General features: G+C 47.4%; 25 protein-coding genes, 4 non-coding genes and 1 pseudogene across 66 annotated transcripts; 13 read left to right on the forward strand and 17 right to left on the reverse strand.

The window, feature by feature from the left end:
* The first annotated feature begins 8,503 nt into the window (after nt 1-8,503).
* FOXN1 (forkhead box N1) lies at nt 8,504-21,759 on the forward strand. Its single transcript, XM_037810058.1, has 8 exons — nt 8,504-8,626; nt 9,008-9,472; nt 11,817-11,927; nt 13,739-13,869; nt 15,367-15,463; nt 18,907-19,114; nt 19,347-19,838; nt 21,440-21,759. Exons 1-8 carry the CDS (start codon nt 8,504-8,506, stop codon nt 21,757-21,759), a joined length of 1,947 nt encoding a protein of 648 aa, XP_037665986.1.
* Nucleotides 21,760-27,620: 5,861 nt separating this feature from the next.
* On the reverse strand, nt 27,621-33,228 carry UNC119 (unc-119 lipid binding chaperone). 2 transcript variants are annotated; one of them, XM_037810064.1, is made up of 5 exons: nt 32,939-33,228; nt 29,481-29,594; nt 28,884-28,986; nt 28,575-28,747; nt 27,621-28,298 (listed from the first exon to the last, which is right to left on the reverse strand). In XM_037810064.1, the coding sequence occupies exons 1-5, from the start codon at nt 33,162-33,164 to the stop codon at nt 28,186-28,188; spliced, it is 729 nt and encodes a 242-aa protein (XP_037665992.1). In that variant the 5' UTR covers nt 33,165-33,228; the 3' UTR covers nt 27,621-28,185. The 2 variants fall into 2 exon arrangements, with proteins under 2 accessions (XP_037665992.1, XP_037665991.1); XM_037810063.1 differs by lacking the exon at nt 32,939-33,228 and having other exon boundaries at nt 29,481-32,908.
* An 850-nt stretch (nt 33,229-34,078) lies between these two features.
* Nucleotides 34,079-45,373, reverse strand: PIGS (phosphatidylinositol glycan anchor biosynthesis class S). The gene is made up of 12 exons (XM_037809967.1): nt 45,317-45,373; nt 44,913-45,052; nt 44,706-44,817; nt 41,605-41,694; nt 41,222-41,313; nt 39,787-39,994; nt 39,403-39,545; nt 38,492-38,606; nt 37,194-37,339; nt 36,538-36,638; nt 35,575-35,785; nt 34,079-35,177 (listed from the first exon to the last, which is right to left on the reverse strand). Exons 1-12 carry the CDS (start codon nt 45,348-45,350, stop codon nt 34,902-34,904), a joined length of 1,668 nt encoding a protein of 555 aa, XP_037665895.1. The 5' UTR covers nt 45,351-45,373; the 3' UTR covers nt 34,079-34,901.
* A 1,421-nt stretch (nt 45,374-46,794) lies between these two features.
* Nucleotides 46,795-50,656, reverse strand: ALDOC (aldolase, fructose-bisphosphate C). The gene is made up of 9 exons (XM_037807930.1): nt 50,498-50,656; nt 49,149-49,272; nt 48,851-49,062; nt 48,694-48,748; nt 48,438-48,598; nt 48,206-48,289; nt 47,783-47,957; nt 47,451-47,650; nt 46,795-47,297 (listed from the first exon to the last, which is right to left on the reverse strand). Exons 2-9 carry the CDS (start codon nt 49,258-49,260, stop codon nt 47,202-47,204), a joined length of 1,095 nt encoding a protein of 364 aa, XP_037663858.1. The 5' UTR covers nt 49,261-49,272; nt 50,498-50,656; the 3' UTR covers nt 46,795-47,201.
* Nucleotides 50,657-50,805: 149 nt separating this feature from the next.
* Nucleotides 50,806-74,939, reverse strand: SPAG5 (sperm associated antigen 5). Of its 3 annotated transcripts, none has more exons than XM_037807928.1 (24): nt 74,386-74,939; nt 73,940-74,065; nt 67,459-68,546; nt 67,178-67,352; nt 63,809-63,883; nt 63,523-63,615; nt 63,297-63,431; nt 62,940-63,059; nt 62,727-62,819; nt 62,516-62,629; nt 62,064-62,157; nt 61,751-61,898; nt 61,568-61,670; nt 61,243-61,376; nt 60,833-60,971; nt 53,716-53,827; nt 53,510-53,596; nt 53,122-53,242; nt 52,896-53,007; nt 52,420-52,500; nt 52,099-52,254; nt 51,896-51,970; nt 51,684-51,764; nt 50,806-51,436 (listed from the first exon to the last, which is right to left on the reverse strand). In XM_037807928.1, the coding sequence occupies exons 2-24, from the start codon at nt 74,051-74,053 to the stop codon at nt 51,365-51,367; spliced, it is 3,522 nt and encodes a 1,173-aa protein (XP_037663856.1). In that variant the 5' UTR covers nt 74,054-74,065; nt 74,386-74,939; the 3' UTR covers nt 50,806-51,364. The 3 variants fall into 3 exon arrangements, with proteins under 3 accessions (XP_037663856.1, XP_037663855.1, XP_037663857.1); XM_037807927.1 differs by having other exon boundaries at nt 74,308-74,939; XM_037807929.1 differs by lacking the exons at nt 73,940-74,065; nt 74,386-74,939 and adding an exon at nt 69,762-69,826.
* LOC119513074 (succinate dehydrogenase [ubiquinone] cytochrome b small subunit, mitochondrial-like) lies at nt 55,433-56,049 on the forward strand. Its single transcript, XM_037807931.1, has one exon. The coding sequence runs from the start codon at nt 55,433-55,435 to the stop codon at nt 55,901-55,903; it is 471 nt and encodes a 156-aa protein (XP_037663859.1). The 3' UTR covers nt 55,904-56,049.
* Nucleotides 74,940-78,525: 3,586 nt separating the features above from the next.
* On the reverse strand, nt 78,526-84,053 carry RSKR (ribosomal protein S6 kinase related). Its single transcript, XM_037807932.1, has 12 exons — nt 83,645-84,053; nt 83,009-83,245; nt 82,825-82,908; nt 82,636-82,704; nt 82,189-82,258; nt 81,863-81,967; nt 81,639-81,679; nt 81,377-81,404; nt 81,173-81,262; nt 81,000-81,088; nt 80,759-80,869; nt 78,526-80,263 (listed from the first exon to the last, which is right to left on the reverse strand). The coding sequence occupies exons 1-12, from the start codon at nt 83,810-83,812 to the stop codon at nt 80,042-80,044; spliced, it is 1,314 nt and encodes a 437-aa protein (XP_037663860.1). The 5' UTR covers nt 83,813-84,053; the 3' UTR covers nt 78,526-80,041.
* A 45-nt stretch (nt 84,054-84,098) lies between these two features.
* On the reverse strand, nt 84,099-107,848 carry KIAA0100 (KIAA0100 ortholog). 4 transcript variants are annotated; one of them, XM_037807926.1, is made up of 39 exons: nt 107,663-107,845; nt 106,738-106,867; nt 106,172-106,221; nt 105,742-105,889; nt 105,436-105,554; nt 105,153-105,213; nt 104,770-104,959; nt 104,058-104,181; nt 103,763-103,887; nt 103,472-103,539; nt 103,208-103,353; nt 102,070-102,188; nt 101,795-101,958; nt 101,369-101,627; nt 100,708-100,913; nt 98,430-99,522; nt 97,801-97,992; nt 97,444-97,646; nt 97,177-97,295; nt 96,835-97,055; nt 96,321-96,511; nt 96,024-96,123; nt 95,678-95,880; nt 94,890-95,184; nt 92,301-92,458; nt 91,832-92,038; nt 89,842-89,941; nt 89,419-89,601; nt 88,999-89,120; nt 88,351-88,506; nt 88,147-88,268; nt 87,447-87,627; nt 86,740-86,826; nt 86,407-86,517; nt 86,155-86,290; nt 85,922-86,052; nt 85,685-85,786; nt 85,308-85,442; nt 84,099-84,887 (listed from the first exon to the last, which is right to left on the reverse strand). In XM_037807926.1, the coding sequence occupies exons 1-39, from the start codon at nt 107,728-107,730 to the stop codon at nt 84,705-84,707; spliced, it is 6,708 nt and encodes a 2,235-aa protein (XP_037663854.1). In that variant the 5' UTR covers nt 107,731-107,845; the 3' UTR covers nt 84,099-84,704. The 4 variants fall into 4 exon arrangements, 1 of the variants encoding a protein (XP_037663854.1); XR_005212544.1 differs by lacking the exons at nt 84,099-84,887; nt 85,308-85,442 and having other exon boundaries at nt 85,922-86,075; nt 107,663-107,848; XR_005212545.1 differs by lacking the exons at nt 84,099-84,887; nt 85,308-85,442; nt 85,685-85,786; ... (12 more) ...; nt 94,890-95,184; nt 95,678-95,880 and having other exon boundaries at nt 96,835-96,997; nt 107,663-107,848.
* Nucleotides 107,849-110,072: 2,224 nt separating this feature from the next.
* SDF2 (stromal cell derived factor 2) lies at nt 110,073-122,935 on the reverse strand. The gene is made up of 3 exons (XM_037809078.1): nt 122,506-122,935; nt 118,906-119,102; nt 110,073-110,758 (listed from the first exon to the last, which is right to left on the reverse strand). Exons 1-3 carry the CDS (start codon nt 122,654-122,656, stop codon nt 110,471-110,473), a joined length of 636 nt encoding a protein of 211 aa, XP_037665006.1. The 5' UTR covers nt 122,657-122,935; the 3' UTR covers nt 110,073-110,470.
* Nucleotides 120,678-121,226, forward strand: LOC119513745 (annotated as a pseudogene).
* Nucleotides 122,936-123,011: 76 nt separating the features above from the next.
* On the forward strand, nt 123,012-153,259 carry SUPT6H (SPT6 homolog, histone chaperone and transcription elongation factor). The gene is made up of 37 exons (XM_037809367.1): nt 123,012-123,133; nt 130,773-130,911; nt 131,669-131,827; nt 131,914-131,990; nt 132,351-132,543; nt 132,804-132,888; nt 133,549-133,822; nt 134,203-134,304; nt 134,585-134,701; nt 135,044-135,133; nt 135,350-135,492; nt 136,189-136,337; nt 136,493-136,591; nt 137,109-137,238; nt 137,326-137,476; nt 137,661-137,815; nt 138,013-138,208; nt 138,599-138,738; nt 138,858-138,975; nt 140,593-140,669; nt 140,965-141,100; nt 141,354-141,491; nt 141,570-141,737; nt 142,421-142,548; nt 143,660-143,867; nt 144,410-144,557; nt 144,988-145,130; nt 146,057-146,197; nt 147,424-147,619; nt 148,033-148,271; nt 148,662-148,775; nt 148,949-149,073; nt 150,731-150,843; nt 151,121-151,198; nt 151,294-151,460; nt 151,947-152,134; nt 152,433-153,259. The coding sequence occupies exons 2-37, from the start codon at nt 130,803-130,805 to the stop codon at nt 152,617-152,619; spliced, it is 5,181 nt and encodes a 1,726-aa protein (XP_037665295.1). The 5' UTR covers nt 123,012-123,133; nt 130,773-130,802; the 3' UTR covers nt 152,620-153,259.
* Nucleotides 153,260-154,218: 959 nt separating this feature from the next.
* Nucleotides 154,219-162,043, reverse strand: PROCA1 (protein interacting with cyclin A1). Of its 4 annotated transcripts, none has more exons than XM_037809140.1 (5): nt 161,568-162,043; nt 157,722-157,808; nt 155,819-155,954; nt 155,391-155,546; nt 154,219-155,293 (listed from the first exon to the last, which is right to left on the reverse strand). In XM_037809140.1, the coding sequence occupies exons 1-5, from the start codon at nt 161,692-161,694 to the stop codon at nt 154,612-154,614; spliced, it is 1,188 nt and encodes a 395-aa protein (XP_037665068.1). In that variant the 5' UTR covers nt 161,695-162,043; the 3' UTR covers nt 154,219-154,611. The 4 variants fall into 4 exon arrangements, with proteins under 4 accessions (XP_037665068.1, XP_037665070.1, XP_037665069.1 ...); XM_037809142.1 differs by having other exon boundaries at nt 157,655-157,808; nt 161,568-161,707; XM_037809141.1 differs by lacking the exon at nt 157,722-157,808.
* Nucleotides 162,044-164,758: 2,715 nt separating this feature from the next.
* Nucleotides 164,759-168,631, reverse strand: RAB34 (RAB34, member RAS oncogene family). Of its 7 annotated transcripts, none has more exons than XM_037810585.1 (11): nt 168,471-168,631; nt 167,598-167,676; nt 167,306-167,397; nt 166,467-166,532; nt 166,262-166,363; nt 166,099-166,163; nt 165,922-165,973; nt 165,658-165,739; nt 165,474-165,564; nt 165,265-165,372; nt 164,759-165,185 (listed from the first exon to the last, which is right to left on the reverse strand). In XM_037810585.1, exons 1-11 carry the CDS (start codon nt 168,614-168,616, stop codon nt 165,118-165,120), a joined length of 951 nt encoding a protein of 316 aa, XP_037666513.1. In that variant the 5' UTR covers nt 168,617-168,631; the 3' UTR covers nt 164,759-165,117. The 7 variants fall into 7 exon arrangements, with proteins under 7 accessions (XP_037666513.1, XP_037666514.1, XP_037666508.1 ...); XM_037810586.1 differs by having other exon boundaries at nt 166,467-166,535; XM_037810580.1 differs by having other exon boundaries at nt 166,467-166,535; nt 167,598-167,699; nt 168,471-168,612.
* On the forward strand, nt 168,600-172,599 carry RPL23A (ribosomal protein L23a). The gene is made up of 6 exons (XM_037810587.1): nt 168,600-168,650; nt 169,512-169,602; nt 169,749-169,889; nt 170,498-170,681; nt 171,740-171,916; nt 172,437-172,599. Exons 1-6 carry the CDS (start codon nt 168,615-168,617, stop codon nt 172,582-172,584), a joined length of 777 nt encoding a protein of 258 aa, XP_037666515.1. The 5' UTR covers nt 168,600-168,614; the 3' UTR covers nt 172,585-172,599.
* On the forward strand, nt 170,342-170,408 carry LOC119515080. Its single transcript, XR_005212974.1, has one exon. It is a non-coding gene; the product is annotated as a small nucleolar RNA SNORD42 (small nucleolar RNA).
* Nucleotides 171,573-171,646, forward strand: LOC119515013. Its single transcript, XR_005212912.1, has one exon. It is a non-coding gene; the product is annotated as a small nucleolar RNA Z17 (small nucleolar RNA).
* On the forward strand, nt 172,281-172,345 carry LOC119515082. The gene has a single exon (XR_005212976.1). It is a non-coding gene; the product is annotated as a small nucleolar RNA SNORD42 (small nucleolar RNA).
* On the forward strand, nt 172,548-172,619 carry LOC119515014. The gene has a single exon (XR_005212913.1). It is a non-coding gene; the product is annotated as a small nucleolar RNA Z17 (small nucleolar RNA).
* A 405-nt stretch (nt 172,620-173,024) lies between these two features.
* TLCD1 (TLC domain containing 1) lies at nt 173,025-175,682 on the reverse strand. Of its 2 annotated transcripts, none has more exons than XM_037810589.1 (4): nt 175,550-175,682; nt 174,265-174,347; nt 174,091-174,173; nt 173,025-173,697 (listed from the first exon to the last, which is right to left on the reverse strand). In XM_037810589.1, exons 2-4 carry the CDS (start codon nt 174,326-174,328, stop codon nt 173,314-173,316), a joined length of 531 nt encoding a protein of 176 aa, XP_037666517.1. In that variant the 5' UTR covers nt 174,329-174,347; nt 175,550-175,682; the 3' UTR covers nt 173,025-173,313. The 2 variants fall into 2 exon arrangements, with proteins under 2 accessions (XP_037666517.1, XP_037666516.1); XM_037810588.1 differs by lacking the exon at nt 175,550-175,682 and adding an exon at nt 174,678-175,036 and having other exon boundaries at nt 173,026-173,697.
* Nucleotides 175,683-177,196: 1,514 nt separating this feature from the next.
* On the forward strand, nt 177,197-185,964 carry NEK8 (NIMA related kinase 8). Of its 3 annotated transcripts, XR_005212869.1 has the most exons (16): nt 177,197-177,289; nt 179,697-179,902; nt 180,149-180,381; nt 180,628-180,759; nt 181,235-181,443; nt 181,613-181,692; nt 181,774-181,955; nt 182,047-182,197; nt 182,572-182,648; nt 183,001-183,118; nt 183,742-183,892; nt 184,127-184,290; nt 184,383-184,541; nt 184,720-184,878; nt 185,220-185,374; nt 185,470-185,964. XR_005212869.1 is itself a non-coding variant. In XM_037810565.1 (15 exons), the coding sequence occupies exons 1-15, from the start codon at nt 177,243-177,245 to the stop codon at nt 185,246-185,248; spliced, it is 2,097 nt and encodes a 698-aa protein (XP_037666493.1). In that variant the 5' UTR covers nt 177,197-177,242; the 3' UTR covers nt 185,249-185,964. The 3 variants fall into 3 exon arrangements, 2 of the variants coding, with proteins under 2 accessions (XP_037666493.1, XP_037666494.1); XM_037810565.1 differs by having other exon boundaries at nt 185,220-185,964; XM_037810566.1 differs by having other exon boundaries at nt 185,223-185,964.
* Nucleotides 185,965-186,574: 610 nt separating this feature from the next.
* On the forward strand, nt 186,575-192,731 carry TRAF4 (TNF receptor associated factor 4). 2 transcript variants are annotated; one of them, XM_037810578.1, is made up of 7 exons: nt 186,575-186,830; nt 189,847-189,898; nt 190,474-190,578; nt 190,649-190,810; nt 190,900-191,061; nt 191,148-191,303; nt 191,591-192,223. In XM_037810578.1, the coding sequence occupies exons 1-7, from the start codon at nt 186,688-186,690 to the stop codon at nt 192,221-192,223; spliced, it is 1,413 nt and encodes a 470-aa protein (XP_037666506.1). In that variant the 5' UTR covers nt 186,575-186,687. The 2 variants fall into 2 exon arrangements, with proteins under 2 accessions (XP_037666506.1, XP_037666505.1); XM_037810577.1 differs by lacking the exon at nt 186,575-186,830 and having other exon boundaries at nt 189,542-189,898; nt 191,591-192,731.
* A 5,307-nt stretch (nt 192,732-198,038) lies between these two features.
* FAM222B (family with sequence similarity 222 member B) lies at nt 198,039-275,449 on the reverse strand. Of its 9 annotated transcripts, XM_037810572.1 has the most exons (4): nt 235,719-235,918; nt 222,216-222,301; nt 207,172-207,293; nt 198,039-200,321 (listed from the first exon to the last, which is right to left on the reverse strand). In XM_037810572.1, exons 3-4 carry the CDS (start codon nt 207,251-207,253, stop codon nt 198,715-198,717), a joined length of 1,689 nt encoding a protein of 562 aa, XP_037666500.1. In that variant the 5' UTR covers nt 207,254-207,293; nt 222,216-222,301; nt 235,719-235,918; the 3' UTR covers nt 198,039-198,714. The 9 variants fall into 9 exon arrangements, with proteins under 9 accessions (XP_037666500.1, XP_037666495.1, XP_037666504.1 ...); XM_037810567.1 differs by lacking the exons at nt 222,216-222,301; nt 235,719-235,918 and adding an exon at nt 275,341-275,449; XM_037810576.1 differs by lacking the exons at nt 222,216-222,301; nt 235,719-235,918 and adding an exon at nt 275,321-275,438 and having other exon boundaries at nt 198,039-200,209.
* Nucleotides 275,450-283,631: 8,182 nt separating this feature from the next.
* On the forward strand, nt 283,632-287,674 carry ERAL1 (Era like 12S mitochondrial rRNA chaperone 1). Its single transcript, XM_037808968.1, has 10 exons — nt 283,632-283,945; nt 284,846-284,973; nt 285,086-285,163; nt 285,577-285,623; nt 285,789-285,850; nt 286,021-286,133; nt 286,225-286,473; nt 286,615-286,764; nt 286,880-286,960; nt 287,073-287,674. Exons 1-10 carry the CDS (start codon nt 283,663-283,665, stop codon nt 287,193-287,195), a joined length of 1,314 nt encoding a protein of 437 aa, XP_037664896.1. The 5' UTR covers nt 283,632-283,662; the 3' UTR covers nt 287,196-287,674.
* A 14,646-nt stretch (nt 287,675-302,320) lies between these two features.
* On the reverse strand, nt 302,321-317,207 carry FLOT2 (flotillin 2). Of its 3 annotated transcripts, none has more exons than XM_037809742.1 (11): nt 317,076-317,207; nt 312,252-312,333; nt 307,152-307,242; nt 306,017-306,140; nt 305,467-305,585; nt 305,236-305,349; nt 305,015-305,134; nt 304,712-304,926; nt 304,097-304,280; nt 303,619-303,768; nt 302,321-303,507 (listed from the first exon to the last, which is right to left on the reverse strand). In XM_037809742.1, the coding sequence occupies exons 1-11, from the start codon at nt 317,122-317,124 to the stop codon at nt 303,469-303,471; spliced, it is 1,287 nt and encodes a 428-aa protein (XP_037665670.1). In that variant the 5' UTR covers nt 317,125-317,207; the 3' UTR covers nt 302,321-303,468. The 3 variants fall into 3 exon arrangements, with proteins under 3 accessions (XP_037665670.1, XP_037665671.1, XP_037665672.1); XM_037809743.1 differs by lacking the exon at nt 307,152-307,242 and adding an exon at nt 309,248-309,338; XM_037809744.1 differs by lacking the exon at nt 307,152-307,242 and having other exon boundaries at nt 317,076-317,120.
* A 77-nt stretch (nt 317,208-317,284) lies between these two features.
* DHRS13 (dehydrogenase/reductase 13) lies at nt 317,285-321,688 on the reverse strand. Its single transcript, XM_037809443.1, has 5 exons — nt 321,444-321,688; nt 321,240-321,358; nt 320,236-320,359; nt 319,780-320,091; nt 317,285-318,433 (listed from the first exon to the last, which is right to left on the reverse strand). The coding sequence occupies exons 1-5, from the start codon at nt 321,568-321,570 to the stop codon at nt 317,982-317,984; spliced, it is 1,134 nt and encodes a 377-aa protein (XP_037665371.1). The 5' UTR covers nt 321,571-321,688; the 3' UTR covers nt 317,285-317,981.
* Nucleotides 321,689-324,353: 2,665 nt separating this feature from the next.
* On the reverse strand, nt 324,354-379,690 carry PHF12 (PHD finger protein 12). 3 transcript variants are annotated; one of them, XM_037807987.1, is made up of 15 exons: nt 379,485-379,690; nt 378,656-378,837; nt 352,858-352,930; nt 349,750-350,143; nt 348,300-348,420; nt 346,120-346,252; nt 334,748-334,912; nt 331,845-332,003; nt 330,444-331,239; nt 329,084-329,209; nt 328,204-328,347; nt 327,119-327,217; nt 326,232-326,314; nt 325,500-325,638; nt 324,354-325,123 (listed from the first exon to the last, which is right to left on the reverse strand). In XM_037807987.1, the coding sequence occupies exons 1-15, from the start codon at nt 379,548-379,550 to the stop codon at nt 324,789-324,791; spliced, it is 3,015 nt and encodes a 1,004-aa protein (XP_037663915.1). In that variant the 5' UTR covers nt 379,551-379,690; the 3' UTR covers nt 324,354-324,788. The 3 variants fall into 3 exon arrangements, 1 of the variants encoding a protein (XP_037663915.1); XR_005212549.1 differs by having other exon boundaries at nt 324,981-325,123; nt 325,500-325,684; XR_005212550.1 differs by lacking the exons at nt 324,354-325,123; nt 325,500-325,638; nt 326,232-326,314; nt 327,119-327,217; nt 328,204-328,347 and having other exon boundaries at nt 329,139-329,357; nt 330,189-331,239.
* LOC119513112 (translation initiation factor IF-2-like) lies at nt 379,658-380,865 on the reverse strand. Of its 2 annotated transcripts, none has more exons than XM_037807995.1 (2): nt 380,464-380,611; nt 379,658-380,245 (listed from the first exon to the last, which is right to left on the reverse strand). In XM_037807995.1, the coding sequence occupies exons 1-2, from the start codon at nt 380,598-380,600 to the stop codon at nt 379,660-379,662; spliced, it is 723 nt and encodes a 240-aa protein (XP_037663923.1). In that variant the 5' UTR covers nt 380,601-380,611; the 3' UTR covers nt 379,658-379,659. The 2 variants fall into 2 exon arrangements, with proteins under 2 accessions (XP_037663923.1, XP_037663924.1); XM_037807996.1 differs by having other exon boundaries at nt 379,912-380,285; nt 380,464-380,865.
* Nucleotides 380,866-383,194: 2,329 nt separating this feature from the next.
* Nucleotides 383,195-425,314, reverse strand: SEZ6 (seizure related 6 homolog). Of its 6 annotated transcripts, none has more exons than XM_037807989.1 (17): nt 425,127-425,313; nt 405,197-405,853; nt 404,629-404,762; nt 395,511-395,706; nt 391,368-391,553; nt 388,835-389,003; nt 388,536-388,702; nt 387,724-387,918; nt 387,347-387,485; nt 387,020-387,216; nt 386,217-386,411; nt 385,633-385,824; nt 385,329-385,526; nt 385,010-385,048; nt 384,581-384,698; nt 384,382-384,484; nt 383,195-384,202 (listed from the first exon to the last, which is right to left on the reverse strand). In XM_037807989.1, the coding sequence occupies exons 1-17, from the start codon at nt 425,179-425,181 to the stop codon at nt 384,173-384,175; spliced, it is 2,970 nt and encodes a 989-aa protein (XP_037663917.1). In that variant the 5' UTR covers nt 425,182-425,313; the 3' UTR covers nt 383,195-384,172. The 6 variants fall into 6 exon arrangements, with proteins under 6 accessions (XP_037663917.1, XP_037663916.1, XP_037663920.1 ...); XM_037807988.1 differs by having other exon boundaries at nt 383,195-384,218; XM_037807992.1 differs by lacking the exon at nt 425,127-425,313 and adding an exon at nt 424,000-424,624 and having other exon boundaries at nt 383,195-384,218.
* A 22,312-nt stretch (nt 425,315-447,626) lies between these two features.
* LOC119514695 (THAP domain-containing protein 1-like) lies at nt 447,627-448,784 on the reverse strand. The gene is made up of 2 exons (XM_037810476.1): nt 448,612-448,784; nt 447,627-448,278 (listed from the first exon to the last, which is right to left on the reverse strand). Exons 1-2 carry the CDS (start codon nt 448,782-448,784, stop codon nt 447,729-447,731), a joined length of 723 nt encoding a protein of 240 aa, XP_037666404.1. The 3' UTR covers nt 447,627-447,728.
* A 16,940-nt stretch (nt 448,785-465,724) lies between these two features.
* PIPOX (pipecolic acid and sarcosine oxidase) lies at nt 465,725-476,564 on the forward strand. Its single transcript, XM_037809291.1, has 8 exons — nt 465,725-465,924; nt 467,122-467,270; nt 473,543-473,756; nt 474,003-474,185; nt 474,694-474,846; nt 475,193-475,351; nt 475,910-475,985; nt 476,298-476,564. Exons 1-8 carry the CDS (start codon nt 465,811-465,813, stop codon nt 476,426-476,428), a joined length of 1,179 nt encoding a protein of 392 aa, XP_037665219.1. The 5' UTR covers nt 465,725-465,810; the 3' UTR covers nt 476,429-476,564.
* Nucleotides 476,565-481,479: the final 4,915 nt, after the last annotated feature.

Here is a 481,479-nt window from a genome sequence, read left to right on the forward strand (position 1 = left end):
CCGAAGGCAGAGGATGTGTGCAAGGACACACATCACACATGCACACCTTGATCAGAAAACCCAATTTTCGGACTCTGCACTTAGAAGTTCCCCACAAATATGGAGCCAGAGTAACCATTGCAGTGTTCTCTGCTGGCACTGTCCCCAGCTCCCTCTGGAGCCCACATTGGACCCCACAGAGCATGCAGCTTTGGAAAGGGGGCTCAGCCTCTCTGGGCCTGCCCATGAGCATGTTTAATCTGCTGGAGATGGGAAGGGCTTCAGAGAGAGAGTTCTTTGAGGTGACAGGGCCAAGTCCAGGGGGATCTAGGGTGATCAAGGGGGACAGGTGGGGACTGGAGCCAAGAAGCTGGATGGGTTCAGGGGGCACCCCCAGAACCTGCTACTTCTCCACATCCTTCCCTTCAGATGGGGTGAGGGCATGATTAGGTGCTCAGAGCTGGCTTCACACCAGCCAGGTGCCTGGAGGAGGGGCTGGTGCACAAGCACCTGCATAGCAGGGACCAAACCCATCACTGGTGGGCCCTCAGTTTCCCTGTCTGAAACTAGAGAGGGGCTGGGATGGGAGGTCCTTCCCATGCTCTTCCAAGTCCAAGGCTTGGTAAGCCCAAGCAGATAGCCTACTGCCTGCCTGCTGTGTGTTTTGGATGGGGGGGGGGGGGTGCGCATCATTATGTATTTGCCTTATACTAGGTTTGTATTATTAGTAGTGGTGGCAGAATTAATATCCCTAATAATAGATTGGTCCTAATGAGCAGTCCTTTTGATAATGATATGTACAGAGCCCAGAGAGGCCTCTGGCCTGAGGGATGATGGGATCCTGGGCCATCTCTTGCAAAGAAGGGGTCCACCAGCTGGATGTGAACTCTCTTGCCCACCCCCATGGGAAGGACCCCTGGAAAAGAAAAAGTTTGAAAAGGAAAAGATCTCAGCCCCCATTTCCCTCCCAAAATTCCACTGGCCTGGGACCCCAGGGCAGGAGGCAAAGGGCACCAGAAAGATGGTGCCGGTTTCTCTTCTTGGAGCATTTTGACACCTGTCCCTGAGATAGCCAGGAGAGGTACGTAGGGCAAGGATAAGGATCCCCATTTTATAAAGGAGGAAATGAAGTTCATTCTGGTGACTAGCCCACGCTCACAGCAGAGCTGGGAGGGGAGGCTTCTGGGGTCCTTGGTCAGAAAATTCCCTGTCAGGGAAGAGGAGGCCTTCAGGGCAGTCGGAGGTCGGGGCTCAGAAAAGGCTTCCGGAGACCATGATACTTGGCTAGGGGATGAGGTGAGACAAACCACAGTCATCCCTGCTGGCATCCCAGCTCAAATCCTCAGCTGTCAATCACTGCCGCAGCCAATCAACTCCGCAACGGGTGACCAGTGCAGCCAACAGGAGGCTGTGGGCGAGACCGCCAGGCTCAGCCCCCAGTGACTTCTTATGGGGCGGGGTTTCTGGGCCACAGGGGACCCAGGGCTGGTGGGTGCTTGGAGGCAAGCACCTCTGTCCCAACCCCCAACCCATTCATTCCTTTATCCCCTTCAGCCAGTGCAGCTGGAGAAAGCTTGTTTTAAGGAAGGATGGAGGTGATGTTTCATAATCTGTGAAAAATCCTCCTTTTCCTTCAATCACTCCACCACCTCATCATCCATCTACTCCTTGACTCCTTTCACAGCTGGGCAGACTGAGTAGCAGGAACTTTCCTCCCTGGAAGCCAGTGTCTGAGGACTCAGACCACTGCTTTCTGCATGTGCCCCCTGGGAGGATCAAGAAGGGAAGAAACCCCCACCTGTCAGGAGGCCAGCTCTCCAGTCAGGCCCCGGATAGTTGTCCACCCCCAAGTCCCATGGTAGCCCTGTTGTCTCATCAGACTCGGTCATATCTTCCAAAGCCCCTGGGGAAAGAAGAGTGCCTTCTTCTTCCTAAGCTGCCCAGTCAAGAGTCTCATGTTTCTCCCTTCCCCACTCCTGCCCCGACTAACCTGGGTGAGCAAGCTGCTCTTGCTTCTGGGAGCTGGATCTGGGGGGGGAATCACAGTCTCAGAGCCGGGACTTCAAGGAAGGTAGAGGAAGGAAAAGGCAGACCACGAATGACACCCAAGCATTAGCGCAAAAGATCCTCAGGAGCTGGGAGTATTTAGGTGGGGGGACCTCTGGAAAGGGGCATCTAAGGAGTCATGAGAACCCAGCAGAGCTGGTTTCTCATACTGGCCATACTGGAGGAGAGAAGGGGCCGTGGTAAATGTGTCTCGGAAGAGGATGGTTGGGAACTTTGAGGGATAGTGTTTCTCGTTTCCTTGAAACCAAAGATCCCTTCCTTCCTCACAAACAAATAAGCATCCACGTGCAGGTCAAAGACATCCATCCATCCATCCATTTGCCCATCTATCCATCCTTCCATCCATCCATCCTTCCTTCCATCCATCCTTCCTTCCTTCCATCCATCCATCCTTCCTTCCATCCATCCTTCCTTCCATCCATCCAGAGAAGTCAGGCCCAGTTGGCCTCTCCAGGGCTTCTGGGAAGGGCCTGTGGTCCAGTGGCATTTATGGGGCATGTGACTTGCCTGCCTGACCCGGGGATGCAGCCCCGCCTCAGCCCTTGGGCAGGGGGCTGGTCCAGGCATGTGGGAGTATTTATACCTCGATGGAGGCTCTTGGGGAAGCTTCTGGGCTGGATGACTCCCCAAAGCCGTGATGGTGGCCATGGCCCTGACCCCACTGTAAGTGCTTGGACTCGGCTCCTCTGGGGCCAGGGCTGGGTGGCAGGGGCTGGGTCGGGGCTGGAGAGATGGGAAGCTGCTCGGAGGTGGCCAGGGTTGGTGGAGAGGAAGAGGTGCTGAGCAAGGAGGAGTGGGAGTATAGGAAGCTGTTGGATCAGGCACCTGTAACAGAGCTGGGACCCACGCTGGAGGAAAGATGAGTCTGCTGCTCTCATCTAGCCTCGTGAGGGGCCCTTGGTGAAGGGCAGGAAGGATAGGGCCAGAGGACTGTGGTTACAAGAAGGTTTAAGGTTAGATATCTGGGAGAACTTCCAGATCAGCTGTGGGCATGGATGGTGGTCAAGTGCTTTTTCAGGATGGGTATACAGAGTGATGCTCTAGGACTACTTAGATGTCTACTTCCAGAGGCAGGGGAAGGACTGAAGTGGCTTTAGGAGAAACCCAATTTCGGGAACACATCACATGGGGGTTGCCCTTCATCCTTTGTTCTTCTTCCCCACCCCCACCACACCCCTGTCCTTTCTGTCCCTACCTGCTTCTCAGAGCACTTTAATCAGAACTCCAGGCAGAGGCAACTGACCCATTTCCTGAACTGATTTAACTAAGGCAGGGTCAAGAGCCACAGGGACCAGAATTTTGGTCTCAGAGCCCCCAACCTTAATGACAGGAAGGGAGTTAGAGACTCCCTCCTTCTTGGCACCCCCAGACCTCTAACATCCTGGGGTGCCCAAGCCTTGGGGACAGCCCCCAGGCCCTTCCCTGCACCCCCAGTAGGTAATTATTGAACTGCTCCAGGGGTCCCCTCCCAGCAGCCGACAGGGCGGAGCCCCGGGTGGGGCCACAGGCGATCACCGGGCAAGAGCCCCACCCCTCATAAAACAAGCTGCCGCAGCCGGCAACAGAAACCATTAAGGCGGAACTGAGGTCTCCACCTCACTCATAAAGGGCGGGGTAGGAGGCAGCCGGGCGGGAGGGAGCATGGAGAGAGCCCAGCGAGGGCCCTCGGTGCCCCATGCCAGCCCGTCCTCTGTGACTCAGCTGCCCACAGGGGCTGCAGGGACAGACCCTCCCAAGGAAACCTCCAACATTGCCCCCCACTCACCATTCCGGCTTCCAGGTGGAGGCTGGTGGGCGGAGGCTAAGGTGTTCCGGAGGTGTGGCCGTGCAGTGTAGTGGTTAGGCACGCTGGCTTTGAAGCCTGGGTCTGAATCCTGGGGCGCATAATTTACTAGCTGAGTGAACTTGGGCAAATCAGGTTAATGTCTCTGAGCCTCAGTTTCCTCATCTATAAAATGGGATGACAGTATAGCACCTGTCTTCTGGAGTGCAGAATGGGGAGGCCCCCCTGAAGACAGAGCGCGCTGACAGCTCCGTGTTTCAGGAACACCTCTACTGAGCTAGCCTCAGCATCTTTAGGTGCAAATGGTCTCAGCACCTCATTTTACTTACGAAAAGAACTGAGGTCCAGACTTGTCTAAGGTCACCTAACCAGCAAACAGGGTGACTCTGGCCTCCACCCCCAGACAGCCCCTTCTGCCTGAGTCTTGAGGGGCTGGGGAAGGAGGCTCTGAGAGGTGGGTGGATGTCGATGGGTGGAACAGCACAAGGTCTGGCTGTGAGGACACAGAGCAGGGATTCAATACTGATCATGACTGATCCTTGTCATCATGCTTTCTAGGGAATTTCTCACCCGTCATCCTCCCCACCCAGGTCAGAGAAGGGAGACATTGGCTTTTGTTCCTCTGGTTCCAGGGCAGACACCCCTACCCCTTAATTCCCCAAGGACCATGGAAAAAGCCAAGCATCAGAGTCCAGAGGGAAGACAGAATGCCCAGATACTGAAATGGTCTTCAGCAAAATGTTTTCCCAGGGTTGCACCTCCAGACTGTGTCTGTTGGGGTGTGGTCAGGGCTCCTGAGAATCAGGAGATGTGGTTTCCAGTTTTAGCTGCATGGTCCTGTGATGTCACTGCCTCTCTCTGGACCTCGAATTTCTCCCCTGAAAGATGGAGTTGATAACCTTGCCCCCTTCCAGTGGTGTGCTGGTAAATGTTCACCACCCAGCTCTCAACAACAACAAAAATTCTGATTTATAGTATTTGCTAATTTCTGTGGGTAAATACTCCCACCAGGGCTGATTGGGGCATATTTTCCTGAATATGGACGATGTGCACAATGGGCTCTTGCAAAACCAAATCAGCTGTCTCCAGCATACCACTGCCCACTTCCCTCAGGGCCGAGGGATCCCAAAAATCAGAGTCACCCCCTCCTTCCCACTCCAATCCCTGGGAGTTTCTATAAGCTTTGACAATACTGCAGGGGAATGGCCAGAATGACCTCTGAAGGCAGAGGGTCAAGAGGAGGGAGATTTTATCCTCTGCTACTAGGGTAGAACAATATCAGGAAGATGGAGTTTGGAAGGAAGGAAAGATGAGTTCCTTCTGCTCCCCACTGCACCACCCCCTTGCCCTGTCCCTAGAGCTCATGCCTTAAATTATCTCCGTCCCACTGCTAATTATTAATAATAGCTTTCATTTATTGAGCATGTACTATGTGTTAAGCTATTTACAAGCAATATTTCATCTAATCCTCCAGAGAGGTATGTATTATTAGCCCTGTTTTACAGATGAGGAAACTGAGGCCCAAGGAAAGAAGTTAGGCAACTTGCCCAACCAAAGTCCCACAGCTTCTGGGAGTCAGTCCCAGTTCTGACTCCAGAGCTTCTGAACCAGATCATCCAACTTCGGGAGCTCGTCCCCCTTCCCACACTAAGTCCTTCCCTGTACTGGACAGAACCTCCCCACCCCCATATTCACCTCTCAGGGCCCTCTGCCCAGCCCCAGAGGCAGGGGGACCCTTTTGAAGGCAGTTGAAGAGGGCCCCCCTCTATACTTAGCCTCTCTGGGTGGGCCTCCTTTCTTCATGTGTGCAATAGCGCTTCAGCTGAGGGAACCAAGGGTGGGGATATGGCTACCGAATCAGAACCATTCCTTATAAAACCCACCCAGCGAAACCCCTGGGCTGAAGTCCCCTCGGGGCCCTCTGCATCCTCAATGCAAATTTAGGGGTGGCCCTTGGAACTCTGCACAGCCTTTGTAAGTCCCACCCTCAGTGGGTTCTAATCCCGTCCCTGGGGCTTGGAGGGGGTGGGGTAGTTGTTTGGCCAAGCCCGGGTATGAAAGCCCCCAGGAACCGCTTCCCTCAGTTAAGGCCTCTGATCTTCAGGAATTCAGCTAGGGCTACCAATAATGTCCTGGCAGACAGAGGCTGGTGCAAGTGGGAAGGAGGCAGATGCTGCGGGGGCCTTCTGGGAAGGAGGAGGTGCAGGCCAGAGCTGGGGCTCAGGGAGGCCTCGTCAGAGGAGCAGGGCTGGGATCTGATTCCCCTAAGTCCCGGCCGAGCAAAGGCCAGGAAGTCAGGGTGGAGTGAGCCAGGGCAGCTGCCACCTGGGCACAGGGTCATCAGCCAGTCTCCCTGGTGTTGAAGCAGCAAGATTATCAGGGGAACTGTAGGGTCTGGGGTCAGAGACCCTTGGGCCCAGCCACATTTGGCCTGTGGGGCCAGGTGTGTGGCATGTGTCCCTGAGCATTTTCTAAGTGCCAGGTGCCTTACATACACTGTCTCGTTTCATCCTTGTGATGATCTGTGAGGTGGTCCACAAGCCCCTTTATCAGATGGGGAAAGTGACGGCCAGAGAGTTACAGCTCATTCAAAGTCACATAGCCAGGAAGTGACAAAGCTGTGTCTCAAGCTCAGGTCTGCCCAAATCCAAAACCTTTGCTCTTAAGCACCATGCTCTACTGCCTGTGAAAGGGGAGCCAGCAATCTCCACACCCATTACGTAGCCCGATATCTGCGGGGAGGAAAGGGCCCCGGCTGCTGTCAGCCTTGCATCTGGAGGCGCTGGAGAACGCCTTGGGAAGGCGCCAAGCCCACGGCGGCACCGCCCGGGGAAATTGGCTCTGGGCTGGGGAGAGGCGTGGCAGGCAGGCCCGAGCTGTCCAGCGGGAGCTGTCCAGGGAGCGGGGCCGGGCGGTCATGCGGAGCCAGAGATGGGCTGCCCCGTGCCTCGGGCCTCATGCCTGCTCCATCGCGGTGTCCAGTTACGGCCAGCTCGGCGCTTCCCTGGTCACGCCACATTTAGCATCACCGAGTGAGCAGGACCTGAGACATCGAGAAGGGGCGGTGGAGACTCTCGCGGGGGAGGGACAGCCTGCCCCCAAGACCCCCACCTGGGCCCCAACCAGCCCCCTTTGCCACAGATCCTCTCTGGGACTTGGGGAAAATTCCCTCCCACTCCTTGCCCCCATTATCACCTCTGCCAAATGAAAGAGATGGTTTATTTAATGAAGATGTACCAACCCTGGAGTGGGAGCTGTGGGGGCACCCACAGCATGGCCTGGGAAAGGCACGGTTACCTTGCTCTGGCTTGAGGGGGTCTTGGGTAGGAGGGGTAAGTATAAACCTCAAACAGTTCTTGCTGCCCAGCCCCTCAGTTTATCCTACTCCCCACTCTCACCCCACCTAATGAGGAAACCGTGAGGGAAGTCCAGGCTCTGGAGCCAGACAGAGCTGGGTTCAAATCCTGACTCTGTTAAGGATGAGCCGCATGGCTTGGGCAAGACACCTAACTCCTCTGAGCCTCCGTTTCCTCATCTGGAAAGTGAGGTTAATAATGTAACTTCCTCACAGGTTTGTTCTGATATAATCCGACGAGAAAACCCTGCAGCTCATTCCTCCAATGGTCCACCCAGAGCAGGCCCTCAGCAGATGGTAGCTTTTATTAGAAACCACTTGGCCGAGAGGAGTGAGCTCAGGGGGAACTGCCCCTTGCAGGTGGTGGAGAAAGGGGAGAGCTGAGGATAGTCATTCTAACCAGGAGAGGAATAAAGAGAGCTGGCGTACAGCGAGCGCCCAGTGCTCTAGCGCTAGGCACGATGCTAAAGACTCCATGCTCGATTTCATTTACTGTTCCCAACATCCTCCCAGGCAGGTGCTGTCACTCTTCCCATGCTGCTGCTGACGCTCTTAGCACTTCACTGACACAGCGAGTAGGAAAGGAGCCCTGCCTGGCTTGGAGCCCTGAGTCCTCTCAACCCCTCTGCCGTAGTTCTGTGTGCTGACTGGGTTCTCCTATGATTCTAGAAGCTATGAGCAGACAGTGCCTTCAGATATCATCTAGTCCGAGCTTCTAGATTTTCAAATGGGGAAACAAGCTCAGAAAGGGGCAGTGGCATAGGTGGATGCAGCACACGCCGGGCAGCCCCAGCGCCAGCCAGGCTCAAAGGGCCACCAGGCACCCAGGACCTCCAGTGGTCATGCCAGCAAGGCTAAGGCCCCCCCAGGGGGGCACCTCAAGTCCCAGCTTCCCCTTCTCTCAGGACCACCGACTTGCCACGGTCCCTTAGCCCAGCCCCTCACTGTAGATACAAGGAGACAGCGCCAGGGGCCAGGAGCACGGTCTCACTGGGGTCCAAGATCCTGCGGGTTCACTTCTGTGTCCTTGGGAAGCTGCGGAGCTCTGGAACAGCCATGCCCTCCCTCCTGCTCACTGCGTTCTCTCTCATCCCATCCCTCTCGCTTGCTTTCTCATTCTGTCTCTTTGTTTCTTTGTTTCTGACGTTTCTTAGCTCAGTTTGTGTCTCTGTCTCTGTCTGTCTCCCAGATGGCTGGCTGGAGGCAGGATCCCAGCCCAGGGATGGGGTGGGAGCGGAGGGACGCCTGGGGTCGGTCACCCCCGGACGCCAGTCCTTGTTCTCACCACAGCCGGCTTTCTTCGAGGCCAGGACTGGGTGATGGTGTCGCTGCTCCCGCCTCAGTCTGACGTCTCGCTGCCGGGCCCCGCCAGGCTGGAGGGCGAGCCCCAAGGGGACCTCATGCAGGCGCCGGGCCTCCCAGGCTCCCCTGCCACACAGAGTGTAAGTACCTAACACCTCGGCCTGGGCTTAGGTCAAGGCCTGGGGCCTGCCTGGGACCCGTCACCCCACCCCATCGCCGGGACGTCCACCAGCAAACAAGTCCTCAATGACCCTGTGATACAGAAGAGTCCAGATAACGGGCCTCTGTTTACTCCTTCAGGCTGAGGCTTTCCCAGAGCAGATCTGTGGGGAGCCCCATGAGACTCGGGGCTCCCCATATAGGGGGGAAGTGTGCCCTTACCATTGGGGCTTCAAAGGGCAAGCTGTGTCTCCTCCATCATTTTTGGGCTCCCCTTTGCCCCAACACAGAGTCGAGGCCTGGCAGGTCCCCAGGCTGGCCAAGCCTCTGTTCACAGGCTCTCTCCCATCTATGCACCCCAGAAGCACGGAGGCTTCAGCTGCTCATCGTACGTGCCTGACGGCCCCGCGGAGCGGGCACCCTCTCTGCCACCGCACAGCCCCAGCATCGCCTCTCCCGGCCCCGAGCAAGCCCAGGGCCACTGCCCAGCCGGCCCCGGACCAGGCCCTTTCCGGCTCTCACCTTCAGACAAGTACCCCAGCTTCAGCTTTGAGGAGGGCCCGGCAGGCAGTCCTGGGCGCTTCCTCAAGGGCGGCCATGTGCCTTTCCACCCCTACAAACGGCATTTCCATGAGGACATCTTTCCCGAGGCCCAGACGGCCCTGGCCCTCGACGGACACTCCTTTAAGACCTCAGGGGCGCTGGAGGCCTTCGAGGAGATCCCCGTGGATGTGGGAGAGGCCGAGGCCTTCCTGCCTGGCTTCTCAGCGGAGGCCTGGTGCAACGGGCTTCCCTTCTCCAGCCAGGAGCACGGCCCCCAAGTCCTGGTGAGTACCAGCGGCCGGCGGGGGCCCCACCTAGCCCTGTCCTGGTTCCTGGTAGCCCCGAAAGTGTCCTTTGAGATCAAACTCCCCATCTTCCCTTTCCAGACCTTTCCTCTCAGGTCAGTGTGAACCAGGAAAGCAGCAAGCTCAGAGAGCTGGGGCCTCTCAGCTTCACACTGGGCCTCCATGTCAGCTGGGAAAGGGGATGCCAGCCGGACCGGGCATGGAAGAGCAAGTGGGAGGAGGAGGGGGGCAAGTTAGGCAGAAGAAGCTGGCAGCTTCCCAGAGGCCCCTGAGTCAGGATTCCAGTGTATGACTTCTTTGTTTGTTTAAGTGTCAAGAATCCACAGCCAAACCAACACGCCTGCCCATATGCAAATGTGAGAAGAAAAACACATTCCATGAGGCCAAGAGAAAGGGTTTAGGGAGGAGCCACAGAGCAGTTTTCCCCTCTCCAGCCATGAGCCTACCGAGTTCAGACAGGACTTAAGCCTTCTCAGAGTGGCCCTTCCCTGTCCCATTACTTGTCCCGAGTGGGGCCTGAGTGTATTTATAGAAACACCTTGACTGCACCTTGGAAGGTCAACACAGGTCTTTCCACAACCAATCCAATGAGCTGTGTGACCTTGGGCAAGTTGCTTAACCTCTCTGAGCCACATCCAAAAAGTAAGGCAACAGTACCTGCCTCAGAGGGTTGTTGCCTTGGGAAGAGGAACACTCAAGGGAGCTTTGCTCCCTGCTCCCAACCCTGGTCTGGAGGTCCCTGAGGTGGGGTGCATGGAGTGGGTACAGCCTGGGCTGTCCCTACTCCAGATGTCCTCTGGCCCTCCTCACCAATTTGCTCCCAAACAGGCCCCCATTCCAGCCCCAAGCCACCAACAAAGGTCTGCTTCCTGGACTTGGAAGATAGAGAAGACTAGTTAGGCACCTACCAAGTGTGGCCAAGACAGAAGCTTGTTCCCAGCTCCAGGGCCCACTGATGGCTTTTCCTCAGGCCCCTTGAGCATGAAAGCAGCCCACAATGGGGGTACCATGATCTCAGCAATTGCCCCCAAAATGTCCACTCCATGCCAGGCCCGGGTTACTCTGCCAAGTGCTCTCTTTCAAGTGTTCTGTTTAATCCTCCTCATAACTCTCTAAGGGGTTCCCACCATCCTCGTTTTGCAGATGAGAAAACTGAGGCTCACACAGGCCAAGTGGCTTCCCCAAGGTGTCTCCCCTGCCAGTAAGAGGCAAAGCTGAGATTTGAGCCATGCCCTTACCCTGCACAGTGGAGAAGAGCTCGGGCCCAGAGATCCACACCTAGCTGACCGACTCGCTGGGTGACCTTGTGCACGTTGCTTTCCCTCTTTGGGCTCAGCCCCATCATCTGTCAAATGAGGGGGTTGGATGCACATGCTCTTGGCCCTTCCAGGCCTGAGATTCTATGATTACGGCAATCTCTGCATCAGCAACCCCAGGGCATGCCCAGAAAGAGGTCACAGCTGATTTGACCCTCTGGGTCCAGATGATGATGCCCCAAAGCTGCCCACCACCTCCTGGAGTAGCTTGCTGACTGGAACCCAGCAGCACACCCTCCTGTCCCTCACAGTCCCACGGGAAGCCAGGGTCTGCCTGCGCCCAGGGTGAGAGAGTACAATAGGGCTCATGCAGACCAGCAACTGGGTAGACTCTCTGGAAAAGGGAGCAAAAGTTCCCAGTTGGGGATGGCCAAGACAGAGCAGAGAGGACTTTCCAGCCCCTTCTGGAGAGCCTGCTGGGGCTTCCGTGGTCCTTGCAAAAGAAGAAGTAGCAGGGGCACGGCCACAGCTAGACCAACCTGCCTGGTCACTTCCCATGGGTCTCTCCCTATCCCACCCTGCACTCCCCCCTCTCCAGGGCTCCTCAGTGGGAATTCCGGAACTGTGTTCTGTTCCAGGTGACCTTTGCAGATCTGCTCTGAGAGGCTGGGAGCTCCGAACCAGCAGGCCCTGAGCTGAGGTCAAGCTCTACCTTTCCTGGGAGATCTCTGACCCTACCCCAGCCTCAGTGTGACCCTTGACAAGCCCTCCAACCCCAACCCCCACCCCATTTCTCTGCACAGCCCAGCTTCAGCTTCTCTCCTGCAGTGAGGTGGGGGTCAGGGGGTCAGGGAGCACTATTGGTTCCAGTCCCAACTCTACCACTAACTTGCTGTGTGCCCTTGGGAAAATCCACACCCCTCTCTGTTCTCTGTTTTTTTCTCCAAGAAGAAGCTGTGGGCAAAGTGGACTGAGGGTTGCTTTTTCATTAAAAATCGTCAAGACATGGGAAAGGGGAAGGGAGGAAAATAAGGCCCAGCCTAGTCATCCGCTTTCTCTTCCAGCAGGGGTCAGAAGTCAAGGTCAAGCCCCCAGCTCTGGAGAGTAGTCCTGGGATGTACTGCTACCAGCCCCCCTTGCAGCACATGTACTGCCCGTCCCAGCCCCCCTTCCACCAGGTGGGTCCAGGGCAGGTGGGCCTGCTTGCCCAGGATCTCAGGAGAATATCCTGAGGGCTCATGGGTGTGTGGGGTATGTATGTGAGTGTGTGTGCACACCTGGATGGACAGTTAAGGGCGGCAGGGCCCTGAACCTCAGGCTGGGCCACAGTTGGGGAAGCAGAGGGAGTGGTTAATGGGGGAGGGAAGCAATTGCTCTGCTCTAGGATTGGGTGGGGCTTTTCTGAGACCCCAGAAGGAGCCTGAGAAGTCTCGGACAAGTGAGTCGAGCTGACCTTGGGGCAGGGACCAGGATGTGAACCAGAAAGGGAGGGAGGTGAAGAGACACCATAGACAAAGGCTGGGGCAGAGAGAAAAGGACTGTGGTGACACACGTGGCCACACCAGGCAGGGAACAATGGGCTTCCGTCTGGGCCTGCCACCATTTTGCTATGTGATTTTGGCCCCAGACTTCCCTTTAGCCTAGAGAGGGTGGACACCAGGTGTGGCATTTGGGATCCTTCCCACTTGGAATGCTACAAGTCCCCATCAGCTTCTGCCCTTCCCCCCTTCCCCACTTTACTGTCCACTCCCAGCTCCTCCCACATGTACAGGATGCCAAGTGATTGCCCCACACTGGCATGGGATGGAGGTTTTTTCAAAAGAGAGAGAAAAGAGCCCCAGAGCAACCAGGCAGCTCCCAGGAGTCACTGGGCAAGACAGAGCAAGTGGCTGCCCAGCACCCAGCTCCATCCACCTGCAGCCTGGCATCGCACCGAGACAGGCTCTGCCTGTGGAGCAGGTTCTACTCCCAGCTCTTTGGCATTAGCCCCAATCTGGGCAAAGCCAGGGAGGCAGGCAGGGGTGCGGGTGAGGGAGCATGCTGCCTGCCTTGTGGGGAGAGAGAAGGAGATGGAGAGAAGCAAGCAGAGGGAACACATGCGAATACAGCCCCGCTGCTGTGAGGGCCCTGACTGGGCGGTGAGGGGCTGACGCAGGATGGAGGTGTCCCTGAGGCAACGTGCCCCCTCGGGAACTGAGCCACAGCAGGGCCAAGGGGCCACCAGAGACCTTAAATGGCCTCACCATGCCCCTACCCTGCTTTGATGCCCTCTGCATTCCACAGCCCCTCCTCGAACAAAATGGCCGCACCCAGGGCTTTATGGATCCTGGAAAGGGGGTGACTCAGGCCCTGAGTGCCTCTGGGGTGACCTGGAAAGGGCACTTGAGCCTGGAGCAGCTGAGGGAGTCAGAGTCTCCTGTACCCACCCCCCACCCCCATAAAACACCATCCCTGGCACCGCAGCCACTCCCTGTGCCGTAAAACCACCTTCTACCCCCACCTGCCCACCACCACGACCGCCCTTTCAAAGAGCCACTGAAACTCGTAAAAGGTGGCAGTGCCCAGCAAACGCAACGCCCAGGCTGGACATCCCACTTCTGACCCAGGGAGGCCTGGAGCGCCAGCCCGTCAGGGTGTGGGGCTGCAGCTGTCCCTTGCCCTCTAGCCCCACCAGGCTCCCGCCCCATCACTGCAGCGACCAAAGTACCAGAAGGGCCTGAAAAGAAGGACCTGGAGGAAGGGAGCTGGAATTCTGGGATGTGGGCCCCTCATAAGCCCTCAGACATCCACACCCTTTGCCAGCTCCTCAGATAGCTTTGCCTTTGGCAAAGTGTGTGTGTGTGTGTGTGTGTGTGTGTGTGTGTGTGTGTGTGTGTGTGTATGTAAAGCCCATGGCCAGGGAGATTTATATGAGTGGGGGGAGGGGAGGGGAGCAGCCTTGGAAAGGCTGATTTCCAGAGCAACCACTCTACCCCTTTGATCCCTACAGTACCCACCAGGTGGTGGCAGCTACCCTGTACCCTACCTGGGCTCTGCACACTATCCATACCAGCGGATCGCACCCCAGGCCAGCGCCGATGGGCACCAGCCTCTCTTCCCCAAACCCATCTATTCCTACAGGTATCTTTCCCAGCACTCTTGGGGTGAAAGGGCCCTGGGGGAAACTGAGGCATAGAACCCTTGGGTGTAAGGGTAATAGCAGGAAGTGGAAGTTAGACCCAGCTTGCTTCCAGAGGAGGCAGAAGAGAGGATTCCTACACAGGGGCAGGGGGAGAGCGTAGGTCACCTCTGACCTCTTGTCTAACCCCAAAGACCCCTGAGCTCCCGCTTGCAGGAAGTGTAACCATCGCATGTAAGCAGAGCTCTGTTCTGAGGGTGAGCTTTGCTCTGAGGCTGTGCTGCTCGGGCCCTGCCCCGAGTGGCCTCTGGGTAGGGCGAGGAAGTCAGGACCGAGTGGGCTGCCTGCTCTCCCTGGCAGAGTCTGGCTGATCTGTCTAATCTTTAATTTGGAAGATGCTGGAGCCCTGGGGTGAGCCCACAGGGGATCTAGCCTCCTGGATCCCAGGGTCCAGGACAGAAATTTTGGGGGGATACTTGCCCCCTTCCTCCTCCTTTCCCAGATACATCCATCCCAAAGGTCTACTGGAAATACATGAAGGAGGACTGCAGGGGCCCCCCAGTTGTCCACCAGCTGGCAGATCTGGTGGGACTGCTCTGTAGCTGGGGGTTTAAAATGCCAGACCGGCAGCACCCAGACCCTCTTGGAGACACTTCTGTCTGTCCTTTCATTTGTACAAGCAGCAGTGGCACCTGACCCACTGTGTGCCAGGCCCTAGGTGGGGCCGGGCCATCAGCCAGCATGCGCTCAGGGGGAAGAAAAAGAACTTAAATGTCAGGTGGAAGCACAGAGAAAGGGGCTGTGGGAGGCAGGATGAAGCGCAGAAAGGAGCATACGCAGGCCGTAGAGTCCAGCAGAACCAGGTTCAAGTCCAGCTCTGGAATTTACTAGCTGCGAAACCTCAAACAGGTTACTTCATCTCTCTGAGCCTGTGTTTGTCTATTCATCTGTAAATAAAAGAACAGCAATTCAGGGCTGTCGGAAGGACTAAATGAGAGGATGGAGGGACCCTGCCTGGCTCACTGCACGGGCTCAGAACCTTAGTTCTCAGCCTCACTATCCAGCATCCATGCAAGTGGCTGAGGGCTGACTGTGGTAATGACAGCTTCCATTTAATGCGTGCATTCTATGTGCCGGGCATCAACCTTAATCCTCACAATTCTGAGGTAGCTATTATTTTCTTCACTTCAAAGCTGAGGAAAATGAGGCTCAGAAAGGTTAAGACACTCACCCAAGGTCACACAGCTACTGAGTGACTAAGCCAGAATTGGAGCCCAGGTCTCTCGGATTCCACGAGACCCTTGTATGTCAATAGTTCCTGATGTCACTGGACACTCAGCACACTTTGTCATCCTCTCTCCTTTCACCCACTTAGAGCCCCTCAACCATTCAGTTCTGTAGCAGGTAGTTCCCCTACAACTACCCCAGCCATGGGGGTTCTGGGTGGGCTCAGATCCCAGCCAAACGTACAGACTTTCCGGGGCTTTCTCTGCCTTCAGCATCCTCATCTTCATGGCCCTAAAGAACAGTAAAACCGGGAGCCTTCCTGTCAGCGAGATCTACAATTTTATGACGGAACACTTTCCTTACTTCAAGGTGAGCTCCAAATCCACTCCCTACCCTACGGCCCCCAAGTCCTGGGCAAGCCAGGCCTCTCCTGAGCCAGAGGATTCAGCCCTGAAGTGGGAGAAGAGCTAGTGTGAACACCAGAGAGGGTTTGCCTCCCCACTTTTCCCCTCACCCCCTCCTGAGAAGGCCAGAATTCCTGCCCAAGGGGCTCGGAGGGGAACAGATGGCTCAAGCAACCAGCCTGAGGTTACACTCCAGGCTGGAGCCAGACCTTCTCCCGGGGGAAGGTGGTCAGGCCACGCCAGTCCTGATAGGCTTCAGGGGGAGCCAAGCGTGGAGAGAGTTTGGGGAGAAACAAGACGCCGTCCCCACCTCTGCTCCCGGGGCGCTGCAGGGCTGGAGGAATTCGGGTGGGATCCAGCCAGCCAAGGTGACACAGGATGCTGGGGCCGCAGAGCCCATTGCCTTCTGGGGTGAGATTAGAATCTGCCTCTGTGGGCGGCGGGCTCAGCTGCAGCTCTGCCAGGAATTGGGGTGTGGGCTTCACGGCCTTTGAGGGCTCCGGGGAACCGACTGGCTCCATGAACGCCTCCTCCACGTGCACGATCTAGTTTGGGTCACCCACAGAGCAGGTTTTGGGGGGCTCTGCCCTACTCCCTCCCCAGACTGGCAAACAGGTCGGGGAAGGTGATCCATCTGTCCAGGTGGGGTCAGTTGCTGGCTGGAGCTGTTTGGCTTCACAAACCACCACCCACGTCCCCTCCCTGCCCCTCACATGCACTGCCCTCTCCCAGCCCTGCAGCACGGACCCTTTCTCCCAGGGAAGACCGGAGCCTTCTCCGGGAGGCCTGTGGCTTCACGAGTATGTCGTCTGCCACCCAGGCAGAGGGTGAGAGCGGAGGATGAGGTAACCCAGAACTCAGCCCCACCAGCCAGTGGGTGATTCCCACCCTCGCCGTCCACCCGGGTGTCCTGCCTGGGGATAATGTGAGGCCAAGGTTCAAGCGGGTTTGGTCTTGCTGACCGCCGTCCACCAGGGAGCGGGCAAGATGGCCGAGGCGGTGGGCCCAGAATGGAGAAGTATGGCCATTCACCAGGGACTCCGGAAGGGAGAGGAGGAGGGAGGGGGAGTGAGCTCTGGGATTGGAGAAGCATCAGAGTCCAGATCCAGGGCTGCCCCCAGTTGCCCTCGGGCCGAGGGTGCCCCGCAAGGGCCAGGCTGGAGAGAGGGAAGTGAGGGCCGTGCCCCACTCCCCAGCCTTCCCTCCCTCCCTGCCAGCTCCCAGCCTGGTCCCCGTCCCTCCCTGCATCTCATTTTCCTGGCTTAATTATTTTTTCTGGGAGCCATGTAATCCCTGTTTTATGAGGTTGAAGAGTGAAGAGGTCTAACAGCTTTTTTTTTCCCCTTGGTTCTAGTTGTTGTTCTTAGCCAGTTGCATCACTCCCTCACTCTCGAGTTTACATTTGACTTCAGAGAGAAAACATCTGTGAGGCTGGGAAGGGGATCAGAGGGCGTGGCAGGCCCTATGGGGTGCACTGGGCAGGGCCCCTAACTTAGGGGATCAGGTTGGAGTCTGGGCTGTCACCGCCTTCTGTGTCAGCCAGGGCTAGGCCCTTTCTTCTCTGGACCTCCGTTTCCCTGTAAAATGTTTGGGGTGGACCAGGTGACACATAAGATTCCTCTGACTCTGATGGTTCTCCTCTGATCCACCTGAGGAATTAGTTCAAAGTTGCCCTGCCCCACCCCTCCCCCCACTCCCCATTTGAAGGCCATTCTTTGGGGCAAGGACAGAGGGGACCCTGGGGTGGGCAGCACTCATGACCAAGGCAGCGGAGTTGGGCATCCTGTAACCTCATGAGTCACGCATATGGGGCTGGGGAAGTGTCCGGCCACTGGACATAATTGCTGGCGCTGACCATCCCTCCTCCAAACAGGAAGTGGCTGGGGTGGGGGCTGCTCTGGCATCTCAAAGTCACGGATTTACTGGGCCATAAAAGAGCCCAGTGCTCATTAACGCTGCCCATGGGGTGACAGGTCTTTGCCTCCTAGGGGGGACTGTTGTGGGGGTGGAAGGTGAATCCCCAGCTGGCTGGTCTGGTGGCCTAGGAATCTTCCCTCAGGATCCTGGGGGCTTTGGGGGTCATCTCAACCAGCCCCCTGCCCTGGGCCAGCTGTTCCCCATCCCCAACTCCTCAGAAAAGCTCCAGCCAGCAACTTGCAGGGACGCTGGCATCAGCGCCTGGTTCTGCTGGGCGTGATTCAGCACCAGCTCCCTGGGGCAAGTGAGCTGGTGAGGAGGGAGCGGCCATCCCTAATTAAGTAGAAACTTTGGGCTGAAAGGGAGAGGGCAAGGGGATGAGGGCCAAGGGGCCCCACCTGCCCGAGGGGGTGCTCTGCCCACAGTCGGCCCCTGCTGGGATCGGGCCTGTCCCAGAGCCTGGAACAGAGTGGGAGGTGGGTGGGTAGGAGGGGGACCCACTGGCAGCCCTGCCACTGCCTCTCACCCAACTGAGTCAGCCTAATGGTTTTTACAACCCTCCCTGGGCACAATTACTGCACTGGTGGCATGACCGGGCCTCCTAATGGGTGTTTATTCTGTTGGCACGAGCACCCCCTGCCTGAGGGCTGGCCTCCCCACCAGGACACGCCGCCTGGGCACACTCATCATAACACACCCACACACACTCATACAATCAGGGATATTCACACACATACCTGGAGAGACTTTCTCACACACACTCATCCTCAGGGACACACACGATACTCACAGTCAGGGGAAGTCCAAACCCATACCCGGGAGACATTGTGCACACCAGGAGACACTTACGGACATATACACACACACGCACACACACGGCCCCTCTCTCTCTCCCCTACACCCAAAACCAAAAACACGCACAAACGTGTATAATTCCACAGTCACACATGCACACACCCAAACATTTGTCAACCTCACCCATCTTTCTTTTCTCCCAAGTTTGCCCCCAGAGGGGACGACACAGACTCAGGAGAGGAGCGTTCCATAGGTCCCCCTAGGTCCCTCTCCAAAGGTGGCCCACGATACCTCAGGGGAGTGAGTTCCCTGTCCATACAGGGGTCCAAGCCCAGGCCTGAAGATCTGGTGGGGTGGGGTCCAACCACAAGTGGGGGATGGGCCAGCAGGCCTCCATAGGACGCTCAACATTTATGAATCACCTTGACAATCCTCTGAGGGGTTGGGCAGGCCGGGGGTGGCAGTGGAATGAGGGCAGATTTCAGGTGACGGTAACTGTGGCCACGGTTCCTGCTCGCCCCTTCCCCACCACCGACGGGCATCGAGCTGGATGGGAACTGAGGAGGGCTGGGTGCTGAGCAGGGAAGCCAGCCCCAGAGTGGGTGGTAGTTCTGTGCCCAGAGAGCAAAGGAGTTTTCTGGAGCCCAGGCCTGGGGCCGCCTGCCCACGGCCTGAATCCTTGCTCTGCTCCGGCAGACGGCGCCTGATGGCTGGAAGAATTCTGTCCGCCACAACCTATCACTCAATAAGTGCTTCGAGAAGGTGGAGAACAAATCGGGAAGCTCCTCTCGCAAGGGCTGCCTGTGGGCCCTCAATCCTGCCAAGGTTGACAAGATGCAGGAGGAGCTGCAGAAGTGGAAGAGGAAGGACCCCATCGCTGTGCGCAAAAGCATGGCCAAGCCAGGTGAGGCCACGTGGAGGGCCCGGGCCTGCCTCGAGCCAGGAGAGGAGTGTGGCAGGGAAAAGCTGGGCAAGGGGAACTAATGGAAAAGAAAAGGACCTGAGAACTATGCGGCGCTGGTTCCAAAGATGGGGAGGGTTAGGGTGTGGAGGGAGGTCTCGAGGCCCTGGGGGGCGGGGAGCGGACCCACAGCCACCAAGGCTCATAGTGTCCCTTCTCTCTTGGGCTTTTTCAGAAGAGCTGGACAGCCTCATTGGAGACAAGAGAGAGAAGCTGGGCTCCCAGCTGCTGAGCTGCCCACCCCCTGGGCTGGCAGGCTCGGGCCCCATCCGGCCCCTGGCACCCCCCACCGGGCTCTCCCAGCCACTGCACTCCCTGCACCCAGCTCCGAGCCCCATTCCTGGCAAGAACCCCCTGCAGGACCTACTGGGGGGGCATGCGCCCTCCTGCTACAGGCAGACATACTCGCACCTCTCCCCAGGCCTGGCCCCTCCTGGTGCCCCGCAGCCCTTGTTCCCACAGCCAGATGGGCACCTTGAGGTGCGGGCCCAGCCGGGTGCCCCCCAGGACTCACCTCTGCCGGCCCACACCCCACCCAGTCACAGTGCCAAGCTGCTGGCTGAGCCTTCCCCAGCCAGGACCGTGCATGACAGCCTGCTGCCCGACGGAGACCTGGGCACCGACCTGGATGCCATCAACCCTTCTCTTACCGATTTTGACCTCCAGGGTGAGCTGGGGGTGGGAAAGGGGAGATGGCTCGGAACTGAGAGTGCTCCTGGCTGGGTGGCCCATCCTCTCCAGGGAGCCAGCACGGGGCTTCTGGCTTCCCACCCACTCTCTGTCCTCCAGAGCAGGTCCTTGCCCCCATCTCCCTCCTCCCAGGGTCCCTGAATGTGCTCCAACTGTCTCCCATCATTGGTAGCCCTCAGCTTGGACAGGCTGGAAAGGGCCTGATGTTCGATGCCACCCTTAGTTGTGAGTGACAGATGGTCTGAGCATTCCCAGAAGCATTTGCATTTTCTCAGATTCCATCTGATAATCCAGAAGGAGGAGAGACCATGCCCCTAGGAAGGCCCGAGAGAGAGTTGGAGCTAGGGGTCCAGGGAAAGGTTTTTATTCATTACCCACCCTCTTGCCCACTCCACTTCTGCCTGGGACCAAATGCACCATTCCCAGGGAAGCTCTGGTGCACCCTAACCCTGCCCCAGTACACAGGAGGTTCAGCCAGGGTGAGGGTTGCTGCTGACCCAGGTCTCAGACCTTCTGTGTGCACAGGGGGGAAGGGAGAGAGAGCAGAGCAGCAGCCTACCCTCAGCGAGTTCCCAACCTGCTCAGGAGGCCACCCAGGTCTCAGAAAGCTATTGTTAGAAAAGTGCAGCTAGATCCTTGCTCCAGGCCAGAATAGGGGAATGGGGGGTGAGCAGGGCTCAAGCAGCCCCCAGAGGAAGTGACAGACATGTGGGATAGAATAAACAAACATTCCCTTGAGCCCCTACTAAATATCAGGCATCAGGCTAGTTGCTTTACGTAGGCTGTCTCATCTGGCCCTGTAGGAGGGATTATTAAACCCATTTCACAGGCAACAGGAGGACAGAGAGGTTAAGTGACTTATTCAAGATCCCTTAGCTAAAAAGAGGGAGAGCTAGGCTTGGAACCCAGGCCTAGCTGGAGCCTAAGCCGGGCATTGGTCGGGCCTCCTGCCTCTAGACCTTGCAGCCCCAACATCCAAGGCAGGAGCCTCAGGCCCTGGCTTCCTGCCTCGCAAGTCACACAGCACGGAGAGGGAGCCCAGGTGGCAGCACTGTTTGCTCCCCATAGGCAGGTACATTTCCTGGCTCTGCTCCCATCCCCGGGGCCATGCAGTGGAAGAGGCCTAGGGAACCATGCCCAACCCGCCCCATCGGGTCCAGCAGTGCATTGTGGGAAGATCCTTGGTCTGGGCTGCAGATTCACCTACCTTGGGAGCCTGGGTGGAAGCCAGGGTGAAGAGTCCCTGGGGCCGTCTCCCCAGGCTAACCCCAGAGTGTGCAACATTTGCATCAACCCTTTCAATAGGTAGCCCCAAATCCTTGGCCCTACTCCATCCCTCCAGAAAAAACCACAGAGGTCTCTGGGTCTGTGGCTTTCAGGGGGAGGAATCTGAGTCTCAGAGAGGTTCAGCAACTACCTGGGGTCACACAGCTAGTGCTAAGGTCTGTTTCCCAGTCTATGTTGTCCCAATCCTGCTGTCTGAGGCGTGTGGGGACATGGAGGCGTTGGGAGACGGGCAGGGTTCCTTTGGTACCTCCCAATGACCCCTGTTTCTCTCCTCCCCTCCTCTCGAACCAGGAAACCTGTGGGAACAGCTGAAAGATGACAGCTTGGCCCTGGACCCCCTGGTACTGGTGGCCTCATCCCCAACATCGTCTTCGATGCCACCACCCCCACCACCACCCCAGTGCTTCCCCCCTGGGCCCTGTCTGGCAGAGACGGGCAACGGGGTGGGTGACTTGGCACCACCAGAAAGTGGGGGCTCTGGGGCGCTGGGTGACCTGCACCTCACCACCCTCTACTCGGCCTTCATGGAGCTGGAGCCCACACCCCCCACAGCCCCTGCGGGCCCCTCCGTGTACCTCAGCCCCAGCTCCAAGCCCATGGCCCTGGCCTGAGCTCTGTCCCACATCACTCCAGCCTTGCCTGGCCTACAAGTCCTGGCTGGCTGCCCACATTGGGCCGTCCCTGAAGGTCAAGGAAGGAAAACACTACCTGTTCCCTATGTTGGTTAGCTGGCAGCTGGGGGTGTAAAGGACAGCACTCCTGGACGATGCCCCTTACGCATTTCTGCCACCTGGTGGGCCAGCTCCTCAGCCAGGGTCCCCGGAGAGCGGACGAGAAGAAAACACCCTCTCCCCAGCCTACACTCATCTACTACAGAAGCCCACATGCACACGGAGTTCCTCAGACATACAACCACCCAGACACCTTGCAGCCAGAGGAGTCAACACTACATCATGGAGAGCCAGACTTCTTTTCTGGGGCAGCCAAGAGCCAAGGGCTTTGGTTGGCAAAACTTAGGGCCCCTCCCCCACCAGAACAAAGACCACCCCAGAAGCCCGTTCTGACATCTGTCCCCCTCCAGGCATGTTCTTCCCCAGAAGCCCCTTGTATTTATTCCCCCATCTTCATCCCAACAGCCCAGTAAGGTGGGGGAGATAGAAAGCCTTCCTCCAAATCGTCTGGGGAGGGAGGGGTGCCGAGGCCCAAGATGCCACTACTTAGCAGCACCTGCTCCGTCCAAACTCTCTCCATCCTCCACGTATGCCCGTCTGGCCTCTCCCCCAGGGTGGCACACAGGAAAGGGCATAGTCCACCCTGGGACCAAACTGAGCCCAATGCCAACACAAAGTGTTGGAAAAAGCCCTTGCCCTTGGAAACTTGAAAGTGTCCTTTTCTCCCAGTGCTGGGTGCAGGAAGGGTCCCCCTGGGTCGCCACAATCTCATGCCTCTATAAAGAAGCTCATGTAGTTTAGGTCCCAGCTCACTAATTACTTCTGTCTCAGGCACACTGGAGGTTCAGGGAGGGGATGCCTGGTACAGGCTGGCGGGGCAGCACCCATGCGCTCCCTCCCCATCTCGAGCCAGTTTTGACCGCATGGCAGATCCGGGATACCCAGGAAGCCCTCAAGGGAGCCCCCCGAGTGAGGGGGTGTGGCCCAGGTGCCTGCCATGCTCTGCCTTAGAGCCCAGCCCCCACCAAGTGGGAGCCTCAGCCTACCCTGGGCCTGGGAGGGACAAGAACTCCCAGAGGTTGGCCCCAGGCTCAGATAAGGCACAAGGAGACCTCTTGATGGCCTGCCATTGTCCCCTGTCCTGGAGCAATAAAGCAGGTGCCTTGTGGTCTTAGCTACTGAGCCTTCATTTGTGAACCTCCCCTCCCCAGGCACAAAGGCCAGGGCACACTGATTATAGACTCCCTGGGCCTGAGCTGTCACCCTTACCCCCACCCGGGGCTGTAAAGTTTCCAGACACCTGGGAGGACTTCCTCTCCAGCCTGGGGAGAATGAAGGAGCAGGTGCACAGGGCCTCTTCCCAGGAGAGCTCCCTTGGCTGCAGGAAGAGGGGCCCTACATAAGGGAGGGAGGGCATGTGCCCTCTTGGGCCCTGCCCCCCGCGCCCTTCCCCGTCTGCTCATGGGAGAGCATGTCACTGTCCTGCCCAGGCTGTGCCTTCCTGCCACCACCCCTCACTGTCCCCAGCTGTGGGAGATGCCCTCAGTTTGATCACATTGTGGGGTTTTGGGTTCTAAGGGCACGTGGATGGAGCATACCTGGTGTCATACTTACCGATGGCCCTGGAGGGCGGTCCCTGGAGAGGTCCGGAGCTCACTTGGACCCACTTCAGACTCACCTTTCAGGTGCCACCTCTGGTGTCACTAAAGGACACTCTGAGAGGCAACCCCACAACTTTGCCCCTTGGGGGACGGGGCGGGTGTGGGTGAGTTTGCAGCCGAGGGCACAGACATGAACGTCAGGTCTCAGAACAGCCACAGAGAGGGGCTCTGCCTGGAGTTCTCCCAGGTGCCAGTGCTGGGTGGGGAGGTCAACACCTACCTGCCTCAGAGGACAGCTCTGGAGAAGAGCCCATAAGAGAACCCCACCCCATGTTAGAGGGGTAGTGTGGGGGTGAGGAGTGGGGGAAGGCATGGTGAACTGGCTGACCCGGCCCTGGCTAGAGAGGAAGGGGGGTAAATGCTCTTAGCCAAACCCACAGGCGATGCTGAACCCCAGTTTGAACCCACCCTGGGCCTGCGTGTTGATTCCCAAGCCCCTAAGCTAAGGGCTAGTGCTTTGCAGAAGGACTTTACTGGGACCCACCTCCTTTTCCCGGACCCTGGGAGCTCAGACAAACGCCCCCTACACCCTCAGCCTAGGAGCTGAGCAGAGGCATCTCCCGCAGGGGGCCCTGGGTCGGACCCCTGCCCCTAAGTGCCTCGTGGGGCCAGCACTGCTTCGTGGTGGCCCATTCAGCACACCCAGGGGTGAGCTGGCTCCCAGGGCACATAAGACAGGCAGAAAGCAGCTAGGCCTTTGGGTCTATTTTTGTTTGTTTACATCTTCATTTTCACTAATCTCTACCTGAAATTTAGCATTGCCCTCAGTTATGAATGTCAGCCGCAAATCACAACAGCATTAACAGAACCTCTGACTTGGGCATTGGAAATCAAATAGCTGCATACTACATCACAGGTATTGTAGACCCTCCCTCTACTTTTAAAGCTGGGCCCCAGCTCCAGTTTGAAATGAAATCCCTCACTGCTGCTCTTATGCTGCCCCCTGCTGGCCACACCAAGCATTTCACCAGGTTTTAGGATGGGCAACAATCAAAATGAATAGGTGCAGGATCTGGAAGTCCCCTATTTGGGGGGAATTAACCTTTTTTTCAGCAGTCCTACCTAGTTTTAAACCTGGTTAGAATTCACGGGTCCAGGAACTTGGATGGGAAAAAATTACATCTTCATTTTTACTCATCTCTACCTGAAATTTAGCATTGCCCTCAGTTATGAATGTCAGCAGCAAATCACAGCAGCATTAGCAGAACCTCTGATTTGGGCATTGGAAATCAAATACTTGCATACTACATCACAGGTATTGTAGAATCTATCTTTCTATAGCTCTATTTAAATTGCTTTTCTTGTAATCCTATATATTTTATGTATTTTTAAAGCCTTATATTGAGAAGGGATCCGTAGGCTTCAGCAGACTGCCAAAAGGGTCTTACTTTACTTGCCGGATGCTGGGGAAGTGGGGAACGGTTCTTAGGGGCGGGGCCAGGTGAGGGAGGTGTGCACTCGGGACAGCAGCCGTTTACCGACCGGAAGAGAAGCATCTCACTATTTTAACAACCAGTTTGCCGGACCCAGTGTGCATCCTGCAGGCCCACCCAGGAGGGCCCAAGCTGTGGGTTTGCCTGTAATATTTGGGTTTTCTAGTTCTACCCTTTAGCAGGATCCTCAGGACACTCCTGAGGAGTCAGAGCAAAACTGACAGGTCAGCTTCAGAGAGGCAGACTCCACAGTTCAGAGTGGGCAGGGGGACTCCAGGTCAACCGTCATCAACATCAGAGCCAGGATCAGCCCCAGCACCCCTCCCCACCCCCAACCTGGTCTTCTTCCTTCTGTCCAAGGATCCTCTAGCTTCCTGGGAAAGTGCCAGGAACCAAATGCTGCAATCACGCCATTAGTAGCGGGACCAATGCCAGAAGCAGGGAGACAAAAGGAGGCAGGGAGCCAAGGCCTCCTTTCTCGGCCAAGCCCAAGGGACACGGGCCTCTCAGGGTGGGTGCCAATCTGGTACCCGCTCTAGGGAGGAGGACCCCACAGTCGGGGCCTCCCTCCCTGCCTGGGGGTGGAAGTGCAGCCAGGCCAGGCTGGAACTTCAACCCGGTTCCACTTTGCAGCTCTAGTGAGGAGGATTCCTGCCAGGGCGGGCAGTGTGCTCTTCCTATGGCTTCCCTGCAGACTTGCAGTCCCAGAAAAACAACAAAAGGCCCTATAGCTGTCTACTTAGATAGCTTCATCTTCACCCCCCCAGCCCATGCTCCTTCCTCACCTTTGTGGCAACTGACAGTTGCTGATCACTTGCTTCTTGGTGAGGCACCGTCTCCCCGTCCCTTCTACCACAGCCTGCTCCAAAGCCGGCTTTTCCTCCCATCTCCCTAATGGCTGTTCTGCCTCCACTGCTGGTTCCTCTCCTCTGCCTGCTCTCAAATGCTGGCCTTCCCCAGGGTCACATGCGCCTCCACTGCAGGGCATTTGGCATTTGGACCCCTGCTCCCGAGATGCCAGTAGTGCCGGCTGGGGACCACCATAGTCTCAGCCACCGTCAGAGGTCATCACCTTGTGACCACTAGCTTCCAGGTATCACCACCTCCAGCCCTCATCACCCTCCTGGTCTCAGGGCCCAAATTTCCTGTCTCCTGGTCATCTCCACCTCACCAGAGGGGGCCCCAACCTGAACGCACCATCTCCCATCCCCCCACCCTGACCCAGCCTGGGTTCCCAAACCCAGCGACGGCACCCCTCTCCATCACAAACCGGGGACTCAGCCTCAACCCCTCCCTCAGCCAGTCACCAGTCCTGGGGAGGTCACCTCAAAAAATCTCAACTTACTGATTTCTCTCCCTCTCATGGCTATTGACCTAATTCAGGTTCCCTCCATCTTGCACCTGAATCCCCCTGCCCCTAGCATGCTGGATGCAAGAACTCTGGAGCTAGGCTGACTGGATTCAAAACCTGGCACTGCCACATAATAGCTGTGCAATCGTCACTGGGCAAGGTAACCCCTCTGGGCCTGAGTTTCCTATAAAATGGGCGTAAGAGTCCCTTTCTTAGAAACGACTGTGAGCATTTTGAGTTAACACACGTAAAGAGCCCAGCCCAATAGCACTGAGTAATGTTGGCCATTATTATTGACCTCATCCACTCCAACCCACCTCCCCACAGCAGCCAGAGATAACTTGAGCAGGTTACTCCTGCTTAAACCTCCTCGGTGACACCCTGCCTTCCTCGGAAGCCCCAACTCTGGAGCCATGAGGCTCCACAGAACTCCCTTCATGTTGTAAATACTTTTTCTTGACACACACCTGAAATACCTTACCTCCAAGCCTCTGCTTATGGTGTTCCTTACGCCTAAATGCACCATGCCCCAGTCTCTTCCTATCAAAGTCCCACATGCCAACAACCCTTCCCAGAACCCTCCAACCACGATGACTCCCCCTTTGCCATCTGCCCAAGTCCAGCTCATCCTAGGGACAGGGGTTCACTCCCTGTCTCATTCACATTGGATTCCCAGAGTCCAGCCTAGGTCCTGGAACCCAGTGGGGGCTCCACAGATCCCAGCTGAATTCCAGCACTTCTGACCCTCCAAGGGTAAACTCTTCAGCCTACCTCAGTGAGCCAGCCCTGCGGTGCTCATCCCAAGGAGTACCTGGAACAGTAGGGTCGAACCCCGAGGTTCTCCACCCACTTCAGTTCCTGAAGTCCTTCCATTAAGCAGCCCCTCCCCTGGGTCCTGGTTGGGGTTGGGGGAGGACAGTATCCTATGCAGGGCCAGGAGACGGCTCCAGGCCTCAGCAGTCTTGTTCACCTTTTCTCTCTGACCAGGGCTGAAAGCACAACCTAGAGGTCTTAGTGACCTCTGGGGTCAAGGAGGGGCAGGGCAGAGAAGGGTGGAGGGCCAGGCCACCCCCCACCCTCCCTTCTCTCCCATCCTGAGTTCAGCCAAGGTTGGCTGGGGGACTCTGAGCCAAACCTTCCCTTCTCAGGTTTCCTTCTTTATCAAAGGAAAAACCTGTTCCAGCACCAACATGCCCTAAATGTTGACTCTAGATGCTGAGTGTGGTGTCAGGGCACAGAAGATCAGGGACAGCAGGACTCAGGGGTCAGTGGGCACCGGGATATGGGGAGATTTTCACTACCTTTGGCACATTATTGCCTGCCCAACCCCACACCCCACACCGGCCCACAGCCAGAGAAGAGAAAAGGAAAAGAGTTTATTGAAAACTATATACAGTTGGTCCAGCCCCTTCCACCTGGGCTGGTCCCTCCCCACAACTCAGGCAGTGTCTTGGTCCCTGATGGTGGAGGCTGGGGCAGGGGACAGGACCCAGACTCCCTCAGGAAGCTTGGCGACCAGACCCCATCATGGAATATTCAATTCTAAATGTCCTGGAGGTGGCAGGCAGGGGACAAGGAATGGATGCCTGCTCCGACCCAGACACATCCCAATGGGGAGCGCTGTTCTGAAACCTGGGCTCACGAGGGCCCAGCTAGGCTATCCACTCCTGGCTGCTGCTCTCACAGGAGGCCTTCCTGGACATGGCGGCAAACAGCCCCCTACCTACCACCTGACCCCACAGGCTGCACGAGGCTTGGACTGGGGCCACCAGGTACCCTCCCTCCCAACACTGACTCAGGGTCCAGGGCTCCTGGAGCACTCCCCGCGCAGAAAGGCCTGGGGTTGAGAGCTGAGTGTTGGGCAGCTCATGGCTCAGAGCCCGGGACCAGACCCTCCTGGGGTAAGGGACGGCTTGGGGAGTCAGGGCGTCCCACTGTAGGAATAGTCTGCTTTATTGTGCATCACCAGCCGGTCATCCACAAAGTAGAAGCTGTCAGACTGCGTTTCATATGGGTGACGGATCATCTCATTGACTGCAAGAGAGGCCCGGACAGGCAGGGACAGAAGTCAGGAGCCTGAGCCAGGCCACTGCAGAGGCTTCAGGGCTGAGGTGGATTGGGGGTGGGCAGGAGGGGAGGGCAAGCTGAATGCTCTCGGAGCTCTCCAGCCTCCTTGAGCCTTGGTATCCCTACAGGTGACAAGGGAATGCTACCAGGGCACTTGATGGCAGCAGTTACAAGAGACCCACGGTGAGAAGAAAGGGGGTCAGGCCCACATGCCACCCCCACCCCCCACCCCTGCCCACGCACTCAGCTCCTCCGAGAGGGGAGGGAAGTCATAGATGTGCTCGCAGGTGTTTTTGCTGCTGGGGATGCAGAAGCCAAAGTGGAAGTCGAAGCTTTTGAGCAGCTGGTTCCGGAAGTAGTGCCTCTCGATCATGCGGAAGTTGTTGACAGGCTTATCTCCCACTGTGAACTCCACCCTGAGCACGGGGGGGGGGGGGGGGGGGGGGGGGGGGGGCGGGGCTGAGCTCCGCCTTGCAATCCGCCAGCGCCAGCGAGAGAGGCTGAGGAAGGGTTCACTCCCACCCTCACCCTCGCCCCAGCCCAGTGACTCACGTGGCTCCCACCTGCCTCAGGCGGAGGAAGGCAGGTGTGAACTGGTAGCGGACAAAGCGCCCAGCATTGGGGTCCAGCTCTCGCCAGTTGATGGACAACCGTTCTGCAATGCACCCCAGCTGGGGCTCAGTGGGCTGCAGGCTGGGGCCCTCGCCCTCCCACGGTTCCTCCTGCGGGCCCCAGTCTGTCTAATCTCCCCAGGAGTTTCTCAAGCACAGCAAGGGTTCAGAACCGCTGGCCAAAAGGCCCTCCCCCCTGGGAGTTCTGGGTCAGCAGGCCGCTGATTTCCACTGCACCTCCCAGGGCCACAGGAAGCCTGGGGCCACCGGGACTGCGGCTGCCAGGAAGGCCTGCAGAGGGCAGACCGGCAGGGACTGAAGGGGCAGGACTGTTCTCCCAAGATGTCCAACCACAGAGACAGATGAGAAGGAAAAGAAGGGGATCCTGCACCAGGTCCCTGCCTGGAGACGCCTGAGAAGGTTGGGATCCAAGCCCAAGCTCTGCTCTGACTCCTCTGTGGCCTGAGGATTCCCTGGGCAGCCCACACCACAGCTCTCACCGGTCTCCATGCCACTGACAGCCCATCTGCCCACTCACCTGAGGCTGGGGGCTTCTTGATTTCAAAGAGGACAGTGCCTGAGTCCATGTCCCGGATCTTGAACCTGACAAAGTCGATCTTGTAGATATTCTCCTCGGGGGAGCACAGGTAGTCTAGGGGAGATAGGCAGCTGAGCAAGGAAGGAGCCCACCCAGAAGGCCCTCTTGCCAGCCCAGCATCTGGGGGACTCCAGAGTAGTCCCTTTCCCAAAACCCCAGAAAGAGGGAACGGAAACCCTACCCTGGGGGAGCTCCCACACTCTAGGGGAGACAGCTCTGCCACTAGGGTCCATGGGGGACAAAGAGCCCCATCCTGGAGGCCTCTGGGGGTCAGGGAGGGGCAGGGCAGAGAAGGGTGGAGGACAAGGCCACCCTGCCCACCACCCCTCCCACCCTGCAGTTGAGGGCCTTGTTCCAGCCTCTGCTCTGCCAGGGTCAGCTGGGTGCTTTGGGGCTCTCCAGCATAAGCCCCCAGCATGAGGGAGAAAGGCCCTGCCTTTAGGAACCTAAGTCTAAATGGTGACACAGCTCAGCCTCGGGAGACACAAAGTCCACCTCAGCAGGAACCCCCCAACCCTACCCCATAGCTGCCCCTGACGCACTACATGTAGATGCGGCAGGCAGGGCTGATCTTGAGGGGACCTTCCCGAACATGGGTGGTCCTGGGGCTGGTGAACCACCCTTCCCTGTTTCTCCTCACTCCACCACCATCCCCTCCTCCCCCAATCCTCTGCTGTCCCCATAAGCGGCTTATGCAAGCCCAGCTCTCTTTGGCTAAGCAGCTTAGCCAAAGCTCTGCTGATTCAAGCCCAGAGCCTGGAAAACCGGACCGGACGGGAAGGGGGCCAACTTTGACCCCATCCTCGGTTGGTCTCCAAAGGGAGGAAGTCTTAGCAAGCAGAGGGAACTCCCTCAAGGGTCACCTAGGCCAGCCCTGGCTCTGCACTCCCCTCACCTTGGCCCCTGCAGAGAAGAGTGCAGGCCGGGCCAGAAAGAAGTTGTGGCAGGTGTAGCAGGGGGTGGGGGTGGGGGCGGGGGCCCAGGAGGCAAACCAGGAACAGGGTGGGCCTGGCCTGCCCTTGTGGCAGCAACTGCAAGTGCTCAGGGAGGCCCTGGCAACAGAGAGGAAGGAGAGGCCCGGTGGGGAGGTGCACCGCATCACCTCTTCCCCTGGGGGCCCATGGAGGCCCGGAAATCACTCGTTAGGCCCCTGGGCCACCTCCTATTCCTCTGGGACAGGAAGAGGAAGTGAATGTAAAGTCATTCTCTCTTTCCCAGGCCTGCCTCTTCCCAAGTGAGGGGCAGACCCTTCCAGGAAGCCCTCCTGGCAGCCTGGGGCCCAGCAGGGAGTACACAAGGCTTGGAGCAGGGCCAACACAGCTCAGAGGGTAAAGGAAGGGGCGCTGAAGTGGGTAGCCCCTAACCCCACTGATTTTCATGGAAAGTAAGCACGGGTTAGGGTTAGGGTTAGGGTTAGGGTTAGGATTAGAAGAGAAGGTACAGGGCCTAGGGAGAGGAGGTGGGAGAGCTGGAAGCAGGGTCCTAGTTGCTCAACTTCCAGCTCCCCGTAAGGTCCTCCTTCTTCCCCCTCACTCTCCAGCTTCTCACTGGGGAACAACCTCTTGCAGTCTGACTTTATTCTCTTCTTTGCAAATTCAATCTACCAACCCCTCTGTCCTTAGAGGAAGTGAAGATCGGGGGACGCCCATGGCTCAGAACCACAGCCACTCCCCTCCTTCTGCCAGGGAGTGATGATGCCTGGGACCCAGGGTCAGGCCAGAATAAAGGGCAGAGGGGCTGAGGGCTAAGACCACGACTGCTCCCTCCCCATCAGCCACAAATAGCTCCCTAAGCTGGATTCTGGGCTTGATAATCCAGGAACAGCAAACCTCAGGCCTGTGTGATTAGGGTCAGAAGAGACCAGGCAGGGGGTACCGGGGGAAAGCCCTGGAACCCTAGTTCTCAACTTCTGCAAATGTCCCATCTGTGAGAGCTATAAATTTCTCCCCAAATTAGGTGACACAATGTGGTATGTGGGCAGGAAGCCCCCTGCAGTTGCAAAACATCCCAGGCCTCAGATAGATCAGAGGACCTCCTGACATCCTCTAAAGAAGTTCTACCACAGGGCTAAGCTGAATCCTCAGAGACGCTGTTGCCAACTGCAGCCCAATTGGCACCAATGTCAGCCTGGACCTGAAACCCTCCCTCCACCAGGGCCTGCTTGGGCAAGGGAGCTCAGCCCTCCAGGGGTCCAGTCAAGGATGGCTGCTGCCTAGCTCTGAGAGGAGGGAGGAGCTGGGCCCCAGGGACCCGGCCGAACAGGCCCAAGCATGCCATCGTGGTCCCCTCCACAGCTCTGTCCAAAAGCTGTGGGCTCTGCTGCACCTGCAGCTCCAGGCTGCAGGGCTCAGGTCCTCTCCAGCGCCTGCCTCCCCCGACCCCCACAGGGAGCACCCCCAGCAGTGGCTCTCACAGTGGCCACTGCCTTTCCAAATGCCGCCCGTTCTTCAAAGCTCAACCTCCTCTTTGGCCATGAGGCTTCCCAGTGACCCCCTCCTCTGCTCTGAATGCGTACTTGTCTGCCTCCAGGCAGCAGTCCTGAGCAGGCCTGCTGGGCCCTCAGGCCTGTGGGTAAAAGGGTCCTATTTACAGAGCACTTAGAGCGTGCCAGGCACTGTGCAGTCAGAGGATTCATTGATTTTCATGATAACCCTCTGAGGTAGGTGCCACTCTCCCCATTTTACAGATGAAAAAACATGCTTAGAGGGATGAAGTTACTTGCCCAAGGTTACAGTCAGTTACTTGACAGAGCTGGGCCTCAAACCCAGGCAGTCTAGCTCAGAAACTCCGCCACAGTGGAGACACCCCTAACCCCCCACCCCAACAATGAGAGAGCACAGGGAAGAAGTCAGGCCCTGCTCCAGGCTGGGGTGGGGGTCAGGAACCCACTCCGAGCAGGGATCAGGGCCAACCCACTGAAGCATCCTGCTCAGCTCTCTTCCCGGTGAGGGGGGCAGCGCTGGGGCCCCCAGTCTTCCTAGAGCATCTAGGGGGTGATGGCCTTGACAGTCAGGGAGACCTCAGTGGTCTTGACTTCTTCAGGGGCAGGGGCTGAGGACAGGCGTTAGTGCAGAGAGGCCCCAAAGGGCTCTGGGGACTCCAGGGATAAGGGGCTCAGTTGCAGCTGTTGCCCCACCTGCACCATGGGAGAGGGAAATGGACCCCTCAAAAAAGAAGGGGAGGGGGGATAAATCTTTAACGGGAGAGGAGGGGCGCCCAGGGTGATCAAGGGAAGGGGAGACAGGGAGAACTCAAGCTTGGAGGCAGAAGAGAGAGGAGTAAAGGCAGGGGAGGGGACCCAGGGTGCGGGAAAGGGGCCCGGGGCTCAGGGCGCCGTCAGGGCCCCCCAGTCCGCGCTCTCTCCCGCCCGCGGGCGGCGCTCCCTCGCCGGCGCTCACCGCCCGTGATCCGCTGCAGCCCCAGCACGTCCTCCGGCCCTATCGGCTGCTTCCTCTGCAACGGCCCCGGCCTGGGCCTGGGGCCTGCCTCCAGCTCCGACTCAGATCCGGATTCGGATTCGGCCGGCTGCTTCGGCTCCAGCTCCACGTTCGGGCCCGAGGCCCCAGGAGCCGGTTCCGCCTCGGTCCCGGGGCCGCCGCCGCCGCCGCCCTTCTTCACCTTCATGGCCTCGCGGGCCCGCGGCTCCCTGCTGCCGCCGCCGCCGCTGCCAGTGCCGGCTGGAGCCGGGGAAGGGGGAGCGACCGCAGCCCCGCCCCCGGCCGCGGCCCCAGGTACCGCTCGGCCCGCCCCTCCTCTGGGGTGGGCCGGGCCCCGACCCCGCCCACCCGCCCCAGCCAGGCCGAGAGGGGGCGGCGCGGCAGATGCGGCTCGCACCCCCTCCCCCACCTCACACACACAGACGCTTTAGGGGTCCTGCCTACAGCTGCTCGCGGTGCGCCGCCACTCTGCTCTGGAACCATCAAGCTCGTGCCAGCCCTCGGGGTCTTTGCTTGGGATGCTCTTCCCCGAGATGGTCTCTTCTTGTCCTTTTAGTCCCAGCACTAAAGTCATCTGCTCAAAGGCCCGCGCTCAGTCCCACTCTAAAATACACCCCTTCCCCCTCAGTCGCTATCTGATCAGCGTGGTTTTTTTTTTCCTAGTGCATTACCTGAAGTTATTTTTACTTGCTCACCGACTCTTCGCCCTAAAAGATCAGCTCTGTGCAAGCAGAACCCATCTGCTTCATTCCCTATTATACCCCCAGCCTCTAGCACTGTCCACTAGAGCCAGCACTCAATAAATGTGCTTTTTAATTGATGAATGAGTTACTATCAGTATTCACTGGTACAAGCTGTTCTCTCTCAGAACCCCTGCTAAAAAGCAGAAGTCGCTGCTAACAGCCTCTTGGGCAAACCAGCACAGCCAGAGGGTCAGCAGCCCAGGCGTCCAGCCACCACAGGGCCCCACAGGACAGAAAGCAGGGAGAGCACACAGCCAGGTGGAGGTGAGGCACACCTGTGGGCCCAGAAGGCCAGATACCAGGAAACGGTCACACACGAGTGAAAGGAGAAGTAAAAGAACGCTTATCCTTTGCATCATTCCAATTCATATTCAACCAGTGTTTATTGAGAGCCTACTATGAGCCAGATACTTTCCTCGTTGAGTCCTCAAAACCACCTTGCAAGGGAGGTATCATTAGTGCCATTTAACAGGTGAAGAACTGAGGCTCAGAGAGATTAAGGGGCTTATCCAAAGTTCCACAGATGATAAGTGCAGAAGCAAGGGTTTGAATTCAGGCTTGTCTGATTCCAAGTCTGGAACTTTCCCCACTGTACCACACTGCCTTTCTGAGAGGTGAATGGAACCTCTGCCACACACACAGCACTAGGTCCTCAGCTGCTGCCTGCTGGACTCCCATCAGGCTGTACCAAGAGGCATGGCCAGCCAGGAGGGAGAAGCCCTCAGAGGCGACCTGTGCCTGACCCCTTCCATTACAGCTCTCCCCAAGGGATCAGAGAAGGGTGGGGGGGGGGGAGCCCACCCAGGAACCCAGGGCCTTCCCCTAATGCTGCCTTCTTTGGCACCAGAGGAGTGTGCTATGTCAAGAAACAGGGCAGAGGCACAAGCTGCCCCTGGCCCAGAAAGAGGTAGGCAGGGGCCTTCAAGTTCAAGTCAGATACGGAGATCCAGATGATGCCACCTTTGGAGGAGTGGGGTGATGGGGGAAAATGGAACCAGGGAAATGGGAAGAGAAGGAGAGGTGAACCCATCTTGGAGTGTTGTACTTTGGTTGCTGGAGAGGCAATGGAGGTGGCTAGAGACAAACAAGTCATTCCTGGCAGGCCAGATTTGTGTGCCTCTCTGTCTAACACCTCCCACCCTGGCCAGGAAGGAAGAGTCCCTCCTGAGATGCTGCCCTGTTCAGTCTATCTTCTCAGGCTTCTTCCAGGACTTGCGGATCTCCAAGAAGATCTTGGCCAGGGACAGGAGGATGGGCACAGCCATGGGCAAGAAGAGGGGGATGTAGATGGCAAACTTCTGGTCGTCGGGGAAGTAGAGGAGGTGGAGGAGTGAGGGGTCAAAAAAGGCGCGCTCTGAGGCCGTCACAGCCTCCTGGCTGGCAGTGAAGGCAGAGGCCAGGTGCCCAGAGGCCAACTCCTCTGCCGCCTTCTGGACTGCAGCTACTGCTCTGTATACCTAGGAAGAGGAGGAGTTACTAGACATCAGTGGGAAGGGTGGCTCCTGTCTCCCCGGGAGGTTGCCTGCAGTTCAAGCAGGATATATGGAAGGTTTTGGGGGTATTTTCTTAGAGGCAGTGGAGAAGGCTAGAGACAAACAAGTCATTCCAGGTGGGCCCCATTTATGTGCCTCTCCATCAAACACCTCCCACCCTGCTCGAAACCTCACACCCCCGTCTTGTCTCCTGCTGGGGAGCCGGTACTGCCCACTAGAGGAAGCCTGAGCCACTCAAGGATGGCAGGCCCACACATGCCCTGGTGCTATGTGGTAACTGGCTGTCTCTGGTCTCACCACTCACTGGCCCTCACTGGCCACTCCAGTCCCAAGCCACAGAATCCACCCCTTGCCCACTTACCTCAGATGCCACGTCATCCTTGATGACAATGTTGCTGATCTTGCCCAGAAGCTGAGCCAGGGAGGTGAGGGTGGTAGTGGCTGTGGCCAGGTTCTCCACTGACCGAGCCCAGAGCAGCCGGTCCAGCTCCCAGGTCATTAGCCCTTCACTCCTAGGCCCAGAAAGCAGACATTTCGGAGGCACCTGGGGCTGAGCAATCCCAAAGAGCAGCCTGCAGGAAGAGAAAAGTAAGATCGAGGTTGCTGAGAACAGAAGGTGGTAGAAGACAGCTAAGATTCCTCGAATATCTGCCCCAAGCCAGCGATTCTCAGGGGTTATGGGGAAGTGTTTCAGGGGCTGGGGCTGGAAGTGGGCAGCAACACCCAGTCATCAGAGCCCAAACCCTGCTTCAACCAGAGTGTTTCCAGTTTTACCTGTTTCCATATTGGATTTCCAAGATCTTATTTGAGGAAAGGTTCCAGGGCTAAAAAATATCTAATCACAACAGTTTGCTTAATCTCCTCACTTTCTCTACCCTCTCTTTGGAAATGGGGCCACTGGGACTTAGTTAAGCAACGACCTGTGACAAGGCATGTGCGTGGTGCCTTTCTAATCCAGCCTTCATGGCAGACACTGATAATCAATCAGAAGAATACATTTTCCTGATGAGCCCAGAAACAGCCTTAGAATCCCCTTCAGGCAGTCACCACCAACTGATCACTTAGTACGAGAATTTACAGGTGTTTTCTCAAGCACTCCCAATCACACCCCATGTGACATTCACGAGTCTACCTTTCTTAAAAGGGGTTTTGTCAGTAACTAGTCCTTAGGAAAAGGAAGATGCAATCCTTGGAAACCTTTCTTAACGAGGCATCCCTGCCAGGTGAGATTTCATCCGATGTGAAATCCCCCCATACCATAGTCAAGGAGATCGTCGTTAGGCTCTCAGTGGCGTGCCACCAAGTGGATCACCCAGGACCTCACCTCAGCTGAGCCAGGAACACCTCCATCACCCGCACCATGTCCACCTCCACGTTCACAGGCAGCTCTGAGGCGTTGTAGGCTTTGGGATCGACGTTGTATATCTGAAAGGGGGAATGAGGTTGCCACCCCACTGCACCAGGACCGTGCACAGCTCTGCCCCAGGCACCCTGGAGGCCATGCACAGAGCTGTGCACAGAGAAAGGAAGGACACAGCCTCTGCTCTTTAGAAGCTACTAACCTGATGGCATAGCTAATACTTACTGGGTACCTACTATTAGGAGCTTTACATAAATAATCTCAATTATCCTCTCAAAAGACCTGTAAAATAGATATTTTCATCCCATTTCAGAGTTTCCACCCACAAGAACCTCCCAGTGTAATAGGGGAGACAAAATTCCCAGCTTGATAAGCCTCCCACAAATAAGGCCAAGACCTAAGATGTACACAGAATAGCCCTAAGTCAGTGCAAAAGGTCATAGTATAGGACACACTGACAGAAATAAGAAACAGTGGGGCAGGCAGAGGAGGGGCTTGAGCACGCAGCACCTCACCACCTTGGTGCCTGCCCCTCCCACAATAACAGAAGGAACAGTCTCAGGGAACAGCTCTCTGTCGCTGAAGCTTGAGCTCCAGGGTCTGCAGAGTGTGACTGTTACCATAATGCCACCCCAGCGGGGACTGTGGAAGGCGTTGGTGGCCACTGGAGCCCCGTCCTTGTCCTGAATGTAGAGTGGAGAGTGGGCAAGCTCAGGCACGTAGAGTAGGAAGTTGAGCACCGGGTAAAGAGAAGCTGCACCGGATCCTGTGGCAGAGAGAGAAGGGTAGGCAGAACACCAAAACATGATGGTTCTAGCTCTTGGTTCCAGGTCAGCCTCTAACTTGCCAGTCACTCACTCCGGGCCTCGGTTTCCCAACTGCCTATCTCTAGAATCCCCTCCACCCCTGGGTTTCTGTGGCACAGGACCTCTAAACACTCTCCCAAGATGTGCCACATAGAGGGAGGGCAGTCCTTACCCCCAAAAGGTCTGTGAAATCTCCCCTCCTCTAAGAGGCCCCCTTGATTGTCTAAACCAGCTCTCTCGGCCACTGCCACACTGTACCCATACTGCAAGAGCTCGTTTTATGCGTAAGTATAGGTCTGATACTCATGTTAGTTCCCTGCTTAATATCCTTCAATGGCTAGCCATTAATACTGGGTTAAAGTTCAAACTCCCTGGTGGCGTCCTTTATGATCCAGTGCCTGCTTGCCTTGCCAGCCTCACCTTTGGTCACCCCCTCACATCTCAGCCACTCAACCACTCCGAGCCTCCCTTTGCCTGAAAGGCCCATCTATCTCTGTAGTCAGCACTGCCACAAAGCAGTCCCTCAGCCAATGGTTGAGGAATGAATGACTGGAGAAAGAAACTGTCAAGTCCTCGAGCGCTGCCCTTCCATGCCCCTTGGTCCGCACTGGCCTACCTGCTGTCAGGAATCCCACCATTAGCGCCAGACTCATTGGGGTTTGCCTGCATTACAGTTCTTGGGCACACCCTGTTCACACCTACTCTCCCTGGGCTCCACTCCCAAAGTGAAAAACTACAATCCTAGTTTAAAGATTCCTCAACCTCAATCAGCAGAGCTGTCAATTCAAATTCTGCCTCCATGTACATCTGCTGTTGTCTAGTCTTTCCTACATGCGTGGCATTTTCTTTCTTGGATGGGCTTTCAGGGAGGGAGACCCAGCCTATCCATTCATCTGTTAAAAAGTGCTTTAACAAATGCTTTTGGATACAAGGGATGGAGATGTCAAGAGAGCACCGTGAAAAGAGGATCTTAATCCCTAGCACTTCCCCAAACCCCCCTGGCCAACCCAACTTGGGAACCATCACTATGTCCAACCTGCCTCCAACCCCAAGCTGGGCCTTCAGGGTCCCTCCCTGGCCTGGCCAAAAGGCCCTCAGCCTCAGGCGCTCACCCAGCCGGGACTCCACCGGATTGATGACGTGGGGGAGGCTGTGAGCAGCCAGGTAGTAGCTGGAGGAAGCTGGGTCAAAGCGGGGGTTTACCCCCAACATTGCATAGTAAAGGATCTGTGGAGGAGAGAGGGAGGTTATTTTGTTTATTGATTTCTATTTCACTTTGTCCCAAAAAAGATCTGACGTGGCTTAAAAAGATACAATCAGTACAAGGCAAGATATAAGAAACAAAATCAGGGCTGAGAGAAAATAAGCATAGGAAAAAAAAATAAAATAAAATGAAGGAAACCCAGGGTAAAGTTAATAAACTAAAGACATGCCTTCAAAACCACATCTGTTTTCAAGCATCCTACCAACCTAAACAAAGAATTGCATAATTCGGTGTCCACAAGGTAAAATCAAGCCCGTTATTCAGAAGTAATTGCTCCCACTACACCAAGACCTGATAAAAATTTCTCCCACATGTTTTCACTAAAAGGACATTGTGTGATACACTGTGCAACACTCTTTGCAACATCTTTATTATAACAATATGAATATATTTCAGGAAGCTTTTTTTGATTAATAACATTCCTTAAGGATGGCTGATGGCATAACATCCAGGCACAATTGATAAAAGCCATTCTAGAGGGAACCACAAGTAAGTTGGTTAGTTAACAAGCACAGATGGAATCCCCCGAGCTGCACCAAGAAAGTCAAGTAAAGACCAGAACTCGCCCTCAAGACACACACCCAACAGGACTTGCTCTGATGATGCTACTTAAATATAAATACACGGGAAATCCCTAGCAAGTCAGCAAGCTCTAGGACAGGGAGATACGGACTGCACTTGTAAATACTAACTACATATGAACTCTGAAAAGAAGGGTGCAGCCAGGAAGAGAACTCCTCAACTCGTTCCCAGTCTCACCTGAGAGTCCACGGAGAAGTTGCCGGCAGCACTGAGGGCATTCAGGAAGGGCTGCACATAGCGCTGGACGGCCCCCTCAATGTCCCAGTGGACGTCATGGGACTTGGGGTCTGGGTTGAGTAAACTGAAGGTGATCTCATAGCCTGTAGAGACAGGGGTCAAGGAAATCAGAAGGCTCCTCGGGAGCAAGGAAGAGTTTCCCCTCTGGAATGGGGCTGGTTGCCATCATGAGCCAAAGGGAGAATAAAACTGGATGAGGAGCACTGGGGGCTTTAAGAGAGAAGAAAGGAGTAGAGAGTTTGTAAGTGGATTCCCCTCCTGCTCCACTGCCCCCACATAATTCATTTCTCTCTCCCTTCCTGTAGCCAAGCCCAGTCATCCTACCCAAGCTTGACTTGAGAGGCCGCCTCTTATCTGAGCTCCACTTGTCTTCTGGAAGGTGGTCAGCCAGGGCAGTAGCAAGCACATCCTCAGTCAAAGACATGGCCTGAGCTAGCTGGACAACGCGACGGCCAATGATGTTAAAGGCCTCCTGGTGCATCAGCCCCCGCACAACTGCTGTCCTCTTGGGCCCAATGTAGCTCATCATGTCCTGTGAGGGGTGACCAAAGGACAAGATGCCCAGGGTTCACGGCTCAGGGAAGAAAGCAGTGGCACACTCTGGCTCCTGTTGGCGAGAATCCGGCCTTTTGCCACTTGGTTAGTGGCAGGCCCACACCTCTCTTTAGATTGATAGTGGGCTATTAAACCAGTGTTTCTGAGCTACAGGTACATATGAGTGTTTTCACTAGTTTCAGGGAAGTTTCCTTTCTTTTCCCAGTAGACAGAGGTCTAGACAGCATCTAAATTTTCAGGGGATGGTAAAATGGTGGCCTGGAAGCTAAAGGATGGCTGAGCAAAAAAAGGAGAATAAACAAACTACTGGAAAGTCTGATATAAGAAAATGGCACTCACTGTCAAAGAGGCAAGTACAAGAATGTTCACAGCAGCATTATTTCTAATAGGAAAAAGCTGGAAACAATCCAAATGCCCTTCAAGCAACAGAATGGATAAACTGTGACATGTTTATACAATGAAACATTAGACAAAAGTAAAACTGAATGCACTAAATTCAACTACGTGAATTATTAGGGATGATTCCCAAACATAATACTGAACAAAATAAAAGGTGCCAAATAACATGAACTGTATTATACCATTTACAGAGTTCAAAAATGTGGAAAATTAAACATATTGTCTAGAGATACAACATATGTGACAAAACTGTAAAGAAAAGCAAGACAATGATACATACAAAATATGGCAGCCTTGGGCTGAAAGGAAGTAGAGTAAAACCACATTGGTGCACAGGGCTCCAACTCTATTGCTATATTGCAGCTGGTTCATTAAAACTTTCTTTTCATCTTATCAAAAGAATTAAATATTTCATTGTAAATTTTAAAAGGAAATGGTACATGGTATAGCTTCCCCTAGCCTCCTGCCCATAAAGTGAGAAGGTCATTGTGTCCATTGCCTGTATTACCATCACAACCCATAGGAGCTTCTTTCTTTTTAATCCTACTGTTTTTGTTTTGTTTTGTTTTGTTTTGCTTTCCGATTTGTCTTTGGAGTTTTAGCCATATACATGAGTTTGGTCTTGGATTTAGAAAGACTCAGAGTCAATGAATAAATCCCTGTTTGCATTCTTTTCCTTAGGATTTGGAGAGTTTTCTTTAGGGAATGGGAGAAATGGGCAGCGATACTGCAAGAAGGCCGACCTAGGTGGGAGAGGACAAGCTGAAGGGATACGGGAAGGCCACAGCCTCTCTGCAGACCCTACCTGGGGAAGGAGTGAGGAGTGTTCGGAGATGACGTACACAGTCAGGGATCCCTCCGGTTGCTCCTGTGGCTCGGCTAACACGGCTTCGGCTTCTGGAGACAAGAGCAGATGGTGGAGCAGGAGGAAAAGCTCCATCCCACCCTGCACCCCACAGGGTGCCTAACCATCCCTCTAGCTCCCACTCACCCCCAGCTGACCCAGCTTCTAGCAGGGCCGGGGTAAGCCACACGACTTCTCTGGCCCTCAGTGGCCTAAGCAGAAACACAAGGTGCTTCATTCCCAGCTTTCCCAGAGGTAAAACAATGTATGGAAGCTACACACTTAGACATCAGAAGGAAAGAGAGGGCTTCATATTAAAATGGTGTGGCTGCCCCTCCCCATACCTTGCACAGTGCCCAATGACAGGGCCTCCTCCTCATGGTCCAAAGCCCTCCGATAGGCCTTCTGGAAACGGCATTTGATTTTCATTTTGTCTGGGGGGGAAAGGAAGAAGCATGAGGGGATGGGCAAGTCTCAGATCTCTGTCCATACACCCAGCCTTATCACTGTCCAGTGTCTCAGGACAGCAAGGTAGGTTGTTTGCAGAAAGACCAAGAAGCACCCCACTTCCTCCATCTGCCCCAGCTCCTGCCTCTCTGCCTGTGTGCACACTGGTCCTTCAACTGGAAGTATCCTCCTGATGGGAAATTTATTAGTTCTACTCACTGCATTAATAAGTGGAAGGAGAAAAACTATATGATCATTTTAAAAGGTACCCCCAAATACTCAAGAAATTCAATGAACACTCATAATAAAAACAAAATGCATACTAAATAACAAAACATTAAGTACAGTTCCGTTAAAGTTAGTTGTAACAAGGGTGCCTATCTCCTCTATTCTTGTTCTCTATTATTCAGCCAACAAGGCTCCTGGTTGGAAAGACTAAATGCTGTAAGGATATACTCAAGGTAATCTACACAGGTAAGGCAATCCCAAAAGGGTTCCTTTTCCTCGAACTTGACAAGCTAAACCTAAAATATGCTGAGAAAGTTCTTCTTTACAGAATTCCAGGTCATATATGCAGAGAAATGGTAGAATTAGAAAACTGCCATTTTGCAACCACTAATAAACCAGACTCTAAAACCATCAGGTGAAAGGTTGATGGGGAACTTTAAAATACAGAGATGAGGCTAACAACACCTGAACTCACTAATCTTTGTATCACCAAAAGTGGAATCACCAGACATTATACACTTCATGCTATAACATAATACAAAGTACACTGCGCCACCAATAAAGTATTCTTGCCTAAAAAAATGGAACCTGACTTTAATCAAACTTCTAGAACTAATTAACTATAGATAATACAGGAACAAGTAAATTAAACTATGAGGAAGCAATCTGCCAAACCCAGAATGTGAGATGTTCTATAAAACAAGTGACCCAGATTCTCCAACAAATTGATGACATGAAAAGAAATGGGAGTGGGGGGGGCACTAAACATAATAAAAAAGACAAAAGAGACCTAAGAGATCCTGACTAGAAAAACTAGCTATGAAAGGACACCTTTGAGATAAGGGGGGAAATCTGAGTATAGTCTGGGAATTAAGTGCTATTAAGGAATTACTGCTAACTGTGTTAGTTGTGATAATGGTAGTTATGTTTAAAACAAAACAAAACAAAAAAATTCTCACAGTGGCCTACCAGGCCCTACTGTCCCCCCCCCCCCTTACTGTTCTCCTCTTATTTCATTTCCTGTTACTCTCTCCCTCATTTACCCCACTTTGGCCACGATGGCATTCTTCATTCTTCCTGAAAATGCTTTTTCCTCTACCGAGAATGCTCTTCCCCCCAGATACCTGCGTGGCTCACCCCCTCATCTCCTTTAGTCCTTACTCGAATGTCCCCTTTGCAAAGAGGGCTTCACTGGTCACCCTATCCAAAACTTCCATGACACCTTCTTCTCCCAAGAAAACCTCCCTATCCCCCTTTCTGCTCTTTTTTTTTCTCCTTTCACCACCTAACACAAATTTTACTTATCTTTTTTGAATTGTAAATTCCCTTGTTTTCTTTTTTCACTGCTGTATCCCTAACAATGAGAACAACATTGGTCACATAATAGGTGCTCAACAAACATTTGTTGATTTGTTGAATAAACAAACAACCCTATTACATTCCTATCAAACGGATGAGAAAACCAAGGCTTCCAGAGGTTAACAACCTCACCCAAATTCACACAAGTAAAGGGCAGAACCAAGGATTGAATCCAGCTCTCTGATGCCAAATTCCATATGCTTGGCTGTTCTACTCTATGATCTCCATAGTATATCAATATTACTGAACACTATGTAAAATATGAAGAGGCCCATGAGAAATGGGGAAACCAATATGTGAAGTATGATCCAAATTTCACTTAAAAAAACAAATATTATGTATGTGTACGTTAGGTTGAATCATACGAAGTGGGATTTTTTTTTTTTTTTTAATGTACTGACCAAGGTTAAAGACCTAGAAAGTAAAGAGCACCCAGGCATTCCATTATCTGGGCCCAGCCTACGTCTCCATCTACTCCCAATCTTTTACTTCATGTTCCATCCAGTAAGGGACTACTGCTCAGAGATTCCCCAGCATGCTGATTTACCCCTCCATGCTTCTGCACAGGAGGCAGTATTACTGTCTATTGGTTAAAAGCTAGAACACTGGAATCGGGCCTGGGTTTAAACCTCAGCTCCACCTCTTACTAGTTGCGTGATCTCAAACAAGTTAAACTCTCTAAGCCTTGGTTTCATCATTTATAAAATTGAGATCGTAATGTTAGAGATGCTAAAATGCTTAAATGAGGCAACATGTATAAAGTGCTTCACTGAGTTTTTGGCACACCGGGAGCAACAGCTAATTCTAGCTATCATTTTTACTAGCTCATGCTAGTTCCTTTGCCTGGAATTCCCTCCCTTTCTAACCTTAATCCTTACACATTCTTTAAAAATCTGGCTTAAAAATGACATACCTCAAAACCTTCTCTGTTTTTCTTTCTACCCAGACAGTTAAATGCTCCTTAAGTGCTATCCCTGTTCCTTGTATATTCTACTAACTATAATTTCTTTATCTAAATCTCTTTCTCAGGTTATCAATTCTTATTCATCCCCAGATTCCCGGCATCTAAGAAAAGTGCCTAACACTCAAGAAAAGTGTTTCATGTTCAGCTGAATAGGGCCTGTATACAATCCAGTTTGACTTCAAAACCTGTGTTCTTTCCATTACATCCCATTTCCTTCCCCATTCTCAGATGAGCCTCACTGCTACTGATGAGTTAGAACTATTCTATGAATGAAAGGGACGCATTAATGTTGGACAGTGAATTTAAAGGTACTTTTCTTCTAACCAAGCACACCGCGTCTTCAGAGGGGGCTTTGAACTAACCTGTATGGGACACCCAGACTTCTTACCCAATCGTCTCTGGACTAAGCTCAGACCCGAAGGCCAGCCTAGCCCCCCAGGAACTCACATTTCAGCGGGATCTCTCTCTCATGCACAACTGTGAAGGGTAATTTCTCCTGGTCATCCAGGGGAACTGACTCCCGGGTAAAAACGACAGTGACGGGCACCATGAGCCGGAGCTGCGGGCAGGGGAATCAGGGCCGTCAGCCGAGCCGAGCCTTACCAGCGGGTTGTTCTCTGGTGTCCCCTCCCCACACACATGCCGGGGTCTCACCTGCAGGGCATTCAGTTCACTGATCTGGGAGTAGGGCAACGGGGCCCGGTAAGTCTCCGTGGTCTTCCACCAGAGCGGCAGCCCCAGTAGGATGGCCACCGCAGCGAAGAAGAGGGCGGCGCGCTTGCCCCGGATCACCTCTGGGGGTACGAGGAAGTGACTGAGACGCCGAGAGCGGGCTCAGAGACCGGCCCAACCCCCGACGCGAAGGAGACCGCATAACTGGGGCTTAGAGGCCCCCGGCCTGCGTTCGTAAAAATCCCGGTCCGAGGAGCTTTGGCCCAAGTCTGAGATGACCCCACCCCCACCCCGGCGGCGGGACCTCTAGTGCACCGCCATCCCCACCCTCGCATTCCTCCCTTGGAATCCGCGAGCCACAGGCCGCCAGCCGCATACCACCGCACCTATATCTGTAGCTGCGGCCCCCACGGCCGCCATGCTCGCTTCCGGCTGCTCAAGTCGCCGAGGGGCGGAGCTGAGTGGCCTCCTCCAATCGGAAGCCACGTAAGGAGGGGGCGGGACCACAGTAGCGACCTCAGCCAATCGCCAGCTGCGTTCCAGACGGGCATGCGGGAGAAAGCCGGCGCGGGGTGGGCGGGGTACTCAAGGAGCAGCGCGGGGAATTTGAAAGGAGGGTACCCGGGCGTGGAGAGAAGGGGCGAGCAGATGTGTGGGTTCCCCCGGTTCCCTGAAGAACACAGTCCCAGCCCAGGGATCAAGAGCGCAAACTCAAAGACGTAGATATTTACTAAAATGAGACCATTCATGTAAAGAATCTGGCAGTCAAACATCAACTATCACAATCGTTGTTTATCATCCCTCTCATAGAGCTCCCCTTCCCGGTGCCCTCTCCTCAAGTCTCAAGCACGGAAGTGGCAAGCTAGTACCTTTTGGCATAATTGGCTCACCCAGTCTTTCTAAGTTCATTTTGAACTAATTTCCAACTCATAGAAGTCTGGACATTTCACTTTAAAATCTTGAAAATTTATGAGCACAGATTCTGGATCCTTATGTGGGTTCAAATCCTGGGTTCTCTGCTTACTGGGTGATCTTGAACAAGTTAACCTCTTGGTACATGTTTCCTCATATTAAAATAGGAATAATACTAGTACCTACTTCATAGTTGATGTGAGTTCATACATGTAAAGTGATTAGAACAGGGTCTGGCAGGAGCACATGGAAAGTGCTAAATAGGTAATAGTTACTTTTGTTATAGGGTCAAGCCACACTGGGCCTGCATTCCTATATTGCAAAAATTATCTGGGTTGGAGCAGTGGTTGTCCCCTTTACACAGAGCATGGCCTCCCCTGTCCACACAGAACACACCCAGCATGTTCTCATCTTTTTCTCTTACTGGACTGCTCAGATAGACTCAGGTGCTCAACCAACATCACACACAACCAAGTGGTCAAGTTCATCATGAGACTTCACCAGGTCTGTCCTTACCCAGACCCCCCAATTCCACCTCCCACCCCATGCCCTTCTACCACAAATGGGAATGGGCTACAACACTTTACAACCTCAGAGCCCTGGGAGTTTTCCTTGCTGGGCAGAAGCCTAGGTGCTCCTCCTGCTGTGGCTGAATGTGTCAGGCCCCAGAAGGGCTCAATACAGCTGAGATGTGAGACCCCTCCACCCCCATCCCACTACCCAGGACCCCTCTCTTATCCTAGCTTGTCCTGTTGTCTCCTTGCTTTGGATGTGCACAAAATCAGCTTTCCGGAGTTGTTCAAGTCTTGCCTTACTCCTCCCTTCTGCAGTCTAGTGCCTGGTATGGCAGTCCCTGGAAGACTTGCAGCCCTCCACAGTGTCCCAGGCAAGGGAAAGGATGGCAGAAACTAAGAGGCAGGAATTTGATGTGTAAAAAAAACAGACAAAGTAGCATGTTTTGCTACTATTTATTTGCTATGTTGTATATATTAGGGGAATGAATCAGTCAGGGTTGGTGTCCTGCTCTTTGATCCCAGGAGAGAGGGAAGGCAAGGAGGGCCCAAGAAGTTACTCCATCATGGGGAAACTGTAGAGGCTGGCAGGGGGAGGGGGCAGACCCACGTATCCTGCTCTGACTTCTAGCAAGTTCTCCTGCTCTCAGTCACCAAGGGCTCCCTATCCCCATATCCTATGGTCCCAGGTGCAGCAATTAGAGAGGGGAGGGGAGGAAAAGAAAGGAAAAGGACTCAGTACTGGACGGAGGCACTCTGTTCTGCATGGGTGTTTGGTCCTGGCCATAACTACAGGTAAAACTGGGTGCAGGTGGCCAGGCCAAGGGCTGTGGTGAGGAGTGGGTGCTCAGTAGGCGTGGTTGGCAATGTAGAGGGACTGTGCTGCTGCTCCACCATCTTCTCCGCTGCCTTCATACTTGCCCTGGGCTGCAAGCCCATTTACCTGCAAGATGGGGGAGTGAGAGGCAAGGGAGATCAGCTGGACCCAGGCTGAGCCAGCCCACAGGTGCCAAACCCTGCCCAGACTGCAGCCTCTGGGTGTTGCCCCCTGCCCAGCTACACATCCCTCCCACCCCCACCACCTCCGGCTCCAGACCTCAGCCCTCTTGATGAACTCCTCAGTGGCAGCCCCGGCATTGTCCCGCTGCCCTCGCCAGGTGTTGAGTGCTGAGGCCTGCAGGGCCCGCCCATAGGAGAAGGTGAGAGCCCAGGGCCGGGGAAGGGGGCAGCGGTTGATGGCATTGAGGTTGAGCGATGCCTCCTCTTCACTCTGACCCCCAGACAGGAAAGTCACTCCTGGAGTGGAGGAGAGAAGACAAACTGATTGGTCACTCCCTACTATTCAAGGGCAAGGGACCTCTGAAAGCCTCAAGAAGAACCCAAAGACGGGTCTTAGGGACAGAGGTAGGTTAGGGGACAGGGTGGTACCTGGGACGGCTGGGGGCACAGTGCGACGCAGTGCAGTGACAGTTGCCATAGCAATCTCCTCTGGGCTGTACTTGATGGGACAGGCATGGCCAGGGGTCACCATGTTGGGTTTGAGCAGGGTCCCCTCCAGGTACACGTGATGGTCACTCAGGGCCTTGTACACAGCAGCCAGGACCTGGGGGTCGGAGGAGATTTGCTAAGGCTCTGGGACCCTGCTGCTTACTGCTCTCCACTCCCTGGGTAGGGAGGGGTGGGCATGAATTGTGAGGTTTCAGTACAGGCTCAGACTCAAGGCCTGGTCTGGAACCAAGCGAAAGACCCCTTGGGGAAAATTGTGCCTGAATCTGAGCCAGGGGCTATGGGGAACAGGCTCCCTGCCAGGTCATCCCTAGGGTTTTTGTCTGTGTCTAGTTGTGGACTCACCTTCTCTGTAACATACTGGCAGCGTTTGAGGTCATGGTCTCCATCAGGCAGAATTTCAGGTTCCACAATAGGCACAATGCCATTCTGCCAGTAAGAGAAAGCAAGAGTGGCTCAGGAGGGGCCATAGGTAGAATGGGAGAAAGCCCTGTATGTAGCCCTCTCCCTACCAGGCACAGGGCACCCATCTGACCACCTGCTCTGCCCCACCCCCACCCCACCCTCACTCACACACCTGCTGGCAGATGCTGGCATAGCGGGCCAACACATTGGCATTCTCCAGAATGGCAAGTGCTGAGGGCGTGCGGTCGCTGATTTTCAGCACACAGCGCCACTTGGCGAAGTCGGCACCATCCTTCTTGTACTGGGCACAGCGTTCCGAGAGCCCATCCAGCCCTGCAGGCACAGAGCCAACCTCATCACCCTGCCCCTCTCAGGCCAGCATCAACCTTCCAGCAGCCCTGTGGTGCTGAAGCCCACCCACCCTGTACCTTGGGTGGTGGTTTCTCCATCAGTCCCGGCTAGAGGTACCACACCCTTGTCAACCTGTAGGGGGAACACAGGCTGAACCAAGGCAGGAGTCCCTTGCCACTCCTCCCCACATACCTATTTCTATGCCCAGCCCCCACCCAGGGCCAGTGGCTGCACCTTGATGCCCACGACAATGCCCTTATCCTGGATGGTACGGACGAAGGGGACGCCATTATCATCTTTCTGGTAGAGTGTCTCATGGAAGAAGATGACACCTCCAATGCACTGCTTCACACGGTTGTCGGCACTGAACAGGACCTGGCGGTACAGCCGGCGGTTCTCCTCTGTATTTTCCACCCCGATTTGGCTCAGTCGTTTGGCCATGCTACCTGGAGGCAAACAAGGAGAGGCAGCAAGGCCGTCCTCAGGACTTTCTGGCCACCTCTACCACACGTGGTAATAGGCTCCCACCTACCTACAGACTCATCTGCAGCCAGAATGCCTTTGCCTGGAGACACAATCTGGAGGGCAATGTCAGACAACTCCTTCTTCTGCTCGGCAGAAAGGGCTGGGTACGAGTGAGGCATGGTGACAGCTCTCTGGAATGGAGATGAGATATAAAACTCCAACCCGCAACTACCTCCTTTGCTTCCTTTCCTGGCTAGATGGGCCAAATGACCCCACCCCCACCTCCCAAGCATGGGGCTAGGAACATGGCAGCAGTCAGTCCTTGGCACTGGTCCTAGACAACAACATGGCACCAATCCCTCTGACAGCTAGCAGGCTTAGGGCCCCAGTTCCCACATCTCCCTTTGTCCTGCTGGGCACCCTTCCCAGCTCCTGAGAAAGATGCACGGTGGGGGTGGGGAGGTGAGCCACCCTGAAGCTACAGGGCTTCCTATGAAACTACCGCCCAGTCGAGGATGCCCACCCTTCTTCCTCTGAGTTCAGCCCCTTCTTGAGACAGGCATAAGCCCCAGCCTTTCCAGTTTCTCTTTTCTCATCCTCAGCAAGGCCCCTAGGGGAAATGCACTTACTTCCAAGTCTTCATCATGAGGAAAAGGTTGAGAGGAGGGGGGCAAGTAGGGAATAGAAACAGCACAAATAACAGTAACAGCCTTCTGTAACCTCTTCTTTTCTGTATCCCGAACTTGCCTGTCAATGCCTACTGCCTACTCAGCACCCCAGGGCCAGAGGATGGCCACAGTAGGAAAGAGGGTGGGCTGGTCAGCAGAATAGATGAAGACTGGGGCAAGTGACTCCCATGCTAAACCCAGTGCCCAGAAGCACTTTGCCTTTGTGGAGTGATGGGTGGGAAATAAGCAGGCTTTGATTTCCTAGAACTCAGACTCCCAGAGGGGAGACAGGCAGAGGATCAGGGTAGAAAGGAATGAGTTGAGAGGCTGAGAAAGGGAGGGGGAAGACAGGAGGGGCAAGGAGGTGACAGTGAGACCCACTAACCAGTCAGAGTTGAAGGATCTAGACCAACGGATGGAGAAGGTGAGAGAACTGGTGAGGAAACCTAGTCTAGGAGGAGAGGCAACACGCTGACATTAAAATGGTCTGGGCTGGAAAATCCAGGAGGCCGAGGAGGATTTGGGATTAGGAAAAGCTGAGATCCAGGCAGGAGAGCTAAGAGGAAGGGGTGGTGTAAGGAGAGGCTGAGCTATGGGGTTTCCAGTCCACAAAAAGGAGGGAGAATGTAAAGAGAGCCAAGAAGCCATATCCAGATACCCCAGAGAGCAAGGCAAGAATGGCAGAGCGAAGAGCCAGGGAGGGGAAGCGGAGATGCTGAGCAGCTTCCGCCACATCATGGGCTCTTACCTGTGCGCAGCGAGTCAGCAGTGGCGGGTACAAGAGCAGCTCGGGCCCTGGTCAGCGACAACTGCGGCTTCAGCCCTGGCTCGCGTTAATGAGGCTGCGGATGCTGCAGAGCTACGTGACTCCCCCGGGGGGGCGGGGCCGGTACCGCCCCGCCCACACCCTTTCCCGGGACTGGAGACCGAGGCAGGCCACGCCCCTGGGGTGGGGCGAAGAGGTGGAGTGACTACCAGGCCAAGACCTCCAAGGCTGTTTCGGACTATCCACCCCCTCCGACCCCTGTGGGGCCCTGCCACCGGGCCCCAAAGGCAGGAAATGCCCTCGTCCGCATTTCTGCCACACTCCTTTACCATGTGCCGGGCACCGTGCGGGATTTGGGGGATTGAGCACGGTCTGGTGAAGGAAAGCTACAATGGTGGACTAGGTGGGACAGAGGCACCAACAGAGTGCCAGAGTTCAGAGTGGGGAGTAACAAACTGAGCTTCTCTGCCCTCACCCCCTTATTCATCAGCGCCTAACCCGGAGGGGGATGGGAGAGGTAAGAGAATGAGGCCTTTTCTGTTCCCCTCAGGCCCTGAGCCAGGGAACAAGCAGTCCAGTGCCCAGAGCATTGGGGAAGCAAGGAAAGGAAAGAGGGGGAGACCGCCAAGGCTCTGGAGGCAGCGCGGGAGGTGGAGGGATGTGTGAAGGTGCCCAGGCTGTGCCCAGCCCCTCCAAGAAATAAGATTCAGTGAGTGTGAAGAAATACATTAAATATACTTTATTTAAATAGCTTCAAACAGCTGGCTCTTTGCTCATTGGTCCTGGTGTTAAAGTAAGAGGGTATTGCAGGTAAAATGGGATGCAAAGTAGGTTCCAGCTTTCAGTTACTTAGCTCAGAAATTCCAGCAATCCCTGTAGCTCCTTGCAACCCCTCACTACCTCTGGGATGGACAGCAGCGTCTGGGAAAAGAGGCAGACAAGGCAGCTCAGGGCTCAGGGCCCCAGGCCCCAGGCCCCAGACCCCCAATTCCAGGAGGCACCCATTAGGTTAGAGGAGAGTAAATGGAAGCCACAGAGAAGCCTGCAACAGTGAGTCAGGCACAGCTCTCAGAGCAGGCTGGAAACCACAGCTACCACACATCAGTACCTCTTGGGAAGAGGCCTTGTACCAGGTACCCTAGTCACATCAACTCCCTTCCCCTTTTACCTCATAAATATGCTGAACAATGTCATCTAGCTTCTTTAACTCTTTGTCAGAACGCCGAAGGTTCTCCTCCAGGATGTTTCTCTAGAAAGTAAGTGGGTTCCATAAATTCTATGTTTAACAGAATAGCATAGCTTGGTGGGACAGGGAAAATATGGCAGACCACTTGATAGCGGTTGTGGGAAATGGCCCTGGAATCACATGAAAATTCTTACATGGTTCTGGAACTTGGCCATAAGTTTTTCCTTCTCATTTTTCATCTCCAGGTACATCATCCTCAGCTTGTCCACCTGTACAGACATGTCCAAATTAGTAGGGGCACAGCCTGGAGTCCCTGCCAGCTGCCCAGCTCCTCTGTTAACTCTAAAAAACACTTTGCCCCTTAAGTGGCTCCCAACTTCCTCCAGGCACCAGTCACCTCCTGAGAGAGCCACACTTTCTCCTGGATCCAGTTAGTGGCTGTAGGCTGACAGTCAGGGTCCAGCTGCCCAGCCAGGGTCTCCCGAAGCACCTTAGTCTCTGTTTCTGCACGCCGAAGTGAGCGGGTGAGCTGGGCCACCTCCTCTCTGAGGCTCTGGGGATGAGAATGGACAGGTATCCAGTAGTCCTCAAAGGTCCTTCCTATCCTTCTTATCCCATGTGGTGAACAAGGGTAGACCAGGGGATCCAATGCCCATATTCAGGACCCTGGCTACCATTAACACAGAAGGCCAAGGGCCAGGCATCATGATAAACATACTATGAGCTCGCCACTCTTGTCTATCTGCTTTAGGATCTTCTCATTCTGCTGCTGTATCACTTCCTGGAGCTCCTTTTCATTCTGTAATGGAAAGGTGAGAAGGCACTGAAGGAGAGCTGGCTTCTTCACAGCCCTTACCAGGAAACAGAAGACAGTGCCTGACCCATGCTCTCAGCCCAGGTGGTGCCAATTGACAACACTCTAATTCTTCCTCTAGGGCTAAGCCAGGCAAGGCCCATTTCAGTGTTGAGAGAGTTCTGTTAAAGTTCCTGCCTTCCCTCCTGGGTCTGCCTGGGAAGATGGGTCAGCCATAGCCAATTCCCAAACATGTGAAATGTCTGACCCCAGGAAGGGCAAAACTAGGGCAGTGGTTGGAAAATCCCCACCACCCAGATTCCTGCAGAGACAATGGCTCCCAGTGGGCAAGCAGAGCTGCCCCAGTTCTTCATTGCCCCACTTCTAAGCCCCTCCTTCACCTTGTAGCACAAGCATAAGGCCTGGTTCAGCTTCTCTATGGCTGCTTCCTTTGCCTTCTGGGCCTCCTGATGCTGTTCTTCCTGGGCCTGCATCCTAGCCTGCAGATCACATCTAGGGGAAGAAAAATTCAACACTATTCCTGTAATCTCAGGCCAGCTGGGCCCTTGACGTAAGGGGCTGCCTCATTTAACCCACCCTCTGTCACCAAGCCTGCATTCCACTCACATGTTTCGCTGCAGAGTACTGACGGCTTCTTCTTTAGACTCTTGCAGCAGGGAACACAGCCTCTGAAGCTCAAGAGTGATAGTGCTTATTTCTGCCAGGCTCTTTTCTATGCCTGGGGTCTCTGAAAGAAAAAGTCCGAGAGAGAGAGGTAGAGCCCTTCACCCTTAGATGGAAGGAGTGTATAACCACCATTCCCACAACTCTTATCTGTGTTCCCCACCCACAGGATTTGAATATCCGGAACACTACAGATCCCAGAAGGCAGAAATGAAATGAGCCCAAGCAGAATTGAGGTTTTTAGAGCAAAGTACTTCTTACTGCTCTCGTCTTTACTCATTACTACCTGATTGTCTAGAAATAAGGCAGGATCCCTGGAGCCCATCCTAACCTGTAGGCTGAAGGGAAACCATTGATGCAACTCGGGTGAAAGCACTCTTGTCACTTCCAAGCAAGGGCACAGGAGCTGATGTTGGTTCTAAAATAAAAACCAGCCACGGTAGAGACAGACAGATTTGTTGGTGGGCCATCTTTAACCGCTAAAGTTAGCAGGAGCAGGGTCACAGTTTTCCAACCCCAAATTCCAGGGCTTTTAACCTTCATCAGTCATTGCTGTCAAGATGCTTCCCAAGAAGGTGCAGTCAGTGCGTGGAGAGTGTTCCCGGGCAGGAGCAAAGGCTGTGCTCATAAGAAGGGTCTTGGGCTCAGCCTAAGGGCAAAGGAGGAAAAAAAAATAGCTTCTCTTCAGGGTTACTGATTTCCTGAACTCCCAAGTACTCAGTAGCTGTCTGCTCCAGTATGCTGTTCTATCTGTTACCTCTCTTCTCTATCTTCAACTTCTCCATTAGCTCCTTTCCCTGAACAGGTTGAAACAGTTTATATTCTTAAGTCTCTCCCACTAAAACAAAATAATCATCTTCCCACCTTAAGTCTCCTTTTGGCTACTGCCTTTTCTTCTTCCCTTCAATTTAAAAGAAAAAAAAAAGCTCACTCTTATTGTCTATAATTCTTACCATCTATTTACTCCTCACCCCACTACAGTTAGGCTTCTGCCCCATCATTCCACCAACATCCTTGTCGTTGGGTCACCAATAGCATCCTTACTTTCCAATGCAATGGACACTTTTCAGATCTTATTTCACCTGAGCTCTTTAATATTTGTGACCATGTTCTTCTTTAGCAACATCCTTTTCTTATACTCTAGGACATGACTCTCTCCCTCATACCTTTCTGGCTGTTTCTTCTATCCACAGTTCCTTCCTTAACTGCTGGGGTCCCCTAGGCTCAGTCCTTGGCCCTCCCTTCATTCCAATCCATTCCCCAGGTGGCCTTGCCCTGGGTGCTCCACAAAAACATCCACTTCAAACTTCTACTTATACAAGGATGACTCCTCAATCTCTCTCTCAATTGGATTCGTTCCCAAGCTCCTCACCCAAACACTCAACTGCCTGCAAAAAATCTACCAGAATGTCCCATAATCACTTCAAACTCAGCCCATATAAAGCTGAACTCACCATTTTCCCTGTCCGACCCCAGCAAAAATCTGTTCCTCCATGTTTATTTACTATTCTAAAGCAGGGGTTGAAAAATTATGGCCTATAGGTCAAATCTGGCCTGCCACTGGAACACAGTCATGTCCATTCATTTACAATCACCTATGGCTGCTCTTGAGCTATAAAGGCAGAATTGAATAATTGAGACAAAGACTATAGTGGTGCCCAAAGCTGAAAATATTTACTGTATGGCTTTTTCTAGGAAAAGTTTTGATCTGAGTTCTAAAAGAAAGTATCTTCATTTTTCCAGCAATCTAGGGGTCATCATTCACTTTTCAGCCTTACTCCTACTTCAGACTGGTCACCAGGTTCCATTACTTCTAGCTCCTAAATATCTACTGGTTCCATCCAATCCATCCTCTCCTTTCTACTCGCTCTATAGCTTCAAGCCTTCATCACTGCTCTAACTGTTCTTCCTTCTTCCATGATTGTTCCTTTAAATTCTACTCTTCATGATCTCAGAGTTCTTTCCCAAATGTAAATCTGATTAAATTGCTCACCTGATTAAAATCTTTCAGTGGCTCCTTCCAGCCACTTTAGCATAGCATGCCAGACCCTTCAAAATCTGGCCTCCTGCCTACTTCTCCACCGTAATCGCCTGCGTTTCTTCATATGGCTCCTACTCTACAATTATAAAGAGCTATTTGTCATTCCCCAAACTTGCCATATTCCTATGAGCTGGACCTTGCCTTATTCACACCTAATCCTGGTCTTGTTACAAGGTAGACACTATAAGAAAAGTATACTGGCTTAGCGGCAGGATGGCGGCTCTTGGGAGGTTGGTTGTCCTCTGTGGTGTCCAAGGAGGCCGAGCTCTGTTCCTCCAAACCCCAGTGATCAGACCTGCTTATGTCTTAGCATTCCTCGAGGACCGGTCCACCCGAGGAGTGCAGCACATTCACCTGTCCCCCAGCCGCTATACTAGTTCCAAGGCTGCATCTCTTCACTGGACTGCTGAGAAGGCTGTCAGCATTTTGATCCTGGGCCTCCTTCCAGCTGCTTATTTTACTCCTTGCTCTGTAGTGGACTACTCCCTGGCTGCAGCAGTGACTATCCATAGTAAATGGGGCCTTGAAGAAGTTATTTCTGACTATGTCCCTGGGAAAGCATTACAGAAAACTGCCAAGGCAGGCCTTGTGACACTCTTGGCATTATCCTTTGCTGGGCTTTGTTATTTCAACTATCATGATGTGGGTATCTGCAAGGCTGTTGCCATGTTGTGGAAGCTCTGACTGTATGTATGAGCTTTTGCTTTTTCATTTACAATCTGCTAATGGGAACTCAGCTTTATTACTCTCCATACATTGTGATCACTCTTCTATATTTGCCTTGGGAATTATTGACAAAGGGAAAGACTGTTAATAAAATAAAGACTTTGCAGAAAATTAAAAAAAAAAAAAAAAAAAAAAAAAAGAAAAGTATACTGAGAACCTAAGATGGCAGCTAGGTGAAACAGGGCAAAAAAACACCTCTGTGAAAAATAGTAGATAAAAACCAGAAAGTGACCCAGAACACCACTGCCAGCGATGCACCAGCCAGACAAGGTCTGGTAAATCCACAGAGAACGTGCATTTGGTGAAACCAGGAGCCTGCATTCTGTAACGAGCGAGTGAGTTGGCTCAAAGTCCTGCGGCCGCGCTGCAGTGTGGGGAAACAGTGGGCTGGCGTTTGGAGACAGACTAGTTCTTTAACAAAAAAAAAAGCCCAGGAGCAGGTGCAGATAGGATGGGGAGAGCCGCACAGCGAAGCACGGCGAGAGTGGGCTGGGCTAACCCCTTGGTGTCTGGCATGGAGGATATCCTTTCCCACACCCGCTGCTGATTGTCTCGAGACCAGAGGAGCAGAGGGGAGTCAAAAGGAGAAAAAAACCCGCATTCCTTACTGCCGTCTCCCCAGCAGGCGGGGGATGCTCCTGCCCGGGGCCAGACCCACAGCCCAGAGCCACGCCAAGAAACCCAGTGTGACGGGGAATCTTTCCCGCAGCACTACACACAAGCCACAATATCGGCCGTGGACAGTGGTCCTTAATACACCCACGGCTGATTGTCCCGGAGCTGGGAGGGCAGAGCTGCGTGAAAGGGGAAGTTAACGCATCCCATTCAACCATCTTTGAAGCAGGCTGGAAGTGCCCCTGCACGGCCCAGCGACCCAGGGCTTCGCTGGCAGGCTGGCGCGCCCTAGTGATGTGGCGCAGCCCTCCCTCAGCAGAGGTCCTGGAAGAGCACAGCTGGGAAGGGGGAACTGCTTGGAAATCCCAGGGACCCTACGCCAATACCAAGGACTTGTGGGTCAGCGGCAGAGACAATCGGTGGGAAGACCGAAATGAAGGCTTAGGCTCCGGCACCAGCCTTAAATCTCTGGGAACACCTGGGAGGTTTGATTATTAAAGCTGCCCTGCCTGCCTAACCACCCAGACACACGCCCCACATTCAGGGCAGACAGCACCAGCAACACACCCAAACTTGGTGCACCAATTGGACCCCACAAGAATCAGACCCCCACACACCACAAAGACAAAGTGGGGGAGAACTGACTTGAGGGGAATAGCTGACTCACGGATGCCATCTGCTGGTTAGTTAGAGAAACTGTACACCACCAAGCTGCAGTTCTGTCAAATTAGGGATAAAGTAAAGCAAATGCCAAGAAGCCAAAAACAGCAGAAAATCTTAAAGCATATGATAAAACCAGACAATATGGAGAACCCAAACCAAAAACACCCAAATCATAAGATCAGAAGACACACAGTACTTGGCACAATTAATCAAAGAATTACAGACAGGCAACAAGAGCATGGCTCAGGATATAAAGGACATAAAGAAGACCCTAAAAGAGCATAAAGAAGAAATTGCAAGAGTAAATAAAAAAACAGAAGATCTTATGGAAATAAAAGAAACTGTTGGCCAAATTAAAAAGACTCTGGATACTCACAATACAAGATTAGAGGAAGCTGAACAACAACTCAGCCTCCTCAAGGACCACAGAACAGAAAATGAAACAACAAAAGAAAGAATGGGGAAAAAAACTGAAAAAATAGAAATGGATCTCAGGGATATGATAGATAAAATAAAACGTCCAAATTTAAGATTCCTTGGTGTCCCAGAAGGGGAAGAGAAGGGGAAAGGTCTAGAAAGAGTATTCAAAGAAATTGTTGGGGAAAACTTCCCAAACCTTCTACACAATATAAATACACAAAGCATAAATGCCCAGCGAACTCCAAATGGAATAAATCCAAATAAACCCACTCCAAGACATATTCTGATCAGAATGCCAAATACTGAAGAAAAGGAGCAAGTTTTGAAAGCAGCAAGAGAAAAGCAATTCACCACATACAAAGGAAACAACATAAGACTAAGTAGTGACTACTCAGTGGCCATCATGGAGGCAAGAAGGCAGTGGCATGACATATTTAAAACTCCGAGAGAGAAAAATTTCCAACCAAGAATACTTTATCCAGCAAAACTCTCCTTCAAATTTGAGGGAGAACTTACATTTTTCACAGACAAACAAATGCTGAGAGATTTTGCTAATAAAAGACCTGCCCTACTTTAGATACTAAAGGGAGCCCTACCAACAGAGAAAAAAGCTGAGGGACTTCACCACCAGTAGATCAGTCCTATAAGAAATGCTAAAGGGAGTTGAGCCGGCTGACAGGAAGGGACACTGAACAATTGACTGAAACTACATGAGAAATAAAAGGGTACCACTAAAGATCACATGGTAAATATAAATACCAATACTACAGTATGTTTGATTTGTAACTCCACTATTTACTTCCTACAGGATCTAAAATACATAAATTGTAATGATAAATCAGTGGTTTTGGACTCAATGTAAAATATGTAATTTTTGACAAGAACTACATAAAAGTAGGGGAATGAGGGAGTATAGGAACATAGTTTATGTGTCATATTGAAGTTAAGTTGGTATCAAAGAAAAACAAGATTGTTATAGATTTAAGATAGTAAATTTAAGCCCCATGGTAAACACAAAGAAAGTATCAGAGAACATGACCATAGAGATGAAAAGTAGAGTAGGGATTCCGAGAAGTGGGGGAAAAGGCAATGGGGACTTAAGAAATGAGTGTAGAGTTTCTGTTTGGGATGAAGGGAAACTTCTAGAAAGGGATGGTGGGAAGGTGATAGCATTGCAACATTCTAAATGTGATTAATCCCACTAATGGAATGCTAGGGAGGGGTTGGAATGGGAAGATTTAGGCTATATATATGTTTCCACAATTGAAAAAAATAAAGACAGTCTAAATAAATGACAATTAAATGCCAAGGATGATCCTGGATGGGATCTGAGGATGGAGGACAGGAGGCTCAAAGGGACACAGATGAGACAGAAGGAAAAAAAAAAAAAAAAAAAGGAAATATAAAATGTAAGCTTTGTATCAAGGTTGAATTTCTTGAACTTCTTAGCTGCATTTAATGGGATTGCATAAAAGAACGTTCTTGTTCATGGGAAATGTATATGTGAATTATATTGTTTTTTCAAGGATGTGTGCAGCTTGCTCTCATATGTTCAGAAGACAGAGCAATAGATGATGGATGATAGGGAGGGAGAGAGGGAGGGAGGAAAAGAAAGAAAGAAATGGTGGTGTGACAGGATGTTAAAGGTGGTGGATGGGGGTATTGGGGGAGGGGGGTTGGGGCATGCTGGAGTTCTATGTATGGGGTTTGTACTGTTTTTGCAACTGTTCCTCTAAGTTTGAATTTATCTCAAAATAAAATTTCTTATAAAAAAGAAAAAAGGAAAAAAAAAAAGTATACATAGTGCCTCTGACTTTCATATACTGTACTGCTCTGCCCAGTGAGACTTCCTATATGCCCACTCCTGTTCTGAAAACTTCTACTTAACCTCAAGACTCTGTCCAAGGATCACCTGCTTAGAAGACATCCTAACTCACAAGGGCAGAAATGATCCTCTTTTTCCTGTGCTCCCACAGTGGCTCATGCATACCTCTATCATGATCACAGTTCAAGATGACAAGATTACCTCTGCTTATCTTCCCTCTTGTGCCAGTTTGGATGTATTATGTCCCCCAAAACACCAGGTTCTTTGATACAATCTTGTGGGGGCAGATATATTAATGTTGATTAGGTTGGAATCCTTTGATTGAGTGATGCAATCAAGTGTGGGTGAGACTTTTGATTGGATAATTTCCATGGAGGTGTTACCCCACCCATTCAGGGATGGTCTTAATTGAATCACCGGAGTCCTATAAAAGTGTTCACAGGCAGAAGGAGGTGCTGCAGCCAAGAGAGACACTTTGAAGAACGCACAGGAGCTGAGGGTGGAGCTGGAACATAACCTGGAGTCAGCAGACGCCAGCCACGTGCCTTCCCAGCTAACAGAGGTTTTCCGGATGCCATTGGCCTTCCTTCAGTGAAGGTATACTTGTGTTGGACATTTTCATGGCCTTCAGACTGTAACTTTGTAACCAAATAAACCCCCTTTATAAAAGCCAATCCATTTCTGGTGTTTTGCATAACGGCAGCATTAGCAAACCAGAACACCTCTAGACTAAATTTTTTAGCATTTCTTGTGCTCAGCACAGAATTAGGGAATAGAGTCAGATCAGAAACATTTTCAGATTTCAGGATCTTGGTTGAATCTCTAACTGTTGAATAAGCTAATTAACTCTGTATTAATTAGCTCTGAAAAATACCAACCACTGATTGTTTAGTGTGTACTGTGGGGGAGCCAAAGAAGCAAATTTCAGTTTCTTTAAAATAGTCTAGTTGAAGAGACCAGACATCCAAAGAAAATCAATGCAACTGCAAAAGGAGAGTAAGTTCAAGAGGGATAAGGCAGAGAAAGAAATCACTGAGTCCCTGTGATTCAGGAACATTTCAAAGAAGGTGGACTAGGGAGGGATTTTAACAGGAAAGGAAAAGGTATTTCCAGTTTTTGAAGATAGAGGAGTGTCTGGATGTGAATGAAAATGGGACGTTTGTGTAGTGTATAGACAGTCTAATTGAAGTTCACTGAAACTGAATTCATTGAAATAAAGGGAGGTAGGAAACAGAGAACAAAGGTTTGAGCAACAGACTGAAGGGTTCCTGTAGGCAACTGAAGGTTATAGTGATAAAAACCGGAATAGTATTTTAAGACCATCATATATAATCAAGATACAACTGGGAGGGACAGAATCCTACCTTCTCCTTTAGTTGTGTCTGTAGGAAAAGGGTCAGGTTGTGTAGTTGCTCAGTCAGCACCCCTAGCTCTTGGGAATACTGGCGTGTCTTCTCCAGGTCTTGCTCCTGGTTCTCTGCTATAGTGCGGGCCAGTTTGACTCTGAAATAAGGAAGGTCACAGGGAAGACAGCAAAGGACCAGGCTACCTTCCCTGAATGGCTTTTCCAAATAAATCCCTACATAGAGCTACATTCAAAGAGGGAAACTAGAGGCTCTTGGACTCTGTCACAATTCCCTACTTTGATTCTTTGGCTTCTAGAAGTGTTTCCGGGAAAAATAAGTACTTAGGGCAGAAGGATAAAAAGGTAAAGACCTTACTTCAGATTCTCTACAGTCATTAGGGCAGAAGCATAAAAAGGTAAAGACCTTACTTCAGATTCTCTACAGTGTCCTTGAGGTCCTCACACTGCAGGCTGCGCTCCCGGAGCACTTCCAGTGTGTTTTTCAACTGACACTCAACCTGGCCCAGCTCCAGGTGAGCAACTTGATTTTCTTGGTCTGCAAACTGGGAAGACAAGAGAAGAAAGGATGGGAAGGAGTAAGAGACAGAGAGGAAAAATGAGTCCAAGTTGGGAATTTTAGAGCCTGGGGACAGAGGATTTTTTCTAGTCGTTTCAAACCTCATCTCAATAGTGTTAGGCAGGAATCATACTCCATAGGTTTACCAGCAACCCTACCCCAAACCATATTCCTTACCTCCAAGGTTTCCTTCAGGTCCTGCACCTCCTTGGCCAGAACATCCTGTTGCTGCTGCAGCTCTGCTTGTGCATATTTTAGTGCCATCTCTTCCTTTTGCCATCTGACAAAGACCTTATATTAGATCCTCTTTGGTCCTACATCCTGATAGTCTGTCATCACAATAACTTGATAGGAACTCACCTAGCAGTCTGCTCCTCACTGCTCTGGGTGAGCCGGCAGAGCAACTCATCCTTCATGGCCAGGTTCTGGGTACAATGGGCATGCTGACCTTGTAGCTCTTTCAGCTGGCTCTCCATGCTGGCCAGAATCTGCAGCTGAGCCCGAAGATCTAGGCCAAAAGTATCCTAATGACACCATCTGGCTGCCAGGCCATAACCTCCCCACAATTCTGCTCCAAAGCATTAGCTCCAGAGCCTTTCCTTGCTCTACTGTCATACCCTAAGCCTTTGTAAGGCTCAAGTACTTGTATGTGCACACATGAACACAAACACACCTGTTGCTAGACGGCTGTTTTCCAACTCCAGTTGTTCTATTTGGCCTTTGCAATCCTCTAAATGAGAAGAGACTTGTTCCAGCTCCCTGGAAACCTAGGAAGAAAAGATAGTTTTCCTTACACAATTCCTCCTGAATTAAGAGTCTCAGGACTCAGTCTAGCTTCTCTTTCTGGACAAGACAGCAAACTGCCTTGCTCCTGGGTGGCAACATTGCCCCAAATAAAGCTGAACCTCAGGAAAAAGTAAACATGAAAGAAGTTGGTGAAGCTAAGAAAGTGCTGATGGGCAAAGGAAATAGCTGGATCCAAGGGATCTGGCTGGTCTCCAAACTTACCAGGGTGGGAAGAAGACAGGTCCAGGGTAAGAGTTATTGATACCACTCATTAGAAAGGCCTTCGGCAGAGAAGAGGGAGAAAAACAGGCCCAAGCAGTCCCCACTCCTGGTTCGTACCTGCTGCCTTTCCTCAATTGCAGCATCACGTTCCTGCAGGGCCTCCCTGCTTTTGGCTATGAGTTTCTCTGTGAGTTGTCGAGACCGGCTCAGCAAAGCTGTCCATGTTATATACTACCAGGAGAAATAAGCCGGTCAGTAGAGCACACTTGAGGCAGGGATCCTAACAGAGCTGTCAGTAGGGGAGTGGTAGCCAGCCCCAAATACTCACATCTAGTTGCATGGATATCCAGTCCTGTTGCAAGGTAGAAGTAAGAGCCACTGTCTGCTGAATCAGCTCTTCTTGCTCTGTGTGAAGCCCCATCTAGAGAAGGATTGCACATGGAAAGGGCCCCTTCCCACTGTATACAGTAAAGTGGGGTTATCTGACCATCCTCCCAGTGTGTCAGTGTGGACCCCAGGAAAAAGAATGTCCTGAAATTACCAGTTGGGTCTGGGTCTCCTTCAAAAGGTCTCTGAATTTCTGCATGGATGCCAGGTCCTGTTCCAGCTGGCTGATTCGCTGGCTGGCATGTGCACAGAAAGCCTCTAGCACTGTCTCTGCCTGTTTAGGGAAGAGGTTACAAGGACACAGTAGGCAAGGGAGTGAAATTGCACAATAAGCCATAGCCATCCACCACACCAGAAGTTCAGTTTCTTATTCCTATCCTCAGGGTAGGTTGCTCTTAGGCCATCCATGTGTGTCTTAAGTGAATTTGTTCCTATAGGAACACTGAGGTGGAGACCTTAAGGACATCTGGTGGGAGAGAGCACTGACCACATCCAAGAATAAAAGCCTTACCACATCCTTGCCTCTGAGGGCTATTTCCTCTCTATGTCTTGCCTCCTCCCTTTCTGCTTTGAGGCTCTGAAGGTTTGCCCTTGATTTCTTCAACACATCAAAACAGCAGGAGACCAAGGTTTCTGCATGCCGAGACTAGAAGATAAGAATCAGATGCTGTGTCTGGTTCCTTTTTTTGGCTTCCAGTCCTACCAGGAGCCTCTTCCTTCATCTTCGTGATGCTTACCTCCTGATTCACAGCAGTTCTATCTTCTTCTAAGTGCAACAGGGATAGGTGAAACAAGGATGTCAGTTCTTTAAAGACCAGCACCCCTGATTTCTACAAAAAGAAAAATCCATAGAAGTTAAGCAGGGACACTGGAAAGGAAAGCTACTGATCTCAATTTCAAGCTCCCAATGAAAGGGAGATGTCCTTAACAAAGGTTTAGAATCTCCTTTCACTATCATGGCTGAGTACTGCCATCTGCTAACCACCCAGGATTCTCCATTCTTGATCTTCAATCAATACCTACCATGATATTCCTGGCCTGCTGCAAAGCCTGTCCAATCTCTTGGCTCTTCTGATAATGCTGAGGTTTCTTAGTCATCTAGCCAGAAAAACAGATTTGTTCCTTTTGAGTAGGCAACATTTGTCACCAGCACCTCATCCCTCTTCACACCTCCTGGAGTACAGGGGCTTTTCCTACTAAAAGCAGTAGCAATATTCATAGCTAGATGCAGCCAAGTCAGGAAAATATCCAGAGGTTGGTAAAAAATTCCTTTTAAAAATAACATTTTCCCCTAATTATAAAGATAATACATGTTTTTGATAAGTTTTGGAAAATATGGAAGTGGATTAAAAGAGAAATCATTAATACTTCACCCACCTCCAGAAATTCCGACATATCTCCACATCAAGATTTACTTGTTACAGGGATTTCCTGTAACTGATGAGTATACTATTTTCCTCAGGTATCAGAAAAAAATTGTAGACCACTGATTTAGAAATAAACTGCCATATTCAATAAATTCTAAGATGAATATTTTTTCATTTTAACATCTCTGACTTTGAGATCCATCTTAATGATGTTTTAGATTTGATGAAATACAGTATTGCTTAAGGAAAACCACAATTGAGATTATATTTATAAACAAATTTTGGGCCTGTTTTTAATACTTAATTGTATTGTACTATGTTGTTATTTAGACATACATTTATATTCACTCTCTTCACTGGAATAGATATTGGGATATCTGCTTTAGCGAGATCTATCAAAGTAAAGTACCACCCATTTTTAACTTCTGCTCGCATTCTACTTCACCTCAAAGCCTCCAGGTGTTATATGAGTTCTGATTTCCTATCTTCAAAAAACATGAACTTATTTTTCCATGTTAGTAAAAATTCTTCATAAACATACTTTTTAATGACTATAGAATAACCCATTTTATGGATGTACCATCATTTTTTATCTATTATCATTACTTTAAACAGAAAAAAATAACGTTACTATTTTTATGCAGGACTTTTTTTCCCTTAGTATATATCACTAGAAGTGGAGTTAGTGGGTCAAAGAGTTTGAACTGTTTTAAGAGTCTTGCTTATATTGCCTTAAAAAAAAAGGTTGAACCAATTTACACCCCACCAATGAGAGGACAATGCTTACCAGCATCACCTATTTATTCTCTGCTATTTTATTCAGAAGAAAACAGCATCTCATCATTTCAATTTGCTTTTCTTAGATTAAAGTTATATTAACCTTTTCATGTATTTATTAGTCATTTTTATCTTCTTATTCATTAACTGTCTGCTCATTATCTTGGGGCAGATAAAAATCTTAGTGTGCCATGCAAGGTAGATAAGTATGATGTGATGTCAAAGGAGCAGAGCCCTAAAAAGACTTTAAAGTTCTGAGAGAAAAAGTGAGGAGTCTTCCCTACTACGGAAAGGCAGCCATCATCTGGGAAAAAGGATGCTCCAGGAGCCTGGTTTTAAGAAGGCAGAGTCATATCTCCTTCAGATATCTTGGGATTTCACTTCTCTGAGAGTCCAGTCGCTACTTTCCCCAGTAAAGCAGGCATCACTCCCTACAGCATGTTGCCATAAGGCATGGAGTACCCTCGAGCCCTGGATAGGGCCCACATACTGCTCAGAGCTGGGCAGTCAGACAGGTGATGAGATTAGTGTGCAGGAGGCAGCTAAGCGGCAAGGACATGGCACAATGGTGGGGAATGGCTGAAGGTAATGTCATTTCCCCTCTTTAGTTCTGCTTCAGTGGCCTCCAAAGGAATCTGGCAAGCTTCAGAAGAGGGTACAAGACAGATTCAGGGATGGGGAACGAGGTCAAGAACAAGAGGAACGATTATAAAAATAAGGAAATACAGGAGAGAAATTGAGCAGCTAGAGGAGTGAGGAGACTACGGTGTCCAGAATTTCTGGCAAAAGGTGAAGCCATTACTTTAGGGACATTTTCAACCAAAAAAGGTCTTTACTTGGGATTTGGAAACCATCTCATTTTTAGCAGCAGCTGCCTATTATCTCAACCATGAAACTGAGGCTCTCAATTCCTTCCACTGACACCATTCTCCTTCCTAGAACTGTGTTGTTCTAGATCAAGTCCTCTAGACAGTAGTCTATACACTTTTTCCCTCTCACATCTCCCACAATATTTTTAAAAGACTAAGTTTAAATTGATGCAAACGTTGTAATTTCTAGCATACTATAAATATTGACAGTTTGAAATAAAACTGTTAAATCACTCTTAAATATATCCAATAGCATAAATACATTTACCATAATTTGATGCCTATTTGATACCTTTAAAAAATATATGAACAATCTCTTAAGAAATTTCATAACATTTTTTTCTCCTTGAACTTGTTTTATTCTTCACAGAATTTTATCCTAATGTAATAAATTTTTATACTTTAAAGGCTTTTATTAATCACCCTATCATATATCTCTGCAACTACAACAAAACTGTGCATATAAATTTAAATTAAAATCTTTTATTCCTCTGACCAGAAGACTTTACGTGTAAAAGCTTTCTTTTGGATGGAGAAATATTTTCATCACTTGTATACTAATCATTATAATATTATAATTTTAAATAAAATCATAAACATCCCCAGTAAAAGTTTATTGGAAATAATCTGTTAATGAAGCGGATGGAACTTCCCTCCCCTAATTCATGTGTCCATGTATTACTGTAATTCCTAGAATAAGACAAGGTTCAGCAATAATTCTGTGCCTATTTTTCATTCTTCAAGATGTAAACACTGATCTCATTCACATAAATAATGGAAATAAGTAGGAATGCAAGAAGGGCATGTCACTCAATTCTACAAACTCATTTGGAGATATATGTTAAAAATAGCACATGAATAATCATCAGAAATTGTGAATGATCTACTAAGATAATCAAAGTCTTCCTTCAATTTTGTTGAAAGCATGTAAAAAAGATGTGTTTATGTAATCACTGTAGTCATTCCTTTTCTCAACATGTGCACAAATATTTTCTATTGTCCTTTGATTGGTAGCCCCTGGCAATGTAAGATTCGGGATAGATAGTAAGTATGCTCTTCTTCAGTAAAGTGGTAAAGAGCAATTGAGAATAGGGAAGAAGGAAAGAAGAAATTAGTAAATAGCACATTTGAAAGATGAAGATCTAGAAACTGATTCCATTAAAACTTTCCTTGCCTGCATTCCCCTTGGAAAGTCTTGATACCTCCCAGGGTATAGTGAGTACACACAGTTATGAGGGATTTTCCAGATTCCTCAGCTTCTATGCAGTCTCTTCTAGGAATGAGCCTGTGGGTAAGGAGTCCCTTTTGCCCTCTGACAGCCTAAATTCTGAGAAAGAGGAGTCAATGCGTCTTCCATGCTTTAGGAGGAACCTTCTTACCCCACCAGGTGAGGTGTCAGTCTGTGTGCTACTGTCCTGAGCCTCCTTGTGAGGGACAGCCACCTGGCTCTTCCAGTCCTGCAGCTGGCGGGAGAGAATCTCCAGAATGACAAGAGATCTCAGCAGATTATCTTCCAAGTCATGTCGGGACAAGGTAGTTAGATCTGGAGGACAGCTGCAGCAAGAAGAGAGGAACATGAGAAAAGAGGGAGGGGAAGGGATGAGAGCGGCAGTTTTAGGTTAATGGAGCCCGGGAGGCACAAGAATATAGGGACACTTACCCCCACAAAAGGTGCTCTGTCTCAGAAGTACTGTCCTTGTTGCCCACCAGACCTGTCTGGGATGTGTTTGTGCTCTTTTCCTGCAGTGCTGGGGGAGTAAACCAAGTTCCTACTGAGCAAGAAGAAAAGGGAGGAGTACCAATCACAGCATCCTGAAGCACAGAGGGGAGGGATAAGCTCTGACAGAGATTTTCCAGCATGACTGAGGAATTTACCCCTTTTTCCAGCCAGGCCAGGGGGGACTTCCTAGGCCCTGTGTCAGATTCGAGAATCAAACCAGCATCTTTTACTGATGGATCTGAAGTTGCCTGGGATTCTATTTCTATTGGATTTGGTGTCAGGCATGCAGATGAAACATCTTCCATTGTTGAGACAAGTGCTTTATCTCTCAATTCAGTCTCTTCAGGGACAGCAGGAAGGCTCATTTCTCTTTCCTCTATAGCTCTGTGCTCTACAATTTCTTCTTCTTGGTCTACCTGATTGACAGGGAAATCTGCTGCCAAGGCAGTTGAAGGGGAAAGCCAGAGCACAGAAGAGGGCAAGAAGGCATTACTCGCAGAAGTTACTAAGTCCTCAGGCACAGCCTCAGTTGTACTGTCTCTCAGGCTTTCCTTAGAGCAATGTAGTTGTTGCTCAGTACAGGGATTTGGTGGATATTCCAAGAGATGGGATGAAGGATCCTGAAATGTTGGTTTCTCAGGCACAGCATCAACTTCTGAAAAGCTGTCTTCCATACAGGGTACCACTCCCTTTCTAACCAGATCTCCTGGCCTCAAAGGCTCAGGTAGAGGGATACTGTTTGTCTCTGCCATGGCATCTAAATGGGTCTCTAGTGAAACGTCTTTCTGCTGCTCCATTGGAGAGGGTACGAGGACCATGGTTTTAACCAGATAATTGTCCAGTGGATCTACCATTGCCTCAGATGTTTTGGGAGTAGAGTTGGTTTGGGGAATCAGATCTAGGGGCTGCTCATCTGAATCAGGCTGACATGCTTCCTGCCACTTTGAGGGATAGCTGAATCGTTCTGAAGGGGAATCTATCCTGGTAGGACTGATAAAATCCAGTGGAGCTGGATTGTTGCTGTCTTCCTGCCAAAGGAAACAAAATCAGTTGACTTAAGGTAGACAATTCAAGTTCCCAACATATAATAATTATGAATGCAAGATACTGTCCAAACTCGAAAAAGGAAAGAGTTCTCATGACCTCTGCTTAGGTAAGAACTTGGCTAATCCTTACTGCTCACCACAGAGACCCAAGATGAGAGGAAGAAAAGCTAGTAAGCCATTTTGGGTCCTTCAAGGGAACCAGCCTATGATATAAAAAAGGTTGGGATAATCTATTCATATCATGGGGAGATGGTAGCATGAATGTGTCCCATCTTCTCTCCATTCCTAACAACAACCTGCTTCTAGCGAACAGGAAGCAGGGGTCTGTAGGCTGTAAGTGAAGGCTCAAGCATTGTCAGAAACTTGAGTTGGTTTAAGATTTTTTTCCTTTCTTGAATGGATGATTTTGGAATTTGGTGGATCCTAGGGAGCCCTTTGCTCAGAAAGATTCATGGACCATAAGGATAAAGGGCAACATCAACCTATGCCAGTGGCTCAGTCTCCCTGGCCCACAAGTGCTGACAGGATCCTGAACATACGGTTTGAATCTACTCAACCCTCGAGACTTGAAGAGCTCAAATCTTCGTAGCAAAGGAGACTGAAGAACACAGAGACTTCCTCCTGGTGCCTTGACAAAGGACTGACAAACTTCCTACTGCTGGTTCACAGGGACAGAGAACACTGCACCTTCTACAACCAGCAGGATTGCTGCCACTGGCTGGACCTGAGACCCGATAAGCAAAAAAAGGAAAATAGTAACATAAATAAGTTAACCCAGCAGAGAAGAAGAAGGAACCCTAAGATAGTTAGAAAGATAGAACCTAACAAAAAAATATATAGAGTACTTAAGGAAATTCAAATACGGCACACACAAAAAATGACTTTCTGGAAATAATAAACATTACTTCAAACTAAAAACTTTGGTAAAATGAATTGAAAGAGAGGATGGTCAGAGTTGAGACAAGAATTACTGGCCTGGAAGATGGATCACAAGGAAGAAATATGTTAAAGACAAAAATACAAAGAAATGTAAATCTGAGGGAAAAGCTAAGAGAATTGGAGGATAAATTCAATTAACCTAACATGTGAATAAAAGAAGTTCCAGGAAAAGAGACCAGGTGAGGCACTGATGAAACAAATATAAGAAGAAAATTTCCCAAAGATAAAGAGGTGAGTCTATACAATGAAATGGCTTACCATGTTTCAAGCAGGATTGACAAGAAAAGATTCATCTTTAGACATATAATGGTAACATTTCTGAACTACAAGGAAAACAAAACTATTTTAGAAGCTTAGCTAGAAAGAACATTTATTTACCAGGACAAAAACATCATACTTGCATGAAATTTCTCATTTACAGCAGTGGATGAAACTTAAAACACAAGATTGAACTAAAGAAGCCAGACAGAATATAAACCACCTATATGGCATTTAAAAGCAGCTCAAACCATTTTGTGTTCCTTAAGCAGCAAAACTATAAAGAAAGTGTTTACCATAATAGTCAGAAAAGTGGTTACTTTTGTGGGGAGATGGGGTTGTCATGAGAAGGGCTTCCAATATTCTGGCAATGTTCTATTTATTGACCTGGGTGTTGGTTATATGGGTGTGTACTTTATACCAATTTGTCAAGCTATGTTTTATGCATTTTTATGTATTTTATTTCAATTTTTATAAGTTTTATTTTTTGTTAAGTGCTAAAGCAAAGTAGAAAATAAAGGGATCGGCAAAGAGATACCTGGAAAAGTCAAACAAAGAGAGCAGAAGTGGCGATATTAATATCAGACAAAGTATAACTTAAAGTTATAGCACTATTATGATAAAAGACATAAATGAAGATATATAATATTGAAAACATAAATCAGTATGCACTAAACAGCCTAGAAACTAAACATACAAAGCAAAGACTTTTAGAAGTGCCAAAGTGTAACTTAAAAAAAGTTTTAGCTGCATTTATCAGGTTCCTATTTACTTTTAAAAATCACTTTAAAACCCTCTCTCAACATTTGAAAGATCTGGTAGGCTAAAAAACATAAGGACAGAGTAATTAACTATCTATTGACAGATATAAATAGACTACAACATCCTTTGAACATTAAATTTGCTTCTGTTTCATATGTCCATGGAACACTTAAAAAAATTCATCCTGTACTTGGCCACAAAGAAAAGTTGACAGAAATGGTCTTTAAACCCCTGGAAATTAAGAACCATTCCTAGATAAACCTTGGATTAGAGATAAAAATTAAAAGAAAATTATAAACCAATGAGAAGGCAATGACAAAGGATGATTAATCTGTAAGATATTAAAAAAAACACTTGCAAAATTACTGAAAGATTAATAACCCAGTAGAAAAATGAGCAAATAACATAAATTAGCAGTTCACAAAAGAGAAAATCCAAATAACCAACAAACTTATAAATGATCTACTCATAGTCCTCAGAAAAATGCAAATTAAAGTAACAATGAGATACCACTGTAAACCAACCAGACTGGTTGAAATTTAGAAGCTCTCTAATAGCTACTACTGGAGATGAAGTGTGGAACTGGAAACCCTCATTTACCGCTAGAGAAAATGAATTTTAAATAGCAATCTGGCATAATTTATTAAAATCAAAAATACGCCTATCCTTCAACCCAATAATCCTACTCCTGAAAATGTACCTCATAGAAATAAAAGCATCAGTACCTAATGTATGTACAAAGATATTTATGTCAGCATTGTTTGCAGAAACAAAAACAGAAAAATAATGTCCATTAATGAATAAATTGTGATTCAATTTATTGGAGGGATTTCCACCCACATTGTTACATGAGGAAAGCAAAGTGCAGAGAAGTGTATATAATGTGATCCTATCATGAAAATAACTATGTATGTTTGCATATTATTAAAAGAATACAGAGAAAAATATAGAAGGATACACACCAAGTTGTTAAAATGTGTTGGTTACTTGGGAAAAGCAAGGCATGTGTTGGAAGGACTGATTCCACAGGAGGGGCAAAAGTGAGGAAAAGTGGAGCTAAGCAAATGAAAAAAAGGGGGGAGGGAGGGGAAAGAAGAAGGGGGAAAAAGATTGCATTTTGTGGAAAAAAATGTCTTGGTAAAAAAGTATAACAATAATGCATGGATGTGTGTATATGTGAATAAATAAAAACACAAACATAAAGAGATACATGAAAAGATTTTCAAATATGTTAATGAGTTATCTAAGTTAGTGGGAATGTATTTTTTTCCTTATATTTATGTACTATTCCAAATGTTTCAAAAACTATGAACATGTATTATTATAAACAATCAAAATTAAAAACAACAAAAATAATTATTTTGTTATGCGTTGCATATATATCCCTTTTTAGTTTTTAGTTTGTTAGAATAGTTAGAAGGAAATATCTGAAACTGTTGAACTGCAATCCAGTATCCTTGATTCTTGAAGGCGATCATATAATTATATAGTTTATATGGTGTGACCGTGTGAATGTGAAAACCTTATGGGTCACATGCCCTTTACAAAGTGTGTGGACAAATGAGTAGAAAAATGGGGACAAAAAGTAAATGAATAATATGGAGGAGAAAGGTATGGGACATTTTGGGTGTTCTTTTCACTTTTATTTTTATTCTCATTTTTATTTTTTGCAGTAATGAAAATGTTCAAAAATTGATTGTGGTGATGAATTCACAACTATAAGATGATACTGTGAACAAGTGTTTTACACCTTGGATGACTGAATGGTATGTGAATATATTTCAATTAAAATTTTTTTTAAAGTAAATAAGGGGGGAAGGAGGGGTATAGGATGTTTTGAGTGTTTTCTTTTACTTTTATTTTTATTCTTATTTTCATTTTTTTCTTTGGAGTAATGAAAATGTTCAAAAATTGATTGTGGTTTTGAATGCACAACTATATGATGAAACTGTGAAAAATTCTTGTACACTTTGGACGATTGTATGGTATGTGAATATATTTCAATAAAATTACATAAAAAATAAGTAAAAGATCAGAAGAAAAAAATAAAGGATTGTGGTTGGAGAAATTCTAAAAAAACAAACAAACAAAATAATATTTTGTTGGGGAAAAAACCCTTTCTGTTTGTGTAGCAGACTATATCATGAGATAGCATGAAGGTAATGGGGCAAGGCCTCTCAGGAGACATAAATTTCAGTCTGTTCTGTTACTGTGGTTAAAGTGCTGTGGATAATTTCTATAATCTCTATGGACATCAGTTCCCACTTAGTACTTCTCATTTCTTTTCTTCCTTAAGCTCTACTATCCAATACTGTAGCTACTAACCACATGTGGCTATTTAAATTTAATTAAAAATTCAGTTTCCCAGTTACACTATCCACATTTCAAGTGACTAGTTGCTACCATACTCGACAGCACAGATTGTTGAACATTTCCATCATCACAGAAAGTTCTATTGGATGGTAGGTGTTGGAGCTCTTTCAAGAAAGACTGCTATCCTCAAACTTCTGTTACTCACAGTATTATCTGTTTTTACATATTCTTCTTACACTCTATAACCTGTTCTATTTAAATCCCATCTCCTTCCAAAAATAACTCAGACAGCATGAAAAAGATAGATAAAAGAGAGATAAAGTTAATGAAATATAAAGTCTTGGTCAAAAACGAAAGAGGACCCGAATCTTCCAATTTCTGGGAGTAAGTGTAGCTATACCTGGTCATCAAATAGGATCCTGAGCTTTCTAGAAGCCAGAGCATGAGGGAAAACATGATAAATTACATAGGTCTCATTATCAGAAAGAAAAAGAAAAGGAATTTCTCCACGAGGACCACTATTCCAGGTGGTAGGTTCTAAAAGAAATTTCTACCAGGAACCTTATAGAGGTGATCAATTTTTCTTGATTTGACACGTTTTTACAGCAAGTGAAAAGCAGTTTCTGTATGGCTACTTCTCTCAAGAGCTTTGACAAATGCACAATTTAGAGGTCACTGCTCCAAGGGGCTAGACTAAGGTGGTCTAAATTTACGGTGATACACCCTGCCTTCCCATGATCCCAGGAAAATTTTGACTACCTCATGGAGTAGATGGATATTGACTCACTGTTGTAGCAGATCGACCTCTCCCTAAGTGAACTGATGTAAGAGGAAGACCACTAATCAGTGACAGTACTTCTCAGCAGTTTGATAAAGGCTGAATTGGTGACAAAAACTAATAGCTAAAAAGACGTTTGGATTCTGACCGGATTTCATTTAACCATCTTCGGCTACCTCTCTGTTGGCCTGAATAGCTGTAAATGGATGTCACTGAGGTAAAAGCCTTCATTATCGTTATTAATTACGTTCCAGCCCTGGACCTCTGTTCCTTTGAGCTCTGGGCCTGGGTAAAGTGCCCAGTCGAAAAGCTCGGCGAATCTCACCTGCAGCCCCAGCTTGCACGGTGACGGGGTCTGCGAGGAGCACACAGCGGACCCTTTCCCCGAATTTGTGTGGGCGCCAGGTTGCAGGGGAAGTTCTCGGAGGGGAGTTCTCATAGCTGATTTTCCCTGAGAAAGAAAGAAGAGAGCGAGTGTGAAGAACCCTGAGCTATGTTAGCCAGTCCCTCCTTCCCTTAAAAGCCCTGAGGTGGTGAGAAGACTAGGTTCCGACTTCAGTAGCGCTGAAGAGGCCAGACGGAACAAGGCTCCAGACGGACCCCGGCCCAGTCTCCACTCAGCTTTCAAAGACACTCGGCACTGCCAGCGCCCCCGCCCCAGGTTCCTTTCTCCCGCGAGGCTTTCCCGCTTACCCGCTGGGGTGAAGGCGACAGACTGAGGTTCAGTTTTTTGGCTCGCCACATTTTCGGGACAGAACGCAAGCCTATTACCTTCCAGACCCAAGAGGAGTCGCCATGTTCGCCCGCAGTCTTTATTTGAACTTGCTCCGCGCTTCCCGATTGGCTGCGGAGCTGAATGCGTCAGGCCGAGTACGTCAAGGGGCTAGACTAAAGTGCTGAGTGCGTCAGGCTCGAGCCGGATGGGCGGGGCCGACTTGGCCCCACCTCTTTGCCCGCTGGCCTCAGGGTTCGCGCGCGCGCGCTCGCCTCGGAGACACTGCCGCGTAGACGCCGGCGGGAGGGCTGGAGCGAGCCTCAGGCCCCGGGGTCCAGGGTCCCAGGCCCCAGGCGGGTCTTGGGGTCTTGGGTCAGGGAGGGCGCCGCAGATATCTGGAGAGTCACGTTGTCCATCTCTCCTGCTCCCAGTGGGTCACCCTCACGCCTTGTCAGGAAAGTTGCCTCGAGACCTTACTTAGGAAGTCTCTCCTCAGATACCGCCCCAGGCCCGGCAGGAAGAGAGCCGGCCGGGGAGTCTGGAAAGCAGAGGTCAGTGGAAGAGTGCATTTCACTGAGAGCTGGTCGGTCTTGCACATGGGTCCGGCACCCGTGAGGGCCTGAGACGCAGTTCCCAACGAGACTGTAGACCCCGGGCGGAAATGCCTCTTCAGAATTTCTGGTCTTTTCTTGGGACTTAACCTCAAATTAAGAGCTGAGACAAGTTTACTGGAACGTATACTGAACAGTTCTTATTTTCCTGGCGCTCTTCCAAAGTGCCTTATCAATTCATTTAATTCTCCTAAGGGCCTGTGAAGTAAGTACTATAAATATCCCCGTTTTGTAGATGAAAAAACTGAGTCAGAGAGAGAGAATGTAATTTGCACAATGTCCCAACCCACACTAGGAACTACTATGTTCGCCTACCTCTTGAATCCTGTATTGGGGGGGGAAATCCATTGAAGGTGGAAGTCACTTTTGGAAATAGCCTAAAGGTAGGTATTCATAGTTATGGCTTATGATAGAGTATGTGTTCCTTTGAACACTCACAACGCCTTATTTACATTCTAGAAGTCTTAATGAACTTGGAAAAGGCGAGGAAGAGGAACAATTATGAACTGCAGGGCCTTTAGGGGATGGGCTTCTCTAGAACTACATGTTCCAATAGGTAGCCATTAACCGTATATGGCCATTAAGCTCTTCAAAAGTGGCTAGGCCAAATTGAGATGTGCTGCGGGTGTAAAATACACGACTCATTTTTAAAATATTGATTACATGTTGAAATGATATTTTTTTTAAATACTGGGTTACATAAGAGATTAAAATTAGTTTCACGTTTCTTTTTACTTTTTTAATGTGGCTATTAGCAAATTTAAAATTACTTATGTGGTTTTCATTAAATTTCTGTTGGGAAGCACTGCTCTAGAAACATAATGGTTTCAGTTGCTGGAATGGAAAATTGGGGAAAGACTATGTAAAAAGATTAAGATGAGCCTGGGATTACCCAAAGCTCAGTAGAGGGAATTCCAAGGCACACTTCTGGTTAATATTGATCTGGCAAATAAGACAAGGGTGGGAAGTGGCAGAAAAGCCAAGACAGGAAATTCTAAGTGTCAGTAGTAAAAGCTTGTATTATAAAAAGGTGTGAATTGCAATGCTAGTCCTTGTTGCAGCCAGTATATCAGATGTCAGCTGGTAGCCAAAATGATGTGGTCCTTCCAACAGCGAATTAAATTAGGAGGAATAGGAATGGGGTAGATAAGAGGGAAAATGCCATTGGGAATAATAGATAATATAAACAGAATTAGTTTGTTGAAGTTGTTTCACATATTTTTTTGTTTTATTGGTTTTTAAATTATAAAAATAGATTCTTATTATAGCAAGTGGAATAATACAATGCAAAGATGTATTAAAGGCAAAGCCTCCCCTGTCCATTCTACCCTCCTCTGCTAACCAATGGTGTGTACACCTTTATACAAGCACACACACACACACATATACACATGCACATATATAGGAGTTTTATCTTTTTTGAACGAGAATCATACTATACACTTGACTCTGTAAATTGCTTTTACTTAACAATTTATCCTAGATATTCCTATGTCAGTAAATGTAGCTCTAGTGCTTTATAATTTGTTTTTGCATAGTCACACACACACACACACACAGATTTTTAATTGATGGAGTCTTTGGAATTGAGGTCTAGTGGAAGCCTTTATTTTCCCACGTGCATTACTCGTCTCCCTTCCAGATTCTCGTTCTCTTTCTATATACTCTTTCATGAATGTTTACATGTGCGCACACACACACAAACACACACACACACAAAGTCATTGAATCCTTTATAAAAAATAGAGTAATTTCTTACACTTTTTTCCTTCTCACTCAAGGTCTTTTATAAAGCATTCTAAGTCAATTGATGTTCTAATTGATTCCTCACTTCATATACCTTGCCCTTTTTAAAAATAGTTTATTTCCCTTTTCTTTCCCATTTGTAAGAGTTCTGTTATGGACAGTAGCTCTTTATCATATTACAGATATATATTTTTCAGATCCATTGTTTGTCCATTGACTTTATTAATGGTATCTTTGGCCATATAAAGGTTTTAAATTTTTATGTGGTCAAAATGTTTATCTTTTCTTTGATGGCATCTGGATTTCTTGTCTTTACTGAGTCAGTCATTCATCAAATTTTTATGTGGTTAAATGTTTTTTTCTTTTATAGTTCTTTCATTTTCTGTCTTGGTTTAGGTATTTCCTCCATTGTATGTCTAGTCCCCCAGATGGTCTACGATTTTTAATTTATGACATTTAAGGCTTTAATCTCTCTGGAATTAAGTTTTGCATGTGATATGAGATAGGGGTTCAATTTAACACAGATTTTAAATTTTGGGATTAGAGATTTCTTACATTGCAAAAACCCAATAACAGATCCCAAATCAGCAACCTTGAGGAGTACCCACCAGGCAGTTCTGAGTGAATTCAAGGATGAAATTGTGGAATTATTAGCTCTGCTGCTGTGTATGATGGATTACTGACCAAGGAAGCAGTGTGACCGCTGCTACTCAGTGGGACCCCACAAACAACAAACTCATGGTGAGGCCACTGAAATCTGAAATAATGAGTATGTTCTCACAATAAAGTAAAACTGACCTATAGGGGGAAAGGTGGCATGCTTTTCTGTAAATGAAAAAATCATTCTTGATTAATCCATTAGAACTCTTCACACGGGTTAATAATGCATTTTCTTAAAAGGGAACCAGTGTATGTGATTTTATTTAATTTTTAAAAGATGCTTTGACAAGATTCTACATTGAAGACTCTTTAAAGAAATAACAAAAGAATTGCGATTACCGGTTTGTTAAATCAAGGAACAAGCAAGCAAATGAACATATCAATATGTGATAAAAGAACTTAGGCTGGAGGTATGAAACAATGAGTAACACTATAAAGACACTTTTCTAGGAGAATATATAAGATTGATTGTTAGGACTAATCTTAAATTCTTAAAAACAATAGGTGTATAGAGTGAAATATCCATGTTTACAGTGTATCTCATTTTTTTTCTAGGTAATGAAAAGCAAAGCATAGGAATAATCTTAAAAGATCATTTGAGTCTATATATAAAAGTAAAAAAAAAGTGAATTTCGTGTGAATAAATAAAAGGTATTATATTTATAGATCAGTTATTCTGAATGGGGTAGGAGGTGGGGAGGAGAGAATGTCTTCTAGGGATGAGCCTGTCAGAATTTGGGAAGGAGGATGAGGCAGTGGTTTTTCAAATTATACTTTCTGAAACTCTGATTCTCTGTCAACTTCTCTATCCAGGAAATCAATATCAGATCTTTGCATCTGCCCTTGGAAAAAGTGTAACACAAATCTGAAACTTACTCCCCACAATTCAGAACCATTGGTTGTAACCCCCTCATTTTATACATCAGGAAACTAAGATCCGGAAAGGTTAAAATAACTCGTCTAAAGACACTGAGTTAGTTACTGGTGCATCCAGGCACCAGGTCTCCTGAATTCCAATCTAATGTCTTAACTACCCTAAATTACTTTGGAAACCATTCCCATTTTTAGTAATCAGGGTTTTTATTCAATGTGCAGTTCTGGTCACTACTACTTGTTTTAAAAAAATGTAATCATGCTAGAAAGGGGTCTAAAGAGAAACAAATGAGATAATCAAAAGGATTAAGGATACATTCTGTAATTTATTTATATCCTAACTTTATTCCAAAAAGGCTTACAAAGATGCAAATAATATGGTAAGATCAAAAGATTAAAACTTAGAAAAAGGTTAAGGAAAATAAAGATAGAAAAGGAAGATGGAACCAAGAATGTGGCTAAAATACAAAATGCATAACGTGAAGTCCTAAACACTTCCTGGAGGTGGGCCACAAATTAGGTTCAAAGTGGTCTAGCATCTTACACAAAGAGAAAAATATAATAAGTGAATATTTACAGGGTACTTAAGGTAAAACACAAATAGCAATTCAGGAAAAGCACAACTAGCACCAGAGAAAATTTCTCCTATGCATCCTCAAATAGAACACTATGAATTTTAATGATAAACATCCTTTACATTATGCCCAGCAATTAAGTTTCATAGGGACTTTCCTTAAAACATCTCTCAATGAAAACAGGTGATATCATGCCAAAGTGCAGTTCAGAAAAAGCAATTCTGCAGATGCCAGTAAAATGCCAGCCAGGTACAGGGAAAATATGGCCTAATCCAGGGATGGAATTAATAAATAAAAGTATACAGGGTACTCTTCAGGCTCTTTAAGATATAACTTAGATATAACTGAAGGATAATATGGTCTAGATTAAAGCATATTTTTCCTCAAATCTAAGAACAAAAGTGGAGATTTTGAGATGTTAAAGAAAAATGAAAAGAAGTGAAAGGCCAGAAATATGTACAAATTCAAGGTTCAAATGATTTTCCTTACTAAAGGAAAATGTTATTTTGGTGTATCTCTAACCTTACATCTTAAGAATGATGTCATGCCTTTTCATGAAACACCTTTTGGTAAATGATCAGTTTAAGAACTCTTATGCCTTTCAAGATTTTGTTTTGGAGAAAATTTGGATAGCTCTTCCAGTTACCCCTAGAGAAGACATTTAACCCACTCCTGCTTCAGTTCCTTTCTTCCTTACATCAGGCTCTTAGGTCCACTTTTTAAATAAAGTTTTTTTATAGACCAGCCTTGAGTCCCCACAGCATATTTTTTTAGCTGCATATTTATGGAATTAAATGCCAACTTTTGAGACCTTTGAAAAATATTTGTGCTGCTTCCAACAAGGCTGTTAAATACATTAATAGCAACTTAGGAATCCATAAAGTGTCATTATTGCTCAGGGAAGGAAACATGGCACAGAAACAGAGAGGACAGTGTAGAAAAAGCCTCTGACTGAAAGCTTCAGGGCAAGAGCACTGGAGAAGCACAGCACAGGAAAAATTCACTACCCTGATCTGAGATGTTGAACTGAAAATTGGAATGTATAATGGGGGAAGGGATAGGGCCAGTTGTGGCTGCCAGTAGCAGAATGCCAGATATTTTAACTCTGGTCCAATGCCTAGATGAACAGAATGGTAACGGGCTACAAAATAAAAACAAAGTGGATCATCAAAGCGGTTGTACTGAGTTGGCAGTGGAGAAAGTTCCCAGGTTCCCAGCTGGGCCCCAATCTATTATAGTAGAGGAGCTCAAGAAGGGGTGGGGTAAATCAGAAAGGACTTCAGGTCACAGTCAAAGTCCTTAAAGGGCATGGACTCCGAAGGACTGGGCTTGGTAGCTTGCACCTCCATGACAAAGTTCACTGGCTGCTTCTGTAGGAGCTCTGTGTCAAAGGCCATACCCCGAAAGAAAGGGTGGACCTGGAAGTGATGCAAATATCGTAGACGGCGGAGAGGGTTCTGGCATAAGAGCTGAAGACAAATAGAGCATGAAGGATGAGGGACTGGGATATTATGGGGCTGAACAGAGAAGCTGGAAAAGGGAGGAGAAAAAAGCCAAGGAACTGTGGAAGGCAGGAAGAAGAACCCTAAAGAGTAGATTTGTAAAAGAAGGAGGAACAGAGGCTAGTCTGGGGCAAAGGAGGGAATAAAGGAGCTGTATTTGTGAGTTTTCAGATGGTAAGTGAGCAGCACTGGCCAACTCTCTTGGAAGGGACTTGGCCTGCACTCTAGATGGGGAAGAGATTTGAGGCAGACGGGCAGAATCCATAGGACCAGGAATTCAGGAATGAAATTTGAAGTACTGGTTAGAAGGCAAGTAGTGATGTGGGACTTAATCAAATTGAAGTCCCCTCAAGAAAAAAATTAATGAGGAGGTTGGGGAAATACCACTTCAATGACAGGGAAAGGAAAAAGTCAATGGTTTAGTAGTCAAGAAGGAAAGTCAAAGGTACTGCTTATCCTTACCTCTTGGAGCAGGAGTGAGAGTCCCTGGTTAAGAGAGGCTGGTATCTCATAGTCACAGTGGGTCACACTTGCCAACATAGCCACATGATCTCTCTCTGCAGACACTGGGAACTGAGTTAAGGGGGGGAGGAGGTATCATTCCTTAGTGGGAATAAGGCAAGATTTCTTAAGATCTTTCCTTTGTCCACCTCAGGGCAAAGTTTCCTGTCTTTTCTGCCCAATACCATTATCATTCGCTTACCTTTCCAGTTGCCAGAGAGAAAAGCAAGACACCCAGGGACCACCAATCGACAGCATGGTTGTAAGGCCCTCCACTCAGGATCTCTGGGGCTACAGATTTGAAAGATACTTGTCACTGACACACTCTGGCTATCCTGCCCAGTGCTTACCCACCAGTGTTAGCCTCTCTCTCACCCATATATTGAAGAGTTCCACAGATAGTATAGGCTTGGGCTCCCTGGGACAGGTGTCGGGATAGACCAAAGTCTGTCAGTTTCAGATGGCCTACAAAAGAAGACAGCCAACATCACTGCTCTGTTCCACTCCTCATCAGCCATGACTTATTCCCAAACCTAGGTACCTTTCATCCTGTGGCTAGGGAAAGAAAAAAAGACTTACCTCGTTCATCCAAAAGGATATTCTCCATCTGAAAAATCACAGATGAGAAGTTATTATTCATCCTCTTCCTTTCAACCCTCTTTCATCATGTATACTCCTAGTTGAAGAGGATGCCCTACTCAGCATTCAAATTTATACTTGGTAGCACCCTTGCCCAAATCCTTAGCACCCATAGGGGCCCCAAGGTCAACTGTTCTTGGCCCTACTGGAACCTCTTTCTGAGGCTCTTCCTCAGACAAAGGCAAAAAGCACTTAACTCTACCTTCACATCTCGATGGACGATGCCCAAGTCATGCAGATAGCCTGTGGATGACAGCAAGCATGGGGTATGCTGAAGCTCTCCTGTCCTTTCCAGTTTCCCTGGTAGCCCCCCACACCATCTCTATCCCTATCCTTTGACCCCCAGAACTAATATCAATTCCCTTCCCTCTGCCCACCACCTGATTCTTCCCTCCCTATTTCCATTACCACTCCTATTTCACTTACACAGCACCAGGACCAGCTCAGCAGCAAAGAGGCGGATGGAAGCCTCATCGAAGCAGCCAACAGTGGACCAGAGGGAGTACAGATCTGAGCTGCAGTAGCTGCACACTGCAAAGCACCAGAAGTCTAGGCAGTGTTTGGAAGCTACCATGCCTGGACTCAAGGCATTGTAGGCCCCCTGTACAAACTGGTGCCACCTACTAATCCCTCACCCTCTAGAATAGAGGTGATATGAGAAAGGGAACAAAGGCAGAACAAGCTAAAGGGATGGGTAATCCCAGGTGGAGGGTATAGTAGAAGGACCCTTGGGAATGAGGCCAGTCACTCACTAATGAAGAGGTGCATTTTCCCCTGCCAGCTGTCCCCCAAACCATGTACAAAAGGATGGATGATCTGTCGCTAGAGACAAAGAAAACAGGAAATTAAGAAGGAATAGGATCACTGAGGATCAATACAGCCAAGAAGACAGGCTTCACCTACTTGTGCAAAAAGGAAGCACAAAGTATTACCAATCAGATCAGAGGAACTCAATAATCAGGACTGACTGCCTGGTAATCATGAAGTAATCACAATACTAAGGGACACAGTGGGACATGCTAGAGAGGTTTCCCTGGCATAAACTGGAACAGCTGTGCTAACAGCTACTTTCCCCAAAATTTGCTCGTGAGTTAAACTAGGTTGGAAACTGAGGAAGCAGAATTGGGAAGAGCAAGAAAGGTGGCTAAGAAACATGTTTTAGCATTTCCCAGGATCCTTTCCAGGGGCTCTGTGCATACCTGGATGCTAACCTCCTCTTTGCACTGCCTCAGGGTGTCCCTTTGTAGGACTTTTACCTTGGGCACCACCTATAAAAAGAGAAGTGATGACATCTGAAAGGGAACAATGTTACCAAATTGTTTATTTTCCCAACCTCTCTGGAACCAAGATTGGAGGCAAGAACTAGGGAAGAGCACCTAGGCCCCTACCTTTACTGCAAATACAGCTTTCCGGCCATAGTCTAGCACCTTGAGGACAGTTCCAAAAGAGCCTTTGGCTACAAGCCCTAAAATCTGAACAGAGAAATGGAGAACTGGGCAGTTGAGACCCTGGTCAAGTTTCTAGATTTCTCCCCCAAGACTAAGACCCATTTCAGGGATTCTAATGGCCTACCTTCAGCTGCTGCTGCCCTCTAGGCCTAATGGGAAACTCCGGCAGAAAGAGTTTGATGAATTGAGGCACTGGCCACTTAGACAGAGGCTTCTGCAATGGAGCAGGCTCCAGGGGCTCCTGGTGCAGGCACTGATGCCCTTGTGGTCCCCACAGCTCTTCCAGACCTGACCTGGTGGTCTCCACACCTGACCAGAGGCTCTTCCAGCCTCGGGTCCGGGGGCCCTGGATGATGCCACCCTGCTGAGAACCAAGGAGCCACACTAAACTTTCTGCCTGAGACGTTACAGGTTCTGTCCATCTTGACAGGGACTCCCTCTGCTCATGTCCCAGCCCCTAGAGGTACACTTTTGAGCACCAAGCAAAACTGCTATTAACCCTAGCTTTGGGCCAAAGCTTGGATTTCCTAGACAATTCAAATCCTCTAGGAAAGCAATCATTAGACATTTTCTCCATGAGGCATCAGGGATACAACCTGCACTTCTCTGTATGGGGCTGGGGTGTTTCACAGTGTAGCCTCCCCACCCTACCCCCCATGTTGGGTATCACTGCAACACTCCTAACCAGGCATTTCCCAAGTCTCAAGTCCATGCTTCTTTCAACTCCCCTCAATGGGGCTACCACAGCTCCACAACCTACCTTGTGAGGAGTAGCCACCTGGGCATGTTGCCCCCACCAACTGCTCACTGCTCCCATCCCCAGCTGCTGCCTTCTTGCTCCTGCTAAATCTGCTGTTCTAGTTACATAAGCAATTCCTCTCCCTGATGCTGCATTATACATAAGCCCTGCCTCTTTCTTGCTATTCATGATTAGAGATGCAGGTGATGTAGCCACACCTCACCCTTTCTCCAAATCCTATTTTCTCTGTTTAACAATAGATTTATAGAGCAAAATGTAGAGAGACCCATCAGCATGGGGCCAGTGTCACACTAGGGCTAGGAGGTGTCTGTTACAGCTTTAGGGCAAAGGAGGGAAGAGGCCCTCTCAGAGGGGCAGCTATAGGATGTGTTTTAGATTGATGGGGAGGGAAGGGCACAGACAAGTTGAACCCATGCACTCAACACGATCCAAAAAAAAAAAAAAAAACCAAGCATCAAATTTAAAATACTTTTTTTTTTCTCTTTAAATCATTGTTACCATTTTCCAGGGCATACTCCAGGGGGAAGAGTAGGGGACCCGTGGCCAGCCCTGGTTCCCACTGCCATCCTCCCAAGTGAGCTTGGCACACACATATTGGAGAGGGAGTGATTCCCCCAGCACGCTAACACCTCTTTCATACAAGGCAGTGGAGTGAAGGATAGAGGATCAGCCCCCTTCCCTCAGCTTTCTGGAAGAGGGAGAAGAGTTACACTTAGAAATATATATGTATATATATATTCATCACACTTGATCAAGAGCGTTACCCCACCCTTTCAGTTGACCCCAAGGGAACCAGAACCTAGCTGAGCCCATTCCCTGGGTCTTGCTCTCGTTTTCTCTGGTTTTGGGCCTGCTCATCAGTGCAGGGTGGAACTCAGTATTATCCACCACGCTCTGCAGGGAACCAGCCAGCTGTTAGAGTGGTACTTCTCCCCACAATACCAGGTAGGCTCGACCCCATAAATCTTGGTGGATGAAGGGAAGCCCCTCCCTCCCCACAAGTCCCTGGGGACTGAGCCAGAGTCAGATCCTGTACTGCAGCCACTCTTGGATTGCCAGATCACTTGCGCCTGCCAAAGATGGACTTCTTGCCAGGGTTCTTGCCGCCCACACTTAAACCAATGAGGAGCCGGGCTTTCTCCTCCTCTTCCTGCTGTTGCATGTTCAAGTCCGATTTAGTTTCTAGCTTTCCTCGGACCTCAGACCCTGTTGCAGGCTTCAGCCTTAGCTTCTCTTTGATTACCTGGCAGGTTGGAGGAGAGTAAAAGGGAAGGTAAATATTAGTGAATCAGGCAGAACAAATCAAAATGAACCAAGTCAACAATTTATTAAACTTACATGCAAGGCACAGTGGGGCAATTCAAATAATAAAATGGTCTCTGCTTTCAAGAAGCTTACAGTCTAAATTGAACCATTCTTAACTGAGGTTGTGCCAGCCCTCAGTTCCCTAAAACCAACAGTTGTTAACATATATGAAACACTCAATAAACATTCCATTTAATCATCTGGATGAAGTCAATGGAGAGGGCACAGGGAAAAGTCACATAAGGGTTGCCTGCCCCTCTCCCAAGGCTGTTTGTCACTATCCTAGAATGAAAGGCTGAGCAGCAAATATGTTAGCCAGCCCCTGCTAACCAAACAGCCATGAGCTCTGGCGGGATACCTGGGCAACCAGGGCTTTGCGGCTGTCCCTCTTGACAGCCATGGCAAAATCTAGCCATGTCCACGTGTTGTTGTGATACTCCAGACAGGGCAGCACCAGGTTAAGGTCACCCCAATCCACACTGTTCTTCTCACCCTGCAAAAGGAGGAGGGGGAGGGAAAGAAGGGAAAATACATGAGTTGCCATTTTGAGTCCAAGCCAGTACTTGGGAGTAGTCCAGTGCCTCTGCAATAGAAACATACTGAGAAGAGGAGAGGAAAATCAGATTTACACCTCCAGCTTCACAGAAACCTGGCTGTCCCCTTATCTGTAATTTCTGATGATCTTATCTAGTTCTCTTCCCACCCTGTTTTAGAAAATGCTGGGGAGGTACAGACCTTGTAGCTGACACACAGTGGAACCTGTGGAATCTTTATGTAGATGAAAGAGTTGTTCATGGCAGCTCGCTCTTTCATCTTGTCAATATCATCCACAGGGTGCTAAGAAAGGCAGGAAAGGAATGGGAGCCCCTGAAACCATCAGAGGAAGAAACAGGTCCCCAAACATCCACCTCTCCTTTCACCCCTGAAGTAGACTCAAAGGAAAAAGAAATCCACAACCAGGCCAAACAGTACCTCAGGTACTTTGCGAAATGACCTTCTGACTCCAGAGGTCCGATTCAAGCCCTGTGCCACACCCTTCCCAGGGCCCAGAGGTACTGTATCATCTGTTGCAATAAGCTGCCGAGGCTTTACCACTGGTATTCCTGTGAAAAAGCAGGCACACCAGCTATCCTCCCCTCTCAAGCTGCAGCTGTCTCCAGGGCTGCCATCCCATTCTTCTAAAGCCCTACCACAAAGGTTCTCACCAGTAGTCACCAGTTTGGACTTATCCTCTTCATCACCAACCTCATCATCCTCCACACTTCGGCCAGGAAAGAAAAAGCCCATCATTCTATGGAAGAACTGGTGTGTCAGCTGGATGGTAAGAGGCACTACATTTACCTAAAGGGAGAAAGAGATTGAAGAAACAGTTAAGCTCAGACACCATCCCTGATATAGGACAACACACAATTTTTGATTGTCCTTTGCTTCTGGGTTCCCAAGGGACTGTTACTAACCTCAAAGTGCTCCTTAACAGAGATACCCCCAACAGGGGGCCGGACTTTGCTGAAGAGGCGGAGGGCTAACTGTCGCCCAGACTGGCAGGAGCTCTGGGGCCGCAGGACTACCTATAGAATGAGAGTGAATAATAGCCCAGCCCAATGTCCTTTCTGCCAAAAGTCAACACACAAATCCTCTGCAGACTAGAGGAAAGGTCTTGCTAAGGGGCAAGCTTTTACCATTTAAGATTACCACATTGTTTCCCAAAGTGAGTCTATGTGGAAATGTGTTAAAAATGCCTTGTACTAGGAAGCATGTGAATGGGCTAGGAATAGGGAAATAAGACTTGCCTTATAGACAGCATTGGGGAGGAGGTTGTTCATAGTGAACCAGCCCAGCTCCAGAAGATGTTCTGCTGTGTCATCAGACTTATTTACCTATAAAGACAGAGATCCCCCTCCTCTATAACCAGCCTTTCCCAGGAGCTTGGTAGAGAATTACTACATATCTACATATCCTGTTTGCTTTCAGGTCCTCCATAAGCCTAACCCTAACCTTTGCTATCTCTTTCAATCTCATATAATCAGTGCACCCTCAAATCCAGAGTTTCTCACGGAACACTACTGGCCAGGGCACTAAATGCTAGACATAATTCCCAGTCATTGTGACATTCAAAAATGCTCTCATTTCCAAATGTCCCTTGGAGGGAAGAATAATGAATAATGTCCTCCCTCCCCAATGCCAATGGGTTATTACAGGAAAGCTGAATACCAGTATTAGAATGGTTCTATTAAGCGCCATCTATAAAAAAGGCAAACTTAGATTTTTTTCTTTGGGCCACAATGCTAGGGATAATCATCCTACTACATAAGGGGAAGCATTTGATCAAACTCATTTGTATCTGTATCATTATTTAATATTACAAACAGATATTCATAATATTCATAATTATTCATAATTAGTCCTTTTTTCGTTTATCCTTTTTTGTGAGTTGAACTCCTAAGATAAGTCAATGCTTCTTTACCACTGCCTTTGTGTGACTAAATACACCAGATACCTTGCTGTAGAGGAACCGCTGCAGCTCCAGTTCAGCAATTCCCAGCTGTCCATCTTCCTCTGTCAGGCGCCACCGTGCTTGAGCAAAGTAGAACTCAGTGCGACGGACCACACTCACGTCCTCTTGCTGCTTTCGCAGCTCCATCTTGTTGGCCCGCTGCAGCTGGAAATCCTTAAAACACCTATAAGGGCAAAACCCAATACAGGAATCAGCATTATGGGGTAGGGGTGTGGTAGAATTCTCTGGAATGGTGTAGGAAGTAAAACCAGAGATGGACTAGTTCTGAGGATAGCCATTCCCTCAGTTGTCTTCACTGGATTCACTGCTCCCTGACCATGAAAGCACAAATAACATTTTTCAGCACTGTAGCTTCTTGATAAAGTAGTCCCTTTCCACTAACAATCCCTGTGATTGTACCTGCAATTGTATTCCTTACTGATCAACTTTAAGTTATTATTTCCTATTTAGATGTACAGTATCAATACCACAAAAGTGACCTTTCCCAACTACCTGTTTTTCTCTTAGCAGAGGCTATCACAGGAGGTATTCAACTGAGGATACAAGGGAAAGCTCTCATGTTCTCAACCTCTCTGGCCAAGTCCAGCAAGGCTCATTAGGAAGAGATGCCTGAATCTACTCCTACAGCCACACATGACTTAAAAATGGTCAGTCCATGGGCAGGGAAAGAATGTTAGGGCACCTGATAAGGATATTAAGCTCTTCACTTTCCAGCTGTAGGTTGGCCTTCTCCTGGTTTAGCTGCAACTGAAGCTTTTGGTTCAGGTCAAGCAGGTTCTCATTCTTGCTGTCATCCTGCAAAGACTAGGGAGCCAGGAGAGGAGAAACTAAGAGGAGCTCTCCCTCGTCCTAAGCCCCCTGTCCTCAGACTGCCTAAAATGATTACCTTCATGATTGAATACATCTGCTTCTCCAGCTGCCGTATCTGGGCCACATGCTGTCGCACAGCTTCCTGTAGGTGTAATATGCTGCTGCGCTGCTCCTCAGGATTGCTAGAGATCTCAAGCTGGAACCTGACCCGCTGCTTCTTCTCACTATGTTCCTAAAAAGGGAAAGGGAAATGAATAAGATTTTTGAAAAGATAGGTCTTGCATTAATATGAAGTAGAAAAAGGAATAAGAAATGGTGATCTCTTCTGGAAAGCTCACCTTTATCTGTCACCCTATTAGTAGGAAGAGGGGTTGGTCAATACAGATATGACAGTGTGGATTTCACAATAAATAACCCAGTCCCCAGAGGCTGGCAGGGTAGGGGTGGAGCCAGAAGTGGGGAATAGTTACTGTTTTTAGTTGTTTTAGGTGACTGAGTAGAGAACTGACCAAGAGAAACAAGTAAACAAACTCTGTAGTCTCAGGGACACTCAGACCTTTCCTAGGTGAGAATTTCAGCTGCTGCTGGGGCTAAGAGAGGATGTTCCAACCACAAGGCCCTATTTTTTTCAGTTTAAAGCCTGGCTTCTTATTGGAGCACAAAAAAAAGCACAAGGTGTGAAGTTTGTGATGTGGACTGGAATTTTATAAGGGCCTAAGCCTACCTTCCGCTTGGGTTCTACATGGAGCAGCAGGTTGTTGACGATGTCCAGGATCATAGCATACTGGGCTGGGTTGGTAGAGATTTCCAGCTCATGGTGGATGAGGGTGAAGGTATCCACAGCCCCTGGATCATTGTTAGCAACTAAATAAAAGGCTCAAGTCTCCCTAAATAACTACTCTCTTTCTAACCATATTTGGAACCATTCCTGTTTGCTTGTTTCAGAACCATAAACAATACCCATTCATCCCAGTTCCCTCCAAGAGTATAGGTTGTTCTCTCATAGCAGAACTTACTGAATGTAGAGCAAAGTGATACGTTAAGATCCAGTGTATAATAACTCTTCTATCTCAAAACCACTAAGGAATAACTACTTTCACAAGTTCCCTAATCCCCTCCTAGAAGTCTTTCAAGCCCTAAATACCTTCCTGCTTCTTTAAGAGATCTTCCTTTTCCTGGTTCTCATGAACCTCAGGTGGCTTAATCTGAGTTGCCAGCTCAGGATCAATGTCATGGCTGTAACTAATATAGTACATTCGGCAGTTGCAGCGAGATATGATCCGCTGGACTTGTTGGGCTTGCTGGGCCTCTGCTGGCTGGTTCCAATCTGGGAAGAGATGGAAAAGAAAAAAGAGAAACACATTCTCAGTGGGGTCCCTTCCTCCATGTGGCTTTTGGTCAGAAGTGTTGTGACCAACATTGCTTTCGACCTAGCCCAGTATAGAATGGTCCTCCTCCAGCATCTAAATTGACCTTAAACCTCCCACAGTGAGTAGGTAAGGAAATGAGGACCCTTTAGGATGTGCATCTGCTCCTAACCATGGCAGTGAGGCAGGGGTGAGCTGACCTGTGGTGGTGGTAACCATGCCTCCTACTGCCTGTCCGCTCTCCATCAGCTCCTGTACAGAGTCCAGACTACGCTGCCGGTGCTCCTCAATATTCTTCACCTAGAGATAGATGCAGGGACCTTTAGCTCCTGGAGAAGCAGTGGCCTGTCTTGGTCAAATGAGTCACCAATTTCCATGCTGCAAGTAGCTAAACTTTTGAAGACCTCCACTGCATGGAACAGCTTAAAGTATCTCCCAGGGTAGAAGGCATATTTGGCTTTCTTTCCTGGCCCCAAACCAGCCAACTCCTCCAAATCTAATTGAGTTACATGCACTCTTTGCCAGGCCCACAGGTCTCAGGCCAAAAAATAAAACAACAGGCTAGGTTAAAAGCAAATCATCAAATGACTTTCCCACCACTTTGGTACTCATTTTGTCTGTGTTCTTGTTCTCTTTCTTCAGACAGACAACCACTCTAACACTGTTGCCTTGGGGGCGAATAACAGAATGAGTGATATGGGAAGACCATAAGCAGTAAGCAAGGCTTTAGGACAGCAGATCTGCCAAATCACAAAGTCATGTAGGAAAAGCAAGATCAAAGTCCGTCCTATCTAAGCCAAGGACATTCCACTCTACTGTTAATATCATAGCCTGAGAGAAAAAATGGGGAGTTTAGCTGCACAAAAGAGCACACCTGATAAAGACAGAGGCCCAGAAAATGCTAGACAGGAAGATCCTGCATAGCTCATCCCTGCCCACCTCTGGATAGATACTTAACACCTTCTCTGCCTACCTCCTGAGACTACTGATAAAGGGTACTGCTTACCTGAACGACAGCTGTTATATATAAGCATGACCTCTCAAATTACAACAACCTGGCTCTTATTTGGCAGGACATTTGATCTAAATGCTCATTACCTCTTATATAATTACACTTGAGGTTGCCTGGATTGCGCCCTAAGGTCCTTGGAGTAAGAAGCATCAACCAGGGAGGAGAGAGAAAGGATCAGTTTTATCCCCACTGAGTAGAACAGCAAATGAAGTTATCACTTCGGTCCTTAGCAGATGCAGCTGGATCCAGTAACTCTTTTGGGGGTGGGGGGGTGGGTGTGTACCATGCCCAGCACATGTGTGGGCACTTAACACCTGTTAAATAAGTAATGACAATGCACAATACTGGCTAGATAAATCTCAAAACCATTATACCTAATAATTCTGATGCTATTATATCCTAGATTATAGTGTAAATTTGGTCTTACCAAGAAGCTGAAAAAATTCACAACCTTGCAAGGCTACTTCCCTAGGCCATGCCAGCTGCTCACAATCTCACCATCTGACAAAAACATTATCTTGCTTCACACTTAGACCTCCTCAGACATACTGACAAAAATGGTAAGACTACTTTCCATGTGAATAAAGTTTTATATTTTTCAAAGCACCTTCTCATTTGATCCTTTCAATAATCCTGTGATGTATAAAGGTCAAATACTAACTCCATTTTGTAAATAAAGGCGACTTGCCGAAGGGTGCATGGCTAGTATAATGGCAAAGCTGGCATTAGAACTCACATAACCAGACTCCTACACAAGCAGTCTTTCTATTAAACCTCACTGCCTTGCTGAAACAACCAATCATCTTCACAGGAGAGGTCAGAGAAAGGGCAGATAGCTTATCTAAAATTCTCTGAGACCTGCTGCCTGCTAATTAGTGTGATCTTATCACAGGTCAGCTATCTTTCAAAAGTAAAAAAGCTCAATCTCATTTTATTCTAGTGTCCTGGAAAATGAGTTTCCCTTACAATGAAACAGAACACCATGGGATTTTAAAAAAAGAAAAAGTACTATGTGCTTACAAAACCAGAGATTGCCCATAATTAAGGTGTTATTAGACTCATTATTCTGCTAAGCTGGTAGGGACCAGTAACGTTAAGAACTTTGGCAGCTATTCTAGTGGAAGAGCTAACCATGGAAAACGGGATACAATGGGCTTTCCCAGCCTTGCCTGACTAACCTCTAGCCAGAGCTGTCGCCCATCCTGTTCAGTTGGGCTGCTTTCAGTGGTGGCAAAGTACTGCATGCCATCCAAAAGGCAAGTCCAGGATGTCTTTTGCTTCAGAGTATCACCGTACCAGGCTGGATGGTGTTGGCACTGCAGGAGCTGGGCTTTGGCAGCTGACACAATGACACAACCTTCTGTCTCTGCTCCTCGAAGAACCATCTATGCCAGAGATAGAAGCAAAGTCACAGCACAAGGGCCACCAAGGAAGATGAGAAAGTTAGTGAGAGGAGTGCACCAGCCACTGCAACTGGGTCTAATTCTGGCCTACTGAGTGAACTTTACTTTTAGTCATGGTAGTGGTTGTCCATAATATCTGCTGAAAGGAATAATTTTTGGAACTCTTTTCTACCCATTCTTATTTGGAGGTGGGGGGAAGGTGAAAGAGTCCAGTAATGGGGGTGCACTGGTAAAAAGAAGGTACCTGGCAGTTGACCAGTTCTATAAGACAATTTCGGTTGTATATGTCATCCGTCTGGCAGGCAGCAATACCACACAACTGGTCACTCACACCTGACTCCTCTTCTGTGAACACTACAAACCTATCTGTCTCCTCAATCAGTTTCTGCAACATGTAGGCACCTGGCAGGAAAACAGAAGTGGGGGAAAGGTCAGTCTCAAAGGGAACGAGAACGTAGCCAGGGCCAAACTGATCTTTCTCTAAATTCTTTGGCTAAGAAGGAATTAGAACATCTCCTTGCCAACCTGCAATTCCACTCTACCCCACCCCACTTGGCTGCACTGCCCCACCCCTTGAATAGGACCCCATGAACAAAATATGGGTTGTCATTTCATTTTCCCCCTCATTTTTAAAAACCAATTTTTAATAAAAGTAACAGATTCCCAGCAGAAATTTAGAAATGCTAGGTAAATGGCAGCGTTTCTTCACTTAGACATAACCCCTCTGAATTACTCTACGATCTTTTTTCCCCCCTGTTTTCTTTTATTTTTCACTTCATATTATCTTGCATGATTTTGTTTGTTGGCCACTCCTTTCCACATTCCCTTGGCGCAGTTTGCTGCATCCTCTGACTATACCTCTTTACCCTCTTCCTTCTGCCAGCTCTTTGAAGTAAACATCTCCTAAAGTTTATCCTTGGCCATATTCCCTCCTCTTTCCTGCTTTTTTCCCTTAATTATACTAATCTGCCTGTCTCTGCCACTTACTCGATTGAGACCTTGGGCAGCTTGCTTTAACCTCTTTGTGTCACAGTTTCCTTTTCTATAAAATAATAGTTACTAGCTCATAAAGTTGTGAGAATTTAATGGAATATTACATAAAAGTATTTGTCAGAGTACCTGCCACACAGTAAGCAATTATTATTAGCCCTTTGGCATTAACTCTTAGCTGTATGCTGAAACTCCCAAATCTCTATCTCTAGTGCTAAACTTTTAGACCTTATTTCCAGCTGTTTGTCAGAAGGTTACCTAGATGTCCTGTTAGCACCACGAACTCAGCATGTCCAAATCTGAACTCAACAACCTGACACTTCCCAAAACCTGTTTAGTTCCGACTCTCCTATTTCTGATATTATTGCTACCATTAAGCCAGTTACCAGGCTCAGAACCTCAGCCACCATTGCTTTCTCCCTGTGTTTTAACTCTTGATTCCAACCAGTTACCAAATCTTCTAGAATCTATATATACAATCATGTTCCTAGTCCTCCCCTCATCTCCATTCCTACTGCCTCTACCTAGTTCAGGTCCTCCTTGCCTCTTGAGACAACCATAACAGTTTCCTAACTTGTCTCCCCACCTCCAGTCTCTTCCTCTCTTCAGTCTTCCTACACACCACCACCAGATTTATCTTCCTAAAAGTAAAACTCTAATGATGACACATCCCTATTCAAAAACCTTCAGTAGTTCACCATTACTTACTGAATAAGGAACAAAAACTCCTTAGCCCTGTATAAAAGGCCTTTGATGATCTACCTCCAGTTGTCCTTTCCAGCCTTTTCTCTTGCTGCTATCCTTTAGTTACACACTGTGCAACCAAAACAGACTGTTCACTTTTTCTAGAACATATTGAGCTTTCCCAACTCCATTCCTACTCAGGTTATTCTTTCTGCCTAGAGAGCCCTTCCTCCCCATTTCCACATGTTCCAAGCACACCAAAACTTCAAGGTCCAGCTCAAATGCTACTTCCTCAATAAATTGTTTCCTGATCACACTCCAGTCAGGAACAACTCCCATATTCTTTCATTTCTCCCTTATAGCATTTATCACTTTTCATCTTGTTCTCAAACACACAATAAACTTGCATGCCTTTGTACTCATTATTCCTTCTCCTTAAAGTGCCCTCTCCTTTTTCTTTGCCTGTCAAGACCCATCTCAATTATCTTCTTCTCTGTAAAGCACTACTAGACTTCCCTACACTGATTTAAATACTTTCTTCTGTGGGCTCTCACAGTAACCTTGAACATTCCTACAAAGCATTTTTATATTGAAATTATAATTTAAATGTCTCTCTCCCTATTAGTCTCTGAGTTGTTTCTTCTCATCTTGTATTCCCAATGCTAGGGTCACATCTGGTACCTTATAAGCCCTTAATAAAGCTAAAATGAATAAATGAGTGACTGAGAGAATGAATGAACCAAACCTTAGTTCATCCTAGGGAGAAGCTTGTTGAGGCAAGTAGAATGTCTTACCTTCTATATCCCTCACTGAACCTAGAGCAGTGCTTTATGCCTGTTATATACTCAGTAAATACTGTTGACTGGACAAATTAATTCATCAAAACATAAAACAATTCTCTAACCCTTTGCTTCTTTTCCTTACTTATCCTGTTTTTCTCTATTACTCCTTCCTGATCCTCTTTTCCTGGCCACAGGACCAGACCCTTTAATGCCCCCACATCGTTATGTAAGGCTGAAGTGGCCTAATATGGAAAAATAGTAGTTTCACCTCTACACCTAAATGGCCCCAACCAAGATTCAGTCCTTCTCAAACTCCCTTCCAAATCCACGTCCATGTTCTAAGCCAACCCTACGGAGTCTCATCTCCCCCAGCCTACCTCCTGATGGCCCCTTATCGGGCTGTCCACTGAAGCTGGGAGTGTTGACACGAGGTGGAGCTGGGGCACTGGTCAGGGTGCCCCGCTTTGGCTTTTTGGCTGGCATCTGGGGATCAATCTTTAACCCCTTCAGGGCCTCAGTAGAAAGATTACGTTTGAGTACAGCAGCCTTTTTGTAGCCATCATATAAACCAAAAGCAATGTCCCGATTGGTGGTTGTCCAGGAAGCCCGTAAGTCTACCAGGTGCAGCTGGTGTGTATGAAAGGCAGAATCCCCATTTCGAGTAGAAAGTACCTAAGAAACAGGAAAAGGACCTCAGAGAAGCATGGAAATTCTCCCCATTGCTCCTGAACCACAAAGGCAGAAATATGAGAACAAGCTTGTGGAATGAGAAAGCTGATGGGGGGAGACAAGAACACTCTGAAGAAAGAAAAACTAAGTGGCCTTAGCTTGTGCATTAGATTAGGTTCTAACTATACCCACTGTATTTAAATGACTCAAGGAATTTCAATTTAAAACCCCTCCCTAATTGGAAAAAAAAACTCAGCACCAAATAAGGTACTAGGAAAAAAGTTTTCATCTGTTTCCTAAAGGGTAAGAGACTATCTTTAGAAGGAGAGGGAGGAAAAGAATTGTTCAGAGTGAGCCGCTGACATAGCCAGCTCAAATGAGTGCATCATAATGACATATATGCTCCTGTTGGTTTGGAATATAGTTAGGAACCTTATCAGGCATTAGCCTGAAACTAACATAAGTAAGGTAGAAAAGATATGGTGTCAAGCAGTACCTCCTCAGCTGTGCGACTGCTGTGCCGTTGGTAGGTGAGAGAAGACAGACTCAGCAGGTGGGTCTTTGTTACCGAGGGATCAAGGCAGTGATCAGCATTCTCTTCAGCAGGTGAGGCCATCAGGTAAACAGTCACCTGACTCAGATCACTCACCATCTGGGTCACACTCCATTCAGAGATAAGACGCCGCATCACTGTGCCAGCTGACAAAAGGAGGCACACAGAGTCCATGCAGAACAATACATAGAATAGTGTGAGGCAGAAAGTGAAGATGGAAGTGGGACTAAGAAAAGCAAAAAGGACAAGAAGTTAGGCTAGAAGAAACAAAATGAGGCTTTCACCTTACCTTGAGGTATAAGCCGCTGAGTCCCTCGAGTGAAGACATGGCCCTGACTACACTCAATCTGGATGCCCCGTTGCTGGGCGAATGAGGCCCAATAATGTACCTGGAAGAAAGAGAGCATAATACTGAAGAATGGCATGAGAAGGATAATTGAGAGAAAGCCAATGCAAGATAAGAGATGCCGGAGATGAGAGTAAAACTGCGGGCAAGAGATAAGGTATAGGCCTGGGAAACAGACAAAACAAGAAAACAAGGAAAGGGAACAGAATGAAGATGTCCGCAGGGACATCGGAGCCTGACCTGCAGCTGGGGAAACAGTGCAGTATAGGAGAGCTGCTTGTAGTGCTGGCCAAGTTTCTTTTTGCTGGGTTTCAGGTTATTGAAGAGCTTTCCCCTGCAGATAGGCCTTGTGACACTAGTCCAAGTTGCCCAGAAGTTTTGCATCCAGCGCAGGGTACTACTATATAGCAGAATTCGGGGCTGAGATATTGCTGCAAAGGAAAGGACAGACATTTCCTGGCTATGAATGGAACACAGAGGTGAAACGAAATCATTCCCTAGCTTTAGATTTTAGAGGTTAAAAAACACCCAACCTCATACTCAGTATCCTCAAACCCCTTCTCTCAAAGATCTAAGCTCTTTGCTTGCACCAAACCTCAAAAGTCCCAAACAACCCTTTCCCCCAAAAAGGTCCTAATCCAAGTCCTCCCTTTCCCTTTTCCTATCTGCTTCCTTGAGGGTCAAGCTGAATTGTTCAGGGTCCAGGCCCATCCTCCCAGTCCTTCCACCCAACTGCCCCAAGCCCAAGCCTCACTCCCGCTGTGTTGAGACAGATCCATCTTGACAGAGAGATTGAGGTTCTCAGAACGGAAGGCCCGGTAGGAGTCGTGGAGCTGGCCCAGGGGCACCTCAGGCAGGAACTCTGGGGCCCGTAGAGTGACGCCATGGTGATCATGAGGGTTCCCATGGCACAGCCACTGCAGGTCCAGTGTCATGCAGAGGTCAGGAAGGTGAAGGAAGCAGCAGTCGTCATACCTGCCTCACAACGGAGCCCCGGCCCTCAGGGCCCTGGTCAATTGCCTCCCCTCAGCTCTTCCCCCCTCCCTCCACCATGAGTCCCCCACCCCACTGAGGCCCCACCCATCACTCCACTCACTTGGAGGCCGTTCTCACGTTGACATCCAAGTCACCCTTGAACACAAACTGACCAGGTTTCCAATGGAAAGACAGGTGGCTCCACTCCCAGTGCATATTTTCAGTTGTGTTGTATGGATCCTAAGACCACCCCAAAAACTCGGTGAGATATGGGTAAGAGAACCATCCTCACCCCCCAAGTCCATACCTTTCTCTCTTCCCCCATGTGCTGTATCAGGCCCCAATGATACCATCCTCAAAAGGAAAAAGGCTCCTTGGGACCCCTCACCTCAGTAGCCAGCTGATGCAGATTCGCCTGTTCAATGTCCATGTGCCAGTCCCCATGGAACAGAAGACGGCTCTTGTCCCACCAAGGCAAGGGGGGGCTGGGGTCAGCTGAGGGCTTGGTCAAGAGGTCTACACATTGGCCAATCAGTGTCCAGGCTGGATCCCAGCAGGGGCCCCACACCACTGTGTACTGGAAGATTTCCGCTGGGGTAGAGGAGCAAAGGCTACAACTTGTTACCCAGCTTCACCCCTCTCTTCCTCCTTTACTCCAGGAGAAAGGCCTCAGTTCATCTCCTACCTCCCATCCCCCACCATCACAAATATCCTTCAGCCAAAGCAACTGCCCTCCTCTACTCACAGCGGAAGTCATGGTAGAACTTGAGTGGGGGCATGTTCCTCTCTACTGCCACATTACCCCAAGGAAGCCCCAAGTGCAGGACTTGACGCCGACGGGAGCAAGGCTGACCACTCTGCTCAGTGCCCACAAGCCGACCCAGCAGCCTCCAGTCATGGATTTCAAAGAGGTACCGGGGATAGTCTCTGATCCGAACTGTTATAAGGAGGATACACAGTGCTACTCAGAGGACTATCTCAGCACTCTCAGGCTTTTTTTTCCATGCCACTACTTTTACCCATCTATATTTACATCATCAACTTAGACAATGAGGACTAACAGTTAGGAGCAAAGCTGAAGAAGGGCATGGAGACCCTGAAGCAGAAAGTGAGGGACATAGCAGTGATATCCAAGAGCCACACTAACCCTACAGATGACTGTGTTAGTTGTCCCTTTATGTTAGCGAAGCAATTTCAGGGTGAAATTCAGGAACAAAGAAAGGGAAGGGGGGCGCACCCATCCTACTCCACCCATCCCAAAACAGCCACAGTTCCCAACATAACCTATCTCCTCTGTAATCAATCACTAAGAGAGCTCCCTAGAGCTCAGAAACGCAGACACCACCCTCTGCAAATAAGGGAAGTGCTACTTACCCAGAAAGGTCTTGACACTGCACTTAAGCATGCGACACCACTGGATGACAAGATCTATTCCCTCAGCAGGAAAAGGACTGCCTGGATCAAGCTCTTGAACCTGCTCAACTACACACTCAGGCCCATGGAAGGAGGTATCTGCCAGAGCCACCAGCTCTAGCCCTGCCAGGTTCCAAGTGAGCAGTGCCCGGCGCATGGGTGTGTTGCCATAGAGACGACGGGAGCGCTGGATGTAGATTTCAATGTTTTTCCGTTCCAAAGAGGCATAGAGCTCCTCAATTTTGCGGGCTGGCAATAACTCCCCATGCTGCTTCCTAAGGGCAGCCACTTTGGCGTCCAACAGCTGCAGCCTTTTGGCACTCTCCTTACTTTCATCTTTCATCAGTTCATAGTTGTCACGAAGTTTCACCTCAAAAATGTCATCCAGGAAGACCCATGAGAAGTGCTGAACCTTCAAGAGCAGATCAGGTGGGAGTGGGGCAGGAGTTGGAATGGCCCGAGCATGGGTCCCTTGATGTAGCCCCTTCAGCCATTTCTGAACTCCCACAGCTTCATCTAGAGTTCTAGAGAAGTCATATTGATAAGGAAACTCCACTGAGACTAAGCCCAGGGAGAGGAGCCAAACACGGTTCCGAAGGGTCTGGAGTGCAGGGAAGGGGTTCCGGTGAAGGATCATCTCCTCCAGCTCAGGTAGCAGCTGCACCTCTACCTCCTTGAAGTTGAAGACGCTATTACCATCAAAGCCAGCAGCCAGCTCTGGGCAGTAAGCCTGAAGTGAACCCCCATGCCGGCTTAGGGACACACTCTCTGCAGCCAGGGTAATGAACTTATCCTCAGCCACAAAAGCTGTGAGCTTGGCTGTGCTCACCTCTAGTGTCAGGTTTAGTAGCCGCTTTGGGGGGGATGGCTCAGGGGCACGGCCTTCTAGCTCAGAAATGGTCTCAAGAGTCTCTGGTGCAAGAGATAGAATGATTTCAGGGAATAGAATGGCTCTTAGTAGGTCTCGACACTGCAGGGTGGCCACAACATGCTGGTACAGGTACATGTGATCTGGGGGGCTCCAGAGTAAAGTCAGCCCTGTACCACACTGAACCTATAGGGAACAAGAGAAAAGGATCTGTCAATTACCATGTCCTACATCACTAGAGAAGGCAGGGACTAATACGCATGCATCAGTGGCTCAAGAACCATCTTCCATCCAGAACTCTTTCCTAAGTAACCACATTAATTCCTCCCTGGCTCTGTTCCCCTGGCACTAATATGCTGAGCTAACATTTATGCTTAAGAACATTTTTAGGTTCTCACTGGATTCTAATTTTTTGATATCCACCATAGTACATCAAGTATATACAGCAAGTACTCAATATTTCATTTGGCTTTACTGTTTCCTCTCATGAGTAATCTTTCCATGATCTTTCCATAATAGCCACACTCTGTCTAGTAACACTGTAACAATCAATTCGAAAATGTTTCATGTACTGCTTGCATTCTTGACAATTCTTAAAAAGTAGTATAACTTGTATCAACTTGTATGATTTGTATTGACTTGTAAGAAAGTATGCCTTAAGGGAGAAAATAGAGTCTTGTCAGCCTGAAAAAACAAAGTCAGTTCTGAATACCTGAGTGGTTAGAGGGAATTAAAATTCCAAGATGAAAAAATTCCCTCAAATTCCAGCCTCTGAAAAGGAAACTCTTCAGTTTCCAAAGGAAGGTGTAGTCTAACAAACATGAAGAGACCCCATCCTCCTAAGAGAGTCCCATGTCCATCTGATACCCTGATGAAAAAGATATTAGGAAGCTTCTCAAAACTTGCCAGTACCTCCATCTTCAGATCCCTTCCAGCCCTTGGATGAACTGAGTGCTTCACCAAAATGACACCAGATTATAATTAAAAAACAAAACAAAAAAAATTTTTTTATTGACAGTGAAATTTCTACATTTGAAATTGTATATGTCTGATATCTGCCTCCAAATAATCCTGGTGCCAGGGACAGGGGAGATTGGCAGGAATATAGCTAAAACAAATTGGCCACGACTTGGTAGTCACTGGATCTGGGTATGGATACATGAAATTTCATATATTCTCTATTTGAAATTCCATTAAAAAAAAAAAGTTTAAAAGGTACAGAACAAGCCGGGGCGGGGGCGGGGGGGGGGGGAGAACCTCAGGTACACTATTTTTCATGAGATGAGATTCACACATGACAAAAAGGAAGGAGAAATGCTCTACGCCTAAGGAAGAACTAATTTGGCCCCACTCTTCCCACAGAAGCATTACCTCTAGAGAGCGGATGCTGTTGTGATAAGTGATGGAGAGCATGGAGAGGCTGAGCACTGGAGTGGGGATGTCTGGAGCCTTGCAACAGGGCTGCATCTTCTCTGTGACCGATTTCACCAGGGCAAGCACAAGTCCTTGAATACCCACGGTAGAGGTCTCAGCACTGCCCAAGATAGTCAGTGTGTCCAGCCGGACTTCTGAAGCACCTAGCATCCAGAAACCTCATCAGCCTTAGTTCCCAGCTCTCAAATTGCAACTGTAATTCTCATTCTCTTTTCTTACCTATTCCCTTCACTCCAATTATCTTTCCTCATGTTTTAGGGACACTTTTCCTTTCCCGTCTTAACCTAACTAGATCTGGCAGGGACAGAGAAGCCCTCTACAAATTTCCCAGACAAGTATCAGTTATTCTCCAGAAGTAAACACACAAGGAAATATACTACATGGGTCTCAATCTCTTGACTACATCAAGGCTAAGTTTTTTTTCTTATATAGCTTGCTTAATACCTTGCCTTTCATGAATCTTCAAGAAGTATTAAGTCCAACAGTTACATGAGACCTTCAGCATTTCATGCCTCTCATTTAGAAATTTTCCATTTAACTTCATTAAATGAGAAGAAGACTGAACCAGATTACAAACCACTTATCCTGCCCCACTTACCCACCAAGGCAGAAAGGGTGAACAAGTTCATGTCCTCCACCTTCAAATCCACCTTCCACAATAATGACACTGATTCCCCAGATGGAGTCTCCCTAGAGAGAGGTGGCTTGCCAGATTGTGGGCCCATGAGGGATAAAATTCTAGAGAGACATTGGGCACAGGTGTCTGATGCTTCCACCTGCAGTCCTCGGATGGTACAATCTAGAAAGAGGGTATCTGACTGGGTGCTGGACAGGCCCAGAGGCTGGTTATAACTACCCTAGAAAAGAAGCAGAAGGACCCCATTAGAAGCATGCAGTTGCACAATTCTGTAATGCCTGATGAAAACTTAAGCAGGGCCTGCTGCTAACAAAGTGCTCCATGCTGTAAAGCAAAGCACAATGAGGAAGCTGTGTGGGACCCTGTTCACCGAAGCATCCTACCTACCTGGAGCGTGAAGGAGTCCAGGACAAGCGCTTCACCCCAAACATGCATATTGGGTGGGTGGGGTGCCCGCTGAATGTGGGAGTCACTGCCCACACGCCAGCAGAGGTGATCCACAGTTAGGACGCCCCGCTGGTGGATGCTTTGTGGCCTCAGATGCTGGTAATCTGAACAAGGATGTTGGAAAACAGGAGTGCTATGGAGCCACTGTGGCCATCAATTGGGCCTGGTTCCACTAATGGACAGATTCTTATTCCTTTTCCATCCTGAAGCCTTACCCAGAGAGATGGAATTGAATCCCAAGGCAAAGGGCGGTGTATCTCCAAGCTGAATGGAAATGTTGACATTGGAGATGGAGGTGCTCAAGATGATGGGAGCCAAGATTTGGGGGAAGGTTCTGCACAGAGAAAAGACACCATTGTTTGATAAGGAAAGCAGTGTAGCTTTCTCTCATGGAACAGATTCCTGAAGCCCTTAAAAGTCCAAGTGTGAACACTGTGAATGTAATTAATAGCACTGAATTATATATGTGATGGGGTTAAAAGGAGAAATTCTATGTTGTATATATAACAAAAATTGAAATAAAAAAAAAAAGTGAGACTATACAACACAGTGAACCCTACTGTAAACAATAGACTGTAGTTAATAGTACAATTATCAAAATGTTCTTTCATGAACTGTAGCAAATGTACCACACAAATGAAAGGTGTTAATAATAGGGTAGTATATGGGAACTCTGTACTTTGTGCATGATTTTTCTCTAATAAAAAATTTTTTTTTAATTAAAAAAGAAGTAAAGGTGTGAGTTTAGAGTTTTGTTGTGACTCTCAGAATGGCAAGTAACTAGAAAATAAAAAGCTGAACTCATCAGCTTGCTGCTACTCCCAATGGTAATCTGCAGGAACCCCAGAAAGATATTAGGTTGAACCATATGAAATTGCCATTTTCATAAGTCAAAAATGGTTGAACATCAGTAGTATCTTATGGTTCAACCTAATATAATCAAGGAGCATCACTTCCAAATCATGTACCTCAGTTCTAAATGTGGCACAATATAAGTGCTACATAAAAGAGATATGGCTCTGCTGACCTGATGGGGCCACCTGATAATCTAAAGCAGACAAGACAAGATAGTATTTATCATTTAAGTTCAGCTCAACAAACATTTATTTTTGTATATAAGGCACTGTGCTGGGCAGTGAGAACACAAAAATGAAGAGACCCTTCCACAAAGTCTAGTCTAACAGGAAAGATATATAAGACAGGAATGCTATTGAGAATGGGCTATTAGGACTAAGATTCAGGAAGATCTAACAATCAAAAACGTATTTAACACAAGATGCTACTCTAAACTGGATCAAAAAAATCCTTGAGAATCCACCTGATAAGAAGGTGGCTGAAAAACACAACACTGACCTTTTTTCCCTTTGTTTAAGAATGGGTGGACTAAACCCTTGGGTCTCCAGTGCTACCATGTGCAGCCAGTGAGAGAATTCCTGGTGCCGGTAGTGAATGATACAGGTGTTCAGAACCATGGAGGCAGAGAGGTCAATGGTTGTCACCTGAAAATGAGAAAATCAGCACCATGGATTTCCTATTTATTTCATTTACTCAATTCAGTGCAGGTAAACAGGGAGAGGGCAGAGAAAGGAAAGATTCCTGGGACCATGGTCATCACACCTGCACACTAGCCTTGAACGAGTTGAGGCAAACAATGCGCTGGCGGCTCTGGGACAGCAACAACCCATCTGCAAGAGGCCAGAGGGGAGGACAGAGGAGAATACTGAGAGGTCAAAAAGTAAAACTAGGAGAGGGTCAGAGGCAGGCAAGATGAACAGATTGTTATCAACTCTTTCTCTCTGATTGTTCCCACCTACCCCTTCCCAGTTACACTGACATTAAAGTAAGAAAACATCTGAGGCATTGGGGAGGAGACTATCTGCCTCAGTACCAGTACCCCCACCCATGAACCTTCCAGCAGGAGTTCAGTGCTCATCTGTGTCATATCAGAGTTTGCTGTGAAGCTTCTAAGGGGTAACTGATCCTCATCACGGTGGTAGAGAAACTGCAGCAGCTTCAGCATCCAATTCAGGTGCCTGAACCAGAAACAGACTCAGGCTCAGAGAGGTATGGAATGCCATTCTCTTCAGACAGGCTTGCTAACCTCTTTGCCCCACAGGCAAGGTCAGTGCAAGTAGTGGGCTGCATACAGCCAGCATACAGCTCCCACTACCACTCTCCACATTTCTGTCAGGAGAGATCTCACCTCTTTTGACTATTCATAGATAGCACCACACTAGTGATTTCCATCTTCACCCTGACCCGTTCTGGAAGCTGCTGAAGGAGGTATAGGCCAGGCAGAGTTGGCTCAGCCAAGTTCTCTGTCACCTCTGAAAACATGAATGAATAATACGAGAGCCATGAATCCTTAACACTCTGAATCCTCTCAAATGCCCTGCCCTCCTGGGCCCAATCCTCTCATGTAAAGGCCAAGCAAATGGTCAAGCTTAGGCCACAAAATAAATTCCCAAGAGATACAGGCATTTGCTGTCCTTCCTCCCCCAAACTCTAACAGCATAAGTAGTATGGGGAGGTAGGATAGCACAATGGAAAGAAAGAATATAGACTTTAGGACCAAACAACTTAAACCCAATTTCTACCACTGACTAGCTATGTGACCGCCATCAAGTTATCTTATCTAACCTTCCTAGGATTTCGTTCCTTCATTTGTGAAATGCTGAGGGTTTAGTGAGCAAACACATATAAAACACACAATACAGTGCCTAACTCATGACAGGTACCCACTATTTTCTTAGTTCCCTCACTTACCACAAGCAAATGCCCTATTTCCTTTAGTTACCTTCAGGGTCAAAGGCCATGGTGACTAATGACTCAGTAGTGAGACTACTATTTTTTTCTACCTCTAGAACAACCCCTGAGAACAGGGCAGCCAAGCAGCTCACTGATTGGGGCTTTACCTGGACAGGGGACAGGCCTGGGCGCCAGGCTCTGCCCCTGGCTCAGCAGCTGACTATGGAAGAGGCCTTCATGCAGTTCTGCATTGAGTGTCCACACGTCCACAGTGATAGCCTTCAGTTGCCGACTACTGATGCCAACCTCTAGACACAGGTCCAGGGCCAGCGAGAGCTCCACAAGGCAGGTGTCCTCCTGTAAGAAGGATATGCATATAAGGTGTGGGTAAGGATTTGAGAAGTTTGGGTCAAAATGTGGTGGTCTGCAACCCTGAACACTGCTTTGAGGGACTCCCATAAGGACACAGAATCTAGAATGTAAGCCCTAAGCTTCTTCATGCCTTACACCAAGGAGGAAATGAGACACTGAATGACCATGACATACTCACCAACTGGCCACTCTTTAAAACTTTGCTGTTGATCCGACTTAGGTTCACCTGACAGTTTAGCCTGGGAAAGGAAAAATAATAGCACATTTGGCTCCTTTCCTTGTCATTTACCTCCAAGCAAGCTGTGCTGGCAGAAGGAACAAGGTAAGTGGAAGTGTCTAAGCTTAGCCTTGCCTCAAATTGCACAGAATGAAATCTTGACATCTTAATAAGGAAGCCCTGACATCCACCTACCCTGAAGCAACCAGGAGGTGAAGCAAACCCCCTTCTAACCAATGCTTACCTTTTCCCATCACTATCCAAAAGAAAGCTGCTTCTACTGATTTGAATATGCCACAAGGACTCAGAGGTAGCCACCTTGAGAACCATGATGTTTATAGATTCTACATGAATAGAGAATAGCTGGAAGGAGGAAGCAAAAATAAACAATGATAAATGTCCAGGCACCACCCTTTCTTTCCAGCTGAGAAAGAGCAGGAAGTGAGGGATAGTTCTTAGCATTATACTCCCCAAAATAGAAAAATCAACCCAAAACTTCAAAGCCAGCCATCCCTAATAAAGTCCAGGAAAGCACAACAAGCCATCTCACCTGGCAGAAGATTTTCAATAAAGCTGGGCTAAAGGACAGCTCCTTTTGATGCACTCCAGTGCTCTGGGAGAATGGGGCAGACAGGCCAGAAACCTTTTGTAGGTCCGTTCTGATCCGCACTTCCCCAAAGCACAACGCCACATAGTGTCTGCCAGAAAAGAGACCTCACTATCACCAGGTCCATCCCTTTCACAGCAGTCCCCTCCTATTACACACATTCATTCTTCTGTCCTCCCTGGAGATATAGCTCAAATCACAGCGGACAGTCTTTGAGCAGCAATTGTCAATATCAGCCTCACAAGTTAATAGCATGCAGGCTAATAGGGATACTTCAGAAAGAACCAAACTCCCTCTGTAGAAGAATTCCACTCTACAAATCCCAACCCCAAAATATTCCCCAAGGGGGTTACTGAGGATAGAAGGTACTCACGGCAGATCATGGCTAAGGAGTTTGCTGGAAATCCACAGGCTATCAATTTCCTAAAACAGTGTGGGAGAAGGCTTTGTACAATAGCTGCTAGGTAAACCATGAACAGCTTAAGCCAGGAAAGGTCCTGGGTCATAGAAGAGAAGAAAGTGCTATAGACCCTTCCACTAAATACACCCCGTTCCATTTCCACTGGTTTCTCTCCTAATATTCAGCACTGGGCTATCTTGCTTCTCGTGATGACATTAGTTGAACTTGCATATGGGTATCCTGCCCTGTTTCCCTTCAAATTAGAACAGTAAGTTCTTCTATTTCCTGTGTTATCTTTCTTCTGTGCTTTCCTTCTGTGTCTCTCTTATGTGCCCTGGACACTCTGCCCTATAAGCATTTTTAACTGACCAACTTGCCTTAACCTCAGGGTTCCCACACTAGTTTTAAGTACACCTTGACAAAGAGATGGCAAGGCCAGGGTTAACTAGAAAAACCACTGAGACTTTTAAAAAAAGGAAATTAAAAGTTGAAATTCAGCTGAATCAACCCACATATCCAGGGAGTTTCCCAGAACTCACCGCTGTTTGTTGGTGCTGCTGAAACTTAAGACTGACATTATGGATCCAAAAAAAGCCGAAGGAGCCTATCTTCAGTTCCGCCTGCAGCTTCCGCTGACACCACTTGGTGGCCAACTGGACCAAAAGCCACCTGCACAAAACTCCCTGTGAGCTCACAGGACCCTCTCCCGATTATGGCTTCCCACACTTATGGCTTCCCGTACCCCTCCCCTTGCTGGTCCTGGAAGGCCTTGCAAAGGGTCAGATACTGATGTGCTGGATCTTTTGGGCAACTCTCCTGTCTTTCAAAACACCACTCTGCCACAACATATTCAGCCACACTGATAATGACCCTAGCACCCGAGGCAGTCCTCCACCCAAATGAAACCAAACTAAATTCCACCCTGTGAATTGAGGATAAAGAAAGCAATCCCGCAAATCCTTAGACCAGAGATAAGGAGAAGAGGCGAAAGAGAGGCAGCCCCAGAGGGGCTCCCCAGGGGGCTCTCTGCCTCTCCAAGCAGGTGCCCGCAAGAAGAAACTATGTAATGTCAGACCCGGCCAGCCCAAAGGCCACTCTCCCCTGGGCGGCCGGATCTCCTGTTCCCGTTCCCCAGGGCAAGGCTGCAGTTGCCCTTCGCGCTCAGTGAGAGAGACACGTAGGGGTGTCTGGAGGGGTAAAGGAAAACCCGCGAGCCAGCTCCCCTCCTCACAATCACATCACGCCCCGCCTGACCCCTCAGTTTCCCCCCCCATTCCCGGCCCTTCTCCGTCAGCCCGGGCCGCGCGCCCCTTCCTCTCGTCTCTCCTCCGCCTTCTGCGCGCCGTACTTGCCGGCCCTTTCCCGTCCTGCACACCTCGTTCCGGCCCGCGCCCCTCCTGTCTCTTTTCTTCCTTCCCCGCCACCCTACCGCACCCCACCCCGTCATGGCCGGAAGTCCCTCACCGGCCTAGGAAGAGGGCACTGAGTGCAACCAGCAGCAAGGCCAACAGCACGGAGAAGAGGAGAGGCATTTGGCCCCGGCTAGGCCCGGCCTGGCCACGGCCAGCCCTGCCGGGACCCCCTCCGGCTTCGCACAGCGACGCCGCGGGCCGACCAACCGCGCGCAGAGCGACAGCGCCGCCCGAGGCGTCGTCGGCGCGGCGCCCCGCCCCCCGCAGCCCGACAGCCAGTCAGTTGTCTCCCTCCCCCGCCCCGCCCCTCCAGGCGCCCGCGATCCCGCGGGGCCGACCGGCTGCTTGCACGAAGTAAAGGCGTGGCTCCGGGAGAAGAGGGCGGGGGCTAGGGGGACCAGGCGCCGACGCACCCGCCCCGGCCCGCCCCCGGCGAGCTTGTTCGGGACCGCTGGGCTCCGACGCTGAGTCCCTGGGATGGCGGTGTTCGTTTAGGCCCCGGAGAGTACCGCTTTCAAAACACATTTCTCTGAAGAATTATGGTCTGCTTAGCCGTGGAAGTTATACCCCTAAGTCAGATGAAGTAACCCCCCCTCCCACCTTATTCAAGGGCCCTGTCTGAAAACTATTGAGGACGTCGAGTTCATTAAAAGGCTTCAAAAGCCCCACTCAATCCATCCACAAAGGAAACCTATGAGTTTTTAATTCACGTTTTGAATACTATTCTGGTCAATTCATATGTGTTGATCTACTGTGCGGGCTGCACCACTCTGGGCATTTTGTTGGAGAAGTGTAAGTATGTGTGTACACGAACTGGGTATGGGGCAGGGGGCAAAAGTGGAGAATATTGTTCTTGTCCTTCAGCAATAGATTATTTGGGAAGCAAACGTAATGACATGAAACAGAGCTGTAAAATGAAGGAATTGGACAAACGTCCCTTTCAATTTTACAATGATGCTATAGATCAATACCCAAATGATTTACTTAAGTTAAAGAAATCCTAAGGACTTCAAAGTAAGTATTATGGAGTACTTCATGTCCCTTTGCTCTCACATATCTGAATCTCCACAAATATCCTTCAAGAATTTACTCAGAGGCTCTTTTTGGCTCCCTCAGATAAAACATTATTTCAACTTTTACCTGCATGTTGCTCAAAGTCACTTTTTCCACTCCCACTGGTTTCCTTCTTTGTCTAGTCCTTTTGTCAGTCATTTCACATCTGTCCAAGGGCTCCACCACTAATTGTTTCAAGGTCTTACATACTTCTCAAGCATTCACTTACTGTGTTGTTCTCCTTGTAACCTGCAGCTTTCCCTCAGGTTAGATCCTACCTACAAACCCTCAGGGAGGCCCAACACTCAGTGAAAACCTCTGTCCAAGGCAAGAAAAGATCTCTTGCCAACGTCCCTATTCATATTCATGTTGTACAATCTCATTTCCTTTTATCAGCTAAGATTCCTATCCCTTCCTTCCTTCTCCCCAAACTGTTAGCACTCCTACTCCCAACCATTTCATAGCCTGAAATGTTGATTTGATCATTTGTCTACTTTCTGGAGAGATTTCAGTGCAACTGAAAAATAAAAAAGAGAGAAAGATGGAACTCAACTAGCTCATGGCCTCAATTTACTGAGATCACAAGTCCATGGGAAGGAAAACAAGCCTTTTAATGCCAAGGACCACGTCAGGCACAGAGCTGATATCTCTTACTGTTAAATGCTAATTCCTTAAATCAAATAGGAAAAAAAAGTTTCTAAAAATAAAAAGCCCCCCTAATCACTTGAAATGCAGAGGATGGCACCACCTCTGTTAACCTTTATCACACTTTAGACATATGGAAGCAAACTTTTTGGAGTTGACCTACAGAGGAAAGCAGGAAATGAAGTGTGTGGAGGACAAAATGAGTTTCTACCCATTTTTTCAAAGAAAGATATCCCTACACTTGTCCAAAAAAGAGGGATGGGTCTTCCAATAGCCAAGCACAATTTTTGTACAGCAAAAAGAACATAAGTCACACACAGCTGGGTTCCTATCCTCAAATTATTTACTAGCTTTAAGAATCCAGTTACTTATCTTTTCTGTTCCTCACTGGTAAAACTGTAATATCTACCTTATATCTTTATGAAGATTAAATGAGGTAAGATCTGTAACAGTGTCTTTTAGCAGACAATGAATAAATATCAGTTCCTCTTTCTATCTCCGCCCTCTCTCCCATCTACACTAACAGACTCGGAGTATAACCTTTTGTTGGCTATTTATTAAGCTATTCTTTGAGGGTCTTTAGCTGCACTTGGTCAAAAATCTCGTCTAATAAAGGTGAGATGCTTGAGGGGAAGTAAAAGTAGAGAGAAAGCTTGTTGCAAGTCAAGCTCTTAAAAGGACTCACATTGAAAAGTTCCCAGCATTTCAAAAGAGACTTGAAGATTAAGCAGATTATGAAATAGCACACCTAATAAATAACAACAGAGTGACTAACAATTCTTTTTATTGTTTTGGAGAAAGAAAATAGGGGGAAAGTCACACACATTAACAAACCATCATGCCAAGCTCCTGAGGAATAAAAATTTCCCAGCTAGGAGGGATGCCCCCTCAGTTTATTTTGTCAATACGAATAAAGAGTATCTACCCTTTCACCAGCAAATCCTGTACTCCGAAAAAACTGGCCCAAGTCTGGGAGAGAAACAAAACTCTCAAGTGTCAAGGGCTGAAGCGTCCAAACACAGCCACTGTTTTCTGTTGTGCATGTTCATCTCAGTAACGATACTGCCACTGCCCAGCGAGCCTGTGGCAGAGATCCCGGGGTGAAGCAGCAGCAGATGTCTAGGAACACTGTGTTGATGAGAGTGGCTCAGGGCCTTCAGACTCATAGCTCTGCATGGGGGGCTTCTGCCTTCAGCAACTCACTGGGCTTCATGAAGATGCCTTCCATGGCTTTCCAGTAGTTGTTCTGGCTTGGCTGAGCCATGCCATGTACCTCCTTTTGTCCACTGATGGGCCGACCATATTGTTCTCCCGTGACAGACAGCAGTACCTCAGTGGAAGAATGTTTGAACCGCACTTCACCATCCCTCACCCAGTAGGGCCCATTACAGAGCACTGTCCAGTCATCTAGATAATCGCCTTCACCTTCCTCACCAAAAGCACTCACTTCCTGAAAGACAAAAAGGGTGGCAATGTTAGCATGAGCTGACCTACAGGCATGGAAAGGGGAGCAACACAATGAGAAGAAAAATAAGGCTACCTCAAAAATGAAAAATTGATAGGCTTTCCAGTGTGGTTTAAAAAAAAAAATTAAAAAAATATAAAGTTCACCCAGTTGCCACAAGACTATGGTTCAAACACTCATTTTTCAATTAATCCTATATTTGCCTTATAAAATACTTTCTATTATAGTCTTAAAATACTTTATAACTATTGTCATTTCACTTCGAATATTTCTGCCTCATTCCCTTAAGTAGATTTTAAGTGACCTGGTAAGAAACAACACAAAGTGGAAAGGGATAGGTTCTGGAGACAGGCAAATCTGGGCTTGGATCTCAGCTTGATTTCTTCCTGTACAACTCATGCTCCTCTATAAAATGTTGACATTATCACCATATAAAATATTTGTGTAAATTAAATGAGTTAATAAATATGAATGAGCAAAACATACCAGGTTCCCTATCTTCCATTCTTCTTCCAATCACATTCCTCTCAAGGCCAAATATTCAGTTTCTATCACAGTGATAACCAAAATGTAACTGATTACTTTAGAAATATGTAATGTAAATACACACTAATAGCTATATAATTTTAGATGATTAAAAAGCAGTCATGAGGGCAAGATGGCAGACTGGTGAGCTGTATGTTTTAGTTACTCCTCCAGGAAAGTAGGTAGAAAGCCAGGAACTGCGTGGACTGGACACCACAGAGCAATCTGACTTTGGGCATACTTCATACAACACTCATGAAAACGTGGAACTGCTGAGATCAGCGAAATCTGTAAGTTTTTGTGGCCAGGGGTACCGCGCCCCTCCCTGCCAGGCTCAGTCCCGGGGGAGGAGGGGCTGTCAGCTCCGGGAAGGAGAAGGGAGAACTGCAGTGGCTGCCCTTATCGGAAACTCATTCTACTGATTCAAACTCCAACCATAGATAGACTGAGACCAGACACCAGAGAATCTGAGAGCAGCCAGCCCAGCAGAGAGGAGACAGGCATAGAAAAAAAACAACACGAAAAACTCCAAAATAAAAGCGGAGGATTTTTGGAGTTCTGGTGAACATAGAAAGGGGAAGGGCCCTGAGGCGCATATGCAAATCCCGAAGAAAAGCTGATCTCTCTGCCCTGTGGACCTTTCCTTAATGGCCCTGGTTGCTTTGTCTCTTAGCATTTCAATAACCCATTAGATCTCTGAGGAAGGCCCGTTTTTTTTTTGTTGTTTTTTTTTTTAATCCTTTTTTCTTTTTCTAAAACAATTACTCTAAGAAGCCCAATACAGAAAGCTTCAAAGACTTGCTATTTGGGCAGGTCAAGTCAAGAGCAGAACTAGGAGAGCTCTGAGACAAAACGCAATAATCCAGTGGCTGAGAAAATTCACTAAACACCACAACTTCCCAAGAAAAGGGGGGTGTCCGCTCACAGCCATCATCCTGGTGGACAGGAAACACTCCTGCCCATCGCCAGCCCCATAGCCCAGAACAGCCCCGGACAACCCAGTGTGACGGAAGTGCTTCAAATAACAGGCACACACCACAAAACTGGGCGTGGACATTAGCCTTCCCTGCAACCTCAGCTGATTGTCCCAGAGTTGGGAAGGTAGAGCAGTGTGAATTAACAAAGCCCCATTCAGCCATCATTTCAGCAGACTGGGAGCCTCCCTACACAGCCCAGCAGCCCAGAACTGCCCTGGGGGGACGGCACTCACCTGTGACATAGCACAGTCATCCCTCAACAGAGGACCCGGGGTGCACAGCCTGGAAGAGGGGCCCACTTGCAAGTCTCAGGAGCCATACGCCAATACCAAGGACTTGTGGGTCAGTGGCAGAGACAAACTGTGGCAGGACTGAACTGAAGGATTAGACTATTGCAGCAGCTTTAAAACTCTAGGATCACCAGGGAGATTTGATTGTTAGAGCCACCTCCCCCTCCCTGACTGCCCAGAAACACGCCCCATATACAGGGCAGGCAACACCAACTACACACGCAAGCTTGGTACACCAATTGGACCCCACAAGACTCACTCCCCCACTCACCAAAAAGGCTAAGCAGGGGAGAACTGGCTTGTGGAGAACAGGTGGCTCGTGGACGCCACCTGCTGGTTAGTTAGAGAAAGTGTACTCCACGAAGCTGTAGATCTGATAAATTAGAGATAAGGACTTCAATAGGTCTACAAACCCTAAAAGAACCCTATCAAGTTCAGCAAATGCCACGAGGCCAAAAACAACAGAAAATTATAAAGCATATGAAAAAACCAGATGATATGGATAACCCAAGCCCAAGCACCCAAATCAAAAGACCAGAAGAGACACAGCACCTAGAGCAGCTACTCAAAGAACTAAAGATGAACAATGAGACCATAGTATGGGAGATAAAGGAAATCAAGAAGACCCTAGAAGAGCATAAAGAAGACATTGCAAGACTAAATAAAAAAATGGATGATCTTATGGAAATTAAAGAAACTGTTGACCAAATTAAAAAGATTCTGGACACTCATAGTACAAGACTAGAGGAAGTTGAACAACGAATCAGTGACCTGGAAGATGACAGAATGGAAAATGAAAGCATAAAAGAAAGAATGGGGAAAAAAATTGAAAAAATCGAAATGGACCTCAGGGATATGATAGATAATATGAAATGTCCAAATATAAGACTCATTGGTGTCCCAGAAGGGGAAGAAAAGGGTAAAGGTCTAGGAAGAGTATTCAAAGAAATTGTTGGGGAAAACTTCCCAAATCTTCTAAACAACATAAATACACAAATCATAAATGCTCAGCGAACTCCAAATAGAATAAATCCAAATAAACCCACTCCGAGACATATACTGATCACACTGTCAAACACAGAAGAGAAGGAGCAAGTTCTGAAAGCAGCAAGAGAAAAGCAATTCACCACATACAAAGGAAACAGCATAAGACTAAGTAGTGACTACTCAGCAGCCACCATGGAGGCGAGAAGGCAGTGGCACGATATATTTAAAATTCTGAGTGAGAAAAATTTCCAGCCAAGAATACTTTATCCAGCAAAGCTCTCCTTCAAATTTGAGGGAGAGCTTAAATTTTTCACAGACAAATGCTGAGAGAATTTGCTAACAAGAGACCTGCCCTACTGGAGATACTCAAGGGAGCCCTACAGACAGAGAAACAAAGAAAGGACAGAGAGACTTGGAGAAAGGTTCAGTACTAAAGAGATTCGGTATGGGTACAATAAAGGATATTAATAGACAGAGGGGAAAAATATGACAAACATAAACCAAAGGATAAGATGGCTGATTCAAGAAATGCCTTCACGGTTATAACGTTGAATGTAAATGGATTAAACTCCCCAATTAAAAGATATAGATTCGCAGAATGGATCAAAAAAAATGAACCATCAATATGTTGCATACAAGAGACTCATCTTAGACACAGGGACACAAAGAAACTGAAAGTGAAAGGATGGAAAAAAATATTTCATGCAAGCTACAGCCAAAAGAAAGCAGGTGTAGCAATATTAATCTCAGATAAAATAGACTTCAAATGCAGGGATGTTTTGAGAGACAAAGAAGGCCACTACGTACTACTAAAAGGGGCAATTCAGCAAGAAGAAATAACAATCGTAAATGTCTATGCACCCAACCAAGGTGCCACAAAATACATGAGAGAAACACTGGCAAAACTAAAGGAAGCAATTGATGTTTCCACAATAATTGTGGGAGACTTCAACACATCACTCTCTCCTATAGATAGATCAACCAGACAGAAGACCAATAAGGAAATTGAAAACCTAAACAATCTGATAAATGAATTAGATTTAACAGACATATACAGGACATTACATCCCAAATCACCAGGATACACATACTTTTCTAGTGCTCATGGAACTTTCTCCAGAATAGATCATATGCTGGGACATAAAACAAGCCTCAATAAATTTAAAAAGATTGAAATTATTCAAAGCACATTCTCTGACCACAATGGAATACAATTAGAAGTCAATAACCATCAGAGACTTAGAAAATTCACAAATACCTGGAGGGTAAACAACACACTCCTAAACAATCAGTGGGTTAAAGAAGAAATAGCAAGAGAAATTGCTAAATATATAGAGACGAATGAAAATGAGAACACAACATACCAAAACCTATGGGATGCAGCAAAAGCAGTGCTAAGGGGGAAATTTATAGCACTAAACGCATATATTAAAAAGGAAGAAAGAGCCAAAATCAAAGAACTAATGGATCAACTGAAGAAGCTAGAAAATGAACAGCAAACCAATCCTAAACCAAGTACAAGAAAAGAAATAACAAGGATTAAAGCAGAAATAAATGACATAGAGAACAAAAAAACAATAGAGAGGATAAATATCACCAAAAGTTGGTTCTTTGAGAAGATCAACAAGATTGACAAGCCCCTAGCTAGACTGACAAAATCAAAAAGAGAGAAGACCCATATAAACAAAATAATGAATGAAAAAGGTGACATAACTGCAGATCCTGAAGAAATAAAAAAATTATAAGAGGATACTATGAACAACTGTATGGCAACAAACTGGATAATGTAGAGGAAATGGACAATTTCCTGGAAACATATGAACAACCTAGACTGACCAGAGAAGAAATAGAAGACCTCAACCAACCCATCACAAGCAAAGAGATCCAATCAGTCATCAAAAATCTTCCCACAAATAAATGCCCAGGGCCAGATGGCTTCACAGGGGAATTCTACCAAACTTTCCAGAAAGAACTGACACCAATCTTACTCAAACTCTTTCAAAACATTGAAGAAAATGGAACACTACCTAACTCATTTTATGAAGCTAACATCAATCTAATACCAAAACCAGGCAAAGATGTTACAAAAAAGGAAAACTACCGGCCAATCTCCCTAATGAATATAGATGCAAAAATCCTCAACAAAATACTTGCAAATCGAATCCAAAGACACATTAAAAAAATCATACACCATGACCAAGTGGGGTTTATTCCAGGCATGCAAGGATGGTTCAACATAAGAAAATCAATTAATGTATTACAACACATTAACAAGTCAAAAGGGAAAAATCAATTGATCATCTCAATAGATGCTGAAAAAGCATTTCACAAAATCCAACATCCCTTTTTGATAAAAACACTTCAAAAGGTAGGAATTGAAGGAAACTTCCTCAACATGATAAAGAGCATATATGAAAAACCCACAGCCAGCATAGTACTCAATGGAGAGAGACTGAAAGCCTTCCCTCTAAGATCAGGAACAAGACAAGGATGCCCGCTATCACCACTGTTTTTCAACATTGTGCTGGAAGTGCTAGCCAGGGCAATCCGGCAAGACAAAGAAATAAAAGGCATCCAAATTGGAAAAGAAGAAGTAAAACTGTCATTGTTTGCAGATGATATGATCTTATATCTAGAAAACCCTGAGAAATCGACGATACACCTACTAGAGCTAATAAACAAATTTAGCAAAGTAGCGGGATACAAGGTTAATGCACATAAGTCAGTAATGTTTCTATATGCTAGAAATGAACAAACTGAAGAGACACTCAAGAAAAAGATACCATTTTCAATAGCAACTAAAAAAATCAAGTACCTAGGAATAAACTTAACCAAAGATGTAAAAGACCTATACAAAGAAAACTATATAACTCTACTAAAAGAAATAGAAGGGGACCTTAAAAGATGGAAAAATATTCCATGTTCATGGATAGGAAGACTAAATGTCATTAAGCCTGTTTGTTTTTAATTTTTTGATAAACAAAGTTAAAAGATTGAAAAAAAATCAGTAGAAAAATGGGAGTAAAAACTAAATGACAAATAGGGTGGGATGGGGGGATTGTTTGGGTATTCTCTTTTCACTTTTATTTTTTATTCTTATTCTGATTCTTTCTGATGTAAGGAAAATGTTCAGAAATAGATTGTGGTGATGAACGCATAACTATATGATCATACTGTGAACAGTTGATTGTATACCATGGATGACTGTATGGTTTGTGAATATATTTCAATAAAACTGAATTAAAAAAAAAAAAAAAAAGACAAGCTAAGAGACACAGAAGTGAGAGATGAATTAAGAGAAGCTCACAGAAAAAGCCCAGAGAAGCTGAGAGGAAGCCACTGAAGCCAGAAGCTTAAAGCAATGAAAACCAGGAGAGAAGGACCAGCAGATGCCAGTCACGTGCCTTCCCATGTGACAGAGGTGTCCGATGCTGGCAGCCTGCCTTCAGAGTCCAAGTATCATCCTGTTGATGCCTTGAGTTGGACATTTTCATGGCCTGAGAACTGTAATTTGTAAGCTAATAAATCCCCATTGTAAAAGCCAAAAAAAAAAAAAAAGCAGTCATTTGGAAATGAATATAGTCTGTAACACTAGGTAAAAGGAACTACACATAAGCACTGTACTCTACTTGATAAAGTTATTTCCTGTGGAGGTACTGGTTAACAATTCTGATATTGATATATATACATACATGTATATATACTGGAATTGAACAATTAAGTAAATGGGTAGTGAATGGTGGGAGCTAGGTTTCTCTCTATTCGAGTGGGAATTTACAAACAAGTAAGGGGAGCAGGCTAGAATGATCCTTGTGGCAATGGATTAGAGTTGGAGATATCAGTAAGAACTCATCTTTAATTTACTATGGGTACAGATGATTACATTTATAGAAACATTTATATGTGTATGTTTGTATACACAGGTTAGTATACATGCATGTATTTCTTTGCCCTGTTAGGTGAGAGGACCTAAAAGAAAAGACACCCCAGTAGGAGCTCCCCGAGGGCCCTGAGCTTGCTTTCCAATACCACTCTCCAAAAAAAAGAAACAGGACTCCTTGGAGAAACTGTTGATTCTAGGATAGGAACAGGAAATACATAGATGAGCCTGGGGCATTGTATAGTGCCAGAAAGTAAGGAAGTGCTCAAAACAAACAAGCAAACAAACAAAAAAATCCACAATGATGAGGGTATGTCAAAGTGAAACATGATCCAACTGAAAGGGCCCCCAGTGACCAAAGCTGTCAATTTGAGCAACAAAATAAAGTAGGGTTGGATTATAGTACAAAGCATAAAGCATCCATGAGACCACACTGATAAAATAAATGGTTGATAAATAAATGGGAAAGAAGAAACAGATCTTCCATGCAAAAGAATTCCAAATAATGTAGATATCCCACCCAAAAGCAGAGGAAGCTCAATTCTCCCCTCCTTAGGTGTGACTGCACATAGTGACTTCCTTCCAAATAGTATAGTATGGAAAAGGGGAAAACAAAAACAGCAACTTTATAGAAGAAACCTGACAAACACAAAATCGCACTTTACCTCTGTGGTCTTCCTCCCATAAACCCAGTTTAATCAAGAGAAAAACATCAGACAAATTTCAGTAAACAAATTTCAGTTACTGTACAATACAGTAACCAGGATGCCTCAAAACTATCAGGGTCATAAAAAACAAGAAAAGCCTGAGAAACTGTCACAAACAAAGAGTAGCCTAAGGAGACAGGCCGATTAAATGTAATGTGGGATCCTGGATGGAATCCTGGAACAGAAAAAGGACCTTAAGTAAAAACTAAGGAAATCTAAATAAACTATGGACTTTAGTTAATAATAATGTATCAATATTTATTCATTAATTTTAACAAATGTACCACACTAACATATAATGTTAATAATGGAGGAAACCGTGCAGAGAGAGAAACAGTCATCAAGGGATCCATATCCCCTGAAAGCTCAAGGCTTAAAAAAGTGGCACAATATCTAATTCATTTCCTAATATGGAGGTTCCCAAAGGATATCCTATAGAATGGTACCTCATAACAATGGTACCACAGTTCACATTATTAAAAAATAATCATCATTTTCATTGTAAGTTTGGAAAATACTGGGTTTCTTTATTGCAGGATTTATCAGAACTTATGATGTGCTAATTCATTTATTGATTTAGTCTAGATGTAAAGTCTCCATTTTGACCAGAAACAAATCTCTTTACACTTAAGAGACAGAGTCATTTCTCCAAGTGGGCACAAAAGAGAACATCTATACCTGGAAAAGAAAGGACAAGAACCCCAGGAGATCAAATGACAACCGAGTAATATACAGAGCAGCAATGGTCCACAGGATACTACCTCACCTGGTTTCCAGAAAGAGGTGAGGTGAAGTGGTGACTATGGAGGTTTCGGCCAGTGTTGACATGTGTCAGTCGGATGGGCTGGCCACATTTGATGGGGGTTCCCCTCTCACACACTGTGGCCGTCTTCCCCCGTATCCTCCAGTAACTATTGCTGTCATCCACAGAAGTAACACCTGTCACTGACTGCTGCCCACTACCTACAGTTAAAAAAAGAAAGGAGAAAAAAAAAAAAAGAAAGGGGAATGAATTCAACCTGACCATTTTCTTTCTCATGCCAGTACTGTGTCCTATGTCATAAATAGGTATGGAGGAGCAGGGAGGAAACACTATGCTTTTTAATATATTTTTCTTCTAAAACATTAAAATATATATGACAAATACTAAATACACCTATAAAGTATTAGTTATTTGTGATAAACTACTTAAGAGTATGCTGTTTCCAAAAATTCCAAGAATTTGTACTAAAGAACATTAGGTACATAAATATACATGGTTTTTGGAAGCACTGGCAGTGCTTACCTGTATATATGAGCCTGTATAGCCCCTAGTATATGCCATGTGTCTAATCACATTATTTTAACATGTTTATAACATTATTCAACATTAACTGTGTATTATAATCAAGTTTTTATCGCATTTCACAATTAAAATGAGACCACTTTTTGCTGTCAACTTTAATCCAAGCAGCCATTACAGCTCCTGAACTCCTGTGAAAGTCTTCTTGAGTCATCTAAATTTAGTTAATGCTGACTTAAGTGGTATAATTCTGCAGATTAAGAGGCACTGGGTTAAATATGTAGTTATAGGCTTAAAACTACAACAACAAATAATCATTGCTAGCTCCAGCTAGCTAATACGTATTGGGCACTTACTAGATGCCAGGCACCAACGCAAGCCCTTTGCTTGAATATTCTTATTTGATACAAATACCTGTTTTTTGAGCTAGATAACTGGAGCCTTAGAAAGGCTGAGTAGTATGACCAAGGTCACATAGCTCCAAAACACGGGACTGGGGGTTTGAACCCAGGCAGCCTAATGCTTAGAACTAGTACCCTTAACCACCCTACCACATGGCCTCCCACAAGTCATCTTTCCTCCTCCAGTTCTATTTTCTGTCAAGTTTCCCCAAAGCAAGCTACTCTCACATAAACTCCAGAGACATTATCTTCCCTAGACCTCATTTGCTACCCAACTCTTTGAAGGCATCTCATATTTCCCAACACTTTCCTCAGATACTCATGTCTCTTCAGTTTGATGGCCCTCGCTGGCCACAGCCTTTTGATGCCCCTTCTCTTAACATATTATGCCTTGCACTGCAGTTATCTGGGTGAATGTCTGTAAGTAAACTATCAGCTCCTCTTTATTGGCTTCTTCCACTCAGTCCACAATGGGGAGGGAAGGACTGTTTTACAGTCCTTATAGTTCAATTAGTCCTTACAGTCATGCTTTCCCAAATCATGGTCTATGCTTTGTCTCCTACATTTTCAAGTGATTCAAACTGATATCATATTTAGAGCCACAATTCATCCTGGGCCATCTCATCCACTCCCATCACATCTTCATCCACCATCTGGACAATGACATACATTAACTGTGTACCTCAGGCTCATCACAGATCTCTCCTCCACACTGAATCTGGTTCCCAAAACTGGCTAGCCATCAGAAGCACCTGAAGAGCTTTTTAAACCTATGGATTCCTACTGGCAGGCCCCTCTCCACCCCCATTCTGATTTAGATCCAAAGTAGGAAACCAAATCAAATAAAAAAGTAATATGCTCTTTCTGCCTGGCAGCAGCCATCAGCTCTCTACTCTCCACAGGGCCCTGCTTTCCACCAGGCCTGATAAAGTGCACAGACTGGGATACAAGGTCAAGCAAGGTTATGTCATCAATAGGATTCGAGTGCGTTGTGGTGGCCGCAAATGCCTGGTTCCTAAGGGTGCAACCTATGGCAAGCCTGTCCATCATGGTGTTAACCAGTTGAAATTTGCTCGAAGCCTTCAGTCTGTTGCTGAGGAGTGAGCTGAATGCCACTGTGGGGTGCTGAGAGTCCTGAATTCTTACTGGGTTGGTGAAGATTCCACATACAAATTCTTTGAGGTTATCTTCATTGATCCATTCCATAAAGCTATCAGAAGAAATCCTGACACCCAGTGGATCACCAAGCCCTTCCACAAGCACAGGGAGATGCGTGGGCTGACTTCTGCAGGCCACAAGAGCTGTGGCCTTGGAAAGGGCCACAAGTTCCACCACACTATTGGTGGTTCTCGCCATGCAGCTTGGAGAAGGTGCAATACTCTCCAGCTCCACCATTACCGCTAATACATGTAATGCTTGTAAAATTCATACCTAATAAACAATTTAGGATGGTCATGTCTACTTAAAAGTGTTCTTTGTTAAAACAGTAGTTGTCTGCAGACTGTTTCATGAATATATTGTCAAATTATGGAAGTTAGAGTGCAACGTTTGGAGACTATAAAGTGATGGTGTATCTTGTTTCCAATAAGACAAACAATTTTATCTTTGCTTTATCTTATTAGGGAGTTATATGTCAGTGTTTTAAAATGCCATATTGTGTGGTATAATAGGTGTAAAATAAATTCTTTAAAAGAGGAAAAAAAAAAAAGTAACATGCCTGACCCATTGCAGGTGTTCACTGAATGGCTGCTAAGATAATTAAGACATCCCAACAATGACAATTCAGTTCCTTTCCTACTCTAACTGGTCAATCAGGTTTTGGGAATCATGAACCACAGGCTAGACCACTGGAAAAGGACTCCTTCCTCTCTCGGACACTAGCATCATCAATCATCCTAGAGAGAAATCTGACAATAATCTTAGATTCCTCACATCTCACTTGCTGAACTCTTTTTTTTTTTTCTCTGCTTCTGTTTTCTTGTACTTAGCTTGACTTATTCATTACTGTATCTCCTGTATGTAGAACAATACTAACCACCTAGTAGGAGCTCATTAAGTCTACGCAGAATCAATGAACCCACAAATAGTTGATTAATGATCACTTTAATTTTATTTGGTAAAAAGCCCTCTAATCAGCTTTCTCTGCAATCCTGCCACGGCTTTAGTTTAAGTTCTTTACAAGAAGGATGTTAAAATCCAAGCAAAAAGGGGCCAAAGAGTCGGAGTTGAAGAATAATCGTAAGATGCAAAAAAAGCTGGGAGGACAGCAGGTTGTGGTTAGAAAGTGCGCTTTTGGCGTTCAAGAAGACTTCAGAAATACAGTATTTACTGTAATTGCTACATGCCTGTCTCTCGCGCACAGAGGGATGCCAGCCTGGAATAGCTGAAAGCAGACTTTGAAACTTAACAGATTTAGATCGAAACCCGCCTCTGCCGTTTACTAGCTGCAAGGCTTTGAGCAAGCGACTTAATTTCTCTTAGCTTTCTTATCTGTAAAATTAGGATAACAATAGTATCTACCTGACAGGAATGCTAAAAATTGAAAAACTATTTTTAAAATGCCTTTAGCCAATCAGTTCTCCCGAATCTCCACCTCTACACCTCCGGACCCTCCTCCTCAGATTTTCTCTAGGCCCCACTCCCTCCGGAGCCTACCAGTACCGAACCCGATTCCCCGCAGTACCTGACCCGTAGCGCACGTCGTGTGAGTGCAGTCGGACATTGTGGCGTGTGTTGAGTAGCTTCACCACAGACCCGCATGTAACGACAGCCAAATTGGACGCTCCCACAGCGCCCCATAAACCCCCGAACAACAGCAGCGGTACCACAGCCATCCCGAATGTAATCCCCGACACCCACTTTTAGAAGAAAATCCGGCCCCTCCCCGGAACCGGATGCTTCAGGCAGAACCACTGAGAGGAGGAAGTGAAGCCGCCCGAGCTCTGGTCTTTATGGTTCCTTTGGCTAGAGCGGCCTGAAAAACTGGTTGGGCCTAGTTGCTTTCGCTCTCCTTGCTCCGTTCCCTGGGCCCTGTGACCGCTGCCTTCCAGAACAGCTTCTGCCAGTTTTTCCACCTTACCCTGGACGAAGGCCCCAAGAGGCCCACGGGAGGAAAGAGCAAGAAGTGGCCCGCCCACTCCCAATGACAGAGAGCCGGAAGTGACGTAGGACGTTGACGCAGCAGCGGCGGTGGTGGTAGTGGCGGCGGTGGGGTCGTGCGGTGGGTCTGTACTACCCTTTTCCAGTCTCGGTTCGACGACTCCATTTTCCTCGGTGGGGGCTTAGCGCGTCCGAGAAACGGTGGGATCCAGGTAGGTAAAGCTCGGGCTGGAGAGTGGGCTCTTCGCATGGGTCAAGTGGGGAAACAGGCTCCTAGGGCCTGGTCTCCTAAGGGCAGAGGCACTGGGGAGACGTATGCGGGAAGAAGGGGCGTCCGGCCTTCCCTGCTCTATGGAGAAGAGGGTGGGTAGGAAATCGGGGTAGTCGCTCAAAGTCTCAAGGCTTTTCCCAACCCGGTAGCACCGGAAACCCGTGAATTGGGGCGGCCTGTTGAATCAACAGGCTTCCTGGTATTCCGTTCTTCTCTCGGCAGCTTCTGAAAACTGGGCCACGCGAAAGGATTGGGAGTGGAAGGGAGGGACCTGGGGCTTCTGAGCTGGGATCAGTCCCAATCGAATTGTTTGCTTTGGGGATGTGAATCCTACAGAGCTTTCGGTAGCTATGCCATTAGGCTAGAAGGTCATGCCAAATTCCAGCTTTTCCCATGTTTTTTTAATAGTAAAAGTGGAACTTCTTATAGATGTTTTCAGCATTCAGCCGTTTCTAAAGACCCAAGGTCTTGTAGAAGTACCTAAAGCCCCTGAAGCCCGTGCATTGTCCATTGACTCATTTCCTCAAACATTTGTAACATGACTACTAGGAGCATCAGAGTGGACTGTCACAACTTTCTCTTCTTCCAGTTTCTGCCTTCCTCTCCAGACACTCACCTTGAACCGTTTGGGGCAATTCATTTCCTTGTGTAGTTGCAAGAACTGATATTTATTTTTCTTTAGAGGGAGGCCTAAGGTCTCTGCAAATGCTTGGTAGGAATTCACTGTAGTGTCAGAGGTAGTAAGTGCGTATTAAGCTACATTGCTGCTATTAATGAACGTGAAGTGTAAATAACATTGAATTTGGTGATTTGGTTGATTTCTTTGGTGGGAGGGCGTGAGTAGGAGGGAAAGTTAGTTCCACTGTTTGTCTGAAAGTTACCAGTTTGTAAGTCTTCAGTGTATTGCTTACAAAAGCATGGTTGTGCCCTGATTAGCTGTAAATTCAGGGCCCTTTATTCAGTTGGCTAGATTAGTTTTAGCATAGTATCATTACTCCTTAAGGTTTTAACCTCATTAAGAGATTAATCACATTAGGAAGTGGTGACATCTGGAGAGACTTAGCCACATTTTATAGTTCTCACTCCTAAGTAGTGTAGTAAAAACATATGAACTTTGAAGGGAAATAAATTTGCCCTTGCTCCTATATTCTTGGTCTCAATAAATGGTACCACCATCAGAAACTTACATATAATCCTTGGCTGCCTTTTCTCCATCATTCCGCAAATACAATCAATCACCAAATTATGTTCATTTTTCTACCTCGCTGTAAAATCTGTTCCTTTCATCATACATATTATATTCTGGACCCCTTACATCCCCCTCCAACTACCATCCCACACTTTTGACTTCCTTTCATAGCCAGAGTTCTTCCTGTGCTAACTCAACTTTCTATTTACTCAGTCTACTCCATTCTGGTTTCTTTTTGTACTACTCCATTGAAATTGCTCTTATCAAGGTCACCAGTAATTTTTATGTTGCCAAATCCAATGGATATTTTGTTCCCATCTTCTTCAGTCTCTTGAGACATTCAATACTGTTAGGTACTCCTTTCTTGAAACTATCTTTCATTGACATCTTGCTCCTGGATTTTCTCTATTTCTCTGGTTGCCTTTTCCCAGTCCCCTTTGCTAGCCTCTTTCATTTTCTACCTAATGTCTAAATGTTGGAGTTCCTTCGCAGTTTAATCCTGGGTCATGTTCTCTATACACATGCTTTCTTTAGCTGATCCAGTCCCATGACTTTAATTAACATCTGAAAATTGGCGACTCTCAAATTCAAATCTCTAGCCCAGCTCTCTCTTCTCCATGTTCCAGAATCATACATCAGAATTCTTACTTGATATCTCCATTTGGATATCTTTTAGACATCTCCAACCTAACATAACCAAATGAAAACTTTGGTTTTCCCATGCTTCCAAAGCTGATCTTCCCAATCTCACTAAGTGGCACCCCCATTCATATAGACACCAGATCCACACCTCTGGGAATCATCTTTGATTCTCCTCCCTTACCTACCCTCTGCTTCCATTCAAATCCTCTTTCATTCCATTTTCCATGAAGCAGAATCATGGCAGGTCAGGTCATGGCATTTTTCTGCTTAAAACTTTCCAGTGGCTTTCCATGAACTTCATGGCCCTGCTTGAGCCCTCATCCCTCTTGCATTCTGCCTGCCTTTACCATACCATAATGACCCCAGCCTTAGGACATCACCTACCATATGCCCAGTTCTTGCCCATCTTTTCTACTGGGAGCATCTTCCCCTGGCTCTGCATGTCACATTCTACTCATTCTCAGCCTAAACACACCCTTTCAGAGGTGTCTACCCTATCTAAGTAACACCCTGTTTATTTCCTTTATAGCACTTGTAGGAAAGTTTATTTTATTTGTTTGTGGTTTGTCTCCTGCAGCCAAATATGGGTATCCTATGCGTAGGGATCTTGTCTGTCTAATACATGCCTGGCACATAGTAGTTGGATTGGCAAGTAAGTGAGTTGTTTCTCTGATTAAAACCCTACAGTAGTTTCCTAGCACTATTAGGATATAGTCCAAAACCTTTAACTTACCCTACAGAGATCCTTATGACTTCACTTTCAACTCAATTGTGAACGATTCCTCTCCCCAAACTGACCCTCTCTGTGCCAGCCACAGGACATGCTAGGCCTTGTGCTGGGCACACTTTCCAGCACCACCACTCCCCCTTCCATCTCCAAAGAAACGAGCTCCTTCATTTGGCTAACTCCTCACTCTTCAGGTTCTTGTTTAAAGTCACTTTCTCAAAAACCAGGCTTGGTTCCCCTGTTACAGGCTCCCTTGGTACCCTTGTCATCAGTTTTTCAAGATCAATGTCAGGCTATCTGAAGTACAGGTCTACAGTATCAAGATCAGGCTACTGATCTTGAAGTAATTTGGTAAACATTGATAGATAAAACTCACATAAACAATGGCAGATCTGGTCCTACACTATACAGGAAAAGGTTGCCAACCCCCATGCTAGAGCAGAAGCTTTATACTCCCCACCAGTCTCAGTAACTTACTTTTTCCCTTTGTTGCAGAGGTTCTGAACCTCATTACAGATTTCAGTTGTTTCGGCTCCTCTTTTGCCATTTCCTTTTCCCCTGAGGAAAAATAAAAAGGAAAGGGATAAAAACTGTTTTTTTTTTTAATTTTTTATGTTTGGAACTATTATTAACAATAATGTTTTTATGCCCTAGCACTGAAAAGATTCTAAGACTGTTATTTCCCATAAATATGATGTACATGTTAAAATGATTACAGGTGAAATTAACCTTTTCTGTATTTTACAACCTTGGCTTAGTATAATTAGGATTTTTCGTAAGAGTTCTGAATCCCAGATTTAAAAGCACTTGTCTTACAAGGGCTCTGAATACTTTTATTTGTTAAACTTTTAGGGTTTTTATTCCAAATTGAGTGTTCACTCCTGCACACCTTTAGAATAATCCTAGGCACTTGCTCGTAAAACATAGAATGTGGAATGCCTTGAAGGTTAAACGCCATGCCAGACATCTGGCTGTTTCCCAGACCACCAGGCCCTTTCAAGCCTAAGCCTTTGCCATGTTGCCTTTTTCCAGACTGTCTTCTTCACTCCCCTCTCAATTCAGGGATCACCTTTTCTGAAGCATTCTCCAGCCTCTCTCTTCATGTTGCTCTCATAGTCCTTGTATGTAACTCTAATATAATGTTTATTACACTTTGCCATAAATTTGTTTACAAGTTTGTTTTTTGAGATAGCCTGTGAACTCCACCAAGGTAGGAAGTTTGTTTTACTCCTTTTTATATACCCAAGTTCCAGCACAGAGCTTTATCCTAAAAACAAAAAACAAAACGATAAAAAAACAACAACAACAGTAAATGTAGATTGAAACTGCAGAGTGGAGAGAATTAGACTAGATCTCTTTTTGCTCTTGTCTCATCTTAATTGCCTCCTACCATTTTTTTGTTCAAAGGGAGGGACTGCCATGGACCTCCCCTGTGGCAATCTGATCCCAGCTCCATTCCTCTTCCAGAGAATGTCATGGTAACCACCAACCTCTCTCTTTGAGCCACATCTTATACTGCAGCTGTGCGTCTGCCTGGAGAAACCTCCCTCCACCCCACTCTCTTTCTAGACCTATTTCTGTAGCAAATTTAACTTGGAGTCTGATGATGGTGAAAATGTGAAAAGTAGAAGTACTAAATACAAAATCCAGACTACATCAGGCTTGTCCCAGATATCATATACTAATAATGATAATACACTAATACATGTATTAGTGTTTTTGTTCTGGAATAGCTGCTACTTGCCAACCTCAGCCTGCAGTGCTGCTGCAGCACCCTCTATTCCCCTCTAGCTCTCGCAAGTTGCAGCAAGTCAGGACTGCTTTGAGCAAACCTCTTTTAACTGGAAGTCTTGGCAATGAGCTAAACTGGAAGGATCCCCCAGCTATAACGCAACATGTGCCTTATTGTCAGTCTAGGGGATGGGAGGGAAGAGAACAGAACAGGGCTCCCTTCCCAAGCTGCAAGCAGCCCAGAGCACCAGCTGCCCCAGGGACAGAAGCAAGATGTTGTTTTCAACAGGTAGATTCTTTCTCTCTGTTAAGTAGGCTGCAGGACTTCTGCTTTGCAGGAGCCGGAATTTAATGTAAAAATGTTGAGGCCTTAAAAGAACTCGTGGGTCTGTTAGCTTAGTTCAAGCAAGCTGTGTGTGGGGGCTGCCATACCAAATCTATTTTTAATGGCTTAGTTCAGGGTGGAGTGGGGAACAGTGTCAAAATTAAAATTAGAACTCCAAATTTAATTGGCAGGAGTTTTAAGACATTCATTTTTGGCAGTTCTCAACTACATGACTTTAAGGTTACAGCTCTTGAAAGAAAAGGCTCCCAGTCTAACCCCAAGGCTTCCCATGTCACTGCCGTGGGGCCTGTACAGTTGGTGTAGTAGAGTGATTCTCAGACCTTTTGGTCTCAGGACCCTTTTATACTCTGAAAAATTATTTAGGAGTTCTGTTTATGTGAGTTTTATCTATTGATGTTAACCAAATTAGAAATTAAAGCTGAGAAATTCTAAAAACATAATAATAAAAATCCTGCATTTTAACACGAATAACAGTTTTTATGACAAACAACTGTAGTTTTCAAAACAAAAGATTTAGTGAGGAAAGTGGCATTGTTTCTGATTTTAATGTCTGGCTTAATAAACGACAGTTGAATTTTCCTATCTCTTTCTGCATTCAGTCTGTTGTGACATCACACATCATATAACCTCTGGAAAACTCTGCTGTTCACTCAATGAGAAAAAGCAGGAAGGGGTACCTGGACCACATTTTGAGGAGTACTAATACAGTAGGACCACCTGTGGCTCTGGAGTCAGACAGCCGTTAGTTCAGATCTCACTCTTGTAATTGATGGTTGTGTAGCCTCGAACAAGTGACTTCATCTCTGAGTCTGTTTCCTCCTTTGTTGAATAGAGAGAGAAGTGTGCTGTACCTCGTAGGACAGTGTAAGGATTCATAGGATATTTATTAAATGTTTGGAACTTAGTAGGTGAACTGTAAACAGTATTGCCACTTCAGGGTACATCACTTTTTTAAATGCTTAGAGTACCAAGAAAGGCCTATATTAGTATTTGTTAGGTTTTGTATGTATGTGTTGTGGGTCTTTTTTTTTTCCTTCCCAGTTCTCTTCCTGTGCCTGATCTATACATCTATCATAATACCTAAAACTGTTTTATGTTCTTACTTGTTTCTATGCCTCTCTTCCTCTACTAATTATGAAAAACAGCTATAATTTTCAAAACAAAACAAAAAAAATTAATGAGAAGAATAACATTATTTTCCATTCCTTGAAACCAAACTATCCTGTTTCTCTTCAAATCCCCAGCTCCTAGCAGAGATATTTACACGGTAGGCAGTCAGTAAATTTGTGAAAAGAATGGCATCTGAAACCCCAGCCTAAAATTGAACATAAGACTATATCATTGCCTCCTCCCCTTCCATCAGAATTCATTACCTTCACTTTTGTTTTCTTGAGGTCAATTAATGTTGATTGGTTAAAGTTTTGATTGATATCCAGTAAGGGTACTCGTCACAAAAATTAGAGCTACAGTACTTAAGACCCCTTCTAGAACTGTAGACCATTTCAGGTAGCCATTAGCCACCCTCGTTTTCTCCCCCCTCCCACCACCATCTCCATTAGACGATGAAAACATAAGAAAAAGTTACTTCTTTAACAGACACTTAGCAGTTCCTTATATGTACAAAGCACGTAGAGAGTACAGCTTACCCACTACGAATCACAAAGTGCCTTCTGATGGTTCTTCTATTACCATTTATGTTTTCATGGCTTTTTATCATCCCTCAATTCCATGTGGTCTCTATCTTCCAGAAGTGTAGAGTCTAAGTGGGGGGAATGGACCATAAAACAGGAGAGGGTAAGAAGTGATGCTGAATATATCCAGTAGCCAGCTTCAGAGTGCCAAAATGGAATCTAGATGTTACGATTTGTGTGATGTGTACTGTTTCTTAAAGTCCTACCCCAGGCCCACAACTCCATGTTACGGTTCTCAGTCTTCACTACTGCCATTTCCAGGCTTTAAATGAGTCTGAAAGAAGGAAAATAGAAGATAAATTTGTGATGATTGGTACAAAATTATAGAATACAAAGGAAAATTAGGCCCAGGATTCAGATTCAAACTCAGTTAACATTAAGTAAACTAGATCCTTTCACATCTGTCATTTAATATTCTCAACTACCCCGTGACGTAGATAGTGCTAGTACCATTTTTCAGATGAAGAAATTGATAATCCAACAAATTAAATAATTTGCTTAAGTTTATTTACATAGGTGATAGAGTAAGGATTTGAAATCTACTCGTAAGCCCAGCAATCTTTCTGTATAACCCTGTTGCCTTTATTTTCTAGGCCTTGGGAAGCCTTTGAATATTTTATCGGGGGCAGGGGGGTGGTACCAAAAATAAAGTCAGTGTTGTCATGTTTCTGAAGAGGCCCCTTCTTTGCCCAAATGTTTCCAACCAGGACTCACACAAGTGACTCATAGTAGCTCAAGTTCATGAAATGTTCTTTTAATCTGTTGAAAGAGGATTTCCAGTTTGACTCCACTAACAGCCAGATATACTGTATATGAAAGTGCCTATCATAAAGTTGGCACTCACTGTTTGTCAAAGTTCCTATGACCAAGTCATTCAATCTCCGTTGACTGCCATATTCCCACCTATATTATTATCCCTATATTAGTTTCTTTTCTTATGTGCCCATTCTTTCTCCCAGGCCCCAAATAGTGAGTGAGATAAAACTCTTTGGGGGAGAAAAACGGTAATATAAAAAAGTCCGTTATAATAGCCTTCTTTTTACAGAGAGGAGCAAGACCGGGAGGGATGGAAAATGGAACAGATAGAGCCCATTTGATTCTTACACTCCCCTCCCCTGGTGGAAACGATCGGGTGGACAGAGCAGTGGCAGATGGCTAAAAGGCTGTACATGGGAATTCTGTTGGTGGGAAGGTTTGAGCTCTCTGTAAGGTCATGTGCCTTATTTTTTATCCCCACCTCCCTCCCTTCTCTAGTCTTCAGGCAGGCTGTGAGAAGCTGCAGCAATGTCTGATTTTGTGGAGAGTGAAGCTGAGGAGTCAGAGGAAGAATACAATGATGAAGGCGAGGTGGTTCCCCGAGTCACCAAAAAATTTGTGGAAGAGGAGGATGATGGTGAGGAGGCCCCAGCCTCAAGCTTTTCTCCACTGTTGCTAAGCTTTGAATAGTTGGATTCTTGCTGATGAGAGGCTTGGACTGAGCACAGAAGTTATCACACATGAGGTACCAGCTTGAGACTGCCCAGTCATTCATCAGAAAATATTGACTGGGCACCTACTGTATACTAGCACTGTGCTGAGAACTAGGAATACAAAACAAAGACCCAGCTCTCTGCGAGCTTACATTAGTGGGTGGAGACAGACAGTATACCAATAATCCAATGTAATGTTTCCCACTTTTAGAGACCTAGCAGTGTTGGTTTTCATGCACCCAGTTTCCTATTTCTCTGGCCAAGCCCAGCCATCAGTGGAGTAGCATCATGTAATGTCTTTAAAGGTGGAAACAGAAAATGTGAGCTTTCTCAAAAGAATTATGAATGAAATCAGGGATATAGCTGCTTAGTTTTTAAACTGAGGAAAACAAGGTTTCTGGTGGCTGTAATGCCTTCGTTAATGATTTTGAAGAATCAGTAATTAGGAAGATTATCTTGCCTAAAGACAGATGGCAAATGTAGAAGAGAGACCATCCTTTTCAGATGCTGCTCCTCTAAGTGGATGGTCCCGTTTTGCCTTTCTAGATGAGGCAGAGAGTTAATGTGGCATGCAGGTCGTTAGCTTCAGAGCAGATGGAGGAATAGCAGTTAAGCAGATGGCCCTGCCCCACCTCCAGTTTGTTTCCTAAACTCCCCGCCACACACGTGCATGTTTTCCAGATGAGGAAGAGGAGGAAGAGAACCTTGATGATCAGGATGAGCAGGGCAATCTGAAAGGCTTTATCAATGACGACGATGATGAAGATGAAGGGGAGGAAGATGAAGGTAGTGACTCTGGTGATTCAGAAGATGATGTCGGCCACAAGAAGAGAAAGCGCAGTGAGTAGTCTGTCTTCAAGAGAGGTAGAAGTTGCAGAGGGGAAGGGGCCTCCCCACTGCTGTGGGTGACACTTTGTTTTCTCCAGCATCTTTTGACGACCGCCTGGAGGATGATGATTTTGACCTCATTGAGGAGAATTTGGGTGTCAAAGTCAAGCGAGGAGTAAGTGCAGTTCTTTGTCTTTGTCCCTGGAGGTGAAGGGAAAAGCCCTTAAAATGTAGTGACTCCTGAGGGGAGAGACACATCCAGAATGGCTTGGAGATCATCAGAGAAAAGAAAGCAGCTCAGTGTCATTGAGCTGTGGACCCTAGATTTGCACCCCAGATCTGGGTGCCTGTTAAGAAAAAAGCTTGTCAGAGTTCGAAGGATCGGCCTTGTGGCTGAAAAAGCATCACTTGCCATGTTCCTTCCCCTATCCCTTGGCCAACTTAATTGTGGTGGGAAGATGGGAGTGATACTGGAGAGCAGGCAACCTTATGCCATGCCCCTCAGAGCCTGATGAGGCAGGGTTTTCACCCCTAGCAAAAGTACCGGCGGGTCAAAAAAATGTCTGATGATGAGGACGATGACGAAGAGGAATATGGCAAGGAGGAGCATGAAAAAGAGGCCATCGCCGAGGAAATCTTCCAGGATGGGGAAGGGGAAGAAGGGCAGGAAGCTGTGGAGGCCCCCATGGCTCCTCCAGAGGAGGAGGAGGAAGATGATGAGGAATCAGGTATGTGGCATCAGGCAGGGAAGCCATTGTTTGGAAAGGGCGTTGGGATTTCCCAGCCCATAGGAACAGGATGGGAAACCATTCTTCAGCTAAGCTCCCCAACAATGGCCCAAAGAAGTTCCTTTTCAGGAGCTCTGGGTCTTTCTGTCAGGAACCTCCCTACTCTTCTCAGTTGGCCACTCAACATAGAAGGAACTAAAGCCATTCAGGCCTGACTCATCCCCTACCTCTGAGCCCTCACCTTTTCTTTCCCTACCCAGACATTGACGACTTCATCGTGGATGATGATGGACAGCCTCTGAAAAAACCTAAGTGGCGGAAAAAGCTTCCCGGATACACAGATGCGTGAGTAGGGTCTGGTATGAGGTGGTGATAAAAGGCATCTGAGTGGACCTAGTTAGGAAGGAGGAGGTTAGAGGTCTCAGCCAAAAATTCTCAGCTCTCAGCCATTTTGCTTCCATGCCTTAAACAGCCTCTTGTAGGCAGTGATTTCAGGCTGCTCCTAGAACCTCTGAGAGCTTTCTCTATATTCTAGGGCCACTGTGGAATTGGAGTGAAGTCACACATGGGCAAGGCTCCAACTTCCCTCTTCCTCCTGCAAGTCCATGCTTACTAGTTTTGTGTATTGGCCTTCTGCCTATAAATTTGCTGGAAGAAAGATGTTTGCATCAAAGTTTGAAAGTTTGAAAACTTGTGCTTGAGGGACTATGGTAGTGCCTTAGCAGAAGATAGGTCTCCTGAGCAGGATAAAAACCCACCTGCCTTGTACCTGTTTGGTCCTTGTTGCTGGCAGGTGTCGAAGATGGGCTTTTTATCCTCCAATAAACAAGTTGCCCAGAGATATCCCAGCTAAGCTTTTATTCCACAGTGAATATGGTTCTTGGATTTACCCTTCTCCTGACTTCCTTAGTCCTTTTGGGGCACGTAAAGGATCCATGTAGGGGCTGCATGTCTTTTCTCTGACCAGAACCTGGACCAATTAATTGCTTCTTGCTCTACTTATAGGGCCCTGCAGGAAGCCCAGGAGATCTTTGGGGTGGACTTTGACTATGATGAATTTGAGAAATACAATGAATACGATGAGGAACTGGAGGAAGAGTATGAGTACGAGGATGATGAGGCCGAAGGTGAAATCCGAGTGCGCCCCAAGAAGACCACCAAGAAGCGTGTGAGCCGCAGGAGCATCTTTGAGATGTACGAGCCCAGTGAGCTGGAAAGCAGCCACCTCACAGATCAGGACAATGAAATCCGGGCCACTGACCTGCCTGAGAGGTTCCAGGTAAGAAACCACGCTTCTTCCCTTCTGCCGACCTGTCGCCATCTGCGCTGAGCTTCCCTGTTATGGGGGTTGTAGCAGAGAAATAATCTAGCAACCAGCTGACATAAAGCAGCATGTGGGAGGTTGGCTTTGAACCCCTCTGACTGGGGATATGGAGAGTCCAGCTGAGAGGAGGAAAGATAGACTCTTGCCCTGCTTATGGTTCTAGAAATGCCACTCTTTCCACACAAAGAGCCTACCTCATGCCAGGACGACACTGTGCTTATTATTGGAAATGTGTGCCTGAGGTTCACACATTTTGGTCCAGAAGTGATGTTATGTTTTTCCTAAGTGGGGTACAAGGGAAAGTTGGTCTCACCCTGTTGTCATATCCCCTGCAGCTCCGTTCCATTCCAGTTAAGGGAGCTGAAGATGATGAGCTAGAGGAAGAAGCCGACTGGATCTACAGGAATGCCTTTGCCACACCAACCATTTCTCTACAGGTACCCAAAAAACATTCATCCTTATTCTTTGACATGAGCCAGTAGCCACCCATCAGGATAGAGGAGCTGCTCCTCTCCTGATCCAAGCAGCTACGTATTCCTGCGTGTGTGTGTGAGAGAGAGGTTTTTCTAGGATTTGTCTGACCAGGTGGTCCTATGTTGTAAAGCCATGTTTTGTGTGTGGAAAGACCAAATACGTTTAAAGGATTCCAACTTCCTCAAACCCCTTGTATAAAAAAGTGTCACTGCTGACTTTTTCTTTTTTCATTTCCTGCTGTAGGAAAGCTGTGATTACCTGGACCGAGGGCAGCCAACCAGCAGTTTCAGTCGAAAAGGGCCCAGCACAATTCAGAAGATCAAAGAGGCCCTGGGTTTCATGCGAAATCAGCATTTTGAGGTAGCATCTTGAGCTCTAGTGTCCTGTTGGTTAGAAATTGAGTTAGGGGATGAGGGAGAGGGCAGCTGCCTAAGACAGATAGGCGGTTCTCTTCCCCTGTCCTCAGAAGGGGTCCCTTGACAGGAGCAGTGTAAGAACCAAAGCAGACCCTAGTTGTCAAAAGAATGACACTACGCTGTCTGTTATCTCCCCTGTGGGAGAGAGCACCATGCCCTGGATGGGCCTGTGAAGGAGGCGTCACTTCTGACCGTTGAATTTCTTGGAGCTGTTTATCCCCGTGGTAAAGGGGGATCCTTGCAGTTCTTTCTCCACTGGGTGACTCTAGTCTCCTTGCCACTCTAGGTGCCTTTTATTGCCTTCTACCGAAAGGAGTATGTGGAGCCTGAACTGCATATCAATGACCTCTGGAGGGTGTGGCAGTGGGATGAAAAGGTAATGTGGATCCATGCCCCCCACTGTAACTAGGACTCAAGCCCTCCTGTCCATATCAGGTGCAGCCCAATTGCCCACCCCCACCCCAGGCCTGCCAAGCTCCCCCCACCCCCACCCCACCCCACCCTTGCCCCTTGGTCTCCTGTTAAGGAAAAAAGCCACCTTGGATCACCAGGGCTCACCACCAGTCCTCACTCCTGCCCTATCCTGCTCTAGTGGACCCAGCTGAGGATCCGCAAAGAGAATCTAACACGGCTGTTTGAGAAGATGCAGGCTTATCAGTACGAGCAAATCTCTGCTGACCCTGACAAACCTCTGGCTGATGGCATTCGGGCTCTGGACACCACTGACATGGAGAGGTAGCATATGCAGGGTTTGTTTCATTACAAGAAGCCCACAGACAATGGCAGGCCCCACAAGAGCAGTATTAACTTGCAGAACTCAGAGCATACGGCCCATCCTTCAGAAACCCAATTTGTCAACACATCGAAAGTGATCTTTCTGACAGGCAAGCTCATGTTATTCAGTTATCCTTATCGGTAAATGAAAGACAAATACCAATTTATTTACAAATTAACTGTTAAAAGAATCAAATAGTCATGTTTACTATTTTATACATTTATTCCCTGTAGGTAAAGTTACATGGGAAACCGAATTATAATCAGAAAGTAGCTTGGTGAGCCTAGAATCAGAGTTGGGGGGTAAGGTGGGAGAGGAGCTGATGATTTTAATGGCCAACATCATGAAACTGAGCTACCTGGAGGAACAATGGCTGTCTCAAGGACTTTGAACTTTGCTACCCTTATCTCCCTCTCTCTTTTTGCTTCCATCTCTAATAACAACCAATCACCATTTCTGTTTGGCATATTCCTTCTTTAAGATAACATGGTTGCAATTAAGTCACAGTCTGGGGCCATTGTGTGGTTTTTATAATTGGACATTATAGACACCCATCCTAGATGGGATCTTGCCTCATGGAAATCGGACCTCTTGTACCAGAACTGGGGTATACCCCTCCCCGGTGACAATTGAGGTCTTATGTCCCTTCCCTCCAGGCTCAAAGATGTACAGTCAATGGATGAACTGAAAGATGTCTACAACCACTTCCTGCTTTATTATGGTCGTGACATCCCCAAGATGCAGAATGCAGCCAAGGCCAACCGCAAGAAGCTGAAGCGTGTACGGGAAGAAGGAGATGAGGAAGGTGAGTCCTAAGAAAGAAAACCCAGGAGGTCTGATAGCCAAGACACCTCCAAGGATGCCCTTGGCTAGGTGCCTTTTGGGGCTTCTCTACATGTGTGAGATCCTTGGGAGTGATTGGAAGCTGGAGCGCTAACTCTCTTGGTGTTTTCTTCCCAGGTGAAGGGGAGGAGGCAGAAGATGAGGAGCAGAGGGGGCCAGAGCTCAAGCAGGCTTCTCGCCGAGACATGTACACCATCTGCCAGAGCGCTGGATTAGGTAAATGCTAGCTTGGGACCTGGGTGTTCCAGCTTTGAGCAAGGAAAGTTCCCTGATACTGGTGGCTAGGAAGAGGACTTAAAGGATATCTGGGCCAATCACCAATCCAACTCTGAACCAGAGTTCAGTTTATGGTCCCCATAAACGCTTGCTCCCCCCACCCACACCTCCCCCACGTTAGCGGTCCATCCTCGGCCTAAATTCCTAAAGCAAAAGGAAACTCACATACTCTGAAGGAGAGAGTCCATCCTGTCTTTGGGAAGTTTTTCTTTTAAGTTGTAACTTCCCCCTTAGTTCTAAGCCTAGATGTCACTTAGGAAGTATCCATCTTTTCTGCCTTATAACAGCCTGTTGGGTGTTTAAAGGTGGTTCTTTTCATTGTTCTCTGTCTGACATGCTAGTCCTGCTGCTTCATAACCCCTTTAAAATCTTGTACCCACAATTGCTACTTTAGATTCTGAGAGCCAAGAGGTTTGTCAGCCTGGCTCCTGCCTTACTTTTCCACTGTTTGCTTTAGATGGTCTGGCCAAAAAGTTTGGACTTACCCCTGAGCAATTTGGGGAGAACCTCCGGGACAGCTACCAGCGGCATGAGACAGAGCAGTTCCCTGCAGAGCCCTTAGAGCTGGCCAAGGATTACGTTTGCAGGTAGGCATGCCATAGGTGGCTGGTGGGAGGATGGGACTGAAGGCCAAGGCTGGCAGTCATCCCGCAGTTCAATCACTTTCCCCACAGCCAGTTCCCTACACCAGAAGCCGTGCTGGAAGGCGCCCGCTACATGGTAGCCCTGCAGATTGCCCGCGAGCCCCTTGTCCGGCAGGTTCTGAGGCAAACCTTCCAGGAGAGAGCCAAGCTAAATATAACCCCCACCAAGAAAGGTAGAAAGGTGAGCCAGGTAAAGGGCTTTGATCCAAGATGTGGCCCCTGCTCTCTATTTGATTGAACTGAGAAGTTTCTTGTCCTCACGCCTGGCTGAGCTGTCTGCCTGAGAGCGGAGAAGCATCTTTCTCCTGTGGCCAGGCCAAGCCCAGTCCAGCCAAGGGCTAATGTTTCCCTCTTGATGTGTACAGGATGTGGATGAGGCCCACTATGCTTATTCCTTCAAGTACTTAAAGAACAAGCCTGTTAAGGAACTGAGAGATGACCAGTTCCTCAAGATAAGCCTGGCTGAAGACGAAGGGCTACTCACCATTGATATCAGCATAGATATGAAGGGAGTAGAAGGGTAAGTGGAGCCCTGGGCGGGGGCTTTTTTGGGAGGGCTTGGTGAGGAGACTGTTGGAGGGAGCGGTCCCTGAGAAACGTGAACCACAATTTCAGAATCAAGCAAGTCATTGTCCCTTGTTCGCTCACAGCATTCATGGACATTTGGGACTCACTCCTTCTCCATTCCTGACACCACAGCTTTGTGTCTCTCCTCAGCTATGGCAACGACCAGACATATTTTGAAGAGATTAAGCAGTTTTACTACCGAGATGAGTTCAGCCATCAGGTGCAGGAGTGGAACCGGCAGCGCACCATGGCCATCGAGCGAGCTTTGCAACAGTTTCTCTATGTACAGATGGCCAAAGAGCTCAAGAATAAGCTGCTGACAGAGGCCAAGGAGTACGTCATAAAGGTGAGGACAGAGACTTGTGCTCTTCACTAGTAGGTATTCCCCAAACTAGAGGTGAGAGTGAGGACCATAGCTAATGGAGAAACAGTGGGGGCAAGTGGAGTATAATCTGAGAGGGGGTGAAACAAGGCCAGAGGGGTCATCTCCAGGACCTCCCCACTCTAGTGGCCTCTCCCTCCCTCTGCCCCACTCATCCATGCATTCTTTATTTATATAGCTGTTCTCTGTGTATACTCTCATGTTTCCACAAGTAAAGTATGCCTTCAAGTTGTAAGCCTACCAAGGATGAGGAACATGTGCAGTGTGAATATACATCTGTGCACACGTGCATGCATTTGTTTCCTTAGCACACTGACCCTCCTGACCATGATGTCTGCTGTGTCTCCTCCCCAGGCCTGCAGTCGAAAGCTGTACAACTGGTTGAGGGTGGCACCCTACCGGCCAGATCAGCAGGTAGAGGAAGATGATGACTTCATGGATGAAAACCAAGGGAAGGGCATCCGAGTCTTAGGCATTGCTTTCTCCTCTGCCAGGTAACTGCCCATCCCTGCCTCCCTGGCACCGTTCCTTACCTGTCTTCCTAATCTCACCCTTCCCCAGTTCATATTCTCATACTGCTGATTATTGCTCTGGTCTTCTCTCTGATCTGCAGAGATCACCCGGTGTTCTGCGCTCTGGTCAGTGGTGAAGGAGAAGTGACAGACTTCCTCCGGCTGCCGCATTTTACCAAACGGCGAACTGCATGGAGAGAAGAAGAGCGGGAAAAGAAGGCAAGTGTATATCTTGAGTACATCTCGTAATTCAGTGGGGATAAATGTTTGTGGTCTAAGCACCATCCTATGGAAGACCCTGATTATCTTTGACGCTTCTTCTGGGATAAATTTAGCTTCCCTGGGCAGTAGGTGGCACTCAAATTATCCGAAGCAGGATTTACTTCTGGCTTGAGGCCAGTTCCTAAGCTTCATGTGCTTCTGGGAGCTTCTGTTATTGACTGTTCCTAACAGCATCTGGGTCAGCCTGTTCCAGGAGCTGAAAGCCACAGAGGCATTAAGCCAAACTTTTCCTGCGTTAGCCACTTGGTGTCCCTTTTTCCAAGGAAAGAGGAATTTTAATTCATCTGGTTTGTTTACTTCTGGCTTTTTTTTCCTCCTAATGGCATCTTTCAATTTTATTGAGAGAGAGCTCTTTTCTAAAAAGAAGTACTTCTTAACATACATCTATTTTTTTTAAAAGTCTCAAAATAGAGATTAGAGTTATCCTGACTACCAGGCTGTGGTTCCTTTTAAATAAGACGCAAGTGTGTTTAGTTGTCCACAATCCAAGTATAAGCCAGAAGTATAATAGTCTTAGAAAATATTAACAGGTGTATAATACTCAAACCAGAGGTCCCAGGCTCCTTGTTTTGTGTTCTGGTCAGACAACATGTGATGCATCATGTCCAGCTTTGAGCTTTCTGTTTGAAGAGGGATGAAGACTTGGTTTAGGTGCCCACCCCATTGGGCATGTGGTTATACAAGAGGCCATCTGTACCTGGCCTGGCTGGATATGAGGGATGACTGGGAGGTGTTGAATTCTTCTTGTTAAGAAATTAATAGGGAAGTTGAAAGCAGCCCTAAGACTCGGATGCCCTTCCAGGAAGGATTTTAAAAAACAACAACAACAGCATTATGGATGGAGGTCCAGGAATTTTAGAGGAATGTTACTAGTGAGACATTCCCTGTGGCCCAGATAAGGCCAATCATCAGTCTTACAGTATGTGCCATGCTCTGCTCTTTGGGAATACTATTGCCACCCATACATACTTACAATCCTACTACACTCTGATTTTCAGCAAAAGTCACACATCAGGATGAAATAGCTATCAGCAAACCATAAGGAGACAACTAGGTATGTGAGGCACTGGAAATTAAGGCATAAGGAACTGTAGTAGAAACTGGGCATCTTTAAGCTAAAGAAGACTTAGGGAGACATACTTGCTATGTTGACCTTTTTGAAGGGCCCTCATCCCAAAGAGGACAGGAACCAGTTCTCTGTTTTGCTTGATCAAAGCTAGGACCAGTGGCTACAGGGAGACAAGTTTTTGTTCACAGTAAAGGAGAGCATTTTCCTAACTGTCCTTCAGACCTGGCTACTAGTATCCCGGAGTGGGGTACTAATCTGTGGAATGGTTAAGCAGAGACAGTGTAGCCATTCATCTTTCAAGGATGGGGCAGGAATGGATCCTTGGTGGCAGGTGGGACCAGATACTGCCTAAAGATGCTTCCAGTGTTTACTGTTCTCTGTTCTTATAAGGTCTTATAAGATCTCGAGCTAAACAGGAGGAGAGAACTGCTTGAAATCGTCCTATCCCTATCAGATCCATTCAGCTCCAATTTTTTTCAATCCAGGCTCAAGACATTGAAACCTTAAAGAAATTTCTTCTGAATAAGAAGCCTCATGTGGTGACAGTTGCAGGAGAGAACAGGTAGGGGTGTTTGGGATTGGGTGTGACCCAAAAGTCCCTCTTTCCGTGTTGTTGAATCTGGCATATACCTGTAATGCAGAGTGGGCATGTGCCTGTGTAGAGCCTTGATGATACACCCATTACCAGGGTCTGGGTCTATTCTACTTCTCCACAGTTTCCTACTATCCCTAAATGTCTCTCTTGGAGTTCCAAAGCCCTTTCTTTCCTTCCCCCTGCATCCCAGCCATGAGATTATCCATCTCTGGGAAAATGCCTCTCCAGAAAGAGCCCTGACCAACATTCTTCATTCCTGCAGAGATGCCCAGATGTTGATCGAGGATGTGAAGCGCATTGTGCACGAGCTGGACCAGGGCCAACAGCTGTCCTCTATTGGGGTGGAGCTGGTTGACAATGAGTTGGCCATTCTCTATATGAACAGCAAGAAGTCCGAGGTAATACTGGAACCCCACTTCCAGGGCCTGCTGGAGTGACTACTATCAATCTCAGACTAAATAGGGAAACAAACCTGTTCACTTACATTGTAGAGGTTTTCCATTTTGTCAGTCAAGGTGCAAATTGGGGGTCTCAGGAAGAGGGATCCCAGGAGGGAAGAGACAGTGACTGAAAGCCAGAACAATTTGAATTCCCCCTTGATATTGGAGCTGGGGGCACTCTCAGAGCCTGCTGATCCTGGTTTGACTCTAGGCAGAGTTCCGGGATTACCCTCCAGTGCTGAGGCAGGCCGTCTCCCTGGCCCGGCGCATCCAGGACCCTTTGATTGAATTTGCCCAGGTGTGCAGCTCTGATGAAGACATCCTCTGTCTCAAGTTTCACCCTTTGCAGGTGAGTAGCATTTGACAGGCAGGCCCAGCTGGGCAGAGCAGCACATAACTTTAATCCCTGCTTGCTGTATGTCGCCAGGAGCATGTGGTGAAAGAGGAGCTGCTGAATGCCTTGTACTGCGAATTTATCAACCGAGTCAACGAGGTTGGGGTCGATGTCAACCGTGCCATTGCCCACCCTTACAGCCAGGCCCTGATCCAGTATGTCTGTGGCCTGGGACCTCGGAAAGGGACACACCTCCTGAAGGTAGGATTGAGTTGAATCAGAAAAAAAGAAAAGTTACTGTTTTATTCAGCCTTTCCACTGAATACACTAATATCATTTGACAAACCATGAAGGCCAAGGTCAGAGAGGTAAAGCGACTTGTCCAGAATCATTCAGCTAGTGAGTGGACCTCAAGCCCAGGTGACCAAAGCTGTTCTCCCCTGCTGTACTGTACTGACGCATGGGAAAGAGAGCCCTTAGCCATGATTTAAAACAGATGGAGGAAAGCAAGGGCATGCTAGACACAGACTTAAGGCTAGTGGGTTTTTCCACTGGGAAGAGAAAGGGTTTCAATCAAAGAGCTAGGCATACAGAGAGCTTCAAAAGTATTGGTAAATAAAGTTAAAATGTATATATGTATTGGTAATATTCTTTTTCTTAAGATGGTGAGAAGTCTGGAGTGTATATTGCATTATTCACTTTTATACTGTACATTAATTATAGTCTTTGGTAGTTTTCCATAGTTCATTAAATGTAATGTATGTAATGGTAGATGGAATAGTGTAATGCTCAGTGCTATATATATATGTGTGTTTGTATGTATGTATGTACTTTGGGAAGTGGGGGCAGAATTCCCCTTATGGGGCTCTCACAGAGACCTGAAAGCAGACCAGGGAGGTGGGGCCTGCTTACCTCCCTGGCTCACTCCAGGCCTTTTCCCCCAGATCCTGAAGCAGAATAACACCCGGCTGGAGAGCCGGACCCAGCTGGTCACCATGTGCCACATGGGTCCCAAAGTCTTCATGAACTGTGCCGGCTTCCTCAAAATCGACACGGCTTCCCTGGGAGACAGGTGATGCCTCTGCCTGGGCAGGCCAGGAGAACTCCCTAGGGCTTTGCTTTGGGGTTTTAGGGTATTAAGGCTGCCTAAGGACCACAAGCCATTTAAGTTAGGAAATGTTTTAAAGCAGAGATGAGGAACTTTTATAACGTCAAGAGCTACTGACCTATGGAAAAGATCGGTTCAATCATACGAAGCTTTTTTAAAAAGAACTAACATAGTTTATACATGAAGAACAGAAAACACAAGATTTTGTCAGTAAACCCAAACTTGTTTTGTGGATATGGTTTATTGTGGTCAGATGAAGGTGGGAATAGCAGGGGCAATGGAAAAGGAATGTGGGGATATAAGGAGATAAGGAAGGGGGAGAGAGATCCAGTATGTTTTGAATTGATGTTATTGCGAGGAAGTTCTACTCACTTGGACTTTGGACTTTACTATTGACCTCTTCCTCTCCAGAAGTAATCAACTCAGTCTTTGGAGGATCTTTGCCACGGGCACATAGCTCCTCATTCAGTAATGGAAATCAGTGGGGAAATAGGCTTCAAGTTCTAAAACTTCATTTTCCACCCAGCTTTGCTGTAACACTCCACGAATAACATAGGTCCATGTGAGTGCACGGGCAAGAACAGCCTGGGAAGGCTTTATGGGGGAAAATAGCTGGCAGCAAATTCTCCAAGGTCTTTTTCCCCCCTTTTGCTTTATCTTATTGTGAAACTTGTATACGTTCATTATATGAAATTCAACATAACAAATATTATGCAGAAAGTGGAAGTCCCCCATAATCCCACCCCCCAGAGATAACTACCATAACAATTTGATGTATACTACAGTTTTTCTAAATTTTATTTTTGCTATGCATTTACTAACTACCCATTTAGTACAAAAATGGAATCATATGGTTCATAGTGTTTTGCAGTGCATTTTTCACGTATCATTATATTGTGGCCATCTTTCCATGTCAGTGCACATAGACCTCTCTCATTTCTTTTTAATAACTGTATAAAATTCCATTGTATGAAGGTACCCTAATTTATTTAACCAGTTCCCTGTTGGTGGACACTTGGGTTGGTACCAGAAGCTTCTTGTTCTATATCCTGCCCCTTTTCTTCCTCCCTTTTAGCACTGACTCTTACATTGAAGTCCTTGATGGTTCCCGTGTCCACCCTGAGACCTATGAGTGGGCCAGGAAGATGGCTGTGGATGCTCTGGAATATGATGAATCAGCCGAGGATGCCAACCCTGCAGGGGCCCTGGAAGAGATATTGGAAAACCCAGAGCGACTCAAAGACCTGGACCTCGATGCCTTTGCAGAAGAACTGGAGAGGCAGGTGGGTGGCTGTGCAGAAGGCCTGATGCAGAGACCATCCCAGGTGGCCCAAGGGGCCTAGTTGGGAAGAGACGTGGGCAGCAAGTCTCCACAGCCACCCTGGTACTATTAGTTTGGGAGACTTGATCTTCTTTTCTCCCTGCTCGTGCTGTCCTGGGTTCCTCAAAATGTTTTCAGATGGTCTGTTGTGGAGCCAAGGAAATACCTCAGATACTATTAGAGAAATTATGGGGGAAAGGAGGGAGCTGGGAGGGTGTTAGAGTTTCTTTTTAGGCCCTCTTTCCTCCTTTCTAACAGAGCTGCTTTGCATCTATCTGTTTTACACATTGAGGGGTTCATGAAGCATTTTAGTTACAGAACAGTGTTCGTGGCCAAGAAAAAGTTGCAAACTTCCTTTGGTAAATGTTGAAGGGAAAGAAGAGCAGAGAAAGCCCAGCAGAAGCCACTTGGCTTGTTCCTTTTATTGAAATCACAAATCACCCCCATCCCCTGTGGCTCAGGTTGGGGAGCAGTTGCAAGGCTCTTAATGGGCTTCTTTCCCAGGGCTATGGTGACAAACACATCACACTGTATGACATCCGGGCAGAGCTGAGCTGTCGGTATAAGGATCTCCGGACAGCTTACCGCTCTCCCAACACAGAGGAGATCTTCAATATGTTAACCAAAGAAACACCAGAGACCTTCTACATTGGTAAGTTCTGGGTCCGTTTTATAGTTGGAGGGGGATATGACTAGGGTAGGGGGTGCAATTATTGTATGTACCAACCAAACATCCATTCCAACAGAATGAGGCAGGTTTGTGTGTACAAGGGAAAGACACAGGGGAGCTTTCAGAAAGATTGTAGAGCGCTGAACTGGAAGTCAAATTATGCTTCTCGTCTGCTGTGGGATCTTCATAGAGTCACTCTTATAGGCTACAGTCTTTCCTATCATCAACTCAGGGGAAGATCCTCTCCCTTCCCAAAGATGTAAAGGACATCAGTGGAGATAGATGGAGATGCTATAAGACAGACAGATGGTCCGTCCCTGAATGCTTGGTGGGATGAAGTCACCTGTCCTGTTTGCTAAGCCAGTCCCTATTCTCTTTTTCCCTTCCCTGTCCTCCTCTCCCCTTCCTCCAGGAAAGCTCATCATCTGCAATGTCACTGGCATCGCCCACAGGCGGCCACAGGGTGAAAGCTATGACCAGGCCATCCGCAATGATGAGACAGGGCTATGGCAATGCCCCTTCTGCCAGCAAGACAACTTCCCTGAACTAAGTGAGGTGTGTGCTGTGGTGCTAACTTAGGCTGTGGATTTCCTTGATTAAACAATCTCGGTACCCTAGAAAGGAAATCAGGAATTGGGATGTTTTAGATGATGTCTTACCAAACAAAGTACACAAAGGAAGAAGAGGGGTAGAACACATGGAGGTTTACTATGGAGGCCCTCGAAAAGCTAGTTTGAAGTTATCCGTTTGCCTGTTTTTTTTTTTCTGGCTCTATCACCTCAACCTTTAATACTCAACTTTTAACCCTATTCTCTAGACACCTAGCTCAACCAGATTAGGGAAATGAGGTTTTTAGTTTTTTACCTACAGGCCAGGCACAGTCTCCCTGTAACATGCTAGTTAGAAATTATTTGTAGGCTCCTTTACATTTTTCCATTGCCCACAACATACATTTTAATTTTTTCCCACATTCTTGTAGACATCATCTGCCTTTCTGATGGTCAGGAGTCCTTAAAGCACCCTGATAGCTTTTTCTAGGTCTTCAGTTGTTATTAGGCATGAGTTCCTTTGCATGAGATTATCAAAGGGACAGTTTTTCAACTCCTTCTAATGGGAGACGCTGATGTGATTTGCCCAGGATATACAAAAATTCAAAAAAAGTATTCTGAGCAGATGGACGTAGATGCTCCTCACAGGACCCTGGGTCAAAACGAAGTGGGAGGGGCCTCAGATGCTAGAGGGACATAATGGTTAGATAAACATAAAGACTCATCTGGATAACCAGTGGTGCCAAATGCCAGTTATGAGTCAGAGTTACCGGTGTTCAGATTCTCTCTTGGCAGGTGATTAAGTTGTTGTGTTTTCAGGCCATGATGCCATTGTCAGTGGTGAAAGAAATTACAACAGCATGATGGCTTTTTTCTGAATGTGTGATCTCCAGAATTAGAATGATTGAGTTCCTCTCCTCATGCCCTTTTCAGGTGTGGAACCACTTTGACAGCGGTTCATGCCCAGGCCAGGCCATTGGTGTCAAAACACGGCTAGACAATGGTGTCACCGGCTTCATCCCCACCAAATTCCTCAGTGACAAAGTGGTAAAGCGGCCAGAGGAGCGAGTGAAGGTAGTTGCCTGACTTGGCTATGACATCTAGTGCAATGTTCAGCCCCTGAATTGGGCTTACCTTAACTTTGGGCTCCCGTTACTAGCAGTTAGGCTCTGTTCCCAGTGGCTACTGGTGGGGAAAGTTTCAGGGAGAATTTATAACTAGTTGAAAAAGCCAGAATGAGAAGCATCTGAATGAGTAGCAGCTTTTGTTCACTGCCTTTGTGAACTGTCAAGTTGCCAAGCCTTTGGGTGAGGGCTTTCTCTCCCTGTGTGGGAATTGCAGCTTGGTCCAGCAGGCAGGAAGCACAGGGCCCAGCATTGTGTGCTGAGAAACAGAAAAGGCCCTGCCTGTTCTACTGAGGCCAGGCAGTGCTGCCCAAGGAGATGGAAAAGGATGGATGGCACAACCCCTGTGCACAGAAAGCCTGTGAGGTTCTACAGGCAAAACCAGATGTCACCCAGAAAGAACATTTAAATAGTCTCCACATGAGAGAGTTTGGAGTAAATCTCTAGGCCCCCTTTCTGTTCTAGTAGTCTCCTGCCAAAGCTGTCATTTATTATGCCTGCACTAGATAACAGCACTTGACATTAAAAATGTTATCTCTAATCAAGTTTTGAGGGCAAGGAAACTCAGGTTCAGAGAAATTTGAGTGTCTTGTCCAGGATCACCCAGTTTGTAAGTGACATGGCTGGCATTCACACCCAGATCTGCCAACTCCAAAGCCCATGTTATTTCCACTGAATCACACTGCTCTTGTTCCCTGGTTCTGAGGGTTGTGAACTCCTGAGAGGTAGGGACTTAGGAGAGTAGGGGAAGAATTCCTGATAAGTGAAGCTAGGGTAGCCAAGCAGAGGGACTGGCTTTTGCCACTGTTTAGCTATGGAAGGACGCAGGTCCAGGGGTAAAGTGTGAAGAACAGGTAATATTTTGCCCACTCCTCAAAGAAAAGGGGAGAGGGCAGCCAGACAATAACTAGGTAGCTGTATGGGAAAAGCAATAGTACCAGTGACAGGGTGGACCCTAGTAGGCTCCAGTTGGTTTTCCTGCCTAGAGTGGGAGGGATCGGTGTAGACATCAGCAGACCAGATTCAACCCCAGTCTCTGCTCTGCCACTCAGTAGCTGGGTGGCTTTGGGCAAGTCACCCACCTCTCTGCCTGGACTTTGGTGTTCTCATGTGGAAAAAGGGGCATCGGGCTAGATAACCTCTGTCCCTTCCAGCTCACATGTTCTGTGGATCTAGGTGGGAATGACCGTGCACTGCCGCATCATGAAGATTGACATCGAGAAGTTCAGTGCAGACCTGACCTGCCGCACCTCCGATCTCATGGACAGGAATAACGAGTGGAAGCTGCCCAAGGACACCTACTATGATTTTGATGCTGAGGCAGCAGACCACAAGCAGGAGGAGGACATGAAGCGGAAGCAGCAGCGGACCAGTGAGTGTGCCCCGCCCCATCGCTCTGCACCCTGAATCTTGGCAACTCTCCCCCTGCCGGGCGGCCGCAACACACACAGGCTGCCTTACCCCTGGGCCCGGCCTCCCATGGGCGAGGCTTCCCAGCTTCGAGTGCCGAGGCCTGGGCCAATCATGAAAGTGTCACTGGCAGGGCTGGAATCCAGGGCCTCTTGGTTCCATTTTCTTGCCCAGTGCACTGTGGCTCTTAAAGTTCCTTCCATTCTCAGCATTCTGGGAACCCGGGTCAGCACATTCTCCACATTAGAAAATCTTGGCTCAGAGAGAATCTGTCTCAGAATGCCTTAGTAGGTCAGAAATTAAGCCCCAGTTGTCCCATTGCTGTCAGCGCCTCACCCCATCACTTGGTCTCTACTTCTTTTCTGCCATCCTCAGCATACATCAAGCGAGTGATTGCACACCCATCCTTCCATAATATAAATTTCAAGCAAGCAGAAAAGATGATGGAGACCATGGACCAGGGTGACGTGATCATCCGACCAAGCAGCAAGGGTGAGAATCACCTGACAGTGACCTGGAAGGTCAGCGATGGCATCTACCAGCATGTGGATGTCCGGGAGGAGGGCAAGGAGAACGCCTTCAGCCTGGGAGCCACCCTGTGGATCAACAGCGAGGTGAGAGCCAGCCCCTGCCTCCCTCCCAACCCCACTCCTCTTCCAGAATAGGCCAGTTCTAACTGCTTTTGCCTGCTGTTGGTATGCATCATTTGTGCTAATAGCTAAGCAGAGCCGAAAGACAGGAAGTTGTCTGTGAAATGAGTCATTTGATCTCAATTTGGTGTATTTTGCCTCCATCTTCCCTGTCCTCCAAATTTTAAAATAGACTACCTAGAGAGGACCAGTTGGGGAGGAGAAAATAATAGAGGGGACTCTGCAGTGGAGTAGGCTACAGCAGGGCTGGGAAGCCTGTTCCAGGGCAGCCCACCCACCCCAGGTGGATTTGGTGAGGGGCAAGGAGTCTCAGTTCTGGCTGTGACATGTTGAGCCTTTTCCTTCTTCCCCCAGGAATTTGAAGACCTGGATGAGATTGTTGCCCGCTATGTCCAGCCCATGGCTTCCTTTGCCCGGGACCTTCTGAACCACAAGTATTACCAGGACTGCAGTGGTGGGGACCGCAAGGTGAGCCCAGAGCCCTCTGAGGGATGACACCCCCCAGGGACTTAGGATTTACAGTTTCCCTTCAGTCTAGGGATGCTGAGGTGGTGAAGGCCGTGTACATCATCATGTACGCGCCAGACCTTGTGCACCAAGCATGCTGCTAGCCCAACCTCTCCCCCTCATTCTACCCCCAGAAATTAGAGGAGCTGCTCATCAAAACTAAGAAGGAGAAGCCCACCTTCATCCCTTATTTCATCTGTGCCTGCAAGGAACTGCCCGGCAAGTTCCTACTGGGATACCAGCCCCGGGGTAAACCCAGGTGAGCACTGGTGCTGAGAAGGTGCTGCCGCCGGGGTCCACAGATAGGCCAGGAGGGGAGTTTGAGACCCCCAAGCAGTACTCACTCTGCTTCTGCCTGACTGCCTTTCTCCTCGTCTGTTTCCAGCGGAGGTGGAGGATGGAGGTGGGGAAAGAGGGTAATGATTAAGAGGCAGAGGTTCCCCTGAGTAGGATGCACTCATCAATCCTATGAAAAAGGAATTCTCTTCACCTCATCTCCCTCCTAGGGAGGGATCACCAGTTACTCTGACCTGGTTGGCAGAGATCGGAGGCCAGCACACTGGTCTCTCCTTTCCACCCTCTGCTTCACCCTCACCAAGGAATTTCGGCACATTGTGGCTCACTGTTGCTGTAGTTGCTAACTCTTTTTCCTCTCAACCGCCTGTTCTGCCCCTTTCTGTGTGTGGCTGGCAGGCTGGCCTTCCTAAGGTATTGCTTCATCTGGGTCTCGTTAGTGCTCACCCTGGACTTACAGAACAAGCCGACTTCCTTAGCCCTGCTTCTGTGTCTGTAACACAGGCCTTTTCTGTCCCAGCCCCACTCCCATCCTCCCCTTGGTCCTTGACCAGGGCATATGTATTTGATCCCTGTACTGGCTGCGCGTAATGCTCAGCTTTGACTCTGATGGGACTCAGAAGCCAGGTGACAAGAACCCTAGACTGTGGACTCTGTGCCATCTGGGGCATAGCTGGAATGTTGTGCTCATTTGGGGGAAGCCCTTCCTAACTGACTCACTAACGTGCTTACAGAGGATGGCAGCCAGGGCTTGGGGAGGCTGGAAACTATATCCCATGAGGAACAGTTGAGGAAACCTAGAGACTTTTAACCAGGAGCAGAGACAACATAATAGCTTTCTGTGGAAGGGGGAACAGACTCTCCTTGTATTGTAGAACTAAAAACATTTGAATAGAAGATTTAGGAAGCAGATTTCAGTTGAATACAGGTAAACACTTGGCAATACTTAGCATGGTATGACGGCTCAGTAGCCGTCCTTTATTGAGCACAGTCGCACTTAGATATTGTGATTGGTGCTTTATGTACATGTTTCATTTAATCCTCACACTCACCCTGTAGGAGGTTTAAGTGCTGTTATTCTCCTTTTACAAATGAGGAAGCTGCAACTCCGTTTAGTAACTTGGTGCTAAGTCACGTCGCTGGTGAGTGGCAGCGCTAAAACAGGCCGGAACCAGGTCTGGACCCAGAGCCCACCCTCTTAACCATGCTACTGCTCTGCAGAAGTGTTGGGTGAGGGCACACCAGTCACCTCCCAGGGGCGCTACAGAGGGCCCTGCTTATGAGGAGTTGTCCTTTGCTGCCCTGGGAGGCCCCTTGCAAGCCGACATTCTGTGACCCGTCTTTCCCTCACCTGCGGTGCCCGGTCACGGTGGCTTCCTCTGCTCGCCCATGGGTAGCACGGAGGGCTGCTGACCACGTGACCTGGACTGTGCCCTGCCGTGTGCAGTTCGTCTCCCCATTCAGAGTGCAGCTGCCCTCTCCAGGGCCAGGGACTGGCTCCTTCATCTCTCCTTTTCCCCAGCACCTGGTGTGGCTACTTCACATGGTGGAGATCTGTTCTGGCCGCTCTCTCGAGGCTGGCCCAACTGGTATCTGATGCATGTTTCCTTCCAAAATCCCAGGATAGAATACGTGACGGTGACCCCGGAAGGATTCCGGTACCGGGGCCAAGTCTTCCCAACTGTGAATGGACTTTTCCGGTGGTTTAAAGATCATTATCAGGATCCTGTACCAGGTGAGCTCTCCTCTTCCCTGACTTGAATGGTGTGGTTGAAGGGACACCTGGAGCCCAGGGTGATCACTGGCCTTGAGGGGAGAGTGACACCTAGGCCATCATTGCATCTGTCTCACTCTTACTCCAGCCTCCTAGAAGCAGGGAGCATTTCCATCCCCTTTGCCTGTGCAGCTTCCCTTCCTCCCTCCAGCTACCCTGTCCCTCCCCAGCCCCCTGAATCGTGAAACCACAAGTGGGTTTCAGGAGGGATGTACCTAACCATAGCTACTTCCCGCAGGCATCACCCCCAGTAGCAGCAGCAGGACCCGGACGCCCGCCTCTATCAACGCCACCCCAGCCAACATCAACCTCGCAGGTGAGGGGCTGGGCCCGGGGCTGGGGCTGGGGCTGGGGGTGGTGGGAGGGTGGAGCTAGAGAGATGCTCACCCTGTCTCCTGCCTGTGCTTTCAGACCTGACGCGGGCTGTGAACGCCCTGCCCCAGAACATGACCTCACAGGTGTTCAGTGCCATTGCTGCCGTGACGGGCCAAGGACAGAACCCTAATGCCACTCCAGCCCAGTGGGCCTCCAGCCAGTATGGCTATGGCGGCAGTGGAGGGGGCAGCAGCGCTTACCATGTACGTGGCTTGGGGAGGAGGCTCCCTGCAGGGCGGGGGGAGGGGGGCAGGTAAAGGGAGTGGTCATCCTTTGCCAGCCCATGCCCATGGACTGGCCTCTGGCACCGCCTGTCACCAAGGGTTTCATATGTACAGATGCCGCCATGGCCTTGGGCACTGTCTCCAGCAGATGTTCCTTTTCCCCAGGACCGTCTGAGGGGAAAGGGAAAGGAGAGGACCTTAAGGATCTTGAGGATTCTGATCCCCCCATCTTAGAAACCTCAGATGGTTGGGAGTTGTGGGCCCCATCATCATGCCAGGTCCTATCCCATCAGCCTCCTCCTGGTGGCCAGACATGCTGCCATGTCTCCTGTTCAGAACCTTTGCTCAGGAGAGGGCCAGTTGGAAAGCTCTGGGCTGAGGCCAACTTTGCAGCTTGCCAGAAAGTCTCAGCAAGACCAAATAAGCTCAGAGGCTATTCCCACTTAATTGTCCATCCCTTCCCAGGTGTTCCCAACGCCAGCCCAGCAGCCAGTGGCCACACCACTGATGACCCCCAGCTACTCCTACACAACCCCAAGCCAGCCCATCACCACACCGCAGTACCACCAGCTTCAGGCCAGCACCACCCCCCAGTCAGCCCAAGCCCAGCCCCAGCCCTCATCCAGCTCCCGGCAACGGCAGCAGCAGCCAAAGTAAGTATATGAACCACAGCACAGAGGCCAAGGGGCTTAGACCAGGTGGGTGCTCTGAATACCCTGTGAGCCCATGATCTAAGTGAGTCCCCAGGGGGACTGGTTTCTGGGGAACAGAAGAGGGCAATGTGGTAGCCGGCTCCAGCTGCTTCTACCTCACCCCAGCAAAGGGGCTACTGCCCACAGGTGTAAGGTCCCTTTCTGCAAGTTAGGAACCTGTTAGTGGTTGGTGGGAAGGCTTCCTTCTGTTGAGTCCCTAGAGAGTCCTGATCTCAAAAGCCCTGTCTTCCCCTCCCAGGTCCAACAGCCATGCGGCCATCGACTGGGGGAAGATGGCGGAGCAGTGGCTGCAGGAGAAGGAGGCCGAGCGGCGGAAACAGAAGCAGAGGCTGACACCTCGGCCCTCCCCCAGCCCCATGATCGAGAGCACCCCCATGTCCATTGCTGGCGATGCCACCCCGCTCCTGGACGAGATGGATCGGTAGGGGACCTGCTCCTCGGACTCTGGTTACCTCTGAGGCTGGAAGAGACCTGGCCACCCGCAGCTCGCGCCCTGCCCCCTCCTTTTCTGTCCATAAAGTGGCGTGAAGTGACGTTCTCTGGTGGTCAGCCTGGATGGGTGACAGGCTGGACAGCCTTGCGAACTTGAGCTCTGTGTACGCTAGGCAACAATTCTCCCACTTCAGGCCCTCGCCAACCACCTGCCCTGGACCAGGCTGGGAGGGGAGTGTGGCAGGGAGGAGGAGGAGGAGCAAGAAGAGGAAGAGGAAGATGAGAACGAGAGTGGAACAGTTTTGTATTCTACTCCCTATAAGCCATCTTGAGCTTCTGCCCCCACCTGACTCTGGGCTGGGACGGGGGCACCAAGCTCAGCACATGAGTCTCCCCTAACTCTTACGGGGAGAGGGATGCTATTTATTCAGTTTGGGGCAGGAGGGAGAGGAGGGAAAGTATTTCTGGCCCTGATGCCAACAGTTCCGGTGGCTGCTCAAAGCAGGAGAGAGGGGACCCAGCTGAGCAGCGCTAACCTGCCCAGCCCCCGCCTGGCCACCTTCACCCACCTGCTGCCGCCGCTTCCTGCCTGTTGTTTGAATAAACAGTGTTTCTACAAGAGCACTTGCCGAAGCCTCTCTCTCCAACTCTCAGTTCTTTGAGGGGTGGCTTTCAAGGCAGTGTTTGGAGCTATAAGGACAGCTCTTCCGGTCCCTCCAAAAGGCAGTGATTCATAACAATTAGGAGCTGGCGGTTTCTAGATCACCTCCCCGCACCACCTCTTCCTAGCCCTGCAGCCTGGTGTGAGCTTGATGTCTCTAAGCCTGCTTTCCCGCCTGCGGAATGGAGGTGGTGATACCTACACCATGGCTTGCCGTGAGGACGGAGATATAACGTGTATGAAGTGATTAGCCCAGTGCCTGGTCTCTCATAAGCCTGTAAGACACGTTCACTGCTCTTCGTATACTCACTCACACCCAGCCACCCCAGCCACTGTGCTGCCCAGCTATTGGAGAAAGGGTTTCTGGGTTTCTTAATAGCTCCTCTCTTCCCTTTTTGCCAGCTGGACCTTGGTCTTCGTTTCTGACAATTCACCTCTTCCCCTTCCCTCCTTCTCTGGCCCTGGAAAAGGGAGCCTGGGTGTTGTGGGGAGGCCGGCCTGGCTTCCCAGGCAGGGACCAGCCACTTCCTGGCCCTGGTTCCTTCCCCCAGCCCCGCCGCCCCTTTGGTTCTGGACTCCTGGCTACTCCCTTGTGTTTCTTCACAAGGGCTTCTTCTCACAGCTTTGAGGGTCATCGCTGGGGCTCAGTAGAGAAGCCAGGAAAGGCCACTGCTGTCCGAGCTGTTACACTCCTCCCCCTGCTTTTCTGCATTCAAGATCTCTCTGCCAGGAACTCATTTCTACTCCCTTGACCACAAGAGGTCTACAAGGGCCCAGCAGGGGCAGGGCCATGCCAGCTGGGAAGGTCCTGTCTCCTCTAGTGCCATGAGCATCTCCTGGAGCAGGTGGAAGCCTTGGCAGACCCTCGTGGGGCTGTCCTGGTCCCCACCTTCCTGAGGGCCACTTACAGGAAAGGACAGGCACAGTGGCACGGAGTGGATCAAAAGGTTCAATTTATTTTGGGTTATCACTGCAAACAGTACTGCCTGTCCTAGAAGCAGAGTCCACACAGATCAATCTCCCAGTAGAGGAGAAACCCTCCTTCCCACCCCCAACTTAGGTGTGTGTGCTCTTCTCCTGTCTTGGTCCTAGGATGTTAAGAAGAAACAGCTGTAACACTTCCTTCCCCCCAGTAGAATAGTGTCTCCTTCCCACTCACCTTCCCGTGGACTTCTTCTGGAAAGCTGGAGCGCCCTTCAGGAACCCCTGCATCCCTGAGACCCTCCCCCACCCCAGAAGAAGCCCAGTTGGAGGGAGAGAGAACAGCAGCAGGGGGTTGGCTACAAGCTTGATGGCATTTATTCTTCACCCTGGTCCCCCGGCCTCAACTGAGATTGGGGTTCGACACTGGGGGAGATTTCCTCTTGATTACCTTCCTGACTTGTGAGACCTTTGGCCCATTCTTCCTGGCCTGGACTGTGTTCTTCTCTCTCTTCTTGGCTGTCAAAGACTCCACAATGTCCTCACTGGAGGGTTCCTCCTGCCCGGCATCGTTGTAGCTGTCCTCACTCTCCAGGTCTTCCCGGCTTTCCGGGCTGGACTCGGACATCCTGGCCAACTCTCTTGGGCTCAACGATCTGCTCAAGTCTGGAGGTGAAGACTGTGATTTAACCGGGCTCTTCTTCTTAGTCAACTTGCCTTTCTTGACTTTTTTCTTCAGCTTGGCCTTCTCCTTATCTGTGTCCTCCTCCTTGTCTTTCTCTTTTTCCTTTTTCTTCTTTACCTTCTTGATCACCTTGCTGCCCTGGCACTTCCCTGTGGGGCTCTCGGAGCGCCAGATGGTGATGGGCGCTGCCGAGTCAGGGCTACTGGTGGTGATGCCAGTGACCGTGTCAGTGCCTGGGTCAGGGGGTGTGGTGGCAGGCCCCACCTGGGTCGGAATGGGAGGCTTGCTCACTTCTTCCTCGTCCTCCTCCTCTTCCTCTTCATTTAGGTCATCTTCCCCGAACTCATGGTGGATGGGATGATGGATCACTGCCACAGAGATGGGCCTGTAGCTTTTGCACCTGTAGGGGACAAGGGGCGGGAGACAGGATGTTGACAGGGTCGGGGGCAATGCCCAGTAGAGCCTCCTTTTTCCCCCGCCAGCCTGCCGGCACTCACCAGCCATACCAGACCCGTTCCACACACTGTTCTGGGATGAGCTCAAAGCAAGGGGTCTGGATGATGCTGAAGCAAGTTGAGCCCCCATCTCGGGGATGGATTTGGTCTGCATCCTGGGAGCTGCTGCTGTTGGCTTTCTCTGAGCATTCTTTCGCCCTGTTACACACAGGACTCTCAGCCTGCCCCCCAGGCCTCTGCGACTCCCCAGGGCCCAGAGCAAGATGCCTGAGGGTCAGTGGGCTTCCGCTGGGCTCTGCCCCGGCTGCCAGAGTACCTCCTCTCCGGAGCAGAGCCAGGTTTAGAACCCTGGGGCTGGGCTGGCAGTGCCGGGTCAAGGCTGGAGCGGGGGAAGTTTGGAGTCTGGCTCTGCCCAGGAGTCTCTACTGAGCTGTGGGTCTCCCCCACCCCCCCCCAAGGAGGGCCCTTACCTGGAATCACAGTCACAGTGGCTGACGGCATGCAGGTGCAGGTTGCAGTGGCTGTAGTCGGAGGGGAAGGGGTGGATGATGTGCCCTGTACACTGATTGTGTTTCCAGCAGCACCTGTCAGCCTCCTTGGATTCACCTGAGGGTGTGGGGGTCAGGGTCACTGGGGCAGCAGCAGCCTCCCCCAGGGCCTCCCTTCCCACTCAGCTCAGTCTAAAGGCCATACCAAAGTCACCCACCACCATGTCCCTGCCTCAGACCGTGCCCAGGGCCCTGAGCCCAGTAGGAACTCCAGGGGCCAGCACTCCCCCTTCCCCATCCACCACACGAGCCCCTGCCCCCTGCAGACTCTCAGGGAAGCGCCCGGTGCTGTGCCTGATACACAGGCCCTCCCCCCCTTACCGTCCTGTGGCATCCTGCCTCTTCCCCACCATTGATTCCTGCCTGCACCCCTCAGCCAGCTGCTCAGGGTTATCAGCCACCCTCCTCCTCCGACTGTACTTAGAAGACCCTCTTGACATGGCAGCCCATGGAGCCGGAAGCCCCACTGAGAGTCCCGAGACTGCAGCCGGCCACAGCAGCCTTAGCTCCTATGCCAAGTGCACAGGCCCGTGAGCCTGTGGCCAAGCCCCCAGCCTCTGCAGCCTCTCTGTCCCAACCCCTGTTGTCACACAGTGGCCTCCTGAGCCTGGAGAGGAGGTAAAGCCAACCCCACCCTACAACCTATTCCCTCTCTCTCACCTTACATCACTTCTTAGACTCTGGTCCCTTCTCTTTCCCCTCCTCCTTTCTTCTCCAAGCCCCTTCTTTCTTCTCTCCTGACACCTGTGTCATGCCCACTCTTTATTCCTTTCCTTAAACTCCCATTCCCCATCCATTCTCTCTCCCTAGTCCCTAGAGCCCTAGACTTTTGAACAACCCACCTAAGGCTCCAGTCTACCCCTCGGGACACCATCCAAAAAGTAAGCCCATGAGGTGACCACACGTGTCACTCATAGCCTGAGAGCCCAAGGCCCCCACACTGGGCAGGGGACAAAAAGGTGTCGAACACACCTCCCTGGGCAGCCTTACTGCCTGTTCCTTCCAGACACAGCTCCACCCTGGCCCACAGGAGGAAGGGGCAGCCACCAAAGAGTTGCCATGGCAGCCTGGCACGCGGAGCTGGGGCTTCTGGCTCCCAACAGGCCCCGAGCAGCATGCTTCTGTCCAGCCCCACAGTGGGGAGATCCGGGGCGACACCTCCCGCTGGCCACCAGCCAGGAATTAACCCGGGCTGTGGGTGTGGTGACCTAAGTGGCCTTAATGCTTGAGCCTTGCTCCATATTCCACCTCCTTCCCCTCCCGCCACGGGATGTGAGGTTCCCAGGTCCCTGCCACACCCCTGGCCGCCTCAGTGGCCTCCCTTTCTGCTTGCTGTCTTCCTGTGCCCTTTCTCCATCCTGGGGGAAATAAGGAAGGGATGGATGGCAGGACCTGGCTGGAATATCACCGCCGTGCTGCTGACCTGGGGCAAAGAACAGCATACTGGCAAGTGCCCTGAACTTGTGGTCAGACAAACTGCACTTCAAATTCTGGCTCTGCGACTTACTGGCTGGGTGACCAAAAGTAAGTGACTCAACCTCTCTGATCCTCTGTTTCCTTATCCACAAAATGGGGTGGTTGTAATACCCGTTTCACATGTTGGTTGGGAGGACTTGATTCAGGATGGGACAAGTATTTGTTCACCATAAAGTGCTATACAAAGGAAAGGGGGGATTGTGGCATCAGGAGGGGATGGGGTGGGGGTGAGGGGCCTGGGTAACCCTTTCAGAACTAAGTACTTCCCTCCTTCCCACCTACCACCAGGTCTCAGCTTTCCCAAGTGGAGGGTGGAGGGAATCCCAGGGAACAGATCCCATGGACACACCTTCCGAGGAGAAGGCAGATGCATCAGTGGTGGATGCTGCACCAGCCGGCAGGTGTCCTCTCTCCCAGCTGGGTAACCTGTTTATATCTGAGAGAGCACAGAGTGGCAGCGGCAGCAGCAGCCCCACCCCACACCATTCAGTCACCAAAAGTTTTTGGAAAAGTCCCCGGGTGTCAGGCCTCAGGGGCATCCTAGAGATGGAGAGACTTAAAAAAAAACACCCAAGGAAACTGGGGGTGAAGAGAGAGCGAGGGGGAGGTCCTTGAACTGACAGTGACAATGGTGTGATACAGACACTGATAGAAGGAGAAATGGGGAGAGGAGGCCCAAGGGGGCACAGAGCAAAGGCTCCTACTGCCACTGGAAGACTTCTTGGAAGAAGCATCTTCGGGGCTGATTCTGGAGTGGGAAATAGAAGTGAGCCAGAGTGTAGGCAGAGAGGGGCAGCTCCAGAAATTGCTCCAGGGCTTGTGGAACCTGGTCGGAGGATGTGTCTGAGCCAACCTTCAACTGGAGCAGCAGCCCCCCAGCCATCAGCAACCAGGGGATACAATCTGCCACTTTCCCTTTCCTTCCCACAGCTAGCTTTGTCCTTTGGGGCATCAGAGGGTGAACCCTGTTTAAGGAAGGGAAGCTGGCTGCTTGAGGACTTCAGCCAGGCCTCAGTGGCACTTGGTCATCCTACAGGTCCCTGCTCAGCTGCTTTTCCAGTTCCCTACAGCACAGTAAGTACTAAGCATGTATTAAATGAATGGACAAACGAATGAGAGAATGAAACCTCAAGAACTCAAAACTCCTACCCCACTACTGTTCCCCTCAGCAGATAACTTCACCTGCATTACCTGTGGCTGCTCCCACACTCACCAACTTCTCTACTATGGGAAGAGACGGCCTTCCTTCCTCCTCCCCAAAGCACCTGAGCTCTAGGTCCCAGCCAAAATTTTACCTTCTCCCTCTGGCTTTTTTCCAACAGGTTATGAATATCTTTAAACAAAATATTGTTTCTGTCTCTACCACTGCATACCCACCCCCTTCCTTTTCATTCCAAGTTTATTCACTCATTCATTCGACAAAATGGCATCAGTGAAAGCGGCCCAGTTTGTAGCTTCAGTGAGCTGGAGGGTCCACCGCTTCACCTCTTGATCCTTCCACTCCAGCCACATGCAACACTGCCATCCCAGTCCCTCCATCAGAACAGCCCAAGCAAAGGCCTCCAGTGATTTCCTAAGAGCTCATTCCTGTCGCATCTCATTGATCCTACTAGCCAATCAATTTTTTTATTCTTTAAACTCTATTCCTTTGGTTTCCATGACAAAACTTTCTCATCTTTCTCTTCCTTCTCTAATTTCTTCTGCCTCCTTTGTTGTCTCTTCTTCCTCTGCTGTGCCTCTTAAATTTTTGTAATTACCAGGCTTCTGTCCTTGGCCCCCTTCTCAGAAGACTCTATAAGTTAGTCCTGGCTAATGTCATCCAGACCCATGGTTTCAACATCCAGCAAAAAATGAACTCCAACCCAGACTACTTGTCTGATCATATAGCCAATATTCTCACAGACTTCCCCCAAACCTCTTAAACTCAGCATATCCGGTATAAACCTACCATCTTCTCCCTACCCCCCATGAGCCTCCTCTTCTTGTATCCTCCATTACAGAGAGCAACACACACCTAAGCTAGAAACCTGGGGATCATCCTTCCCCTCACAACCACATCAACTTGGTGATCAAGCCTTGCCTTTCCATGGCCCCTTCCCCATATCTCTTGAATCGATCTGTCTTGGTTCAGACCATCATCGCCGACCTAGATAACTCCAGTAAACTTCCTGGCCTCCCTGCCTCCTGTCTCACTACTCCATTCCTCACAATGCAGCCAGACTGGATTTTCTAAATTGCCAGTTGGACCACCATATCCTATTGCCTTCAGGATCAACTGCAAACTCCTTATCATGACATAAGAGGCCTCCAGGACCAAGGCCCTGGTTCCTTCTTCAGTTGTCAGTTCCTCCCACTCATCCCTCTCTCCTCCTACTTCTCACTCCTCCATTTCTTCTCACCTGCAGCCCATTCTCCAGAAATGCCTACTTCTCTTGGAAAGAACGCTATCCAAGTAGAAAGACCACACCCGCCTTTGTGCCCCTTTACCCTGCCATAGTACTTGGAACCTATGACATCCACGTATTTACTTTGGAGAACATTGAGAGCAAGGCCCATATTTCATCTGCTTCTGTATCCATAGAACCGGGATATGGAAGGAGCTCAGGAAATGAGGTTGATAGTCTGAATCAATGAATGAGTAGAAGAGAATAAACCCCTGATTCAAGCCACAAAGAGGCTTTGGTGTTGGAGACTCCACCCAGGGTTCAAGCCTGGGGCTTTTCTAGAGAAACAGAATTGGCCCAGGATGAGCAACTTCTCAATTCCAGGAACTGTCCTGGAAAAAAATATGCCTTTGATTCTAAAGCCTCACCAAAACCCATTCCATGGATGGGGACACAGAGAGAGACTCAGAACAAGTAACTTGTCCAAGGGCACAAGTTAATAGATGGCAGAGATGGGTTTTAAACCCAAGTCTTCCTGGCTCCCCAGCCTGTGCCCTTTTAGTTCTGTCTTCTTAAGGTTGGCTGGGGAGACACATACAACCAAAGGATCACTCCATGTGTTATGAGTCCCACAGTCAAGTCTCAAACCAGGAGTCAGCTCCCTATCTAAAACCTCCTGTCCTTCCTGCTGTATACCCTCCTACTACAACCATTTTTTAACTCCAAGACTGCCAATTCCTCAGCCTCTGGTTTGTATTCAATCCTGGCTCTCCGTAGCCCCTTATCCAACCTGGACCCTAAGGTCAGGCCATTGGGGCCTGAGCCGGGGTCAGGATTCAAACTTGGCTCTGACTCCACCCACTGCACCTGCTCTCCCCAGAGTCACCATGAAAGAGGCCCATACCCAGGTTCATAGCCAGTTTATTTTCCACTGACTCTGTGAATGGGAGGAAGGCAAGAAGGCCAGCAGTGGAGAAGGACTTAGTGCTGAGGGAGGCCATCTGCTCTCTAGTTCCTCAGAGGGCAGAACTCCTGCAGCAGGAGGGATTGAGGTTGGACATAGGGGGAGCTTGGTAATGAATGAGGAAGGTGATAGCTGGGAGAGGGAGGCATGTGGTCTCCCCGGTGGGGCGTTAATCCGGGGCGCAGAGCCTTACAAAGAACTCACAGGTGATGCTCATTTGTACAGAATCCTCCCCGTCCAGCGGGCCGAGGAGCTCCCCTCCTCGCGGCACAGGGGTTGGATTTCCAGGTTGGGCACCAGAACAGCCGAACTGGGGCAAGGAGGGAGGAAGGGAGGGACCAAAGAAGGGAGGGACCAAAGAAGGGAGGGAAGGAAAGGGAGAAAGCAAGGGAGGGGCAGTAGTGTGCACGCGTCTCCTGGGAAATGCTGCCCTGGCCCCGCCCCCATCTGGAGACGATTGTGAAGTCACGCCTGGAATCCCCAGACTCCTTCCCGCCCTCGGGGTCTTGGAACCGCGCTTCATGGGCGGTGGCCCGAGTCCTGCTGCACTACAGCCAGGAGTTGAAGCTCCGGCTTCTGAGGAAACCGAACCCGCAAGCGATCCTGTTAGGTCCTCAGGACCCCAGATGTCAACATAACTGGCCCTAGGCTCGACATGAGCCCCGCTCCCCGGCCCTAACTCCGCCCCAAGCTAGCCCTTGGCCCCACCTCTCTAGTCAGCAGCCAGTCTTCCGGTCTCCACCCTCCTTGAGTCTTCAAGCTTGTTCCCCAAGGCCACGCCCCCAGCTTGAAACCCACCCCAACTCTTCTGCCCCGCCCACTTCCTTACCCTTGCTACTGGACTCACCCCAGTCATCGGCCTTGCACTCGATCTCTTCATTGCATTCGGTCTCTTCCTTGCACTCGTTCTCTTCCTTGCACTCGGTCTCTTCCGTAAACCACCTTTCAATCGTCAGTGTCGTCCTGACCCACATCGCTTTCAGACCAGTTCTTCGTCTCTACCGAACTTTCTCCTCGCAGAAGTCCAACCCTGAACCTCAGCTTGGCCAAGCCCTCAGTCCAACCGTAAACTCCAATCTCAGCTTCGCATAATGCTCAGCCCCCAGCTCAGCTTCATGCTTTCCCAGTTCCCCCCTCCCACCTCCTCCAACTCTAGGCGGGGTTGTCTTCCCAGACCAAGACTAAACTTTAGCCTCGTTCTTCATCCGGGGTCTCCAGCTCCTCCCTGGCCCCTCTTTGTCCCACCTTTAACCCTAGCACCTCCCCTTTCTCTCAGGACTAAACCGCTCAGGCCCAGCCCTCAGTCCCATCCCTAGTTCCTCTCCAGACCTAGATCCAGCTCAGTCCTACCCCCAGATGCTAGCCCCGCCCCAGCCCCGCCCTAGCCCGTCTTTAGCCCCGCCCCAGGCGGGCTCTCAACCTCACACTTAGGCTCCGCTCCCCGCCCCCTCCGAACCTGGCACCATCCCGCAGCTCCGCCTCCCAAAGCCCCGCATCCCGGCTGTTTCCAAGTCCCTCCTGCTCCGGCAGGAGTTCTCGCTCTTTCTGCCCGCAGGCCCCGAACTCTCGGCTGCGGATGGCTCCCGGTCCCCCTATGGCGGCCCCGCAGCCCTCCCTCCTAGCCACCATGGGGCAACCTGTCCCAGAGACATTAGTGCCCAGTAAAAGAATTCGTTTGCCTCTCCATAGGCTTGGCCCACCGGAGAGCAGAACTGGATGCGTTCATAGTAGCCCACTACCCACCCCTCTCACCCACACGCACCTCATACCCTTAAGTGCAGCACACACACACACTGCAAGTGTACACATCACACACATAATGCACATGAAGAAGCTACTCGCCGCAGACAAATACAGTATGCACACCGGCACGTGCCCCTCCCAGGCATCACACAGAACACAGAGCCGTGCCTCTGCTCCCCAAACACTCCACAGCACAAACACCCCACACCAGTACTAGTGCAAGCTTCACATGCACACACATTGAGCTGACAGGCTCTGCAAATGGCAAGAGGTGAGGAGCCTGGACCCAGCACTGTGGGACTGAGAAAATCTTCTTGACCAAAAGGGGGAAGAGAGATGAAACAAAATAAGGTTCCAGGGTCTGAGAGATTTCAAATGGAGTCGAGAGGTCACTCTGGAGGGTATTCTTATGTGTTATATAGATATCACTTTTTAGTTGTTGGTGTGTTGGAATGGCTAGAGGGAAATACCTGAAGTTGTCGAACTGCAACCCAGTGACTTTGATTCTTGAAGATGATTATATAACTATGTAGCTTGCACAGTGTGACTGTGTGATTGTGAAAATCTTGTGGCTAGCACTCCCTTTATCCAGTGTATGGACAGATAAGTAAAAAAATGGGGACAAAAATTAGATGAAGAATAGGGTGGGATGGAGGGATGGAAAGAGTTAGAGGTTCTTTTTTTTTGCTTTTATTTTTATTTTGGAGTAAGGAAAAGGGTCAAAAATGAATTCTGGTGATGAATGCACAACTGTGTGATGGTGCTGTGAATAACTGATTGTACACTATGGATGACTGTAGAGTGTGTGAATGAATATATCTCAATAAAGCCTATTGAAAAAAAGTAAATGAACAATGGGGGAGGAAGGGAATGGGATGTTTTGGATGTTCTTTTTAATTTTAATTTTATTTTTTGGAATAATGAAAATGTTCAAAGATTGATTGTGGTGATGAATGCACAACTATATGATGATACTATGAACAACTGATAATACACTTTGGAGGAGTGTATGTTATGTGAATATATCTCAATAAAATTGCACTTACAAAAAAGGCAAGGGTTGAGGAGTGCATTCCTGTGAGGACAGAGGCAGAAAAAAACAATTACAGGAGAGGGTGAAAAAGTGTTAGAGCCACGTCACCAGCATTTCAGGCACCACACCCCCCAATTTCTCTTGACACCAGGGCTCTGGAGCCAGGACAGAGAGAAGAGGAAAGGATGGTGGTTAAATCTTGTTTCCAATGTCAAGAACCTCTCCTGCCGATGCTCTGCAGGATCCGAAACTTCCCCTTCCTCCAGACTCAAGTCTGAGTGGGTAGAGACACTGCCCCCCACCATAGCTCAAGGGAGGTCTAGAAAGGAGGGAAGGGGAGGCCAGGAGAAGGGAGGTGTAAGTAGCAGCAAGGTGTGCAGGAAAGCCAACCCTTCCAGAACAGCGTGGCTGGGCGGGATTGGAACCAGGGAGGAAAGTTTAGAGCACCCGCTGACTAGGAGCCAGGACTGTTGTTCTAGCCTTTGCTCTCTGTGACCTCCCAGGATGACACCAGGCCACATGTGCCCCTCCTTTGTCAGCCAGTCTAGGGCACTCGGTCAGATGTCAACAGTAAACCAGGGTCTCAGTCACTCTTCTCCCAAATGATTAATAGAATAGTTAAGGTTTTTTGAGCTCTTCCTATGTGTTAGTTGGTGCTTTATCTTATCTCATCCACAAAGCCTCACAATATTCTGTATTATTGGCCCTATTTTACAAATGAGGAAATTGAGGCACAGAGGATAAGTGATTCGCCTGAGTTCCCATTGTTTGGTAAGGGTGGACAGTGAGGATTCAAATATAGGGCTCCTGAATAAGATCCAGGCCTTCTAGTCAATCCAAAAAATATCCAAAACTCAATCATTTCTCACTGTGGTCCACTCAGGGAAGACAAGAAGGGAGTTTAAAAAAAAAAAAAAAAAAAAAAAGACCTACAATGTGAAAATTTGGGTGTAATAAAAAAATTAGGGTAGGATAAAAATTTTTAAAATAATAAAAATTTGGGTCTAATAAAAGCACCAAGTATGAGGACGCTTGAGGGGTGAGGAGACCAGAGGAAAGGACTCACAAAGCCAGCCAATCAGATTTCAGATTTCACCCAGTGAGAGCCCAGGGCAGCCGCCAAAGCTCCCAGTCTTCCTGGGGCCTGCCCAGGGGCCAGGGACAGCCAGAATCCCAGGAGGAGGCTCCAGCCCCCAAGATCTCCATACAGCCCTGCCCATTTCATATCCCTCATCTCCAACAAATGACTCCAGCCCCCAAAGTGCTAATAATAACAAAAAGACTTTAATGCATAAGGCACAGTGTGAAGCTGGGTTCTTCAGGCATTCTCATGCTCAAAGGGCCCAGCAGGACGAGCAAAGCAGCAGGGATCACCCCACACACACACTTTGTGGGCACCCTGGAGAGCCTCTGGAGAGGAGGGTGGGCATCCAGTCTTTGGCATAGTACATGGGGACAGGAAACAACTAGCACGGTCCCAGGTACCCCCTCAGGGCGTACTGCCACCGAGGAGCAGTTCTTTGGTCAAAAAAAAACAGTCAATGCAAATGTCCAGGGGTCAAGCTCTGGGTGAATTCAGGATGGCACACTGCCCCCCAAGGCTGGGCAGTTCCCTCAGCCTTCATGAGCAACATGTGGGCTTCTTCTTGCTGGCAGTTAGGTAGAGGTTGCTGTCATCACTGTTGATGCCTGAAGAAGGAAAATATGTGAAGCAGGGATTGGAGGGCCCCCTTTACTCTCTGTCACCCTCATCCAGGTGGGCACTCACGGACAACATCCCCAATGCGCCGGGCCCCCGATTTCTCCAGCTCAGCCAACACGTTGGCCTCAAAAGTCAGTGCCGCCACACGGAAGAAGAATTCCCGGACGTTCTCACCTGACACAGGGAGCAGATGGTGTCAGGCACAGCTAGAGATGAAGTGAGAAGGAGAGGTGGCAGGGAATGGAGCAGCAGAAGGCCTGATGCCTATGACTCACCGGTGAGAGATGAGACTGCCCAGTACTCAGCCTTCATCTCCTGGGCCACCTTGAGTGCATCTCTCTCCATTAAGGAGTACTGAGCAGGAGTCTAAGGGAATATCAGAGTCAGCTGGGGGGGGTGTGTCCCCCCTCAAGTTGGGCAGTCCACCCCTCCCCCCCGTCTCCCCACTGGCACACTCACACTCAGATCCTTCTTGGAACCCACGAGGAAGAGGAGCACGCTGGAAGGGTCATTCTCCTTGAGTGCGTCAGCTAGCCACTGCCTGCCATTGAGGGGCAGGGCTGAGTGAGCCTGAGTGCTCCTCCCGGAGACATTCAGATGTCCAATTATCCCCTCTCTGGTCCTAGATGCATTTTTCTCTTTCCCAACCATGCCCTGACCACCCCTCTTTTCTGAATCTTCTCTTCCCAGAGTCTCCTATTATAGCTCAGCATCCCCACATACTTGGTATGTTCCAGGGAGGCCACGTCATTCAGGTTGAAGACAATGATGATGGCTGGAAGAGTGGCAGAAACAGCACCAGGATGATAGGGAAAACACTGCTGGCTCATATCCCCAGCCCTAATTTTGTAGCCACGTGCATTCTGAGACACATCTACCCCACCGCACCCAGCCCTCTACCTTGAGCTCCTCGGTAGTAAGTTGACGCGATGCATTTGAACCTCTCCTGTCCAGCAGTATCCCAGCTGGGAGGAAGGAGGAGTAAAGCACAGGTGCATGTGGGGGAATGGCGGGTGGGTAGTGGGGGGAAGGGATGGCTGGAAGGGGTAGAGGGAGCACTCACAGCTGCAGACTGAAGGGGACGCCCAGCACCTCAAATCGTTCCATCTCAAAGTCCACGCCGATGGTGGCCTTGTAATTCTTATCAAAGGTGTCTTTGCAGAACCTGAGGGGGCATCAGATGTGCTGGCCCTAAGCCCAGCCCACCTGCCTCAGCCTGGCCCGACCTTGCCCGACCTTGCCAAGCCCCTGCTCCAGCACTTCCTTACCTATTAATAAGGCAAGTCTTCCCCACCGACAGGTCCCCCACCACAATGACCTTGGAGATCTTAAACCTGCTGGACACACAAGCAGGCAGGAGAGGTGGGCAACAGCCCCTCGCCCTAGAGTCCCTAGGCCCCCACCAAGGTCCAAAAAGGTGGGTGCGCCTAGGCCAAGGTTACCACCGACACCAGGCCTCCCAGTAGCTGCCTGGACAGCTTCAGAATCAGAGACCTGAATTTGATTCCCAGCTCTTTCACTTACAGGACACTTAGGACATGACTTTGGACAAGTTACTTTGCTTCTCTGAGCCTCAGTTTCACTTTAATGGATTGTTGTGGGGTTAAAATGAGATAAATGTCTTGGATTCTGATATACTTTTTTTTCCCCACCTTTTAAAGTCTCTGAAATTAGGATGCATCTTAAAAGTAATGGTGTTTTCCATCAATAAAACACAGTAATGGTAACCAACACACTGCCTGGCACACAGTTAATGCTCAGTTAATGGTAGCAATTGTCACTAGCATAACCATTTTTTTTTTTTTTTTTTTTTTTTTTTTATACCCAAAATGGGACTCATCCTTCTAGGAAGAGTCCCCTGCCCCTGGGGTTCACTGGATGGTGTGTGGAGACCTGGGTTGGTGACCACTCCCACACTGGACACTTTCTACCCCATTCCATCTCATAAGACTCTCCCAGCAACCCTTTTGGGAAGAAGGGGGAAGAAAAGGGCTTAAAAATACAGCTGGCAGAGTCTGAAAGGGAGCCCCAAGGCCGTGGTTGTACACCCTGGCTGTGACTACAGGGTTTCCTGGGACTCCCCTTGTCACACATGTCCCTCACTCACCCCACGGTGCCTGTCCGGTGCTCCTGGCAGGCGCAGGTGACCCGGCGGTGGAAGTCTTTGTGCACGTGCAAAGCGGCCTCCTTCCTCATGCACTGAGTGAGAGGGGTGGAAGGGAATAGGGCTCACCCGCTCCCTTGTCCCGCAGCCAAGCAGCCCGGGGGGGGCCACCCAGAAGCAGCAGGCCTCGCTGGGTGGCAGGACTTGGCCCAATCTTTTAACAACCGGTCTGGTGCCGCCTCCTTCCCGCCCACACCCTGCCGCAGCCACAGGCCCGACGTGGCCCGGCGCCTACCTGGGGCAGCTCGGCCAGGACGCGGTCCCTCCGCACGGGCGCCAGGATGTTCATCTTGCCTGCGTCCTTGCGGGACACCCTGCGAAGGCGCCGCGGCCGGATCTGCCCCGGCGACCCCGGCCCGTGAGGACCCGACGATCACCCGCGGCCGGGGTGTCCCGACTATAACTCGGGGCCACGGGGAGCCTACCGGAGCCCGCGGCCTCGGAGACGCTACGACCACTGCGGGCCACGGGGATGAGGCAATCACCCGGGGCCGGGGCGAGCCCAAAATCACCCGGGCCCGGGGCGTCCTGAAGACGACTCGAGGGCGGGGAGATCCCTCAGCCTCCAGATGGGGGCGCGGAGTCCTGCTTTGGGGGGGCCGGGTACGCGCAGACCCGACAATAATCCGGGGCCCGATTGTCCCTACAATAGTACGGGGCCGCGCAGACCCGACGACAACTCGGGGCTGCGGCGGCCCTACCATACCGGAGCTGCCCGGGGGCGCCGAGGGGACCCGCCACACGGGGTCAGTGTAGACAGGGGCGGCGCTGCCAGGTCCCCCGGGCCTCTAGAGGCGGGGGCTAGGGGCCCAGGCCTCTGTACGGCGTCGCGTCCCACTCCGCGGGCGCTGTAACATGATCCCCGGAAATTCCTGAAGAAGGGCCGCCCCCTGCCCCTCTCCCGGCAGCCCTGGGGCTTCGCTGCCCGCCCTGGCACCCCCTCTCTTCTCCTCTCCCCTCGGCTGCCCAGGCTCTGGCTCCTCCGCCAGACTCCTCACCCGGCATCAGGACCGTCCCCACCATGCATGAGCCTGTCCGGATAGAGAACCCCCAGGCCGTTCTCCCCTGAGCCTCTGTGCCGGGCTGCAACTCCCATGGAGACCCTTACCCAGCCGAATTGGTGATGGAGAATCGGTGGCTGCTGCGCAGCATCTGGCGAGGCCAGGAGCCAGCGGGGAGGGGAAAGAGGGAGAGAAGGGGCACAAGGAGAGGCGGTGCTTCCCTTCTCGACTTCAGGGCCAGGACGTGACTCATGGAGTCTGCCCCCACTCGCCCTTCTGCCCTGGAGGTGGGAGTGGGGGTGGGGGTGGGGGTGGGAGGCGGGTGCATAGAAGGGGTGCCAGGGAACTGGATGCCCACCAAAGAGAGTGAAGTCTGAAGTTTAGTGTCTTCTCCAAGTCTGCTGTGCAGATTGAGGATGCTTAAGACCAAGCTGCCTCCCACCCCCCTATGGAGGATAAAGAAGGGCTAGGTAGACCTGGAACTCCGCCCCTCGGGCTGGTCAATGTTCCGGGGCATGTAGACCCCCCAATGGTATAGGCGTTCACTGTTCTGATCCCATTGGAATCTTCCCCACCAAAGAAAACTTTTCCTTTTTGCAGAGTCTTGCAGGATAGAAGAAGGAGTAGCGGACAATCAACCTCAGGTCAAAGGTTCTATGAGAAGGAAGACGGAAAGGTCAGGGCGGGGAGGCACAGACCCTCAGAGAAGGGAAACCTGAGCATTACTAAAAATTTGAGGGTGCAAAGATGACTAGGGAAGGGGAGACTTTAGGAGAGGAAACTCAGTGAAATTATGCCCAGGAAGAACCAGCGAAATCCTGGAGAAATCTGTGCGCTGGTATTTTGAACCATTGGTAGAACTGCTACAAGAGTATATTATAGGGAAGATGAATGAAACCCGACAGTGTCACAGGTAAAGGGGAGCAGGTGTGCCCACCATGTACCTTCTCTGATACTTTCCTCTTCCACTCCGCCTAACTGGACTATTTCTGCCACCAAATCACCGTGGTATTGATAAACCAGTCCCCTCTCGGGAGTTCAAAGACGTGGCCCGGAGGGAGTTGGACCAGGCAAATCCTGCTCTGACGTTCTCAAACTTTGTTTCACTCTCCCCAAGTCAACCTAACTGTATCCTTTCCGGTTTGCAGTGTTACAGTCTCCTACCACGGAAGTCCTTCCCTGAAGCTGGAAGTTGGCTAAGATTGGAAGGGCCAGGCACCAGACCCAAGCGGTCGCCAGGTATACCAGCCACCTGCCTGAGCAAATAAACACGTGTCCCCCCCCAAAAAACTACAACTCCCAAGAAGCTTTAAAACATAGCGAGGGGAGGGCTAGCGCATGCCCAGTCCCTCTCCCAAGAAAAGTAACCTAACTACCGTTCCCAGCGGGCGCCACGCTATTGATTATCCAATCCGCTTTAAGTACAAAGCATCGCGAGTCTTCTGTGCGATTTGGTTCTATAAGCCCGTGGGAAGCAGCTTCGGAAACCCTTTTCACGAAGATGGCGCCGAAAGCGAAGAAGGAAGGTTTGTGCTGGGGCTGGGGAGACAGCTGGTTTGTCTGGACTCCCCTCAGAACGAACTAACGAGAAGACCGGCTGCGGGGCTTTAAGCCCTACTCCGGGGCCATTGCCTGCTTTGGGGACACGCTAGGTGTAAATGGGCCGCGCTGTCCCAGCCACATGGGCTGGGCTCTAGCAAAGAGGATTGGAGTGAGGAGGGAGGCCAAGCGGGCACCACCCGCCGGGGAGAGCCCGAAATTCGAAATTCGGCTCCATCCTCTGGGAACTTCCATGTCTTCAAACCTGTAAGAAATCAGTGCCCGCAACATTGTTCATTTTTTTTTTTTTTCCTGTTAATATATATGAAACTCATAGCACACTTCCCGGCAAATGCTAAGCGTTCGATCAGCGCTACTTCCTTTTTCTTCATCGTACCCTTTGAGTTATACCAGGTTGCTCTCCTCTGCCCTCAGTATCGTGCGAATGATGGAAAAATTTTAACTTCCTGAGACTAATGATGTCTTCAAAGGAACCACTGATGCACACGTGCCGAGGGACATCCACCATAGGTCTTGAGGCCGGAGGTAATGGATTTCTGAATCCTGTACCTAGTTTTGTTTCCTTTTCTTTCAGCCCCTGCCCCTCCCAAAACCGAAGCCAAAGCAAAGGCTTTGAAAGCCAAGAAGGCAGTACTGAAAGGTGTCCACAGCCACAAGAAAAAGAAGATCCGCACTTCACCTACATTCCGGCGGCCCAAGACTCTGCGTCTCAGAAGACAGCCCAAATATCCTCGGAAGAGCGCCCCCAGGAGAAACAAGTCAGTACTACCCCTGTATAATATTGGGAATTCTGTTTAAATCAACCCAGAGTCACTCAGATTTTCTGTTAACGTTAATTATTACATTATATGTAGTAAGGGCTTGAAAGTCCACTTTCTCGGGAATATAGAGTAGGACTTAGGTGTTTCTTAACTTGGAGTTTGGGATTCAGTGCAGCAGTATACAGAAAGCTTTTCGTTTACTTCTCCCAAAATTTCACAGTGTGCCTGAACGGAAGTGGGGCCAAAAGTTGGGGCACTTGAGTATTTTCATGTTAAGCTATTGTTAATAACTGGCTTTAGGGACCAGAGCCGTGGTAGATGTCACCGCCAAGGGTTTCCTCCACACCCACTGCTTCCAAGAGAGTGGACTGTGTCCATGAAAGACTTTCCTCCTATTGGACCTATAAATTAGTATGATGAGAGGTTGAGACTTGAATCCGAGCTTCACTACTAGGAAAGTAGTATCTGGGTGAGCAGAGCCTGGCTTGTTTGAATTTCAGGGGAATTGGTCTGTTCTAGATATACTCAAGCTGCTGTAAGTTTAACCTTATTGGCAAATAAAAGGTGCTGTCGAGAATTGGTGGCCCTTGAGCCCTAGAACCAGTTTTCAGCAACTAAATGGGGCAGGAAAAAAATCTGTCTAGCTTCGCAGCAAACCACCTACATTCTGTGGAATCCTAGCCTGGGTTTCAAGATTCCATTGTCTAGCCTTGTGTTCTTGGGGTAAGTTGCTTAACCTCTCAAGTCCTTCCACTGAAACTCTACTTTGATCTTCAGGTATGTTGAGGTCAAATAAGATAATGGATTCGAAAGTGTTTGGAACTTAAAGATGATTCCTTAATTAAAGGATGAGAGTCCAGGCCAGGGCTCCAGGTCCCTAGGTTTTAGAGTGCAGATGATGACTCCTTTTCAGCGACCAAAGTCTGACAAAAAATGATTGCTGTTTCATTGTCTGATGCACCTGTGCTTTCCTGGCCCTGTGTTCCAAGAGAGGGGTCAGCCTTTCTTCCCCTACTGGGCCCTGACCAGGTGATCCCATTTTATCTCTCCCCTAGGCTTGACCACTATGCCATCATCAAGTTCCCCCTGACCACTGAGTCAGCCATGAAGAAGATTGAAGACAACAACACACTTGTGTTCATTGTGGATGTCAAGGCCAACAAGCACCAGATCAAACAGGCTGTGAAGAAGCTCTATGATATTGACGTGGCAAAGGTCAACACCCTGATCAGGTGAGTGGAGCCTTGTGCTGTAGGGAGGAGGTTGGACCACAGCCAGGAGCCTGAGTGACATGAACTTCTTGGGGTCAGAAGTGGGTTTGCTGGAGAAATGAGTGGCCCTTGCTGTAATGATATTCCTTTGTATGGACTATGGATTCTTTGAGGGGATGTCATTTCTTGTCTCTAGGAATTGATTTGCAAAGTTGGTGCTTTTTTTTTTGATACCTACATCCATAGGCAGAAGCAGGCTCAAGAGTAAGACAGTTTGTCACGAATACCTGAGTTTTTGCGGGCTAAAATGTCCTGGGTCCTTCGGCCTTCGCCATAAAAAGGAATTGGCATCATTTGTGGCTTAGTGGCTTTCCTAGTTCCCCCTGCGCAAATGATGGAAAAATCACTATTTGGAAAAAAATGACATGAACAAAGGAACCACTGATGCGCCAGAGGACTAGGTGGGGGGTGGTGGGGGGTGGTGGGGAGAGGGTTTGGGACAGTGAGAGCAGCAAAAACTTGGGCTCCTTCTCCACCCCAGGCCTGATGGAGAGAAGAAGGCATATGTTCGACTGGCTCCTGACTATGATGCTTTGGATGTTGCCAACAAAGTAAGCTTCCTTTTCTGTAACCTCCTTAACTCCCACCCCAGGGTGCAAATGATGTGTCTGTTATTGACCAAAGCCTGACTTCAGATGATTAGACTTAACTGACTGAATGCACCCTATACTTAACAGGCCCTACCTTCATTTTGTTTTTTAACCATGACATTCCAGCTTAATCTTCACATCTCAACTCCCAGTAATAAAGTTCCCTTTTTGTTTTTCAGATTGGGATCATCTAAACAGTCCAGCTGGCAAATTCTAAATATAAGCTTTTTGACCATATACATGCTTCCTGTCTTGCTCAGTTTCTGGTTGGGCTGGGGGGAACCATACTGTGGTACACACCTTAGATATGGGGCTTGGGCAAGACTCTAGTTTACCTACTCTGTTGGAATAGTGAGCCCTGTCACCCCACCACACATTGTAATAAACCTGTCAGGAGGAGCTTAGGTACTGGAGACCAGGGCTAGTTGCCATTGTAGGGAGAAGAGAATCAGAGGCTTTATAAGAATCCCCTGTGTGTATGAAACCAATAGTTAGTGGTGGGGAACAGGGAGGATGATAATTTTGGTTTTCATTAGTATCTATTTCAGGGCAGTGTGGGTTGGCTGGCTTTGGGGTAGCGCCCATTGACCGTGTCCGACCGGTCTGTCTGCTTCCCTCACCCCTTGCCCAAGAAAGGACAAGGACTTTTCAGAGGAGTACATTCATTACTATTGAGAATAGTGTGGGTGCAGGCTTTCCAGGTGGAGAAACTGACTGAGTCCCAGTTTGTGAGGTTGCTCTCGTTAGCTGTCCTGTGAGCACTGTGCCTCATTCAGTCAAGAATTTGTCTTTGTGTTGCCGGCTGGGGACACGCTCAGGGCAGAAGTCGGAGCGGAGGAGGCGGGAAAAGTAGATGAGGATCATCACATCCAGCATGAGCAGGATGCCCAGCAGAAAGGTGCCTAGGTTCTGCTGGCCCATGTAGCGCAGGAAGAAATGGGTGAGGTAGGCCTGAGGCGCCAGGCGGAAGAGAAAGTACATGACCAGGTTGACGTACTTGTTGACTCGGTAGAGGAGGAGATGCTGGCCATTGTTGATCTTCATCATCATGCGGATGGTGAGGAAGATGTTGCTGACCTCCACCAATAGTGTTAGGACGCCCCCACCAACAAAGCTGCTCCAAAAGATTCCTGAGAAGAAGGCACCCATGGCCTAAAGGACAATGGAGGGGACGGTTAGGGAACCCAGGTGCCAAGACTTTCCTGGAAGTTGGGATTATCTGACCATCAGATTGGGGGCTAGAAGATTTCCTCCCTGTTTATGTTTTCCTCCTGGAATATAATTTACAGTGGATAAGGTGCTTATTTTTATTCACACATGAATCTCCATCCCTGCCCACAGGGTCTGGCTCACAATTTTCCCAAGTGAGGCTGAGGATTGCTGGCCTAAAACAAAGGAAAAAGGGCACAGGAACAGTGCCCAACCTCAGCATGGTAGCCTGAGGAAAGATGTAGGACACAGGTGGGATCAGGCTCAAGAGATGGCCTTCTCCCAAGTTCAGAAAGGCTGAGACTTAAGTTGGTTAGCACAGGCCCTGCTTCTCACCATGATGTGATGGACAAGGTATTCCCAAGAAGCTCGTGTCTGACGACTCACCACGATGTCTACTGTGTCGTGGATGAAATAGCCTAGCAGAGGGATGGGGAAGACGTCATGGAGGGAGTCCAACAAGACTTCTTCCTGCCCTCCCTCCAAGTTTGCTTCCTGGGTGAGACCTACCTGCAGAGAAGCAAACGAGTAGATAGCCAGAAAGCGACCATGCCGTCTCAATCTCCACCAGCATCTCGGGGGTCTGCCATACACTGGAAAGGAGGGAAGAACGGAGGCTCCCATCATTTCAGTACCCTCAACTCCCTTACTGTCTCTGTCAGTCCTGGGGGAGTCGGGCCGGCCGCTGGCTCTACCGACTGCCTGGGGAGCGTGGAGGGGTTTGGTGGAATCCCAGGTGCCTCCGGTTTCCCAGGTGCGATCCCCCTCCCCAAGGGCCGCTGCCGCTCCTGGTTGGATAGAATCCCCAACAGGGAATCAGGTGAGACTGCAGGGCCTCCGCCCACACGTGAGCTATGGAGAAGTAAAGCGAGGGTCACTCCCGGCGCCCCGAGCCACCTTTACTCCCACAGTCGGTCACTCACCACAGCAGCGCCCAGACTCCTGACACAATGGAGTGGGCAAAAGAGACGAGCAGGTTGTGCCAGCGCCAGGTGCGCAAGGGGTCGGCGCGCACGTGCGCAGGCAGGGGCAGGCGACAGAGCGCGCGTCGGAGTGCCCGGAAGGTCAGCGTGGCGCCCAGGAGCAGAGCCAGGGCGGGGTGCAGCAGCGGGGGCATGATGGCCCTCCCGGCCCTCTGCCTGCCCTCCAGGCGGCCTCCTCAAGCTTTTCTGGGAACCGGGGTTCCCTCTCAGGCCGGCTTGTCCCAGGCGCCTCTCCCGCCGCTGCCGGCGTTCCCGCCGGCCGCCTGCCTCGCTCAGTTTTCGCGGAGCCCTCTAGGCCCCTTGGCTCCTCCCGGGCCCCACTGCCCCCGCCCCCAGCCGCCGGCGCCCCAGCCCCGCCCTGGCCGCCTGCCCCCGCCCCTCGGGCGTCTCCGCGGCGCGGAGAGCGTGAGCCCCATTTCCTGGGGCCTCCCCGGCCCCGCCTGTCCTCCGCGGACTTGGGGCGAGGAGGGGCTGTCCCGGAAGCGCCGCCACCAGGACACCCCGCGCTGACGCCCCTTGACTGCCGATGGAGTCCCCTCCCGCCCTCGCCCCGCTTGGCTTCATTAACCCGCGTCCCCACTTTCCCCCGAGCCACCGGCTTCCCCGCCCTGGGCGGAGCCTGCGAGAATCCCCTCCACGCCCTCAACTCCTTTTTGGGCAGAGCTGGGCGGGGCCCGTCACACACCCACGTCCCCGGAGCCCTGGTCTTAGGGAGGAGTTGGAGCCCCGCCTCGGAACAAAGAGCTCTCCCCAAACTCTGTCCCTCCATTGGACTACTAGCTTCTGTTCAGGTTAGGGAGGGACGTGTTTACCTGGCTCTACTGCTCCTTGCTCCAAGGAGGTGCTTTGGAACTATTAACCAACCGATCACCACCCTTCCAGCCCGCTCTTGGGCTCCTGAGGCCCAGCGGCTGTCGCAGCCCTCGCTCCGGCAGTCCCGGCCCTCTTCCGGTCCCAATGGGGACTGGGGCGGGGAAGACGGCCGATTTGCTCTGGCTGCTGGGGTGACCCCTCACTTAAGGCCAGCGGTCTGGAGCAGTTGTGTCTCACGGCCACTAGGTGTCAGCCTGTCCTCACTGTGGCGCGGGGCCCCTCCCTCCCTTCTCCGCGCGAGGCCTTTGCTTTTTGGGGAGGAGTCGCTGGGAACCCGGGGTAAGGGAAAGAGAAGGAAGGCAAGGAGGAAGGTGCTGCGAGAGGGAGGATGAAGCCAGAAGATTGAAGCACCAGAGACCCAAGGGCCAAGCCGTTTGGTGTTTGTTCTGCCTCTCCTGATGGTTCCAAGGTTACACATTAGCTCCTGTGGGGCTCCTGGGTCAACTAAGACCCGATCGGTTTCTAGGTGAGAGCACGAGTGTCCCGGGTGAGCGACTTTCCCTCTCTGCGTTACCCTTTGCTCACAGGGCCGCTTTGTCCACCAGCCTAGCCAAGTAGCCGAGGGACCCTCTTGGGTTCCTTCCAGTAGTCATTCTACAAGGGCGGGTATGGGTATCCTTCCGAGGGGCGGGAGCAGAGAATAAATAACACCCTTTTCCTCAACATTCCTCATTTACTTAGAAATAGAGATGCTAATCCCTAGCCAATCACCACCTTCTTATTACTAAGCATGGAGCTCTCGCAGAACAGGAGGTTACAGAGAGAGCTTAGATCTCAACTGACTTTCGGTCAAGATCCTAGGACGGTCATACTAACCAGCCCTCTTCCTCTGGGCACAAGCTTTGAACCCATCAGTCCAAACAGGGGTCTTTCTTCCTTTCTCCGACGTTTTCAGATAGGAGCCCACCTGCCTCCCATCTCCCACAAGGACTTTATCTCTAACTGGGCGCTCAGGGCAGATCACCCTTGCTGCGGCGTTGCGTGTGTGGAGGGGGAAGTTGAAGGGTGCTAACGAGCGAGGTACACACTAAGAGAGACGATAGCACGTCCTCCCCAGGTGAATCAACCTGCACAGCTCCAAGGTCCCTCCCTTGGAAAACACGAAACCAACCCAGCTCCCTGCCCCACAGACCGAGAACGCTGACGCGCTCGGTTCAGTTTCGGCTCAGTGTTTGTCATTTCCGTGCCGATGAGAATCCGCTCTCTCCTTCCCAAATAGCGTCACTCTTGGACAGAGAGGGGTCGATCATTGCTTCCCATCCCTGCACACCTCCCCAGCCGGCGGGGGGGGGGGCACTTTCGGGGCGCAGCATCCCTCGGTTCTGGATCCCGCCACTATGGGAAGAGCTGGGACCGTGCTGGCCGCCGCGAGGCACGCCAAAGAGCGGTATATTGTTCCCTTTCCTGAGCCCTGCGTGGGGAGGGGTCATGAGAGAAAAGTGCTCGCAGGTGTGGGAGTCGGAGCGAGCGAAAACCGGGACACATCCACTCAGGGCCGAACCAAACCCCGAACGGGCGTGCTCCGCCCTACAAATTGCTGGAAGTGTGGGGCGGGGCTCTACTGTGAGCCGAATCGCGCACGCGCCGTGTCTGGATGGCGAGGGTTCCGGAAGTGTGACTCTGAGAAATGAGATGGAGAAGTACGAGCGGATCCGAGTGGTGGGCAGAGGTGCCTTCGGGTGAGCCAGGGTTCTGGGGGAGGAAAATGCTTGGGAAGCAGGAAAATGAGCCCCAGTTCTGGCTGCGAAGTCGCTGCCCGTGACCGCCCACTCGAGGAAGCCCCGCCTAGGCTTCCGGTCCCGGTTCTGGCGGGGAGAATCCGCCCCCAAGGAGGCCACGCCCCCGACAAACACGCCCCCGCAGCGTTCTTTGATTACTGACTCATTCATTCAACAAACATAGAGCGCCAACTCAATATATGTCAGCTACTGGGCACTGGGTACATGGTTGGTTGTAACCAAAACAGGCCTGGTATATTCCCTGTAGCAGCATGTAGGAAAACTATATAATAAATAAAACAAATTGTTAAAGCAATTATAAAGTTACAGCACTTATGACAAATATTAACAGGCTGTGAGTATAGAGTACAACACCAAGGAAGATTTCTTTGAGGGGTAAGATTTAAGCCAAGACTTGAGGAAATGAAAACAAGTGGTCTGATACTGAAGGTCTTTTCAGGCAAAAGAAACAGTATATGGGAAGGTCCTGTGGGAAAGAATTCAGAGCATGCAAGGACCTGAGAAAAAGACTAGGGTAGTTGGAATGAAGTGGGTATGGCCAAGGATGGTATAAAATGTGGTTGTCATTGTGGGCCAGGACGAGATTATGGCTTTGTGGGCTGAGGTAAAGAGGCTGAATTTATTTGCAGTGAAAGGGGGAAGAGGTTTAAAGCAGAGGAATGATCTGCTCTGACTTGTGTTTCAAAAATGTCACTCTGGTTGCTATGTGGAATTGAGATTTGCGGGTGACAGAGTGAAAAACCATTTCAGAGGCAAGTAGAGTAATTTAGACAAGAGATAATGATGATTCGGTCAAGGATTGTAGCATAGGTCACTGAGAAAAGTGGATGGGTTCACAATATTTTGGTAGAAATACAGGATTTGCTGATGGGTTGGTGTGAGCTGGAGGAAAGATTCTGGGATGCTTCTGCCTTTATTAAATAGTGGTGCCATTTACTGAGATGGAAGAAAGTGGGGAAGAAAATGCTTTGGGGGGCTGGAATCAAGAATGGTTATTTTTGAATTTATTAAAATTTAGGATGCCTGTAAGTCCATTCAGGTGGAGAGGCCAAGCAGGTAGTTGGATATGTGTCTGCATCTCAGAGAGGTCTAGGCTGGAGATATAATTTTTAGACTTAGATGACGACCTTATAGTCCATTTATTCAGCAAATATTTATTGAGCTCCTACTATGTGCTAAATATTGGACTATGCACTGGGGATATCGTAGTGAACAAGAACCAAGTAGTCCCTGGTCTTATAGACACTGACCACAGAGTTGAAATAAAATAACATGAATGGCTTACACTCATTGAACTTTTTCTATGTGCCATGCACTGCGCTAAGTGCCTTATGTCCATATTCTCATTTAATCCTCTCAACAACCCTGGGAGGTCAATTCTGTAATTATCCCTATTTTCAAAATGATGATGTCACATGACTTATCCAAGACCAGATAACTACTGTTCTGGTTTGCTAATGCTGCCATTTTGCAACACATCAGAAATGGATTGGCTTTTATAAAGGGGGGTTATTTGGTTACAAAGTTACAGTCTTAAGGCCATATAAAGTGTCCAAGGTAAGGCATCAACAATAGGGTACCTTCACTGAAGGCTGGCCATTGGCATCCGGAAAACCTCTGTTAGCTTGGAAGGCACGGGGCTGGTGTCTGCTTGCTCCCAGGTTGCATTTCAAAATGGCATTCTCCAAAATGTTGCTCTTGGGGCGTTTTGTCCTCTCTTAGCTGCAGCTCCTCTTCAAAATGTCACTTTCAATTGCTCTGAGGTCCCTCTGTTTGTGAGCTCTTTTTATAGGACTCCAGTCCTATAAAATCAAGGTGGGGTCACATTTCCAGGGAAACATTCAATCAAGAGGTCACATCCTAATCAAAGGTGCCACTCACAGTTGGGTGGATCACTTCTCCATGGAAACACTCAATCAGCAGTTTCCAACCTAATCAACACTAATAAGCGTGCCCCCACAAGATTGTATCAAAGAACATGGCTTTTTCTGGAGGACATAATATAAACAAACTGGCACAACTAGTAAGAGAAGGAGCCAGAATTTGAATCCACACAATTGGCTCCAGAATCTTTGGGAACACAGAGATCAAGATTAACTTTTACCTCAGTGTGCCTGTGGTGAAACTGAGTTTTAGATCTAAAGTTAATGACTTGCCCAAGGTCTCACAGAGACTTGTCATCATTTCTCCCAATTTCCAAACTCAGTGTTCCATACACTCGGTTAGCTGACCTCTTAGTCTGGGTGCCCATTCTCCTCTCCTAAGGAACATCCAGTCACCAGGTCTGCCCTGCTGATCAATGGCTGGCGGCTCAGCTGGTGCCTGCCCCCATACTCTGGGTCCCTAGGATTGTGCACCTGTGCCTGCGCAAGGCTGACCAGAAGCTGGTCATCATCAAGCAAATCCCAGTGGAACAGATGACCAAAGAAGAGCGACAGGCAGCCCAGAATGAGTGCCAGGTCCTCAAGCTGCTCAATCATCCCAATGTGATCGAGTACTATGAGAACTTCCTGGAGGACAAGGCCCTCATGATCGCCATGGAATATGCACCAGGTAGGCCAGCCTCCTTGCACTGGCCTGGCTCCAAGGGCCCCTCACCCTCTGGGCTAGGCAGACACAGATCAGCCAGCTTACTTCCTTGGAATGGGCTTGGCTGAGAGTCAAGGGTTCTGGCCCCACTTGTGTGACCCTGGCAAGTTCCATGCCCTCGCTGGATGTTGGTGTCCTGTTCCATAAAAGGAGGGGGGTTGTCCCAGGTATGGAAGAGCCCAGATCCTTACCAGTCCCTTGTGGCTGCAGGTGGCACCCTGGCTGAGTTCATCCAAAAGCGCTGCAATTCCCTGCTGGAGGAGGAGACCATCCTGCACTTCTTCGTGCAGATCCTGCTCGCACTGCATCACGTACACACCCACCTCATCCTGCACCGGGACCTCAAGACCCAGAACATCCTTCTTGACAAACACCGCATGGTCGTCAAGATTGGAGACTTTGGCATCTCGAAGATCCTTAGCAGCAAAAGCAAGGCCTACACGGTACCTAGCATGGAGGGGACCTCAGGGGTGCTGGGGGGCTTGGGAAGGCTAAGACCCACTCTGCATCCCTAGCTCCTCCCCTTTCTCCCCAACCCAAGACCTTGACTTCTTGTCCCTGATTGGGTGGTCCCGCAGGAGGCAGTACTTTGGCCAGCTTTCGAGAGAAATGGCCCCTTAGTGTGCTTGTGGGCAGAGCCCCTGGTCTCTTGACCTCCCACGGATGTCATATGGACTTTCCTGCTGCAGGTGGTGGGAACTCCATGTTACATCTCCCCTGAACTGTGTGAGGGCAAACCCTACAACCAGAAAAGCGACATCTGGGCCCTGGGCTGCGTCCTCTACGAGCTGGCCAGCCTCAAGAGGGCCTTCGAAGCTGCAGTGAGTATAAGCGCTCCCAAGGGGACAGCTGGAAAATCTCGATCTCCCTCCCCCAGAAGCCCCTTCCTTAGCTCAAACCACTTCTGTGTTTCTTCTCTTACGGCTGAGTCATGTCTCTCCCACCCCAGACTGGTGAATTCCCCAGGGCAGGGCTTGGGTCCCCTCAACAGAGAGCTCCTGAGGGCAGGTCTGTGGTTCCCCCATCAGATTAGGGACCTTTCAAGGACAAGACTTGAGTTTCCTCAACAACCTGGAATTCTGAGGACATAGCTGTAGCTCCCCTATCAGACTAGGGACTCCTGAAGTCGGGGTTTGGCTCCCCCATCACTCTGGGGGCTCATCAAACAGAAGGCTCCTGAGGGCAGGGCTGGGCTTGGGTCTGGGTCTAGGAGTTGGGGGATGTGCACACACACACACACACACACACACACACACACACACACACGCGCGCGCGCGCCCCGACTTGTCTTTATAGAACCTTCCAGCGCTGGTACTGAAGATCATGAGTGGCACCTTTGCGCCCATCTCTGACCGGTATAGCCCTGAGCTGCGCCAGCTCGTCCTGAGTCTGCTCAGCCTGGAGCCCGCACAGCGGCCGCCGCTCAGCCACATCATGGCTCAGCCTCTGTGCATCCGTGCCCTCCTCAACCTCCACACCGACGTGGGCAGCGTCCGCATGCGGAGGCCTGTGCCCAGAGAGTGCCTGGGGGGACGGGGGTGGGCGCCTGGACGGCAGAGGTGGAGGGGGGAGCACAGGAGGCCTGGGGCGGAGGGGCTCGCGGGCCAAGTACTCCACTCCTGCGTGTGGGGGTGCTGGAGGATCCATGTCCTGAGGCCCCCGTCTGTCCAGCAGGGCGGAGAAGCCTCTGGCCACTGGGCCACCCCTGGCCCCCGGCAGCGTAAGGGGCAGGACCTCCAGCGCCCGCTGCAGGGGTAAGTCAGGCGGGCCCCACGGTCTCCGCGGGCGCCCCAACATCCCCACCAGTTAACAGGCCTGATGCGCTGTGCCCGCAGGCGTCCCCAGGGCGCCCGGCCGGCCTGCCATCCCGCCGCCACTGTCGTCGGTGTACGCGTGGGGCGGCGGCCTCAACACTCCCCTGCGGCTGCCGATGCTCAACACCGAGGTGGTCCAGGTGGCAGCCGGGCGCACGCAGAAGGCAGGCGTCACGCGCTCGGGGCGCCTCATCCTGTGGGAGGTGAGCAAGCGCGAGGGGCGGCGCGCGGAGGGGCGGGGCCTGGGCGGGGGCCTTAGGCCCCGCCCTCGCCCTCTCCGGGCCCCCTCCGCAGGCCCCGCCCCTAGGCGCCGGCGCGGGCGCCCTCCTCCCAGGGGCGGTGGAGCAGCCGCAGCCTCAGTTCGTCTCGCGTTTCCTGGAGGGTCAGTCGGGCGTGACCATCAAGCACGTGGCCTGCGGGGACCTCTTCACGGCCTGCCTGACCGGTGAGCCTGCCACGGGCCCACCCTGTAGGTGTCCTGCCATTGGAAGGCCACCCCCAGAGCAGCTTCCCTCGTTGCCTGCTGTTTGCGAACTGCTCAGTTAATGCTTCTGCCTGTGCAGCAGTTGAGCACCAGGGGCGTAATTACTTACACGATCTCCTTTACCCTTCACGACAGATTAGACAGACTGGAAAACTAAGGCTCAGGGTCACATACTTGGGGAGAGACCGCAATCCTTTTCTCCCCCTCCTATTCCATCTTTCCAACCCTAGTTGTCACCTTTTTCTTGCTCCCCCCTAATCCAAGCTTGGACTGGCCTGTCTGGAAAAACTGCCTAACTTCTCCCCCTGCCCCTTCCTCGCTGCCCCCCTCCCCAGACCGAGGCATCATCATGACCTTTGGCAGCGGCAGCAACGGCTGCCTGGGACACGGCAGCCTAACTGACATCAGCCAGGTGGGTGTTACCTGTACCCTGGAGAAGGAGAAGTGGGGGGATGGCAAGGAGCCCACAGCTGAGAGCTGTCACCCAGGTTGGGGACAGGGGAATCCCCAGCAGCCTTGAGTCCCTTTCACTTCTAGACTGCATCTGTTCTGGGCCACACCAGGGGGAAGTACAGAAAGACCAAGTTTTCCCAATGGCTGCCCATCTGGCAGTATGTGTGTGGCCGGGGGGAGGTTTAAAGAGAGAGCCACCTCATGCGAATTTGCAGCCTCCAGCTTCATCTCCAGGGGTGGGTGCTGAGGCCAGGCAGCTAGTTCAGGACCTGTTGCCCACAGCCTCCCCTTGCTTCCTCCTCACTCTTTAGCCCACCATCGTGGAGGCCCTGCTGGGCTATGAGATGGTTCAAGTGGCCTGTGGGGCCTCTCATGTGTTGGCCCTGTCCACTGAGCGAGAACTATTTGCCTGGGGCCGGGGAGATTGTGGTAAGCCCTCTACCCTTGCTCCAGCTTCTAGGCACCCTCTCACATCACACTTAGCCTGATTTGCCCTCTCCCGGTGGCTTGTTCTCTTCTCTTTTCTGTCCAATTCCATTCCATTCATTTAACACACCTTTATTGCACACCCACTATGTGCTTCCCCTTGTTTGATGCTGAGATAAGATGACCAGGACATGGCTTCCTTCAGGTTCTTACTATGTAATAGAGATTTCATTCGTTCAACAATATTTATTGAGTTTTTCTCTGGGTCAGGCATCAGAGATGACATGGATGGAGTTCCTGTCCTGATGGAGGACTCAGTCTAGTGGGGAGAGGGTGACACATATCTTGCATGACAGAGGACAGCATCAGGGCTATGCCCAAGATTCAGAGGTTTGGAAACCCAAAGAATGGCAATGGAGCAGGAAGAGTCTGGGAGAGACAGAGGTGGCATCTGAGCAGGGCCTTAAAGAAGGAGTCAGATTTTGACTGGCAGAGGGGCCAAGGAAGGGCATTTCAAGTTGAGGGAACAACCTTTACTCATGCTATTTCCTGTGGGTGGGCTCACCTCATCCTGACATCACCAATCTTAAAGCCCAAATGACACCCCATCTGGTTTCTCCTTGTAGGCCGGCTGGGACTAGGCACCAGGGAGTCCCACAGCTGCCCCCAGCAGGTGCCCATGCCCTCAGGACAGGAAGCCCAGCAGGTTGTATGTGGCATTGACTCTTCCATGATCCTCACTGTGACTGGCCAGGCTCTGGCCTGTGGAAGCAACAGGTGAATAAGTGCACCAGGGTGGCTGCCTCCTCACCCTCCTGGGCTGCGAGTGCTCTACCTGTCACTGCCTACTTCTTGCCAAGGACTGGAACTGAGGGGTACTGAGGGTGCTGCTCGGTTCAACCCAGGGTGGGATCTGTGCCCTGGCATACTAGCCCCTGCCCAGATAGGTGGGGGCGGGCAATCTATAAAAATGGCCTGTCAGTTGGACTTGGCTTCTGGCTCTACCCTGAGGTTCAACAAACTGGGTCTGGATCACTTTTCACTGAGGGAAGAGCCTGCCCCCCACCAGCAAGTAGAGGAGGCCCTGAGCTTCACATTACTGGGCTCTGCACCTCTGGACCGGGAGCCCCTGCTGTGTGTGGACCTGGGCACAGCTCATTCAGCTGCTGTGACTGGTGAGTAGGACCTGGTCACAGGAAGCTGGAGGTGGGCTCACCTGGCCTCCTTGGAATTTGGTTCAGGCACCCCTCTCCCCTCCATCCTACAGCCTTGGGTGACTGCTACACTTTTGGCAGCAATCAGCATGGGCAGTTAGGCACAAATGCCCGCCGGGGCAGCCGGGCACCCTGTCGGGTCCAAGGTCTCCAGGGCATCAAAGTAGCGATGGTGGCCTGTGGGGATGCCTTCACTGTAGCCATTGGGGCAGGTGAGTAGTGGGCACCGTGGGGTCACATGGCAGTGTGAGCAGGCCCATGGGCAATGGGGATTATCAGGGCCAGTGGACTCAACAGCCTCATGCTGGGGCCAGTCTGGCATGTGGGAGTACATCTGCTTGCCTCAGCTGTGCCCTCTCCCATTTCCCTCTGTGGTATTCTCTTTGGTAGATGGTGAGGTGTACTCTTGGGGCAAAGGGGCCCGGGGTCGACTGGGAAGGAGGGATGAGGATGCTGGGCTTCCTCGGCCAGTGCAGCTGGATGAAACACACCCCTACACGGTGACTTCTGTGTCCTGTTGCCATGGAAACACTCTCCTGGCTGTTCGCTGTGAGTTATAACCCCCCCCCCCCACATAAGGGTTAACCCAGCTGGGCCCTGCCCACATCCCCCATCCCAGTGGTCAAAGCCCAAATCACCAAGAGCATCTTCAGTCCCCTTATAAATGAAAGCACAACCTGTGGGGTAAAATTCTGAGTTTCTCGCCTGGAGTTGGCAAGGATGGGTGCTTCAGGGTTCACATGTATTCTTTCTCCTCCCATCTCTGAGGCTAATTTAGTATGTACCTCCATTTCTGGCTTGGCAGGGTCTGGAAGCTGGGGCTGATGGTGGGAGTGGAGATGGATAATGGCTGCTGGAAGCTGCAGGGGTTTCTCTTTTGTACTCTCCAGCAGTCACAGATGAGCCAGCCCCTCCTTGAGCTTCTGGAGAGCCCTTTCAACCACCTTGGCATTGCTTCTCCTCTGAATGTTCCTGAAGGGCACAGATGCCTGAAGAGTGACTATCCCCACCAGCCCCCTGGATTGTGTCTTCAGAGGGTTTAAGGGTCAGTGGAGCCCCTGCTTTTGGATCTGGATGTGTACTTCAATCCACTCTATTTCTCCAATACCTCTCTTTTCCCTCCCCTTTCCCTCAATTCAGTGTTCCCAGGGTCCAGTGGCTGGAGTTGGAAGCCAGACCTAGCCTTTGGAAGCAGGGTGGTCTCCAGAGTTTTGGCAAAAAGTGCTGGAAGTGGCTGTGGCCCCACGCAGGCCCCGCCCCTCCCCAGACCAGTTAGAATATTCACCCGACCCTCCTGCCCACTGGGAGAGCTGCTCTGTGCGGCAGAGCCGGGCAAGCCAGGGCCTGCCTGGAATAGCCGTCCCGCCTGCCGGGCCTCTGCATTGCCCCGGGCACTGAGGTCGAGAAAGGGCAGCGGCCCACCCCCACCACTATCCTAAGGAGGGAATTTGGCAGCCTCCACGCGCCTGCTTTCCTCTGGGGTAGTACTGGAATGGCGATGTGTCTACCGCAGTGGGGAACACGGCTAAAGGAAGCCCCGCACCCACGCTACTCCCCCGAACTAGGTTCAGGGAAAGGGTAGCTGGCCGGACCAGTTCCCCAAAGGTCTGGGAAATCGCACCAATAAAAACATCAGCTGCCTGGCTGCAGTGTGGTCTCTTCAGGGATGGGCTGGCGGCCAGACAACCTGGGGCTGGGCTGGGCGCGACCCCGGTCGTAGGGCCGAGGCTGAGGGAGGAATGTGGGCGCAGCCGGAGGCAGGGGCTGAGGTGCCTCTGGCTCAGCGCCAGGGCGCGCTCGGCTCCCCTGCCCCAGCCGGGCTCCCTGGGCCCGGTTGCCAGGCCTCGGCTGCCTGGCACCTGGAAGCTGGGGCCCCGGGCCCCTGGGCGGCGTGTGGTCCCCGGGACCGAGCTGTTGACTCCGGAGGACCTTTGTGGCGCGGCCCTTCCTCTTTCCCGACGCGCACTCCCCGGGGGCCCTCTGCGCCCCCAGGGTCTGATATCCAGGGTCCCGTAGCTCTGGGGAGGAGCGAAGCCACGATCCCTCTCCATGGGGAAAAAGGAGCCCCGGCTTCCAGGAGTGGGCGAGACTGATTCACCTTCATGGCCCTGAGCGAATTTGACGACATCCGAATACCGAAGCCCTGAGCCCAAGGGGCTGGTGCGGATACGTGCGGGGCAGGCGCTAGGACCGCGCGGGCGCGGCCCCGCCCCCTCTTCCGGCGGGCGGGCTTGCGGGCAGGGCCCAGGCCGCGGCCGCCAGTCTGTGCCGCCTGGAGCCCGGAGCGCGGCCGGAGCGAGGCACGGGCCGTAGGGCGCCGCGTGCCCGGCCCCACTCGCCCGTGCCCGCCCGCCCGCCATGCCCGGCTTCGACTACAAGTTCCTGGAGAAGCCCAAGCGGAGGCTGCTGTGCCCTCTGTGCGGGAAGCCCATGCGTGAGCCCGTGCAGGTTTCTACCTGCGGTCACCGCTTCTGCGACACCTGCCTGCAGGAGTTCCTCAGGTGCGGGCCGGGGTAGCAGGGGGCAGCGGGGCTGGCGGACACCGCGTGGGGAGGGGCGAGGCTGGAGGCGCGTGGGGCCTTTGTCTGCGCCGCGGTCCCCTGACCTCAGGGGCGCCCACCGTGACGTCACGAGGAGCGGCAGTGACGTCAGGCCCCGGAGGAGGACCCTCGCGCCCTAATCTGTAGGGTACGCCGGCCGGCCTGTCCCCACGCTGGTCTGAAGAAGTGTGCCGTCCCGCGGCGTGGAGATGGGGCAAGACACCCTTCCTGACCCGTGGCGAGCCCTTCCCCCTCACCCTAGCGCGAGAGCCGCCCCATCCTTGAACTTTGAATCGTTCAGGGAAAAGGCCGGAACCCTCCCCCGCGTAGCACCTTAGGCCTTCGGAGTTTTCACCCGTCTAACCAACCTCTTCTGATTCTTCGAACATTCTGGGAACGACAGCTATTGTTCTCCCATTTCACAGAGGATGAAACAAGAGATTGAAAGAAAGGCTGCGACTTTGCCCAGCGTCACACAATTACTTAACGGCTTAACTGCGATTTAAACCTGGGCTGCCTGGGGACGCACAATAGGGAGGCCGGTGCCGCTACAATCCTTCCCTGAAGCAGGAACCCCTTGGATGTCTTCCCCCTCCCCGGGGGGTCTTAAGTACCTGGGGTGATCAATAAATTGTTCAAGAGGGGATTGCACCCGGGGGGGTGCTGAACGCTCCCTGCCTTCTCAGCCCCCGGGTCACCCCTCGGTTCTTGGGCATCCTTTGAGTATCTGGGCGCCCTGTGGTGTCTCGAACCTCCTGCCCACGCTGGAACTGCTCAGGCTGCCGTGTGGGGAGACCAGAGCAGCGAACTCCTACTTCAGGGGAGGTCGTGCTCCCAGTGCACAGGGAAAGACTAGGTCTGCCTCTGCCGGCTGTCAGGAGGCTGTTCGTCGAGGGGCCTGAGGGGCCCAGGCCAGGAGAGCACCTCTGGGACCCCTCCCTTTGTGGCTCCCTCCCTCTCCCCGTCCTCGGCAGCCCCTAGCTGGCGGAAATCTCAGCAGGCTCTTTGTTTTCTGTTCCCCGCAGCCTGGGCTGGCTTCTGCCCTCACATATGCTCCAGCGCTAGCTGCTCTGTTGCCCCCTCCTCCCCTCTCCCTCACCCTCCTCCCTCCTCCCTCCAGTGTACACACAGACTCCCTTACAGACACAGTCCCATTGTCTCCTCCCCAGCCCTGCTCCAGCCCTCTGGTTTCCAGATGAGGCCAGCTGAGCCGCCCCCTCCCCCCCAGCTGACCCACCAGTGACTGCCTTGGGGAAGTGGGGGAGAGGGCTGTCAGGTCGGTTTCCCTCCTGGGCCCCTTTCTCGGCTGCTTCTGCCCCTCCCCCTCCCGGAAATCCCCTCTTCCTCTCCCACAGCCCCCTCCCCCCTTCCTGTCTTCTCCCCTGGGCCAGGGCCTACTCTAGGCAGTTTGGAGCAGTCTGCCCCAGCCTCCCCCCTCCCCCAGCTCCTGAGCTGGGCCAAGGCACCAGCTGATGCCCCCTACTGCTTGGCCTCTGGAGGGGAGAGGTGATTGGGCAGTCTCTGCCCCTCACCACCGCTCCCTACCCCACAGTCAAGGGTGTTTGTAGCCCTGGCTGAACCTTTGTTCTCTCCTTACTGGGCCCCCAGCTGCCCAGGCTTAAGCTTCTGCCTGGAGCCTGGGGACTCAGTCCCCTCCCTGACTCCAAAACCACAAAGTCAGCACATTCCTGAAGTAGCCAAGTAGACCCCCTCTCCTTTGGCCAATCCCTTCTCCACTCCTGCCAGGGCTGTTACTCAGGATGGCCCATGAGGGCTGGTTGCCCTGTGGGCATGGGCACACCTCTTCAGTGCCTGCGCATGCGTTATTCTTGCTCTTGGCACCCTTGCCAGTGGTAGTAGTGGGTTCAGGGGGAGGAGATGGTGCTAGAATTCCTTTGGGCACCTCCGGCCCAGGCCCTGGAAAGTTCGTTATGGACAGGGCTGCCATGTGGCCTCTGCTTCCACCTTGATCCCTGCCTGCCTCCCAGCTCTCTGACTCAGACCTGCCAGGAATCCCATACCCGAGGGCCCTTGGTCCTGCCGGGTGAGCCCTTAACCTGCCTGGGCTGTGCCAGGCATGTGTGACTGGTCCTGGCTAGGGTCAGCCAGGGCATGCTGCAGTGGAGGCATGCCAGTAGGCTCCTTGGCTGCTAACAGACTGGTGGGGATTGGTGGAGGAGGACGGCAGCTGGCAGGGTGGTCAGGGGCCACAAGCTTCAGATGCCCTACTGGGCAGTGACCAAAGTCCTGGCCGTGCCTGCCCGGAAAGGTTTTCTTGGCCCAGCCTCTCCTGCATGTTGTATAGTGTAGAAACCATCTGAGCTAGTGGAATCAGATATATGCAGGCACTGCAGCACCTGTGAGCCTCAGTTTTTCCACCTCTAAAATGGGGACACACTGACTGGGTGGGAGTGTAGACACAGTGCCTCGGAGCATGCCTTTTCCTCCCCTTTGCTTTAGGAGACCCTCCCTCATAGGAGGAGGGGAGGGAGGGGTAGAGTGGTCCCAAGCTGACCTTTGCCCTGGTTCTTGGCAGGGCACCTTCATGAGGGCTGGGCAGCCCTGGCACTTCATCTCAGCCCCTCCCAGTTCTTCCTCCCCCTCAGCTTTCAGCCCGGCGGATGAGAACGAACCTGGGACGGGGTGGGGTGGGGGGGGTTGCAGCTGGGCAGCCTGTTCGTTTCCTGGTCCAGCTGCCATCCTGAGGGGAGGTGCGCCAGGTACCACCTGTTGGCCAAATGCTGCCCAAGGCAGCTGTCTCTGCCTCCACTGGGCTCGGGACCCCTCCCCAGGACAGGGACCTGGGATCTTTTGGGGTCCTGGGGAAGTGGTTAGCCTCAGGTCTCTGTTTGCCCTTTTGTCTCGGGTGGGGCTGGTTGGGAACCGGTCTGGTGAGGGAGGGAGGCTGCCCTGGCCGAGGGGTGGGGCCCTTGCGTTCCTTAGTTGGAGCCTTGACCCGTCCCCTCCCCTTTCACAGTGAAGGAGTCTTCAAATGCCCTGAGGACCAACTTCCTCTGGACTATGCCAAGGTGAGTCCACAGTGCCAGGCAGGGGCCCAGGTGCAAATTTCTGCCCTTGGTGGTGGAGTGGCTGGCGGCCAGCAGGCTCAGGGCCAATGTCAACCCAGTGCCACAGGATCTTGTGCCCCCACAAAAGTGGCCTGTTCACTCCCACCAGGCCAGTTTGCAAATGAAGGCTGGTGTTTGCCCTGGAGGGAAGGCGCAATGCCCAGCCTATCGGGGACTCTGTGCCCATAAGTGCTCCCCTCCCCCTTGTGTGGCAAGTCAGATCTGTGGCTGAGGGCCAGGACCCCTCTGCTACCAGACGGGAGAAAGCTGGGAGGGTGGAGTGCTGCAGATGAGAAGGGTGATGGGCTGCTGCTCCAAAGGGAGTGTGTGTGTGCATGCTGGGGACCCTGGGGTCCAGTGGTGGAGCAGGGACCACCCGCTGTCCCCTTCATCCCTGGGCTCAGAGGGGCAGATACCCCAGGAGAGGCTATTACTTGCTCTGAGTGGAGCCATCCTAATTGAGGAGGGGAGGTGGGGTGGAGTGTTGGGACTACAGCTGGCTTTTGACCCTAATGGGTCCTCTACCCTTGCCCCAGATCTACCCAGACCCAGAGCTGGAGGTACAGGTATTGGGCCTGCCTATCCGCTGCATCCACAGCGAGGAGGGCTGCCGCTGGAGTGGGCCGCTTCGTCACCTACAGGTGAGGCTCTGGTGTGGGGGGCGGGACTAACCCTGTCTTGGTGGGCACTAACTGCAGCCCTTCCCATCAGAGCCACCTGAATACCTGCAGCTTCAACGTAGTCCCCTGCCCCAATCGCTGCCCCACCAAGCTGAGCCGCCGTGATCTGCCCACACATTTGCAGCACGACTGCCCCAAGCGTCACCTCAAATGCGAGTTTTGTGGCTGTGACTTCAGCGGGGAGGCCTATGAGGTCGGTGGGGCCTGGCTGAGGGAGGAGGGAGGGTGGAGCACCTAGTAGCCTGGGAATCCCTCAACGCAGTCCCTCTGGCATTTCCACAGAGCCACGAGGGCATGTGCCCCCAAGAGAGCGTGTACTGTGAGAACAAGTGTGGTGCCCGCATGATGCGGCGGCTGCTGCCCCAGCATGCCGCCTCTGAGTGCCCTAAACGCACCCAGCCTTGCACCTACTGCACCAAGGAGTTCGTCTTTGACACCATCCAGGTGAGGCCCTTCCCGGAGTGTGGGCTGCAGGGCAGGAGGCAGGCAGGCTACTGACAGCTGCTTCTCTGCCTTTATTGTTGTCCCAGAGCCACCAGTACCAGTGCCCAAGGCTGCCTGTGCCCTGCCCCAACCAGTGTGGCGTGGGCACCGTGGCTCGGGAGGACCTGCCAGGCCATCTGAAAGACAGCTGTAGCACTGCCCTGGTGCTATGTCCATTCAAAGATTCTGGCTGCAAGCACAGGGTGAGATGCTCCTTCTTTCTATCAGCCTCTTCCCTCCCTGGTCCTTGAAGCCTCAGCAAAGGCTATACTTCCTGATGCAACCAAGGCCCTTGGTGGCCCCTGCTGTGCTGCCCTGAAGCTTTTAGTCCTTTCCCCTTCTGGCCAGTGCCAGCCCCTCCAAGTGCCCGCCATCTTCCTCATTCAGAGCTGGGTACTTGTCACCTGATACCCACTCCTCCCCTCTCCTCTGAGTCTACCCTCACTGATAACTCCTTTTCCTTCCCTCTGGCCTGGGGCTTGGCCCACAGTGCCCTAAGATGGCCATGGCACGGCATGTAGAGGAGAGTGTGAAGCCACATCTGGCCATGATGTGTGCCTTGGTGAGCCGGCAGCGGCAAGAGCTGCAGGAGCTGCGGCGAGAGCTGGAGGAGCTATCGGTGGGCAGTGATGGCATGCTTATCTGGAAGATTGGCAGCTACGGGCGTCGGCTACAGGAAGCCAAGGCCAAACCCAACCTTGAGTGCTTCAGCCCGGCCTTCTACACGCATAAATACGGCTACAAGCTGCAGGTGTCTGCATTCCTCAATGGCAATGGCAGTGGTGAAGGCACACATCTCTCGCTTTACATTCGTGTACTGCCTGGTGCTTTTGACAATCTCCTTGAGTGGCCCTTTGCCCGCCGTGTCACTTTCTCCCTGCTGGATCAGAGCGATCCTGGGCTGGCTAAGCCGCAACATGTCACAGAGACCTTCCACCCAGACCCAAATTGGAAGAACTTCCAGAAGCCAGGCACTTGGCGGGGTTCCCTGGATGAGAGTTCCTTGGGCTTTGGTTACCCCAAGTTCATCTCCCACCAGGACATCCGCAAGCGAAACTATGTGCGGGATGATGCAGTCTTCATCCGTGCCTCTGTTGAACTGCCCCGGAAGATTCTCAGCTGAGTGCAGGCAGGGCTTACGGGGACAGGGGATGGGACGTGACCTCAGTCAGGCACTGGCTGAATCTGGAGAGGGGGCCGGATCCCCTTTCAGCTGCTACTGCTGCCTAGGTTCTTTTGCCCTGTTCCCCTTTTTGTCCCCCTCCTCTTTTCCCTACCACCCTCAGGTGCCTCCAGTTGGTGCTTCAGCCCTTGCCCCTATGGGGAGCAGGTCTCGGGGTCATCAAGGGCTGGAAACAAGTGATCCTAGGGCCTGTCTCCCCTCTCAGCCAGAACAGACAAGCCTTGGTGCTGGCCACTCTCCCCGGGACTGAGGTGCCTGCTGGTGCTGTGTCCCAAGAGCCATAAGTAGGGGGGCAGGGAGGGTCGGGAAAGGATGGGTACTTAAAGAATCTGTTTGGAGTCTGTTTTCTCTTCCTCTTACCCCAGCTGTGCCCCTCTGGTTATTTATTTCCTCGGTACTTAGGGGACACAGCAGAGGAGCCCTGATTTTTAATAAATCTTGAATTGTATTTATTAATGTGGTTCCTGCCTAATTCACCTGCTTTGGTTAAGGGCCCTGGAAAGCTGGGCCCAAGTCTGAAGACAAAAGGACAAGTCAGAGATGAGCTGCTGCCCTTCTGGCCCCAGCAGCCCTGCTGGTTGGAAAAGGGGGAATCTGCTTTGTGTGGAAGACACGTTGGCTGCTGCTGCCCTCTGGTGGCAAGATGGGGAGGTGCAACGTGTGGCTACTTAGGCAGGGCCCCCCCCCCCCCAACCGAAGTCTGATACTTCTTGCTCGGGGCAGGTCTTCCTTTGGTCTAATATTACCAGCATCAAGCGCTTTCATTGGCAGATAGTGCTAAGCACTTTACTTGCATGATTTCATTTAATACAAGAAGCGACATGGCATTTATCACCATAATAAAATAACTACTTCAGTGGGCTGTAGTGAAGATTAGATGAGGCAATGCATGTTCCTGGTACAGACTAAGTATTCCCTGGCCCACACTCAGGGACTAAACTGAGTAAAGGGGACTTCAAGGTTTACAAGGCACTTGGATTTTCTCATACGTGATCTTAAGTCGCTTTCCGTACAGGCCTCAATGAATGCCTGTGATTACCCACATTTTGCCAAAGAAACAGGAACCTAGAGGTGAACTGACACTGGTGATCCTGTAGCTGGTTTGGGACAGGGCCTGGAGTCTGTTTTAAGCTCTGGCAAGCCACAGAAGCATAGCTTCCTTTAAGTTTGGCAAGAGATGTATGTTTGAATTCTCACTGCACTTAACTTTTGGGATGTTAGGTCTGTGGGGCATCAGTACCCTTACTGGTAAAAAGCGAGTACTCCTCTCCACCCCTAGATTTACAGCTTGGCCTCAGGCAAAAGGTGGAACCACCCTGCCAGCAGCCTAGTCTTCCAATAATAGAAGCCAAGACACTTTCAATCAAGCTCGGGCTCCCTCTGCTGCTAGGATTGCACTGCTGCACAATTCCAAGGGGCATACTCACTAGAAGACTAAACATTGCCTCTTACAGAGCTGGATGCAACAATGGGGCCTTGCAGTCAATCCCACATCAGCCAGCCAGGCATGGCTGGTCACTCATGCCAGTGCCCCAACAGGCAGCCACAATTGCTTTGTAGAACCCAGGATCACTGCTAAATCAGTTTATTCCTCTGTGCAAAGTGTGAGCTAGAATCCCTAAGCATGAATGACACCCAGGCATCATTCACTCAAGGCAGGACCGAGTTCCACCATTTTGGCTCACCTCACTGTCTGTCCTGTCTAGCTCTCTGATCTCAGGCTGACTGCACATCTCATCTGACACAGGCATAAAAGAACTTTCTGTCACAGGGATGGCATGGGGAGTAGTGGAAGTGTAAAACACTCTCACAAAGGGGGCACCCAGTAGTAAAGGGCAGACTGAACAGGGGAGAATACTTTGTATTCACCATTCTGGGAGCCACCTGCGACCCTCCTGCTATCAGGTATCTGATTCCACTCTCCTTGAATGCCAATACCACATCCTTTAAAATCTTTCCATCCTCCATCACTGTTAGCCAAAATCCAAACTCAGCAGAAGGTGGGGGAAGGGTGGGGAGGTAACTGAAATAGCTCTTTTGGGTTTTTCTCCTGCATATGAAAAAGGGAGGAAATTCTCTATTACTTGTAGCACACAAGAAGCTTCAAATAACCAAGAAGGGTCAGTTTTTGTGTTACAGATTACAGCTGCCAGAGATCCTCAGCGGTTCCGAAGTATTGGGAGATGGGAGAAGGAGGGAGGGAAGTATGAATTCTTGGGGTGGTTTATTAGTAAACCAGATCCACCTTTCCTAAACAATGGCCAATAGCCCTTGTAAATGAAAGTGGCAGGACTGTCTGGACCTCCAGCGAGAGGCAGACGACCATACTTATCCATCCAAATCCATACCAAGCCCCCATTAGCCCTGCCTGTGGAGAGAGTGGGCCAAGTGGGAACTCATCAGGGGTTGACTGAACTCTGTACCCCATGCCCTGCAATCACCACAGAACCCAGTCTGAATTAATAGATCAGGGAGGGCTTCTAAGTGGTACAAATACTATATAGCCCCCTCTTCAAAGTGGGAATTACTCCCCTTCTAGCAAATGAGACATGTTAGAAACTTGTAAGGAAAGTCACTTCAAACATTCATAGCATTAAACAGGACAAGATCAAAAGGTGTTTTTTTTTTTTTTTTTTTACTGGTTTATAATAATCTTAAAAACCCCATCACGCCCATAAACCACCACAGGTGAGAAGGTGAGGGAGATGGAGAACAAATGCTACAGTATGTAGATAGAGTAGGGAATCCAGGTATTCCCCAGGGTAGTGTGGGATGGAGGCAGGGAGTATTTGGGATAGGAGGCCCTGGCTTGGACCCTTATTGCTGGCTGGGGATTGGCTGGCAGGTGGGGAGAAGGGCTCGGGTTGAATTAGGAAACATCTCACACCAAAGGCGAGGGCCAGTTGGAAAGAGGGGAGAGGAATCACAGTACATTTTTCCATGCAGATCAGGGGTGGGATTGAGAGCTTCAGACTTGCCACCCCTACACAGACGGGTTTGAGGTGGTTTGGCTTAAAGCCCTCTACTTGGTGTCCAATTCCTAAAATGGCAGCTCCCCTGAGAGAGAGAGACATTGAAGAAAAAATTTCAGCAAAAATATCTGGTTTGGAGATCAAGCAAGGGATAAAGAGAGATCGTGGTGCTCTTTAAATCTGATTCAGAGAAGCGGGAAATCAGAAAAGGGCCCTGGGTGAGATGGTGGCCAACACCTTGGGAGAAGGCATTACACCAGAAGCTGCAGGTACTCCTGAGGGCTCAGGGAGAGGGAGGTACCAGTGTTCACAGATGGCAGGAAAACAATCAGGAACAATAAATTAGGACTTCATGTTGCTATCATTTGGCATAACACAATCAGGCTTTTTTTTTTTTTTCTTTTTACATATAAGGCAACTTGCCAACACATAATTTAAAAAAACTGGTCTTCAGTCACATTGCTTCAGATCACTAAAGAATTTCTGGCTAAAGAATAGTGGATAGTGTACTAAATAAAACCCAAAATCTTAAATAAGAAAATCAGCTCACACTCCCCAGAGATAAGAAGAAAGAGAAGGGCTTACTTGGTTTAAAAAAAAAAAAAAAAAAAAAAAGTCAGAGCTCAACTATGCATCTTTAACAAAAGGGTGCAAAAATTTATGAAACATAACCTACGTTTACGGAAAAGTTTTAAATTTCTAGCCAACTAGTTGTCACTTAGGCATGAGACATGATGGGCCTGGAGTGGATAGGGGAGATGCTCTAAGAATGAGCAAGGGACAGGAGGGGCTGTTTCCAATGTAGGCCCATCTCCAGCAGTTAAAACCATGCTCATTTGGTAGAGGAAGAATTCAAAGAGCTTAAGGCTTTGTGTTTCTGTTTTTCTTTCTTTTTTCATTAAACTGAGGGGCTGCAACAGGAGGTGGCTAGAGAGTGAATGTACCTGTGGGGCCACTCACACATACATATGATACTCAAACCCACAATACATTCATACAGATACATGACATTTAAAACTTACAGTGTAGAGCAATATTTTTAGCCAGTGTAGAGAACCAAATGCATTTTGACTTTTTTTATGACATTTTTAATTCCAAACTCCAGTGTGATCACTCCTTACCTACCTAATTACCTGGGAATGTCTTAAATCCCTCCCTCATTTTTGTTTTGTTTTGCTTTCTTGAGGGAGGTGGTGGTAGTGGTGGGCAATGTGGGCAGTGGGTGAGTTAGGAGAGGAAATAGTGACAAAGAGATCTCGGATATGGTGGATGGTTACTGCATTTATCTAGGGCTGGAAAGGGGAGACAGGAAACAAGATACCAATTGAAAGGCAGTTTTTTCTCCATGTTACAAGGCTATGGGTACGAGCCTGCAGGATGCCTTTGGGTGATATGTGGCAAGAATAAGTGCAGTGGCCAGGAGGTAAAATTAGATGCAAAACAAAGACTGATCAGAAAGAAAATTCAAAGAAATAATGGCTGAAAACTTCCCAAATTATCAAAAGACATGAATATACACATCCAAGATGCTCAATGAACTCCAAACAGGACAAACCCAAAGAGACCCACACTGTACCATGTTATAATCAAACTGTCAAATGCCAAAGATAAAAAGAGAATTCTGAAAGCCGCAACAAAGCAACATATCACATACAAGGGAGCCTCAATAAGATTAAGTACTGATTTCTCATTGGAAACCATGGAGGCAAGAAGGCAGTAGGATGATATATTTAAAGTGCTGAAAGCAAAAAATTGCCAATCAATAATTCTGTATCTGGTAAAACTGTCTTTCAAAAATGAGGGAGGGATTTAAGACGTTCCCAGATAAAGAGAAGCTGAAGGAGTTTTGTGACCACTAGACCAGCCCTACAAGAGATGCTAAAGGGAGTTATACAGGTTGAAAGGAAAGGACACTAGACAACCTACTGAAACCACATAAAGAAATAAAGATCTCCAGTAAAGATACTGACATGGCTAAATATAACTGATATGGCTAAAATACCAGTACTATTGTATTTTTTATTTGAAACTCCACTTTTTACTTTCTATGTGATCTAAAAGGCAAATGCATAAAACATAATGATGAATCAATGGTTTTGGACTCATAATGCAAAAACATGTAATTTGTGACAAGAACTTAAAGGCGGGGGAACAGAGGGTAGAGGGACATGGTTTATGTATGCTTTTGAAGTTGTCAAGCAAACAAGTGTTTATCAATTTAGGACGTTAAATTTAAGCCCCATGATAATCACAGAAAAAAAAAAAAAAAAAAGAATATGTAAGCTCATAGAAACAAATGGCAGAGTACAGGTTACCAGGACTGGGGGAATGTAGGCAGGGGCAATGGGGAGTTAATGCAAAATGAGTGTAAGGTTTCTGTTCAGGGTGAAGGGAACGTGATAGCAATGCATGTGATTAATCCCACTGAATGGTATGTTTGAGAGGGTTTGGGTTGGGATTTATGTTGTATTTATATTTCCACAATTTAAAAAAAGCAACTAAAGAGATAATGACAATTAAATGCAATACCTGGTAAGAATGGAGGGGGAAAGGCTCAAAGAGACATTACTGGGACATAATATTTGTATCGTTAAATTTCTTGAACTTGGTAACGGCACTTAAGGTGATTCATTACATGAGCGAATTTCCTTGTTTGTAGGAAATGTACATGAAAGCATTGTGTTCAAGGAGTATGGTATGTGCAACCTACTCTCAAATGCTCAGGAAATAGAGAAGTAGATAGAATGATACAGCAAAGGTGGCAAAATGTAAAAATCGGTGGATCTGGGTATCTGGGTGGGGGAGGATATGTTGAATTTCTCTGTATGGGTTTTGTATTACTTTTGCAATCATCCCGTTAAGTTTGAAATTATTTCTAAATAGTAAGAAAACGAAACAAAACAAAAGCCTTGAGGAATAAAGAGGAATGGTGAGGAAATGAAGACTTGTTTAATTTTAATTTGAGGTCTTTGGATGAGTAAGGATTGGCTTCCAGAGGACGTGAAAAACCTGGCTTCTTAGTCTCAAAGAGAGAGAGACCGGGAGAGACCTAGCTAAGGGTGCTGGGCACCTAGAGCTACCTCACTCTAGGGCCCTTCACTCAGCCCACACCCCAGTCCTAAGGGAATCTGGCAGAGAGGTTTGGGAAAAGACAAGAGGCGGCAGGTGGGAGACGGCCATGGTGGAGGGACTGACTGACAGGCAGGCAGTGGAGTGCAGAGCTTGGGGTTAAGTGATGTCCTAACATGAAAAAAGTTGCTGGGGCTGGTGGAGGGAAGTATAAGGGCACAGAGGACCCCCTCTGCCCCCAATTAGATCCCACCAAATTCTCCTTCTCAGAGGTTTAAGAATGATCACATTGGAGCAGTGAAATTTTAAAACTATCCAATTACTCAAAAGTACGACTAAACACAGAAGGGTGATGTATGATGTGCATCCTGTGGAGGGTACCAGGGCTACCTATCTATACCCTGGGTGCTGAATATGAAGACTTCGACTATCTGTGGGGTCAGGGGCATGATTGCCAGGGCCTCGGTGGGCCTTGCCCAGCATGGCCAGGCTCTGTTCTCTGAAGCAGGCCTGCTGGAAATCCCCACTTAGGTAATCCACTGTTTGCATCAAGCTGTTCTGGCTTGCCACTGGACCGCCCCCGGTCCCTGCTCGGTAGTGAGCCCCAGCAGCTGCCGCACAGTCGAGGGGTGCACCCGTGGGCTGCCCACCATGGAATGGCATGGTGAGGTCCTGAGACCCCGAGCTGTCGCTATTGGGAGTGGGCAGAATGTTGTTCCACAGGGGTTGGAAATAGTGACCATTGGGATAGGCCAGTGGGGCTGCCAGGCCGTTGACTGGTGGGGATGGGGTTGGCTTCTCCAGGGGTGGCTTCAGATGGAAGGACTGTGCCAGGCAGAGTTCCTGCGGGTAGGCAGGGGCCTTGCCCACAAAGCCAGGCCCTGCCAACTCGCGTCCTGCCACATGCTTGCCTGTCAGGCCAGGGGCTGTCGTCCCACCAGCCTCGCTGCACATCTGTTGTAGGTGCGCCAGCTGGTGCTGGTTCCAGGAAACTGGCTTGAGGTCACTAGGGTAGCCAGTGGGGGCACGAGAGATGCCCGTGGGCAAGTTGACAGGGCCTGAGGCAGGCAATGCGGCTGTGGCCGCATGGGTGTGCTCCATGGGGTTGACCACACATGAAGGCATTGGTGTGGGGATGCTGTGGGTTGACACCCGGGTGCTTGCATTGATGAGTAGACTGCGGCTAATGGGGCTGGGGTTGGCGATCTGGCCCTCACACACTGAGGTAGTGCTGATGCCTGCCCTCGTCTGGCAAAACTGGTTGATCTGGTGCACGATGCTGCTCAGGTCCGGGGGCTGGCTGTGCTGCAGGGTGGCCGCCATTGAAAGGGGGATAGTTGAGGTAGACACAGTCACATTCGGGGGGGCATCTGAGTCTGGCATCTTCCGGCCTCCATGCAGCAATGGGTTGGGGGGGTGCTGGAGACCCTGGTGAGCCAGGGCCTGAGGGTGGACCAAGCCACGGTTTTGGGTCATGGGCTGAGAGTGGCCCAGGCCCTGAGGCTGCTGGAGGCTCTGAGGGTGGGGCAGTGCCTGGGCTGGCGGGATACCCTGAGGGTGCTGAAGCGTCTGGGGTGTAGCATGGGCCAGGGTCTGTGCATGCTGCAGGGCCTGCTGGCGGGCCAGAGCCTGGGCCTGGGGGTGAGCTAAAGTGCTGGGTGCCACAGCAGCATAGGGCGCCACTGGGGGGTTCATGATGGCCTCAGGGAGCAACCGGGCTCGGGTGCCGTCAAAGTCCTTGAGTATGCTTTTGGCTGGCACTTTGACAATAGCAAGAAGGCCTGCCTTGGTGGCAGCCTGAGTCGGGTAAGGGCTGTAGCGCTGGGCTGATGTGTCGAGGCCGTTCACAGTACGACGAACGTGTTTCCGCTGGGGAACCTTCACACTGTTGGGGAAGATTTTTATAGTCAGTGGGTTGTTTGCGACCTTCTTAGCATACGCATCCAATTCGGCTGGGGTAGGATAGTGAGCAGTTCTCATTTTCTGTGTAGTGTCCCCTAGAGAGAGAGAGAGAAGGGGGAGGAAAGCAAAGAGGGAGAGGGAGCTTATCAGTGCCAAGCCAACTATCCCTTCTAGAATCCCCTTTTGAAGGCCTTGGGTGGGGATGGGGAGGAACTAGGCTGTCATCCCTAGCATTCACTCAAGACCCAGCTGCCTCAGCCCCCAAACAAAAAGCACTGCTAACATTTAGTTAAGTGCTTACAATGTGCCAGGTTGTGTGCTGAGTGTGACAGGCTACCTCAGTGAGTCCTCACAACCACTTTAGGAGGCAGGCACCATAATAAGTCCTATTTTACAAATGAGGTAAGTGAAGATCAGAATAGCAGAGCAACTTTCAAAGTGCCACAGCCTGGAGAGTCAGGATTTAATCAATTCCCACAGATAACCAAGAATTCTTTTCCCTCTACAGGGAAATGCAGGGGGCTCTAACTCTCCCCAAGCTCCTTCCAGCCCATATGATATGGGGGATTGCGGAGAGTGGCTGAAGGTTCTAGGCATGGCTGCTTGTCAGTGCCCTCTGTGGCCACTCGGTCCCTTCCCCATGATACTCTAGTGTTAAATAAAATGGCCACCGACACAGGGCAATGCCAGGAGGAGGACCCCTTTCAGAGAAGGGGTAATGAAAATGTTCTAAAATTGATCTTGGTGATGAATGCACAACTATATGATGAAACTGTGAGCAACTGACTGTATACTTCGGATGTTTTGTACAGCGTGACTATATCTCAGTAAAATTGCATCAAACGACAATGATGACAACAACAAAATGACCTGCAGGGGTTTTCTGAGAAAATGGAATATACCCTACAGGGTTGCTGATAAGCAATACCTGGTTATAAAACCAGTAGAGATAGCTTATCAGAATGGACAAGGATACCATACTAATCAATGTGTATCTTGTCCCCACTTTGTAAGAGCCCCTCCTTTGTAAAAGGGAAACAATGTAAGCCAATCAGAGCATTTCCTCACTTTCTTCCATCTTGGCCCTATATGATCTTCTCCTTTCTACTCCCTGGGCGGAGCTCCCTTCTATACTATGAGATACTGCTAGGTTCATCAATCACTCAATAAAGCTGTGAGATCCTAAATTGCATGAAAAGTTTTTCTTTTATTCCTGGTAAAGAGGGCACCCAGACTGAGTACTCAGACTGCAATGGCCAGTGAGGCATCAGTTTTCCCTTTTGCCTTGACAACTGGGTCTCCATGCCCACTGGGTGGGCACCTGGGCACAGAGGCTAGGATGCTTCTTTTTCAGGAGCAGAGCAATAAGCTGACAACATCCCTCACCCCTCCCCATGTCACAAGTTCACTTTTGTTTATAGCTTAGCCTGTGCCTGACTGGGTAAAGATCAAAAGGCTTTTTTATTTGCTGTGGCAGATGACAATAATGACAGGGCAGCAGGGAGGCAACTGAGAAGAAAGGATTCAGAGAATCTTTAAGTCCTGAGAGCCAAAACAGAAAATAGTCTGTATTGGGCCCATGTCAGCTGTCACTTTCCAAAATGAAAGAGGAAAATCCTGCCTTCCTTTGGAGACTGCGGAAATACTCACTCTATGCGCCTCATTAATCTTAACAGTCTCTTTGTTCCCATCTCCTGTTGCCTCCCATCAGGGGGCTCCAGCGGATGTCATGCTTCCAGTCAAAAAGGAAAAGGTTCTGAGAACAAGAGCTCTGTAAGGATGCCAGGCTCTTTTAAGGGATCTCTGCTCTATTCTCCCTCTCTCTTAAGGGAGGGTCTCCCCTGAGTACACATAGAAGGTGTTTACTAAATGCTTGCTGAATGAATAAGCACACTGACTGTCCAAGGCAGAAGGAAAGTAGGCTGGCTAGGAGCCTAGCTCAGCTAGCTGACTCCCTCCACTCCCTGCTTCCTCCCCTCATAGAAGGCAGCCAGGATAGACCAAGCGCTGCTCTGACTGAACTGAATGCCAGGCTTGTGGCCCCAGCTGGCCTTGGCCCAAAGGAGATCCCATTCAAAGTAACATCAACTGGAACAAAAGTAGGCTAGTGAGTGTGCTAGAAGGAAAAGGATAAAACTCCCTTCATCTGGTAACACTGCTCTTTAGCTGGCAGTAACTGCTTAGAAACTGCTGCTCTTAGAAGTAGCAAAAGGAAGTTCAAGCCCAAAAAGGCAGACCTGAAAGGAAAAAGTTTGGGCTTTCAAATACTGGCACGAGGCCTTGTACTTAGTAGGCATTCCAATATATATTTAAGGCTCTGCTTTATTTACTGAGTACAGAATAGGTGCACCACAAATATATGAAAACGTCTGCAAGATGACTGATTTGGAGAAGGTCTCCAAAGAATGTGATTGGTGACAACTGAGGGCAGAAAGGAGAGAGAGACAGAGACCCAGAAATTTCCTCCCATCCAACAGGGAGTACCAACTGGGGATCAGAGTCAAAGCCCAAAGAGCAGGGTTTGAGTTCTGCTTGGTTTCTTATAAACCAATGACCTTAAATGGGATTCAGTCTCCATTAAGTGGGGCTATTTTCTGGCCCTCCACACATTCTCCAGGACAAGAAGATACAAAAAAAGTCTGAGATCACTGAGAGATAGTCCCCAAACCCAGGCACCATAATTCAAGTAGAAGCTGCTCTACTCAGCCACTGTACTTACATGTCTGATGGGTTAAAATCAAGTGATGCTCCTAGCACAGTGCCCCACCCAGAGCAGACATATATAAGCATTATTAAGAACAGAAGCACGTGACAGAACAAATGGGACTAAGCCACTGCAGGGTTTTAGCTCAGATAGGAAATTAAGTGCTACTGGGTCTTCCTTTACCCTGCCCCCATGTTAATGGGCTTCTCTCCTGGAAGGCCATGTAAGAGTGGTACAGGAAGTATCTTGTTGAGGGAAGTTAAAAAAAAAAGTTCCTTTGTTCAAAGACACTGCCAACTCCAAGGTTGTTTTTTTCTAGCACAGGCAAGAGGGTAACTGGACCTCATTCGGATTATGGTCCCCAGGGCCTGGTACTAGAAATAATGGGATACGTATCCACAATGATTAGTTCTCTTTGTCCTGTTCCCAACTGTGAGGACAGTCAAATAAAGGAATAAGAATCAAAGGGAATTGAGGATGGAAAGGATGGACACAAGGCTAAAGTATTCTGTTAAGAAAGAACCCCAAGGATGAAATGAAGACACTAGACAAGAGGACACACTGGGAATATACCACCACCCACCTCAAACATAGCACACTTAAACCCAACTCTTTTTAAAGAAGCAAAACAAGTTTTTCTCAACACTTTCTTATCTCAGTTCCCACAGCAGGCACCTTAGCACCTTTCATTTCTCTGTAACATCTTCCCCTAAGTGAACAGCTAAGACACCATAGCTTTGTAAGCAACTTACTTAAATATCTTGTACCAATGGCATCTTTAGTAAAGACATAAGGCAATGTACAGAATAGGGAATTTGTGGATAGAAAGTTACCAATCAGTCTCAGCCATTCCCCATTTATAAACAGGGAGGATGCCTGCTCTTCTACTTCACAGAATTACTAAGATCAAGAGATTCAATGAACAGGAAAATGCTAAGGGAAAGGGAACCATGATCGCTGACAGTTACTATTAAAGGATAACAACTCTGGCTGAGTCTGCCCACAGACAGGACAAAGAACCCTAACCAATGAAGACCCAACTACAGGACCCCTTGGCCTTGAGCCTGAGTTAAACATAGCAGAAAGCACTGGTGAAAAAAAACCAACAATCTCCATGAATCTTTCTTTATTATGAAAACCTCCCCTATTCATCCTTCTACTTTGAAGATCAGAAGGCATGGGTGGCATATGCAGTAGGAGTCTATATCTGAAGGTAGAGAGGCACAAGTAGTGTATTTCAAACACAGGCTTTGGAATCTGAATTTTAGCCCTGTCACTGAATGGTCATGTGACCTTGGCAAGTGACAAATTCTCTGTCTATGCCTTATTTTAAAAACAAAAATATTAGAGTTTCCTGTATGGAATTTTTGAGGAATTAATGAGAACATATGTAAAAACACTCAACAGTGCAAGTCACATGGTAAACACTCAACAAATGTTAGCTATTATTTCTACTATTTCTGTGAGATTACCCAGACAATGGGCCAATTCCCCATTTCCAGGCCCCCTCCACCAGGGGCAGATAAACATACAAAAAAGCAGTATAATAAAATAATTTTGGCATTTATTCCAGCCCCCCCACCCCCACCCCATCCCACTCCAGACTCTCCTATGAAGGAAATCAATGCTATATCTGGAACATAATTTTAGAGCATCATGGAAAATATATTCTAGAAAAACTCCGGAGGGTGTCCAACAAACCCCAACTGCTGTCTTCCACCAAGTACCAGACCCACCCAAAGCCAAGATGATCTTTAATCCAGTCTGCCCTGAGGCCAATTACAGATCTAGGATGTGAAATTTACACGCTCCTACACACAGAGAAAGGAAGAGAAGAACAGAAAATGTTAGAATTAGAAGGGATCAAATCTATGATTCTGTACATACAGCATACGGCAGCTGCAGCCTGGGGAGAAGTGATTAGCCAGGTCACTTGCAGCGCTGGCCCAGGAAACCATATATCCCATTTCTTGACTCCTGATCTGTTTCTCCTACCTTGCGCTGACTCTTGCAATAAAGAGAACATCAAGCACATCTACGCCCTATCCCCACTCCACCAAATACCAAGCTAAATGTTTCCACCAATTTATGAGACCCTCCTGAGGATGGGGCGTGGAGGGAGCAAGGAAAGACTGAGTAGCAATCACAAATCTGGTTTTAAGGTCTCTATAGTTGATGGGATAGGCTTTGAGCAGCTGCCTGTCTGCTTGTTCCCAAAGGAGACAGCTTATGCTCCATCTCACCTTAACTGTAAATGTTTAATGCTTACAGCTATCAGTCATATGACAGGCTTTTTTTTTCCTTGTACATTTTGGGGGAGGGGAGAAGAAAAGAGGGCAAGTTTAAAAACACCACTAGGACCTCTTCCCTGCAAAGGTTTGGGTGTATTTAAGGATAGCAAGAGAGGGGGATTCAAATACATTGTTACCCAAATGGACAGGTGAACCTGAAACCAGGGAGGATCAGTATCTTGATTCTCAAATCCAGATTTGGCCACTGTGGTTGGCAGAGACCATTTGGGGGCTGCTTTTGGGAGAACAGACTGGAGACTGAAAGTCAGCACCAAGATAAAACTGCCAATTTGCTTCTCCTCTCAAATGGCCCTTCCCTTGATGGCACATCTCTGGGTGAAGCTGTCAGAGTGTGTTAATGAACCTAAAAGAAACTGAGTTTCTCTTAGACACCCTGTCATATGCAAGTATATTCCCTCTCCAGTTATGTCCCTGGAAGCCCACAACTGGCCAAAATGCAGTTAGCATGATGATTTGGTGCTCAGCTAGTACATACCAATTTCATCATTCTATCATTGTTCATTAAGAGAAAGGCTGGAGAGAAAGCTGGAGCAGCCAAGCTTGCCTACTGCATCTGGCAGCTGCAAGAGGAAGACTGTTACTTTCAGTTTTGTCATTATGCAGAGTCCGCTTCATAGGTCAAAGTCCAGAACTAGTCAGACTCTGCGTCTTACTCTCCCTCAAAGAAAGGAAGTCAAGAGCTAGATCATTTTTAACTTCTGAAGATGACCTCATAGAACAGGGGTTTGAGAACCAAGGCCTGCGGGCTAAATCCAGCCACTGTGTGGTACTGTTCTGTTCCTTTTTGGTGGCAGTTTTTCTTTTCTTTTCTTTTTTTTTAAGAGCAGTTGTAGGTTTACAGAAAAATCACGCAGAAAGTACTGAGTTTCCATATGCCCCTCCATTTCCATAGTTTTCCCTATTATTAACATTTTGCATTAGTGTGGTACATTTGTCTACTGTGTGTTTTTGTATATAAATAAGTTCTGTTGGAACACAGCCATGCTCACTCATTTTTGTATTGTCAATGGCTGCTTTCACCCTACAATGGCAGAGTTGAGTAGTTACAATAAAGACAATATGGCCCGCAAAGAATAAATTATTTATTATCTAGGCCTTAAGAGAGAAAGTTTGCTAACCCCTGTCACAGAAGATTCAGGTAAGTGCTGAAGCACCTCAAGGATTTCCCATCTTTATTCTGAATGGAAAGTCTATTCCAAATTTTGGGCTGTTACTACATGTGAAGATACTATACATGGTTATGAGCCAGGTATGGAATCTTTTCCTTGCACATCATGTAGTGCAGAGATAGGAGGTAGAAATCTGGGAAAATAAGAACTTTATAGCCCCAATTCTAGCCAGTTTAACAGAAAGTTCTCAAACACTCAGTACTGCAGGAAGTATTTTAGCAAAGATATACCCAGAGAGACTGAAAAACTAGCTCCCCATCCCTTCTGGAAGTGAAAGCTCCTTTACCTGCTGTCAATTGAGGTTACAATGGCTCAGAAGGCAGACAGCAAAGCCAAAGGAACTGTCAGTTTCCATGACAGAGTGTGCAAAACAATAGAACAGTGTAAACAGTTTATTTCAGAGATAAAATAGTTTGTTTCTTTAAGTAATCTGGACTGAAATTTCATTCAATTCCTCATGAGGGCTCAAACTGAAACACTTCTTTGAAGGATGATATATAAAGCCTGAAAAACTCCTTTTATCTTTGTTGCTCAAAAGAAAGCTATCGGCAACAGTTAAAATTAAGAAGATATAGAACACTGGGGAATTCTAGCATTGAAAAGCATCTTTTGAATCAGAAAAGTGACTCACTCTGCTGACAGGTAAAGCCATTACAGTGTTTCTTGCTGTCTCTGCTGAGGAATACTTTAGAAGCACTAAAGTTCAAAGTCAATGTACTCAAAATGTGTAGTATCCTTCCCTGGGATCCAGATTACTTACATTTCTGAAGTCCAGTGTTCATCTGCGTGTGAGAAAGAAGCTGAAAGGACAGGTCACCTGGCCCTGGTAGACAGGCTAGCATGGCAGACTGGCATCAACACAACATGGGGCAGTCACTCACACTGTAATGAACAAGAAGGCACAGTCATGGAACACAAGGCAACGTACTCAAGGAATATATCAGGCACATAAGGTATAAGCAGCAGCAGGCCAAGTTTACAGAAGTAATTTAATTTGCATCACTTTGGCTGAAAATATATCTACATCTTTATCTGTAGGAATAATTTACTCCCAACCATTACTTTGGCTAAAATATATCAGCCAGCACAGATGTGTGGTTGGGGGAAATAAAAGCTGGAAAGTATCTAGCCACACAAATAACTGGAAAATACAGGTGCATCTGTAAGATCTTTTATGCTCACAAAATATAGATGCACTCATATGGCATCTGCATTTCCTGTAGATTGCCTCTCCTTACTGCTTTTGGATAGGCTATGGGGCTGCCAGATAAAATGAATGCTGGTTCTCATTTGTGCCTCAGCTAAGGCAAAAACAGAAAGGCTAGCACACACTGAAACCACGCTAAACAGAAAGATGATTTCCCTCTGAAAATAGAACAGCTTTCTTGAAGAGAACTGGCCCTTACATGCCTGGCTCAATCCATTTACAGACGTGGTTGAGGGCGAGGATGGTATGGCATATAACTTGCAAGGGTATCCAAAGTCTGACTTGTGATCCAGTAATGTGAACTCACTTCTAGAAGAAGGAGCAAAGCATCCTAAGAGGCATATTAACCACCGTTAAAGCAAAGTCCATTTGTGCGGTTCTGGGAATTCACTTTTCCTATTGCCTATCTCATAATTAGACATACTAGTCGGGAAAAGAAAAAAAAGCAAAAAAAAAAGCACTGCTCCCAGAGTAAACCAAGGAGGTGTTAGCCACCCTCTTTGGGTAGGTGACCCTGACATTAGTGTCAAGATGACAAGGGTTTCATCAGTAATGTCTACCAAAAAGACATACAGAAGGTGTGGCCTTCTGAAGGGAAAGAAGCCCAATCACCAATGCAAGCTTCTTGTGTACCAAGGACCAACTTCTTCTCAAATAATTAAAATGCAGTACAATACAGGGACTTCCTTTCCCAGAAATCATGGTGGCATATTAAGGCTTCAGATCATGACAAAAGAGTACTGGGGAAGAAAGTTCAAATGTTAAACAAAGATCATGAGATCTCTTTATTTCCCTGAAAAGGCCCTCTGAGGCATGTGAAACTAGCCTGTCATGATGAGCCTCAGGGAGCTCCAGCTTGCAAAACCAGGTTGAGGTGGCTGAAAGATACTTTATAAAAGACACTGCTCAAACTGTGTCTAAGATAGCAACTGCAGACAGAAGTGAAGATTGAACGCATCAATATAGAGCTGGCCAAGAGTTCTGGCAGGTATTTGGTCTTTTGAGGTCACTGGTGGGTGGGATAACAGAATGAACAGTGAGCCAACTACTCATACTTCAAAAAAAAATCTTCCAGTAGGGTCAAATGAGTGAAGTCTAATCCCTTCCCTTCTGAATGCTGATCTATATATTTAATAACCTCTCCCCTATGGGGCTAATATACCTGAGAGCAAATTCCAGGGAAGGGAAGGGAATACTAGAACCTGATATTGTGACATGGCCTTTAGTGATGTTTTCCTAATTAGGTCTCATAACCTATCTTGATGATAAGTAATAACTTTACTTGTCCTCTCATCATCTCTAGTCTGGATTACCACAATAGCCTTCTAAATGATAGCTCTGTTTCACCCCTGCCCCCATCACCAAGTCCACACAGCAGCCAGAGTAATTATTTTTTTTAATTTGGAAGTCATATCAGCTTAAAAATCTCTAAGAACTTTCCATCTCACTTAAGACTAAAATACAAAATCCTACCATGGCTCACTGGGTCCTCCTTGACTACTACCTCATCTTCTAACCTCTACCTCATCTTCTAACCTCCCTCCCCACAACCTGGATGATCTCCTTGCAGCACTTCAAACCAGCCAAGCATACTCCTATTTATTTACTCCTACTTACCAACACCTTTGCATGGAACGTTCTTGCCCCAGATGTCTGCTTGTCTTTCTTGTGCCTTCACTTTAGATCTCTGCTCAAATGTCACTTCCTAAGGAGAGGGCTTCTTTGACCTCTCTATCTAAAATAGCACCCTTTTCGTCACTATTCACAACCATCATTATCACCTATTTTACGTCTGTCACTGCTCCCACCCTTCTTTAGGACATAAACTCCTTAAGAACAGACACATGGTTCATTTTGTCTGCTGCTGTATCTAGAATAACATCTAGAATAGTGTCCAACACTTAGCAGGCTCTCCATAAACAGAAGACTATATAAATGCCAATCTGTTATTAATTGCTTGAGGTTTGTCAAATTGTATGTTTAGCAGTGGCAAAGCCAGGATTGAAACCCGGGTTTGAAACCCAGGTTTGACATTATCCAAAGCCTGTGCTCACTCTCCAACTCTAGGCTGTGTCACAGTTTTAATTTTGAACAGCACATTCAGTACTTTCTAAGGTTCACACAGTGGTAATGATTAAAAGGCAATTTATTTAAAATATATATATTTAAGAGAGAGCGCAGTGATTCTCCCCAGCCAGCAACAGTCCCATTTTGGACTTTTGAAGGGGAAGATAAATAAAGGAAGAGTGTTGATCCAAGGGTAGACAGGATGGAGATGACGTCATGAAGACCACTAAATAAGACAGTGCTTTCTCGGGCTCTTCAGGATGCCTCAGTCACAAGTTGCAGACTCTCCAGAAGATCATGTTTTGTGATTTTTAAAAACAACTTTTTATTTTGAAATACATTCATATTTACTGGACAGTTATAAAAATAATACAAACCCTATACAGGGAACTCCAAAATACTCCTATCCACCTCCACCCAGACATCCACCCCCAGAAACACAGATGCACCGATTTTAACATTTTGCCACATTTGCCGTATCATTCTCTCCATCCATCCGTCTTTCTATGAACCCATTTCTGATGTATAGGCTGTATACATCCTCTTCCTTGAACAGTTAACACCACCATGTACATTTCTTAAGAACAAGGCTATTCACTTAAGTAACCACCTAAAGTGCAGTTATCAAGTTCAAGAAATTTAACATCAATATAACTAACACTACAGTCTACATTCTAATTTTTTCATGTCCCAGTAGTGTCTCTCTGAGCCTTTTCTCCAACCTTGCAAGACCCCATCAGGGATCATGTATTGCATTTGATGGTCATTGTCTCTTTAGTAGTTCTTTTTTTTTTTTTTTAAATCATGGAAACATAACATAACATAACATAACACAACATAACTTTCCTATCTCAATCACTTCCAAGCATACCATTCAGTGAGATTACTCATATTTACACTGTTGTGGTACCCTACCCACCTTCCATTACTAAAACTTCCCCATTTTCCTAAACGCAAACCCTATACTCATTATGTATTAACTCCTCATTGCCCTTGCACCCCTGGCCCTGGCAACCTGTACTCTAACCTCCATGAGCCTGCATATTCTCAGGTACTTTCTTTGTACCAAATTTAACTCTCTAAATCTTTAACAATCTCCTTTGCTTTGAGGCCAACTTACCTTTAATCGTATACACAACCTATGGTCCTATACCCTTACAATTCCTCCACCTTTATGTACTGTTGTAATTAACTGCATGTTTATACATTATGATCCCAAATCACTGATTTCAATTACATTTTATGCATTTGCCTTACAGATCCTGAAGGAAGTAAAAAGTGGAGTTGCAACCAAAATACAATGGTATTGCCATTTGTATTTATCCCTATTGTTACCCTTACCAGAGAGTTCTTGATTTCTTCATGTAGCTTCAATCTACTATCTATTGTCCTTTCCTTTCAGCCTGCAGAACTCTCTTTAGCATCTCTTATAGGGCCAATCTGCTGGTAACAAACTCCTTCAGCTTTTGCTTTTCTGGGAATGTCTTAATCTCTTCCCTTATCTTTTTAAACATTTATTTTTAATTGTTGCAAAACACGCAGAACATAAAAATCACTTTAACCACTGTAAGCGAACAATTCTTTGACATTAAGCACAATGACAATACCATGTAACTTTCACCAATATTTCCAGACTATTTTAATTCAAAACCAAAAATCATACTCACTTAGCACTAACTCCCCATTCAACTTTCTCACTACCCCTTGTAAATCCTACTCTGCTTCCTGTTGCTATGAATTTCCTTATTCTAAAGTATTTCATATGAGAAAAAAATTATACAATATTTTTCCTTTTGTGTCTGGCTTATTTCACTCAACACAATGTCTTATAATTTCATCCCGTTGTAGCATGTATCACCACTTCACTTCTTTTTTACGGGTGAATAATACTCTGTTGTATGGATATACTACATTTTGTTTATCCACTCACCTGTTGATGGACACATGGGTTGTTTCCACACTGTGGCTATTGTGAATAATGCTGCAATGAACACTGGTGCACAAATATCCGTCCAAGTCCCTGCTTTCAATTCTTTTGGGTGTATACCTAGGAGTAGAATTGCTGGCCATATGGTAACTCTATGTTTAGTTTTCTGAGGAATCAATGAACTATTTTCCACAGCATCTGTTAACATTTTACATTCCCACCAACAATATATGAGGGTTCCTATGTCTCCGCATTCTCATCAACATTGATTATTTTCACTTTTTATAAAAATAACCATCCTAGTGGGTCCTTGATTGTGTTGAGAAAGTTCCCTTCTATTCCTCGTTTTCTGGGTGTTTTTATTTTGAAAGGATGCTGTATTTTGTCAAATGCCTTTTCTGCATTAATTGAGATGACCAGGTGGTTTCTGTTCTTCATTCTATTAATGTGATATATTACAGTGTTGATTTTCTTATGTTGAAACACCCTTGCATTCCTGGGATAAATCCCACTGGTCAAGGCGCACAATCTTTTTAATACATCATTGGATTTCAGTTTGTCAGTATTTTGTTGTGGAGTTTTGCATCTATATTCGTAAATGTTCCAGTTTGCTAATGCTGCCCGTTATGCAAAATACCAGAAGCAGATTGGCTTTTATAAAGCGGGTTTATTTGGTTACACAGTTACAGTCTTAAGGCCATAAAGTGTCCAAGGTAAGGTATCAAAAATCGGGTACCTTCACTGGAGGATGGCCAAAGGCATCCAGAAAACCTGTTAGCTGGGAAGGCACACAGTTGGCATCTGCTTGCTCCAGGTTGCCTTTCAAAATGCAAAAATTTGCTCCAAAATTTGCTCTTGGGGCATGTTCTAGTTTGCTAATGCTTCAGAATGCAAAACACCAGAGATGGACTGGCTTTTATAAAAAGGGGGTTTATTTGGCTATACAGTTACAGTCTTAAGGCCATAAAGTATCCAAAGTAACACATCAGTAATCGGGTACCTTCACTGGAGGATGGCCAATGGCGTCCGGAAAACCTCTGTTAGCTGGGAAGGCACGTGGCTGGCGTCTGCTCCAAAGTTCTGGTTTCAAAATGGCTTTCTCCCAGGACATTCCTCTCTAGCAAGCTTGCTCTTCTTCAAAACATCACTCACAGCTGCACTCCGTCCAGTCTCTTTGAGTCAGCATGTTTTATATGGCTCCACTGATCAAGGCCCACCCTGAATGGGTGGGGTCACGCCTCCATGGGAGTATCCCACCAAAGTCACCACCCACAGCTGGGTGGGGCACATTCCAAGCAAATCTAACCAGCACCAAAACGTCTGTCCCACAAGACCACAATGATAATGGCATTTCGGGGACACAATACATTCAAACCGGCACAGGGCATTATGTCCTCTCTTAGCTGCGGCTCCTCTTCAAAATGTCACTCTCAGTTGCTCTCCAAAATGTCACTCACAGCTGCTCCAGCATCCAGGCTGTGTGGCTCTTTTTAAAGTACTCCAGTGATCCAACTAAGACCCACCCTGAATGGGTGGGGCAATACCTCCATGGAAATTATCCACTGAAAGGTCTCGCCCACAGGTGATTGAGTCACATCTCCATGGAAACACTCAAAGAATTCCAATCTAATCAACACTAATACATCTGCCTCCACAAGAGGCATTTTGGGGGCTATAATATATCCAAACCAGCACAACAAGGGATGTTGGTCTATAATTTTTTTTTCTTGTCCTGTCTGTATCTGCCTTTGGGTTCAGGGTAATGCTGGCCTCACAGAACGAGTTCAGAAGAAACCCTCCTCTTCTATTTTTTAGAAGAGTTTCAAAAAGATTGGTGTTAAATCTTCTTTAAATCTATGGTAGAATTCTTTATTCAGAGGTTTTGTTTACCTACAGGTGTTTATAGTACCAGCTTATAATTCTTTTTATTTCTGTAAGGTCAGTAGTAATGTTCCCACTTTCATTCCTGATATTAGTTATTTGTGTCCTCTCTCTGTTATTGTCAGTCTGGCTAACAATTTGTTGACTTTATTGATCTTTTCAAAAAACCAACTTTTCATTTATCTCTGCTCTAATCTTTACTATTTCCTTCCTTCTACTAACTTTGGGTTTGACTTGCTCTTCTTGTTACAGTTACTTTGGGTGTGAAGTTAGATTACTAATTTATGATCTTTCTTCTTTCCTAATATAGGCATTTAGAGCTATAAATTTCCTCCTGAGCAATGGTTCACTGCAGCTCACACATTTTGGTATGCTGTGTGTTTATTTTCATTTGTCTCAACATATTTGCTAATTTTCCTTGGGCTTTCTTCTTTGACCCACTGGTTGTTTAATAGTGTTTTTAAATTTCCATATATTTGTTAGTTTTCCAGTTTTCCTTCCGTTATTGGTTTCAAGCTTTATTTTCATTACAGTCTGAAAAGATACTTTGCATGATTTCAATATCCTTTAAAATATTAAGATATGATTCGTGCTTTAATATATGGTCTGTCCTCGAAAATGTTCCACGTGCAAATGGGAAGAATGCGTATTCTGTCGTTGCTGGGAGGAGTGTTCAAGACATGTCGATTAAGTCTAATTGGCTAACAGTGTTGTTCAAGTCCTCTATTTCTTTATTGATTTCCTGCTTAGATGTTGTATCAGTTAAAGAAAGTGGTATACTGAAGTCTCCAACTATTATTGTAGAACTATCTATTTCTCCCTTCAGTTATGTCAATTTTTGCTTCATAAGTTACAGGGCTCTGCTGTGAGTTCCATATATGTTTATAATCATTATATTTTCTTGCAAGATTGAACCTTTCATCAATCTGTAATATCCTTCTTCATCTCTAATTTTTTTTTATTGAAACTCTAATTTGTCTGAGAATAATATAGCCACCCCAGCTCTTTTTTGATAACTGTTTGCATGGAATATCATTTTCCACCTCTTTACTATCAACCTCTTTGTGTATTTGTAACTAAAGTGATTCTCTTTTAGACAGCATATAGATGGACCACGCTTTTTCATCCAATGGCCAATCTCTTTTTTTTAACAGGGGAGTTTAATCCATTGACCTTTAAGGTAATAACTGAAAAGAAGGAATTTACTTCTGCCATTCAATCACTTGTTTTCTGTATGTCTTTTATGTTTTTTCATCTGCAATTACTCCATTACTGCCTTTTTTGTAGGGTACCAATTTGGAATCCCTTTTTCTTTCCTTGATATTTTTATTTATTTTTTAGTTATTTTCTTAAATACAATGAACATAACAACAACCTAGATTGACCAGTACCAACCTAGTTTCAGTAGTATAAAATGCTCTACTCCTGTATATCTTTGTCCCTCCCAGTTATATCATTATTGTCTCAGATAATATCTTTACACACTATCTTCCCATTAACACAGATGTGTAATCTTATTTTACATATTTGCCTGTTAAGTCATATGGGGGGAGGGGGTGGTTCCAAACCAAAAGTACAATAATGCAGGATTTTATATTTACCTATGTAGTTACCTTTACTAATGTTCTTTATTTCTTCTTATGGCTTCGAGTTAGTGTCTTTTGTCCTTTTTATTTTTGCCTAAAGGACCTCCTCCAGCATTTCTTATAGGGCAGGTCTCCCGGTAATGAATTCTTTCAGTTTTTGTTTATCGGTTAACGTCTTAATTTTTCCTTCATTTTAAAAAATTAATTTTGTCGGATATAGACTTTTTGGTTGACAGGTTTTTCTCTTAAAGACTTGAAATATACTATCCCACTGTCTTGTGGCCTCCATGGTTTTTGATGATAGATCTGTGTTAATCTTATTGGGGATCCCTTGTATATGACAAGTCTCTTGCTGCTTTCAAAATTCTCTCTTTGTCTCTGGATTTTGAGAATTTCACTCTAATGTGTCGTGGTGTAGATCTCTTAGTCTATCCTGCCTGGAGTTGGTTGAGCTCCCTGGATGTGTAAATTCCTGTCTTTTAACAGATTTGGGACATTTTCAGCCATTTCTTCAAATACTTTCTCTCTCTCTCTCTCTCCACCCCACCCCCACCCCCCCGCTGTCCTTCTGGGACTCCAACGGTACATATGTTGGTAGGCTTGATGGTGCCCCATAGGCCCCTCAGGCTCTGTTCATTTTTCCTTTTTTTCCTTTCTGCTCCTCACACTGGATAATTTCTACTGTTTTATATTCAAGCTCACTGAACTCTTCTTCTGCCTTTTCAAATCTGTTGAATCCATCTAATGAGCTTTTCATTTCAGTTACTGTACTTTGCAGTTCCAAAATTTGTTTGGTTCTTTTTTTAACTGTTTCTATTTTTTTCAGACATTTTTCCTGATTTCCTTTAGTTCTTAGTATATGGTTTCCTCTAGCTCACTAAATATATTTAAAAGAGTTCATTTAAAGTCTTTGACTAATAGTTCTAATTATGAACTTCTTCAGGGATGGTTTCTGGCAAATTCTTTTTTTCCTGTGAATGGATCCTACTTTCCTTTTTCTTTGTGCGTTGTGTAATTTTTCATTGAGAATTGGACATTCAGAGTATTATGTTGTTGTATAACTCCAGAAATCTACTTCTCCCACTCCTCCAGGATTTCAAGGTGTGTGTGGAGGGGATGGGTGGGTATATTTGTTGTTGAGCACTGGAACCATCAATTTGTGACTTCACTTGTGGAAAAAAATTTTTTTTAAAAAAAAGGACCATTAATTCAGTGATCTAGAGCTCACTTCCTAGCACAGTCTCACTACCCACAATTAATCTAGTGCCTTCCAGTCTTTCTTCACTAGTTTTCTTCTGCTCTCCTTTCCTTGCATCAACTTCCCTTAAAAAAGAAAAAAGAATCAAACCCCGTCACCCTCTCTCAAAAAACAAAAACAAATAAACCAAAAAAACCCCAAGTTGACTAGCCCAGTTTCTGTATTTCAGAATTTTAATCTGCCATTTATGGACTTTAATTAAAAAAGAGTTCAAACTGGCAACAGTGGCATCTCTGAGACCCCAGGTAAAGAAACAAAATACTATGCCCCTTGTGCCAGTTTGAATATATTGTGTCCCCCAAATGCCATTATCTTTGATGTAATCTTGTGTGGGCAGACATTATCAGTGTTGATTAGACTGTAATTCTTTGAGTGTTTCTTTGGAATGCACCCCACCCAGCTGTGGGTGATGACTCTGATTGGATAATTTCCATGCAGGTGTTGTTCTGCCCGTTCAGGGTGGGTCTAAGTTGATCAGTGGAGCCACATAAATGAGCTGACATAACAGAAGGAACTCAGTGCAGCTGTGAGTGACATTCTGAAGAGGAGCTACAGCCAAGAGGGTCACTTTGAAGAAAGTACAGGAGCTGCAGATGAGAGACAGTTTGAACACGGCCGTTGAAAGCAGACTCTTGCTCCAGAGAAGCTGAGAGAGGACAAATATCCCAAGAGCAACCAAGAGTGACATTTTTGAGGAACTGCAGCCTAGAGAGGGACGTCCTGGGAGAAAGCCATTTTGAAACCAGAACTTTGGAGCAGACGCCAGCCACGTGCCTTCCCAGCTAACAGATTTTCCAGACACCACTGGCCATCCTTCAGTGAAGGTGCCCAATTGCTGATGTGTTACCTTGGACATTTTATGGCCTTAAGACTATAACTGTGTAACCAAATAAACCCCCTTCTTTAAAAGCCAATCCGTCTCTGGTGTTTTGCACTCGGCAGCATTAGCAAACTAGAACACCCCTTCATACCCAATAGTGAAAATCCTGAGTACAAACAACTTAACATTGTTGACCCAATGCCTTCTCTTTAATTCTATTATCCAGGTACCAGGATAGTCTAACTTTTCAACTTCAGTGTGAGCTCCCTAAAACAAGAGCTTGTCTTTTCATTATCCTTCCAAGCCAGAGGGTCAGAAATAAAATTATTCATATAATAGATGTTAATAAATATTACTGGCTCACAGGCAACCTAGCATCTCTTTCATGTTCAACTCTTTTCCAGTCCTTGAAGGACATTACATACTTTAAACCCAGGTTCTAAAACTGATTTGAACATTGATGTCCTTGAAACATACGGATACCACAAAGTACCAAGTGTGTATGTGTATACCTTCATTCTGAGAGTAAGACGACAGAGGAGATGAGAAAGGCCTGGGTTCAAAAAAGTATCGTTTGGATTCTGTACTTTAATCCCCATTAAATAGAAATCAGTGTTCCTAAAAATGTGAAAATGCAGGCTTTGTTGATTACAGGCAGCTAAATCAGAACTTGCAATTTTTCATTATGTTATGTAACACACTTGAGTTTCCAAAGTCCTACTGGGAAAGCAGGTATTAGGGCTGGATCACTATAACTTGAGCTGAACCACTTTAGAACAGGAGACTAACCTCTGCATTTAACCACATTCATAATCGCAAGCAGAGTTGTCAGGCTGAGTCGAATTTTGCTCTTGAGTACCTGGGACTGTGCCCAGCAAGACAATGAAATTAACAAGAGGCTAGAAGAAAATCTGCTTCCTTAAGATAACACACAAATGTTGGATGTTTACCACCTTTTATAATTTTCTTTAGAAACGAGCACCAATTCAGAAAGCTTCAAAACATTATTCAGATGAAATACAATTCAAATTATGCTACAATTATGTGGCAATTTTTAATCTTCAATGCCCCATGTCCCACATGAGTCCATGAAAACTCCAAGGTGAAGGAAAAGCACTGATCTCATAACCAGATGGGGACACTGAAGCAATAAAGCTAAACTATTTTAAAAAGGAAACCTGTAGGAATGATAAAGTTGGGTACAACTTTAAGTTTCAGAGTGTTTAAAAAGTTCTTTAATAGGCTCTGGTGAGCCCAAAACAAGTAAGACTATGGACAGGTCCTCATTCTGATAAACATGGGAAAAAGCAGTTCCCCAGTGCAGCTTCTATAATCTAACAGATTATGGTTAAAACATGGAAAAAGAATTTTAAGAATTTAGCAGATTGTTAAAAAAAACTTTGGCAAGCATGTGTTTGGAGAACGGCATGCTCATTCTTGCCCTTTCCTCCCTCCTTCAACTGCAGGAGGTAAAACAGGGGCCAAATTTCTCTAGTGAGTCCCTGGCTTTAGAGTCACCTCACCAGAAAGTAGGCCCTCTGACCCAGTCTGGAGTCTGGCTTTCAAGTTTGAAGAGTGATAAAGATTTAAGAGACTTAAGGTCACTTAAAAAGCATTCTCAACTCTAGGTATACAACTCATAAGGTGTGATTCTGAAACAAGCCTAGATGAAAGCTTTGGGATTCGCCTATATCTGCGTTTCTTAACCCTGGTGTATCATCACATACTTTGCTGATGTATCGGTACATAGGCATCTTCCTCTTCTGAGTCTCAAGTGCCTCATCAAAGTTAACTGCTGGATTTAGAAACATCAAGGGACACTTATAAACCCATACTTTTGCTATGTAATGAGTTAACCCTGAGTTTCACTGCGTAAGAGGGTAGTTTATCAGAACTGCAGAGAATGGCATAAATGAAGTTTCCAACAGGCGTTGAGTTATAAATAGGAGCAGTAAAAGAGACAGGAACCACAGCAACTATGAGGACATGTTAGGGGGCGTGACAGACAACTCCCACCAAAGATGTTTGTGGAAAAATACAAGAAACTACTAAATATATAAAAGATAAGAACATAAGTTTATATACTCTCTTCAATGCAGTGCTTTTCATAACAGTGTAAAAACTGGAATCAATCTAAATGTCCAAAGTCAGGGAAATAGTTACAGAAATTATGGGATATTCATGTAAAGAAATCAGCATGAGCTGTCCAACTTTTTTTTTTTTTTTTAAACAAATAATTATAGCTTCCATGCCTTGAACATAAAACCAGAGCCAGGAAGTAACATAGAAGAAAAAAAAAAAAAAAAGTGCAAGGGCAAACCATTTTTGGATAAGAAGTTTTCAAAAGGGGAAAATCCACAAATAAATAACAGTCAACAAATCACCTCAAGAAACCTGGATTAATACCAGTATACTGAAATGGTTAAGAAAAGGATTTGGAAGTAGACTGCCTGCCTGGGATTGAATTCCAGCTCTGACATTCACTAGCTGTGTGACCCTGGGAAAGGAACTTAACTTTGTAAAATGGGATGATGATAATACCTACTTCCCAGGATTGTTGTGAGGATTAAATGAGTTTAATATATTCGAGTGCTTAGCATACCGATGCCTGACACACAGGAACATTTTCCTAACCTACTGAAATACAGGTCACTTTTTTTTTTGCCAACAGAACCACCACCTTACATTTTACAGTTCTTTAAAGTTTGAAACAGTCACAAACATTATCTCATTTGAAATTTAAAACAGTTTTAATCTAGATGGAACAAGTATCATTCCCTTTCTATAGATTAGGAAATTGAGGCTCAGAAAGATTAATTTGTCCAGAGATGTACACCTGGGATAGTGGATCTAGTATTGGAATCTCTGTCTTAACTCTTAATTCACCACTCATTCCATCAGACAAGCATTTTCCAATCTGCAATCTGTGCCAGCCTTTTACTAAAAAATTGAATGCATATTCTTTCATGACTCTCTGTTTTAAGTATCTATATTTCCATATATTTTTACGTGTGTATTTATTGGGATGCAATCCTTATTGTGCTCCATACCTAAAAATGTTTGAAAAATACTGACTGTACCATACCACAGCTGCCTCTCAAGTCAGTATTTATTAAGTAGCTATCATATTCCTCTTATTATATTATTGTATGTAATAAAACTAAACAATTCTTAGTCACAGTTTTATTATCTTTTTTGTTTGTTCACTTATTTATTTAGAGTGGTTGTAGGTTTACAGAAAACTCACACAGAACATACACAGTTCCCATATTAACCTCCCACACACTTTGTCTTTAAGTGTGACTGTAATACTGACTTTCCTATAGATTTGGTAATTACCTGCCTGAGAGCAACACTTTGCACTATAATTCTGTTACACTTTGGCCTAGCATAATGCTTTAAACCAGTTCTTAGTGAAAATTTTCTTTAAAAAAAAAAAAAAAGCCAGCAAATTAGGTAAGAATGCACTGGGAAAGTGCATAACACAACTTTTTAGGCAAAGAGAAGCATTAAGCTCAAGTAGTCAGACATCTTTTCAGGGGAAAGCTGTATCATTTACACAGAGGAAGTGTATCAGAGAATAATATAAATGATGATGAAAGAGTTAGCTCTCTCCTTCTCAAACACTACTGGCACAGAAAACTCTTCCCCTTCTTCCCTCATGTTCTTCTACCCTCTGAATGTGAGAAGTAAACCCAATTAACTCTGAACCTACATTTGGAAACTTGTGCTGTGACTACTCTAGGAAGCTGAGCAGTATAGAGCCACCAAGATCTCTGGCAGGAAGCATCCTCCTGCCCCCTAAACTGTTTACATTTTCTGAGAAAAGGAGTCCATCCTTTTCCTCAGCCATGCATCCACTATGTTCATACGGTGTGATACCTTCTTGTACTAGTTCTCTGTGCACAATGCCTTGAGCTTATGTGCCTTACATTTCTAGTGAAGAGGAAATTCAGTGCAGGTATGGAATGAGGTTTTACTTACAGTTAACACATTGCCCTTAATGTGGGGGGTAATCTGTTGCCATCCTGGTCTAACATGCCAATACGGTTCCCGCTCCATATGTCCAAGTTGCTGCCAGATTTCTGAAACTAAATCTCTCTGAAAGCTGAAGAAGCTGCTAAACCTTAAAAAGGTCCAGGAACTAGAAAGTCTACTGAGGAAGAGGAGTACCCCCTTTCCCCTCAGTAAACCACCACCCTAGCTAAACAAATTCAGAATACTGGCTCAGCCTATGGGAAGAAGACAGAACAGACAGACAGTCTCTATTTGAAGAATCATTTTACAGTTAGAATAAACACATGCTGAAATAAGACTCTGAAATTAGCTTAAGGAAATGCCTTCATTTCAGGGTCTGCCTGTAAAACAAAACAAAACAACAAAAGTCAACAAAGTTGCCCTTGAAAATTCTCAAGGATTCAAAATACCACAACTTACTCACTGATCAGCAGAATTCTTTTGCCCCTTCTGTGGCCCTGAGAAATTCCATAATCAGTCAGCATTATTTACCAAAGTTTGTGACTGGTTCTAACTGATCAAATATGCACCTCACACCATACCCTTACCAATTTTCATCCAGTCTCTCTGTTAAATCACTTCAATTGTATTAGAAAAAGAAGGTACACCAAAACAGGGTGAGAAGGTGTCTGCAAAGCAATGAGTGGTGATGGGAGGGACTCATACGGGGTCTCAGAACCCCAGGCATGAGAGCATCCCCAGAAGGGATGCAGTGACCCCATCCCTACCCTCCACAAACAATAACAAGCCCCAGTAGGGCCTACTCAGATAGTGGGTTCTACATACCCAATTCTCCACTAAGACAAACCAAGCATCCTTTCGCGAAATGGCTGAAGCAGAGAAAGTATAAGATGGGTCTGGCAAATCTTTTTGTACAGGAAAGAAAGACATGCTTAACTGTTTTTTTAAATGGTGACATATCAAAGGACAGAGAAGCCACAAGATGCTCAATTACTCAGGGAGACCTCAGAGAGAGAAGTTTCCAAATTAGAAACTAGAGAGGGCAATGACTGGCTAAATTGAATGGAAGAAGGCATGTACCAGGAATAGAAGAGTTCTGAACTTCCGTTTTCCACCACCGTCTATAAGATGTTAGTTGGGTAGTATCAGCCAATCCATTGAGGTATCTTTGAAATAAAAGGAAGGCAAATCATTTAGACATCTTTTGAGTTAAATATGTATTTATATAAATTTTTCTTGGTTTGCTGGCCAGATGTGGGATAATTTGAACATCGAAATAGATAATAACAGATTACAGCCCAGTGAATAAAATAGGAACTCATGAGTCCATACTAATATAAACAAAAAACTAATAAATTGAAAGGCTAAAGAGGAACAGAATATTTACATAATTTCAAAGTACACTCATTTCCCCCCCACCCACACACACAAAAATTTACTAACTACAAAGGGAAAAAGAATAACTTTACATTGGAAATGGCCAGCAGACACTACCTTATCAAGCAATCAAATATTATCACTATTAGGACAAATCAAAATTCCGCACTTCTTAAAATTATGCAGTGAAGAACACAGCATCAATTCTGTGACATTCCTGCTGAAGATGCAGAAATTAAACCAGCACAAACCCAAACTGAGGAACTTTCTACAAACTGCCAGTAATCATCAAAAGGATCTAGGTCATGAAGTTTGGTGTTTTTTTTTTTTAAAAAAAAACTGTTCCAGGTTGGAGGAGACTTAAGAAGACATGACAAATAGATGCAATGTGTAATTCTGAACTGGATCATTTTTTCTAAAAAGGACATTACTGGGACAACTTGCAAAATCTGAATGGTGTTTGAGAGTTATATGGTAGTAATGTATCAATGTTTACTTCCCAATCTTGTCAGTTGTATTGTGAAGAATGCCTTTGTTTAGAGGAAATATACACTGAAGTATTCAGGGATGATGTGGCATCAGGCAATAGTTCTCAATTGATTGAAGGGGAAAAAATATTCTATTTCTGCATTTGCAACTTTTCTGTAAGTCTGAGATTGTTTCCCCAAAAACTTATTTAAAAAAAAAAGTAGAAGTGCTTAAGTCTAGAAAGGATAGATTTGCAGATCATAAAGAAGAGTTGGAGAGAGTGGTCTGTTAGCAAGCATTCTTATTTTATCTTAATGTCAAGTGACTGATTTCTGAATTAGTAAGTGCCGACACTGGGGTTCCTGCCATTTGGAATAGGTTTCCTGTATTTTTCTACTTCAATCAACTTCTAATTTCTTTTCAACACTTAAATGAATAACATTTTCTCCGGTGCCTATACTTCAAATTCTCTCTCTACCTCCACTCTTCCGGCAAAGCTTCCACTGTAAGGCATTCTTGCAACCCTCTGACTCCAAAGATGGCAAATCTCACTTTGGGAAATGGTCCAAAAGAAATGTCTAACCTGAAAAAGGTCCTATTAATGATTCTCCTTGCTTCAGCCTGGCATTCAGTGCCATCTCTTCACCTGCCATGTCCACATTTGAACAAGTTTTTCAAGTCTCTTCTTTCCAAGCACATACCCAGAACCCCATCAACTGCCATGCAAACTCCCCATGCTCCAGTACAAAGGAAACCCTTGCTATACAACATCTTCCAGAATGCAAGAGTTCTGACATTCTTTCATCCCACAATAAAAAAAGTTTCAAATGACATCATAAGCTTTATCTCCAGACTTCCTGAAAAGTAGCCACTAAAACTAGCTTCTCCACTTTCACACCAACAGCAGCTGGCAGGCAGGGTCTTGGTTATTCTACAACAGAAAGGTTTTCAGTAACACCCAATGAAGAGCTTTGAAGTAGTGCAAGGATGATATTTATCTCTCACCCTTTCTTCTTTCCTAGTTGATACGATCAGGGAAGATAGAAACAGTGAGAAATGGGGGTGGACAATAGGGAAGTTTGGGAGGACGAACAAGCATGTTATGGCTCTTCTCCAAGTAGCCATGAACTTTCTTCCCTCACTTGAAACAAACACTAACAAAAACAGGCCCTTAAAATGCCATAATTCCTGTCAACTTACTCTCAACAAAATTTTTATGCAGCCACATCCATGAAAATCATCAAGGAGAATGATCAACCCTTGGAAAGAGAGGCTAGCCAAGCAACAACTCAAAGAAGGAGCAAGTCACCTGGAGATCTAGTAACAGCCCCAGATGGAATCAACTTCAGGCTTTTACATTTTAAGGAAAAGATTTCAAGGATTTAAGCATTTTAAGAATTTTGCTTCAAGCCCATTTACTTTTGAGGGTAACCACAAATAACAGCAATGAAGGGATATAGCAAAGAGACTTCAAGTCATCTTTGGAGAAAGACAAATATTTCCCTTCTTTCTATCCTCCATCTAGCAAGAACTGTTTTCAAAGATATTATGCAACTTTCTATTAAAATAACATACTAAAGGTATATACCCCAAGGAATTGAAAATGGGAGCTCAGATACTTGTACACCAATATTCATCGCAGCATTACTCACAGCAATCAAAAGATGGAAATGCAAGTGTCCATCAGTACATGAATGATCAACAAAATATGGCATATACACACAATGGAATAATACTCAGCTATAAAAAGGAATGAAATTCTGAACACATGCTATAACATGGATGAACCTTGAAAATATGCTCAGTGAAAAAGCCAGATATTAAGAGGACAAATATTGCATGGTTCCACTTATATGAAATACCAAGAAATATCTAAAATAGATTCATAGAGATAGAAAGTAAATTAGAAGTTACCAGGAGCAGGGGGAGGAGGCACTGAAGTTTTTGCTTAATGGGTGCAGAGTTTCCTTTTTGGGGTGATGGAAAAGACCGGGTGGCGGATGGTGGTGATGGTAGTACAACATAGTAAAAGTAATTAATGCCACTGAATTGTCCACTTCAAGATGGTTAAAATGGCAAATTTTATGTTATATATGTTACCACAATGAAATTTTTTGAAATACTAAAATTCCTACAGAGCTAAATGTGTCCTTAGCATTCTACTAATTTAAAAAGTGTCCAAGGCAAAGGTTTTCTTTTGCACTTTGAAGAGAATTAAAAATGCAACCAGAAGACCAAACTGCACTTTGTCAATTACTATAATCTTAAAATAAGACATATTGCTGTGAATGACACTAGGTCCATCTCAATCTATTCTCCTATGATAAACAGCAGTGAACTCAAGGGTATGATCACAGAATATCAAAAGCCATTAAACTGCTCCTAATAGATTCTTTTAAAATATGATCTTACATGGCTCTTCAAAACGAGGACAATGTGTTTTAATTGTGAGATGGATTTTTACAGTGCTTTGACCTCTTGTCAAAAATAGGTCTGGAAAAGAAATAACTGCAGTAGAAAGGAGTGAAATGTGTCATCTGGTTATTAAAATCCATCATCCATCAAGTTCATTCTTCAGCTTTGGCCAAAAAACTGACTTGCAAGTAATTATCACCACTATCTGCAATAAAAGTTAATTGAATATAATTGAACTAACACCCTAATCGTAGGGAAGCTGCAACTGGCAAAGTGCCCACTTCTCCTGCTCCTTCAATCTGCAAATGAAATTGGTAATGATAATTTGTGGACAAACAAGAAATTGCTCTCATGGTTTCTCGGCTGCAAATCACTCAGGAATTCCAGCTAACGCCTGGCATGTTGGGCCAGGAGAACAATAATTAACCAGCGTTTCCTTTGATAAAGATAAATTTTAACAATAATCAAGGCCCATTAAGACTGAGAATTGCTGAGAACTGTTAAATTTCCTCTGCACTCTCTAAGTAAGGCACTGTGGCCTTATCTCCATGTCGAGTATTATATACTAGATGCACCCTGTGCCACTAGCATGTGTGGTGATGAGGCAGTAGTAAGAAGAGACATTTTGCAAGGCTGGAAGCTACTATTACACTACTAATTCATCTTCTTGTAAGAGAATCCTGGGTAACCTCATTTTCAGACAGGAAAATGGCATTGTTGATCTGCTTCAATAGCAAAGATTAAATTCACTTCTGAATGGACCTTGAGAGTTGACAGATTCCTGCTGCCTGACTCATTTACCTTCAATTTTGGACAGGAACTATGCCCTTTCCCCTGGAATTTAGTATCGGATTCTAATTTTCAATTTTTCTACAGCCTGGGGAACTAAGTCTCCTACCAGCATTATGGAGTCTCAGAAAGCCACTCTGTTTTACAGAAGGGGAAAACTGTGGTCTTTCTATCAATAGTGACCTGTAGTCAGGAGACAGGCACCCTACTGAGGTGACAGAAGGTGGAAGAGAAAAAAAGGTACAAAGTGCTACCTCTGCTAATTTTTTCTTTAGAGGTTTGGGCTCTCTTCTTACAAAGAGGTAGTTAGAAACTAATGCAATCTGAGCCTTTCCCAAAAGCAGCAGCTCAACCACATGCCCATTTGGCACACTTTTTGTTGAGTTATTTTGGAAGGCTACATTTCCTGATGTGAAATATGGAAGCCTAGGAATAGCTCAGATAGGACATTTAAAAAAAAAAAAAAAAAGAGGAAAGTAACCATTATAGTGAGGGACCTAGAAACTGAATATGGATAGCATTATTAACACAGTTGGAGTATTAAGTCTGAAAAAGAGAACACTTACTAGGGATATCGTTCATTCATTCACTGAGAACCAACTATGCACCAGGAACTGTGGTAGTACTACGCACTGGTGGTATAAATATGAAAAACAAAATCCCTAATGAGAAATGTGAATAAAGTTGTTTGGGAACCCAGACAATAAAACAAATATTCCAGGGGAGACTGAGAAGAAGGGGCAATGACAATACCAGTGACTGAAGACTGAGCAAGAATTTACCAGATTGAGAAGAAAGAATAGGCTGTTCTAAGTAGGGAAAACTAAGTGCAATAAAAGGTATGCAGTTATAAGGCATGTTTGGGAAATCACAAGTGGAGAGCAGCATGTCTGGTGTATGACATGCTGAAACTGGAGATAAGCCTTAAGTGCCACATTATGAGAGGCCTTATATTTCATACTAGAGGGCAGGATGTCAGACTAAGAATAAAGTTTGCCTCAACTCAACAGCTAAAAGACAAACAACTGAATTTTTTTAAATGGGCAAAGGACTTGACTAGACATTTCTCCAAAAAAAGACATACAATTACCATGTGATCTGGCAATCCCACTTTTAGGTACATACCCCCAAAAGAACTGAAAGCAGGGAATCTTAACAGATATTTGTGAACAAATATTCATTGTAGCAATATTCACAACAGCCAAAAGGTGAAAATAACCCACGTGTCCATCAACAGATTAATGGATAAATCAAATGTGGTATATACACACAATGGAATATTATTCAACTGTAAAAGGGAAACAAGTTCTGATGCACGCTACAACATAGATGAGCTTGAAGACATCACCAGTAAAATGAGCCAGACACGAAAGGACAATTATTGTATGATTTAATTTATATGAAATAACTAGAACATGCAAATTTATAGACAAAAAGTATATTATAGGTTACCAGGGCCAGGGTAATGGGGTAATGGGGAGTTAATGCTCAATGTGAACAGTTTCTGATTGGGATGATGGAAAAGTTTAACAATAATGGTAAAACAATACCACTGAATTGTATACTTGGAAGTGGTCAAAATGGGAAATTTCGTTATGTTTGTTACCACAGTAAAAATTTTAAAAAAAGAATAAAGCTGGGTTGGAGTCATAGCTCAATGTTCTTAGCTTTAAATCAGCATAAAAGATGGCCCAACATCTTAGAGAATAATTGTGATGATCAAAACAGATCATACTTGTAAAGTGCTTAGTTCGGTCCCTGGCATTACTAAGTGCTCAAGATGGTAGTTATAACTATTATTAGCTAAGGGTCAGACTTTATCCTGCAAGATATAGGAAGATAGGGACAGGTTTTAAGGAGAGTAACAAGATCAGATGTCTATTTTAAATAAATCTCCTGCAAGTGTGAAAGACAAACAGGAGACAGCAGAAATCAGTTAAGTGGCTATCTCGAATGTGGAGGGGAGAGATGATGATGATCTCAAATAAAGGTGGCATAAAAGGGCTGTAATACATCTCCATGGCAACGTGGAACATGACTCCTGGGGATGAGCCTGGACTCCGCAATGAGGGATTGAGAAAATCTTCTCCACCAAAAGGGGGAAGCAAAACGAAACAAAATCAAGTTTCAGTGGCTGAGAGACTTCAAATGGAGTCGAGAGATTTTATGTGCCATACAGATATCCCTTTTTAGTTTTTAGCATATTGGAATAGCTAGAAGGAAATACCTAAAACTGTCGAACTGCAACCCAGTAGCCTTGAATTTTGAAAATGACTGTTTAACTACGTAGCTTACATGGTGTGACTGTGCAATTCTGAAAACCTTGTGGCTCACACCCCCTTTATCCAATGTATGGACAAATGAATAGAAAAGTGGTGACAAAAATTAAATGAAAAACAGGGTGGGATGGGGGGATGGAATGTTTTGGGGATTCTTTTGTACTTTTTATTTTTATTCTTATTTTTATTTTTATTTTTTGGAGCAGTGAAAATGTTTAGAAATTGACTGTGATAATGAATGCACAACTATATGATGGTACAGTGAACAACTGACTGTATACTGCAGATGACTGTATGGTATGTGAATATATCTCAATAAAACTGAATTTATTAATAAAAGAGAGAAAGGAAAGAAGGAGTAGCTTTATCTCTGAGCTCCAGAGATCAAAAGTAGGTTAACAAAGTCTGAAGAAGGGTAGTTTTAGGTGAACATAAAGAACAATCTGAGCTTGTTCAACAGCAGCATAGTATTAGAAATGCTAAAGCAAAAGCTATGATTATCCATAGGGAATGATGGGAAAGGTTTATTTTCATTAGCTAAGAATTTGGACTAGGTGACCACTGAACCCAGCTTCCAGGTTCCATGATTCTAAATCACTTCACAAAGATGGTTTTGTAAAGTCATTAACAATGTCTGAAAATATAATTCTCAAAGTGCTTTCACATTGATTCTCTCGTTTGATCTTCTCAAATGCCCTATGAAATAGAGTTTGAGCATGTATCATTAGTCCTCTTTTCACAGATGAACTAGGAACTAGAGTACAACAAGGTTTTCTGACCCCTACGTCTGTGCTTTTTCTCCTCTCCGCCGCCTCCTACGTTGTGGCAGAGTTGAAAATTCACTGAGAATCCATCCCTCCTTGGTCATCCGTTCTAGCGTTTATTCTCAAAAAATTAGGAAATTCTTCTGTCTGTTTTGTATTCCTTGTTCAGGAGCTTCTGCCTATTCCTTTGTCCTCTTAAGTACCCAGTCAAGGTGAATAAGAGCTAGTCACCTTTCTTTATGTAATGGTGCTTCATATTTGCATACTATTAAAATGCCTGTTATTTCTCTCATCTAAACTAATTAATCCCAATTCCCTGAGTTTTTCCACATAAAGATTATTTTGCTTAAGCTAGTTAATAAATCCAGTCCCAATTTAGTACTAGCTTCAGGAAAACAATAATCCCTTTCCACAGGGCACACGTCTCCACTTCATACCAACATTTATTGAGCATCCAAGCGAGGACATGGCAAGGAACAAAAAAAAAAAACAAAAACTCCCATCTTCATGGTACTTCTACTTTCACATGGTATAGGGAAGGATGGGGTATGGGGTTCGGACAGCATAATGAGAAGGTAAATTATATAGACTCTTAGAAAGTGATAAATGCCATTAAAAATAATAAAATAAAGCAGTGAAAGGAGATGGAGACAGTTGGATAAGGCAGCAATTTTAAATAGCAGAGTAAGAGTTCCTCACTGAGAAACCAGTCTCCATGGTTTAACTACTAGTTTCAGCCCAGGACAGCAATACAGCTTTCCATTAGGTAAACAAAAATTTTTAATAAAAGCACTTAAACTATAATATTTTTCTCTCTGTCATTTCAACTTTAACTCTTAGACACTCATAACTTTAATAAAGTACAATTCATCAACTTGTTTTGAAGAGTTGAATTGTATTTCTGCAATGCAGAAAAACTCCTCAAGCAATAATGCAACAAAGTAATACCTGCCTGCACACACACAAAAACTGCTGTTGGATGCAACTCTGACTGATAAAGACTACCATTTCCTTGGTTGAGCAATGGTACTTTCTTAACTAGAAATGGGAAGCTGAGAAATGAACAGATGTGGACAGACTGGGGAAAGGGCAGAGAAACAGATTTTAGAGAGCTACAAAATTAGTGTGCAGACTGAGGTAGCATCAGCCTCCCACTTCTGGGTACACTAAGGAACACCTAGTGTGAATGGTAAGGATGACATATTTCAGTTGGGGTATTTGTTCAGCTTGGAGAAGAGGCAAAAATAAAAACAGCTTGCTGAAAAAGGTCCTGTTCAACTATTTTTCACCATGGACTAAGGAAATAGGCAAAGGACTTTTCTTAAAAGAAAAGATTCCATTTATCTCTCTGGGGAAATGTTCTAACAAAGCATCACACTCTGATTGCACTATACCTCATAGGGACTGACTGAAGTCCAATTACTGAAATCCTTTAAAAGCACTTTATTGAATGCACAGTAACACCTGGTAAGACAGGTCAAACCAAGATTTGGATTCTTCATTAATCCACGGGTCCCACTTTATCTGCTCAATGAAAGAGATTCTGGGAGAATAAATTAATTAAGTCATACCAGTACCTTCACAGCTACAAAATTAATGTCTTCACAATAGTAAAACCATTTCCAGCTGAATAGCCAGACAATACACAAGGCACCATTTAGGAACTCAGGAAAAGTGACCTGGGATGAACTGCCTTTAATTTTTCACAGTCTCCTTTTAAAGAAAGGGAGTATCGAGACTAAGTCCTATCCTTTACACAGTAAGTCTGAAGATAAATGAAATGCCAATGGTAGAAGTGCTTTTGCTTTTGGAAGGAAAGAAGACAGAAGTTATGACTAATAATGCTTATGTTTTTCCTCTGAAGCGACAGGAATATAGTCTAAATCATTTCATTTCTGCAAGCAGCATAAAGTCTGATTTCCACAAAGATCAGCAACTGATCCTCCAGCCCACTTCGTTGAATGCAAAGAATTAGCAGGTGGTTATGGAATCGTAATATTCAATTATTCTTCCACTTAAAAAAAAAGAAAGAAACAGATAACATTTTCCCATGAAACAGGATCTAAAGAAATCCCCAGATTTGAAGTGATGACTTACAGTACTTCCTCAAACACAACCTAATGTAAATGGATTTCATTTCAGCCAACAGCTCTGATCATTAGCACATACAACCCAGTGTTAGAAGAGGGCTTGCTTTGGTAATAGTTCTTCTTTGGCCTGGCTATCTATAGCTCTCCCACATATGATGAATGGCTTGCATATCCTGTGGGGCCAGAGGATGCCAACAAAGAAGAAATGTCAATATCAGAGCTAGTTGATCTATAATACACTTAGAAGATCTCATTTTTTTCATAAGACCTCAGTGCAACTAGGTAACAAGGATAAACTGTTAAAGTACTAAATAAAACAGGGAAACTGTCTCAAGGACATTAAACTGAGCAGAACTTTTCTAGGGGTGGTATTGAGTTATATACTACTTTTGATGATTAAGAAACTAAGTGTAATCCAAGCTTTTGGCTCTATTGCCTGCTGGTCTCTTGAATGATGAGAAAGAAAACAAACCCCTAATCAGCTTGTTCAGCTAGAAAGTCCCAGTTAAAAAGTAGTAGTTTAAAAAGCTATTGCTTAAAAATGTAGCCTTGGGAATATCTTTGCACTTTACCTGTCTGTGTCTGGCTTCACTACCAAATCATTATTTACTTTATTTAGGCATTCTAAGGCATTAGCTTTCCTACCTCAGAGAAATGCTGAGACCAATGAGAGTATGCTTATTTAATTAACTGGATGAAACCCGCTAACTAATCCAAAAGTAACAATATTTGTCTTCTTAATATTGGGAATCATTCTTGGGCTGAAGAAACTCTTGTCCTAACCTTTCGTGAGTTGTTACATAATTATACCCTACAATCCCACATTTAATTTCAAAGTTTTGTGTAATAAAGATACCAAAGGATTCCTTTAACACAGGTCCCAGGCTTTTTGTTTTCTTATTCTATTACCATATATTTTTACAGATAAATAAAATCTCTAAGCAAAATTCTAGGATTTGGCCAAACAAAAGGACTGTCTAGTGTTTGCAGAATGCTAAGAACAAAGTTGGGAGAGGGAGGTAAAGGCCTGAATTCTAAAATAAATAAATAAATAAATGAGCAATTTGAGTATCTGGTTTAAAAACAAACAAAAAAGCATAGGTTAAGTTTAGATCTGAAGGGCAATTTTGTTTTGAATGGCTCTAACAATCCCGTAATAAGTACAATATCAAACACAGGCTGGGTAATTAATTCAGAGGACTCTTCCCCTTTCACTGCCAGACTGAACAGCTCTGAGGATAATCTCCTTCACTCTCCCAGGGCTCAGTTGGAAGATTCATTATTTATGCCCTCAATTGTTTACCCTGTCCTATTTTCCCATCCATCCTGGCCCAAGGGCAGTGTTATCACTGGCCAGTTTCCAAAATGAATGCATTAGCTCACTGCCTTACTAGTTACAAAACCAATGATAATCAAACACAGTGGTATCTTAATATTGAAGAGCGACCCAACCCACCACTTGATCCAGAAGTTAATCGACAATGCTGGTGCAGGTTACCAAAAGCTAAATTTTCTTAGACGATGAAGTGAGATCCATACATCAGCCTAGCTCTTTATTTTGAGCCACTCAGCAACATACATGCACATCCAACAGGGATTCCTAAAAGGCAGTATCCTTTAAAAGGCAGCGTTTGCCCTCACCAACAGCAGACCTGTAAACTGCATCTTGAGGATTAAACTGACTGAGAAGCAATTTGCCTAGCAACCATTCATCATGAAAAGTTCATTAACTCACCAACAATCAATTCCATGTCCTTATCAGAATCATAAACAGATAACAGGCTCCACCAAGTCCCCTACCCTCCTGACTCAGACACCAAATAAACAACTTCCTCAAAAGATTTGGTTTCCAAAGATTCAATCCCTGGGGGAAGGAGCTATACTTAAACACAGGCACAAAATATTGTCTCTGACACCTGACTGACAAAACCGAATAGCTAAAAACTACCATCAAGCACATCTCCATATGAATGTATTCATTGTCTCTAAATAAGTTTCTCATGCTGAGAGCAGCATTCTCAGGTCTTTTTTGCCTCTAATCTTTTCTCACCTTGAGCAAGCTTTTCCCAATTCCAAACCTTACAAGCCTCAAGCGAATATTATCAGAATCAAGCAACACTAAGGCTCCAATTTTTTCCTTCACCTTCTCAAGGGGATTATTTCATACTTCTCATGTGAATGGAGGATCGCGCTTAAGTCTCCCTTTAGAGAGAACACAGGGCCCTTTTTTCTTAACACATTCTAAACTGTGACACTGAAATAAGCAAGATGGATAAAAAGACTGCTAAAGAAAATTAAATCAGCTACTTTAACCTTAGCAGCACTATGTCCCCTCAACCTAAGAGACTATGTGAAGTCATGGTTTCATAACATTGTTTCCCTACAGAGATCAAGTTTGAGGGTTTCCATTCCCCTTAAATGGTATTTATAGACCAGTGTAGATACATTTATGATTAGTTCTATACCTAGCCTTTGGTCTCCTGGGAAAAACTCTTTAGGGAAATCACTGCAACCACACAAAATACTAATTACACAAATCAGTCAAAAAAATTGAAACATATATTTAAAAAGTGAACAAATTGTAATAAAATTTTATAAAGCTGTATTAACTGTTCATCCATGAGTAGAGAGAAGAAACCACCTAGGATATCAAACAGGAAGGCGACTTGTTTTATGGTAGAAGCAAGCTTAAGTTGTACATGCTTCAAGTGGTTTTTTGCCGTTTCTCCAGATTGTTATATCTTAGACATCAAAGTGCACTTTGTCTTACATACTACCTAGGTGTGAAAGCTTCAATGAGTGATTTTTAACAGTTCATTCTCACTAACAAGTTAGATAAGACAAGACAATAACATCTGGGGGATTCTTTTTCCCTCCCAATTTAAACATGATTCATGGACCCGAAGGAACAAATGGGTAATAAACTAAAAACTCCAAATACAACATATGACTACTCTGCATCTACTTTTCTGCACAATTTTATACTAAGGCTCCTTGAGATATAAAAAGAGAAAGTTTCCTGATCTCTAATAAGTTCTCACAACTGAGATCAACCCTATTCCTAATAGTACTTGCCTTCACCCCTAATTGCTCCTGATTGGTTAGACATCCAATAGATCAATGCAAAGAAAAAGCACTGATCCAGCTAAAACTGTAAGAAAAGCCCAGCATATCAATTCTGTCTTCCAAATTGAACTCCAGTTAGAACAATCTCTGGAAACTGAACTTGGACTGCCAGAAAGAACCATGAAACACTTTAATTAACATTTACCAAAATGCTGCCCCCCAAAAATGTTATTCATCCCTTCTGGCATTCTAGCTCTTTGCTAATCAACATTAAGATAAAACTGTTCCAAACATCTTTGGTTGAAAACACACAGTTAAAGCAAGTTTACTATGAACATAGCCTGCACTTCCCTCCTTTCCTCCCTCCCTCTCTATTATATATAAAATACAGATACATAAACACATAAATCCCTTGTTTCTAAATCAAAATTTTATCTTAATACATTTTATAGCTTCAACTGATAATTTTGCTTTCAATTTCAAAAACACTTACAAAAAATTCCTGGTTTTGGCTGGAGATGAGATTCCTATCCTTCAGAAAGAAGGGATACATAAGTTGTAGAAGCAAGGGGATTCAATAGAGATAAATATAATTTAAAATGTAATGCTATGCCACCGAAAGTCATAAAGTGGGGGGAAGGGAGGAGGGGAACCTTTGCAAAATAAAAGAATTAAAAAAAAACTCACCTGGATTTTTTCTTAAAGTTTGGATTTTGTTTTTGAAATAAACCCAGGAAGAAACAGATAAAACTTTAACTAATGGCAAGGTAAGTTTGCCTGCTCTAGTTGGGTTTCTCCAACAGAGCCGGGCTACTACACAAAGCCGGTGGCAATGTACTCGGACTTCAGCAGAGTTCATCTCTAAACACTATCAAGATTTCCTTTAACCACCATTTGATGTGGATTTTTTTTTTTTTTACTAGCACATCCTCTTCTTTCAGATTGGTGTTGCTGATTAAGGCAATCGAAGTATGAAAAATGGTGAAGACAACCTTAATGGTCACGGATGCAGCACAGTTCCAAAACCCCACTCATACCTTGCCCTTTTTTTTTCCCGGCTTACTGCATCAGATACCAGAAAAAAAGGGGCTCCTCTTTCCCTTTCTGTGCATTTTACTACGCAAACGACATCAACACATCAGTTTAAAAAGAAAAAAAAAGGGTCCTTAATCTCCTTACCCGGCTGCAGGGGTGACAACTGAAGGCAAACAAGGATGAAGGGGAGGAAAATTTTAAAAATAAAATGAATTGATGAGATGTGGAGATCATACTTCCCATTCCATTTTCCCTTTTCTTACAAGGTTAGGACACACACACACACACACACACACACACCTTGCTCCCTGGAAGGGAGGTGAGGTTCACTCCGCAGCGATCGGTGGGGCTCCGGGCTCCGCCCAGCCCGCCTGAGACAGCTCAGCCCTCCTCGCCCCCGCCCCGGGAGGATGGATGAAAATTGGGTTCTAGCAGTCTGGGGAGGGGGGAAGGGGAGGGGGAGGCGGCTGCTCCGGGTGCCAGGCTCTCGGAGCTCAGCACTCCGCTGTGCGCCGACACCCCCTCCCCCCGCCGGCTGCGGCTCGCGCCCCTCCGCCGCCGGAAACCAGCCCCGCCTCCTCAACTCCAAGCCGGCCCTCCGATGGCGTCCTCCCGACCGCACAGCCAATGGCGAAACAGAGAGCCAGCAGAGCGACTCGCCAAACAGCCAACTGGGGAGGCCCACCGAGAGGTCAGCCGCGGGGGATAGGCCAGCTACCCACGGCCCCGGTCCCCGCCCCGGTGCGGCTCCTCTTTGTTAGCGCTGCCCCGCGTCTCTCCTGGCCCCCATCCCGCAGCCGGGCCAGGTGATGCTGTGCCCGCTCTCCCCGCTCCCCCGCCCACTCTCTTCCTGGGTACTTGGTGTGACCCTCATCTGGTCGATCCCGCCCAGACTGCCTCAGACTCCCACAGCAATTGCCACCGAGCGCCAACAGCAAAAAGATGCTCCCCAGGCCTCTCTTTGCCTCGCCCTTCTTTTTCAGACTAATCAACTGCACTCTCTCATAACCGTGAACAGATTTAGGTTTGCATATTAGATCTGCTACGCACATCTATTCTCCTGGTCGGAAAATCCTGCTTCCCGTGACGCAGAAATTAAGGGAAGGGGGGCGTATTGGAAAGGTATGTATCTGGAAGTTGATGGGGTGAGGAAGGAGGGACTACATCAAATCATCTGCAAAAACAAGCAAACCAAACACACACACACACACACAGCTGGCTCCTTTCTGGTTCAGAAACAAGACACCTACGTCCATTTAAACCCTACGTCCATTTAAACCCGAGACAACCACTCGCTTAGCAGGTTTCAGCACAATTAGGAAGCAAACACTTAAATCTTGTTCAAACCTAGTATTAGAAGAAATTCTGAGTACGCGGCAGGCCGCTGCATAACTGGCAGATTGTGCCAGCACTTCAATCACCATTACCAACTTTGGGGGCATAACACTGCTGGGATGGAATATGCGAAAGACTGCAGGTTATCTTCTTAGTCGTAGTGATGGAGCAGTACATGGAGTTCATTCAAGAAAACCAAATAAAATGTGGGTTGGGGAAGACAAGCTTTACCTAGATTATCATTTATATCCACAGAGATTTTGCAACTGTAAGATGGTAAATATCTACATCACACTCTACAACCAGGCTTAGTTCCCAAGTACTACTATAATAAAAATAATTTAAAAAAAATAATAATAAAAGACTTTAAATGTAAATAGCTCATTTTTATATGGAACTCAGTCTTCTTGGAAAATGGAAAAGGAGCTGTAAGACATACCCATTTTAAAGCCAGCTCATTTTCCGGAATTAAAGGACTCTGGCTTAAACAGATTTATAGAGGAACTGCATTTGGTGTTTCCAGGCTAGTTTTTATTAGGCTTCATATGAAAAGAACAAAATGTGAAAATTTTTCATTAATTTAGATTATGTCCATAAAAATCTACCAGATTAGCTATCAGACAAGGCCAACCCCTTCCTAACGTCCAGTGACCTCAAACAAAAGCTCCCAAAAGCACAAAAGCAGTTATAACTCCTCTACATCATTTAGCAATCCTCTACATCATTTAGCAATTCCCTGGCATTTTCTATATTAAAATAACTAAACAATACTTCAAGAAGTTACTGTGTAAAAAATAGCTGACCTAAAAGGTACTATTATCTTGATGTCCAAGGGAAAGTTCTGTGTCAATACCTTCTTTCAGACTCTGGCCTTGTTGATAAAGACTTTTTTTTTCTATTTAAGGATTATACAGAAACTAAAAATTAAATCCTTACTAGAGCATGCATGAACCAATTAACTTGCCAAGGCATCAAAAAAAGAACATACCAGTCTCACCATTATTATCACAAATGTGCTTCACAACTAGATAATTCAGACAAACTTCTAATATTCTCTTCCAAAATATAAATAAAGAACTCTTGGGGGATTCTAATACGTTAACTGAAATTTAAAAGTCAAATTCCTCTTGCCAAAAGTACCCATACAGTCCAAGATACCACAGAGGGATTGTAACTGTTAATAAAAGATCACAGGGGTTGGAAAAAATCCAAGTGTCCATCCAAAGATGAATAAACAAAATGTGGTATATAGGTGCAGAATATTATTCAGCTATTAAAAAAAGGAATGAAGTTCTGATATATGGTACAACATGGATGAAACTTGAAAACATTATGTTAAGTACGAAGCCAGACATGAAAAGACAAAAACTGTATGATTCTACTTATACGTAACCTAGAATAAACAAATTTATCGAGATAGTAAATCGATTACAAGTTACCAGGGGTTGAGAAGAGAGGGAATAGGAAGTTATTGCTAAATGGGTACAGAGTTTCTGTTTGGGGTGATGAAAGTTTAGGTGACAGATGGTGGTGATGGTAGCACAGCATTGTAAATGTAATTAACACCACTGAACTGTACACATAAAAATGGTTAAAATGGCAAATTTTACGTTTCATATGTTACCATACACACAAAAAGAATTAAAAAAAAAAAAAGAGGGGAGCCCCCAAAACATTTCTTCCTAAAAGTAGGAGGTCAAGTCCAGTTTATTTTCATGTCTATCAAAATTACCCTTTCCAACTTACTACCACTACCCTAACAAAAATCGTTATGTATCACTACATCTCTGTGGGTAACTATAATTTCTTGCTAGTCTCCCTCACTGCACATATCACTGCTTTCATCCAATTGTTCTTCTTAAGAACTACAGAAAACAGTTCAATTTATTGCACATTTACCTGATGCAAGGCCTTGTGCCAACAACTATGTTGTTATTTTACCATCATAACAAACCTTTGAAATAGATATTTTCTCCATTTTTATTTATGAAGAAACAGATCCAGAGAGGTTGAACAATCTTCTCTAGGTCTCACACAACTGGAAAATGGATAAGTCTATTAGAACTTGAATATTCCTGGCTCCAAAGCCAATACTCCTGTCTACTGTGCTATATGATGGCTCTCTGCCTATGTCATCCAGCCAAGCTCCCACTCTCTGGTTCTAATATGTTCCATAATCTGCACTACCCTATGTTACCAAACTTACTCTCTTAACTTTCTTCAACATGTTCTCCCCATACTAGTCAGTCTGGTCTGTTTGCTCAATGTCTCTGAATCATCAATTTCTACATTCAAGCCTTGACTTACGCTTTTATAACAACCATCCCATTTACATCCTACCCATTCTTCAAGGTCCCGCTCAAATTCCACCTGCATTGTGGAGCCTTCTTTGATGCTGTCAGCAATTACTCCTTTTCTGAATCACTACCAGAGAATTCAGTACTTAATTGTTCTGTTGTTTAGTATATGGATTGTCTTTCTAATTAGAAAGTAACCTCAAAGTTTGAATTATATTTGTTTTTGTATCTTCTCCCTTTCTCATAGTGCATGCACTGTAAGGCATACACAGTTACAGTACTCAATATTTAAACCAGTAATCTATAGCTAAAGAATGGTCCAAGAGACCACTTAAATGACTCTCAAGTTCTCATAACAGCCACCAAAGCTAAAGCCTTTAATAACTTTCTTCATTCATTTCCAAGACAGAATAATTAACCAAGTTCTATACTTATCTATTCTCTGTGCTTCACCAGTCATGGAAAAATCAATAGGAAGAGCTTCAAGAGGGCTAGTAATGTTATTTCTTGATCTGGGAGCTACTTACATAGACATGTTCATTTTGGGAAAATTCAGAGGTGTACACTTAGGATATGTGCATTTTTCCATATGTTTTTATATCCCAATAAAGTCTTTAAAAAAAGTTTCAGATTGTATTATAAAATGATCACATCTATTTTTTAAGCACATATGAATATTATATATGTCTGATATGTCTGTAGGTCCAAGAAAATTTCTAGAAGTATACACACCAATCTGTCAACAGTGGTTACCTCTGAGAGTAGGGAGGTAGGGAGGAGTGAAGTTGAAATTTTTTTTAAGTTTTTATATTTGCTTTATTTGATCTTTACAAAAATAAAAAAACAGGTAGCAATTTTGTAATTTTTAAGTTTTTTTATTAGAGAAGTTATAGGTTTACAGAAAAATAATGCATAAAATACAGAGTTCCAATATACCATCCTATCATTAACACTTTGCATTAGTGTAGTTACAATTCATGAAAGAACATTTTATAGTTATACTGTTAACTGTAGTCCACTGTTTATAACAGGGTTCATGTGTTGTACAGTCCTATGAGATTTTTAAAAATTTTTCTTCTAGTACCATATATACAAACTAAAATTTCCCCTTTTAACCACACTCAAATATATAATTCAGTGTTGTTAATTATATTCACAATGTTGCGCTAGCATCACCACCATCCATTATCAAAACTTTACGATCAACCCAATTAGCTGAGTGGAAGAATTACAAATTATTTTTATTTTCTTTTTTAGTTTCTAAACTTTTTATGTTAATCATGTCTTTCTTTTATAATCAGAAAAAGATATTAAAACTAACACATGAGCTCTCAGAAATAGCAGAAAATTATTAATGGGCTGGACTGAAAACTAGTTCAGATAACATCCATCTAGTCTAATCACTGCATCTAAATATTTCCCGATAGTCTATTTTGTAGCCTATTTTGCAAATTTCCCAAATGACATTTATAAAAGCAAAAAAAAGAAAAGAAAAGAAAAAGAAAAAGTGGCTCTGATACCTAATTTACTCCAATAAGTATACAGTTTTTGTAGAACTGAATAGCAAACAAAATAGTTAAAATGATCTAACCTGAATAGAAACATAAACACTCTAGAAAGGCATTTTCCCCTATAAAGACCTGCTAGGAGACATTTTATAGAATTCAAAAACCTGTAAGGCCCTGCCCCATCAAGATGACAGCTTAAGGTGCTTCGAGCCTCTGCAACACCCTGCCCCTCCCCCCAATCCGGCCCAGAAGTTTTGAACAACCAACAAAAACTGGCAGAAAAATCTTTCTCATTTAATGGACTGTAGTAACAGGGTGAGGGCCAAATCAAGACAAAGGCCACTTAAAAGTTGTAGTATCTCATGGCACCCTGGCATGCCCCTTCTCCTTCATGTGCTTGACGCAGAGCCGGCTGGCACTCCCAGTGCAGATCCCTGGACCTGGTTCCAGAGGGAGCCGAGAAACCCTCGTGCACAAACATGTTTGTCTGGCCCAATCTGCTGAGGGGCTTGCTCTCCCAGAAGTTGCCCTGCATGTAGAAGGCAGTTTACAGAGCTCTCCTACAGAGCGCTGTGAGAAAGTAGTCAAGCTGGGGCGGGGCATTCAGTGCAGTGCCAGGGACTGTGAGGAAATTTTCCTAGGGAAGAAGGGGCACTCAGACTTAAATAGGGGAATTCCTAGGGCCATACATCCAGGCCCAAAGCAATCAGGGAGGTTCCTATGCTTTCTCTAAATAGCCTAGAGCTATTCTTTAAACACATTGTTTGGATAAGCCCTGAAGGAGAGCAACTGTACAAATCAATCTGCAAAGACTGGGAAAGGTGTTTTATTTTTTTCCTTCTTTTAGTGTTTTTGTCACCTCCTGGTTTTCAGATAAAGTTCTATCATGAAGTAGGTGGATACAAACTTAAGGAACAAATGCCATCAACAATATATTAAAATATCAGAATGTCCAGGTCTCAACAAAAGCTTACAAAACATACAAAAAAACAGGATGCAATGGCCCAGGCAAAGAGGATTAAAGCATTAGAAACCATCAATTTGGAGGACCAGACCTAGGACATAACAGACAAAGACTTGTTTATAAATGGTCCTAAATTTGCTCAAAGAGCTAAGGTACAACATGGACAAAGAACTAAAGGAAATCAGGAAAATGATAGATGAACACAAAGATAATATCAGTAAGGGGATAAAAATTATGAAGAAGAAGCAAACAAAGCTGAAGACCACAGTAACATTAAAAATTCCCTAGAGGGGTTTAATAGCAAATTGGAGCTAGCAGAGAACCTGAAGACAAGATAATTGATATCATTCGGTCTAAAGAGTGGAAAGAAGAAAGAATGAAGAAAAGTTAAGAGCTTAGGAACACGTGAGGCACCATCAAGTATACCAATATGACATTGTGGGAGTCCTAGAAGAGGAGAGAGAGAGAAAGGGACAGAGAGAATATTCAAAGAAGTAATAGTTGAAAACTCCCAAATTTAATGAAAGACATAAATATACCCTTCTGAGACACTCAACGGATTCCAAGATAAACCCAAACAGACAAATGCTGCAGCATATTATAATCAAACTGTCAAATGCTAAAGATAAAGAGAGAATTCTGAAAGCCTCAAGAGATAAGCAATTTATCACATACAAGAGAGCCTCAAAATATTAAGGGTTGATTTCTCATTGGAAACCATGGAAGCAAGAAGGCAGTGGGAAGACATATTTAAAGTGCTGAAAGCAAAAAATGGTCAGCCAAGACTTCTATATCCAGCAAAACTGTCTTTCAAAAGAGGAAGGGATTAAGACATTCCCAGATAAAGAAAAGCTCTAGGAGTTTATCACCACTAAACAGGCCTTATAAGAGATTGCTAAAGAGTTTTCTGCAGGTTGAAAGGACTGGAAAGTAGACAACAGATTGAAGCTGAATGAAGAAATAAAAAATCTCCAGTGAGAGTTATGACATCAGTAAATACAAATGCCAATACTACTGTATTTTTGGTTTGTAAATCCATTTTTTACATCCTACAGGATCTAAAAGGAAAATGCATAAAATATGATGGATCAGTGGTTATGAACTCATAATGTATAAAAATTCAATTTGTGACAAGAACTACACAAAGGTGGAGGGAAAGAGGAATAAAGGAACACAGTTTGTGTATACTAATGAAGTTAAGTTGGTATCAAAGAAAACAAGATACCAAGAATATAGATTTAGGAAGTTAAATTTAAGCCCCATGGTAGCTACAAGGAAAATGGGGGAGAATATGCAAGCTCATAGAGACAGAAAATAAGAGTTCAGGTTGCCAGAGGCAGGGGGTTCAGGGATTTAATACATAATGGGTATAGAGTTTCTATTTAGGCGGAAAAGATTTAGTAATGGTAGGTAGTGAGGATACTGATTTTAAAAAAAGGAGGAACTAAAGAGACAATGACAGTTAAATACAATGCATGATCCTGGATGGGATCTAACAAGGGAGGAGAAAAGGCTCAAAGGGATGTTGTTGGAACACATGAAAAAAAACTGGAATAAAGACTGTAAGCTTTATATCAATGTTAAATTTCTTAAACTTGGTAACTGCACTTAACATGGTTATGTAAGTGAGTATCTTTGTTTTTTGGAAATGTACATGGCAGTATTACATGTTCAAGGAGCATAATGTATATAACCTACACTCGTGTTCAGAAAATGGTTTGATAAATAGACAAATAGGTAGAAAGTCTGTCTGGTGGGGTAGGGGTATGTTGGAGTTCTCTGTAAGGGGGTTGTATTCTTTTTGTAATTGTCATGAGGTTTGAAAGTCTTTCAAAATAAAACGTTAAAAAAAATGACACATAGCAGAGATTATTATTCACCATACTTAAAGAGAACAGCAGGACCGAAAAAAGGAAATGTGATAGTTTACTAACAACACAAAAAGCAAATCCTTGAACTATTATTTCAATGTATCAACATATTCGTGAACATATTTAAAACTTGCACTTTTTCTTTCAGACACTAGAGGGAAGTGTAAAATTCATTCACTGTATCTTTGGGATTGTACTTTATTCATTCATTTATTCATATCAACAAATATTTATTGCATTTCTATATGCTAGGAGCTCTATTAGACCCCAAGGACAAAAAGATGAATAAGATATAGTCTCTGTCTTTAAGGTGCTTAGTCTAGTGAGGCTGATACACCAGTAAAAAAAGAAAACTAACTACAACAGAGAATGCAGAAGAGTACAGAACCAAACCCCAGCCTTTGGGAGGCTGCAGGTTTGGGGCCAAAGGTTGAGGAGGGGGAAGAGGAAAAGCATATCTGACAGGAAGAGGAACAGTATGTGTCCATATCATAATTCACCCCAACAAACCAGCCTATCCAAACTGGCTTATTCTCCTATTAACAATCCTCCTCATCTTAATCTAAATAAAAATAACCTATACCTAGATGGTATCTTTAAACTGTTACTAACAGAACATAGAGGCGTTATCTGGTGCTAAATATAACCATTTAATATATGCTAAAATATCCCACTGGCTAAGTTTCGATATCAATTGTACACAGTTTAAACAGCAAGAAGGTAACAGATAAAACTGAAGGTAAGACTGCTTAAGTGATAACAAATTCTCATTTGAAATCTGGATAAATTATACCAGACTCCACTGAAACATGTCAAGGGTAAGTGAGTAAGTTTCCTTAATGTGCTCTGCCTTATACAAATTAAGTTTCCCAAATTAGGACATAGAGTAGTCTGACAATTAGCCTTCACTGATGCCTTTGAAAAACCTCTGTAAAGAGACATCGTGGTTGGCAAATCATTTCCACACCTAATTCAAGCTTCCATAGGAAAGACTAAGACTTCAACTGATAAACCAAAATTAATGCTCAAAGTCATCTTAAGGGCAATGGAAACACTTCCATGGTACATTTTTACCTAATCATCAAAATGACTGCTGCATCTCTTGCTATGGTTTGGGATGTCTGGGTTGGGGGTGAGGGGTGAAGGTGAGTTGGAGAGAAGGGACAGTTGTTATCTTCTCATACTGATGGGAAACACATGGTTTAAAAAGGAAAAGCCAACATGCTGAAAAAGTTTCACACACACAGACACAAAATGATAGCAAACTTGTGAATCAAGCATGATTTGGCATTTTTAAATGCAAAGCCAATTCTTTTCTAGTACCAAAGCCAATGGCTTCTCCTGTAGATAAAATGGCACAGTTCCTGAAAAAGTCCTGGGCGCTGTTTTCCCACAATCCTATAATCTGTCAGAAGACAGAAAACAAAAAGAAGGCTGTGCCAGCCAAAAAACGCAAATTATAACCAACACAGAGCCAACACTTTACTTCAGACAGAAGGAGCCTTTCTATGCATCTTTGTTTGGAAGGAGAGTGACAAAAGATGCTCAAATAACCAAGGCAAAAAATTAAACAATTTAACCAAACTCTATCTTGGATTAGCATTTGTTGCAATAGTTTGCTTTCTCACTTAATATTCATAGTCTTAATATTTGCAAAATTTATGAAAAAGAGTTAAGGGCTGCAGTATACAAAGAACTTTTACAAGTCAAAGAAAAAGACAAATAGCCAAAAGGGAAAAGATGCAAAAGACAGTAACTAGCAGTCATAGAAGAAATGCATCTGGTCTAAAAACATATATTCCATATTGTTAGACAGTAGTGGAAATTTCCTTCTCCACACAATCCTAAAGGCATTTTGACTTGATAGTTCTGCTGTTAAGCTTCCAGAGAAACCTTTGCTATTCTGAATGAAAATAACAAAAGAAAGCTAAGGATACCTAGCATAATCAATACATTCCTAAAATATTTAGAAAAGAAGCTTTGTGATGTATCTGCTCTGGGAAAGAGACTATTAAAAATAGGATAGATATAAGTAAACCACAAATCAAATCCAAAGGCACTAAAGCAAGAATAAAAGATGAACCTTTATCTAAAAACATAAAAGAATTGAGGCCAATCTTTGAATTTATAATGAACAAGGTAGATGACAGAAGCAAATAAAAAAATTCTTAACACAATCATACAGGTAAAACATCCCCAAGAAAGTATGTTTACTCAACTGTCTTTCCTGTGAAAGCAGGCTCATTCAGGGACCCTTTCTCCAGAAACCAAATGCAAAATAAAAGTGAATAATGCCAGGGCACAGCAAAAGCAAGTATAGTTTTTCCATCAAAAAGGAAAAGAAACCTAATCTTTCACTTGTCCTTGATGCAAAGAAGTATTGGATTGTGAGAGAACTCAACTCCAGGAAAAAAGATTCAATTCCAACCTGTGTAAAGTTAAGAACTTCCATGTCACTTTGTTCTAAAATTAGCAATACACAGGTCATTACTGAAAACAATACACACAATCCCAACTGAGCAGTCACTGGGTAAAGTTCTGAGCACAAAAAAAAAAAAAAAAAAAAAAAAACAATTTTTCTCTTTATTAGTGCCATTTTAGAGGCTGAGAAAAATTTAGCTCATCAGATTTAAATTTCAAGCATTTTTCTAAGTACATTATAGGTAATAATGCCACCAATTCTATATTTAGACTCAAGTGAGAATGAGGAGTGCTAGTTTTGCCTGAAGTGATATGAGGTCCATCTTCAAAGCCTAATTGCAACCTTCTCCTAATCCTGCATTATACTGTCTCTATGGGTATTGCCTACAATGAAATAAAATGCTTTTTCAATATTTTTTGTGAGTGGTTCTATTGACTGGCTGTTATGCTTTAAATATAGAAAATAAATCACCCCCACTAGCATCATTTCCTTAAATATTCAGCATTGTAACTGCCAAATGGTAGGATTCATACCTTCAGTTGAACCAAAAGCAAATATGGTAAAAATTCTGTGATACAAGTTCTCTAAAGAGATACTACAGTACATCTTTTGGGGAAAAAAAAATTTTTTTGGCTATTTTAAAAACATTTATCGTAGTAAAATATATATAACATAAATTTGCCACCCACACCACACAATCAAACTGCTGAATGCCAAAGATAAAGACAGAATTCTGAAAGCTGCAAGAGACAAGCAACACATCACAGAGAAGGGAGCCTTTATAAAATTCAGTACTGATTTTTCATGAGAAACCATGTAGGCAATAAGACAGTGGGAAGATATATTCAAGTACTGAAAGCAAAAAAATGGCCAACCAAGAATTCTATATCCAGCAAAATAGTCTATCAAAAAAGAGGGAGGAATTAAGACATTTCCAGATAAACAAAAGCTAAGGGAGTTCATCAGCACTAGACTGACCAACCCTACGAGAGGTGCTGAAGAGTTTTCTGCAGATTGAAAGGAATGGACAATAGACAACAGATCAAAGCAGCATGAAGAAATAAAGATCTCTGATGAGAGTAATAGCATGTGTAAATATAAATGCCAGTACTATTGTGTTTTTGGTTTGTAACTGCACTTTTTACTTCCAAAAGGATCTCAAATGTAATGAGAAATCAGTGGTTTAGGACTCACAATGTATAAACATGTATTACATGACAAGAACATAAAATCTGTCATTTTAACCATGTTTAACTGTACAATTCAGTGGCATTATTATTCACAATGTTGTGCAACCATCACTACTATCCATTTCCAAAATTTTTTCATTATCCCAAACAGAAACTCTGTACCCATTAAGCAATAACATCCCACTCTTCTCTCCACCCAGCTCCTGGTAACCTGTAATCTTTCTTTCTCTATGAATTTGCCTATTCCATATATTTCATGTAAGTGTAATCATACAGCACATTACAAAATATTTGTCCTTTTGGGTCTGGCTTATTTCACTTATGTTTTCAAGGTTCATCCATATTGTAGCATGTTATCAGAACTTCATTTTTATGGCTGAAAAATATTCCATTGTATGTATATAACACATTTTGTTGATCCATTCATATGCTGATGGACACTTGGGTTGTTTCCATTTTTTGGTTACCGTAAATAATGCTGGGATGGACATTGGTACATACAAGTAACTGTTGGAGTCCCCATTTTCAATTCTTTTGGGTATATACCAAGGAGCTGAATTGCTAGGTCTAATGTTAATTCTATGTTTAACTTTTTGAGGAACCATCAAACTGTCTCCCACAGTAGCTATACCATTTTACATTTCCACTAGCAATGCATAAGTGTTCCAATTTCTCCACATTCTTACCATTGGAAATATCCTTTTAAATAAAAAGTTGTTTCAAAGCCACATGAAGAAATAAAAATCTCCAGTAAAGATAATAAATGTAGGTAAATACAAATACCAGTATGATTGTTTTTTTATTTTTAACTCACTTTTTACTTCCCATAGGATGTAAAGGCAAATGCATAAAATGTAATGATAAATCAGTGGTTTTGGATTCATAATATATAAATATGTAATTTGTGACAATTACATAAAGGTGGAGGGCCAGAGGGGTATAGGAACATGGTTTGTGTATGCTATTGAAGTTAAGTTGGTATCAAAGCCAACGAGACTTTTACAGATTTAGGATGTACAATTTAAGCTCCTCAATAACCAAAAAAAAATCAGAGAATATACAAACTCAGAAACGGAAAGTAAGAGTACAGGTTAGCAGGGGTGGGGATGGGGCAATGGGAATTAATGCAAAATGTATAGTTTCTGTTTTGGGTAAAGAGAAAGTTCTAGTAACGGATGCTGAGGGTACTGCAACACTGTGAATGTGATTAATCCCACTGAATGGTATACTTGGGATTGGAAGATTTATGGTGTATATATATTTCCACAATTTAAGAAAAAAGAAAGAGAAACTAAAGCGATAATGACAATTAAATGCAATACATGATACTGGATGGTATTTAAGAATGGAAGAGAAAAAGCTCAAAAGGACATTACTGAGACATAAAAAACAATTAGAATATGGAACATAAGCTTTATATCAATGTTAAATTTCTTAAACTTGATAACAGCACTTAAGGTGATTACATAAGTAAATATTTTTCCCTCTAAGATCAGGAAAAAGACAAGGATGCCCACTGTCACCATTGTTATTCAACACTGTGCTAGAAGTTCTAGCTAGAGCAATTAGGAAAGAAAAATAAATAAAAGGCATCCAAATTGGAGAGGAAGAAGTAAAACTTTCATTGTTTGCAGATGACATGATCCTATAAATAAAAAATTCAGGAAAATCTACAGCAAAACTATTAGAGCTAATAAATGAACACAGCAAAGTGGCAGGGTACAAGGTCAACATGAAAAATCAGTAGTGTTCCTATATACCAGTAATGAGCAACATGAAGAGGAAATCAAGAAAAAAAATTTATTTACAATAGCAAACAAAAGAATCAAGTATTTAGGAATAAACTTAACCAAGGCCACAAAAGACCTATACACAGAAAACTACATGAAATAGCTAAAAGAAATCAAACAGGACCTAAAAAAACAGAAGAACATACCATGTTCATAGATTGGAAGACTAAATATAGTTAAGATGTCAATTCTACTGTTCTAGTTTGCTATAAGCTGCAGAATGCAAAACACCAGAGATGGATAGGCTTTTATAAAACGGGGGTTTACTTCACTACACAGTTACAGTCTTTAGGCCACAAAGCATCCAAGGTAACACCTCAGCAATCGGGTACCTTCACTGGAGGACGGCCAATGGTGTCCGGAAAACCTCTGCTAGCTAGGAAGGCAGCTGGCGTCTGCTCCAAAGCTCCAGCCTCAAAACGGCTTTCTCCCAGGACGTTCCTCTCCAGCAAGCTTGCTCCTCTTCAAAACATCACTCCCAGCTGCACTCACTTTTCTCTCTTTGAGTCAGCTCATTTATATAGCTCCACTGATCAAGGCCCACCCTGAATGGGCAGGGCCACGCCTCCATGGGAACAGCTCATCAAAATCATCACTCACAGCTGGATGGGGCACACTCCAAGCAAATCCAACCAACACCAAAACTTCTGCCCCACAGAAGACCACAAAGATAATGGCATTTGGGGGACACAATACACTCAAACCGGCACATTCCACCCCCTGGACCCCAAAATGACACTATCTTTCCAAATACAAAATACATTCATTTCATCACAATATCACAAAAACTTAAATCATTTCAGTAACAAAAGTTAAGCACAAAATCCCATCAAAATCAATTTAGGCGTGGTCAGTCCCAAGGCACAATATTTCCTTAGCTATGGATCTGTGAACTTAGAACAAGTCATGTGCTCCCAATATACAAAGGAGAGACATTCATAGGATAAACATTTCCATTGCCATAAGGAGAAACAGTAAGGAAAACAGGGTTAACAGGAGCAAAACAGTTCCTAAAACCCGCAGGACAAACTCCATTAGATTTCAAAGTCTGAGAGTCATTAACAGAACAACGTTGCATCCTTGGGGCTTGAGAGAGCGGGAGTCTAACCCTTCCCAAGGGCCTTTTTGGCAGCTGTTTCCTCTCCAAATGCTTGGGTGAGTGCTCCAACATATCCACACACTGGGGAGACCACCTTCTCAGCCCCACCCTCCTCAAATGTTGGGGCAGCTCCCGGATTCCTTTCCATCTCTGGGGCACACGCTCAACCCCTTCAGAACAGTGGGGTGGCAGCCAGGCTCTCCCCAATTCCCTGGAAATGTGCTCCACCCTCTTTGGGACCTGAGGTGGCAAAACTCTTCCAGAGCATCGAGGCGGAAAGCCCGCCCTCGACCTCCAGGGCAAACTCACCCTTTCCATGCGTGTGGGCGGCTCCACTCTCCCAGCCCTAAACCTCTTGACTCCAGACCTCAACCTCCATGGCTCTGTCTTTGAAGAAATTTTTCCTTCAGTTTGTTCCTTGTCTGTCTCCTCCAGTCCAGACCGGCAATTGCTCTGTCTATAAAGATCTCGCAAAACTTCTGTTGGCTTTGCATGAAGCACACAGGGGTCAAAGCCATTAGACAATAGGACTTTCCACAAATCCTTTCTGCTTAACTCCTTTTTCAATCTTGGCTTGTACTGAAATGGCAGCAGGGTTCCATGTTTGGTTATATCCTCACACTGGGCTGTAGCTTCTGGGATTCCACCCCCTGGAAGCCTGTAATTTTCCAAGCCATCAGCTTCTGGTTTCTTTGAACCCAAGAGTTCAGTTCTAAGTTTATCTCTCTCTGCTCGCATTTTACTATAAGCTGCAAGGAGAAGCCAAGATACATCCTCCACACATAGTCTGGAGATCTCCTCAGCTAAGTATTCCAGGTTGTTGCTTTCAAATTCCTCCTTCCATCTGACACCAGGGCTCAATTTTGCCAAATTCTCTGCCACTTTAAAACAAGGATCGTCTTTCTTCCAGTTCACAACAACACAGTCCTCATTTCTGTTCAAGGCCTCATCAGAAGTATCTTTAGAGTCCATATTTCCACAAGCAGTCTCTTCAAAGCAGTTTTGGCCTTTTCTATCAAGCTCCTCACAATTATTCCAGAAACTTCCCCTTATCCATTTAAAAAGCCGTTCCAACATGTTTGGTATTTGCAAACTCAGCAGCAAAAGCACCCCACTTCTCCAGTACCAAAATCTGTTTCAGTTTGCTAATGCTGCAGAATGCAAAACACCAGAGATGGATAGGCTTTTATAAAACGGGGGTTTATTTCGCTACACAGTTACAGTCTTAAGGCCACAAAGCGTCCAAGGTAACACCCCAGCAATCGGGTACCTTCACCGGAGGATGGCCAATGGCATCCGGAAAACCTCTGCTAGCTAGGAAGGCAGCTGGCGTCTGCTCCAAAGCTCTGGCCTCAAAAGGGCTTTCTCCCAGGACGTTCCTCTCTAGCAAGCTTGCTCCTCTTCAAAACATCACTCCCAGCTGCACTCACTTTTCTCTCTTTGAGTCAGCTCATTTATATAGCTCCACTGATCAAGGCCCACCCTGAATGGGCGGGGCCACGCCTCCATGGGAACAGCTTATCAAAATCATCACTCACAGCTGGGTGGGGCACACTCCAAGCAAATCCAACCAACACCAAAACTTCTGCCCCACACAAGACCACAAAGATAATGGCATTTGGGGAACACAATACACTCAAACTGGCACATCTACCTAAACCGATTTTTGGATTCAATGCAATACCAATTAAAATCCCAACAACTTACTTTGCAGAAATAGAAAAACCAATAACCAAATTTATTTGGAAGGGCAAGGTGCCCTGAATAGCAAAAATATCTTAAGAGGAATGTAGTGGGAGGTCTCACACTAACTGACTTGGGAGCATATTACAAAGCTAATGGTCAAAACATACTGACATAAAGATAGATATACCAACAAATGCAATCGAACTGAGTGTTCAGAAATAGATCCTCTCATTTATGGACAACTGATCTTTGATAAGGCAGTCAAGCCATCATAACTGGGACAGAGCAGCCTCTTCAATAAGTGGTGTTTGGAGAACTGGATATGCATATCCAAAAGAATGAAAGAGGTCTCCTATCTCACACCTTATACAAAAATTAACTCAGAATGGATCAGTGGATCTAAACATTAAATTATAAAACTTTTAGAAGAAAATGTAGGGAAATATCTTAAAGATCTTGTGATAGGAGATGGTTTCCTAGATCTTACACCCAAAGCATGTTCAATGGAAGAAGAAACATAAATGGGATCTCCTCAAAATTAAACACTTTTGTAAATCAACGAACTTCATAAGAAAAGTAAAAAGGCAGCCTACGCAATGGGAGACAATATTTGGAAACCACATATCAGATAAGGGTTTAATATCCAGAATATATAAAGAGATCCTACAACTCAACAACAAAAAGACAAACAACCCAATTAACAAATGGGCAAAAGACTTTTCTGAAGAGGAAATACAAAAGGCTCACAAACATATAAAAAGATGCTCAACTTCATTGGCTATTAGGGAAATGCAAATCAAAACCACAATGAGGTATCGTCTCACACCTACTAGAATGGCCATTATTAAAAAAAAAAAAACAGAAAATTACAAGTGCTGGAGAGGATGTAGAGAAAGAAGCACACTTATTCACTGTTGGTTGGAATGTAGAATAGTGCAGCCACTCTAGAAGGCAGTGTGTCATTTCCTCGGGAAGCTAAGTACAGAACTGCCATATAATCCAGCAATTCAATTACTAGGTATATACTCAGAGGAACTGAAAGCTAAGACACAAACAGACATTTGTAAACTGATGTTTACAGCAGCATTATTCATGATTGCCAAGAGATGGAAACAGCCCAAATGTCCATCAATGAACGAGTGGATAAACAAACTGTGGTATATACATACTGATGGAGTATTAAGCAGATGTAAGACAGAATAAAATCACAGTACATATAAAAACGTGGATGAAACTTGAGGATGTTATGTTGAGTGAAATTAGCCAAAAATGAAAGGACATGTACTGTATGGTTTCACAAATACGAACTAATGTTAATGAGCAAACTCTGAAAGTTAAAGCTGGGAACACAGTTTATCAGGAGATAGAAAGAGGGTGGAGATCAGGCATTTGAAGCTGAAGGAGAGTGTTCAACAGGACTGATTGTATAGATCCAGAAAGGGATAGAACAATACTGTATGATGGTAGTACAATATTGTAAGTACACTGAACAAAGATGACTGTGAGTAAAGTTGAAAGAGGAAGATTAGGGACATGTATGACACCAGAAGGAAAGACAGAAGATAAAGACTGTGGCTGTATAACTTAGTGAAATCTAGAGTGGTCAATGATGTTGATTAAATGTACAAATATAAAAATGTTTTTACATGTGGGAGAACAAATTAATGTCAACTCTGCAAGGTGTTGAGAATGGGATGGTACTGGAGAAAAAATATAATCAAGGAAAACTAGAGTATATCATTAACAGTAGTACTGTAATATGCTTCCATTAATTGTAACAAAGACAATATAACAAAGCTAAATGTCTATAAGAGGGGAATATAAGGAAGGGATATGGGATTCTTGGTGTTGGTGGTGTTGTCTGACCTTCTTATTGAATTGTATTGTATTTTTTCTTTTACCCTTTTTATTATAATTATTTTAATTTTTTGGAGTAATGAATGTGTTCAAAGACTGTGGTGATGAATGCACAACTATATGATAATATTGTGAACTGACTGTACACCACTGATAGTTGTATGGCATGTGACTATATCTCTACAATATTGCAGAAGGAAAAACATAAACAGAGGAAAACAAGTGCTGAAGAAAATGTGGAGAGAGGGATATACCTATTCACTATTGGTGGGGAAGGAGAATGGTACAGCCCATCTGGAGGGCAGTGTGGTGGTTCCACAAGAAGCTAAGTATAGGGTTGCTATAACATCCTGCAACCTCATTATTGGGTATATACTTGAAAGAACTGAGAGCAGGGATACCAATGGACATTTGCACACTGGTGTTTATGGCGGCAGTATTCACGATTTACAATGGATGGAGGTAGCCTAAAGGTGTATGCATACAATAGAATATTGAGTGGCTGCAAGAAGGAATGAAGTTGTGAGGCATGCAACCAGGTGAATGGATCTTGAGGACAACATTTTAATTGAAACAAGCCAGAAATGAAAAGACAAACATTTTAATGCCTCACTAATACAGACTAACTGTAATGTGCAAACTCTTGAGAATTTAATCTTAGAGCACAGGTTTATTAGGGGAAGGCTTATTGTAAAGGATTGTAAACTCTTACAGCAATCACATCTATTCCTGAGTTGTAATGGTTGTCTCTAAATTCTGAGATGCTGAGTTCTTTGTGTATAACCTGGTCTGTCCCTAAAACCTCGAATATCTGTGTGATATCTGAGACTCAGAGCTAGAGTTTGGCAGCTATGAATGTCAGTATTATCCCATACAGCAACCATTAAAAAAAAAGCTGAAAAACAGTTCAGAATTCAATTAGAGATACAAATGAAGCAGATCTGGTTAGGACTAAGGCAAGACAGACTAAAGGATAAAGGACGATATTGACTGTGTTTTAAAACTTCAACTTCTGTGTGAGACCAAAAGAAGATATGTTTATTTGTTGCAAAATCTATATTTTCTGTAGCACAGTAGATAATTTAACTTGTATGGTCATTTTACTCAAATACCATAATTACATGGAACTTTAAACAGGCAGTGAGATCTTGTTGGTTTGTACAGGTTATTGTGAAACCCCAATACATTCCAAAGTAATTTGGGCAGAGAATAAAAATGTATTTGCAAAGCCCCGTGCTGGTTTGGATGTATTATGTCCCCCAAAATGCCATCATCTTTGATACAGTCTTGTGTGGGCAGGAAATGTATTGGTGTTGATTGGGTTGGAGACTTCTGATTGGATGTTTCTTTGAAGATTTGATCACTCAGCTGTGGGCGAGGGCTTTCATTGGATAATTTCCACAGAGGTGTGGCCCCGCCCATTCAGCATGAGCCTTGATTAGCTTACTGGAGCACTATATAAGCTCAGACAGAAGGAGCAAGCTTGCTATAGCCAGCTGACACTTTGAAGGATGCAAGGAGCTGAGAGAGGAATTGCAGTTTACAGAAACATTTTGAAAGCAGACTCTTGCTCCGGACAAGCTAAGAGAGGACAAATGCCTCAAGAGCAACTGTGAGTGACGTTTTGGAGAGAAAGCCATTTTGAAACCAGAACTGCAGAGCAGACACTAGCCACATGCCTTTCCAGCTAACAGAGGTTTTTCTGGACACCACTGGCCATCTTCCAGTGAAGGTACCCGATTGTTGATGCATTACCTTGGACACTTTATGGCCTTAAGACTGTAAGTGTGTAACCAAATAAACCCCCTTTTATAAAAGCCAACTCATTTCTGGTGTTTTGCATTCTGGCAGCATTAGCAAACCAGAACAGCCCCCATGAGAGACTGGGGGAAAATGTGGAAATATTAAACTTCCCCACTTGGGGAATTACTGATAGTCTCACAAGCACTGGCAACTACCAGTTTAGAAGGTCAAGCCCTTGATCTTGAGGCTTGCTCTTATGAAGCTTGTTACTGCAAAGGAGAGGCTAAGCCTACTTATAATTGTACCTAAGAGTCATCACCAGAGAACTTCTTTTGTTGGTAAGATGTGGCCTCTCTCTCTAAGCTCAGCAGATAAACTCACTGCCCTCCCCTCCTACATGGGACATGACTCCCAGGGATGTAAACCTCCCTGGCAACATGGAACATGACTCCCAGGAATGAACTTGGACCCGGCATCATGGGTCTTCTTGACCAAAGGGGGGAAGAGAAATGAAACAAAATAAAGTTTCAGTGGCTGAGAGATTTCAAATAGTCGAGAGGTCATTCTTATGCATTATATAGATATCCCTTTTTAGTTTTTAGTGTATTGGAATAGCTAGAAGGAAATACCTGAAACTGTTGAACTGCAACCCAGTAGCCTTGATTTTTGAAGACAACTGTATATGTAGCTTACACGGTGTGACTGTGTGATTGTGAAAACCTCTTGGCTCACACTCCCTTTATTCAGTGTATGGACAGATGAACAGAAAAATGAGAACAAAAATTAAATAAATAATAGGAGGAATGCGAGGGATGGGATGTTTTAGGTGTCCTTCTTTACTTGTATTTTTATTCCTGTTTTTCATTTTTTATTTTATTCCATTTTTTTGGAGTAAAGAAAATATTCAAAAATTTATTTTGGTGATGAATGCACAACTATATGATGGTACTGTGAACAACTGATTTACACTGTGGATGACTGCATAGTATGTGAATATATCTCAATAAAACTGGTTTTTTTTCTTTTTAAAAAGGGAAATGACCTGGAAATACCCCCCCTAAAAATAAAGAAAATGTACACGGAAGTGTTATTAAAGGAGTATTCAAGAAGTAAGATGCATGTAGCCGTCTTTCAAATGTTACTTCATGTGATTTCGTGTGGATGGATGGATGGATGGACGGACGGAGGAAGAAAAGAAGGAAAGACACAGACAAACAAACAGACATGGCCAAAATGGCAAAAATGTTAAAAATTAGTGGATGTGAGTATCTGAGGGGATAGGGGTATCTGGACTTCTCTGTATGGGGTTTACATTATTTTTGCAACTTTCCTGTAAGTTTGAAATTATTTCAGAATAAAAAGTTAAAAAAAAAAAAATTTCAACTGATCACATTTTTTTTTTAAAAAAAAGATGTTTCATTATGGTTCTGTAATTGTTACATTCCAGAAATCAGGGAAGCAATATCTTTTCCCAAATCTGAGCTATTTTTTCCTCAAATAGTATTTCTAAAAATACATCACCTTTCCAAAAGGAACTTAAAGGCCTATAACAGGCAGCAGTTTGCTAATTTTCACAACATCCCAATAAAGAACTATTATTTAGCATTTACATCACACTTTAACTTGCAAAAGTGTTTTACAATTATTTTCATTAGTAGTCATGCCTCGCAACCACCCACTGAGCTAAACTGGTCCTGTTATCCTCATTTAACAGCTGAGAAAACTGATTATAGTAAGGCCAAGGTCAAGCCAGTCTGCTTCTCCATGACAAGGACCTAACCTTTAAAAAGTCTCACTCACTCACCAGTATATCTATACTGCCCATTAACCCTAATTAAAGTAGTTTTTTAGAGAACAAGAATCCACCTAAAAGGATGGTTTAAAAACAGCAATAAAAATATGTAAATCTTATTAGAATACAAATAGGTAAGTATTTAGTAACAATGACACAGGAAGTTTTCAAAGAAATTGACTTCCAAAACCTCACTGTCATCATGCAAGAAGGAAAAAATAGTTAACTGCTTCTTCATCTCATTTTCCCCTCAATCCACTAAAATCAGACTTCTATCTCCACCACTCCAATGAATGGTTTTAGTCAAAGTCACCAATAATCTCTAGGTTGTCAAATCTCATGGATACTTCTCTGTTTTTAACTGACCTCTCAGCAACATTCAGTATGGTTGACCACTCCCTTCCTGAAAAAACATTCTCTTTACTTGGCTTCTGTGGCATCAGTCGCCGGGTTTTCCTCTTACCTCACTGGCTGCTCCTTCTCTCTCAGACCTCTCTTCTCTAGCTACACACCATTCCTAAGTGACTCCTGATTGAATTCCATGACTTCAAATTCCATCTACATGGTGATGATTTCCAAGTCTACAGTTCCAGCCTGGACTTCTACCACAATGTCCAGGTTCATCCATCCAACTGTTCTCTGACTGCTCTATTTGACTGCATACCAGGCATCTCTAATTTGACATGACCCAAACAGAATTCTTGACAAATATGCTCTGCCACTGTCATAACCATCTCAATAAACATCTCACCTTAACCCACCTATCTGCTCAAGCTAAAAATCTAGAAATTGTCCATGATTCCTCTCTATGCTTCAACTCCCCACCCCCCAGCTGCTGCCAAACCCTGAGCAAGCCCTGTCAAATTCATTTCCAAAAGATATCCCAAATCTGTTCACTTCTCTACACCTCTTACACCATCACCTCAGGCCAAGTCACCATCAACCCTCATCTGAAGAGCTTAGTAACTGGTCTCCTTACCTCCACTCTTGACCCCACGACAATCCATTTCCAAACAGCAACTGGAACATTCTTTCTAACCACAAATCAACTCACATCATACCCCTGTTTAAAACCCTGCAAAAGAAACAAGTTACCCTTTCAAAGCTCAACATCATCTGGCCTCTGCACTCCTCATCTTGCTTTGCACCACCGTCCCTTCACCCACCATGTTCAAACCGGGCTGATCTTATTTCTGTTTCTCTAATACACCAATTATATTCCTACTTAGGAGTTCTGCACTAGCCATTTCCTCTGCCTGCAAAGCTTGATGAAGCTGCCTCCTCCTATCTTTTAGCGTTCATCTTAAATGCCATACCCCAGAAAGTTATTCCCTGTTATCCCAATCTAAAGTAGCTGTCCACTCATTATTTATCACACTCTTCCATTTTAATTCTCTAAATAACACTTTTCACTAGCTGATTTAAAAAAATAATTGTTTGTTGTCTGTTGCCCTCTTTAGAATATAAACTCCATAAATGCAGAGACTCTGTCTCTCTTGGTTACCAGTATATTATAGAGCCCTATACCTACTAGAAACCAGTATTTGGCAGGCTTTGTTGTTAGGTGCCAAGGTTAAAAAAAGGCTTAAAAGATATAACCGGACTTCCGGGAAGATGGTGGATTAAGAGAGGCAGAGCAAAATTCTCCTCTGTGATAAAGACTAGATAAAGGGCAGAAAACACTCCAGAACAGCAGTTCCAGGGTGCCACCAGCCAGGCAGGGACTTCTACACCACATAGCGGGGGACTGAGCTGGAAAGGCAGAGAGACTATGTTTCAAAGGACAGGGTGAGTGTGTTTGGCCCAGACCACCACTAGGAACAAATGGCTAGAGCTGGCCGATGAGCATGGGAGGGAGCCGATTTCCACACCCCATGCACCCTTCTTAGCAGTTGGCTGGGGAGATAACCCTTCACAGCCCTGTGACAGAGAAATCCCGTGAGGGAACTAGGGATTTAGCAGACTTGTGGTAACTGCCTTCACTTTTCCTCCACAGAAGCCAGTGGTGAACACAGCCAAGAGGCAAGGGCACCACATGGAAGGACCAGGAACCCCTCCTCAGACTCACTGGCACATGGCGGACAGAGAACGCAGTGCATTCAAGCTGGAGGGTAAATTGCACAGCTCCAGAGCCCCAGAGTGGTCCACTCGCAGGCCCGGGATTTGCCAGGACCACTTTGCCCTGGGGCAGACTCTCTGCCGAACTGCACACGGCCTATCCCCCACCCACAGGGCTAGCAGTACCAAGTGCATAAAGAGAACTGGTGCACTGAGTAGATTTCCATCTGGGTTGGACTGTGCCTAGTGCACAGGCAAAGCTGGGGGACAGCTGGCCTGAGAGTAAGAAGTGGCTCAAGAACGCCATCTGCTTGTAGGACAGGGGAAGTGCATTCCACCAAACTGTAGCTCTGCGAAATTATAGATAAATGTTCAAATAATCCTGCATATTCCCAAGTAACCTTATCAAGATAAGCAAATGCCCCCAGGCCAACAACTGAAAATCATAAAGCACATGAAGAAACAAGAAGATATGGACAACCCAAACGACCAAATTAAAAGGCTGGAGGAGACACAGAATTTGGAGCTATCAAAGAAGTATGCAAAAATCTCCAAAACAACTTTAACAAGATGGCTAAAGACACACAGGATATCAAGACTCTAGAAGAGCATAAAGAAGAATTCGAAAGAGTAAATTAAAAAACAGCAGATCTTATGGAAATAAAAGATACTGTTGATCAAATTAAAAACATACTAGACACACACAACAGCAGATGTGAAGAGGCAGAAGAAAGAATAAGTGAACTACAGGACAGAACGATTAAATGTGAACATACAAAAGAACAAACAGTGAAAAGAATTGAAAAATTTGAAATGGATCTCAGGCAAATGATGGACAACATGAAGAATATAAGAATCACTGGTGTCTCAGAAGGTGAAGAGAAGAATAACGGGCTAGTAAGAGTTTTGATGACATGGTTGAGGAAAACTTCCCAACCCTTCTAAACAACATAAATATGCAAATAAAAGATGCCCAGCGAACTCCAAATAGAATAAATCCAAATAAACCCACTTTGAGATATTTACTAATCAGATTGTCAAATGCTGAACAGAAGGAGAAACTCCTGAAGGCACCAAGAGAAGTGATTCGACACATAGAAGCATACAAGGAAAACCACATAAGACTAAGTACTGACTACTCAGCAGGCACCATGGAGGCGGAAGGCAATGGTATGGCATATTTAGGATTTTAAAAGGGAAAAATTGCCAGCCAAGACAAACATTGGCAAAACTGAAGAAAGCAAAAGACATTTCTACAATAATAGTGGGAAACTTCAACACACCACTGTCTTCTATAGACAGAACAACCAGACGGAAGACCAATAAGGAAACTGAGAACCTAAACAACATGATAAATGAATTAGACTTAATAGACATATATAGAGCATTACATCCCAAATTATCAGGGTATACATTCTTCTCTAGCGCTCATGGAACGTTTTCCAAAAAAGATCATATGCTAGCACATAAAACAAGCCACAATAAATTTAAAAAGATTGAAATTATTCAAAGCACATTCTCAGACCATAATGGAATACAACTAGAAGTCAATAACCATCAAAGAACCAGAACACTCACAAATATGTGGAGGTTAAACAACACATTCCTAAACAATCAGTGGTTCAAAGAAGAAATTGCACAAGAGAAATTGCTAAGTATCTAGAGATGAATAAAAATGAGAACACAACATACCAAAACCTATGGGATGCAGCAAAGGCACAGCTAAGGGGGAAATTTATAGTTCTAAATGCATACATTAAAAAGGAAGAACGAGCTAAAATCAAAGAACTAATGGAACAACTGAAGAAGTTAGAGAATGATCAGCAAACTAACCCTAAAGCAAGTAGAAGAGACAAGGATTAAAGCAGAAATAAATGATATGCAGAACAACAACAACAACAAAAAAAAAAAAAAACCCCACAATACAATAAACAAAACCACAAGTTGGTTCTTTGAGATCAACAAGATTGAGAAACTCTTAGCTGGACTTTTTGACAAAGTCAAAAAGAGAGAAGACCCAAATAAACAAAATCAGAAATGGGGGGGAGGGGACATTACTGTGGATTGTGAAGAAATTTTAAAAATCATAAGAGGATACTATGAACAACTGTACACAACAAACTAGACAATTTAGAGGACACAGATAATTTCCTAGAAACATATGAACAACCAAGGCTGACCCAAGAAGAAAGATGGCTTCACAGGGGAGTTTTACAAAACTTTCCAAAAAGAACTGACACCATTCCTGCTCAAACTCTTTCAAAAAAATTGAAGAAAAGGAAACACTACTTATATTTTACGAAGCTAACATCACTCCAATACCAAAACCAGATAAAGATGCTCAACAAAGGAAAACTGCAGGCCCATCTCCCCAATGAATATAGAGGCAAAAATTCTCAACAAAATACTTGCAAAACAAATCCAAAGACACATTAAAACAATCATACACCACGACCCAGTGGGGTTCATTACAGGCATGCAAGGGTGGTTCAACATAAGAAAATCAATCAGTGTAATACAATACAGTAACCAATGGAAAGGGAAAAATCAAATGATCATCTCAATAGATGCAGAAAAAACATTCGACAAAATTCAGCATTCTTGTTCTATAAAATCACTTCAAAAGGTAGGAACTGAAGGAAACTTCCTCAATATATTAAAAGACATAAATGAAAAACCCTCAGCCAGCATACTGCTCAATGGTGAGAGACTGAAAGCCATCCCCCTAAGATCAGGAATGAGACAAGGATGCCCACTGTCACAACTATTATTCAACACTGGGCTGGAAGTTCTCACCAGAGTGATCTGGCAAGACAAAGAAATAAAAGGCATCTAAAGTGGAAAGAAAGAAGTAAAACTATCATTATTTGCAAATGATATGATTGCATATTTGACAAATGCTGAGCAACCAATGACACAGCTCCTTGAGCTAATAAACAAATTGAGCAAAGTGGTGGGATACAAGATTAATATGCCAAAGGCAGTAACGTTCCTATATACTAGAAATGACCTAACCGAAGAGACACTCAAGGAAAAAATTCCATTCACAATAGCAACTAAAAAATCAGGTACCTAGGAATAAACTTAACCAAGGACACAAAAAACCTCTACACAGAAAATTACATAATTTTACTAAAAGAAATCAAAGGGGACCTAAAGAGGTGGAAAGATATTCTGTGTTCATGGATAGGAAAGCTAAAAGTCATTAAGGTGTCAATTCTACCCAAACTGATCTACAGATTCAATGCAATTCCAATCAAAATTCCAACATACTTTGCAGACTTGGAAAAGCCAGTTTTCAAATTAATGTAGAAGGGAAAGGGGCCTTGAATTGCTACAACATTTAAGAAAAAAAACGAAGTGGGAGGACTTACACTTCCTGACTTTAAAGCCTACTGTAAAGCCACAGTAGTCAAAATAACATGGTACTGACACAAGGATAGACATCCTGATCAATGGATTCAAATTGAGAGTTCAGAAATAGACCCCCAGATCCATGGTCGACTGATTGTTTTATTAAGGCCCCCTAATCCACTGAACTGGGACAGGACAGTCTCTTGAACAAATGGGGCTGGGAGAACTGAATATCCATATCCAAAAGAATGAAAGAGGACCCCTACCTCATACCCTATACAAAAATTAACTCAAAGTGGATCAAAGACCTCAATATAAGGGATAGTACCATAAAACCCCTAGAAAATAATGTAGGGAAACATCTTCAAGACCTACTAATATGAGGTAGCTTCTTAGACCTTACACTCAAAGCACAAGCAATGAAAGAAAAAAAGAGATAAATGGCAACTCCTCAAAATGAAAAGCTTCTGTACCTCAAAGGAATTTGTCAAAAAGGTGAAGAGGCAGCCAACGCAATGGGAGAAAATATTTGGAAACCATATATCTGATAAAAAAACTGATATCCAACATATATAAAGAAATCCTACAACTCAATGACATTAGTATAAATGGCCCAATTATAAAATAGGCAAAAGACATGAAAAGGCATTTTTCCAAAGAGGAAAAATACAAATGGCTAAAAAACACATAAAAAATGTTCATCTTCACTAGCTATTAGGGAAATGCAAATCAAAACCACAATGAGATATCATATTACACCAGTAAGAATGGCTGCCATTAAACAAACAGGAAACTACAAATGCTGGAGAGGATGTGGAGAAATTGGAACTTATTCATTGCTGGTGGGAATGTATAATGGTACAGCCGCTGTGGAAGACAGTTTGTCAGTTCCTCAGAAAACTAGGTATCGAGTTACCCTACAATCCAGTAATTTCACTTCCCAGTATACACCCAGAAGATCTGAAAGCAGTGACATCAACACACATTTGCACACCAATGTTCACAGCAGCACTGTTCACAACTACCAAGAGATGGATACAATCCAAATGTCCTTCTACAGACGAGTGGATAAGCAAAATGCAGTATATACATACAATGGAATACTATGCAGCAGTAAAAAGGGCTGAGTTCCTGAAACATTTGACAACATGGATGAACCTTGCAGACACAATGCTGAGTGAAATAACTCAGACACTAAAGGAGAGACACTGTATGTTATCACTAATGTGAACTCCATGAACAATGTAAAATCGGTGTCTTATAATGTAGAATATAGGTTACTTAGAGATAAACAGAAGCCAGTGAAGAGGGGAATGATAACCTAGTATATACAGACATGTTAATGAGGGTGAACCTAAAGGTATGGGAATGGATAGGGGTGATGATGGTTTGTTAATGAGATTATAAGTATCAGTGCAGCACTGAAGGCAAACATGATCCAAAATGGTTGTGTAAAGGCATGTAACCCACAGATTAGTACTACAAATATAACTGTTTGCATGATATACTTCTAAGTTATGATACTGGTACAAGAGTTAACAACAGAGTAGTATATGGAAAAACTACCCATTACATATTATAGACTATATTTAATAGGAATACCTTAACAGCACTACATTAATATTAGGGATGAATAATTAGTGGCTGCTAAGAGATCTAGGATATTTTGTGTTATGATAATTGTTTAAAACTGAGAGTGATGATTGTATAACTAAGTGAAGATAAAGTGAGACACTTATTATCATGGATACAATATATGCTATGTGAAATTAGAACCCCATACTTAATAAGTCAAGACCTCAATCTTGAGTCTTGCTCTTGTGAAACTTAGGCTAAGCCTTCCTATAATTATGCCTAAGAGACACCTCCAGATATCCTCTTTTGTTGCTCAGATGTGGCCTTTCTTTCTCTAAGCCCAACTCGGCAAATAAATTCATTAACTTCCCCCCCTACGTGGAACATGACTCCCAGCAGATTGAATCTCCCTAGCGATGTAGGACACAACTCCCAGGGATGAGCCTGGCCCTGGCATTGAGGGATTGAAAATGCCTTCTTGACCAAAAGGGGGAAAAGAAAGATAACAAGATAAGGTTAGAGTGGCTAAGAGATTTCAGATAGAGTCGAGAGGCTGTCCTGGAGGTTACTCTTATGCAAGCTACAGCTAGATACCCCAGATAGTCACAGTATGCCAAGCCCTAACCAACAGTAGTCCCAAAATACCTAGGTCCCTATCTGAGATTCTATAAAAGTTTCACTCACTAAGTTTATCTCTCAGAAACTTAAATCCACCAGAGTGTTCCTATGCCAGACAAGTCCTAAAACCCAAAGACAACAACCTTTTTAAGAACAATAACCAGATGCAACCCCCTTCCCCATAATGTCAACACCCCTTTTCAACATGAACAAGTTAGGGTGGTCACTGCCTAGACACCCCTGAAGATCAAGAAAGTGATTAAATGAGAGAGAGGAAGGGGTAGCAACAGACAAGATAGAATTTAACAAAGGATTATGAATACTGAATCTTTATATAAATTTTATTTTAGATGCTAGGGTATTATAGAATAGCTAAAAGGAAAAAAACGAAATGGTGAAGTTCCATAACCCATAACATTCTTTGAAATTTGCTCTACAGCTACTCACTAAATTGTACTTTGAAAGTTATCACCTTTCTATACATATCTTGTATTTCAGAATAAGGAAATAACTGAAACTATGGAACTGTAACCCATAACATTCTTTCAAATTACCTATATAACTACTTGTTAAATTGTACTTTGAAAGTTGTCACCTTTCTTTATATATGTTATATTTCACAATAAGGAAATAACTGAAATTGTGCAACTGTAACCCACAACATTCTTTGAAATTTGTTCTCTACTTGTTAAATCAAACTTTGGAAGTTATCACTGTTAGGTATATATGTTAAATTTCACAATAAAAAATGTATTTAAAAATTTTTCTGGAAAATTGGCTCAAGAGCTCCACAAGAGTGACTATAAGGAGAAATCTCTTGTATCTAGTAGGTGCTTGAATAAGTGTTTATGGAATAGAAAATAATAATAATAATAATAACCTCTACCCACAAAGAGCTCACAGTTGAGGAAACAGAACAGCATTTAAATAATAAATACAATACTAACAGTTTAATAAAATATCAGGGCATCCTAGCAGCAAGAGTGATTAATTCTGCCTTGGGAACTGAGAAGACTTCAGAGAAGAAATGAGCTATCAGCTAAATCCTAAAGATTAATCAGGAGATTCATCAGATTATTAACTGTGTGTTTGTTTTTGGAGGAAGTGTCCTTGGAGGAAAAGAAAACAGCTTGAACAAAAACATGAGGACAGGAAGAAGGAACATGGAATCAAGCATCTGTAAAGTATCAAGCGCAACAGATAATGAAGGGTTTTAAAAGAAAAGGGTATGAGCAGTCTCACAATTTAGGAAGATCACTCTTGTGGCAGTGTGGGGGATAAACTGGAGGAGTGATAAGACTTCAAACATAAGACCAGCTAGGAGGTTACTGCAACTGTCCAAGTGAGAAAATGGTCCAATCCAAGACCAGGGCAGTATGGCCGGAAAGGAAGACTCAGAAGACCTTCAAGAGTAAATTCAGACCTGGGGATCAACCAAATGTGGTGATAAGGGAGGAGAAATAAAGATCAAATTCAAAGTTTTTGATTAGGCAACTGTGTGGCTATTGATACCATTCAACATGACAGAGAATTTAGAAGGTTTAGATTTTGTGGGGAAGATAATGAGTTCAGTTTTGATCTTCTGCAGTGCCTACAGGATGTCCAGGTGGGTTTTGGAAATACAAGCCTGCATCCCAGACAGAGATACATCCGAGTTAGATAATCACCTAGGAAGAATAAAGGAAATAATAAAAAGAAGGCTGAGAATAGAATCCTAGAGAACACCAACATTTAGGGATTGGATGGAAGAAAAAGAGACTCTGAGACTATGAAGGAGACAAGAGGAATAGCAGGTTAAGAGAAAAACACGCATGGACGGTATCACAGTTTAAAGAAGCAAAGGGACAAAATAAGCAGAGGACTGAAAATTAACAACAGAGTTTTCCAATTAGGTCACCAAGGAGAGCAATTTCAGTGGAGTAATGGGGACAAAAGCCAAATGACAGCGCTTGAGGAAAAAATAGGTTGTGAGAAAGTGAAGACACAAGTGGAGACGGAGACTACTTTTATGAACAGGAGAGAAACTCGAACAGTAACTGCAAGTAGGGCAGGGACAGAATGTTGAAGAAAAGAAAGAGACACTAGAGACAGAAAGATTGAAAATTGAGATGTAAGAAGAATAAGTGATCAAACAAGGTCACAGAGGAATTTATGCTCTAGAAAAGGAAGAAAAGACCAACACAAATATGGATACAGTATGTGTATAGGTGTGGAAGAAGTAAAGATAATTTCCAGTTGATAACCTTTGAGAGAAAAGTGGGGAGAGAATAAATTAAAAGATTAATTGGTTAACAAAATTTACCAAGAACAAGTAAGTATTTAGGTGAGGTGTCGGAGTTTAATGAGATATCCAACAATCCCTTTCTAAAGGGGAATGATCTTACTTCAAAGTATCTAAAGTAAAAGTCCTGATCCTGACTTAGAAATTTGAGATCTGGTGAAAAAGCAGAATAGCTTTGGAAAATAAGAGCAGAGAGACACTAGCAAACAGTTGAAATTTCTTCTCAGGAGAAAGCAGAGGGAAGAGACTGGATGCCACGCAGGGTTGAGGCATGAGGATGCTATTGTAATCAATATTGGACCTGATCCTAATAATCACACCCAATTTTCTCAGTGTCTTCTCAAATCTGAATATCCAAACTCTCCTGGAAGCTCAATATCATTAGCTATTAAAGAAATGCAAATTAAAACTACAATGAGCTACCAAATCACACCCACTAAGATGGCTTTTATTTTAAAAACTGAAAATAACAAGTGTCAGCAAGGATGCAGAGAAAAAGGAACCCTCAAACACTGTAGGTGGGAATGTAAAATGGTACAGCCACTGTGGAAGGTCGTTCGGTGGTTTCTCAAATAGTTAAACAGAGAATTACCATAAGACTCCGCAATTCCAAACTTAAGTATATACCCAAAAGAATGAAAGCAGGGACTCAGACAGATATCTGCACACCAGTGTTGACTGTAGCATGATTCTCAATAGCCTAAAGGTGGAAGCACCCAAAATGAATGGATAAACCACCAAATATGGTATATACACACAACAGCACATTATTCAGCTGTGAAAAAAAAAAAGTGAAGTACTGGTACATGCTACAATATGGATGAACCTTGAAGACATCATGTTGAGTGAAATAAGCCAGGCACAAAAGGACAAATAGTGCATGATTTCTCTTATAAGAAATACCTAGAATAAGCAAATTCATAGAGACAGAAGGCAGAATAGCAATTATCACGGCGGGGGCAGAAAAGAAGGAAACGGAGGGTCACTGCTAAATGAGTATGAGTTTAGGTTTGGGATGATGAAAATAGTCTGGAAATAAATAGTGGTGAAAGTTACACAGTATTGTCAGTGTACTTAATATCAAAGTATTGTCTACATAAAATGGTTAAACTGATTTTTATATTATGAATATTTACCACAATTAAAAATAAATTATTTGTTTAAAATAATAATAAAATTAAATAAAGTTTTAAAGGATCTACATTCTCCCCTCAGATATTTTTCACTATATATCTTATTTTTAAATGCACTTTTACTGTGATATATTCACATAACATATAATCCTTCAAAGTCTATATATCTTTTAAATTGTGTAAAATACACACAAAAAATAAATAAAATTAATTGTTAAATATTCAAATATATTTAGGAAACTACATTTCTGGAATTCTTTAAACCTTCCCCCCTCAAGGCTTTTTTTTCTTTTTAACATAGTGAAGAATTTTCACAAATGTATAAGGCTGTGTAACCACAATCAAGATACAGAACAGCTGCATCACCAACCCTCCCCACCAAAATTCCCTTTGTAGTCAAATCGTGCCCCTACTCTTTTTTTGTTTTTTAATGGATAGGGGTGATGATTGTTTGTTAATGGGATTATTTTTTTTAATTCATTTTATTGAGATATATTCACATACCATGCAATCATACAAAACAAAGCATACATTCAACTGTTCACAGTACCATTATAGTTGTGCATTCATCACCAAAATCAATCCCTGACACCTTCATTACCACACACACAAAAATAACAAGAATAAAAATTAAAGTGAAAAAGAGCAATTAAAGTAAAAAAGAACACTGGGTGCCTTTGTTTGTTTGTTTGTTTTCCTTCCACCATTTTTCTACTCATCCATCCATAAACTAGACAAAGGGGAGTGTGGTTCATATAGCTTTCCCAATCACCTTGTCACCAATGTGATCTACATTTTTATACAATCGTCTTCAAGATTCATAGGTTCTAGGTTGTAGTTTGATAGTTTGAGGTATTTACTGCTAGCTACTCCAATTCACTAGAACCTAAAAAGGGTTGTCTATATTGTGCATAAGAGTGCCCACCAGAGTGACCTCTCAGCTCCTTTTGGAATCTCTCTGCCACTGTAGCTTATTTCATTTCCTTTCACATCCCTCTTTTGGTCAAGAAGATGTTCTCCATCCCACGATGCCAGGTCTAGATTCCACCCCGGGAGTCATATTCCATCTTGCCAGGGAGATTCACTCCCCTGGGTGTCTGATCCCATGTAGGGGGGAAGTGCCCCTACTCTTAACCCCAGGCAATCACTAATCAGTTCTCCACTGAGGTTTCCAGAAGTTCATACAAATGCAATCATATGGCATGTAGAGTTTGTCCTCTTTCACTTGGTATAATGCCTCTGAGATTCATTCGTGTTATTGCACATATTAATAGTTCCTTTTTAATGCTGAGTAGTATTCCATGGTATGGATGTACTACAGTTTGTTTGCCCACTCCCCAGTTGAGGGACATCCAGTTTGTTTCCAGTTTTTGTGAGTACAAAGAAAGCTGCTATAAACATTCACATACAAGTTTTATGAGAACATAGATTTTCACTGCACTTGGATAAACACTATGAGTAGGATTGCTGGTTCCTATGGTAAGTGTATGTTTAACTCTTTAAGAAACCGCCAAAGTGTTTTTCAAGGTTAAAAACCCAACTATCTTAAAGACATGGTGTTTACTTCATTAACCAAAAATCCTTGTACTTTACAATGGTCCCTCTGCTGCCAGTGATCTTCCCCTGACTCCTCACTCTGAATATTCCTTTCTCTCATAAAAGACAACAAGGCTCAGGTTATATTTCAAAATCATGAACTATATAAAACGCACCTAATTTATATAAACTGTCCTTCAAAATAGAAGTAACAACATATATATCTTTCACTTGCCATCAGGTGTATTTATCTCAGTATTTTCAGTTCTTATCAAACTTGAAAAAAAGCTATGATGCAGCTGAAGACTGGACAGAGTTACGCAACTTGAGTTCCCAATTCCAACTCTGAACTAACCACTGGTTCAAAATTATCCTGTATTTTTCAAACCAAATTGTCTGAGGTGCTGGTTCATAAAATCACCCAGTTTCTAATCTGAGGCATTCAGTGGAACTGCTTCCTTTTCCTTATTTATAATAGAACTGATGTTAGGGAGACAGTTTTTCTACATCTGGTAAATCACTCAGAACAGGAAAAGAAGGTGTATAGCTGATATGCACAAGAATTTCCTCTTATCAAAAATTTTACAAAATTATATATGCTTTTATTTTATGTATGAATGGTATTCTTATTTCTATTTAATTAAGAGTAAAAATATTCTTTCCATTAAAGAGGGAGGTTTTGTGTTTTAAACTTAAGGCAAGTATGCAGCATATTAAAAAAATGGAAAAATTATGGAAAAGAACTAGCACAGCTGAACTTACTATGGAGAAGATACTTGGTGCCACATTCCCATAGAGCCAATCCCTCCAGATGATGTGAATGAACAACATATAAGGCAATTTGAGCTTAGAATCACAGGATCATCAAGCTGGCTCTTAACTACTGCTTATATGCTAATGACTTCCAAATCTGTATCTCCATTCTAAACCTTTCTTATGAACTCAAGACCCAAATATCCAGAAACCTATTGGACATTTGCTCCTGGATCTCCCAGACACCTCAAACTTGATAAACCAAAATCAAATTCTTTTTCCTTCAAATGTATTCCCTAATCTTGGTTAATGACATCACCACCCACTTAGTTGCACTAGCAATTTCAAAACCAAATCTGACAACTCCTTCTCCCCTGCCTCCCCACACATAAAATCAATGATGAGATCCTTCTGAATCAGAAGGATCCATCTCCTAAGCAGTTTTATAATCTGTATTCAATTCCACCATCACCTATAACTGAGATCTTCAATATCTCTCAAGAGATCACAACCATCTCATAACCAACTCGTCTCCCTGCCACCAGTTTCACCTTCTTAAATCTAACTTCCACAATGTCACAGCATTCCTTTTGTAAAATAGTGATCTGAACATGTTCCTTACCAAGTTTAAAACTCTTCCATGGCTCCCCAGGACCTACAAAATAAACTTCAGACCCCTTAACAAAGCCATCCACAATTGGGCTCCAACCCATATTTCACCTCATTTCCTACAATGCCTTCCTCATATCCCATGATCTAGCCATACTAAAACACTGGCCTACAGGTCCATACTCTTTTCGACCTCTGTGCCCTTGTGCAAGCTGTTCTCTGAGCTTGAAATACAAACCTCTCTGATAATTCTTTTTTGCTGAGGCAGCTAAATGGTAGTCATCCTTCAAGATCCAACTGACTCTTCTTCTAGGAAGCCTTCTCTAAAACCCCCTACCCCCACCAGGCAGAACTAATGCTCTGACAGCACTTAGTGCAGATCTCTATGATAGCACTTATCGAACTTAATAATTATTTATGTGTTGGTCTCCACTTAAAATGTGAACTCATTAAAAATAAAGACTGTCATTCATATTCTAATTCCCAGTGCCTAGCACAGTGACTGGCACAGAGTAGGCACTTAAATTATGCTGTTTCTAGTTTTTCATAATTCTTCCCATTGGATTCAGGACTAGTTCCTAGAAAATTAGTAATGAAGGAAGTCTTTTAAATTACTCCTCAAACAACTACTTAAATCACTCATGAAACAGTATGATCCAGTGTTGTATCAAACCACCATTTTATAACTGAGTTACCAAATCCGATTACTTATTTCCTCTTTTATAGTAAATGTATCTTTAATAACTTTATTATTTTTCCTGTTAAGGTGTATTCCTTTCCACTCTAAGTCACAGAGGTCTAACAGGGACATAATTAAGATCTTGAGAGGCAGTGAAAAGACAAAAATAGATACTAAACACTTCTCTAATCAAGTATTCACTTCTCACTAAGAGTACAGTGACTTCACACTTATCTCCCATCTGGTCAACTGTAAAGCTGCAGCCCTTCCCCTGGCCACTTTCCTCACCCTTACTTCCCACTTTATTTCATTACAATCATCTCTCTTTTAAAGTTGCTAAGATATTTTAGGAATTCAAATCCAAGCAGTAGGCTCATGTCTCTTATGAAAATGTTCCAAGCTTCCTGTCCTGCTCTGCTGCATTATACAATGTTAATCTGCCAAAGTCTTACCTCATTTCCTCCTCCTGCTTGTCCCAATATGATAATATACATTAATAATGCCTTCTCCCTTCTCATTTTCAGACTTCACTGTCTGCTTGGAAAGCCCTAACTTCCTTGTCTATCTGGTGAAGTCCTACCATGCAGGTCCAGCACAGAATGTCTTTATTGGCGATACTCAACAGTTAGTGCCTTCCACTCAACTCTCATAATAAGTTGCACTTCCCTTTGGTAAAGCACTTACTGTACTTTATCAATCCTAAAATGCATATTTTTTTCTTCATTTTAACTTCTATGAAAATAGGATACATCTTTCAATCGATGGCATGCCAATTTAATTAGCAGTATTTCTTCTTTCTTACTATGTATGTAAAATAATTATGAGCCATACAATCACTGCACCAGAGATTAGACAAAATATGGTATATTCTACTATAATTACTTGTATATTTCTATCTCCTCTACTAGACTGAACTCCCAGAGGGCAGGGGCTTTTTCATAATTATCTTTGACCAGCACAGATTTGGGCACAAAGAGAGTATGTATTCAACACATCATAAACATTTCTTTAGTATTTACTCAGGTACTGTTCTAAGCACTTTACATGCATTAACATAGTTAACCTTACAACAATCCCATGATATAAGTACACCTGTTATCTTCATTTTATAGATGAGAAAACTGAGACCTTAAGTAAGCTCATTTGAAGATACCCAGAAAAGCAGCATAAGACTTGATTCCATGCTTGATGATTACAATTTATGATTGTTAGTATTCTTCCAATCAGCATGTATCAAGTTTAACCTACAAATTAACTTGCTAAGTTAACTATACTCTCCTCTTTTCCTTTTCAACATCTTCACATACAGTCTTCCTTTAAAGTTGTCAGTATCCTGCCTGTCAGGAACAACAACAAAAAAAAATTGTGCTCTATTTATTATTAATTAGACGCAAGACCAGAAGGGCTCTTATGAAACAAAGTCTGTTTTTAAGCAAAGATTCTCAGTAAGAAAGAGAAGGGTAAAAACACTATAATTTTGTTTTTAAATAGAATGTTTTAAAATTTTTTCCCTGAGGCATGAGGTGCTTTTTAAAGAAAATATTTCCTTTTATTAGAAAAACAGAAAAAAATGGATAAATTTATTCTTTTTATTTTAGCCCTTGCGATGTCAAGGATTCACAGGAAGTCTTTACATCCCCGTTGTTCATCTCCCACTTTAGACAGATTGCTCACACAACAGGGAATCAGAGCACTGACTACCCCTTTCTTCTCCTACAGGGGAAATACTCCTCATTTGGTAACTATCATCTACTACTAAAAAGTAACCACAAATAGGAAAGAGAATAAAAGGAGGGAAGGACAGGAAATTCTTATCACGGCTGAACAAACTGGCTGAACAAACCTCTATCATTGTAACATAACATGGATGGCATTCATGGACTCATTTGAACTGATGGAAATTTCTAGTAAAGGAGAAAATACATTTGCATTACCAAAATTAAAAATAAATGCCCAATTATTAAAAATAAAATAAGATGGATAGATCAGCTCTAACATTCTGTACTTCTATTTCATCTGCCATGTGTAGCCAAAGAATACATTTGTATTCTGGAATTGATGTATGACAATAATAACAAATGCATTCTTTTTTTACCTAACCTAATACTAATAATAATCAGTATTATGGACAAGGAATTTATTGGGCCAAGGAACTAGAGAAAAAATTTAAAATTACATATCACCGTGCATTTCCAGGAAAAAGTGGTAAAACACATTTTACCAGATAGAACAGAAGGCTCATTTCCCCCATTCCTGTAAAATAATTCATTCTCCTTATCTGTGGGTCTTCAAGGATCAAGTACAGTCATTCTCTACCTTTGCTCAGCTGAAATACAAATGTACCAATTTCCCAGCAAACTCAAAAAGCCTTGGTATTTCAAGCTCTCAATTGTCAAAACCAGCAAAGCTTATGCATCCGTCTGTTTCTGTCCTTCTAAAAGGAATTAGCACCTCTCTTTAAAAAGAGAAGCACATAGCTTCCAAAGCCTGTCCTCTGCTTTGTCTACCCTAAACAACAACAACAATAAAAGCCCCAGCAGTGTTCCTCCGGCCTCTCAGAAAAGAACCAGCCACATCTTGGGCTCCTGCACAGCTGCTTCTGTCTTTCTCTGAGACACACTCGACCCTGGAGGTTCCACCAGTAGGGTAACAAAAAGTAGGGCTGAAAAGCTACTCCATGCTTATCTGACCTCAAAAAGTGACCTGACCCTGGGATAACCAGCATGCTTTGTAAAGAAAAACTTTAAAAAATAATAAATTGTATTTGCACACTGTATTTCAGGGAAACCTTAGAGAGCTATGTTCAGAAAGCATTTAACAGATTGGACCCTACATTCTCTATTTCCTTCCTCTTGGGCAAGGAGCTACACATCATTGTAAAAATGCTCGAGTATATTTTTCTTACACAAGTCAGATGGCTAATTTGTCACATCACAGAACAAACTAGTATTTCTGCAAGTGATCTGCTGTACCTATGTTGAAAGCACATAAGTGCTTACTGCGATTTTACAAACAATACGCTTCGCTGTGACAAAGAAATCAGTCATTCCATTAGTTACAGAAAGATCTAAAACCTGGTAATACTGGTGGTGATATACTAACATGAGCATAGTACTTACAATTGACAATTTTCATAAACAATCTCAATCACATATAAGATGCTCACAGTAGCCCATTCTGAAATACTGTTTCTTCCAGAAGCTCAGAAAGGTGAAGTAAGACTTGCCCAAGGTTATCTATCAGCTTATCAGTGGTGGACTTGGATTCGAACCTGAGTCTAAGCCCTTAGCTCTTTTCCCTACACCCTTCCCAGCTTTAAACAGAGGGCTCCCAGCTCCCATCCTCTATCCAGAGTGGCCTATTACTCCAAGCGACCGGCCCTTCCCTACCTGGTTAAGAGTTGGCTTCTTCAGCTCCACAGGGCTTTTATCCTGCCCCTAATCCCACTAAAATCCTCTGAAAGAAGCGGAAAGAGAGAGGCGACCTAAAGCTCCTGGGGGAAGGGACGATGACAAACGGGGAATCGCAGGACACTGCCCCTCCCGTGGGCGCCTTCACTACGCAGCGCGCACCCTTTCCTCGGCCAAGATGTCCAGCTCTGGGACCGGCGATCTGGCCGCCCGGGCCCCAAATTCTCCCATCATCACTCAGACTGTCCCTCCCCTACGCCCCTTCACCCCGTCAGGCAGAGCCCACCCTCCAAGCCGGACTATCCTTCCGCCCGGTCACCCCACTTCCCTAGCACTGCCTACCCCCTTCCATCACCACTCACTGTCGGTGACTGGGCCCGGCCCTCATGGCTGCTCGGTTGCCGCCAGCCACTGCCACCGCCGCTTCACGCCCCAGCACCTCAGCCACCACCGCCGCGATCAGGACTCGCCGGGAGCCGCTGCCGCGCCTGCGCAGTATGGAGTGCCGGGGCCCTCTCGGGCCGCCCGCGCTTGCGCAATCCCCGCCGGGGACGTCTTCCTCAGTGCCTGATTCCCTGGGCATCTGGGTCCCTGGAGTACCTGGGCTGGGTTGCTAAACGCTTGGGCCGCGCTGGTCCTAAGGGGCCATTGGCTTCATAGCACTTCCAGGATTCTGGATCCTGCTTGAACTTAACGTCCTGAATTCAGGTGCTCTGAGGTGACCACTGATACTAAATTTAGGTTTCTCTCAAACAGACGATCACGTCTAGAATGCATTGGGGTAATTGTCTTAAGAGGCAACTGACAATCTTCACTTCTGGGCTGGAGGTTACTGCTCAGAAAGCCCTGGGAACCTTGTCAAGTAGTTGACCTCACGTGGAATGCACTAGGACACTGCTAAAGTTCGGTCCGTTTATCAAGCACATATTATTTATTGGACGCAATTGTTCTAGGCATCCCATATCTGCCATCAAGGAGTTTGCAGGCTTAAATTGTGTTCTCTGCTTTCCAACTCTTGGTGGATCCTGGCCCTTTTGCAAACTGGTAAAAGGAAACCAGACCCTTAGCCCAGCAAAGCTCAGCTCTCAGCCCCTAGACCATTGTGCTGCCTTGGCTCATTTGAGGCCTGGAATTTCAACCATACAGATTTGAAAGCAGCAGACAATGCACACGACCAAGGGAAAAAGTATACACCGGACTAAATTCTCTTGTTTTCCCCATCACTCTGTCTTCAATCCTACCTCCAGCCCTGGTCTTTCCTTCACGATTCAGAGTTGAGAGAAGTAGGGACCAAGGTATAATGTGAGGAGAGAAAAGGAAAAAAAAAAGGGGGGCCATTATTTCTGTGGAGAGTGTTAAATTCTCTTTTCTTCCAAGGAAAGTAAAAACTACTTCTGATCCCAGGATCTGGTATGAATGTTCGAACTCCTAAATCTAAGATTAAGGAGTTTTTCTCAGTTTGGAAAGAAGCAAAAATAGGCCTGTAAAGGATCAGAATGATGAAAATGAAGGGCCACAGAGATGCTGGAGGCAGTAAAGCATGCTTGTCACTAATATTCCTTATTCTTCTGTAAAAGGAGACAGGAAGATTGTATCTTACAAATGCTTATAATGGAATTCTCAGGCCACTAGGAAACTAAGAGTTACCTCCTTCTGCCGCCTTCTTGGTGAAGCACCTAGGAACCTGAGGATTTTTTTTTTCTACCATAGAAAAACAGTGTATAAATTGGCATCAGATCCAGGCCCTAGAAAAGTTGAATCTACACAAAGTTGCAGGGCTAATGCATGAGCTGCCAAGGCAGAACCATCTTGACATATGTAGAGTAAAAGATAATAGCTGGCAGAGCAGGGTGGTGGACAATAAGCAGGACTTCCTGTGGGAGGGGCCCAAAATCAATTCTGGGGGCCAGCTCCTGGTTAAAAGAGTTGGCTTTACTTGCAAAGGTGCTACCCTCTGGAATGAGAGCACATTTGGCATCACAGAGGAACTGCAGAGCCAGAAAGGAAATGTTAATATCAACACTAAGTTCTTATAAATGAGTAACTTAAAAGAAGGCCATAACTGACCCTGAGGATTCTGGGAACTATGCCTTCCTAACTCCCCTACCACCTACAGGCCCCTGGGAAAGCCTCCTGGAGTCTATAGGATAAGAGAGTATCTTCCTAGATTTGAACTATTCTGTTTGGGTCTCCTGAACCATTTCCCTACTTGAATTTCTTACCAAGGGCAAGAATAGTGGATTTTTTTTTTCCTGCCAAACATTCGTTCACTGTATCCAGTGATAGTCAATCAAATAACCACCCTAACCAATCCTCAGACCATGTGGTATAGAAAAGGCCCATTCCAGGGATGGAGCATATATTCCTGACCCAAGTCAATAAGCACATCACATTCCTTAGGTTACAGTGATTATTTCAGGGATGGCCAGGTAACCCAATCAGAGCCAAAGAGGCACTGTGGTGACCCAGGGCCCGGACTCCCCCTTCCTAATGGGGAATGAAGCCCCATAGCACATAGCAGCCTGCGTGACCCGGACAGAAGTTGAAGGTCATCAGACCTCCTCAGGGAAGAAAGTATGTATAGATGGTATTGTAAACAAACCATTAAAACTCCCCTCCATCACTGCTTATAACAAATCTCCAGTGTCATGAGACCCTGCTAAAACTGTCCTCATACAGTATGGAATGTGTTTGTCCTAAACCCTTAAAAGTAGTAACTTTGCACCCTCATCCTTGTGGAGCGCTGACTTCCATTTTTCAGCCAGCCGCCGCCAGGAAGAACCTTCTCCTGTTTGAAAGTCCTAATAACCCCATGTCTCATTCTGTGCCTGGTACATGTTATTTGGTCTTATGGCTGCACCGACCCAAGCCCTCTAAGAGCTGGGTTGGAACAGGCACAAAGAAAATTTTGCTCCTGGAAAAGTTGCTTGCTCTTCCCCACCAGACTTGGATATGAGAGGATGTAATATCTGGAGCTGCTGCAGCCATCTTGACAATACAAAGGGAAAGCCAACCCAGAGAAGTGGAGAGCAGAGAGAGAAACAGAAACTGAATTTTAGTTACACTTTTGAACCTTTTAATCAAGCTGTGAAGTCGGACCTAACCTGGGACTTTTCAATTATGTAAACCAATAAATTCCCTTTTTGATTTTTACCCAATTTGGGTCAGGTTTTCTATCACTTGTAATAGAAAGTACAGCCGTCCCTTAGTGTCAGAGCTCTCCGGATTGCCTTTCTCTAATAGAAGCACTTCATGGAGAATTTAAGATGAATCCTCCTACCAACTCATGCTTTGTTCCTTAAAGGTTTTCCTCTTCCCATAGCCATAGAAAGGCCAGTCCTTTGGGTAAGACTCCTTATCAACTTTTGTAGTAACCAACAAAAAAGCTGTCTTCACTTTTTTTTTAATTTTTAAAATTTTTATGCAATTTTATTAAGATATATTCACATACCATACAGTCATCCAAAGTATACAATCAGTTGTTCACAGTATCATCATATAGTTGTGCATTCATCACCACAATCAACTTTTGAACATTTTCATCACTCCAAAAAAAAAAAAAGACTAAAAATAAAAATAAAAGTAAAAAGAACAGCCAAAACATCCCATACCCCCCCACCTACTATTCATTTAGTTTTTGTCCCCATTTTTCTACTTATCTGTACATACACTGGATAAAGGGAGTGTGAGCCACAAGGTTTTCACAATCACACAGTCACACTGTATAAGCCATATAGTTATACAATCGTAGAAGCCATTAATTTTAAAATCTTACCAATGTATTATGAATTTCTTGGAGAATTAAAACTAAAACAAAAAATTAAAGTGATCAAAATACTAGCCAAAATTTATTGAACTCTTTCTTGGTGACAAAAAATAGGACTCAATATATATATATATCTTCTACTCATGATGATGTTCTGTGAGGTAAATATCATTATTATTACTCCATTTTATGGATGAGAATATTTTTCTCAAGCCTAGAGAGTTTGGCTCAGGTCAAACAATTTGTAGGATTTGATTCTAATTCATCTGAATTGTAATTCCATGATCTGAGTAATTTTTTTCAATTTGATTGAGACAGTCACATATCATACAATCATCCAAAGTGTACAATCGTTCACAGTAGCATCATATAGTTGTGCATTCATCACTCCAATCTATTTTTTAACATTTTCCTTTTACCAGAATAAGTGAAAATAAGAATAAAAAATAAAAGTAAAGAAGAACACCCCAAACACTCCCCCTCCCACCCTATTTTTCATTTAGTTTTTTTGTCCCCATTATTCTACTCATCCATCCATACACTGGATAAAGGGAGTGTGATCCATAAGGCTTTCACAATCACACTGTCACCTCTTGTAAACTACATTGCTATATAATAGTCCTCAAGACTCAAGGCTACTGGGTTGCAGTTTGATAGTTCCAGGTATTTACTTCTAGCTATTCCAGTGCATTAAAACCTAAAAAGAGCTATTTATGTAGTGCATAAGAGTGCCCACCAGAGTGACCTCTCAACTCCATTTGGAATCTCTCAGCCACTGAAACTTTATTGCGTTTCATTTCACATCCCCCTTTTGGTCAATATGTTCTCAATCCCACGATGTCGGGTCCAGATTCATCCCCTGGAGTCATATCCCATGTTTCCAGGGGGATTTATACCCCTGGGAGTCAGATCCCACGTAGGGGGGGAGGGCAGTGAGTTCACCTGCCAAGTTGGCTTAGCTAGAGAGAGAGGGCCACATCTGAGCACCAAAGAAGTACTCTTGGGGAGACTCTTAGGCACAATTATAAGCAGGTTTAGCCTCTACTTTGCAGTAATGAGCTTCAGAAGGGCAAGTCCCATGATAGAGGGCTCGGCACACCAAACTGCCTGTCCTCAATGTTTGTGTCTTTACTTTTAAAGAGGAGGTTTTATGGCTTCTACACGAGGATTTTGTGACTTCCAATACACAGGGTGGGACGGAGATAAAGGAGGTGAGCATTGGTTTCCTCTAACTGAAGTACATTCATTAACTTTGTCCCAATCAGCATAAAGTCTACGTCCACATTTAAAAATTTCATTTACGCACTCACTGGACAAAAATTCATTGAGTACCTCCTATATACCAGATACTGTTCCAGGTGCAACAGATACAGTAGTGAACACTATATATAGCCCAGATCCTCACAGAACTCTAGTCTAGTAGGGGAGATACAATAACAGCAAACATTTACACAGTATTTACTACATGCTAAGCACTGTTCCAAGCACTTTCCATATATCAATTATCTTAATCATCATAATAACCATTGTAAGGGTACTATCATTACCCCATTTTATAGATGAGGAAAATGAAGTAGAGAGAAGTTGCTTGCCCAGGGTCACACAGTTAGTAAATAACGGAGCTGAGAATCAAACTCAAGATGTCTGTTCCTATAATCTGTGTGCTCAATCACTATAATATAAACTGCCTCATCATGGGAGGGAAAAAAGTTCCTAGGAAGGATTAACCAGTGTTGGAAGGAACAGCCTGTAGGAAGATTTGGAAGTAAAGAGAACACCAGGCAACCAGGGAACTGAAGGAAATTCAGTTCAGCTGGAAAAGCAGGGTGACAAGAGAAGGAAATGGTGAAGTAAGTCAGAGCCATGTTAGCTAGTTTGTATTTTATTCTGAGGACAGTGAAGCAAGGAAGTGACTTGATCAGATTGGGGCCATGGGGAGATGGTAAAACTAAAGACAGGTAGACCACTGAGGAGCTTCCTGAAGCATTCCAGGTACTTGCTAAATAGGATCATTTGTAGCCATAAATGCTGTGAAGAAAACCTTCTCCGAGGAAGTGACCATTGAGCTGAGACCAGTATGTGTAGAAGAGCATACAAGGCAGAAGTAGTAGGTGTAAAAGCACTGAAAGCAGGAATGAGGTGGGTATATTCAAGGGATGAAAAGGCCAATGTGGCTAAAGCCTTGGAAGGAGAAATAAGGAGGGCTCAGTGCATGCTGGCTGTGGTAAGGACTTCTGATTAATCCAGTTGCAAAAGGAGGCCACTGGAAGGTTTTTAAGCCCCTTCTCCTTCTGATCCCATTCCCTTAAGTCTCTGGAATCCATCTGCTTCTTTCCCCCATCTTCACCGTACCATTCTGAAGAGAAAGATAAAGTGACACCTACTTGGAAAAGGATTTAGGGTAAGGGAAGTTTGTTTTTTTGCTTTTCAGATGGAAGAAGAGTAAGCATTTTTTAAATAAATGCTGATAGGAGGGATACAGTAAGAGATTGTCTATACAGAAAAGAAAGGATAATTCATGGAACAAGATCCCTGAAGGGGTAAAATTGTTAGCCTTAGGTTGGGAAACTTGATTGAGAGCCTAGATTATTCTAAGTCCCAGATCCAAATGAACCTATGATATTAGGAAATCATGGTATCAGCATCCCCACTTTTACAAATGAGGATACTGAAGCTTGGAGAGTTTAAAGAAATTTTCTAAACACACAGCTACTAAGTGGCAAAGCTGAAATATGAACCCAGACAGAATGGCATCCGTTTCATTTGATTAGCTTTTCCTAATCTCACCATACACAAAATTCCTCCAAAATATTCTTTGAGGGAAAATCCCTGGGAAACAAGAGAATTAACAAGGAACTTTGACTTTTTTTTCCCCTAAGTTTTTTCCTCATCACCGGGATTCTTCCACAGTTTATTTGTTGCCAGTACTATGGTACTTAGTATGTGCTCCTTGAGTGATTTTGCATTTATGTAATTAAGCCCTTCACCCTCTTACTGTTTAACCATGAAAATTTTCTTTCACCCTAACTGTAGTTGAAATGGCATTTCACCTACCTGTCCATCAAAAAAAGAGATCACTGGCCATCCCCCATATTTAGTGGCATCTTGTTCTCTGGGCACCCATATGCCCAAAGAACATCCAAAATATCATGTTCCAAAAGGCCTGTTCCTTTCACTAACAGAGCAGGCGGCCTGAAAGCTGGAGCCTGATGCCATTTGCAAACCATCCGTGTATTTGGCTGCCAGGCTCTTTCTGTCAGTCCCGTGTCACTTTCAACTTCACTGGTCACTAAACCTCCAACAGTAGCCTGGCCAGCTGGTTCTCACCATCCAACAATTCTCCCTCTGTTCTCTACCATCAATTTTTTCTTCTCTACTGGCTCACTGCCATAAGCAAACAAAAAATCTCCCACCTTAAAAAAAAAAAAAAAGGAAGGAAACCCTCTCTTAACTCTATTCCCCTCACTTCCTTTTCTCCTATTAGCCCCTTTTTCTCTGCTACCCTGGAAAGAGCTAACTATACTGTGTGTCCTTAATTCCTCTCCTCCCATTCTCACTTAAACCCACCCCATTCAGGCTTTCGCTCAAACCACTCTATACTAATGACTAGCACATGTTAAATCCAGGGATCAGTTCTCAATCCTCAACCTACTTGTTCCAACAGCACCATTTGACTAGTGAATTACTCCTCTCTTCCTGGAAACAACTTCTTTACCTCCTATCTTACAGGATGCTTCTTCTCAGTCTCCATGTGGGTTCTTCCTCCCTACCCCTTAATGCTGGAGTCCCCCTACCTCGGGGTAGTACTCCGACCTCCATTTAGTCTAGAAGTTCTTGGTCTTTGCAAATCACTCCCTTGGTGTGATCATCTATAAGCTTATAACTCCCAAATTTGTATCTCCAGCCCAGACTTCTCCTCTGCATTCCAGGCTTCTCCAACTGCCTATATGACATGTCAAATAGACATGTCAAACTTAACATGTCCAAAAATGAACTCCTGTTCTCTCCCTAAAAAAACTACTCCACCATAATCTTTCCTATCTCATTAATGGCAATTTCCTCACTCCTGTAGCTCAGGTAAAAAGATCTTGGTGTCATCTTTGATTCCTTTATGTCACACCCTACATCCAATCCATCAACAAATCACATATCAAGTTCCTGGAGCTGCTAAGATGGTCTGAGAGATCCTAGGTGGCGAAGCAGCTTCTTCTCCCTTTTGCAGGCTCTCTCATTTTATTGTTTTTTGTTTTTTTCTCCAGAGAGGAATGAACTCAGAGAAGAAATAGCAACCGAGGTTTACAGGAGGAGAATCGGGTCTGCTGCCCATACGGGAACACCACCTCCTACCTCGGGATGGTCTGGAGGAGGCCACACATTCCCACTGACCACTCCTTACAGGAGGCTCGCATAAAGCAAAGGTTCAGGCTGCCTGAGGCCGCCGGCGACCGCTAGACCAAGTCAATGTGACACTGGGAACAGGATCCGGCAGGCCTGAGTCTGGAAAGGACTAAACAGACCATGGGGACCGACGGAACAATTCTCGCTCCCACGCACACGACGGTTCTCCCTCTAACAGACAAGGTTTTCCAGGCTGGGTAAGGTCAGGAGCGAGTAGGAAGGTTTCTGCCGCTTGGCTTCGTGGGAGATGTAATCTTATATGAGGCAGGGCTAGAAGAGCATTTTACAAAGCTTTGGCACGAGAAGAATAAAATACGACTTTTACGGGAATCCAAAACGATCCTCACGCACTGGACTCCGCCAGTCTCGGGAGAGGCTCCTCCCCGGCCGACCTCCCGCATCCCGTGTGTCTCAGCTCTGCGGTGGGCAGATCTACCGCTCTCCTGCTCGCTGGTTTCCGGCCCCTCTGTCCAATCGTAGGAGCGCTCCTGGTCGGTTCCCGGAGTGCCTTGCGGTTGTGATGGCTGCCTCTGGCGGGCGCGGAACTCAGCTTCTCCGAGTGGCGATAGGGGTCTGGCAGCTGGGCTCCAACGCCGCGAACCACCGGGTGACCCGGCTTCTCTCGCTCTTGGGCTGTCCGCGGAGGTGCGTGTCCTGTCTCACAGGCGCCGCTTTCTCTGGTCCCCGCCTGGTCTCGGCCCCTCGCCGTTATGGCCAAGGCTCGGCCCTGGACCGCTTCCTCGGACTTGCTCAGCCCGACAGTTCGCTGACTCCTTGCGTCCCCGCCGTGTCCATGCACAGAGGTAAAGAGTCTAGATAGGGTACCCCGCCCATCCCAGTTTAGCACTGGAAGTCCGCAACTGGGAAAGTCACTTTCTGAAGTTGTCATCCTTGGCCCTGCATTATAGAAACAGATCTTGATCCCCCGAGAGAGGAGTGAATAGGGAAGGATCTCACAGGAGAGATCCCAGGTTCTACGAGTTTGTGAGGCAGAGGGAACCGATCCGGTTCTCTTATGAAAGAATACGAGATTGCAGATCCGGAGGTGAGGGAGAGTTGTGCATCTGTGCATCTGTGTGAAGTAAACTTGAGCCAGTAAATGCATGTTGAGCCCCATCTACTTTTCAAGATGCTGAGTTACACTTGGGAAATAAAGAGGACCCTCTAGTCTTTGAGTAGCATGGTTGGGAAGCCTAACATATAAACCAGTCATGGCAGTGTAATCTGATAAGGAGCTAATACAGAAAGACTAAGAAAACTTGCAGGGGCTTCACTGCACTCTTGTAGGATGAGGTGGTCAGAGCTGGAAGGCATTGCTGACTTTAAATAGTCTAGCTGTACTATCACGCAGGTACACACATTGACCAGGCACAGCTACCATTATTGAGTATCTGTTAAGTGCCAGGTATTGTACTAAGTGGTTTTACACAATTGCCAATTGGCAAAAGAAGATAAGTAGATAGTAGGTAGTATTAATATCATCTCCATTTTACATATGAGAAACCTGGGGGACTTAGGTTAAGAACTTGATAATATTGTCACATAAGCAAATTAAATGGTAAAACTAAGACTCAAACTCAGATCTCAGCTTTGACCTGGTGCACTAATCTTGTACCCTTACTCCCTTTGTAGGTGGGCAGAACAGAGTACCTGACAGGGAATCCAGATTCCACTGTCTCTCATATCCCTCCTCTCTTCCCCAGATGAGCAGGATCTCCTCTTGGTCCATCGCCCCAACATGCCTGAGAACCCCCGGGTCCTGCGGGTGGTCCTCCTAGGAGCCCCAAATGCAGGGAAATCAACACTCTCCAACCAGCTGCTGGGCCGAAAAGTATGCTGTACCCCAATCCTCTGCCCCTTTCATCTCTCACTTCTTGGTAGGCCTTCATGGGTGGCCCTTCAGGAGTCTGGGGCCTCACTTGGGACTTCTTTGTTCCTAACAGGTGTTCCCTGTCTCCAAGAAGGTGCACACCACTCGCTGCCAAGCCTTGGGGGTCATCACAGAGGAGGAGGTCCAGGTGGTGGGTACCTGCAAAGGAAGTCCTAGAAAAAGGACAGATGGTGAAGCTAATCTGGCTTCATGGGAGAAGCCTTAGCCCTTGGCCCAGAAGAAGATTCTTTAGACTCAGTTATCTGAGGGAGGGAAGGAGTCACCTCTTTCTTTACGCCTGGTGAAATTGGGTCTCACCCTCTAGCATCTAGGCAGTTATGTCTCCTTCCCTCTCTACTGCTTCCTAATCCTTTGTATATCCACAGTTCTCATCTTCCTCCCAGATCCTATCTAAAACTAAAGCAAAAATGGGGGATAAAAATAACTCAGCAACAGCTTGGCTAAGAGGGAAGGCAGGCTCTTGCCATCAAGTGTGGGCCCGCTCTCATTCCCCAGTCATAATCTTTCCTCCTGGGATCTGTGCATCTCTCTTCCTCATTTTAGATTCTGCTTGACACACCTGGACTCATCAGCCCCAGGAAACAGAAGAGGTAATGGTGGTGGCAACAGGTAGTGTTGGGGGAAAGGTGTTGAAGAGGGTTGGGAGATTCATGGGTGGTATTTAAGGGGTTGGAAAACTTCCTCACCACACCCTATTCCTCATCAGGAATGCCTCAACCAGGAGACTCTTACTGAGTGACAAATATCTCCCTCAGGCACCACTTGGAGCTCTCTTTGCTAGAAGATCCATGGAAGAGCATGGAATCTGCAGATCTAGGTTAGGCTCAGGATGGAAATCTGAAGCCCAATTTAAAGAGGTCATGGACCTTCATTCCTGGTAGTTTGGGGGTTGGGTATGGGTCAGAGCCCCTATAGTGGAAGTTTTTGTGGGGGGCGGGGGAAGAGTGATCATGTCCTTGTCCTCCTTCCTGCCCTGCCAACTTCCAGTTGTGGTTCTTGTGGATGTCTCAGACAAGTGGACTCGGAAACAACTTAGCCCCCAGGTGATCCAGTGCTTGACCCAGTTCTCCCAGGTCCCCAGCATCCTGGTCATGAACAAGGTGAGCACCCTCACCTGGGAAAGGGATCTACTGTCCTCCAAGGCCCCCGTCTTACTAACCATGCGCCCTCTGCCCATCCCCCCATTCCCAGGTAGATTGTCTGAAACAGAAGTCAGTTCTCCTGGAGCTCACGGCAGCCCTCACTGAAGGTGTGGTCAACGGCAAGAAGCTCACGATGAGACAGGCCTTCCGCTCACACCCTAGCACTCATTGTACCAGCCCAGTACCTAAGGGCCCAGATACACAGTCTATGGAAGGCTGTCAGAGGATTGGCTGGCCCCACTTCCAGGAGATCTTCATGTTGTCAGCCCTAAGCCAGGAAGATGTAAAAACACTAAAGGTCAGTTAGCCTTGGCCATAGCCTGGCTCTTGGTTTCCACTACCTGAAGACAGACTTCACAATTCCTCCTGGAAGCGAGAGTGAGTAGGAAAGGCCTGTTTGGGGCTGAGATGCCCACCTACTACTCCCTTGTGCCCACAGCAATACCTCCTGTCACAGGCCCGGCCTGGGCCCTGGGAGTTCCACAGTGAAGTCCTCACTAGCCAGACGCCTGAGGAGATCTGCACCAACATCATCCGGGAGAAGCTCCTAGAGTACCTGCCCCAGGAGGTGCCCTACAATGTACAGCAGGTGCAGGCAGTAAAGGGACCTGGGGGTTCTGCACCAGGCACACCCCGAAAGCAGTCAGCTGGATTCCAGAGAGGCAGGGTGTGGGCCTCACTAATCATGCTGTCTCCCTGTACAGAGGTTGGAGGTGTGGGAGGAAGGGCCAAGTGGGGAGCTGGTGATCCTACAGAAGCTTCTGGTGCCCAAAGAATCTCATATGGTAAGTGGGGCTAGGCTTGGAGGAAGGACCCAGGCTCTGTTAGGCAAGGGTTCTTCACTGCTTGGGAACCCTAAGGGCAGGACCATGTCCTTCTCTTTTAACCCACCCTCAGAGAATCCTGATTGGTCAGAAGGGGCACCTGATTGCCCAGATCGCACAGGAAGTGGGCCGAGACCTCATGGACATCTTCCTCTGTGATGTGAAGCTCCGCCTATCTGTGAAGCTCCTCAAGTGACCACCTCTACTGCTCCTCCCAGGGCATTCAGCCTAATTGCTAGTAGGAGCCACTGGCCAGGCCTCCCCTACCTAGGGGCCTGTAGGGACTGGTGAGGGGCATGGACATTGACTGATTGCTAGCTGGCCTGGTATTGCCAAGTCTGCACAGCCGTGTCTCTATTTGGAGAAAGGAATCAACCTTAGCTCAGTTCCCAGGTAGTTCTGCCTGGGGCCACATCTACATAAGCCTCAGAAGTTGCCCCCTTGGTGGAAGCAGTGCCACCCTGCCTCCAGCTGGCATTGAGCCCACAGTTTCTCCCTGAGTTGCCAGTTGTTAGCAGGGAGGAGATCTTTCTCCTCTCTCCTTATTTCCTCCACCTCAAAGCAATGTAAGAACCCATGTGTCAAGTGCCTCCCTCCTGCACCCTAAGTCCTTGCTCCCTACCACCCCATCCTTCTCCCCTGTCTTGGATGCTAATAAAGTCAAAGGAGAATAATTTCGATTCTCGTCTTTATTTCTTTAGAACACGAAAGAAAAAAACTTACCCATTCCCTCACCCCCACCCTCTTACTTGAGCTGGAGTCTCCCTCCCTTCCAGTAGTCTGCTCCAGGATCTTGAGCTCTCTTCTTGGCACGTTTTCTGGGCGCAGCAAGAGAACCGTTACCATTACTAAACTCAGTAATGGTAACGGTTTCCTCGCCATTCCCAAGTGCCCTGGCGGTCGGCTTTCTGGGATAGGCTGAGTGGTGAGTCTCTTGGACTTGCAGCGTCTCCCCTGCTCTCCTCGTCAGGCTCCAGAGCTGAAGGTACCCGGACTAGTACATCATCTATACTGTAGTGTCTCATCGCAAACTTACAGTATATGATGATATCCCAGCCAGGGCCCTGCAAGGGGCACAGGGAGCATGGCTTGGAGAGCACTGTGAGCAGTGAGAGCCAGGGGCTGGGGCACAGTAGGACAGGTCAGGGATGGACACACACAGAGCTCCCCTTCCCTCCTCCATACCTCCTGGGCCAGCAGTTCTTTGGTTATGTGATCAGGGACAGCCCAAGTGGTTGGAGGAAGAGACCTACTTAAACCAAACTGACTCAAAAGCAGAGGCCACCTGCAGAGGTGGGATCTGTTGGGATCTTTAAGGGACCCCATGCCAGAGCTAAATGAGCCAGGGATCACATAATGAAATGGAAGGTTCCCTCTGGTCAGAGCAGCAAGCAGACACCTAGAGGAGGGCACTTACCTGGAGCTGAAACTGCAGGCTGGGTAGAGGTTTGAATGTAGGGAGGTCCTCTCCCAGCCTGGCAGCTCAGGCCTCCAGCCTTTTAACCCCACTGGCCCCTCCCCTGGGTGGGGCACTTTTCCCAGTGCTAGAGAGCCTTGACTCTTAACCCTTCCCCTGCTGGACTCCTTGAGACACTGGCATTTCTCCCTAATAAGCTCTTCCATGGCACTCTTTTGTGGACCTTGCTAAGCCTAAGATCCACCCTTTGCTAACATCCCCAGCAAGCTGGTCACTACTGGACTGTGAAAGAGGAAAAAGAGCCTCACCGCCATCCTGTACGGTATAATCGCTGGTCAGAGGCCTGGTGGAAGGTTCCCAGATGGGAAATGTCAGAAGAATCACTGTAGGGCACAGAGGGTCCCGACAGCTGGACCTCTGTATCCTCTCTCTAGGGGAAGCTCACAGGAGCTTAATCTCAGCTTGGATTGTAGGCCCTGGGCCACAGGTCCCTGCCTCTGCTTGTGCTGAGCCCAGTGTTGCCAGACCTGGACAAGCAGAGTGACCCATCGTCTGCCTCTGCCCCGGCAAGTTCCCTCAGGTGGGGGGTGCTCCACTGGGAGACTTCAGGGCAGCTGAATGCCAAGCTCTTGTGGGAGCCAATATAAGTTTGGGGAGGGAGGGAGGCTGCTCTTCAGAGCTCAAGGTGCTTGAGGGGACTGGGCTTTACCCCTGGGGAAGGAAGTCTCCCTGGGCAGAAGCTCCACAAAGCAGGGCTCTGCTATTTTGACCCTCATTCTGAAGAACTCATCTGCTTCTGCTTCTCTGTTCCCTCCCTTCCTTTCCCCTATCTAGACAGTCTTCTCTGTGCTAGGAGGCCATTATACCCCCTCTACAGGGACCAACTAGGCCAGCTTAGGGCCACGCTCTTCCCACTGCTTGGCATGACCTTTCCTCCTCTAGTCTATAGTTGATTCCTGTTGCTTCTCCAGGTCTCCAAGTGTCACTTCCACAGGGAAGCCTTCCCTGGCTAGTTAAGTCCTGTTATGGGCTCATTTACTTGTATGATTATTCACATTAGGCAAACAATCACGAGACTGGTTTATTCACCAATGTGTCCGTAGCACGTAGCAGTGACTAAATAAGTGTTCGTGTTGAATGGCTGACACGTAGCTGACCTAGTGTAATGCAGGCAGCCAGACAAACCAAGGCTGTGGCTCACAGGCAAGTCATTTTCTCTTGGACCTTCCCTGTTTGCATTTATAAACAGAAATAATAATAACGGCACCCAGTTCACAGAGTCATTGTGAGAGCTGGCTGAGCTAATGCTGGTAGAGCTCTTAGCACCATGCTGGCCAGCAGGAGGAGTTCAAACAAGAGTTAATTCCCACCTTGTCCTCCCCCCTTGGTGGGGGTGTGGGTTGGGTGTGTGCACTGAAGGCCACAGTGAGGCCTGTTGAATGTCTCTGGAAGCATATGGAAATATTTCCGAAAGGAGCTCAGGACCATTGAGAGAGCCCAGATTTAGAGATGACAGGCCCGAATGACAGTCCCCGCTCTACTTCATCCAGCTCTATGATTTTGGAGCAGGGGCTCTCAGCCTCAGTTTCCTTAAATGTCAAAATGGAAGCTTTCAATACCTACCTCATGTGATGATTATGAGGTTTATATGAGTACCTGTATCAGACTCCCAGGCCAGAGCCTAATACCTACCAAACAAATGCCAGTTTCCTTCCCTCCTCCTTCCCTCTGTCTCCCACTAGCTGAGTGACCAGGAGCAAACTTCTTCTTCTCTGAGCTTCAGTTGGTCATCTACAGCTCACCAAATTGTAAGAACCCAGCGAGAAATGTGGATGAGAAACATTTTTAACCCCAGAATTATGTCTGCTTCCCCCTGCCTACGGCCCCTTTTTCTGCCCTGTGAGCCCACATGCCCGGCCACGTCTACTCAAAGTCACCACAGACAGCTCAGGCTCCTTCAGTGGAGTGAGGTGCTTGGTGCTCCAGGGCCAAACTTCATGCCACCCAGTGCCTAGACGTCTACCTAGACCCTGGAGACCAAGTCCCAACGTGAGCATTAACAGAAGCCAGGGAGCCTGGAGGGAGAGGAGTGGGATAGCTAGCCAGGGATCCTGGCTGGGGTGGGGGCAGCTGTGATCAGGGTGTGTGGGCTGGAGGCGAGTCTGGGCCTGGGTGGGGAAGTCTGGGAGTCCTGATAAACCAGCTTTGGGCTATCAGGGTGGGGGCCCAGTACCTTCTGCTTATCGAGAGAGATCCTGCAGGGGCCAAAGCAGGACCTGAGGATGCTTCCCTCCCAGGGGCGTCTTCCTGGGTAGCCACTCTTACATCCCTCTGCCCACCTAGAGCTCTGCAGGGAATCGGGATAAGAGGCCCTCTCCCTTTCTGCAAATTCCATAGAGACAAGAATTCTGCCCCTTGCCTGACTGGTGTGGGGGTGGGAGATGGGATCCAGGTCCTCAGGCCAGCCTGGCATTCTGACAGGCTTTTGCTTCGGGTCTGGAGCTCCCTGACTTTCCTGAGGCCAGTGTGGGCTAGTCTGGGACCTTATCCTTCTGAAGTTGAACTCAAATCCCTGACACTGCAGCTTCTTGACTTCAGACCTTCTTTGGATTAAGTCCTTAAACCATATGGTGAATTATGAAGTTAGGGTGGTCATATCTGGAAGGTTCCCTCAAAATCATGGGGTTCAAATCCATCATTTATATAGGAGAGGAAACTAAGGGCACAGAGAGGGGGAATCATCCAAAGTTTCAGGGTTCCCTCTACCTCTCAGCATCAAGGAACCCATGACCCTTAGAGGAACAGGAGGGCAGCAGCAGACACCCACAGACACACAGACACACATAACATGTAGAACCCACAGACACACACGTGAACAAAGCTCACATATATACATATACACAACACACAGACATACACAACATACACATTAAAAAATAAATTCAGTCAATAAAATTACTTTTATTTTACTAAGTTTCGTGAAATCAATATTTTGTACAAAAATAAAAGAAGGGCAAGACATTGTTCATTCATTGCTTTGTGGTCATATGTCTCACATTAGTCCGCAGCAAAACTCGTCCTGGAGTCAAGGACTTGGAGAAGTCCTGGGGAGGTTCTTGCTCTCCTGTTTTGCCTTAGATACAGGAAACCCAAAGCAAGAGCTGGGTGTGGATCTAAGAGTTTAACGGGTATGAAAAAGGAAAGCTGGGAAAAGTGTTCCAGTCCTCACTCTCCATTTGGTAAACAGGGCTTGAGATTTGGGGAGTTGTCAGAGATGATGGCTGGTTATGGCCTGTTTATCCCAGCTCAGTTCATATTAACCAGTCTGTGATGCTTTTAACCCTCCCTAACATTTGCCCTGCTATGTCCAGGCTTTGGACCTGCTTTTGCTGTTTCCTTCATCACACTGTGGTGAATTCATCTGATCATTTTGTTTGTCCCCACCCACGTGGTGAGCAGGGGCTAGTCGGATTATCTCTGTGGCCCTAGCACCCATCCTGGGCCTTGTCCTGGGGGATGCTCAGAGAATGTCTTACACTGAACAGATGCTAACCCCTGGAAACACGACCCACGTGTGCCCAATTTCCCTTACACTCCTCATGTCTTTGAGATCCACAAACAAGTGTGCATGTTGAGAAGTGCACCCAGATGTTCCTGGAGCCCTTCTACGGAGTGGCGTCCTAGGAATGGCTTCTCCAGGGTTCTGCCAATTTCCATCAGTCTCCAAAAGATGACTGCTTGCCACTTTACAGCTAGTGAAAATGAGGCTCGGGGAGGAAATGCTTGGTCCTGCGTCACAGTAAAGGGCATAGGACTACCGCTGTGCCCTCCAGACCCCAGACCCTGGGCTTTGTACACCAACTTTAGAATGAGGTTGATTTTGTGTGTATGTGTGTGTCTTTGGGGCCTTTTTGAGTTTCTGAGCATACTGCTTACTTCATCTCTCTGAGCCTGAGTCTTCTTGTCTATAAAATAGGGATGGCAGTAATACCTACCTTGCAAAATCCTTGGAAAGACTGAGAAAGAATGTGTGCGAAAGTCCTTGCCTAATACAGGAACCCCCTCCTTGCTTCCACTTCCTCAGGCTCCACCCATCCTTCCCATGACTTTTTTTTTTTAATATTCGTTTTATTGAGATATAGTCACATACCACACAGTCATACAAAACAAATCGTACATTCGATTGTTCACAGTACCATTACATAGTTGTACATTCATCACCAAAATCAATCCCCGACACCCTCATTACCACACACACAAAAATAACCAGAATAAGAATTCAAGTGAAAAAGAGCAACTAAAGTAAAAAAGAACACTGGGCGCCCTTGTCTGTTGGTTTGTTTGTTTGTTTCCTTCCCCCACCCTTCCACTCATCCATCCACAAACTAGACAAAGGGGAGTGTGATCCCCATGGCCCCCCCCAATCCCACTGTCCCCCCTCATAAGCCACATTTTTATACAATTGCCCATGACTTTTTGAGCCTCTTCCGCAGGCTGCCCTTGCCAGCTCCAACCAGCAACAATTCTCGTTCCTTTTTCTGACCTCTGGCAGCCTGTGAGCCAGGCCCCCACATGAAGCGTGGTCTGGAATCACGGGCTGTCCTTGGTGCAAACCATAGCCTCGCCTTGTGGGGCTCGGGAGTGAAGTTCTTGCTAGTCTTCCAGCCCTCCGGCCCGGGATGGACTCAGAGGCCAGAAGGGAAAAACACGGTTTGGATTTGTCGAGTTCCAGCTCCACCACTAACTGCTGAGCGACACTGGGCCCTGCCCTCAAACTTGGAGTCTCAGCTTCCTTATCAGTGAAACGGGGTTAGAATGTCTACTTTTACTTGAAAGTGGTTGAAATGGGAAATGATGTGTTATATATGTGCTAACACAATCAAAATTAAAAGGATACAACAAAAAAGTCTACTTTTCCCTGATTGTTGTGAACATGAAACGAGATAGTAGAGGTGGAAATTCCTAAGGTAGAGCTAGCTCATAAACAACAGGAACTCAACAAATGCCAGGCTCCTTCTGTTCTGGCTTGCCTGCTTGTCCTCCCCAAAGGGGCATGTACCCATTGCACCCTCTCAGATACCTGGACAGCTGCACATGATGGTGCACCACTTGCACACCTGCCCAGGCACATATTGAGTAAGAAATGGAAATCTTCCCTTAAACACCTCCCCTAGTCCCAGATCCTGTTCTCTGGGGTCAGTTGGGACCCTATGTCTAGACTCTTAGTCATGACCTCTCCAGTCTCCAGGCACAGCTCTGAATACCTGTGGGGTGGGAAAGGATCCCCAGGGAGTCTGGGTGTCCTCCCTCCTCAATCCTTCCCCTGCCATCAGCCAGGCCCTTACCTCCCTCCCTCCCTGTCAGGACAACCTGTGAGCTTCACAGCTGCTGTGGAGGAGATAAGAGGCCTGGATTATCAGGCCAGACAGGGCTCCTTGCTGACAGTTCCCTCCCACCCAGAGCCAAAAGGCCCAGAGCTCTTAACCCTCTCTGTGCTGGGCCCTCAGGCCTAAGGACGGAGAATATCAGGGAAGGTAAGTGGCCTTGTGCCCCCTACACCCAGTTCCCTGAGTGTGAGAACAGCATCAGCTTTGACCCCCAGGAGCTGAGGCTGCACTCTGGGCCCTTTCCTGCACCGTCCTGGGTCCATAGCAGCCCAGGGCAAGGAGGAGCAGCCCGGACAGGGCTTGAGGGCTCAGGCAGACAGCCATACACTATCCACTCCCTACACCTCCAGGGTGACCCAGGAGTCAGGGGCCTGATCTCCTCACAGGGGTAGTCCTTCCATTGCAGCGTGGGTGTTGGTGCATCTCTGCCTCCTTCCTCCAACACACGCCATTGCCCCTTTCTCCTCTCCTGCATCCCTCAAGCCTCCTTCATTGAGGCCCCTGGCCCTCTTCCAGACCAACTGCCTTTCTCTGAGCCCTTCTGGTCCTCTCCTCTGGCTAACTACTCTCTTTGACACTAAGGCCAGCCTGGACATCTCCTAGTAGGGCCCCCATTGCACCCACCCACATTCCCTTTCCCTCGGGTAAACAGGAACTGGTAAAGAGGTCAGGGGGTTCAGAGTCTGGGAGCCTGGGTTCAAGTCCTGGTCCTGTATCAGGCACTTTCTGTGTGACCTTGGGCAAGTCCTTTCACCTCTCTACTCCCTAGTTTCCTCATTTATAAAATGGGGCAGTAGCTATTTTCACAGGGCTGACTCATGAATTAAATGAGTAAAATATATATATATATAATTTTAGCAATCAGTTGGAAAAGAAAGTAAAAAGCTGGGGGGAAAATAAGGAAGAAAAATGCTTGTGAGAGGGCTTTTATAGGCCAACTACCAATCAAATAATACTACCTGCCAAGGGATTACGAAAGGCCAGGCCTGGTGCTGCTCATGTGCTGTGTCATTTGATCCTTCTAACAGCCCCGACTACGGACTATGGACCTCTAAACACTGGAGCGTCTCTGGCTCAGTCTTGGGGTCTCTTTTCTGTCCACACACATTCCTTTGCTGATCTCTTCTGGCCCCTGGCTTTAAAGACCACCCCTAGTGACCCCCTAATCCATGTCTCAGCCCAAACCTCTCCCCTGAACTCCTAATTTATAGAATGAAACTCTTCCTCATTAATTTATCTAATAGGCACCTCAGACCTAATATATCCAAAACCAAATATGTCCCAACCCAAAAATTGAGGTCCTCATCCCTGCTAAACCTGTTCCTTCAACTGTTTTTCCCATTTGAGTAAATGGCAACTCCATTTTTCCAGTCAGGCCAAAAGCCCTGGAAGCATTTTTTTTTTCCAAATAAACTTTTTATTGAAGTATAACACAATTGAAAAAGTGCACAAGTCGTAAATGAATTATCACAAAGTGAACCCACCCTTGTGATCACCTCCCAGGTGAAAAAACGAAACCCTCCCAGGAGCCTCCCGGGTCTCCTCTCTCAGTCATTCCCCTCCCCCCTCCCCAAAGGTGACCTCTATCCTGACTTGTAACACCGTATCTCAGCTTTACCTGTTTTTGAACTTCCTATGATGGAATTGTACAATAACAATATGTATTACTTTACATCTGGCTACTTTTGCTCCTACTATGTTTGTGAGACTCATTTCAACTGTTGCACTTAGCAGGAGTTGGTTAATTTTCATCACTGCAGAGTATTCCATTTTGTGAATATACTGCACTTCATTCATTCTACCATTATTGAAATTTGGGTTGTCTGAATTTGGGGGGTATTAATAATAATAATGCTGCTTTTGAACATTCTTATACACATATGTATATATCTGTTGGTAGTGGAATTGTTGGGTCAAGGAGAATGCATGTATTCAACTTTAGTAGATTCTGACAAACAAGTTTTCAAAGTGGTTGTATTGATACACATTTCCACCAGCAGTGAATGAAAGGTCCAATTTCTACGCATCCTAAACTACACTTGATATCATCACTCTTTTCCATTTTAGTTATGCTAGTGAGTGTGTAGTGAGATATTGTGGTTTTAATTCACATTTCTTTGATGATTAGTGAAGCCTCCATCCCTCCCAGCACTAGGTAACCACTACTCCACTTTCTGTCTCTATGAATTTGCCTATTCTATATATTTCATGTAAACAGAATCTTATAATGAGTTGTCTTTTGTGACCGGCTTCTTTCCCGCAGCATAATGTCCTCAAGGTTCATCTATGTTGAAGGCATTCTTGATTCCTCTTTGTCTCTTGCTCACATCTGTCAGCAAGTCCTGTTGCTTCTACCTTCAAAATAAATCTGGAATCTGAGTGCTTATCAGTACAGGTTGCCATCATATTTCACCTGTTCTATTGCGTTGCTGGTGAAAAGCAACAGGTCTCCCTGCTACTTCCCTTACCCCTCTTCGATGTATTCTCAGCAAGGCAGTCACTGTGATCTTTGAATTGGATTATTTTTGCATTACTGATTTCAAAAGTTTTTTTTTTAATGTCATATACAGGATGCAAGTCCTTTGTTAGATATATGTATTGTGAATTTTTTTCTGTCTGTGGCTTGCCTTCCATTTTAAGTTTTTTTGATGAACAGAGATTTTTATTTTGATGTTTAAATTTACTGATTTTTTATTTTATAATTAATGCTTTTTTTGCTTTTTTTTTTTGGTCCTAAGAAATCTTTACCTAACCCTAACCTAAGGTCATTAAAAAATTCCCCTCTTGTAATACCTGAAGCTGTTGAACTGCAACCCAATGACCTTGATTCTTGAAGACAATTGTGTAATCGTGTAACTTGCATAATGTGACTGTGTGGTTGTGAAAACCTTGTGGCTCACACTTCCTTTATCCAGTGTATGGACAGATGAGTGGAAAAATGGGGACAAAAATTAGATGAAGGATAGGGTGGGATGGAGGGGATGGAAAGATTTAGGTGTTCTTTTTTGCTTTTATTTTTATTTTGGAGTAAGGAAAAGGTTCAAAAATTGATTCTGGTGATGAATGCACAAATGTATGATAGTGCTCTGAATAATTTATTGTACGCTGTGGATGACTGTAGGGTGTGTGACTATATCTCAATTAAACTGTATATAAAAAAAGTAAATGAACAATGGAGAGGAGGAGGAGAATGGGATGTTTTGGATGATCTTTTTATTTTTATCTTTATTTTATTTTTTGGAGTAATGAAAATGTTCAAAGATTGATTGTAGTGATGAATGCACAACTATACAATGATACTGTGAAAACTGATTGTACACTTTGAATGATTGCGTGTTATGTAATTATATCTCAATAAAATTGCATTAAAAAATTCCCCTCTTATTCTATAAGGTTTTTGGCTCATGTTTTACACCTAGGTCTATGATCTATCTCAAACTAATTTTGGTATATGGAGTGAGGTAGGGGTAGAGATTCTATTTTTTTCCCAGTTACCCAGTTGCTCTAGCACTATTTGTTGAAAGGATTTTCCTTTCTCTTGAATTGCCTTTGTGCCTAGAGAGATGTTTTAAAATGTGTCAGATTATGTCACTCCTCTGTTCAAAACCCTTCAGTGGTTTCTTATGCCAGTTTGGATATATTATGTCCCCCAAAGTGACATGTTCTTTAATGCAGTCTTGTAGGAGCAAACATGTTAGCATTGATTAGGTTGGAATCTTTTGATTGAGTATTTCCATGGAGATGTGACTCAATCAACTGTGGGCAAGATCTTTGATTGGATGATTTCTATGGAGGTGTTACCCCACCCATTCAGGGTGGGTCTCATTAAATCACTGCAGACCTACAAAAGAGTTCACAGACAGAAGGAGCTCAAAGCAGCTAAGAGTGATATTTTAGAGACCAGCTGAGAGAAACATTTTGGAGACAGCCACTGAAAGCAGACTTTTGCTGACACTTGGAAATGCTAGCACAGAGTTTGCTCTGGAGAAGCCGAGAGGGCAAAATGCCCCAACAGCAACAATTTGAAGAATCACAGGAGCTGAAAGAGGAGCTGAAACACAACCCGGGAACAGCAGGTGCCAGCCATGTGCCTTCCCAGCTAACAGGTTTTCCCGACGCCATTGACCTTCCTTTGGTGAAGGTATACTTGTGTTGAAGTCTTAATTTGGACATTTTCATGGCTTTCAACTGCAAATTTGTAACCAAATAACCCTCCTGTATAAAAGCCAATCCATTTCTGGTGTTTTGCAAAATGGCAGCATTGGCAAACTGGAACATTTCCCATCTCAGAGTAAAGGCCAAAATATATTCTATAGGGTTCTAAGTGACCTGGAAGCAGATTTCATTACAGACGTCATCTACTAATACTCTCTCATTCGCTTCTAAACTCTGACCTCCTTGCTGTTCTTTGATTGTGCCAGACACCTCAGGGATTTTGGATGGAATGCTTTTCCCTCAAATATCTGCCTGGCTCCCTCCTTTATTTTCTTCAGTGCCACCTTCTCAATGGGACCTTCCTTGGAAACCCTAAAATTTCAGCACCCCCCAAACTTCCTATTAATTTATCTGCTTTATTTTCCTCCTTAATAACTTAGCATTAGCTCACATACTGTATATTTAATTTTTATTGCTTATTATGTTTCCCCTACCTGAGTATAAGCTCCAAAATCAGGGATTTTTTGTTTTTTTCAGCTAGACTACTGCTTATTTATAATGGGACTGCCAGGTCATCCCATTATTGCTAAAACATCTTTCCTATGGAAAAAAATTAAGGCTTTCTATAGGCCAGCTAGACTGGGCACCACAGTGAGTAAAAAGTAGCTGTCAGTAGTGTAAAATGGCCTCATTTCTTCAAACTTTTTCCATTCCTTTTTTTAAAAAAAAAGTTTTATTGAGATATATTCACATACCATACAATCCATCCAAAGTGTAAAATCAATTCACAGAGTTGTGCTTTCATCACCACAATCAATTTTAGGACATTTTCATTACTCCAAAAACAAAAACCCCTCAGCAATCACCTCTCAATCCCTCTATCCTTCCCCAGCCCTAAATAACCACTAATCTATTTCTGTCTCTCTATATTTATTTATATTTACATTTCATATAAGTGGAATCATGAAATATGTAGTAGTTTGTGTCTGGTTTCTTTCACTTAGCATAATTTTTTTAAATTATTTTTTTAAATTAGAGAAGTTGTAGGTTTATAGAGAAGTCATACAAAAAATACAGTGTTCCCATATACACCCCTATTGTTGACACACTTTTCATTATTGTGGTACCTTTGTTACAATTGATGAAAGAATATTAAAATAGTACTATTAACTATAGCCCTTAATTTACACTAGGTGTATTTTCTCCCATATACCACTCTATTATTAACACCATGTATTAGTGTCGCATATTTGTTTTAATTCGTGAGAGAACATTCTTATGTTCACCATTATATGGTCCCATGTTTTATCTTCTTTTATTCTAGTATCATACAAACCCCAAATTTCCCCCTTTCAACCCCATTCACATACATAATTCAGCACTGTTAGTTACACTCACAGTAATGTGCTACCATCACCACCACACATTTCCAAACCTCTACAGTCAACCTAAGCATCAGCTCCCCATTCTCTACCCCCAGTGTAGCTCCTGGTAACCTGTATTCTACATTCTAACTCTATGAGTTTGCTTATTATAATTAGCTCATATCAGGGAGAGCATACAAAATATGACCTTTTGTATATGGCTTAATTTCACTCAGCATGTCCTCAAGTAATATCCTTTAAAGTCAGGAAGTGAGAGTCATCCAAATTTGTCCTTCTTTTTCAAGATGTTTTTGGCTATAAGGGGCCCCTTACCCCTCCAAATACATTTTTAATGCAATTTTATTGAGATAATATTCACAAAGCCTGGAAACCATCTGAAGTCTATAAACAATCCCTCCAAATAAATTTGACAATTGGTTTTTCCATTTCTGCAAAGTAGGCTGTTGGAATTTTTATTAGATTGTGTTGAATCTGTAAATCATTTTGGGTAGAATTGCTATCTTAACGATATTTCGTCTACCAATCCACGAATACGGAATGTCCTTCCATTTATTTAGGCCTTCTTTGATTTCTTTTAGCAATGTTTTGTAGTTCTCTGTGTGTAAGTCCTTTATATCCTTGGTTAAATTTATTCCTAGATATACCTGTATTTGATTCTTTTACGTGCCACTGTAAATGGCATTTTTTTCTTGATTTCCTCCTCAGATTGCACGTTATTAGTGTATAATAACACTACTGATTTTTGTGTTGTGTGTTGATCTTGTATTCTGCCACTTCGCTGAACTCATTTGCTCTAACAGCTTTGTTGTCAATTTTTCAGGACTTTCTAGATATAGGATCATAGCATCTGCAAATAGTGAAATTTTTACTTTTTCCTTTCCAATTTGGATGCATTTTTTTTTTCTTGCCTAACTACTCTAGGTAGAACTTCTAGCACAATACTGAATGACAGTGGTGACAGTGGGCATCTTTGTCTTGTTCCAGATCTCAGAGGGAAAGCTTTCAGTCCTTCACCATTGAGTATGATGTTCGTTGTGGGTTTTTCATATAAGCCCTTTATTATGTTGAGGAAGTTTCCTTTTATTCCTATCTTTTGAAGTGTTTTTATCAAGAAAGGATGATGGATTCTGTCAAATGCCTTTTCTGTGTCAGTCAAGGTGATCATGGGGATTTTCCCCTTTGACTCATTAATGTGGTATATTACATTAATTGATTTTCTTGCGTTGAACCACCCTTGCATAACTGGTATAACATCCGCTTGATCATGGTGTATGATTCTTTTAATATGCTGTTGGATTCAATTTGCAAGTATTTTTTGATAATTTTTGCATCATATTCATTAAAGATACTAGTCTGTAACTTTCTTTTCTTAGAGTATCTTTGTCTGGCTTTGGTCTTAGGGTGATATTGGCCCCATAGAATGAGTGAAGTAGTTTTCCCTCCTCTTCAATTTTTTCTTGTTGGTTCTGTTTCCCTAGAGAACCCTAATACACCAATGTTCTTTATTTCTTCTTATGGCTTCAAGTTACTGTCTTCTGTCCTTTTATTTCAGCCTGAAGGACTCTTTTAGCATAACTCTGGAAATCACCTCTGCCACTCTGGGATTGCAAGGGTTTGTTGTTGTTGTGACTTTTCCAAGCTATTTTTTTGCTTCCAAACAGGGAATAGAAAGAGAAAAGAAAAAGGTACTGCCCCTTTAAGTTTCCTCTGCTGCTTTTGCCTGAGGGGTTGGAACAATGGCTGCTCTCAGAACCGGCCTCCCAGCAAACGGAAATAATGATTGAAAGCAGTGATCAGACAGCATACACCCAGATTTTGGAGAACTAGGTCCTTACAGCACACTCTGACATGCAGAAGCTGCACTGCTGCCAGTCACACAGCCGGGGGATGGGGGATGGCAGCAGTTGTACAGAGAGTGAAAGTCACTGATATTTACCACAACTTACCAGCCTCTTACTCAGCTCTTTCCTGGATGCTGCACAGTGTTTTCACTAGACTGGAGTTCCAAAACAGTCGATTCAGACATTTCCTGACAGCTCAATAGCTGTTGAACTGATTCCTCGAGCTTCCTACAATGCCATCTTCCCACAATGCTCTTCTGATTTTGAAGGCTTTGAAAGATTTTGTCTTTTTCTTGATCATATCATCACTTTCAGTGTCCTGATGTTCCTCATCAGGTTGAGATTCGTCTTCATTGAACTCTTCATTGTATTCAGAATCCAGCGCTGGACCTGTGCTACATCCAGATGTTTTTATTGCCTTGAGTGAATATGGAATAATGCAGGCTCCCTTACTGTAAGCTCTTGTGAAGGCTGCTTGACTGGTAGCTAGCTTGGAAAAGGGACTAGGTTTGCATCTCTGGCTGCTAATTCCCATGATATTCTCAAAGTCTTCTTTCATCAAATATGCATCCTCCTACCCCTTAGGAGGTCAGGTGTTGTATAAAGGCAGGGATTTGTTTTGTTCACTGCTGTCTTTCAGCATCTAACTCTGTCCTGGCACACAGCAAGCACTAGATAAATTTGTAAAATGAATAAGACTATCGAGGCTCAAAAAGATGAAGTTACTTGCCCATGATTACACAGGGAATAAACAACCGAGCTGAGATTTAAGCCCAAGCAGCCTGACTCCAGAGTTCATACTCTTAACCTGAGAGGTGGGGTCCTCTACTGAGTGGGGTTCAGGACTGGCAGAGGGGCAGTGAACTTGGCAGCCCTCCTCCCCACCCTAGCTTCTGCCTGCCCTGCAGCCAGGTGTCCCAGTGCTCAGGTCTCCCCAGCACCTTGGCCAATCACAGGGTCTACAGCCCTAGGCTGCTGTGGGGGACACGGGCAGTGTGCTGGCGCCCCCGGGTGGCTAGAGCAGGGAAGAAGAGGCTGGCTTGAAGCTGATGATTTGTGTGTGCTGAGTGGTGTGTGGTGTGTGTATGAACTGGTTCTTGTTTGTCTCTCCTCTCATGGAAGACACAATGCAGGGGTTAGGCATAAGAGATCTTTATTATACCAGAAGGGACAGGCAGTGGGGCAGTGTAGAATCCAAGCCCCAGACCAGACATGCAGCATCCACATGCAGAAACAGCTACACAGGCTGGGGCACGGCTGGGGTGAGGGGCTGGGAGCGTAGGGCAGCCAAGCACCCTTGCCAGGACATTTGGGCCCTGGGCTCTTCCGCCTCCACTGCAGCAAGGAGACAGGACTGGGCGGCTTCCCCATGGTTGGAAACCTATCACTCTAGCCAGGAAGAAAATGGCACAAGGGGTGTGGGGTCTGGCTAGCAGTCGACTGTGTACACGGCATTGCCCAGTAGATACTCAGGATGGAGCCCAAGCAGGAAGAGGGTCTGCATACTTTCCTGTCCCCAACTGGGCTAGACCCTGATCCTAGAGAGGCTTGGCAGAGTTGGGACTGAGCCTCTACCCACCCAGCAGGAGACTTCCCTGAGCACAAGCAGGGACCTCCTACGGCAGTAGTAAACTGAGGGAGGTGCTGCAGACAGGAGGCCTTGCCTCTGTGCCCCTGGGCTGGGGAAGGGGTGAAATGAAGGGCAGTGGTCCTGGGCCCTGCAGTCCATGGCTACTCACATGTAGAGGGTCCAGAACATGTGAGGGTGGGGGTTACCTGGGGCAGGGTTAGGGGCTGGGAAGACCAGGCCAGAAGACGGGAGTGTGGCCGACCCACCAGAACCCCCGCACCCATGCTGAGCTCCGGTCAGGGCTGCAGGGCGGATGGAAAGATGCATGGAAAACTTCAAGGCACCAGGATTCTGAGGAGCAGCAGGGCCACCCCCCGCAGACAGACAGTGATTGTAACAAACATCTTCAGCTTAAACTACATGATGTGTGTAGTGGGTGGGGGAGGGAGAGAGAAAGACAGACGGACAGAGACCAACAGGAAGATGAAGGTAAAAGAGAAAAAACCAGATGAATATGGCAGTGAAAGTGGGGGTGTGGGGTAGTGGAGAGGAAGAGGAGGGAGGACAGACAGAGATGGCCTGAACACACAGCACTCCTGGTCCCTACAAAATAAGGCACCAGAGTCAGTAACGTTCCCGTTGTCCCTGTGCAATTAAAACAGGTGCTGGAGGGAGGGGCCGGAGGCGGCCGAAGGCCATGGGCCTGCTGGAGCCTCACACCTGCGCACTGGTGGCCTTCTTGATCAGGGGTATCTGCAACGATGGGGAGATCCCAGTGAGGCCTTGGCTCAGGGCCCAGGACCACTTGGCCCAGGGCAGTCAAAAGGGCTGCCCAGGTGACCCCTGCCGCAGCGAGCCACACACCTTAGCCAGGTCCACGCCTGTGAGGGCGTGCACAGAGGCAGGCAGCTCTGCCAGCAGTCGGTTCACCTCTGATGTCACCTTGCTGTTGTCCCCACTGAGGACCACGATCTCGTCGACTTTGGTCAGTGGGGCGGCGATTTTGGCAGCAATCTAGGAGGTAGGGTGGGAGGAGAGCATGCTTAGTGCCCTGGCTCCACCTGCTTGGCCTTCCCCACCTCAGCAAACCCCAAAACAGCCTGGGCTGGTCCTAATTTGAAAACCCATGGGGCCAGGGATGAGCCTATGCCTGTTGCAGGGGTCCTGTCCCCCTGCTGAGTGCTCTCCCCATTTAATCCTTCCAGCCAGCCTGTCGCTGAGTTACTGACCAGGCCTGGAGTTCTGGCACCAGCCTAGCTGGTCGAGCCAGGATCCTGAACCCAGGCCGGGCAGCCTCCCCTGGGCAGAGCACCTGGGCCCAGGGCTGGGGTGGGAGCCTCACCTGGGGCAGGGCCTCCAGCACCAAGGCCATCTTGGCTGCATCCCCGTATTTCTGGTAGGCCTCGGCTTTGAGTTTCATCCGCTCGGCCTCTGCCTTGCCCATTGCCTCAATGACTGCCGCCTCGGCCTCCCCGATTTTGCGGATCTTCTCAGCCTCTGCCTGCGCCAAGAGGACCTGCTTCACCCTGGGGGAGCCCAGGCCAGGCAGGGTCAGTGAGAGGCACCAGGAATCCCTCAAGCCTTGCCTGGGAGCAAGCAGACCTCAAGCCCTCTACTCTGGCAGGTGTTAGGGTGAAGGACACTTGAAGGGGGTGCCCTGGTTTTCCGGCTCTGGTGTGGGAGAGGCCACCAGCTCCCAGCTGCAAGGAGGACAGGGGACTAGGCTGGTGCCTTCTGTGCCAAGAACCATGCCAGGCCCTCAGACTTGGTCTGATTTAGTTTTCCTAAAAACAAGCCTCTGGGGGAGAAGTCCTCATTTCCACTTCACAGTGAGTAAACTGAGCTGGGGAGAGGCATCCCTTCCAGCTGTGTCAGGAGAGTGCGGGGAGGACACTGATGGCAGAGAAGGCTGTGGGCCCCCAACACCCCCTGATTCTGGCACCGGGGCAGCACTCACTTTTCACCCTCGGCGATCTGTTGTATCCGGTGGGCCTCAGCCTCGGCCGGGCGGCGCACGGTGGCAATGAGCTCCTTGTCAGTGCGCAGGATCTCCTGCGCCTCCACCGCAATCTGCTTCTTGCGCTGCACGACCTCGATCTCGATCTCCTCCTGCCGGATCTTCTGCTGCTCGCGGGCCCCTTGCAGCTCATAGGCCAGCTGGGCCTCGGCTGTCTGTAGGAGGCAAGTGGTCAGCATGTCAGAAGCTGGGCATCAAGCCAGAGCCCTGAGCTCCAGGCCAGGATGCCTTTCGGCCTCTCACCTTGACGTTGACCTCCTCACTGAAGGCCGACTTCTGCAGCTCAAAGGCTCGCTTGGAGTCGGCAATCTTGGTGTCTGCCATAAATTTCACGTCCAGCATCTCCTTCTTGCACTCGGCTTCCTGGAAGCAGGAGGGGCAGGTGCTGAGGGTCCCCTGAGGCATGATGGTCCCACCACCCCTGGGGTCCCCGTGCCTGGGGATGGTGGGGAGAGCCCACATACCCGGATGCCTGCATCCCGCTCGGCCTCGGCCACGCCGATGTCAGCATCCCTCTGCACCACAGCTGTCTGCGTCTTGCCCAGGGAGCTCAGATAGTCCACTTTGTCATACACATCCTGGGGAGGGGAGTGGAGTCACCCCTGGGAACAGCCGTAGGCACCAAGGTCCCCTCCCACTAAGCTCCCATCTCTCAGATGGACACTAGGGGACATAGCCTTCCCCTCAGACCACACCTTGATGGTGAAGCTGAGGATCTCGATGCCCATCCGGCCAACGTCAGGGGCTGCCACCTCTCGCACCAGCTTGGCAAACTGGTCCCGGTCCTGATAAATCTGCTCCACGGTCAGTGTGCCTGGGGGCAGAGCGAGCACAGCTGGCTCCCCAGGGGCCTAGCCAGCTGGGAAAGAGAGGCGGTGTGCAAGGAGGGGTCTGGGGGCAAGGGGCGGGGGTCATGGAGGCCAGGCTGGGCCTGCCTGGGGTTTCTTCTTAACTAGATCTTCCTGCTGTTGGATGAAGACTAAGTGTCCTGAGCAAGCACCAAGGGTCCACCCAGACTGGCGACTCCCCTTCCCCAATGCCCTCATCTTTATTCAAGTCAGTTGGAGTCTTGAAATGAAATCCTTGAGGGATAGGGCTTCAGCTTAAAGCCTTGAGGGGACTGACAGGCTCCCTGCCCAGCCCTGCACCCTCCCTGGCCCTGGGTTGGCTCAGTGGGTACGGGACACTGTAAGGCTCCTGGAAGGCAGTGAGGTGGTGGGGTCCCCGGGCTGGGCAGGGCCTCACCAAGGATGGAACGCAGGTGCCCCTCCAGGGTCTGCAGGACAACGTTCTTGATGTCCTGCACGTTCTTGCCCAGGAACTGCTCACAGGCCACGGCCAGGAGCTCCTTCTCCGTCATGATCTTCACCTGCCGGATCACAGAAATGCCTGAGCCAGGCTGGCGGGAGGGGGATGGAGGCCCCAGACCCAGAGGTACGGAGGTTGGTGGCTGGGCCCCTCCCCTCCTTTCTCACACCTGGAGGCCCTGGCCGGGGCCACGAGGAGCCTGTCTGAGGCCTCTAAAAGGGAGGCAGCTGCGTAAGGAATTCTCCTTACTCTGAAGAAACTGCATCTTCACTGGCAGCCCCAGGCTCTGACCTGGCCTCTCTCCTGGGCATTTGGGGCTCGTCCCCCCGACCCTTTCAGCCTGTTGTTCCCTCACTAGCCAACCGCTGCCTTGAAGGCTCCCTAGGGACACCCACACATGTGGGAGACCCTCAGACTGAGGGGCAGAGATTGCAAGAAGGAGAGTGAGCAGTAGGACACAGACAGGCTAGAAAGGGAGTCCAGACAGACAGGTCTAGAGGGAAGCAAGTGAGGCAGGGCATCCTCCTGCCTCCCCTTCTAAGGGGCTCAGCCAACACCCCCTTCCCAGACGCCTATGACAGGGTCATACCTCGCTGCCCTCTACGTGAGAGGTGGAGGGGGGCAGGAAGGCCCTCACCCAGCACCCTAGCTGGGACTGTAAGGCTGGCCCTGACCCCCAAAGCCCACCTTCCTCGGCCAGATGCTGCCTCTCCCTCGGGGCCCCACCCCCCACTCTCCCCAGAGAATAGGGGCGGCCTGGATCCTGGGGCTTAGCATTTCCGACACCTGCAAAGAACGGGGAGGGGGGTTAGTGAGACGGGAGCCTTAGTGCTGGTTCTGTCCCTTGCGGGCCCGCTGAGGAGAGAAGGGGTGTTGGTTAGTCCTGGAGGCGGCCAAGGGGGCCAAGTGAGCGTGTTCCAGTGGTGACGACCCTCTTAGGGGAGGGGGGGGCGGGGGCAGGGGCGCTGGAGAGAGACTGCCCCTGGCTGCCGTCCTCTCCTCCTCCCCCCAGACCCCAGCAAGGGGACGAGGCAGCTCAACAGACATGCGAGGGGCTGCTGAGTTACTATACCTGGGCGACACCCGTCACAGTTAAAGCTACCCCCTCGGCCGTCTCTACGTCCTCGCAGCGGGGCTGCAACGTCATAATCTCTAGGGAAATCCTGCCAAGAAACGCAAAACAGGGGCATGGGTCTGGGGGCCCAGGGCCTGGGGGCGTGAGGAAAGGGTCCAATCCCTCACTGCTGCGGTGGGCAAGGGCCGAGGGTCCTGCTGAGGAGGTGGGGGGAGGGCTCTCCAAGAGGGTTTAGTGTGAGAGTTTGGGGGGGGAGGTGGGGAGGGCAGGGCAGGGGCAGATGGTGCTAGGGGAAGGCCTGTCAGCTGCCACACAGGAGCACAAGCTTCCTTTCCTCACACCGGCCTGGCTTGAGCAGTGGGGGAAGAAGGTGAAAAGAAGTGGTTGGGGGTGGTTGGAGGGCTGGTGGGGGCGGGGAGAGTCCTGGTGGAGCTGTCGTTGTGCCCTGGCATGGGAAGGAAGAGCTGGTTCTCTGGGCATGCTGTGTAGGCTGTCCATGGATGCCCTCCGACACCCTGGGTGTCCTCACCCATTTCCTGGTAGACCCCTTTCCTAGGAGACTGCCTGGAGAGCTCTACCTGGCATCCTGGGAGTGTGCCCACTGCTGGACCAAGAAGGACGTGATCCTGTCCCTGCCCTGCCGGGGAAGCCCTGCGGGTCCCTCCCTCGGGTCTTAGGCCCTGGCAGCTCACGTGGGGAATGCAGGCTGGGGCCACCCGGACCTCTTGGCCAAGGAGCTCTTACCCTCTGAAAGAGCCGTTCTGCCCAGACAATCGACTCCTCAAGGGCCCACAATCACCCAGCTCAAAAGGGATCTGGGCATTTGCAGATGTTTCGAGTAGGGTAGTGGGTTTGGAGGGGGGTAGGGCTGCTTTGTATGGGCTGCCGAGGGGGGCCTGAGCCCCACCCTTCCATACAAGGTGCTTGAGCTCCTCCTCAGGTCTCTGCACTGAACCTGCCCTCCCACAGCTACAAGGGCTCACTGGGTGGGGACAGTCCCTTTCCTATGAGAGGTGACAGGATGGGCGAGGAAGGGAGTCAGGGTGGGGGGGGTTGCCCGAGAAGGCTGAGGGCTCTTTAGGGCTGAGGGAAGGGGACAGGTGAGATGACATTCAGGTCTCTTGCAGCCTGGGGACCCACTGGAATGCAGGCTCTGAAGGGGCAGGAACTTTTGCACATTCACTGCTGCATCCCCAGGGCCCTGAACAGAGAAGGTGAATGAGCTGGTGAATGAAGCAATGAAGATGGGAACCTGCACATTACAGAGAAAGCACTTGGATTCACTTAATACCCAGGCCCTGGAATAGATTTCCCTGGCTATGGCAGGGGGTGTTGGAGGGCTAGACCCCCAGGATCACCTGCTCTTCAACCTGAGGCAGCATTAACAATAAAGCCTGGGTTTCTCTAGAACCTATTTCTTCCCCAAATCCCGAAGTGCTGTCACATTTTTACTTGCCTTTCCAATATCCCTACAAGGCAGAGAGAGGGCACGATACTCCCCATTTCTTGGACGGGGAAATTGAGGCCCAGTGACAGGGATGATTTGCTCGAAGGGCTCCTAAAGAATTAGGGGCATGAACCCAGGACAAGGCCCTTTTCCCTCAAAGCTGTCAAGGAGATTACCCTCCGAAGTTGTCGAGGGAGCCAAGGGGCTGGGTGAAAAGAGCACAAGGGACCCGCCTTCAGGTCCTGCAGGAAGGAGAGCTGGGGCCTGGCCATGGAGAGTTGGGCTGGAAAAGAGGCTGGCATGGTGCCCTCCCCGCCAGGACGGCCCAGCCCTGCCACCTAAGGGACTGCGTCTTCCACATCTGTTCTGCTTCAGCTTGCTCCCCATTCGGGTTCACCACCTAAGGAGATCCAGAATCCCTTGCTCTTTCCCCACTCACAGCCCCAGTGGGAAGGCAGAGGGGCCTGGGGATCTGCAGGGATCCATCCTGCCTGTGGCCACCTTTGCACCAGAGCAACAGAGGGTGGGAGCAGAGGGGAGGGGGGCACCCTCAGGAGGGGCGTCCGTCTGGCTCCTGCCTGCCAGGCCCCAGAGGTGCAGGAAGAGAGAAGGTTAGACACAGAGGAGGAAGCAGGTGGGTTATTACCTGTGCAACCCCTGTAACGAATAGCGGGACCCCCTCCGACGTCTCAATATTCTCACAGCGACACAGGATGGTCATAACCTCCAGAGACAGTCTGAGGAGCAGCCAGGGGGTAGGGAGAGGAAGGGACAGGAAGGGGCAGGAGGGGACACAGCAAACACACACAGTGGTTACCAGACAAGCATGGACATCTGATGCTGGGGGTGGGGCGGGGTGCTCTCAGTACTTCCACCCCCCTGCTGCCGGCTCAGCCCAGGTGGGGAGAGGTGCCCCTCGTGGGCCTGAGGCCGCTGGGTCTCTCCTCTAGCCCTGGGTGTCCTTTGAACGAGTTGCTGCTGGGCTGGGGGAGAAGCCTGCCGATGCCCCGGGACCATGGCTGGGGCTGGGAGGGCCGGGCTGCCCATCTCACTTTCCCAGGGGATTCCTGGCACAATCTTGGGGACTCTGCCTCGGCTCCACCCTCCAAACACAGGCAAACCTGCAAGTCCAGAAATTGGGAGGGGGAGGCCATTCTGGGAATTAATGGGCCACAGCAAATGTAGAATCCTGCTCAGGACACAAACCCTCAAGGTTTGTCCTACTTGTTGCTACGAAGGCAATTTAGGGCCAGAATGCCCCAAAATAAACTTGGCGATTTTCTGATTTCAGGGGGAAGGCAGTGTCAAGGAAGTCAAGGGAAGAAAGTTTGCCCCTGCAAGAACAGTCGCAGGGACAACTGGGAGATGATGGAGTAATTCACTTTGGAATTTACAAAGTCGGGCATGGGTAGCGAATAGTCATGGCAAAGAAAACAAGGCACCTCAAAGCTACTCGGGCCACCCTGGCTGGGCCTCCCGAGGGCGGTGTGTGCGTTTGTGCGTGTGTGTGTGTGTGTGTGTGTGCGTGCGTGCGTGCGTGCGTGCGTGTGTGTGTGTGTGTGTGTGTGTAGGGAGGTGGGCTGGACAATGGCCAGGCTGGGGACAGTGTGGAAGGTTTCCTTAACCAGATGAAGGGAGCAGAGGCTGAGGCTGAAGCAGCGGCAGGCGGACTCAGGGGAAGGGGAAAACGGGGAGCAGCAGACTCAGCTCTGGGAGGGGCCCCCTGCACTGTGCCAGCCCTGGGCTCCAGCCATGCAGACATGCAGAGGGTGCCTTCATTCGGGCCCTGACCATTAGCACCCTTGGGCCAGCTGAGACAGGAACCCACCGAGCTCTCTTCTGGGGAAGAAGGAGAGGGGAAATGGGGGGGAGGAAGGGAGGTGAGGAAGGAGGCACGGAAGACGGAAGGCTGCAGCTCAGATGCCGGGGGTGGAGGAAGAGTTTGGGGAAGGGAGGAGAGCTGCCTGCATCAGGGTCTCGTGACAGTACAGGACGTGGCAGCCAAGTGGAGCAGGAGGGGTGGCTCTGAGCCTAGAGGGAGAAGGGCTGCCCCAGAGGGTGGGTGACGTAGGGTGGCTGTGGAAAGCACCTGGGAAGGGGAGACTGAGCACCCATGCCAGGTTAGAGGCCTCTGCTCTGACCTGAGAGGCACCTGCCAGCCTGTGGATCACGGCCCAGAGGGCCCCTGAGAAGGGGAGGGGTAGGGACCAGAAAAGGGCCCAAGAGGGAAAGGGGCTGTAGGCTCAGACGACCCGGTGAGTTGGACCAGTGACCTGGGCCTCCACCCCTCACTTCCCAACCTGCTGGCAGAGGGCCTTGGTGGTCCCTCCCTGCTGTCCTGGGGATCTGCTCCTGGAGCATGAAGAGGGGGCGGGGTGGGGACCAGGAACGTGACCCCAGCCCTGGATGACCACACTGGAGAGTTCTCTGGGCAAGTCACAAACACGCTGGGCCTGGTTGTAAGTGAAGGTGTTTGGTCAAGATCCTCCCTTGTTTGGGGCTGCATGGGGGGTGGGGGAGGTGGCCGTGTCTCTGGCGAGGACTGCCCATAGGTTTAGGGCAGACAAGTGGCCCACTGGGGAGTGCCCAGGAACTTCCTGAGTGGAAGCTGTGGCCAGGGTGGCTTACTCTCTGGCACTTTTGGCCTTGGACCAGAAGAGTTCTGCAGGGTCCCTCAACTCAGGCAGGACAGAGAGAGGGGACAGATGGGAGAGTGGAGGGTGTTACTGGGAAATCAGTGAAGTTAAGAAGTCGTGATATCCTTCTCAACCCACCACCCTGGCAGATGTCCTCAGCCTCCCAGAGCCCATGCCCTAGCAGCTTGGGTGCAGACATGGAGCTTCTATCTATTGACTGGGGCAGAGGGGGAGTTCCACTGGAATCTCCATTGCTTCCCCTGCAGGATGACACCTCCCTCCCCTCGGCAACATGCCCACACCACCGCTTGGCTGTCCCTGCTGCCTGGGTGCTTGCCTGGGAGAATCTGGACACCCTCAACTCTCCCTCCCCCAGCCCCAGATTATCAAGAAGGGGCGATGGTGGACAGGTGGCTGGTATGCCTCATCTCGTCCTGGGGAGATGAAATCTCCCCTCTTCTAGTAAGTCTTTCTAGACTGGGTTAGGAGGTCCAGACCTGCCTCGCCTGGCCCTAGTACCAATCCTTAGCTCGCCACCCCTTATCTCCAACCCAGACTGTCACAGAGCCCCTTCCAGCGGCACAGCCGTTCTCTGCAACTTCTCCCCGGCTGGTGTCTGCCCACTTCTCCTGCCTGAATGATCTCAGGGCCTGCACAGGTAAGGCTGTGTGTACGTGGCCTCTTCCTTCTTCCTCCCTCCCTCTACCCAGTCCAAACAGGGGTAGAATTAAGACTCTTATGAGCTAGAATTGGAAAACTGGCATGACCCTGAATTCTCTGGGACAAAACTGATGCCAGCTTCCGGTGGAAAAAAGACCCCAAGTGGGGGGAGGAGCATACCTCCTATGGCCATGAAACCCATGTCGCCTGCTACTTGAAAGGCCCTCACCCCCAGGATGGAACGTGACAAATGGCAGATGCTCGAGCTAACCTGGGGGGAGGAGAGGGGACGCCAGAAACCCTTCTCTCCCCTGCCCACCAGAGTGACAGGGCCCCGAGCTCCCAGGCCCTTACCTCTGAGTGTCGGAGATACACCACCAGGCCCAGGCCCAGCCGCCAAACACGTACTGCTTGTAGTCGGAACCACAGCAGCCCCCTGCGGAGCAAAGCAAACCACGGCCAGTCAGTCAGTTCCTGGGCCTGTCTGCCCTCCAACCCTGATGGCAGCTTTGGCCCTTCCCCCGGCCCTGAGACTTGACAACACCCACTGCTGGGTGCCAGGTGCTGCGGCTCCATGACACATAATGGGAGACACGTTCTCCCTGTCCTGAGAGGTCTTAGAATATAGTTTGGTAGATAAGAAAGTGTCATGGAAAGAAGAAATATTATCCAGGGAGTGGCTCTGAATGTGCTTCCAGACAACAGAACAGGTCAGTGGGCAGGGGTGGGCAGGCAAAGCTTCCATTCTCCATTCAACTCTCCATTAATTTATTCAACAAAGAAACAGTATTTTTATGCACTAGGGATACTGAGATAAAAATATAATTCCTCTCTTGAGGGAGGTGGAGTTGACTGTAACATCACGCAATTGGCCTGTTGTCAAGGTGTGCACGGACACAGGGGACACGGGGGTGGGCCACCAGGAGGGCCCCATCCCACGGAAGCTAGTTCTCTACTCCCAGAGCTCTCAGGTTGACTTTATTCCTCTTTGTGGGAGGGGATGGGGAAGGAAAGACCTCCAAAGAAAAACCAACTCCAGACACCAAAAGGAGAAGTGAAGAGAAAGGGAAAAGGCCTAAAAAGGAAGAAGTCCTAGAAACTCGGTATCAGCTAAACAACATGTGTACTTCAACCACGACCCAGATCCATGTTGTGAACATTTTCGGAATCCTCTCTATTCCGAAATGAGAAAAACCAGTTCCTGAAATTACTACGGTGAACTGTCCTGCTAATGCCAAAATTATTCATTAAGTTCAAGGAAACGTTAGTAAACACCAGGGAGGCCGTTAACTTGTAGTGCAAAGAAAATGTACAGGAAACAAGTGATGTGAAGGAAGTGTGATATGGGCAAATGCCAGTGGGTATTACCATTTCTGTGTTCACAAACTTGGGTTTTCAGGAAAGCCTCAGAGTGTGTCCTCCCCAGGTCCAGGGTTACAGTGTCTCTGAGCAGACAAGGCCGGGTGTGGGGGCAGAGGGCAGATGACAGAGTGGCCTAGGGGTTGGCCAAGGAGCTTCGGCTTCACTCTGCATGTGAGCGACGGGGAGCCACGCAGGGTTTTACGCTGGGGAGCAACAAGTTAGATCTGCATTTTAGAAACACCACTTCGCAGAAGGAAGAAGATGCTGGGATCAGGGAGACTGGGCAGAAGCCCCTCGCAGCAACCCAGGCAAGATATGTGGCTGATGTGCAGGGTGAAAAAGAGAGCGCGCGCCTGGGCTAACTTGTGGAGCAGTGCTGTCCAAGAGAACTTTCTGCGGTGGTGGAAATGATCTACGTCCATTTTGGGTGATATGGTGGCCACATGTGGCTACTGAGCACCTGAAATGTGGCTGGTATGACTGAGGAACTGAATTTTTAATTTTGATTCATTTAAATTTAAATAGCCACAGGTAGCTAGTAGGTCCCATAATGGATAGTGCAGCTCCGGAGTCCCGGTTGGTGGATGGTGAACAGGAACAACGGAGAGAAGAGCCAACTGGCGACGAGACCCATGAGGGGGGTGGGCTTGTAAGTTTGCAGAGCTGCTGCCTGAGACTATTCACCAGGCAGCCAAGCTGGTTCCAGAGTCTGCTGTGCACAGTGTGCAATTAGCCGAGCCAGAGGTCCAGGGGGCAAAGAGCAGCGCCCTGGTGGGGCAGGGGCAAGGAGAGGAAAACTCTGTTTCTCTGGAATGTAAATATTCTGTCCACAGGCTGCTGCTCAAGATAAGTCCCTGCAGGCTTGTCTGCCCTGGGAGGTGGGATAGGAGAAGGCCTCTGAGGACCATTCAGATTGCTGAAACCCAAACCATGAAACTGGAAGAGTGTCAAAAATCACAGCTTGTTTCACTCTTCTGGCCTGCTGAGGGCCAGGGCCTGGCTGCCTCAACGCAGCCCCAGTGGGCTTCTCAGCACATTGTGGGGAGAGTGGGGTGGGGTAGTGGGGAGGGCTGGGTGTCCACCCTTCACTTTTAATTTATTCTTTGACCTTGGGAGCAGGCTGTCACAGCTCAGGCTGGGCCTTGGCCAAGGGAAACATGGCCAGATTCCCAGGGGTGGCAACAATAGGAAGCCGGAGATGTCCGGCTGCCCTGTCCCAGCAGCCTCTTTGCCGGGAAGGCATCCTCCTCCCAACTTCCTGGTCACTCTCAGCCTGAGCTCTGCTCCCAAGCGAGGACTCTCTAAGTGCTTCTTCGACTTCCCTAGATTCCACACGTCTTGAGACCTGAAGTTTTTCCGAATTTTATCTCACTTTTCCAACCCAACTTGCTTTTTCCTTGCTCTGTCCTCAGTCAAGCTGAAGAACCACAAAATACCTCAAGATAACCTCCATCTCACTCTCCCAGCCCTTCCCCGGACAGAGGCTGACCACTCTGCCCTCCTAGGATCACCCCCTTTCCTTCCTGCCCCGCTCCCACTTTCTTTTTCCTTTTAGTCAAGAAGTCCATACCTTTTTTGAGCCATGAGCCCCTTTAGTAGTCTAGCAATGGCCAATGATTCCTTCTCAGAACATTCATAAAGGCACCAAATAAAATAAATAAGAAACAAATTATATAGAACGTTATCAAAATATTAAAACAACCAAATGTGTGATACAGTAACATAAGTGTTTCTTTATTAACACTTTAAATAATAAAATCTGGCAGTAGATCTGATAACTAGCTTCATTCCAAAGTAGTAATGATGCAAGATACCTGTAACTGCTGCAGTGTGGTAGGAAAATATCACTATGATTTGTTGAGATAATCATAATATTAGGAAATGCTAAATTTCATTTCAGATTAGAGAAAATAAAAACATAATTAGCTTTACCAACTCAACTCTAAATTCTATCCACTAATCCCAGGTTAAGAACTTTTGACACAATAAATCTCTCACCATGAGTGAAAGGTGTGGTGTTTGGACTGCCTTTTAAATCCCCGAAAGTAGAACTGGAGAGAAAGGTTTTATGTTACAGAATGAAGGAGGGAGGTTAGAGTGAGAACCGCTAGACTTTCCAGGCAGAAAAGATGACCGCGAGATTAGCAGCCTTCTTCTGAAATGGGCTGAGAGAGATGCCCCTGGGCTGAGATGCAGGCTCAAGTAAGAAGGCGGCCAGGTGGCGGCAGGGCTGGTACCGGTTGCTGTGATATTCTGAGTCCACTTGCAATAGGGACTGCATCTCAGCCTGCCCATTTCAAATGCCAGCTACCAGTAGACCAGGCATTACCCCTTCCTCTCCTCTCTCGCCCTTCCCTGACTCCAGCACCCTCTGATCTCAGCCAGAGCCTCCTCTCCCCACCCCCAAAGCAGCGTGACTGGCCTCTGGCCTGAGCACCAGGGTCCAGAGAAATGAACGTACAGGGCTGCCCAACTCAGGGGCTCTTATGACCCTTCAGTCTCAGGACTTTTCACAGCGTCAGAATTGAAGCTTCTGTCCCCTCAGTCCCGAGTCTGGACTTGCAAAAACTCCATGAGAAAAACAAAGCGTGATGCCGATTCTGGTTTTGAAAAGCCTTCTCTAGAGATGGGGGCTGGGAGACCCACCCAGGCTTAGAGGAGCCTTTTTGGCCCCAGTGGTGCCTGCTAGAGGTCTCATTCCTGACCCCAAGGTAATCTCTGGTAATCTTCAGGTAAGTGGGAAATTCCTGTCTTGGGGCAGAGATTGAGTTTGAAATCCAAACTGGGCTAGAGGCCACGCTTTGGGGTGAGAATTTGCAGATTATCACACCTCCCTTGAGGTGGGCAACTACAAGCCGTTGTGAACCCACCTCCTTTTCCCTGCTTCAGCCCTGAAAATTCTGCACACAGACTGAAAACTGGCACTGACAGTGGGAAGACATTAGGGATTCCTGCAGCTACAGACTGCCCAGCTGTCAGGCAGCAGGGCCCTCCCCAGCCAGGGAGCTGCACAAATTGGTGGCTTGAAAGGCTTGTCACACACACCCCCATGACACCCCAAAACACAGCTGCCTTAAGGAGGCCTCTTCCCCACCCTCACACCTCCTCCCAATATTGCAGTTCCCAAGCAGCACCTACATAGAAATTCTGGAGCCCACAGGGTTTTGCAACCCAGAGCTGCACCGCCCAGAGCCGGGTTTCCCAACCTGTAGAGGCCCCACAAGCATCCACAGGGCAGGCAATGCCAGGAAACACTGGCAAGCCCCAGCCTGCTCGGAATTAACGGATCTGACTGTGCCCCAAGAAAGGACCCATATCAGAGGGTCTCAGTTCCAGGCGCCGGGATCCAGCCAAACCACCATGTCCCGGAACCACCGGTACCCTCCCTCCAGAATCTCACGGCTTCAGCTCGGGGGCCCAAACCCATAACGGAGAAGAGGGAAGGCTCTGCCTGGAAAGGAGGCGGAGAAAGGAGGGAATAAACACGGGAAAACAAGCAGCGGGAGGGGGAGGGGGTGCCTGAGGGCGCGGAGTACCGAGTGTGAGTACGGGGGACTCTTTTGGGAAGGAGCCTCTCAAGTGCGGCCCAGGACCAGCGCCCTGCAAAGTGCAGTAGACTCAGGCCCAACACACGGCGCCCCCAGCCTCGTACCCCCCCAACCTCGGCACTGCCCTCCACCCTCTGAGCCTCTTCCCTGGCCCAGCCCTTCAACCCGGTTCCCTCTCTAGTCCTGCACCCCATTCCGAGCCCCCTCCTCACTCACCTTCCCAGGCACAGTTCCCAGCCCCAAACACCCTCCCCAGCTGTCCCCTCACCTGAAACCACCAGCGCCTCGTTGGGCCCCACCGTGTGGCAATTGCCCATGGCGCCGGTGGGACGGAGGGGCCTCGGGGACCGCAAGGAGCTGGACAGCAGCAGCGGGCCCGCACCCCGCACCCTCCCGCACCGCCGGCCGCGCCCAACCTATCCCGCCACCCCCAGCGGCTGCCCGCTCGCCCGCCCGCGCCCCTCCGTGGTCGCGGCCCCGCCGGAAGTGTGGCGGCGGAGGGCGGGGCCGGCATGTTGAGTGCGGCAGGGACGCGCGCGCCTCGGCAGTCGCTCCGCCTTGCCACAAGGAGGTCCAGTTCGCCGGCCCAGCGTAAGGCACCCGGGAAAGGCTCCCTCTGCTCCCACGGGCTGCCGCGATGACAGCTGTCCTGCCCTGCCTAACCATCCAGCACCGGCCTCGGAGCCGAACCGCTTGGGTTCACATCTCAGCCCCTCCTCTTACTAGCGGTGAGATCTTGAGTCAGTCCCTTATCTCTGGAGCCTAATTCCCACTCTGTAAAATGGGGCTAATTATAACTTCCCAGCTGTATGGTTGCAGAGGGCCCTCAGTAATTTTAATGCCGGTAGTGTATCAAATGACAAATTCCCAGGCTCTGATTCAGGAGCTGATCAGAATTTGAGGATGGGGCCTGGAAATTCAAATTCCCCAAAGTACAGTGCCCGGCACACTACCCCCCACCCCCATCCCTGACTCTAGGGTCACTGTAATCCTCAGGAAGAAGCAATCACCCACTATTTCCTTCCACCAGGAACAGGGCTGTCCAGGACACAGCTTGAGGCCCCAGAAAGGAAGAATGGAGGTAAAAACCTCAACCGCCTCAGTGCCTAAAGCATGGCCTGGCTGGGGTTTTCATGGACTACAGAGAGCCGTGGAAAGCATCCTGGTCTGGGAGTTACGAGACTTGGGTCTCAGGCTCAGCTTTAACTGGAATTCGGCGTGTAAACTTAGACAAGCCTGGTGAGCTCTGAGGGCCAGGAAAGGGTTCAGAAACTGTGGGCTTCTCAGGGAGGGAGCTGCCCTGAGAAGATGGGGCTCCTAGGTCCTCAAGCTGCGGGTCTTCATTGGGTTCAGCATCCTCCCAGGACCCCAGCCCTGCCAGCCTCTTGCTGGCCTCCCATAGTCGATGGGCTGCCCGGTCGTCTCGGGCAGCTGGGGTCACCTCTTCGACACAGCAGTTGGCAAAGTATCTCCCACTAAGGGGCTCAATGCCCTCCTGTAGAGCACAATACAGGGGTGTCTGGGCACCCCCTCTTGGTGCCCGCAGTACCAGCCAAGCCAGTGGGCGCAAAAGTGGGCGCAGCCATCTCGGAACGTGGCGCAGGAACAGTTCCGAGTTCACAGGTCCTGTGGGCAGAGAGAAAGAAAGGAGTGGGAGGAAGATGGGTGAGGACCCAGAGTAAGGGCCGTGGGAACAGGGCTAATAGGGGAGTGGGGCACAGAGCCCATTTCCATGGAGCCAGCATAGAATCTACCAGGCATTCTGGGCCCCCACAAAGTGACTTCGCTAATTTCCTACAGGAAGCCTCTCCCCCACCCATCCAAACTGCTTGTATGTCCCCACCTCCCAGATGCTGCTCATGCTGTGCCCTACTGAAATAATTCTCAGTCTCCATTGTTTCTTCTAGCTCAAGCCCTAGTCCAGCAAACATGTATTAAGCACCTCTGGTGTACCAACCACTGTTTTGGACATTAGGGATATAGGTATAATAAAGGCTTAATTAAGGTTGGTTGTGATTATAATTGTCATCATAATTATTAATGACCCTAGGTGAACAATACCTAAAATGCAGTATACAAGTAGGGCAGATCTTGTTATCCTGGTGTGACCCATTTCTCAAAGGCAGGGATGGGTCTTAATATCACCAATTATCTTAGAGTGTAAAAGCCAAAGTGCTTAATGAGGACTTTCAGACCTTACAGGAGCCAGGGCATCTCTATGACCTCATCTGTTGTCATTCTAGGCCTCTCGCTCTTTTCTAGCCATTCCAGCCTCTCTGCTCTTCTTTAAGCACACCAGGATCTTCTGCCTCAGGGTCTCTGCACTTGCTGTTTGCTTGGTTCCGAATCTTGTTCTCCCTAGGGAGCCACATGGTCCACTCCATCACTTCCTTAGGCCTCTACCTCAAATGTCTCCTTTTCAGATATGTTTTCCTTGGGAACCACAGATGAAATAACACCCCTTCCTTGGCCCTTGGCATTCTTACCCTGTTTTATCTTTTCCTATAGTATTTTATCCCCACTTGTCATTGTATATATCTACTCATTGTCTGTCTCCCTCCCCAACACGAGAATGTAAACTCCACAAGGGTAGGTCTTTGTTCACTGCTGTATCCCCAGCATGGGGAATAATGCCTGGTATGTCATTGGTGCTCAGTAAATGCCTCTTGAGTGGATTAATAATTATTTGCTACCAACATCATCATTATCATCATTGTTGTTATCGTCAGCTCAGTCAGTATGGATGGCTCCTGTGGGTGAGGACCATTCTGCACCCAATGGTCAGTGTCCCAGTTTGTGGCATGAGAGGAAGAACCCAGACTAGGAGATCCTGTTTCCAAGATCAGCAGAGGGGCAGGTCTCTCCCTGGGCCATGCTTCCTTCCTGCTCTGAGATCCTGTAGCTCAGTGAGAGGCTGAGGGGGCAAGGATGGGAGAGGGGTAATCAGGAACAGCCAAAAAGCCAGGCCTCACCTGGGTGAGCTGCATAGCAGGTGACACCAGTGCCCTCAAGCTGGGTGGCGAGTTCTCGGACAAACAATACGTTGGCCAGCTTACTGTCGGCATATGCCCGCAGCTCCTGCCGCCAGCCCACCACGGGGCGGTCCAGGCGTGTGAAGTCAAGACGCCCGCGCCGGTGGGCCGCTGAGGATACCACCACCACGCGGCTGGGAGTACATGTCTTCAGCCTGGCCAGCAGCAGCTGTGTCAGCAGGAAGGGGCCGACGTGGTTCACCCGCAGCAGCAGGTTAAAGGGCTTGCGGGTCCGTCCGCAGGAACTGATCCCTGGGGCAGGGGCTAGGCGTGAGCAGCTACTCTAGAGGGAGCCCCCATCTGTGAAGTGGGAGTAGGGGGCATCCTTCCCACATGTCCACCAGCCCCTGCACCCCCACCTCCCAAAGCCCCCCTTCAGGGCTTGCTGCCCCTCACCAGCATTGTGGATGAGGATGTCCAGCCGTGGCTCAGAGCTCAGGAAGGCAGTGGCAAAGGCCCGCACGGAGGCGAGACTGGCCAAGTCCAAGGCCATGAAGATGACCTCATTGTTCCCACTCGCCTGTGGAGTGGCAACGGTTGGGCTTGACACTGGGATCCTCCCTCTTCTTCCCTCTCCCCAGGCACCAAATTCTGCGAGTCTACCTCCTATTATTACTAAGATGTGCCCCAAAGCATTAGAATGTAGTGGATAAATGCATGGACTCAGGTTGAAAATCTTGACTTTGACTCTTCCTGGAGTGTGATCTTGGCAAGATACTTCATATCTCTGGGCCTCAGTTCTCTCACTATAAAATGGGAATAGTAATAGTACCTGTCTCATGATTATTGTGAGGATTAAAATACAAACATGAAGTACTTAGAACTGTGCCTGGCACAGTCAGCACTTGTACCTACCTGCTATTATCATTCCCTCCTTCATTATCACCAACCCTAACATCTGCAACTGACTTCTCATCGGCTTCTCCCAGCCACCCCTGCCCCCTCCAGTCCAGGCAACAGGCAGCCACCAAGGGGTTTGTTCCAGAAGGCTGTTCTGATGTGGTCCAGCCTGCAGAGGACCCTTACAGTCTATAAAATCCAAGCTCCTGGGTAGGATCTATTAGGGTCTCCAGGGCCTGGCCCTGGCTGAGAGCCTCCAGCCCCTTCTTTTGCCCCTCTTCCCAGCCTCATTAAACTTTTTTAGTTTCTCAAGTCAGACCCGCTCTCTTGCTCCCTGCTGTCCTTCATTATCCAAACTCCTACTGACCCCTAAACATCTTAAACTTCCTTCGGGAAGCCCGCTGCTCCATTTAGGCCCGGTACCCCTTCCCTGCGTGACCTCAGCACCCCCCCGCACCCTGCACTTAATGTAACAGAGCCGCACTTTCCTCTCCCGGACTAGATCCACTGAGCCGCTGTGCTCGGCCCTCCGCAGCCCGTGCATCCCCGCCCGCCCTCACCTGGCGGAGGTCGAAGGCGGCGGCCTCGCCCCGCTCGCGGCTGCGGCAGGCCAGCACCACGCGCGCTCCCCGGCGCGCCAGCTCCAGCGCTGTCATCTTCCCGATGCCGCTGTTGGCGCCTGCGGGCGGCGGCAAGAGCCGAGTTCAGCAGGGCGGGCCGCCCCCGCCGCCCGACCACCCGCCCACCCGCCCGCCCGCACTCACCGGTGACCACGGCCGTGCGGCCTCTGAGGCTGGCGAGGCCGCCGCACGGCGGGGCCTTCACCAGGTTGTAGTAGACCAGCACGTAGGCGCCCAGCAGCAAGCCCGCGCCCAGCAACAGCGTCTCCATGCCGGCCGCACCTCTGAGCTCCCGCGCGGACCCTGCGCGGCCCTGAGTCGCCGATCACACCGCACGAGCCTGGAAGGGCGCCAGGAGCGCCTCGACCTCGGGGAGGCGGGCCGGGGGTGTGTGTGTGTGTGCGTGCGTGTGCGCGTGGGCCCGACGAGCGCTCCCTAGGCGTGCGTCCGCGTCCTTGGCTGGGTGCCTGTGGGAACTTCCTGATGCGTGTGTGCGTACTGGCTGGCTCCCCGGGTGTGTCCTCTAGGTATGTACGTGCATCTGCCTCGACTGACTGTATGAATGACTTCTAGGTGCGAGCCCAGGGCCCTGGGCTGGTCCTTAGGTTGGGTGCGGGCCTCTGGATCCTTTTTGTGTGTGCCCGGGTGAACACCTTCCAGGTCTGTGTGTGTGTGCATGGGTCTGTAGTCTGCCAATGTGTGTGCTTGAATGAACAGCTGAGTATGCATGTGTGTGCCTGTGCGCATGCTCTCTAGCTGAGGGCTGGGGGTGGGGGGATGAGATGAGGGAGTTTCCTGTGTGGAGGGACTAACAGGGCGTGTGAATCTTCTGGATGTGAACACGTAGCAGTCTTTGCCTTCTGGAGATGAGTGTGTACATGGATGCTCTTGTGTCTCAGAGAGAGTCGAGTCCTGGACCCCTTTCCCTCAGTCTTTCAATTCCTTCTCCTTACATTCAGCCTTCAGCTTCTAGGATTCTTCCCATTTCTCCCCATGGAGCCAGAAAGGTGAGTCAGTGTCAAGGTGGCACCATCAGCGAAGGGCTGCGAGGATTCACTCATTTATTTGCTGTCTCTAGCTCCCTGCCTCTGGCCTTCCCTCTCTGAAGGGAGGCAGGGAGAGAGGAAATCTTTTCTTTGCCCTTCAGGAGGAAGTTCCTATCCTGAATGGTTCTCACAGGTGGTAGAAAGTTAAGGCAGCTCCCATCACTTAATGGCAATGACTTTGATGGTGGGATAGGTCAGACAGCTAGGGAGGCATGGGTGAATTGACAGGAGGGAAAGGAACTTGCCTGAGAAATTCAGTACATTTAGCATTCCTTGTTTGGCACTTATGGTGTGCCCACCAGTGTGGTTAGCTTTGGAAATACCAAGCGGAATAGATTGGCAAATTCTGCCCTTGGGGAGTTCAAGAGGCTCATTTGGGGAGGCGGAGCAGAGTGTGTGGAGACAAAGCAACATGGGTAGGTGGGAGCCTGGAACTGACCTCAGATTCCAAGGAAGTCTCCTACTTTTAACTGCATTAAAATGCAGGGTGGGATGAGACAGGGGATAACTGAATATAGATGAAATAAATGGATGCATCCTCCACCCCCCAGGCAAAATCCTGGTACACAAACATATACCACCTACTCCAACGGTGTTGGGATACAAGCAGAGGTGCTTTGTGTCTAAAAAGTAGATTGTCTTCAGGAAAAAATTCCCGGACAGTTTCTCTCCTAAGATCCAGAAGGAGGAAAAGTGATATGAGAGGGTCTTCAGGCCTTAAAATTAGGGTAAAATTGGTCTCCTCATGAACTGCTGTTATAGAGAATGTGATTGTCACACAACTAGAAGTGGCATGCCTGGGTCTAGAGACTGGATTTCAGACTTTTTTCATGTTCCCCAGAGAGAGATTTGAATCAACAAATTGCTCCACACTAAATTCTAGGCTCCAGGAGGCAGGTGCCATATTTGCCCTGTGACTGCAGTGTCTCCAAGACCTAGGACAGGCCTGGCACACAGAAGGGATTCAAGGGATACTTGAATAAATGAGTGAACTGCTCACTGCCCAGCTCAGGCTACCAGGGGAAGGACAAAACCAGGTGTTAAGACTTCTTCCAGAAGAACAGGAGATGAATGTGATAGCCAACACTTGGAATCAAAGGCATCCCTAACTCCTTAGATTAAAGCTTCTAGACCAGGATGCAAAGATCTCATACTAGCTTCTGTTTAATGCCTTGATTTTGGAGCCAATCAGTAGAGGGGCTCTTGCAGAATCTGAACATGCCAAACTCCCTTGTTACTCACAAAGCCATACAGCCCCACCCCAGCAAATGCACCCCTACCCTCCCATTCCCCCCCACCCACCTTAGGCTGACTTTTCTCCAACACCTCCCGTTTTTTGAGTTCCCCTGGGGACTGAGTATCTGGGAATGAGAGCTCTTCAAACCCCTCCCCACCCCCAACACTGTCCTCCACTGGTGGGACCAGGCTGTAAGGGAGGGTCCCTCTAGGGGTGATGACAGGTAGGACAGACAGGCAGAAAACATAATTTGAAGTATTTTTTTTTTTATATACAGAATACAGGAAAGTTTCTGTAAAGTCTAAAACATTACAATCACTATGTACATTGGTACTAGTCATGGGGGTGGGAGAAAAGCAGGGAGCCAGGGCAAGGAGGAAGAGAAGTGGCAAGAGAACAAAAAAAAAAAAAAAGAAAAAGAAAAAGAAAAAAGAAAAGAAAAAAGGAGACAAAACAGGTTTACGACAAAAACATTTTTGCTACAATAGACAATTTGAAGAAAACGCTCTACCACATGTAGTACTGTACAGTTTTTAAAAACATTGAAAAATGTCATCACTAGATGTATTTACACAAAATCCAAATACACTTTTCCTTATTTGAAATAAAATAGATGGACAACCAGAAAAAGAATTCATTTTTCATTTGTCCATAATACACAGTAGCTACCTGTAGTGCAACTGCTGCAGAAAGGGAGAATAACTTGGAGGGTAGGAACCATGGAAGGAGGTGGGTAGCGATCTTTATATTAAATAAAACAATGATATTGTATAGATTTTGCTGTATGAAAACTGTATTTTTTTCTTTTAATATAAAACTATTGTCACTGCCACAAAATAGAACAAGTTTCTGATTATTTTACAACGGTGGGCAAAGGGGAGGGAGCAGGAGGTGGGTGGGGAACGGTTTTTGTGTTGGAGAAGCGTCCAGACCATTGGCCTCCCCTCCCTGCCCACGCTGTTCCTCAGCTCAGGTCTGCCGCTTTCCCATGAAATGTTGAGTACAAATATATGTGCAAATGCCCCCTAGAACTTGAGAAAAGAAAAAGGATTTTTAAAAAACAGTCAAAAGGTTTTCTTCATTTCATGCAAAGATTGTAGTTGAAGGGTTTCTGGTAGAGTATAGAAAAAAACCCGGGCTTGGTTTGTGTACATTTTTGCATTGCAGGAGTCTTAGGTTGGGTGACCAGGTGGATGGCGGCCAGGCCTAGGGAACGGAGTTGGAGCGCAGCACAGGGCCCTGATGGGGCTTGAGGGAGAGCTTCTCGGCCAAGACCCCATCCTGCAACAGGCCAGCATCGCCTTTGGGCTGTTTGGTCGCAAACTCAGTGATGCTGAAGACAAACTGTAGGCACCCCAGCTTGATGTAGCTGCCATGGTGCAGTAAGGCTGTGCCCTCCCAGCCAGCCCCACTGCCCCCAATCAAGCTTGAGCTGCTGGCTTTGCAGTTGCAGGGTCTCCGGTGTGGCCCCTGGGCCTGGGAGCTCATCATGGCTGCCTCCTCACTTGGCTCTTCATCCTGTTTCTGGTGCCGGCGGCGCCCTGGGAAAGAGGGCGATGGTCAGAGGAGAGGCACAGCGAGCAGCCAACCTACCTGAGCTGTTGGCCGGGTAGGGCCCTCACCCCCCAACCTGATTCCTGCATGGCTGGGGTGAGACATGCTCAGCAAGGGCTGGTGGAGTCTTAAGTCTCCAGGTAGGTGCATATACTTATGTGAAGGCACACTGCACTCACCTCTCCACTTGCTTAGGCCCCGTGAGTAAGGAGAGGCTGGCCACCAGGACTGGAAAGGTGCACAAAAAGGGCCTACAGATAGCAGGTCCTGTGCAGCAAGCCAGAACCACCCTGACTGGGGCGCCTTAGAGAATGTGTCAAAAAGTGGCATGTTTTGTGGTCATAGGCCTCTGCTCCAACTTACTGATGACACTCTGCACTTTGGCAACAATACTGCTTGGGGGGGTTGGCGGGGTCTTCTCAGAGAAGTCACATGAATACAGCACATTGTCCACCGTTGTCCCGTGTTCACTGTAGTTTAACAGCTCATAATGTTTGGTATTCTGAGGAGGAGGAGGGAAGATAAGATGTGTGGTCTGCCGTCTGGGGCTAAGGGGAGAGAGGACACATGGAGAAGGCTGTGCTGTTCTATGTAGGGAACCCTTTCTTTCTTCCTCAGTCATGGGCCCCTGCCGCACTTAGAATGAGGCCCAACTCACCTCAAGGAAGCCTTTCTTCCTAGCACCCCACACCCCCTGTACTCCTACCACTCCTGTACTCTGTCTCTACAGCACTGGCTCCTGTTGCTATGATCTTCATTGACACATGATGATGAAGGCTTGAGGCCCGTAAGGCAAAGCGCCCACAAGAAACTCGTAGGGACACACCCAAAGGGCTTGCCATCTTTCTGTGTTGGTCCCCTCCTCTGCCTCCCCATGCTATGCCTGTGACCAGCCTCAGGATAAATGGTAGCCCTGCTCCTGGGAGGATGCATTTCATACCAAGACTCTTCTCCTCCAGGAATGACAGAGGGAAGCAAAGGAAAGGACCCCCAAACCTCTTCTCCTCACCCCAGTACACTGAGGAAAAAAGACCCAGTACCCGGGAGAGGCCTCAGGTTGGGTGAGCTCCCTCCCACCTCATCCCCACCCCTCACCTCATCGTAGAATATGCAGGCGTGTTTCCCAGACACGTAGTTACAGTGACCATAGTTTGTAAGGCACACGTCCATGTCAGCTCCTGCAAGGTGGCAGGAGTAGAGGAAAAGGAAGGTAGAGAACAGACTGTAAGGTATATGTATGGAGGAAGTGAGGCATGGAGGGAATTAGCTTCTGGGCAGGTGCTAGTAGAGACCTTCAGGGGTAGGGAGCCCAGGGCTCTCTCCTTGGATTTTTTGGGGAAAAAAAAAAAAACAAAAAAGCAAAAAATGGATGTCTCTTCCAATCCCTTGCTAAAGAATAGTTGTCCCTGCCAGCTGATCTCCTTTAGATTATGTGGCTGCTGCCCAGAGGGGAGTTCTGAGCTAGTTAAGAGGACACAATGTTTCCATGAGAGCTCAACATGAGGGTGCAGCGACTATAAACCATATCACCTGAAAGAAAGGGATATTTCCAGGCTAAGGGCTTAGCCAGCCAATGTGTTATCCGTTTGCACCAGGGCTAACTGATGGTTGGATATGTATGAATCCCACACTTTTTCAAGGACTTCCAGGGCAAAGTGTCCTCTCCTTGGGTATTTCCCTGCAGTGTTTAAAATGCCTTGAAAATAAATAAATTTTAAAAGCCTCACTGAGCAGTAGTCAGAACTGACTTTCATCTCTCCTGATACCACACTGGGCACAGATAAAGCAAAAGGGCCTGAGCCAGGGAAGAAAAGCAACTGATTGTTTCCTTTCTTAGTCCCTCTTGTTTGGGGATCCACTGGGTTAAAACAGGCAGCCCTGGAAAGAACTTCTCTCTCCCCTTTCTAGCCTGTGGGGGTAGCGATATTCATCTTTTGGGCTGCACAGATTCAGCAGCTCTCCCGACTTCCCAGCTGCCTCACCTGTCCCAATGTAGAGGGTTCGATAGCACATGTTCACAGCTCCTCCCAACCCTAAGAGGGGGTAGAACACAGCTCGGGCTTGTACCTCCTTTCTTTGAACTACAAGACAAACATAGAGACAAGATCATTCAGAAACTCAGAATCTAAGGCCCAAACATAAACCAACAGAATGTGGACCTTCCCAATCCTTCCCTTTGGCTCATAGCCTACATGAAATAACCCCACCAGATGACTCATCTTTCCAAACACACACCTGATACTGGGAACTGGCTGCTTCAGGGTAAGTCCATCTTGTCCCCAACCTACACCATCTCAATATGGAGTAAAGGAACCACCTTTGAGGATGGTTACAGAATTAAAGGGCAGATAACAACAGCACCTTAAGCTTCTGGGCTGCTGGCTGGCTTATCAGGGATTTAGTAGCTAATACCATGGGGAGGCTGTAGAAAAACAAGATGCACGGACCAATGTTTCTCACACTTTAATGTAAACACGAATTACCTAGCAATCTTGTAAAAATGCAGATTCTGATTCAGAGGTCAGAGGTGGGGCCTGAGTTCTATATTTCTAAAAAGCTTCAGGTTATCCGTTTGCAGCTGGTTGAGGGAAACTTTCTTTGAGTAGGAAGGTTCTTGATACCTAATGCTTGAAGAGACACCCTAGGCAGATTTATCTAGGAAATATTTATCTCTTGGAAAGAATTTTCAGGAGGCTAGCCCACTGTTACTCTGTTTACACCCTGAATTTGAAAAGTTCCTTTGGGAAACCCTTCTAACTCAAATATTTGGAAGCAGCTGAGCAGAAAGCACACCACAAATACCCAAAGGTACTGGTAGCTGTTTTCTGAATCTCAAAGTAGACTGTAAAGAAAGCAAGTTATGGCAGAATTTCCCAAGTCTGAAAGCTGTGGTTGCCATCTTGTTCCTGCTCTCTGAGAATAGAAACCATGTTTTTTTATTAAGTCCTTTAAAGGCATACATGGAGGCTTGAGACATTGAAAGCTGAGATTCTCCATGGAGGGGAGTTGGTCCTTCCCACACATAAAGGGGAGAACTGAGTGTGGTGGCAGGTATGTGCACACGCACCTTCTGTGTGGTGCCCTCCAGAAGCCAATGGATGTGCTCCAATGCTGCCCGGTGAAGTCTGGACCCGGGAGGGGAAAAGCTGATGTATTCTCTGCAAGGCCAGAAACTTGATCAGCTTCTCGTCCAGCATATTTATCTCGATTTCTATTAACCAAAGAGAAAGATTAAAAAGCAGCTGAGGAGGAAATGGAATGCCAAAGTGGATAAGGGCCAAAAAGCAAATAGTTCAGCATTCCTAAAATCCAGCCAAATGATTTTTGCTCAAACAGCATACAGTACAAAATGGTACAGGTATCTGGAGCTGGGCATTGCACTAGCCAATTTGCATGAGAGACAAGCCCCAATGCAGCCCATGCAGATGCCTCTTGCAGTTGGGTAGCCTGATTTAGTTAAAATGGTCCTAGAAAGGCATAGCTAAACAATCTGTTTGCCTATCTGTGAGGGAGGGCCCGGACGCTGGATATTGAGGCTTGGATGTTCTTTCTACCCTTTTTCCCAGAGGTCAACATCCATCCCTGTTCTCTTGACTTTGGGGATTTCCCACACATGGGGTGTGGGGTGTCTCTCCTTTGGGATGGAGGATCCTTCTGATTTTATTCTGTAAGTCCGGGTCATCTGCCTAAAGTGATTTTATTCTCTTCTCACTGGTTTAGCTTGGCTCCGCTCTCCTTTCATCTCTGGTTATACATATGTGTAAAAAGCCAGAGATAGGAGGATTTCTTTCCTACTTCACTTCCCTACCCAAAGGGATACTCCTCTCATCCCCATTTCCCTAGCCCAAGGTCAGGCCTTCTCTCCCTTTTTGAAATGAGCTGAAAACTGCACAGGGAAACACTTTCACCACAGCAACTGGTAGAACAGCAGCAGCTCGCTCACTCACCTCCATTGACATCCATAAATGCTCGAAGCGAATTGGTGAGGTCCACCATGGCAGTAGAGTTGGCTGGGAAAGAGGGTACGGTTAAAGCGCTTCCTATGGATAACGTGCCGGGGCTGACCTTGCCATCTGGGGACGGAGCAGGAAGACTGTTACTTACGTCGCCTGAGGGAAACCCACCGGTCCAATCCCCCACTGCTGAGACAGGTCTGGATTTCGGACCCAAGGTGATGTTCCCTTCTTGATTCTCAACCCACAGGCTCTGGAACTCCTAGAGCTAAAAACGTGTGGTGAGGAAGGGCAGATAGAACGACAATGCACCCGGGTAACGCAGGAGTCTCCAGAGCACCGAGACCAGTGGAATCTACTGCTCTGGGAGAGTGGGGGGGTAGTAGCTTCATTCTCATGCTACCTTTACTCTGAAATAAGAGGTGACTGTCCCTGAAATCCTGGCTTCTGAAGTATGAGTCACAGGGTACAAAAATCTATCCAGGCTGGTATTAAGGGATCACCAGAGACAGGAAGACAGCCTGAGAGCCTGAGAGTAGGGGCCATCCTGGGTCCAGGGCCCCCATGCAGAGAGGTCACAGTCACCTGGTTACCGAGACTCCCAGATGCCTAGGAGGCTGGCTTCCGTTCAGACAGGAGAGACCACAGGGCAGCAGCATCTGAAACCTGGTTCAGATGCTGGGGTCAGCAACTAGGGATCCTGAGTGCTGGCTGGGGACAGCTGATTAAAGCAGGTCTACACTAGGCCAATTACAGATTAAGAGACTGCCATTGGGCATGTAGTCCAATCTCCGTGGAGACCACACTCTGCAGCTATTCTGAAAGGCAGCAGAGCTTTCCTACTTGCTGCTTCTCTGACATGGAAGTTCCTCAAACAAGCTGGCTCTGGGACTCTGGATCAGGCATAGATCTAGCCTCTCATGTGGACCATGAAACATTGAGGTTCAACCCCCAGTACCTCAGGCTGACCACTGTGGTTCTTTCTAGAGAAAAAGCATGCTGCCTTTCTCTAACGTGACTCTGAACAAAATAGGCAAAAGACTAGACTTGGAAGGTATGGGAAAGTGGAGTTGAGGAGACCCAGGAGGTAGTTCCAAACCTGTCGTGGACTTGCTAGGTCACCTTAAGGAAATCACTTGACCTTTCAGAGTTTAAGCAGTCCAACCTATAAAATGGGGACAAGGTAACACGTGTTTTCCCTTCTATTACAGGAAAGTGGGAGGACAAACAATATAGAGATCAAAGTGCTCTGAAATATTGACGGGGATGGAAGTGTTTTTTGAAATCTTAAGTCTTTTTTGTCAGGAAGAGCATAACATTGTTGCAAGTCACCCCAGGGCTGTGGGGCACTCACCTGAGGATGGCGCTGGTGAGCAGAATCGTTGGTTGGCTCCTGTGGCCAAGATACCATCTCCTGCTGCTTGGGGGGGAGTGAGCACCCGGGTGGCATTTGGGGGTGAGCCCAGTGGCCTGGAATCTGTCAACGGAGGTCCTATCTGTGATTGGACAGTCTTTCTATGCAAAGTGCTGGTGTTCTCGATGCTGGCACAAGAGCTGGGAATGGAAGGGGGCAGGCTTGGGACAGGAACCAAACTCCTCTGGGGGCAAGAGCTGGGGCCAGTGGCATTCTCTGTCTTCACAATGATGCCGACGGTGTGGTTCTGAAGCCCCCCAGCCGCTGGTGGCGTGAGGGGCCGGGGCCAGCCTTGCCGGTGTGAGAGGCCTGGTAGGGGGGTGTTGGTGCCCGGAAGTCGCCGGGGGTCCGTGGAGTCAGTGGGGCTGCTGTAGAGGTGTGGGCCATTGGCTTTCACCTCTGTGTTCACTGGCCCGTTGGCAGTCCCACAGGAGGCTTTCTTGGATTTTTCCGCACAAGAACTGCAGCTGATGTCCTCTAGGGCTGGGGGATGGTGGGGTGGAGAGCAGCTCAGGGAATTCTGGGTGTTAATCCCTGAGGGGTAGGACAGGGGGTAGTGGGAAGGTGTAGGTGCCTTGTCAGCTGTTTGCAGGGAGGTGGTGATTGAGCTGTCAGTCACAATAACAGGCTTAATATCAGCCTTCTCTGTCTGTTCAGAGTCCCAATGCGAAGGCATCTGCTTAGCAGATAAATGTTTCAGTATGCTGCACTGGAGCGCAACAACACTACAGAGCCACTGCAACGGAAGGAGAGGAGAGGAGAGGAGGGTGAGAGGCCTGGGAGGCACTGGTCCTTCCTGTCGCAGCAGCCAGGGCCACAGCAGAGCTGACAAGCAGTTTCTGAAGTCCCACTGAGAATGCCCAGAAAGGGTGTGCTTGACTCCTGATAGATTTCCATTTCCATTCCCAAGCAAGACTTGTTGGTACACTCAGCAGGCAACACCCTGGCTACAGAACCTGGGATTCCCAGTCTGACTCTGCCTCTGAGGCTGGCCTTGAATCAAACATTTGAAAAGTACCCTATAAGTACACAAGTATCAGCAGTGTGTCCAGCACTGTCACCCAACCTCTATGGGTCTTCTGATCTCTTTCTAAAACACAGATTTGCCTGACTGAGAGTACACTGGGGGACTGATGAACGAAGCAGACTGGTTGACTCTGTAGTTCTTTCTTTCTGGCCTTCAGGACCTGAACCACATGTTCTCTCTGGAATACTCAGCTCTTGGGGTTGGGGTGGGTAGGGCTGTGGAAGATGGGAATGAAACTGAGGCTAGTTCCAATAACAGCTGTGGTGAGATGGAAGGAACACTGGATTTGGAATCCCAGCCCTGCCTTCACTCACCTCTTGCTGCTCTGCCTGGGTGGCTAAGTGCTCAGAATTCAAAAGGTGCATCTGTGATTCCTCAGGGATCCCATTGCAGATCAGCTCCCCATCCCGAATGGCCGCGGGTGCAATGAGAGGGGGTGGAAACTGGTACTGAGATTTTATAGCATCAGGAACCTGTTCAGGGGAGACAGAAGGAAGGAGAGGGAGATAATGCCAACAGGTCCAGTTGGTTCTTCCTTGACCACACTGTTCTGTTCCATGGTGCCAATGCCCAAGGGACCATCTACTTTGGGGTCTATTGAAGACAAAGAGACTCAGTGTGCTGAGACTGCTCTGCACCCCCTCCCTTCGACTCTGACACATACACACAATGGCCTGCAGAAGGCACAAAGATGAGGCAGTAGGCAAGCCCTCCACTTTTCTTCATCAAGGTCTAAGGCCTGTAGAACCCAGAAACCACTGCATGCTGGCTTCTATTTTTGGCCTAAATAGATTCCATGGAGAACTGATACTGGACAGGGCTTCAGAGTGGTACTCTAGGCTCTTACTGCTCAGTGCCAAGTTTAGGAGAAGTGTGAGCAAAAACAGAGTGATAAGAAGTTAAATGAGGTCACGCTCATGGTCAAAAGGACCACCATGATGCCCAGATCATAAGTACTCAATCAATGTTAGTTTTCTTTATGCCCTCATTCATGATTCTTGAAACAACTGAAGACTTCTTTGCTGCACAAAGAAAGAAGACACACTCTGAATCACACCATGTAAAAATGAAAGAGTTATGCAAGCCAAGAGTCATTCACACATTCGACTGACATTTATTGAGTACTTCCTGAGTCTGGGCACTGTGCCAAGTCCTAGAAATCCAGCGATTAATAAAACTTAAGCCTTGCCCTCAAGGAGCTCACAGTCTAGTAGAGAGACAAACACACGAACATTACAATACAATATAACGGGTCCTAGAAGACAGGCATGTCTAAGGTGCTATAAAAAACAGAGAGGAGAGTCCTTCTTTCTGTCTGAAGGGATGGGAGCTTGGGGTTAGGAAACATTTTTTAGAATACGCAGAAATAGAGCCAAAACTTGGAAACTGAGAAGGAAGGTCCAAGCAGACAAAGGAAAAAGGGGAAATAATATAGGGGAAGCCATTCCTGGTAGGAAGAGCAGCATGTAAGGCACAGAGGTGTGAGAGCACTTGGTGGATCCGGAAAACATTTGGAGAACTGATAGATTTGGTGACCAAGTCCTTGAAGGATAAGGGAAGAGGCGCTGAAAATGGTTTCCAGAATTTTGGCTTGAGGGACTGGGTGGAGATTGCTGTCATTCAATGAAATAGGAAATACAGGAGGAAGATGTGGAGAGGCAGAAGACTTTTTGTCTTGGGCAGGCTGAAACTGAGGTATCTGTGGGATGGGCAGGCAGGTACGACTCTGGATATGAGGAGAAAGGCAAGGAATATGGAATTGAGGGTCATCACCATAACAGTGTTAGCTGGTGCCATGGGCTTGCTTGAGATTACTCAGGATTGGGAGGAGTAAGAATGGAACAATGGGCTGATCTAAGGCTGTCCCCTGGGGAAGAGTGAAGGGGTAGGTGGAAGAGGTACCCCAAATGAAGATATAAAGCTCTCAGTAGATTTTGCCTGCATTCTTATGCATCAAGGATAAAGGCCAGTGTTCCAGGAAAGAACTAGAGTATTTCTCTGCCACTGTTCTCTGGAGCTACAGTCCCCATTTCACTTGTAAATTGTCCCAAGTATGAGATCCTTTTCAGGCAATCCATGCCCTTGGATTTTCCCCAAGAACAGGGAACCATTAAAAAAAGGAGAGGGTAAACCATAAAACGAGATGATTTTATCAAGGCCTCCTGGCCTGCTCACTTGAGCAGACAGGCTCTCTTCCAAATCTACACAATCAATTACAGAATCTGGATTACTTTTAGATTTAACTGAGGTATGCTACCTCTAATACCCCCACCTCTAGCCTAAAATATCTTAATTTAATTTTTGAAAACTTATGTATAAATAATTTATGTATAAATAAATTTATGTATAAATATTTACACAGTTAAGGGTCTGTTGTACAATTTTCAACAGCTAGCATCTTGCTATCGCTGTCACCTACTGGAATTGATAAGAGTGGTGTGAGTGGTTTTAACATATGGCTGCCACCAAGTGGCTATATTTGAGAACTGTTTTCCATTGGCACAGGACTGCCTGAGGGCTTATTTCAAAAGAGAAAAATAAATTTATTTGCAAGTTTATATATGAGGATATAGTGTTGGGCTCTCTAAGTTAACTGAATGAAGGGAGTGAATGGTTTATGAGAAACATCCTCAATATTACTAAATGCTTTTCAACAAAGGAAATTTTTCTGTCAATCTTTGCACATACACTTTAGAAACTGTCCTGTGTATACAGGGGTAAGGTATTATTATGGCAATGCCACAGTATGGAACATTGGTGATATATTAATAGCAGCCTGGAAAATAGATTCAACTCTCTTTTAGACTTTTGTTCTTAAGTTCTTTGGCTGGGAATAGCTCCTTACTTTTCACATGACTCTCTCTGCTTAATCATTTCCACCTTCACCTCACCAGAGAGCTATGGGACAGGGGTCGCCTAACAGGAACAGACAGGATGAGTGCCAGGCAGAGCATGCCTGGGTTCAGTGGGATGGGCCAAAGGGTGCTATCCTCAGGAGAACTAGAGACGTGCAGAGTCCCAAGGCCTACTTGAGGTTTGGCCCTCACAATCCTCACCACCATTCTCAAGCACTAAAATGTACAGTCTCATCTATTATTTGTTGAGACACCACAGACAAATCTCAGGGGCATCAGTCTCTGCATCTGTAAAATTGGGACAATGACCCTCTGCCTGTCCCATGGAGGCACTCAGAGAACCACACCAGGTTGTGACTCACCTTCAAACTTCTTCTTTTGACCGACTGGAGCAAGCGGCGATTAGGAGGATGTTTCTTGTGGATTCGGTTCAGGAAGTCCACTTTGACAACATGCTGTGAAATGGTGTCCTGGAAACGGTCAAACACCTGGCACCGATTGCTCAGCGTCATATTCTTCTGGTTCAGCTAGGGACAAAGCAGACACAGTCCCTGTGGTGAGCCCCAAGAGCACCCCCCTCCCAGCTAACCTCATTCTCTAGGTTTAAAAAATAGAAGCCCTTAGCCAACTGGGTTCTTTCAGTCAGGGGACTATGATGTCAATGCTTCTGTTAGAGAGCATGGGAATATGGATGCAACTTTTCTCCCCAGCCTTGCCCAAATCCAACAGGAAACAGAAAATAGGGAATATGCCAAGAAGTAGCGTTCTAAATACAGCCCCTGACAGTCTTCTGCTAACCCTAACTCTCTGTCAGGATATCCTAAAAGCAGCACAGTTTTCAAAGGAGACAGAGGCCTTGGCCCTTGAGAGACCCAGACTCCCTCCCACAAGAAGCAAGTCTGTCTCCTATATTGCAGCCTGGCTGGCAGCTGGGATCAGCACTGGAATCTTGTGTGCCCTGCCTTGTTTCTACTCTATGGTACCAGCAAACATTAGTGAACCCATCCAGATATTACTTTCTCTATAGGTGGGGAAAAACTGTGGCTTGTTCTTGGATAAGCAGAAGGAAGAAAGAAGAGTTTCTGCAGTATCCTGCAAAGGCATATAAAAACTATGCCGCTTTTCTCCTTTTCAACTGGTCCCCTACACTTTAATTCAAATGAAAGGAACTGTTGTGGCAGCTTCTTAATTTGTAAGTAGGGAAAACCCCTTAGTGGCTAATAGAAAATTACCAAATTAATTTCTCATCTGCTTGGAAACTGCTATTTAAGATTCATGTTTGGGCAGATGACTGTGGGAAGGTGGTGGAATAGGAAGCTCCAGCAATCAGTCCCTCTACTAAAACACCTACTGAACTAGCAGGAACCAGGTCAATATTTTGAATCAACTATTTTGAAACTCTGAAGACGAGTGGAACACTGTGCAGCATCCAGGGAATAGTTGGAGGAAGATGCTGGTAAACAGAGGTAAATATTGGTGAATTTGGCTACCATTCCCCACCCCCCAAGGGTATGACTGGCAGCAGTAGAGACTGCAGTCCCGGCTCCTGGTCAGCTTGCGGGTGCCAGGGTGGGCTGTAAGGAGCTAGTATTCCAAAATCCCAGGGAGTGTGGTCTGATTGCTGATTACTACTTTCTTTTTCTTTCTTTCTTTCTTTTTTTGCCTCAAAAAGTGACATTTATCCAAAGAAAAAAAATGACATGATGTCCATCCCTTGGCTCCCTTCCCTTCCCTTTCCTGCTCTTCCTCAGCCCCCCAGCAATGAACCCTAGCTGGGGCTAGGGTATACTTCACATTGCTGGGAGGCTGGCTATGAGGGCCACCATAGTTTCAACACCCTTCAGGGAAAATAGCAGAGAAATCTTAAAGAGGCACTATCTCTTTTTTCTCCCTCTCTTCTCTCTCCATTCCCCATGTGGGAGCAAACATGGTTTAGAAGAGTCACAAGTTAACAGAGAGTTCCAGCTCTCAACAACAATAAAAGTAGCAATCTCAGTGGAGTTGGAGAATTAGATTTCCAGAGTCTGGACAACATAATATTCAGAATTCCAGTTCTCAAATAAAACAAAACACACAAATGAACAAACAAACAAAAAAACATACAAAAAGAAACAGGAAAGTATGGCCATTCACAAGAAATAAGACTTTTCCAGAAACTATCCCTGAGGAGGCTCACAAACTGGAACTATTAGTCTAAGACTTTAAATCAACTTTCTTAAATATTTCAATGAGCTAAAGGAATCCATTTACAAAGAACTAAAGGAAATTAGGAAAATACTGACTGAACAAGATAAGAGATTGAAATAATAAAAAAGAGCCAAACAAAAATTTTGGAGCTGCAAAAGGTATAGTAATTGAAACAAAAACTCATTAGACAGACTCAACAGCAGATATGAACAGGCAGAAGAAAGGATCAATAAACTTGAAGACAAGACAACTGAAATTATCCAGTGTGAGGAGCAGAAAGAAAAATAAATGAAGAAACTTGAACAGAGCCTGAGAGACCTGTGGGACACCATGAGGTGTACCAGTATAGACATTACTGGAGTCCCAGAGGATGAGAGAGAGAGAAAGGAGCAGAAAAATATTTGAAGAAATAATGACTGAAGACTTCCCAAATCTGAAAAAAGACACGAATCTATACATCTGCAAAGCTCAATGAACTCCAAGTAGGATAGACTCAAAGAGATGTATACCAGGACACATTAGAGTGAAATTGTCAAAATCCAAAGACAGAGAGATTTTCAAAGCAGCAAGAGAGAAGCAACTTGTCACATACAAGGGATCCCTAATAAGATTAATGGCAGATTTCTCATTAGAAACCATGGAGGCCAAAAAATAGTGGGATGATTTATTTAAAGTCCTAAAGAAAAAAACTGTCAACTAAGAATTCTATTTCAAAAATGAAGGAGAAAGTAAGACATTTTACAGATAACAAAAGCTGAAAAAGTTCATTCCCAGAAGACCTGCTCCAAAAGAAATGCTAATGGAGGTCCTTTGGGCTGAAATAAAAGAACAGTAGACAGTAACTCAAAGCTATATGAAGAAATAAATAACATTGTAAAACTTTGCTAACAGGCATACAATGTAAAAAGTAAAGTTTGTAAACTACTGAAACTAGGTTCTTATTAGTTTAAGATGTTTATTGTAATTATAAAGATAACCACTAAGAAAATAACTAAAAATTATAGAGAAAAGGAAAGAAGAAGAGAATCAAAATGGTATACTACAAAAAAACAACCAAATACAAAAGGCAATAATGGAGTAACTGAGGAACAAAACCATACAGGATGTACAGAAAAAAAGTAACAAAATGGCAGAAGTAAATTCTTCCTTCTCAGTAATTACTTTAAATGTCAATGGATTAAACTTCCCTATTAAAAGGCGGAGATGGGCAGACGGGTATATTATTTTCAGACAAAACAGACTTTAAGACAAAAAAAGATTATAAGAGATAAAGAAGGATATGATATATTGATAAAAGGTTCAATCCAGCAAGAAGATATAACAATTACAAACATATACACATCTCTTAACAGAGCCCCAAAATATATGAAGTAAATATGGGCAGAACTGAAGGGAGAAATAGATAGTTCTACAATAAAAGTTGGATACTTGAGTACACCACTTTCAATAACAGAACATCTAAACAGAAGAACAACAGGAAATAGTGGACTTGAACAACACTGTTAACACATTAGACATATACAGAACACTCCACTCAACAAAAGAATACACATTCTTGTCAAGTGCACATGGAACACTTACAGGACAGACCACATGTTAGGCCACAAATCAAATCTTAATAAATTTAAAAATACCAAGAGCATACAAAGTGTCTTCTCGGACCACAATGGAATAAGTCTAGAAATCAAAAAGGAAAGGAAAACTGGAAAATTCACAAACTCGTGCAAATTTAACAACACACTCTTATATTAATAATGAATCAAAGAAGAAATCACAAGGGAAATTAGGAAATATCTTGAGACAAATGAAAATGAAAACACAACATACCAAAACTTATGGGATGCAGTAAAGGCAATGCTCAGGGGGAAATTTGTAGCTCTAAATGCCTACATTACAAAAGAAGAAAAATCACAAATAAATGACCTAACTTCGGACCTAAAGAAACTAGAGCAACAAGAGTAAACTAAACCGAAAGTTAGTAGAAGGAAAGAAATTATTAGTAAAGATTAGAGCAGAGATAAATGAAAAAGAGAGTAGAAAAACAACAGAGAATCAACAAAACCAAAAGTTGGTTTTTTGAAAAGATCTATAAAATCAACAAATCTTTAGCCAGACTGACAAAGAAAAAGAGGACAGAAATAACTAAAATCAGGAATGAAAGTGGGACATTATTACTGACCTTACAGAAATAAAAAAGATTTAAAAGGGTAGTATGAACAGTTTTATGCCAACAAATTAGAAAACCAAGATGAAATGGACAAATTCCCAGAAACACACAAATTACCTAATCTGACAAATAGAAAACCTCAACAAACCTATAAGAGTAATGAGATTGATTCAGTAATGAAAAACTTCTCAACAAAGAGAAGTCCAGGACCGGACAGCTTCACTGCGGAATTCCATCAAACATTTACAGAAGATTTAACACAAATCCTTCTCAAACTCTTCCAAAAAATAGAAGAGGAGGGATTACTTCCTAACTCCTTCTATGAGGTCAGCCTGATCCTGATACCAAAGCCAGATAAAGACAGCACAAGAAAAGAAAATTACAAACCAATATCCCTTATGAATATAGATGGAATAAAAAACATGATCACCTCAATTAATGCAAAAAATGCATCTGACAAAATACAATATCCTTTCACGATAAAAGCATTCAAACTACGAATAGAAGGGAACTTTCTCAACATGATAAAAAGCATTTATGAAAAACCCATAGTATATATCATACCCAATGGTGAAAGACTGAAAACTTTCTCCCTAAGATCAAGAACAAGACAAGGATGTGCACTGTCACCACTGTTATTCAACACTGTACTGGAAGTTCTAGCCAGAGCAATCAGGCAAGAGAAAGAAATAAAAGGCATCCAAATTGGAAAGGAAGAAGTTAAATTATCCCTATCCACAGATGACATGATCCTATACAAAGAAAACCCCAATGAATCCTCAAGAAAGCTACTAGAACTAATAAACAAATTCAGCAAAACTGCAGGATACAAGATAAACACACAGAAGTCAGATGGGTTTCTATACAGCAGTAATGAATAATCTGAAGAGGAAATCTAGAAAACAATTCCATTTATAATAGCATCTAAAAGAATAATTTTAACCAAGGATGTGAAAGACATATGCTGAAAACTATAAAACATTGCTGAAAAAAATTAAAGGAAACCTAAATATATGGAAAGATATCCTGTGTTCATGAATTTAAGACTTACTATTGTTAAGATGTCAATACTGCCTAAAGCAATCCTACAGATTCAATGCTATCCCTATGAAAATTCCAGCAGCCCTTTTTGCGGAAATGGAAAATCTAATTATATGGAATTGCAAGGGGCCCTGAATAGCTAAAGTATTCTTAAAGAAGAACAAAGTTGGAGGACTCACACTTTCTGATTTCAAACTTACCACAAAACTACAGTAATTAAAACAGTGTGGTACTGGCATAAATACAGACATACAGACCAAAGGAATAGAACTGAGAGTCCAGAGATAAAGTCACGCATCTATGGCCAGTTGATTTTTGATAAGGTGCTAAGTCCACTCAATGGTGAAAAGAATAGTCTCTTCAACAAATGGTCTTGAGACAACTGGAAATCTACATGCAAAGAATGAATGTAGGCCCCAACTTTTCACCATATACAAAACTTAATTCAAAATTGATCAACAACCTAAATATAAGGGCCAATACTATAAAATTCTAACAAAAAACACATAGAGAAGTATCTTTGGGACTTGGTGGTGGGCAATGGATTTTTTAGATTTTTATAGCAAAAGCAGAAGCAACAAAAGTAGATAAAACGGACTTCATCAAAATTTAAAAAACTTTTGTACATCAAGAACATTAATAAGAAAAAGACAATATACAGAATGGGAGAAAATATTTGGAAACCTTATATCTGATAAGGGCTTAATCTCCAGAATAAAGACTCTTAAATTCAATAAAAAGACAAACAACCCAACAAAAAAGGGGCCAAGGATTTGAACAGAAATTTATTCAAAGAAGATATTTAAATGGTCAACGAACTCCAACATTATTAGCCATTAGAGAAATGTGAATTAAAACGATGAGAAACTGGAGAACCCAAGATGGTGGCTAGGTAAGAAAGGGCAAAAAAACACCTCCGTGAAAAATACTAGATAAAAGCCAGAAAGTGACCCAGAACACCAGTTCCAGCAATGCATCAGCCGGACAAGGTCTGCTAAATCCACAGGGACAGCGCAATTGGTGAAACTGGGAGTCTGCATTCTGAAACGAGTGAGTGAGCTGGCTGAAAGTCCGGCGGCCGCGCTGTGGTGTGGGGAAACCGTGGGTTGGTGTCTGGAGATGGACTAGTTCTTTTTAAATAAATAAATAAATAAAAATCTGGGACCAACTGCGGATACAACGGTGAGAACCGCGCAGTGAAGCACGGCGGGAGCGGGCTCTCCCAACGCCTCAATGTCTGGCATGGAGGACAGCCCTACCCACACCCGCTGCTGACTGTCTCGGGGCCAGGGGCAGAGGGGAGCCAAAAGGAGAAAGAAACCGCGCCCCTTGCAACCATCTCCCCAGTGGGCTGGGGATGCTCCCGCCCAGGGCTGGACCCACAGCCCATAGCTGCGCCAAGAAACCCAGCGTGACAGGCAGTGTTTCCCACAGCACCCTGCACGCGCCACAATATTGGCCATGGACAGTGGCCTTTAGGGCACCCACAGCTAGTTGTCCTGGACTGAGAAGGCGGAGTTGTGCGAAGAGGGGGAAATTAACATGCCCCATTCAACCATCTTTACAGCAGGCTGGGAATGCCCCTGCACGGCCTGGCGGCCCAGGGCTTCCCTGAAGGGCCAGCGTGCACTTGTGACGTAGCACAGCCTTCCCTCAGCAGAGGTCCTAGAAGAGCATGGCTGAGAAGGGGGACCCTACGCCAGTGCCAAGGACTTGTGGGTCAGCAGCAGAGACGATCTGTGGCAGGACTGAGGTGATGGCTTGGACTCTTGCAACAGCCTTAAATCTCTGGGAACACCTAGGAGGTTTGATGATTAAAGCTGTCCTGACACCCTAACTGTTCAGACACACGCCCCACATTCAGGGCAGACAGCACCAACAACACACCAAAATTAGTGCACCAATTAGACCCCACAAGAATCAGACCCCCACACACCACAAAGACAAAGCTGGGGAGAACTGACTTGAGGGGAAGAGGTGACTCACGGACGCCATCTGCTGGTTAGTTAGAGAAAGTGTACACCACCAAGCTGTAGATCTGACAAATTAGAGATTGGTATTTTTTATATCCAGAAAGAACCCTATCAAGTAAAGCAAAATGCCAAGAGGCCAAAAACAACAGAAAATCTTAAATCATCTAATAAAACCAGATGATATGGAGAACCCAGGCCCAGGCACCCGGATCAAAAGATCAGAGGAGACACAGTACTTGGTGCAATTAATCAAAGCACTAAAGGCAAGCAAAGAGAGCATGGCACAGGATATGGGAGACATGAAGAAGAGCATGGCACAGGATATAAAGGACATAAAGAGGGTCCTGGAGGACTGTGAAGAAGAAATTGCAAGAGTAAATTAAAAAATAGACGATCTTATGGAAATAAAAGAAACTGTTGGCCAAATTAAAAAGACTCTGGATACTCATAATACAAGATTAGAGAAAGTTGAATAGCGACTCAGCGTCCTTGAGGACCACAGAACGGAAAATGAAAGAACAAAAAAGAATGGGGAAAAAATTGAAAAAATAGAAATGGATCTCAGGGATACTTTAGATAAAATAAAATGTCCAAATTTAAGACTCATTGGTGTCCCAGAAGGGGAAGAGAAGGGTAAAGGTCTAGAAAGAGTGTTCAAAGAAACTGTTAGGGAAAACTTCCCAAACCTTCTACACAATATAAATACACAAAGCATAAATGCCCAGCGAACTCCAAATGGAATAAATCCAAATAAACCCACTCCAAGACATATTCTGATCAGACTGTCAAATACTGAAGAGAAGGAGCAAGTTCTGAAAGCAGCAAGAGAAAAGCAATTCACCACATACAAAGGAAACAACATAAGACTAAGTAGTGACTACTCAGCAGCCACCATGGAGGCGAGAAGGCAGTGGCATGATATATTTAAAATTCTGAGAGAGAAAAATTTCCAACCAAGAATACTTTATCCAGCAAAGCTCTCCTTCAAATTTGAGGGGGAGCTTAAATTTTTCACAGACAATCAAATGCTGAGAGATTTTGCTAATAAAAGACCTGCCCTACTTCAGATGCTAAAGGGAACCTTACTGACAGAGAAACAAAGAAAGGAGAGAGAGAGAGATAGAGAAATTTAACAGACATATATGGAACATTACATCCCAAATCACCAGGACACATTCTTCTCTAGTGATCACAGATCTTTGTCCAGAATAAATTCCAAAAAAAAAAAACTGAATTTATTCAAAGCACATTCTCTGACCACAATGGAATACAAACAGAAGTCAATAACCATCAGAGACTTAGAAAATTCACAAACACCTGGAGGGTAAACATTAGGGGGAGATGAAAACATTCATGGATAATCAAAAGCTGAGGGACTTCATCACCAGTAGATCAGTCCTATAAGAAATGTTAAAGGGAGTTGAGCAGGCTGAAAGGAAGGGACACTAAACAACTGACTGAAACCACATGAAGAAATAAAGATTTCCAGTAAAGATCACGTGGTAAATATAAATACCAATACTATGGTACATTTGATTTGTAACTCCACTATTTACTTCCTACAGGATCTAAAATACATAAACTGTAATGATAAATCAGTGGTTTTGGACTCAATGTAAAATATGTAATTTTTGACAAGAACTACATAAAGGTGGGGGAATGGAGGAGTCAAGGAACATAGTTTATGTGTCCTATTGAAGTTAAGTTGGTATCAAAGAAAAACAAGATTGTTATAGACTTAAGAGGTTAAATTTAAGGCCCACGGTAAGCACACAGAAAGTATCAGAGAATATGACCATAGAGATGAAAAGTAGAGTATGGGTTATGAGAAGTGGGGGAAGGGGCAATGGGGAGTTAAGAAAGGAGTGTAGGATTTCTGATTGGGGTGAAGGGAAATTTCTAGTAATGGATGGTGGGAAGGTGATAGCATTCCAACATTCTAAATGTGATTAATCCCACTAATGGAATGCTAGGGAGGGATTGGAATGGGAAGATTTAGACTGTATATATGTTTCCACATGTGAAAAAAAAAAAAAAAAAAAAAGACAGTCTAAATAGACAATGCCAATTAAATGCTAAGGATGATCCTGGATGGGATCTGAGGATGGAGGAGAGGAGGCTCAAAGGGACACAGTTCGGACATCAGGAAAAAAAAAAAAAGGAAACAGAGAATGTAAGCTTTGTATCAATGGTGAATTTCTTGAACTTCTTAGCTGTGTTTAATGGGATTGCATAAAAGAACGTTCTTGTTCATGGGAAATGTATATGTGAACTATATTGTTTGTTCAAGGATGTGTGCAGCTTGCTCTCATATGTTCAGAAGACAGAGCAATAGATGATGGGTTATAGACAGGGAGGGAGGGAAATAAAGAAATGGTGGTATGACAGGATGTTAAAGTTGGTGGATCAGGGTATCGGGGGAGGGGGGTCGGGGTATGCTGGAGTTCTGTGTATGGGGTTTGTATTATTTTTGCAACTGTTCCTGTAAGTTTGAATTTATTTCAAAATAAAATTTAAAAAATAAAATAAAAAAATAAAAAATAAAACTATGAGAAACTACTTCACACCCACTAGGATGGCTATTATCTTAAAAACTGAAAATAACAAGTGTTGGCGAAGATGCGGAGAAATAGGAACCTTAGTACATTGTTGGTGGGAATGTAACATGGTGCAGCCACTATGGAAAAGAGTTTGGAGGTTCTTCAGAAAGTGAAACACAGAATTTTACATGACCCAGAAATTCTAATCCTAGAAATATACTCAAAAGGATAGAAGGCAGAGATTTGACAGACATTTGTACATCACAGCATTATTGACAACAGCCAAAAGGTGGAAGCAACCCCAGTGTTCATCAATAGATGAATGGATAAACAAAATGTGGTATATCCATACAATGGAATATTTTTCAGCCATAATAAGACGCAAAGTGCTGGTTCATGCTACAACATGGATGAATCTTGAAGACATCATTTTGAGCAAAATAAGCCAGACACAGAAGGACAAATATCGTATGACTAGCTCATTAAATTACTTAGAATAAGCAAATTCCTAGAGAAAGAAAGTAGATTAGAGCTTACCAGAGGCTGGGGGAGGGGAGAAATGAGAAGTTATTGCTTAGTGGAGATGAGTGTCTGTCTGGGATGATGAAAACATTCTGGTAATACTGGTAAAAGTTACACCACATTGTTAGTGTACTTAATACCACAGAATTGTACCCTTAGAAATGGTTAAAATGATTTTTATGCTTTGTATACTTTACCCCAAAAATGTGAAAAAGAAGAATCAAATTTGGGTAGACTGCTCATTATTCAAGTTCAGCAGAAGGCAAAACAAGACTCTCATATTGTCCCTCAAAAGCTTCTTCCTAGCTAAACCTTTCTGAGCAACAATCAGCCAAAATAAGAACACGAAGCAACTTTTCTCTTCCATGTATGCAAGTCTGTAACAGGTAACCCGGCCCTAAGGACGGCTTTGGGTGCACATCACCACATTTAAGGCCAATAGTCATTCCATGGTTTTCACCATTTGATAGACAATGTATGTCTTAAGCAGTAACCGTTTTACTTTGGAAAGGGTACTTTTATGGGGAAGAACTCCTCCCATTCAACCTTGTGAATGATCGTTCTAATTGCCTACAAAGAAATGTCCTAAACCTTTTTTGATGATAGCAAACTTCAGCTCTGTTTTAACCCCAGGAAGCAGTCTGGAAAATGTACCCAAGACTCCTGGGAGGTAATATGACAAGACCCCAATATCATTCATTCATTCAACAACTTACTAGTAAGTACAAGAGAACACCAATGTGTCATCCAAAGATGATTGTAAAGAATTAAACAAAGCAAGAGAAGCAAAAGAGCTTCATTTGGTGCCTGGAATATATACAGTGTTCAACAAATGGCCGAACTGAATACTGTTAACCATGCCAATTCTTCAATTTCCAGAAGTTACCATGTAGTTAACTACTGGTGTTATTTTCTTTGTTCCCTCTAAAAATAAGAGGTAAAAAAATATGGAAAACAACTACTGAAGAGCACTTTATTTCCTTAAGTTTGGATCTAATATACTCCCCTTTTAGGGCTATTACATCAACTACCTCAATTCACTGTGGAATAAATTACTCATGAACAACCAAGCATTAATGGGTTAAGTATGCCCACGTAGCCAAAACAATGCGTTGTGGGAAAAGGCAAAATGCACAGCTGATATAAGTCAAAATAATTGGAACTGAGTGGGATGGTCTGCAGAAACCAGCATCTGAGTGACTACAGTGAACTCTGGCACAAAACTGACCTTAGTATGCTTTCTACTGAATCAATCCATGCTCCCGCTGTGCCTATAGACGATGAATGGACAGTGTTGCACTTACCACCACATGTTCGATGTGATTTGGACACATCCATCTGCCCAGGGGCATGGCAGTGAGCGGTGGCTCAAGGCAGTCCATGTGGAACAGGAGAGGGCAATAGTCGCATTGGATGAGAGGGGCCACGCGACAACTCCTGCAAAGAAGACATGTAGGCCATTTCTGTGGCAAGATGGGAGAATTCAAACCAACTCTGTGCTGTGGAACAGCCTCCCCTCCTTAATCCTAAAAACATTCTCCCACCTCTTCCCTACCCTCCCCACACACCCCAACCCGGTGATTCAAGTTACATTCACAATCAGGAAGATAGATGAAGTTGGGGGCTACCGCCAGGCTCTCCATTATTCTCTCTTCTAAGAGGAATGTGCCTTGTTGGGAAGTAAATGTTTATTTGGAGTTTAGCTAAAGTGGCTGTCAGAGCAGGAATGATCAATGATCAGTACCCAATGGGGGAAGACAGCCAATTCTACGCTGATCTGTCTACTCCTCAAAAGAGAGCAACCACCTCATTTAAAAAAATCACTAGCAACCCTTCAAGTCTTAACTACAGCAAGAAAAGGTTTCTCTTCTGCATGAAGCACTCGGCAGAACTGACAATCTGTCAGAGAGAGGTGCGCTGGGAAAATGATTTTGTAATGTGTTCATGTAAGCATGATTCAATGCAGGGGCTTAAGCAAATGCCGGTCGTGAATAGTAACGGCAATACTCCTTGGGTCCCTGAAATGCACTGGATGCCACAGTTTGGGCCTGGCTCAGAGTTCTGCTGCTCTACAATCTAGTTCCCTATAGCTTTTGCCATGGAATTTTTTTTTTTGGGGGGGGGGGGTAGCTATTTTCTCCAGCTATCTCGCCCTGACCATAATACAATCTGTCTAATGCACTTGAGCCAGTAAGTCCAGCTGCAGTAATTGAAGCAGCTGGTTCCTGTCCAATCTGAAGAAAACCAGTGTCCCAGGGAAGATACAACTGGGGCAGCCTAGAGGCTTTTGGAAGTCATCCAGTCCTATGCACACTAGCTACCACGGATACTAGTAGTACTTTTTTTTTTTTTTTTTTTTTTTTTAGAAAAAAAATATTGTATTTCTTACTTCATAGATAAAACTTAAGCTATACTTGGAGAAAGACAATGATGATAGATAGATAGGAAGAAAGACAGATAGACGGAATTCCTGGGATAATTCTCAGTTGGTCATGGTGTATCATCCTTTTAATATGTTGCTGGATTCAGTTTGGTTATATTTTGTGGAGGAATTTTGCATCTATATTCATAAGAGTCTATCGGTATGTTGTTTTCTTTTCTTGCGATGTCTTTTTCTGCTTTTGGTATCAGGGTAATACTGACCTCTTAGAAGGAGTTGGGAAGTGTTCCCTCCTCTTCTTGTTTTTGGAAGAGTTTGTGAAGGACTGGGGCTAGTTTCTCTTTAAAAGTTTGGTAGAATTCTGCAAAGCCCTCTGGGTTTGGGCTTTGCTCTGTGGGTAGTTTTTTTTTTTTTTAATCTTCATTTTATTGAGATATATTCACATACCAAGCAGTCATACAAAACAAATCGTACTTTCGATTGTTTACAGTACCATTACATAGTGGTACATTCATCACCCAAATCAATCCCTGACACCTTCATTAGCACACACACAAAAATAACAAGAATAATAATTAGAGTGAAAAAGAGCAATTGAAGTAAAAAAGAACACTGGGTACCTTTGTCTGTTTGTTTCCTTCCCCTATTTTTCTACTCATCCATCCATAAACTAGACAAAGTGGAGTGTGGTCCTTATGGCTTTCCCAATCCCATTGTCACCCCTCATAAGCTACATTTTTATACAACTGTCTTCGAGATTCATGGGTTCTGACTAGTAGTACTTTTAAACTCATCTTTGGTGATTTTAAAACTCTTTGTCTTTCCCAGGGATTTGTGTCCCTGTTGGCCAGAGTTCTTCCTGCTAGTCATTCTAAATATCTCATGCTTCACTTTAAGCCCAACTTCTCTCATTCCAGCCTCTATAAACACAGTAAAGAGTAGTTCCTCTGTGCAATGATTCTTCAGGGAATTTATTGACCTTTAAGGCTCTGGTTACTCAATTAGTCAGCCATCATTATCAACATTTAACATACACAGTTTGGAAGAGAGACAAAAGCAGTTACTGAATATGAAGTAGAACCCCTAGGTATGGAAGAAAAATACCTGTTACATGTGAAGCAGACTTTGACCGGCAAGGGAACGAGACCATTGTGATCTAACTCATGCTGTGTCTTCTTAACATTTTTCCCTGTGGTTTCCTCCTTTCTTCTTCTCTTGCTAGAACCTAGAAAAGAAATTGGTGGTGTAGAACTATCCCTGGCTTCAGAGGTCCGAGCCTGGGATGTGGAAACAACAGAAGGTGAAAGGAACAGATCTTAGCAAAACCATGTGTCCTGTTACTAGCTGTGGATCTCTTTCTGGGCCCCCCCAGGCTGGTTTCAACTGAGAAAAAGAATGAGAAGGAAGAAAAAGGGAGACGGAAACACAAGTCAGAACGACAAATCAGAAAATTCACCTGTTCCATGGCAGAAACACACTTAGAAGTCTTGGAAACATGAAGTGGTCAGAAACCTAGATTAGATACCAGCACTGTAAGAAGTATAAATGCTCAAGTCAAATGGTCAATAAAGAACTATTCTGGCAAGGTGGCTGAGGAAAAGACTACACTTTTACCACATGTTTACAGAAGCCAGAAAAACTTTGGTTCTATATGCATCCCACTGACCAGCAGGCTTTTTTTAAGCCTTCCAATTTAACTTTCTCTGAGAAGACAGTAAGATCTACCAGCTTTGTAGTATCAAGTAGAGGCCATGACTTGATTAAAAAAAAAAAAAAAGAACGGAGGGCAATTTAGTAATAGCTATAAAAACTAAATGCACATACCTTCTGACCCAGCAGTTCTCCTCTTTAGGAATTTATTCTACAGGTACACTCACACAGGTACACATATGCATAATGATATATTTACAAAGTAATTCATTGAAGCACTATCTGTAGTAACAAAGGATTGGGAGCAACCTAAATGTCCATTAATAAGAAACTGTTTAAAGAAATGATGGGACCATTACGCAACCATTTAAAAACACAAAACCTGAAGAAAGTCTATATTAATATGGAAAGACTCCAGAGCGTATTATAAAGTGAAAAAAGCAAGGTGTAGAATAGTGCATCAAGCATGATATTTTTGTGTAAATAAAGAGGAAATAATGAGTATCTATCTGTATTTGCCTATATATGCATTAAGAACCAAAGTGGTTATCTATGAAGGGTAGGGGGCGGAAACTAGGCAGATGGCAGACAGAGGTGGGAGGGAAATTTTTTGTTGTAAGTCTTTTTATATTTTTTGATTTCTGAATGATATGAATGTATTACTTATTTTAAAAATTAGTACTGAGAAGGGGTGGGAAAGGAATTTAGAGATTCAGTTTAAAAATGGAGAACCGAATAAGCATGGCAATGGCTAAAACCTTTGAAGATCTCTTCAGGCAGAGCCAAGGACAGGAAGCTGAAACAATGGCTATGCAGGCAGTGACCCTGCAGGCAGCATTCCTTTTTTGCTGGACAGTAATTCTCTGGGGAAGCTGGGGTGAGGGAGGGCATAGGTTTGGCTAACCTGGTAGTGCAGTGGTACAAGTCAGTTCATTGGGCAACTGAAACTGGGTGGGGTTCCGCTCCATGGCGGCAGCAATCAGCAGCTCAAAGGGCCGCCTCAGCTGGGGCTGCACATAGTCCAGCTCTGCTGCTACAGGCTCCTCATCCACGTCAATGATGTCCTCATCCACGTCATTCTGCTCAGAGGTGGGAGTCTCTGTGCTGGCATTGGATGTGGGCGTGCCAGGCCGGCTGGCCCTCCTCTCTAGGATCCGGGCATGGGCAATGGCCTTGAGCTCAGCCTTGCTAGCTGATCTGTCCAACAAGTCAGTGTCACTGCTGGGGGATGTAGTCCTTTTGCTGGATTTGTCCACCAGTCCATTGACATGGCCCAGTTCCTTCTTCTGCTCTCGTTTCTGTGCAAATGAACAGGTGGGCCCATCATAAAAAGTACCATAAAACAGAAAAGGATAGATGCTACAAAGTCCTGCTAGGTCACTAACCAACCAAAATTATGAAAAACCCTAACATATCACCAAATTATCCACCTGGGGACTTGGAACACTGGTCTGTTCAAGTTGACAAAACCAGAACTGAATCATGTTTGCAGCAGAGAATTAACCACAAAGCACGGAATGTTAGAAACAATTACACAAATTATATATCATTTACTACAACTCATCACATGATACACATCTCTATAAAAGGACAGGGGCAAAGAGTTAAAAAGTTAATATAGTGAGAATAAACATTCAAAAACACACACAGGTATGTATCATAACCCTAAAAGAGATCATTTTAGTTTGCCTTTGGAGGATCCTGACACTCTGAATGGTTTTTAACAACTCTGCTCAAAATAAAGGCAGGCTGCAACAATAGTTTAAACAGAACACTGAAGGTAACATTTCTTAGAATAGGAAGGGAAATGGAAAAAGACTATGTGTACTCAGCAGGACTGGATGACTGATAATGTATTTTCCTCCAGGACTCCAAATAGAATGGTCAAATAAGGGTTTAACACTGGTCTCCAGTCAGGAGACCTGGGATCATGTCCCAGTTCTGCCACTGATTCTCTCTAACCTTGAGTGACTCAGGCTGGTGGGCAGGAATTTCTCCATCTGTAAAGTGAAACTAGCAAAACCTTTCTCCTCCTCTCAGGGATATGGGGGGATAAAGAGGGTCATATATATGAAAGGGGTGGCTCTATGTTAGGGGAAGATCTAGCCTCCACCAGGAATCATAGTAGGAAGTTGAAGAAGCCCAGAAGGAGGTATCATTTCAATCCACTTCAGTGTAACTACGGGAGGCCAGAGGGTGGAAGTGGTGGTTGTGGAAAAGGCAATATGGCATTGGTAGGCAAAGAAGCCCATGTGAGAGCAGGTTAGGCTGGTATCTCAGGAGAAAAACATTGCTAGAAAGAGGCATACTATAATCCCCAGCAATTAACTCCAATTCTAGAAAACTGATGAAGAGTTTTGGAATGAGACAGAAATTGGTTCAAATTGTGGCTCTGTCAATTCCTTTGAGTCCTTGGGAAAGTTATTCTACATGTCTGAGTCTCAGTTTCTTCATTTCTAAAATGGAGATACTACCACCTGCACCCACAGATGGCTGTATGGATTAAATGGGTTAACAAAGAAAATGCATGCTATATCGTGGGCACTAAAATAATGTTTGTTCCTTTTTCCACTCCTCTGGCTTCATCTCCTCCGCTTAGCTCTTCCCAATTCTGTAGTCCAGCGTCTTTGAGTGGCAAGCTTCTGAAAGGCCTCCTGGCTGGCAAGTGCTTCTAATCTAATTGGGAATGTACAGGAAGGGATCGTTGGAATATAGAAAGCCAAGAATACCTATAGACTTTAGGAGAAACGGAACTGCAGCTGTGGTTAGGTTTAGGTGATTGACTTGGCCTTGACTTGCTTTTTAATAGGAACCCTAGTGCACATTTTTGAAAAATAATGTCTGCCTGTTTACCTTCTTCTTAAAGGCTCAAGACTGTTATACACATAAACCACAATCTCTGAATCATCTCTCCATCCTGTTTCTGCAACCAAGGAAGTCATCATTCATTGTGACATCATGTTCAGGGTCCAGAAAAGCAGAGGTGATATCACAACAAAGGGAAGTTGCTCAAAGTATAATTAGTATAGGGGGATGGTGAAGGAGGTGTGGATTATAGTTCACACATAAATTCTAATCCACAACATATAACTTGAGGCTTGGGTCTCTCATAGTCTGGGTGGAAACACGCCTCTTTTTTTGATAAGAGAGAATTTAGCTTTTGCACCCCATAAACATTCTCAAAGTAGAAAATAATAGCCATGTTCTTTAAGTCAGTACTGAATTATTAAGGCCAAGGAAGGGGAGTTAAGCAGAGATTAGGCAACCTGGGGTGCAAATGGGTTCAAAGTCCCTCCCCCCTCTCTCCTATACACCTGGGTCAAGCCTCTGGATACCAATGCCTGGGGGTGACAGAAATCCTTTTTTAATCAAGGCGGAGAAGCAGACTTCTTTTTCTGCAACTAGTTTCAACTATGGAGACGTCTGCCACATTCAGGTCACTTATTAAGAGGTCAACAAGGAGATTAAACTACTCCTGTCAGTTATAGGGTGTTGTGGGTTTTCACTTTGGCATGGGGGTGTCTATCTGTTGTTTTTCTCTTTGGAGCAATGAAAATTGTCTAAAATTGAGAGTGATGATGACTTTATAACTAAGTGAGGATACTGTGAGACAAAGTTTATTTTGGTTAGAATATATGCTATGTGAATATATCTCAACAAAATCTGCTGATTCAAAATAAATATATAAATAAACAGCAAGATTTAAGTGCTAGAGAAAATGTGGAGAGGTACAACTAAAACAAACAAACAAACAAAAAACTACTCCTGTCAATGGTGACTGAACATGTCTCTTCTGTAAATTAGCACACCTCTTCTGCCCATTTCAGTAGTCCATGTTTGGATTTTTTAGGCCCTACTGGATTCCAAACAGTAGCCATGGGGAAAGTGGGGTGATTTCAGGGCCAGAAGAGATAAGGGATGAAATGCCTTCAAGGCCAGGCTGTCTTAGCTCTAGAATGTCAGTTTGCTAGATCTGGCATTCTGAACAGTCTTCAGAAAGTAGTGTTATTACCTTTCGGCGAACGGTGCACCGGTGACACATCCACTCCCCAGGAGGCAACATCTCTTCACTCAGTGGAGGGTTACTGCAGGGAAAAGACAAGGGCAAGACTAAGTAACTAATCCTTGATGTAGCAGGAAAAAGCCCAAGTTCTCTCATCCTTCAAAATGCTTACTTGGCACCTGTGCCTGTTTGTATGTATTATATCCCCCAGAAAAAAACACGTTCTTTAATGCAATCTTGTTGGGTCAGACGTATCAGTGTTGATTAGGTTGGAATCTTTTGACTGACTGTTTCCATGGAGATGTGACTCAATAAACTGCGGCAAAATGTTTGATTAAATTATTTCCATGGAGATACGAACCTCGCCCATTCAGGGTGGGTCTTGATTTAATCACTGGAGTCCTATAAAAGAGCTCACAAACAGAAGGAGCTCAGAGCAGCTAAAAGGGACATTTTGGAGACTTTTGGAGTGACACTTGCTGACACTTGGAGATTTGGGCAGAAGGACTTTTTGGAGATGCTAAGCTAAGAGATGAAGTAGAGAGTTTGTCCCGGAGAGGCTGGGAGAGGACCCCTGGGTGCTTAGAGAGAAACGCCCTGGGAGGAAGAAGCAAAGGCATAGGTGCTGAGAGAGAGAGGAGCTGAGGCAAAAGCCCAAAGACATTTTGGAGACAGCCATTTTGAAAGGCAACCTGGAAGCAAAGGACCAGCAGTTGCCAGCCACATGCCTTCCCAACCGACAGAGGTGTTTCGGATGCCATCGGCCATTCTTCAATGAAGGTACTATCTTGTTGATGCCTTAGTTTGGACACTTAGAATTGCAAATTTGTAGCCAAATAACCCCCCTTTACAAAAGTCAAATCATTTCTGGTATTTTGCACAACTGCAGCATTAGCAAACTAGAGCAGCATCACTTACAATAACCTAAGGAGTTACTGAAATGAGTTATCTCTTCCCACAACTTAAAAAGAGAAGCTAAATTCAGAGCTATTACTCTTAACATTGGGCTTATAAGAAAAAGTATAAGGAAGAAGTTCTGAGCCCTGAGCTTTATAGTCATTCCCCAATTCTGTACCATGCTAAGAAAATCACTGATAGGTCTAAAACTCTTTTTCAAAGTCTGTCAGTGTTAAGTCTAAGCTGTTCCATGTGCTGTTCAAAGCCCACTGTAACATGGTCCCATTCTGTCTCTCCAGTCCCTCTTCAGGTAGCCCTCCCCCAGTCAAACTGACAACTTGTTATTTCTTCCTCTAGAATGCCTTTCCCTTAGAAAGCTATGCTTTTCTAAACCCTATTCATCCTTTAAGGCCTGCTTCAATTTAGCTTGTGGTAGATTAAAAATGGCTGCAAATTCTTTGCTTCTCATCCCATAGTCCAATTCTCTCCTCTTAAACTGGCCTTGCCTTGAACCAATAGAAGGCAGCAGAGGTGACAATGTTGTAACTTCCACAGCTGGGCCTTTAAGAGATCTGTAGAGTCCACTTTTATGCGTTTGGAATGTTCCACCTCAGAGCCCTGCTATCATGCTATGTGAGGCCATATGAAGGAGGCCTGAGGCACTCCAACAACTCCAACTAAACTTCAAGCCAGGAGCCAGCACAAACCATTATCATGTGAGTGAGCCATCTTGGACATTCTAGTTCAGTCCCAGACAACAACATGGCGAGCAGAAAACCACACAGCTGAGCTCAGTCAACCCTCAGAATTGTGAGAAATAGTAACTGGTTTCTGTTTTAAACCAAGTTTTGGGGTAGCCTGTTATGAAACAATAGATAACCAGAACACAGCTCCTCTACGACATCTTTCCAGCTCACTTACGCATCTTGGAACTCTCACTGCATGGTTTTTAGTCCTCTTTTGGCACTTCTTCTTTGCCTCGTATGACAGTTCTCTTATTTCTCTTATTAGAGTGGTCAAGACAAGGGTTGGCTCTCTACCCTTTTTGTATCTTTATAATATAAAAGCTGTGCAAACAGTAGGCACTCACTAAATCAACACTGAGTCAAAATTTAGAGCTGTGTAGGGCTGGGCCTTCCTCCACCATCCTCTGGTCAGTGATATCCATTAAGGTGACATCAAGAGTAACAATGAGACTTTATTAAACCTTGGGACAGTCACATTAATAATGCCTATACAGCAGTGGTTCTCAAACTGTGGTCCTCAGACTAGCAGCAGCAGTATCTGGGAACCTATTAGAAATGCAAATTCTGAAACGTCACACCAGACCTATTGAATCAGAATCTCTGGGAGTGGGGCTCAGCAATCTGTGTTTAACAAGACCTCAAGGGGATTCTGCTGAGCACCAAAATCTGAAAACCACTGCTATACAGTATAAGGCTATACTTAAGATTCCCAGCTTTGGTTCTTGGGAGTCACCTGCCTAGAATGGCAAGGAAATTTTTTTTCAAAAAATGTGAGAAATACTGATCCCCTCACCCCTACCCTCAAAAACAAAACACACACACACACAAAACCTTGAGGGCTACCTATGTAAGACCTCTCCTTTAAATGCCAGGAATTGATGCTATGCTGCTTTATTGTTCCTACCTAAAACAGCACTTGGCTTGGAAAATTTTCCTAGGTCCAGATTTGTCTGCTTTCTCGGTGCTCTCAGCATACATGTCAGGATGTCTACCAAGTCCTCACAGCTCATTGCTTCCCTTCCTCCATTTCCTTTGTGGAATCCCAGGAGGAGCTTACCAGGTAGCAGAAAACCGGAGGCACATTGGCCTGTTGGGACAGGCCTCCAGTCCTGGAGGACCACAGGTGAATGCTACCTGTAAAGTCTTCCCTAATTCTCTTCAGTGTGTTTATGCAACAGGCCAAACTATTGAAATGAATGCAGGTAATCTGCAAAGGTCTACAGACTCTGCTATGCTTCAGCAGCTGTCATATTAAAATTAACCCTGAAGGCTAGCACGTCTTATTCTGTTTTTCACTTCTGTTCATCTGCCAACTGGCTTTGTACCAAGATACTACCCTATACCAAACATGTAAACCAGGGAAGATGGTAAGGGCTTAGAACTTTGAACAAGGACGTGAATGACCTCCTGATGACCCTCATGCTCCCCCTCAATCTATTCCCATCCCTGCTGGCAAAATGCTTTATCTAAAACACAATTCTGTTGCTATCAGTCTCCTATAAAAAAAAGCCCTTAATGCTCCTCCATCCCTTAGAGGATAAAGTTCCAGCTCCTCAGTAATGCAGAGAAGACGCCTGTGGCCAGAACCCTGCCTCTTTCTCCAGCTCCATCTGCATGGTGGCTCCCTACATGACTCAGGCTGTTTCTTCCCTCTTTGTTCATTCCAGAGCTTCTACCCAAAACTACGAGCTGGGCCTTCCCCAATTCTTTCACCTGAGGAACTCCTTATCTTTTCAGACTCAAATCAGGTACTACATCCAGGACACCTTCTCTGACAGTCCCTAGTTCTCTACAGCAGTTCTGTGCTGCATATACTGTACTAGTGCCTGAAAACCCTCATCTGTACCTCATTTACCTTTGTACCTCCACACCATGCACAAGTAGATACTCAATGAAGCTTTAAACAACCAGGGAACCCTGAAAGAGTGGGTTTCTAAGAAGTGAGTGTAACCCCTCCAAGTCACGAGGCAAGGCAACACAGTCATTTGTCAAATTAGTTGTTTCTAAGTCACAAAACAATGAGAAGACATTGGAGTCAAAGTTCATACTTGCAAGCCTCCAATATACCGAAACATTCGAACCTATCCATTTTACTCTTCTTTCAACAGTTTTACTTTTAATCTTTCTCTTTCTTAACACAGATAAAATACTTAAAATGTATTAAGAGACTCTCAAAAGTAGCCCCTTTTGGGGTTCTAAAGGACTCATTTTTAGAGATACTGCATTTAAGAATGCACATTGCACCCACGCCTATGGCCAACTGATTTTTGACAAGGGTGCCAATGATTAAAGAACAGTATCTTCAGCACATGGTGCTGATAAACTGGATATCCACATGCAACAGAATGAAATTGGACCCCTACCTCACACCACAAACAAAAACTGACTCAAAATAGAATGACCTAAATATAAGAGCAAAAACCATAAAACCCTTAGAAGAAAACATAGGGAAATACCTTCAGGACCTGTAGTAGACAATGCATTCTTGGACTTTACACCAAAAGCAAGAAAAATGAAAGAAAAAATAGATAAATCAGATTATGTCAAAATTTAAAAGTTTTGTGCACCAAAGGACATTATCAAGAAAGTGAATAGACAACCAACAGAACAGGAGAACATATTTGGAAACCATGTATTTGATAAGGGTTTTGGTATTCAGATTATGTACACAAATCCTGTAACAACAAAAAGACAAATAACCCAAATAAAAAATGGGCAAAAGTTGTATTAGGCGGCCCCTTCCTAGACTTTACACCCAAAGCACAAGCAACAAAAGAAAAAATAGATAAATGGGAACTCCTCAAGCTTAAAAGTTTCTGTACCTCAAAAGAATCTGTCAGAAAGGTGAAGAGGCAGCCAACTCAATGGGAAAAAATTTTTGGAAATCACGTATCTGACAAAAGACTGATATCTTACATATATAAAGAAATCCTACAACTCAATGACAATAGTACAGACAGCCCAATTACAAAATGGGCAAAAGATATGAAAAGACAGTTCTCTAAAGAAGAAATACAAATGGCCAAGAAACACATGAAAAAATGTTCAGCTTCACTGTCTATTAGAGAAATGCAAATTAAGACCACAATGAGGAGAACCTAAGATGGCGGCTAGGTGAGACAGGGCAAAAAAACACCTCTGTGAAAAATACTAGATAAAAGCCAGAAAGTGACCCAGAACACCTGTTCCAGAGATGCACCAGCTGGACAAGGTCTGCATATTATATCCACAGGGACCATGCATTTGGTGAAACCGGGAGTCTGCATTCTAAAAAGAGTGCATGAGCTAGCTGAAAGCCTGGTGGCCGCACTGTAATATATGAAAACCATGGATTGGCATTTGGTGACAGACTAATTCTTTTAAAAAAAAAACAAAAAACCCGGGAGCGGCTGCAGATACGACAGTGAGAACCATGCAGTGAAGCACGGCAGAAGTGGGTTGTGACAACACATTGGTGTCTGGCGTGGAGGATAGCTCTTCCCACACCTGCTGCTGATTGTCTCGGGGGCAGAGGGGAGCCAAAAGGAGAAAGAAACTGCGCCCCTTGCAACCATCTCCCCAGCGGGCTGGGGACGCTCCTGCCTGGGCTGGAGCCATAGCCCAGAGCCGTGCCAAGGGTCCCACTGTGACAGGGAGTGTTTCCCGCAGTACCGCGCACACGCCACAATATCGGCTGTGGACAGTGGCCTTTAGGGCACCCAAAGCCAATTGTCCCAGAGCTGGGAAGGTGGAGCTGTGCAAAGAGGGGGAAATTAACACGCCCCATTCAACCATCTTTACAGCAGACTGGGAACGCCTCTGCATGGCGCAGCGGCCCAGGGCTTCCCTGGAGGGCTGGCACGCACTTGTAACGTGGCACAACCTTCCCTCAGGAGCGGTCCTGGAAGAGCACGGCTGAGAAGGGGGACCCGCTTGGACATCCCAGAGACCCTACACCATACCAAGGACTTGTGGGTCAGCAGCAGAGACAATCTGTGGCAAGACTGAAATGAAGGCTTAGACTCTTGCAACAGCCTTAAATCTCCAGGAACACCTGGGAGGTATGATTATTAAAACTGCCCTGCCTCTCTAACCACCCAGACACACGCCCCATATTAAGGGCGGACAGCACCAACGCACCCAAACTTAGTGCACCAATTGAACCCCACAAGAATCAGATCCCCACACACCACAAAGACAAAGCTGGGGAGAACTGACTTGAGGGGAAGAGGTGACTCACGGATGCCATCTGCTGGTTAGTTAGAGAAAGTGTACACCACCAAGCTGTAGATCTGACAAATTAGAGACTGGTATTTTTTATATCCTGAAAGAACCCTGTCAAATAAGGCAGATGCCAAGAGGCCGAAAACAACAGAAAATCTTAAATCATATGATAAAACCAGACGTTATGGAGAACCCAGGCCCAGGCACCCGGATCAAAAGATCAGAGGAGGCAGAGTACTTGGCACAATTAATCAAAGCACTAAAGACAAGCAAAGAGAGCATGGCACAGGATATGGGGGACATGAAGAAGAGCATGGCACAGGATATAAAGGACATAAAGAGGGTCCTGGAGGACTGTGAAGAAGAAATTGCAAGAGTAAATTAAAAAAACAGACGATCTTATGGAAATAAAAGAAACCGTTGGCCAAATTAAAAAGACTCTGGATACTCATAATACAAGATTAGAGGAAGTTGAATAGCGACTCAGCGTCCTTGAGGACCACAGAACGGAAAATGAAAGAACAAAAAAGAATGGGGAAAAAATTGAAAAAATAGAAATGGATCTCAGGGATACTTTAGATAAAATAAAATGTCCAAATTTAAGACTCATTGGTGTCCCAGAAGGGGAAGAGAAGGGTAAAGGTCTAGAAAGAGTGTTCAAAGAAACTGTTAGGGAAAACTTCCCAAACCTTCTACACAATATAAATACACAAAGCATAAATGCCCAGCGAACTCCAAATGGAATAAATCCAAATAAACCCACTCCAAGACATATTCTGATCAGACTGTCAAATACTGAAGAGAAGGAGCAAGTTCTGAAAGCAGCAAGAGAAAAGCAATTCACCACATACAAAGGAAACAACATAAGACTAAGTAGTGACTACTCAGCAGCCACCATGGAGGCGAGAAGGCAGTGGCATGATATATTTAAAATTCTGAGAGAGAAAAATTTCCAACCAAGAATACTTTATCCAGCAAAGCTCTCCTTCAAATTTGAGGGGGAGCTTAAATTTTTCACAGACAATCAAATGCTGAGAGATTTTGCTAATAAAAGACCTGCCCTACTTCAGATACTAAAGGGAACCCTACCGACAGAGAAACAAAGAAAGGAGAGAGAGATATAGAGAAATTAAACAGACATATGTGGAACATTACATCCCAAATCACCAGGACACATTCTTCTCTAGTGATCACAGATCTTTGTCCAGAATAGACCATACCATATGCTGGGACATAAAAGAAGCCTCAATAAATTAAAAAAAAAAAATCAAATTTATTCAAAGCACATTCTCTGACCACAATGGAATACAAATCGAAATCAATAACCATCAGAGACTTAGAAAATTCACAAACACCTGGAAGGTAAACATTAGGGGGAGATGAAAACATTCACGGATAATCAAAAGCTGAGGGACTTCATCACCAGTAGATCAGTCCTGTAAGAAATGCTAAAGGGAGTTGAGCAGGCTGAAAGGAAGGGACACTAAACAACTGACTGAAACCACATGAAGAAATAAAGATTTCCAGTAACGATCATGTGGTAAATATAAATACCAATACTATGGTATATTTGATTTGTAACTCCACTATTTACTTCCCACAGGATCTAAAATACATAAACTGTAATGATAAATCAGTGGTTTTGGACTCAATGTAAAATATGTAATTTTTGACAAGAACTACATAAAGGTGGGGGAATGGAGGAGTCAAGGAACATAGTTTATGTGTCCTATTGAAGTTAAGTTGGTATCAAAGAAAAACAAGATTGTTATAGACTTAAGAGGTTAAATTTAAGGCCCACGGTAAACTCAAAGAAAGTATCAGAGAATATGACCATAGAGATGAAAAGTAGAGTATGGGTTATGAGAAGTGGGGGAAGCGGCAATGGGGAGTTAAGAAAGGAGTGTAGGATTTCTGTTTGGGGTGAAGGGAAATTTCTAGTAATGGATGGTGGGAAGGTGATAGCATTCCAACATTCTAAATGTGATTAATCCCACTAATGGAATGCTAGTTAGGCTGTATATATGTTTCCACAATTGGAAAAAAAAAGACAGACTAAATAGATAATGCCAATTAAATGCTAAGGATGATCCTGGATGGGATCTGAGCAGGGAGGAGAGGACGCTCAAAGGGACACAGCTGAGACATAGGGAAAAAAAAAAGGAAATAGAGAATGTAAGCTTTGTATCAATGTTGAATTTCTTGAACTTCTTAGCTGCACTTAATGGGACTGCATAAAAGAATGTTCTTATTCATGGGAAATGTATTTGTGAATTATATTGTTTGTTCAAGGATGTGTGCAGCTTGCTCCCATATGTTCAGAAGACAGAGCAGTTGATGATTGATGACAGATAGGGAGGGAGGGAAAGAAAGAAATGGTGTGACAAGATGTTAAAGTTGGTGGATTGGGGTGTCAGGGGAGAGGGGTCAGGGTATGCTGGAGTTCTGTGTATGGGGTTTGTATTGTTTTTGCAACTGTTCCTGTAAGTTTGAATTTATTTCAAAATAAAATTAAAAAAAAAAAAAAAGACCACAATGGGATAACATCTCACACCAATTCGAATGGCTGCCATTAAACAAACAGGAAACTACAGGAAACTACAAATGCTGGAGAGGATGTGGAGAAATTGGAACTTTTATTCATTGTTGGTGGGACTGTATAATGGTTCACCCACTCTGGAAGACAGTCTGGCAGTTCCTTAGAAAACTAGATACAGAGTTACCCTTCGATCCAGAGATTGCACTTCTTGGTATATACCCAGAAGATGTGAAAGCAGTGACACGAACGGATATCTGTACGCCAGTGTTCATAGCAGCATTATTCACAATTGCCGAGAGACGGAAACAACCCAAATGTCCTTCAACAGAGGAATGGATAAATAAAATGTGGTATATACACATGATGGAATACTATGCAGCAGTAAGAAGGAACGATGTCGTGAAACATATGACAACATGGATGATCCTTGAAGACATAATGCTGAGTGAAATCAGCCAGACACAAAAAGAGAAACATTATTTGCTACCACTAATGTATACATTGAAAAATGTAAAATAAATGGTTTATAATGTAGAATGTAGGGGAACTAGCGATAGAGAGCAATTAATGAAGGGGGAACGATAACCCAATAAGAACAGATAAGCTATCATGGGTAAATTTAACATTCTGGGAATGCCCAGGAATGATTATGGTTTGTTAATTTCTGATAGGTATGGTAGGAACAAGTTCACAGAAATGTTGCTATATTAGGTTATTTTCTTGGGGAAGAGTAGGGAACATGTTGGAAGTAAAGTAGTTATTTTAGGTTGGTTGTCTTTTTCTTACTCCCTTGTTATGTTATGGTTTGTTTGAAATGTTTTTTAACTGTATGTTCATTTTTTATTTTTATTTTTGATATAGTTAATTTAAAAAAAAGTTAATCTAAAAAAAAAAATGACAAAAATATGCAGAGCCCCCTTGAGGAGGTGGTGGAAAATGCAGGGGTGTTGGGCTTCCCCACCTCGATGGTTGCTGATGTGCTCACAGACATAGGGGACTGGTGGTTTGATGGGCTGAGCCCTCTACCTCGGGACTTGCCCTTGGCAAGACTGTTGCTGGAAAGGAGAGGATAGGCCTGCCTATAATTGTGCCTAAGAGCCTTCTCCCGAATACCTCTTTGTTGATCAGATGTGGCCCTCTCTCTAGCTAAGCCAACTTGGCAGGTGAAATCACTGCCCTCCCCTCTACACAGGATCTGACACCCAGGGGAGTGACTCTCCCTGGGAACGTGGAATATGACTCCCAGGGAGGAATCTAGACCCAGCGTTGTGGGATGGAGAACATCTTCTTGACCAAAACGGGGATGCAAAAGGAAATAAGCTTCAGTGGCACAGGGATTCCAAAAGGAGCTGAGAGGTCACTCTGGTGGGCACTCTTATGCACAATATAGACAACCCTTTTTAGGTTCTAATGAATTCGAATAGCTAGCAGTAAATACCTGAAACTATCAAACTACAACCCAGAACCCATGAATCTTGAAGACGATTGTATAAAAATGTAGCTTATGAGGGGTGACGATGTGATTGGGAAAGCCATATGGACCATATTCCCCTTTGTCTAGTGTATGGATGGATGAGTAGAAAAATGGGGGCCAAAAAAAAAAAAAAATCACCCAGTATTCCTTTTTACTTTAATTGTTGTTTTTCACTTTAATTTTAATTTTTATTATTTTTGTGTGTGGTAATGAAAACGGTCAAAAATTAATTTTGGTGATGAACGCACAACTATATAATGGTACTGTGAACAACTAAATGTACTGCATGCTATGCGAATATATCTCAATAAAAATGACTTAAAAAAAATGGGCAAAAGACTTAGACATTTCTCCAAAGAAGATATATAAATGATCAGTTTAAAAAAAAACTGGGGAAAAAGAAAGGAAAACAAAAACAAGTGTTGGCAAGGATGCAGAGAAATAAGAGCCTTAGTACATGGTTGGTGGGAATGTAATATGGTAGAAAACAGTTTGGCAGTTCCTCAAAAAGTTAAACACAGAGCTACATAGGACCCAGCAATCCTACTTCTAGGTATATATCCCAAAGAATTGAAAGCACGGACTTGGACAGAAAAGTGTACAGTAATGTCCAAGCAGCTTTATTGACAATAGCCAAAAAGTGGAAGCAACCCAAATGTCCATAAGAAAATGAATGTGGTATATACATACAATGGAATATTAGCCTTAAAAAGGAATGAAGTTTTGATACATGATGCCACATGGATGAACCCTGAAAACATCCTGTTGAGTGAAATAAGTTATGTCACATATTGTAATGCTCCACTTACATGAAATAGCTAGTACATACAAATTCATAGAACCAGAAAGTAGAGGACATAATACCAGGAGCAGAAGGGAGGGGAATGGGGAGTTTGATGATGAGGGTAGCACAACATTGGGAATGTGATTAATCCCAATGAATTTTATGTTTGGCAGTGGTTGAGATGGGAAGTTTATGTTGTGTGTATGTTTCTACAATTGAAAAAAAGAGAGAGAGAGAGAGAGACTAAAGAGACAATGGCAATTAAATGTTATGTGTGAGCCTAGACTGGATCTACTAATGGAGGAGAAAACACCCAAAAGGACATTACTAGGACATATGAAAAAAGGAGAATATGGACTGTAAACTTTATAACAATGTTAAATTTCTTGAACTTGGTAACTGCACATATGGTAGTTATATAAGTGAATATCTTTGTTCTTAGGAAATGCACATGGCAGTATTAAGTGTTCAAGGAGCCTGAGATATACAGCCTACATTCAGTGTTCAGAAACGGATTCCATGATAGACGGATGGATAGAATGATACAGCAAATGCGGTAAAATGTTTAAAATGGTGGATCTGACTCCCGGGGAGGAATGTAGACCCGGCATCGTGGGATGGAGAACATCTTCTTGACCAAAAGGGGGATGTGAAAGGAAACAAAATAAGCTTCAGTGGCAGAGAGATTCCAAAAGGAGCCGAGAGGTCACTCTGGTGGGCACTCTTATGCACAATACAGACAACCCTTTTTAGGTTCTAATGAATTGGGGTAGCTGGTGGTAGATACCTGAAACTATCAAACTACAACCCAGAACCCATGAATCTTGAAGACAATTGTATAAAAATGTGGTTTATGAGGGGGGGACACTGGGATTGGGGGGGCCATGGGGATCACACTCCCGTTTGTCTAGTTTGTGGATGGATGAGTGGAAAGGTGGGGGAAGGAAACAAACAAACAAACAGACAGACAAGGGCACCCAGTGTTCTTTTTTACTTTAGTTGCTCTTTTTCACTTTAATTATTATTCTTGTTATTTTTGTGTGTGTGGTAATGAGGGTGTCAGGGATTGATTTTGGTGATGAATGTACAACTATGTAATGGTACTGTGAACAATCCAATGTACGATTTGTTTTGTATGACTGCGTGGTATGTGATTATATCTCAATAACATGAATATAAAAAAAAATGGTGGATCTGAATAACGGGTTGGGGTAGAGTTATGATGGCATTCTCCATATGGATTTTGTATTATTTTTGCAACTGTCCTGTAAAGTGTGAAAGTATTTCAAAATTAAAAGTTTGGAAAGGGGGAAAAAAGTACTTTTCTGAGAGTTCTAGATCATGGCCACAGGTTCCTCTTGTTAGGTCTGCCCTGAAGTGTGGGATGGTGGCTGTTAGCTTAGGGAATAGTCCAGGGAAGACAGTGTTGCCTCTAAGATGAATAGAGAACCTTTAAGAGTGAGGCCACTACTTCTCTGTGTGCTTATCAAACTTTGATAAGTTTACTTACAGCTGGTATAAGCATCTTGAAAGAAGGCAGCAATTTAGGATGGCATGGATGGGGAAGGGAGGTCTCAGTTTCTAGAAAATGATCATCACAGGCATACCTGGGACAATCACCCTTTATAAAGTTTCTCATGATCATGTTTCCTCTCTGCTCTAACCAATTCTTTTAAAGCTATTTAAAAGGCAGCTTTTCAATTCAAATTTCTAGGGGAAAAGGATTCAAGAAACAGCTTCCAGAAAGACAAAATGCCATTGGGTTAAGTTCAGGAACCAATTCTGAAAGATGCTCTTTTGTACACAGATTAGTTTTGCTCCATATTAGAAACACAGCCAAGAGGGAAAGGGTTCCAGGAAGGAGATTCTGCAGCCTCAGGGTACTCATGAACTCATTATTCTGAGGATGGCCCCACCTCAGCTGCCCATCTCAAAGCTCCTTTCCCAAAAGAATGGTGTTCCCATAAGCTTAGCATGCAACTGTAAAACAATTAAAGTCATGATAGCCTGTCAAGAATAGAAATCTGTGCCCCAGCTCCCTCTCAATCCATTATGTCAACATAATAATAAGACAGGGTGCTGGAGGTCAACTTCTACAAAAGGAAATCATTAAAAGTTAAAAGTCAGGTAACGCTGAAATTACCCTATCAGATTTGCATCTGCTGAGCAGTGAAAACCATGAAAACACTACAATGAGCTAGTGTTGCCAATAAAGACATCAATAGTTTCCTAATCACTCTAGCCCAGAAAAGGCGGTGATAATCTCATGTTACAGCTAAAGAATTACAAAGTTTTAACAGATGCTCTTATTTGATCTTCACCACCATACTGAGAGAGAATTAATTCTTATTCCCATCAAACAGGTGAGGAAACTGACTTATCTAAAGTCATGGAGCCAGTAAGTCGCAGAATTGGGACCCAAAAAGTTCTCATTCTTTGAAATCTTGGGTCCAAGCCATGAAGCTATTTCTTAAGAATCCAACAAATTTTTTTTTTTTTTTTTTTTTTTTTAATTTCTGGGGAACACAGTAGAATATCCATCAGGGTGCTATCCTTAAATCTTAAGGACAAGCATTTTCTTCTACAACAGACAATATTTATCGGGTTTCCACTACTTATTAACCTATTCACTAAGTACCATAACTGGAGAATGGACACAAAGCAAACAAGTTATGATCTACCCCATCAAGAAATGTAGACTTGGGGACAGATGATCAAAGTCATTTGCCCACTCGAACATCTAATGGACATTTATTTTATGCTAGGTAACATGCTAAGTGCTAGGATTTCAGACTTGGTCCTTGCTCTCAAGGATCATAGGCTAGCAGTAATGTGAGGAGGACACTTGACAACGTGACCACATGCAATCAACCATGAACTATTCCTTGCTATACAGACCACATAGTACTCAAATGCTCATGATGTCAGAATCAATGAAGGGCCCAGAAGTTTGGTCATTTGGTACCAGAAAATGACAATGGCCCTTTCCCTATTATCTTCCCACAATTCAGAGCTATTCAGCTAATGCTAATTCAGCCAGTGATCCTTCAAAGATGACGAAGTTAAGGATCTTGTGGGGATCAGGAGGAAGCTATAGTTTCAGAAGCAAGTATATTTTTAAAAAGCTACCTGATAAAAGGAAGATTCTGGGAGTGAGGACATTTTTCCTGGGAATTGATGCTGAAGTTCATTTGTGCACAAGAGTGTCTGAACCTTTAGATGCCTTCTGAGAACTGTCCAAGTTCTGAAAAGCAAAGTGAGCCTGGAATGGCTGTTTTCAGTACCTGAGCTGGCTTACCCTGGAGAACTGGTAGCTCTTTTGCAAGCAGGCCAATGACCTCTGCTTTATTATCTGACTTCAGAAGAATATGGCCTGCAATGCTATGAGACAGGCGCTCTTTTCCATAGGTAGAGAAGAGACAAGGATGGAGCTCTTGTAGAAGAATGTCTTCCCATCTTCACTTTATGTCCTTTGTTTAAAAGCTCTGGCCTGCAACTTCTGGCCAGAAAATGACTAATCACTGCTTTCCAACTTAGTGTTTATTTTTAACCACTACCTGATAGGAGATTTTACAACTGAAGGATATGCTTCTCAGAGTTCACAACATGGCCTGAGAGGGCCTACAAACTGTTAACAGGATCTGTACACAAACCAATTAGGAAGCTGATTAAGGACATTAATTTTGCAAAACGAAAACTTCCTAAAGCCAACTTCTGTAGCATGACTCCCTTAAAAAAATCTAAAATTGTCCATCTCTATTATTGAATAAAGGTGTCTAAATTAGTCTATTTCTGGTCATTCAAGAGAAAGTCACACACACACACTTCTCAGTTAACTGCAATGCCTGCAATGAGAGACCTCCCCATGTCAAAGATTCAAACCCCAGAGCCAGGTGATCCCAACTCGCAGCCAAAGAACAGAGTCCAGTTTTAATTTAGAACGCCTCTTTCATTCACTAATGAGGCTGCAGCTCACCAGTGCAGGTGGAAGACATTGGTAGTTGTCATGGTTCTTGGCTCTCTAATTAAGAGGATCTATTTCAAGTCATATACCAGTGTGGTTGATCTGAGTCTAACCTCCCTCATCTCCCTCGCCTATTAATATATGTGAACCTGCACGATATTAACATCTACTTCAGATTTAGTCACCACCAATGGGACCTGTTGCTCCCTAGCTCTGTGTTAATTATCTATCCAGTGCAAGCAGTTTTTCAATATGGAACTGGAAGGCAGAAGGGGGAGGGGAACAAGAGAACAAAGGGAGGAGGGGAGAGGTGGGGGGAGAGGGAGACAGAGAAGCAGAAAGGCTGTCTTTTATTTCAGAGACCTTTTTTGTGTGTTACAACATGCAGATAAAAATGGTGTTGGGCTCTGGACTTTTCTTTTAATGGGAGGTCTTGTAACTGATCATTTAGCTAAGTGACACTGACATTTTAAAACTTGAGCCCAAGGCAGTCTGAGAAACATGAAATCGCAACCAAACTACAAAGCTTTGGTTGTATGTCTTAGGACAAAAGGAAGCAAGTGGATGAAAAATATTCAAGAAAAAGCACACTATTTTCCCTACCTGGGCTGACAAAATATTCTATTTAATACAAATACTTAACAAGAACACTATGCAAACACCCTATCTGTGTGCCACATCTGTGCACAGTATACAAAGGTTGCATGAACTGCTAGGTCTCACCTGCCAGAACCCATCATTCTGCAGGAATCAGAAGCTCTCTAGCTATAATACACTGCACAGTTTCAGTTGAGATAAATATCAGTTAGAAAGATTCCACTGCTCCCCACCATCATCTTTATGCCCCCCACCCCTTTTTTTCAGTGGGAAGAGGAGGTGTTCAGCAAGCGAACAATAGCACTGAGCAGTTTTGATTTTAATTTCACAGTTCATGGGTCTCACTCACCCATCTGAGGCCCACTACCATATAAAATCCTGCAATTATATTTAGCAGCATTGTGTAAGGCCAACTGCGAAAGACAATACGTACTATGAGCAGGCCTCGTCGCCCTTAGACTGGCCCTGCTGCCCCTGGCCAGCAAAGGAAATGTGTTGGTACGCATCAAAACGGGGAGTGAAGGTGATCGCTGACAGCACCACAATCATTCCTCAGCCTCCCAGCAGCCATTTTGATTTATAAAAAGGTCCAAGAGCATAGAAAACAAGGCTTTTATAAATTGAAACCAGCTTATATCCTAGAAAAACCAAGAGGTGTTGGGTAAATTTTAACTTAAAAAATTAAATTAAAACTTGGATTATTCCAATCTAATGGTGTATGTTTTGAGGGAACAAAATTTAACGAATTTTAAATGTTAGCAGAAACAATAAGATTTCTCTGGACACCTGTGTGGGCATCAGCTTTTATCCTCAAGTACGGGTACCTTTCAAAGGCAGGGAAGATGGTAACACCAAAGGATGTTGGAGAGATGAAAGCAGAGAGAAGATTCATGGGGTCCCTGAACCTCAATCCCTTACCATCCTTCATCCCAGCTACTGACTCAAACACAGCTAATGCCACAAAGTACATAAAGTACAAGGACTGCTGGTTTTTACATGCACAGCCTCAGTGACAGTGTTAACAAGGAAACCAATGAAGTGCCAGGCCATTACAAATGCCTCATTGAGAAACTTAGCTAGTTGCGTCACTTCTACAGTCCTTTCAAACTGGCTGACTATGCCCCCAAGTTTTATTGCTTTCTATGTAGAGCTGGCTGTGGCATCCTCTCAGGGAAGGACACCTGGAGAAAAGCGTTACAAATTATTTAGCGCAGAAAGAAGGAGGGAGGGAGGGTAGAGCACCAACAGCTATACCAGGTGTTTGCCTCTGCTAACTTCCCCATTAGCTGAGCCCTGGTGCATTAAGGCCTGATTTATCCTTGGACCTTTGGCTATTCTTACAATCCTGGCTCCTCTACATTTTCCATTGGCTGCAAACATTTCTAAAAGGGGTTTCATACATCTACGTAATTATAGCTGCTAGAACCCACTTCTTTGGAAAAGAGTCCACATTCTGGTCTCAACAGTCACTTTTTAACACTACTAGGGAACGTTACAATTGGAAAGAACAACCAACAATTCCAATTGTGCATTCCACAAGACTTGAAGGTGTGGGAAACTGGGTACTGTTGCGTGGCCAAACTTTAGTGGACTTATCAAGAAAAAGGAAGTAGCCAGGCCATACTCTTGCAGACACAGATAAGGGTATCTTGGCTACTTTATAGCTTATAGCTATTGGCCCTAAAATTCTATAAAGGCTCAGGAGAGTAAAATCTCCTATATGTCTTTTGTTGAAACTCAACTGAATCTACAGAGTAGGTTTCTACTTTAGATCCTGCTGCTATCCCCCAAGGATGGAGTTCTGCTTCATTTACCCTCCCCTGACTGGGTCTTATAAAAAAGGGAAGGAGAGGGAATAATGATATTTGACCCCAAACAACATATGGCTCATTCCTTCCTTCTTTTACCCTTAACCCCCAACCTTCCCCAGTTCTCCCTACAAACGTCAAAGCTCTCTGTCCTACATGACTGAAGTAATCTCCTGGCCACACTCAAATCAAGCCGTCATGGTTTACTGCCACAGCTAAATGCTGACTTGGGCTTCCAAAGCCTTCCAGTTATACCCCCAATGACCTATTTAGGAGCTAAACACACTTCTCAGAGATAGAGAGCCATGACTTTTCCCCTTGGCCCACTTTCCTCTCAGATGGTCCCTAACCAAAGAATGATCACCCTTTATAAAGGTTTGAATGTGTACACACAAAGTTAAATGTGAGGAAAGCCCTCCAAGAAATGCAGCAAGCATACAAACCTTGGACATGCCTTCTTTGCCACAACTTAAATAAACTAAACTGCAGATATTTTTCTTAACATAGTTTATTTCAACACCAGCACACTACAGCCTGGAGTAAAAGGTGACTGATATCACAGAATTAGGTGTTTCTTTTGGTATAATTGTTTGCTAAATTAGGGTGGGTAAGTGTCATCTATTCCAGGCAAAACCATAAAGACCACAAAGGAGGAATACAGCAAAACAAAAATGGTAAGTTATCAAAAGACCAAAGTTGGTGACAGAATTCTCCCTACTTTTAAGATACTCTTTAAAAAATTGGCCAGCAGGAGCAAGGAAAGTTAATTATAGCTAACCTATGCATAGAACTATGAAAAGTTATAGGTTTAGACACATTTAAGGACTTAATGAGATTAATGGAGTATAATTTTCATAATATATTCTGACCAATAACTGATGACTGTCAATTGAAAGTTCACTGGAGAGTTTCCCTCTAAGTTTTCAAAGCTTCATTAGAACCAAGAATCAGCATAACTTTATCTGCCAGGTTCAGTGAATGTGGGAGTTAAGAAGTTCATCACAGGAGCCCAGGGTTGGTACAAAGACCAAGAGTAAGTCTGCATTGCCCCTTTCCTAATGCTGAGCCTTATCTAAACCCACCCTCACTGAAGTTCTGTACATTTCATTAGCTTTTCTGCTTGGAGTCTGTTCTCTGCAGAAATGATACAGGAGAAAAATAATATTCACTATCCCTCTGAGGATCACAGCTGAGTAAAAGCCTGTAAATGTGCCTGTGCTGCCACACACAGGGTTCCACTTGGAACTCAAACTTGCCAGTTATTCTGAGAGGTCTACCCACCCCTGCTTGGCCTGGGTGGGAAAGTGATGTATTTGGGTATCGTTAAATTCAAACCCCACCGAGATCCCTCTCTTGCTCACTCAAGCTTATTTCAAAAAAGAGCCTCATGCCGAGCCCAAATCAGTGGGAAAGACTTGATGGTAGCGCAGGCATGGAGTTTCTCCCCACCCTGCTGTTACTCTATATATCTTTTGTCCTTTCAAGACAGGGAACCATTTCCCAGGAGATAATCTGTACACTCTGTCAGAAAATGGGAGGGGCAAAAACTAAACAGACCTACTGATATACAGGAAAGCAAGTGTAATTACGGGGAAAGGAATGGCCATCATGTGTTTGTGTTAACAAAGGTACCATCTACTTGGAATAACCCAGACATCATTTCTGTTCTCCAACCAGTGTTTATCTTTGTGCTTCTCTCATTTGTAATACCACTAGGTATTACACAGCAGTGAGCAGAGGAAATAGGTCAGGTTCTGGCTTTCACATAGTTTAGAGAGTATCTAGTACAACAGCAGCAAAAGGGGAAGAAAGAGCAGCTCTCTGGATGAGCCAGCCAAGTTTTTCTTTACTTAGAAAATTTCATCAGTCTGCAAGGTGTACTTAGAATTTGCTAATTTTGACTTCAGCAATGGCTCTATGTAGTAATGTTCCTTCTTGCTAGTGGGTAAAAATCAATGCTTTCTCCTTTCATCAGGGTATACTGTACCCTTCAGCTTTTGCCTACCCTTCAGCTTTTGCCTCCCACATGGATGTGTAAAACTTTATTCTTATTTGCTGAGATTGAGATTTAGGAATAACTTTAGGATAAAGGATGAGGATTTTGATAGGTAGAAATGGCAGGCAAAAAAAGGAGTTAACTTCTCATTCTTAACTGCTCTCAAGTCATGGGAAGAGCAATCAGCTAGTGACCTGTGTATGCATCCTGGGCATGGTGACAAATCTGCAATACCAAAGTTCCTTTCTGAAACTGCACTGAATACAATGTCCTCCTCTTTCAGGAAACTGGCAGAGGGACAGATGTACTCCTGTCCTGTCTCTTGGGAGGCTAGTATTATGCAGAAGTGCTCTTGTAAGTGTCACTCATTGAAAGGCAATGCAGCTGGCCAGGTTGTACTCCCTGGGGCCCCTAAGTCAAAGGAAGAGTACACTGGAGACTGGAGATGGGAAAACAAAAACAAAAACAAAAAACAAAAACAAAAACTTTTTTTTTTTCTGCTCTAGTGATTTAAAACTCTGGCACCTTAAAACAAGAATGCATTTCCAGGAGCCTGTGCTGTGTTAACATAGCACAGAACCTTCCACCAGTGTGGCCTGCTTCAAATATACCTAAGGAATTGTTGTGTGCGTTGGAGGTGGCATAAGAAAGCTCAGAGATGGATTTCAACACTCTTACTCATAACCAAAAGCAAACAATATTCAGCCTCATCTATTTTCTATTGCCCTGTCACTTGTAGGAGGAACGGTTCACCCACTTCTGTTAAGAATCAGGACATCTGCACTTTTAGATAATAAAAATCACATTAGGAGGATCAAAGCAGACTGTTTCTTTTTGTGAGCTATCTCCAATCTTCAAGCAAACATTCTCTGCACTCTGACTCCCTATTTACTGCTATCTGGGCCTACATAAAGACACATACAAACAGGAGCGTTCACTTCAGTGTACAACTTTTTCTTTTTGTTTACCCGGGTTCAAAACCAGCTCATATACTGATCTGCTGTTGGTGCCATGTCAAGCTGTTACCAATCAAACTGAGGCAATTAAAATCTTCCTTCTTAAATTATAAGTCTCCATGTATGAAACATGTCCACACACAGAAATTTCCCATTATGGCTGGTGGGTCCTGGATGGGCATCCTGCCTAAAGACAGGTGGCAGATATTTTTAATAATCCTTCTGGGGTCACTTCTAGCCTTAGACTGCTGGGAAGGGTCACACAGAAAAAGTGAAACAGCAGCCAAATCACATTTAAGGTTCTCTCCACTGAGATGCACCAGTCTGAATGGAACTCACAGAGGAAACCATTTACTTGCTGTCACTACATAGATAATACAGGCACAGAGGGTAGAATGCGTAAATCAATCTCGTTTGGTGGAGAAAATATTTACAAATCACGTATCTGATAAGGGACTTGCATTTAGAATATATAAAGAATTCTAACAACCTAATAATAATAATAATAATAATAAAACAAATAACCCAATTAAAAATAGACAAAGGATCTGAATAGACATTTCTACAAGTGGCCAATAAACACATGAAAAGATGCTCACCATCATTAGCCGTCTGGGAAATGCAGTTCAAAACCATAATGATACCTTCTTTGTACCCACTAGGGTGGCTACATTAAAAAAGAGATAATAACAAGTGTTCTAAAAAATGTGGGGAAATTGGAACCCTCATATACACTACTGGGGAGAATGTAAAATGGTGCAGTCACTCCGGAAATTCCTCAAAATGTTAAACACGGACCCAGGAATTCCACTCCTAGGTATACACCCAAGAGAAACAAAAACATATAGCCACAAAAAACTTGTACACAAATATTCATAACCACATCCTTCACAATCGTAAAAAGTTTAAATAAGCCAAATGTGGTATATCCATACAATGGAATATTATTCAGTCATAAAAGTTCTTATTCATGCTACATGAATAAACCGGGAAAACATTACACTAAGTGAAGGAAGCCAATCACAAAAGACCACATTCTAATTATATGAATTGTTTCCAGAACAGGCAAATCTACATAGACAGAAAGTAGATTAGTGCTTGCCTTGGGCTAGGAGGCATGGGGGGAAGGGGAGAAGGAAGAAAGGATGACTACTAAAGGGTACGAAGCTTCTTTTTGGAGTGACGAAAATGTTCTAAAATTGATTGTGGTGATAGTTGTACAACTCTGTGTTTATACTAAAACACATTGTACACTTTAAGTGTATGAATTGTATCATATATGAATTATCGCTCAATAAAGCAATAACCAAAAACAAGGGCAGGGGGCAGGTAGGTGGTAACACTGAGCCTCTAAATAATTTTTTATATCACTTGTACTTTCACCCAGAGGTTAAAATCAGTGTGTTCCATTCAATACACAGTAGTGACTACCTGAATCCCTTTTAAGCTCAAATTAGACAATTTACTGGACATTTCACTGATTTGGCTTAAAAAAATTCTCTTGGAGACATACTTGACCAGAAATTTAAGAGAGATCCAATATGAACTCCATCTCTAGATTCAAATTTAGATATCTTTAACATGCTTACATTCATAAAAAATTGGCCTATTATATTAGTGGACCGATTTCTAAAGTACTTTGAGAGCCTTAAGGGACAGTAAGAGACTGAGAAATTATCACTGTATCCTACATTTCACTGAGTATGGTAATTAATCGGTTTTTTTGGACAGGCCCAAGATAAAAACCTTCCCACCATGTACTTGCCTTAAGTTACATGGCAACAATCATCTTTCAGGAATATTACCTCCTCTTCCACTTTTAATGTTTCTGATGCTTCCTTTCTCAACCCAAGCCACTTGGATCACAAACACTGTTTGAGTAAACAACTCATACCAAATATTATTCTTATTTTTTAAACAGCTATTATCTTATATCTTGGAACTAAAACACTAACCTCCTAAGAATTAGACCCTGAGCCCCACATCAAGTTTAAGAAGCAGGCATCTGAACTTGAACATTATTGGATCCTCCATGTTTGGGTGTACATTTAAAAACACTATACACCCACATTCCAATGTGACATACCAAATTCAAAATAAATGGGCAAATAAAATAAGCATAGAAATCACAAACCAAATTAAGTTTGTTTATTGTTGAATCATTTTACTATTCAAGTAAAAGAGTGAAGGGATTCCAGATGCTGTCACTTCTAGTTCTTCAATGCCCGACTTCCAAGCCCTTAGGAATGTCAGAAACAACAATTCACAAGATAATGTGAAAATAAATGTATTTTAATTCATCATCTGCCTGATATTATTCTAATGTTACCAAACAGCTAAAAACAACAAAATCAGATAAATCACATCCTCAAAAGTTCACAGCAGCAGGATTTTCTGCACAGCAGTTTGCTACTCTATGTGTGAAACCTTTCTTGTTATGACTCACTGAAAATTAAATATGCAAAACTCCAAGCCGAGCTTAGGTTTGCCTGTGCACAGACACTTTTTTACTCTCATTCTTCGAAAACCTCGTTTTGGATCTTGCTGCCAACACCAGAAAGAGGAAAGCCGGCCAACAATTCCAAATATAACATGCGGAGGCAAATGCTACAGAAATCTGTCTGACGGGAAGCAACCATGCTGAGGTCTGCTGAGGTAGATACACTTCTCAATCAGACCGTTTTGGTCCCTTGGTCTGTGTGGAGCAAGATGCCATGAGAAAACAACCAGAGGAAACCATCCAGTTTCCAGTCAGCCTCATTTCTGATGCCCTGTGGTATTCACTTTAACAGTGAGAACAATCCTATCATTTCAAACAGAAAGATGGATCAGTAGCAACTAAAGCTCCCCCAATTACTCTAATTTTTTACTCATTCTTAGGGACCAAGTCCATGGAGACCAGTATTTTCACAAAATTCAACTTATGGAATGAAAATTATGATAGCATCATGTTCACCCGAGAACAGTAAAAACCCTATCTTTCCAGTTCTCTGGGGGCAGATTTAGTAACCCCCTACTACCATTCTGAATAATTTATAAAGGAGATAAACATGGACAAAATAATTAAACTGTCACTTAAATACAAAAACATCAGCTCCTCAGTGAGGTCATAGTACCTGGTACAGGACAATTCATTCCCTTACCCAAAGACTCATCACAGAAAATCAGAAATAGGGCTCCCAGTTTAATGGGGAAGAGACAACTGTTCTTCATACAGTGTATTAACCCCTGAGAAAAGACAGGACAATTAAGACAAGCTTATTTGACCAGACATCTCCTCCAATAGTTTAACTAAGAAAAATTCCATGTGGTTTATAGCTGTGTCACTTAGCCCAGGAGGTAAAGTTTGCCTACAATCACTTCTAGAACATCTTACTAGATTCTGTTCACTGGGAGGCAGGCTGGCAAGGCTTGCTAGAGACTGAAAAAGGCCTTGTCTCAATGGAACTTTAAATGGAGACCCACAGCAGCACTGCAACTATGACCTAGGGTGTTTACAAAACTCCGACTTCACTCTTGGACAGTCTGGAGAAATAAGGGAAATTATCACTACTATGCTACATTCAATTCTGCCATGTCCAAAAACGAATTAGAGATGTGAAACAAGTCCTACCTCATTTAATAGAGTTCTCAAATTTCTGATTACTAGTTACCGTTCATGTTCTCAAAAAAAAAAAAAAAAAAAAAAAATTATATTCAATGAAATGCACAATCTGGGCAAGTCTGAATCTCACTAGCAGCTATAGAAAAACTGTTAATTACTCCAACTTGACCAAACTTAGATTCAACTAATTAAAAGATTCAGAGCTTAGGGTTTAGAGGATAAAAGCCTAATTTCAGGCAAAACCGACAGCATACTTTTCCATGCCCCAAATTTCTAAGAAACAATTTCAGCTTTATTAAACTAATGAGACAAAAGATAATATAGGGCTTATCACATTCTCAGACTAAACATGGGAGTCACCATTCTTGTTTAATACTAACTTCATCCTAGGAGTAAAACATCAACCCACACTTTAAATCAAGTCTGTAATTCAGTCCTAGTGTTCGTATCAATAAACCCTAGTGAACGCATAATAAGAAATGTAAACAACTTGGGATAACTGGTAAGCAACACGACATACCCAGGTACAAATCTCTCCTGCGTTCAAGAACAACGCAAGTAACTCAACCATAAATGTTTTCTCCAGATAGATTACACCCTACAGGAAATAAAGGCTAAAAACCACAGAATCTTTTTGCTGGTATTAGTCACTTCATAATAAAAATTTTAAAGCCGGCAGCAAAGCTTCCTCCAAGATAATCACTCCCTGCAACATTACAAGCCGAGATGGGTACCCTCCTGGGCAAAGGTATCTTGGGAATGGTAACGGGTAGCTTCCTACATAACTTCTGACCACAGGCTTAATTTGCCCAGTATCAGTCATCTGTCTATTAAGTGCTTCAAAACCTGCAATTAGTACAAACATACAGTAGGCTCTATTCCACAAACCGGAAGACTGAATGTGAACAGAACCGTGGAGAGAGCTTAAGGGAAACCTTGGTTTTTTGTTTTTTTCACATTTTTTAAACAGGGGGCCAAAAAAGGCCACACCAAAAAAGGGTGGGAACAAACAGAACAGCCCCTCTCCTTCCCGCTCTCTCTCCAGCCAGTCTCCTCTCACAAACGCCTGCCTCATTCAACTGTTGCTGAACAACACAAAAAGACACAGAAGAGCAAGACCCAATCTGGGTTCCCGGCGCAGATGTGGGATTTTTGTGGAGAGCAGAGGTGATTTCTCTCGGATTATTCTGGGCTGGGATGCTGAGAAGCCCAAGCAGCGGGCGATCAACCCAGGTCCCTCCCTCTCTCTCTACGGTCTCTCCCCTCCCCTCGCGTTCAGTTAAAAAAAAAAAGAAAAGAAAAAAAAAGAAGAAAGCGCACGGCTCTCGGCTCCTTAAAAATGCCCTCCCGCAGCCGCCGCACACAATCCAGACCCAGCAGCAACTAATTTTGAGGCGAAGGGCTCGCCGATCCAGAGCAAAGAAGTGGATATCGCCGCCTGAGGGCAATTTTAATTGTCTAACCCGGCCCTATTTCTTAAGAGGCTGCAGCGCAGGGAGGGAAGTGGGGAGGGAGGCAGCTCCAAGAGGCAATGGGGGACAAGCGGAAGCAGAGAAAGGGGACCAAAGCGGCGAGACCCCAGCCTCGGAGGAGCTTCTGCAGAAAGGGCTCCGGGGCTACCCCCACCGTTTCCCAGGAGACGTCTGCAAATCATATATGTAGCCAAAATGGCGCTGAGAATAAAAATATAATTTAAAAGCAGGTCGCCATATTGTAAACACAGAAGCAGAAAAGAGGCGGATTCGAGAGACACCCTCCATGATTTCCTCTACAGCCGCAAACGCCCAGTCGCCCGGCTCTGGATCAGGGAAGCCCGGCAGCCCGAGAGCTCCGCGCACCCACCGCGAGGAGAGCCCGGCCTGGCAGGAGCCGCGCGGGCGGCGGGCGCGCGGGCAGGCGAGCCGCACAGGGCCCGGAGCTCCTCCCCTTCCTCCCCCGTTACCACCGGCGGTGCCCTGCCGGCTCTGTCTCCGTTCCCCAGCGACTTCCGATCCCAGATCGGGCTTTTTTCACTCCTCCCAACCCAAACCTTCGGGTACGGACCCACCGCTTCTTTTCTCCCCAAAACGGCCAGATCCGGGGAGACACCAGGGGGCGGGGAGGCGCTCGCCCCAGCGGTGGCAGAAAGTCAGCTAGCGGCTGAAAGCGCCCGTTATTTCGGCAGACAGGGGCAGGCCGGGTAAAGGAATGCGCCGAAGAGGGTCCGCCAAGGGGTTCCAGAGGGGTCCCCAGACCTTACCAGCATTGGAGGTGGAAGGCGGCCGGGCAGTGGTCGCAGCACAAGAGATCCCCACCTTCCTTGCAGCTATCGCAGCTGTCGTGGTTGGTGGCCCTGCCGCTTCTCCGGGGCTCCTTCTCAGGCTTCCGACTCCGCTTTTCCGCCTCGTCCGTCTTGGGGGGAGCCAGCAGAGCTTGGATTTGCTGCACACACATGCATACGGCGTGTGTGTACACTCGGAGGTCCCGGACGGTCCGTCGCCCCCCCGGCGCGGCTTCTCCGTCACCCACCCCTCTCCCCCCTTTTGTCCTTCTTCCGCCCATCCAGGCTGCTCCCACAACCTTTGAGCTCCGGAACCGGGGGGAGCCCACCCTAACCGCGTTCCTACAGCACAACAACGAGAACAGCTTCTTCCAAATGGGGAGGATCAGGGTAGGGGGATGGGGAGAGGGTGCGCGGATCCCTTCTCACCACTTCCTTGTATGGACAGTGGGGGACTCCAAAGCCCGACTCGGGAGAGGCCCGAAGCCCGGTACCCGGACGTGCTGGGGGAAGCACAAAGGGGCCGACAAGAAGGGGGTGGGGAGACCCGCCGGTGCAACGATATGGAGTGGGATGGCGCCTCGGGAGAGCGAATCGAGGGCGGCGGGTAGGTGAAACTGCTGCAAACGTCCTCGGGGGCTCAGCTCAACCCCCCGAATTGCAAAGATAGGAGGAGAAAGCTGGGTGAGGAAGGATTCCCCCCTCCCCTGGTCCTCTGGCGCTGCGAGCTCAGGACCGGCTTTGTGGGGCGGAGGGCGGTGGTTCCCTCCCGGCGCTGGGGGAAGGGGATGAGAAGAGCCACTCTTACCTCCATCAGCCCCCCCGACGTATCCAAGTCGTACACGATCGTCTTGGTCTCCATTTTCTCCCACATTCATCCACCTCCCGGGCTGGGCGCTCTCTGCTCCGGCCCCCCCAACCCCAGGGGGAGGGGGGAAAAGGGGGGAGGGGACGCTCCTGACCCCGGCCCCCCTTCTTTTTTCTCAGCACAGGTCCCGGCTTCCTCGCCCTGGCTCCCCCCCACCCCCCGGCCCCCAGTCCCCGGGACGGCAGCGTCCTCCCCACGGGCCGCGAGGGGGGAGCGGCCCCTCAGCCCCAACCCGGCGGGTGGCTGCACGGTGGGTCCAGGCTCCGGGGGTCAGGCCTCGGCGGGGCCTAGTCCCACAAGCTAAAGCCGGAGCTGGTGACCGCTGGTCGGACCGGGAAGGCTGGCGGACGCTGCCATCCCGGGGTTGGGGGGATCGGAGGGGGAGTGAGAGGTTAGGCGAGGTTGTAGTACGTGAGGTGACTGGGGGAAGGGTGCTGGGGGGGGTGGTCCCAGGGCTCCGCCTCTCGCCGCCGCCGCCGTCTGCGTCCCGGCTGCCGCGCACTTGGCGCAAACTTACCGCGAGCGCCCGCAAAGCCACCCGCGCAGGCGCCCCGGGATTGCCGCTCGCCGCGCGCAACCGCAGTGACAGCCGGCGGCCAGGCTCCCGCGCAGCCGCGGTAAGAAGGCACCCCCCAGCGCGCAGCCGCGCTGGCATTCGTCTGATGCTTCGAAGCCCCTCCTTCCTGCCCTGCGCCAGCGTACTGAGACAAAAGGGCGGGACCTGAGGTCTTGCGCAGGCGCCTGAGGGCATAGGGGGGGTCATAGCGCAGCCGCAGGAAACCGGAGTACTTTTCATCCATTGGTGTGTATGGACCAAGAGCACTCTGTTCCGCGCAGGCGTGTTGGGGGTGCTCCCCTCCCGCCCCACAACAACACAGTTGCCTCCCGCGCAGGCGTATTATCATCTGCAGGCCCTCACAAGAAAAGCTTCTCCTTTCGCCATTTTGGTGACGGGATATAGGCTACCGTGCCCTTGGAGTCGTCAGGTATTAACAGGAAACAGTGAAGTGTGGTGCTGGCTTCAGATGGTAGGCTGTCGGTGACAGCAGTATTCATAAGGGCGTTGGACTGGACCGTTTGGTTCCAGTGTCAGATACGGCTGGACCAAGCTGCCATATTGGTAAATAGTAAAAAAGGCAATTGGGACGGAAAACGACACTTTGGGTGGCTGATTGGATGGCTTGCCGTTCCCACTTCCCTCCCGCTCCAGACAGTTCCTTTTAGCCCAAGCATTCCTGCCTTGTGTGGTGACGGCACCGTGAAGAGCTCCGTCTGCCCGTTACTACCGTCTCTTGACCACTGTTTTTGAGAACTGCTCCAAATGAAGTCAAAAGCGAAGAGTGCCTAATGCCGACAATGCCGTTACCTGCCTAGAGCAGACTTCAACTCCCAGTTTGCAATGCGCAAGGGGGGCAAAGGGCGAACGCGAGCGCATTGCGCCTTGGGAACAAGGATCGCGATGAGTCTGATGGATTGTGGGGGTCGTAGTTCCGTCTGCATGCGATGCCCAGTACGGAAAGATGGACTCAGGGAAGAGTGATTTGCCTGCCGGGAAGGGATACTTATGAGAGAGCTGCAGTACTGCGTGCCGGGATTTGTAGTCTGAGAGCTTCACCTCGAATTTTGGGCTGGGCTTCACGCTCCTCCTGCTCGCCCCTCCTCTCGGCGTCGCGGTCAGAAGTGATCAGTTATCTCTGACTCTGAATAAAGCCGTAGAGAAGGAAACCGCGTCATTGTGCCCGATAGTGGGCGTTTAGTTGGCGTGTTTGCCAAGTAGCTGTGCCTTGCTCACCTTTGCTGTTAAGGCACACCTCTCATCGTCGGAGTCGTAAAACAGAAAAGGGTTTAGAAACCATCTTATCTAATCCCCTTATTTCCAGATGTCCAGCGAGGAGCAGTGATTTGCCTTAAGTTACACAGTGTAACTTATGGCAGACCTAGGAATGCAACATTTCTTGTTTCCCAGGCGAGGACACTGTCCACTGCAGCATGTTAACTGCTGCTCCTTTTGGGACAGTAGGGAGGATGAGTTAGATAAGATGGGGTTATCAGTGTATGGGGTCTTCAATTTCTGTTTTTTTGACATCTCTGATGATCCTTTTGGTTTCCTAGGAAGGGTGATAAGGTCATGGTGGCGGTAGTGAGATATCATGTAAGTCTACTGCTCTCTGCCACCTATCAGCCTCAGCCAACAAGAGACCTGAGTGTCTATGGGTCAGAGATGGCCCTGAAAGAGGAAAGAGCTGAGCCAGACTGCTTATATGGGAGTGGCCAGGCCCCATCTCTTCTGTGCAGTACCTTATACCACAGGAGCTCAGAGTGGGAACCTCGTGTGTCCTTTCTCGTTGGCTTCCTTCCTACTTCCCAGGGCCTAGCTGTGCTGCTGTGTCAGCCTGAAGGCATTATGGGGCAGGTAAGTAAGCCATTGGAGCATGTCCAGTGATCCAGGCTTTGCTTTGATCAACACCATCAGTTGTAGCTGAGAACAGGAACAGGAGGTGGGCTAATGAGGGAAGTATGGCTAGACTTTGTTGTTAAGGGGAACTAATCACTCAGCACATCTTCCTCTTGGAACCTGGAGGATGAGATCAGTTCCAGCCATGCCGAGAGTTTGTGCCACCTTGGAGAGCTCCAGCCCCGGCTATTCAAAGGGGAATGAGGAGAGCAGGCAGGTGGGATAGAGATGCCTTGTGAAATAACCTTTGGTGGCTAACCCTGGCTTGACTCAGCATGGACTGCATCCTTCAAGGTGACCTGTGCTAGAGCCAGGGGGTGGGCAGCTGTGAGTGGTAAAGACTTCCCTGTTGGAAGACTGTGGAAGCAGAAGGTACTGGTCGCTGCTGGTTATTTCACAGATTTTGTCTTCTGACTTCTGAGTTCCCATAACTCCCTGTTGCCTATCCCTTGTTTTTATTCTGAAGGGCAAGGCACACCTCTAAGCATGGATGTGCATGCTACAGGCCAAGGCTGGACATATACCCCCATCTCAAGAGGTAGTGGGAGCAATAGGGAAGGGGCATAGAGGCTGGGAGGGACCAAACCTGGTAAACTTAAGCAGATCCTGCCCAGCCACCTCTTTCCAGAGTCCATGTATAGGGCTTTTGCTTAACTTGGGAGCCAAGCCCCTGCATGCCACTGGCTTCTGATAGAATGAATGTTCTCTTAGGCCAAGCCAGACTAGGGCCTCGTGCTCAGGGGCTCAATCTATGGTTCCTATTCAGTTTCCCAAGCTTTGCTTGCTAAGAAAGAAGGAGAAAGAGAGATATGTGAGGCTTTCCAGGCCTTGTCAGTAATACAATGGCATTGAGAAGGGGTTGGGAGTGTGCCACCTATTGTTCTGGACCAGCAGAGAGGAGGAAGTGAGGCATTGGAGTTGGATGAACAGTTGGATTCCTGGGCTTCCACAGCTCAGTGGCACCAGCCATCAGGGTCTCTCATTTTGCCATCATCTGTTGCACTGACTTTTTTTGGAACAGTGGACCCTGCAGCACCTATATTTAACTGCTTTTTGAAAAAGTCTGAAGATGATTGATAGGTGGGTCCACATGCCTTTTGGTGCTGAAGTCGACATTCCATTTACCTCCCACCTCCCTTTCCTCCAAGAAAGCATCATCCACTTGGCCATTGCTTGGTTTTTTCAAAAACACCATTTTAATAAGGAAACAACAGAAGTAAAAGATTGCTCTCTGGCTGGAGCCCGGACCCCATATAATACATTACATGTACAAAGTGGCCTGCAGCCAGCACCTGGACCTCTACCTGGGACTCTCCAATCCCCTGTTCCATGCCAAATGCCTGGGCCCCTGGACCTCTGCTCCTCCCCAGAATATGCCTGTTCACTCCCCGTATCCCAAAACACAGTGGCCAGGAGGGGAGGCTGGCAAGTGGCTGAGGTTGGAGTGAGGACTAGTGGGATGGGAAAGAGGGTGTTTGTAATGCAGTTGACATCAGAGGAAGGGCTCCCTCTCCTCAGGATGTGGGGCTTTCCTGGGAGCAGTGGGATGTCCTGCTTTGGTGTGGAGCATGAGTGCCCAGGGATGCCCAACGTGAGCTTGGGGTGGGATCCTTGAACCCTTTAGAATCCCTTAGAATTATAGCCTCCACAGGGAAGGGGCAGAAGCTTCAGAGAAGGACTAGGGCTCTCCCCCGAGGGGCTCGTGTGGGCATGCCAGGACTGCCCAGAGGCCACCCTTGAGAGAGAAGGTTTGCCCACTGGTAATGGACTGCACCTGTGAGGGGTGCCTTGGCTCAACTCCTGCCACTCTCAAGTTAACCCTGGTGCAGGGTCCTACATGCCAGAGCTGGATGGTGGTCACATGGAGAGAGGTGCACCTGGCCTGCCCGTGGATTCTGGGCTGGAGGTCCAGGCGTGAGGGAAGGTCAGGAGAAGGCTCATTCTTAATGCATGTGCTCAAGCTGTGTTCTGCCCATGGGCAGATGCCCTCTGACTTGTACCCAAGATTATGGACCCTGGTGGGCACTGCAGGCAGGGAAGGGCATAATTTGAGGAATTGGTGGTGTCTTTTCCCAGATGGTATGTACAGGAGATGGAGGGACAGTAGGAAGCCAGGAGTCCTGCTGCTGGGCTGTGATGCAGGGCTGAGCCGGCTTCCCCAGGATTCTCCCACCTAGATGGAGACTTCATATTCTCTCGTCTCCTGCAAAGGAAAGAGACTGCTGGGAGTTGGAAACTTGTATAAAGTTTGCCAGGCCATAACCCACCTTCCCAAGGAAAAGAGAAAGAGTGAGAGAGCTTGCTGGTACCTCAAGGGTACCCGACCAAGCAAACAGAGAATTGAGTCCTGGATAGGGTGCCAAGGCTGGCATGGATACTTACTCCAGTCTCGTAAGTCGGATTGTCAAATGCTGACTCCACGGTGATGCGGTCGTAGGGGCGGGGATGTGTCCGGGGTAGCTGCAGGGGGCTTTTCCCCTGAAGCCTATGGGGACAGAGATGCCTGTGAGGCAGGAGTACTGGACAGAGCTGGGCCCAGCAGCCCCCAGGTATTCAGGGCAGGAAGGGAAGCCAGGCTGACCTGGAGAAGTAGAGGTACACACTGCCCACCAGCAGCGCCATCACTACCAGTGGCAAGAAGATGGCCGCTGCAATGTGGACAGCATCCAGGGTGCTGGAGGACGCAGGCGTCTTGGCAACTGAAGGCAAGGGTGGGATTTAGGCAGAGGTCCCTGTCACCTGGAGCCCACATCCCCTTACCCCTATCCAGGGGCATCTGGCCACCAGCTCCTTCTGTGCCAGCCCACCTCACCTCAGGGCACTCAGGCTCCTGCCAGTTTATCCTGACCTAGTCTGGCCTGGCAGGGAAGGAGCTTTTTGCCCTGCTAGGCTCAGAGCTCTCTTTTTCTGCCCTCCCTCCTTGGGGAACCTGGGAATTCTCATAGCCTGGAAGCTATGAGAACCAGAGGAAGGGAGACCACTTCCCTGGCCCTAAAGGGTAGGGGCTCACCATCCAGGCTGCGGCCGCTGTAGAACCCATCCAGAGAGGCTGGAACAAGAGGGGAGGGCCAAGGGCAGTGGATGAGCCCAATGGGCCAAACCACTAAGGCAGAGAGTGTGGGTAGTGGGCTGATCATGGCAAGGGTTTGTCCAAGGAGAGCCTGACCCAGCCTTTGTCCTGGTGACACCAGGTCAGAAGGATCTGGCAGAAACTGGGGAGAGATCAAGGATAACATGAAGAGGGCCTGGGCAGGGGGTTCTGACATTGGGCATCTGCCAGAGGAGCCCTATGGGCCAGGTAGGGGTTCTTGGGAGTGGGGGGCACTCACCAGCCCTACAGATGGGTGGGGAGTCACTCCAATGCGAAGGATGCCCGGGTACACACTTGATGCTGGCCTGGCCCTTCAGTACGTAACCAGGGGCACACGAGAAGTGGACAGTGGCCCCTGCTGGATGTAGCCGCTTCTCAGGGCTGCGGGCACCATTCTCGGGAGCGCTGAGGCCATGGCATGGCTTGAGCTGTTCCACTGCAAAGCAGGCAGAGCCCGGTGAGGGTGCCAGACCCCTAGCCTCCAGGGGCAGCATCTTCTGTCTCCTTCAAGCAGCTTCCCCTCCTACCCATCTGACACTTACAGAGACATTTGGGGGCACGGTCACTCCACTTGGGGCTGCCGGCCTGGCGGTCATGGCAGGTGAGGATGGCACTACCCGTCAGCACAAAACCCTGGTCACAGATATACTGTACAGTAGCCCCCACAGGAAACTTATTGCTGGATATGAGGCGTCGGCTGTGTTCCACGTCCCCAGGGTCATGGCAGCTGGTCACTATGGGGAGGGAGGGGGTGACAGTGATGGAGGGAAGCCACCACAGAACTCAGCAAAAGCCAGTCCTCCCTGGCTATGTTCCAGGCCTGCTAACATCTTCAGCCATATGGCTCTACCCTTATTTATCTGTCCCTACCATTTTGCTGGTGTGTCCCCTCATTTGTCCCCTTCCTATCCATCAGTATCAGCAAACACTGATTAGCCATTTACCAGGAACAGAGTACTTGGCTGATAACGCTATGAAAAGGTGTTACCCCCATTATACAGAAGAGCACACTGAAGCTATGAGAGGTGAAGGAACTTCAAAGATACAAGCTAATAACAGCTGGAGTCTGGTTCAGAATCCAGGAGTGAGTCTTGGGCACGGGAGCATGGGGAACAGGTGCACTCACCTCTCTGACAGGAGGGCAGGTCCTCACTCCAGGTTAGGTCCCACTGGCACATGAGGACATTGGACCCCACAACCTGGTAGCCAGGGTAGCACTGGTAAGTGACCACGGTGCCATGTACCAGCTCAGGCTGTGATGGGCTCTTCCAGCCATTGGGGATCTCAGGCAGCTCTGGACAAGTGTCATTGCGGGGCACCTCTGGGGGCACAGGGGCAGCAAGTTGTAGGCCCTCAGCCAGCACCAAAGCCACTTTATGCCAGCCCACCAGGCCCTGAGGCCATGCAGCTCTGCCAGTTTATCCTGGGTCTAGCCTGGTCTGGGCAGACTCAGTGATTCATTCCTCTCTACTCAGGAGTCTCTCCTTGCCTGTCCCTGATGTCCCTCTGTCTCCCAGCTTTCAGGGTTATCATCTAAGCTTGGGCTTTACTTCCAAAAGAACCTTGGCCAGTTCCTCAATCCAAAGAGATGAGGCCAGATAGGAGAAATTGTCACTTTTCTAAAGATTGTCAGAAAGGCAGAAACCAACACCTTTCTTTAGTTCCTGATTTTTTGTTATGTAGTTCTTCCTGCTGCCTAAATCCCTCTTGCTACAAAGAAGACTCCCTCTCTCTTATTGAGCCCTCAGGGAAGATGAAGAACAAAGCCAACTTCTTCAGGTGATACCTGAGACTTTTGTGGGTTTCCCTTGTCAGATTAGAGCACTCAGACTCTTTGTGGCCCTGATCTCTCTGACTTTCAATGGATGGGGTCTGCACTCAGGCATCGCTTCTCTCCCAGGCAGCGGAGTGAGGTAGGGGCAAGCTCACCGAAGAAGTGGATGACAAAGCCCTGCTGGTAACCCAGCACCGAGGCCCCGGGATCTGACTGGAACTGGATGGTGACATCGGCCATGGAGGTAAAGAGCTTGAAGTGGCCACGGGGCCCTGAGTACTGGCCCAGGACCCGGGCTGTCAGGTCATCCCCATCATAGAAAGTAAGAACATCCCCTGAGCCAATGCGCAGCCTGTGGAGGAGGACCGTCAGGGCAAGGCAGGCCTGGGGGCTTCAGGATGGACTGGGCAAGAAATGTCCCCAGGCCCCCCATGGCCCCCACACCTCAGGAGTTGGCTTGGCCTGGCCCCGTGGGCACTCACACTCGGACGTCCAGCATGATGCGCTTGTCTTCCTCCACATGCACACCCCAAATGCAGTCTTGCCCACGGCCATAGGGCTCCGGCCAGTTGGGGGAGAGCACCACGCCGGCCGAGTCCGTGATCTCCCCACTGCACACGGCTGGAAGGCAGGGGAGGCCCGGGAGGCACGTCCCCTCCGCGTTCCCCCCAGTGCCATGTCCTGGGGCTGCCACCTGCCCGCAGGAGTGCCTATCCGTTGTTGGGAGCCCCCATCTCCTCAAGCGGAAGCTTGACTCACACATGTCACAGGACCCCTGTGGCCCCAAGCTCTGCAGTTGGCCCCCTGGTGCCCACCCTGCACCCTGCCCCGGCAGGCCTGTCCGCTGGTACCTACTGACCTCGGCAGGCTGGCTCTGTCTCGTTCCACTGGGGATCATGGGGATCAACACATTCGATGATAATGGAGCCCTGCTCTAGGGTGTAGCCAGGGTCACAACTGAACTCCACAGTGGTACCCACGGGATAGGAGCGTGCGCTGCTGCTGAAGTTGCCGTATTTGACAAAGGGCTCGTAGCAGTGGCCCTGTTGGAAGGCTGTACACCACAGAGCCCAGCCCAGCTTAGCCGCCGCTGGAGCAAATAAAGGGGACAACATTCTCCTGATCCCATCCCCAGGGCCTTTCTCTGCAAGTACTGATGGCTAGATGTATATCCTGGGCTTGGAGCAGGGGACAGAGTCAGCCCAGGGCATCCATTCCTATTGTGCTCAGGGGACCATCTTGATCACCATCGTATTCCCAGTGCTAAGTTTTGTGCTTAGCACACAGTAGACACTCAATAAATGTGTTTTGTTTTGTTTTTTTAACAAATGAATGTATGCATGCATGAATGGCTCTAGAAGGTCTCTTTGCAGCAGTTCTCCTTCCCTAAGGATGGGAGCCTTCTCTGCTCTTCACACTTGGGAGAATTCTTTCTCTTGGACCCGAGGGCCTGGGTCCAGGCAGAGTCTACAGCAAAAATGGGCTGGGATTCCTGGGCTGGAGAGCGGAAGGCCAGGGGCAGGAAGAGGAAGTCTAAGTACCAGGTGGACAGGGGCTGAATTGGAAGGGGTGATGGAATGGGAGCACCGAGGGGAGGGTGTTAGAGAAGAAACCCCAGGCCCAGCACCCTCCTCCCAGGTATCCGTACCCCAGTCAGGCCCAGCAGCTCACCCTCATAACGTAGGGCCATGCCTGCAGCTGCCCCGCTGCTGTCAGTGCTGAGCTCCACAAAGAAGTGTCGGCTGGAGCTGAGCAGGCCCTCAATGGGCAGGTACTCCACCTCGTAGGAATCGTACATGGGGGGGGCCTCCACGTTGTCCCCATTGCGGATGATGAGCCTGGGCCAGGAGAGTGGCATCTGGGTGGCTGGTCTCTGACCCGGGTAGGGCATGGCCTGGGGTTTGGGGACTGCCCGTTCTGCAGGGTATTATCACGTCAGGCCCTCCCTTCTCCCTGGGACTGCCCCTCACCTGTCGTCATCCTCTGCCAGGGAAACCTTCTCAAAGTGCAGGTGCAGCCGCTGGCCCTCGGGAGCCTCAAGCAGCCAGTGGCAGGTGAGGTTGTTGCTGTAGTTGCCCGGGAAGCCCGGGGAGACAATGCGGCCAGTGGTGGCATTGCGGATCACCCCACCACAGGCAGCTGCGAGAGGAATCAAGGGCTGCTGGGCCGCGCTGCTGTCTGGGTCCCAGGCTGCCTCACTGCTCTGGGCCCTGACAAGCCCTCCCTCCCCATCCCAGCTCTGAATGGGGCAGCAGGGACCTCTGCCTCCCTGCCACCTTTGCCTTCATGATCCCAAAGGTCAATCCCATACCCCTGTGGCCCTGCAGCAACAGGCACCCTGGACTCCGGAATCCTATATCCTCACCTTGCACACCCCTGGGACTGTTGGTGCGCACCTCCTTTGATTATAGATGGATCCACTGCTGCCTGGCTGAGTGGCCCTGGGTAAGTCACTTCCCCTCTCTGCTGACTCCTCTGTGAGGTCCTCCCCGATTCCCCCCAGGCTACTTTATTAAAGCCTTTTTGAGTAGATCTGCTACCTCTACCTCATGCCACTTTCCTGATTTGTTTGCTTGGCCCTTTAACTGGGACCTCCCCCTGGGGCAGGGGCTAGGTCTTTTCAGGCCTGACACAGAGTGGTTGGTTGGCGTTTGTGGAATAAGATGAGTGAATGAATGTAGAAAAGGGGATAGGACCAGATCAGGGATGACAGACACCTGGTGAGCATGCTGTCCACCCCTGAATCTTGTGCCCTCAGCAGGCATTGCTGAGCCAGGACATGGAGGCTTTATGAAATAGCTCTCTAGGCCACTGTCATTCCTGGGCTGACCCCACAGGCCCTTTCCAGCACTGGCCCCTCTAGCTGGGAGCTGTCCTCTCTTTTGAAAGACAAGCTGAGCTGCTCACCCACCCAATCAATGAGGATTGTTGGGTTACTTGGCCACAAGCTCCTGGCAGTTAAGTGTCCAGAGAAGGGGCCTCAGACAAGAGTATTGGGGCTGGTCAGGCAGCACTTTCTTCTCCTGGACACACAGTTCAGGAGCCTCCTGGCTTTCAGAGATCAGGCTGCCATGATGGTTTCACAGAACCTTTGTCTCCACATGTTCAAGGCAACAGACTATTTTAATCTAATAAATTCCTGGGGGTGGAGATGAGTTTCTTCTCTGCAGAGAGGGCAGACCCTCCTGTCTGCTTGGTCTCAGAATGGAACTGCCCTTCAAATCTGATCATGCCACATCCTTTGCTTAAAATTCTACAGTGGCTCCCTATTACCCTCAGGACAGAGTCCAAGCATGCCCTCAAAACGGCATTCAAGGCTTTTTATGAGTCCAGCCCTCTACTCAGCCTCAGCCACTTCTTAGGCACACCTCACTCATTATGCCCTCGCTCTTATCGTGCTTGTTCATCCCTCCACACCTTTGCATGTACCATTCCAGGACTCCATCCCACTTTCTCTAGCTAACTTTCCTATAATCCTTCCATGCCATCTTCTCGGGAAGCTTCTTTGCCCCTTCGCTCGTTTTGGCATTTGGATCAGCTCTCCCTCCTTTGGATTCCTGCAACACCCTGAGTTTACCCCAACACATTAAACTGTACTCGCTCAGCTCCTTGCCATTGTTCCCACTAGATGGAGCTTCTGGAGGGCAGAGACCACATCTGTCTTACTCTTCTCTGGTTGTACCTAGAACCCAGGAAGGGTTTAGAGAGTGAAATAAGATTCATAAGGCCAGGCTGCCCCTCCCACCCCAAACCAAATGCTCCATCTTTCTTCTTCCAACAAGCCCCTCTCCATCGGCAGCACCCCCAGACCTCCTGATCACCCAGGGCCGGAACCTTTCCCTCTTCCCCTTTCCCTCTTCAATGCTCCTGGAATGTCTCCCTTCCTCTCCATTCCCAAGATCACTGAGTTCAGAACCCCTTGCCTGGCTGGCCTCCCAGACTCCAGAATCTCCTTCCTCGAACCAGCCTCCCGACAACCACCTGGCTGGCTCCAAAACCTTCAGTAGCTCCCCAGCGTCTTGGTCCTGCCACTGCTCCCTTCACAAATCTCAGGCTTTTGCCAGACCTGGCTGTCTGGAGTGTCCCTAAATACCCCTTTCACCTTCCTGCCACTGTGCCACTGCCCCATGCCTTCATCACTGGAATGTCAAACCTTCAGGGCCACCTCCTCTAGGAAGTCTAAATCCCCAACTAAGTGATTGCTTCCTCTCCCTTCAGGACACTTGGTGTCTCCTCTATGGTACTTTTTACTTCTTGCTCTGGAAGCTGGTGACCTATGTGCTTTCTTCTCTCCTTTCCTAGAATTGTGGGCTCTTTGAGGGCAGCGTCCCTGTTTAATTCGGCTCTGTATACCTGTGATGCCTCCATATAGTAGGTGCTCAATAAATGCAGGTTGGATGCATGCCATTGAGGCATGTGGCTTTTCTCTGGCTTCCTTATGGAAGGCAAGGTTCAATGAAAGTGTCAGATAATACCAGAGAGCTCTCCCCTGGGGCCACTCACCAATGCAGACAGGCTCCATGGAATCCCAGAAGGGCTGGGTGGCATTGAGACAAGTAAGGAGCCTGGCTCCTTTCAACTGGTAGCCAGTAGCACAGCGGAAATGGGCACTGCCTCCTGGGTGGAGGCTGGTGACAGTCACAACTCCATAAGCTGGATGTCGGGGAAAGTGGCAGCTCAGGAGATAGGCTGTGGAGGGAGAGAGAAGGTCATAACAAAGTAGGGGGTGCTGAGCCATAGCCAAGGACAAAAGGGCTGGTCTTGTCTCTACTGCAATGAGGTGTCATTTGGGCTGAGAGAAAGTACAAGAAGTTCCAGTAAAGACTCCAATCACCTTCCTAGACTGTGTCAATGACATTTCCAGCAATCTGGGTTGGTTACTGGAACAAGCACAGAGCTGGAAGTTATGAGGCTTGGGTTTTGGTCCAATTTGTGACACTGGGCAGGTCAATTAGCCTTTTTATGTCGTAGTTTCCTCATTTGTTAAATGAGGTTTAGAATGCCAGCCTATCTACCAGGTTGTTGTGAGAACAAATGGAATTGTATTTTATTCAGCTTGGTATCCTTGGCACCCAACTGATAGTATATCTTCAAGAAAAGTTTGAATGGTGTGTAGATGTGAAAGCACTTGAAATAGTAAAAAGCTTATGCTGATGTAAAGTGTTGATAATTATTTTTTCTATAGGGAACACATGATTTATAGCAGGAAAGATTAAAGTCAACAGTAAAATCTTCCCCAACATTCACTGAGAAATGCTAAAAAGTTTGACGTCAAGGCTATGGATGTCTTTAAAAAAAAAAAAAAACAGAGTGGGGAGGCAGGGCAAGCCTTCAGGAAAATAGGGGGAGGGACTGGTTGCCCTGGGAGACCTGGTAGCTTTCGGAATTGTCATCCCAAGTATGACCAAGTGGTGGCAGCAAATTCTACAAAAACAACCTGGCAAATCCCACATTGGGACCAAGCTGGGGAGGTGGCTAAAAATGGGGGTCAGAGCTTCGGTCAGAGAGATGGGGAAGAGGCCTGGAGTGGGGGCAAGGAGAGAAGCTGAGGGAAGACTTGGGCTACAGGGTCTGCAAACCATTGGGGTGGTAGGAGGGATGGGGACGGACTAGAAGAAGAGGAACCATTCCTGGGTCTTTGGTGGCAGAGATGCACCCTTACTGATGGCTCCAGGTGGATGGGAGGAGAATTGGGGGCTTCAGTAGCCTCTATGTGCCTTTGTGTGAATAGGAAGTGGGGCCGCCTCTGAGCAAAGCAGGAGCCATAGAAACAATTTTTGTGACTCCCACCTGTCCTGGCCTTAGTTACTGTTTGTGAAATGGGGAGGATGGTTCCCACTCATCCGTGTCTCACAGGGTTCTTGAGAGAGTAACAAACGAGAGGCCAATTGTGACTGGCAGGCTGAACAGGGCAGTGTTCGGAAGTGGGCTCTGGGGTCAGACTGCCTGGATTTGAACACAAGCTCCCCCACTTGCTGTGCAACCTTGGGCAAGTTACCTAACTTCTCTGTCCCTCACTTTCCTTGTTTACCCACTCATTTTAAGTATACATCCAATGTTTGGAGGCTGAAGGAGAGGACAGATGGCACAGAACAAATACCCAACACACCAGCCTACTGTTATTGTTTACAGTCTTGATTGATAATAGTATCTTACATTGGTGTGCCTCTTCCAGCTTCTAAAATGCCTCCACCCTCTTCTGCAACATGCAGAAAATGGTTATTAGCCATTTTCAGGTGAGGAAAACAGGTTCAGAGAGAGACTTTGGGACTTGCCCTCATCACACAGCAAGTAAGTGGTAGTGTGGACACCTGCCACTCCTGACTCTAGAGCCCACTTGCTTTCCACCCTGCCTCTGCTTCTACAGGTAAGGTGGAAACCTGGGCTCAGTCAGAGAAACCCAAGAGTCACAGCCAAGCTGCCCTGCGCGGTTCTTCAGGGCAGTTACTCACAATGACCGGGGGAGGGATCCTGGGCCAGGATGGGGAAGAGAATGGGGGGCACTAAGCCCACAGTGGAGGGGGTGGTGAGAGGCCGACACCTGGCCTAGGCCAGGGGCCAGATGTCATATGCTCAGCAATGTTACTTACATCTTCCCCCTTAAGTTCTCACACAGCTCTGGGAAGGGAGGTCCCCCATTTCACAGATGAGAAAACTGGGCTGAGGTAGAGTGAGGGCAGATGAAGAAGTTCCCAGCTTCCATAGTGGGTGAACTTCCTGGGGTGAACATCCTCCTGTTGCCATGACGACCATTCCCGGGGAGCCCCACTGCAATCTGTCTAGTTATATTTTCAGTGGCATCTGTTTCTGGGGCCAAGTCCAGTGGCAGGAATGCTGGGGGTGGAGGAGGGGGCTGCGTGGCAGGGTCCTCTGCTTTCCCTCCCTGGCCGAGGCTGGGAGAGGGGAGTTGGAACCGGGCCCTGCAGACCAGGCCTTTGTGGGGCTCATCGTGACCTCCAGCAACAGCCTGGGCAGCTCTGGCAGAGGTGCGGGTACCAGGCCCCTCATCTCCCCCTCTGGCACCCTCTTTCTACAGCCCACGGAGATGCGCACGTGGGCACACGTTTCTCCTGTTCCCATCTCTGGGATCAGGGCTAATTACAGCCTATAATTAGGGGAATTACACTCATTAAGGAAAGAGCTGATCATTGACAAAAACTGGGCTGAAAAGGGAGGGCTTCTGGGAACTGAAAAGGAGACAGGACTGGGCTGTCTCTCCCAGCCTGGCCTGGGGGTCTGCTCCCCCTTGCTGGGACTCCAACTCTCTGCCTTTCAGCCACCTTTGTCTGGCCCAGCAGAGAGGAGGTCCAGGGTTTTATGCAAAGGAATTCGCAGCAAGAGAGAAGGTTACTGTGGCATAAAATTATGCCCACCGCCAGGGAGGATTGATGAGCCCTTAGAGAGGCTGGCCGGGGCTGCCCAGACGCTCACCCCTGCCTCAGCTGGCCCCTTGTCCCTGCCAAGCCCCTGTCCAGCCCCTGCCTGCCGCTGGGCTCCCTCCAGCTTGGGTGAAGAGGCCAGGAGGGGGCCAACGCACTTTATCTGGGGTTCCAAGCAAGCATTCAGGGTCCCCAGAGGAGTGCCTGTCCTCCCTCCTGGCTGTCCTTCCCCCCTCCCCAGCCACCACAGAGGCTGGGGAAGTGGTCCATGACAATGAAGGACAATCCTGTAATTGTTTACACCAATTATTTCTCCATTAGTATTTGGCAATCTGAACTGGCTTAACCTGTGGCAGCTTGCAAGGCAATCAAGATGACTGTGCCCCACAGGGTGAGGGTTGGGGATGGGGGTAGGAGAGGGCTGAGGGGAGAAAGCAGAGCCCAGATCCCAGGCTCTCTTTCCCTCCCTTCCCATCTGCCAGTCATTTAATACTAGTTTCCTTGATGGGGCATGTGCTAAGCACTTGACAGGCACCATTTTGTTTAATCCTCACCATGACTTAGTGGGGTAGATGTTGTGGTCTCAGCTTATAGTAGAAGAAAAAGATAGAGTGATCAAATGACCTTTCCAAAGTCAACAGCCAGTGAGGAAGATTCATCTTCTGAGTCTGTGATTTTCCCAGAACATCATGCTACTCCTCTCTTTCCACTGGTGTTCTAAGTAGCTGACCGGGGCATAGGCCATGTCCAGTGTGGGCAAGGCAGTTCGGAAAGGCCAGCCTGGCAGCTAAGGACCTCCAGATGGGCTTGGTCAAGACTCTTTGACCTTGACCCTCTTGCATTTGGGGAGAGGGCTTCTATTTTTGTTGCCTGTGAAAGTGTCTGCCTCCCCCTCAGATTCTAAACCTGTTGAAGGCAAGACCTTGGCTGGTTCATCTTGATACTGCCAATGTCCAGCACAGGCCTGGCAAAGAGCAGATGCCTAGGGAAAGAAGGAATGAGTGAGTGGCAGTGGGCATCCCTGGGGGGGCTACCTGATCCTGGTCACTCCCTCTTCAAGACCGGCTGTCTGCAGGGTGGGTGGTGGAAGGAATGCCCTGGAGGTGTCAGATGAGTAAAACCCACCTCTAGTTATACAGAGCTTCACTGGACCCCTGATCTGTATGTTACTAGCCCCTCCCTGTTTCACCCCAGAGTGTAACACACCAGAGACCTCCAGGAGTGCAGCCAGTCTGGGCTAACTCCTGCCTCAGCTGCCCAGGCCTACCTTGATAGTGGAAATGAAAGGTGCCAGGCCCGGCAGGTGGCGGGAGGCTTTGGAACCTCAGGGCTGCTTGGTGGGTGGAGCTACGGATGACCTGGCCCCGCCGCAGGAAAGACTGGTTGGCCAGGGGCAGTGGCTCCGGCCCTCCCAGGCCCTCCACGGTCACCAGCTCCCCCTCCAGGAGGCTGATGTTCTGGACCTGCCGGTGGAGTAGAGAGAAGAATGGAGAGCAGTCAGACTTCTTCCTGGAACCTCATGGCCAGCTGGGCTGCCTCCTTGTCCCTTGAGCACCAGAGCCCCCAGGCCCCGAGCTTCAGTGCAGGAGGAGCTCAGATTGCCTTCCCCACAACTCTGTGAGATGCAAACTGAAGCTGAGACATTAAGTAAAATTTTCAAGTTCATAAAGATTATTAGCAGAACTGGAATATGTCAACAGGTCTCTCTGTCTCCAAAGCTTTTCAACTACATCAGCTGCTTCCTGTCCCTTCCCCTCCCTGGACTCAGTTTTCTCACCTGTAAGGTGGGGATGGGGTAGGTGTGCTGACCTGGATGGTGTCTGAGGGCCTGGCCAACAATGTGAGGGCCACAGCATCAGTCCCCTGTGCCCAGCTGCCCCGAGACATCCCTTGTTGGATGACTTACAGGCACCTCACACTCTACCTGCTCATACTGAACCAACGTCTTCCCCCAACCAGCAGCTCCTCTGGTTCCCCATCTCAGGGAATGATGCAGTTGAGTGCCCGAGTCAGACACTGGCTTCTTCTCTTCTCCCTCATACCCCACATCCAGTCACTCATTTAGTCTTGTCAATTGAATCTCAAATCCATTCATTGCACTCCATCCCCACTGACACTTCCCCAGTTCACCCCGTTATTGCTCACCTAGATCACCTTGGCTTCCTGGCCGGCCCCCGCCTATAGGGCTTAACCCATTCCTTGCCACGCATCAATATTCTCTGAACCGCAGTTAGTTAATAGTGCTGATCAATGTTGCTGATCAAACCTGTTGCTGATCATGTTATTTTCTTGTTTAATCTTCCAGCAGCTCCCCATGGAGCTCATGGATCCAGTATGATCTAGTCTAAACTCCTTTCTGTGGTCCTGAAGGGCCTGCTCAACCAAGCCACTGCTGACCACTAAGCCTGGCCTTACACCATGGCCCTCCCCATGCCCAGCCATGCTTCTCTTCTCTTGCTCTTCTCTGAGCCTCTTTCATGACCTCCTTCCCTCTGGCTGTCACAGGCCCCTCTGTCATCACCCCAACATCAAGCCCTCAAACCCTGGAGAATCCTGGGCTCCTTGTCTCCCTTCAGTCAAACCAAGACTAGGCAGCAACAGGCTCTGCCTAGAGGGAAGTGTCCGTGTGGCCTAGCAGAAGGAGCACTGGATTGGGAGCTCATAGATCTGGGACCTCATCCCAACCATGTGAACTTGGTCAAGTACACTGACCATCTGAGCTTCAGTAGCATATAGAGCCTCGCTGCTCAGAAGGTGGGCCCTGGGCCAGCAGCATCAGCATTGCTTGGGAGCTTGTTAGAAATACAGAATCTCAGCCTCCTACCCCCTCAGACCTACTAAATTATGATCTACATCTTTATCAGACACTGTGCTAACTGAGAAGAACTGATCTCCATCGTCTCCAAGGTCCCTAACATGTTACTCCTAGACTAGGCCTTCAAGGGTTAACCACCTGGGCTGGTTAAATGGCATCCAGTGAGTCACCAAATCCTTCCCAGTCTTATTGCAGACATCTTTCCAGTTGGCTCCTCTTCCCCATCTCTTTGTTGCAGTCGGGGCTCTGATTGCTCCTGCCCATCGTTTCTCACCTGGAGAATGGACTTCTGACCATCTCTTTCTCACTCCTTTTGTCCCCAGCTCATCTCTGGGTCTCTGGTTGCCTCAGATTGGATCATATCTTCCCCTGACCAAACCCTGCTGGTGACTTGATTGCCCAGAGGATAAGGTCCAAACTTCTCAGCTTAGAGTGGTCCCAGTGCCTTTGCCAACTTCATTTACCTGCAGCCTCAGGCCACCCCTTACTTCTACCCCTCTGGGCATTTGCAGATGTGGGACCCAGCACAGGGAATGCCTCCCCTTCTTTCTTTCCTGGTGAAGCTGGTCATCCTTTTAGACCTCAGGGCCACCATCCTCTGCCTCCCAGGCCATGCCAGTCAATCCCTCTGCTTCAGGCTCTCCCCACCTGTCTTCTACCCATCTCTGCATTAAAGCCCAGGTGGCATTTTGTGTCACGGCACCCTCTTCACTGGCCAGTATCAGTAAAGATGTGTGGAGAGTGAACAAGTGGGCCCCTGGAAGTTGTCCCTCACCAGTTTCCTGTGAGCTGAGTAGCCCAGAAGATGCCGAGTCTTGAGTCTAGCCAGGTGCAGGGAGTCAGCCCCCTGTCAGGCTCTGGGCTCCTCAGACTGCGGGTGCTGAGAATGGATGTGCCACTGGGGACTCCAACGAGGGCAGCTGGGCAGGGAGGGGTCCCTACCCCTGCCAGGGAAGTAAGACCTGCTGGGTCTTAGGGGGCAAAGAGAAGGCTCACAGCAGGGTGCTGGGGGCAGAAGCATCTTCTCTCCTCCCTGCCCGGGCATGTGGGGGTGGAGGCTGCCCGACCATCTGCCGGGGACATTCCTCAGGGGATTCCTGCAGCAGGCGGCGGCTGGATGAGGTCCCTTCAAACTTGGAGATTCTGTGATTCTAGAGTTGGGAAAACAAGACTCACACACGTGGAATCTGTAATTACCGAGAGATGCTAGGCAGCATGTAATTCTGCCTTAAGTGGCACTGAATGCGTGTGGCAGGAATCCGTGAGGGGGAGCTGAGGGGTTGGAGGCTCAGGGAAAGTGCATGGAGCAGGTGGGGTCTAAAAGTGCCTTGGAGGGGGCTGGGGGGCGGGAAGGAAAGATGTTCACTGCAGGGAAAGGACAAAAGCAAAGGCAGGGAGGTAGGAATTAACTTGATATTTTCTTTCTAGCTCTCCGTATACACCTTCTTCACCTCTAGCTTCCAGCACTGGGATCAGAGGGCAGCTGGGCAACAGCAGCCCGGATAATTACCACCCACAGAGTCCTGGGAATGCATCAGGCCTTGCACTAGGTGCCTCACGCAGGTGCTTTCACCCTAGGAAATTCTGTAAGGTGGCTGGTGCAATCCCCACAAGTAAACAGAAGCTCAGAGAGGCGAGGGAGCTTGCAGATGTAAATAGCAGAGTCTTGCCTTGCAGGAAGGAAAGGCAGCTCCCTCCTCTCCTAACTCTTGGAGGTGTCACCTGCAGAAACAGACTTCTAGACATCTTTATTCCCGGGTACAGGGTTGGGATAAAAGAGTGGAATGGAGTGGGCCAGAGTCATTCCGGGCCCCTGTTCAGTCACAGGCTGTCCAGGCAGCTCTGTTCCCCCAGGTTTCAAGTACCCACTTGCGGGCCTGCTGCAGTGGCTGGAATGTAATTTGTCACTTGTCTAAGGTCTAGGTCTGACAGGGGCCAGTCAGGGCCGAGTGTTGGACCAGGGGGTGATGTAGTCTTGATGCAATTTTCAGGTGTCTGAAGAGCTTGGGAGACAGATTGAAATGTCAGCTCTGCTCATGAGGACTGTCTTCCCACACCCAGAGCCAAAGGCAGAAGGGGACCCATGAAAGGGGGGCAGGCAGGAGGAACACAGCCACAGAGGGACCTGAAAGCATTTCCCGCAGGACCCTGGGCTGTCTAACACTGTCCTGCTTCCACAGACCATGGGGTCATTTCGAAGAAGGAAATAGAGCCAACTTGGGTGGCTGGCTCCTTCCTGGATGGGATTTGGGGAGGGGGCAGGTTGCTCTCTGCCTCCCTCAGCACATGAGCCCACTCCCCAGAGATGCTGGCCACAGCCCCTACTCACCTGCATGTGTACCCTGGCATAGGCCCCCTTGCAGGCACCCAGCCTGGTGCACGCTTGTCCTCACCGACATGCACTCCCTCACGCCAACAGTGGTATAACCACAATCTTCCCCACAAGGTCTGTAGCAGTTTTCAAAGCTCTTTCATGCCCATTATCCTCTCAGATCTCACAAAACCCCAATAAGGGAAGCAGAGCAGCCTGTGTTTACCTCCACGTTATAGATAAGGGAACCTTGCAGAGAAGTTGAGAGACCTCCCTTTGGGTCACACAGTAAGTCCAGGGCAGAGCCAGCACCCCAGGCCCGGGTTCCCAATTCCTGGTCCAGTGCTGTCTTTATGCACAGTACCCTGGGTTCCCCCCAGGACTGGGAGGGTTCCAGGTGGGTGTCCTACAGGCCTGGGTCAGGTGGGGCTGGGTTGAGGAAGGGGCCTTGGGTGGAGCCCAGATAGGCACCTGTCTCTGCCCAGAACTCCTTCTCTGGGCTTGCCCCATGCCCCATTCATGCCCACCTCCTGGGCCAGTGGAAGGACAGGGCTTCTTAGTTCTGAGATCACATCCCAGCTCTATCAGCAACTAGCAGAGGAGCCTTGGGCAAATCACATGACCTCTCCGAGCCCTAATTTCATCTGTGAAATAGGAAAATCCATACCCCCTTCTTGGGGTTGCAAGGATTAAATAAGATCCTGCCTGTAAGGCTGCACGCACAGGTTCTGGTACCCAGAGGGGCACAGCATTAGCTTCCTCTTTCCCTTTCTTAAGACCTGGGCCCCACCCTAATAAAACCTGGGCCTTGGCCACAGTGACAGCTGGCTGTGGGCCCAGTTCACCTTCAGGTCTGCCCAGGGCTCTGCCTGGAAGGCACCGTATCTGGGAGCCATCTTCACCTGGGCCCAGGCTCTTCGGGGTCTGAGGAGTCACTGCTCAGTCTGGCCTATGAGGGGGCTTCTTGGGCCCAGGAAAGGAGCCATACACATAGGGACAGGCTCAGAGGGTCTTTCTGCATCATCTGATTCAACTTCCTTCTTTTACAGAGAGGGAAACTGAGGCCCAGAGAAGGCCAGGGGTTTAGCTAGTCACTAGGAGGTAGGCTACAGAGCCAGGGCTGGAACCCCAATCTTCCATGACTGGGGAGGTTGCCCAGAAATCCCCCTCCACCAACCCACTACCCTACTTCAGATCTGGTCCTGATCTGACTTAACAGTGCAAGGTGTTCCATTATCAAACTGGCATCCAGCCTTGCATGGGTGAAATGTGTGCCATCAGGGCCACCTGGAGCATGAAGGCAGGGGCTGTGGGCAGCTGTGCCCAGGCTCCAGATGGAACGGAGAGCAGCCAAGCAAAGGTGGAGGCTGGCAGTGGAAGGTTCTTGGAATGCCACATTCAGTGAGAGGCAAGCCCCAGGCCCAGAAAGCCCCAGAGCCCTCAGGGGGTGATTGGCTGCCTGGGGAGGGGGTAGGACCCACATGGGCCATGGGACTCATGCACACTCATCCTGAAGGGGGGGGGGGGTCTCTGGATCTTTCAGGAAAAGGCCTACCCAATGGCCAACCCCTGGCCAAAGTAGACAAGTCTTGTCCATCATGGAGGGCTTGACCTGGCCTCCTCCCTGTGGCTGCTCAGCCCCTCAGCCTCAGAGGGCACAAACAGTTGCAGCGCCAAGAAAGGAGGTAGGAGGGAGGGGATGAAGCATGCAAAGAGGGTCTCTGGTCCAAACCCTGGGGAGCTGGATTTTTAGGGATTCTGGCACTCTGAGGCCACTCCTCACCAACAGGGAATTGGAAGGGTCTTGCCCCATGCCCCAGACTCCAGCAAGGGTTGTGTTCCTATGGCAAGTGCTCAACATGGGGTAGGGCTGACCTGCTCAGGGGTGTGATCTGCGGGTCCTTAAAACAACCCTCTCCTCCCATAGCTCTTCTCGTCCTCCTTACCCAGAGGCCTCCAGCACTTCACCAGTGCCCAGTAGGGTCTGGCCCACCTGCCAGGGGGTAGAAGGCCTCTACTCTCAGGCCTGGCCTCTGGCAGGAGTGTGCAATGAAGTCACATTCCCCAAACAGCCAGGGCAGCCTTCAAGGGCCCAGGCTTGGCTGCTGGCTCCTCACCCTTCAGGCCTCAGAGCAGGAACCATCACCTCTAAGGGGTCTGCCCTGTCCCCCAGGCCACTGGGGCCTGCCCTGCTCTGAGTGCCCACAGCCCCCTGTGCTTCCTACCCCGTCCCCAGCAGCACTGAGCTTTCTGTGGCCATTTATGATTACTGTCTCTCCCACTAGCTGGGAAAGTTCTGTGTCCCCAGTGCCCTGTATAGTGCTTGGCACCCAGTAAGTGCTCAATTTATGTGTGCAGAATGAAAAACATTAGGGAACTAGGCAATTCCCTTTCTTTGCCTGGTCCTCAGAGTTTTGTTTTGTTTTGCTTTTAACTATCCAATTGGTACTTGCCTATAGTGTCAGGAACTCTTCAGGTCCCATGGCCTGTGTGGTGTGGCCAGGAAGCCTGGGTGGGGTGGAGGTTGCTGGAAGCAGCTCGTGAAGAAGAACCTTAAGTCCTGCTTCAGCCCTGGCTCCTCCTCCAACTCGGGCGCTGACCCAGCTCTGGCCACTCTGTCCCCCATGCTCCCCTCTCCCCATGGCCTTGGACCCTAACCCAGGTCATCAGGGCTGACAGGATCCCCAAGGACCCTGCCCCACGATCCCGGGGTGGAGGGCGCGGCCAGTATCCACTGCCACGTTTCCAACAATCCAGGGCTGTGGCAGGTCTTCATCTCAAGGTTGCCTGGTAACGGCTTCTGCATTCTGATGAAAAAAACGTGGCAGCGCCAGACAACAGACCCAGGGCTTTCATGAGGGGTTAGACGTTCAGGGTGGGGCCTGGGCCTGGGCCAGGGCAGGGGCAGGCAGAGCCAGCATCTTGCCCCCTTGAGGCTGGGTACCAGGGCTAGACCCAGCCTGGCCCTGTGGACTTCCATGGGGGTGGTAGGCTTGGGGGCCGGCAAGGACTCAGCCCGGGCCTGCAGGGGGGCACGCAGCCTGGCATCATCTGGCCCTGCCCACCCCCCCTTCCCCACACCTGCAGCTCGTGCCTTCCACCCGGTGAGCCACAGCCGGTGCCACCTCTCATTAGGTGATGATTTTACATTAATTACCTTAATTAAGCAGCTCTGAGTGCTAATGGCTTGGGAGGGGGTGGCTGTTCCTAATTACCCTCCCAGTCAGCCCAGAGTGAGGGGCACAGGGCTTGGCAGAGCAGGAGCAAACAGTTGCAGATAGAAGGGGAGAGGCCCACAGGGGTGAGAGGGGGCTGGAGCAGGTCACCCCTCCACAGGGCCTGGCTCAGAGACCTCCAGATCTGCTGGGAGTGACAGCCTCAGAGGGGAGGGCTGGAGCCACTGCCCCAGGACAGGTGTAGTTGGCTCCCGGGCCACACCCAGGGGAATGGGGGAGTTAGGGTGGATGGGCAGCAGGTCAGGGACGTGGGGACATGGCAGTGCTGCCCTGCTCCCTGGACTCCTCCTCTGCCCTCTTCCCTGTGGCTCCAAGATCACCTGCCTGATTCCATCAACTGGGCTGAATGTATCTTTCTTCCCCAGCCCCGTTCAGCCTCTAAGATCCAGGTCAAATGTCACTTTCCTTCTCTCCTTCCTTCCTCCCTCCCTCCCTTCCTTTGTCCAGTCATTCAGTCAGTACATAGAGGACCCACCCTGGACCCTGTACTCCAAGGTACCCCTCAAGGAGCTCACAGTCTATCTGAGGAGCTGTACAGCTATAAACAGACTGATGGAAGGCAGTGTGATAAAAGCCAGGATGGGGGATGCCCCCAGCTTTGGGGATCAGGAGAAGATTCCCAGGAAAGTGATGCTGGGGGTGAGTCCTAAGGGAGGGGCTGGTGGGATTACTGTTCCAGGCAGAGGGAACAGCATGTGCAGTTGGGCTTGTGCTGAACTGGCCTGGCCCATGCGGTTAGCTGCAATCTGTTCGGTGCATGGGGGAATGGAGAACAAAGGAGGAGAGGCTAGAGGTGAGCCGGGGGGCATGAGTGGGGCCCAGTGGTCCTGGCCTTGATCCAGAGGCTTGAGAAGCAGGATCAATTTCATTTGAAAAATGACTCCAGGGGAGGTGAAGGAGGGAAGTAGGTAGCAAGTATGGCAGGGGCCTGGGGGTGGCAGTTGACCAGTGAGAAAGCCACTGCAGTCCCCTGGGGGAGGGATGATACATACGGGACCATGTGGTGGCTTTGGGGTTGGAGGGAGGGAAGCAGGCAGACCCAAGAGCTTTGAGGACTATCATGGTGACAGAACTTGGGGATGAGCTGATGAGACTGGGGGGGAGGGGGAGAGAGAAGGGCCAATGTGGCCCCTCGTTGCACAACTCCTGGGGCACCATCCACCCTACACCAGGGTGGCCCTGCTCCAAGGTTTCTGACTGGCTGGGAGTGGGATGGTGAGCAGGCTTGGAATAGGAGGAAGATGTGGGTTTGGGGCACCTCGAGGTCAAGGAGTCTTTGGGACATCCATGAGGATCTGTAGGCTTTGACCTTGGGATTAAGAGGGAGTCTGAGCTGGAGTTAGGGGTGTGAGAGTAGCCAACAGACAGATGCCACCATGGAACGGGTGAGATAGCCCAGGGAAGCTGGGGCTGAGGGCAACGTGCCAGTGCCATGGCCACTGTTGCCTGACGGTCTGACTCTCCCACTAGACTGTCACCATGATGCTGCTGCCTTGTCTCTCTTCCCCACATTTGTATCCCAGCAGCCATCACAGGGCCTGGCCCAGAGCAACTGCTCAGAATATTTGCTAAAGGAATGAATGAGTGAATAAATGAGTGAATGAATGGCTTTGTGGCTCTTTTAGGCCCCACCAGGCAGCCCTGCATTCTCTCCACTCAGCCGCTTAGATTGAGACATAGAGTTTGCACTCACCCCATCCCCAACCCATCCAAGGCTAGAGCCACCTCCCAGGTTCTCCTAAGCCCCTAATCAGAAACCCAGGGGAAGAGGGTGGGCACCCCCTGCCCCTCCCACTGCCCCTCTCAGCCTAGGGCTGAGTGGGAGCAGTGGCCCTCTCCACTGTCTGTAAAACAGGTGGAATCTCACCAAGTTTTAGGTACATCTCCCAGCCCTGGCCCCAGGCCCCCTATCCAATTGATGACAGATGCCCCTGAGCATCCTTACTTTCCCACTCGCTGGTGCCTTGCTGGGAAAGATAATGCACTAGGCCCAGCTTTGCTAGATCCTGGCTACTCCACTCACCTTGATTTCCACACCATAGCCCGGGTAGACGGAGATGTAGTAGAAACAGTCCAGGCCAACCTCGGGAGATGAGCTGGGGGCCGTGGGGGAGTCCAGGGAACCCTCTGAGCCTGAGAAATTCCAGCTACAAGGGCCTGGGAGGCAGGAGGAGACACAAGGCTGAGTAAGGTGGGTCCAAGTAAGGCTGATTCGTGGGGGGGGGGGGGGGTGAAGCCCTCGTCTTGGGATATTGTTTCCTCTATTTAAAGAAAGGAACTACCTTTTATTGAGCATCTACTATGTGCAGTCTAAACTCTCACAATAGCTCAGCTAGGTAAGTTTTTAATCTCTGTTTTACAGATGAGGCTCAGAGAGGTTAAATAAAATTCCTAGGGGCATGCTGTAGTTGGCAGAATCAGGATTCAAGCCAGGGTCTATCTGGTTCCAATCTATGTGCCTCCTGTAAACTTGTTCTTGCTGCCAAAGGGCAGGGCAAGCTGACATGGTGTCAATGACAGAGGACTGTAGGGGCCCCACAGCTCCCCACTCCATGCCCCTTTCCAGATGTGGAGGCCAGCAAGTGACTGACCTGTCGGCTGGGCTGTGGTGATGGTAGTGGTGATGATAGTGGTGGTGGTAGTGGGCTCCTCGTCATCCCCTGAAGCCGGGGAGGTGGCAGTGGTACCCTCCATCCCAAGCCCTGTGGTCTGGGACATGACCTCCGGAGCCCATGGCCTGCCCCTGTCACCAGGACCCTCTTGGGTTGGAGTCCATGCCCTGCTAGGAGGTGTGGTGCTGGGCCTCTCCCCGGGGCCTGGGGTAGGCACTGCCAGGCTGGGCCCTGGAGGTAGGGGGGCTGTCATATGAAGACCAGGGGGCTCTGATTCCAGGCTCCAGGGGCCCTTCCTGGACGGGGGCTGAGTGGGCGCTGCGGCCATGGCCGGAGTAGGGCTGGTGAAGACTGGGCGGCTGTCCTGGTTGGCCAGGCGGGCGAGGGGGCTTGGGGTGAAGGGCTCGGGTGGGTCAGGCTGGAAGGGCAGTGCTGGCTTAAGCTCCTCCTCACTCCTCTCCAGCCCCTCTTGTAGGAATTCCTCCAGCAGCGGGTGGTGGTTGAGCAGCTTCAGGGTGGGGGCCGTTGTGACAAAGTGAACAGCTTGTTCTGGCTGCTCAGGTGTGGGAGCTGCTGTCAGCTCATCGTCGCCCAGGGCCTGCCCTTCCCCCATGGTTGGGGCCTCCGAGGAGAGTCCTGGAAAAATAACAGATGATCAGGTTTCCCCCCAGCCCCACAGTGAGCAGGGTCTGGGGACAGCCAACCCTCTTTTGACAGAAAGCCTTGGGGAGTGCTCACTATTGACAATCACGGAGCTACAGAATTTTAGAGACCTCAGTGAGGTGATGTCATGCACTTCGAGGCTGGCACATGATGAGGTCTCCTTTCTAATCCACACACCAGAGGCAGACATTGCTAACAGACCATTGCACTATTTTCTGCTATTCTCAAGATTCAGCCTCAGAATCCTTCTCAACTCCAGGCAGACATGGCCAATACCTCAGACTGACAGGACAAATAAATAATTATGCCATCTCTGGTGTAGCTCAAAAGCCTTATTTTATTGATGAAGAAACAGGCCTGAGAAAGGAAGTGAGTTGCTCAGTCACACCTGCCAGTCATGCTCTGAGGAACTGAGGATGAGAACCTTACTTAGTGAGGGTGCCACCCCTGCCAGAGTTCCTTTTCTACTGGAGCATTCAGGGAATTCAAGTTCATTTTCTGTTCTCAGTGAATTTGCTGGTCAAGAGCCTCAGTGAAATGCTTCATGTATTTGAGATTTTATTTCAGAATCCCTTATGTGTACGTGACTTTGTTAGAGTCCTCTTATGTCCCATTTCTCTTGTTTCTCAGAAAATCACTCCTTCCTCCCTCCCTTCCTCCCTCCCTCCCTCCCTTCCTTCCTTCCTTCCTCTCTCCCCATGCCCCTCTCTCTTTCCTTTTTAGGATTAACTGAGATAATATCATTTTCCTTCCCCATGATATGATCCCTGAATTCCCTTTATCTTTCTTGGGACACTAGTCAGGGCCCATCTAGGGCAGAGTCTAAAGCAGGTGCCACAGACACATGTGAGTCATCCTACCCACCCCACCCCACCCCACCCATGGCAAACATTGCTAATTGACTTTGGCTCCTTCATGATGAGGCCACATGAGACCTCAGAATCCTCCTCAACACAGCTAGCCAGGCAGCCGCTACCAATGGATTAGATGGACTGTGGAAGATGAAACTTAATTTGCTCTCTTTGATCTGAGGTATAGATTGCTCTGCTATGATTTTGTTGACTTTTTCAGCTATGTTGCAATCTGTGCAGAGATGATGCCTCTTCTGCCTGTTGTCCACTGGGTTCCCCAGATCCTTAACTGCCAGGGAAAGGTCAGTGGACTCTGGCTTCAGTCTCAGATCATACAGAATTTTTCTGAGAAGACCGGCAGGATATTCCTGATCCTTACAGCTCTCAAAATGGCTGCACAATAACTTGAAGGGAACCAGCCAGGGTGAGATAACAGAGTTTGCAAGGAGAAGGTCGGTTCCTCTGCATTTCTGGTGATGGGGCTGTCATTCCATGGGCTCACATCCACCCCTTGGATTGGCAGGCGTGAGGAAGCGGCAGATGGCCTACATTCTGTTCAGGAGACCATGGCAGCTCTAATGTGTCAGACAAATGGAAGGAGGGAGGAAATTGGGGAGGGGGCGAGTGGGTACAGGTTGGAGCACTCTCTGTTCCTCTGAAAAACCAAGACCCTGTCCTAAGATGCCCACTGAAGCAGCCCATCTGTGCTCTGGTGTTCTGTGCCCAGCACTGACCACACAGTGCCCAACTGGATGCCTGGCTAGGCCCATGCCACCCGGAGCAGATGATCCACCTGTGCCCTGGATCTTTCATCTGAGTCAGTAACAGAGGGTCCAGCCAGTGCCCATGATATACCAGGTCAGGGCTGCTCTCATACCCCTCTCCGCAGATGCCACACAGGCTTTGTCAGATGTGCTGTGAGCCCAGCACAAAGAGGAGGAGCCTTTCTCATCACATAGACAGGAGCTCCCGGAGCTGTGTATTGTTCTTATGTCCCCTTCCAGCATGGCCCTAAAAGAAACATGGCCCATGGCTCCCAGGGTAGGCATCCTTGGGCCTTTTCTTTGGGCGAGGTAGTGCACAGGGGCTCTCTGTCTTGGGTAGTGACCACAGCGGGCTCAGCCTCTCCCACTGGCTGCCAGGTGGGTGCTGGGTGATGGAGCGGAGCTAATGGGCACCTCCTGTCACTGTTGATTGCACTGATTGTGTTATCTGGGGACTGGGCACTTGGTTAAATGGGATCGAGATAGCATATCAAACGAGCAAATTGATTCTGTAATCAGCTGCCACTTGTCACGGGCACTGGGAGACAAACCATTTCTGGGGAGAAGGCATCTCTGGATACCCTGGTGGCCTGAGGTCCAGTGACCCATTCCCCAGGTGCCTGGGGTTGTGGCCAAGAGGTCAGGGGCTTCTCTCTGCCTGGACTGACTGAGTTCAGGGGTAAAGAGACTGGAAAAATGGGGAGATTGTGACACAGGAGGCAGTGGAAGGAGGTGTTGGGAGCCCAGCTGCCCAGCCTTGTCAGGCCCCCCCAAGTGTGCCAGACCCTGAGTCAGGCCCTTCACAGGGCTTGTGTTATTTCATCCACATGGCAACTCTGTGAGATGGGAATCTTGTTCCCTCTTTACAAAGAAACTGAAGCTAGACCTTGCCTAAGGAGCTGGGATTTGAACCTACATCTCTCTGGCACCAGAGCTCTCAGTCTTTCCGTGACACCAGACTGCCTCTCAGGAGGAGGAGACCAGAACCATGCAGCAGGGAGGATCACTGTAGCCAGTTGAGGAAACTGAGGCCCAGAGATTGGAACAGACTGCTCCAGGTCTCAGCGGTTAGAAGTGGAGCTGGGCCTGGAGCTCAGGCTTCTGACTTCTGGGACCTGGGTTGAGCCTGAGCCAAGCTGGGCCCTTGGGGAAGCTTTCTTTCTGGCTGGGTGGGAACCAGGGGGCACCCAGCCCATGCCTGAAGCACATCTGAATCTGGGACCCAAACCGAGACCCAACTCCACAGCCCCACAGGGCTGGGGCTTGGAGTCACATGGGCCAGGGTTCAAGGGTCAGCTCTGCCACTTAAAAGTCATGCGAGCTTGGGCAAGTCACCTCTCAGCCTTTGCTTCCTCCGCTATAAAATGGGTACTTTGATGGGTTTTGTGAGGATCTGAATGTTTTAAATGGCAGTGCCCAGAGGGTGAGGGATAGGCCACAGTCAGAGGCTGGGCTGCCCCCTGCCAGGGCTCCACCGAGGCAGGCCTGTCAAGTAGGGAGGGGCTGGCCCGGGCATGGGGCCTCTGCACTCTGGGGGACCATGTTCCCTGTTGGGTGCCGGCGTGTGTGACCCCAGCATGTCGGTGCACCTCTCTGGGCCTCAGCATCCTCAACTATGAAACGGAGGTAATAAGTTCCGTCCATGCAAGGGCGGCCATTTTCATGGCCCTGCCTGCCCCAGGGGACAGGACCGAGGCCCAGGGCACTGCAGCCCCCACCCCCCACCCCGCCTGCTCCAGTTGGTGCCAGAACACAGGGGCAGACTCCCAGGCTGCTCCTCTGTCCTCCCCTCCCGCAGGGCTGGGGACTGTATCCAAGTGGCTGGGTCTGGGGAAACCCTCCTCCCCTCCACCCACCTGCCATCCTCCCGACAGAGGACATCCCGGACACCCTGGAGCTTCCCGGCAGCCCCCAGCCCTGCCGTGGCCCAGCCACAGCCTGGGCCCTCCCCCCGCATTAGCTCTTAAACTATGCAAATAGACATCGGAGGGAGCCCTGTTTAAAGTATTTAGACGAAATGAAAAAAGGCTTTCATCGGCACTAATGAGCCATTCAGGATGCCTCCCCAGTGGATTCGCTCCCGCTCCCGCCTCCTGGCCTGCGCCGCCCCCTGGGGCCCCTCTTGGGATTAGAGGCCCCTCCCCAGCAGCCCCAGCCCGGGCTCCCCAGGGAGGGCTCCCTGCCCTGCCCCTCTCCTTCCCATCTCCCCAGGGCCCAGCTGGATGAGGGTGGGGATGAGGGCCCATGTCGCCCGCCCCGTCAGGCCTGGATCGCGATAGGGGCCCATCCTTTGTTTGCGGGAAGACATCACAACTGGGGCCTCCTCTTCACAGATGCCAGCTCGCTAGTCTTATAGATGGGGAAACCGAGGCCTAGTAAGGTCCAGGAGCCTGCCCAGGGCCACTGCGCTGGTAGGCCGTGGAGCTGGAAGTGGTCTGTGTGTAGGCAGAGGCCACAGATGAAGGGTGAGGGGTCGTCAGGCGCCTGGGGGCACCGGGACACTCCAGATGCTGCCTCAGGAGCACCTGGCCCACCCCCTTGGTGCTAATGTTTCTGCACAAGACTGCCAGAAAGCTTCAAGTTCCGGTCCTGAATCTGTGCCTCACTAGTGAGTGACCTGGACAGGAGGCCGGCTCACTCGAGCCCCCGTTTTGTCATCCACGGAGTGGGGATACACTGGGTTTGGTGAGGGCTCATCTAGAGATGGGCGTGAGCACCCATCTGCAGAGGCGCCAGGCATTCCCCCTCCAGGGTCCCAGCCACTGGCCTCACAGCAGCAGCAACAGCTCTCTCTAGGGGGGCCGACTGCAGGTAGAGACGCGGGAGCCTGAGGGGTACAGTAGGCAGGGAGCCCACCCCTCTGGGTTCCAGAGGTTAACTTAACCCAGCACTGGGAGAATGAGAATTTAATGGGATCCATTTATTATCCCATAAAAGTTAATGAGTTTATTCTGGAGGTTCCCTGGCCCCTTTCAAGCTCTAATAGGGGATTAGTGAGGGCCTGGCCCCTGTAGACCCCCATTATCCCAGAGCCCCAGGAGAGAGGAGGGGGGCCCTAGGAGCTCTCACTCCCAGGGTCCCCCAGAGCCAGAGCCAGGTCTCCCTAGCAACAGTTCCACTGGGCCCAGCCCTGCCCCCTATATTGAGGGGCCCAGGCTAGAGGCTGCAGGCCACACAGGGCCTTGGGGCCTAAGGCACGATTCTAGAGGCTTCTGATTCCATGTGCTACTGAAATAACCTCACAGTATCCTGCCATCTGAGGTAGGTTTGCTGCTGCCTGGCTTCTTGTGATTAACAGGGAAGGCAATATAAACCCCACATATGACAGCTGGGGAAACTGAGGTCCGGAGCTGGGGGTGGTGGTGGCTTTCCCAGGTCACCCACTCAGAATGGACTCTTGGTTCCCTGCTTCCTATAGCCTGGAGCCAGGCAGCTGGGGATGAAAGTGCCAGGCACTTGGCACCTTAAATACATAATTTCTCATCTTCCCCCTAGTCCAGGGGGGATGAGATAAAGATGCCGAGGCCCAGAGTAGTTAAGTACCTTGTCAAAGTCACACAGCAGGTGAGTGGCAGAGCCTGGGCTGGAACCCAGAGCTGGGTAGCCCCACACCTCAGCTATGTCCACTGTACCCATTACCCCTAAACTGTAGCACCTGGGGCCTCCTAACTCAATTCCCCGCCAGCCTGATGCCATGATACTGGGGCATTTGTGCTGGGAACCCTACTGCTTGGGGGTGCTGAAGAAGGAGATCCTGGTGGTGTCCTAAAGGGGCCATTTTGGGGGTTGGCACAGAGAAAGATCAAAAGGGACTTTTTCACTGCAGAAGAGGTGCCTCCTACCTTCTGCCCCTTTGCTCATGTGGTTCTTCCCTCCTGACGTGTCTTCAAACCTTCCCTGTCCTTCAGAGTGCAGCCGCCATGACCTCCTCTGGGGAGCCATCCCTGCCAAGCCCAGTGGGTGACAATAGATCCCTCCTCTGACCTCCGGGGGACACTTCAGCACAGGTAGGGCTTGTGTCTCCAATACAAAGCCTGTGGGCAGGGATCCAGCATGGGGCATCCTCTTCCCACATCTCTGCCCGCAAATGTTGACTCCTGGTGCTACGTGTACTAAAGGGTAGGCTCAAGATGCACAGACTCCAAGCCAGGATTCTTCCTGTACTCTCAGAAGACTCCCTGCTCCCCAAAGTGCCTGGCCCTAGGCCAGCAGGGGTGGGAAGGGGAGGCAGGGATGGGTCCTGCAGGGAGAAGGTGGGCAGCCCCTGGCAGTGCCCCAGCTGACCTCAACTGGCAATTGATGGAAAGCATCTGCCAGCACAGGCTGGTGGCCCCCAGCCCCACCCCACCCATACTCTCTCACCACCCCCTTTCTCCTGGTCAGTCCCTGGTAATTCAGTCAGATCTGGAGGCACGTCTTCTTCACCAGGCTCCAGTCAAGGAAATGATCAGTCCCTAGAATATGAGCCCTCTTATTCTCTGTGAGCATCTTGTCCCACTCTCATATTCCCACGAGGAAACTCCAGAGGAAAGGATTTTCCCAGGGTCACACAGCAAACTTGGGGCAGGGCTGGGACTCAGGATGTTAAGGGCTTGGAGGGCATCTGGCCTAACTGCTCTGAAGAATGAATCCTCCAAGGTGCCTGGCATCTTTGGGCATACCTCCAGGGACAGGGAGCTCACTCCCTTCGAACCAGCAGGGGCAACTACCTCTCCTGTGATCCTGGTTGGGGGTGGAGGGTAACTCTGGGCCTTGGCATCTCCGGAGTTGGGGTCTCCTTGCCAGTTGGAGGGAGCATGGATTGAGGAGTTGGGCCACCCCTTCCTGGTCTTGCCCCTAAATGCCAGGTCCCTCTGCACAAGTCATCTCCCCACTAAGCTTCCATTTCCCCATCGGTAAAATGGAGAAAGTATCTAAGCTCTCTCATTCCAGGATCTCTGTGAAAAAGAATATTGAACTCTCCCATTTTCTGAGCACTTATCACACACCCAGTGCCCTTCTAAGCATTTTACCCAAATTAACTCATTTAATCCCCACAATAACCCTATGAAGTCTGACTTTTATTATCTTGTTTTATAGATAAGGAAACTGCAACCCAGGGAAGTGCAGCTACCCAAGGTCACCAACTTGGATGTGTCAGAACTAAGATTCAAACCTAGGTTGTCCAGTCCTTAAGAACTTTTTGGGGGGATGGAAATGTTTTATATCAGTGTGTCCAATACAATAGCCAGTAGCCACGTGTGCCTATTGAAAACTTGAAATGTGGCTAGTGAGACTGAGAAACGGAATTTTAAATTTTTATTTTATGTCAATGAACTTAAACTTGAATAGCCCCCTGTTGCTAGTGGCTACTGCAATGGACAGTACAGCTCCAGAGGCTGACCTCTTACCCCCGCACATTCACCACCTCTAAGAAGGGAAGCACCTTGGGCGGGGTTTCCTGGAAAAGAGTTAAGATGGAGTGTCTGCTCCCCTCCTGTTGGGCCTGGGAAAACTGGGCTGTGGGGTTGAGCAGGGAGAAGAGTCGACGAGCCAGGGACGATAGGCCGTCAGGACGCTGGGCCTGGCCTATCAGCCACTCACTCCTCAGTGAGGATCAGTGTTTTCTTCCCAAGCTTGGCTGAGCACCGGTGTTCTGAGGGGTGGGAGTTTGATGGGCAATTTCGGGAGCTCAGGCAGAGCAAGCTAGGAGAGCTTTAGAAGGGTGGAGGACAGCCATGGACACTTGGCCTCATGTGATTTGGCCCAGGATGTTCCATGGGAACACATCACTGTACTATATGGATTTGCCCTGTGTCACTGCCGGTCAGGAGCACAGAAGCGGGGTGGGAGCTGGCTGTGCATGCAGGGGAGGGAGCTCACATTTACTGAGCAGCCCCCCTCCGGGCCAGGCATGCACTCCCAGAGGGCTGTCCCCCACCAGAGTAGCTCTTTGTGCTAGGAACCGCTATTCTATACTTACAGACCAAGAAACTGAGGCTGGGAGGCAGAGCGCCTCGTCCTAGTTCATACAGAAGGGAAGTGGCAAATGAGGGGCTTGAACTGGTCGTCTGTTCCACAGCCTGGGCTCGACATTTCTATCACCTGTGCGTGTGCCTGTGTGAGCATGTGTGTGCAAGCATGTGTGGTGGCTGTGTGTGTGTGCAGATCCTGACTCATGCACGGGGCATAAATCACTACCATTCGTCCTTGTCTATAGACACCAGCCCCTGCCCCTGAACCTGGCTTCACACAGTCCTCAAGCCCAGAAAAGTCTTATTTCCCAGAAGAAGGGATACGCTTGTCCCTGAGGTGGCTGTCATGTCCCCTGCTTTCCACTCCATCCCCTTCTTGGACCCCAATCTGACCCTTCCCAGGGACATCCAGCCTGGAAAGCCCCTCAGGCTGTGGCAGTGTGTTTGGGGTGGGAGGGGGGAAGGTGGGGCCAGGGAGGAAGGGGGAGATGTCTCTGGGCTGCGGCTGGGTTAGACCTTCTCTGCCCCACTGCCCCCATCCCGTGAGGCTGTGACCAGGGGCCCAGGGTATAGGGAGCTCCCAGCTAACAGCCATGTTTGCCACTTTCCAATTTAAAATCTAATACGGTCTCGCCACTGCAGAGCTGGGGGCTGGAGAGGTGATTAATGAGGCCTCTGCCACAGTGTCACCTGCTGGGCTCTACACCTTCCCCTGCGGCCTTGTGTCCCCCTCTTCTGCCCGCCTGCTGGCCCGGGGGCCCTGGGGGCCCTGGTCCTGCCTGCCCACAGTTTCTAGTGCTGAGAGGTGTGAAGGAGCTGGGGGCTTGGAGTTGGAGTTGGTGAGGAGAAAGGTATCCGCCTTAGAGATCCACTGTCCCTTAGAGACAATGGAGTTGACCCCCAGCCGCTGGGCCAGTCTGGCAGGGGTGGGAGGAGCAGCAGGGACCTCCTTGAGCATCACCCCTCCCACTGCACCCCACACCATCCTGAGAGCTAATCATTGTGTTGCACCCCCACCCTGGTTATGCCAACTCCCGGTAGTGTGGCCAGGGCAGGGCTCTAAGTAGGGATGGAGGTGGGATGCTGGGGTTCCTTCCCTTGCTGGCGGGTTTTCAGTCCATCTGCTACCCCCAGTGCTCACAGCTCCTTTTCCTGCTTGTTGTGTGGGGCAGGAGGTGAAGGGGCAAGGGAGCTGCCCACTGGTCCCGAGGTGGACGTGGGCAGTGGGTGGCCAAAGAGATGTGGCCCTGAACTGGCTGCTTGGGTCAGCCCTCCCCCAGCGCCAGCCGCTTCCACCACCAGCATGTCAGCAGCAGCAATCGTATTTCTCTGTATGGAAAACCTTGGAAATGTCAGCTGGAACTAGGAAGGCTGCAGAGGTGGAACGTCATTCTCCCTGAAGCCAGTACCAGGGCCTGCCCAGCAGAACCTCGTGGTGGAACTGAGGGGCAGGGGTTGACTCAGGGAAGAGTAGCCATCACCTCCATGCTCTGCTCCCTTGCTGGCTCCAGATACCCTCTAAGGACAGTCCCTCCCAGCCGCTGAGCCCAGCAAGACGGGGCCCTAAGGGGCCAAGGCCCACGAGCAGGTACCTTCCTGGGCTCCAGACCAGCACCTCTGGGCTGCTACCCGCTCCCAGCATCCTGAGGGTCAAAAGCCAAAACCACTGAGGGTCCCGTGTCCACTTCTGAGCTTGCCTACCAGCCCAGTGGCCCCAAGATAATGTGGCCTTTGTTCAGGTAAAGGAGCTTGTTCTGGGTGCCAGGGCCAAAGTTGCACCCCTGGCCTTGTAACCTGTGCCTTGTGGCTGCCTCTGTCAGCTTTTTCTGGGAGGAAGCAGGTTGGGAAAGCTTGGCTGGGAGTGGAGGGACCCTGAGCCCAGACCCCCGGGCTTCCCTTGCCCTTAATGCTGAGATGGACTCTGACCCCTGCCATGGAAGCTGAGGAGCCTGGCTCCAGCTTGGAGGTAGCTCTGCCACAGATAGGCTGTGTGACCTTGGCTTGTCCTGCCCTCTCTGGGCCTGTCTGGTTTTCTGCATCCTACTTTATTCCTGGAGCTTGAGAGAGTCTTTGGGTGGGGGGGCAGAGCCATGGCCTCTCTGTTATTGGTGCCCAGAGCCAGGGGCTGATGGAGCCTCCTGGTGGGCAGGGGAAAGGTGGATGGGGACACCATGCTCTGGACTCATCTCCTCATCTCCAGTATCTCACTATCTCTGTGTCTGCTGAGCGTCTGGAGGGCCAGGCCATGTGTGTGCACATGTGTATGTACATTTGCGTGTGTCTGTGTGTGCACATGTGATAGGGTGGGGGGATGCAAGTGTGAGGAGAACAGGACCTGGAGAGAGCTCAGACACATGTGAGCACCTACCACGTGCCAGGCTCTGTGCTGTTCTCCGACACTATCTGGTTAATCCTCCCCGTCTCACAGACAAATAGGCTCAGAGAGCAGAAGGGACCGGTGGGTCTGGCCTAACTGGGCCCAGGAAGCAGACCTGGAGCTGTCCCTGCCCTGCTGAGCTCAGGAGACAGTGGGGACAAAAGTGCTCTGAGAGCAGGGGTGGCCTGAGCCAGCGGACAGACGCCCCCTGAGGGGGCCTAGGGCCGCCTCCCACCTTGGTCCCTCTGTTCAGGCCCCTTGCACTGCTCTACCCTACCCCATGCTGTCTCCCTCCAGCTGTTGCCAGTTTCCAGAGTCATGGGGGTGGTGGGGGGGTGGGGGGGAATTTCAGGTGCCCCAAGAGTCCAGAGGCAATGAGCTCTAATAGTGGCCTTTTGGCAGAGTTGAGCCACATCAGGGGTCTGAAATCCCTCTGAGAAGTGCAAGGGCTGGACCAGAGGCCCCTGGGTGGGTAACTTCATCCAGATGTGCCTCCCCCCTCCCCACTTCCTAACCCTTTGAGCCCCTCCTTGCCCCTCCCAGGAGCTCCAGACTTACTTCCAAATGACCTGGTTAGAGTCACTTGGGGCCTTGGCTCTGCCCCTAGCCAGAGACTGGAGGCTTGTGGGGACGGGGAGATGGAGGGCAGGTGGGCACCTCTTCCAGCCCCAGGCAGGTGCGATGGTGCCCAGTCTGTCCTGAGCCTGGGCCCTGCACCTGTGGACTAGCCCAGGCTCCCCTTTCCCCCATGGCCTTGTGAACCAAGGGGAAGGGGTCTCACCTGCCCAGCACCCCAGTCTGTGAGGCTCCCCAGGCTCGGCCTGCCCCCACTGACTTCCTCAGCAAGCCTGAGTGGGGGAGGGGAGGGGTGCAGAGCTGCTAAAAATAGAAGCAGCAGCTCCAGCTACTGAGTCTCCTTGAGGGGTCAGTGGAGCCCTAGATTAGGGAGGAAGAGAGTGGAGGGGTCTGCAGGGAGGGGGAGAGCAGGCTGAGCCGGGACCTGCTGAGCCTTCACCCGGGGCCATAAGACACAGGGACAGAGGCATCAGGCACAGGAGAGCACAGATATGCAGGGACAGATAGACACAGACCCCAAGGAATAGGCAGAGATGCACACAGACATGGCTACCTTTACACATCTGGGCCCCTTCACCCTGCCCCCACCCCCCAAGAACCCCAGGAACACCAGGTGGACCCAGCAGAACAGCCTCTAACCCTCAGGCCTCTCTCTTTGCTCCAACCTTGCCATGACCTCCAAGAAGCTGGTGTGTGGACACCTCGAGTTGGGGAGGGCTAAGCCCTGCCCCTTCCAGCCCCCTGTGCTTGCGGCCCAGGGCAGGGGAGGACCAGGGGGCACCAGAGGTAGCATGAGGGATGTGGGTACAGCGGGGACCCCCCCCCCCAGGTGGCTGGGGCCTCAGGAGCAACACCCCAACCTGAGTGACAGGCCTCCTCCCAGGCCGGCTGGCAGGCAGAGAGGGATGGGAGGGAGCTGGCTGGACCCAAAAGGGCAGGCCTAGGGCTCCTTAAGGAGATGGGCATTGCAGAAAGGGGGATGACTACACAGCGACCCTCCTAATACTGAACAGCTCTGGTTTCCAGAAAGCCTCCCCTCACAGAAATCCCCTCTGATTCCTTTTGATCCTGATGCTGTTCCGTGAAAGACATGGGACAGGCACTGTGAATTCCTGACAAAACTGGGGCACAGGGCTGTGACTTGACTTACCTAAGGTCACCGAGCCAGCAGGAGTGAGTACTGGGTCTAAACCCTGGGGTCCTGGCTCCCTGACCAGGGCTGTTCTGATCATGTTCTCCATCATGCTCTCCCTTGGGGGCTGCCCCCTCCTCCCTGAGACGTAACCTGACTCCCCCTTGCTGCCTGATCCCCGCCCCCTCCCAGGCCCTGGGACTCCATAGGCACCTGCTGGCTGGTGGGACCCGGGCCAGACAGCCAGCAGGTGGCTGCTTGGGGGACAAAGGAGCTGGTGCTCAGCTGCTGGGCTGGGAGGGAGGGAAGGAGAGAGAGAGAGAGAGAAGCTATGGGGAGGGGGGTGGAGGGATCCGGGCTGGGAGGGGGGAGGGGCAGGGTCTGCTTCTGTGCCTTTAACTAGGAGCCAGCCTGCAAAGAGGGCAAAACAGCATGCAAATGAACATCCAGGGGGACAGGGGCCTCAGTGGTTCAGGCACTTTTCATGGGGGGCGTCACATTTCTGCCCCCCCAGCCCAATGACCAGCTGGAGGGAGGGTAGTGAGGGTGGAGTGGAGCCTGTAGGGAGGGGAGAAAGAGAGGGTTGAGGGAGTCAGGATTTTTACTGGCCCCTGGGGACTGAAGGGGGGAGCCCACTGCTTGGATTCTGCCGTATGTGATGTCTGGGGCAGGAGGGGCTGTGCACCTGCCTTGCCATGTTGGGAGTTAGGGGGACACCCCGATCTAGCAGAGGTGAGAAGACTCATGAGCGGATATGCAGCATGGCCTGGCCAAGGGGCCCAGAGGCTGGCTGGGCCCTCAAAGACCCTTTTGCTACAGAAGAGAAATTGAGGCCCAGAGCAGTCACTGGCCTGGAGTTTCCAGTCCTTCTGAAGGCCAGAGTGATTTGATCACGTAGGTGCTAACTGGCATCTCATTTGTATCTCATTTAATTAAAATCAGAGGGTTCCGGGTGCAGCTGGGGAGGCAGCCACAGCTGAATTTACTAAGAAGGCGGCTCCCCCTCCAAGCTGTTCCTTCAGGGCAGAGATCATGTTGTATTCTTGTTTAGCAAAGCACCTGGTAGGCACTGGCTAGAGAGCTGTTGAATGGAGAACGGGTGAGTGGATGAAGGAAGGACCTGCTAAGTTCCTGAGGGGCAGCAGAGACAGTATCGTGGGGGTTTGGAGGCCAGAGAACCCTCTGGGCTGGGAGGTCCGGAAAGGAAGGGGTGGAAGAAAGGAAATACGCAGAAGGACCCAGGGTGGCATTCCAGGTGGGGAATAAAGGCTGAGGGAAAATGTAAGATTGGGTCAAACAAGGCATGCACAGGTTCCAGGAGTCGTCCTAGCATCCTCACCTGGGCTTCCCAAAGCCCCTCTTCCCATGCCCGCTCAGTCCCTGCTGGGCCCAGCCAGTGCCTCCCACCCTGCTTCTCGCCAGACTGCCTGCCAGCGAAGCTGCAGACGCTGACGCCGGAGACTGGATTGTTGTTAGAGGAGCGACAGGTTTGTTTGCTCCGGAGCCCGCCGAGAAATCTCTACAACAATGGCCAACAACACAGCCGGCGGCTGTGACATCGATCCTCCCTTCTCAGGGCTGGAGGCCCGGCAGCAGGTAGGCAGGCCGAAGGCAGCTGAGGTGTGTTTGGGGCCCAGCCCTGCCCAGGAGATGAGATTCAGGCAAGCCTCGGCCTTGCCACCTGGGGACCCGGCCCTCAAGGAGGCGGGGGTTGGGGTGGGGTGGGGTGGGACAGACCAGGATGCCAGGACAGGAGGGGCTGGGCCTCTCATTCACCAAGGCCACCCACAGGGTGAGAGAGTGACAGTCACCGACCTCTGGACCAAAACTCTAGCAAGGACAGGTCACCTGACTCCAGGCTCTGGATTCTTTCCCGGCCTCAAAGTGTCAGAAAAAATCTTTTACTCCTTTGCCACTAAGGACTGATCAAGAGAGGGTAGACGTCAGGGAGCTAACAACTGGCATCACAAGAAATGGATGCTAGAGGAGTTAGGGACCATTTCTGTCTTGGGTTGGGCTGACAATATGGGCTTAACTTGACCTGTAAAATGCAGATGATACTTACGTACCTCATAGAGGTAATATGAGGACTGAACGAGTTGATGTATATAATGCACTCAGTACAGTGCCTGGCACACTCAGTACCTAAAAAATTTTTGCTATTGTTGCTGTTATTATTATTATTGTTATTATTATTATTATTATTATTATTAGGATGGTGATACTCTTCGTGGTTCCCATCTGCCTGTAAGGAAGTTTGGGGGAGTAGCTACAGTGCTGGCTGCAGTGAGGTTTGGCAAACTGGGCAGGCATGGCTGTGAAACCCAGGGTGAGTGACTTAATCTTTCTGAAACTCAGTTTTCTCATCTGTAGAGTGGGGATAACTAGTCTCTTGAGAATATTAAATAGAAGAGGCATGTGAAAGGGCTTACATGTGAAGGCTGGGCTCCTAGAGGTCGCAGACCAGGCCTCACACTTTGGTACGGGTTTATGGAATGAATGAATGAATGAATGAATGAATGGTGGGTGGCAGTACCCCAGGGCCTACACATTTAGGAGCTGTGAAAGACTTGCGGACCTGAATTGCTGTGGTCCTGGATGCCTCCCAGGTATTCAACAGATACCTCTCAGTATAAGGGTTTGCCAGGCTCTGAGCTGCTCTTAATGTTCCCTGTCATTCTCTCCAAGCCAGACCAGAGCAAGTCGGAAGCTGAGAAGAGGGACCTATGGAGCCAGATGAAATAGGGTTGCCCTTCCCTTACATGGTCCATAAGTTCATCCAGGGCATCCCTCTCAGTCTGCAGAGGTGTGGGTAGAAGCTATGGGAGGAAGTTAGGAAGCCTGGGCTCCTAGCTTTACTCTGTGGCTATTTTCCTGTGCAACTCCCATAAATTTATTCTACATGTATTTCATGTCTACCACGTCCTAGGCTCTGTGCCACTGGGGACCCAAGCAGTGACATTAAGGGTTGGCTGGGGAGAGGCTTTAGCCCTCTCAGAGTGGCCATCAACACCCCACCTCCAAGCAACCTCAGACTGATGGCATGACGGCTTAATTTGTGGAAGGAAAAAAAGCTAAGTAAAGGCTATAATTTACAGTTGAGATAATTGGCCAACCGTTAGGAAGGAGAAAAAAATTCTAACATACAATCTATGTAAAAATAGTGTGCTTGCTCTGCAAACCCAGCTGCCATGTGCCCACCTCTCCATTCCATCCTGGCAGCTGACCCTAAACTCTGAAATAGAAATTCTGGGAGGTAAGCAAGACAGACCTGGTGTCTTCCTTCCTGAGATCAGCCTTGCTGCTGGGGAGGAGGATCAAGCCAAGCAGGTGCTCAGGACCAATACCAGGGGTAGCCTTAAGTGGGGAGCATGGTGGGAGCAGAGAAGAGTCCCAGACCCAGGCTGGGATGCCCCATAAATAACGCTGAAGAAATTCATGAAGTGTCAGCTAAGCCAACACCTGAAGCATGAAGCAGAGTGAGCCGGGTTAGCCCAGGACAGGGTAAGAATTTCAGGCAGAGGAAACGGCAAGGGCCACTGAGAACGTGGCTGCTTTGGGCAACTGAAGCTGAAACTCCGTTGGCCCAGCTGGCTGAGTCAGCTTCCTGGACCTGCTGCTTCCCGCTGGAATTGCAGACTCAGGTCTGGAGGGGGCCTTGGAGACCTCCTAGCGCCTGCTTCTCACCTCCCAGCTCCCAACCTGGGTGGGCAGCACTGGGTCCTGCAGGAGCCTCTTGCACATAGAACCAAGATCCCCCTCCCTGAGAGCAGATCTGTAAGCTGGGGGCCCAGAAATCTGCATGACTGGCAGGCCCTGGGAGTCCCTGGTGGGCTCCCAGGCTTGACATCCATGGGCTTGGTACAGCCCTATATCAAATGCTCCAGAAAGTGGAGCCCAGAGAGGTAGGGGTTTGCTTGAGATATTATTGGGCTCCTAACCATCTGGGCTGAGTTGCCTTTGTAAAGTAACACCTGCATATAGGTCCTTTCCACGCCTTCTTTTATGCTTGGGGATAAGGTACCAAGCCCTGACAGGTCCGCCCAGGTGGGGGCACAGCAGCCCTGAGCCGAGCCAAGTCGAGCAGTTTGATGGGACTAGGGGTCTGATGAGGTAGGGACAGGAGGACGGGAGGAGGTTAGGGGAACTGAGGCTAGGTGGAGGGAGGGACTAGGGAGTCAGGCTCTCTGATATGTCCCCATCATTTAGGCAGCCATGGGAACAGGGGGCGGGGGCAGGGAGGGGAGCACAGAAGCTCAATTTCTGATTAAACCCAATTTCTAATTAAGCCCAATCCCTGTGTCTCCACATTCCCCATTAGCACCCCATAACATCCCCAAGGCATTTTAAGCCGCCTCCCTGCTGAGGAGGCCGGGCCTGCTGCCAGGGCCTGCCAAGCCTGATGGGCTTAGGCCTGTGAGGGTCCAAGAGCCAACCCAGCCTTCCCCTCCTGCCCATGGCTGTCTCTGGGTCTTCTGGTCGCCTCTGAGGCCCAGGAGAGCCTCCTGCCTGTCATGTCAACTTCTGGGGCTCTGAGTGGAATCCAGACTGTCTCCTATGGGGCCTTGTCCCCAGCCCCCATTTCCTGACCCTGAAGTGCCAGGCTGGGGCATAGGGAACTGGGCCTGGTGTCAGCTTCTCCTGCAGCCCCCAGACTCAGGAATGTGAGGTCAGAATGCTGCACCTTCCAAGGAGTCTGCAGGAAACAGCAATTACCATTTTAGGTTACTGCAGCCCCGGGCTTGTTAACCCCTGCAGCACTGAAGCTCCTAGAGGCCAAGCCCTTCCCCCTTCTCTCCTTGCCTCCTCTGGGCCTCACTTTCCAGACACTCCCCTAGTTCCTGGGAGAGTAAGCAACCCCGCTTTGCTATCCTCTCCTCCCCTTCCTATCACACACTCATGGAGCTCAGAGAGGGGGAGCAGTGGGTCCAAGGTCACACAGCCACAGGAGCCAGCCTCTGCCCCTCAAGGCCCAACCCCACGCCAGGCCCTGCTGCTTCCACCTTCACATTCTCCCCAGGCCACATTCACACACGCAGAGTTTAATTAACTTTATTGATATTCAGAAATTAGGAGAATGACTAAAGGTAATTGCTCATTAAAAATCATTAAACTGACACAGCAGGCCCAGCAAGGTGCTGCCCCTCCCGCACAGCTTCCCTCACCCCCTGTAGCAGAATGGGCTGGGGCAGACAGCCCACGGTCCACGGTGCCCCTCATGCCTGAGGCCACTCACACCCTGGTGGCTGTGGGAAGAGTAGGGGACCGAGTCAGCCGCGTTGGGCAAGGCCCTGAGTGATCTCGCCCTGTCCCCGCAGCCTCCACCTGCCAGGCCTCCAGCGGCTGCATCCTGCGGCCTGTGGTTACTTGTAAGCAGAGCCCTGCCGGCCATTTGCAAGGCCATGAGACACAGGTCCCCTTTCGAGGGGCTGAAGCCTCTAGGAGCCCGGAGAGGGCCAAGTGCACTGTCTCCAGTAGACGACTCAGTGCCCCAAGACTGGAACCTCGTAGCTCCGCCAGAGAGGGAGGGGTGCACCCAGGAGCCCAGCTCCAAGGTGGTGGCCCTTTCACCTGTCCAGGCCTGGCACTGTGGGGTGGGGGGTGGGGTTCCTCCTATCCCTTGGGGAGCTGAAATAAAGATCTTCCCCAGCAGGTGCACCCCTACTCCATACACCTCTTGGGTGGGTGGCCCCACGGGCACTGGAGAGATCCGCTTTTGTTGGGGAGGAACACAGGCTGGAGACAAGGATTCGAGGTTCCAGAGGAGGAGACATTCCTGTTAACCCTCACCCTCACACCCCAGCGGACCTCATGTACTCTCTGACTCGCGGCCACACCAGCCCTCGGGGACCCGCAGTCTCCAGCCCTGCAGGGAGCTCAGCGGTGGCTGCACCCGCACACTAGTGGCCTCACACGTTTGTCACACCTGCTGGCTGCTGAGCCCTCACTCAACATCCAGACCTCCTGAAACACAGACACACTCGGACCCGCCACCCCACACACACACAAGGCCCTGGTCACACTCACACATGCAGACTCAGACTACACACCAGCGAAGACACACAAGGCGGCCGCCTGCGTCCCAGGGGAGCTGTCCAGTGCAGGGACATGGCTCGACTCTGAGACAGGCCCTGATCTCCCTCGGACTACTGGGCAGAGAAGCGATCTTCTCCTCCTTTGCCCTCCAGCGCCAAGGGCGGCTGAGGCTTGTGGGACCTCACCCCCAAAAGGAACACATGGCTTTGAGTTCCCGACGCTGCCCGAGGACCCGGCGTGGGCAGCCAGGCAGCGGCTGAGAGCACAGGACTGCGTGCAGGTGGAGCCAGAGGCACAGAGAGAGGCTTCCGCGTCCCTGGGGCCGCAGAGCGAAGAAAACTGCCGTCTAGGGCTCCAACCGGCCCTGGCGGCTGCCCTAACCTCCGACGCTGCCTGGAGGGATCGGGCAAGGGGGTTAGAAACTCTCACCTTCTCCACTCCTCCACCTCAGATGCTACCAGCCACCTGGCGAGGGCCGGCGGATCCCAACTCCAAGCGCGGTGGGGCGACCCCACCAGCCCACTGGCGGCAGCGGTAGAACGACCCCGGCGTCTGTAGCTCTGATGGGAGCCTGGTTTAACCGGGACGATGGGGCCGGAGAAGACTCGGCAACCTTCCTGTCCCGAGGCATAGAAACCCCACCCTCTCCCTAGCACCCCCTTGCCGCCCATTCCATGGTCCAGCTTCCCTCGATCCAGGGTCGATGAAGTTGGGGACGCGGCCCGGAGCGGGGGCCAGGGTCCGCGGGGTAGGAGCCGGTTCTCCCACGAAGAGTCTGCGGCCGTAGGGTGGGCAGGGGCCAGGTAGAAAGGCAGATCCGGAGGGAGGCAGAGCTCGGGGCGTGGGCGGGGTGAGCGTACGAGGAAAGGACTTCGGGGAGAACCGAGTCTCCGTCCCGGGATCTCGGCGGCCGCCCCCCAGGACAAAGCGAGGAATCGATGGGGACCCGGCGCTTCCCGAGTTTCTCCCCGGAATTATGTCCTAGGTTCCGACTCCGGCGCCAAGGCGGAGGGAAGCGAGCGAAGTCCCAACCCTTGGTCCAGCCGCCATCCGTCCCCGTCCTTCCGCAGCGAGGACGCGAGAAGCCCCGAAACGCGTGGAAAGTCGAGCGAAGTTTGGCGGGCGGCAGCGGAGGCGGGACCGTGGGCCGCCGGCCCGCCGGGCCCAACTCACTGCCCCGCGCTCTCACCTCGCGCGTCCCGGCGCCCCCCGACGCCTGGAGCGTGGCGAGGTAGCGCGCGGGTGAGCGCGTGAGTGTGTGTGCGGGGAGGGGGTGGCGTGATGAATTGCAGCAGAGAAATCCCATTAGATCCGGGGGATGATTAAAGGCGAGGTCTCGGCCCGGCGCGAATGGCGGGAGCCGCGGCAGTTCCCGCCTGCGGAGCCCGTGCCCCGCCCGGCTCGGCCGACGCGGGGGGCAGCGCAGGCGGCGGGGCGCGGCGCCTGGGCTGGGCGGCCGGACGCGTGGAGCAAGGCGCCGAGACGGTCTCCCCCTCACGCACCCCCGGGGCCCCGCCCCGGTCCCGGTCCTGTCGCCGGACGCTCGGGTCCCTTACCGTGAGCCAGAAGCGCCAGCAGCGAGGACAGGAGCAGCAGGGCTGCCGGGTGCATGGTGCCGGCTGCGGCCACGCCCCGGGCCAGGGCCGCGGCGGGAGGGCTGGGGACTCGGTGGGGCGCGGGGGCAGAGCCGGGTCGTGCGGGGGAGACCTAGTGGGGCCGCCGCCGCCGCCGCCAGCTCCCGACAGAATCAGCACCACGGCCAGCGCCTGGCGTCGGCGCCGGGGTTCGCCGCGCGGGGCTGGGGGCGGGGGTGCGGGAGGAGCGGCTTACCGTAAAGTCTCAAGCAAAGGCGCAGAGACTCAGCGGCAGGAGCACAGGCTCACGCGCCGCTGCCAGCTCCGGGGAAGAACTGCCTTACTAATGTAGGCACACGGCGCCCGCCTCTCCGCGCTGCCCACGCCCAGCCAAGCCTGCCACCCTCTCCCCCATTAGCAGCCTGCCCAAGGAGGTGGGGTTATAACACGATTCTCCATGAGGTCGAGAGAGCTCAGCAATCCCCTCCCCACCTCTTCTCACCCCATCCTGATACCTGGGGGCGCAAAGGATGACCTGGGAAGATGTCGGAGAGTGAGGCAGCTGGTGAGGCACGCGTGCCCTTGTGGCAGCTCCGTCCTGGGCTGATAATGAAGATGGCTTTTCAGTGTACAAAGGACAATAAATTATTACTTTGCGCTCAATAAATGCCAGGGCTCCAGGCAGCTGCATCAGCAGCAAACTGTGCTCACAGAAAAGCTTAATTATCCTGATATTATAGTTAAAAGCCAGTGGCACTCAAGTCCTGGGGAGACATTCTTCACTTGGTGGGAGACAACCTGGGCTAACCTGTGGACAGCTGAAGGTAGTAGCCTGGATCCCCATGCAGCCCTGGATCTCTAGGATCCTGCCTTGGCCTCTCTGCAGGACAGAGAAGCCACAGTGCCAGCCAGTCAGCACAGACATGTGGTGCCAGTCCATGCTCAGGTTCCCGAAACAAGGAGAGAGAGTGAGACAGGCATAGGGAGGGAGTCCTCTATGACATTTTTTTTTAGAGAGAGAGTTGTAGGAGGCCCTGGGCAGGAGTGGGTGGTAGGTGGTGGAGTAAGGGTAGCCAGGGAGGCTGTACCATTCAAAGGCAGGAAAAATAAGCTTCCAGGGCTCTGTTTGGGCTGAGGAGAACCAGTGAGCCACAGAGCAGCAAGAGCAGTCACACATGTGCCATCCCGTAGGCTGATGACTTAGATCCAAGGGTTCTGGTTCCAGGGATGGGCCCACCTGAAGAGGCTCAGTGAACATGATGGGACATGACCCTTCCCTGGGAGGGAAGATGACTGAACTCTCCTTGGCTCTGGGGAGTTCTGGAGTTTAGTTCTTTTCACATGAACTTGGCTCTTCCCCAAAGCTTCCAGATCCTGGTCATTATACAGTATCCTTCCTGGCTCCATCCTACAAGAAGGTGACAAGACTTCTGCCACCTCACTTTCCTCAGAGAGTCTTGTGGTGTTAGCGACTCCCACAGTCTTCCAGCTCCTCTCATCGGATTCTCTCCAGATCCTTCTGTAAAGAATCCCAAGCAGCAGGCAGGTGGCGTGTGGAATTAGCTGAGGGAGTTGCTGGGAGAGGATTCCTGGACTGTCGTTTCAAGAAGCTGAGAAAAAGAGGACAGTAGCAGAAGGATAGGGAAGGCAGAGGTGATGAAAGGATGAGAGGTAAAGAGAGGGAGCCAGGAAAGAAGATGCAGAGGGAGGATGAAAGAGAGTTGCCAACAGAGGAGGGGAAGAGAAACAGAACACAGGTAGAAGGTTCTGTGGCTGAGGGAAGTTTGGAGAAATACTGACAAATGTCTTGAGATTCCTCCTTTCCTCCTTCAAGGTATTCCTGAGCTCTTCCCTCATTCCTGGGCCTCTAGGATTGGGGAGCTTGGGCAGAGGAGGGTGAGTCATGACCCAGGGGTGAACCTTCTATGCCAGGATGATTCATGGGGATTTAGAGGCTGTGGCAGGCTTGTCTGATTCTCCTCACAGCTGGCTCCTTGATGGGCTGGGCACTACCCACAGGCAGAAGGATGAGAGAAGCCACCAGGAACTTGTCACATCATCCTCTCTGCTGCCTGAACTAACCTAGGCATTTAGGAGGGGGTCCAGTCAAGACTACAAGTCCCAGAATGCAACGCTCTGCCCTGAGCTCAGAGGATGGGTTTGCACAGCATTTTGGGAGTAGTGACACACCTGAGCTGTCCCTCCCTCTTGAAGATGGTCCACATGTGATGGGTTCCCAGTTAGGTTTAGGCAGAGCCTGGGCGAAACTGGGAAGCAGTGGAGTTTCTGTCAAACACATTTACCCTCCCCCACTTCGTGTCCTCAAAGGTCTCATTCTGCCCAGACCTCAGCATCATCCATAAGTTGATGATGAGATGCCCTAGAGGACATTCAAACTGTATAGAAGGCTTATTGAGTATAAAAGTCAATGCACATTAGAAAGTGACAGACTGAGGGTTTTGGATTTTCAAGGATTCCTTCACTGGGCTCACTTCTTCATTCTGTGTCCCCTACCTGGCTCTTTGTCCCCAAAGGATCTGGGCATCCTGTGTCTATGTAAATGCTTTCTTAATTGCCTGTCTTTTCTATTAGATTGTCAACTCTGAAGTCAGGGACTATGTCTGTCTCGCCTACTCCCAACCTAGCCCAGTGCTCAGCACACAGTAGATGCTCAATGAAAATTTGTGAATAAATGGGGCAAGTGTCTACAACCCAAGGCACTGGGCACTCATTGGTGACAAATGGGTGCTGTGAGATAATGGAGAAGGAGCAGTTTTTTCTTCTGGGGGATGAGGGGAGGTTAGTGAAGGGTTCACATAGCAGACAGGTGGGCTAAAGCCAAGTCTTGAATATGTTTTAGGTTTCAGTCAATGGAGAGGAAGAGGGAGCACATCCAAAGTGGAAGCAATGGCTCATGCAAATACAAAGTGGTGATAGGATGTAAGACAGTCTGGGGCCAGTGAGGAGACTGGTTCTGTTGGAGCAGAGAGTCCCTGCAAGGAGGTGGGAGGAAGGGTTGAAATAGTAGGCTGGGGCCAGGCTGGGAGAGGCTTTGTGGTCATCTAAGCCACAGGACATCCTTGGTGGCTACATTGAAGGGGTCACCCGATCCCAAAGATATTTCCACCTAAATGGGGAAGTCTGGAATCATTAAGATGGGTTTTCAAGACCATGGCAGGTAGTAGGAGCTGAAGGGTTCATTGCTGACTCAGAAAGGGGGGATGGTCTGACCTACAGTGGTTGGATTTAGACTGCGAGCCTGAGGGAAGGAAAAAGGGGCTCACAGCAGCCTGTCCAGTCCCTGGAACTCTCACAGCCCCTTCCCAGACAGTGCCAGACATCCATCCCACATCCCTGGAGAATCCAGCCTCACTTCTTTACTTCCAAACAGCCCAATTTTCAGAATCACAGGCACACTAGTGACTTATTTTGAAGTCTTCGTGGATGACGTTTGCTTTCTCGGTGAGAGGAGAGAAAATTAGTCTCTTCTAAGACAGCTTTCAAACCAGAGTCTACTGTGGAGCCAAGGGGGATTTGGGGATTCAGGGGAGCAGAAACAGGAGCTGTCACCTTACTCCAGAGGCTCCAGGGGCAGACAGCAGCCTGCTCACCTCAACCCACTCCTCAAAGAGTCTCCAGATCTTGCAGCATCTGGAACAAGCAGGGATGCCAGGGCTCCAGCGAAGCTTCCTGGATTACCCAAAGCCTACCCTTTGAATTTCAGAGGAGGAGGAGGGCCTTGCCCGGGTAAATGAGGAGTCCTGGCTCCTGGGCATTTGCTCCCACTCCAGGAGCAACACAGAGTCAACTGTAGCAAGAGCCCAGGGTGGAAAGACAGCAGCAGAAAGTGGCTTGATGCGGGCAGCTTTCCTTCTCTATACCAAGGCCTCCAGCGTGCCCACCCACCCCAGCTGAGGCCTTTGATCCTCCCTGGCTCCGTAAATGTTTAATGCCACCGGCTAGACAGAAATAAGGCAGGTACTGGAACAGGGAGAGTAGCGATGGGACTTAAATTCACACTGCTGGCTGGATTATTTTCATGTCGGGAGCCCTGGGATGGGTGGGAGGAGAAGTTTCCAGGGCTCAAGTTTGTGGTGCCAATAAAGGAAACTCTTTGAAAACCCACCAAGGGGCTGAAAATAAAAAACGAATAATCAATTGCAAAAGCCCAATGCCCGGTTTGATTGAAGGAGAAAGATGGAAAGTTAAATGACAATCAAATGCAAATACAGCTCAATAAACACCACAGCAATTACCAGGCGCAGGAAGCACATGGTGCTTGCAGCAGGCAGCAGAGGTTGGCAATTTGGAAACGGGGGGGTGGGGGGGGTGGGGGGGTGGGCTATGCAAAGGTGATGGGCATGGGGCTATTTTAATGGACAGTTAAATAGATGCAAAAAACCCCACACCTGCTTTGCATACACTGCTAATGAGTGGAGAACTGGAAGCCTGGCATCCGGGGGGAAGTTATGCCACCTTCTGTGGCTGCCTTTGTGTCATTTCAGAATGGAGGAGGCCCTGAGTGCCTGGGAGGTGGGGCCAGAGTAGGCTCCCGGCTGAGAGGACCTTGAGAGGGCCACAGCAGTCTCATCAGCTGGTGCTGGAGGTTACAGTTGAAGGGAGCCTGTGGTGTCCTCCAGAAAAGGACTCAAGGTGCTGGCCTTCCTACAGCCCAAAGGCCCAGGTGAAAGTGGCTTTTACTCCTGGATTTGCATAATGCTTTGCATCTCATTTGAATGCTATTAATTTGGTGTTGGGCAAGGCTGGCACAGCCTAGAAGAGAACAGCTGGCCTTCCCTCTCCCCTCTGTACCCCGGGGCTTGCCCTGAGCATGGACCTTCCCAACTTGGGGGAGCGTGAGGCTATCACTTCTGCCACCCCCTCAATGTTCCCTGATACTTGGGGAGTTTGTTAGTGAAGCCAGCCCCTAAAAGCCAAGGCTGCCTGGGGCAGTGTGGCCACCTGCAGAGTTATGCTGAAGGAAGAAGAAAGTATCTCCCAGGGTCACCCTCACCAGACCCAGAAACATCCATAGGAGAATACTGGGAGCCTTTGGTTCCCCAAGCTATCCAGGCAGCTTGGCTTGGAAAGGGTCCAAAGATAATAACCAGGAGAGGGAGGGAACACAGGCAGGTGATAATCCCAGAGAAATATAGAGGGCTTTAGGAATAAAATCCCCTGAACTCAATATTTCTGGTGCTTGAACTTACATAAAATACATCTGTCCAGAGGCACTGAGTTTATGGTATGGCTCTGGGGCCAGGGACCTGGTACCAGGCTGTTGGCCATGTAATGAAGGAAGGGGTCCTCAGGTGGGGTGAGCTTCAGGGGGAGGGGGAGGGGGAGGGGAGGGAGAGGGGGAGGAGGTCCTGGGTGCCTCCTGTGGGCTGCCTCTGACATGTGGGCCTCAGGAGCTGGGGGTGGGGATGGGGTGAGCAAAGCTTCCCAGGTTGGCTGGGATGCTCCTCAAAGGCTTCTCAGTTCTCTCCTCTGTGGGGCCTGCTAGGATGCCCACTGCCCAATCTGGGACCTTGGTCAGTACACTCAAGAGTGTTTATGGGTAGGAGAGGCAAGGAGGAGAAGCCACTGACCAAAAACCTGGTCCCCTTCTGTTCTAGTTTGCTAATGCTGCAGAATGCAAAGTACCAGAGATGGATTGGCTTTTGTAAAAAGGGGGTTTATTTGGCTACACAGTTATAGTCTTAAGGCCATAAAGTGTCCAAGGTAACACATCAGTAATCAGGTACCTTCACTGGAGGATGGCCAATGGTGTCCGGAAAACCTCTGTTAGCTGGGAAGGCATGTGGCTGGCATCTGCTCCAAAGTTCTGGTTTCAAAATGGCTTTCTCCCAGGACGTTCCTCTCTAGCAAGCTTGCTCCTCTTCAAAGCGTCACTCACAGCTGCACTCTGTTTTCTCTCCTTGAGCCAGCTCATTTATATGGCTCCACTGATCAAGGCCCACCCCAAATGGGTGGGGCCATGCCTCCATGGAAATACCCCATCGGTTATCATCTACAGTTGGGTGGGGTGCATCTCCATGCAAACAACCTAATTCAAATGTTCCAACTTAATCCCCACTATTCTGTCTGCCCCACAAGATTGCATCAAAGAATATGGCTTTTTCTGGGGGACATAATACATTCAAACTGGCACACCTTCTGTCAGGGAGGGCTCTCCTCCCCACAGAATCCCAAAGCCAGCTCCACCCTCTGGAGACTGACTGGATGGGAAAGCATGAACAAATATCCCAGCCTGATTGCCCTCATACCACCTGTTCCAGGCAAGCCATGGCTGGGGACAAAATACATGTCCCCTCTTCCCCCACATTTTTGTGCATGAGACAAGATTGGGGGTTGCTCTGAATAATATGAGAATATAATTGGGTTTTTCCCTTTGAGAGAACTCAGGCATGAAGCTTTGGAATTCCATAAAGGAAAGACTCATAGCTGATTCACATTTAACAGAAGGGTTTTAAGTGTTTCCTCTTTAAAAAGATTACCAAATGTATTTAAAGCAGAGTCACAAAAATTCAGTATATTCCCTATTTTTGAGGAAGTCAGCATGAGACATGTGGGCTGTCCCTGAGATCTAAATATAATAGCAATAGCAGTGTTTATTATTTACTGCTACTGGACATTGAGCTGGGGAATCTACTTCCATCTTCATGGCAACCCTATGAGGTGGGTACTGTCACTGTGTCCATTGTACAGATGAGGAAGTGGAGGCTCCTGGAAGCTAAATGGGTTGTAAAACCAAGCTATACCATCAAGGCAGAGCAGAAAGTCATGGATGCCTGTGGGGGGATCTCGGGTTCCCTGGACCCCTGGCCTCTGCTCCAGGCTCATCTCCAGGAGGCCTGTGCCAAGAGGCTCTCCCTTCCTGCAGTCCGGGAGGTGGGCTGTTTGGAACAGGCAGGGCAGGCTTGGTTACTTACTCACTTATTCATTCAACGAATATTAAATACCCACTGGGCTAAGTGCTGGGGATACAAAAGTGAGTGAAAACAGACACTGCCCCTCTCTGCACAGAGCTCCCAGTCTATGTGGGGGACGATACACAGAACCACCTAACTGCAGGTTTCCAGAAGGAGAGGTTCACAAGGCCCACAATGGGGGTTTGACCTGATCAGGGACAGCTTCCCTGAGGAGTTAGTGACTGAGTAGGAAGCCAAAGGGTGAGTATGAGTTATTTGATTGAAGAGGGAAGTACATTCTATATAGAGGGAACAGCATGTGCAAAGTCCTATGGTAGAAAGGACTGAAAGATGGTTAGTGTGCAGATGATGCTTCGATTGCAGAGAATAAGAAGTGTGGCATGGCCCTCCCACCTACGTGGGATCAGACACCAGGGGAGTGAATCTCCCTGGCAACGTGGAATATGACTCCTGGGGAGGAATCTAGACCCGGCATCGTGGGATGGAGAACATCTTCTTGACCAAAAGGGGGATGTGAAAGGAAATGAAATAAGCTTCAGAGGCAGAGAGATTCCAAAAGGAGCCGAGAGGTCACTCTGGTGGGCACTCTTACGCACAATATAGACAACCCTTTTTAGGTTCTAATGAATTAGGGTAGCTGGTGGTAGATACCTGAAACTATCAAACTACAACCCAGAACCCATGAATCTTGAAGACAATTGTATTAAAATGTAGCTTATGAGGGGTGACAATGAGATTGGGAAAGCCATAAGGACCACCCTCCCCTTTGTCTAGTTTATGGATGGATGAGTAGAAAAATAGGAGAAGGAAACAAACAAACAGACAAAGGCACCCAGTGTTCTTTTTTACTTTAATTGCTCTTTTTCACTTTAATTATTATTCTTGTTATTTTTGTGTGTGTGGTAATGAAGGTGTTGGGGATTGATTTTGGTGATGAATGTACAACTATGTAATGGTACCGTGAACAATCGAATGTACAATTTGTTTTGTATGACTGCGTGGTATGTGAATATATCTCAATAAAATGAATATTAAAAAAATAAAAAAGAAGTGTGGCATGGGATGTAGCTAAAGTGGTAGGCATGTATAGAGCTCCAGGTCCCCATCTGTCCATCTGTTTGCCCATTAATCCGTCCTTCACCCAAACACCTACCTATTACCTTCCTCACCTTCTCATTCATTTGCTGAATGAGGGGGCATTTATTGAGAACTTTGTGTGTGCCCAGGGAGGAGAGAGAGAGTCTCAATACACGGTAATGCAGCATGTCCTGTGCTATCTCTACGAGGTACTTAAACTGAGCTCTGGAAGCTCTAGAAGCCAAGTGTCTCCCATGGGTCAAGTTCTCCGAGGCAAGGCAACATCCCCTGCTCCAGGGAGATCTTCCAGCCATGTGGCTCCTCTTGGTATCTAATTGCATTCTTTCCTTCCACAAAAGAAAGCCTACTCCTTACAGCTCAAAAGTGGTGGGGAGTGTTTCTAGTGTTCCTGCTCATTGGCCATGTCTTTGGGTCTCAGAAGCATCTCAGTCCCTGGAGAACATGGGGAAACGGGGCCAGGTCTCCCTCAGATATCAGAATTCAGCTCCAGATGCACCTCTGACCATTTCCCCTTCTGGACATGAAAATCAGACAGAAATCCCAAGTGTCCCTCGATTATAGCCATGCACTCCCATCCCCCACTCCTCTTTGAACTACTGTCCTCTGCTTGTGATATCACAATAGTCCCTATGGCAACTGATTGTGAGGTCACTGGTCCTTAAAGCAACAGAATCCATGGGTCCAGACAATGGCCTGGAGGAGAGAGGGAGAATGAACAATGAAGGTCTGAGCTGGAAGCATCTCCCACTGGGAAAGGGGAAGGCCCTCCCGGGGAGGGAGGCAGACTCCACTTCTCATCCCGTCTACAGCGAGGTGTAAAATCAGCTTCTTAGTCTTGTCCCTCATTGGGAAGCTTCCATACTCACACTGAGCGCCTCTGAAATTGCTCATGAAAGGGAGAACTTCATATAATCCTATTCAGACGGGCTACAGAGATTGATGGGACATGGTTAGCAGCATCCTGGGATCACTAACTAGGCCCCAGGGACCACTAGGGAAGGGGAAATGGGAACACGGTTCTTGCCTCAGTCCCATCGGACCATCTTTGAGCCTTGATTTTGTCATCAGGGAAGGAGGGTGAGAACAGCCCCATTGTCTGACCAATAGGATGGGCTGCAAATGGCCCGAAGGCAGGTGTGCCTGCCCTCAGTCCTCCAGGAAGTGGGGTAGTCGCTGTGAGTGGAGAAGGATGGGGTGTGCACATGTGCAGTGTGCCTGGGTGGGGCTGGACTGGCTCACTGGCTTCTCTGAGGCCATATTAATGGTTTGCAAGAACAAGGCCTGCTGGGAAGGATGACGGTTTGTCAAGAGGCTGAGAGGCTTCCTGCATGGCGCCCAGGCTTCAAAGTCAGGCCGGGGTTCAAATCGTCCCTTAGCCTTGCCTCTGATTTTTTAGCTGTGAAGGAAAATGGTTCTACTTGCCTTTCAGAAAAGTATTGTGAGGTAACCTGTAGCAGGGCTCGGCACATAGTAGGTGCTCAATAAATGCTTGTTTTATTCATTTCTCTAGGCCCTCAGCCCTTAGCCCAGGGCCTTCCATATTATTGGTGCTTCATTGATGCTTTTGACTCAAAGTGCAGCATGAGGAATAGAGGTTAGGGGTTAGAGCAGGCCCAGGGTAAATCAGCAGACCTGGCTTCAAATCCTGACCTTGCTGCTCACCAGCTGCGAGGCTTTGAGCAAGTCGCCTAACCTCTCTGTACCTCAGTTTCCTTATCTGTAAAATGGGAGATAGTAGTAGCATTGTCCTCAAAGTTTGCTTAGGATGAAATGAAGCACCGCAAGTAAAGAGTGCAGCCTGGTTCTTGCTAAGCAAACAGTGGCTGGTGGTGGTCTCCGTGTCTTGAGTGGGGCTGTTTCTGCACACGCCACAAAATTTCTGTTTGCCCTCAGCTTTAAGGAGATGCAAATTCATCTATGGGATGTCCAGAATCTCAGAGTGTGTGAGCCTCGAGACAGGCACAAAAGATGGCAGACTCCTCAGGATGGGGTCACCACTCCTTTTCCAGACCTGCCCCACTGTGGACCCCCAGTTGTGCCGTCCAGCTCGTCCTGGTTGCAGGGCTGGGTCCCAGCTGGGTGTGCCTTGAAGGTAGGGCCATGTCTCACCCATCTCACCCGACACAGGGCCTGACACACAGCAGGGCTCAGCCACAGAGAAGGTGCCCTGAGTTGGTTGGTGTCTGAATAGTCATACAATGGCTAACAAATATTTGGCACAAAGCCCATGCCAGGCTCTGTTCTAAGCACTTTACATGTTGATCTGCTCAATAACCTATGTGGTAAATACTGTTATTAGCCACATTTTTAAAAGGAGGAAACAGTCACCGAGAGTCTAAGTAAGTTGTCCAAGGCCTCACAAAGCTGGTAAGCAATGATGGAGCTAAGATTTGAACCCAGGCAACCTGGCTCTAGAACCCATACTCTTAACCTCCTGACTCCTTGGGCCCTGTCCACCCGTTCTGCCACGACTGCCACCATGAAATTTCCCACCCCCAGCTCTCTCTCCTACCCCTTTCTTTCTTTTCAGCTGCCCCAGGCGGCCTAAAGAATGCAAACTCTCCCCCCACTTGCCTCAGCCATCTGCCTCCCCCTCTGCTGAAATTAAGCTGCGGCAGTTTCCTCCAAAGCCAAAGCCACCACCCATCTCTTGCTTATTTCAAGTCCTCCTAAAGCTTGTTGAGTTCTTAACTTATTAAAGATAAGCACATGGAAATAGGGAGCAAATCTCTTTATTTATGACATAATCTCCAGCCCAGAAAAGCGGCAGGAACTGTGTTGCCTATATTAAGGAACCAATAGGAAAAAAATCAATTAGATCCGCCACAGCGTTTTGCTATTAACTTTCTTCTGATGCTTCTCTTAAGGCTGGCCATGGGGGTATCCAACAGCGGCCAGAATGCGGAGCCGTAGGAGAGAGAAGAGTCTGTAGAAACAGGAAGGAGTGTCGTCAGGAAGGCAGCAGACCAGGCTCCCGGACAGGCATGGAGGTCTCTCCCATTATGGTCTTCTTCACTGCTTTCCAAACCTCAGCCAAAAAGTACTTACGTTGGTCTAACCTCCAGATTTCTTGCTGCAATTTCAGCTAGTTTCTTCAGGGATGGTGGGTGTCTGCTGGTTATTCTTTGGTTCTTGCTGTTGTGCCCTCAAACTACAGACTGAATTCCAAGTCTGACCATGTTTCTGCAGGATCCTTTGAGGACAGGATTCTTTTCTTCCTGTAGGAGTATTATTCTAGGGGGGTTCTTGCGGACTGATTTCCTGGTGTCTTCTTCTGCTGGGTGACACTCCACAGACCTGCAGCCACCCCGTGAGGTCCTTACTTGTGCCCATCTGCCTGCTTCTAGGAGCAACTCTTCCAAGCTGTCTCCAGAGACAGGGCTCTCTCTTCTTCCTATAAGTTTCCAGAAGGTGGGCTGCCCTGGCTCCATAGGAACCCTGGATTTCTTCCCCTCAAAAGCAGGAGATCATGGCTTGTTCCAGTTTATCCCCAGGACCAGGCACATAGCAGGCGCCTGATATTTATTCATTGAATTCATAATTATTATAATAAAAGCTCCATTGATTGTATTTTTGCTCCATGCCAAGGCTGAGAAGCTCAAGTGTTTTGTTACAAAAAGTAGGCAGGAAACTTATGCTTCTCCCTGAACTAGAGGACAGCCAGAAAAGCCTTCTAGTTTGTTTTCTTCCTATTGTTTTGTTTTGTTTTGTCTGGTAGCAGCAGTAGCAGCAGCTCTGAGAGGTAGATGTTATAATTCCCAATTTGCAGATGAAGAAACAGACTCAGGGAGGAAAAATAAATTATCCAGGCTAATAAATGAACAACATACTCTATGTCCATCTACTTTCAGTCATTAGAAAGTCCTTCTTGAGATCTAACCTAAACCTTTCATGTTTCAGCAGCACCATTTTCTTCTCAGTCCCACGGGAGTAGAAAGCAGCATCACCTCCCAGGCCGGCTCCCCTCGGTTCAGAAGCGTCCACCAGCTTTATGCATGTTGTTGTCCCTTGAAGAATATTAAACACTAAACCTCACAGAGGCCAGCCCTGTAGGGCAGGCAATGAACCAACCCTCCTCATGCCTGTTCATTTTTTATAATTAACATTGAGCCGGATTGGTGGCGACCTTGCCCACGCCAGGTATTTGGGCTATTTTAGAAGCTTATTCAGATCAATGACAGCCAGCTCCGAATAGATAAACTCCCCGCCATCCAGACGAATCAATTGCAACACTGCCGTCACAACAAGCCCAAGAAATCAATCTGATTTCAGGCGACATGGTAACTCAGCACTGGGCAAGCTGGTTTTAATTTCCGCGTGGCTGAGACCCAGCTTCCGCTACTCACAGGGAGCACCCATCACCCATCTTTCCCAGCTGATGCTCCATGCACACGGGTGCCCTGTCCTCTGAGGGCTCAGACCAAGGGGGACAGCGGCAGGGAGAATAGGGTGACCAAGTGGGAGTCTGTGTGGCTTTGAGGGAGGCTCTCGAACCCCCAGACCCAGAAGGAGCTGACTCAGACCTGCTGCTTGGATCCTTGTTTTGCTGCCTTCAGCTCCAATTTTCTGCTGTTCTCTGCAAAAGCCAAGCTCGGAGACCTTTCTGGGCTGCCTCCCAATCAGGATACTACAGAGGTAGGCTGCCTACCCCAAGCACTAAGACAACGGCCCTTCTTGGTCTTAGAGATTGACTTTGTCTAGCAGGGCAGCAAAAAGGTTACCCAAACAGATCGAGTCATCATTTATTAGGTGCTTACTTTATTTTATACCCAGGCATTAATGCTTAGTACGGAATGCATCTCATCTCTTTAACCCTCACAACAGCAATTATCCACATTTTACAGGGGAGGAAACCAAAGCTCAGAGATGTTACGTAACTTGTCTGGGGTTACACAGGTCATAAGTAGTGGAGCCTGGATTCAAAACCAGTCTGCCAGACTCCAGTCTAAGCTGTAGCCACCACACTTCCTACACCATCTCTTAGAGATGGCATCAGAGATGTCCTCATTCTCTCTCCCACTCCCCAGATGGATACTGTCTGGATAAATGAAGCAATTGCATTTCCTCCAGGCTGCCAGGGCAGGGGAGCCGCTCTCAGGAATTCTCACAACGAGCAATTGTCCCCTGATGTTTCTTTCACTTTGATGCTCCAGGTACTGAGTTGAGGGGTGTTCTAGTTTGCTAATGCTGCCGGAATGCAAAACATCAGAGATGGATTGGCTTTTATAAAAGGGGGTTTAGTTGGTTACACAGTTGCACTCTTAAGGTTATAAAGTGTCCAAGCTAATGCATCAGCAATAAGGCACCTTCACTGGAGGATGGCCAATGATGTCTGGAAAACCTCTGTTAGCTGGGAAGGCATGTGGCTGGCGTCTGCTCCAAAGTTCTGGTTTCAAAATGGTTTTCTCTCAGGACATTCCTCTCTAGGCTGTAGTTCCTCAAAAATGTCACTCTTTGTTGCACTTGGGATATTTGTCCTCTCTCAGCTTCTCTGGAGCAAGAGTCTGCTTTCAATGGCTGTCTTCAAACGCTCTCATCCGCAGCTCCTGTGCTTTCTTCAAGGTGTCCCTCTTGGCTGTAGCTCCTCTTCAAAACATCACTCACAACTGCACTGAGTTCCCTCTGCCCATCAGCTCATTTATATGGCTCCACTGATCAAGGCCCACCCTGAATGGGTGGGGCCACGCCTCCATGGAAATATCTCATCAGAGTTATCACCTAGAGTTGGGTGGGGTGCATTTCCATGCAAACACTCAAAGAATTCCAATCTAATCAGCACTAATAATGTCTGCCCACACAAGATTATACCAAAGATAATGGCGTTTGGGGGACACAATATATTCAAACTGGCACAAGGGGGTTTAGGAGACAAGAAGGTCAGGAGGCTGAGCTGGCCGTCTTCCCATTCCCCAGCTCTGCACCCCACCCTCACCCTAGGAGGTGAGGTGTGGGGGCTGGGACAGGCAGTAGGGTGTTGGGAGATGTGGCTTTGGAGTCAGCAGATTGGGGTTCAGATTCCAGCCCAACCACTTAGTTGAATACCCTGGGCAAGTCTCCTAACCTCTTGGATCATCCCTTATCCTGTCTATGCAATGGGGATAATATCCAAACCACAGGTTGTAAGGATTAACATGGAACACTGCATGTAAAGTGCCTTGGACAGAGTTTGGTGTGGGGCAGGTGCTCAGTGTGCTTTGTATTCCTTTCCCCAACTCTATGCCTGCTCTTGGAGCTCCATGCCTTTGGGGTGCCCATTTCTGAATGGCCAAGGTCAGGAGTTTTCAAATATGTTTTAGCTGAGGGACCCTTTAATCAGGAGGCACCTTATGAGGAAAACAGATAAAAAAGGAAGTCTGTCAGATGGAGGAGGAGGCTGGGAACCCGCCTGTTTGACCTTCTCTTTCACTCCCAGCCCCACTGCAATCCCCCAGTTGTCCTCACTGAGCCCAGGGCCGGGGTGATGTTCTGGCTCCCACACTATCTTCCAGCTACCAGCTCCCTTGAGCTTGTTCTAGATTTAGAGCAAGACAACCTAGGTGCTACTTATTCATTAGGTGCTAAAATGGGCAAAGCTGTCCCTGGGCATAGGGAAGCCACATATCCATCTGCTGAGGGTAGGAGGTGGGGGATGGGCTTTGTGGCCGGGAAGACACAGATGAGGGAGGGGCAAGGTGGTCCTGGACTGTGAAGGGGGTGGTCTATCTGTCCTGAGGAGCAACGTGTATGGGCCAGCGCTCATGGTGGGGGCTGGGGGGGGTGGATGCTAGTTCATCAGACTCAGCACCTTAATGTCCTGAAGGAGGCAGGAAGCCCAAGCAACTGAAGTCTAAGGATGAGGAGTGACGTCCAATACCACACAGCTAGCAAGTGATAGAAGCAGATTCAAACCCAGGCCTGCGTGTCTCCAGAGGGCTGGAATGGCCCATGCCGTCTCCTCTCACCCATGCTGCGGCTTCCCCCATGGTCTACAGGGAATTATCAGCCCTTTCACCCACCAAGGCCAGAACACAAAGAGAGAAGCACAAATTACAGCAGGAGGGAATGGGATTAGATACTGGAAGGACTTCCAGACTCATTATTTGTCTCTAGGATGGTTAGTAGAGAGGAGGTATGCTCTCTCCGGAGGGGTTTCAGGCAGGGTCTCAGTTTAGCTGGGCCCCTGTGGCTTCCACTTAGTAAAAGCAGCTGAGACAAGATGACCCCTGATGTGTGTGGTTTTGTCTTTTTTAACTTTTATTTTTTGAATGGGTAATACCTGGATATGGTTCAAAAAATAAAGGGGACAGAAATTCACAGAACAGCCTGCCTCTCATCTTAGTATCCCGGTTCCCCTCCCCAGAGGCAAGCAACACACGACCCTTTAGACATACACAAGCAAATACCTACTATATTCTTTCTTTAGTCCTATTTTTTAATAGACAAGATGTAGCCCATTCTGCACACGTTTCTGTGCCTTGCTTTTGTTACCTGACAATGTATCTTGGAGATTACTCCAAATCAGTACATAAAGAGCTGTCTCACACTTTGGTGTCTTTTGTCACAGCCTTCTCGGCAGCTCAGAAGCAATCACTTCTGGTTTGATTAGCTTCCCCTTTCCATTTACGACATCCCCGCCCAGAGAGGGCAGGAAACCTCTCCAAGGTCACACAGCAAGGACTAGGGACGCTCCCGGCCTCTCCCGCTCCCGGGTCCCATCTCCGGCGCCCAGCCCCCTCGAGGCTGATAGCTGCCCAGGGGAGGGCAAGGGGGAGGAGGGGGGATCGCCAATTGAAATGCTCCGGGCGCTGCTCATTTGCAGTGGGCCCCCGGCTGCGAGCGCGGTGCCAGCGCGGGGACGCGGGGCGGGGGGCAGCGGCGGCCGAGCGCACACGTGGGAGCGGGCGAGCCCCGGCCCCTTCCCCGGGAACCCCGCTCCGCGCGCTTGCCTGTAATGAGCTCCCGAGGCCCGAGGTGAGCTTCCCTGGCTGCTCACACCGCAGCCGCGTGGCACCAAAGAAAACGGGTACTTTCTTCTTCCCATGCCTGACAGCTCATTAGAAGAATTAATTTACTCCCGCGTATGCAGTTTAAAGGACATTATTTACTGGTTAATTGTTGTTATTACAAAATGTTAAATATCATTATTTATTTCCCGGGCCCTGACAGCTCCGCTGACAGGAATTTATTAGGTGAAATGGTATCACCGGGGAGAGCCCTTGCGCGCGGGCAGCGTTAAGGTTTTGTTGGTGGGCATGGATCTCTGGGCAGGCAGGCCCTGTGAGGGGACAGAATGGGAGGGATTGCCCCCAGCCACCCAGTTTGTCTCTTCTCCACCCCAACCCCCATGAGTAGCGGGGCGGGGGACAGACAGGACACATGCAGTTGCATAAATCTCCAGTTTGGGGTCAGAGTGGCAGGTGGCGGGTATCAAACGCCCAGAGGCCAGAAGGAAGCCAAGACTTTGGGTCTGGCTCTTCAAAGGTTACTCCAAAAATGTATGTCTTCAGGCCACTTTCTTGAACTCGCAGAATTTAAGAACCGGAAATTTGCTGAGTGTTCAGCTGGTACTCAGATCACAAACTGGTGGCCCCCAGGCTGTAAATGGCCTGTGGATTTGAGTTTGACCTATTTAGGAGACTTCACCAAAAAATCCAGACTTCTGGCTTCTCTTGAAAAATCAGAAAAATCTTGCCACAGCAAGCCCCCGGTTTTGCATCAGTGTGCAATGATCCGCTAGCCCTGGAAGGTGGTGCCATTTAAGGGTCTGCTCCCCAACCCAGCAGTGCCTTCCACTGTTTACAGCCCTTTCTACATTATTTTTCTGGCCTCTGGAGGCATTTGAACTTTCAGTCCCTGGTTTGACCTAATGACCATGTATAGAAGAAGAAACTGGGCCCAGAGGGGTTAAGTTACTGGTGACCAGGACCACAGTGTAGTCCACTTTTCACCCACCAGGCTGTGCTCCAAAGAATCTCTGCACCCTCACCTTCTCTGGGCTCGAGTTTGGGGTGGGTGTGGACAGGAAGCTCAGGTCTTTGAGCAGCCTCAGGGCCAGAAGTGAGAGGTGGCCTAGTGGGAACTTACAAAGATCATGGCTATAAATACATTCCCTTATTCATTCAAGAAATGGTTTCTGCAGACCTACTGTGTGACCTACAAACATGATTTGGACACAAATCTTGCCCTCAGAGAACTCGGTCTGGTGAGATTGTGTATGGGAACGTGCATATAAATTCAGGGCATTGAGCTGAGTAATAAAGGAATAGGGGCAACACAGAGAAGACAGTGTGGCTGACAGGGCTGGGAGAGGTCAGTGGAGGATGCTTTCCAGGGAAGGGAATAAATACTTTATGGAGCCCTTTTTGGGAGGGGTGGAATGCCTGTGTCCTCATACACAGACACACATCTCAATCCTCCCCTTATGACTGACTAGACATTTCTGTATCAGCTGGTAAACAAAGGCTACTCCAGGCCTCATAGAGCCCCTCATGCCTCTGGCTAGCCCCTTCCCCTGGTGGAGGCCTGGCTCAGCAGGGGTCCCAGAAACCGCTCCAGCCCTGGGGACCCTCTGTTCTGACTGGGAAGAGCCTTTGCCACCCAGTCAGCCACACCTCACAACCAGCTTATGGGACAAGGCTGATTATTCTCAATTTTTAAAGTGAGGAACCTGAGACTTAGAGGCAGATCACAAGAGCTGGGTGCTGATGGATGAGACTGGGAAGGAGCGAGTTCTCATCTCTGGCACTCTCCACCCAGACCTGGGGATTTTGCAGACAGACCTCAAACAATGGTCCTGTAGACAAGGCCCTTAGCCCTATTCCTTTCTACCCCAGGAGTCTGGCACTGGCAGGTAGCCTCAAGGAAAATTTGAAGAACCAAAGTGAGATGAAAAGTACTTTGAAAAAGCACGAAAATGGGCTCGACTCAGAGCCATTACTGCTGCTCTGTTGTAAATTATTATAAAGTTATCTCTGGCTGGCAGCCTGGTTTATTTTAGACCCTACTTCATTTCTTCTAGGCTATAGACCCTAATTCCTTGCCTAGTGAGACAGAAAGAGACCAGTGCTGTGGGAGTGAATCCTGAGCAGATTCAGAAACTATAACCACAGCTTGAGGAATTTTACAGATTCCCAGAATATCAGGTCTCACCATCCTTTGGAGGTCTTCTCCACCAGCCCCTTCATTTTAACTTTATTGCCATGTTAAATTTTTGAAAATTTTACTCTTTTTTTTTTGAATAGGTAATACGTGCCCCAAGTACAAAATTCAAAAGGCATAAAAGCGTGTGTTGAACAGTCTCACTTCTTCTAAGAGGCAGCCAATGATATCAATTTCATATGTGTTACTATTGATAAAAGAAATACTTTTCATGTGATTTAGGATCTCACAGCTTTGTTGATAGTGATTCATGTATGGGGCAGCATCCCCTTCAGAAAGTAGAAGGGAGCTCCAAGGAGAGGGTGGAAAGAGGCATCCCATACAGGACTAATGCGGAAGCAAGCGAGGAAATGTTCTTATTGGCTGACATTAACTTTCTACTTTACATGGAGGGGGGTGTGTCTTAGACAAACCCTAACCCTAACCCTAACCCTAATCAATGCACTGATTAGTATGGTATCCTTGTCCATTCCGATAAGCTCTCTCTACTGGACAGAAACTAGTTTTATCACTACGTGTTGCTTATCACTAACCCTGCAGGGTGCATTCCATTTTCTCCAAAAAATCCCTGCAGATCAATTATGTCAGTCTGGACAAGCCCTTTTCTGAAAGGAGGCTGTCCAATGCAGGTGGTCATTTTAAATTTTATTTTATTTAAATTTAAGAATTTTAAAATAAAATTTTAAAATAAATTTTAAATTTATTTAAATCTTAAAATTATTTAAATTAATAATATAGTATTAATTAATAATATTATTTTAATTAATAATAATTAAATTATTTAAATTATTAAAATTTTTAAGTTATTTAAATTTTAAAATAAAATTTAAGAAATTTTATTTTATTTAAATTATTTAAATTTAAAATTTAAATAAAATTTAAATTTTATTTAAATTTAAGAATTCTTATCTTTAAGAATGTATTGTTCCTTTTTCCTGTTCATGCAGAAAATACAATAATTCATGCAGAAGAAACCAGAAACCATATTCAATCTCACTATTTAAAGCTGAATACTCATAACATTATGGTATATAATCAGTCAGTTTTTTCTCTCTGCGTAGATACATGCATCTGTAGTCACAAATTTACATAATCTGATTTTCTTACAGTAAATATTATTTTTCAGAAATAAAGTCCTGAGAGGATACATGCTAAACTGATGACAATGCTGCCTTTGGGAAGGGGAATAGGATTGGATTAGGATAAAGGGGAACTTCTACTTTACCTTTATTATTTGGGATAATTTTTTAGAATGAAATACATTAGTTCACCTCTGATATTCTCCCAGAATCTGATTTTAATTAGCTGCATCATAAAGATTCTACCATTTAACCAATCCCTTATTATGGTGGTTTTAGGATGTTTGCAAGTTTTTGCTATTATAAACAAAGCTGACATGGACATTTTGTACGTATTTGCATACTTGTCCAATCAAATTCCTTGGGGCAGTTTCTAAGAAATGGAACTACTGAGTCAAAGGGCTTTTTGATCTATCATGTCAAATTTCCTTCCTCCTGGACTGCTCCAATCTCCTGTTCCACCAGCAGTGCCGACCCCTCCCCCACTTGGGATTTGTAAGACACAACACAAGTGTAAGGCTTGTAAGTGAGTGGGGCAAAACCATGAGAAGCTGGGGCAGTTTCTTCTCCGGGTAAGGTTTAAGAAGGGGGCAGTTTGCAGTCTGGGAAGCCCGCCCTGGTGTCTCAGAACCCTGGGATGTTGGCAGGAGTGTAGACGGGACTTCAGTGGTCAAAGGGAAAAGAAGGAGAAGCAATGAATAGTGCAGGCCCCAAGCTGGTGAGGCAGGGCCTCCAGTAGTCCAGATCACAGGCCCAAACGGTTGTGCAGTCAGCACCCTGAGGTTGGGTCCTGCTCCTTCCCCCAGGCAACCAGGTATGGGGTAAGTCCAGCCCCAGGGACTGCAGCATTTGCAGTTGGGAGAGGCTGGGCGAGGCAGGGCTTGACAGGTCCAGGAGAGCTGAGAACAAGAGGCCGGGACGAGGTATTTTCTCTGAGCGTTCTTCCAGCCTGTAGCAGTTATACCCATTAAGTTCACATGGCACAGGGAGGACCTTCCCAGATCAACATCTTCAGCTCAGGCCTCCTCTAAATGTCAGTCTGTCTTCTCTTTGATCCCCAGTGCTTGTCACTGCCCAACTCTTGTGGGTCTCATCCACAGCCTTTACACCCTTTGGTTCTCAGGCAAGTTGACCCATCTTAGCTGGAAAGCTCCAGGAGGAACAGGAGGGACACATGATGAACTTGTTGATTTAACATTGAATGCACCCCCTCCCCCGAGCCTGGCATCTCCACAGTAGCTGAAGTTACCTCTTGATGGGGTGAACAGAGAAAGCCCAAGATTGCATCTCATTGGTGAGATGAATAATACATTTGAAGCATCTTGCAAACTGTGTTTGATCTGCCTAAAGCTTCAACCGTTAACGTAGTTCTCTTTATCCCCAGCAAGGGAGGGCTGGGAACTGTCAAGATTTTCCTTTCTGCCTAATTTGTGCCTTCCCCAGCAAGAGAAAAGCAAGGGCTGGGGGAAGGGAAGAGGCGGGGAGGGAGGGTGGTGGTGTTCTCTCCTGGAACAATGTAGCAAGCCACAGGGGAGGTGTTCCCACCCTCTGGGAACCCTGGGGGTCTCTGCCGCAGGGCAGGGGAAGGGTACCCCTGGAGAGAGGCTGTGTGGGGAGGTAGGGGGTGGGGGGGTGAGGGGGTTCTTTAGCGCCCGATTGCAGGACTGTGCGCCCCTATGCAGTCGATCCCCGGGATGGTCCATCTCCTGTTATCAGACGTTGGAAGCCAAGGCATGTCAGCTGCCAAGCACCAAATATGCTGCCCTCATGTTAAACCGTTAACACTACCATTGCCTGAGCGCAGGGCCGGGCACAGCACGGCGGGTTCTAACTTACAGGAGTTCTGTGGCTCCTCTCCCCTCTGTGTGGTGACATTAAGTGCTAAGGATCCCCTCCAAGGTCACACTGCTGGGTCTCTGCTTCCTGACCCAGAAGTTCACATTCTTAACCACAGTGCTGTTCCGCCTCTCAACTAGTCTCCGGTGGCTCTTTGCCAAACCCGTCTCCTATTCTGGGGGGAGGTGGGGGGAGGCAGGTGGAGGAGAGTCAAGTGGTTAAGAAAGAAAGTGAGAATTTTTAATAAGGTGTGTTGTAAATGTTTGGAGATGGATACAGGTGATGGTAGCACATTATCATGAGTGTAATTAACAGCGCTGAGTTGTGGGTGTGATTGTGGTTGAAGGGAAGTTTAAGGTCGGGTATCTCACTAGAAGGAAAGCTAGAGGATGAGACATGGGACCGTCTAACACAGGGGACCCTGTTGTGGACGATGAATGTGGTCAGTGGTATAAATATAAGAATGTTCTCCCGTGAACTAGTACAAATGCACATCACTATTACAAGGTGTTAATAATAGGGTGGTATATGGGGAAAAATACACCTAATGCGCACTGTGGACTACAGTTAACATTTCAATATTTCAATATTCTCTCATCAATTCTAACAAAGGTACCACACCAAGGCTAAGAGTCAATAATAGGGGGGTATAAGGCCACGTGGGGTTTTTCTTTTTGAAGCAGTGAAAATGTTCCAAAATTGATTGTAGTGATGAACGCACAACTCTGGGAGTTGTGGATGGATTGTATGGTGTGTGAATAAAACTGCTTTAAAAAGCAAGCAAGCAAGCAAGCAAAGCCTCTGGAGGCAGGCCACCTGTGTTTATCATACTGGCTCCTCCACTTACCCTCTTACCGTGCCTCAGTTTCCCTATGTGTAAAATGGAGATGTTACTAATCTCATCAATCTCATAGGATCAAATAAGTGAGTATTCTCATGTTCTCAGAGCCGGGCCTGGAGCATAGGAAGTGCTTTGTGTCTCAGCTCTCATTCCCAGCCTCTGTGTTGATTTTACCCCACAATCAAGTAGCACCGTCCCTCTCCCCCAAATGACCTTGACCCTGTTCCATTCTCCCTCTTGGGTCTGCCCCATCCCTTTCCCAACTCAGCTCATTTCCTAGCCCTCTTCCTCATCTGCCAGAACTAGTTTGTGGCTCTAGACTCCTTTACTCTGGAGGCCCAGGGTTCTGTTGACGAACAGCTTTTGCCATGTCTTTTGCCTGATTTCTAATAGATCGACTCATTCCCGTGGACCTTGCTGATTTTCACCTCTGTTTCATCTTCTGCAATGGCAGTACAGGACACGCCCACCCTCTAGGTAACCAGCAGTACACTTTTTTTTTTTTTTCCAGTATATATCTAATTTATTTTTTAAAAAAATATTCTGAATGGTTTTTATACAAGTAATCAAGTGTTAACTTTTTTGAGTGAAACTCCTTTTTAGGCTAGAAGAGGCTATGTGGAATTGCCCCATTAGAAATCAATATACATTTAATTTTTTATGCTGGTACTTCCACTATTTCAAAGTAGTCGTTTGGTAGAATCACATAACCTCTCTCTGACATGTCATCTTTCTCTTTCTGGAAATGGACAACCTCCTTTAATTTTTCAAGCTGTCGTTCTTGTCTTCTGCATCGTTGCTGTGCAGTCTTGAGTTTCTTTCTGAGTTTTTCCACTTGTTGTTCTAGCTGATGAATCCTTCTCCTTTGGTGCATGGTATCCTCCACAGTATAGTTGTGGTCACAGAAAACGGAGAGATTATCAGGGGTCTGAAGAGGAGGCATTAGTAATCCAATAGCAGCATCAACCTGGGAAACCGGAGGTGTTAGGGGAGCTGGGGGGAGCTGTTCTTGTGGCTCCAGAAGATCTTCCTTCTTGTCATGTGGTTCAGTGCAAAGAAATATTGTGGGTACAGCGTTCTCTTTCAGTAACTTGTTGTTGCACTCCCTCTTAAAGCAGTCTGGAGTAAAGTGCTCTGAACAAATACTGCTATACTTGGTGGGTTTAAAGTTTTTTCTTCTCACAGCTGCCTCCCAGTTTTTACAGAGACTGGGTCGAGTTAGAGGAAACCATTATTGTGTGCTGAAATGATAACCAAGTCATCTTAGCACTACCAGAAGCTTTCTCTAAAGCTTAGGAGTCCGTGAGATTGTTCCTCTGAGTTAAAAAAAAAAAAAAAAAAAATTCCTCCTCAAATCCTGGCCTGAAATCAATCCATGCTGGTGTGATTCTCGCCGCCCATCCCCAGCGAGTTTCTGAAGGACGAAAAAGTGACTTCTGTCATCTTTTTAAATGTCTTGGTTTCTATTTCAAATTTGCCGCTAAGGAGTTACCACCGCCTCAGTGCTCCGGGACGCGGGTCTGTGAGCCTGGACACCTCACAACTCGAGGGGCCTCCTGGCATCGCTCGCGGGCCCAGATCTCGCCACCACGAGTCCGGGAGCGAGCATCACAGCCCGGGCCGGCTTCTCGAACGCACGAAACGGCAAAGTCCGGAAAACCGGGGCGCGGGCCTCGGAGCGACGGTTCCCCACCAGGACCCCCGCCCGGGACATCCCCCGCTCCCGTATCGGGAGACACCCCGGCGGCACCAGCAGTACACTTTTGCAGGCTGCAGAGCACAGATGGAAATGACTTCCCTGGGAGGGAAAACAGAGCAGATAGTCCCCACTGAGGAAGGAAGAGGGGAAGGAGGATCCGAGTAGTTTTCCTATTAACTGACAATGTTTCTCCATCCTGAGCCGTTCTCTCCTTCTGTACTTCATGATCTTCGCACCCGTGGGGAAGCTTTTCATTGTGTCCACCTCAGTCTCTCCAACCACAGCTGTGAACTAGGGCTTATGCCCAGGAGCAAAGCAGCACCCCAGGATCCTCAAGTGTGGAACGGGAGGAAAGGAGTCTGCTAAAGCAAGTAACACAACTAGAGTTTGGAGAGGACCTCCAGAAAGTGTGGGTGGTGAGGGGGGTTGTCCTCGGGAAGCAGAGCCTCTCCCTGCAGGGAGGGCAGGCCCGGTGCTCCCAGCAGCCTGGCTGGCATGCCTGCCCAAGGCCCCAGGGCCCTTCTGTTCAGGCCTGGCATCCCACGGAGGTGGCATTCCACTCGGCAGCACCGAGCCCAGACGGGAAGGCGGGCATTGCAGAGAATCGATTTGCGGGAGCAGCTGGGGCTTTCTCTTCCTCCTTACTTCCCTGGTTTTTGATCTCCTGTCCTCCCTCCATGGTCCTATTTTTCCTCCCCTCCTCTTGATCTCTACCCCTCTCCCTCCCTTTGGCTCAGCCAAATGAATCACAGCCGCTCCCTAGAAGGCAAGGGGCAGGGGCAGCTCTTTGTCCTCTTGCTTCCTCTGACTGGAAGGGTCCTTGCTGCCCAAGTATCAGCCTCCCACCCCAGTCACCAGAGGCAGGATTTGGCCATGGTGAAAGGACACACACACACACACACACACACACACACACATTTGAAAAGCAATTGCTGAAACCGAGAGAAAGAAACTGAGAAGGGAAAGGCAAAGGGAGAGAAACAGAGGCAAGATGCAGAGCATCAGAAAAACAGGGAAAGACAGAGATGGGGAGAGTGAGAGACAACGAAAAAAGAGAATTCAGCAAATTAAAAATTTTACAACCATCCAGCAAGTCTGCAAAAATGATCTTCCCTGCGGTCTTTCATTTATCTCATTATCTGACTCCTAATGTTCTCCCCCTCTCCCCCCGTTTCTTTTCTCGCCACACTTGGTGCAAAATCTTATTAGCTTTTTTTTTTTTTTCTTTCTGGCAGGGGCTTCATATAGTCTTTTTCATTACATTTCCTAATAAAAGCAATCACGAGGACTGCACGGCTGGAGGATTAAAAAGCCACCTCAGGAACGTCCTGGCCAGCAGAGCCTCGACTCGCTGTAGCTTCATTCGTGCTGCCAGGGGAGCTGGCCAGCCCCTGCGGGCCAGGTCAGGGAGACCCAGGCTGTGCTGTGGAACATTCTGGGGCCAGCAGCAGGGAGTGCAGGATGTTGTCCAAGATGTGGGACAAGCCCTGGGGGAGGCAGCCCCTTCCCAGCTGTTTCAGAGGGGCAGCAGTGGACCCCTGCCTGACCCAGCTACTTGGCTTTGCTCCTGGTAAAAAATATTTGGGTCCTTTCTCTTTGGACACCGGTCCACTCCGTAGCACATTCTTTTCAGTACCATCAGTGATGTCAAATCTTCATCTTTTGAAGGGAGATTTGATTTTTTTTTTTTAATCCACACATTTTTAAAGAGAAATATTTCTAGCCACACAAGGAAAGTGAAAACAAGAAAAAACCCACTCGGATTCCCGTTGCGTTAACACAGTTCTCCCTTTTGTGTATTTCCATCTCTCTTTTGCAAATAATTACATCTCTATCCCATCACTGAACAATCCTGTCTCCCAAGGGCCATTTCAAAACACTCTGAGAAAGCAGCTTGGCAGAGGATTTGCTATTTGGCAAGGGCCAAAAGTTACTGGGATATAGGTCTGATAAATCAAGTTAAGGGAAAGGAAGGAAACCCCTATAAATCAACAAGACATTTTATTGCTTGGGCTGTAAACGGCCCTGAAGGTATTTCACACAGTGTTCTCCAGGATGATTTGGGCCATACATTGATACTGAGGGATTAACTACACAACCTTGTAAGGGTAGACTTAGAAGGGAACAATGGTCATTTGGAAGCATTTTGGTATGTTTTAAAATAAATTCACAAAAAATCAAATTAAAACAACTTCTAAATGTCTTGTTTCTTTGGGGACCACTTAGGCCATCCTTCTCTGGAGAGCGGGGGTGGGACCCGTGGCCTCTGGTTAACTGCTACACCCCTCAGGGGCTTGGCCGGGAGTGAATGAGTTGGTCCCACCCAGCATTTCCCAGAGACCAGAGAGCTTCACAAATCTAGGAGAGCAGCAAGGAAAGACATTATTGCAGAACTGAGTACATCAGTATCTATAGTACCACAAGCTTCTCCTGGCCGGGTCAGCCAATGGTCCAGTTAATATTGATTATGCCTTGTATCTGTGTGGTCTTTTCAGATCCTTTCACCATTCATTTCTTTGCACTCTTCTGCCAGGACCTCTTGGCTCTAGGTGTCTGCCAGCCTTTTTCCCTGCCCCAAGCCCCAGAAGATAGAAGTCTAGAGGTTACCAAGGCAACCTCACTGACCCTTTCTCCTTCCCCTCATCTTGTGACAGAGCCCCTGAAATGAAACACGGATTTCACTACTTTTCCTCGCTCTGCATAAGCAGAAAGTATTTATTTTCCATGCAACCTCAAAAACTGGCTCTTTTCCTTATATACTGACAGACACAGACAGGCAGACACACACCCCTTTCTATGTTCCACCAATTATCAGCCTTTTCTGGAAATTCCCTTTCTCTTCTTGAGAAGTTGCCCCCTCCCTCCCATCAGGGCTCCAGGGGGCTTTTATTTTTCTTTTATTTTCTGATCTCTATAAATCAAGAGGAGGGGGAAATGCTTTATCTGAACCCTTGGTGAGCAGCAGCAGCAACCAGCAGCTGCTAGGGCAGTGGGAACTTCATTTCCGGTGCTGACATTTATGAATGTGGCACAGAATTCCAGTAGGGACTGGAATAAATCAAACTGCTTCTCCCAAGGTCCCTGGGGTCTGCTTTAGAATTTCCTCCCATTTGGGTGTTATGCTCCTGCTATTTCTTTGCAGGAGTGGGGGTGGGGAATGCAGTTATTTGCAACATGCAATGAGCCACGTTCTTGCCCACTGTCTACAAAAGATCTGAGCCCAGGCCCTGGGCTGCGATGGAGGGAGAGCTCTGAGCCTAGCTCTGGATGTAGAAAAAGGCTCTGGGCATGAAAATCGGGCTTGGGGGTTACGCTGCTGGCTCTGTCACCAGCTATCAGTTTCCTTATCTGCAAACGAGGAAAAAAATGCCTGCCCTGCCCACTTCACAGGGTGGAGGTAGAGACTGAATGAGATGTCTATGCAGTGAGTGCCCTGAAGCCTGTGATGAGCATAGACGATGTGGGGGGTTATTAAGAACAACATGACCCGGGTTTCCCAGCCTCCTGCAGTGTCCGCAGAGCTTTTTGAAGGTGCTCCAGGCAGATCTTCCCGAGCCCATTCCAGAACATCAGCTTACGCCTTACCTTTAAGAATTCTGGGCAAGGAGCACTTAGAATCTGTTCCAAAGACGGCTGGAATCTTCCCAATGCCTTTTACAAATCTTTCCTTCTGCTGCCACTCTAAGCATCAGGAAAATAAAGGTGGACAAGGATGAAAGGTGGAGAGAGAGCCAGTGAGCGAGCGAGAGAGGGAGAGAGAGAATAAAGCCAAGATTCCGCCAAGGGGAGGTGTTGCCAAGGACGAGGTGGAAACTGGGGAGCAGTTGGCTGACACTCGCCACACCACTGTGAAATCAGCACAGCTCCCTTCACGGTTCTGCAGAGAACCCTGCTTCGGTGGGATGAGACCCAGCTGGGGGCCTGCAATCCCTTTCCCTTTATATTCTCTGAATTTCCAGATGCTGCCCGTGACCCTTCACCTGCTCTCTGGCCTTCCTGTGCATTTTCATCCTACCCCAGCTAAAACCCTGGCCGCCGCTGGGAGCTTAGGTGCTGGCTGGATGCTGATGATGCCAAGAGCCCACTGCTGAGCCCATCAGGACTTGTGTGTACAGCAATTACCCGCACAGCATTTTCTTCCAAACCTTTTTTTTTTTTAATATGTAGCAAGATTCCACCCAGTTTCACTCCCCAGAGGCAACTGCTGTTGCCAGTTTTTTGCTATCCTTATAGAGAGAAAATGGATTTTTAAACACTATTTGTTCAACACTTGATTTAAAGAGGTTAGGTACTGTGCAAAGGAAGGGTGAAGACGGAGGACCAGGCTTCTCTATTGTTCTGAACCCTTCAGCTCTGGCTGCTTGCTCCAAACAAAGCTGTGCAATCAACAGACCCCTTCTCATCCAACGCAGTCAACCTTGGGGCCTCACATCCGTACACCTGCATCTTATCAAGATAATCCTCCTTCTAAGCAAATCAGTGATTCCCTTAAAAGGTGTTCTCATCAGCAAAATTTTCTTCCAGCTTATTTCAATTCATGATGATGCTTTAGGGTTCCATGTATGTTGGCCCAGCTAAGGCCTGGCTGGTCTACTCATAAATCTGGGCTCTCGTGGTGGCAATTATGATTGAGATGCCCTCTTTTGCTGCCTTCTGAGGAAGGTGTTCATCATTATTGACAGATTGCCATTGTCTTTTCTCACTCTTTGTGTCTGGGGAGGAAGGGGAGAGGGAAGTGGAGAGATGGGCGCACCAGGAGGACGTACTAGAGAGCTGAATATATTGAGGATCAGTAATCTGATGGACCAAGGTTGGAAGCCTGGTAATGGCAGCTAGGTTATTTGGAACAACTATCCCACTAAAAGCAATTTAAAATGCTGGATAAAATACTAAATACATCTTACGAGCACCAAAAAACAGTTAAATATTAGGGAATGAACAGGCCAACATTGAAGAGAAACCAGAGCATAGAAACTACTTTCCCCTTAAAGAGCATCTGCCAATCCCAGCAAATCTGAAGCTTCTTCTTGATGGGCCTGGTAGAGTGAGGAGGACAGAAATCCAAGCCCAGTGCCTACACACAGTAGAGAGTCTAATGGAAGATCCTCCCCTCACTAAGCCGAGACCCCAACAGGCCACACCGTCAGGGTCTGGGGGGACAGAAGTAAGCCATCCCAGTTCACATTGCCTGGGGGATCAGGGAACTTCAGGCTGGGATATCAGTTTACGTAGCTCTGAACTGGGAGAGCCCCTGGTACCTGGCAGAAATAAACACAATCTTCTCTAGAGAAGATTGCCTCTTCATAGTTGTACTAGTTTGCTAATGCTGCCGGAATGCAAAACACCAGAGACGGATTGGCTTTTATAAAAGGGGGTTTATTTGGTTACGCAGTTACAGTCTTAAGGCCATAAAGTGTCCAAGGTAACACATCAATAATTGGGTACATTCACTGGAGAATGGCCAATGGTGTCCAGAAAACCTCTGTTAGCTGGGAAGGCACATGGCTGGCATCGGCTCCAAAGTTCTGGTTTCAAAATGGCTTTCTCCCAAGACGTTCCTCCCTAGGCTGCAGTTCCTCAAAAATGTCACCCTTAGTTGCTCTTGGGGTGTTTGTCCTCTCTTAGCTTCTTTGGAGCAAGAGTCTGCTTTCAACAGCCATCTTCAAACTGTCTCTCATCTGCAGCTACTCTCTCAGCTCCTGTGCGTTCTTCAAAGTATTCCCCTTGGCTGTAGCTCCTCTTCAAAATGTCACTCTCAGCTACACTGAGTTCCTTCTGTTTGTCAGCTCATTTATGTGGCTCCAGTGATTTAATTTAAACCCACCCTGAATGGGCGGGCCAACACCTCCATGGAAATTATCCAATCAGAGTCATCACCCACAGTTGGGTGGGGCGCATCTCCACAGAAACACTCAAAGAATCACAATCTAATCAACACTAATACGTCTGCCCACACAAGATTACATCAAAGAAAACGGCATTTGGGGGGACATAATCCATTCAAACCAGCACAATAGTCAAATTATTCCTATACATAGTTTGTTCAAGAGTAGTTACCAGGAAACGGTTACAGATAGCCAAGCCCACTAGAAAATAAGGCTCCATGAGTGAGAACCAGTAGAAACAACAGATAAATGAAAAAAGCTGTGACGACTTCACGTATTAGAATTATCAGGCAAGAGTATAAAACAACCATGCTTACTGTGGCCAAATTAAAAAACAAAACACACACACACACACACACACACACACACATGCACACAAACAGAAACCACCTCAGCTTGAAAATATCTACACGGAACAAGAAATTATGCAAGGTGACACTGATCAAGATGGCAGTGAGACACTCTGGGGCTCTGTCTCCCCACAGGAGCTTTGAACAACCAGCAAGAACTGGCAGAAGCATCTTTCTCAATGCTCTGGAAAACAGAGGACTGTAGTAACAGGATGAGCACAGAATCAAGAAAAAGTTGCAGGATCTTATGGTGCCCTGGCTAGCCCCTCCACCATCCCCTCACCTGCTCTGCAGGTGCTGGCTCTCACTGCCAGTGCAAATTCCTGGTTCTGGTCCTGGTTCTGAAGGGACCATACCTGTACATACTGGGAACATTTTCTATGTCACAATCTGTCTGGTGGTGGGCTGAGGGATTCACTGTTCCAGAACTTGTGGCTCACTGAGCTCTCTTCCAGAAGGCTGTGGGGGAGCAGTCTAGTGTGCTGCCTGGGGCAAGGGATTGTTGGTTGTAGGACATACAGTGCAGGGCCCAGCACCATGAGGAAACTGTTTGTTAGAGCAGAGGGGACATCTATATCTGTGTTAATGGGGGAATTCCCAAGGCCACATGCACACACCCAGGACAAGAGGCTATGTGCAAAAAGGATCAGGGAGGCCCCTACACTTTGGCCTGGAGCTATTCTCCAAACTCATTTTATGGATAAGTCCTGAAGGAAAACACTGGCACAGGTCAATCTGCAAAGACTGGGAAAGACATTTTCTTTTTTTCCTTTTTTAGCTCCTGGCATTCAAGAAAAGCTCTGTCACAACACTAGCTGGATACAAGCTTAAGGAACAGATGTCTCAGAGTCTAAATTTGAGCGATAGTACACTAAAATATCAAAATGTCCAGGTTGCAACAAAAGATTACAAAACATACAAAGAAATAGGAAGTGATGGTCCAGGCAAAGAAAAAGTTTAAAGCATTAGAAGCCATCAGTGAGGAGGATCAGACCTGGGATATTCCAGACAAAGACTGAAAAAAAAAAAAGGTACTAAAAGAGCTAAAGGAAAACATGGACAAAGAACTAAAGGAAATAACTAAAGGAAATCAGAAAAATGATAGATGAATACAAAAAGAGTATTGAGAGAGGTGGAAATTATGGAAAAGAACCAAACAGAGCTGAAGACCACTGTAACAGAAATAAAAAATTTCCTGGAGGGGTTTAGAAGATTGTAGCTGGCAGAAGAAAGAATCACTGAACTTAAAGATAAGAAAATTAGAATTTTCTTGTCTAAGGAGCAGAAAGAGCAAAGAATGATGAAACGTGAACAGAGCCTGAGAAACCTTGGGACACTATCAAGCAAACCAATATACAAATTGTGTGAGTCCCAGAAGTAGAAGAAAGGGACAAAGGAGCAGAGAGACTATTCAAAGAAATAATGGCTGAAACTTACCAGATTAACAAAAGACACGAATATACATCCAAGATGCTCAGCAGATTCCAAACCGGGTATACCCAAATAGAACCACAACACACCATATTATAATCAAACTGTTGAATGCCAACGAGAAAGAGAGAATTCTGAAAATTGCAAGAGAGATGCAACATGTAGATACTAGAGACCCTCATCAAGATTAAGTGCTGACACTAGATAATTTAACTTGTTCGATCAGTTTGTCTGAACACCATAGGTACATGGAGCTTTGAATGGGAAGTGGGATTTGGTGTGTTTATACAGGCTGGGGTGAAATCCTGACACATCCCAGAGCGATATGAGCAGAGAGTATAAGTGTATTTGCAGCCCTGCCCCCACCACCACCACCAAGGAGCTGGGGAGAAATGCATAAGTGTTGGACTTCCCCACCTGAGCTATTGCTCATTTTCCCGCAAACATTGAGGACTGACAATTTAATGGGCTGAGCCCTCGATCAGGAGGCTTTCCCTTGTGACACTAGTTGCTGCAAGGGAGAGGCTAAGCCCACTTATAATTGTGCCTAGGAGTCCCAAACTCCCTCCTGCCCAGAGAGCCTCTTTGTTGCTCACTCAGATGTGGCCCTCTCTCTCTCTAAGCCCACTAGGCAGGTGAACTCACTGCCCTTCCCCCTACATGACTCCCAGGGGTGTAAATCCCCCTGGCAATGCAGCAAATGACTCCTGGAGATGAGCTTGGACCCAGCACTGTGGGAATGAGAGGATCTTCTTGACCAAAAGGGGAAAGAGAGATGAAACAAAATAAGGTTCCAGTGGCTGAGATATTTCAAATGGAGTCGATTGGTCACTCTGGAGGGTATTCTTAAGTGCTATATAGATATCACTTTCAGTCTTTAGTGTGTTAGAATGGCTAGAGGGAAATACCTGAAACTGTCAAACTGCAACCCAGAGACCTTGATTCTTGAAGACGATTGTATAACTATGTAGATTGCATACTGTGACTGTGTGACTGTGAAAACCTTGTGGCTCACATTCCTTTTAACCAGCATGTGGACAGATGAGTGGAAAAATGGGGACAAAAATTAGATGACAAATAGGGTGGAATGGAGGGAATGGAAAGAGTTAGATGTTCTTTTTTGCTTTTATTTTTATTTTAGAGTATGGAAAATTTCAAAAATTGATTCTGGTGATAAATATACAACTGTATGATGGATGGTGCTGTGAATAATTGATCATACACTGTGGATGACTGTAGGGTGTGTGACTATATCTCAATAAAACTGTATTAAAAAAGTAAATGAACAATGGGAGGAGGAGGGGAATGGGATGTTTTGGATGTTCTTTTTAATTTTAATTTTTTTTGAGTAATGAAAACGTTCAAATTTTGTGGTGTTGAAAGCACAACTATATGATGATACTGTGAACAAATGATTTCTGCACTTTGAATGATTGTATGTTATGTGATTATATCTCAATAAAATTGCAAAAAAAGAGAGAAAAGATTAAGTGCTGATTTCTTATCAGAAACCATGGGGAAAGAAGGCAGTGAGAAGACATATTTAAAGTGCTTAAACCAAAAACTTGCCAACCAAGAATTCTATATCTGGTAAAAATGTCTTCAAAAATGAGGGAGGAATTAAGGCATTCCCAGATAAACAAAAGCTGAGGGACTTTGTCACCACTAGACCACAGATGCTAAAGGGAGTTCTGTGGGTTGAGAGAAAAGGGCACTAGACAATTGACTGAAGCCACATGAATAAATAAAGATCTCTGGTAAAGTTAATGACGTGGGTAAATATAAATACCAATACTTTTTATTTTTGATTTGTAACTCCACTTATTCTTCTTACAGGATTTAAAAGGCAAATGCATAAATGTAATAATAAATGAATGGTTTTGGATTCATGATGTAAAAATATGTAATTTGTTACAAGAACTACATAAAGTTAGGGGAACAGAAGGGTATAGGAATATATTTTATGTATTGCTATTGAAGTTGTTAAGTTGGTATCAAAACAAATGAGGTGGTTTTAGATTTAGGATGTTAAATTAAAGCCCCATAGTAACCACAAAGAAAATATCAGAGAATATGCAAACTCATAGAGACAGAAAGTAGAGTACAGGTTACAAGGGGTGAGAGGCAGTGTCATAGGGAGTTAATGCAGAATGAGTGTAGGGTTTCTGTTGGAGGTGAAGGAAAAGCTATAGCAATGAATGGCGGTGAGGTACGGCAACATTGTGAATGTGATTAATCCCATTGAAAGGTATATTTGGGAGGGGTTGGGTTGGGAAGATTTATATGGTATATATGTTTCCACAATAAAAAAAGAAGAGAAACTGAAGAGATATTGACAAATGCAATACATGATACTGAATGGGATCTAAGAATGAAGGAAAAAGGACAGTATTGGGACATAAGAAAAAATGGAAATATAAAATGTAAGCTTTATATCAATGCTAAATTTCTTGAACTTGATAACTTAAAGTGATCACATGAGTGAATTTCCTTGTTTGTAGGAAACATACATTGAATTATCATGTATTCCAGGAGTATGATGTGTGCAACCTACTCTCAAATGTTCATAAAATAGGTGATATATAGATGATAGAATAATATGGCAAATGTGTCAAAATGTTCACATTGATGGACTAGGGTATCTGAGGGGATGGGGATATGTTGGATTTCTCCGTATGGGATTTGTATTATTTTTTCAAACCTGTAAGTTTGAAATTATTTTAAAATAAAATGTTAAAAACATGAACTCATTAATTTAAAAGCTGCTTAGATGCAGCTGAACAGAGAATTAATAAAGTAGAAGGTAATAATTAGAAATTGAATAGAATGCAGGATGGAGAGAAAAAAGGGTGGGGTGGATGGGTAATGAAGATAAAAGATACAATGACTAGAAGGAGAAGGTCTAATATATGTATAATTAAACTCCCAGGAAGAGAGGAAAGAATGGATATGCCAAGGCAAATATGTGAAGAGATAATGACTGAGAGTTTTTTTTAGAACTGATGAAAAACACCAATCCACGGATTCAAGAGGGCAGTAAGTTCCAAGCATGAAAGTCTTGTCTAAACCAGCAGCCAGAAGAGAAAGGAAGGAGTATGGCTGAGAGTTCCCTCCCCAGCTCCAGCAAGAAGGAAAGGGGACCAAGACAAAAACAGAAAAAAGAATGGAGGATTAATTGCCAGTTAGGAAAGAGAGTGTGAGAGATGGATCCTGCAGGCATTTTGGAGCAGGAGATGGGCCACACTGGCTTTGGGGGCCAACCTGGAAGCAACAAGTCCAAGGTGGGGTTTGAAGAAGACTTAGAAGTTGCTATGCAGAATTCTGCTTCTCTTCCCTTTCCTCCTTTCCCTCAGGCTTACTTCTGCTTCTCTGCCTCTGTGACCCTTTGCCAGATAGGCAGTGTGGGGAGGTTCTGAGCCCTCACATCCCTCTACATTACCCAAGGAAGAGCAATCTCAGTAGGTCAGGCTGCAGAGTTAAGAGAGGGGAAGACCAGATCTACTTGAAAAGTGGAGACTACCAGAGAGCTGAATCCCTGGAGTTAATCTCCCTGCATGCTACCGGATTTTGTTTGCCATTTGTCACCTGTCAAGCCAGTCCAATCCATGTGATAGCTACTTAACATTTCCTGCTCCCATTCCCACTCCTCCAACTCCCCACCCCAGAGTATCCTGATATCCGGGCTAGTAAGCATGGAAAAAAACTCGGAAGAGTGTCTCTCCAGTAAATGGAAGGGAGATTCCTGACTGGGGATACATATTTAGTCTCCATCCCATCTCCATGGGAGCAGAATTGGCATGCCAGTTCTCAACACTCTGGTTTATCATTTCCCCCAGTGTCTGCTGAGCTTTAATGGGACTCCACTCCATGAAGTCTGGTGGTGGAAATACAGCTGCATGGATGTGCGTACCGGTAGAGATATCTGATTAATGAACACCTGGGTGTATTTAGGACACCACAGTTAGATGAGTGTGCAAATGTGCTTGTGTATTTGTGTAGGGCTGGAACAGAAAGACCTGGAGATAAGATTGAGACAATTCCAGTGTTCATCTTCAGGGAAATTTTTCCAAAAGGCAAATGAAATTACCTCCTGCCTCATTTTTAATTTCCACTTGTCCTGACCCCAGTGAGGTCTGTGAGTACCCTTTCACAGATGTATTTTCCCTCCAGGCTATATTGCTTTAATATTTTATCAGAGATTTCAGTCCCAATTCCCAGAATTTTCCTTATTTTCCTCACTCCCCTGGAGGCTACCTAGCAATGACATTCTTGTGTCTTGAGTGAACAGAGTTGACCTTAATATCCACCATTTAAGAAATGCAAAGACAAAGGCACGACATGACAGGATGCAGAAGCCAGGGTCTCTCAGCATTCCTTCTCCATCACATCCTGGCTTGAAGGTGGGCACTGTCCCTGGAAGCTCACAGAAGGCTCTGTCAGTCTTTGATAAAACTTGCTGGGCCAGCCCAGAGTAGTCATCTCACTCTCCCTGAACACCCAGCACTAGATGGCTAGAGCACCATGTGAGTTTAGGGTGCTATGATGGCCAGAAAAACCCACCATCCATTAAGCCAATATGTATGGGTTTCTACTCTGTTCCAAATACCTCCTCCATACCGTAGGCTTCTATGCAGCCATCAGAAAGAATACACCTGTTCCATATGGGTGATATGGATTGCCAAGGTAAAGTAAATGAAAGCAGCAAGGTGCTGTATAGTATGCTACTATTTTGGTGCATTTAAAAAAATTAATCTGGTAACACGTATACAACATAAAATTTTCCATTTGAACCACTTTCAAATGTACGATTCAGTGATATTAATTACATTCACAGTGTTGTGCTACCATCACCACTCTCCATCACCCCAAGCAGAAGATCTGTACTGATTAAGCAAAGCTACTTTTTAAGATAAAATATATATATATTTGTATAGCCATAGAACATCTCTGGAAGGATACAAAAGAAAATATTAAGAGTGTTGCGTCTGATGAGGGAACTAACCAGCCAGGGATAGGGTGGGAAGGAGACTTCCTTTTCACAGTGTTACCCTTTCGTAACCTTTTAACCGTTGTCCCACATGGACGTAAAAACAACAATAAAAAGAAGACTTTCCCTCCCCTTAGGGAGCTTACAGGGAAGGCAGACATACAAACAGTTACAATACAATAAGCTAATTGTTATAACTGAGATGTATGCAGAGCCTGAAGGTACTATAGGAGAGATCCCTTCCAAGTCTGCTTGTGGGTATTGGGGAATTTGGCATAATCATGGTGAGGGATGGACCCTCTCTCAGTCAGTATTGCCAGAGCATAAAGAGCACAGCGAGAAGGGATGCAATGGAGCTGCAGGAGCAGGCCGAGGGCAGAACGTGAACTGCCTTGTGTGCCAAGCTAAGGAGTTTAGATTTTATCCTTATGGGAAACGGACAGCTATTAAAGAATTTCCAGGAGGAGAGTGACCGGTTCAGATTTGCCGTTTAGAGAAATGAGTCTGGCAGGAACGTGGAAGCTAGATTAAGAAGGGCAGGGAAGGAGCAGGGAAATTCGTTGAAAGGTTAATGCGACAATCCAGGTGAGAGAGAGTGGAGGGATGGCCTGGGGCAAGAGGAGTGGGGACAGGGACAGAGGAGGGGGAATAAACCTGAGGCTTGGAGAGGGTCCAGCGTGTGTGTGGAGACGGTGCACACAGCCTGCTTCTGCTGTTCTTCACTTGCTCATGCTGGCATCCTCTGCACCCCCAGGGCCCCAAACACCCCCCAGCCGCTGGTGGGACGGGTCCAGGGAAGTGGCTTCCTGGCCTGCATGCCTGCCTGTGTCCTTGCTCCAGGCTCCAGTTCCTTTGCAAAGTGGGGCAGGGAGAAGAGAACAGACACTGCTCCCTCGCCATTCAACTTCTGGTTCTCTCTTATTTATTCCACGTTCTCTCCCGATTCGGGTCCTCTCATTATTTCTGAGCTGTGCAGCTTGCTGCTTCCCTGGCTCGGCTCTCCCATCCCTGTCCGCAAAGTGTCAATCAAGCCATCAGATGAGCAGCTCAGCCTCAAATCCTTTGTGTCTCTGCCCCAGGACAAGAGCAGCAATTGCTGACACACACAAGCAGCAAGGTGTAGGGCTGCTGGCTCTCTCTTTAATAGTCTTCCCATCCAGAATGGGGGTTAAATGGAATTTGAGGGATCGCTTCCCTCTGCCTTCCCCTGTCAGGACAGTCACGGGGATGGGTAACCCTGAGAGAAGAGGAAATCTTCAGAAGTCGATCTGCTTTTCATGTCGAGGTTGGACCATGGCCAGTGTCTGCTTTTGGGGGAGCTGTTTGAAATTCTTAACAAGGAGCAGAATGCTTGAGTCCAGGAATCCAGCGCAGGCTTGTGAAGTAGGGACAGGGAAATGGAATTCTCATCTTATCTCTAAAGGATATTATATTTAACAAAGGGAGGGAGAGACAGAGCCGCTTTGCAGCTTCCCTGGAGGACTGAACAATAAGAAATGTTGGGGGCAGCAGGAAGAACTGAGATTAGAACAAAGAAAGAACTTCCCTAGGCCCTGGATCCAGTGACCAGGGAGATCTGAAACATCTGTTTCCCCAGGGGATTTCTCTTTCTTCTTTTACAAATTATGAATGGAAGCAATTTTTATAGAATGTGCATTAAGCTCAATTACCTCACCAAATGATCTTTAGAACTTTGAAAATACACACATGTATGGCTGTGATCAGTACCTGCCTATTTGTGCTCTGCTTTTTTTCTCAGTATTATTTAATATACACATTTTCATGTAGCACAGAGTCCTCCGCTTGTCATTTTAAATAGCCACATAGTATTACATTGTGTCAACATGCCAGATTCAGCTATTCCCCTTGTTGGATTGTTCCTTTTTTTTTTTTCTTTTTTTTTTTTTTAATCTTATAAAAGCACAAATACAAATGTCTTCATGCAAATGCCTTTTTCCCACCTTGGATCTTTCCCTGGGGTATGGTTCTTCCAGTAGAATTTCTAGTTCAGAAGGTATGTACCATTTTACCAATCTTGTTGCATGTTGCCAGAGCATTCTGCAGAAGGCCTGGGCAATCTGAATTTCCACAGCCCTCTATATCCATCAGTAATGACAACATGAGATTTCATCATTTTTATTTATTTTTGTTCATTTAATAGGCACATAATAGTACCTTGAAGTTATTTAATTCTCATTTCTTTCATTGCCAGTGAGACTGGGCAGTCTTCCATGGGAGGATTTATTGTCTGCGTTTCCTTGCGTGTTAACTGTTCATCTTCTCTGACATCTTATCAAGAGGAATCCACGGGCTGAACTTACATGGTTATATCAAGCTTTTACAAACTTAAAATACTACATTTTTCTCAGTTATAGCTACCATTTTTTTACTCTAGGGAAGCTGTCTGATTGTTGCCAGATGGATGCTATCCTGTCCCATGTGGTTGGGGTGGAATGGAGTTAACTTCTGGACTTTAGAGTGATTTTATTTTTTTATTTTTTTATTTTTTTCAGAATCAAAAAAAAGCAAGTCAGATGATATCCCCTCTCTGGGCCCCTATTTTCCTAGGAAAGGAAGGACAGGAAGGAGATAACAGCTAGTTGCTAAGGCCACTCTGGGGCACGAGGGGTGTTGCTGGGGGCGGGCCTCCGTGCTGAGGCTGGGCAGCTGCCCGCAGTCACATGGATTTCCCGGTCCATCGCTTCTCCCACTCACAGTATGGCCAGGAGAGAAACAGCAAAAATATTGAAATCAGAATCCTTAGTACAAGTTCTGACTAATCCTCCATTGAGCATGGTGGGTAAGGAAATGGATTCTGGATCAGGCAAACCTAGGTCCACATCTCAGTTCCATTGTTTTACCAGGAAGGCAGCTTTGGGCAAGTTACAACCTCTGTAAGTCTTAAGGTCTTTGTCTGTAAAGTGGTGTTTCAGTTATCGCTGCGGAAGAGGCCACCCCAAAACTTCATGGCTGAAAACAACCACATTTTATTCTATACCGTGATTTTGTGGGTAGGAATTCAGGCAGGGCTTGGCTGGGTGACTCTTCTGCTCCACGTGATGACTGGGTCATTCGATGGCATTTGGTTGACAGCTGTGCTGGGCTGGAGGGTCCAAGATGGCTTCACTCTCATGTGTGGCACTGTCAGGCCCAGCAGGGTCCCTCTCCTGCTCCATGTGGTCTCAGAGCCTCTCTGTGTGATCTCTCCAACAGGGTATTTGAACTTTCAACATGTCGGCTTAGGGCTCCAAGAGTGAATGTCCCAAGACAAGAAGTGGAAGATGCCGGTTTCTTAAGGTCTGGGCCAGAAATGGGCACAGCATCTCTTCTGCTGTGTTCTATTGGTCAAGGCAGCACAGAGCCTTTGCCAGGAAGAATGTCAAAGAAATTAGGGTTATCTTAAATCTGCCAAAAGTGGGGATAAAAACATTTACTCCTAGGGCTGTGAGTATTAAACAAGATAATGCATGTGGAGGCAGATTTACCGTGAAGCTAATGAAACTTCCATGGCAGGGCTCCTTAACACATGGTCTCTTCCAAGTCCTGGCACCTAATTTTGTATTCATAACTTTTGTTTCTCTGGAAAACATTCCAAATTGCCTAAGAATCAGGCCCTATGAAACCTGGCTCTGTCTTGGGTGAGTATAAAAGTACTTATTTAGCACACTGCCTGGTATGGAGGGAGCACTTACTGCAGGGCCCCTCCTTGCACCAGACTGGTACCCTCTCGGGGCCTAAGGAGAAGGTTCCACCTCTCACTCTCTCCTTTTCATTTCTTAAAGACCATTTCTTCTTTTTAAAAATGAAAGTGAAACATGCTGAGCATAATTTCATAATCACAAAACTGGCCCTCCCGAATGGCCCCTGCAACTACCCCCTGACCTCATCACCTTCCAGGCATAGTGCCCAGTCCTTAGCTTGGCCCTCTAGAATCACCAAAAGAAATCAGGCCGAAGAGACGGAAGCCAGCAGGGGGAGGAAGCATTCCCGATGCCCAGCTTGATCTGGGCAGCATTGAAATTCCAGGGCCGATGTCCGGAGACAAAGATCATAATGAGACAGGAAGGTGGCATAGGAAGGAGCCCATTTGCATGACAATAATTGAGCCAAGAATAGAAAGCTAGAGGGATGCAAGGGTGAGGCTGGCAGCTGAGCTGGGCTAAACCTCACAAATCAGTCTACCCAGCTCTACTCAGCGGGGGAGGCGGAGGCTGAGCTCCGTGCCAGGCTTTGGGGGAGGGCGGGGGTGGGAAGGACACAGCCCCAGGGGATTGTGGGAACGCTGGCCAGGCTGGACTTTGCCTTCCTCCTCCTCTTTCTGCTGGGAGCCTGCCTTTGCTTGTCTTCTTTGCAGGCTCTGTGGCTGTAGCACTGGCTAAGCGGGCACCATGGCTTCCCAGAATGAGCTCTTTGATGCCCTTGTGATCGGGGCAGGTATCCAGGGCTGCTTCACTGCCTACCACCTGGCCAAACACAGGAAGAAGGTCCTCCTGCTGGAGCAGGTACTGTGCCCACCCCCTGCACTCGTGACTTCATGGACTGTCCACTCTGCCCCAGAGGAGGGTCTCCAGAGCCCAGCAGGCAATGGGGCCAGGCCAAAGGGCCCGTGTGACCAGGAATTCTGCGCGATTTGTGTGTTTTGTGCCAATTCAAAGAAATTTTCACCCCCCTGCAGATCCCTACTGAGTTTCTAGGCAAAATTCCTCCTTTTACTGGCTCCTAGTTCCTGCCCTTGACCAAAAAATGTCCCAGGTTCTGTATCTGTTCTTCTTGCCATCCAGTCTCTTCTGTTTCAAACTGGTTGTGCCGACCCAGAAAATTAATCAGTTCGGTTCTGCGAAACCTTACGTAAAGATAATTTTGCCGAGAGGCAAAGTCTGATTTCTTGGCCTGAAAGGTGGGATTTTTGGTCTTTCACCCGAGAACCCAGCAGAGGCTTCTGTTTTTTCTGCTACCCACAGATAATAGTGGCCTCCTTGTTTGAACCCAGGAAGTGAGACTTAGGTCTTATTTTTCATTAAAGAGAAGGTGATCTCATGCAGTGTAGTCCGCAGAAGCCACTCCTCGTGAGGATGGATCTACCCAGCCCACTATCCAAAGCTCTCTAGCCCCTTGGGTTTGCCTATGTGCCTACAGCCCTTTAGGCTGGTTTTGTCTAGTCTTTTTGGTAGTAAACTGCAGTGGTTAGAAAACCTTTTTTGTTTCTCTACCTTTTTTTTTTTTTTCAAAACTTGGTGGGTAACAGGCCCAACCTTGCAGAAAACTCCCCGTCTTCTGCTAACTGACAAGGTGTTTCCCTTGTCCTGAATGATCCTAAGCCACAGAGAGATAAAGTCAACATCAGTTGCTTTGTCTGCAAAATGAGAGGGCTAGACTAGAATGATTTTGCAGGTTCTTTCCAATTCTGGCTCTATTAGTCTAAGTGGGCTGAGAATGCTGCAGGATGATTGAAGACCAGCAAAAGGGACTTACTGATGTGAATGATGTCAGCAAAAAGGAAGCCTTAGTCAGTGCTAATGTTCTGATAACCAAATCAGTAAACTGGCCATAAAGGGGAGGCGGGGGGAATTTGGAAAGACTGATGCAAGTATTTGAAGAATAAGTGGTTCCTGGTTGACAGCGCAAGATGAGATGGTTCTCTAAGGAGTGCCGTGCAAGTGGCAACATCATCAGTTGTCTTTCTTGTTCTCCACTCCCAGTTCTTTCTGCCACACTCCCGAGGCAGCTCCCATGGACAGAGCCGGATTATCCGAAGGGCATACCCCGAGGACTTTTACACCCGGATGATGGAGGAGTGCTACCACATATGGGCCCAGCTGGAGCATGAAGCTGGAACCCAACTACACAGGTTCCTTGGGTCTTGGGGGAGGATTTTCTTGAATCCTGGGGCCCCACCCCTGGGGGATCTTTTAGTGTGGGGGGTAGCAGTGCCACGAACACTTGAAATATGGTGGGAGGATCACAGGGCCTAGAAAAGAGGCCTCTGTTCACTATCGTCATGGTCACCCACAGGTCCAGCCAGCTCCTGCCAGGCTATGAGTTCCAGGGTTCAGACTGTGTGTCTGAGGCTAGCTGAGGATGTACTGGGAAAACTGCTGGAATGACACTGTGTAGAGCTGGGCAGGTCTGCTTGGAATCTGCTGGAGTTTTTATCTACATCTCCGTGGAGCCATCTGAGATTCTTTTAGGGGGCAGGGATTGAAATAGAGGAGGAAGCTACTTTCTTAATTCTTTATATTCTGATTAGTATCACTGTAACTTTTCACAATGGGTCCTCAGCCCTGTGGCGACCCTATAAATCCATTTCATTCTCTCTGAATCCCTCCTGCTGTAGGAACCACATGGGACTGCTCCTCAGGCTGGCTTGCTTGCCAGGGAGTGAGCCTGGAGCGACTTCCCTGTTGCCCCCATGGCTCTCTCTAATCTTCAAGACTCGCCCCCCACCCCCTACACACACTGACCTTTCAAACACTCATGGGAAGAAGGCAGACAGCCCATGATGCCAGGGAACCTTAACCACCCCTCCTACCTTCTCTGTGCCTTTTAACTGAACTCCCTGCAAAAACCCGCTTCTCTGACATACAGGGTGACAGTTACTTTAATGGCCAGGAACCAAGAGGTTACTGTTCAGTTGCAAAAACACCGTTAACTTAAGAACAAAATGAAATCCATTATGCAAATACAGCCAGGGCAGCTAATTACAGATTTGTTCCAACCACAGGCAGCTAATGCACCCAGCACCCAAATAAAGGAGCACCTCTTGCTGAGGGGTGCCCTGACGAAGGGACCTCTCTCTGTCAGCCCTCTGTGAATACTGCTGAGTATCTGCATGAGGCCTTGAAGGGCAAACTTCTTCCGCACAGAGAATGAGGCAACTAAGAAATGTTAAGAGAGCGCCTGGGATCTTTCAGAGGGCTTGGCTTTGACTATGTGCTCTACCTCTTACCAGCTGTGTGAACCTGGAAAAGTTTCTTCCCCTGTCTGTGCCTCACTTTTCCTAAGAGAGCTTTGTGTGGATCAAATGAGACTTTTGTAAAATGCTTGGCACAGTGCTTAGCACCTTTTGTTAAATGGCAGCTCCTTCTGTCTACTCTGGGTCAGCCGTGTCCTTTCTCCGCTGAGAAAAGGGCAGGAGGACGCAGATGGGAAGAAACCGTGGCCATCCAGGGAAACAGCTGCGGGAGACAGCAAGAGAGGCCTTTGGCTAGGAGATGCTTATAATCTCACAGCCCTCCTCTTTGGCAGGAGGACAGGAATTTGGAAGGGCTTTGGAACCAGTCAGACCTGGCTCTGAACCTCAGCTCTGACACATCTTCTAGCTGTGGGGTCTGGAGCAAGCCGTTTAACCTCTGTGAGACTCTGTTTTCTCATCTGTAAAATAGGGGTAATATTACCCATTTAGTGGGTGGAGTTGCTGTGAATACAAGGATGTAAAGGGTTTAGAACAGAACCTGGTCAATAATAGTAGAGAACACATATTGAGTGCTTACAAGAAGGCACGAGGGGCATTCTAAGTACTCTACACATATTAACTCATTTAATTCTCCCCTCAACCTTGTGAGAGGGGTGCTACTGTACAGTCAGGGTCTTAACCCATTAGTGTAAATCACACAATTACTATACTTGGTTTAGAACAGGGCTTGGCACACTTTCTGTAAATGGCTGCACATTAAGTATTTCAGGCTTTGTGAGCCATGTCGTCTCTGTTGCAACTGCTCAACTCTGCCAATTATTCACCTCTGCCATCTTGGCAGGAAAGCATCCACAGATCATACAGAACTGTGGATGGCTGTGTTCCAGTAAAACTTTATTTATGGACACCAGAATTTGAATTTCATATAATTTTCATGTGTCACAAAATGTTTTTCTTCTTTGACTTTTTTACATTACAAAAATAAATTAAAAATATAAAAGCCATCTTGAGTTGAGGGCCATACAAAATGGGTGACAGGCTGGATTTGGCCCACTGGTGGGAGTTAGCCGACCCCTGGTCTAGAAGAAAATGAAAGTTGGTTATCTTTTCCATTCTCCTGTCTCCAAACAAGTTCATGCCCAAATCATCTCAGGTCAAAAGACCACTATATACATTTAAAGATAGGGAAATATCATAGTCCCCCTTAAAAAAAAAACAAAAACAAAAACATTCTAATGTCTCACAGCTTCAGTCACAAAAAAATCAAGAGTAATAAGAATGTGCTTTGAAAAACCTTTGAAGTGCTGTAGAGTGTGAGGTTTTATTCTTCTTATTATTCTATTAACAAGTCTTTTCTTATGGCTAACCTAATTACTCAGGCACACTAATTTCTTTGGTTCTTTTGCAATAGTAGCGATCCAAAACAGATACTTCCCATTCTCAGAATGGTACTTGAATATAGCTCTATCTTGGGGCTAAAAGCTATTCTAATTCCTTTAAGCTTTTGCTTCTAATTCTGATTTTCTAAATGATTCATCATCTTCATGGCTCTTACTTTTCCCCAGGTTCTTCTAGAAGAACCAGCATAATGACATAATGACAGATATGACTGTACCTACTTAACACTATTTGATGATGCTGATAAAAAAAAAAACAAAACCTATGGGACTTGGTAGTCCTTTACTTTTGATTCTGTTCTGCTGCTTCCTGTTGACAGTGGCATGGTGAATATAGGTGAGCTCACAATATTTGCATGTATGTTGGGAGCAGACACTGACACGTGTCAGATCACAGGCTCTGAATCTTTTGTGGTGTGTGTAGCCAGGCCGTTGATTCCAACAGCAAATCCCAGCTCTGTGGCCCGTCTTTTCCTGCCCCACCTTCTCCCTTTGAGTCCTACTATCTGGCTCCTGACCCGGGCTGCCCCTGCTTAGCTGACAATATCAGACAAGATCACAGCCGCAGGCAATACAGCTGCTGGCAGAACCTGATGGCTCCTCCACAGCTGCCGCTTCCTGTGTCTGCGAAGTGTCTGGCTTGTCAGCCACGTCCCCTCCCTGGAGCAGTCTTTGTTAACCGATTCCACCTCAGCCGCAGGGCGGAAGATGAAACGCAGAGAGCTCCTCCAAAACCAACAAAGACAACAGCCATTACCAAGACCCCATTCGAGTCCCTTCTCCAAGATGACTCTGATCGCTGACTTTGCCTGGCACTTAAAACCCTTCGACGGGAAAGCTGGGGCCTGGGATGGGAGATAGCAGATGCAAGGAGAGCTGCCTCTTCTCCCTTTCTGCCCCCATCTCCCCCACAATTTCCCCCCACTCTACCCTGTACTATATATTCCTGCTGTAGTAACTGGTAGAACTCCCTGATCACCAACTTCCTACATGCCTGAGGCTTTAGTTGAACCGCAGAGGAGTCCAAAAGGCCCTTGGGAGGAATCTTCAATTACCTCTTCCTTGTGCTGGATCCAACTAGAGTTGGGAGGAAAGCTTAGTTCATGCCACATGCTCTCGATTCAGCGGACTCTGGTTGTTGGGAGCTGTACTGTCTCTAACTCTGGCAACCCTAGCCCTGGCTCCAAGGTGCCTCTTTCTAGGCCAACCTTGACCAGTCATTCCTGACCCCCCTGGTCTCCTTTCCTGGAGATGCCCTTGTCCTTATAGGGAGCTCCTAGTTCTTGTAGCCTAGGTCTGAGCAGGAAAAGAGAAGAGGGAGGCCCAGGGCACAGGGGTGAAAAATTGATGCAGAATGAGCAGTCTGTTTATTGGGATCTAGGAAAAGCCATTAAGAAAATAAGCACTTAAATGATTTTTAATCTGCCCATGGAAGTCATCTATCTTCATACTGGGGGGAGAAAGGCCCGTTCTCTGAATCCGGTCTTGACTGACTGATTTCCAATTCTCTAAGCATTTCCCACAGGAGCCTCTCACCTATCTCCCATAATGACGGGCCTTTTCATTTCCAGGCAGTGTTTTACATTTATTTCCGATTTGCTCATAATGGTCAAAAATCTCTCTCCAATCCGAGGCATCTCTCCCCAATCCGAGGCATCTCTCCAGTAGTGCACGGTTTCCCTCAGGCCAAATAGCTCCGCTGTGATCCACGGAAAATGAGAATTTCCCAAACGCATCTTCGGACCAGGGGAGGGTCCAGCATCACAAATTCAGATGGAAAATTTCCCACTGTTAGATCAATATCTGGGCTAAGAAATAAATGCCACAGGGGCAGAGAGCTGGAGCAAAATGATTACAATCGGCACAATTACATTCACTGACAGATTCAGCTCACTGATCAGTCCTAGGGCTGGGGAGTCCCACTTCATCCACCACAGGATGGCTTGGGAATTAGAACATCACTCAGCATTTCATAATTCCACAGATTTGCCCATTGTCTTGGCATGAGCTCATTTTGCCCATACGGCACATCCCTGTAAGAGGAAACCTTTTTCAAGGAAAGCAATAAGGGAGGGATGAAAGAAGGAAGGAAGAAAAGGGGAAAGAAACAAAATCTCAGAGAATATGAGAGTATATGTATTTGGTATATATACCAAAGTATATTGCAGGCAGGGTTAGAAGATGCTGCTTTGGAATTTCCAAGCCAGGGATCTGACAATATATCTGTTAGGTGAGGTTAAGCCAAATCTTTCCCAGAATCCTATCCAGCCATTGCCGCATTGGATAAAAAGGACTCAAAAACATGCACTTTGGTGATTTCCTAATTATCCTGTCAACCGAAAAGTTTACTAGGCAAGTTTTCATTACCTGAGAACCAATTTGAAGTTCTTTTGGGGACCAGAATAAAAAGACTGCCTGCTGACCTGTGGGGGTTTCTGCAGTGTCCTCCCTCCGTCGAGCTGTGAGGAGGCAGAAGGCTTTCCTTGCCATCTTGCCAGTGGATGATGCCGGGTAGGCGGGGGCCGTGGCAAATGGATTGGCCATGCTGCGCGACTCTGTGTACTGACACCAGCCCCAGGGCGCGCTGTGTCCCTACCCCCTCCCGATCTTCTCTTTAATCCCCCCAACCAGATAATGTGGGATTTGGAAGCATGTAATATCCATGAGACTCCATTATAGGCTATTACGAGCTTTATATGCGGTACCTGGGAGATGTACAGGGCTGATGCTGGTCACCGCGGCTGCTGAGACCAAGAGGGGCCACAGGAGTGACCCCAAGGGCCAGGGTGACCCTTTCCTTGTTTAGCTCAATCCCCCAACCCCACCCCCTGGTCGCTTGTAACAGAGAAACAGAAAGCATTAAAGAGAAACAGCTTTCACAGACTAAGAGGAGTAAGGAACACAAACAGAGGGAGAGAAACAAAAATCATGGATTCACCGAATTTATTCCTGGCACCATAGAGACCATCTACCAGTGTTTCTGCAGGCATAAGCTATTGGTGTTTGGGGCAGGACCTTCTTGAGCATAGCAGGTTTAGCATCCCTGGCCCCTGTCCACTAAATATGAGTGGCAATCTCTACCCCCTCCCATCATTGTGATCATCACCCCCCACTCCCCACTCCCCATGGACTCCACAACATTTCACATGTCCCTGGATAGAAGGCACTATCACTCCTGTGGGGAGCCACTAATAGTCCGTCAGGCCTGTGTTACAGAGGAGGAATCTAGGGCTCCGGAGAGATGAGTAACCAGATCAAGGTCACACAGAGAGGGAATGCCAGGATGAGAACCAGAGCCCGAGAAGGATCTGAGAGACGAAGACTGACTCACAGGAAGGGGCAAAATATTCTATCACAGGAAAAGGAAAATGGAAAAGAAATAGCAGGGGGTGGGGTGGAGGGGAGAAGAGAATACAAAATAGAGAGATCAAACTATTGAATGGGGTCAGGGGACAGAGGAAGGGGATAAAATCTTATTAAATTGATTGAACCCTACCACTTCCAAGGTGTGGAAGATACAAGAGAACTTAAACAGGACATCTGCTCTCAATGACCTGCTCATGAGGGTGAAGATGGAGGGAGAAGCAAACCAACAGTTAGAGCCAGGGGTGGACTTGAGAATGGGCTGGAAATAAGCTCTGTAACACTAGGACTCTGATGACAGAATCCAGCTGACTTTACCTGTTCTTTAAATATGGGCTGCCACTCCCCTCAGTCTCCACGTCTGGACCAGGGACCCAGATGAAGAATGAAAACAAATGGCCCAGGGCTCTGACACATACCCTCACCCAGTGTCCTTTTCTTCCACAGGCAGACTGGACTACTGCTGCTAGCAATGAAGGAGAACCCAGAATTTCAGACGATCCAGACTACTCTGTCTAGTCAGGGAGTGGAACACCAGTATCTTCCATCTGAGGAACTGAAGCAGCGTTTCCCAAATATTCGGTTGGCCAGGGGAGAAGTGGGGCTTCTGGACAAGTCGGGAGGAGTGCTCTATGCAGACAAGGCCCTCAGAGTCCTCCAGGTGAGGCCAGACCATCAGGGCAGTGCAGCTGCCTGCTCTGAGCATCCTGGTTCCAAATTGGCCATCCCAAACTCCATCCTGATGACAGCATTGCCCGACTGGCTTTAGTCTTGACTTTTTGGGCATATGGGAGAGATGAGGTCTAGATTCTTCACTCTCTTTTCTTCCCTAAGTGAAGGACACTTGGTCTACCAGGGTGAACCACATACACAGGTAATTTGTCTCTCCCTCTTCCTGCTCTTTCAGGACATAATTCGACAGCTGGGAGGAAGGGTGCAAGATGGAGAGAAAGTGATAGAGATTAAACCAGGGCTCCCAGTCATGGTGCAAACCACCTCCAGAAGCTACCAAGCCAAGAGCTTGATCATCACAGCAGGTCCTTGGACCAACCAACTCCTCCATCCCCTGGGGATCCAGTTACCTCTCCAGGTAAGGGGAGAACGGAAGCCTGAGAGTTGGTATTTAAGAGAAGAGGCCTCGGAGCCAGAGGAATTGAGTTTGAATCCTGGATCTGCCACTTACTAGTGGATGACCTTGGGCAAATCAATTTACTTTTCTGAGCCTCAGCTTTATTGTATGTAAGATGGGGGAGAACAGCTATCTCATAGGGCTATTTGAGAAATAAATTATATGATGTGGATAAAGTCCTTAGGAGACTGCCTGTCCTATATTAAGCATTCAATAAATGTGGGCTATTATTAACACCTGGAGAGAGAGAAGTAGGGCTGGGGTACAGTTACAGGAGAAGAGACAGAGTTTAGGAGACTTTTGTGTATTATAACCTTAAATATGTAACATGTAAATTACATGTAATTACATGAGAATTGGATGGCCAGGCTGGTACTAAAGGGCTGGGGTATCCCAGAAGAAATTGCTGTTGTTGTCTATAAGTCCCCTGGCTTTCCCCTTTCATCTCTAACGTCCTCTCTGCTCTAAGACCCTGAGGATCAACGTGTGTTACTGGCGAGAGAAGGTTCCTGGATGCTATGGTGTGTCCCAGGCCTTTCCGTGCTTCCTGGGCCTGGACCTCAGCCTGGCTGCCCACCACGTCTATGGGCTGCCCACAGGAGAGTACCCAGGGCTGATGAAGGTGAGCAGAAAGGACAAAAGAACACTGAGAGGTGCCCATGCCAACTTGGGGCAGTTGTTCAACTTTCCCCTCAACCATCTCCCTCAGATTGGGCGGTCAGCAGCAGGAGAACCCACTCTTCCCTGTTTGCAAAACCCTCAGCTGACCCGAGTCCTGAGCACTGCTGCTAACACAGGGCTGGTGTGTGTGTGTGTTTGTGGGGATGGACAGCTAGGCAACCTCAGGTGGCAAAAAACAGCATCCATCAGAATTGGGGAAGGCAGGAATGATGGATGGGGGCACTGTGTGCAGGCCGAGCCCCTCGGCTGGGTGGGTTTGCGCTCACACTTCTCTGATTGGGAGCCAGGTCTGCTATCACCACGGCAACAAAGCAGATCCAGAGGAACGGGACTGCCCCTCCGCATTCTCAGATAGCCAAGACGTCCAGATCCTGTGCCGCTTTGTCAGAGATCACTTACCTGACCTAGAGCCCACACCTGCTATCATGGAGCGCTGCATGTACACGGTAAGGGGTATGGGCAGCCCGCTGGGCCCTCTCACAGCCCTGGAGAGCAGGGGGAGGGGAGACAGACAGACCTTGCCCCCTGACGGTGTATGTGCGTTTAAAAAACGAGCTCAGATCTATGGGTCTGTTCACCTCTACCAGAGTGCAGCCCATTAGAGATCATCCATGGTCTTCTTTTTCACTGGGAAATTAGGGTTATGCCTGGAAGTCCCTCACTCCATTTCCCAGAAGAGCTCTAAAAGAATTTTTGGCAAGATATTCCAGTTAAGCAGGCCTTAGAGACTGAGAGAGGAGACAGATGTCACCAGGGCCTGAAACATCTTGGCTAAAATTAGTTTACAAGCATTAATAGAGCACCTAATTCATAGCTCTGTATGGAAAGAGAGGCAGATGGACAGATGAGAAAGACTTGCAGATGCAGAGGGAGCTCGGGCAGAAAGCATTCCTGTCTTTTCTGGAAAGAAATTCAGCTCAGTCCCTCCACTCCCTCTTGAGACCCTGCAGTTCTTCCCCCTCCCTCTATCCTCCGAGTACGCAGGCATGATTATTTCTTTCTAGAACACCCCTGACAAACACTTCATTCTTGATCGCCATCCAAAGTACGACAACATTGTCATTGGGGCTGGATTCTCTGGTGAGTCCAAGCAAGGGAAGATGGGGTGTCATAAAGTTGATCTATCTCAGCATCAGGCAAAATGGTATTTTACGTGCTTTTAGCTGGCCAGATAAATCCTGAAGCCTAGACACTAGTGGATGACCTTGGGCAAATTCGTTTATGTTTCTGAGGGGGTTGGACAGAGAACAAGGGGTATTCATTGTGGGAGGCAACTTCTGGCTTTGGAATGAGACTGAGGGGAAGGTTAGCCCTATCTGGGTAAGTCGGGGCCTTCCCAGGAGCCCAGCCTTTGATCTCTGAAGATGTGACAACCTACTCTCCTTCTCCTAGGCCATGGATTCAAGCTGTCCCCTGTCGTAGGGAAGATCCTATATGAATTAAGTATGAAATTAACACCATCCTATGACTTGACACCTTTTCGAATCAGCCGCTTCTCGGGCCTAGGCAAAGCCCACCTTTGACCCCTGGCCAGCAGCCTCCCTTCCCTGCACTGGAGCTGGGAATAAAGCTCTGTGCTGGGGAAGACTTCTCAGATGAAGGCAGGGGCCACGGGAGCCTTTCTCCTGCCTCTCTTGAGTCCTCCCAAACACCTGACGATTGGATCCACTCCCTTTTTCCAGTTGGCTCCTCTACCCCACTGTTTTTTTTGTCCCCAGAAGGTCAATCAGTTATTGCATAACCACAGAGTAGCAAGGAGCTTTGAGATGGATGTCTCAACAGGAAGGGGTATAGGACTGGCTCAGGAGACCAAGGCAGTTGTTAAAATTCTCTCCCCTGCAACAGTCCATGAACTTGGGATGGGTTTTTAGTTAAACCTGCCCATGATGGGTCAACAAGATGATTTCTAGAAGATCATTACTGCTTTTGGAGCCCCTTTTTCCTAAAACTAGAACCTCCATCATGTACTCCCATAAAATCTGACTCATCTTAGATGTACAATAACAGTGTTTGTTGAACAGACAAATGAATAAATAACTGCATTGCATTAAAGTTTGTGGTGGGCTTTCTTTTCCATTTGACCTCATTTCCTTCAGGCACTAATTATCTAAAAAAGTACCATAGACTTCAATACCCCAGGAATTCTTGGAGTCTTTAGCCCCTCCGTGCCCTACACCCCTTTTCTCTGGATTCTTTGTCTCATCTTCATCCTCTCTGATTCTATAAAGATCCTCAGCTCCCCAGTCTCGCATTAAGGTGTATATTTGTCAGGTCCTTATGAAGATGGAGTTGTTATACCAGAAAGAAAGAGAGAGGCACACTCGCTTAGAAACCCTGTTCAATGTTTGAATGTTAAATGTGCCATTTTATTATCATTAGGATTGCTCCCACTTAATGAAACAGCATTAGCACCGAGTCGGCTGGCCTCCTTGCACTAATTGCTTTGAAAGGGAACAGGCTCATAAACACCCCAGGGTGGGTGGAGGACTGGGGGTGTCAACAGGGACTCGAGCAAGGCTGGATGCGCTCAGATGACACCCAAGAAAGAGACGCTCCAGATTGGACCAGTTCAACCCCAGAGACCAGGAGTTAAAATGCTCTTGGGAGAGAAAAGCTGGGACTGGGTAGGATGGAAAATGTGAGGAGTCACTGAGGGGAAAAGAGTGGGAAATGGGAATATGAGTAAAAAATATTCCCAAGGGAAATCTAACACAGAGAAATGACTCTTCAACTGCCTGTCCTTAAAGGCCTGAGCATATGGGTTAGCACCGATTTCTCCAAGTGAGTTATCAAAGTCCATCCAATCTTGTCAAGCACCTTTCAAGTCTGCTTTGTTGAGGGGTTCCAGATGGCTCTCGGAACCCCAGCCTCTGTAAAATTGGAATGATCATATCTGTAAAATGGGAATAATAATTACTGGTCAACTGTACAGGGGCGTGTGAGGATCAGATAAGATCATTCATTCATTCAAGACACAAATATTTATTGGGCCTCTACTAAGTACCAGGCACTGTGCTGGCATTGTGAATAAACCAGTGAACAAAACAGATAAAAATCCCTGTTCTTATAAAGCTTATGGTTCAGTGAGGAGAAGACATACAAGCAACACATGGTAATGTACATTGTATGTTAAAAGGTGGTAAGAACTTTAGGGGAAAAAAGCAGATCAGGGTGGGGAAGCTGGGGAAATGCTGGGGGAAGGGGCTGCAATTTTGGAGGGGTGGGTCAGGGTAAGACTGTGGGGGGCATTTGAGCAGACTTGAAGGAGGAAAGGGAGTGAGCCATGCAGAGATCTGGATATATGTAAAATAATATAAATTGCAAAGCAAGGTATTGTGTTATTATTGGGGTGGGTTAGGAGAAAAACTGAAATATAAGAGAATCAACGTAAGATCCCACCAGCTCCCAAGCTGACAAAGTTGGGGAGGAAGGGTGTTGGGAAGCTCTCCCTGTCTGTCTCTTCTCTTGGTGCCACCCTCCTTCCCCAGCAGCTGCAGCTCCCCTTCCAAAATATCCAGCCTTATTCAGCTTGTTGGTGACAGATAAAGGAGGGGACCAATGTCTAGAGGAGGCTGAGAAAGGACAAATGGGGGATGTCTGACAAGTTCTGCCTAAGCTGGCAAAGGCCCTTTAAAAATGAGCCTGGTGTATCCTAGAAACAGGACAAAGAGGGGCAGGGGGTATGCAGGGGCGGGGGTTGTCTGTGGTAGGGAAGAGATGAGGGAAGAACGGAGAGAAACCAGGGAATTGGGAAAGAAAAGACTGGCAATGTGCAGGCCAGAAGGCGGGCGAGGCCCTCAAGGGATGCTGTCCATCCCCAAAGCCAAAGGACTTGGGTCCAAACCCCCAAGTGGGAGGAACAGAGCAGCCCTTAGCTGGTGGGGGGTGGGGTGGGGTGGGAACATAGAAGGGAAGAAGAGATGTGGGGAAGAAAGAGTCGATGGGCAACGAGGAAAGGAGAAGGCACTGTAGGAGGGGTCAGAGGACAATGCGAGGGCTCCAGTTATATTGAAGGATTTGCCAAAATAGGCCCACCAGCCTTGTCTCCCTGCTTCCCCTCTACCTGAGCTTGGCCAGGTGCTTCCTTTCAGGCAGACCCTGCATGTCTTCAAGCTGGAAGAAAATCAAAATAAATCGGGTGGGCAATAAGAGACCTCTGTGAGGGCAGCTGGGGTGTGCACTGCTGCAGGGGAGAGATAAGGGCAATGGAGAGAAAGAGGCCTGCTTGGTTGCCAACCAGACTGAGGAACACGGAGGCAGGCTAAAAATAGGTCGGGAGTGGGGAGGGAGGAGAGTCAGGCCAGAAAAGAAGGGAAAGCAGAAGCAATCGATGCCATTGCAACCCTGACCTAATTCTTCATCTCTCAGCCTCAACAAACTGAAAAATTAGGGGAGAAAGAAAAGATTGGAATGGAGAGAGGAGCATCCTAAGACCTAGGTAATTGTGGGGTTCAAATCAGTAATTGTGAGGAGGAAAAGAGGAGCGATGTACTGTAGTAAGGAAAAGAGCAGCAGCGTACCGTAGTTAGTACGAGCTAAACCCCCATCAGAGTTTGGGGTCCCAGAACAGGCTTAAGAGCTCAAGGAGTGTGAGTGTAACTGGGAACAAGGTTCAACCGTCTAGAAAGGTAAAAGGAGGGAACGAGGATGAGTTCTTCTGGATGACAGGCTGGAGAGTGACTTGAAGATCACATTTGACTTCTTAGAAGGGATCTTCTCAGAAGATTGTATATGATTAAGGGGAATTTGGTTATTTGTATACTCTATTTCAAGGGTGGGCTTCCAGGGCAGCAAGAGGGATTTAGGTTAGACTCAGGAAGTCCATCCCATCAAGTAGATTTGTGAGATACCAAAACATATATATGAGTACTCTTCTGGTATTCTCTCCTTGGAAATCTTAAAAAATGAGAATCCCACCTGTCTGGGCCTGTGTAGACTTCCCTGGAGCCAGGGCCTCCCCACAAAACCCTTGGAAGACTGCTGACTAGAGAGGGGATCTAGGATTTTTGTTACCCTGAAGGAAGGGTCTGCAATAGGCATCTGAGCAAGGGCTTAGGGCACAGCTAATACAAGCACCTATGTGTGTATGGGGTGGTGGTGAGAAGGGCGGCAAGGCTGGCTCCTTCTGTTAGGGCTCTAGAAGCAGCAGGGACAGGGGTAGGATTATAATACACAGGACCCAGTGGCATTTACATAACTTTGAATAATGAATAAGCCCAGCTCTGGGGCTCCTAGTCAGCCCTGCTCATCTGCATCTTTATTAAGCTTTATAAATGATTCGGCTCCCTACCCCTTCCCCACCCAGCCCCTGCCCAGCCTGCCCCAAGCATCAGGGTAGTTGATTGCTCATTATTTTAGACTGGATTTTGTTTCACCAACATTCAGTGAGGCGTGGCGTGGGGGCCACAGGAGGGAGGAGTGAATCCAGAGTCAGTGGGGTGGAGGGGTGGGATAAGGGAGAACAGAGGTAGCTATTGTGAGACTCATGCAGGAGGCAGGCAGAGGGCTGTGAGCACAGGCAGAGAGCACGGGATGTGGGCGTGAGTCTCCAAAATGCTCCCGGGCCCAACATTTTCAGGAAAGAAAGGTTTCTTAGATTCCCAGAAACGTGCTAGGTTCAATTCCCACTCCAACCCCAGTTTCCCTCACATCTGCTGCCAAGCCCCCAGCAGGCCCCTCGTGCAGCTCCAGCATAGCCCTGAGCCACTGGAGCAACCAAATGAGTACAGGCCCCAGGGAAGTTCTCACTTTTTCCTGAGGCAGGAAATTTGCTATTTTCATGCAAAAAAAAAAAAAAAAAAAAAAATCTGCTACATTTGCAAGGCAAGAACAAGCAAGCACCAAGGATATTAGGGGAGAAGGAGACAGGAACAGGTCCAAGTGGACTGTGAATTTGTAAGGAAAAGGAATGCGTGCGTCCACAGAGAGATCAGAGCCCACTTTGAAAAAGGAATCAGGAGAAGACAGGCGGCCCTCGTCTAAGTACTCATGTTAGAGCCAACTGTTCTGGGCCCATTGGCTGAAGACGCTTTCACCAGTCTGGATGTAGAGGAGCTGGCAGGAAACTGGTGGGGGAAGGCAGAGCTATTCTCAACCCTGGCGGCACATTAAAACTGCCCGAGGAGATTTAAAAACTATGATGCTTGGGCCCCACCCAAGGCAGAGGTTTTTTTTTTTTTTTTTCTTTTTTTTTTAAAAAAAAATGCCTCAATCTTGTCTGGATCCTGATTTGAGCAAACCAACTTAAAAAAAAAATCAGGGAAATTTAAAACATTGACCAGATATTTGATATTAAGGTGTTATTGATCATTTTTTTAGGTGCAATAAGAATATTGTGACTTTTTTTTTTTAAGGGAAATTTTCTTTTCTTTGAGAGATAGATACTGAAGTATTTGCTGATGAAGTGATATATATAATATCTGGGGTTTAGATGAAATAGGATTTGCTCTGTGTTAATTGTTGAAGCTGATGGATGGTATAGAGGTTCATTACACTATTCTTTCTACTTTTTGCATACAAAACAGCTCACTGTTTCTGATATGCAGCCAGGAGTGAGACAGCTGGGGTGGAGGGT

The sequence above is a fragment of the Choloepus didactylus genome, chromosome 18, assembly GCF_015220235.1.
Source record: "Choloepus didactylus isolate mChoDid1 chromosome 18, mChoDid1.pri, whole genome shotgun sequence".
Lineage (NCBI taxonomy): Eukaryota > Metazoa > Chordata > Mammalia > Pilosa > Megalonychidae > Choloepus > Choloepus didactylus.

Bases quoted from the DNA above. Each gene is read 5' to 3' on its own strand.
- FOXN1 (XM_037810058.1), top strand. From the start codon at position 8,504: ATGGTGTCGCTGCTCCCGCCTCAGTCTGACGTCTCGCTGCCGGGCCCC. The intron at 11,928-13,738 runs GTGGGTCCAGGG...TGATCCCTACAG, and splicing joins CCCAGCCCCCCTTCCACCAG to TACCCACCAGGTGGTGGCAG. The intron at 13,870-15,366 runs GTATCTTTCCCA...CTCTGCCTTCAG, and splicing joins AAACCCATCTATTCCTACAG to CATCCTCATCTTCATGGCCC.
- UNC119 (XM_037810063.1), bottom strand. From the start codon at position 29,958: ATGCTGGGGGCTTATGCTGGAGAGCCCCAAAGCACCCAGCTGACCCTG. The intron at 28,987-29,480 runs GTGAGTGGGCAG...GGTGCATTGCAG, and splicing joins CAAGAAGCCCCCAGCCTCAG to AACGGTTGTCCATCAACTGG. The intron at 28,299-28,574 runs GTGCGTGGGCAG...CCTCTCTTGCAG, and splicing joins TCCCCTCTCGGAGGAGCTGA to TCAATGAGATGATCCGTCAC.
- PIGS (XM_037809967.1), bottom strand. From the start codon at position 45,350: ATGGCGGCCGTGGGGGCCGCAGCTACAGATATAG. The intron at 41,314-41,604 runs GTATGGGGAGGG...TCTTGTCTCCAG, and splicing joins GTCATTGGGCACTGTGCAAG to AAGCCGAAGCCGTGTTAGCC. The intron at 36,639-37,193 runs GTAACAGTCACA...TCCCCCTTTCAG, and splicing joins CCCGCTGGGGTGGCATTATG to ATATACAACGTCGATCCCAA.
- ALDOC (XM_037807930.1), bottom strand. From the start codon at position 49,260: ATGCCTCACTCGTACCCAGCCCTTTCTGCCGAGCAGAAGAAGGAGTTG. The intron at 49,063-49,148 runs GTAGGTGGGAGC...GTTTGCCTCCAG, and splicing joins GGCTGCAGATGAGTCTGTAG to GTAGCATGGCCAAACGACTG. The intron at 47,298-47,450 runs GTCTGGAGCCGG...CCCATCTTGCAG, and splicing joins AGTTCATCAAGAGGGCTGAG to GTAAATGGGCTTGCAGCCCA.
- LOC119513074 (XM_037807931.1), top strand. From the start codon at position 55,433: ATGGCGGCTCTTGGGAGGTTGGTTGTCCTCTGTGGTGTCCAAGGAGGC.
- SPAG5 (XM_037807927.1), bottom strand. From the start codon at position 74,358: ATGTGGCGAGCCAAAAAACTGAACCTCAGTCTGTCGCCTTCACCCCAG. The intron at 62,630-62,726 runs GTGAGTATTTGG...TTCTCCTGGTAG, and splicing joins GGATATCCATGCAACTAGAT to TATATAACATGGACAGCTTT. The intron at 61,377-61,567 runs GTAAGGAATATG...TTGTCTTCCCAG, and splicing joins ACCTGAAGGAAACCTTGGAG to TTTGCAGACCAAGAAAATCA.
- RSKR (XM_037807932.1), bottom strand. From the start codon at position 83,812: ATGAATAGCAAGAAAGAGGCAGGGCTTATGTATAATGCAGCATCAGGG. The intron at 81,680-81,862 runs GTAAGTGAAATA...TGTCATCCACAG, and splicing joins TGAGCTGGTCCTGGTGCTGT to GCTATCTGCATGACTTGGGC. The intron at 80,264-80,758 runs GTAAGGATAAGC...ATTTGTCTTCAG, and splicing joins TCTCACTCCTGCTCCAAGAG to CTCTTATGCCAGAACCCTCT.
- KIAA0100 (XM_037807926.1), bottom strand. From the start codon at position 107,730: ATGCCTCTCCTCTTCTCCGTGCTGTTGGCCTTGCTGCTGGTTGCACTC. The intron at 105,555-105,741 runs GTGAGATGGCTT...TCCTCCTTCCAG, and splicing joins TATTGAAAATCTTCTGCCAG to CTATTCTCTATTCATGTAGA. The intron at 103,354-103,471 runs GTGTGATGACCA...TCTCATTTTCAG, and splicing joins CGTTCAAGGCTAGTGTGCAG to GTGACAACCATTGACCTCTC.
- SDF2 (XM_037809078.1), bottom strand. From the start codon at position 122,656: ATGGCTGTGGTACCGCTGCTGTTGTTCGGGGGTTTATGGGGCGCTGTG. The intron at 119,103-122,505 runs GTACTGCGGGGA...TTTTAACTGTAG, and splicing joins CGACGTGCGCTACGGGTCAG to GTAGTGGGCAGCAGTCAGTG. The intron at 110,759-118,905 runs GTGAGGTAGTAT...TTTGTCTTTCAG, and splicing joins CACCTCTTTCTGGAAACCAG to GAAGTGAGTGCTTTTGGTGA.
- SUPT6H (XM_037809367.1), top strand. From the start codon at position 130,803: ATGTCTGATTTTGTGGAGAGTGAAGCTGAGGAGTCAGAGGAAGAATAC. The intron at 144,558-144,987 runs GTAAGTTCTGGG...CCCTTCCTCCAG, and splicing joins ACCAGAGACCTTCTACATTG to GAAAGCTCATCATCTGCAAT. The intron at 151,199-151,293 runs GTGAGGGGCTGG...CTGTGCTTTCAG, and splicing joins AGCCAACATCAACCTCGCAG to ACCTGACGCGGGCTGTGAAC.
- PROCA1 (XM_037809140.1), bottom strand. From the start codon at position 161,694: ATGTGGGTCAGGACGACACTGACGATTGAAAGGTGGTTTACGGAAGAG. The intron at 157,809-161,567 runs GTGAGTCCAGTA...GTGCTCTCTCAG, and splicing joins GTGCAAGGCCGATGACTGGG to ATATAAACAGGTTACCCAGC. The intron at 155,294-155,390 runs GTGAGTGCCGGC...TGTCCCCTACAG, and splicing joins GAACGGGTCTGGTATGGCTG to GTGCAAAAGCTACAGGCCCA.
- RPL23A (XM_037810587.1), top strand. From the start codon at position 168,615: ATGGAGTCTGCCCCCACTCGCCCTTCTGCCCTGGAG. The intron at 169,890-170,497 runs GTTTGTGCTGGG...CTTTTCTTTCAG, and splicing joins GCCGAAAGCGAAGAAGGAAG to CCCCTGCCCCTCCCAAAACC. The intron at 170,682-171,739 runs GTCAGTACTACC...TCTCTCCCCTAG, and splicing joins AGCGCCCCCAGGAGAAACAA to GCTTGACCACTATGCCATCA.
- RAB34 (XM_037810586.1), bottom strand. From the start codon at position 168,616: ATGAGTCACGTCCTGGCCCTGAAGTCGAGAAGGGAAGCACCGCCTCTC. The intron at 165,974-166,098 runs GTAGAGGGCTGG...CCACTCTTCCAG, and splicing joins TTACTACCGAGGAGCTCAAG to CCATCATCATTGTCTTCAAC. The intron at 165,373-165,473 runs GTGAGTCATAGG...TCCCTGTGTCAG, and splicing joins GGCAGTCTCATCTCTCACCG to GTGAGAACGTCCGGGAATTC.
- TLCD1 (XM_037810588.1), bottom strand. From the start codon at position 174,871: ATGCCCCCGCTGCTGCACCCCGCCCTGGCTCTGCTCCTGGGCGCCACG. The intron at 174,174-174,264 runs GTAGGTCTCACC...TCCCTCTGCTAG, and splicing joins ACTCGTTTGCTTCTCTGCAG to GCTATTTCATCCACGACACA. The intron at 173,698-174,090 runs GTGAGAAGCAGG...ATTGTCCTTTAG, and splicing joins ACCTTGTCCATCACATCATG to GCCATGGGTGCCTTCTTCTC.
- NEK8 (XM_037810565.1), top strand. From the start codon at position 177,243: ATGGAGAAGTACGAGCGGATCCGAGTGGTGGGCAGAGGTGCCTTCGG. The intron at 177,290-179,696 runs GTGAGCCAGGGT...CTGGGTCCCTAG, and splicing joins GTGGGCAGAGGTGCCTTCGG to GATTGTGCACCTGTGCCTGC. The intron at 180,760-181,234 runs GTGAGTATAAGC...TTGTCTTTATAG, and splicing joins AGAGGGCCTTCGAAGCTGCA to AACCTTCCAGCGCTGGTACT.
- TRAF4 (XM_037810577.1), top strand. From the start codon at position 189,608: ATGCTGCCCAAGGCAGCTGTCTCTGCCTCCACTGGGCTCGGGACCCCT. The intron at 190,579-190,648 runs GTGAGGCTCTGG...CCTTCCCATCAG, and splicing joins GGCCGCTTCGTCACCTACAG to AGCCACCTGAATACCTGCAG. The intron at 191,062-191,147 runs GTGAGGCCCTTC...TTGTTGTCCCAG, and splicing joins TCGTCTTTGACACCATCCAG to AGCCACCAGTACCAGTGCCC.
- FAM222B (XM_037810567.1), bottom strand. From the start codon at position 207,253: ATGCTAGCCTGTCTACCAGGGCCAGGTGACCTGTCCTTTCAGCTTCTT. The intron at 200,322-207,171 runs GTAAGTAATCTG...CTCTCTCTCTAG, and splicing joins GAACACTGGACTTCAGAAAT to GGGACACTACACAGAAAATG.
- ERAL1 (XM_037808968.1), top strand. From the start codon at position 283,663: ATGGCTGCCTCTGGCGGGCGCGGAACTCAGCTTCTCCGAGTGGCGATA. The intron at 285,851-286,020 runs GTTAGGCTCAGG...GCCAACTTCCAG, and splicing joins CATGGAATCTGCAGATCTAG to TTGTGGTTCTTGTGGATGTC. The intron at 286,134-286,224 runs GTGAGCACCCTC...CCCCATTCCCAG, and splicing joins GCATCCTGGTCATGAACAAG to GTAGATTGTCTGAAACAGAA.
- FLOT2 (XM_037809742.1), bottom strand. From the start codon at position 317,124: ATGGGCAATTGCCACACGGTGGGGCCCAACGAGGCGCTGGTGGTTTCA. The intron at 305,135-305,235 runs GTATGTGGGCTC...TCCTGCTTCCAG, and splicing joins AGCGGGATGCAGGCATCCGG to GAAGCCGAGTGCAAGAAGGA. The intron at 303,769-304,096 runs GTGAGGCTCCCA...CCTACCTCCTAG, and splicing joins TGCTGGAGGCCCTGCCCCAG to ATTGCTGCCAAAATCGCCGC.
- DHRS13 (XM_037809443.1), bottom strand. From the start codon at position 321,570: ATGGAGACGCTGTTGCTGGGCGCGGGCTTGCTGCTGGGCGCCTACGTG. The intron at 320,360-321,239 runs GTGAGGGCGGGC...GCCACTCCACAG, and splicing joins CCGCCTTCGACCTCCGCCAG to GCGAGTGGGAACAATGAGGT. The intron at 318,434-319,779 runs GTGAGGCCTGGC...CTCTGCCCACAG, and splicing joins CTGCTATGCAGCTCACCCAG to GACCTGTGAACTCGGAACTG.
- PHF12 (XM_037807987.1), bottom strand. From the start codon at position 379,550: ATGTGGGAGAAAATGGAGACCAAGACGATCGTGTACGACTTGGATACG. The intron at 352,931-378,655 runs GTAAGGTCTGGG...TTTTCCCTGCAG, and splicing joins GCCTTCCACCTCCAATGCTG to TAACCCTCCACTGAGTGAAG. The intron at 327,218-328,203 runs GTGCGTGTGCAC...TTTGTCTTGTAG, and splicing joins TGGAGGGCACCACACAGAAG to TTCAAAGAAAGGAGGTACAA.
- LOC119513112 (XM_037807995.1), bottom strand. From the start codon at position 380,600: ATGAATACTGCTGTCACCGACAGCCTACCATCTGAAGCCAGCACCACA. The intron at 380,246-380,463 runs GTGAGGGCCTGC...CTTTTGTCTCAG, and splicing joins CGAAAGGAGAAGCTTTTCTT to TACGCTGGCGCAGGGCAGGA.
- SEZ6 (XM_037807988.1), bottom strand. From the start codon at position 425,181: ATGCACCCGGCAGCCCTGCTGCTCCTGTCCTCGCTGCTGGCGCTTCTG. The intron at 404,763-405,196 runs GTCAGTCACTTG...CCTGCCTCCCAG, and splicing joins CACCACAGCCCAGCCGACAG to GCCCTTGTAGCTGGAATTTC. The intron at 391,554-395,510 runs GTAGGCCTGGGC...CTCCCTCCACAG, and splicing joins CTTTCATTTCCACTATCAAG to CCTATCTCCTGAGCTGCCAC.
- LOC119514695 (XM_037810476.1), bottom strand. From the start codon at position 448,784: ATGTCCCGGGCGGGGGTCCTGGTGGGGAACCGTCGCTCCGAGGCCCGC. The intron at 448,279-448,611 runs GTGAGGTGTCCA...AACTCGACCCAG, and splicing joins GCCAGGAGGCCCCTCGAGTT to TCTCTGTAAAAACTGGGAGG.
- PIPOX (XM_037809291.1), top strand. From the start codon at position 465,811: ATGGCTTCCCAGAATGAGCTCTTTGATGCCCTTGTGATCGGGGCAGGT. The intron at 473,757-474,002 runs GTGAGGCCAGAC...CTGCTCTTTCAG, and splicing joins AGGCCCTCAGAGTCCTCCAG to GACATAATTCGACAGCTGGG. The intron at 474,847-475,192 runs GTGAGCAGAAAG...ATTGGGAGCCAG, and splicing joins AGTACCCAGGGCTGATGAAG to GTCTGCTATCACCACGGCAA.